Source organism: Bufo bufo, chromosome 6 (genome assembly GCF_905171765.1).
Source record: "Bufo bufo chromosome 6, aBufBuf1.1, whole genome shotgun sequence".
In the NCBI taxonomy this organism is placed as follows: Eukaryota; Metazoa; Chordata; class Amphibia; order Anura; family Bufonidae; genus Bufo; species Bufo bufo.
The window spans coordinates 363,375,044-363,872,848 of record NC_053394.1 but is presented as its reverse complement, the minus strand read 5'-3'; the positions used below and the strand labels follow the sequence as shown (position 1 = coordinate 363,872,848).

The 497,805-nt window shown below is 44.4% G+C and overlaps 9 protein-coding genes across 13 annotated transcripts; 6 read left to right on the top strand and 3 right to left on the bottom strand.

Annotated features, from left to right (window-relative positions):
- Positions 1-11,195: 11,195 nt before the first annotated feature.
- On the top strand, positions 11,196-33,777 carry CBX8 (chromobox 8). Its single transcript, XM_040435125.1, has 5 exons — positions 11,196-11,314; positions 29,034-29,077; positions 30,373-30,438; positions 30,529-30,595; positions 32,886-33,777. The coding sequence occupies exons 1-5, from the start codon at positions 11,246-11,248 to the stop codon at positions 33,705-33,707; spliced, it is 1,068 nt and encodes a 355-aa protein (XP_040291059.1). The 5' UTR covers positions 11,196-11,245; the 3' UTR covers positions 33,708-33,777.
- Positions 33,778-63,305: 29,528 nt separating this feature from the next.
- Positions 63,306-125,712, bottom strand: SLC26A11 (solute carrier family 26 member 11). The gene is given in 25 exon segments (XM_040435123.1): positions 63,306-63,507; positions 67,272-67,339; positions 70,411-70,480; positions 70,836-70,969; positions 85,794-85,893; positions 86,396-86,523; positions 90,368-90,419; positions 90,422-90,474; positions 90,477-90,509; positions 94,788-94,843; positions 94,918-94,978; positions 96,241-96,291; positions 104,979-105,051; positions 107,056-107,231; positions 109,105-109,165; positions 109,167-109,228; positions 109,231-109,247; positions 109,718-109,797; positions 110,716-110,762; positions 110,765-110,800; positions 110,893-111,085; positions 113,986-114,095; positions 114,098-114,240; positions 125,262-125,376; positions 125,614-125,712. Coding segments are annotated over 22 exon segments (1,770 nt in total). The 5' UTR covers positions 114,207-114,240; positions 125,262-125,376; positions 125,614-125,712; the 3' UTR covers positions 63,306-63,507.
- A 57-nt stretch (positions 125,713-125,769) lies between these two features.
- Positions 125,770-160,343, top strand: SGSH (N-sulfoglucosamine sulfohydrolase). The gene is made up of 8 exons (XM_040435124.1): positions 125,770-125,920; positions 131,178-131,338; positions 136,505-136,610; positions 136,690-136,840; positions 143,834-143,990; positions 147,001-147,082; positions 157,211-157,414; positions 159,357-160,343. The coding sequence occupies exons 1-8, from the start codon at positions 125,782-125,784 to the stop codon at positions 159,911-159,913; spliced, it is 1,557 nt and encodes a 518-aa protein (XP_040291058.1). The 5' UTR covers positions 125,770-125,781; the 3' UTR covers positions 159,914-160,343.
- Positions 160,344-165,301: 4,958 nt separating this feature from the next.
- Positions 165,302-226,140, bottom strand: LOC121003349 (lysosomal alpha-glucosidase-like). Of its 3 annotated transcripts, XM_040435117.1 has the most exons (21): positions 226,124-226,140; positions 223,269-223,271; positions 205,845-206,280; positions 205,298-205,443; positions 201,892-202,057; positions 201,009-201,105; positions 191,585-191,704; positions 189,912-190,030; positions 183,492-183,623; positions 183,294-183,404; positions 181,853-181,966; positions 178,960-179,044; positions 177,228-177,345; positions 176,648-176,781; positions 176,407-176,558; positions 176,060-176,208; positions 173,766-173,907; positions 171,177-171,275; positions 167,527-167,691; positions 167,293-167,445; positions 165,302-165,949 (listed from the first exon to the last, which is right to left on the bottom strand). In XM_040435117.1, the coding sequence occupies exons 3-21, from the start codon at positions 206,268-206,270 to the stop codon at positions 165,887-165,889; spliced, it is 2,691 nt and encodes an 896-aa protein (XP_040291051.1). In that variant the 5' UTR covers positions 206,271-206,280; positions 223,269-223,271; positions 226,124-226,140; the 3' UTR covers positions 165,302-165,886. The 3 variants fall into 3 exon arrangements, with proteins under 3 accessions (XP_040291051.1, XP_040291052.1, XP_040291050.1); XM_040435118.1 differs by lacking the exons at positions 223,269-223,271; positions 226,124-226,140 and adding an exon at positions 215,592-215,609; XM_040435116.1 differs by lacking the exons at positions 223,269-223,271; positions 226,124-226,140 and adding an exon at positions 206,713-206,778.
- A 4,669-nt stretch (positions 226,141-230,809) lies between these two features.
- CCDC40 (coiled-coil domain containing 40) lies at positions 230,810-272,888 on the bottom strand. 2 transcript variants are annotated; one of them, XM_040435110.1, is made up of 19 exons: positions 272,750-272,888; positions 263,995-264,058; positions 260,614-260,761; positions 258,568-258,725; positions 257,596-257,679; positions 255,247-255,466; positions 253,538-253,695; positions 252,050-252,172; positions 251,844-251,965; positions 250,057-250,300; positions 248,274-248,456; positions 246,846-247,091; positions 242,978-243,191; positions 237,524-237,693; positions 237,345-237,436; positions 236,098-236,218; positions 233,204-233,392; positions 232,280-232,438; positions 230,810-231,172 (listed from the first exon to the last, which is right to left on the bottom strand). In XM_040435110.1, the coding sequence occupies exons 1-19, from the start codon at positions 272,764-272,766 to the stop codon at positions 230,909-230,911; spliced, it is 2,976 nt and encodes a 991-aa protein (XP_040291044.1). In that variant the 5' UTR covers positions 272,767-272,888; the 3' UTR covers positions 230,810-230,908. The 2 variants fall into 2 exon arrangements, with proteins under 2 accessions (XP_040291044.1, XP_040291046.1); XM_040435112.1 differs by lacking the exon at positions 263,995-264,058.
- Positions 272,889-273,105: 217 nt separating this feature from the next.
- Positions 273,106-319,439, top strand: TBC1D16 (TBC1 domain family member 16). Of its 2 annotated transcripts, none has more exons than XM_040435122.1 (12): positions 273,106-273,251; positions 287,896-288,103; positions 290,249-290,726; positions 292,504-292,692; positions 295,844-295,991; positions 299,275-299,439; positions 310,351-310,499; positions 311,644-311,778; positions 311,957-312,143; positions 313,037-313,216; positions 316,915-317,061; positions 318,406-319,439. In XM_040435122.1, exons 2-12 carry the CDS (start codon positions 287,932-287,934, stop codon positions 318,649-318,651), a joined length of 2,196 nt encoding a protein of 731 aa, XP_040291056.1. In that variant the 5' UTR covers positions 273,106-273,251; positions 287,896-287,931; the 3' UTR covers positions 318,652-319,439. The 2 variants fall into 2 exon arrangements, with proteins under 2 accessions (XP_040291056.1, XP_040291055.1); XM_040435121.1 differs by lacking the exon at positions 273,106-273,251 and adding an exon at positions 282,273-282,333.
- A 108,675-nt stretch (positions 319,440-428,114) lies between these two features.
- On the top strand, positions 428,115-437,901 carry CBX4 (chromobox 4). Its single transcript, XM_040436948.1, has 5 exons — positions 428,115-428,371; positions 428,455-428,498; positions 433,490-433,555; positions 434,551-434,617; positions 436,096-437,901. Exons 1-5 carry the CDS (start codon positions 428,303-428,305, stop codon positions 437,356-437,358), a joined length of 1,509 nt encoding a protein of 502 aa, XP_040292882.1. The 5' UTR covers positions 428,115-428,302; the 3' UTR covers positions 437,359-437,901.
- A 31,958-nt stretch (positions 437,902-469,859) lies between these two features.
- On the top strand, positions 469,860-470,548 carry LOC121005736 (heat shock protein 30C-like). The gene has a single exon (XM_040438505.1). It carries the CDS (start codon positions 469,916-469,918, stop codon positions 470,546-470,548), a length of 633 nt encoding a protein of 210 aa, XP_040294439.1. The 5' UTR covers positions 469,860-469,915.
- Positions 470,549-488,142: 17,594 nt separating this feature from the next.
- Positions 488,143-489,004, top strand: LOC121004166 (heat shock protein 30C-like). The gene has a single exon (XM_040436305.1). It carries the CDS (start codon positions 488,306-488,308, stop codon positions 488,939-488,941), a length of 636 nt encoding a protein of 211 aa, XP_040292239.1. The 5' UTR covers positions 488,143-488,305; the 3' UTR covers positions 488,942-489,004.
- The last annotated feature ends 8,801 nt before the right edge of the window (positions 489,005-497,805 follow it).

The window sequence follows — 497,805 nt, the reverse complement described above, 5'->3', positions numbered from 1 at the left end:
CCCTATAAGATGCACTCCCCCCCCCCCCCCCCCAAAATGGGGGCAAAAAGTTAGTGCATCTTATGGGGTGAATATATGGAAAAAGAAAATGTCTGGCGCTTTGCTTATTATGGTATCTTGCTGCCGCTGCAGTGAAAGAGCCGGCCGCACTGCGGGTGCTGGAGAAAAAGGGCCGAGCATGCTGCTGTGCTGGGAGGCAGGGACCCGGCGCAGCTACATGTGGTTGAATGCAGGGGCTGGTCGCCTCTGCGGGTGTTTTGTAATAGGGGCCGGGGCAGCAAGTACTGGGTAGGGACCTGGCCGGCCCGAAGTTGCGATGGTATGGTGGAGGAGGATGGTTGATGGGAGCAGACTTCCTCGTCACACATCTCTGCTCCGCCTCTCAGTCTTCACACGTGCCTGCTCCTGGCTACCTGCACTGTGAGAGCTGTGAGAGCTGTGACCTGCATGCTGTTCCCTGCCAGAAAGTGATCACTAAGGTACTTCTATTGACCCCAATCCTAATAAAGTGCCCCCCCCCCCAATAAAGTGACACCCCCTAATAAAGTGACCCCACTCCTAATAAAGTGACCCCCCCTAATAAAGTGACCCTCCCTAATAAAGTGACCCCACTCCTAATAAAGTGACCCTCCCTAATAAAGTGACCCCCCTAATAAAGTGACCCCCCCTAATAAAGTGACCCCACTCCTAATAAACAAACAACAGATGATGACAGCATCTCCAGATGTTCCTTTTTATTCCTCGTACTTGCAGGAATGTGTACAGAGCAAAAATGCAACGTTTCAGCTACAAAGTAGCCTTTGTCAAGCTACTTTGTAGCCGAAATGTTGCATTTTTGCTCTGTTTGTACACATTCCTGCAAGTACAAGGAATAAAAAGGAACATCTGGAGATGCTGTCATCATCTGTTGTTTGATTACTAATCTATGGACTTCTGTGGATCTGCGGTCGTGGTTTGGCTGTTGCATTCTGGAAAAGTCGATTAGGCCTGTGGGTGCTGCTGTTTACTTGTCGGGATTCGAACCCAGCTATTCTGTCTCCTGTGCCTCTAGTTTCGGTTCCCGCCTCCTTGGTTTGCTCCACCATGTTCCATGATTAAACATCCTATTTAAAGAGGACCTTTCACTACTGTACAAACTAAAAACTAACTGGACAGATTTTTTGTATGAGGCGTGTCCCTTGCTGCAGTGCTGACCAATCGCAGCGCACAGCTCATACAAAAAATCACTCCAGTACAACAGAGGGAGCGCAGACACCGGAGCCTATACCGGGCGAACGGAGCGGCGCCCAGACATACTAGTAAGTCCAGGGGGACCCCTGGGCGCCGCTCTGCCCACTGAAATAGTTCGTTTTTAGTTTGTACAGTAGTGAAAGGTCCTCTTTAAGCCCAGCCTTGCACTTCCTGCCTTGTGAGATTATTGTGCTCTCAGGCAGTAATCAAGCTAGTCTCTCCTGCTCTGCTGCTAAAACCTGACGCTCCATCTCGTGCATCAACCATTGGCTTCCTCCTGACTACGATACCGGCCTTGCAATTAACCCAAGTAGTTGCAATAAAAGACTCCGAACCAGACCCGGACCGTTACAGAATAATCTCGCCCAAAAATGGAGTCTGTTGTGACCACCTTGAGGCAACAAGTGGCTGAGCTTCAAGAATTTGGTTCTACTTACCAAGAAAAATTTTCTAAGTTACAAACCCTGGTGCTGGATCAACAACAAGAAATAATTGAGCTGCAGAGACAGCATCTGGATACGCGCAACTCAGGTTCAGATGTAAATACCCGTATGCCTCTGCCATCACAATTTAGTGGGGAATTGTTGACTTGCATAAAGCTGGAAAGGGTTATAAAAGTATCTCCAAAAGCCTTGCTGTTCATCAGTCCACGGTAAGACAAATTGTCTATAAATGGAGAAAGTTCAGCACTGCTGCTACTCTCCCTAGGAGTGGCCATCCTGTAAAGATGACTGCAAGAGCACAGCGCAGACTGCTCAATTGTCACGACCATGGTCATGGTCGTGACTCTGGACCCGCATGTGGTTGCCTGCGGTTTGGTAGTGGTCAACTACATGGTGAGAGCTACTTGTTTGTTGCCTCACGTGTGGTTGCCGCTGGCAACAAGATTGTGTTTGGCGGTATAGCATCCTGAGCGGTTGCTAGGCAGCTTGCTGCCAAGTGCATGCGGTAGCTCCTGGTTTGGTTTGTATGGTGTGCACTGTTACACCTTCCGTCACTTGTGGTTGCCCGTGGCAACGTGTAGTATAGAGTGCGTGTGTGGCAGTGTCTCGGCCTGCTGGCTGATTCCCAGGACATGATTGCCACGCATGCCGTTGCCAGCGGTAACTGGTGCGGTGTGATATTTATGTAGGCACTTTCCCAGTTTGTTGTGTATAAGGTTTAGTTTTGTATGCACTTTCCCTTTAAGTGGTTTCACTTCCCTCCTTGGTGTTGGAAGGGTTAATTCCCTTTCCACTGTGTGTCTGTGGCCACTTTGGGCTATATAGCCTCAGTTGAGACCTGATGTCTGAGGGGTACTCCAGCCTTGTTTGTAAGCTGGAGGCACCCTCCTGGTCCCTTATACCATCTGCCAGTGAGGGCCACCCTTGTGGTCATAAATGTTTATATGTGATGTTAAGTTGATGTGGCTTTCCTTTTGTTATTTAATGCAGCTATGGATCTGGGTTCCTGTCTGTATGTGTGTTGGCTGTGTCATTTTAAGTATTGTGTCGACGTCAGCGTGTCAGCACAGGGATCCAGTCAGCAAGGCTGTGGCAGGTAGGTGGAACTTGTGTAGTTCACCTGCCATATTCATAGGTCTGTTTTTGTATCCTGTTTCCTTGCAGCTTGGCCAGTGAGACTCCTGTTCCTCCATGTCCAGGAGGAACGGGCTGTCTACCCACTTCCTAGCTCAGGGATCGGCGGAGGGTCAGTAGGGATCTGAGGTTCCTGAGCATGAGCCCTCCTACCTTCAAGGTCGGCTCATGCAGCTAGGAGTCAGGGTCAGATTAGGGAAGCTCTAGGAGGTGACCTGCTCCCTATTTCTGTTGTCCTGGTCGAGCAGCCACTAACATCTTCTGGCATCGCACGGCTGAGGGTTTTCCCCATCCTCAGCCGTGACATCAATGAGGTGAAGAAGAATCCTAGAGTGTCAGCTAAAGACTTATAAAAGTCTCTGGCATATGCTAACATCCCTGTTAGCGAATCTATGATACGTAAAACACTAAACAAGAATGGATTTCATGGGAGGATACCATAGAGGAAGCCACTGCTGCCAAAAACACATTGCTGCACGTTTACAGTTTGCACAAGAGCACCTGGACGTTCCACAGCAGTACTGGCAAAATATTCTGTGGACAGATGAAACCAAAGTGGAGTTGTTTGGAAGAAACACACAACACTATGTGTGGAGAAAAAGAGGCACAGCACACCAACATCAAAACCTCATCCCAACTGTGAAGTATGGTGGTGGGGGCATCATGGTTTGGGGCTGCTTTGCTGCGTCAGGGCCTGGATGGATTGCTATCATCGAAGGAAAAATGATTTCCCAAGTTTATCAAGACATTTTGCAGGAGAACTTAAGGCCATCTGTCCACCAGCTGAAGCTCAACAGAAGATGGGTGTTGCAACAGGACAACGACCCAAAGCATAGAAGTAAATCAACAACAGAATGGCTTAAACAGAAGAAAATACGACTTCTGGAGTGGCCCAGTCAGAGTCCTGACCTCAACCCGATTGAGATGCTGTGGCATGGCCTCAAGAAAGCCATTCACACCATTCATCCCAAGAATACTGCTGAACTGAAACAGTTCTGTAAAGAGGAATGGTCAAGAATTACTCCTGACCGTTGTGCACGTCTGATCTGCAACTACAGGAAACGTTTGCTTGAAGTTATTGCTGTCAAAGGAGGTTCAACCAGTTATTAAATCCAAGGGTTCACATACTTTTTCCACCTGCACTGTGAATGTTTACATGGTGTGTTTAATAAAAACATGGTAACATTTAATTCTTTGTGTGTTATTGGTTTAAGAAGACTGGGATTGTCTATTGTTGTGACTTAGATGAAGATCAGATTACCTTTTATGACCAATTTGCGCAGAAATCCATATCATTCCAAAGGGTTCACATAATTTTTCTTGCAACTGTATGTCCCTGAATCTGCTCAACTTGAAGTCCTCAAATTGGTCCATGATTCTAAAATTGCAGGGCATCTTGGAGTCATGAAAACTTACGACCTACTGCTTCGTTTATTTTGGTGGTCTAATTGTAAGAACGATGTTAGAAAATATGTTTCCTCCTGTTTAACATGTGCACGAAACAAGACACCGCGATCTCCTCCTCTAGGTCTTCTTCAACCACTTCCAGTTCCACCCAGGCCTTGGGGATCAATTTCCATGGATTTTATTGTAGACCTTCCTCCTTCTAAAGAAATGACTACCATCCTTGTTGTTGTGGACCGACTCACAAAGATGGCCGATTTCATTCCAATTAGAAGAATTCCTACTGCAGAACCAACTGCAGAATTAATGATTAAGGAGATATTTAGGTTGCATGGAATTCCTGACAATGTAATTTCAGATAGAGGTGTTCACATCAAGATTTTGGAAGAAATTCTGTACAGCCTTAGGAGTTACAGTTAATTTGTCTTCTGCTTTTCATCCAATGAACAGACCGAAAGAACAAACCAAACTCTGGAACAATACCTCCGGTGTTTTATTTCCTACATTCAAGATGATTGGATGGACTATTTACCAACAGCAGAATTTGCATACAACACTAAACATACATCTCAAAGTCAATTTTTTGCAAACTTTGGCTTACAGCCAGTATTTATTCCTAACCTTCCTCTTAGTACACCTATTCCTGCTGTTACTCATAGACTAACGAAATTGCAAGAAACCTAGAAGAAACTAATGATGCTACAAAAAGCCCAAGAAGATTATAAGAAAACAGTTGATAAACATCGCAAAGTTCCTCCCACCTTTAAAGTTGGTGATAAGGTTTGGCTATCTACTAGAAATCTGAAAACACATGTTCCATCTCCAAAATTGGGTCAAAAATTCATAGGACCTTTCCAGATTTCTGAACAAGTTAATCAAGTTGCCTTCTGTCTCAAACTTCCTTACAAATTGAAAATACACCCTGTGTTCCACGTGTCATTGCTTAAGCCATTTATGAAAACCCCTTTCCAGGAAGAAATCAGCCGCCTCCTGCACCAGTAAAAGTCCAAGGGGAGGAAGAATACATTGTTGAAAAAATGTTGGACTCTAGAATCTTCAGAGGTAAAGTGCAATATCTGGTGCAATGGAAGGGTTATGGACCAGAAGAGAATTCATGGGAACCAGAAAACAATGTTCACGCCTGTAGGCTTACAAACGCATTTCATGACAGCCATCCAGAGAAACCAGCTCCTAAGATGTCCAGAGGCCATCCTGAAAGGAGGGGACTACTGTCAGGATTCAAATCCAGGGACTCCTATGTCCCAGGCGGCAGCTCTTCCAACTGAGCTATTCTGTCTCCTGCACAGCTCCTGTGCTGTACTTATGAGATTATTGTGCTCTCAGGCAGTAATCAAGCTAGTCTCTCCTGCTCTGCTGCTAAAACCTGACGCTCCATCTCGTGCATCGACTATTGGCTTCCTCCTCAATACGATATCGGCCTTGCTATTACCCCAAGTAGTTGCAATAAAAGACTCTGAACCAGACCCGGACCGTTACATTACTACTTTTCTCACTCCTAATAAAGTGACCCCCCCTAAGAAAAGTGACTAGAGATGAGCGAATTGAATATTTTGAAATTTTCTCACGCTTCGTTTGGTGGTAAAAGCAGAAATGCGTTATGGATTCTGTTACCACGGACCATAACGCAATTCTAAGATGGAATGCATAACAGAATGCCTTTGAAGGTATTACATTATTCCTTTCGTCATAAATGAAGTCTAGTCTGTTCCGTCCCATTTCCGTTATGCAGGGAAGTCCAAATATTTTTTCCCCATTTTCACCCTCTAAAACCTAGGTGCGTCTTATGGGCAGGTGCGTCTTATAGGGCGAAAAATACAGTAGATTTTTAGGAAAAATCAGCATTTTCTACTGATGTTTTTCCCTAGGTTTTTTCCCACATACACTATGGACAGATACGTATTCCGAGAAATATAAAACCCACTAAAAAACTGAATTTTTGCATTTGAATGTTATGTTGGTGGGTCAGTAGCTTTTTTTGTTTTTCAAAGAACATAGCAGGTTCTATCGGGCGTCTTTATCATGCACTTTGCCATAGGCTTCTAGGACTGAAAATGCACATAAAACTGTACAAGTAAAAACAAAAACTGCAGCCATAAAACTTTTGCAAAAAAAAAAAAATGCATGGAATTCATGGCGTGTTTACAAGGCAAGGAGAACTCTGCAAAAAAAAAAAAAATGTGTAAGGCGTAAGGGTTACAATTTGGTGACTGTGGTACTAAAGGTTATGTTCTTGCAGCTGCCTTGAATTAAAGGAGTTCTCCGAGCTTTAGTGAAAATCTTCCCGTGTGCTGAGCTGTGGAGGGAAGACGGTCTGCTCAGTACTTATCCCCCTGTTACGCAGCCGATGTTGCCGTCTGCCGGTGATTCCGCTTGGGTCCCAACCGGATGTGTTCCCGAGTCTTCCTGTAGAGCTGCGCCAGGGAGACAGTGGCACTGGTGGCGCGATGGAGGGGTAACTACTGAGCAGACTATCTTCTCTACACAGCTCAGCACGCAGCACGATTTTTACTAAAGCCCAGAGAACCCCTTTAAGGCTTTACAACCTTTGAGGAATTTTTCCTGTTCTTTTTGAAAAAACACTGCAACCAGATGTTAGCCGAAACTAGTAAAAAAAAAATAAGTGTTTTTATTTGTGTCCATTTTCTTCCCTTTTGGTCTGTTTTTGGGGTCCATGGCATTTTTATAAAATGCAGCATACTCTAGGCATTCCCCAGGGCTCCTCTATAGAAAAAAATCACCTGTAAAAAAAAACATGTAAAAAATGCCTGGCGTAGTTTACAAGCCAGAAGGCGCCACACAAATTATGTGAAGAAAGCCTCTGCATAAGCTCAAATATAGCAAAAGCCCTGCACATTTTTTGCAGTGGACGATGTCCGCCTGTGACCTGCGCTGCAGATTTTAAATCTGCGGTGTGTCAATTTATGTTCCAGATACAGTATCTGCAACAGACAGTAAAACCCGCAGCATTTCCACAACATTTGGTGCTGCAGATTTTTCCCGTTTCCGGATCTGCTTGAATTCCGCAGCAGCAAAATCCTGACCAAAGGGGGAAATCCTGACCCAAATTTCTCCGTCTGCATTACAATTTAACAGCTTGCTGACCACCCATAAACATCTGGGCGGTCGGCACATATCTCTGCATGGAAGTTTTAAGAGGTCCTTGCAGAGATGGCAGCCGTACGCTAATCACGCATCTTGCTGGAGCAGGGAGCCGGCTGTCAGTGACAGTAGCGCTCCCCATAGAGAAGGTAGGGATGATTTTTCACCGTCCTTGTCTTCCGCATTGCTATATACACATCGCTCAATGGGTGCTGTGTATAAAGATAAGGAAGCAGCGATGCTCCGGTCCCAGCAGTCATGTGATCACCGGGAGTCTGTATGAGCTGCTGGGTCTTATCAGACCCAGATCAGCTCTGTAGTGAAGATGTACAGCAACATACAACCTCTCTGAGGGCTGTATTCTCTCTGTAACTGGGCCTACTATTTTATCCGTAGGTACAGGGGAAATCAGCAATAAATGTAAAAAATAAAATGTAATGTAAAAGGGATTGCCCCATATCATACATTGCTGGCATATCACTAAGATATGCCCCCAATGTCTGATAGTTGCAGGTCCTAGAGGTGGGACCCGCACCTATCTCTAGAACGGAGCCCGTAAAGTGAAGGAGAGCAGACCGTGCATGCATGGTACCCCTGCCAAAATAGAAGGCCCATTGAAATAGTCCCATAAAAATGAATGGAAAGCACACCGCACATCTTAGGCCACCGCTCCGTTCACTTCTATTGGGCTGATGGAAATAGCCAAGCCATTTTCTGCTATTTTTGGCACTCAGATAGAAATAAATGCAGGGCATACGGGGTCCGCTCTCCTACACTTTGTGGGCTTCCTTCTAGAGATTAGTTCAGGTCCCAGAAGTAGAACCCGCACCTATCAGACATCGGTGATATATCCTAGTTCAGCAATGTATGAGATGGGCCAACCCCTTTTACATTACACTTGTTTTACTTTTATTGCTGATTTCTCCTGTACCTACGGATGATATAGTAACCCCGGTTACAGGGGGAATACAACCCCCAGAGAGGTTACACGTTGCTGTGCATCCTGATCTGGGTCTGATAAGACCCACCAGCTCACAGAGACTCCTGGTGATCACATGACCACTGGGACCAGAGCATCGCCGCTTCCTGATCTTTATACACATCATTCATTGATCGCTGTGTATATAGCGATGGGGAAGGCAAGGATGGCGAAAAACTGTCCTTGCATTCTCCATGGAGAGAACTGCCGTCACTAGGATATGCCACCAATGTCTGATAGGTGCAGATCCCACTTCTGGGACCTGCGCCTATCTCTAGAAGGAAGCCCACAAAGTGTAGGAGAGCGGACCGCGCATGCGTGGCTGCCCTCCATTCATTTCTGAAAATGGCTTGGTTATTTCCGTCAGCCCCCCCCCCATAGAAGTGAATGGAGCGGTGGCCTAAGATGCGCGGTGCGCGTCCCATTCATTTTTATGGGACTGTCTATTTCAATGGGCCTTCTATTTTCGGCCATCACATAGAAATGAATGGAGGGCGGCCGGGCATGCACAGTCAGCTCTCCTTCACTTTGCGGGCTCCGTTCTAGAGATGGGTGCAGGTTCCAGGGGTGGAAACCGCACCTATCAGAATTTGGGGGCATATCCTAGCGATAGGCCATAAATGTGTGAGATGAGCCAACCCCTTTAAATGTCCCCCAAAGGTCTTGTATTTATGGGGCCACAAAGTGTAAAATAAAAAAAATATGAACAAAATAAAAAACTGAATTAAAAAAAGGCACCCCACGCCACACTGCAGTTTCCATCCCAATGGAGCCTTTAACCCCTACATCCCATGAACATTATTAATGTAAAAAAAAGGTTTTGTTGCACTTTGTACTAACAATTTTTTTTTTTTATAAAATGTGGAATTTTATTTTATTTTTTTACATTTTCCTGGTTATAAAAAAGTTTTTACATTTTCCTGGTTATAAAAAAGACAAAATAAGACAAAAATAAAGCTGAAATTATTTATATAACTGAATGAAGAAAAAAAATGTTGCCTCTCAAAAATGTGTGTACTAAAAAAAAAAAAAATTTCATTTTTTTCAAATGGCCCGGTCGTGAATTGGTTAATATCCGCACCACACGTCCAGTGATGTCTGGATTTTTTGCGGATGAGATTTAGGCGCTGTGGCTTTTTCTCACTTAAAAATCTGGCATGGCGGTTTCTTGGTGCGTTTTTTTTTTTCACATGGATTTGAAAATCTGAACTCCATTGGGGTCACACGTCAGTGGCATGAGAGGGTGCAGCCCCACGTGGCCTTTCAAGCCGCAGATCTGTGGTCATCCTCCGCGCCAAATCTTTCCACGTGACGGATCTGAAGGTGCCCTAAGGGTTAAAATGTGGCGACTTTTGTCCCAAGGTTTAGGGCCTGTTGTTTCCGCGTCCGTTCCCTTTGCAGCCCGCATGCGGAACCATTCACTTCAATGGGTCCGCAAAAAGAAAAACAAAATGACTCCGTCTGCGTTCAGTTTCCATATGTCCGTTCCGCAAAAAAATAGAACAAGTCCTATTCTTGTCCGTTTTTCGGACAAGGGCAGACATTGTTACAATGGATCCGCAAAAAAAACAAAAAACAGATGCAACACGGACGTCATTCGTTTTTTTTTGCGGATCCGTGTTTTGCAGACTGCAATATACATACCATCATGTAGATGAGCCCTTAGGCCTCACGCACACGAACGTATTTTCTTTCCGTGTCCGTTTTTTCTTGCGGACCGTATGAGGGACCATTCATTTCAATGGGTCCGCAAAAAAAACGGAAATGACTCCATGTGCATTCCGTATCCGTGTGTCCGTTCCGCAGAAAGATTAGAACATGTCGTATTATTGTCCGCATTACTGACAAGGACAGGACGGTTCTATTAGGGGCCGGCTGTTCCGTTCCGCAAAATACGGAATTCACACGGACGTCATCCGTATTTTTTTGTGGATCTGTGTTGGTCGTGTGCATTTTTTTCTCCAATTGCGTTTTATTTTTTTACGGGTCCGCATGCGGAACCATTCATTTCAATGGGTCCGAAAAAAAAAAGTGAAATGACTCCGTCTGCATTCAGTTTCCGTATGCCCACTCCGCCAAAAAATAGAACTTGTCCTAGTCTTGTCTTTTTTGAGGACAAGGACTGGTGTTGTTACAACGGATCCTCAAAAAAAAAAAAAAAACGGATCCAACATAAATGTCATCTTTTTTTTTTTGCGGATCCGTGTTTGGGCTTGCTCACAAGACCGTGACGTTTTTTGCGGTCCGCAAATTGAGGATCTGCAAAAAAACGGATGCCGCCCGTGTGCCTTCCACAATTTGCGGAACGGAACAGGAGGCCCATTATAGGGATGCCTATTCTTGTCCGCAAAACGGATCATTTTTGCGGGGGCCACGGAACGGGGGAACGGATGCGTACAACACACGGAGTGCTGTCCGCATCTTTTGCGGCCCCATTGAAGTGAATGGTTCCGTATACGGAACGCAAAATACGTTCGCGTGAACAAGCCTTTTTGCGGTCCTGTGCATGGAGATGATTGCCACTGAGGCTTCCCCTCCTGAAGGTAACCAGCAGCCGCCATATTCCTTCCTCCTGCTCCTCGGCACTGAAGCCCTTCCTATCGTGGCCTCCATACTGTCAAAAAAGTTACAGGAGGAAAAGAAAAATAAAAAACGCCTCATTATCGCGCCCCGAGCAGACAATGCGGCGACACAATAGAGCCGTCAGCGCCGGTAGCCAGCGGGCTGATGACGTCACGGCCGTCCTGTCATCCAGGAGACAGGGTGACAGGCGGGCAGGAGGAAGAGCAGACACGATTTTAGGGGCGGAGTTAGTTTTTTTTATTTGGCACCCAATCAAACAGCGCTAGAGGTCCATCCTTCCATATTAGCATCGTCTCTAGCAACAGGTGGTGACGTCACGGGGAGCGCGCTGCGCGGCCCCGCGGTGCTAAATATGGAGCTGTCCGCTGTCGGGGAGCGAGTGTTTGCAGCCGAATCCCTTCTCAAAAGACGCATCCGTAAGGTAGGCGAATGGGATTATTATTTTTATTTTATTTTTTGCGTTTTTTTTTTTTCTAAGCCTTTATTTTCTTCCGCCTTTCCCCATCCCATCGCATCTCCAGACTAGGCCTCAGTCCTCGAAATGGCATGATTTTCTAGCCGAGCGCAGGCAGGGGGCGCTGGGGAGCACTGGCCTGCTGTCTGGCGGCGGTGGCTGTAGAGGCTGGTGACAGGGGGCGATGCGGGGGGCTGCGGCTTCTTCTTCCTGCCCCTTGTCATGGCCGGGGGGCTCCTGAAGACGTCTTCCAGGTCTCTGCTGGCTCTTTTGTGAGAACATGCTGCAGAATGGCCTTGTATATAGTATACAGGACCCTGGTGCGCGGATGTAGCAGAGCTGGCGCCGGACGTGGCCTGTCCACGTCATAGTATTTTATAGTAACGCGTCCCGTTATGGGCAAGTTCACGCGTAGGCGTCATTTTCCGCAGCGGGTGACAAATGCCACCTGCACTGGACCGCCGTGATACAGAACGAACGGGGCTGGAACGTGCAAGGACTGATAGTCCTAAACTTAGACTGTGGCGCTGATTCAGCACCCAAAAAAAACTGCGGCTAAAAATGCCGTCACCTTGGATTTAAATGGGAAAACTGCTTGTTAATTTTATTTATTTATTTTAAACGCTTTTCTGTTTTTAAGGCCACGGCAGGGAAAAAAAGAAGCGACGTGTCCACTCTTGACGTGGCGGAATATAAACTGCTGCAAAAAGCCACGCGGAGTCCTGTAGCAGAATCTGCAGCTGATGTTATATAGCCTAGGGGCTCATTCACATGACGTCTGGGAAGTCTATGGAGCTGTCCACTCGCCGTTTATTATTTTATATGATCAGTGTTGTGTTTTCACAGCAGACGGACCCCATCGAGATTAATGGGCCCTCGGCTGTTAAAAACGGGTACACTGTAAAAAGAATTAAAATAAAATCCTTTCAGGGGTTAAACAGTACTTGCCTCGTCCACTTGCAGGTGAGGGAACACCAGCCCTGCCCTGAGGCAGCAGGACCTGACGCCCCCAGCATCGTGATGTCACAGGGAGTGAGCGTCAGGTCCTGCTGCCTCCAGGGCAAGTGGATAAGGCACTACCGGAGGAGGGGGTCATTATTTATACTGGGGGGCACTACCGGAGGAGGGGGTCATTATTTATACTGGGGGGCACTACCGGAGGAGGGGGTCATTATTTATACTGGGGGGCACTACCGGAGGAGGGGGTCATTATTTATACTGGGGGGCACTACCGGAGGAGGGGGTCATTATTTATACTGGGGGGCACTACCGGAGGAGGGGGTCATTATTTATACTGGGGGGCACTACCGGAGGAGGGGGTCATTATTTATACTGGGGGGCACTACCGGAGGAGGGGGTCATTATTTATACTGGGGGGCACTACCGGAGGAGGGGGTCATTATTTATACTGGGGGGCACTACCGGAGGAGGGGGTCATTATTTATACTGGGGGGCACTACCGGAGGAGGGGGTCATTATTTATACTGGGGGGCACTACCGGAGGAGGGGGGTCATTATTTATACGGGGGGGCACTACCGGAGGAGGGGGTCATTATTTATACTGGGGGGCACTACCGGAGGAGGGGGTCATTATTTATACTGGGGGGCACTACCGGAGGAGGGGGTCATTATTTATACGGGGGGGCACTACCGGAGGAGGGGGTCATTATTTATACTGGGGGGCACTACCGGAGGAGGGGGTCATTATTTATACTGGGGGGCACTACCGGAGGAGGGGGTCATTATTTATACTGGGTGGCACTACCGGAGGAGGGGGTCATTATTTATACTGGGGGGCACTACCGGAGGAGGGGGTCATTATTTATACTGGGGGGCACTACCGGGGGAGGGGGTCATTATTTATACTGGGGGGCACTACCGGAGGAGGGGGTCATTATTTATACTGGGGGGCACTACCGGAGGAGGGGGTCATTATTTATACTGGGGGGCACTACCGGAGGAGGGGGTCATTATTTATACTGGGGGGCACTACCGGAGGAGGGGGTCATTATTTATACTGGGGGGCACTACCGGAGGAGGGGGTCATTATTTATACTGGGGGGCACTACCGGAGGAGGGGGTCATTATTTATACTGGGGGGCACTACCGGAGGAGGGGGTCATTATTTATACTGGGGGGCACTACCGGAGGAGGGGGTCATTATTTATACTGGGGGGCACTACCGGAGGAGGGGGTCATTATTTATACTGGGGGGCACTACCGGAGTAGGGGGTCATTATTTATACTGGGGGGCACTACCGGAGGAGGGGGTCATTATTTATACTGGGGGGCACTACCGGAGGAGGGGGTCATTATTTATACTGGGGGGCACTACCGGAGGAGGGGGTCATTTATACTGGGGGGCACTACCGGAGGAGGGGGTCATTATTTATACTGGGGGGCACTACCGGAGGAGGGGGTCATTATTTATACTGGGGGGCACTACCGGAGGAGGGGGTCATTATTTATACTGGGGGGCACTACCGGAGGAGGGGGTCATTATTTATACTGGGGGGCACTACCGGAGGAGGGGGTCATTATTTATACTGGGGGGCACTACCGGAGGAGGGGGTCATTATTTATACTGGGGGGCACTACCGGAGGAGGGGGTCATTATTTATACTGGGGGGCACTACCGGAGGAGGGGGTCATTATTTATACTGGGGGGCACTACCGGAGGAGGGGGTCATTATTTATACTGGGGGGCACTACCGGAGGAGGGGGTCATTATTTATACTGGGGGGCACTACCGGAGGAGGGGGTCATTATTTATACTGGGGGGCACTACCGGAGGAGGGGGTCATTATTTATACTGGGGGGCACTACCGGAGGAGGGGGTCATTATTTATACTGGGGGGCACTACCGGAGGAGGGGGTCATTATTTATACTGGGGGGCACTACCGGAGGAGGGGGTCATTATTTATACGGGGGGGCACTACCGGAGGAGGGGGTCATTATTTATACGGGGGGCACTACCGGAGGAGGGGGTCATTATTTATACTGGGGGGCACTACCGGAGGAGGGGGTCATTATTTATACTGGGTGGCACTACCGGAGGAGGGGGTCATTATTTATACTGGGGGGCACTACCGGAGGAGGGGGTCATTATTTATACTGGGGGGCACTACCGGAGGAGGGGGTCATTATTTATACTGGGGGGCACTACCGGAGGAGGGGGTCATTATTTATACTGGGGGGCACTACCGGAGGAGGGGGTCATTATTTATACTGGGGGGCACTACCGGAGGAGGGGGTCATTATTTATACTGGGGGGCACTACCGGAGGAGGGGGTCATTGCTGAGGGCAGCTACATGCACACGAATGTTGTTTGTTTCTGTGTCCGTTCCGTTTTTTTATTTTTTGCGGATATGATGCGGACCTATCCTTTTCAATGGGTCTGCAAAAAATGTGGACAGCATATCGTGTGCTGTCCGCATCAGTATGTCTGTTCCGTAGCCCCGCAAAAAAAATATAACATGTCCTATTCTTGTCCGTTTTAGGCATTGTAACAATGGATCCGCAAAAAAAAAAACGGATGGCATACGAATGTCATCCGTTTCTATTTATTTTTTGTTTGTTTTTTGCGAACCGCAAAACGCATACGGTTGTGTGCATGTAGCCTAAACCAGTATATGTGCGGATTTTGTCAGATTTGCTGTGGGAAATTTCAGCAGCATATCCGACCCATGTGAATTTACCCTAAGGGCTCTTCCACACATAAATTATTTATTTATTTTCTGGCTTTTTTTATTTATTTTTTCTCCTTCTGCTGTTTTTTTTTTTTTTTTTAGTTCATGTGTGTGGAGAAAAACAATAATGGCGAGGGCGTGCTACGATTTTTAAAAGGAAAACACCAGTGTGCTGCTTTTTATAAATTCTCAGGGATGCACGTTAAGAGCTAGAGTTGGCGCCCCCAGATAAAAAAAAAGTGCAGCAAAAATACTAGAAAAAAGTTGTATGTGAACCCAGCCTAAAGGGGCTCCCTGAAGATAATGAACAGCCACAAATGCTCCAAATTGGCAAAGGAAAAATAATCCAACTTGTTCAATCATCCACTGATCCGGCTCAGGTGGTCTGTGCTTACAGGCCGCCAGCAGTGACATGTCGTGGCGTAACGTGACCGATGCAGCCAATCAGTGGTTCTACTGCCAGAGCACCTGTGCTGGATCGGCCGGAAATGGAAGAGGCAGTGTTTCATATGTTGGTCTTGGTGCTTATGCAGACAAACGTATTTCCTTTCCGTGTCCATTCGTGTTTTTTTTTTTGCGGACTGTATGCGGAATCATTTATTTCAGTAAAAACGTAAGTTACTCCATGTGCATTCCGTTTCCATATATCCGTTCCGCAAAAATATAAAACATGTTCTATTATTGTCCGCATTACGGACAAGGATAGGACTGTTCTATTAAGGGGCCGGCTGTTCCGTTCCGCAAAATACGGAATGCACACAGACTTCATCCGTATTTTTTGCGGACCGCAAAATACATACGGTCGTGTGCATGAGCCCTTAGGCTACTTTCACACTAGCATTTCTATTTTCCTCATATTGAGATCCGTCATAGGGTCTCAGTACCAGAAAAAAAACGCTTCCTTTTAGTCCCCATTCATTATCAATGGAGACAAAACGTAACAATAACGGTAATCGAGCACTCTTAATAAGAAATAACTAATTAAAAGAACGTTTTCCTTTATAAAAAAAAAGTCATCATCAGACCCACCCCCCCCGTGCCACCAGTCCTCTGTGCCATCAGTCCTCTTGCCATCAGCTCCCCCCAGTGCCATCAGTCCTCATGCCATCAGCTCCCCCCAGTGCCATCAGTCTTCTGTGCCGTCACCCCCCCCATGCCAGCAGTAATTCATGTCCTCAGCTCCCCCAGTGCCACCATCTCCACTCCTAGCCATCAGTCCCAGTTTAACACTTACCTCTCCTGTAGGGGCACCGCTCCACAGCTCCTCCATCTTCTCTGTGTGTTGCACTGTAGTCCTGACGCCACGCAGCGTCGGGTTATAGTGCGCGCTTAGGTGCACTATGACCTGACGATGTGTCAGGATACAGTACAGTGCGCCGGCCGGCGGGTGACCACGAAGCTTGAGTAACAGCAAGCACTTCACTCCCCCTCCGTGGTCACATGACACAAACGAATCCTCGATGCAAAAAATTTGCATTGAGGATTTTTGGGGTGTCGAATTACTCGATTCAATCGAGTAATCGTTGCAGCCCTAGAACGGAATGCTCCAAAATTGGTTGCGTTCCTAAAACGGGAAGCTGCAGTTTTCTTTCCGTCATGGGATGCGGAGCAAGACGGATCAGTCATGACCCACAATGCAAGTTAATGGGGACGGATCCGTTTTCTCTGACACAATAGAAAACGGATCCGTCCTCCATTGACTTTCAATGGAGTTCATGACGGATCCGTCTTGGCTATGTTAAGGCCCCTTTTACACGGGCAAGTATTCCGCGCGGATGCGATGCGTGAGTTGAACGCATTGCACCCGCACTGAATACCGACCCATTCATTTCTATGGGGCTGTTCACATGAGCGGTGATTTTCACGCAACGCAGGCCCCATAGAAGTGAATGGGGTTGCGTGAAAATCGCAAGCATCCGCAAGCAAGTACGGATGCGGTGCGATTTTCACGCACGGTTGCTAGGAGACTATTGGGATGGAGACCCGATCATTATTATTTTCCCTTATAACATGGTTATAAGGGAAAATAATAGCATTCTGAATACAGAATGCATAGTAAAATAGCGCTGGAGGGGTTAAAAACAAATAAAAAATAATTTAACTCCCCATAATCCCCATAAAATCTTAAATGAACTCACCATACCCCTCACGGAATCCAAATGCGTAAAAATGCCCTGTGAAATCCTAAAGGTACTTATTGGAATTTGGGCCCCTTTGCGCATCTTGGCTGCAAAAAAGTGTCACACATGTGGTATCGCCGTACTCAGGAGAAGTAGGGCAATGTGTTTTGGGGTGTATTTTTACATATGCCCAACAGTGTGTGAGAAATATCTCTGTAAATGACAACTTTTTACATATTTTTTTTAATTTTATTTGTTTATACAAAGTTGTCATTTACAGAGATATTTCTCACACACAGTATGGGTATATGTAAAAATACACCCCAAAACACATTGCCCTACTTCTCCTGAGTACGGCCATACCACATGTGTGACACTTTTTTGCAGCCTAGGTGGGCAAAGGGGCCGAAAGTCCAACGAGTACCTTTAGGCTTTACAGGGTTGCTCACAATTTAGCCCCGCCTAAAATGCCAGAACAGTAATCACACCCAACAAATGACCCCATTTCGGAAAGTAGACACCCCAAGGTATTCACTGAGGAACATAGTGAGTCCGTGGGAGATTTTTTTTATTTTTTATTTTTTGCCAAAAGTTAGCAGAAATGGAAACTTTATTTATTTTTTCCTCAAAGTGTCATTTTCCGCCAACTTTTGAAAAAAAAATTAAATCATACATGAACTCCCCATGCCCCTCCGCGAATACTTTGGGGTGTCTTCTTTCTAAAATGGGGTCATTTGGGGGGTATTTATACTATCCTGGCATTCTAGCACCTCAAGAAACATGACAGGTGATCAGAAAGTCAGAGTTGCTTCAAAATGCGGAAATTCATATTTTTCTACCATAGTTTGTAAATGCTATAACTTTTGCGCAAACCAATAAATATACACTTATTAGATTTTTTTTTTTATCAAAGGCATGTAGCACAATACATTCTGACACAAACTTGTAAAGAAATGTAATTATATTTGAACAATTGTACCAGAAAAATGTAAAAAATACACTTTTTTTGAGAAAATTGCGGTCTATTTTGATTAATATCAGAAAACGAAAAATGTCAGCAGCAATCAAATACCACCAAAAGAAAGCTGTATTTGTGAGAAGAAAAGGAGGTAAAATTCATTGGGTGCCAAGTTGCATGACCGAGCAATAAACCGTTAAAGTTGTGAAGTGCCGATTTGTAAAAAAGGGGGGTATAAACCTGTGGTCCTTAACCACCTGCCGCCACGCTAACGCCGAAAGGCGTCATTGCTGCGGCGCTCCCAGGTCACACTAACGCTGATTGGCGTCATCTCGCATGAGCCGAGATTTCCTGTGAACGCGCGCACACACAGGCGCGCGCGTTCACAGGATCAGAAGGTAAGCGAGTGGATCTTCAGCCTGCCAGCGGCGATCGTTCGCTGGCAGGCTGTAGATGCCTTTTTTTTGGTTTTTTTTAACCCCTAACAGGTATATTAGATGCGGTTTTGATAACAGCGTCTAATATACCTGCTACCTGGTCCTCTGGTGGTCCCTTTTGCTTGGATCGACCACCAGAGGACACAGGCAGCTCAGTAATAAGTAGCACCAAACACCACTACACCCTTCCCCCCCCCCTGTCACTTATTAACCCCTGATCACCCCATATAGACTCCCTGATCACCCCCCTGTCATTGATCACCCCCCTGTAAGGCTCCATTCAGACGTCCATATGTTTTTTACGGATCCACAGATACATGGTTCGGATCCGCAAAACACATACGGACGTCTGAATGGAGCCTTACAGGGGGGTGATCACCCCATATAGACTCCCTGATCACCCCCTTGTCATTGATCACCCCCTTGTAAGGCTGGCTCCATTCAGAGGTCCGTATGTGTTTTGCGAATCCACGGATCGGATCCGCAAAACACAACATATGGACGTCTGAATGGAGCCTTATAGGGGGGTGATCAATGACAGGGGGGTGATCACCCCATATAGACTCCCTGATCACCCCCCTGTCATTGATCACCCCCCTGTCAATGATCACCCCCCTGTAAGGCTCCATTCAGACATTTTATTTGGCCCAAGTTAGTGGAAATTGTCTGTTTTTTTTTTTTTTTTTTGTTTGTTTTTTCTTACAAAGTCTTATATTCCACTAACTTGTGTCAAAAAATAAAATCTCACATGAACTCACCATACCCCTCACAGAATCCAAATGTGTAAAAATTTTTAGACATTTATATTCCAGACTTCTTCTCACGCTTTAGGGCCCCTAAAATGCCAGGGCAGTATAAATACCCCACATGTGACCCCATTTCGGAAAGAAGACACCCCAAGGTATTCCGTGAGGGGCATATTGAGTCCATGAAAGATTGAAATTTTTGTCCCAAGTTAGCGGAAAGGGAGACTTTGTGAGAAAAAAACAAAAAAAAATCAATTTCCGCTAACTTGTGCCAAAAAAAAAAAATTTCGATGAACTCGCCATGCCCCTCATTGAATACCGTAGGGTGTCTTCTTTCCAAAATGGGGTCACATGTGGGGTATTTATACTGCTCTGGCATTTTAGGGGCCCTAAAGCGTGAGAAGAAGTCTGGGATCCAAATGTCAAAAAATGCCCTCCTAAAAGGAATTTGGGCCCCTTTGCGCATCTAGGCTGCAAAAAAGTGTCACACATCTGGTATCGCCGTACTCAGGAGAAGTTGGGCAATGTGTTTTGGGGTGTCATTTTACATATACCCATGCTGGGTGAGATAAATATCTTGGTCAAATGCCAACTTTGTATAAAAAAATGGGAAAAGTTGTCTTTTGCCGAGATATTTCTCTCACCCAGCATGGGTATATGTAAAATGACACCCCAAAACACATTGCCCTACTTCTCCTGAGTACGGCGATACCAGATGTGTGACACTTTTTTGCAGCCTAGGTGGGCAAAGGGGCCCACATTCCAAAGAGCACCTTTAGGATTTCACAGGTCATTTTTTACACATTTTGATTTCAAACTACTTCCCACACATTAGGGCCCCTAAATTGCCAGGGCAGTATAACTATCCCACAAGTGACCCCATTTTGGAAAGAAGACACCCCAAGGTATTCCGTGAGGGGCATGGCAAGTTCCTAGAATTTTTTTATTTTTTGTCCCAAGTTAGCGGAAAATGATGATGATTTTTATTTATTTATTTTTTTCTTACAAAGTCTCATATTCCACTAACTTGTGACAAGAAATAAAAACTTCCATGAACTCACTATGCCCATCACGAAATACCTTGGGGTGTCTTCTTTCCAAAATGGGGTCACTTGTGGGGTAGTTATACTGCCCTGGCATTCTAGGGGCCCTAATGTGTGGGAAGTAGTTTGAAATCAAAATGTGTAAAAAATGACCTGTGAAATCCTAAAGGTGCTCTTTGGAATGTGGGCCCATTTGCCCACCTAGGCTGCAAAAAAGTGTCACACATCTGGTATCGCCGTACTCAGGAGAAGTTGGGCAATGTGTTTTGGGGTGTCATTTTACATATACCCATGCTGGGTGAGATAAATATCTCGTCAAAAGACAACTTTTCCCATTTTTTTTTTATACAAAGTTGGCATTTGACCGAGATATTTATCTCACCCAGCATGGGTATATGTAAAATGACACCCCAAAACACATTGCCCTACTTCTCCTGAGTACGACGATACCACATGTGTGACACTTTTTTGCAGCCTAGGTGGGCAAAGGGGCCCACATTCCAAAGTGCACCTTTAGGATTTCACAGGTCATTTTTTACACATTTTGATTTCAAACTACTTCCCACACATTAGGGCCCCTAGAATCCCAGGGCAGTATAACTACCCCACAAGTGACCCCATTTTGGAAAGAAGACACCCCAAGGTATTTCATGATGGGCATAGTGAATTCATGGAAGTTTTTATTTTTTGTCACAAGTTAGTGGAATATGAGACTTTGTAAGGAAAAAAATTAATAAAATAAAAAATCATCATTTTCCGCTAACTTGTGTCAAAAAATAAAAAGTTCTATGAACTCACTATGCCCCTCAGCGAATACCTTAGGGTGTCTACTTTCCGAAATGGGGTCATTTGTGGGGTTTTCCTACTGTCTGGCCATTGTAGAACCTCAGGAAACATGACCGGTGCTCAGAAAGTCAGAGCTGCTTCAAAAAGCGGAAATTCACATTTTTGTACCATAGTTTGTAAACGCTATAGCTTTTACCAAACATATTTTTATTTTATTTTTTTATCAAAGACATGTAGAACAATAAATTTAGAGAAAAATTTATATATGGATGTCGTTTTTTTTAAAAAAAAAATACAACTGAAAGTGAAAAATGTCTTTTTTTTTTTTTTTTGCAAAAAAATCGGTAACTTTTGATTAATAACAAAAAAGTAAAAATGTCAGCAGCAATGAAATACCACCAAATGAAAGCTCTATTGGAGAGAAGAAAAGGAGGTAAAATTCATTTGGGTGGTAAGTTGCATGACCGAGCAATAAACCGCTAATGTTGTGGAGTGCCGATTTGTAAAAAAAGGGCCTGGTCATGAGGGGGGTATAAACCTGTGGTCCTTAAGTGGTTAAATGATGGCAGGTGCATGCTAACTCCTATTTAGGCTTATTGCACACGACCGTATGGCTTTTTCAGTGGTTTGCGATCCGTTTTTCACGGATCCGTTGTTCCGTTTTTTGTTTCCGTTGTGTTTCCGTTTCTGTTCCGTTTTTCCGTTCCGTTTTTCCGTATGGCATATACAGTATACAGTAATTACATAGATAAAATTGGGCTGGGCATAACATTTTCAATAGATGGTTCAGCAAAAAACGGAACGGAAACGGAAGACATACGGATGCATTTCCGTATGTGTTCCGTTTTTTTGCGGACCCATTGACTTGAATGGAGCCACGGACTGTGATTTGCGGGCAATAATAGGACATGTTCTATGTTAAAACGGAACGGAAATACGGAAACGGAATGCATACGGAGTACATTCCGTTTTTTTTGCGGACCCATTGAAATGAATGGTTCCGTATACGGACCGTATACGGAACGCAAAAAACGTCCAGTAAACGGGAAAAAAAAACGTCCGTGTGCAATAGGCCTTACCGTGATTTTGAATGATTGCTTAATTCTGAACAAAGCTACATCCCCAGTTATAAGAGGGTGTGCACACTTATGCAACCACATTATTTTAGTTTATTTTTTCCTCCACCTAATAAATTTCAGTTTGTCTTTCAATTGCGTTGTACAGTTTATAGGTCACATTAAAGGTGGGAAAAGTTCTGAAATGATTTATCTTTGTCTCATTTTTTTTTACAGCACAGAAACCTGACATTTTAACAGGGGTGTGTAGACTTTTTATATCCACTGTATGTTGAGTGGAGCAGTAGTGGTCATGCATGACCATCCAGACTTCTCCAGAATTGTGTGCCCTAGTGATCATGGGCATCATGAGGGGTGAGGTCTCCAGCTATATGTTTATCACCTATCCTGTGGATAGATGATACATGTTTGCTGTGGGATAACCATTTTAATATGCAGCCCTTCCAAGGAAGCTCAAATTGGCCTACTGTAAGTGAATACTGTACTCACCATCTGAAACCACAGCCAACAAACTCAGAAGCTGCCATCAGTCTTCCTTAACCTCTCCAGATGGTAGGACGCTAAGGTTACCCCTAGGTTCTACACCAGAGTCAACCGCAAGGCCATTTGGACTTGGCTGCTAGGGACCCAGGTTACATCTCTGGAGTAAAGTAGCAGAAAACGAGCAGAAGCTTGCTAGAAGCAGACCTACCAGAATGACCAGGGTCAAAAGAGCAGGAGCCTCAAGGGGCCTTGTTTTTCTTAGGTGCAGACCTCTAGATTTATTCACCTGAAGAAACGCATAGGGACACGTGAATTTAACAAGTTTTTCCTTTTTTTTTTTTTTGTACTCAAGCCTAGGGTGAGGTTCTTGACAGGGCCACCCCTTGCAGGGCAAGGACCCCGTGTTAGGAGGTCACTAGCGTCTATCAGGTCAAATAGGGCATTACAGGGATAGTCCCAGTTCCTTGAGGCTTCCCTAACAATGACTACGTACGTCCGACCTGGGACCTGTTCCTCTTCTTTTATAAATTATTCTGGCCTAACATCTGTAGCCAGGTGAACAGAACTGACCCTGCATCAAACCGGTAAGACCTTTCCATTTTTGACAAGGTACTTCACGTGACAGGGTATGGATACATGAGACACTGACATCTGTTTCCCACTGTGCACTCTGTCGTCAAACAGGCGCATACACATGTGTTAGTCTAATTGGTGTCCAGCTAGACCTAGCACTAACTCAAGGGGGCTTCGTTTTGGGGTCTCTAGGGTGTGCTTTAGCATGTATATGTAGACTGTGCGATCTAGCTGCCAGTATATGTTTGTAAGGGGCCTTTTTCTTAGTGCAATTTTACACGATATTATTAAAGGTTATGTTTTAGCAAGTTACTGCCCCTTTATATTTCTTTGCAATTCAACTTCTGAGCAGTGCTTGGGGAGAAGTGCGCAGCACCTCTCTCCGCTGGTAGGGACAATCCCATGTAATATGCTCTAGAAGCACCCCTTGGATATTCTCTTTTACGTAATCTAGGGAGCAGACGGACTCCTTATCTCTGCTCTCTGACATTATAAACACTCATTATAGCTCAGTTCTTATCTTGCTGATAATAAGAACTTGGCTTAAATAAGTGTTTGACATCTTCTTAGTAGTTTAGAGATAAGGTTTATTAGATGACGACACAAAGTGAAAGTACCAGTCACACAGCTAGAAAAAAACGTTAAAGGGGTAATCCGAGACTATAAAAAGCTCCCCCCCCATATGCCGGGCCCCTCACATTGAATATACTTACGCTGCTCATGGTCCCCGCACTGCTGCTTCTCCCCGTGCGCGGATGAAAACATCCGGTTTCAGGAAGGGGGGGGAGCAGCCAGTGACGGGGACGAGCCTCCCTAGCATCGCGTGAGGGGCCCGGCATATGGGGAGCTTTTTATAGTTTGGGATTACTCTATTTAACCCTGTGACAGAACGGCTCAATATTTTTAATAAAGGCAAATTGGGAAAATTATTTTTAGCCACAAATTAGCAACACACAATCCTAAAAAAAAAAAGTAAAATAAAAAAGCTTCCGAAGGTGTACATAGACTTTAAATGAGTATTCTCATCACAGACCTTGATCTACATTTACAAATGTGAGCGCACCTAGATTCTGGTATACATTGTGCCAAAATGTGGTGCATTTTGACCTATCTAGAAAAAAAAATTGCGTCGTCTAACCCAACAAGGGCATGTGGCTTTCCCAAGGAGGTGTGGCTTAAAGGAAATTTGGCGCTAATATTGTGTTTCAATTCTGGCATAAGATTCTGCTGTAAAGTAGGCCAACCAATGGTTGGTACCGTAGTCAGAGAAAAGTGTCTCTCCCTGGACCACAATTATCCTCCGGCCTGATCCCCTGTGATAAATCTGGTGCAGGTCTAGACAGCCTAAGGCCCCTTGCAGACAAGCATGTGTCACACTGCGAGTCCGCATCGCAGCTCCCGGCCTGACCTTCCAGCACTGCCGGGGTCACATGGCATTATACTGATTTATGATGCTATGTAACACTTACAGTTCTGGAATGTATTGGATAACAGTGACAGCATTGTGTCAGTGTTATCTAATACATTCCAGAACTGTAAGGGTTACATAGCATCATAAATCAGTATAATGCCATGTGACCCCGGCAGTGCTGGAAGTTCAGGCCGGGAGCTGCGATGCGGACTCGCAGTGTGACACACGCTTGTCTGCAAGGGCCCTAAGTTTATGGCATCCACAGGATTAGTAAATTTGCCTCTCTGTCCTGTTGATATGCCATACATGTCTGATACAGGAACAGCGTAGACTGTGGGCCAGATTTATCATTGCTCTGACAGCTCACTCCACTTTCACATATGGCTAAAGTCAGTTTTAGCCAAGTCAGATTTATGATCGGCCCTTTAAGACTGTAATAAATGTGGTTTGACGGTAGCAGTTTATCCGTCAGTAAGCAGCTTTACAAAAGTCGCACGTTTTTATGAAAAAGTCGCATGTTCTATTAAAAAGTCTCATAAGATAAGCATGGTCCTCACGGGGGTGAAATTGCGACTTTTTTGCGACTTTTTAAATAGTCCCAATAGTAAATCTGTCTAGAGATTAATTTACATAAGAAAACACAACCACTTTCAGAAAACTGGTGAGCATAGTGCAGAGCAGAAAAAAGTCGCAAATTTGTGCGCAGTTTTAGCGTTTGGGACTTTTTTTGGGACTTTTTCACTCCATTATTCTGACCTGAGCTAATGATAAATCTGGCCCTGTGTCTGTAATCCTGGCCACCTCTGCTTTCAGTCCGAGTCTGAATGCGGTGGCCAGTCGCTGCCTAAGTGGAATTGAGGGACATCTGTTCCCATGATAGGGGTGAGACCTGCGTCTATCAGACAGTTGAGACACATGCCGTGTCCTGATTATTTCAGTTCCTTTTCATGGTAAAGGATCGGATTGTCAGTGCCATCAAACTCATTATGTAGGCACAGAGCCAGTCCATTAATTTCTGCGATGCTGTGGGGAAGGGGATAAGTCAAATAAAGGCTAACTTCTAAAAGGATATTCCAAGATTTATTGATTACCTCTCCTCAAGGTAGACCATCAGTACATGATTCAAGGGGGTCCAACAACTCGCACCCTCACCAATCAACTTATTCTGAGAGGCGCCAGAACCTGTTTCTTTAGCAACAAATAAGATTTCCAAAAAATTTAGGAAGAATTGTGGACCATTCCTCCCTTCTAATGTGTTTCAGTTCATCACTATTTCTCGGATGACTTGCATGCACAGCCCTTTTCAGGTCAAGGCACAGCATCTCCATAAGGTTGAGATTAGGACTTGGATTTGGCCTTTCTAAAGCCCCAATTTTCTTTTTCAACTATTCTTTAGTTGCTTTTCTTGTGTGCTTTGTGTCACCGTCTTGTAGCACCTCCCAACATCTCTTTAAGGCCTCTTTCACACGGGCGTTGTGGGAAAATGTGCGGGTGCGTTGCGGGAACACCTGCAATTTTTCCGCGCGAGTGCAAAACGTAATGCGTTTTGCACTCGCGTGAGAAAAATCACGCATGTTTGGTACCCAAACCTGAACTTCTTCACAGAAGTTCGGGCTTGGGATCGGTGTTCTGTAGATTTTATTATTTTCCCTTATAACATGGTTATAAGGGAAAATAATAGCATTCTGAATACAGAATGCTTAGTAGGTGATCAATTGAGGGTTAAAAAAAAAATTAACTCACCTTCTCCTCTTGTTCGCGTAGTTCCGGGTCTCTTCTTTACTTCTTTAATGATGAGCTGTGGGCTAAAGGACCTTTTGGTGACGTCAGATCACATGCTCCTATCACATGGTACATCACCGTGGTGATGGACCATGTGATTGGAGCATGTGATCTGACGTCACCACAGGTCCTAGCCGATAGTTCATCTTTTGAGAAGTAAAGAAGAGACCGGGAACTACTATGCATTCTGTATTCAGAATGCTATTATTTTCCCTTATAACCATGTTATAAGGGAAAATAATACAGTGAATAGACTGTCACCTAGCAACCATGCGTGAAAATCGCACCGCATCCGCACTTGCTTGCGATTTTCACACAACCCCATTCACTTTTTTTGGGGCCTGCGTTGCGTGAAAAACGCAGAATATAGAGCATGCTGCGATTTTTCACGCAACGCACAAGTGATGCGTGAAAATCACCGCTCATGTGAACAGCCCCATAGAAATGAATGGGTCGGTATTCAGTGCGGGTGCAATGCGTTCAACTCGCGCATCGCATCCGCGCAGAATACTCGCCCGTGTGAAAGGGGCCTAACTTGAGGTCATGGACAGTGACTATTACATTCTCTGTAAAAAGTTTTAGTACACCTTAGATTTCATTGTTCCCTTAGTGTTAGCGAGCCGACCAGGCCCCTAGGCAGCAAAGCAGCCCCAAAGAAAGATTCTCTCTCCTCTGTCCTTCACAGTTGGGATGAGGATTTGGGGTTGGTTTTCAATGTTCTTTTTCCTCTATTCATAGTGTTGTGCATTTGTGCTTCAAAGTTCTAGTTCTGTCTTATCTGTCCATAGAACATTTTCCCAGAAGCATTTTGGAACATCCAAGGATCTCGGGCAAATTTGAGACAAGCTACAATTTTTTTAATTTGTTGGACAGCAGTGAATTCCTTTGTGCTGTCCTTGTCCATGAATACCACTTTGGATCAACACTACAGGATAATGGACTGAACTGGATGGAATATATATGTTGTTAGCCTTCTAAACTATGTTATGATTGTCCAACATGAGGTCAGGGTCTGTGTTTTACTCGTGGAGGAGAGATCATCATCATCATCATAACTCATGTCTTTTTAGATACTGAAGCAGAGAGGTGACCTTCTTAGTAGGTCTAAATAGGTGACAGACATCCATGATTAGCTGTAAATATGTGCGCTACAGAGACGCTCTTTGTGCTCCATGTGGTAATTGTGCCACTGCTTGTACAACCTCATGCACTGAAGCATGGCTCTGTCTTACTGTCGGGGACTGGCAGGGAGCCTGAAAAAAAGAAGAGATTCAGAATTTTGTAAAGCCATAAGCACAGTCTTACCAACTCTACCGCCTTGTGGTGCTGTGGAAAATATCTACCAGCCGTGTTCACTGGCTGTAAAGTGATCGTCGTGGCCGGCTGGTCTCGGCTGTTTCAAACGACAGAGACCCATGGCAAATGACTGCGACCGGCAGTAATGCCGATCGCGGTCATTAAAGCCTTTAAATGCTGTGATCAAGTGAGATCACGGCATCTAAAGGGTGAAAAACCCGGAAGCTTGCGCTTCCAGGCTTCTTACCGTCCTCCTCTGCAGCCAATGAGGATGCCGGTAATTGATTTTAATGTGCTGGGTCTCGCTGAAGAGACCCAGGGCATTAAAGCTGGAATTCTTATTTTGGCCAGCAGGCCAACATAAGAAATGAGCAATTCTGAAAAATTTATGGATCTAAAAAATCCATGATTGTTCAGAATAAAAAATAAATAAATGGATTTTGTGAGCTCAAATAAAAGCTTCAAAATCATAAAAAAAAAAATATATATATATATATATATATATATATATATATATGTGTGTGTGTGTTTTAAATCGCCACCTTTCCGTACAATAAAAAATTAAATACACAAATAACAAAAAATATAAACATCATGGGTATCATCGTGACTGAAACCGCCCGTACTATTAAAATATAAAAATATTTTTCCAATATGGTGAATGGCGTAATGGAAAAAAAGGGTAAAAATTTCCAATTTGCAATTTTTTTTTTCATCGACTCTCTTACCCAAAAAAGACTCCTCCTTTTCACGTGTCCCCATTCATTTCTATGGGGCCTGCGTTGCGTGAAAAACGCAGAATATAGAACATTCTGCACCATATTGGTATTGTACAGCCCCGATCGTTGCTGCATGTAAAGGCAACTTAAGCTTCACATGTCCGGCATGCCTGATCCGGCGGGCTGTTCTGGTGTAAATGCCGGCTGTCTGACGGACAAAAAAACCTCTTCATGCAGTAGTATTTTATCTGTCCGAAACCCAGCCGGAAACTATAACGGGATCCGACGGTGATCCGGCTAGTCGTGTCCAGCAATTACAGATACAGTGAGCTCCTGTATGATCCTATGTTGGATCAGGCTACTAACGAGCGGGTGGTCATTGGGAGTGTTCCCGGCCATTGCCTGCCCTTTTGGCCTGCGACCTTGCAGTTTTCCAGAGCTGACCCCGATAAACATGAAACACTGGCATTATAGAACAACCACTCCCACAACACTTTGGGCGTTTCCCTTTTTGTATGACCTGTAACTGATTACTTTGCTTTTTTTTTTTTTCTCTCTCTTCCAGGGTCGAATGGAGTATTTGGTGAAATGGAAAGGCTGGTCTCAGAAGTAAGTGAAAGATCAAAGTGATTTGGAATACTGTACTTATAACTTGGACCCATTAACCTGTGACCGTTTATGAAGGCCAGCAAACCTTGATTAGAGTTAAATTAATATTGTAATGTACGCTCGCCATTCTGAAATCATATTCTACCCCAGTTGCCTTTGACAGACCCTTGGCACCCTGTGAAAATGCCTTCTCAGGCTCCATTAAAAGGGTATTCCCATGTGAGACAGCGATATGCCCCTATTGTCTGATAGGTCCGGGTCCCACCGCTGGGACCCACACCGATAACGGAGAGGGAAAGGTGGTGGTGGTGGACCCAGGGTTTCCCAGGTTCCGGCCACCGCAAAGTGCACTCTCCATAGAAATGAATGGGAGCGCACCGCTCTTGCACAGCCACCGCTCCCATTCATATCTATGGGGCCGACGGAAATAGCCAAGCCAGCGCTCGCCTATTTTCGGTGGCCCCATAGAGATGAATGGAGGGCAGCTGCGCATGCACAGTGCACCCTCCACAACTTTCAGGGATCCGTTCTCGATCTAGGTGTGGGACCCACACCAATCGGACAGTGGAGGCATATCCTAGCGATATTCCCCAATTGTCGGAGATGGGAATACCCCTTTAAGGCCCATACACACGACTGTAGTACTGCAGTGCCTGTGTTGGAGACCACAAAACCCTGGCGCCGGGCGTGTGAACTTGCACCACGGTGCGGAGCCATTGACTTCAATGAGTCCGCGATCTACAGTATACTGTAAAAGGTAGGACATGTCTGACCTTTTGCCTCTGCCCTGCAAAAGATAAGACATTGCGGGCTCATTGAAGTCAATGGGTCCGCACTGCGAAGCGGAGTTCACATGGCACTCCCGTGTTCTGCAGACCCGTTGTTTGCGGTCTACAATACGGTCACGGTGGCACTACGCTCGTGTGAATGGGGCCTAATCCTGGTGCAGGCAGCAGGGACTGAACAGGCCTCACAGGCTACGCTGATACAGCGCTCCAGACCACCGCGCGAGTTCAGCATTGACTGATGCTCAGCTTCTGCTGTAACGGCCAGTATCGGAGATGGCTCCCTAGACGCCATGGTCAACAGCCTGACGGAGGTCCCTGCCGCAAATGTGAAACTAGCCTAACGCACAAGTGCCAGAAATTGTAGCCAATAGTCCATGTGCGGTCTAACTAGTGATTTGTATAGAGGCCTATAATAATGAAAAGTGATGCTCCTTGGAATGCAAAGGGGCAGAAATGGCTGCCCCTTGTAGGGATTCTTATAAAAAAACTTTCTTTTTTCTTCTCTAGGTACAGCACATGGGAACCCGAGGAAAATATCTTAGATGCGAGATTAGTGGCAGCTTTCGAGGACCGGTAAATGCACTCCTTTTATCTGTCCTAAATGTCAATGTTCTGCCATGTTGAGGTTGGTGAAACAAACTGACCATATATCTTTTACCACAGGGAACGAGAGCGAGAACTGTATGGGCCGAAGAAGAGGGGTCCCAAGCCGAAGACGTTCCTCCTTAAGGTACAGTACTACAGTAAATCCTGCTGTATTGAATTATACATGTACACTCTGGGAAGCTCTTTCTATAAAATAGTGTGTTTTTTGGGGGGAGAAAAATGGAATAAAATTTAAATATTTTATTTATCAATAATTTGTTTTATTTTATCCTACTTTGTAACCCGAGGGATGTCTTTTGTTCCATAGACAGGTTTGTGACCCTGGCCATACACATTAGATTCAAGTTGGCCAAACCTGCTGATTTTGGAGGAAGAGGCTGTGACCATTTAATGCAGGGATGCCCAACCTGCGGCCCTCCAGCTGTTGCAAAACTACAACTCCTACAACTATTAGAGCATGCTTGGAGTTGTAGTTTTGCAACAGCTGGAGGGCCGCAGCTTGAGCATCCCTGATTTAATGTGGATCAGAAGGTCGGCTAATATTTGTTTTGCAGATGGCAGGGGTTGGGGGCAGTGATTGGACATGTTGGATTTCAACATGTCCAATCCTTTGTTCTCAAGGGAGACAAGCAGCCACAAGAGGAATCTGGCACAAACTTAGCAAGCATGTATATGGCCAAGTCGAGTGGAATATCTGTCAGCCAAACACTCATTCAGCCAACATATTGTAGGTGTATGACCACCTTAAAGGTCACCAGGAAATTCCCAGTTAAACCAGGCACAATGTCTTGTAGATCTAGCTCAGCCGAATGTAATGATACCTTTTCAATTACCGATTCGATGCTTCATTCTGGAGAAAAAGTGCTTTTAATTATATGCAAATGAACAGTAAAGTGCACTGAGGGTGGGTCCAATACATTGTGTGCACCATTGCTCATCCTGCTTCCTCTGCCACCCCTCCTGCGCCTCTTGAGTATCAGGACCAGGCGAGATGAGTTTACAGGAACCTGGCCATATCATTCAAGAAGGGCCTGGCAAAGGAAGTAGGAGATGCGAGGGTGAACAGAGTGGCTTGGGTCCGCCCTCAGTGCACTTAACTGCTCATTTGCATATGAATTAAAGGGTTTCTGCAGTTATTTTAAACTGATGATCTATCCTCTGGATAGATCATCAGCATCTGATCACCGATCAGCTGTTTGAGAAGGCAGCGGCGCTGGCAGTAGCACCGCGGCCTTCTCGCTGTTTACCGCAGGCCCTGTGACGTCACGACTAGTATCAATGGCCTAGGCGGGGCTAATCTCCATTCAAGTGAACAGAGCTTAGCTCCGCCCAGGCCAGTGATACTAGTCGTGACGTCACTGGGCCTGTGGTAAACAGCGAGAAGCCTGCGGCACTCCTGCCAGCGCCGCTGCCTTCTCAAACAGCTGATCGGCAGGGGTCCTGGGTGTCGGACCCCCGCCGATCAGATGCTGATGATCTATCCAGAGGATAGATCATCAGTTTAAAATAACTGTAGAACCCCTTTTTAAAGGTACTTTTTCTCCAGAATGAAGCATCGGTCATTACATTCAGCTGAGCTAGATCTACCAGTACTTTTTTCTCCAGAATGAAAGTGAAAGAAATGATTACGTTCAGCGGAGCTAGCCCTAGAAGGCCCTGTGCCTGGTTTATCATTGAATTTCCTGGTAACCGATTCCCTTTAACCCCTTCCCAACATCTGCCATACCTTTACAGTGGATGTTGATCTTTACAAAAGATGGCACTTGCTCCAGAGCAGATTGAGCTTCATAGCTGCCGGGTGCATGCTGTTTCACACAGCAGACACACAGGGCTAATGTCTGCAATCGATTATAATGCCATTCGCTGACATTTCACCAGGGCATTTTGAGAAGCCAAAAACCTGGAAGCGCTCGCTTTCTGGGCAAGAACGCCTTCCCATATCTGAGATCAAGGAAGGCGTTCCTTTGAAGTAATAAGCCAGAGCCTGTACTAGGCTTCTAGGCTTATTACTGGTATATTCCAATTCAGGCCTGGCACTGCATTGGAATAGATCGATCTTTGTATTCTGTAATGGATAAAATTCCAAAAAACAAGCTCTCATACGGCTGTGTGAACAAAAAATACAAAAGTTATGGCTCCGAGAAAGCAAGGAGTAAAGAACGAAGACAGAAAAAAGGGAAGGAGGTAAAGTAGCATTTGATAATTTCAGGTATAGTCAGGTCAGATAATAAGGTCTTGTCGTATTTTTAAAATATTTTTTTTCCCATGGTACATCAGGATAATTGTCAAATGCCTTAGAACCCTTTTCCTTTTTTTTTTTTCTTTTTTTTTTTTACTTACTATGTATTTTTTATTTTTTTGTGTCTTTTTATATTTGCCAAACTCAAAATATCACTTCTGCTTTCATTTCACAGGCCCAGGCCAAAGCAAACGCGAAGACCTATGAATTCCGTAGCGAGTCTACACGAGGCTTAAGAGTCCCATATCCAGGGCATCCTTCTCAAGAAGTACAGTCTAGGTCCAGGGAAGGGTTAAGGAGCATTCCTACCTCGTCCCAGGAGAGTAGCCAAACTGAAGTCAACCTCTTTAATGAAAGGTTGGGAAGCTCGGATATCCGAGAACATTATCCCCTAAAGATTAAAAAGAAAAAAAAATGCCACCACGAGAAACTCCTTCACAAGGCCAACGTGCAGAGAGTGTCACCCGCCAACCATACAGGTCCCACGGAACAGGTGATGAATTCTGCCAAAGCGGATGATTCTGGACCGCTAGACTACCATTCCGCGCATGGCGTCATACAGATTGCAAGGCGGCAGCACTCCGATTTGGGATCTTCAAGTCAGATCGAACACTGTTTCATATCTAAAGACCACGGACTGGTGCAAAGCACACAACATGGACACGGGAAGTCAAGTACTGACTCCTCTTTACATAGGACGAAGAATAAGGGCGACCTCTATAAAGATGCCGCTATGCCTAGAACTAAGATCAGCTCTGAATGCCGGGACCAGGTGTCTGACTTCTACAGTGAAGCACTCTTAACACATGGGAGGAAGCCTTCTCTTATTGCCCGTATCCCTGTTGCCAGGATTTTTGGAGAGCCAGAAGAAGAACCGTGGAGGCCCCCAGTGGACAACTTGGAGAAAGTAGTAGTGACAGACGTGACTTCTAATTTTCTGACTGTGACTATAAAAGAAAGCAACACAGACCAAGGCTTTTTTAAGGACAAACGATAAGTGTTTGTATATAATGTCCGTCAATTCCGTAATTTCCCATTCACGTTTTATGTTTTGGGGATAAAAAAAATTATATATATATATATATATATATATATATATATATATATATTTTAGTTCTAATCGAAATTGCACCCACTAAAAATCTGGGTCCGGTATCCTTGTGTGCCAGTGCACACTTTGGGGGATATTTATCATAGATCAGCGTTTTACACCACTCTATGATATCCCTGGGCGCTGCTGGAGGATGCGCCTAATTTATGACAAGGCACACACGTCGTCAGAAATTAGGCGCAGCCCCAGAAGTCCATGCACCTAAACTGAAATCTACACCAGCTCCTACCTAGGGTTGATTTCAGTCATCTACGCCAGAAAACTGGGGTAAAGGAAGATAAATACGATGGGGCCGCTAACCATGCCCTGGCCACTCCCTCATTTCAGGAAACTGTCATGGGTGGAGAAACGCCACTTGCACCAAAAATGTTTGCGCAAATGGTGTTTAAAGAGTCGCCAGCACAGTGTTTGCGACTTTTTTACGCCAGAAAATTGGCGTGGGGGAATGATAAATTCTCCCCTTTGTCTGCATTTATTTGTGTGGTTTTTTTTTTTCTTTAAACTTGCAGCTACTCAATTACCCACCTGAACACCTGAGGGCACCACATACAACCCCTTTTATATAACTTAGTTACTTAGTTGTCTATATGCTCTCCGTGGTTTCCAGCTTGGGGACGGGGGTAATTTAATTTAAACTTTTCCTTTACCCCCCCCCCCCCCATACAACAGAATCCTAATTGTTAAGATCCATAGTCCTCCAGTGTTGAAGCACTCCAGCAAAATGTGTAGTGCAGCAAGGCTGTCATTAAAGAGTCATGAAGAGGCTCCGGTGTATGCCTTAGGATTCATGCACACGACTGTGTTTTGGGTCCGATCCACATTTTTTGCAGATCACACTCGGACCCATTCATTTCTATGGGGCTACAAATAATGCGGACAGTACCCAGATGTCATCCGTGGGCTGTCCACATCCGTGTGTCCGTTCCACAAATTATAGAACCGTTTCTATTCATGTCCGTTTTGCAGCCAAACAGGCAGTTCTGTTAGGAAAATGCGGCTTGCACACGTCCGGTAGCTGTATTTTGCAGATCCACCTTATGTAAACTTGTTTTAGTTGAGGTGCCATCTTGGCTCCTTCTTCCCCTCTGATATGGTTTCCTTAATGCATATTACATTTCTCATTATGCCCCTGGCTGTTCAGAGACATAGGGTCTGAGTATCGCCACAAGTGCTCAAGTCCTTTCTTACGGTTCATTCGCACGTCCGATGTTCTGGGTCCGCATCCGTTTTGCAATTTTGTGGACCTTTCATTTCAACGGGGCCGCAAAAGATGCATCTGTAGTTCTGTTCCACGGCCCCCGCAAAAAAGATAGAGCATGTCCTTTACTTGACCTCAATCGCAGACAAGAAGAGGCATTTCTATCATAGGGCCAGCCATGTGTGGTCCACAAAATGCGGAACGCACACGGCTGGTATCCGTGTTTTGCGGAACGCAAAACGCTTATGGACGTGTGAATGGACCCTAAGGCCTCTTTCACACGAGCGTGACTGATTAGGTTCAGTGAAACTCGCACCATTTTGCAAGCAAGTTCAGTCAGTTTTGTCTGCAATTGCGTTCAGTTTTTTCCGTGCGGGTGCAATGCGTTTTGATGCGTTTTTCACGCGCATTATAAAAAAAACTGAAGATTTACAAACAACATCTCTCACCAAACATCAGTGAAAAACGCAATGCGTTTTTCACTGAAGGCCCATTCACTTCTATGGGGCCAGGGCTGCGTGAAAAACGCAGAATATAGAACATGCTGCGTTTTTCACGCAACGCAGAACTGATGCGTGAAAAAAAACGCTCATGTACACAGACTCATTTAAATGAATGGGTCAGGATTCAGTGCGGGTGCTGTGTGTTCATGTCATCCATTGCACCCACGCGGAAAACTCGCTCGTGTGAAAGGGGCCTAAGGGCGGCAAGTGAGAGATCATTTAGGCCCCTTTCACACGGGCGAGTTTTCCGCGCAGGTGCAATGCATGAGGTGAACGCATTGCACCCATACTGAATCCGGACCCATTCATTTCTATGGGGTTGTGCACATGAGCGGTGATTTTCACGCATCATTTGTGCGTTGTGTGAAAATCGAAGCAAGCTCTATTTTGTACGTTTTTCACGCAACGCAGGCCCCATAGAAGTGAATGGGGCTGCGTGAAAATCGCAAGAATCCGCAAACAAGTGCTAGGAGACGATCAGGATGGGGACCCGATCATTATTATTTTCCCTTATAACATAGTACAATAGGGCTGGAGGGGTTAAAAAAAAAATTACAAATAATTTAACTCTCCTTAATCCACTTGTTCGCGCAGCCCGGCTTCCCTTCTGTCTTCATCTTTGAGGAATAGGACCTGTAGTGACGTCACTGCGCTCATCACATGGTCCATCACATGAGATGGACCATGTGATGAGCGCAGTGACGTCACTACAGGTCCTTTTCCTCACAGATGAAGACAGAAGAGAAGCCGGGCTGCGCGAACAAGTGGATTAAGGAGAGAAGTTAAATTTTTATTTTATTTTTTTTAACCCCTCCATCCCTACTTTACTTAGCATTCTGTATTAAGAATGTATTATTTTCCCTTATAACATGGTTATAAAGGGAAAATAATAGCAATCTACACAACACCTAACCCAAACCCGTGAAGTTCGGGTTTAGGTACCAAACATGCTGATTTTTGTCACGCGAGTGCAAAACGCATTAAAATGTTTTGCCAAAAACATGACGCCCGTGTGAAAGAGGCCTTACTCCTTTCCCTTATGACCAGTTTCGCACGTGCGTGTTCGGCCCAGGAACGCACTCCGTGTGATGACTGCATTGCCCGAACTCACAGCATCAAGTCATTACGATGCTGTGAGTTCAAGTAAAAGGAGAGGTGTTCAGTCGGGGTAATGCCGCCACCACACGGAGTGTGTTTCCCGAACCGAACACGCTTGAGTACCTGCTTAACCGCAGGTCTACTTTACTGTACTCATGTCCTGTGGTGGCAAGAACTCCTCCTAAGTCATTATGATGCTGTGAGCTCATGTCAGAGGACCACTGTTTGGTCCGGGAAATGCTGCCATTACACGGAACGTGTTTACTAAACTGAACCCACTTGTGTGAAACTAACCCAACTCATAATTCAGAGTCTCATTGTATCCTATGTGATACAGCTTCATCCTGTCTACCCTACGTCCTGCTTATGATGGGTTTCTCTCTGTCAGGGGGAGGAGAGCAGTGTGAAGCCGCATCTCCTAGAATACAGTAAAGATGTAACTGTAGACAGGCAGTGTGGTCAGGAGAGTTTTATAACGCTGCAGCCAGTCTTTGTATGGACTCTCCTACCCTTTCGCTGTCCTCCTGGTCCTTTAGATAAGACGGAGATAAGTGGGACGGAGCTTGGAGGAGTCCAGGAGGGATTTAATAGATGCTGATGCATTCCTGTAGTTCACAAGAAGTCAGCTGCACAGGAGGGCATGCTACGGATATAATGTTACCCACATGCCCTTTATGAAAGGGTTCAGGGTATATTCACATGGCTCAAATCCACTGTGCAAAAAAACTGTGGCAGATCAGTAGGGCAGCAAGTTTTTGGTGGTGGAAACCTCACCAAAAACGGTAGCTATCTTAACCCCTCCTCATTGACTTCAATGGAGAATGCAGCGAATTGTATGGATGCAAAAGTTTATAAAACTTTAAAAAAAGTTGAAGAAAAACTTTTTTGCATTTCGAGAAAGTATGCATTCTAAATGATGATTATCAGGGTAGAGTGAAATAATAATTCTTTATTTCATGGTACTGCTATAGTTCTGACACCCCTCACCCCAAAAAGAATAGCTGTTTTTCTTTTTCTCCTTTTTTTCTTTTTGCACTTTAAAGGTTTTGTGAAGTTACTTTTCTGTGACACAATAGAGCTCCTACAGCTGATGCTTTGCATATGCAAGTAGTGACGTCATTAATTCTCTTACGAAATAAATTTCATGTACAGAATGTTCGCAAAAAAAAAAATACCTGTGTAATTCTTGACTTGGTCATTTTCTATTAGTGTTTTACACCTGTATAAATGTAACCATATAGATATTATACATATAGATGCTAATAATGAAATCATTATTACACTTATTAACTGCAATGATGTGCAATGGGCGACTAATACTAGCTGTGAAATCGGGTATGTATGGAAAAAAAAACAAAAAAAACATGAACTTTTCAGAGAAATACAGAGAATATGTCTTTTACACGACATCGTTATTGTTTTTATATTTGTACAGTTGGTTATTAAAAGGACACTAAACCTTCAGTCTGTTCCATTCACTGTGCGATTGAGTGCTTATTGCCTTTTTAAATGGGCCGGAGATCGGGCCAATTATCCCGGATGAGAGTTTGTACAAGCTCCTGTTTCCTTTAATTGGCCCATGTAAATGTGCCACCAGTTACCTGGCAAATGTTTATGATCAGATGGGTCATGTGACGCCAAAGCTCATCGTTTCGCGGCAGCACATTGCCCTGTGCAGGGGCGGACTGGGAGCTTAACATGGCCCTGGAAATGACCTAAAAGTGGCCCCATGTTGTAGGCGGGTCCATATTGACAAAAGGTGGGGCAACACAAAAAGAAAGCAGCGAGTAGGTGGGGCCTGCAATACTGTAGTACAGCACAAAATACCGCCCCTGCAGAGCCAAATACCATGGTGCAGCACAAAATACCACCCCTGCAGAACCAAATACCATGGTGCAGCACAAAATACTGCCCCTGCAGAGCCAAATACCACGGTGCAGCACAAAATACTGCCCCTGCAGAGCCAAATACTGCCCCTGCAGAACCAAATACCACGGTGCAGCACAAAATACCGCCCCTGCAGAGCCAAATACCGCCCCTGCAGAACCAAATACCATGGTGCAGCACAAAATACCGCCCCTGCAGAACCAAATACCACGGTGCAGCACAAAATACCGCCCCTTCTTTAGGAGGGCACCAGTAGCCGTTGGCCAGGTGCATAAGTACCTGATGCTTTTAGCATTAATTAATGCTGAGAGCATCAGATTATTATGCAGGAAATTTCCCTGTAGGGTCTATGGCCAGTGTCCACCCCTGGCCCTGTGTGAACAATTAAACCGTGTGTGGATAAATGATCGTAGTAATGATTATTCACCCCCCCCCCCCCCCATACAGCAGTCATCATTGATGTATGTAAATCATGTAAATGCAGCTAAGCAAGCGAGCAGTTATCAGGGATGATCCTCATTCCTGATCTCTGTCTGCTCTATTGGCTCCTGTAAAATTACCCTAAGAACAGCTGGTGGCTCTACATATGCCATTAAAGGGGTTGTGCAGCCAATAATAACCTCTCCTCAGGATAGGTAATCAATATCTAAATGGTGGAGGTCTGACTACCGGCAACCCATGATCAGCTGTTTGACGATGAGGAGGCGCTTCTCTTCAAGATTACACTGCATGCTGTCTCGGGGGCGCACTGTAATTACAAGCAGCCTAGTATGACTAAGAATGCAGCTTTGAAACGCATAAGGAGTACTCTAGGGCTGCTAGTGGGTTTTGCTATTGACTGTGGATTTTAATAAAGAAAAAAAATAAAGTTGTAATTTCATTTTGACTTAATTTCACTTTTACCAAGTCCTGTATTCTTTTCATGATTTTAAATGTGTGATTACCTCAAGTCTGACGGGATCTGGAAAAGGCGCCGAATCACGTGAGTATCGCTGAGCTGGGATTTCTTGCTTGATTAGTTGTTCTGACAAACGCTTTGAATGAAAGCAAAAACTCAGAACCACTCTTTAAAGGGAAAAGATATTTATGACATATACTTTAGGGCTCTTTCACACTTGCGTTGTCCGGATCCGGCGTGTACTCCACTTGCCGGAATTACACTCCGGATCCGGAAAAACGCAAGTGTACTGAAAGCATTTAAAGACGGAACCGTCTTCCAAATGCTTTCAGTGTTACTATGGCAGCCAGGACGCTATTAAAGTCCTGGTTGCCATAGTAGGAGCGGGGGAGTGGTATACTTACAGTCCGTGCGGCTCCCGGGGCGCTCCAGAATGACGTCAGAGCGCCCCATGCGCATGGATGACGTGTCCATGTGATCATGTCACCCATGCGCGTGGGGCGCCCTGACGTCACTCTGGAGCGCCCGGGGAGCCGCACGGACGGTAAGTACACTGCTCCCCCGCTCCCCGCTACACTTGCCATGGCTGCCAGGACTTTAGCGTCCCGGCAGCCATGGTAACCATTCAGAAAAAGCTAAATGTCGGCTCCGGCAATGCGCCGAAACGACGTTTAGCTTAAGGCCGGATCCGGATCAATGCCTTTCAATGGGCATTAATTCCGGATCCGGCATTGCGGCAAGTGTTCCGGATTTTTGGCCGGAGCAAAAAGCGCAGCATGCTGCGGTATTTTCTCCGGCCAAAAAACGTTCCGTTCCGGAACTGAAGACATCCTGATGCATCCTGAACGGATTTCACTCCATTCAGAATGCATTAGGATAATCCTGATCAGGATTCTTCCGGCATAGAGCCCCGACGACGGAACTCTATGCCGGAAGACAAGAACGCAGGTGTGAAAGAGCCCTAAGATAGGTCATCATTATCAGATCTGCGGTGGTGCGACACCCGGGACCCCCGCCGATCAGCTATTAGAAGAGGCCTTGAGCGCCGCAGCCTCTTTCTAGGCCAGTGACATCACTGTACATTGTTGACATGGCCTATTTGCAGCGCAGTCTCATTCAAGTCAATGGGAATGAGCTGCAATACCAAGCACTGCCACTATACAATGTATGGCGCTGTGCTTGGTGAACTGCTGAGAGCCTGCATTGCTCCCCATAGCTTTGGTAAGTGCAGCGGCTCCCTGAAACAGCTGATTGGCTGGGATGCTGGGACTTGGACCCCCAGTGATGATAACCTATCCTGAGGATAAGTCATAATTATCTTTTCCAGGATTACCCCTTTAAGGTGGTTGTCCCACTATTATTATAAGTAACCAATCAGAATCAGCCGAGCAGGCCGGCGCTCCGCTGTGTGCGCAACTCCCATTGTAGTAAATAGGAGCTACGCTGCTTCAGTAACTCCTGGAAACGGCAATCCCTTTAAAGGGGTATTCTGGTATGCACAACTTGACTCCTGAATTGAATGTATGCAGTTCAAAGTAAAAATTCTTGATATACCATAATTGTTTTCAGCAGTTTCCCCCATAATCATTCGCAGCCCCAAGATGTGGGGTTTATAGCTCACTGCATAGGGTTACGACCTGTAGTTCAGATTGCTGGTCAAGCATGCTCAGTTCCAGTACTTGGAGTTATAGGAGGCTGTAACTGGGAACGAACGTGAGAGGTTCAGCAGTGAAGGAGGCCAATATGAGATTTGCAGGATAGGGGAGACTTGCTGTTTAGCAGCCAGGTAGAGAACAGCCTGCAATAGATGTCAGTAATGCATGATGGGAACTGTAGTCTGCTACCCACGTGGGCTGCTACTGAAGCTCACGTTACTCTTTCTGCACCAAGGAGCACATACGGCACAACCGTCTGGCAAAAAATGGTAATTATATATGTTTAGGATGTAGTATTAGTGCTGTTCTGTGTGTAATGACCCTGATGCCTTTCCCCAAAGGCTGGAAATTGGAATAGGCCTTTAAAGGTGTTTTCAGGTTTGTATCAACACCCTTTAAAATAATCCTTTATGAAAGTAGCTGTAATTCTGTAATGTATTTCTTTTACCGTTATTGCTCCTATCTCCCGTTCTGGGCTGTGGTCACATGACCTTGCCCATGCAGCTCTTTCTTATTTCCTGTGATGTCATGTCCATGGGCGGGGCAGTGATAACATCACAGGAAGTAGCTGGGTGGGAGGGGCTATAAACTAGCTGGTCATTGATAGGCGTGGGGGTGGAGCTATGGCAGAGAAAAGAAGTGCATCATGGGATTGGTTGGATACAGGAAGCGCTACATACAGGATGGAAAGAAACCAGAGGGTTTGGTTTGCATGCTTCATATGTCTCATACAATGTGAGTCAGAACGTGTTTTAGTTACATTATGATAGGGGATGTTTCCAGCTGTTGAAAACTTTTTATTCATAGAACTTTGGAAAGCTGGTTATCAGATATGGATTCTACGGTGGAGAGTGAGGAAGTAGTGGAAACATAAGACTCTGATTTTTTTTTCCTCATCTTCTGAAGATCATATGGAGGGTAGAGTTTTATTTCCTGTAGAAGATACTGACAAATTATTGAAAGCTATTCGTTCTACTCTGGATTTAGAAGATGTTAAAGATGATAAATCTGTAGTTGATTCAATGTTTGAGGGACTTCGGGAAAGGAGGCATATATGTTTCCCATTGCATAAAAGTGTATCAGCCCTCATAAATAGAGTGGAAAAAACCTGATAAAAAGGCTTTTATTCTCAAAAGTTTTATAAGAAAGTATCCCTTTGAAGAAGAGGCTTCTTCTTGGGATAAAGCGCCAAAAATTTACGTAGCTATATTAAAGATTTTTAAAAAGTTTTTCCTACCGTTTCGAAGATATGGTGTTCCTAAGGGACCCATTAGATAAAAAAAGTAGATTCCTGTCTCAAGAACACCTGGGATGCAGCGGCTTCTGCGTTTAGACCGAATATTATGACCACTGTTACGGCCAGATCCATGATTATCTGGTTGGAACGATTAGAATGTCAGATTAGGGAAAAGTGTCCTAGAGAGCAAATTTTAGCCTTCTTGCCCACCTTACAGAAGGCGGCTTATTTTATAGCAGATGCGTCAGTGGATTCGGTCAAACTGGTGGCACAAGCATCCTCCGTTTCCAATTCCGCTCGCAGAGCACTCTGGTTAAAAAATTGGAAAGGGGGTGATTTGTCTTCAAAACAAAGATTATGCAGTATTCCTTGTCAGGGAGAATTTTTGTTTGGGCCTGATTTAGATTCCCTTTTGGAGAAATCTGCGGATAGGAAAAAAAAGTTTTCTGAGCTTTCTCCAGGTTTTTCTTCAACTTCTTTTTCCAGATCCAGACGTTCCTTTCGTTCCTCATTGAGATTTCACGGAAGAGCTCAGAATAGCGACAGAAACCAAAGTTTTAGATCAAAAGGTTTTGGGGTAAAGGTTTCCTATTTGGAGGTGGTTCTTCCAAGCCTAAGAAAACACCTCAGCAATGACGCCAGGGGTGGTGTGGGAGGAAGACTGAGGTTCTTTTTTCCCGCCTGGTCAAAACTAGCAGGAAAATGGGTCCAGGGGCTCATAAGAGAGGGTTTACATTTAGATTTTCTTTCAAGACCCCCTCAGAGATTTATGGTCACAAAGGCTCAGGGTTTGTTACTAGGAAAGTCTGCTATGGAAGTAGAAGTCTTAGACCTATTAGGGAAGGGGGTTCTGATTCCAGTTCATGTGGCAGAACAGGGAAAGGGATTCTACTCTCCTCTATTTCTGGTAAAGAAACCAGACAACTCTTTACGCACGATTATTAATGTAAAGCCACTGAACAAGTATCTTCTTTTAAGAAAATTCAGTCTTTGGGTCGCTGACCTCCTGTATTCTAGTGGTAGAACTGGCCCAATTTCATGCTCGTCAGCTACAAGCAGAGATTCTTCTAGCACTAAAGAAGAGTGGGAGATCTTTGGACTCAAGGATAAAAATTTCAAGGAAAACGTTAGACGATCTGTTCTGGTGGGAAGCACAAATCTAAGTAAGGGGATTCTTTGGAGTCACCCTGGTCCAGTTGTTTTGACGACAGATGCCAGCCTTTGGGGGTGGGGGGCACATTTTTTGGACTAGATCATTTAAGGACAGTGGTCCCCTATACAGAGAACATTCTCCTCAAACAGAAAGGAGTTGCTGGCTATAAGACTAGCCTTGGAGGCAGCAATACCCTTTATTCATTTAAAGCATGTGAGGGTAATATCGGACAATCGGTCAGCTGTAGCTTACATAAATCATCAGGGGGAAACAAAGTGGGTTTCCCTCATGAAAGAAGCAGATCTGTTGTTCCAAAATCTGGAGCGGAAGGTCAGTCATATTTCTGCTCTCCACATCAGAGGCGAGGAGAACTTCCAGGCGGACTTCCTGAGCCGTCATCAGCTAAGAAGGGGGGAGTGGTATCTGAACCCTTCAGTTTTTTCGGAGATAGTCAGGCTGTGGGGGTCCCCAGCCATCGATCTTTTTGCCAGCAGAGCAAACAGAAAAGTAGAGAAGTTTTGCTCTCTCAACCCGAGAGAATTCCCAGATGGGGTGGATGCTCTTCTTCAGAAATGGGTTTTCCCCTTAGGTTACGCTTTTCCTCCCTTCCAGCTTATTCCACTAGTTCTCAAAAAGATCAGAGACGAGGGTGCAAGAATTATTAGGATAGCCCCCTTCTGGCTGAGAAGGGCATGGTTCTCTCTCCTGAGATCCATGTCAATAACAGACCCCTGGGTCCTCCCAGAGATCCCGGACCTTCTGATGCAGGGCCCAGTTTGTCATCCAAATGTCAGGGGTCTACATCTTATGGCCTTGAATTTAAGAGGTCATTATTGATTAGACACAGTGTGGTGATAGAGGGATCCAGATATTAAAATCATTGTTAGGAGTAGGCAACCCCTCCCTTTTACATTCCTGTTGGGGGTCATCACCTCTTCCATGTCCATCCAGGCTGGAGATTGCAGCTATAAAAATCAGTAAAGAAACCAGACCCCTATCATAAAGTGTGAAGATGTCAGATACCAGCGTTAATAAAAATCAGTAAGATGGAACAACTACACAGAAACCATACCCCTATCATAAAGTGTGATACCAGCGTGATACAGACCAGAACCGTTAGAGGGGTCAGGAGAAGGCTAGTGTCCTTTCCAGCTGAGGTCAAACATGAAACCCCTATCTTGCAATATACATGGAAGAAATAAGTGGTCAAATCCATATTTGGTCCACGTGCTTCCTCCTGAGAACTCAGACCATGTACAGTATATGCATCCGTGGTATTAAAACCAAATAAATCTCACCAATCGTCGGCATGATGTGGATGACTTAACACTTCACGCCGCAGCTCCGCCTTCCTTCCCTGTCCCACTGCCTGCGAGATTGCCTGAGGTGTTCGGCGTGTATGCCCCACGTGTCTCGGCCCTGGCGTTCGCTGGGGATCGGATGAGCGCTCCTGCCTTGTGCTGAGTTCCTTCTCTGTGGGGAGGCATGCGGTCTCCTGCCCGGTCTTTGCTCTCTTGACCCTCTTTGGACGCCTAGAAGGGAAAAGTGTTGTGTCTACTTTTTTGACGGTAAGGGGAGAAGTCTTCCTTACTGGAATCTGCTCAAGTCTAATGGTGTGCTGGGAAATGGAGGGACGCCTGTATGAAGTAACATCTCTCTCTCTCTCTCTCTCTCTCTCTGCAGTATGAGGGCTGACACATGGTGTTGAAGTGAATTTGGATGCAAGTATGTTCCTTGGAATACATCCCCCTGAGGAGCAAAGGAGGCGGTGAGAATCAGGGGTACTGGAGAATGGGTTCTGCTCCTGCCATTTTGGTTGGATGAAATCCTTTAAAAAAAAGGGTGGAAAAAGAAGGAAAGGAAAAGAAAGGGTAACCCTGTATTAACTTGTGAATTGAAATACCTCAAGTAACCCATGAATCCGGTATCCCCTTGCAAATTTTCCACTGTGTGTTCAGTATTATAACATTACTATTTCATGTACTAATGAACAGTGGCATTTTAGGGGTCACCTCTAGTGTATTGTTATGCACAATGGAGGCGGTGCTGGCACTAATTTCAACAGCTTTAATACTGTGATTTAAAACCGCCTAAAGTGCCACATTGAATTGGATGAATTATTGTAGACAATCTGGATTTTTGCAGTTTCTGCTAACCTTGTACTGGATAACTTGCATTAGAACCATCATTAACTATTTAACCACTGATCTACTAATGATTGGATAAATTTCAGTTGCTACCGATTAATGAACTGTGTGAGGCAGAATCTGAACTAATGTTATTAGTTTTATGGCAATCCATGAATCCAGAAACCCCCTGCAAATTTTCTATTGTGTGCTTTGTACTATAACATTACTAACTCTCTCATCTATTAACGAACAGTGGCATTTTAGGGGTCATCTCTGGTGTATTGTTATGCACTACGGGAGGAGGTGATGGCACTAACTTTGACAGCTTTATTATTGTGATTTAAAACTGCCTAAAGTGCCACATTTAATTGTATAAAATGTTGCAGATAATCTGGATTTTTTTGTAGTCTCTTCTAACCTTGTACTGGTTAACTTGCATTAGAACCATCCTTAACTATCTAACTATTGATCTGCTAATGACTGGATTAATTTCAGCTGTTACCAATTAATGAACTGTTTGAACTGTGTGAGGCAGAATCTGGACTAATAGTATTAGCTTTATCCTCTGAGATTCAAACTGTTAAAAAGTGTTACTTTTATTATTACATTGGACGGGTTTAATGCAACAATGGTTAAGAAGGATGATAAAGCGAAAATGGGGGAGCACAGGCAGTCTGGAGCTTATGGCTCTCCTAAACAAGATACGTCTAGAACAAAAGTAGATCGGGAAGGCAAATTAGATAGATTTTTCCAAGCTCCCACCATTGTGGCGAATAAGAGGCAGACTAGATCTAACAATCAAATAAAAAATCTGGTTGAGAGCAGTGAAGATACAGAAGTCTTAGGCTGAGTTTGCCATCAGCGTTCAGCCTTTCCGTTTTCCTGCTCCGTTTATAGGAGCAGGAGAACAGAAAGGACTGATTCGGCACATAACTGAGCCGAACGGAGCCCACAGACTATAATGGGGTCCGTTAGGTTTCCGCACAGAAGATGATTTTGGAGCGGAGATAAAGTAACACTTTTTTAAGTGGATTAAATTGGCTTCTACCTCACAGGTTTTTTATTTGCCTTCCTCTGGATCAACTTGCAGGATAACAGGCCGAACTGGATGGACAAATGTCTTTTTCCAGCCCTATAAACTATGTTACTATGTTACTAAGTCCTTGGAATTACCAAAGATCTTAAGAACTTGAAAGTGGAGAATTATGCTCTTTGTAAGAAAGTTACTGACTTGGAAGACAAGGATAGGAGATCAAATATAAGACCGATAGGAATACCTGAAAAGGTGGAGGGCCTAAATTGTACACAGTATATCCAGAATTGGATTACTGATGTGGTGGGAGGGGAAAATCTGTCTAACCTATTTACAGTTGAGAGAGCACATAGGATACCAATGAGAAAGTTAATGGGTAATTATCCAAGGACAATAATAGCTAAAATTATTGCGTTCAGGGATAGAGAGATTGCTATGCGTAAAATAAGGTCTCTTGAGTTAGTGGAAATTAAAGTATCAATATATGCAGATTATTCATCCTCTACCCAAAAAGATAGAGAGAAATTTGTTGATGTTAAACACAGACTTCGTCATGCTAAAATAACTTGTTCCCTTCTTATATCCTGCTAAACTTAGAGTTGTATATGTTAACAAAAATGTAGAAGAAGGCAATAATTTTTTTAATTTTTGGTTAGGAAGAGTTATAGGGGCAGGGGAGACAGTGACCGATCCAGAGCCTGGTCTCGGGAGGGGCCCTTTCAGATTTCTTTCTGTCCGCCGCCACAAAACAATGGTGCTTATACAACAGACTACACAGTGTAGGCTATATGTGTATAACAAACATATTTCAGATGAAAACTTACAGTTACTTGACTTGGCCCTTGGGGATCTCGGACACCACTTCAACACTTTGGCCGGGGGGCTCGGTGGAGCTGATGTGTTTTATCCTAATGAGAAAGATTTCATAATAAGGATTTGGAGAATGGGCAGAGGGATAGCTGGTGCTTCTACTAGGGAGTCATTCCATGGGGGAGTAATAAAGCCCCCCCCCCAGTAGAAATAATTCTCCTTATAATGTGACAGTGCAAAAAATACCCCCTTGTAATGCCCCCAGTTGAGCTAATGTCCCCATAGTGCCCCCATAATGTCCCAGTATAAAATGCCCCTAGTAAATGCCCCCATAGTGCTCCACACCCTCCTTCCTCCTAGTGTCCCCCATAATGTACCAGTATAAAATGCTCCAGTAGATGCCCTCAGTGTCCCCCATAATTTGCAAGTATAAAATACCCCTTCTTAGTGCCCCCGTAGATGATCCCATAGTACTCCTCTCCCCCCTTCCCCATAGTACCTACCATAATGTGTCCCAGTATAAAATTGTACTGTACAGAGCGCCCATATAAAATACCCCTTCTTTGTGGCCTCAGTAGATGCCCCTATAGTGCCCCCAATCATGTGCCAGTATTAATAACAGCCCCCAATCATGTGCCAGTATTAATAACAGCCCCCAAGCATGTGCCAGTGTTAATAACAGTCCCCAATCATGTGCCAGTATTAATAACAGTCCCCAATCATGTGCCAGTATTAATAACAGCCCCCCATGTGCCAGTATTAATAACAGCCCCCCATGTGCCAGTATTAATAACAGCCCCCCATGTGCCAGTATTAATAACAACCCCCCATGTGCCAGTATTAATAACAGCCCCCCATGTGCCAGTATTAATAACAGCCCCCCATGTGCCAGTATTAATAACAGCCCCCCATGTGCCAGTATTAATAACAGCCCCCCATGTGCCAGTATTAATAACAGCCCCCCATGTGCCAGTATTAATAACAGCCCCCCATGTGCCAGTATTAATAACAGCCCCCATGTGCCAGTAATAACAGCCCCCCTGTGCCAGTAATAACAGCCCCTCTGTGCCAGTAATAACAGCCCCTCTGTGCCAGTAATAACAGCATTGTATATATATTTAAAAAAAAAACACTTATACTTACCTCCATGTCATCGATGCGATGCAGGCCTCTTCTGGCTTGTGTCCTGCGCTGTATGGCTCAGGCGGCGCGATGGCGTCATCGCGCCGCCTGCGCCGGCCTAGTGCTTGCAGCCTATCAGAGGAAGGGAAAGGGACACGCCTCTCCCTCCCCTGCCGCAGCACAGGCATCTGTATCGCTGTCCTGAAGACGGCGATACAGATAACTGGAGATGAGCGCTTCCATCTCCCTGTGCTCCGCCGCCGCTAGCTCGGGGGGGGGGGGGTTTGCAATTGCCCCGTTGCCCCCCCCCCCCTGGATCCGCCACTGAGGGGAGAGGGGTGGATTTTGCGTTACTATAGTAGGGTGTTAAGTCCTTATTTTGGGACTGATACACTAAGAGGGGGGGTCTAGGAATGGGTGAGAGCAAGAAGGAAGGGGTGAGTACTTTTTTATTTTTTTAAATTTATTTATCTTCCTTATTATAATTTTGTATGTAATATAAAGTATACCTGGAATAAAAATTCTGTCATGAAATGTAAGTGGGTTGGGTGAGAAGGTAAAGAATTTTGCTGTGTTTAGTGTTATTGGTAGATATCTCCCAGCTATAGTTTATTTAATGGAGACTCATGTTGAGGGATAGATTGGGTCTTTTCAAAAGGAATTGGATAACTCACCAGTTCCATTCAGTATACAGTGGGTATAGTAGAGGGGTTAGTATTCTTATTAATAAAGATATATCATGCTCAATAATTTCTCAAAGTGTTGATGCAGAGGGCGATATGTCTTCCTGTATGGATATTTTGAGAATATACGATGTGTTGTGGCAGGGATTTATATCCCTCCATCTTATAGACACGAGGTGTTGCTAAAACTAAATGAGTTTCTACAGGATAAACATGATTGTCCAGTGCTATTGCTAGGAGATTTTAATTGTTTGATGGATAAGGATTTAGATAGATTAACAAAGAAAGACAAGTTTAGAAAAACAGGATTTACGTCTTTAAAGAGTTTTGCTGGTGGGACATATGGAGGACTCATAACCCGTCATTAAGACAGCTTTCTTGCTATAGTAAAACATATGACTCTCTTTCCAGGATTGATCTGGTATTTGGAAACCAGGCGACTCTACAGAGTAAAGTGGTAGTCGAGTATGAACCAAAGTGCCCCTCAGACCATTCCCCAGTTTTATTAAAGGTAGGTTTAAGGGTAGAAGCGCAAAATGCAACTTGTAGACTCTATTCGGTTAATCCTACTTGGCTTAACCTAATGGGGCGAGAGAAGCAATTTAAAAGAGATTGAATCTTCTTTTTTGAATCAAATAAGGATTCCACTGGGGTAAATATGGTCTGGGATGCTGCTAAGGCTTTTGTGAGAGGGCTGCTAAATAAAAAGATTATTGAGTTAAAGGACTTTAAGAAAAAGGAGTTTGATTTAAAGTTAACATTGGAAAATATGGAGGCAAAGATGATTACTCAAAAAAGGAGGTAACAAGAGACGCTTGGTTGTTGGTGGCTAACAATTATGATAGCTATCTTAGGGAAAAAGCACAAAATATGGTTTTATTTGTTAAAACTAGAAGATACTGGGAAGGCGGTAGACCAGGTAAATTCTTGTCTAGGATAATTAGAAAGATAGAGACAGCGGTTTATATTGCTGCAATTTGTGATGAGGGGGGTATAATATATAACGAACCAGAGAAGATAATAGGTGTGGTTAGGGAATATTATAAAAACTTGTATTCTACACAGATTCAAATAGATTATAGTAAGTTAATGATTTTTTTTGAGGGATATTAATGTTCTAAAACTTAGTGCTAATCATTAAATGATGTGCTATTAGCAATAGTCGAAACTCCACTTGGTAAAGCAGTAGGCCCAGATGGATTACCTATAGAATTATACAAGAGAGAGACAGAGTTTTGGGCGAATAGATTAATGGAGATTTTTTTACACTCAAAACAAGTGGGTCGCTTCGCAACAATCATCTTAATTCCTAAGCAGGGTAAGGACAGTTTAGACCTGGGTTCATATCGCCCAATATCATTCGTTAATGAACAATGATTGTAAGATTTTGGCTAGAGTTTTGTCGAAAAGATTGAAGGGGGTAATTACGAACTTAGTGCATACAGATCAAAATGGATTTATTCCAGGAAGATCTACAGCTTTAAACCTTTTCAGAATCTTCACCAATATCCAATGGGTGGGGAGTGATACTGGTCGTTGTTCTATTTTGTCATTGGATGCGACAAAAGCCTTTGACAGTGTGGAATGGGTTTTTTTTGTGGGAAATTTTGAGTCAATATGGTATAGGTCCCGATTTTATGAAGTGGTTGAAGATCATTTATAGTGACCCGAGAGCAAGGATATTTGTCAATGGCCTATTGTCTGAAAGTTTTAATATTGAAAGAGGTATGAGAAAGGGATGTCCTCTCTCTCCTTTACTTTTTGCCCTAGTTGTTGAACCATTAGCTATTAAGATCAGACAGGATTCATGTTTCCAGGGGTTTGGAGTGAGGGGGAGAGAGGACAAAATATCTCTTTATGCAGATGATCTTTTTATTCTTGGTGACACTAACAGGGATTTAAACTACGGTACGTTATGGCAATGATGGCGGAATTTGGTATGCATTCAGGTATAGTAATTAATTAGGGTAAATCGACCCTACTTCCGCTAAGTTACAAGGTCGTGGTATTGGACAAGAAGCTAAGGATACTGAGCCCTCATGAAAGTTTTAAATACTTGGGGTTAGAAATAGCTAAGGATCCTGTTAGAGTTATAGAATGGAATCTTGTGCTGCTGTTTCGGAAGATAAAAGAGAGGATTAAGATATGGAATAAACTCCCCATAAACAAAGCAGATGGATAAGAACTGATGTGCCTACTGTTAAAGAGTGGATGAATATGATGAATTTACATAGGTCAATCGAGAAAGCATGTTTTATTAAGGTAAACAAAATACATATTCATAATAGATTATGGAGTAAATGGAAAATTTTTGTGGATAATTTTATTTGTTGAAGTTTTGTTTTGTTTTTCGTTTTTTCCCTTCTAAAAAGAAAAGAAAGAAAAGAAAAAAAAGAGAAAAGAATAAAAAAACTAAACAAATCAATCTCAGCTCAGTAACAGGGAGCAATTAGATAACTCCATCCATCCTGCCATTACCTCCGCCATGTTTGGTACGCACGTGTGCGGGACATTCAGACAGAGTGGATGGAGGTAATATGAAATTGCTGAAGGGAATATCCAAAAATATATTTCCATACAAAGATTTTGAGGCAGACTTGGTTTCCAGCAAGTGGTCGTAAACACTGTCATAAAAGGTCATTACCATACTCCCTAGCCTCTTCTAACATCACAGATGGGGGGAGGGGTGGATGATACTAGCTGATGGACTGACCGATATTTCTGCTTCCCCAGGCAACCGAAATTAACCGTTGGGTAATGTATTAATTGTTAGTATGCACTGTCCTTTTTTTATATTAACCCCTTCAGGACCTTTCCATTTTTCACCTTAAGGACCAGACCTTTTTTGTAAATTTGACATGTGTCACTTTATGTGGTAATAACTTTGGAACGCTTTTACTTATCAAGCCATTCTGACACAGTTTTCTCATGACACATTGTACTTCATGATAGTGGTAAATTTCAATCAATATTTTGTATTTTAAAATTTACAAAAAAAATGGAAACATTTGCAACTTTCCAAAATTCAATTTCTATGCTTTTAAAAACAGATAGTGATACCTCACATAATAGTTATTACTTTACATTCCCCATATGTCTACTTTGTTTGGATCATTTTGTGAATGCCATTTTATTTTTTGGGGACGTTAGAAGGCTTAGAGTTTTAGAAATTCAGAAAATTTCTAAAACTCACTTTTTAAGGACCAGTTCAGGTCTGAAGTCACTTTAGAAACTACACCCCTCAATTTATTCAAAACTGATTTTACATCTTTTAGAATTAAAAGAAAATGTAGATAAAATTTCTGAATTTCACTTTTTTGGCAGATTTTCCATTTTATTCCATTTTCTCCAGTAACAAAGCAAGGATTAACAGCCAAACAAAAGTCAATATTACCCTGATTCTGTAGTTTACAGAAACACCCCATTTGTGATCGTAAACTGCTGTACGGGCACACGGCAAGGCGCAGAAGGAAAGGAATGCCATATGGTTTTTGGTGGGCAGATTTCACTGGGATAATTTTAAGTTGCCATGTCACATTTGAAGACCCCCTGATGCACCCCTAGACTAGAAACTCCAAAAAAGTTACCCTATTTTGGAAACTACAGGATAAGGTGGCATTTTTGTTGGTACTATTTTATGGTACAGTGGGATGCGAAAGTTTGGGCAACCTTGTTAATAGTCATGATTTTCTTGTATAAATCGTTGGTTGTTACGATAAAAAATGTCAGTTAAATATATCATATAGGAGACACACACAGTGATATTTGAGAAGTGAAATCAAGTTTATTGGATTTACAGAAAGTGGGCTATAATTGTTTAAACAAAATTAGGCAGGTGCATAAATTTGGGCACTGTTGTCATTTTATTGATTCCAAAACCTTTAGAACTAATTATTGGAACTCAAATTGGCTTGGTAAGCTCAGTGACCCCTGACCTACATACACAGGTGAATCCAATTATGAGAAAGAGTATTTAAGTGGGTCAATTGTAAGTTTCCCTCCTCTTTTAATTTTCTCTGAAGAGTAGCAACATGGGGGTCTCAAAACAACTCTCAAATGACCTGAAGACAAAGGATTGTTCACCATCATGGTTTAGGGAAGGATACAGAAAGCTGTCTCAGAGATTTCAGCTGTCTGTTTCCACAGTTAGGAACATATTGAGGAAATGGAAGACCACAGGCTCAGTTCAAGTTAAGGCTCGAAGTGGCAGACCAAGAAAAATCTCGGATAGACAGAAGCGACGAATGGTGAGAACAGTCAGAGTCAACCCACAGACCAGCACCAAAGACCTACAATATCATCTTGCTGCAGATGGAGACACTGTGCATCGTTCAACCATTTGGTGCACTTTACACAAGGAGATGCTCTATGTGAGAGTGATGCAGAGGAAGCCTTTTCTCCGCCCACAGCACAAAAAGTGCAGCTTGAGGTGGGCTAAAGCACATTTGGACAAGCCAGCTTCATTTTGGAATAAGGTACTGTGGACTGATGAAACTAAAATTGAGTTATTTGGCCATAACAAGGGGCGTTATGCATGGAGGAAAAAGAACACAGCATTCCAAGAAAAACACCTGCTACCTACAGTAAAATATGGTGGTGGTTCCATCATGCTGTGGGGCTGTGTGGCCAGTGCAGGGACTGGGAATCTTGTCAAAGTTGAGGGACGCATGGATTCCACTCCGTATCAGCAGATTCTGGAGACCAATGTCCAGGAATCAGTGACAAAGCTGAAGCTGCGCCGGGGCTGGATCTTTCAACAAGACAACGACCCTAAACACTGCTCAAAATCCACTAAGGCATTTATGCAGAGGAACAAGTACAACGTTCTGGAATGGCCATCTCAGTCCCCAGACCTGAATATAATTGAAAATCTGTGGTGTGACTTAAAGAGAGCTGTCCATGCTCGGAAGCCATCAAACCTGAATGAACTAAAGATGTTTTGTAAAGAGGAATGGTCCAAAATACCTTCAACCAGAATCCAGACTCTCATTGGAACCTACAGGAAGCGTTTAGAGGCTGTAATTTCTGCAAAAGGAGGATCTACTAAATATTGATTTCATTTCTTTTTTGTGGTGCCCAAATTTATGCACCTGCCTAATTTTGTTTAAACAATTATAGCCCACTTTTTGTAAATCCAATAAACTTCATTTCAGTTCTCAAATATCACTGTGTGTATCTCCTATATGATATATTTAACTGACATTTTTTATCGTAACAACCAACGATTTATACAGGAAAATCATGACGATTAACAAGGTTGCCCAAACTTTCGCATCCCACTGTATATATCAGGCACGCTCAACCTGTGGCCCTCCAGCTGTTGTAAAACTACAAATCCCACAGTGCCCTGCTGTAGGCTGATCGCTGTAGGCTGTTCGGGCATGCTGGGAGTTGTAATTTTGCAACAGCTGGAGGGCCGCAGGTTGAGCATGCCTGGTATATATGATTTTTGGTTGCTCTATATTACACTTTTTGTGAGGCAAGGTAACAAAAATAGCTGTTTTGGCACTGTTTTTATTTTTTGCTATTTACAACGTTCATCTGACAGGTTAGATAATGGGCTATTTTTATAGAGCAGGTTGTAACGGACGCGACAATACCAAATATGACTAATTTTTTGGGTTGCTTGTTTCAGTTTTACCCTAAACAAAAATATAAACGCAACACTTTCGGTTTTGCTCCCATTTTGCATGAGCTGAACTCAAAGATCTGAAACATTTTCTACATACACAAAAGACCCATTACTCTCAAATATTGTTCACAAATCTGTCTAAATCTGTGTTAGTGAGCACTTCTCCTTTGCCGAGATAATCCATCCCACCTCACAGGTGTGGCATATCAAGGTGCTGATTAGACAGCATGAATATTGCACAGGTGTGCCTTAGACTGCCCACAATAAAAGGCTACTCTGAAATGTGCACAGTTTTGCCTTACTGGGTTGGGGATCAGAAAACCAGTCAGTATTTGGTGTGCCCACCATTTGCTTTACTCAGTGCAACACATCTCCGTCGCATAGCGTTGATTAGGTTGTTGATTGTGGCATGTGGAATGTTGGTCTACTCCTCTTCAATAGTTGTGCGAAGTTGCAGAATTTTGGCAGGAACTGGAACACGCTGTCGTATACGCTGATCCAGAGCATCCCAAACATGTTCAATGGGTGACATGTCGAGTATGATGGCCATGTAAGAACTGGGATGTTTTCAGCTTCCAGGAATTGTGTACAGATCCTTGCAATATGCATTATCATGCTGCAACCTGAGGTGATGGTCGTGGATGAATGGCACAACAATGGGCCTTAAGATCTCATCACGGTATATCTGTGCATTCAAAATGCCATCAATAAAATGCACCTGTGTTCGTTGTCTATAACATACGCCTGCCCATACCATAACCCCACCGCCACCATGGGCCACAACGTTGACGCCAGCAAATCGCTCATCCATACGACGCCACACACGCTGTCTGCCATCTGCCCTGAACAGTGAAAACCGGGACTCATCCGTGAACAGAACGCCTCTGAAATGTGCCAGACGCCATCGAATGTTAGCATTTGCTCACTCAAGTCAGTTACGACGACGAACTGCAGTCAGGTCCAGACTCCGATGAGGACGACGAGCATGCAGATGAACTTCCCTGAGGCTGTTTCTGACAGTTTGTGCAGAAATTCTTTGGTTATGCAAACCGATTGTTGCTGCAGCTGTCCGGGTGGCTGGTCTCAGACGATCATGGAGGTGAACATGCTGCATGTGGAGGTCCTGGGCTGGTGTGGTTACACGGGGTCTGCGGTTGTGAGGCCGGTTGGATGTACTGCCAAATTCTCTGAAACGCCTTTGGAGACGGCTTATGGTAGAGAAATGAACATTCATTGCACGGGCAACAGCTCCGGTAGACATTCCTGCAGTCAGCATGCCAATTGCATGCTTCCTCAAACGTTGCGACATCTGTGGCATTGTGCTGTGTGATCAAACTGCACATTTCAGAGTGGTCTTTTTTTGTGGGCAGTCTAAGGCACACCTGTGCAATGTTAATGTCTAATCAGCACCTTGATATGCCACACCTGTGAGGTGGGATGGATGATCTCGGCAAAGGAGAAGTGCTCACTAACACAGATTTAGACAGATTTGCGAACAATATTTGAGAGTAATGGGTCTTGTGTGTATGTAGAAAATGTTTCAGATCTTTGAGTTCAGCTCATGCAAAATGGGAGCAACACTGAAAGTGTTGCGTTTATATTTTTGTTCAGGGTACATAATAAAGCATTTTTGAAAAAAATATATTTTTTAGTGTCTCCATATTCTGAAAGCCATAGTTTATTTTTTATTTTTGGGCGATTGGTGTAGGTGCTCATTTGTTTCAGGATGAGATGACTGTTTGGTACTATTTTGGGGTGCGTATGACTTTTTGGTCGCTTGATGTTACACTTTTTGGGATGTAAGGTGATAAAAAATGGCTTTTTTATTTATTTTTTATGGTGTCCACCTGAGGGGTAAGGTCATGTGGTATTTTTATAGAGCAGGTCGTTACGGATGTGGCAATACCTAATATGTATACTTTTATTTTATTTGAAAGTTTTACACAATAATACTTCTAAAACAAAAAATAAATAAATCATGTTTTAGTGTCTCCATAGTCTGAGAGCCATAGTTTTTTTTATTTTTTGGGCAATGGTTTTAGGTAGGGTATCATTTTTGCGGGATGAGATGACGGTTTGATTGGGACTATTATGAGGTGCATATCACTTTTTGATCGCTTGCTATTACACTTTTTGTGATGTAAAGTGACAAAAAATTGCTTTTTTGACCCTTTTTCTTTTTTTTACGGTGTTCATCACAGGTATTTTTATGGAGCAGGTTGTAACGGACGCGGCAATACCTAATAGGTCTACTTTTTATATTTTTTTATATTTAACACAATAAAATCATTTAAAAAAAAATAAAAAATCATGTTTTAGTGTCTCCATAGTCTGAGAACCATATTTATTTATTTTGGGGGGGGGGGGGGGCGATTGTCTCAGGTAGGGGCTCATTTTTTGCGGTTTTGAGGAGCCGGTCGTTACGGACGCAGCGATACCAAATATGTCTGTTTTTTCTATATTTTTTTTTACTATTTTATGTGTTTTATTTTGGGAAAGGGGCTTTTTTTTTTTTTTACTTGAAACTTTATTTTTTATTATGGAAAACACTTATTTTTTTACTTTTTATTTTTGTCCCACTCTGGGACCTCAACTTCTGGGGGTCTGATCCCCTCTGCTATGTATTACAATACATCGTGTATTGTATTGTAATGCATTGCATGTCAGCTTGTATGCTTTCAGCCTGCCTGTGAGACCCAGCCTAAGGGCTAGATCTCACAGGCTTCCGTAGAAGGCAAGCTCTGATGCCTATGGAAGGCATCTGGCTCCCTTCTCTGTCATCGGGTCTCCGTCACTGGAGCACAAGGACCTGATGAGGAAGCGGACCGTCCGCAAACACTGTGCATGCTGCAGTCAGCTTTGACCGCGCCATACAAGGGGCTAATATGCCGGCATCTGTGTTTTCGCCGGTGTATGCAGCAGCGGTCCGGCTGTCAGTCACTACATGTACGATGCGGGTCCTTAAGGGGTTAAAACTTCACTTTAATAAGAGCCTTCTTGTGTTCTAACCTTATGACCTTAGAAGAAGCATTACCTAGAATGAATTATTAACCCTGTGAATGCTAGCAGCTGTAGTGTACTTAGGTGTTATGTAATGCAAGGGGTCTCGTCAGCCTGATATGACGAATGGTGGCAGCGAAGATTGATTAGTTATAGGAAGGAGTACTGACAGAGGGAGGTCCAGTGTGACTCTGCAGGCCCCCATCCTAAATCTAAGGCCTCATTCACACATAAGTGGACCACGGTCTGTGAAAACCCGGCCTGCCATCCTGCTGAGTGCACGGCGTCATTGGTTGCTATGACAGCGGCGGTGGCACAAAGCTCACGGCGTGGTCCACGTATGTGTGAATGAGGCCTAAGTCTGTGGATCCTGACACAGGGGTTTTCGGAAGCCCTAGTATCCACCTTACTAAAAAGTAGGAAAGCGGACGGTGTCCATCTATGCTAAAGTTTGGATTTTTTTTTTTTTTTTTTTTTTTCAGGGATCAAAGCAGATTCTTTGCCCTTTGGGACTTCGGTCATTCAGATCCTGGAGTTTCTCCAGAAGGGTTTGTCTCTGGGGTTAGCAAAGAACATTCTTAAAGTTTTGGTTTCGGCACTGTCAGTCCTCTTTGGTTAAAATTTTGCCATTGACCCCTGGGTGATAAGGGTCTTTAAGGCGGTAGATAGAATTACTCCTGTAAAAGCACCCAGGGTTCCCCCGTGGGATCTAAATCTAGTATTAAATGCTTTGACCAGACCTCCCTTTGAACCATTGACCTCTTATTCAGTTAAAGGGAGGATTCATAGAGCCTAAATTTATGTCCATTCTGGATGATAGGGTAGTTCTTCGACCAGATTCTTCCTTTTTACGTAAGCTTCCCTCCAGGTCTAACAGACTCCAGGAGATACTCCTTCCAACTTTTTTTTGATAAACCCAAAAGCCAGGAGGAAAGTTTTTTCCACTCCCTGGATGTTACGAGATGTCTCTTACGTTGCCTAGAGGTAACCAAGGATTGGAGGAAGTCCTCTGCGCTATTTGTTCTCTTTTCTGGCATGAATAAGGGTAGGGTGGCCTCAAAGAGTTCACTAGCCAGATCGATCAGAGCAGTTATATCGCTGGCTTACACCTCTTCTGGCAGTTCCCCTCCTATTTCTCTGAAAGGGCACACTACTCGTGCAGTTTCTATCTCATGGGCTGAAAGAGCTAATGTTTATATCTCCTACTGTCACTATCCAACTAAATTCTGTCTCTGATCTTCTGTTTGGGAAGAAGGTACTGCAAGTGGTGGCCCCCCATAAGGAAGGTTTTTTTTTCCTCTGTAATCTCTCTCTGTGGTGCTGTCTAGTGTTGATCACGAATATTCGAATTGCTAATTTTTATCGCGAATATCGGCACTTTGAGAATTCGTGAATATTTAGAATATAGTGATATATATATTCGTAATTTCGAATATTTGAGATTTTAATTTAATCAGTACACATGATCCCTCCCTGCTTCTAGCTTGTGGGCCAATGAGAAGGCTGCAATATCTTTGACTTTAAGAATTAGGAGTAGTGTTGATTGCAAATTTTTGTAATGCGAATTTTTATCGATGATAAATATATTCGTCATTTTTTCCCATCTGAAGTCATGATTCCTCCCTGCTTAAGTAAGTTAAGCAGGGGGGAATCATGACTTCAGATGGAAAAAAATGACAAATATTCTAAAAAACTAATATATATAGAGCAATATAGCTGATTAAAGTGCTATATTCGTTTTTCAGAATATTCGTAATATTTTAAAACGAGAATATATAGCAATATAGCAAATATAAAAAAAAAAAACAATATAGAGCAATTTAGCTAATATAGTGCTATAATGTTCTTTGTCTAATAGTTGTAATTTTTTTCTCATCTGAAGTTCAGATTGGAAAAAAATTACAACTATTAAAAAAAAATCATTATAGCACTATATTTGCTAAATTGCTCTATATTCGTTTTTTTCGAATATTCGCTATACTGCTATATATTCTTGTTTTAGAAAATTACGAATATTCTGAAAAAGAAATATAGCACTATATCAGCTATATTGCTCTATATATTCATTTAGAATATTCGTCATTTTTTTCCCATCAGAAGTCATGATTCCTCACTGCTTATGTTACTTAAGCAGGGAGGAATCATGACTTCAGATGGGAAAAAATGACGAATATATTTATCGCCGATGAAAATTCGCATTACAAAAATTCGCAATCAACACTACTCCTAAAGTAACTTAAGCAGGGAGGAATCATGACTTCAGATGGAAAAAAATGATGAATATTCTAAAAAACGAATATATAGCACTAAATTCTATAGTGCTATACAGTATATTTGTTTTTGACCCACACCTGTATTGATTGAGTAATATTCGCATATTACGCGATCATTACCTTGCTGATTTTTCGAGTAAAAAAAAAAAGTTGAATATAACCAATATTCTATGAAATATTGCGAATTCGAATATGACCCCTGCCACTCATCACTAGTGCTGTCGTGGGGGGAAGGGAAAAATGATGTTTACACTCACCGGTAATCAGATTTTACAGACCCCACAACAGCACCCTTCCTTATTCCCTCCCTGGTGTTTCGAGGTTCTTTGAGTTGCATGAGGTGTAGCAAAAAAATAAAATATAATAATAATAATAATATATATATATATATATATATATATATATATATATATATACACACACACACACACAGTACAGACCAAAAGTTTGGACACACCTTCTCATTCAAAGAGTTTTCTTTATTTTCATGACTATGAAGGAATCAAAACTATGAATTAACACATGTGGAATTATATACATAACAAACAAACAAGTGTGAAACAACTGAAAATATGTAATATTCTAGGTTCTTCAAAGTAGCCACCTTTTGCTTTGATTACTGCTTTGCACACTCTTGGCATTCTCTTGATGAGCTTCAAGAGGTAGTCCCCTGAAATGGTCTTCCAACAGTCTTGAAGGAGTTCCCAGAGATGCTTAGCACTTGTTGGCCCTTTTGCCTTCACTCTGCGGTCCAGCTCACCCCAAACCATCTCGATTGGGTTCAGGTCCGGTGACTGTGGAGGCCAGGTCATCTGGCGCAGCACCCAATCACTCTCCTTCATGGTCAAATAGCCCTTACTTTCAAAGTTTTCCCAATTTTCTGGCTGACTGACTGACCTTCATTTCTTAAAGTAATGATGGCCACTCGTTTTTCTTTACTTAGCTGCTTTTTTCTTGCCATAATACAAATTCTAACAGTCTATTCAGTAGGACTATCAGCTGTGTATCCACCTGACTTCTCCTCAACGCCACTGATGGTCCCAACCCCATTTATAAGGCAAGAAATCCCACTTGTTAAACCTGACAGGGCACACCTGTGAAGTGAAAACCATTTCAGGGGACTACCTCTTGAAGCTCATCAAGAGAATGCCAAGAGTGTGCAGCGCAGTAATCAAAGCAAAAGGTGGCTACTTTGAAGAACCTAGAATATGACATATTTTCAGTTGTTTCACACTTGTTTGTTATGTATGTAATTCCACATGTGTTAATTCATAGTTTTGATGCCTTCATAGTCATGAAAATAAAGAAAACTCTTTGAATGAGAAGGTGTGTCCAAACTTTTGGTCTGTACTGTATGTGTATATATATGTGTGTATATACATATATATATATATATATATATATATAAATTAGATGAACTAACCTAGGTTGGAGTCACTTTCACGCTCTATAAACCACTGAGGTGGGAGAGAGGCGCCACCTTTTATATGTCCCTGGAGGCGGATCCTCTCTCTCTCTGTGGTGCTGTCGTGGGGTCTGGAAAATCTGATTACCGGTGAGTCTAATCATCATTTTTTTTTTTTTTTTTTTTTTTTAGGAAAGGCGACAGGTTGATAATTTAGATGTTGGAACCGTCCTTTTGACACATTATATTAAACCATTGCGGTCTGTTGTAAATTGTTCCGAGTGTTATTTTATTCTGGATTGCACCTCATTTCTTACATAATTCAGCCGCTAATAATGTCTTCTCCCTCCCGGCGTATATTAAGCACTGACCACTAATTAAGTACACACCAGCAGTGCCCAAGATCCCACAACAGTGCACATTTTCTAACTATATTAAAGAGGTTATCCAGCCTATCTATATTTGATGGGCAGTGGTCTAATGCCTCACAACCTCCCCGATCTACTGTTCAGCCGTAGCGCTATACTTTAAGCAGACACATCACCTTAGCGGCGTGTTCAGTTTGCTTTTTCCCCTGCGCAGATTAAAAAATCCATAGCATGTCAATTGTTTGTGGGATTTTTATATTTGTGTGCAGATTTCAGCCTTTGCAATGGAAAGGTGAGATCTGTGGCAAATCTGCAACAAAAACCACAAGTATTGCATGTGGTATTCGGTACGGAAACGCACAGAAATCAGCACAAAACCGCCCCCGTGTGCAGATGCCATAAGGCTAGTTTCACACTAGCCTTTGAGAGGGAACAGGCTGCTGGATCTCTCTGGACCGGTAATGCCAGAATCTGGCTTAATGCCCACCGACCCCCCTAAAGGCCTCATGCACACAAACGTATTTTCTTTCCGTGTCCGTTCCACTTTTTTTTTGCGGACCACTGGTTCAATAAGCCACATTAGAGACAACTGACTGCATTGGCGCCAGGCTGTGGGTAGACATGCCCTTACTTTTCCCATTCTTTCTTTGGAAAGTAATATACAGTTTTCTATTACGACCCATTGACAATGACTTACAACCATTGGCGGGGCAGTGATAGGGGAGTGTCTATGTAACTAGCGGAGTGGGAGGAGCTATAAACTAGCCGAGCGTCATTAGGGGTGGGGCTGGAGCTGTGTCTGAGAAAGGAGAAGTGCATCATGGGTTTGGTTGGACACACAAGAAGTGCTACATATAGGATGAAAACAAAGCAGAGGGATCGGTTTACATGGTGAAAACGGGTCAGAAGAGTCTAAACTGATTAATAAAAAAACATGATTTACACGAGTTAAGTACACCAACTACACAAGCTTATCATTGTAATTAGGGATGAGCGAATTTCATATTTTGAAATTCGTTTTCGGTTCGGGTTGTGGTATAAACTGAATTGCGTTATGGATTCAGTTACCACGGACCATAACGCCTTCGGAGGCATTCCGTTATTCATTCCGTCAGAATAGAAGTCTATGGCCTGCAAAACTGATCCGTTTGGTTTCCGTTATGCAATAGAGGACTTCAGCATAACGGAAACCGGACGGATTCATTATGCAGGCCATAGACTTCTATTCTGACGGAATGAATAACGGAATGCCTCCAAAGGCGTTATGGTCCGTGGTAAAGGAATCCATAACGCAATTCAGTTTATACCACAACCCGAACCGAAAACGAATTTCAAAATATGAAATTCGCTCATCCCTAATTGTAATCGTGAAAAACCCCTTTAAGAATTAAAACATTTGGTCAAATATAAAACTGAACTTTATTTAAAAGTGACAAATTCAATTTACACTGTTTAACATTTACGTATATTTACAAAGTTGTCAGTTCATGTAATCATCAGATTAATTCCCCGTCACGTAGAAAATCGCTGATGTATATTTCAGACGTTTCACTGAAGTCAGAGTTTTCTTTTTCCAACATTACGGTTTCTTCAATAGTTCAACTAAGCGGGATTGAAGACAATTTCCAATTATATATTTATACTCAATATTTACTGCCTCTGAACTATATTTTAGGCTGAAAAAACAAGCCCCAAACTTTGGTGGGTGTTTTAACCCCTTAAGGACTCAGCCCTATTTCACCTTGGCCATTTTTTGCAAATCTGACCAGTGTCACTTTAAGTGCTAATAACTTTAAAACGCTTTTACTTACCCAGGCCGTTCTGAGATTGTTTTTTAGTCACATATTGTACTTCATGACACTGGTAAAATTGGGTAAAAAAAGAAAAAAAAATTTGCATTAAAAAAATACCAAAATTTACCAAAAATTTTGAAAAATTTGCACATTTCCAAGTTTCAATTTCTCTACTTCTATAATACATAGTTAATACCTCCAAAAAGTTATTAATTTATATTCCCCATATGTCTACTTCATGTTTGGATCATTTTGGGAATGATATTTTATTTTTTGGGGATGTTACAAGGCTTAGGCTACTTTCACACTTGCGGCAAGACGGATCCGACAGGCTGTTCACCATGTCGGATCCGTCCTTCCGCTATTTCGCCGTGCCACCGCTCCGTCCCCATTGACTATAATGGGGACGGGGCGGAGCTCCGGCGCAGCACGGCGAAAGCCGCCGGACTAAAAAGTCAGACATGCAGGACTTTTTAGTCCCCATTATAGTCTATGGGGACGGAGCGGCGGCATGGGGAAATAGCGGAAGGACAGATCCGACATGGTGAACAGCCTGTCGGATCCGTCCTGTCGCAAGTGTGAAAGTACCCTTAGAAGTTTAGAAGCAAATCTTCCCAATTTTTAGGGACCAGTTTAGGTCTGAAGTCACTTTGCGAGGCTTACATAATAGAAACCACCCAAAAATGACCCAATTCTATAAACTACACCCCTCAAGGTATTCAAAACTGATTTTACCAACTTTGTTAACCCTTTAGGTGTTCCACAAGAATTAATGAAAAATAGAGATACAATTTTAAAATTTCACTTTTTTGGCAGATTTTCCATTTTAATATTTTTTTTCCAGTTACACAGCTAGGGTTAACAGCCAAACCAAACTCAATATTTATGGCCCTGATTCTGTAGCTTACAGAAACACCCCATATGTGGTCGTAAACCGTTGTACGGGCACACGGCAGGGCGCAGAAGGAAAGGAATGCCATACGGTTTTTGGAAGGCAGGTTTTGCTGGACTGTTTTCTTTTTACACCATGTCCCATTTGAAGCCCCCTGATGCACCCCTAGAGTAGAAACTCCAAAAAAATGGCCCCATTTTAGAAACTACGGGATAGGGTGGCAATATTGTTGGTATTAGTTTAGGGTACATATGATTTTTGGTTGCTCTATATTACACTTTTTGTGCGGCAAGGTAACAAGAAATAGCTGTTTTGGCACCGTTTTTATTTTTTGTTATTTACAACATTCATCTGACAGGTTAGATCATGTGATATTTTTATAGAGCAGGTTGTCACGGATGCGGCGATACCTAATATGTATACTCCCCCCCCCCCCCCTATTTTTTACCAATTTTTTTTACTTTATTTGGGGAAAATGAAGTTTTTAGTACACAGTAAAGGATATTATAAGCGGTACACGTTCAATAGAAAATTTGATTCTCAGCCTGAAGGAACGTTAATTGTAAAAATAATAAATACTTTATTCAAACTCAATGAATGGGGATAGATAAAATCAGGCATACAGGAAATCAGAAGTGCGGAGAGGGATCAAGTAATAGTCCATCCAGCACTCTGAAAAGCCTGACTAGTGACCTGTGTGTATTAGACCAACATCCAGTGTAAGAACACACTGATTGACGTATAGCCTGTGTTCACAGGGTATTATAGATACAGCACTCAACACAGGGACTGGCACTATTGATCTAATCCACTTATCATTTGCAATTGCTAATGTATTGTAGCAATGCAGTGGATTGTCAATACAGTAAGAGCAGCTCTAGTGGGTCCTGGTGCACCCTAACACTGCTCCCCTGGTAAATGAATGATGCGTCTGCTTTAATGCGATCACACATAGGCAGTAGATGTGACGGTGGTATCACTTGCTACAACTGCCCTATTTGGTGAGCATAGATGACACAGCAATTCGCTCAAATCTGGGTTTAAATAAACATTATTCACCTCACCAATCCCCGCTACTCCACTAACCGATTGTGACAGCAACCTAAGCTGTAGTAACCAGTGTCGGGCAGCTGCTGCCAAGGCCAATAAGATAATGGGTTGCATCAAAAGGGGCTTAGATGCCCGTGATGAGAACATAGTCCTACCACTTTACACATCATTAGTCAGACCACACATGGAGTACTGTGTACAGTTCTGGGCTCCTGTAAACAAGGCAGACATAGCAGAGCTGGAGAGGGTCCAGGGGAGGGCAACTAAAGTAATAACTGGAATGGGGGGACTATAGTACCCTGAAAGATGATCAAAATTAGGGTTATTCACTTTAGAAAAAAGACGACTGAGGGGAGATCTAAAAACTATGTATAAATACATCAGGGATCAGTACAGAGATCTCTCCCATCATCTATTTATCCCCAGGACTGTGACTGTGACGAGGGGACATCCTCTGCGTCTGGAGGAAAGAAGGTTTGTACACAAACATAGAAGAGGATTCTTTACGGTAAGAGCAGTGAGACTATGGAACTCTCTGCCTGAGGAGGTGGTGATGGTGAGTACAATAAAGGAGTTCAAGAGGGGCCTGGATGTATTTCTGGAGGGTAATAATATTACAGGCTATAGCTACTAGAGAGGGGCCTGGATGTATTTCTGGAGGGTAATAATATTACAGGCTATAGCTTGATCCAGGGAGATATTCTGATTGGAGTCGGGAAGGAATTTTTTCCTTAAAGTGGGAAAAATTGGCTTCTACCTCACAGAGGTTTTTTGCCTTCCTCTGGATCAACTTGCAGGATGACAGGCCGAACTGGATGGACAAATGTCTTTTAAAAAAAAAAAATGTCTGGGGTTGCGTCTTTCCAGATACATAACTTCTTAATTTTTCAAATCAATGCAGCCGTACGCCGGAGAGTATTTTTTTAGCCAGCATTTTGGAGTACGTGTAATTAATTTTTTTCATTTTTATAAGTATATTTTGGTGGGAGGGGGAAATACATAGTATTCCACAGCATTACTGTCTGTCAGTGTAAAACACACAGGCAAACTATTAGGCCAGGCCTCCGATATGGCCTGATAGGCAGTTGTCCATGGCAGACCTGCGGGCCGTAGTTAGGCCCCCGATGACATAGTTAAGTATCAGCTCCCCATGATTATGTCATGGGACACTGATTGTCAGAGGGAGGGGGCCTCCCACTGTCACCAAACTCCCTGGATGCCACAGTCACTACTCACCATGGCATTTAAGTAGTTAACTAAACCACCTGGGTACACCAACCCTGCTCATTCCCCACAGCTGTGTCTGTACTTGCTGGGGGCTATTGAGCAGGGTGAGAGAGGGGCAGCTACGTCACCGCCATACTTAGGGGGAATCCGGGGAAGCCTTTTGATGTTCTAATGGAATGTGGCACATGCATTAAGCTGTGAAAAGGCAGTGGAGCAACCCTTCTTCGTCACAGCATTTTAACCAGAGCATCGCCAAATACTGTAGCTAAATAGTAGAATTCAGTAGAACAAATAATAAAATAAAAACAAAGGAACCAGAAGTCAACATGATCCACTGGGACTCCTCTAAGTGGAGCCGCCTTGTTACGTAATGGCCGTGGGAAGACATATTCGTACTCTCTCACCTAGGATGAACCTTTAGAAGTGTTGGTGAGTAAGGGCTGTATGCCTTCATCTTCATACAGATCATTTTCTGAGGAGAGAAGACAATTATGAAGTGCAGAATACAGTGAGATCATTAGAAGTCACTATGGATTACCGGCCTGTATACTCGCAGGAAATCAAAACCATACATCCACTCATGCATTCAAATGTAAAGTGCCAGCAATAGATATACGTTCATTGATCGGGTGATTGGATCTTTTATGCAGCATAAAAAAAAAATATATATTATATATATATATATATATATATATATATATATATATATATATAAAAAATAAATAAATCACCTTTTGTCAGCAGCACATCGTCCGGTGTACACAGAGGATGTGCTGCCAACAGATGAAACTGTATGGAGACAAACAATTGTATAAATGGTTGTTCCCCCAAATGTCATGTAAACGTCACTTAAAAGAGGACCTGTCCCCTCTGCTGATATCTCTGTTTTAGTAACTTCCTCATGTAATATTGATTCTGGAGCATCTATTCTTATGACTCTATGCTGTACCATTACTTTATTATTCCTGTTAGAATTTCAAAGTAAATTGCCAGCAGTCTGCAGTAAAGGTACTGCTGGGTGTTACCAGTAGCGGGTGTGTCTGACTGTCCAATCAGTGCTGCTGGTGTCAGACTGTGCAGGGACACCCCCCCCCCCCCCCCCCCTAACTGGTAACACCAGGGGGGGCATTGGAAACCTAAAGTGGCCCTGGAAAAAAATTATTAAAAGTGGCCCCCATGTTGTAGGAGGGTCAAAATTGACAAGGGGCTGGGCAACAAAAATACGGGTGGGGGGGGGGGGGGCTGGTCAGCCATACCATAGCGCAAAATATCATACACTACAGGGAAGCACAATATATTGCCCCAAAAGCTGTCCCTTTATGTTGGCATGAATGGCTGCATTTTCTGTCCTCCTCCAGTTGTCTAAGATATGAATCAGGGGGCTTGGAGGGGAGATGCGGGACATGTTTAAATTCAGGAGAGCATAGCGCTGGCCGGGTACATGAATACTTGATTCTCACAGCGCTAATTACCACTGAGAGCTTATTATGTACAGCGGCAGTGAATGGCGGCTTGGGCTTCACCCCAGGAAATTTCTCTGGAAGGTCTATGGTCAATCTGCCCCTGTGTAAAACCCATCTGTACCTTTACTGCAAGCTGCCGCCAACTTATTCACAACTTGTAGCAGGAATAATAAAGGAATGGTACAACATACAATCATAAGACTAGATGCTCCAGAATTGAGAACGCAAGTAGTTACTACAACAGACATGTCAGGTGAGGTGACTGCTCTTCTTTACCGACAGTTAGAATGTATCCTACCATGTGTTAGGGTGAGCAGAATGATCAAACCTCTTCAAAATTCAGTACACACTTACAGCTCCATTCCCTTAATCATGTATATGAGAGCAGCTGAGCATGTGTGCATGCTGGGAGTTGTAGTTTCACCACAACTGGAGTGCCAGAGATCGCTCATCCATGATGCAATGCATTGGCGGGCCCAGTCAAGGCGTAAAGGACCCCCTCCCTGATATTCATGTGCCCCATGCAGTGGCGGATCCAGGGAAGGTGCAATGGGGCAATTTCCCCCCCCCCCCCCCCCGAGCTGGCGGCGGCTGGGCACAGGGAGATGAGCGCTTCAATTGTGGAAGCGCTCATCTCCAGTCATCTGTATCGCCGTCCTCAGGACAGCGATACAGATGCTTGTGCTGCGACAGGGGAGGGAGAGGCGTGTCCCTTTCCCTTCATCTGATAGGCTGCAGGCACTAGGCCGGCAGCCTATCAGAGGCCGGCGCAGGCGTGCCGCCTGAGCCATACAGCGCAGGACGGAAGAGGCCTGCATCGCATCGCTGACATGGAGGTAAGTATAAGTGTTTTTTTTTTTTTTATATATATATATATATAATGCTGTTATTACTGGCACAGGGGGGCTGTTATTACTGGCACGGGGGGGCTGTTATTACTGGCACGGGGGGGCTGTTATTACTGGCACGGGGGGGGCTGTTATTACTGGCACGGGGGGGCTGTTATTACTGGCACGGGGGGGGCTGTTATTACTGGCACGGGGGGGCTGTTATTACTGGCACGGGGGGGCTGTTATTACTGGCACGGGGGGGCTGTTATTACTGGCACGGGGGGGCTGTTATTACTGGCACGGGGGGGCTGTTATTACTGGCACGGGGGGGCTGTTATTACTGGCACGGGGGGGCTGTTATTACTGGCACAGGGGGGGGGCTGCTAATGCTGGCACAGGGGGGGGGCTGTTATTAATGCTGGCACATGATTGGGGGCACTAATGGGGCATCTACTGAGGCCACAAAGAAGGGGTATTTTATATGGGCGCTCTGTACAGTACAATTTTATACTGGGACACATTATGGTGGGTACTATGGGGAAGGGGGGAGAGGAGTACTATGGGATCATCTACGGGGGGCACTAAGAAGGGGTATTACAAGGGGGTATTTTTTGCACTGTCACATTATAAGGAGAATTATTTCTACTGGGGGGGGCATTATGGTGGGCTTTATTACTCCCCCATGGTATGACCCCCTAGTAGCAGCACCAGCCTCTCCCTGCTCTGCTATCCCTCTGCCCTTTCTCCAAATCCTTATTATGAAATCTTTCTCATTAGGATAAAACACAACCTCAGCTCCGCCGAGCCCCCGGCCAAAGTGTGGAAGTGGTGTCCGAGATCCCCAAGGGCCAAGCCAAGTAATTATAAGTTTTCATATGAAATATGTTTATGTTATACACATATAGCATCCACTGTGCCACACAATATACAGTATACCGCTACACTGTGTAGTCTGTTCTATAAGCACCATTGGTTTGTGGCGGCGGACAGAAAAAAAATCTGAAAGTGCCCCTCCCGAGACCAGGCTCTGGATCCGCCACTGGCCCCATGTGTATTGTGTGTACAGCTCCATCCAAGGAACAGAAGCTAGATACGACTAAACACCATAAGTAGCCTTCTCTGTACACTACTATATGGGAGGATAGATAGATAGATAGATAGATAGATAGATAGATAGATAGATAGATAGATAGATATAAGGAGGGGACAATCTGGTGAGAGATTTCTTTCTTTCTTTCTGCAAACATTACCTGTCATCATGCTCTGAGGATACTGGAAGTCTTTCATATTCGCTGCCAGCAGGATCTGATGAATGTCCGGCTGCAAGATACAAAAATCTGTATAGTAAAGGGTATATTACTGTAGTAAGACTCATTAGCGATCATCTGGCAGGCCAATAATGCCTCCAATTACCCAACGAACGAGCTCGTTCATTAGGAAATTCAGATCTTCCAGCATGCTAAAAGATCTCGATTTGCCGGCAGCACATGGCGCTGTGTAATCGCGGTCCGCCGCCGGCACCCCGCTGTCCTGCATGGGGACGAGCAATGACAGAGATGGTTCCTCCCCATGCTGCTAGCTACGTAACACTTCCCTCCCGACAAATCGCTTGCAGCATCGGGGTGTCTAATACAAGCGGTATAGATTTAGCCCCATTCCCGTGCACTACAAATACCTGCAATCCTGACAACAGCAGAGATCTCCCCTGAGACTGGAACTCGAGTTGTAATTCCCGAAGACCCTGCACAACCGTATAATCCAGGACATTGACATGAGTGAAATCCAGGACTACCGTCTGCGGCAAGGGATCTGCACACAAAGCAAAAAGATATTACTGAGGTTAGGCTCTGTTCACACTTGCATCATGACCGCTATGACGGATCTTGTTGGATATGTGGACTTACAATGGGGCTCCTCAGGTTTCTGGTATTTTTTAACTGCAAGAACAAGAAAAATGCTAACACAAGCATAAAATGCATTGTGCATCAAAAGCATGGCCCATGAGCAAAACGTATCACCTATCCACACGAACGTATGATCGCTAGGACCCCCCCCCCCCCCCAATCACTAGAACAGGGGTCCCTGAGTTCCCTCACAGGGACCCCCTCTATTATGATTACTAGGTGGGGGGTGGACACCACACATGCATGCATGTTCTACTCTATGGGAGAGATTTACCAAGACAGGTATAAAGGAAAACCGGCTTAGTTGCCCATAGCAACCAATCAGATTCCACCTTTCATTTCTCAGAGCTCCGTTTGAAAATGAAAGGTGGAATCCGATTGGTTGCTATGGCCAACTAAGCCGGTTTTCCTTTACACCAGTATTGATACATGTGCCGCAGTGTGTGTATAGTATATGGACTATGAGGTATGCATTGACATTTATTATTATATTAGGAGCTGTCCCTATTCTTCATAGACAAGCTCAGCAAAATCAGGCTGTCCAGGGCCGAAAATGGGCTGCGTCCCCTTCATTGTTTACCAGGCACGGCATTGTACACATGGGCGACCTGGCCATAGACTGGCGGGCCGATGCCCAGGGGGCCACCCAAGACCTCCTCTTGGCCTCCAGCCAGGTACATAAAGATCTGATGCTCTCAGCAATAATTCATGTAAGAGCATCAGGTACTTATACACCGGGCCAGCAATGGTAGGTGCCCTCCTGAATACAACTGTATTGCCGCCCTCAGGAGGATACATTTGTGTCACAGGCAGCAGTACAGGTGAAACTCGAAAAATTAGAATATCGTGCAAAAGTCCATTTATTTCAGTAATGCAAATGAAAAGGAATTGCATTAAGGCAGCTTAAAATTCGAATATTGTGAAAAGGTTGAATATTCTAGGCTCAAAGTGTCACACTCTAGTCAGCTAATTAATCCATACCCCCTGAGCAAAGGGGACCTGAGATTGTGACTTTGGGGTTTTCATAAGCTGTAAGCCATAATTATCCAAATTATACCAAATAAAGGCTTGAAATATCTCGCTTTGCATGTAATGAGTCTATCTCATAGGTTAGTTTCACCTTTTAAGTTGCATTAGGGTCCATTCACACGTCCGCAAAACGGGTCCGCATTTGTTCCGCAATTTTGCGGAACAGGTGGGGACCCATTCATTTTCAATGGGGCCGGAATGTGCTGTCCACATCCGCATTTGCGGATCCGCACTTCCGTTCCGCCAAAAAATAGAACATGTCCTATTCTTGTCCGCAATTGCGGACAAGAAAAGGCATTTTCTATGAGAGTGCCGGCGATGTGCGGTCCGCAAAATGCAGAACGCAGATTGCCGGTGTCGGTGTTTTGCGGATCCGCAAAACACATACGGACGTGTGAATAGACCCATACTGAAATAAATGAACATTGCACAATATTCTAATGTTTCGAGTTTCACCTGTATATCGTGCTGCACTGTGGTATTTGGTTCTGCTGGGGCTGTATATTGTGCTGGACTGTGGTATTGCTGCTCCTACATATAGAGGCCGTGTCTGGTACTACAGCTCTCCACAGGGACAGCCGCTACAACATGTATAGCACTGTGCCTGGCAAACAGTGAAGGAAATGCATTGCACACCGGAGCGCTGCGGCTCATTCAATCAGCAGATGATGCAAACCAACACAAAAGTTAATAACCGTGCCAGAAGTACAGGTGTACAAGTAAGAGGGGCGTCATATCCAACACCATAATGGTCAACACAACGATATAGAAAGTACGCTGTCACTCATGCTGAATACCAGGTAATTAAAGGGATATTCTGCTTTCATTAAGTTCCGCCCTATCCACAGGATCAGTAGGGGTCCTACTGCTGAGGCCACCACCGATCACGAGAACAGGGACCCCGTACCTCATGCAGCCCCCCTTGGAATGAACGGAGCAGCTGGTCGCATACGTGTGCAACCGCTCTATTCATTTCTATGGGAATTCCACTGTCTCCGGAACTCCCATAGAAATGAATGGAGCAGCTGCATGCATGCCCCACCGGTCGCTCCGCTCATTTCCGGGGGCTGCAGGGGGTCTCGTGATCGGTGGGGGTCCCAGAGGTAGGACCGCTCATTTCTGGGGGGAAATAGTTAGCCCTTTTCCTATGGATAGGGGATAACTTACTGTAACCAGAATATCCCTTTAAACAGGCGGAAAATACAATAAGACCACACTCCTGACTGTTTCCCGTAAGAAAGCTATTAAAATAATGTGCGACATAAAAGCACAATGTAAACTATGCCTATAGAAAGAATTTAAAGGGGTTCTCTGTGTTTTTATAACAGGCCATCACTATCTGGTCGGCAGGTAGCTCCTCCGCCAGAACTACACAGCTCCATGCCTTGCATAGTGCAGGCGTCAGCAACCTCTGGCACTCCAGCTGTTGTGAAACTACAATTCCCAGCATGCTCCATTCACTTCTATGGGAGTTCTGAAAAGAGCAGAGGACACAGCATCTGGAGTGCCGGAGGTCGCCTACGCCTGGCATAGTGGTTACTGCAGCCCTGCTCCCATTGAAGTGAATAGAAACATAGAATGTGTCGGCAGATAAGAACCATTTGGCCCATCTAGTCTGCCCAATATACTGAATACTATGGATAGCCCCTGGCCCTATCTTATATGAAGGATGGCCTTATGCCTATCCCATGCATGCTTAAACTCCTTCACTGTATTTGCAGCTACCACTTCTGCAGGAAGGCTATTCCATGCATCCACTACTCTCTCAGTAAAGTAATACTCCCTGATATTACTTTTAAACCTTTGCCCCTCTAATTTAAAACTATGTCCTCTTGTAGCAGTTTTTCTTCTTTTAAATATTCTTGTCTCTTTTACCTTGTTGATTCCCTTTATGTATTTAAAAGTTTCTATCATATCCCCTCTGTCTCGTCTTTCTTCCAAGCTATACATGTTAAGGTCCTTTAATCTTTCCTGGTAAGTTTTATCCTGCAATCCATGTACCAGTTTAGTAGCTCTTCTCTGAACTCTCTCCAAAGTATCAATATCCTTCTGGAGATATGGTCTCCAGTACTGAGCACAATACTCCAAATGAGGTCTCACTAGTGCTCTGTAGAGCGGCATGAGCACCTCCCTCTTTCTACTGGTAATTCCTCTCCCTATACACCCAAGCATTCTGCTAGCATTTCCTGCTGCTCTATGACATTGTCTGCCTACCTTTAAGTCTTCTGAAATAATGACCCCTAAATCCCCTTTCCTCAGATACTGAGGTTAGGACTGTATCACTGATTTTATATTCTGCTCTTGGGTTTTTACACCCCAGGTGCATTATCTTGCAATTATCAACATTAAATTGTAGTTGCCAGATTTTTGACCATTCCTCTAGTTTTCCTAAATCCTTTTCCATTTGGTGTATCCCGATAAGCGATGTCTACTGCACCTCCTCCATCTATTATTTTAGTCATCCAATCAAAAAAAATTATTATGTAATAAGATTAGTTTGACATGATCTCCCTGAAGTAAAGCCATGCTGTTTTTCATCTTTCAATCCATGGGATTTTAGATGTTCCACAATCCTTTCCTTAAGTGTGGTTTCCATTAATTTCCCCACTATTGATGTCAGGCTTACTGGCCTATAGTTACCCGATTCCTCCCTACTACCTTTCTTGTGAATGGGCACAACATTTGCCAATTTCCAATCTTCTGAGACGACTCCTGTTGCCAGTGATTGGTTAAATAAATCTGTTAATGGCTTTGCTAGTTCACCGCTGAGCTCTTTTAATAGCTTTGGGTGTATCCCATCAGGCCCCTGTGACTTATTTGTATTAATTTTAGACAGCTGACTTAGAACCTCTTCCTCTGTAAAGACACATGCATCAAAAGATTCATTAGTCTTCTTTCCTAACTGAGGTCCTTTTCCTTTATTTTCCTTTGTAAAAACTGAACAGAAGTATTCATTAAGGCAGTCAGCTAGTTCTTTATCTTCTACCATATATCTTCCTTCTTTTGTTTTTAATTTGGTAATTCCTTGTTTTAGTTTCCTTTTTTTCATTTATGTATCTGAAGAATGTCTTATCATCTTTTTTCACTGACTGAGCTAATTTCTCTTCTGCCTGTGCTTTAGAAGCTCTTATAACTTGTTTGGCCTCTCTCTGCCTAATCTTATAAATTTGCCTGTCATCCTCGTTTTTTTTTATTTTTATAATTACTAAATGCTATCTTTTTGTTTTTAATGATTTTTGCCACTTCTGCTGGGTACCACAGTGGTCTCTTCCTTTTTTTGCTTTTACTGACAAGCCTAATGCAATTATCTGTTGCCTTCAATAGTGCCACTTTTAAGTAGTCCCATTTCTCCTGGACTCCATTGAAACTGTTCCAATCTGATAGGGACTTGTATACCTCTAATCTAATTTTAGAAAAGTCAGTTTTGCTAAAATCTAAAACTTTTGTTTTTGTGTGGTGTGACTCAGTCACTGTACTTATAGTAAACCACACTGACTGGTGATCACTAGATCCCAAGCTTTCCCCTACTGTAATATCATATACCAAATTCCCATTTGTGAATACCAAATCTAAAATGGCCTCCTTCCGGGTTGGCTCCTCAACTACTTGCTGTAGAAATAATCCCAGGGATCTCAAGTCTCCCGGACGTTCAGGGAGTCTCCCGCTATTAGATAGCGGCTCCCTGACACCCACATGTGAAACAATATTTCCCGAAAGGTACTGATAGCAGAGCAGAGAGATAAGAGAAGTGACAGGACAGAGTTTAGATTACAGGTTGAATTAACTCTTTAGGGTCAAATTGGCTTCTCAAGGAGATATATGTTAAAAGGAATCCCTTCTTCTGTCTCATTCAGTAGCTATATAACTACAGGGAGTGCAGAATTATTAGGCAAGTTGTATTTTTGAGGATTAATTTTATTATTGAACAACAACCATGTTCTCAATGAACCCAAAAAACTCATTAATATCAAAGCTGAATATTTTTGGAAGTAGTTTTTAGTTTGTTTTTAGTTTTAGCTATTTTAGGGGGATATCTGTGTGTGCAGGTGACTATTACTGTGCATAATTATTAGGCAACTTTAAAAAAAACAAATATATACCCATTTCAATTATTTATTTTTACCAGTGAAACCAATATAACATCTCAACATTCACAAATATACATTTCTGACATTCAAAAACAAAACAAAAACAAATCAGTGACCAATATAGCCACCTTTCTTTGCAAGGACACTCAAAAGCCTGCCATCCATGGATTCTGTCAGTGTTTTGATCTGTTCACCATCAACATTGCGTGCAGCAGCAACCACAGCCTCCCAGACACTGTTCAGAGAGGTGTACTGTTTTCCCTCCTTGTAAATCTCACATTTGATGATGGACCACAGGTTCTCAATGGGGTTCAGATCAGGTGAACAAGGAGGCCATGTCATTAGATTTTCTTCTTTTATGCCCTTTCTTGCCAGCCACGCTGTGGAGTACTTGGACGCGTGTGATGGAGCATTGTCCTGCATGAAAATCATGTTTTTCTTGAAGGATGCAGACTTCTTCCTGTACCACTACTTGAAGAAGGTGTCTTCCAGAAACTGGCAGTAGGACTGGGAGTTGAGCTTGACTCCATCCTCAACCCGAAAAGGCCCCACAAGCTCATCTTTGATGATACCAGCCCAAACTAGTACTCCACCTCCACCTTGCTGGCGTCTGAGTCGGACTGGAGCTCTCTGCCCTTTACTAATCCAGCCACGGGCCCATCCATCTGGCCCATCAAGACTCACTCTCATTTCATCAGTCCATAAAACCTTAGAAAAATCAGTCTTGAGATATTTCTTGGCCCAGTCTTGACGTTTCAGCTTGTGTGTCTTGTTCAGTGGTGGTCGTCTTTCAGCCTTTCTTACCTTGGCCATGTCTCTGAGTATTGCACACCTTGTGCTTTTGGGCACTCCAGTGATGTTGCAGCTCTGAAATATGGCCAAACTGGTGGCAAGTGGCATCTTGGCAGCTGCACGCTTGACTTTCTCAGTTCATGGGCAGTTATTTTGCGCCTTGGTTTTTCCACACGCTTATTGCGACCCTGTTGACTATTTTGAATGAAACGCTTAATTGTTCGATGATCACGCTTCAGAAGCTTTGCAATTTTAAGAGTGCTGCATCCCTCTGCAAGATATCTCACTATTTTTGACTTTTCTGAGCCTGTCAAGTCCTTCTTTTGACCCATTTTGCCAAAGGAAAGGAAGTTGCCTAATAATTATGCACACCTAATATAGGGTGTTGATGTCATTAGACCACACCCCTTCTCATTACAGAGATGCACATAACCTAATATGCTTAATTGGTAGTAGGCTTTCGAGCCTATACAGCTGGGAGTAAGACAACATGCATAAAGAGGATGATGTGGTCAAAATACTCATTTGCCTAATAATTCTGCACGCAGTGTATTGAGAGAGATAAAAAAAAATGTAAATACATTTACACATTTAACCCTCCATTTTAATTATATTATTTACCCCAGTGTTAAATTCACACCCCCTGGATGCTTGATTTTTTTCCTACAGTGGGGTAGATAATTACACACAGGGTTTTAAAGAATAAACTTCCTGACTCAGACCAAGAGCCGACTCAGCGAGTCAGCAAGTGAATCAAAGCATCCGCGCATGCGCATTGCGCAACCTAAGCTTCGGTTCACTTGCTTCTTGTCAGCTCAGCGAATGAACCGATTCATGTGAAAGATCCAAACTTCCCATCTCTAGTTTACTCGCAGTAAACCTTTCCGGCAACCTGTAGCAGTGTCCCCTTCTCGGCGAGTGCGCACAGTGCAAGAAGAAGCCGATGCCAGCAGTCCGCAACGGCGCATCAGGCTGAGTCTGTGCGCACGCGCGGGATCTCAAAGCGGGAGGGAGGGGGAGGGAGCGGCGGCGGCACTGAGGAGTAGAATGCGGCGCTGGGCACGAACGGCGATGCGTGCGGCCGGGCACCATGCATCCACAGACCTCCCCTGCTTGGGCACCTTAATTCAATGATTGACAGGTTAGTAAAACCTGTTTTTCCGCAGAATAAAGCCACAAATGGCTTTTATAAGGCCACCTTAGAAATCAGAATGCTACCCTGGACATGAGCATATGTTTCGCTCACAGGGCTTATAGGGGGTGACAGAATCCCTTTAATCATATACATAAATATGATAATTTGGGGCAGGGTAATGAGCCCAGCCCTCCACACCATAGAGCACAGTGTGCAGATACTGCATATGTTTGGAAAATGTAATAAAAAGTTTGTGAAAGAAAAGAAAAAGAAAACCTCCCTGAAATGAGAAGTGCACCTCCCTGCAATGAGTTTTTGCAGGTTGGGATGTCTGTAATCCCAGTAGGGAATTTAGAATATCTGTACTTCTGGCAGAACTAGCTATTTTGGTTTTCCAGTTTACATCTGGAAGATTGAAGTCTCCCATAATGATAACTTCCCCCTTCAATGTCACTTTAGCTATTTCCTCAACTAGTAGAATGCTGCAGTAACCGGCTCCACGCACTGTACAATGGATGGAGCTGTGTGGTTCCTGTACCGGAGCGGAATCGGACAGTGATGGCCTAACCTGAGCATTGTAGGAACCTGGAGGACTGGAGGTAAATCAAGAAAAACCTGACAGAAAAAAAAAAAAGAGAGGTGGGTAGGAATCATAAGACTTAAAAAGAGCAGTAAAATCAGCTGAGGACCTGAATAAAATCAATCATTACGCTCAGCCACGAGTTCTTCCCTTTGTATAATTACTATACTACTTCTCCACCCCGTTCTGTACCAGACAGGATGGCGGCGTTATTAGCTACTAATGACGAGGAGTAACCGTCCACACCGGCACTAGAAGATAATGAAGAGTGCTTTTCTTAAAGGGAGTCTGTCATCACAGTTTCACCTTTTTAACCCTTCCCATAGCTTTCTAGCAGCCTTACAGTTAATAAACACGTTACCTTTATGAGCAATTCTGGACTTATAAAACCGGCAAAAAACAACTTAGTAGCATATGCAAATGAGGGCTCATAAAGGTAACCTTTTTATTTTTTGAATCAAATCGTTTTTATTAAACAATAAATACATATTATAACATAATACAATATGTTGACTTTTTCTTTCTTTACATTATCCACGATGCAGATTCAGTGAACAACAATACTCATAAGTATATCACCACTCAGTATTATCATGAATCCATACAATACATATACCTTTGCTAAAACATTTTATGGGCAAAAAATTACCAGAAACTTGACCTTTCCAAACTCCCTCCCCCCCTTACCCTACCCTAACCCCCCAACCCTAACATTGGTCTTGACCATCACATGACTATATAACCACGTGGGTATGAGATAACCATTCAGTCCACATTTTTTCAAACTTCTGAGGGCACCCTCTCTTCACAAACACCCCTTTTTCGAGTACCAGCATGTCATGCACCTTCCGTTCAAACTCACTCAGTGTGGGCGGACTCCCCTGGATCCACCTCATAGCGATCAGTTTCCTGGCCACATATAGCAATCTCCCCGCAGCTACCCTAACCAGTTCATTCCCTCCAATTTCAGACACATACCCCAGAATACACACCTTAGGATCTTTTTGAATTCTTAATGTCAATTTACTATTAATCATCTCTACAACTTCCTCCCAATAATTACCAACTACTGGACAAGACCACAACATATGTAACAAGTCTGCACCATCTTCCATACACTTTGGGCACTTGTCATCACCTCTTACTCCTATCTTTTTCAGGAACACCGGTGTTTTGTACACTCTGTGTATAATAAATAGTTGGGACAGTTTGCCCTGTTCACTTAGAGACACCTTGGGGACTGCTTCTAAAATATCTTCCCACATATCCTTAGACATATCCCCCACGTCAGCCTCCCACTTTTTCATTCTTGAAAGCGGATATCCCTCTAAGAATTTTTCCATTAGAAGAGCGTACACCTGTGATATTAACCCTCTTTTACCCCCTCCCGACGGAAGAACAAGCTTATGGACCACCTCCATTTGAGCTATCACACATCCCTTCCGCATCGTGACCTCAAGGGCATGTCTTATTTGAAGATATTTATAAAACCACTCCTTGGGGATATTAAATTCCTGCTGCAGGTTTTGAAATGACTTACATGTCTTGTCCTTAATTAATTGTCCAATTCTCGTCACTCCATAAGTTTCCCAGTTCCTAAGTCCTGGTATGGTCAATAGTTCTGGCAACAAGTGGTTCTTTCCAATAGGGGAAAGTTCACTAATACCTCCCACTCCTCTTAGCAGCTTCACTTTTGCCCAAACTTTTTTCATGAGTTCAATCAGAGGAAGTTTTTCTCTCCCTGCATGCATTCCTAAACCTTCCAGAATGCCCATGAGGTCACGACTGCCCAGCCAATGCTGCAATATCTGCCCAGTCATATCCGGTGCTTGTAGATCAATCCATCCCTTAAAATGCTGACATTGGGAAGCCAAAAAATAAATCCATGCGTTAGGGACAGCTAAGCCGCCTTCCGACTTAGAATACTGCAATGTATCCAGTTTGATCCTAGCCTGTCCATACTTCCAAGTAAGATCTCTAAATATAGAGTGAATTTTCTTAAATCTATCCAGAGGGATCCAAACTGGAGCATTATTCAGTATATATAACAGTTGGGGCATCATAACCATTTTTAAAAGGTTAACTCTACCTACCACCGAAAGAAAGAGCCTACACCATGACCTCACTTTAAGCCTAAAAGTAGCTAGCAAAGGGGATAGGTTTAGTTCTTCAAAATCCGCTAGTCTCGGTGTTATATGTAATCCCAGATATTTAAATTTATCCACCCAGGGCACCAAACTATCTACTTGTCTGCCTACCAGGGCCTGCCCGTCAATTGGCATCAAAGAGGATTTCTGCCAGTTTATCCGTAGTCCGGAAAAGCTACCAAATCTGTCAATCAATGCCATGGCCGCATCCAGGGACGCACCAGTATCGCCCAAGAAAAGTAGGGTATCATCAGCGTACATAGCCACTTTATTATGCAGTTCACCATATCTAAACCCCTCTATACTTGTAGATAAGCGAATATGCGCCGCCAACGGCTCTATTGCAAGAGCAAACAATAAGGGCGACAGTGGGCATCCCTGTCTGGAACCCCTGGCGAGGGGAAAACAGTCTGATAATCCTCCATTAGCTCTAATTCTCGCCTTAGGGCTAGAATACAGAACCTGTACCCACTGAATGAACCGTTCACCAAAGCCCATAATTCTCAGGACCCCCCACAAATCCATTCCACACTATCAAACGCCTTAGCGGCGTCAAGCGCAAGCAAGGCCCTGTCACCACTATTGTCCGCCGGAATATTTAAACTAGTGTACAGCCTACGAAGGTTAATAGCCGTCGATTTTCCTGGCATAAATCCCGTCTGGTCCGGATGTACTATGGTCAGAATTACCTTGGACAGCCTGTTCGCCAACACCTTCGCCAGTAGCTTAACATCAGCCGTGAGAAGTGAAATTGGCCTGTAGGAATCCGGTATTTTAGGATCCTTCCCAGGCTTAGGCAGAACCACAATTATAGCTTCCTGCATCGAATGTGGTAACGAACCTGCCTCCAATGAGTGCTCAAACACCTTAAGTAATTCAGGAAGTAATATCCCCTGTAGCTTTTTGTATATCTCTACTGGGAGACCATCAGCTCCAGGGGCCTTACCACTTGCCATGTCCCCAAGTGCAGCTTCCAGTTCCTCGAGTGTAATCGGCTCCTCTAGCCTCTCTCTATCTTCTTCTGACAGCACCGATAACTGTGCCTCCTCTAGGAAATCCTTCAGGGCCTCATCAGAACTAGATCCAGTGGAAGTATATAGAGATACATAGAAGCTTTTTAAAATTCCTAATATTCCTTTTGTGTCCTGACAACTGTTCCCCCTGTCATCTCTCAACTCCTGAATACAAGAGGAGCCTCTCTGAGCCTGCGAGACCACTGACAACAAATGACCCACCTTCTCTCCTTCCTCAAAAGATCTCTGACGGTAAAAGCTTCTCTTTCTATCTGCGGCCTGTACCAGATGACATCTCAGCTGCTCCTGAGCAACCTCCAGCGCCTCACTACTAACCATGGTGGGGGATCTACTAAACTCTCTCTCAGCCTCGGCCACTAGTACATGCGCCTTGACATCCGCCTCTCTGGTCCTGGATTTATGTTTGTTGATTTCTTTCATCAGAACTCCCCTCAGAAATGCTTTCATGGCGTCCCATACACCTGGTATCGAAGCCGACCCTGTATTGATATCAAAAAATTCCTTAATTTCCATAGAAATCCCAGATAGGTCACCCAACACATTCAACCAATGAGGATTACACTTCCACAGCCTCGGTCCCTGTCTGAGCACCCCCAGGCACAAGTCAATCTGCACCAGAGAATGGTCAGACAACGACCGAGGATGATAAACAACATCCCTAACTAGTGGTAGCATTATGTCGTTAACAAGGGCCAGATCTATACGCGATAGTGAATGGTGCGTGGCGGATCTACATGAATATTCACGCTTATCCGGGTTACGCCATCTCCATACATCTTGTACTCCTACCTCACCCAAAATATTCCTGAGAGCCGCACTCCCCGGTGAACCACCTGCTCCCTCCACCCGGCATCTATCTAGGGAGTCATTCATCGTGCAATTAAAGTCCCCAACCAACAGCCACGGCAGCCCAGGGAAGTCCGCCACAAAGCCCATGATCTCTCTTATTAACGGAGAAGCAAACGGTGGAGGTATATACACAGACACCAGCACCACCTGTATTCCATCCACCTTACACACCACACACACATATCTACCCTCAGCGTCCACACAATCCTGCATATGTTCATACCTGATACTCCTATGCACAATCATACTTACACCTCTAGAATGAGAGGAATGAGTTGAATGTAACGCATGGATCACCCAATTTTTATTCATCCAGTGTAAATTTTCTCCTGTCAAATGCGTTTCCTGAAGACAACATATAGCCGGCTGAAACCGCCCCAGATACTGAAAAATACACTGTCTTTTCCGTGCGTCAGCCATCCCTCTCACATTCCAGCTTAAGATTCTAATCGCCTGTGACATGGTAAAACTTTAAACCATATTTGAATCTCACACCCCATTCAGATAACACTCGCTCATAGTTCAAGACCTTAACCTTCCCCCCCAACCTTTTCCCCCCCCTCCCCCCCCCCCTCCCTCTCGTACTCAGGTTACTGTAGCTGGGGAAACCTTTCCCCTCATTATCCACTTCCCACATTAAAACAGGGCAATCCGAGAGCAACATGCCCTTCAACCTACAATAAGCATAACAATTTATAACACTTTTCCTCAGGTAGAGAATCCTCCCCACAACTGAGAAATACATTTTACTATCATTACCGCCTGCTCCCTCCTCAGGAACTACCATGTGGTAGCATTACATAATACACTCCCTAACTGGTGCAACATTTAAAGCAATCCTAGAGTGTAAATGCATATATAACTTGAACATAAGAAACGTATATCTGCCTCCTTCAAGTGTCCAGGGCCCCACTTCTCAATTGTCGCTCGTGGACGTCCAGCCACTGCGTCGCCTCCTCCGGATCTTCAAAAAATCTGGTGGATCCCAATGCCACCACACGCAGTTTAGCAGGAAACAGCATAGCGTACTGGACTTGTAGAGCTCTCAGCCTTTTCTTTATATCCATAAATCTGCTTCTCCTCCGCTGCACTTCGTTGGAATAATCCGGAAATATGGATACTTTCACCCCATTCAGGACCATCTCCTCATTGCCTCTAGATTGTCGCAGGATAGTGTCCCGGTCTTTAAAATGGAGTATCTTCGCCAGTATGGGACGGGGAGGTCTGCCAGGCGGAAGCGGCCGCATGGGGACTCTGTGCGCCCGCTCCACCGCATATAATGAGGATAGACCTTTTTCATGAAATAATTGGTGCAGCCATTTTTCCACAAATTCGGTGGCATTATCCCCCTCCGTCTTCTCTGGCACACCCACAATCCGCAGGTTATTCCTTCTGGACCTGTTCTCCAGGTCATCTGTTTTGGCGTATAACGCCGCTATATCTTTAGCAGATGATTTTGCCGCCATTTGCAAAGGCTGGATAACGTCCTCAATAGTGGACACCCTCTTCTCCAATTCAGAGGTGCGTTCTGTGATTTTATGTAAGTCATGCCTAATTAAAGACACGTCTGACCTCAGACTGCCAACCTGTACTGTAAGCACCTTCAGTGTGCTGTTACAACTGGCCACAGCGGCCATAATATCTTTTAGAGTAGGCTCTGCTCCATCCACAACTTTAGGGCCTACCGCGTCTTTTGCCGGCCGTGCAGGGGTTAATGGCGGCCAATTTACCGCGTCCAGGGTCTCCCCGTCGGTGGATTCATCCTCTTGTCCAGAGGAACCCTGAGCGTCCATCTCCTTCTCCTCAGCCCAGTCTCCCCCAGCACTCTCCGTGCGAGCAAACCTGCTCAGCTTTGCGGCAGCCGTCTGTCTCGTCTTGGGCTGTAAGGCCGGCCCCTCTTCTTCCTCGGCGCCATGCCGCCTCTCCTCTGGCCCTTTACCGGACTTTCTAGGCAAGTCGGGACTCAAAAGATCAGCACCACACTCTCCTGTCTCCTCTCAACCACCAGGTAGGCAAGGATCTGCGATATAAGGGGTTGCTACCACTCTAAAATCAGGATGTCTGCAGGAGCTCAGTGCGGTGCGACCTACTCCATGCGCTCTCAGGCCACGCCCCCCCAAGGTAACCTTTTTATTAACTGTAAGGCTGCTAGAAAGCTATGGGAAGGGTTAAAAAGGTGAAACTTTGATGACAGACTCCCTTTAAAGGAAGACAGAGAACCATGGCCAACCGCATGAATCGGCGATGTGGCAGAATGGTTATTCAAAGCTGACTGAGAAGATCAGACACCAAAGAGGTTCCACCAGACATGTAGGGTGCCCACGTCTTCAGCAAGTGTCAGGGCATAGATACCTCCAGGAGAGAGCATTCCTGAGCTCTACACATGATGGAGAGGGAACGAGCCCACACAGAACCTTATCCTCATCTTCCTGGGATATGGTGTGGAGTATACGTCGAATGACAAATTGTTTGGCATCAACACATCTTTGGAAGACAAGCCACCGCCAAGCGCTCTCCCCATACAAGTGAATGGGAGCACACCGCGCTTGCGCAACCACCGCTCCCATTAATTTCTATGGGGCCGACGGACATAGCCGAGCCAGCGCTCAGATATTTTGAAGGCCCCATAGGAATGAATGGAAGGCGGCAGCACATGCGCAGTACGCCCTCCACCACCTTTCCCTGCTCCGTTCTCGCCGGGATGGGACCCGCAACTATCAGATGGGAAAACCCTTTAAATAATATGAATTAATCATACTGGGGCCTGGTGCTATGCTGAAGGGTGCCCTGCATGGTAGCTTTACTTGGCTGCCCCTGCAGATGGTGAACAATATTGTCCGGTTTTCTCATATTGATAACCTATCCTCAGGTGTGCAGCTAAAACAGGAATCGCAAGAGAACCGCGGTCTCTTCAAACAAGTCATTGGCGGCGGTGCTGGGAGTCATGCCCCCGCTTATCTGATATTTATGACCTATCCTACGGCTCGCTTACCCTTTAATTAGAAGTAAAGGTGCCCAAATAACAGCGCCATAGAGTTTCCTCAATGACAAGGCGATAGGAAATAACTTAATTACCTGTAAATGCTTTTTCATGAACAGCATCCCTCAGATATTCCACAGCTGGGAAACTAAGACCACTCATGATCATCAATGTTAAGCCGTTTGGATCGACCACCTGGGAAAGAGATTCCTATTGAATGACTGCAAGCAGAGATCTTGACCTAGTTCAAGTGTCCCTGTACTTTTAATAAACGTTTGATACGTCATAGTGACATAGAAAAGGTTTTGACTGGTGGGGGCACTCACACAGAGCGCTGCCTCTCCTCACTGCTGGAGACGGGTTCAACTGAAAGTCTATGGCAGGCATCCTCAAACTGCGGCCCTCCAGCTGTTGCAAAACTACAACTCCCAGCATGCCCGAACAGCCTACAGGTATCAGCCTACAGCAGGGCATTGTGGGAGTTGTAGTTTTACAACAGCTGGAGCGCTGCAGTGTGAGGATGCCTGTTCTATGGGCTCATCTTCAGCAGTGTGGAGAGAGAGGGTCCTCTGTGTGAGCGCTTCTGTCTCCTCAGTTTAGCACTCGGACCCCCACCGATCAAAATCTTTGATATTTCACATGGCATATAGAGACACATGAACTACAGAAATGTACTCACATGCCTATTAGGTCTTACCTTTATCTTGGGTCTTGCAATTGAAAAGCAGAGGATGATGAGCGAAACAAGGATCCCAATGAGGATCCCGTACTGGATTTCCCAGAATGAAAGAAGGAAGGTGACCATGAAAGGTAACAGGTCTATTTCTGAAAGAAGAGTAAATCAGCATGGTAAAATCTGGTAATGGTCCACCATGATGTTTAAGATCTGTAGGCCTCATGCACATGGCCGTATTATGGCTCGGTACAACCTCTGAGTAGTAAAGGGCAACGAAAGACCTCTTAAAGGGCCCCCAATTTCATCCAACAGAAAAATATAGTGCATTGCTATGCTACCCTAGAATATGGTGCACCAAACTTTGGCAAAAGGTAGGGCTCATAGGAACCCTCTACCATAGGTCCTCAAAACGTAGTCGAGAAGATCAAACAGCGCCCAACTCCTGAAGAAGGGTGGCAATCCACCCTAAATGCTGCTCTTCTACAATTTTCCCTGCAGTATCCCTATCTGCAGTAAAGAGCCCTTGTTGACTATGCAAGGAGGGTCTGCAGATTTTTGGATTACGACTCCGTGTGCTGCTCTACAGCCTCCTGTATACCATTAAAGGGGTTTTCTAATATCTGGGGGGGACTTAGAAAACCTCTTTACAAGCGAATGTCAGGAAAAAAAATACAGGTATGAATAATACTTTTTTGAGTGCATGGCCGGCTGCTTTACCCCATCACTGCTATTGAGGTCACATGACCATACTAGCCAATGGTGGCATGGCCCCATGATGCCACATTGCGCCCTACAAAAAAAATGCAAGGGCCATAAATTATGAAACATGCCAAATTTGGTAAATGCAGGTCACATATCTGATGAAAATTCAAGCTTGGATTCTGGGGTCATTTTACTAATCTGAAATACGCCCCGCTCACGCCAGGTCTAAAATTGTGGGTGTGGCGTGGGCAGGGAATGGTCAGCAGTCCAAATGAATAACAATGGGGTAATCCTCGTGTGGATCCGCGATACATCAATGGCACAACCACGGCAGAAATCAGTGTCAGCCTCAGGTGTCTCCAGTGAATCCTGAGCATAGCCTTAGTTTTAAAGGGGCTGTCCAACTTTTTAACCGATGACCATTCTTCTGCATAGGTCATCAGTATCTTATCGGTGGGGTTCTGACACCCGGGACCCCCGCAGATCAGTTGTTTCAAAAGGCACCGGCGTGTCTGTGAGCTCCGCGGCCTTATCATTGCTTACCGCGACGTCACGTTCATTGGTCAAGTTAATGGGGCTGAGCTGATATACGAAGCATAGCCACTATACAATGTACGGTGCTGTGCTTGGCAAGCTGTGAGGAGGCTGCGGCGCTCACTGGAAAGTCACGGTCTTCTCAAACAGCTGATTGTCGGGGGTCCTACCACCAATCAGATACTGATGACCTAAAGTTAGTAAGAGTCGGAAAACCTCTTTAAGTGATGACTTATCCTCAGCATTGATGGGTAGTGGTCCTATATCCCGGATCCCTCCGTCACTGGGACTACACAGCACCGTTAACTGTGTAGATGGACAGAAGTTGTCACTGCAACTCTGCTCCCATTGACTTCATAGCGGGCAGTACTTTAGTAATGAGCTCCCTCCAGTACACAGATGACAGTGCTGTGGTGACGGAGGTATACCTGAACAGGTGATCAGCAGGGATGCAGGATTTTGGACACCCACCGAACAGGTAATGATCACTTAATAATAGCTGGACAACCCCTTTAAGTAAGTGTCCTGATCAGTGATGGCCAGTTCGCATTGTTCACCCGCAAACATATGCGGGCTGCCATCTTTTTTCACAAATCCGGCGAGGCACAGGTAAAGCCCTTACCTGTGCCTGTGCCGTGAGCAGGTCTGAAAACAAATGCGGTCACCGGGAGCAGGCAGTTCTGAGAACAGCCCGATGAAGGCCCCCGGTGGCTGTTCTCGGAACTGCCTGCTCCCGCTGACCGCACTTGTTTTCAGACCGGCTCGCGCACAGTTAAGGGCTTACCTGTGCCTCGCTGAACTTGTGAAAAAAGATGGCAGCCCGCATATGTTCGCTGGCGAACAATGCGAACTGGTCATCACTAGTCCTGATGAAGGTGACCCATATAGCTGTTATTCCTGCACACAATAACACATGATAGATGTATAATTCAAGGAGACATGCCCCGTTCTCCACAGCAAAGTCAGATGTCAGCTGCAACAAATACGTTCCGAACGCTCTATTTAATCCAGTAATCGGCCATGTCCTGGGACATCAATCTCATTTTTCTCTTGTTCACTTTTCTTTCGTCAGTGTGCCATAGACGTTAAAGGGGTTTTCCAGTTCTAGGTGAATACAACTTATTTGCTGTATACATGAAAAGCTCTACAAGTTTGTAATATCATTTGTGTTTCAATTCCTCACCATTTTTCAGATATGGATAAGTCATCAGTATCTGATCGGTGGGGGGTCCGACACCCGGGACCCCCGCCATCTTGTAGCTTTGGCTAGGCCATGTGACATCCTGTTCAATGGTCACATGATCTAGGCGCAGCCCAGCTCCATTGAAGTGAATGAAGCTGAGCTTCGATGTTTAATATTAATCAATATCTGTTCAGTAGGGGTCTGAGCGACTCCAGGCATCCCCCAACAATCAGCTGTTTGAAGAAACCACAGTGCGTTCCGTGAGTGCCGCAGCCTCTTCTTCAGCCAGTCAGATCACATGGCCTCCGGCACTCCAGCTGTGGTGAAACTACAACTCCCAGCATGCTCCATTCATTTCTATGGAGTTCTGAGAACAGCCAAGCCAAGTGTGCATTTTGAGAGTTGTAGTTTTACCACAGCTGGAGTGCCGGAGGTTAGCCATCACAGGCCCAGGCACAGCTTAATCCCATTCAAGTGAATGGGGCTGAGCTGCCATGCCAAGCACAGCCAATTGACGGTGTTGCAGTGCTAATAAGCGTCTTCAAACAGCTGATCGGCAGGGGTCCAGAGAGTCAAGACCCCCCACCGATCAGGTACAGATGACCTATCCTGACGATAAGTCATTAATATCAAACGCCCCGAAAACCCCTTTAAACAGGGGATCCCCATTGAACCTTCCTGAGCGCCGTTTACAAAACTGACTGCTATTGGCTGCATGCAGTTGTACTCATTACATTAATCTGCTGTAAGCTGCAGATCTGCAGGGTTTTTGGGAAGAGATGGAATACAGCCCCAACCCCCAAAAATAGTGGCCGAGTAGATAATGCTAAGACTTATGGGTGTGTATAGTGTTGCTGTCCTTTCTTAGCTAGGGCTTTGCCAATACATACGCCAGACATTAAATCCCTCCACCCTCTGTTGACTCTGTCCCGGTCTACCAGCAAAGCTGACCAGTGAGCTGCTGAAAAAGTCAGCTTATTGTATGTGCTCCAATGTCTACTGCGAAAAACATGATATTCAACATTTTTTTTTTTTTACTATCATTTAAAATTGAAACAAAAATTATGAGCGACATTTTATCAACCTGAAATCCGCCTTTTTAGGAGTATTTCAGACGCAGATTGCGGCGCAATAGTTGCACCCTCAATCTGCGACCTTTCCCGGACCCACGCCATGCCCACTTTTTTAGACCTGGCGTGAGCGGAGAAAAGTCGCAGCCAGCTTTTACATTTAGATGCGCGAAGTGATGAAGAGGCCGGCGGCCTTTTCATAACTCCCGTGGATCCAAGACGGAGTCTAAAACGTCTTAATAAAGGACTCCCTAGGTTTCTAATATAAATACTATATCATCTTCTGATGAGCCATACCCCTTTAAGGTGATTACAGACTATGACTACTTGGTTGCAGCAATCTACCTGGTAGGAGGTTTCAGGACTATCACCATGGGGGAAACATCAATCAATGCAAAATAGCCTCTTCACCAATAGGAAGAAGTCTACCTGTTCTCTAGCGCTACCACCTATGGGTGGCTACCCTGCAGGTCAATATCTGACCATTTTTCTTTTAGTACTTACTTTTAACTTTACACAAAGTTTTGCAGATTCCCAAGTCAAACCTGGGAGCCACACTGCGCAGATGATGACCGCAGCAAGAGCGGCTTTGGGAATGTAGAAGAATAGAGAGTGAGGTATCCGAGTGAAAAGATCACTATCAGCCCTGCAAAGACATGGAAAATGGAATTACATTTCATCTTCTATACAGTAGTTTTTCTAGTTATACAGCAGAGGCATAACACCACTCCTATCCTCCTCGTTGGTGGAAGGTTTAGACTGCAGCAATGACATGCACGTACAGGGAGTGCAGAATTATTAGGCAAGTTGTATTTTTGAGGATTAATTTTATTAATTGAACAACAACCATGTTCTCAATGACCCAAAAAACTCATTAATATCAAAGCTGAATATTTTTGGACAGTAGTTTTTAGTTTGTTTTTAGTTTTAGCTATTTTAGGGGGATATCTGTGTGTGCAGGTGACTATTACTGTGCAATAATTATTAGGCAACTTAACAAAAAACAAATATTACCCATTTCAATTATTTATTTTTACCAGTGAAACCAATATAACATCTCAACATTCACAAATATACATTTCTGACATTCAAAAACAAAACAAAAACAAATCAGTGACCAATATAGCCACCTTTCTTTGCAAGGACACTCAAAAGCTGCCATCCATGGATTTATGTCAGTGTTTTGATCTGTTCAACCATCAACATTGCGGCAGCAGCAACCACAGCCTCCCAGACACTGTTCAGAGAGGTGTACTGTTTTCCCCTCCTTGTAAATCTCACATTTGATGATGGACCACAGGTTCTCAATGGGGTTCAGATCAGGTGAACAAGGAGGCCATGTCATTAGATTTTCGTCTTTTATACCCTTTCTTGCCAGCCACGCTGTGAGTACTTGGACGCGTGTTGATGGAGCATTGTCCTGCATGAAAATCCTGTTTTTCTTGAAGGATGCAGACTTCTTCCTGTACCACTGCTTGAAGAAGGTGTCTTCCAGAAACTGGCAGTAGGACTGGGAGTTTGAGCTTGACTCCATCCTCAACCGAAAAGGCCCCACAGCTCATCTTTGATGATACAGCCCAAACCAGTACTCCACCTCCTCCTTGCAGGCGTCTGAGTCGGACTGGAGCTCTCTGCCCTTTACCAATCCAGCCACGGGCCCATCCATCTGGCCCATCAAGACTCACTCTCATTTCATCAGTCCAAAAACCTTAGAAAAATCAGTCTTGAGATATTTCTTGGCCCAGTCTTGACGTTTCAGATTGTGTGTCTTGTTCAGTGGTGGTCGTCTTTCAGCCTTTCTTACCTTGGCCATGTCTCTGAGTATTGCACACCTTGTGCTTTTGGGCACTCCAGGATGTTGCAGCTCTGAAAATATGGCCAAACTGGTGGCAAGTGGCATCTTGGCAGCTGCACGCTTGACTTTTCTCAGTTCATGGGCGCCTTGGTTTTTCCACACGCTTCTTGCGACCCTGTTGACTATTTTGAATGAAACGCTTGATTGTTCGATGATCACGCTTCAGAAGCTTTGCAATTTTAAGAGTGCTGCATCCCTCTGCAAGATATCTCACTATTTTTGACTTTTCTGAGCCTGTCAAGTCCTTCTTTTGACCCATTTTGCCAAAGGAAAGGAAGTTGCCTAATAATTATGCACACCTGATATAGGGTGTTGATGTCATTAGACCACACCCCTTCTCATTACAGAGATGCACATCACCTAATATGCTTATTGGTAGTAGGCTTTCGAGCCTATACAGCTTGGAGTAAGACAACATGCATAAAGAGGATGATGTGGTCAAAATACTCCATTTGCTTAATAATTCTGCACGCAGTGTATACGGCACGACTGCTGCAGCCAACAATGGCTTCAGCAGTATATGGAATGAGATTGTGAGGACACTGATTGGCTGCAGCAGTCACGTGCGATATACAGACATGTCTCAACAGCAAAGCCGCTGGGGAGGACGGTGCAGCGGTGGCCTGGAATGGGAAGGGGGTTCCGGACAGCATGTATAGTTTATAAATTTTTTTTTTATTATTCTAATCGTGTCCCTGTTTTTTTTCCAAATCTAACTTGGCACTCCTTTCAAGGGGTTCTCTAGGCTTCCTTGAAGCTGAGTGCTGCCGTGTAGATGAAGAATAGTGCCCCGAACTTCCGGTCCGCCGCTCCGGAAAAAATAGAACATGTCCTATTCTTGTCTGCAGCTGCGGACAAGAATAGACATTTCTATTGGGGTGTCGGCCCGGTGTTTTGCGGATCCGCAAAACACTGCGGATGTGTGAATGGACCCTAAGTTGGATTAATTTTTTCCCAAAATTCTGGCACAGTTTTGGCGCATGGTCAAGTCATCTTCTACACTGCAAAGGGTAAAAATCTGTGGCAGATTTACAATGTGCATCACAGGTCAAGTTATGTGCAGGTTTTAAAGGTAGATTTTTTTTTCGCAGTGTGTGGATGAGAATTTGTAAAATCTCATCCACTTTGCAGGTACTGTAATCCGCAATGAAAGATCAGAAGTTTATATGTCACATGGGGCACCTGAGGGGTTAACTGCTGCTGATTGCAGCTCCCTGTCATAGAGGTCGGGTGCCAGCTATGTGATTCTGCCGCCGGCACCCGCCTCCTGTATTTGTACTAATGGTTTAAAAACATTGGTGGTGCAGTGTGCCCATCCAGTATTAAATCATTGGTGGCGCAGCACGCCCCCCCCAACCCCCCAGCATTAAATCATTGGTGGCGCAGTGCGCCCCACCAGTATTAAATCATTGGTGGTGCAGTGTGCCCCCCTCCCCCAAAATTAAATCATTAGTAGCAGTGACCACAGGGTCCCCCCCCCCCCTCTTCATTGGTGGTGCAGTGGCAGTTGTGATCGGAGCCCCAGCAGTGTAATCCTGGGGCTCCGATCGCTTACCATGGCAGCCAGGACGCTACTGAAGCCCTGGCTGCCATGGTCAGCTCCCTGCTGCTGTGTGTACTATGCCCAGGGCACAGGGAGAGAGTGAAGTCCTATTTTGATCAAAATGTATTGGCTAAGAGTCTCAGATTTGATCATTAGAGTGAGGGCTTAGTCCATATGTTATGTTTGCATCTTTTACTATAGTGCATTATTTTCTGTGACTTTAGTCTCTAATAGGGTAAATAGGACAAGCAATCAAAAGATCCCAGGTTCTAGCCCCTAAGGGGGAAATAGTTATTAAATAAAAAGTGAAAAAAAAAGTTAAGTATATAAAATATATAAACAATAAATAAATAAACATATTACATATCGCCACGCCCGAAAAGTCCAAATTATTAAAATAATTAAAAATATCGATGGCAATTCGACATTTTTAGTCACCTTGTCCCCCCAAAAAATAGGATAGGACTGTTCTATTATGGGCCGACGTTCCATAAAATGCAGAAATGCACGCGGCTTTTTTGGTGTTTTATTTTTTTTGCGTGGTATCGAATGGTAAAGTATCGCAATCCTTTTTTATGGTATTGAAATCTAATTAAAATTTTGGTATCGTGACAACCCTAGATCTAATAACCATGTATAAATATATATAGGGTCAGTACAGAGATCTATCCCATCATCTATTTATCCCCGTGACTGTGACGAGGGGACATCCTCTGCGTCTGGAGGAAAGAAGGTTTCTACACAAACATAGAAGAGGATTCTTTACTGTAAGAGCAGTGAGACTATGGAACTCTCTGCCTGAGGAGGTGGTGATGGAGAACTCACTAAAAGAGGGGCCTGGATGTATTTCTGGAGTGTAATAATATTACAGGCTATAGCTACTAGAGAGGGGTCGTTGATCCAGGGAGTTAGGCCTCATGCACACCAACGTATTTTCTTTTCTTGTCTGTTTCGTTTTATTGAAGACCGTATACGGAACCATTCATTTCAATGGATCCGCAAAAAAAAATGAAGTTTCTCTGTGTGCATTCCGTTTCCGTATTTCCGTTCCGCAAACAGATAGAACATGTCCTATTATTGTCCTACTGTTCTATTAGGGGCCAGCTTTTCTGTTCCGCAAAATACGGAATGCACACGGACGTCATCCTTAATTTTCGCGGATACGTTTTTTGCGGACCGCAAAATACATACAGTTGTGTGCATGAGGCCTTATTCTGATTGCATGATCGGAGTCGGGAAGGAATTTTTTTTCCCCTAAAGTGGGGAAAATCGGCTTCTAACTTTTTTTTTTGCCTTCCCTTGGATCAACTTGCAGGATGACAGGCCGAACTGGATGGACAGATGTCTTTTTCAGCCTTATAAACTATGTTACTATGAATCTGACCCCTGTCAAAGTCGCTCAGATCCTGCTTCTAACACATCAACTTCAAGACCTGATCACCATGTGAACTAGACCTTACGTCTGTAGCTAGAAAATACTGTTCATGGGAAATGGGTTCTTGTTTTGTGGCTTTGCTGAGTCTCACCTGTGAGGATGCCACCGGCCGGGGTACACACGCCAGTCTGAGAATTAAGCGCCGTTCTAAATACAAGCAGAAAATCAGAAAGAGGAATATCCGTTTAGGGTGACTTTACATGCATTTCTAACTTTCTCACCTCCCAAAGCTTCCTGTTACAGGATATGCGGAGAGGAAGGAGCCCAAAAAATTTGTCAGTCCTATAGGAAGGGAACATAGGAAAGAAATCAGTCTAATCTACCACCATTAACCTATGGATCCTTAGGCCTCATACAGACGGCCGCAGTATATTGCGGATCCGCAAAACACGGATACCGGCCGTGTGCGTTTCACAATTTGCGGACCGCACATGGCTGCAACCATAATAGAAAATGCCTATTCTTGCCGGTGATTGCGGACAAGAATAGGACATGCTCTATCCTTTCCATGGAGCCGCGGAACGGAACCACGGATGCGGACAGGACATCTTTTCCAGCCCCATTGAAATCAATGGGTCTGCCCCTGTTCCTCAAAATATGTGAAACGGGTGCAGACCCGTTCCTACGGCCGTCTGAATGGTCCCTCAGAAATATGTATGACAGAGAAGGAAACACTCTCTTCCAGGTGCAGATGGTAACTACAAGCTACAAGGGGAGACAGGGATTGACCGAGTGCTTCTGAGCCTTTATTGGAGCAACTGGTAGAGGTCTGCGAAAAAGTGCAGGTATTATTTAACCACTACTTGCTTAAATGGAATGTGACACCAGAAAATGACCTACTGATCAAATCATATTCTTACGTTAAACATATTTTTAAAGATTTGGTGGTTATTTTTCATTTTCCATATCTATCTATAATAATAAAAAATAAAAAAAATAATATGTCTTGCTCTGTACAGATCACTTTACTGCAGTTATCTGCTCATCATTACGGGCAGGATTAGAATGGCAGATATCACCTCTGCGTGTAGATAACATAAGATCCACCATTCACGATAGGTGATATCACAGCTTATCTACTCCCTCCTGACCCCTGCACAGGTCGCAGAGCATGCCTAGAAAACTCTTTCCTAGAAGTCAATAAGATCCTCTCCTGTACATTGCATCCCATTATGGCCCAAGATGGCTGCTGGAAAGTATCTCTCTAAATGCTGTTAAGAACAGCTCCGGCAAGATGGCCGCTCTCATAATCCTGATCAAAACAGGTTAGAAAAAAAAAAGGAAATGTATTGCCATTTGGTTTTAACTGGCAGAAAAAAAAAAATTGGCGACACATTCCCTTTAAAGTAGTCCCGCAGACTTTGGAATGGAGCAGCAGAACACATGCTCCACTGCCGCTCTATTCAAACAGGGATCCCACCAATCTACAGATTAGGCCATCAACCTTCATAGGTCATAACTGAACCACGTAAACAGTAAAATCAGAACGAGGTTTAGAACAGGTCACACCATGCGCACGTAGCATGGTGGATTTCGGAGGTTACCTATCGCGAGCAGCTCCTGGTTGGTGTTGATTCTGTAGTTATTCTGAGAAGCTGCAAAAACAGAAAAGAAAACCTTCAAAAAGGTCAAAGGAAAATAATACAAAAATGAACATATTGGGAGGTCATTTGCTAAGACCAGCTTTTTACTCCGGTCTAATCCCCCCCTTTTTACTCCGGTCTAATTCGATAAATATGAACAGTCAAAAACACAGATTTGCGACTTGATAAATGACCCCCATTTACTGCAAAAACTGGACTCCACCCAAAACCAGAAAATACTTTGAGGGCTTCTTCACACTGGCTTATTTTCTGACATTTTAAAATGCATGAAAAAACAAAACAAAAAAAAACGTATGTTACACCACTACCGTTTTTAATGTCAGTCTTGATCTACTTATTGGTGGCATACGATGTGGCAAGTGTCTCTTAACCCCTTAAGGACTCAGCCCTATTTCACCTTTAGGACTTGGCCATTTTTTGCAAATCTGACCAGTGTCACTTTAAGTGCTGATAACTTTAAAACGCTTTGACTTATCCAGGCCATTCTGAGACCGTTTTTTCGTCACATATTGTACTTCATGACACTGGTAAAATGAAGTAAAAAAATACCAAATTTACCCCAAAATTTTTAAAAATGGCAAATTTCCAAGTTTCAATTTCTCTACTTCTAGAATACATAGTAATACCTCCAAAAATAGTTATTACTTTACATTCCCCATATGTCTACTTCATGTTCGGATCATTTTGGGAATGATATTTTATTTTTTGGGGATGTTACAAGGCTTAGAAGTTTAGAAGCAAATCTTGAAATTTTTCAGAAATTTTCAAAAACCCAATTTTTAGGGACCAGTTCAGGTCTGAAGTCACTTTGCGAGGCTTACATCATAGAAACCAACCAGAAATTACCCCATTCTATAAACTACACCCCTCAAGGTATTAAAAACGGATTTTACAAACTTTGTTAACCTTTTAGGTGTTCCACAAGAATTAATAGAAAATAGAGATACAATTTCAAAATTTCACTTTTTTGGCAGATTTTCCATTTTAATAATTTTTTTTCCAGTTACAAAGCAAGGGTTAACAGCCAAACCAAACTCATAATTTATGGCCCTGATTCTGTAGTTTACAGAAACACCCCATATGTGGTCGTAAACCGCTGTACCGGCACACGGCAGGGCGCAGAAGGAAAGGAATGCCATACGGTTTTTGGAAGGCAGATTTTGCTGAACTGTTTTTTTGACACCATGTCCAATTTGAAGCCCCCCTGATGCACTCCTAGAGTAGAAACTCCAAAAAAGTGGCCCCATTTTAGAAACTACGGGATAGGGTGGCAGTATTGTTGGTACTAGTTTAGGGTACATATGATTTTTGGTTGCTCTATATTACACTTTTTGTGAGGCAAGATAACAAGAAATAGCTGTTTTGGCACTGTTTATATTTTTTGTTATTTACAACATTCATCTGACAGGTTAGATCATGTGATATTTTTATAGACCAGGTTGTCACGGATACGGCGATACCTAATATGTATACTTTTTTTTATTTATGTAAGTTTTACACAATGATTTCTTTTTTGAAGCAAAAAAAATCATGTTTTAGTGTTTCCATAGTCTGAGAGCCATAATTTTTTCAGTTTTTGGGCGATTACCTTGGGAAGGGTATGATTTTTGCGGGATGAGATGACGGTTTTATTGGCACTATTTTGGGGGGAGTGTGACTTTTTGATCGCTTGCTATTACACTTTTTGTGATGTAAGGTGACAAAAAAATTGTTTATTTAGCACAGTTTTTATTTTTTATGGTGTTCATCTGAGGGGTTAGGTTATGTGATATTTTTATAGAGCCGGTCGATACGGACGCGGCGATACCTAATATGTATACTTTTTATTTATTTATGTAAGTTTTACACAATAACAGCTTTTATTGTCTCAGGTAGGGGCTCATTTTTTGCGGGATGAGGTGACTGTTAGATTGGTACTATTTTGGTGGGCAAACGCCTTTTTGATCGCTTGCTGTTGTACTTTTTGTGATGTAAGGTGACAAAAAAATGGTTTATTTAGCACAGTTTTTCTTTTTTACGGTGTTCATCTGAGGGGTTAGGTCATGTGATATGTTTATAGAGCCGGTCGATACGGACACGGCGATACCTAATATGTATACTTTTTTTTATTTTATATTTTTTACCATTTTTTTTTTTTTACTTTATTTGGGGAAAATGACATTTTTGTTTATTTTTACTTGAAACTTTTAATTTTTGGGGGGGAAAACTTTATTTTTTAAACTTTTTTTTCACTTTATTTTTTGTCTCACTTTGGGACTTGAACTTTTGGGGGTCTAATCCCCTTTACAATGCATTCCAATACTTCTGTATTGGAATGCATTGGCTGTATGAGTAATACTGTGTGTATTACTCATACAGCTTCCGGCCTGCGAGATCCAGGGGGCTGGGTTTCACAGGCTCGTCACCGGAAGGCAGCGCTGATGCCTAAGGAAGGCATTGCGCTGCCTTCCATGCCATCGGGTCCCCCCTACAGCCGCATGGGGACCCGATGGCACCACCCGCCGCCGCTGCAAGTAAGAGCCGAAAACCGCAGGTCTGAAGTCACATGACCCCCCCCCCGGCGTTGTGACAGGATGCCCGCTGAATGATTTCAGCGGACATCCTGTTCCGATTAACCCCCGCCGCGCCGCAATGTAGTTTTAAAGTTAGGACGTACCGGTAGTCCTGGGGTCATTAAGGACTTGGCAAGACATGGCAGTTAAAGGGGTTTCTTCTGGGAGTATAATATGGATGATCTATCCTATAGGTCATCAATATCAGACTGGAGGGGGTCCGACTCCCTCTCCGATCAGCCTGTTTGAAGAGGCTGCGGCTAGGTAGGAGCGAAATCAAGCGAAGCATCCGAAGTCGATTTGCAATAAAACTTTTTCCAATACGGTACGGAGCGAGCGCTCCATACAGTATTAGAATGTATTGGCTCCAAAGAGATTACTGCGAGACTCAGGTAATAACTTCATAAATTAATTTGTACTGTAATAAAAACATTTCCGGAACTCTGGTTTCGGTTCCAAGTGGTACCTTACAAATGACCAAGAAGGACCCTATCTGGGTATAGGTGTATTCAACAAAACTCACAAGAACAGCCTGAGTAGGCCAACTACCCAGCTTGACCCAGATATATTTAGCTGTGTTAAAATGTAACTTTTATTAGCTTTATATTAAAAAATCTAAAATGTGAGCTAACCAAAGAGATAATAAAAATAGCTGTTGACTGTGTCCCAAACTCACTCGTCTTTCAAGTCTGAGTGATTTTATGGTGGTGGGGATGTGCACACTCCCTGCACTGCCACTTAAAGGGGTTCTGCAGTTTGTTTAAACTGATTATTTATCCTCTGGATAGATCATCAGCATCTGATCGGCGGGGGTCCGACACCCGGGACCCCCGCCGATCAGCTGTTTGAGAAGGCAGCGGCACCTGAGGAGCGCCGCGGCCTTCTCACAGTTTACCGCAGGCCCAGTGACGTCATGACTAGTATCACTGGCCTGGGCGCGGCTAAGCTCCATTCACGTGAACAGAGTTTAGCCCCGCCCAGGCCAGTTGATACAAGTCGTGATGTCACTGGGCCAGTGGGAAACAGTGAGAAGGCAGCGGTGCTCCTGGAGCGCCGCTGTCTTCTCAAACAGCTGATCGGCGGGGGTCCCGGGTGTCCAGAGGATAGATCATCAGTTTAAAAAAACTGCAGAACCCATTTAAGTGATGCTAACAACTCAACTTATGGCCAGTTAATTCACTGGCTCGCTAAGAAGATGGATCACCCTAGTATAATCATTGCTGCTGCATGATGCTAGAACGAGGACAACAGTCGACAGATTCCTAAAGCCTAAAACTGCCCCCGACAGGTTTCGCCAGCTAACCTGGCTTCTTCAGGGGTTTGAGGCAGACTTGAAGGGGGGCGCTGCTAGCGTGATATACATAGACTCGGGCGCAGGATTGACAGGCAGATCATCAAAAGACCTGGCAGTACGTCATATATATGAAAATGACCTTCCAAATGACCTTTCCTTTCATTTTCACGGAGGAACTTAACACTTCCCCATTTTATTTTGGGGCAGGTACATCGATGATGTACTGATACTTTGGGGACGGCACTACAGAACCCTTTCACAATTTTGCTGAACAAGTTGAATCACAATGACAATTGGTTTGATGTTTACCTTTGAGATAGATGATCATTCCTTACCTTCCTGGACCTCAGGATCTCTGTGACTCTGGTGGCCGTATCCTTACAGACATTATTTCGTAAGCCCATCTTCCACTAATAACCTTTTGCATGGGAAAGTCATCACCCTTTATCACAAAAAAAAGAGGAATTCCTACTGGGCAATATACACTTGCTCAAAAAAATAAAGGGAACACTTAAACAACACAATGTACCTCAAGTCAATCACAAATTCTGTGAAATCAAACTGTCCACTTAGAAGCAACACTGAGTGACAATCAATTTCACATGCTGTTGTGCAAATGGGATAGACAACAGGTGGAAATTTAGGCAATTAGCAAGACACCCCCAATAAAGGAGTGGTTCTGCAGGTGGTGAACCACAGACCTCTTCCTCAGTTCCTATGCTTCCTGCTGATGTTTTGGTCACTTTTGAATGCTGGCGGTGCTTTCACCCTAGTGTAGCATGAGACGGAGTCTACAACCCACACAAGTGGCTCAGGTAGTGCAGCTTATCCAGGATGGCACATCAATGCGAGCTGTGGCAAGAAGGTTTGCTGTGTCTGGTCAGCGTAGTGTTCAGAGCATGGAGGCGCTAACAGGAGACAGGCCAGTACATCAGGAGACGTGGGAGGAGGCCGTAGGAAGGCAACAACCCAGCAAGCAGGACCGCTACCCTCTGCCTTTGTGCAAGGAGGAACAGGAGGAGCACTGCCATAGCCCTGCAAAATGACCTCCAGCAGGCCACAAATGTGCATGTGTCTGCTCAAACGGTCAGAAACAAACTCCATGAGGTGATATGAGGGCCCAACGTCACAAGGGTGGGGTTGTGCTTACAGCCCAACACCGTGCAGGACGTTTGCATTTGCCAGAGAACACCAAGATTGGCAAATTCGCCCCTGGCACCCTGTCTCTTCACAGATGAAAGCAGGTTCACACTGAGCACATGTGACAGACGTGACAGAGTCTTGAGACGCCGTGGAGAACGTTCTGCTGCCTGCAACATCCTCCAGCATGACCGGTTTGGCATTGGGTCAGTAATGGTGTGGGGTGGCATTTCTTTGGAGGGCCGCACAGCCCTCCATGTGCTCACCATAGGTAGCCTGACTGCCATTAGGTACCGAGATGAGATCCTCAGACCCCTTGTGAGACCATATGCTGGCGCGGTTGGCCCTGGGTTCCTCCTAATGCAAGACAATGCTAGACCTCATGTGGCTGGAGTGTGTCAGCAGTTCCTGCAAGACGAAGGCATTGATGCTATGGACTGGCCCCCCCGTTCCCCAGACCTGAATCCAATTGAGCACATCTGGGACATCACGTCTCGCTCTATCCACCAACGTCACGTTGCACCACAGACTGTCCAGGAGTTGGCAGATGCTTTAGTCCAGGTCTGGGAGGAGATCCCTCAGGAGACCGTCGGCCACCTCATCAGGAGCATAAACAGGCATTGTAGGGAGGTCATACAGGCACGTGGAGGCCACACACACTACTGAGCATCATTTTGACTTGTTTTAAGGACATTACATCAAAGTTGGATCAGCCTGTAGTGTGTTTTTCCACTTAAATTTTGAGGGTGACTCCAAATCCAGACCTTCATGGGTTAAAAAATTTGATTTCCATTTTTATTTTGTGTGATTTTGTTGTCAGCACATTCAACTATGCAAAGAACAAAGTATTTTCAGAGAATATTTAATTGATTCAGATCTAGGATGTGTTATTTTTGTGTCCCTTTATTTTTTGAGCAGTGTATTAGGGCTGGTAGGAATTGTTCTGTTGACCATAGCTTCCTCAGAGAGAGCAATAACTTATTTCAGAGATTCAGTGAAAGGGGCTACCCAAAAAAAAAACTTGCATAAAGCTCTTGGCCGAGCAAAAATGACGAAACCGTTCAGAACTATAGCGGTAATGATGTAATTACTATGCGTCCCAGCATCACGCATTGCAGAGGGAAAAATTCAAGGGACATTCTTGTCCATAGTTTTGTTTTTACCCCAGAGTTGTCGGGTACCACTTAGCTCAAATCCAAAGTGGTAGGTACATACCCATGTGGTAGGTGCACTTTTTGCCGTTATCTCCAAAAATTAGAACACTTTATTAATCCAGTTGACAGCAAAAGATATGAAATAAGGGAATTTATCAATTGCCAGACTACTGGTATCATTTAGGCCCCGTGGCCGTGCTGCGGCCCGCAAATTGCTGGCCGCAATGCAGGAACACCCACCGTGGGGCAGCTGCAGCGTATCGAGGACCCATTCACTTTAATGGGTCGGCGATCCTGCCGTTACGCAAAAAGATAGGACATGTTCTATCTTTTTGAGGAACGGAAGTATGGGACGAAACCCCACGGAAGCACTCCGTAGTGGTTCCATTCCGCATCTCTGGGTTTGCAGACCCATTGAAGTGAATGGGTCCGCGATCCGCTGCGGCTGCCCCACGGTGGGTGTTCGTGCATTGCAAGACAGTTCAAGAATTTAAACGCCGAATTAGTCAACACATCAGTAGTGTCAACACAAAAGGTGACACTACAATTTCCAGACATGTGAGACAATTTCATGGGGTGACCCTAAATGCTTAAGGTTTTGGGGCATCTGTAAAAAATCATAGGTGCCTAGAAAAGACAATTTGGATAAAAACCTGTTGCTAGAAGAAACTAGGTGGATCTATAGGTTGGACAGTTTGAGCCCTAGAGGCCTCAATGAGGGCTTCACATTTTCTTGTAAATCTTGCTATTATTTTGTATCACACAGTATATGTTATATCCATTGTAGGGACACTGCTATTATTTTGTATCACACAGTATATGTTAAATTCATTGTAGGTAAGCAGTAGGGGCACTGCTATTATTTTGTATCACACAGTATATGTTATATCCATTGTAGGTAAGCATTAGGACACTGCTATTATTTTTGTATCACACAGTATATGTTATAGTTCATTTGTAGGTGAGCCGTAGGGCACTGCTATTATTTTGTATCACAACAGTATATGTTATATTCATTGTAGGTGAGCAGTAGGGACACTGCTATTATTTGTATCACACAGTATATGTTATATCCATTGTAGGTGGCACTGCTATTATTTTGTATTCACACAGTATATGTTATATTCATTGTATGGTAAGCAGGTAGGGGCACTGCTATTATTTTGTATCACACAGTATATGTTATATTCATTGTAGGTGAGCAGTAGGGGCACTGCTATTATTTTGTATCACACAGTATATGTTATATCCATTGTAGGTAAGCAGTAGGGACACTGCTATTATTTTGTATCACACAGTATATGTTATATCCATTGTAGGTGAGCAGTAGGGACACTGCTATTATTTTGTATCACACAGTATATGTTATATTCATTGTAGGTGAGCAGTAGGGACACTGTTATTATTTTGTATCACACAGTATATGTTATATTCATTGTAGGTGAGCAGTAGGGGCATTGCTATTATTTTGTATCGCACAGTATATGTTATATTCATTGTAGGTGAGCAGTAGGGGCATTGCTATTATTTTGTATCGCACAGTATATGTTATATTCATTGTAGGTGAGCAGTAGGGGCACTGCTATTATTGGCACAATGCCTGTAACGTGTATTATTATATTTTTTTTATTATTTTGAAGTTATTTTTTTTTTAAACTGTAATGCACTTCACCTAGAAATAATCTAAGTCCGTGCGCAAGCTCTTTAGGCAAGCACGGCAGTCCGCAACTCGGAGTCCAGGCGCATTGCGCGACTGCGCAGGACGTCAGCAAGCGGGGAATCCCCCTCCACATTGTCATTAGTGGAGCGGGGATAGGCAAGTACGCAGTATTGAGCCACATTGGATATTATATGGAAGGTCATTTTCATATATATGACGTACTGCCGGGTCTTTTGATAATCTACCTGTCAATCCTGCGCCCGAGTCTATGTATATCACGCTAGCAGCGCCCCCCTTCAAGTCTGCCTCAAACCCTTGAAGAAGCCAGGTTAGCTGGCGAAACCTGTTGGGGGCAGTTTTAGCTAATCTGTCGACTGTTGTCCGCGTTGTAGCATCATGCAGCGTTCCGTGGCTCCATTCAAGTCAATGGGTCTGCAAAAAAACGGAACACATGCGAAAATGCATCCGTATGTCTTCCGTATCCGTTAGCAGAACCATCTATTGAAAATTTTCATGCCCAGTCCAATTTTTTCTATGTAATTACTGTATATGCCATACGGAAAAACGGAACAGAAACAAAAAAACGGAACAATGGATCCGTAAAAAACAGACTGCAAAAGCCATACAGTCGTGTGAAAGAGGCCTAAAATAGAATCTGCCATGATGAATTTGAACATGCCCGATCCTTTGTCCTCAAGGAAGAAAAGCCATCGCAAGGGGAGTCTGGCAGCATCTTATTCCACCCCCTATTGAGTACACAAGCAAGCTCGGCCGAGTGTGCATGTGTACAGGGAGGTTGTGACAAATAGCCGTCGGTCCCCTCTAACCTGTATGGTTGCCTTTATGTAATTTTTGCTAAATGTTAGTGGACCACTTACCGAAAGCTCGTGCAATAGCTACGCTCTCCAGTAATCCCATCAGTGGAATGATGAAGAGTCCAGCTCCAATATCCTGTTCGAGAAATACACAGTATAATATCACTAATAATAAAAGTGTTCCTCCGGGGATATGAACACACACTTACCTGGGGACTTATTTTTTATCTTTCCAGCTGCAGATCTGCCAAATCTTGGGCTGAACCTCCGTCATCCAAGATGGCGGGACAGCATCTCGGACTACCTGATGCTTGTTCAGCCCTGCCCTTGGATTGGCCAGCACGTTTGCAGCACTGACCAATGGCACAGGATGAACCAGGTAGCCCGAGAAGCGGTGCACCATTTTGGATGGCAGAGAAGGAACTTGGGAATTGCTGGATCTGCAGCTAAAAAGATGAAAAGAAGGAGGGTTCCAGGTAAATGTTCTGTTTGTTCCCCAGTTAATGTGACTTTTTTTCTTGAAGCGAAGTTTTTAAGGCCATGGACACCTTTGTGGTACTTTTTTATGAATGCATTTTAGACTTAAAATATTTTTTTCAATTGGTCTTTATTAAAAATATTCAGCAGCTTTGTCATAAAGGGTTACGGTATTTTCGCCTCATAAGACGCACACCCCACCGGGGGGGGGGGGATGCTAGTGCGTCTTATGGGGTGAATACAGGGCAAAAAAATATATAAAATGTGCGGCGCATTGCACAGTACATCGCAGGCTGCGCTGTATAGAAACAGCAGCCTGCGATGTACCAGACATCCGTGTACCTGGAGAGGGAGAGCCCGGCGGCCGCAGCGCGTGCTTGTTGATTGAGACGGCCGCTGGGTGGTAGGATCAGGTGGTGTGGCTGGTGCAGGGTGACAGAGAACGGCCAGCCCCGTCTGGTGGAGGTTGGCAGGGACCGGCCGGCCGATTTGCAGGGAGACGTTGATGGGAGCGTGAGAGCAGGCAGATAAGGGGCGCAGCAGGCTTTCCTGCCACATATGCCTGCTATGCCTCTAAGTCTACACATATGCCTGCTCCTGTGTACGTGCAGTGGCATGGAAGCTGATAAAGGGGCTGGGGACTGATAGGAGGCATAGGGGGGCTGATCTGAGGTCTGAATGGGGGTCTTATTCAGATTGGGGCTCTTATCTGAGGTCTGATTGGGGGTCATTCATATTGGGGTCTGGGCTGAGGTCTTATTGGGGTCTTATTAGGGCTGTCATCTGAGTTCTAATTAACATGGGGGATCTGATTGGTGGTCTGACCCGAGATGTAATGAAAAATATTTTTTACTTATTGTCCTCCTCTAAAACCTAGGTGCGTCTTATAGGGCGAAAAATACGGTACCTTCTGCCTAGTGGTGAGAATCATACTTTGTGTTGGTCATCTACTAACCCTTATCCCTAAATTACTTATAGTTCAAAAACACTTATTTAAGCCACATTCTTATCTGTAACATAAGAACTGAGCTATAATGAGTGTTTAAGCCTCATTCACACGTCCGTGTCCGTGCTCAAATCCGTGAGCAGGTGGTCAGTGAAGGATCCGTGTTGGGTCCATGTGTACGTTTTTTGCTGTCCTTGTTTCACTGACATTGAACAGCTGAAAAATAATTTTCAAAGCATCCCTCCTTAATGATCCGTGGTTTTCACGGACCCATAGACTATATATGGTCGTAAAGGGATCCGGGAACACGGACCAAGATAGGACATGCATCTCGTGCTGCTAACACACTGATGTGTGAATACACACATTCAAATGATGAGGGACGTGTGCTGTCCGCGGAGAACACGTACAGCCCACTTACGTGTGAATGAGCTTTATAAGGTCAGAGATTAGAAATAAGGAGCCATCAGCTGAGCTGCCTGATGGGGCACACACCGGAGCATGCTACTACAGAATCTAAAGGCTGTACACAGGAAGAGGCTCAAAATTTTTAATAAAGACCAATTGAAAAAAGAATATAAAAAAATTGCCCCCAAAGGTGTCCATAGCCTTTAAGGATTTGTTTTACCATTGTACCCATTTATGTTACCACTACTGTACATAGAAATATGAAGAAACATTACTACACATAGACATGTCAGATTATACTTCACCTACCCCGACCATTTCACTGAATGGTACAGTGCGATTGTCAATCTTCTCGGAGAAAGGAGGCAGCTGAAACTCCGGGAGACCTTCTGCAGTCTTTCCGGTCAGGATGAATGGCTGTAAACCCATAACATGGAAGGAGTAGGCCACTAGACCTGCAGCGACTACCACGATTGCATTCCGAGCTATAACATACAAAGATTTATGGGCGCCAATGAGCCATAAGGTTAAAACCTAATATTATGTATATCCCCCTTCTTGCCACCAAAACAGCTGTAACCTGTCAGGACATGGACTCCACAAGTCCACCACTACCTTTCTAGCAATTTGGACTACAGTAGCTATTCAGTGGTTTCAGACCAGGCAGGTTAGGGTTCATTTTCCTCCTACACACACACATATCAATGAGCTTTGGGTGCCCATGATCCTATTTTGGGTTCAGCAGTTATTCTTCCTTGAACCACTTTTGGCAGGTACTAACGCACGAGCATACTGGGAGCACCCCACAAGAACTTCCATTTTGGAGATGCTCTAATGCAGTCATCTAGCCATCACAATGTGGCCCTTGTCAAAGTTGCTAAGATCCTTAGGCTGGTTTCACACAGGCGTTGCGGGAAAAGATGCGGGTGCGTTGCGGGAACATGCACGATTTTTCCGCGTGAGTGCAAAACATTGTAATGCGTTTTGCACGCGCGTGAGAAAAATCGGCATGTTTGGTACCCAGACTCGAACTTCTACACAGGTGTTGTGTAGATTTTATTATTTTCCCTTATAACATGGTTGTAAGGGAAAATAATAGCATTCTTAATACAGAATGCATAGTACAATAGGGCTGGAGGGGTTAAAAAAAATAATAATTTAACTCACCTTAATCCACTTGTTCGCGCAGCAAGGCATCTCTTCTGTCTTCTTCTTTGAGGAATAGGACCTTTGATGACGTCACTGCGCTCATCACATGGTCCATCACATGATCTTTTTTTACCATGGTGATGGATCATGTGACAGACCATGTGATGAGCGTAGTGACGTCACCACAGGTCCTTTTCCTGTGCACAGCAAAGAAGACAGAAGAGATGTCGGCTGCGCGAACAAGTGGATTAAGGTGAGTTATATTATTTTTTTATTTATTTTTTAACCCCTCCAGCCCTATTGTACTATGCATTCTGTATTCAGAATGTTATTATTTTCCCTTATAACCAGGTTATAAGGGAAAATAATAATGATCGGGTCCCCATCCCGATCGTCTCCTAGCAACCGTGCGTGAAAATCGCACCGCATCCGCACTTGCTTGCGGATGCTTGCGATTTTCACGCAGCCCCATTCACTTCTATGGGGCCTGCGTTTGCGTGAAAAACGCACAATATAGAACATGCTGCGATTTTCACGCAACGCACAAGTGATGCGTGAAAATCACCGCTCATGTGAACAGCCCCATAGAAATGAATGGGTCCGGATTCAGTGCGGGTGCAATGCGTTCAACTCACGCATTGCACCCGCTCGGAAATCTCGCCCGTTTGAAAGGGGCCTTAAAGGGGTTGTGCATGAATGGTTTTTTTTTGTTTGTTTTTTTGGCAAACCCCCCACACACACATTTGGCCGGACCTGTAAAGAGAACCTTACTTATCTGCTTTCTGGCACTGGCTCCTCGCTGCTTCTCCTCCGGCCTGTGATGTGCTCCGCTGGCTCCGTAGCTGTGGACATGCAGATGTTTTCAACAAGGGAGCCCAGCAGATATCGCAGGCTAGAGGAGAAGGAGCAGGGAGCTACCACCAGGAAGCAGGTAAGTCATCTTCCCTTTACAGATCTGGCCTTTCCTAACAAACCCCGGCCCCCTGATTCTAGCCCAACCCCTTTAAACTTGTCCATTTTTCCTGCTTCCAACACAACATCTTATCATCTTCAAGATCTGACTGTTTACCTGCTGCTTCATATATCCCAGACATTAAAAGGTGCCATTGTCATGAGATAATTCACATCATCACTTAATGTTATGGCTGATGGAGATATATTTATATATATTTGTACAGAAGTCGTTCTTCTTCACCGATGTAATGTAACCTGTGGTAGTTAACCAGACAATGATGTAGGAGAGCTGATGACATCTCGGCATGCCACTATAACGTCCTTGGAAAATGTTCTTTCATGAATTTCAACGCCATGAGAAAAGCAATGCAAAGAAATCAAGAACAGCATCCCCAGGTCTAAAAAGCATAAAACACAACAAATGAGGGCTAGGAAACTTGCTTTCATTTCTAAGGCCCCGTTCAGAAAGCACCTTGACTGGTGTTGAGCGAACTTCTGTTTTCAAGTTCGGCATACAAGGTTCGGGTTATCTAAGAATTCCGCTACCACGGACCATAACCCGAACCTTGTATGCCGAACTTGAAAACAGAAGTTTGCTGATGCCTAATCTCGACACCGGAATTATGGCACGGCCATGTCCTTTCTTGGTGTACATATAAAGTGTATAAAGCATGAACAAGAAAGCATTGGGAAGTGCATTCTGTGTCAAAAGACTGTCTGAACGGGGCCTTACAATGCTTTTGAAAGATTAAAACTGTGCCGTGATTGGGTTGCTAGAGGCAAGAAAGACTGTTTTCATAAGTGTGCAGAACGTTCTAGAAAAACACTAATTAACATGGAAACTGTTGGATAAAACGATGGCGCTAACCTGGTAGACGGAAGCTTGTGGAAGGTTTCATAAACTTGTAAAATGAATTGGCGAGGTATATCCTTCAAACCTAGAAGATTCTGAAAGAAACCGGAATACAAACTAAGAACAAAATGAAATAACGCCGCTTACCTGTAGGTTTAGATCGGCACACGCTTAACATAACAGCATGAAAACAATCCCCGGACGAGGCTACTTTCATGGACTCAAACCAGCAAGAGGTTGACAAGAAGACAAGTTCATACTGTCCTTAGTCAGGTGCCAAAAAGACCACCAAACTGTAATCTTCTACCTCGTAGAGAACCTGCCCCATGGTCCAGATTGTAGCTCCTGCACGCCGCCTGGATATCTCCATCATTCCCAAAGACTTTATATGAAGTATCTGAGCGCAAGAGCGGCCGCCACTCCATTCGAGCAGGTGACACAGGACATCAGCTCTCATGATCAGTAGGGGCTCCAACATTGAGACGCCTTTATAGCCCTGCTGTAGGCTGATCAGCGCTTTGAGGTCAAAGAGTCTGGCACCTTCTTGCCTGAAGTCAAGGTTGCTGTGCCCAAATCCTGCCCCTTCTCTTTTGACTGAAATTTGCCTGTGCCTTTGATGTTTGCCTGTGCTAGGGAACATCAATTTAAAAGGGAAGGGGCAGCCACAACCTTGACTTGAGGCAAGAAGGTGCCAGATTCCTTGACTTCAAAGCGCTGATTAGCCTACATCAGGAGCAGAGAAGAATCATAAGAACACTATCCAGAACACCATGAGCTGACTGGTGAGGTACTCAACACGGTTTTGGAGGGCCGGTATTGTGCTGACAGGTTCCTTAAGTAATAGTGACATACTTGTAACTCCTATATTCAATTGGTATACATGCACGTTCACCTTCCACTTTGTAAAAAAAAAAAAAAAGGATGAAGAACATAAATGTATTCAAAATATCTGACTACTCAGGTATAGTAAAAGCGGTGGCCTAGAGGTCTCAGCATTCGCCCTTCGAACATACCTTCACTTGGCTAAATCCGATAGTGACGGCTGCAGCTGAAGTAAAGCTTTGATGACAGGGTACGAAATAAAATCCAAAAGAAAACCTGACGTCAAACACAAGGTTGTTAGCGACTATGGATGCTTAGGGTAAGATACATCAAAAAGTTATAAAAAAGTGAATGGAAAGAGAGTTTACCAAACTTTAACAGTCCCATGGCCAACTGTATGCACCCAGATAGGAAAGCCAGGAGAACGGCCAGGGACACGTCTCCGGATGTGTAGACAGACACGAGGAGGGACATGATGGCGGTGGGGCCTAACGTTACGTCTTTGGACGTCCCAAACAGGCAGTAAATAAAGCCGCCGACGTAGGATGAATACAGTCCATACTACCAGGAGGAAGAGAACACTAGGTTAAATCATCGTCCCCTACAATCTTCCTGATCATCATTATAATAATAAAAATAAGGGATTCGGACCCCCAAAAATAATCATTTTCAGGGGTCAAAATGTAGAAAGAAAGAAAAATGGGAGGGGCGTCTGACCACACCAATATGATATGAATCAGTACCAAAATCCTGGATAACCCTTTTAAAGGGGTATTCCCATGTGAGACAGTGGGGGCATATCACTAGGCTATGCCCCCATTGTCTGATAGGGGGATCCGATCCTACACCGAGAATGGAGTGGGGAAGGTAGTGGCCGGAGGACCCCAGGTTTCACCAGGTCCAGCCACCACCAAGTGCTCTCCCCATAGTACTGAACGGGAGCACACTGCGCTTGCGCAGCCACAGCTCCCATTAATTTTTATGGGGCCAGTGCTCAGCTATTTTCAGTGGCCTCATAGAAATGAATGGAGGGCGGCTGCGCAACTTTGGGGCCTCCTTTCCCAATGTAGTGCGGGTCCCAACGGTGGGACCTGCACCAATGTCTAGAGACGGCCAAGGACTTTCAATGGGTCCGTGGAAAAAATCGGAAAATGCACCGTTTTGCAGCCGCATCCGTGATCCGTATTTCCTGTCCGTCAAAAAAATATGACCTGTCCTATTTTTTTGACGGACAAACGGTTCACGGACCCATTCAAGTCAATGGGTCCGTGAAAAAACACGGATGCACACAAGATTGGCATCCGCGTCCGTGGCCGTGGCCGTAGGCTACTTTCACACAGACGGATCCGCAGATCCGTCTGCATAAAAGCTTTTTTCAGAGCTGAGTTTTCACTTCGTGAAAACTCAGATCCGACAGTATTTCTAACACAGAGGCGTTCCCATAGTGATGGGGACGCTTCTAGTTAGAATATACTTTGAACTGTGTACATGACTGCCCCCTACTGCCTGGCAGCAACCGATCTCTTACAGGGGGGCTGTGATCCGCACAATTAACCCCTCAGGTGCTGCACCTGAGGGGTTAATTGTGCGTATCATAGCCCCCTGTAAGAGATCATGTGCTGCCAGGCAGGAGGGGGCACACCCCCCTCCCTCCCCAGTTTTAAATTCATTGGTGGCCAGTGGGCCCCCCCTCCCTCCCTTGTATTTAACACATTGGTGGCCAGTGCGGCCGGCCCCCCCTCCCTCCCCTGTAGTACTGTACATTCATTGGTGGACAGTGGGCCCCCCTCCCTCCCCCTCCTAATTAAAATCTCCCCCCCTATCATTGGTGGCAGTGGAGAGTACCGATCGGAGTCCCAGTTTAATCGCTGGGGCTCCGATCGGTAACCATGGCAACAAGGACGCTACTGCAGTCCTGGTTGCCATGGTTACTTAGCAATTTTTAGAAGCATTATACTTACCTGCGATGTCTGTGACTGGCCGGGCGCTCCTCCTACTGGTAAGTGACAGGTCTGTGCTATAAGCAATGCGCCGCACAGACCTTTCACTTACCAGTAGGAGGAGCGCCCGGCCGGTCACAGACATCGCAGCTCGCAGGTAAGTATAATGCTTCTAAAAATTGCTAAGTAACCATGGCAACCAGGACTGTAGTAGCGTCCTGGTTGCCATGGTTACCGATCGGAGCCCCAGCGATTAAACTGGGACTCCGATCGTACTCTCTGCTGCCACCAATGATAGGGGGGGAGATTTCAATTAGGAGGGGGAGGGAGCCCACTGGCCACCAATGAATCTACAGTACTACGGGGGAGGGAGGGGGGGCCAGCCGCACTGGCCACCAATATGTTAACTACAGGGGAAGGAGGGGGGGCCGGCCGCACTGGTCACCAATGTGTTAACTACAGGGGAGGAGGGGGGGCCGGCCGCACTGGCCACCAATGAGTTAAATACAGGGGGGGGGAGGGGGGGTCTGCCCCCTGCTGCCTGGCAGCACCTGCCAGGCAGCAGGGGGCAGTCATGTACACAGTTCTTAGTATATTCTAACCTGAAGCATCCCCATCACCATGGGAACGCCTCTGTGTTAAAATATACTGTCGGATCTGAGTTTCACGATCTAACTCAAATCCGATGGTATATTCTAACATAGAGGCGTTCCCATGGTGATGGGGACGCTTCAAGTTAAAATATACCATCGGATTGGAGAAAACTCCGATCCGATGGTATAAAAGGGACTCCTGACCTTTCATTGAAAGTCAATGGGGGACGGATCCGTTTGCAATTGCACCATATTGTGTCAATGTCAAATGGATCCGTCCCCATTGACTTGCATTGTAATTCAGGACGGATCCGTTTGGCTCCGCATGGCCAGGCGGACACCAAAACGACTTTTTTTTCATGTCCGTGGATCCTCCAAAAATCAAGGAAGACCCACGGACGAAAAAACAGTCACGGATCACGGACCTACGGACCCCGTTTTTGCGGACCTTAAAAAAAATGGTCGTGTGCATGAGGCCTTACTGAAGTGAGACAACCCCTTTAAGGCTAAATACACATGATCAGGATTACATGCGGATTTTCTGCACAGATTTACGTGCGGAAAATCCGCACCGTAGGTCATGTACATTGTACTCTATGAGAATCTGAAATTCTCATACACACAATGCAGATTTTTTCCTACGGTGCGGATTTTAAAATCCGCAGCATGTCAATTTATTTTATTTTTCCTGTCCGGATTTTCTCCTTTCACTTCAATGGGGAGAGGAAAATCTGCACCAATTGATGTGGATTGACCGCACGGATTTCCCTGCGAACACCTGCGGATTTCAGTGCGTATTGTCCGCACATAAATCCTGAACGTGTGCATTTACCCTAAGAGACCTGATCTGTGGAGGACTCCAGATGCAACTGATTTTCTTGGCGGGAAGCCGTCAAAGAACCAATCCTTCAGAATACAGATAACCTACCTCAACAGGTAGTCCGGCCACCTCCGCGTAGGCGAGCGCCTGCGGTACCACAGTCAGTCCAACAGTAAAGCCAGCAATAATGTCCAGCTGCATCCATTGCACAGAATACTGGGAAACCACGACAAAAATGGGAGTGTCCTCTTCAATGCTCCCCAGGAGCAGCACCCGGCTGATCGTCTAGTACCGACACCCCGGTCATGCCGGTTACCCGGCCACTCCATAGCTGCAGATGTCAGTCACATCATGGACATGTGCCTAGAAAGAAAAGAAGGGCGCAGAAACGGATACGATTAGTAAATTACTGCATTTTATCGCTTATTTGTAACCGATTCATCAAGTCAAGTTCTTTAACGCAGGGGTATACGGCCGATTCTGCTCCGAGGCCATGATGTCAGACTGTACAACTTTCAAGGGCTGCAATTAAAGGGGTTATCCAAGGCTGAAAATGGCACGCCATATGCCAGGGCCCCTCACACTGATTCTACTTACCTGGCTCCCCGCTCCTGATCCCCGCACTGTGCGTGGATTAAAACATCCGGTGTCGGCGGGGGACGGGCCTCCCTAGCATCACCCACGATGCTAAGGAGGCTAGTCACCGCCTGCTCCCCGTCGACACCGGGTGTTTTTATCCGCGCACAGTGCGGGGATCAGGAGCGGCGCGGGGAGCCAGGTAAGTACAATCAGTGTGAGGGACCCGGGCGTATGGGGGGGGCCATTTCCAGCCTCGGATAACCCCTTTAAACGTAAAGGGGTATTCCACATATACCATACCTTGCAATGCGTAATGGGACCTGAAGGGGAGGTGCATGACACAGAGATGTAAAAAGCATCAAAGAAACCACCAGTCATGGTCTGCCCCAGGCATAACATAACGTTTCTGCCTGGATTGCTCCTTTAAAAGGAGTTCTCCAAAATTTACAGGGGTTATCCCATGATTGATGTAAAAAAATATTTTTTTAAATTTAAATCAAACATCATATAGGACAGCGGTGGGGAACCATTTTGCTGCCAAGGGCCATTTGGATATTTGTAACATCATTCGGGGGCCATACAAAATTCTCAATAAAAATTTTTACTGCTGTATTTGGTCAAACATATAATTGACTTAGGGATAAGTTACAGAAATTGCACTCAATTAAAATAATCTAGAGGGCTGTATTTTTGCAGCACAAAATAGCGCCTGCACTATATATATACAGTATATTACATACAATACAGGCGCCATATTGACCACACATAGCAGTCTAATTTTTAAGTTCAGAATGTTACTTATTTGACATTAATGGCAGGAAGCTAAACCCAGGGGGTCCAGAGAGGGGTTCACCCAGCTTTCACTCTCCCTGCCTCTTTCTTCGCAACTGTCCCTGCCTTTGTCCCTTTCTCAGCAAAATATCTGCCCCCACCTCCATCAGCCTGAAATCAGCCTCCTATCAGACCCCCCAGGCCTACATCAGCCTCAGATCAGACTCCCATCAGACCTCTAAGCCTCAGATTAGACCCCAATCAGACCCTTCCTAGCTTCAGATCAGACTCCCATCAGACCCCCAGCCTCAGACCAGACCCCGGATCAGACGCCCAGCCTCAGATCAGCCCCCATCAGACCCCCCAGGGTCAGATCAGCCCCTATAAGACCCCCCAGCCTCAGATCAGACCTTCATAATACCCTCCCTAGCCTCAGATCAGCCCCCATCAGACCCTCCCCAGCCTCAGATCAGCCCCCATCAGCCCCCCTAGTCTCAGATCAGACCCCTATCAAACCCCAGCCTCAGATCAGACACCCCCAGCCTCAGATCAGACCCTCCCAAGCCTCAGATCAGACCCCCATCAGACCCTCCCCACCCTCCTTTAGCCTCAGATCAGCCCCAATCAGACATCAGATCAGATACTGTATTTAAGATAAACAAATAAACTTACCTCTCCAGCTCCGTACGGCGCTGCCTCTTGGCAGATTCACTTACCCTCCCTGTTCTTCTTCCTGCCGCACTATATTGTCACCTCACACCGCACAGCGTCAGGTCATAGTGCACGTCTACGTGCACTGCGTCCTGACGCTGGATGTGTCAGGACACAGTGTGGGGCTGAAAGAAGACCAGGGAAGGTGAGGACAGCCAGTGCAGTGCTGTTCTCACCTTCCTGTGCCTCCCGTATGCTAATGACCGCTTCCATAATGGAAGGGGTCATAAGCATTTTCACATTATGTTCTGGCAGGGGGCCGGGGGCCACATGAAATGATACCGTGGGCCGCATACGGCCCTCGGGCCGGAGGTTCCCCACCCCTGATATAGGACATGAATGTCTCTTTCTAGCAAAACTAGAACCAGCCCTGCACCTCACATGGATCCAGAGATCTCCACATTCATTGCTCCAATTACTCTGATCACTACAATCTGGCGGCTCAGGGGATGTGTCCTTTCTGCTGCAGCTCTCTGCCTGTCACAGCTTCTAAGGCCCCTTTCACACGGGCGAGTATTCCGCGCGGATGTGATGCGTGAGGTGAACGTATTGCACCCGCACTGAATACCAACCCATTAATTTCTATGGGGCTGTTCACATGAGCGGTGATTTTCACGCATCACAGCATGCTCTATATTCTGAGTTTTTCACGCAACGCATAGAAGTGAATGGGGCTGCGTGAAAATCGCAAGCATCCGCAAGCAAGTGCGGATGCGGTGCGATTTTCACGCACGGTTGCTAGGAGACGATCGGGATGGAGACCCGATCGTTATTATTTTCCCTTATAACATGGTTATAAGGGAAAATAATAGCATTCTGAATACAGAATGCATAGTAAAACAGCGCTGGAGGGGTTAAAAATAAATACATTTTTTAACTCACCTTAGTCCACTTGATCGCGGCCCGGCATCTCCTTCTGTCTCCTTTACTGAACAGGACCTGTGGTGAGCATTCATTATAGGTCAAGGACCTTTGGTGACGTCACTCCGGTCATCACATGGTACGTCACATGATCTTTTACCATGGTGATGGATCATGTGATGACCGGAGTGACGTCATCAAAGGTCCTTTACCTGTAATGAATGCTCACCACAGGTCCTGTTCAGTAAAGGAGACAGAAGGAGATGCTGGGCCGCGATCAAGTGGATTAAGGTGAGTTAAATTTTTATTTTTTTATTTTTAACCCCTCCAGCGCTATTGTACTATGCATTCTGTATTCAGAATGCTATTATTTTCCCTTATAACCATGTTATAAGGGGAAATAATACAATCTACAGAACACCGATCCCAAGCCCGAACTTCTGTGAAGAAGTTCAGGTTTGGGTACCAAACATGCGTGATTTTTCTCACGCGAGTGCAAAACGCATTACAATGTTTTGCACTCGCCAGGCAAAATCGCGGGTGTGCCCGCAACGCACCCGCACATTTTCCCGCAACGCCCGTGTGAAAGAGGCCTAACAGTTAGACAGGGCTGTTTGCAGTCGAAGGATGCGACCACCTCTACGAGGTGGACAGAGAAAGAGGAAAAAGATCAAACAGCAGGTGGCGCGATACAGATAGATTTTTATTGAATTTTTAATTACAAAAGTATACCGATCCAGGCGCTGGTTTAAAAAAATATAGAATACGGGACAACCCCTTTAACGATTGATGTCCTATTCCTAGGTTACGTCATCAATATCATTGCAGCGGGAGACAGAAACACACTGCTCTATCCATCTGGATCTACAGGGTCGGGGGCTTCGGACTCTGTCCGATCCCATGGTGATCAATTTTTGGAGAAGCCTTTGGCACCATCCACCACCCCTCTATGGTGCTGGCACCGGGGACTGACGGAGAGGAGCAATGTCCGGGATCAGAGATGGCATCAGGACAGCTCTGTGACGATGAGCGGTACTAGAAGGACGGAGATAAGGTCTGCGGTCTCACTAGTATGACAGGCAATAGAAGCCTGATTGTTCTGTAGACAGGCTGCTCATTGTAGATTGTGCAGCAGCTGCGGCTGATAAGATCTGACCACAGCGACCTCCGAGATAGCAGTCGGCGGCACTGAAATCCTGCAAACAGGTTTCCTAAATAAGGCCCCATGCACACCACCGAATCCGTTTTAAGGATCCGCAAATCTCAAATCCCGGCCGTGTGCGTGCCACGTTTTTTTTTTGTTTTTTTTTACCCCTGTAGAAAATGTCCTATCCTTGTCTGCAAAATGGACAAGAAAAGAACCTGTTTTCTCTCTTCTGCGGGCCGGCCAATGGGTCCGCAAAATAATGTGAATCGGCTGCGGACTGAAAATATGGTCGTGTGCATGGAGCCTAAGGCCCCGTTTACACAACCGTTTTCATGCATTTTTTGCGGATTGGATATGGACTCATTTCAATGGGGCCACAAAAGATACGAACAGCACACTGTGAATCTGTATGCGCGGTCCCGCAAAAAAGATAGAACATGTCTTATTCTTGTCCGTTTTGCGGACAAGAATAGACATTGTTGCGGACCGCAAAATACATAGTCGCGATAATGCACCCTAAGGTAGCATTCACACGACCGTAAGTGTTTTGCGGTCCGCAAATTGAGGATCCGAAAAACACGGATACCGGCCGTGTGTGTTCCGTATTTTGCGGACTGCACATGGTCAGCGCTATATAGAGAATGCCTATTCTTGTCCGCAACCGTGGACAAGAATAGGACACGCTCCATATTTTTCGCGGGGCCGCAGAACGGAACAATGGATGCGGACAGCACACGGTGTGCTGTCCGCATCTTTTGCGGCCTCATTGAAATGAATGGGTCAGAACCCGTTCAGCAAAATTGCAGAACGGATGCGGATCCGTTTATACGGTCATGTGAATGCACCCTTAGGGCTCATACACACAAACGTATTTTCTTTCCGCTTCTGTTCCGGGTTTTTTCACTTCAATGGGTCCGCAAAAACAACAGAAGGTACGCCGTGTGCATTCCGTTTCCGTATTTCCATTCCGCAAAAAAGTACTGCACGTCCTATTATTGTCCGCAAGTCACGGTCCGAGGCCCCATTCAAATCAATGGGTCTGCAAAAAATACGGAACTCATATGTATGTCACCTGTATTTTGCGGATTCATACTGTAGAAATGCTATGCCCAGCCCATATTAGGCTACTTTCACACTAGCGTTCGGAGCAGATCCGTCTGATGTTTCATCAGACGGATCCGCTCCAATAATGCAGACGTTTGCATCCGTTCAGAACGGATCCGTCTGCATTATAACTTAGAAAATTTTCTAAGTCTGAAAGTAGCCTGAGCGGATCCGTTCAGACTTTACATTGAAAGTCAATGGAGGACGGATCCGCTTGAAGATAGAGCCATATTGTGTCATCTTCAAACGGATCCGTCCCCATTGACTTCCATTGTAAGTCTGGACGGATCCGCTCGCCTCCGCACGGCCAGGCGCAAGCAGCGTTCAGGTGTCCGCTCACTGAGCGGAGCGGAGGCTGAACGCCGCCAGACTGATGCATTCTCAGTGGATCCGCCTCCACTGAGAATGCATTAGAGCTGAACGGCTGCGTTCGGGGCCGCTTGTGAGCCCCTTCAAATGGAACTCACGAGCGGACACCTGAACGCAGGTGTGAAAGTAGCCTTACTCATGTGTTTGGTGATTAATAAGTTACTGTTTCTGTATACGATCCGCAAACCACGGAACGGAAGAGGACTTAAATCAGAGAAAGAAAAACTCAGATGCGGAACAACAGATCCGTGAAAAACGGACCGCAAAACAACAATGGTCGTGCGCATGAGCCCTTATAGACAGAATATCTGCCTCTGCAGCCTGCATTCCCAATGTAAAGAGCATCGGCATGCGTGCCACACTGCTGCGCTGTACAACGCGGGCGCAGGACAGGAGACGAGCGATCGTCAGAGGTCTCAGTACCTCACACACAGTGGAAAAATACTAAGAAAAACAATGCCAGAATCTCTGTTTTTCTTACAAAAAGGTAAAAAAAAAAAAGGTATCCATAGTATAGTACTGATAAAAACTACACCTTGTCCTATAAAAAAGTCCTGGTACAGCTCGATCACTGGAAAAAGAAAAAAGTTCTGCGTTTCTCAGTAGTAAAAAAAAAAAAACGATGTAAATTTGCCATTGCCTCAATAGTACCAGCCCACAGAAGAAACAGAACGCGTTAGTTTTACTGCACGGCGAAAATATAAAAAGAAAAAACATTGAGAAAATTCCAGTTAGTTTTTTTCATACGCACCTAAAATTATTATATAAAAATGGTCCGTAACCATCAAATTAAAAAATACTCAAAATGGTGGGAATAAAAGATGTCGACAGAATTTTTTTTTTTTAAGTTGCGGCTCTTGGAAGGCACTGCACAAAAAAAGAAAAAAAGAAAATCTTGCAGTCCTTAAAGGGGTTGTCGGGGTTCAGAGCTGAACCCGGACATACCTTCATTTTCACCCAGGCAGCCTCCCCCCCCCCCCCCCGACTTGAGCATCGGAGAAGTTCATGCTCCAATGTTCTCCTTTGCCCTGCGCTAAGGCATTTTCCGGAGTTCCGGTGACGTACCGGGCTCTCTATGTGTCACGCTCATATTGTTGTTTGACCATGACGCGGTTGCCGTGCAGACTTGTTGCTGGTGGCAACGTGTAGTTTTTGGTTTGCACGTGCAATTCCCCTTTAAGGTGTGCCTCCCTGCTGTTTGGTGAGCAAGGGGTTAATCTTCTAGCTAGTGGGGATTATGGCGTGTCCTGGGTGTGGCCGCGGGCTTGTTATAGACCTGTGGTTTGCAGGCTGGGGGCAGTGGTTCTACAGCCTTGTCTGGTGATGGAGCTCTGCTGCTTGCCTGGGTGATTCTGCCCAGTGCTTGAGGGGGCCCATTCAGACTAGTGAGCGCTTTTGGAAGCGCTCACTAGTATCATACTAGTAAGCCCATCCAGAAGAGCTCACTGGTATGCAAGAGATCGGCGCTTGCTCACTTACCCCTGCGGCGCTGGTCTCCTCCAGCCTGACGGCGTACAGCGTGCACTATGACATGACGCTGTACGCAGCGCAGCGCAGGGAGAGCAGGAGAGGTAAGTTTTAATTATTTATTTTAGTCTGATCTGAGGTCTGATATCATGGGGCCCTGGGGTCTGTCACATCATGGGGGGGCCTGAAATAAGCATATGGGGGTGCCTGACTCCTGACTGAGCAAGGGGGGGGGGGGCCTGAATGAGCATATAGGGGGGGCTGAGCCACTGACATATAGGGGGGGGGGGGATAAATAAATAACTGATATTGGGGGGGGGGCTGAATAAATAACTGATATTGGGGGGGGCTGAATAAATAACTGATATTGGGGGGGGCTGAATAAATAACTGATATTGGGGGTAGGAGGGCTGAGCAACTGACATATGGGGGGGGGGCTGAATAAATGCAAGGCACGTTCTTTGCACAGGGCCCCTCTGCTGTCTGTGGCCGCCCCTGCTTGAGGGCCACCTTATTGGACATAAATTGTCCTTCCTTATGTATGCTCCTGGTTCCCTACCTCACTAGTTGTGGGTTTATGTTCAGGGTGTGTTGTACGTCTTCATGGTTGTTACATGTCTGGGCTGTTGTTGGTGTTTGCAGCGCTGCTTGGGGCTGCCATGCACTGTGTGAGCATGGGGGGCTCTGGCAGAGTAGGTATGCTGGATTCCTGTGTGGGTTGTTTGTACTGCGACATGCTGTGTGTTCGGGCTCCTGTACTGATGCACGGGTTCCAGTTGTGGAGGCTTCGGCAGGTAAGTGAGTTGTCATGTTGCTGTGAACGGTCTCTCCCTTTCCCTGCTTCTAGGCCTTTAGAGACTCCTGTTCCCCCGTGTTGTGGATGAACAGGACGTCTCTCCCCTGCTCCTAAGTGAGGGATTTCCAGGGTGACTCAGGATATTGGGTATCCAGGGTATGAGCCGTCCCACCATCAGGGTCCACTCATACGGATAGGAGTTAGGGAGAGGATTAGGGACGCAATAGGTGACCTGCTCCCTGATCCTGGCCTAGTTGCTATTAGTTATACCTTTTACATTGTACGGTGTGGGGTTTCCCCCACTCCCCACCGTGACACCATGGGGTCTGCCAGGAAGCCCGGTGACGTCACCGGCACTGATGGGTGGGCTTCAGTGTTGCCCTAGCCAGTAAAACTGCTAGGGCAGCGATAAAGCACACCCATCAGAGCCGGTGATGTCACCGAACACACTGCCGGGCAGAAGCTTCTGCCCGGCAGTGTATTATTGTAAACAAAAGAGCCTGTGCCCTGCGCGATCTAGTGCAGGGCAAGGGAGCGCATCGGAGCATTAGATGCTCAGATGCCAACATCAGGGGGGCTGCTTGGGTGAAAATAAGGGTATGTCCGGGTTCAGCTCTTAAATGCAGCATCCTCACAGCTCATCAAGCACAGCGCCGTACATTGTATAGTGGTTGTGCTTGGTATTGCAGCCCAGGCCTCATTCACTTGAATTGAGGAGCAAACAGGTCATGTGACTGATGAACGTGATGTCACTCACCTAGGAAGAGCATGGTCGTGGGGTCAGATCTTCGCCTATCAGATATTGATGACCTATCCTGAGGGCAGGTCATGTCATCAATATCTTACTCCTTTAAAAGGTGTAACATTTTGCACGGAGTATAAGTAATTTCTACACGGTATGAGGAGTCTGCTCTACCTATTTTACAGATAATTAAGATGTTTTCTGGGGGGGGGACCCCACAAGTAGGACCCCCAGTGATCGGCAGACTGAAGGAGTAATCGCACCCCACCTGTCCTGTGCTTGGTATTGCAGTCCAGTCCCATTCACTTCAATGGAGCTTAGTTGCAATACCACACACAACCAGGTGTGGTGCTCGAATAGTAAGGAAGCAGCCAAGTTTGTTTTTAATTCTAGACGACCCCTTTAGGCTACGTCTACACAACGACATTCGTAGCACTAATGTCGCGCGACAATTTTTATAATGGCAGTCTATGGTGTCGCACTGCAACATGCAACATGCTGCGACTCAACAGTCGCAGAAAAATCCATCTTGAATGGATTTTCTGCGACTGTTGCGTCGCAGCATGACACCATAGACTGCCATTGTAAAAATTGACGCGCGACATTGCAACAAAATGTCGCGCGAAAAATGTCGTCGTGTAGACGTAGCCTTAAAGGGCTCGTACATGATAAAAAAAAAAATCAAAAAAATCAATGGTGCTTTCTTACAAAAACAGCGCCACACTTGTCCACAGGTTGTGTGTGGTATTGCAGCTAGGCCCCAATCACATTAGTGGAGCTGTGCTGCAATATCGGACACAACCTGTGGACTTGTGCAGAGCTGTTTCTTGATGAAGAAGCCATGTTTTTTTTCCCCTATCAGGGAAACGCAACTGGAAAAAGAATAAAGGGGGTTCTGCACTGCATAGGGCCCTGCTGACCATCGGGGGCTCCGAGCGTCTTACAGACCATTAGGCCTCATGCACGAGCAACATCCGTGCGGCGGCCGGGACGGATCGAGACCCATTCAACTTGAATGCGTCCATGATAGGTCCACTCTGTAAAAAAACAGAACACGTTCTATTTTATTTGCGGTGCAGAGGCACGGACAGAAACGCCACGGAAGCACTCTGTATCGCTTCTGTGGGGTTCCGTGTCTCTGTTCTGCACCGCAGCCCCGGATTGCGCACCCATTCAAAAGCAATACGGCCCCGGCCATGTACATGAGGCCTTAATATGTCTTCCCAGATTTACAAAACTGTCTTAGAAGAAAACCTGTCTTTGTTGCCCATGGCAACCAATCACGGCTCAGCTTTCATTTTTCAAGAGCAGAATGTGAAATGAAATCAGCGCTGTGATTGGTTGGGACAGTTTTTTCCTTTATACAGATTCATAAAAGTCCTGCCCCCTTTAATGGTCAGAGATGAAGATGTTAATGGCCTCCAGTCGACACCTCGAGCACCCTGACTAACCGGTTTAAGATGAAAGTAGTGCGAGGAGACGTCACCCGCCTGCTTACATCCTGCTGGAACTTTACACAGGCTTTAGGAATGGAAGAGCGCCATTTTCTTATATTAAATTATTTTGAAGTGGGGAAGGGGGGTGACATTTTGTTCCTATACAAACTACTACAGTGGTAGTCATGGCGATTGATGCTGGGTGACTACCAGGGACAAGCGCTGCAGCCAATGAGAAGTGTTCGTGCAGCTGTACAATACACAGCAATTTATCATCTGGCCATAAAAAAAAGGTCGCAATGTTTGTTGCCCGCCATTTTTGAATTTTTGTAGGGGGGGGGGGGTAGTGGAAGTAGGCGTGGTTTAGCTATGTTATAGGGGTTTTCCGAGCATTTGATCGGTGGGGGTCTGACACCTGGGACCTCTTCCTAGGCCAGTGACGGCATGTCCAACAGTCACATGACCTAGGTACAGTCAGCCCGGTTCAAATGAATGGACCTGGGCTGCAATACCAAGCACGGCCACTATACAAGGATGGCGTGTGCTTGGTAGGCTGTGAGGAGGCAGCGGGCTCTTCAAACAGCTGATCGGCGGGGGCCCCGGGTGTCAGACCCCCACCTATCAGATACTGATGACCTATCCAGAGGACGGGTCATCACTATCAGCTTTAATTAGGTGCAGATTTATCAATTTAGGGGCTGTCCAGGATTGGAAAAACATCAAAAACAGCACCACCCCTGCCCACAGGTTGTTTGTGGTATTGCAGCTCCAATGGAGCCAGGCTGCAAAATCAGGCACAACGGACGGACAGGGCTGCTGCTGTTTTTGGAAGAAAGCAACCATGTCTTTTTGGACAAAAACAGAAAAAAAAGCGCACAATTTTGCTCCAGCAGGGGGCGCCGTAAAGAGACTGGAGTAACCTGTCTGGACAAAAATATTCAGTTTCAAAGATGCTCCAAATTTATCAACCAAAGGGCTCATGCACAAGAACATATTTGGTTTCCGTTCCGGTATTTTTTGCGGTCCGTATGCGGAACCATTCACTTCAAACCAGAAATGACTCTGTGTGTATTCCATTTCGATAAGATAGAACATCTCCTATTATCCGCATTACGGACAAGGATAGGACTGTTCCGTTCCGCAAAATAAGGAATGCACACGGACGTCATCTGTATTTTTTGAGGATACGTGTTTTGCGGACGGCAAAATACATACGGTCGTGTGCATGAGCCCAAAGGGGCGACATTTCTTTAAAATCGGCAGAAATTACAGCAATTGCAACAATTTTCCCCGAAAGGCTGGCGGGGATCAATCTAGAGCCTGTAACCATGGAAACACATAGGTCTGATTAGGAGCTGTAAACAAAAAACACACAGTTGCTTTATTTACCGCAGTAATTACCTTGGAAATGATGATTTTTGGGGGAAAAAACTGTAAAACTCACGAAGCGCCTTCCATATAAACAGGAAACCATCAGTAAGCGTGCTAAGAAAGTGCCTCCATCCTGGTGTGACGCCTGTGCCGCTTCAGTGAAGAAGGGGAGCGGAGTTTGTCACAGTTTTCACTTTCATGACAGACAAAAGAAGCCGATGACAAAGTCAGCTCTGCTACATATGATCCCTGGACCTGCCAGATGTAAATCACTGCAGCTGCCAGAAATATGGAAAGCGACGGTTATAAGCAGGAAAGACTGGGGATATAAAATACATAATATAATAGAATAGAATAGACATAGACACACAGGCTCACCTACCGGCACTGAGCAGAACCGGCTCCTCTGCGTCCAGAGGGAGGGGGCGTGGCCTAGCCGGGATCACCTGACTGCCACTTGCCCCTCTTCGCTTTCTGAGAGTGGGCGTGTCCTACTCCAGTCACCTGACAGCCACTTGCTCAAAGAGGGGCGTGTCCCAGCTACTGTCATATGACTCAGAGGGCGTGGCCTGGCTCCGGTCATGTGACTACCCTTGTGTCCATGGGCTCCCAGGGTGTCCCCGCCGCGTGTGTGTGGCTGGTCTGCGCGGTGCTGGTAGCTGACGGCAAGAACGTGCTGCTGATAATCGGTGAGTGCGGTACCGAGCATGCTGGGAGATGTAGTTTCTGCGGCAGCCGGGTGAATAGTGATTTGAGTCCGTTCTTGTTTCGGCCACTAGGTGGCGCCTTAAAACGAATCACTAACGTGCAGCCAGGGTTATGTCACTGTTCAGACCCTACAGTTACAGTTGCATTCAGTCTGGATTGTATCCCTCAGGTGCCCAAAAAGTGCCAGCCAAAGTGCCCCACACTTTATACTATATAGCAGGGATCAGCAACCTCTGGCACTCCAGCTGTTCAGAAACTACAACTCCCAGAATTCTTCATTCACTTCTGTGGGGAGGTAGAAGAACAGCCGAGCATGTTTGCATGCTGGGAGTTGTAGTTTCACCTCAGCTGAAGTGCCGAAGGCTGCTGATTCCTGCTCTATAGTATTGGCTCTATATATATATATATACGTGTGCAGCTGCTGGAACGGGGCTCCCCATAGAGAAGGCAGGGATGATTTCCCTATCTCTGTATACACAGTACAGCTGAACGCGCTCTGTGTATAGGGATCGGCGATGCCGCGTCATGTGATCACCTGTGAGCTGTTGGGTCTTAGCAGACCCCGATCAGCTCTACAGAAAGGTTGTACAGTGTCTCAGGGGGCTATACTCCCCCTGTAACTGGGACTAATGGTTAAGCCAGGAGAAATCACCGTTTAAAAATAAACAAAATGTAACGTTAAATGTCCCCCAACGGTCTTGTATGGACTTTTGCGGGGCACAAAGTGTAAAATAGATAACGAAATAATGACAAGATCTCTTGAACTGGTTACATTTTTTTTAAAATATTCAATACTCAATCTCAATGAATGAATTTAGCTTTTTTAAGGGAATGTGTCCCCTCCATTATACATCCTTTTTTTTTCTTCTGATTTATAGATTATTTAGTTCCATTTTCTGTACATGATTATGGAGGCGGCTGGAGGTCAGTGGAGGGGATTTCTATGGGAGAGTTTTCTAGACCTATTCTGTGACCTGCGGAGAGGTCATTGTGCAGGGAGGGGGAGGAGGTGAGCCGTGACCTCACCTCTCGTGAATGGCGGATCCCGGCTTTGTCTATACAGAGGTGTTATTTTCTATTGTAATCCTGTCTGTGATGATGATGAGGTGGCTGCTGAAAAGTGATTTCATCTGGACATGTCATCCTATTAGGCAGAGTATGAAAACGGCAGGTTTTTAGGATTTTATTTTAAAAAAAAAATTTTTTTTTATGTAGATGGTGATACGGAAATTTTTTTAAAAGGTGATCAAAAAGTCACACACACCCCAAAATCGTGTCAATGGTTCCTCCCTCAAGAAAAACAAGCCCTAACACCTCAATCAACCAAAAAACATAAAAGTTAGAAGATGGCGATGCCAAATAAATTTTGAGAAAAAAAACTAAACTTTAATACTAAAACACAACACACCATACGAGTTTGGTATCGCCGGAATTGTAATGACCCGTAGAATAAAGTGTGCTTTTTCATTTTTACTGTAAGGTGAATGCCCTAAGAACAAAAGCAAAAAAAATAAAAATGGCAGAGTTTTCTTTTCAATTTCACCCACTTTAAATATTTTTTGTAAAGTTTCCAAATACATTATGTGTAACCCGAAATGGTACCATTACAAAGGGGAACTCGTCCCGCAAATAACAAGCCCTCGTATGACTATGCTGACAGAATAGGAAAAATCGTGCGGTCCTTACGGGGTTAACATACCCTAAAACACAGCGGGACACAAATCACTTACTGGATAAATCGGTGGTGTCCCTGCTGCCACCTCTCCCTCCAAGTCCTGGTCTTCAGCAATGACTCCCCTCCTCTTCTCTCTGCTCCTGGCTTCCAGTTTAAAAATGATGGGCGTCCCAAGGTTTTATAGGTTAACTGGGGGAGGAGTGAACTGTCTGGGTGCTGCCAGTGTAGGGGCCTAACGGTGGGGTGATCCTGTTACATGGTCCTCTGTGCCTGGCTGAATGGTTGGGGGGGACCCTTGCAGGACAGGGCCCCTGTCTGAGGCCCCGCGGACACACACGTGACACGCCCATCACACTATGTCTACTGGTCATAAGAACCTTCTGATGTCACAGGGTCACGTGACATTCTGCTATTTTATTATTATTATTTTAACTTTTTTTTATTTATTTTTATGAGTTAACCGTAAACCTGGACATAAACAAGGTATGAATTTTAGACAGGAACCCCTTTCCAACATGGAGATTTTTCGTTTTTCACTCCCTGCTTTCCCGGAGCCATAACTAATTTTTATTTTTCGGTTCACATTGCCGTATGGGGGCTTGTTGTGTGCAGGACAAGTTGTACTTTCTAACGGTGCCATTGTCTATTGCATACAGATGGAAGCGCTCATTGCTGGAGCGCAGGGAGCTGGGTCCTGTCACTCACCGCTCAGCTCCCCGCGCTCCTCCCCTCCCTCAGGCCGGCGGTGCACAGAATGGTGAAGCAGGAAGGCCTCATTCACACATCAGTGATTGGTCAGTGATTTCCATCGGTGATTTTGAGCCAAAACCAGGATTGGAGCCTCCACAGACATAAGGTACAAGGGAAATATCTGCTCCTGTTCTGTGTTTAGAGCCGCACCTGGTTTTGGCTCACAATCACTGATGGAAATCACTGACTGAACACTGACGTGTGAATGAGGCCCCAGCTCCACCATTCAGCCTGCAGGCACAGATCGCGCTGCCAGCCTGTGTGGGCGGAGCCTGCAGTCCGGAAATCTGCCTAAACTCCGCCCACACAGTGCTGCAGAGCGATCTGTGTCTGCAGGGGAGAGAGGACTGTGAGCTTCAGGAGCGGGACAAGGTGAGTACTTACTGTGTTGTTTTTTGTTTTTAATACAGAGGGCTTTATTACTATGGAGGGTTTATTACTATGGAGGGGGCACAGAGGGCTTTATTACTATGGAGGGGGCACAGAGGGCATTACTACTATGGAGGGGGCACAGAGGGCTTTATTACTATGGAGGGGGCACAGAGGGCATTACTACTATGGAGGGGGCACAGAGGGCTTTATAACTATGGAGGGGGCACAGAGGGCATTATAACTGTGAAGGGGGCACAATGGGCATTATTACTATAAAGGGGGCACAATGGGCATTATTACTATAAAGGGGGCACAATGGGCATTATTACTATAAAGGGGGGCACAATGGGCATTATTACTATAAAGGGGGGCACAATGGGCATTATTACTATAAAGGGGGCACAATGGGCATTATTACTATAAAGGGGGCACAATGGGCATTATTACTATAAAGGGGGCACAATGGGCATTATTACTATAAAGGGGGCACAATGGGCATTATTACTGTGAAGGGGGCACAATGGGCATTATTACTGTGAAGGGGGCACAATGGGCATTATTACTGTGAAGGGGGCACAATGGGCATTATTACTGTGAAGGGGGCACAATGTGGGCATAACTACTGTGAGGGGGCACACATCTGTACAATACTACTGTAAAGTTTGTACAATGAGGGCAATACTACTGTGAGGGAGTACCATTTTTGGTACTCCCAAGTATTGGGGGGGGGGGGGGGCCAGAGAAAGGACCCACCGCGGGTGCAAAACACCCTAGGCACGCCACTGAGGAGAAAAAAGCTTAGAGACTGAGAAACCGGGGCGAAGATCAACTCTCTGAAAAAAAATGATGTTTTAATATATGCAAATGAGGCTCTGGGAGGCTTACACCTAGAGGCTCTGCTGTTTCTGCAACTGCCGCACCCTCTGGGCCAGATAGTATAAACGTGATCACACCTGGTCCTGTCAATCAAAGTGCAGACAGTGTGTCAGTTGCAGAGAAAGCAGAGCCTCTAGGTGTAATGACAACGCCCCCGTTGCTCCTAGAGGCTCATTTGCATTATTTTTTCTCAGCAATGCGGGCACATATCAACATGGGACCAACACTGATGTCTTCAGCTGCCGAGTGCAGATGTAACAGGTCAGCCAGTGTCATAGGTACCAATCACTTGAATGGGTCCGCAATCCGGAAGGTCGGTGCGGAACGGAGGCACAGAACCCCACGAAAGCACTACGATGTGCTTCCGTGCGGTTTCTGGCCATGCCTCCGCACTGCGCCGGCTTTCCGGATTGGGGACCCATTCAAGTGATTGGTACCTATGAAACTGGCTGACCTGTTACATGTATGCTTGGCAGCTGAAGGCACCGTCGGATGTGAATTGCAGACCCCATTTAAGTGAATTGCGGACCACAGTTTGCGTTCCGCAGCATGGGCCCGGCCGGCACACGTTCCGCAGCATGAGCCCTAACTGTGAGAAAGAAAGTTCTAGGTTGATGTATCAGGAGCGATTGTAGATAAGAAGTAATTTTTGGCCAAATGAGACACTTCACAATATTTTTACCTCCCAAACCACAAAATACATGGAAATGGTACAGTTTATGGCGAAAATTTATTTTTGGATACCGTAAGTGTTTGAACATTTGCAGAGATGTTATTGGCATTTGTCACATCAGTCGGCAGCTGTCCACCCGTCAGCAGAGTCCCCTGATGTCTCTAGCATCTCCATATGTTCCATCAATCCTCCGAAAAAAAATTACTTTTTATACGTTTTTTTTTTAGTCCCTAAAGTCTCCATGGGATCGTGTCCTGTACATGCGCAGGGATGGAGATCCGCCTGTACAGAACACAATCCTGCGAGGAGCAATCTGGGGATGATCGATGCTTTTTCCAGCACGATGGAGACCATGCCACAAGGCAAGAGTGATCACTAAGTGGCTTGGTGTACAAAATATTAAAATTTGGGTTCCATGGAGAACCTGTGGTCAGTCCTCAAAAAGCAGGTGGACAAAACAAAACTATCGAATTGTGATAAAGTCCAAGCACTGAATAGGAAGAATGGGAATGGGTTGTCATCAGTCGGGATTTGGCCCAGAAGCAGATATCCAGCATCTCAGGACGGACTGCAGAAGTCTTCAAAAAAAAGGGTCAACACTGGAAACGTTGAGTCTTTGTAGAAACTTGATGGATTTGTCAATGAAAGTTAAAAACCTTTAATAATTCGGTGTCTATAATAAATTTTGAATTACATGAAATTACAAAAGTATTCAGATCCAGGTGCTGGTTTGAAAACTGTAGAAATTTTTTGGTGGGACAACCCCTTTAAGGGTAATAATTGGCCTACTACAAGCACCATTTTCTAAGATGATTGGGCATCTTCATAAACCCATTCCCCTCCGGTATGATGCCGTGGTTGTCATTAATGTCTTCTTCGTTCTCCACATCAGGCGATGACGCCGGCTTTGAGAGTGACGTCTATAACCACACCGCCATACAGACCCCACACCTCCGAGAGCTGGCCAAGAGAAGCCTGATCTTCAAGAATGCATTCACGTCTGTCAGCAGCTGTTCTCCTAGTAGGGGGGCAATCCTGACCGGCCTGCCTCAGGTGACGTATTTATAAAAATAATAATTGAAATTAAAATATACCAAAAAAAATGATAGTTTGCTGGGAAATATGCTTTGTTATCAGCAGCTTTAATACCTCTCCCCTATAGAACAAAAAGATCCACTAAAAGTGCCCAAATGTCTAAGTCCTGGTTTTGGATGGACAGGCTGTCTCCCCCCTGACAGATGATGTAGGGGGAAGGAAGAATTGGACCTGTTGAATTTCAACATGCCCAAGCTATTGTTCTCCATAGATAAGCTGCCAAAGGTGTCTGATAGCAGCTTATTCCCCTCTGCCATCTGAGAACACATGCATCCCCAGCCACAATTTGTTTGGGCACCTTTAGGTCCAGTTCAGATGGATTTCAAGGGCGCCTAAAAGAGCTGTTTTGTGAGCGGCGCCTTAGGGTGCTATTACACACGTGGCCCGAGTTGCAGGTAATACACTTCGGTTAGCATTCATTGCCAGGTCACATCTGGACTTGCCACTTGAAACAAAGGTGCAGCCCAGGTATGACCCGCCAACTAGCGGTAACCCCACACGTAATAGCTGCCTAAAAGGGGTTATCCCATGAGTAATGTAAATAGTGAAAATCTGATATCTTATAGTACACAACAGCCTCTTTCTAACAAACTTAGAACCAGCCCTGTATCTCGCATGGATCCAGAGATCTCCCCATACATTGCTTCAATTGCTCTGCTGGATTTATGGCAACTCATGGGTGGGCGTGTCCTTTCTGCTGCTGCTGGTGGCCGTTGGAACTCAGCATGTACGTCAATTGTATGTATTTAGAAAAAGGGAAAACAGCAGGTGGCGCTATACATATAGATTTTCAATGAACAACTCGCTGTCTGTACTAAATGTTTAATTACAATCAATTACAAAAGTCGCTGGTTTGAAAAATGTAGAATGACCCCATCCCGACATTCACGTACATGTATGCCGCAGCAGGCATGGAGTTCCTACATTACGCCGTACATGTAGAGCACACTTATCAGGCTGGTGCAGAACCTATGCTGATATATTGCTATGCTGATATGATTCCAGCGGTATAATTGCTTAGATACAGCAGTCAACACTAATCGCCACATCTAAGCGATTTACAGAAGGAGGGCGCTCCCTCTCTCACCCCATCGACTCCCCGCGGTGTGATCGCTGGATGACGATGGTTTCTGTGGTAAACTCATTTGGGCCTACCAGCTATGGATGCCTATGAGGCCCTGCCCCCAGGCTGGGTGTCATAAGCGAACTGTCAGTGTAAGGCTGACAGTTACAATGCATTACAATACTACAATACAGCATGTTGCATTGTTAGAAGCCATCGGACCACCAAAAGTTCATGTTAGTGGGACAAAAATAAAAAGTAAAAAAAAAAAAAATAAAGATTGTGATTTTATAAAAATAAAAAAAAATTCACTTTTAAGTGAAAAAGCCATTTGGCCCCTTAAAGGGAACCTGTCACCGAAATTTTGTGTATAGAGCTCTATACACAAAATCCCGGTGACAGGTTCCCTTTAATCCATTTAGTAGAAAAACCTTAAAAACAAAAAAAAAAATATTGGGCATCTCCACATCGGTAACGATCCATTGTATAAAAATGACATAATCTACCCTGTGCAAGAACAGCCATTTTTTTGTCATCTCTCCTCCCAAAAATATAATATCAAGCAATTAAAAGTTTGTATGCACCCTAAAAATATGTGTTATGTCAAAATGCTCCCTCCAACCCTTGACAAATACCTTGAGGGACATAGTTTCCAAAATGTATAGGGGTATTCTTCTGTACCAATAACCATTCCAGCAAAATCCGTGCTCCAAAAGCCAAATGACGCTCCTTCCCTTCTGAGCCCTGCAGTGTGCCCATACAGCAGCTTACACCCACATTTATGGCATTTCTGTAGAATTAGCCTAAAAATTTGGCACATGCTGGGCACAACATATGAGCACTGAACTGTGGAAAACTCATTTTGCATGGTCCACTGAACATTAGTTTCTGCAAAATACATGTGGTCTCAAAATACTCGCTCCACCCCTTAATATACCGGTATACCTTGAAGGGTGTAGTTTGCAAAATGGAGGGGTCACTTATTGTGGGTTCCATTTATTATTTCACCCAATTCAGTATATATTAGGTATCCCTAAATGTCTTAAAAGCAGAAAAATTGCCGATTTTTCAAAAGTCTCTGTGAATTATGAATTTTTTCTCCACATCAGTATGTCCGGCCCGTAGCCCCTCCAAAAAAATAGAACATGTCTTATTCTTGTCTGTTTTAGGCATCCTTTTTTTTTTTTTGCGGACCGCAAAACACATACGGTCGTGTGCATGTAGCCTAAAGCATATAGACCCAAATTTACCACTAACATAAAGTATGGTGTGTCCCAGGAAAAATTCTCAGAATCACTTTAATATAAGCAAAAGCATTCAAAAGTTATTATCACATAATTTGACACGTTGGATTTGCTAAATTAGGCTCAGTCAGGAAGATGAAAACTGGCTTGGTCCTGAAGGAGTTAAATCATCCCAAGGCATCTTAATTTTTTTTCAGTATATTTTTCTTGTTTGATTTTTACATGAAAGCGATATAAAAGGGGCGCTGTGAAGCTTTTCACATTCTCAGAATTCTGCTGCCACAGAAATCAAGAGATTAGGCAAGCGAGCGATTTCACAACTTACACTCGTGATGCTTCCATATCCTGTTTTTTTTGTAAATATCTCATGTTCCACTGCGTCGGCGAGCTGGAAAATTACCATAAAGAGCACAGTTATATATAGATGTAACAGAACTGTGCGTGCCTAAAAAAACTTTTTCTAAAAAATTCTAATAAATGTGTAATAGGACTTAAAGGGAACCTGTCATGTGGATATTTGATTATAATCTAACTAATTATATACAATCATTAACTACTAAAAAGTGCCTTAGATGTATTCACTTACTGGTGTGACTGATGGTTACCTCATAATATACACACAAAGATGCCGCATGCTAATGAGCTGATTTGAGTCCAGCGTGATGTCAGTGAGTCCAGCGTATATTTAATTCAGAGCTATAGCCACTCCCCTGCCCACCTGCTGCTGGTTCCTATGGAAACAAACTGTCAATCAGCAGCAGGTGGGCGGGGAGAGTCAGGAGCTCATGAATATTCAGAACTCATCATTATCAGCTGGAGCTTTTCAATACAAGATGTTGGCAGATGACTGGGTCAATGAAAGAAAGTGACCCAGCATTGTGCTAAGAGAATCAGTCACTTATTTATGTTGCCCTTAGTTAGGAGTCCGGACACCATAAAACTGGTGACAGGTTCCCTTTAAGGATATTGGCTGACTGTAAACTTAAGGTAACTGTAGAAACCAGTGTCAGGCAGCTGCTGCCAAGGCCAGTAAGATCTTGGGGCATCAAAAGGGGCATAGATGGTCATGACAAGAAAATTGTCCTACAGCTTTACAGATCACTAGTCAGACTACAAGACAGACATAGCAGAGCTGGAGAGGGTTCTCAGGAGGGCAGCTAAAGTAATAACTGGAATAGGTGGACTACAGGTCCCAGAAAGATTATCAAAATTACAGGGATAACAGTAGGGACGCTTTCACACTGTGTTTTGCCATGTCTGTTTGCAGTATTCAGTGGGAACATTTCTTGTGCATATGTTAAAGGGGTTGTGTCACGTCGGCAAATAGCTTTTATTTTGTAGAGGAAGTTAATACAAGGCACTTACTAATGTAATGATAGTGGGCACAGAAGTTATACTGAATGCCCACCATGGTGCCATTGAGCATTAGTTTAAGGGTTAATTTATTTATGTCTTTACTATTTTCCCGCCTTTTGTATTTTAATATACAATTCCCTTTACATTTTCTGAGGTAATTCTAAGTGAGGATTCTGATTGGTACCTGGTTGCTCACCTGTTGCTGAGGTACCTGTTTTCTGCCTCTTCCTGATTGGTTGTGGTTATTCTTGGGCGGGAAAATTGAATATTTAAAGAGGATCGCAGCAGGTCCGCAGCCTGTCCGCCGCGGAGCTTGGATGAAGAGGACGTCGTCCCGCCCGCCCTCCCTGTTATTAAGAAGAAGAAGTCGTGGTCTGATATTGAAGGGGGGTTAGTCACCCAGCTTTGCTGGGGGGATAATTTGTGGACTTATGAATTTTTAAAATGAGTATTTATTTATTTATTGGTTATTTATTTATTTAATTAATTATTATGGTTATGGTATTATATTGATGTAACCCTTAATAAAAGACCACGGCCAATTTCTACCACAATTTTGGTTTGTGTTTATTTTATTAGTATAAGATTTATTTATTAATTATTATATATATATATATGAGTATTGCTCATATGGCACCATGGGATTGCTCATAATGCTTCCTTTGCTGGCTGCATTCATTTTTCTATTATATTATACACTATGCTTTTCCATGGTTACGACCACCCTGCAATCCAGCAGCGGTGGTCGTGCTTGCACACGATAGGAAAGAGCGCCGTCCTCTCTGGTGGCCCGGACCATGGGAGCGCACATAGGACAGTGCTTTTTCCTATAGTGTGCAAGCACGACCACCAGTGCTGGATTGCAGGGTGGTCGTAACCATGGAAACGAGCAGCGTATAATGTGATGGAAAAAACAATCCAGCCAGCAAAGGAGGCAATATGGACAATCACAATACATTAGTAAGGGCCTCGTATGAACTTTCTCTACATGATAAATGCTATTTGCTGAAGTGAGACAACCCCTTTAAACATTTGCATAGGCCCCCATCCACCCAACTGGTCGGATATATTTCAGTGAACCCTTCTTTTTCCAATTCTCCAAGTTAAAAAAATACACTTTTTCAATTGGAAAAAATACACGCCAGAATTGCTGTGTTTCACATATCCTCACAAAAAAAGGAATAGAAATTGTGAAAGGAAAACTGGCTTAGTTGCTCATGACAACCAATCAGATTCCACCTTTCATTTTCAAACGGAGCTCTGAAAAATGAAAGGTGGAATCTGATTGGTTGCTATGGGCAACTAACCCAGTTCGACTTTACACCAGTTTGATAAATCTCCTCCATTGTGTCTGGTTTAACAGTGAGTTTCCCAGTGACGGTTGCCTCTGAGAAGGTACATTGACATATTGAACGCCCTTTTACGTTTTTTTATGTGCGATTATTTGCCTCCTGTCTGCAGCATCAGAACGGTATATATGGGCTCCACCAAGATGTGCATCACTTCAACTCTTTTGATGACGTCAGAAGTTTGCCGTTGCTCCTCGGCCAGGCTGGCATCAGGACAGGTATAACGATGAAGTAAAGTACGGGTCTGTCTTAATAATTATGTGAACCCCCCTCTAATACCCTTTGTATTCGCTAAAGGCATAATTGGAAAGAAACACGTGGGGCCAGAAACCGTGTATCCGTTTGACTTTGCATACACCGAAGAGAACAGCTCCGTCCTGCAAGTCGGGCGCAACATCACTCGGATCAAATTGTTGGTCAGAAAGTTTTTGCAGAGCGAAGACCAGAGGTGAAAATAATTGCTAAAACTGGTATTTTTTTTAAACTCCTCCCACAAACAGAAGCCACACCCCTAAATAACAGCCGTCGTGCCCCATTAATAGCAGCAGCAGAGTGTGCCCACTGCCCAGTTGGAAATCGGAGAAATCTCCCATACTTTTGGAGTTTCCTGGACAATGTGGGAAAGTACACCATGTATGTCTTTCTTCTCACTATAGTCAGACTTGGACTGGCCCCTAGGGGAGCAGGTCAATCCCTTTGTGGGCCCCTAGACCTCTACCCCCTGTAAAAAGGGCACCTGGCACAGTACACACAGTGCCCTACATACAGATAGACAGGATCTCAAGCAGCCAATGCCACCATATATAAAGCTGGGTAGAAAGGGGTTTTCTGGGAATTAGCTATGGATGATCTATCCATTAGATTGGTTGGTGTGGGAGGTAAGAACTTCATCAATCTCAGCTTTTTTAGGGATTTGCAAATGGGGTCAAATAATATTTGTGGGCACCCAGAATGAGCTTTACTGGTGGACCCTAGGCACCCCCACCCGATACTGACTGTAGTAAACACAGTGCACCTATTGACATTTGTGATCTCGTGTTATATTTGCACTCGAGTGGTTGCAGTAAGAACCTGTGACTTCAGCTGATGACATCACAGGATTTCCTTCTCCGAGGGGCTCTGTGATACATGCGCTGTGTCTGTTCCATAGATTCCCAGCTCTAATGGTCACAGGAGCGGCCAGCACTGTCACACGCCCCCTATCGGCCTGACCGCTCAATGCCTTCCAATACGTTTCAGACCGCAGATCGTCCACTGTGGGGATGCGATCGGTGAACTGAAACCGCCGGAATTTGGGCAGCAGACAGGCTAGGAGGGAGCGTGCGGACTACAGAAAACATACACTACGCAATATGTAGTTAGACTGCCACCATCCCCTGTAACAGGGCAAGGGAAACCCTTGACTAAACACGACAACTATCCGGGTAGCGACTTCTGCGGTGCTCAGAGCAGGTAGGAGGCTGAAGAAAATGACTTTAACGTCATTTATTATACATACAATACAAATGATTAACATATACAGAAATTATTAAAAAATAACAATTATAGGGAAGGATAGTCCAGTGTAAAATAAAAAGGGAATACTTAGTTTTTGAAGAGGGATGTCCTTTGTGGAAAGTCCAAGAAAGTCCGTTTGTTCCGGAATAAAAAGTCCGGTAAATATGGCTGCCAGCACACCTTGGTCCTCTTGGCTGGCTTCTTCAGGTGATATTACACAAGGGAGGACTCCCATTAGATTTCGCTCATGGCCTTATGAAGGGTCCAGCTGTTAGGGCGGGATCTCAGGCTCAGCCCCTGGGCTGGGTGCTGTTATTCGGAGGGAAGTTCTAGTCCCAAAAATATGACATTTTCATATCTCAGCACACGTCCGTCACACACAACTAATAATGACAAATTTACGATCCTCCGAAAATATCGATCTCATTGACACTATACATGAGAGTTTTATATCAAATTCGGTTACTGAGATGTTTAATAACCTGGATGTTGCTTATCCCAGCGGCATATGTTTTATATCAGAATACTCAGCGGATCCTGACCAACAAAATGATATCATTTACATATCTATACTACGTATGATATTCGTACACAGGGGTAAAAATCATATGACATATTCATTTTCCATTGGTGCCAAAAAGCCTGTCTCAGGCTGGCTTACAAGCCCTCTATCAGTGACCGACCAAATGTTCTTGTCCGGTGTCGGTTCGCACCTAGCTGTGAGATTTCTGCAGCAAGGAAGTTCTTTGTGTAGGGTTAATTAAGGAGACTAGCAGTAATTACGTTAAGAGAACGTTGGCCTCCTAGGACAACAGCTTGTAATTACAGGAATTGAATTTATCTTTATTGCGTTATCTGCTGGGCATCAGGAATTGTTATCTGTAATTCCTGGATGCGACAATCAAAAAATCGATTGACTGCGTTTTATTTCCGGATATCTTGCCGTTTCTCGCGGTTCATCCGTGACAGTGCCCGTTGAAAATGATAATTTTTTTGTTCTCAAGATGGTGGGAGTGACGCAATAGTTTTTACTCTCTCGGAAGGGCCACTTTCTATAATTTGATCATAACTAAGACTCCCCATGTCCCTTATCAGTTTAGTCGCTCTTCTTTGTACTTTCTTCAGCTCCAGGGCATCCTTTCAGAACTGAGCTGCATAATCCAGATGAGGCTGCACCAACGCTTTGTAAAGTGGTAATATTACATCCCTGCCCCGCGAGTCCATGTCTCGTTTAATGCATGACAATATCCTGGTGGCCTTAGAAGCAGCTGATTGACATTGTGTGCTGTAATTTAATCTACTATCTACAAGGACACCCACATCCTTCTCTACAAGTGACTCCCAATGTTACTCCCTCCAGGACCTATAATGAATGTACAGATGTCGCCACCATCACTTTGACACCAGCTGCGGCAGAATGGTCACTTTAACATGACCTGTTACTGTAATGTGTTTATGTTGCATTAACACGTTAAAGGGGTTGTGTCACTTCAGCAAATGGCATTTATCATGTAGAGAAAGTTAATACCAGGCACTTACTAATGTATTGTGATTGCAGAAAAAACAAAGATAAAAACATCCTGCACGGTATGATAAATAAATATGCGGATGTCCCTGGCCACATTCGGGAAAAAAATCACAGAAAAAATAATAATAATGCACTAACAAAAAATAGATGCAAGCATTATATATGGACCAAGCCCATATATATAATATATATTATGCTTGCATCTATTTTGTTAGTGCATTATTATTATTATTTTTTTCTGTAATGCATTGTTATTACCCTGACTAGACACATTTTTTCCATCACATTATACACTGCTCGTTTCCATGGTTCCGATCACCCTGAAATCCAGCAGCGATGGTCATGCTTGCACACTATACACCCTGTACAGAATTATTAGGCAAATGAGTATTTTGACCACATCATCCTCTTTATGCATGTTGTCTTACTCCAAGCTGTATAGGCTCGAAAGCCTCCTACCAATTAAGCATATTAGGTGATGTGCATCTCTGTAATGAGAAGGGGTGTGGTCTAATGACATCAACACCCTATATCAGGTGTGCATAATTATTAGGCAACTTCCTTTCCTTTGGCAAAATGGGTCAAAAGAAGGACTTGACAGGCTCAGAAAAGTCAAAAATAGTGAGATATCTTGCAGAGGGATGCAGCACTCTTAAAATTGCAAAGCTTCTGAAGCGTGATCATCGAACAATCAAGCGTTTCATTCAAAATAGTCAACAGGGTCGCAAGAAGCGTGTGGAAAAACCAAGGCGCAAAATAACTGCCCATGAACTGAGAAAAGTCAAGCGTGCAGCTGCCAAGATGCCACTTGCCACCAGTTTGGCCATATTTCAGAGCTGCAACATCATTGGAGTGCCCAAAAGCACAAGGTGTGCAATACTCAGAGACATGGCCAAGGTAAGAAAGGCTGAAAGACGACCACCACTGAACAAGACACACAAGCTGAAACGTCAAGACTGGGCCAAGAAATATCTCAAGACTGATTTTTCTAAGGTTTTATGGACTGATGAAATGAGAGTGAGTCTTGATGGGCCAGATGGATGGGCCCGTGGCTGGATTGGTAAAGGACAGAGAGCTCCAGTCCGACTCAGATGCCAGCAAGGTGGAGGTGGAGTACTGGTTTGGGCTGGTATCATCAAAGATGAGCTTGTGGGGCCTTTTCGGGTTGAGGATGGAGTCAAGCTCAACTCCCAGTCCTACTGCCAGTTTCTGGAAGACACCTTCTTCAAGCAGTGGTACAGGAAGAAGTCTGCATCCTTCAAGAAAAACATGATTTTCATGCAGGACAATGCTCCATCACACGCGTCCAAGTACTCCACAGCGTGGCTGGCAAGAAAGGGTATAAAAGAAGAAAATCTAATGACATGGCCTCCTTGTTCACCTGATCTGAACTCCATTGAGAACCTGTGGTCCATCATCAAATGTGAGATTTACAAGGAGGGAAAACAGTACACCTCTCTGAACAGTGTCTGGGAGGCTGTGGTTGCTGCTGCACGCAATGTTGATGGTGAACAGATCAAAACACTGACAGAATCCATGGATGGCAGGCTTTTGAGTGTCCTTGCAAAGAAAGGTGGCTATATTGGTCACTGATTTGTTTTTGTTTTGTTTTTGAATGTCAGAAATGTATATTTGTGAATGTTGAGATGTTATATTGGTTTCACTGGTAAAAATAAATAATTGAAATGGGTATATATTTGTTTTTTGTTAAGTTGCCTAATAATTATGCACAGTAATAGTCACCTGCACACACAGATATCCCCCTAAAATAGCTAAAACTAAAAACAAACTAAAAACTACTTCCAAAAATATTCAACTTTGATATTAATGAGTTTTTTGGGTTCATTGAGAACATGGTTGTTGTTCAATAATAAAATTAATCCTCAAAAATACAACTTGCCTAATAATTCTGCACTCCCTGTAGGAAAAAATGCCGGCCTCTTTGGTGACTGGGACTGTGGGAGCGCACATAAGCTAGTGCTTTTTTCATAGTATGCAGGCACAACCACCACTGATGGATTGCAGGGTGGTAGTAACCATGGAAACGAGCAACAGAAGCAATATGGATAATAACAATACATTAGTAAGTGCCTGGTATTAACTTTCTCTACATGATCAATGCCATTTGCTGAAGTGAGACAACCCCTTTAAGCCTGTCAAAGTAATGGCGGCTACATCTGTAGATTATTAGTACTCAGATGAATCACTTTACATTGATCCATATTGAATCTCATTTGCCAAGTGGATGCCCCAACGCTCTGAGCGTCCGTCAGCTTGTAATTCATGGACATCTTCCATAGACTGCACTATGTTATGGCCCGGCTTGGCTTGATTGACAGATCTCTCCCTATAAACAAACAGACCTCAACTAGGGATGAGCGAACCCGGTCAAAGTTCAGGTTCGGAACCCGGACCCCATTAAAGTCTATGGGGACCCGAACTTCAATTTATTATTTTCCGTTATAACATGGTTATAACGGAAAATAATAGCATTCTTAAGATAGAATGCTAAATAAAATGGCCATTGTGGGGTTAAAAATAATTTTAAAAAAAACTCACCTCACCCACTTGATCGCGCAACTGGTATCCTCTTCTTTCTTTAGGACCTGTGATGACGTCACCGCGCTCACCACGTGTAAATAATAAAATCACCTGAACACCGAACCCGAACTTCAGTGAAAAAGTCTGGCTTCGGGTCGGGCACCCGAACTCACAAAGTTCAGGTTCGCTCATCCCTACTCTCAACCAAACTGAGCACTTTTTTGAAAATAGGCATCACAGTTCATTGGCACCGAAATAACTGAACTAAGGGGCACATTTATTAAGACTGGCGTTTTATCCACCGTTCTCAATAACTCCTGCGCTGTCGGTGGATTGCCGAAGTTATGTAAAGACGCCGGCCTCTACAGCTGTTTTCACGTATTTCTGAAATATCCGTTCCGTAGATTTACCAGAGTTGGCCTTTCACACATGTAGCTATCACCCCGGAGATGTTCCATGTCGGGTGCGTTCTTACTACAGAGGAAATGTTCCAGGTCCCTAGGCAAGGGGCAGGAACTTTAGGCATGGCCCACTGTGATTTTCTGGAACATTTACTGCTGTCTTCACACATGCCCTCACTCAGACAAAATCCAGAGTTAGTACTAGGGCTCTGGGGAGAAAAAGTCTGGGTAAAGTCCCGGACTGATATTGCGGATGTGTGCGTTCACACATAAAGCCCCTTCGGGTAAACTCCAGAAAATGTCAGGATTCCACTGTAAGTGTGAATCGGGCTTACATAACTTCAGGAATCCACCTCTGCTTCTAAATCTAAGACGGCTTCCTTGCTGTCTTACATTTAGACCATTTTCTACGCCTGCCGGCCCCACCCATGCCACGCCCACTTTTTGAGACCGGTTGTGAGCGGGGAGAAGTTGCAGATTGCAGAGCAAAGGATCTTCGCTCCGTAATCTGTGCCAGAAATACGCCTAATATAGGCATATTTCTATTTAATAGATGACCACCACCCGCCCCCCCTCCCCTAAGTTCTTTAAGAACTCATAGGTGTAATCCATTAGTTTCTGGAGGCATGTTCATATTTACTTTAATTTTATTTTGCTTGGGTTTATTTTCCTGTTTCTCATTTAAAGGCTATGGATACCTTTTGGGGCAATTTTTTATCATTGCATTTTACTTACCATATTTCAGGCTAAAAAAAAATCTTTTTTTCAATTGGTCTTCATTAAAATTGTTCAGACGTTTTTAAGATACAAGGGTTAAAAAATCAGTCTGTTTGCAGACTGTCACTCCCAAGTTCCAAATGCTGACCGCTCATTTGAAGCCTTCTCTCTGTCCTCCTGAAGTCTCCTTATAACGAAACTCTTATCAAATTGATAAAAATATGGCTTTAGTAAATGCTTTTGGGGTCAAGAGTTAAGGCTTCAAATGAGCCATCAGCTGACGGGACTGAGAAGTGATGCATTAGAAACAGAAGGATTTTTTTTTTTTTACCCTTGTATCTGAAAAAACGGCTGAAAATGTTTAGTAAAGACTAAATAAAAAAAAGATTTTTAGCCCAAAATGAGTAAAATGCAAACATAAAAAAATTGCCATGAAGGTGTCCATAGCCTTTAAAAACTACAGAATAAAATATATTTACAGCCCCCTTCCACAACAAAAACTAAATGGATAAGTTAATTATTAACTAACTAAAAAATTGGGTACACAGGTAGGATTCCTAGAATGCAGCATCTGACACTTCTGCTCTGAGCATCATGAATTACATGTCCTACCTGTGTGATTTATTTTGTAGCTTCATGGACAAACACGTAAATTACTTTTAAGCAGGTAACCTGGTTGTCCTGTATTAGGAACATTAATGAATGGGTGCATTGCCACTTGTAATACATTTTGCTTTCCACTTTCTTCCTCACGCAGGCCTTTCTTTCTTTATGTTGCCTTCCACGACCCTCACCGCTGCGGACATTCCCAGCCTCAGTACGGCCCATTCTGTGAGAAATTTGGAAATGGTGAACCTGGTATGGGAAGAATTCCAGATTGGACACCGCAGTATTATACACCAGAACAGGTCCAGGTCAGCTCTGAAAGTTTAGTTTTCTTCCTCTTAAAGGGGTTATGCCATGATTGATGAAAATGAAGATCAGACATCATACAGCACATGACATTCTCTTTCTAACAAAGCTAGAATCAGCCCTGTACCTCATACGGATCCAGAGATCTCCCTATTCATTGCTCCAATCGTTTTGCTTGATTTATTTCAGGCTGGCTGCTCGGGGGCGTGTCCTTTCTTAGGGGGTCTGTCCTTTGTGCTGCAGCTTTTTCCCTATACCTGCCACAGCTTTTAACAGAACATATGGCTGGTGGCAGTTGAAAATTTAAACTGAGCATGTGCAACCACCTTAGTGAGGTGGACGGAGACGTAAGGAAAAGAACAAACAGCAGGTGGCGCTATACAGATCCATTTTTCTTGAATAACTCAGTAGCTGTCCCAAATTTTTAATTGCATGCAATTACAAAAGTGTTCAGATCCAGGTACTGGTTTGAAAAATGTATATTTTTCATAGTGCTACCCCTTTAATATCTCTTTTAAATGTGTGGATTTTTTCTTAAATGATAAATGCCATTTTCTGAAGTGAAACAACCCCTTTAAAAAGCACTTGTAGTTGGTTTTTCATGTTTAAACTGCTATTATTTGCACTTATTGTAGCCCTTAGTTTTCTTAAGATGTTCTTATATGTAATTTTAGTAGCTGCATTATGTAAAAAAAGTTTAATCACTGAATGCACTGTATATGTTACCTTGCAGAAGTCCGCTCAGCAGTGGCCAGTCCCTAAACATGCTTAATTTGGCTTGATTCAGATACCTGAACTCAAGGATGCTCTAAATCAGGGGTGGCCAACCTTACAGACACAAAGCTTCCAAAGAAAAATAAGAAACAAAATATTTTTCATCTGATCTGAGGTCTGATAAAAATATTTTTTTCATTAGCAGAGAAAAAAAGAAAAAATATATTTTTCATCAGACCTCAGATCAGATCCCCAATCCTCATCTGACCTAAAATAAGATCCCCAAACCTCATCAGACCTCCAAATCAGACCCCCAAAATAAGACCTCCAATGCTCGGATCAGACAACACAAATCAGACCCTCAGTGCTCAGATCTCCCCCCTCCAATGCTCAGATCTGACCCCCCATGCTCAGACCTGACCAACCCATCCTCCAGCAAGGCCCCCCATGCTCAGATCAGACCTCTATTGCTCATATCAGGGCCCCCCCATGCTCAAATCAGGACCCCCCATGCTCAAATCAGGACACCCCATACTCAAATCAGGACACTCCCCCCCCCCCCCCCCCATACTCTAATCAGGACAGCCCCACATGCGCAGAACCTCCCATGCTTAGATCAGAACCTCCCATGCTTAGGCTCTTTTCACATCACCGTTTCTCCTTTCCATTCTCTGGCCCCGTTGAGGACGGATTCTGAAGATAACTGAGACCTAACTGAGCGTAACCCCATAGTTTTAGAACATGATTTTTCAATGGAGACGAATGTCCTGCATGCAGGACTTTCGTCTCTGCTCAAAAATCATGTTCTGAGCGGACACCGAACAGACCCCATTATAGTCTATGGGGTCTTTAGGCTCCGTTAGGTCTCAGTTATCTGCATAATCCGTCCTTTCCATTCTCCTGCTCCTCAAACGGAGCTGGAGAATGGAAAGGAGAAATGGTGATGTGAAAGGAGCCTTAGATCTACAATTTTTAAAAAAATCTCTTCCCTCTCCTGATCAGGCACTGTGCTCCTGCTCGGGCACCTGCTACTCTGCAGGTCTGACACGCTCTCCACTGTGACCTGATGAGCACAACGTCAGGTCATAGTGGGTGTCTCCACGTACTACGTTCTCACACTGCGTGCATCAGGACGTAGTGTAGAGTGAGCTGGAGCTGCAAAGTAGTAACAGTGCCCTATCAGGAAAAGAGATCTGAGCATGGGCCGGGGAGTAAGCCGTCTGACTGCTTCCCAGCTCCACAGCTAGAGCCGCACTTGAAGAAGCAAAGAGTCGCATGCGGCTCAAGAGCCACGGGTTGACTACCCCTGCTCTAAATCCTACGCTTGCACCGTTGCTTGCACCGTTATTTTTGGCGCATGTGCAGTGATGCTGGGTGTACTTGCACGTGGTGGAACCCTCCTCTGATAAGCTGGTGACTTCCAGAGCATGGGCAGTGCATCATTAAGGCCAGTACAAGTGCACCCAGTTTCACCGCGCCTGCGCCAGAACTAGAAGACAACAGCGCAAGTGCACGATTTAGAATGGACAATGGTATCATATTCTTAGGGATGTCAGTCAAGCCAAATTGGGTGTGTTTCGAGCTGGCCACCGTGACGCTTCTGCCAAGCAGCTCCACTCCCATGACTCCTGCAAGGTCATTTTTATACAGCCGGGATGAAACTTCTTATTTTACATAACATAGATTTTAATGTTAGGTAAAAGAGCACCTTTCAAAAATAAAGAGCTACAGAAAAGCAAATTTAGCGACAAAAAAAACTACTGACAGGTTCCGTTTGAAGGGACCCTTCGTTTCACATAAAAAACACACATTAACCGGAAAACAAATAGAACACTTACCTGGTGCCCTCCGTTTCATCTTTTTAATTACAGATCCACTAATTCATGGGCTCCTCATCTGATATCCAAGATGGCCGCACCGCTTCTCAGAGAGATCTGTGCAATGGGACGCTTCCTACTTGTCCAGCCCTGCTCTTTTAATTGGCCAGCATTTGAGCAACGTTGGCCAATCCAAGAGCAGAAGGAAGTGGCTTGGGCTACCATATGCACAGCATGCATCAGGTAGTCTGAGAAGCGGTGGCAGAAGAGGAGCCTGGGAATTGGTGCATGTGCAACTAAAAAGATGGAACAGAGGCAACCAGTAAGTGTTCTGTTCGTTCTCCAGTTAATGTAATATTATTATTATTTTTTCTCAAACCGGAGGGTCCCTTTAAATCAAATGCATAAAGGTTTTTGAAAATACCATAGAAGAATGCTGTCAAGAAAAATACAACTAATATCTAATTCCACTTTATTTTAGGTTCCATATTTTATTCCAGACACTCCTAGTGCAAGGGCTGATCTGGCTGCGCAGTATACGACAATTGGCCGTATGGACCAAGGTTAGTCACCTGACCTGTTTTCAAAAAGTCGAGTCTGGTCATAACAGGGCATCACTGAATTAGGTACATCATCAGACTTCCATCACTGAGATTTGCTTTTGCTTTATTTGAGTTTGACTGATGTTGGGTTGAATCCAGTCAGAAAACTGAAAGTGTAACTGCCATTTCATTACCAAAGATGAAATTGCTAACATATGTGATGCTGAAGGGAAGATATTCATGAAGCTTTATTTTTCTGTTAGTTTTACCTCTCTGATGTCTGTATTCAGACCTTAGCAACCCTATTTCTCTGTGCCTCTATTTCAGCATCTTCCTAAGATGGCCTCTGCAGCATTTCCTGTGGTGATTTTTGCCCTGTCCTTGAGGCCATCCTGTATTTCCCTCACTTCCCATAAGCCCTTGCTCTCCTCACATGAACTAGCAGGACCAATCAGAATGCAGATAACCTCCCCCACTACCCTACAGCAGTGTGTATCCTCTCACATACAGCTAACCAGAGACAAGCCCTGCAATTACATGAAATCAGTAAGAAAGCATTTGTTTTAGCCTGTTAAGTCACCTGTCAGCTCTGCAGCTGCTCTCTCATTTTCTTCCACACTGACAGGGGGAGAAGGCTGCTTTAGCTGCTCATATCTCTGGTTTGGTACCAGCTAGAGATATGGGCAATATGACAGCAATATGTTCAGTACAGCGGAAGATATCTGTAATGGATCTCCTAGCACCCCGACCGGGTACCTCTGTTGATGGATGCTTCTAGTGCTTCCTGAGGCCTCCAAGCACTCCGCTCTACACCAAAACCACCACAGGAACCAGGAACAGGAACAGCTCTTACAAGAGCTAATAGTATAGCAGGGGAGTATAGCAAATCTTCAGCGTATAGCAATCCCCAGTGTCGATCAGTTACCCAAACACCAGCCTCAACATGATGAAGGGTAAAACAGGAACTCTTTATTGAACACACAAGCATTGACTTATAAACATTTTCCAACAAGGTTACCACCCCCGTGGACCTGGTTGGGAACTGAGGACATGACCTAGCAGCCAATCCTTTACAGCTTTACAGTTTAAACACTCCCATACAAAATCCTCCCCTCTGCCTGTGATACAATTACCTTACACAATGGGTTGATGTAATTATCACAAGCAGGAGAATACTTAGTTTTAAACAATGTCTTCTGTCCTGGAGACAACCGAGGAGTAATTCAATTATCTCTCAGGAGAAAGGGAAATCGCCAATACACACGTGGGGACAATAGAACAGACATCACTATTCAAATATACAATGTCCCAACCATTACAGTAAATATAGACATTTAACATATCCCCAGATGGCTTGGATCTGAGCGCTGAATATATCCAAACAGCGCTCAGATGCCACAAACACAGTCAAATCGCCATGGGGTTTAAGTTTAGCATGGGCTGATGAGAGGGCCCATAATCCTGGGGCAAAAGGCTGGCAACCAGGCTTCTCCAGCACCCAGTGGCGAGGTTGGTTTCACCACAATATCACTTAAAGAAAACGGGATGCACTGAAGCATGAAAAAAGCTCTCATGCTTGTATGAAAGCCTGGAATGTCAGCTTTCAAACAAGACCAGTTTCTAGCTGCTACCATTTAGGAGAAAGCAGCTTGTAAAACAGCCCTTCCCCCTCCACTTTCTGTCTGAGCCTGTGCTCCTCCTCCCAGTGCTCTCCCAGGCACTCACGGCTGTGCTCCTCCTCCCAGTGCTCTCCCAGGCACTCAGGGCTGTGCTCCTCCTCCCAGTGTTCTCCCAGGCACTCAGGGCTGTGCTCCTCCTCCCAGTGTTCTCCCAGGCACTCAGGGCTGTGCTCCTCCTCCCAGTGCTCTCCCAGGCACTCAGGGCTGTGCTCCTCCTCCCAGTGCTCTCCCAGGCACTCAGGGCTGTGCTCCTCCTCCCAGTGCTCTCCCAGGCACTCAGGGCTGTGCTCCTTCTCCCAGTGCTCTCCCAGGCACTCAGGGCTGTGCTCCTCCTCCCAGTGCTCTCCCAGGCACTCAGGGCTGTGCTCCTCCTCCCAGTGCTCTCCCAGGCACTCAGGGCTGTGCTCCTCCTCCCAGTGCTCTCCCAGGCACTCAGGGCTGTGCTCCTCCTCCCAGTGCTCTCCCAGGCACTCAGGGCTGTGCTCCTCCTCCCAGTGCTCTCCCAGGCACTCAGGGCTGTGCTCCTCCTCCCAGTGCTCTCCCAGGCACTCAGGGCTGTGCTCCTCCTCCCAGTGCTCTCCCAGGCACTCAGGGCTGTGCTCCTCCTCCCAGTGCTCTCCCAGGCACTCAGGGCTGTGCTCCTCCTCCCAGTGCTCTCCCAGGCACTCAGGGCTGTGCTCCTCCTCCCAGTGCTCTCCCAGGCACTCAGGGCTGTGCTCCTCCTCCCAGTGCTCTCCCAGGCACTCAGGGCTGTGCTCCTCCTCCCAGTGCTCTCCCAGGCACTCAGGGCTGTGCTCCTCCTCCCAGTGCTCTCCCAGGCACTCAGGGCTGTGCTCCTCCTCCCAGTGCTCTCCCAGGCACTCAGGGCTGTGCTCCTCCTCCCAGTCCTCTCCCAGGCACTCAGGGCTGTGCTCCTCCTCCCAGTGCTCTCCCAGGCACTCAGGGCTGTGCTCCTTCTCCCAGTGCTCTCCCAGGCACTCAGGGCTGTGCTCCTCCTCCCAGTGCTCTCCCAGGCACTCAGGGCTGTGCTCCTCCTCCCAGTGCTCTCCCAGGCACTCAGGGCTGTGCTCCTCCTCCCAGTGCTCTCCCAGGCACTCAGGGCTGTGCTCCTCCTCCCAGTGCTCTCCCAGGCACTCAGGGCTGTGCTCCTCCTCCCAGTGCTCTCCCAGGCACTCAGGGCTGTGCTCCTCCTCCCAGTGCTCTCCCAGGCACTCAGGGCTGTGCTCCTCCTCCCAGTGCTCTCCCAGGCACTCAGGGCTGTGCTCCTCCTCCCAGTGCTCTCCCAGGCACTCAGGGCTGTGCTCCTCCTCCCAGGCACTCAGGGCTGTGCTCCTCCTCCCAGTGCTCTCCCAGGCACTCAGGGCTGTGCTCCTCCTCCCAGTGCTCTCCCAGGCACTCAGGGCTGTGCTCCTCCTCCCAGTGCTCTCCCAGGCACTCAGGGCTGTGCTCCTCCTCCCAGTGCTCTCCCAGGCACTCAGGGCTGTGCTCCTACTAGTGCTCTCTCGTCTCTTGTTTATATAAGAGAGGACGACACTGTGGGAAGAGGCTGCAGAATAGAAAAGTAGCAGACATTTGTGGGAGTTATTATGAGGTGAAACTAAAAATGATTACATTTTAAAGCACAAAAGCACTTATACAGCAGGGTGTATTATACCATTAGGGTATAAAAAAAATGTAACGGCATAAATAAAAAATAAAGTCTTTTGAATCAGGTTTTATTAACATAGATGTGTGTGTTTTTTTTTTTTTTTTTTTTTACACTTTAGTTATTTTTGACAATCCATGTACAAAATCTTTAAATATTTTCTTCTTCACACTGACCACTATAACAAAGACAATTAGTTAATGTTTTCTGTGACTCAGTTGTCAGCTTTGCTATACAGGCTGGTTTAGAATAAGCAGAGCCATCTCGTTATCATTAGAAGGTGAGTTAGGCGACCGCATGAATGAGTCTGCATCCGTTCCGCAATTTTGCGAAACTGGGTGCAGGACCCATTTATTTCAATGGAGCCGCAAAAGATGTGGACATCACACCCCGCAAAAAATTTAGAACATGTCCTATGTTTGTCTGCAATTGCGGACAAGAATCAGCATTTTCTATGATAGTGACGGCCATGTGCGGTCCACAAATTGCGGAACGCACACGGGCCGGTATCAGTGTTTTGCGTATCCGCAATTTGAGAACCGCAAGACACTACAGTCGTGTGAATGCGCCCTTAATGGTAGCTATGTAATACTGCTGGAGGCTTAGATAAACCATGATGGCTAAGACTGGCCTTGTTTCCAATCATATTTCATTGCTGGTTCCTAGGACACGTATGCAGGTGCTGACTTGCTTACAAAGAGTCCCCATCCGCTGTATGGACCGCTTTATGGTGCCTCTGCTGCTCCGGTCCCGCTGCTGAAGGGTGGGTGTTAGCGGATGTGCTGCTTTGTCCCTGAGCATAAACTGTATGTCCCCGGGGTGTTTATGTCAGGAACGCACATCTTTGGGTACTGGACAGGTGAGAGACCCCTGGGAGAGGCATATAAGGCAGGCACAGGTTTCCAGTCCTGTCACCTGGGGCCTGTATATGCGACTACCTCTACCCAGAAACCATAGTGATGTTACACAGAATGATACTGAGACAATAATCTTCTCGGCTATAGTTTTTATAACAATTCGGACCAGTATCAGTGCGCCTCATTGTGCCTCCAGTCTGAATTGATAAAGGAAATTACAGAGAAGAATATTGGTTCGGTATTGTTCTGTGTGGCATATATATGGCACCATGGTTCTGGGCAGAGGTAGTTGACTTGCATGTATGGACCTCAGGTGACTTGACTGGACACCTGTCCCAGTTTTCCATCTTATATTGACTGTACCTCATTGGGAGTGTTCCTCATTTATTATGCTGCATAGTATAGTTTTCATACTGAATGTAATATACACCTCACATTGAAGGTGCCGAATGAAGTGTTCTAGTACATAAATGTGTCTCATAGTCTTACTTTCCACATTTCCGGGGTTCTCCAAAATTCACCTCTGTGTTCCAGCCTACATCCTGACACCAAGTGGAAGGAAGGGCAGGAATAGGGAAAGGTGAGTAGCTTAACATCTGGTCTGGGGTCTGTAAAAGAGTACTTTAAGGTCTGGTCTGGGGTTTGTTAACAGGGGAAGTCTGGGGTCTGTAAACAGAGGAAGTCTGGTCTGGGGCAGGATTGCCACCCGACCAGTATCTCACCAGCAAAGCGGGTATTTTAGTGGCCCTGCCGGTGCCGGTATTTTTTTTCTAAAATGTTAATTGCCAGTATTTTGTTACAAGTACTGCTAATAATGAGCACTTCTCCTCTCCCCCCCCCCCCATCCCCGTGTTAATAAAAAAAATAAACTAAATCACTCACCTCCTCCATTTGCTTGCGCTGCTGACTAGAACCAGGTCCTGTCCTGAGCTTCCAGTCAGCAGGGAGCGTTCACCGCAGTGCGAGCAAATGGAGGCAGTAAGTGCTGTTTTGTGGTGTTTTTCTTTTTTTTGGCAGAAGCAGAGAAAGGGACACTAATGGGGGACATTATTCTAACTAGGGGCACTAATGGGGGACATTATTCTAACTGGGGGAACTAATGGGGGACATTATTTTAACTGGGGGCTCTAATGGGGGCATTACTCTAACTGGGGGCACTAATGGGGGACATTATTCTAACTGGGGGCACTAATGGGGGACATTATTCTAACTGGGGGCACTAATGGGGGACATTATTCTAACTGGGGGCACTAATGGGGGACATTATTCTAACTGGGGGCACTAATGGGGGACATTATTCTAACTGGGGGCACTAATGGGGGACATTATTCTAACTGGGGGCACTAATGGGGGACATTATTCTAACTGGGGGCACTAATGGGGGACATTATTCTAACTGGGGGCACTAATGGGGGACATTATTCTAACTGGGGGCACTAATGGGGGACATTATTCTAGCTGGGGGCAATAATGGGGGCCATTCTTCCTGGGGGCATTACTATTACTGGGGGGCACTAATGGGGACACTAATTAAGACAGTATTAATTCTGGGGGGGTGCTAATGGGGGCATTACTATTACTGGGTGCACTAATGGGGGCATTATTAATGCTGGGGAACACTAAAGGGGGCATTACTATTACTGGGGGGCAGTAAAATTATTGGGAGCCACAGTATGACAGTGACTTAACACCCAGTGTTAAGCCACGCCGTCCACAGCCACCCCCCCTTTGGGGTGTCTCTTAACTTGGCCGGTAATTTTTGCTGGGAAAGGTGGCAACCCTAGTCTGGGGTCTGTTAACAGGGGGGAGTCCGGTCTCAACTATTGGTTGGTTTACTTTGCAACAGAATTGAATGCCAGAATTGTGGTGCAATTTTGGGACAAACTGGGGCATCTTAGGCCACACCCTGTCTTGCTAAGCTCAACCCCTTCCTGCTAAACCTACCCCATTTTGAGCACGTCTGATTAAGTATAGAAACCCTAGTTGTGCCACTTTTTAGATTTTAGGCGCAGATACATCAAATACATTATTACTAAATCTGGGTCACAGTCTTTTATTTATTTTTTGGGTGGTGAAAAGAAGCCTAAGGGAAAATGCCTTAAAAGGGTATTCCCATCATAGACAATGGGGACATATCGCTAGGATATGCCCCCATTGTCTGATAGGTGCGGGTTCCACCTCTGGGACCCGCACCTACAATGAGAACGGAGCGGTGAAATGAACAGAGGGTGCCGAAAATTGCCAAGCGCTGGCTCTGCTATTTCCGTCTGCCCCATAGCAATGAATGGGAGCAGGGGCATTCACCTCCATTGGAGCAGCGCTTGGTGGTGGACAGACCCTGGGAAATCTGGGGTCCTCCAGCCACAGCTCTCCCCGCTCCATTCTCGTTGTAGGTGTGGGTCCCACCTTCTATCGATATGCCCCCATTGTCTGTGATGGGAATACCCCTTTAAAGGGGTGGTCCAAGAATACTTACATTTTATCTAAGGCCCACAGCCTGCCTACTGAAACAGAAGATTCATACTTTACTGCTTCCCACCGCTCCGGTCCTCCACACTGGCTCTGCTGTCTTATTCCTCCAGTCCTTGCACTGTTTACATCCGGAAGTATATGAGCATGGTCACAACTTCACCACTGAAGCCAGTTAATGGCTGCAGCAGAACATGTATCGATGCCCATGCACCGCCAGAAGGAAACAGTGCAGAGACCGGATGACTGGAGCAGCTAGGAACAGATAAGTACCGATCTTCTGTTTCAGCTGGCATGCTGCGGTTTTATCTTTTGCCTGATCAGTCAAAAAGACTGAACTGAAGACCTCCTGATGCATCCTGAACGGAAATCTCTCCATTCAGAATGCATTAGGATAAAACTGATCAGTTATTTTCCCGTATAGAGCCCCTAGGACGGAACTCTATGCTGGAAAAGAAAAACGCAAGTGTGAAAGTACCCTAAGATTGCAACAATTTTTACAACTTTTTTTGCAGTTCAGAAAACCGGCTTGAATCAGCTCGACAGGCTAGCGACATCTACCTCCCTGCGCACTTTTCAAAACTGTAGTGGTGTAAAAATGCAAAATGTCCCAAATGTTTTGTTCAAATAAGATCAGAAAGCCCTATTTTGCATCTTTTTAAGCATAATTCTTAAGAGCAGGATAAATTCTTCATGTGTGAAACCACTTTTAAAGAGGTGTTTGATCACTCAGTTAATTTTTATTTTTATTTTTTTCAGTTTAGGATTTTCATTCCCACAGTCCAGGGGATGCACATGGGTCATGAGACATCTTAACATCAAAGGCTACATTTATAATCCAGAATTTAGTTTTCTATATGTGTGTGTTTTTAGTTTTTTTACTTGGGAACATTTTCATGACTACAACTTGGAATATACCCAAAATTGTTATAGCAGTGACTCGTATAGGATAATCCTAAATCTGAAAGTGCATAATTAGAAATATGTACTACGTTACTTTATGGGCGGAATGGAAAAAAAAAATGCATTTGCACCATTATTTTTCTTTTAAAGGGAACCGGTCAGTAGTGACAGACCCAGTGATTTCAGCAGACTGTCACTTCTGGGCTAGCATTCAGCACTTTCAGGGCTCTTTCACACGAGCATGTCCCTTGCGTGAATCACGCTCCGTGTGAGAGAGGGATTGTGCGTTCTGGATTTAGGAAGTGCACGGCATTATCATGATTGATGACGGTGTGTGCCTCTGCCTGGCCTTCCTGCTACACAATCATACTGACAGCTTTATGTCAGTATGATTCCGTTACAGACAGGTCAGACAGCATTTTCAATCATGATAATGCTGTGCGCTTCCTAAGTCCAGAACACACAATCCCTCTCTCACACGAAATGTGATTCACGCAAGGGACACTCGTGTGAAAGAGCACTTACAGGACCGACAGACTGGACCTTGCAGTGAGTGCTAGTCCAATGACAAACGCTAGTCCCGACCTCCCCACCTCCTGATCATAACTTGCAGGTTTCTTTGCTATGCGTAACCGGAAATAAACCTGCTAGATTTTGTCTGTAGACAAGGGAGGGCGATGGCCAGTGAGTCATCGGACTCCTCTCCCTCACAGGGATAGTGCGATGCAAGGTTCGGCTTGTCAGTATGGTGAAAGTGCTGAATCAGTGGGTCTGTCACTATACCACGCTGCACTCAGCGAGGGCAGCATACTAGACGTGACAGGTTCCCTTTTAAATTTTGCACATAATTTGTTTTTGTTTTTGCACAATAAATAAGATGTAAGAATAATATTAGTAATTTGTTTTGTACTGCCATATTCTGAAAGGCGTAACTTTATTTACCGTATTTTTCGCCCCATAAGATGCATTTTTTCCCCCAAAAGTGGGGGGAAAATGTTCTTGCGTCTTAGGGCTCGTTCACATGACCGTGCCGTGTATATACTGATGCCACCTGTGTGCCTTCCGCAATTTGCGGAACGGAACAGATGGCCCTTTATAGAAATGCCTATTCTTGGCCGCAAAACATGACTTATAATATTTGCGGGGACACGGAACGGAGCAACGGATGCGGACAGCACACGCTGTGCTATCCACATATTTTGCGGCTCCATTGAAGTGAAAGGGTCCTCATCCGAGCCGCAAAAAATGCGGCTCGGATGCGGAACTAACCCACGGTCATGTGAACGAGCCCTTATGATGTGAATACTAATGAGCGCTTCGATTATGTGTTTTACAGGGCAAGTTTAGTTTTCATTGGTACAATTTTGGAGCACATACAAGTTTTCGATCACCTTTTATTCCATATTTTGGGAGGCAGAATGAAAAAAAAAAGCAATTCCATATTTTCTTTTTTGCAGTATAAGGCCTCATGCACACAACCATTCCGTTTTTTGCGGATCCACAAAAAACGGAAGCCCGTGTACCTTCTGCAATTTACGCAACGGGCGGCTTATTGTAGAAATGCCTATTCTTGTCCGCAAAACGGACAAGAATAGGACATGTTCTATTTTTTTTGCGGGTCCACGGAACGTAGCAACGGATGCAGACAGCACACGGAGGGCTGTCCGCATCTTTTGCGGCCCCATTGAAGTGAATGGGTCTGCATCCGAGCCGCGGACCCAAACAACGGCCGTGTGCATGAGGCCTAAATTACATGTTCGCTTTACTCTGTGGGTCAGTGCAGTTGCAGCAATACCAAATTTATGTTTTTTTGTTTTTTTTCAGGCGTTCTGTAGTTTTAGTGTTGGTAACATTTTGGGGTGCATACAAATTTATAATCTCTTTATATTCTGTTTTTTTGGGGGGTGGGACGGGGACGGTGTGAACAATAAACAGCCATTCCAGAATTTTATTTTAACAGAGATCACTGTGGGTTAAATAATGTGATAACTTTATAGATTGGGTCACTGCAAAATTGGTCACTATGTCTGTGTGTTTGTTTTTTTCTACAATTAATCCTCCTTTTGTTAAAAATGCAATAGTGAATTTTTTCTTTCTTCTTTTTTTTTTTTTTAACACCTAAAAACCTTTTCTACCATATTTATTACTCCCCCAAGGGAACTTGAACCTCCAATCCTTTAATCACCTACTTATGAAGTGTATTATGCCTGCCTGTCGGTATTCTACTGACAGCTAGCCTATTAGACCCTACCTTTGACAGGGCCTAATAGGCTTCTGTACTTGGCAATAATCAGAACCCCACATAGCAGGGAGGGCAATGGGTTGCACTGGTCCCTATTACCTTGGCATCTAAGGGGTTAAACTGCTGAGATTGGAGTAAGCCCTGAGCCCGGCTATGTGTATCAGCCTCTCTCCTGCCTCTGATTCCGCCAGATCACCTCAACCTACGGCTTATATATCCATCATAGAGCACTAACTAGCCCTCTCTCCTGATGGAGCATGAAGGGGTTAACTGTCTGGATTCTGTATTAATAGTTATTAGAACTGCTCACTTCAGTAACTGTATCCCATATGTTCACCTGCTTGTAATCCTCAGGTATTGGCCTTGTTCTTGATGAACTGCGCAGTGCCGGACATGACAACGACACCCTCGTGATATTTTCCTCTGACAATGGCATTCCTTTCCCAAACGGACGCACCAACCTGTACTGGTCGGGTAGGGCCGAGCCCCTGCTTATCTCATCTCCTGGTCAACCAAGATGCTGTGGAGAAGTCAGCCAGTCCTTTGCAAGTCTTCTTGGTGAGATATGGCTGGTAGAACATTCATTTTATAGGGGCTTTGCGGGATAGTAATTGACCTCTGTATGCATGGCGTGTGCGTCTATATGTATATGTCCTCCTCCGCTTTCCTGCTGGAGATATCTGCTGTTATGCTTGGACTTCACTTCTTCTATATACATGCAAACTTACTTCAGCTGTCTCACCTAATAGGATAGGTGTTGAGTGTCTGACCACTGGGGGTCCCACTGATCATGAGAACAGGGGTCCTGTGTCCTCTGAAAGCAGCACTGGTCGGACATGTCTACCACCTCTCCATTCAAAGTCTACAGGACTGATGAATATAGCCGAGCGCTCTACTTGGTTATCGCCATCAGTCCCATAGAGACTGAATGGAGTAGCAGCACACGCACTACCATGTCTTCATTTAAAGGGGAGGACATGGTACCCTCTTCTCGGGACACCAAGCGATCACGTAGACCTCTATCCCGTGGTTAGGTGATCAGTTGCGATTGTAGGACAACCCCTTTAAACCTAAGGGAAACTTTTGGACTTGGTAAACCTACTTTTGGATTCCTTGGCCAAAACCATTGTGAAACCGTGTTAGGTTGGGGCTACACTGTGTCTTTGACCATAGTTCACAGCACTGCGATGCTACTGTACCGTGCATACAAAGTGAAGTAACAATGCAGCTTGCAAATTACTGCGACCCAACAGTCACAAGAAATGCAGCAGATTTGGGCTTCTTGCAGCACAACCCCATAGCATTGTGATGCTGCAGTCTTTGGTTTCATGCCATGTGTTATGGTCGCTGTTAGAGATGAGCGAAATTCCGCTTATGAAATTCGCTCACACTTCGTTTGGTTGTAAAAGGTGAATTGCGTTATGGATTCCGTTACCACGGACCATAATGCAATTCTATGACAGAATCGCTTTAGAGGCATTCCAGTATTCATTCCGTCTTAATAGAAGTCTATGGGCAGCAAAACGGATCCGTCCCGTTTCAGTTATGCAGGAGAGGACTCTCACTCGGGATCGGGAGAGGACTCTCACTCGGGATCGGGAGAGGACTCTCACTCGGGATCGGGAGAGGACTCTCACTCGGGATCGGGAGAGGACTCTCACTCGGGTCGGGAGAGGACTCTCACTCGGGATCGGGAGAGGACTCTCACTCGGGATCGGGAGAGGACTCTCACTCGGGATCGGGGGAGGACTCTCACTCGGGATCGGGGGAGGACTCTCACTCGGGATCGGGGGAGGACTCTCACTCGGGATCGGGGGAGGACTCTCACTCGGGATCGGGGGAGGACTCTCACTCGGGATCGGGGGAGGACTCTCACTCGGGATCGGGAGAGGACTCTCACTCGGGATCGGGAGAGGACTCTCACTCGGGATCGGGAGAGGACTCTCACTCGGGATCGGGAGAGGACTCTCACTCGGGATCGGGAGAGGACTCTCACTCGGGATCGGGAGAGGACTCTCACTCGGGATCGGGAGAGGACTCTCACTCGGGATCGGGAGAGGACTCTCACTCGGGATCGGGGGAGGACTCTCACTCGGGATCGGGAGAGGACTCTCACTCGGGATCGGGAGAGGACTCTCACTCGGGATCGGGAGAGGACTCTCACTCGGGATCGGGGGAGGACTCTCACTCGGGATCGGGGGAGGACTCTCACTCGGGATCGGGGGAGGACTCCCCTGCATAACAGAAACGGGACGGATCCGTTTTGCAGCCCATAGACTTCTATTATGACGGAATGCATACTGGAATGCCTCTAAAGGCATTCTGTCATAGAATTGCGTTATGGTCCGTGGTAACGGAATCCATAACGCAATTCACCTTTTACCACCAAACGAAGCGTGAACTAATTTCTAAATATGCAATTCGCTCATATCTAGTCGCTGTGTAGCCCCAGCCTCCTAAAGATCCATTTATTGTTATTTCTAATGTTTCCTCTGCTCAGATATCACTCCAACCATCCTAGACTGGTTCTCCATTCCATATCCCGACTACAAGATATTTGGCAAGAGCGTAACGCTTACTGGAAAGTCACTCCTTCCGGCTCTGGAAGCCGAACAGCCCTGGACCACCGTGTATGGCAGCCAGTCTCACCATGAAATCACTATGTACTATCCCATGAGATCAGTCCAGCACATGCAGTATTTACTGATACACAATCTGAACTTCAAGATGCCCTTCCCCATCGATCAAGACTTCTATGTATCTCCTACATTTCAAGATCTATTGAATAGAACCACGTCTGGCCGGCCCACCAACTGGTTTAAGACGCTTCATAGCTATTATTATAGAGATCGCTGGGAGCTCTATGACCGATCGAAAGATCCTAGTGAGGTGAAGAACATTGCCGGGGATCCAGGGCATCATGATGTTTTTCTAACTATGCAGGAAATGCTGCAGAAATGGCAGTGGGAGACATCAGATCCTTGGATTTGTGCACCTGATGGGGTTCTGGAAGAGAAATTAGATCCTCCCTGTAGACCACTTCATAACGAACTGTAACGCACCAATCAAAGGTGTTATCCCACAAATTGTGTCCATTCTAAAAGTCCTGAAAGGCTGTTAAGTGTTTTTTATATACATAATTAACATAAAGTACCTTTTTCATCATTCTTGCTGCTGCTGGCCAGAATCATTCTCCTTCTCCCTCTGGCAGCTGACAACATATGTCTTATATAATATATATGTCTTCTACGCAATACTGCCATGCTAGTGCAGAGGCTCTGCTCCTTCCCTGACGAGCAGGAAGCTATTTCTGTTGGTTGCTCTGCAGTGAACAGATGAGCACTATGCAGATACCTGACTTTGGGGAGAGTGACTGAGCATGTGTGTCCACCAGCATTCAGCTCATTTGGTGGACGTGCACATTGCACTACACTTTGAATACCAGATGGTGCCATACTATGTAAGTAAATCTTACCTCTGCCCTGGATCATTCTTTTAACAGAATTAACATTTATATATTTTTTTTACGATTTATATAATAAATTAATTTTGGGACAAGCCCTTTAAATTTTATGGAACTTGAAAATGATATTGACTGATACATTCTGCACAACATGACTACAGTTTTTCTTTTATACAGCGAAAACTGTCCAAAAACAGAGCACCTCTATGAGAAGACAACCCCCCCTAACCAACCCAGATGTCTAGTGGTAGTGAATTTCCAGTTCCACCATATATTATGCATACTGGCCATCTTCTTATAGGAGACCACCCCTCTAGAAGACCATTTTTCAGGTGGTCATCTGATCGCGGTTTCGCTGTATATAAATATGCTGTCATGTTATCCCCTGTAGACAGGTGCACCTCTGGGTGTCGTGTTGTACCAAGTTATCCCAATACGAGAGCAGCACGTATACAGAAAAAATAAAAAATTATAATGCAGCATTCACACAACTAAGTGTTTTGCAATCCATTGACTTCAATGGGTCCGTGATCTGCATGTTGTGGTGAAGTATAGGACATGTTCTATCCTTTGGGACGTGGAAGGGCTTCCGTGTACGTCTGCATTCCTGTGGCTGCGCCACAAAAGGTAAGACAAGTCCTATACTTTGCTGCAACATGCGGGCCACGGGCCCATTGAAGTCAATATGTCACAAATCACAGTCGTGTGAATGTCACATTATAATTTTTTTAAATAATTTTTTGTATATGTGCAGGCAACGATCCTCTGGAATTCTGGGAAGAAAGGGATGCTAATGAGTTCTTCATCAGCTCTGTCTCTGATGCCACCAGTGTTCGACCTTTTAAACAGACCTTGAGACATGACTTGGGTAATAAATAAGCCAGCATCTCATCTGCAGACGGCTGTTTTGGGGTGATTGCCTCTCATCAGTGCAGAGCAGAGAAAACTGGCTTAACTGGGTGAGAGGCCTAAGTCAGGATTTGGGGAATATATTATCTCCTTATGGAGAGCGCCTAAACAGCTAGTGGAGTCTTATAGGCCAGGCAATTCTTCTCTGGAATTCTGGCTCTTTAGAGACTTTTGTATCATTTTACACCAACTATTGTTTGGATTACTTTGTGCCCAAAAAATTGGTGCCAACATTTTGGGGCATGATGTTGCCAAATGAGCCACACCCCTCGTGTAAAACCACGCCCACTTGTCAAACAAGGTACAAAAATGTCTAAGACACTTAATAATCGTGGTGCATGGCATCAGAGGTGTAGCTAGGCAAATGGGGGCAAGGATTCAGCATGGCCGATTTCCAAATCTGCAGCATGTCAATTGCGATTTTACCATTTTTAAATGAAGGGTGAGATCTGCATCAAAACAGCATTAGCTTACAAAGTGCCTTTTGGTGAGGTCTGGGTGCTGAAACTGACAAAAATCTGCATGGATTTCACCTGCACTCGTGTGCAGGTACCCTTAGGCCTCTTTCACACGGGCGTTGCGGGAACACCCGCAATTTTTCCGCGCGAGTGCAAAACATTGTAATGCGTTTTGCACTCGCGTGAGAAAATCGCGCATGTTTGGTACCTAAACCTGAACTTCTTCACAGAAGTTCGGGCTTGGGTTAGGTGTTGTGTAGATGTTATTATTTTCCCTTATAACATGGTTATAAGGGAAAATAATAGCATTCTGAAAACAGAATGCATAGTAGGTGATCAATTGATGGTTAAAAAAAAATTAACTCACCTTCTCATCTTGTTCGCGTAGTTCCCGCAACTTTTTTACTTCTTTAATGATGAGCTGTGGGCTAAAGGACCTTTGGTGACGTCAGATCACATCCTCCATCACCGTGGTGATGGACCATGTGATTGGAGCATGTGATCTGACGTCACCACAGGTCCTAGCCGGTATTTTCATCTTTTGAGAAGTAAAGAAGAGACCGGGACTTACGTGAACAAGAGGAGAAGGTGAGTTAATTTTTTTAATTTTTTTTAACCCTCAATTGATCACCTACTATGCATTCTGTATTCAGAATGCTATTATTTTCCCTTATAACCATGTTATAAGGGAAAATAATACAGTGAATAGACTGTCACCTAGCAACCATGCGTGAAAATCGCACCGCATCCGCACTTGCTTGCGGATGCTTGCGATTTTCACGCAACGCATAAGTGATGCGTGAAAATCACCGCTCATCTGAACAGCCCCATAGAAATGATTGGGTCAGTATTCAGTGCGGGTGCAATGCGTTCACCTCACGCATCGCATCCGCGCAGAATACTCGCCCGTGTGAAAGGGGCCTTAATGTGTTCACACATCAGTGGTTTTGCACAGACCGTGAGTCAGTGGAAAAATCACGGAGACTTGCACTACTTTGGTTTGTGATGTGACCAAACACACCCATTGAAGTCTATGGGTCAGTGAAAAACCACTGATAACACGGATGGCATTCATGTTCTGTCAGTGTTTCAGGGACCATTGGTAGGAGATGCTCTAGATATTAATTTTAAGCTGAGCAGTCTATGTGGAATATGGATGATACTGATCAAACACGGATTCTTCATGGACAGATTTTCCACGGATGTCCAATGGGCACAGAAATGTGAACGAAGACGTAACACTGGCATGCCAAATGCTAGTCTTAAAGAAGCACTCCTGAACCATTTCGGATACTTCAGTTAAAGCAGCACTCCTGCTCAAATTTTTATTCTCTGACCCGTTAGAAAGATCTTTGATCTAAACTGTAGTGAAGGTAATCTTTGTGCCTGTGCCTGTATTTGTGAGTTATCCCCTCCCTTCTGATCCTCAGCCGTGGCATGTGACCAGCACTCTGATCTCCAACTGACACAGGACGGGAGGTCAGTTACTTCTCTATTCATTCCTATGAGACGGACATAGAGAAGCTGACTTCCTGTCCACACGTAAGATGCTGGGTTATTTGAAGAATCAGAGTGCTGGTCACATGACACAGCTGAGGATCAGAAAGGAGGGTATAACTCACAAATACAGCCACTGGTACGAAGATTACCTTCACTACAGTTTACATCATCTACCTTTCTAACAGGTCAGGGAATAAAAACATTTTGTGGGAGTTCTACTTTAATCTCATAAGCTGCTTTATTGCAAAGTAATGACATCTGGTGGTTCACAGCTGCCATTATATCATGTGTCTTTTTCTGCTGTGTGGACCAGAAAGTCTATGCAAGTCTCATATAATATTTCATTAAAAAAATATTTTTATTTTTTTCAGCAAGCAAACACGACAGGCATGAAGAAACACGGACATTCAAGAAGAGAGAGCAATTCCGTATATAATCAAAAGTAAAAATTCTGCATTTACACCCTTCATGTAACAAGCTCATCAAGGGCTGAACTTAAAGGATAACTGTCATATTTTCATCAAAAAACTATTTTTGCATAGGTTACTGCTGCAGCAGCAGCATTATGCATAAAGCAATCTTTAGTTTCTTCACTTACCACTGTTTTCCTTGAGTTTTCCCTTAGTTACGGCTGTTTTAAATCCTACATTATGAGGATTACAAGATGGCTCCTCTGCCAGTTCTCTGAGGCCAAAACTGCATTCCCTCAGGTCACATACAAACTTGCTGTAGCCAGCAGCTCCCTGCCAGCCAATCAGATTGGATTACTGAGAGACACACCTCCTCACTCTGAAGCCTAATGCAGGCATGCAGTGTGAAGGACCACCTAGCCGGAGACAGATGAGCCATAGCAACGGTCTTTTAAGGGAGCAGTGGAAAGGACAGGAGACATTAATGAAAGCTGTTATTATAAGGTAATTACAGATCTTTTGACAGTGATTGACAGACTAACTCAGGTATACATGCCTAGCTCTAATAAACTAGCAAATAAAAAAAAATATGACAGTTATCCTTTAAACTCTTCTGAACATCTTACATACACGCCTATCGCCAGATCACTTAAAATGCAGGGCTCATATTAACCCGCCATACTTCTAGATCTTAGTATTACAGTTGATAAAACCACGAGGATTCCTGAGGCACATTGCATGACTGATATTAAAGGGAACCTGCCAGATGCTTGATTCTGCCCAAACCAGGGGCAGCAAGGTTGCAGTGTTTCCGAGAATACATAGAGGGGGGATCTATCAAGTGCTGGAAAAGCAGCGGCAAAAATAGGCAACTTTCAGTGCTCAGAAATGTAGCAATTTTGTGTTTTTACGCTGCACTTTCGACTTTTGAAAATGTAAATAGAGCCTCCACCTTTTGGTACCGTTCAAACTTCTGTGACAGCCGAGGCCTGCGATTGGACGCAACGGTTACGGGACCCAACCGCTTTCTCGTCCCAAGGAGAACGGAAGTGGCCAGGAATTTAGGAGCAGCAGGACAAGGGAGTGGTGTTCGTTACTTTCAGGGGGCCAGGGGTTGTCGCCTCTGGCTCCTAGAAAGAGGTAAGCTCATTTTAAAGTGGTAATCTGGCTTCACAACATTAATGAGCTTTCCTCAAGATAGGCCTTTAATCTCAGGTTGCTGGAGGTCAGACTCCCGGCACCCCGCTGATCAGCTGTTTGAAGGGGCTGGAGGGTTGTCCGTATTTACTTCCATGGGTAATTACAGCTGTCACCCATTCAAGTGATCAGGACAACGCGGTAATTACTCTGCACTGCTGCTACTATGTAGACGGTGCAGAGTAAATATTTAAGAGGCTGCAACACTTGCATGAGTACCGCAGCCCCTTCAAACAGTGGATGTGACAGGCGTCGGACCCCCACCGATCTGACGCCGATGACTAGTGTTGAGCAAATTGAAGTATCCGAAGTGGACTTCAATCCGAATTTCAGTACAAATTTGATTCACAGCGAAGCCAAATTTCCGCACACTTCGCGGTGACGAATCTTGATTGCAGAAACCACATGAAATCTCGTGCGGGGTGATGTGTGCTTCACCGCGCTGACTGGGTGCGAGATTTCGCGCTGTGTCTTCAATCTCCGTGATCAAATGGATAAGGCGAGTATGTTTTTATTTTATTTTATTTTTTATAACTGGATTAGCCCCTGAACGGCCTTCATTTTAATCTCAGATCCCACAATCAGCGATGAACACGGCATCTGAGAGGTTCAATGATGGGGGGCGGCACAATCACTGTTCCCAGTCATTGCGCCCGCTACATACAAATAAATGCGCTTCAAGGCTAAGTAATTTGTCACGAATTGAATATTTTTTTTTGTCACGAATTGAACACCCTGTGCCTGTACATCTAGTTCAATGGTTTACATGAGGCTTTCTCTGATGGAGACGGCAATGTGCATGCATGGGCCCCCTCTCCGCTGAACTGTATGCATAGTGTGGTGACTGGGAATTGGAATTCTCATTGTTTTGATAGGTGAACGTTTGGGGTGGGACCCGCACCTATCAGCATATCAAACATTACGGCAAATCAATATCATAACGATCATTTCTCATTATTAGCAAAGCAAGAATATTCCAGACGCTCTCGGCTCCCCCTTAATGTAGAAGGCAAATCAAGATCTTGGAAGACAACAAATTTAAGAAGCATCTGAACTCCGAGGACTTCTTATTTCTCGAAGCTGAGCAGCAGCATCAAGACCATGTAATGGCAAACTCAGATCCGATCTGTAGATGGAGCTTCGATATCGTGAAAACCTATAGAATAAAAAAGATGATGACCAGTTCTATAATTACAAATGTTCTTTAAGGGTCAATTTGTATTACATTTGTCGTATATGTCAGAGGTTTACATAGGGAGAATTTCCACTATAACTCCAAAGAAGGCCTCCAGTGTATGCCGTTATAGGCATACAGCCATACATGTCGTGGCACTGTATACATTTGCTTTGTCAATTCTGCTATCCCATATAGCAGGGCTGGCCAACCTGCGGCTCTCCAGCTGTTGTAAAACTACAATTCCCACCATCCCCTGCTGTAGGCTGATAGCTGTAGGCAGTCTTTGCATGTTGGGAGTTGTAGTTTTGCAACAGCTGGAGAGCCGCAGGTTGGCCATCCCTGCCATATAGCACAAGAAAAATGTATACTAGCCTGGCAATTCCAAAAGCACACTCTTGGCCTCCATTGGGTGAATGGGTGCCTATGGATATATTTGACCTATATGCCGAGAGCTTTAACGGTGCATACGCAAAATGTGAACTGCAAGCACCGTGCAAGTGCACCTTTACTTGTATCTAGCGCTAGATAGATGCTTTTGCTATTCTCAAAGTGTAGTGGTACTTGTGGATTTTTATACAAGTTAAATATCGGCAAAAAAGTCATTGTGTCATATAGGTTGAGGCCTGCCAGAATCTGTGCCCTTAGGGTGCACGTGCACTCACATTCAGCTTCTTAAAGGAGTCCCTGTGTATTAAAGGACCCGCTTCCTAGTCAGAGGGTGCCTGAGCTTTAGGTTCCCTGGTGACTAGACAAGGTATTTGATAGTTTAGTGTTATTGTGATTTACCTGCGTATTTTCTGCGTTATTTCCTGCCTGTGTTCCCATTGTGCTCCAGCCCTGTTTACGCCCTGCCGGTGTTATCCTGAGTTAACCCTGTCCATCTGCCTTGTCTGTGTTCCTTCCAAGTATCGAGCCTACCTGCTCCGTTTGTCTTCACTACGACCCTGTCTGCAAGTCCGTCCTGTGTCTCTACTTTCATCTACGTTACCAGTGTGCTGTCTGGATCTCTAAACCATTCAATCCTAAGTGACTGTTCAGACTGCACCTGCAGCTTTCCTGCGGTTTTAGTGTGGTTTCTGCATTCTTGCACCAGAATCCCTGACCCCAGTGGGTCAGCTGCCAACAATGCTCGGACTATCCCAGGAGATAGCAGTCTGGTTGCTCCCCTGCAGCAAAGTCCGGATCTCTGTACAAGGGTTAAATGCCAAACCAGTTAGTTGGCACAGTGAGTCCACACTCGCTGATCCGTAACAATCATATTCTAAAAGTGACCAAAACAAGCCAATAAATTATTAGTCTATAAAAACACTACAGTTCAATACCTTGGTATCTGCTCTGAATGCAAAGTCTTTGGTGGGCACCTGATTAACCAGCACCTTCTTGGGAGGGTTTGGGATGCCATATACGTCCACTGATGCCAGCGTCAGGCTGGCTGTTTCACTGGTCAAGTGTATCACCTCGCTGACAAGTGCATTCTGAGACAAAGAACCAGTGTGAGCTCATAGACACCATAACTTATTAAGGCACTTTAATGTAACCCCCAGCCCAGTACTTACATTTGTAGCAATGAACACCACTTCAGTATAATCCATCCTCTCAAAAGACCCTAAACTGTCTCCATCATCCCAGAATAGTTCTCCTCGGGCAAACCCGTCTGGCGTAAGCGCCACCACTAGGGTCAGGTTATTCCTACGGGTCTCCTCAGTGGTCATCCCTGGAATCTGCATAGAAAGAGGACATCAACTTTTCATGAATGAGTCTACAATTCTTCAGACACGCTGATCCACATTTGTAAATGTGATTGCACCTAGACCTTGAAAACATGGCAAATTTGGTGCAATTAGTTTTAGAAAAATCTAGTACACCTAACTTGCCAAGGGAGCAAGGCTTAGCAGAAAAGCAGAGATAGATAGATAGACAGACAGATAGATAGATGTGAGATAGATATATAATCGATATGAGATCGATATAGGATAGATAGATAAAATAGCGCTTCCAGATAGATTTGTCAGATCGCTGCAAAAGTCAGCATACAGTTATGTCTCAGACAAATATGTAAATCTTTACAGGTGCCGTCTGATTAGACACAAGGTCTTACCACAAGAAACCGTAAAAGTTCTCCACTCTGCTACCCTATAAAAAAGGCTCTCAGAGGCTACTTTTGGGTAGTGTACCTCTTGGTGAGAGATTGTTGACTGCTAGACATGTCGCTACAATACACTTACAGACATTTTGCCCAGTTGACAGACTTGATAGGAGCAGCATTGGACTGAGAGAAGCAGGATGGTTGTTACCTCCTATCTAGGCCGTTCTGAGCTTGCTGTTAGAAAGTGTAGGGAGCAGTGGTTATGGGAGAGCACACACTGAACAGGCTCCAGATAGCCCTGGCAGACCACCAGTAGAGAAGTTTGTTCGATTCACCAGCAAATACAAGCAGATCCTTCAGTTTTGTTGTCCACCGTCCAGACACAGGTGGCACCTTCGTTACACATCCTTGTCTCTGCCATTTCCAGGTGCTTAGCAGAAGGAAATTTGGTATCAGTGCGCCCATTACATGTCCTGTCATTAATAGCCTGCCACGGTCGCCTTCATTTTACAGTAATGTTGTGAACAAGAAACCTGGACCACTAAGGACTGGGATAATATGGTCTTTAGTGATAAATCCAGGTTCTGTCTGGGATCTGACTACTGTCCTGGTGAGCACTTCAGTCCTGCCTTTGCTGTGGAACAACACACTGCCTTAATGCTGGTGTGATCGGGGAGCAGTCACATATGACAGTCGGACACCCCTAGTAGAGACACGAGGGACACTAACAGCTCAGTGATATGTACAGGACAACCTGCGACCACGTGTGTCCCACTCAGGACATGTCTTCCAACTAGTATTTCTCAGCAGGATAATGCTAGTTCACACACAGCAAGAGTTTCCCAGGAATGTCTCCTCCAGATTACAACACTCGGCTGATGGGTCACCAGATTTATCACCAATTGAGCATTTATGGGACTGACTGTGACACCAGCTTCAGCAACCTACGAGTGTGCAGGATCTACAGGCCCAGCTGTAACATCTGTGGGCAAATGTGCCGCAGGATACCCAGAACTTGTATGCCTCCATGTCCAGCTGTATCTCATCTTGTATCCAGGCTAGAGGTTGTATCTCATCTTGTATCCAAGCTAGAGGTTGTATCTCATCTTGTATCCAGGCTAGAGGTCGTATCTCATCTTGTATCCATGCCAGAGGTCGTATCTCATCTTGTACCCAGGCCAGAGGCCGTATCTCATCTTGTACCCAGGCCAGAGGCCGTATCTCATCTTGTATCCAGGCCAGAGGTCGTATCTCATCTTGTATCCAGGCCAGAGGTCGTATCTCATCTTGTACCCAGGCTAGAGGTCGTATCTCACCTTGTATCCAACAATAAAATGTCTCCAATAAGCTGCCTTTCAGTCGTGTGCTGCAGGTCCTGTAGTGAAGTGGGCAGAATTCACACAGTAAGTATTTGTAGATATCGGACCGCTCTGCTTTAAATCCAACGGAGATATTCCTCTTTAGTTTGAAGCCATATGCACCATCAGATATAGAGACACATCAGTATCCACAAAAGACGCTCTCTTACTCCTTGAGCCATTCTGTAAATTAGCAAGGGAGTCACACAAATGGTGAAGCACTGTCAGCCAGAGACAATTATAAAAAGATTTATTATACTCACAAGCATGAGTGAATTAAAACATCTCATAAGTCACTACATCTTGTATCCAGGCTAGAGGTCGTATCTCATCTTGTACCCAGGCTAGAGGCCGCATCTCATCTTGTATCCAGACTAGAGGTCGTATCTCATCTTGTACCCAGGTTAGAGGCCGTATCTCATCTTGTACCCAGGCTAGAGGCCGTGTCTCATCTTGTACCCAGGCTAGAGGCCGTATCTCATCTTGTACCCAGGTTAGAGGCCATATCTCATCTTGTATCCAGACTAGAGGTCGTATCTCATCTTGTATCCAGGCTAGAGGCCACATCTCATCTTGTATCCAGGCTAGAGGCCGTATCTCATCTTGTATCCAGGCTAGAGGCCACATCTCATCTTGTATCCAGGCTAGAGGCCGTATCTCATCTTGTACCCAGGGTAGAGGCCGTATCTCATCTTGTACCCAGGCTAGAGGCCGTATCTCATCTTGTACCCAGGCTAGAGGCCGTATCTCATCTTGTACCCAGGCTAGAGGCCGTATCTCATCTTGTACCCAGGCTAGAGGCCGTATCTCATCTTGTACCCAGGCTAGAGGCCGTATCTCATCTTGTACCCAGGCTAGAGGCCGTATCTCATCTTGTACCCAGGCTAGAGGCCGTATCCCATCTTGTACCTAGGCTAGAGGCCGTATCTCATCTTGTACCCAGGTTAGAGGCTGTATCCCATCTTGTACCCAGGCTAGAGGCCGTATCTTATCTTGTACCTAGGTTAGAGGCCGTATCTCATCTTGTACCCAGGCTAGAGGCCATATCTCATCTTGTACCCAGGCTAGAGGCCGTATCTCATCTTGTACCCAGGCTAGAGGCCGTATCTCATCTTGTACCCAGGCTAGAGGCCGTATCTCATCTTGTACCCAGGCTAGCCACCAACCTGACCAGGGCTTTGGGGTCTTAGTATTGCACTGTATGTGTTTTTGATGTTTTTCATACCTGCTCATATTTATATGTTTGTTGTTAAATGCTGTATTTTTTTAATTAGAGGGGCAGTCTTTTATATAAGCCTTCTTTTTTGGGGATATTATATGTATATGCTGTATTTGTCCCTGTGTGTCCACCTAGTGGTTATGAAGTGAATTGCAGCCAACAGAGAACTTTGCTAGCATGTTGCACCTTGTATCAAATTTGTATCGTGGGACACATGTCTCTTCATGGCCTGAAGCCATGGTGGGTATCCTCTTGCAGTTTAACTCCGAAGCTAAGCCATGAGTGGGCCCCGCAGCATTCAAAGCGAACAACCATAGCAGTTCCTGCCTCAGAGTATATGGCGGATTTTGACAGCTTCAAAATCCGCTGTGTGAACAAGCCCTTGGCTGCACATACAGAGTCGGGTTTTGATCAGGTTTTCAGATGTAGTTTTGATGATAAAACCAGGTGTCTCTACCTCTTCAGGTCTGGGGTAGAAAGGAGGCACCTGGCATTGAGCTCTAGATCATAGATAAGGAGCTGACAATTAATGCAACTACTTACCTGTGTAGGTAAAATGTGGCCACCTCTAACATGAACATTAATCGTATCCATTGGTGCCGAAAGATTTATCCATTGGCACTTGCTTTGAATTTTCACACCCTGAGAATCAAAAGAAACTTTGTATAAATATGTGACGTCAGAATAATAAGAGTAAGAGCAAGAATCAGAATATGCCATGTATCAGCATCTTATGCCAAGTATGAAAACCGACTTCTAGTCTCATTGCATTAAAGGGGTCGTTACCACCACTTATCGAGAATGGATCGGACCAAAGTGGTGGCTGTAGGACCCTGGTCTGGCCACCTCCAAGCTCTCTCCCCATAGAAATGAATAGGAGCGCACTGCGCATGACCTATCACCATTCCCATTCACTTCTATGGGCCTGGAGGAAATGCAGCCCCCCAAAAAATGAATGGAGGGCGGCTGCACATGCCCAGTGCGCCCTCCACCACTTTCGGGGCTCCGTTTAAGAGATAGGTGCGGGTCCCAGTGCTGGGACCTGCACCTATCAGACAAGGAGGGCATATCCTAGCGATATGCCACCATTGTCTCAGATGAGAAAATCCCTTTAAGTGAACAGCCTGGCATGCTGAGGTTATCTCAAGTATGTTATCTTCCATCACAGGTCCTCTCTAAACTATCTCTAGTGTATGTAAAGTCGATAGGGAGAATTTATCATCTCCACACTGGAAGACTGGCGTGAAAAAGCTGCAAATTTTGGAGCATGTCTCATGCAAAATTTTGTGACTAGGAGGTTTTGCGTATGCTCGCCAATTTTTCCAAAAAGTGGGTGAAGCTGGGAGTGGGCTGTGCATGGCCAGTCACGTTTATTATAATTTACACCAGGAAAATGGCATAGGTTATACCTGAAGTCCACATAAGCTCCCTTGCTGGTGTAGATTTCAATTTAAGCACACAGACCTGCTTAGGGCACTTTCACACTAGTGTTTTTCTTTTCCGGCATAGAGTTCCGTCCTAGGGGCCCAATACCGGAGAAGAACTGATCAGTTTTATCCTAATGCATTCTGAATAGAGAGAAATCCGTTCAGGATGTCTTCAGTTCAGTCTTTTTGACTGATCAGGACAGAGATAATTAGGCTACTTTCACACTTGCGACGGAGTGATCCGTCGCCGGAACTGCCTGCTGGATCCGTCAAAACGTATGCCAACTGATGGCATTTGTAAGACTGATCAGGATCCTGATCAATCTCACAAATGTATTGAAATGCCGGATCTGTCTTTCCGGTGTCATCCGGAAAAACGGTTCCGGCATTTATTTTTTTCACCTTTTTTTCGGTCTGCGCATGTGCAGACCGAAAGGACGTATCCGGGATTCCGGGATTTTGAATGCACTAATACATTCCTATGGAAAAAAATGCCGGATCCGGCATTCAGGCAAGTGTTCAGTTTTTTTGGCCGGAGATAAAACCGTAGCATGCTGCGGTTTTATCTTTGTCCTGATCAGTCAAAAAGACTGAACTGAAGACATCCTGATGCATCCTGAACGGAATTCTCTCCATTCAGAATGCATGGGGATAAAACTGATCAGTTCTTTTCCAGTATAGAGCCCCTAGGACGGAACTCTATGCCGGAAAAGAAAAACGATAGTGTGAAAGTACCCTAAAACCGCAGCATGCTACGGTTTTATCTCCAGCCAAAAAAACTGAACACTTGCCTGAACGCCGGATCCTGCATTTTATTCCATAGGAATGTATTAGTGCCGGATCCGGCATTCAAAATACCGGAATGCGGATACGTCCTTTCGGTCTGCACAAGCACAGACCGAGAAAAAGGTGAAAAAAAAAAATGCCGGCATTTCAATGCATTTGTAAGACGGATCAGGATCCTGATCAGTCTTACAAATGCCATCAGTTGGCATACGTTTTGACGGATACGGCAGGCAGTTCCGGCGACGGATCACTCTGCCGCAAGTGTGAAAGTAGCCTTAGATGTGCGCCTCTTTATAATGGTGGTGCATCTGACTCCAGCAGCAGATAGATTAAGACTGGCATGTAAAACACCGGTCTTAATAAATATCTCCCAATTTGTCTAAATCAGTGTCCAGAGAAGATTATACCATATTTTTGAGGACTGCAATACAAACGACTTCTTAGCAAGATATTTTGAAAAATACGGTATATTCCAGACCACCTCTTTATTGATAAAGCTCTGCCGGATTATTGAGAGAACTATGCAGCTCTTCATAGCTGCACAGTTCTCACTCTTCCTAACTGGCAATGATCTGTGTGATCAGTGCAAGGCGGGAGCAGAAGATGAGCACTATGTGAATGGAGAGATCTCTGCAGCAATGAGCCGGAGAAGATACTGAAAGGACACATCGCTGGAGCCTAGGCTTCAAAATACTTTGTCAGTTGACCTAATTGTTTACAGCCTAAGACTTCATCAACAGGTCATGAAGCCATGACCTGTTGATGAAGCAGGGAGCAGATGAAAAGCAGCTAACCTTGGCTGAAAGGGGTGATTTTTATGAACTGTAATGGACTATGAAGGGCTGATTTCACATCTCTGAACACATATTGCTTCACATAATGTACAGCGTATAAAAAAAACTGCATAGAAAGCACTCACCGTCTGAAGCATATACCAACTTCCCTCAGGAAAGTATCCATTTACTTCAGTCTTTCCTTGTTCGAGGACCGGGGTGATCAGCAGTGCATTTCCCCAGAGAAACTGGCGGTCAATTGTCCAAGTGTTTTGGTCAGTGGGGAACCTTGAACGGACAAAATTAGATCCTAAGTAACACCGTGTGCATGTAAAATGTATTGTATACATTAAAGAGGTTTTTCCTATGCACAGAAGTTTTTCTTGCAAACACAAGTTGTGAGATAAAGAAAAAAAACGTATTAAGATATAAAGAAGTCTTCACGCTCGCCGGATCTTGTTGCAGAAACTTAGAAATGTGTTGCAGTAGAAAGTATAGTGTTGCGAACACCACAGAGATATAGAGGAGATGGAGAAGCTCCGAATGTGTGCGAGAAATGGCTCATTTAATAGGCGGTCATATCAACATATATAAACATAGCTTAGGAAAAAGACATGGACATATGAGTGGTGGGCAATAGTGTTGGGCGAGCATGCTCGGCCGAATATCGCGTGTGCTCGAGCGCGATGGTCGAGTGTATTTATATCTAATTTTTCCTCTATTTCTGAAAAGTTTCTGGAGGGATTCGAACTCCCAACCTTCTACATTACAGTCCAGAATGTTTACCACTACACTATAGAGCTGCATGGCCAGTTACAAAAAAAATAAAAATAAATATGAGACTTCTGCTGTATAGGAATACTTATACAGCAAGTCAAATTTTTTATTTTTTTTATTTTTTTTTAGTAACTGGCCATGCAGCTCTATAGTGTAGTGGTTAAGATTCTTGGCTGTAAGATTCTTGCAAGTTTGAATCCCGCCAGAAACTTTTCAGACATAGAGGCTAAGTTAGATATAAATACACTGGTTGTCCCCAAGCACTGACTCCATATATGGACATAGCTATATATGGAGTCAGAGCAGGGACTCCTAAGCCGAACTAAAGTCCTGACACCCTACCCTCTTCACAGTAGGGGGTGCCTCGTTTAATGCTCGGGTTCTCCCATTGACTTCCATTGTGCTCTGTAGAGCACCCGAGCATTGGGAAGTGTTCTACTCGAGCACCAGAGCACACAAGCACTTTGGTGCTCGACCAACACTAGTGGGCAACTGATAAAACCAGTGCCAGGCAGCTGTTGGCAAGGCAAAGAAGATCATGGAAAGCATAGAAAAGTACATTGATGCACATAAGGAGGAAAACATGAAAACTAGTTGTGCTACACATGGAATACCGTGGACTGAAATCTCAGAAATCTCTTTACATATGGAGCCCTCAGGCAGTGCATGGAGGCCATGTGGCTCCATAATGACGAGCCCTGAGAGTGGTCAAACTTTTGCTTGATCTACCATATGAGGTAGTCAATGTTGTGAGTTTAGGTAGGTTTTTCCCCCACTTTGAGGTAAAATCTGACGAAATTCCCCAGGGTTGTTTTGTTTTGCCTTCCTCTGGAGGAAATAGCTATATCTAGGGCTGGATTGCAAAGGAGTGGCTGTGCTGTAGCTACCATGTGCTGCCGATACCCCCAACCTATAGCGGCCAATAGTGGTGGGTTTAATGGAGGTAGTACTTTTAAATTCGGGGAAAGCTAGCCTAAAAATAGATTGCACTTGATGAACGCCTGTACTTTTCCAATCTGACCAGATAACTATGGCTGTTGATGGAGTCATATCCAGGCTAGAAGTCAACTCTGCTAGACACCATAACATTTTGTACAGATATGGTCGTTTTCTTTGAAGGTGTATGTCAGGACTTTACTGTTGATGATCTATCCTTAGGATAGGCTATCAATATTTGATCGGCGGGGTTCCAACATCCTACACCCCTGACGACCACCAGAGCTACAGAGCTTAGTCCGTTGAGTAGTGGACAGAGCTTGTAACTGCAGTGCTGCAATAACCTCCGCCGTCCACTCCACCATGGACAATACTGTGCAGTTCCTGTGCTGAGCTACTTGGGAACAGCTGATCTGTAACGGTTGCCCCCCCCCCCCTTCAATCAGATATTAATGGCCTATCCTGAGGATAAACCATCAGTAGTAAACTTCTTGAACACTCCTTTAAGTGTGGTTTGATGTTTGATTTAATCTTTTACCATGGACTTCTCTGCAGTGAATCCACCTAAAAAAAATCCACACGTCACATGCTCTGGCATACAAATATGCCACATGTGACTTTACCCAAATATTCCTCAAGACTTATCTAGAGACGATCAGTTAAGAAACTCAGGGGTAGTATTCACAGCTATTTGCGAGTAGTAAAGTACAAAAACAAAAAAACTTACTCAAGAAAAAGTGCACGAGCGACAGTTTCTCCCAGACTGTGCGCCTTATGAAACAACGTATAAAGATATGGAAGCAGCGAATATCGAATGCGCAAAGCATTCCTTATGGCTTCTTGAGATTGCTTGGAGAAAACATAGGGTTCTTGCGGCTGAAAGGAGGAAAAAAAAAACACTAAATAAAACTATCTAAAATTTTGTAAAAATGGTATAAGTCCAATATATATCTTGACTCTTGAGCATTCTAGAAGATTTTAAAACATGTTAAAAACTTCAAAACAATAAATAAATAAGCGATAGTAATGAGACTAAGTTATAAGTATCAGGCAGAAGAAGACGTATTTTCTTACCTGACTATCACGATTATTATGATTTCTCATAAATGGGTAAAAGGCACCAAGTTGACTCCATCGCACACATAACTCTTCTGTTGTACTCCCACCAAAACCACATATGTCTGCCCCAACCAGAGGAACACCATACATGTTGAAAAGTAATATGCCTGAAAAGTGTAGGAAGATATATCAAAACCAAGAAAGAAGACAGATATCTGTTTTTATCACGATATCAATTTCTTAAAATATATCCTACCAGGTATTGAGTAGTAGAGCTGTTCCCAGGTACTTTCCACATCACCTGTCCAATGACCTGCATAGTGACCATGACTGGAAAACGTGGATCTGGAGATCACAAAAGGGCGTTTTCCCCGGATCCTCACCAAAGCACTAGCAACAGGTAAAAAAATATCAGTCATACGATAGATTGTTAAGCCCCTTGTGCTGGTGATTGGGGCAATTATCGGGAAGGAGCATTCTTAGGAACATTCACTCCCCATGTACCATCAATCACCTAAGGAAGGAGCAAAAGCTCCTTCATTGGGTGAAAACATCGTTGATGCAGCAGCAAAATCATTGTTTCGGGGCAGCAGATCGTCATGTGTGACTAGAGATCTGCCCAGAAACCAAGATTGTCTATAAGGATGAGCAATTGCAGCAGTGATTGCTCGCCCCATACAGAGGAGATGATTGGCACATGTTAATGTAGCTCTCACCTCCTCTGACGTGTAGGCAATTATTGGGAATGAACGGTTTGTTCCTGAAAATTGCTTGCCGAGTTGGCCCGTGTAAGGGGACCTTAAGACATAGTACTAGTATCTTCTCTGCTCACTTACTGGTGGGATGCTATTGCCTCGGACAGTCCATACAGATTGTGAAGATTATAATGTGAAGAGAGATGCTGCTGACTTGACACACAGATTGTAGCGTGGCTTAATGCACCTCCCACTACGGCTGTAAGGAAAAAATAGGATGCAAACTATTACTGTTATGATCATGGTTGGACAGATCCATTTTATTGAATAGCTCAGTGGCTATACATAATTTTTAATTACATGCAGTTTGCAAAAATATTCAGATGCAGGTGCCGGTTGTAAATATTTTTCTTTAACTTGTTTATTTTTCTATTGTTTCATCCATATAATAGAATTTTTTTTGGGGGGGGGGGTCACCATAAGGTGTATTTTTAATGGTGTAATTCTGGAGTTCATATCATGTATTGAAAAACTTAAATTTTTTTTGTGGGGGAATAAAAAATAAAAAAATAAAAACTTTTGGGGTTTCCTTTTTGGGTATTGTTTACGACGTTTATTCTGCAGGTCAGTACAATTAGGGTGATATCAAATTTATATAGTTTAATGAAGTTTTTTGTTTTAAACTTTTTTTTTTTTTTGCATTGACAGCCATGGCTTTACTTCCTTCCATCAATGGAGGGCTTATTTTTGGTGGTATGAGTTTATGTTTTCATTGGTACCATTTTGAGGTACATATCACTTTTTTATTCTATTTTAGGGAACACCGTGGTGAACACAGAAACATCACTTCCAGCCAGTAAAGTAACATGATCATGCACGCATCGATGATACCAATTATATGTACTTTTTATTTTTTTTTACATCAAAATCTATTTTTAAATACGGAAGGTTTTTTGTAAAGAAAAATTGGGGGTCAGTCAGCACATCCAGTGCGCAGGTGCGCGTTCCCATGGCTATATTTTAAATTAGTTTATTAAACTTTTTTTTTTCACCCTTCTTTAGACTATACTATGCAACCTTCTGATCGCTTCTATACATGATCACTTTTGACCGCTGCATCTAAAGGTTTAAAGAGCTGAGGTCTAAGCTATTTCCACTCCTGGCCATTGCAGCAGGGTGTCAGCTGTAATATGGTTTTTCTTCTGAGCCCGCGCCATCACAGGGGCCCTACTAGTAGGCGAGTTGAGCAAATCCTTTTACAATTAAACATGTTGCCAAGGGGTTAAACACATAGGCCGAAGCTCTGCTGTATTACCTTATTAATATATATGCACACAGGATTTCTTAGTAGTACAGACAGACCGAGCACCAGCACAGTGATCTATATTAAAGGGTTGTCCAGCTTAGGAGCCCACAATCCCAATGGTCTCAACCTGGCCAAATAAAAAAAAAAAAAAAAAAAGCTCACCTGTCCATGATCCCACTATTCCCACTCTGCTGCCCCGTTCCCAAGCTGCTTCCTGTCCCCACCGGACCTGAAGTAGAGACGTACCGTTCTAGCGCGTGATTGGCCACAGGCAAGAACAGGGCAGCCGAGAACAGGGTAGCAGTGTGGGAATGGCAGGACTGCGGACAGGTGAGTTTTTGTAATTGACCACAGGTTTAGACCATTGGGGTTGTCACCTTGGCCGGGCAATCCCTACATAATCACATGGGAAACAACGAATAGACCTGGGAGGTGGATTGCCCTGTTTGCCCTCCTTGTGATCCGTCCTGATTATACTCCTCTAGTATTCTTCATTACCTACATTACGCCATCAATAAAACCGATATCCACACTTCTTTTAATCATTTCGTTATAATATGAATTTACCTGGGACGTATGGAGGCTTTTCAATATTGTTGTCTGGACAACTGTCTACTGAACCAGCGACAAAGTTAGAGGGTTCATTCATATCCTGTGACAGAGAAGGAATCAGAATTGCAATAAATGGTATTAAAGGGGTTCTCCGAGACTGGGAACCCTTTTTAACATAGTTTATAAGGCTGAAAAAAGCCCTCCGTCCATCCAGTTCAGCCTGTTATCCTGCAGGTAGATCCAGAGGAAGGCAAAAAGAGTCAAATTTTCCCCACTTTAGGGGGAAAAAAAATTCAGGCCATCAGAATAACTGCCTGGATCAACAACCCATCTCTAGTAAGTATAACCTGTAATATTATAACTCTCTAGAAATACTACCTATTTTTCACACAGGCTGAAGGGGTGTGGGGGGGTGGGGGGTTCTAAAAAAATAAAAGATCTGTCACCGGTGCTCCAGATCCAGCGCTGAACTCCCTCCCTGCTAGACTGGAAGTCTGATGTGCCATCTATACGCATGTCACCACTGTCAGCCAATCAGTGGCTTCAGCAGTGAGGTGTGCAGGCACGGTGACGTCACAACACATAGATAATGCCCACAGTGATGCCACAGCACAGGGACACCAATGAGCAATTAAACACAAAACCGGAATACAGTTATACAACACAAATAAAACGCAAGTGTCAGAAATTACGGTAATAGCTCCTAGATGGGACAAACCCAGACACCCAGCATATCCAAAAATATAATACAAAAATAATATCCAAAAATCAATCTTTATTGAAATCGATAAAACAAATAAATAGATGCATAAATTGGCAAAGAAACACAACCACATGGAGAGTGCACAAAACACGTCGGGACATCCAGTTATAGCATCACAAGTAGTGAAAAAGGTGGGATGGAGAAACAAGTATAGATAAATACAAAATCAAACTATGTGGCCCCGCCTAGATAAGAGACCATGATTCACAACATATGCACAATACAGACCCGGCTAGTGTTTATGCATCTATTTATTTGTTTTATCGATTTCAATAAAGATATATTTTTGGATATTATTTTTGTTTTATATTTTTGCACAGTACAGACCAAAAGTTTGGACACACCTTCTCATTCAAAGAGTTTTCTTTATTTTCATGACTATGAAGGCAGCAAAACTATGAATTAACACATGTGGAATTATATACATAACAAACAAGTGTGAAACAACTGAAAATATGTCATATTCTAGGTTCTTCAAAGTAGCCACCTTTTGCTTTGATTACTGCTTTGCACACTCTTGGCATTCTCTTGATGAGCTTCAAGAGGTAGTCCCCTGAAATGGCCTTCCAACAGTCTTGAAGGAGTTCCCAGAGATGCTTAGCACTTGTTGGCCCTTTTGCCTTCACTCTGCGGTCCAGCTCACCCCAAACAATCTCGATTGGGTTCAGGTCCGGTGACTGTGGAGGTCAGGTCATCTGGCGCAGCACCCCATCACTCTCCTTCATGGTCAAATAGCCCTTACGTTTTCCCAATTTTTCGGCTGACTGACTGACCTTCATTTCTTAAAGTAATGATGGCCACTCGTTTTTCTTTACTTAGCTGCTTTTTTCTTGCCATAATACAAATTCTAACAGTCTATTCAGTAGGACTATCAGCTGTGTATCCACCTGACTTCTCCTCAACGCAACTGGTGGTCCCAACCCCATTTATAAGGCAAGAAATCCCACTTATTAAACCTGACAGGGCACACCTGTGAAGTGAAAACCATTTCAGGGGACTACCTCTTGAAGCTCATCAAGAGAATGCCAAGAGTGTGCAAAGCAGTAATCAAAGCAAAAAGGTGGCTACTTTGAAGAACCTAGAATATGACATATTTTCAGTTGTTTCACACTTGTTTGTTATGTATATAATTCCACATGTGTTAATTCATAGTTTTGATGCCTTCAGTGTGAATCTACAATTTTCATAGTTATGAAAATAAAGAAAACTCTTTGAATGAGAAGGTGTGTCCAAACTTTTGGTCTGTACTGTATATGCTGAGTCTCTACTCAGCACAGGGATGATGCACACAGTGATGCCACAGCACAGGGATAATGCACACAGTGATGTCACAGCACAGGGATAATGCACACAGTGATGTCACAGCACAGGGATAATGCACACAGTGATGTCACAGTACAGGGATAATGGACACAGTGATGTCACAGTACAGGGATAATGGACACAGTGATGTCACAGTACAGGGATAATGTACACAGTGATGTCACAGTACAGGGATAATGTACACAGTGATGTCACAGTACAGGGATAATACACACAGTGATGTCACAGTACAGGGATAATGTGCATAGTGATGTCACAGTACAGGGATATTACATGGTGATATCACAGTACAGGGATAATATATGTAGTGATGTCACAGTACAGGGATAATACACACAGTGATGTCACAGTACAGGATAATACACACAGTGATGTCACAGTACAGGGATAATGTACACAGTGATGTCACAGTACAGGGATAATGTACACAGTGATGTCACAGTACAGGGATAATACACACAGTGATGTCACAGTACAGGGATAATACACACAGTGATGTCACAGTACAGGGATAATGCATCCAGTGATGTCACAGTACAGGGATAATACACACAGTGATGTCACAGTACAGGGATAATGTACACAGTGATGTCACAGTACGTGGATAATACACACAGTGATGTCACAGTAGAGGGGAAATATACACAGTGATGTCACAGTACGTGGATAATACACACAGTGATGTCACAGTAGAGGGGAAATATACACAGTGATGTCGGAGTACTTGGATAATGTACAACCTGATGTCACAATGCAGGGGAAATGCCAAACTTCAAACGTCACCTCACTGTACTGAGGCAAATATACGGACTCAATACTTACTATCCACAAGCCATCAAAAGGAACCTGGTCATGAAAGCTCTTCACCATATCGTACCACCAATGAAATGTTTCCGGCTTTGTAAAATCGGGGAACACTGTAAGACCCGGCCAAACCTGTTAGGAGTAATACAAAGTCATAACATTGTTTGGGGGTTTCGTTTTTACGATGTTCACCATAAATGATCTTATAACTTTATTCTCTGGTTGTACAATTGCAGCAATACCACATTTATATAGTGTTTTATGTTTTTACTACTTTTGCAGAAATAAAATAAACTTTCATTTAATGTGGCATGAGTTGCAGTTTTCCTTTGTACCATTTTCAGGAACATATGACCCTTGTATTTTATTCACTGCGCAGGATAAATAACGTGATCATTTTATAGTTCAGGTCATTTCTATTTATTTATTTATTTTACATTTCTTTGACATAATAAGACATCTTGTTATGCCGTAATAAAGTATTTTCATAATTTTTTTTTTTTTTTTTTTAAATTGATCTTTTTAGTGATCATTTTTTCTTAGCCCAACTATGAGACTTGATCATGATTGCAAACAAAGATGCCTGGGGGGTCTTCATTAGACCCTCAGCATCCATGGCGACCCATCATCTGCCTTTAATCGCTCAGCAAGGGCATCAACAAGACGACAGAGGGGGTCTCTTCCCTCTAAACCACTTAGATGCCCTGCTATTTACAGCGGCATCTAAGGGGTTAAATGGTCAGTAGGTGTGCAAGGATGGCCTTCATTAGGACGCTGATGGCTATGGCAACCCTAATGCACTGCAGGGGCACTGACAGACGGGGAAACAGAGGGAACGCCGTCACTTTGTTAATGACTTTAGGTGCCCCAGATTTTATTGACTATGGTATCAAATGGGTTAAACAGCCGCCTCTAAAGGTTCCTATGGCAGCCCTGGGGCCTACCTAAGGTCCCTGACTGTCATTGAAACCTATAAGCACACCGTGATCGCTCTGTATGGGCACTAGAGGGTTGAAAAGTGAGCCCTTTAGTCTGTAAACCATTGCAGGGTCTCCGTCACTCCCGTCTTCATTAGCGCCCGCTCCACCTCGCATAGGGCACACATGCCAGGCTTAAACTAGATAGCCATAAAAGAGTCCCTTCTAGCCTATAGTTCCTTGGTGACTGCTGTAAAAGGTATTTTGAGGTTAAAGGAATAAAACATTTAACCAAGACTTTATACTTTACATATAAAATCAGTTATGAAATATTGCAGTTTGCACATTGACCAGTAGAGGTCAGCAGAGTAGACCAAATTTTCCACCACTGTATTATGGTACCGACCATGCGCAAGGTGCATTTACAGTGATAGATTAAAATATACCGTGGAGCGCTGGCTTTCTTCTAAAAACCGAGGCAAAGCTCTCTGCCATAATACCATAAGGAAGGAAACCGGGTGGGAACCCCACAAGCAATGTACCTTGCCAACAAGAGGCTGGCCAGTTGCATTTGTGATAAAAACGCCTCTCTTTAGTCCATCATCATAAGGAGGGTAACTATCATGGGGGGCTGTAGTGCTGATGGCTGGATCCTAAAAAATAAAAAAATTGCATTATATTAGATTTAAATAGATTAATCAGATGTAGTCACAGCACCGCAATATCTCACACTTCCTTACCACAATCATTACGTATTTAAGGCCCTCGGCGTGGAAATCTTTGACCATGTTAGGATAATCGCCAAAACGCTGTTTGTCATATGTAAAGTCTCGATATTCATCCATGTAGTCGATGTCGTTCCACTGTACATCCTGCAAAACATCATAGGAATATGCTGATCCCACTTTCTACAGTACTTCTCTCCAGCTGCACCACTTCTCTCGAATGCACTACCCCAAACTGCTGGGCATCCACAGCTTTAACCATGCCCTAAAGACATTTAGTTAGGCAGGCCTATCCCATTTCCCAATTTGACTCCCTTCTCCCTTCATACATGATTTCCCAGAATTAGATCCCTTCATTCAACAGTTCCCTTTGATTGCACAGCGCTGTGTAACATATTGTTGCTTTATAAAGATTATTATTAGTATGCTTTACTGGTTAACAACTAATATGATCACACAGAAGTTGTCACCCTACTCCCCTTAAAGGGGTTGTCCCACGAAAAATAAAAAACAGTTTTCAAACCAGCATCTGGATCTGAATACTTTTTTTAATTACATGTAGCTAAACATTAGCATAGCTACTGAGCTATTCAAAAAATGTATCTGTATAGCGCCACCTGCTGTTTTTTTTTCTTATTTCTTTGTCCTGCTCACTGAGAAGGTCGCACATGCTCAGTTTCATTCTTCATCTGCCTCCTGAGCTGTGATAGGGAGAGCTGAGACATGCCCCCTGAGCTGTGATAGGGAGAGCATGGACACACCTCCTGAGCTGTGATAGGGAGAGCTGAGACACGCCCCTCAGTTGTGATAGGGAGAGCATAGACACGCCTCCTGAGCTGCAGAACAAAAGACACTCCCCTTGAGCTGTCAGCTTGATATAAATCTAGCAGAGCAATGACTGGGGAGATCTCTGGATCCATGTGAGGTACAGGGCTGGTTCTAGGTTTGTATGTCCTTTCTGCAAAAAGATTGAACATGTTCTAGCAGACTGCGGACCCATTAAAGCCAATGGGTCCGCAAAAAATGCGAACCACAAAGCGAATATGGTCGTGCACATAGGGCATTAGGAGTACGGAACTTTAAGACTGGCCTGGGTAAGGGCTCATGCACACAAACGTATTTTCTTTCCGTGCCCGTTCATTTTTTTTTGCGGACCGTAAAAAAAAAACGGAAGTTACTCTGTGTGCATTCCGTTTTCATTTGTCTGTATTTCTGTTCCGCCAAAAAATAGAACATGTCCTATTATTGTCCGCATTACGGACAAGTATAGTACTGTTCTATTAGGACCAGCTGTTCCGTTCCGCAAAATATGGAATGAACACGGACGTCATTCGTATTTTTGGCGGACCGCAAAATACATACGGTCGTGTGCATGAGCCGTAAGGCTGTAGATGTTGCGAATCATTTCAAAAATGTTTGTGGTCTTAGAATTTAGTTCAGAAGAACCATGAGAAGTCCTTGAGTGAAGGACCTATTAGACCACACTATAGTCGGGCACAAGTGTTCACACAAACGTTCATTCCCAAAATTGGCTCATATAATTGAGCAGCCGATCACTTGATGAATGAGCAAACGTGCGTTCATCGGGTGATGGTTCTCTTTCATCAGGATGAAAGATGCCCAATACGCCACCAGCGATCTTGGCGTTATAGCGTCAGTGTGTATGCCACAGGTGTTTCTGTGATGAGAAAGTAGCGATCCGGTCTGTGGTTTAGCGGTCTGTAGTGAGCTTTTTTTATAGGCATGGCTGTCTTGTGGAGAGGCACAGACCTCCAACAACCCACTACTATCCTCTCTGGCGTGGTTCCTCAGACCTGAATCCGGATCATTCCCCATTCACTGGTGATTGCATTTGTAAACATGAATAGTATTATTCAAAATAATACCACCAGACGCGTTTCTGGGTATAGCGTACTTCTAGTAGCCATTGAGGAAGGAGTAAGCTATACTCCGAAACACGTCTGGTCTTATTATTTGGAATAGTACTATTCATGTTTCCAAGTACAATCACCAATCAATGGGGAATGATCTGGATTGAGGTCTGAGGAACCACGCCAAAGAGGAGTGGGTTGCTGGCGGTCTGTTCCTCTCCGCATGATAGGGATGTCAATGAACAAGTTCACTACAGAAAGCTAAGGCCGAGTTCACACTTCAGTTATTTCCATTAGTTATTTTGAGCCAAAACCAGGTGCTGGTCAAAAACACAGAACGGGAGGAAATCTTTCTATTATACCTTAAAGGGGTTGTCAAGGTTTAGAGATGAACCCGGATATAACCTTATCTTCACTCATTTACTATGTATGAGTGGAGCATCGGAGGATTTCCTTGCTCTGATGCTCCCCCCTTGCCTTGCGCGGCATCGCGCAGGGCAAGGTCTGTTTGTTTAATGCCGGTGACGTACCGGGCTTCTCCTCACTATGCTAGGCTGAGACTTCCGCCTAGCAGTGAGCCCAGTGATGTCACTTGGGTAGTCTGTAGCGCTGCCCTAGGCAGTTGTATAGGTGGGTACCACTGGTCAAGTGGAGAGATTCAATTCATGTTTGATTCCGCCCGACCGACTCGATCTGGGTCTGAATCAGTTGTACCCGACTGTGCTCCAATTGTCCTGAAAATTTGTGGACTCTATCTCTCTCTTCGCCAGAATGACCCAAAAATTTTAATTCGGATGCAACTCGAATTTACAAAATTCGGGTTGAATCGGGTTCCTTTAGATTGGTTTTGCTCATCTCTAACAAGGTACATGTTAAGTACTTTTCCAGTACAGCCAGTACTCAGCGCTGTGCATCTCCTCTAAGATAATAAGAAGAAAGCGCTGAAATCTTTTCATTCATGTCCAACCATCGTCCATAATCAAATGAATTTTAAACCAATTAAGTCAATAAATCTTAGGCTGAGGATGTAATTTGTGATCCGATGCATCATCCTAATGCGTTTATTGTGATGGAGCACGTTCTGCCCGGAGGACAGCTGAGCCACAAATCTGATTACGTGGACGTCAGCTGTAGGCTGACCTTCAAAGCCACCAGACAAATGTCCTCTCCAAGTGATGGTGGAAATTGCAGCGTGGAAAATTAAAGATACTTAAAGAAACCTATAATGTGGGACTTAACCAGATTCTTGATTCTGCGCCGCCATCCATCACGGAGCATTATGAGATTACGGCTGCATGATATGAACAGACTGAGAGCAGTCGTCTTCCTAGAACACACTAGAGGAAGATAACTCCTATATAAACCACAAATAATACGAAAACAACAGATGCCATTCACATAGCGCGGCTTTCAGTCTGTAGATGGAACGCAATTTCATAGAATTTGGTCCAATCATTGTGTTTATGAAATTTTTGTTAATTCTTTAAAGGAATCGGGTAAACCTACCATTGTGATAAGGTAAAGCTACCAAGTAGTGCACTGTAATACCCACAGTGATGTCCCGTTCATTGGTCACATGGCCTATTGTGCATCCCACTACCATTCAGGTGAATGGGATTCAGCTGCAGTACCAAGCACAGCCACTATACAATGCACAGCGCTGTGCTTGGTATATTAAGAAGAAGCTGATCGTTGAGGGTGCCGAGAGTTAACCCCTTGATGATGATTTTTAATTTTTGCCTTTCTGTTTCTTATTCCAGACTTTCTGGAGCCATAACTTTTTTTTTTCACATAGACGTACGAGATCTTGCTTGTTGTAGGAAAAGTTGTACTTTCTAATGGCATCATTTAATATTGCATACAATGTAGAGGGAAGCTGGAAATTTTTTCCAAACGGGTTAGATTTGGAAAAGGAAGACGCAATTCCTCCACAGTTCATGTTTTTACAGGGTTCCCTATGCAGTAAAAACTCTGGGTCAGAATGATTACAGCGATACCACATTTATATAGTTTTATTTTTTTTTGTGTCTTTTAATACTATAAAAACCATAAAAAAAACTTTTTATAGTAATATATATCTACGGAACTGTGTGGGGGTTCATTTTTTGAGAGGCGACCTTTAGTTTTTATATGTAACATTTTGGCATCTGTATAACTTTTTGATCACTTTTTAAAAAATTTTTTGGGGAGGTGAAGCAATGAAAAAATGGCAAATCGGCAATTTTGATGTTTTTTCCTGTTGTGTCATCCACCTATGGGGTTTTTGGACATGGGGATGCCTATGAGGTTTAGGTTTTTCATTGTTTATTTATCTTTATTTTAATTTTAGGAGTGATTTTAGGGGTACATTTTAATATTTCTTATATTTTCACACTTTTTGAAGCCATCTGGAACTTGCACATGTGATTATCAGATCACTTCTGTCATAGAGTCCAATGCATTAACACTGGAATCTATGAGAATTTCTCTACGTTCCTATGGAGCCCTGCCACAATAGGCGGCAGTCTCAGAGGACGAGGGCTGCTGGAGGGAATAAATAGCTCCCTCGATTGCCGCAAGACCTGGAAATGCAGAACTTCTGTGTTTTTAGCCTTTAGATGCCATGGTCACATTTGACTATTATATCCGAAGGGTTAAATGTCTGCGATTGGCATTATCGCCAATCACAGCCCCAGTCCTCTGCTGTTTTAAACAGAAGAAACCCGGTGGCTATAGCGCCTGCTGCGCTCGCAAGTGGGCACCATATTTAAACAGACAACTTCCACTGTACATGTATGGCAGCAGTCATCTAAGGATTAAACCCCCACTGATCAGATCCTTTGGATAGGTCATCAATATTTATTTATGGTGCACGCTAACAGCCCTTTTGATGTCACCACACTATGTCACACCACAAGCAGAGCCTTGCGGTATGTAGAAACAACATGAGACTCCACCCCTGATTTGCCGGCACAAGGGCATCATGGGTCATGTAGTAGCGGCCCCAGGCTGTACTGTCGTGCTGACTATACTGCTGCCCGCCCCACTCCTTCCTGTAGAAGAGTGTTCCAAAATGGTGGACATGTTATGTCTAGGAAGAGCTACAAATTTATTATCCAGTCTGGTCTAAGTTTACACCATCTACCTATTAGAGAGCAGTGTCAGACTGGAATTTATTGGGCCCACCAGAGGAAATTATTTCTGGGGTCCAATCCTGTATAAAAGAAATAGACCCTAGTGGCAAGTGATTGGCTTCAAAGCCAGCTCCAAATGTTTTTTTTCTGGACCTTTGGGGCCCACAATGGCACTAGAGCCTGGAAGCCCCGGAGGATCCTCTGATTCTCTGGTGGGCCAGTCTGATCCTGTTAGAGACGATTAATAAATCTCCTCTCCTAGGGTGCACCTAGACTTTCTGTGGCTCGAAGCAAAAATTAAAATGGCGCCAATCCCCCCTCCCCTATGCCAAATTCTCAACCTAACCTCTTCCCTCCTAACATTACATACAGCACTACAAAACATACAGGGTAATACAGCGCCACATATTCTCAATGTGCCCCCCACAGTAACAGTGCTCCTAAAAGTCCCACTAATATTAATAATTCTCACTTAGTAGTAATAGTGCCCCTACAGTGCCCCCAACTTTAAAAATGCCCCCACTGTTCCCCAGTAGTAATAATGCCCCCACAGTACCCATAGAAGTAATCATGTTCCCCTTAGTCCCACAGTAGTAAAAAAGCTTACCATAATGCCTCCCAGTGGTAATAGTTCTCCTTATAATGTGAAACAGTAGAAAGATACCCTCTAATGTCAGCCAGTACAAAAATGGTCCTTTATCATGTACCACAGTACAAAAAATGCCCCCTTATAATGTGTGCTAGTACAAAAAATACCATGTGAGTCAGTGCAAAAAAAAGTCCCCTTACTGTGTGCCAGTACAAAAAGTACCCCCTCTTAGTGCCCCCAGTAGAACCAGTGTCCCCATAGTGCCCGCGTATGATGTGCCTGTACAAAACATGCCCCCCTTCTCTGCCAGTACAAAAAATACACCCGTTTTAGTGCTCCCAGTAGAGTCAATGTCCCTATAGTGCCCCCATAATATGTGCCAATGCCCCCTTTTGTGTGCCAGTACAAATAAATACCACTCTTAGTGCCCCCAGTTGAGCCAATGTCCCCATAGTGCCTCCCATAAATAAAATACTTACCTCCATGCGGCTGTCAGCGAAGCGGTGCAAGCCTCTTCTGGCCTGTATCTCACACTGTATGCTGCGTCGGCCGCTGATAGGCTTCAGGCCTAGTGTCTGTAGCCTATCAGAAGGAATGGTGCAAGGAGATGTCACTCCTGTACTCCAACACAGCATTCCACTGTATCAATGTCTTGAGGATGGCGATATAGTTGAACATAAAGAGATGAGCGCTTCCACAATGGAAGAGCTCATTTCCCTCGGCACTCCCGCTGCCTCCACTTAGACCGATTGTCTCACCTCGCCTAACTGGCGTTGTGGCCCTGCTACCCTCATTATGTATGTTTGATTGAGTTATGTAATGAAATGTAAACGTATGGCCGTCAGCCTTGCTAGTCTCTTACCAAAGGCATGTTGGCTTTGCTCATGTTTCTCACAACCTCTCGAGTCAAATTTGAAGTTGAATATCCCCAGCGACATATGTGGAATCCAAGGCTCCAAAAGGGGGGCATGAAGGGAAGTCCTGAACAGATAAACAAGTCATGGTTAATATCCATCATCCCATATATTGTTAACTGATTATAGTATTGGCAAGGGAACTGTAAACTGAAAAAAATGATTTGTCTATGGCTGACTGGGGTTAAAGAGGGTTTTCTGGAAGTACAATATTGATGACCTATCCTCGGGGTATATCTGATCAGTGCAGGTCAAACTCCGAGCACCCCTGCTGATCAGCTGTTTAAAGAGGCTGCAGCGCTCTGGTGAGTGCTGCAGCCCCCTTACAGCATACTAAGCACAGCGCTGTACATTGTATAGTTGCTGTGCCAGGTATTGCAGCCCAGGCCCATTCACTTGAATGAGACAGAACTTTTTTTTAAAGCTTACAACGGTGTAGAATAATTCTAAAAAAATATAAAAAATTCTACTTATCTTACCGATCCCCTGCCTCTCCCGTTTCCCTGACAGGCTCTTCTTTCTGGTCCCTCTTGGCACACAAGAAATAGCCAATCACGGGCTGAGGAAGTAATAGGCTAAATGGTCATGCTCTGTGTGTCAAGAGGGACCAGGAAGTAGTGTCCGGGTGGAAAAGAGGACCAGGAAGCAACAGAACAAGACTGTTGGGGGATCGGTACAGAGAGTGAGACTTATTTTATAACTTTACGATATATCGTTGCAAACTTTTTTTTTTTTTATTATCAGCTGGACAATTCCTTTAATGCCCGTCCTAAAGATAGGGCATCATCAAAGCCTCAGAAAACCCTTTTAAGCTTCTACATGCCTTGTAGTCCTGACAGAAAGTGGCCAGCTCCAACTAACTTAATATAGAGTATTGAACCTTTTTAGACTTTTTTAAGATTGGACATGTCCTAGTAGGACTCCAAAAAGTAACGTCAGGACAGCTGTTAGTCTATTGGACTTTAAAGATGCTTCAGGGAGGCAGGACGGGCAAATTTCTAATACAATTGTTGAATGCAGAAGCCGCACCTGCAAGGCTCCTGTGGCTTAACCAGCAACACAGATTCCTGCAAAAAAACATTATATAATCCCATTATATAAACCCAAGATGTCCTCAATGTGGACAACAAATCCTAAAGCGCTGTATACACAGTTTAATACAGAAGACGGATTCATCTGGATATACTGTATTTTCCCCTTTATAAGACACACTTTTTCCCCCAAAATAATGGCAGTGCGTCTTATAAAGTGAATACTAGTGAACGCTTTCATTATAAAAGAACTCACTAGTAAACAGGAGGTGTGGAGAGTGGTGACTGTAGTGCTGCCTGTACTCACCAGGTGGCAGTAAGTGAAGCAGAGACCACCAGATCTGCAGTGGCAGTGGAGAAGGAGAGGTAAGTTAATTTATTTTATCTCTAATGGGGGTCTGATCTAAAGTCTGATATGGGGGTCTGATCTGAGAGAGTGGAGTCTGATCAAAAATATTTTTTTCTTATTTTGCTCCTCTGAAACCTAGGTGCATTTTATGATCAGGTGTGTCTTATAGAGAGAAAAATTCAGTAAATCCCTTCCACAACAAATGGATTCAGGTTTCTTTTTGTGTTCTTCTTATTCTTACCAATCACTTCATGATATTGGCGAATCACCGATTTGGGCTCTGGGCCTAAAAAGACATAAAAGTCCAAGATGCCTCCTATGGTTCTCCAGGTAAGGGCTGGGGTGGGTTGAAGAAGCACATCTAGATAGAAAGAGACAGACTAGGAATAAAATTGCTGTGCAGTCAACTAAATTTTAGCCTTCGACTAAATCACCTTAATAAAGAAAAAGGAACAAAATGGGCACTCACCACCTGGGACAAATAAATATATAAAGGACGACTATTTATTGAATAAGAATAATTGAATAAAACTGATATACTGATAAAATGTCTATAATCAATCATTAATGAATACCTATAAACATTCAGATGGTGTTAGAAGCGAAACTCTCACAATTAGTGCATACTTATACTTGATGTGAATAAATAGTGTATAAATATATAACAATCAAAGTAATTACAATTTTGAGATGGTAAAAAAATGATAAAAAATTGTAAAAAAATTGTAAAAAATAAAAAGTGTGAAAGAGAAAAAAGTTGAAAAGTGAAATTGGTGTAAAAAGAAATGTCTCTCAATTTCATAGATAATTGTGCAATGAATAGGTTTATTAGAAACCAATATCACAACTATAGGCTTCCAATAAAAAGTGTAAAAAGAGAGGGGAAATCGTGGTGCCAAGAAATCGGCCAGACACCCGATGTCCCATCAGTGAAAGGCCCACAACCCATATTCACAGAAAACCAAAGATCTCAAAATCTGAGTTGAGGCCTCCAGGTATTAAAGTTTCAAAGTCCTAGATTTGTCTAGATTCCTGTCTAGACATTTTGGAAATATGGTTTCCACCTCTCCACTGTACTTCCACTTTCTCAAAAGCTGTAAATATCATTCCACTTGGGTCTTTATTGTGGTGTTGTTTAAAGTGAAGGGATAATGTGTGTTTTTCAAATCCTTTTCAAATATTGGTTATATGCACTGATACTCTTTTTTTCAAAGTTCTTTTTGTTCTTCCTACATATTGTTTCTTGCATGGGCATTCTATTATATAGATTACATTTGTAGAGTTACAAGATAGAAATTCTCTTATTTCCTATGCATAAGAGTTATTAGTGGAACATACTTTCACAGTTTTTCTCGGGAATGTTGTGATTCTACAATTTTGGCACCTGCCACATCTGTAGAATCCTTTTAACCACCTCAGCCCCCAGTGCTTAAACACCCTGAAAGACCAGGCCACTTTTTACACTTCTGACCTACATTACTTTCACCGTTTATTGCTCGGTCATGCAACTTACCACCCAAATGAATTTTACCTCCTTTTCTTCTCACTAATAGAGCTTTCATTTGGTGGTATTTCATTGCTGCTGACATTTTTACTTTTTTTGTTATTAATCGAAATTTAACGATTTTTTTGCAAAAAAATGACATTTTTCACTTTCAGTTGTAAAATTTTGCAAAAAAAAAGAGATCCATATATAAATTTTGCTCTAAATTTATTGTTCTACATGTCTTTGATAAAAAAAAAATGTTTGGGTAAAAAAAAAATGGTTTGGGTAAAAGTTATAGTGTTTACAAACTATGGTACAAAAATGTGAATTTCCGCTTTTTGAAGCAGCTCTGACTTTCTGAGCACCTGTCATGTTTCCTGAGGTTCTACAATGCCCAGACAGCACAAACACCCCACAAATGACCCCATTTCGGAAAGTAGACACCCTAAGGTATTCGCTGATGGGCATAGTGAGTTCATAGAACTTTTTATTTTTTGTCACAAGTTAGCGGAAAATGATGATTTTTTTTTTTTCTTACAAAGTCTCATATTCCACTAACTTGTGACAAAAAATAAAAGCTTCCATGAACTCACTATGCCCATCAGCGAATACCTTGGGATGTCTTCTTTCCAAAATGGGGTCACTTGTGGGGTAGTTATACTGCCCTGGCATTCTAGGGGCCCAAATGTGTGGTAAGGAGTTTGAAATCAAATTCTGTAAAAAATGGCTGGTGAAATCCGAAAGGTGCTCTTTGGAATGTGGGCCCCTTTGCCCACCTAGGCTGCAAAAAAGTGTCACACATGTGGTATCTCCGTATTCAGGAGAAGTTGGGGAATGTGTTTTGGGGTGTCATTTTACATATACCCATGCTGGGTGAGAGAAATATCTTGGCAAAAGACAACTTTGTATAAAAAAATGGTAAAAGTTGTCTTTTGCCAAGATATTTCTCTCACCCAGCATGGGTATATGTAAAATGACACCCCAAAACACATTCCCCAACTTCTCCTGAATACGGAGATACCAGATGTGTGACACTTTTTTGCAGCCTAGGTGGGCAAAGGGGCCCATATTCCAAAGAGCACCTTTCGGATTTCACTGGTCATTTTTTACACAATTTGATTTCAAACTCCTTACCACACATTTGGGCCCCTAGAATGCCAGGGCAGTATAACTACCCCACAAGTGACCCCATTTTGCAAAGAAGACACCCCAAGGTATTCGCTGATGGGCATAGTGAGTTCATGGAAGTTTTTATTTTTTGTCACAAGTTAGTGGAATATGAGACTTTGTAAGAAAAAAAATAAAAAATAAAAATCATCAACAACTTTTCCCATTTTTTTATACAAAGTTGGCTTTTGACCAAGATATTTCTCTCACCCAGCATGGGTATATGTAAAATGACACCCCAAAACACATTCCCCAACTTCTCCTGAGTACGGAGATACCAGATGTGTGACACTTTTTTGCAGCCTAGATGCGCAAAGGTGCCCAAATTCCTTTTAGGAGGGCATTTTTAGACATTTGGATACCAGACTTCTTCTCACGCTTTGGGGCCCCTAGAATGCCAGGGCAGTATAAATACCCCACATGTGACCCCATTTTGGAAAGAAGACACCCCAAGGTATTCAATGAGGGGCATGGCGAGTTCATAGAAATTTTTTTTTTTTGCACAAGTTAGCGGAAATTGATATTTTTTATTTTTTTCTCACAAAGTCTCCCTTTCCGCTAACTTGGGACAAAAAATTCAATCTTTCATGGACTCAATATGCCCCTCACGGAATACCTTGGGGTGTCTTCTTTCCGAAATGGGGTCACATGTGGGGTATTTATACTGCCCTGGCACTCTAGGGGCCCTAAAGCGTGAGAAGAAGTCTGGAATATAAATGTCTAAAAAATTTTACGCATTTGGATTCCGTGAGGGGTATGGGGAGTTCATGTGAGATTTTATTTTTTGACACAAGTTAGTGGAATATGAGACTTTGTAAGAAAAAAAAATAATAATTCCACTAACTTGGGCCAAAAAAATTTCTGAATGGAGCCTGACAGGGGGGTGATCAATGACAGGGGGGGGTGATCAATGACAGGGGGGGTGATCAATGACAGGGGGGGTGATCAATGACAGGGGGGTAATCAGAGAGTCTATATGGGGTGATCACCGCCCTGTCATTGATCACCCCCCTGTAAGGCTCCATTCAGATGTCCGTATGTGTTTTGCGGATCCGATCCATGTATCCGTGGATCCGTAAAAATCATACGGACATCTGAATGCAGCCTGACAGGGGGGTGATCAATGACAGGGGGGGGGTGATCAATGACAGGGGGGTGATCAGGGAGTCTATATGGGGTGATCACCCCCCCTGGAAGGCTCCAGGGAGACGCCTGTATGTGTTTTGCGGATCCGATCCATCTATCAGTGGATCCGTAAAAATCATGCGGACGTCTGAATGGAGCTTTACAGGGGGTTGATCAATGACAGGGTTGTAATCAATGACAGGGGGGTGATCAGGGAGTCTATATGGGGTGATCACCACAGTCATTGATCACGCCCCTGTAAGGCTCCATTCAGACGTCCGTATGCGTTTTGCGGATCCGATCCATCTATCAGTGGATCCGTAAAAATCATGCGGACGTCTAAATAGAGCTTTACAGGGGGGTGATCAATGACAGGGGGGTAATCAATGACAGGGGGGTGATCAGGGAGTCTATATGGGGTGATCACCCCCCCTGGAAGGCTCCAGGGAGACGCCTGTATGTGTTTTGCGGATCCGATCCATCTATCAGTGGATCCGTAAAAATCATGCGGACGTCTGAATGGAGCTTTACAGGGGGTTGATCAATGACAGGGTTGTAATCAATGACAGGGGGGTGATCAGGGAGTCTATATGGGGTGATCACCACAGTCATTGATCACGCCCCTGTAAGGCTCCATTCAGACGTCCGTATGCGTTTTGCGGATCCGATCCATCTATCAGTGGATCCGTAAAAATCATGCGGACGTCTAAATAGAGCTTTACAGGGGGGTGATCAATGACAGGGGGGTAATCAATGACAGGGGGGTGATCAGGGAGTCTATATGGGGTGATCAGGGGTGATCAAGGGTGAATAAGGGGTTAATAAGTGACGGGGGGGGGTGTAGTGTAGTGGTGCTTGGTGCAACATATTACTAATCTACCTGTGTCCTCTGGTGGTCGATCCAAACAAAGGGGACCACCAGAGGACCAGGTAGCAGGTATATTAGACGCTGTTATCAAAACAGCGTCTAATATACAGTGGAGGAAATAATTATTTGACCCCTCACTGATTTTGTAAGTTTGTCCAATGACAAAGAAATGAAAAGTCTCAGAACAGTATCATTTCAATGGTAGGTTTATTGTAACAGTGGCAGATAGCACATCAAAAGGAAAATCGAAAAAATAACTTTAAATAAAAGATAGCAACTGATTTGCATTTCATTGAGTGAAATAAGTATTTGAACCCCTACCAACCATTAAGAGTTCTGGCTCCCACAGAGTGGTTAGACACTTCTACTCAATTAGTCACCCTCATTAAGGACACCTGTCTTAACTAGTCACCTGTATAAAAGACACCTGTCCACAGAATCAATCAATCAAGCAGACTCCAAACTCTCCAACATGGGAAAGACCAAAGAGCTGTCCAAGGATGTCAGAGACAAAATTGTAGACCTGCACAAGGCTGGAATGGGCTACAAAACCATTAGCAAGAAGCTGGGAGAGAAGGTGACAACTGTTGGTGCGATTGTTCGAAAATGGAAGGAGCACAAAATGACCATCAATCGACCTCGCTCTGGGGCTCCACGCAAGATCTCACCTCGTGGGGTGTCAATGGTTCTGAGAAAGGTGAAAAAGCATCCTAGAACTACACGGGAGGAGTTAGTTAATGACCTCAAATTAGCAGGGACCACAGTCACCAAGAAAACCATTGGAAACACATTACACCGCAATGGATTAAAATCCTGCAGGGCTCGCAAGGTCCCCCTGCTCAGGAAGGCACATGTGCAGGCCCGTCTGAAGTTTGCCAATGAACACCTGAATGATTCAGAGAGTGACTGGGAGAAGGTGCTGTGGTCTGATGAGACCAAAATAGAGCTCTTTGGCATTAACTCAACTCGCTGTGTTTGGAGGAAGAAAAATGCTGCCTATGACCCCCAAAACACCGTCCCCACCGTCAAGCATGGGGGTGGAAACATTTTGCTTTGGGGGTGTTTTTCTGCTAAGGGCACAGGACAACTTATTCGCATAAACGGGAAAATGGACGGAGCCATGTATCGTGAAATCCTGAGCGACAACCTCCTTCCCTCTGCCAGGAAACTGAAAATGGGTCGTGGATGGGTGTTCCAGCACGACAATGACCCAAAACATACAGCAAAGGCAACAAAGGAGTGGCTCAAGAAGAAGCACATTAAGGTCATGGAGTGGCCTAGTCAGTCTCCGGACCTTAATCCAATCGAAAACCTATGGAGGGAGCTCAAGCTCAGAGTTGCACAGAGACAGCCTCGAAACCTTAGGGATTTAGAGATGATCTGCAAAGAGGAGTGGACCAACATTCCTCCTAAAATGTGCGCAAACTTGGTCATCAATTACAAGAAACGTTTGACCTCTGTGCTTGCAAACAAGGGTTTTTCCACCAAGTATTAAGTCTTTTTTTGTTAGAGGGTTCAAATACTTATTTCACTCAATGAAATGCAAATCAGTTGCTATCTTTTATTTAAAGTTATTTTTTCGATTTTCCTTTTGATGTGCTATCTGCCACTGTTACAATAAACCTACCATTGAAATGATACTGTTCTGAGACTTTTCATTTCTTTGTCATTGGACAAACTTACAAAATCAGTGAGGGGTCAAATAATTATTTCCGCCACTGTACCTGTTAGGGGTTAAAAAAAAACACATCTCCAGCCTGCCAGCGAACGATCGCCGCTGGCAGGCTGGAGATCAACTCTCTTACCTTCCGTTCCTGTGAGTGTGCGCGCGTTCACAGGAAATCTCGCGTCTCGCGAGATGACGCGTATATGCGTGACTGTGCGCAGCGCTGCCACCTCCGGAACGCGAATCTGAGTTAGGCGGTCTGGAGGTGGTTAAGTTAAACCATCCATGTGAGATTAAATCTTTAGATTTTTTTTTTATAGGTTTTATTGTAGGTGCTATTTTACTGGACAGATTTGGTGCTTTTGTGTATGTTATACAAGGGACATCTGTCATTAGTGGACCTATTATCTTATCTTGCAATACGTGGTGCCAATGTGTTTTTATAATACCCTCTATTTTTTGTATTGTGTGTTATTGTGAGTAGAGACAGTCTATACTATTATTTTTCCCTCCAAGTGTGATTTCCACAAAAGTCTCCAATGAGTAGAAACGGTCGATACTTAATATCCTTACTACTATTGTACCCTCCAAGTGTGACTTCCACAAAAAGTCTCCTGCGAGTACAGACATTTGATACTTACTATCCTTACTATTGTTACCATTTTACCCTCCAAGTGTGATTTCCATCAGGTGGATACCTTTTCATTTTTTTAACAACCTTGAGTGACAATACGGAGCTACACAACCTGCACTGGAAGCCTATAGTTGTGATATTGGTTTCTAATAAACCTATTCATTGCACAATTATCTATGAAATTGAGAGACATTTCTTTTTACACCAATTTCACTTTTCAACTTTTTTCTCTTTTACACTTTTTATTTTTTACAATTTTTTACTATTTTTTACCATCTCAAAATTGTAATTACTTTGATTGTTATATATTTATGCACTATTTATTCACATCAATTATAAGTATGCACTAATTGTGAGAGTTTCGCTTCTAACACCACCTGAATCTTTTATAGGTATTCATTAATGATTGATTAAAGACATTTTATCAGTATATCAGTTTTTATTATTCTTATTCAATAAATAGTCGTCCTTTATATATTTATTGGTCCCAGGTGGTGATTGCCCGTTTTGTCCCTTTTTCTTCATCTACAACAATTTTTGTGACGGGGTGAGTCACACATTACAGAGCATCCTTACAAAGTTTGAAAAGGAAGGAGAGCCACTACAAATTGTATTTACTTAAATCACCTTAATAATGATAATAATGATAATTGTAGAAAGGAAAAATAAGAAACGTATTGTCTTGCAACTGTTGCTTTCTACCATGTGTTCATGCAGAGATCAGATAGGTCCAAACCCAGAAATAACACATGCGCCAACTCCACCATTTTCCTTACATAGGATTCTGGACTTCTGGGGGACAGGTTACGCATGGGGCTGTGCAGATTTTGCATGTCTATGTATAATGTAATATTGTCCACATAGTGTAAAACCATAAATCTACCAACCATTGTCCAAGATTTAAAAACAAAAATTGGATTTTTGTACTTACCGTAAAATCCCTTTCTCGTTCAATGCATTTGGGGACACGGCACCATGGGTATACGTCCAGCTACCACTAGGAGGCAACACTAGATATGAAAAAAGGTTGGCTCTGCCCAGGTGGGCTATACCTTCTCCATAGCCACTAGGCTAATCAGTTTGTACCAATAGCAGTAGGAGAGAGAAACAAAAGAAAAGAACCAACAAGTCCTGGACTGGGGAAGGAAACGAGAACAGCAGCCCGGTGACAGAAAGAGAAATTAGAACAGGGGGTGGGATCTGTGTCCCCCAATGCATTGAATGAGAAAGGAATTTTATGGTAAGTACAAAAATCAAAATTTCCCGTTAATGGCATTGGGGAGGAGACAGCACCATGGGACGTCCAAAAGCAGTCCCCGAGGGTGGGAAGAGAACACGGATGCCAACGGTTGGGCGCACAGGTGCAGGAGAACTATGTGACCCAACAGAACCAGTAAAGACTATAGCATGAAATGGTAGAAAGGAAAACTAAGGAAATTGACCAAGAGGCTCCAGAACCAGGAAAAGTCCCAAGAAAAATAAATAAATCAAGGGAGACCGCCAGGATCCCAAGGACAAGTGCCTGGGAGAAAATTCCAGAAGCAAGAAAAGAGCAAAGGGAAATACCCAGTTCCACCCAAGGCTGGGGAAAAAGGAAAATCTGGAGGAAAGGGAACAGGTAAGATGTCCTGACTCCTGAGCAAGAACAGAGAGGTGCACACTGGAGAGCCAGAGGAAGGAACTGGAAGAACCCAAGCTCCCCATTAATGAAACAGGAGCACAGCACAATCGGAAGGCATCTACTGGTAAGGACCTAGCCAAACTGCATAGAGAAGGATGCCCTTTGAGGAGGATCTATAAGAGGACAGATCCAACAAGAAAAATATGATGGTTCCAGGAAGCCAGCGAGAGAACCTGACAGGGAAAAAAATGTCTGGGAAAAGGACAAAAGTCTTGAGCCAAGGAAAGAACCTCCTGGAGAGAAGGCTAAAGGAAGACCCTGAGGAACACCCAGTAGCAAAAGGATGGCAATTCCGTAAAGCCTAGAAGCAAAGGAACCAAAGCAGTAAGAGGACCTGGCAAGGAAGAATACTAGACTAAAACGGATTAGCCTAGTGGCTGTGGAGAGGGTATAGCCCACGTGAGTGGAGCCAACCTATTTTCATATGTAGTGTCGCCTCCTAGTGGTATCTGGTGCTGTGTTCCCCAATGCCATTAACGAGAAAATACATTAATACTGCATGTATGTGGAGAGGTGGAATAGGACATACATGTTTAAAAAGGTTCATAGTAGGGGAAGTTTACATGTAACAGAATTGCTGCAGATTTTACCTATGGTTTTGCTTATGGAAAAGCCACAGATGAATGCAGGACCAAATGCTGCATAAATTTCCACATGGAAATTGATCTCTGGCATGTCAATTCAAGATGTAGAGTGAGCACTATAGCCTATTATCTTACCTACCTTTACTTACCTTTGTAATCCTCTGGCTCGCTCGTTGCAATTCTTGCTTAGTCCCCAAATGGTCTCTGTATCATAGTTTTTAGCAATGATGTATCATGTCGACACATGGCCTGTTACAGTGGTGAACATGTCATTGCTGGAGACTGGGATACAGAGACTAAATGGAGAACTAGGCAAGCATCCCAACAAGAGAGCCAGGAGATTACTAAGGAGAGTTGACTGCTTTTTTCTGCTGTAAAATCTGCACAACTGGTAGCAGATTTGCCTCTGCAGATATTCTTGCAGCAAAGCTTCTTCTTTGAGCATATTACTTACCCATGGCATTGCTGTTGAGCAGGAACACCCCATGAGCTGAACCATCTTTTTCCAAAGCCAAATAGAATGGATGCGAACCATACAAATTAGCTTCTTTCTACAAAAATTATTACACTGTGTAAACATCTGCATGAAAACTAAATACGTGGAAAAGCCTAAACACGGCAGAACATTCTGAAGAAACATAATGTATGAGGCAATGGGGAACCAAGAAGCTTAGTTCCTTGAATTCTCATTGATACAATCTCATTCTTTAATTGATCTTAAAATCACTGTCTACACTCTCTACAGAAGTGTCCTACTTTACCATTCTTCTTGGCTCGAGAAATCCCAAGATGAGTGGTAGGAAAGAAAAACGCCTCTGTTAGGCATTGTGACTATTGACTAATGCAAACGTTTTCATTTTTGAATCTCATCATCTCTTGTTGCTCATCTCAAGCCAAGAGGAAAGGTAAGAAAGGACAAACATCAAGAAAGAGCCAAGGTAGGGAAGGACAAACATCAAGAAGGAGGCAAGGTAAAGAAAGACAAACGTCAAGAAAGAGGCAAGGTAAAGAAGGACAAATGTCAAGAAAGAGGCAAGTTAGGGAAGGACAAACATCAAGAAGGAGACAAGGTAGGGAGAGGCAAGGTAAGGAAGGACAAACATAAAGGAAGAGGCAAAGTAGGGATGGAAAATTTTCAAGAAAGAAGAAAGGTAAGAAAGAAAACTTCTGTATCATTTAAAGGTCATCAAAGAAATGAAAGACGCAATGGCTCCTAAGTTATTTCTTCCACTTTCATTAGATTCATAAAACGTGTAGTTTAGTTGATCGGAATCATGGCCCAGGTATATCTAAGCCAATCATCCTTGTATTAAGATTCCAATGCACCATCTCCTTACCTGAGGAGTAATATCCCTGTTCCAAAAAGTTAGTCGGGACCAATTGGTGTTGAGGTTAATGGAAGTGAGATGCTCCCCCAAACCATATACATATTGAGAGGGAAGAGATGTAGAAATCTGCAAAAACTGATCTGCAAACAGAAGTGGAGCCAAGGCAGTGTTCACTCTACAACAAACAAAAATGAAGTTCAGCGCAGAGACGATGAGATATAATCTAAAGCAGTCTCTCAAATGTAGTCCTCTGGTACCCCCAATAGTTCATATGTTGAGGACTAATTATGTGATAGTGTATATCAGGTTTATGGTAAATCATTAAAAATGTCCTATAATAGGCACTTGAGCAGTAGAGCTGAGAAACATCTAAATGGTAAGTTTGGGGATTTCCAAGAGAACTGCATTTAGAAACAATTAGAAACAAAAGGCCTACTATAAAGAAATAGCAAACATGACATTAAAGGGTTTCTATCACTTCGTATGACATATTTAGGTGTCAGACACTAGCGATCCGCTAGTGCCTTCTCTAACAAACCATCCTAATATGATAGGTTTTGGGGCAGCCGTTTTGCTAAAATAACAACTTATATCTATATGCTAATGAGCCTCTAGGTGCTATGGGGGCGTCATTAGCACCTAGAGGCTCCGTCTACCTTCATAAACTGTCGCCGCCCAGCGCGTCCCTCCAGCCCGCCCATCTCCTCCTGAATGCGATCCTCCACGTGCGCGTCTCTGTTCTGCGCATGCGCAGTGAATGTCTGACCGCTTCCCTGCTCAGACATCTCCACTGCGCCTGTTCCTTGGAGCACTATGATGTCATCGGCGCAGGCGCAGTGGAGATGTCTGAGCAGGGAAGCGGTCAGACATTCACTGCGCATGCGCAGAACAGAGACGCGCACGTGGAGGATCGCATTCAGGAGGAGATGGGCGGGCTGGAGGGACGCGCTGGGCGGCGACAGTTTATGAAGGTAGACGGAGCCTCTAGGTGCTAATGACGCCCCCATAGCACCTAGAGGCTCATTAGCATATAGATATAAGTTGTTATTTTAGCAAAACGGCTGCCCCAAAACCTATCATATTAGGATGGTTTGTTAGAGCCGACACTAGCGGATCGCTAGTGTCTGACACCTAAATATGTCATACGAAGTGATAGAAACCCTTTAAAACCACCACTTTTGATAGGTATTAACCACAGTATATTAGAGACACTCCAGTAGACCTACCATTTTGGAGATGCTGACCCAGTCATTTAGCCATCAAAATTTGACCCTGGTCTAACTCACTCAGATTCTTACACAGTAGTCTTGTATATGCACATGACATGATGATCTACTGTTAGACACTTATGATGAGTTTGGTGTGGAAAAACTTGAGAGTCCACACAAAGCCCTGACCTCAGCTTCTTAGAACACCTTTGGACTGATCATGAGATCTTTCTTATCCAACCCCAGGGCCTGACCTTATCAATGCCCTTTTGGCTGAATCGATAAAAATCCCCACAGACACGTTCCAAAATCTTTCGGAAAGCCTTCCCAAAAGAGTGGAGGATCTCATGTAAACGCTCATGGTTTTGGAATGGGATGCCCAACAAGCTCATCATAGGTGTGATGGTCGGGTGTCCACATACTTTTGACCAATTAGTCTTTATACTGTAGAGGTTACTCTTGGAAAGAGGTAAAAAAGTAAATAATCAAGTGAGGACATTAGGAAAGGATAGCAATGGACAGGATTTAAGATAACACGGTTAGTAAAGGTTCAGAAATACCTGCGGAGAGAGAGTACTGCTCTAAGTAGCACTATATGGTGTACGTCACTGCTTGGTCTAAAGAGGGTTAATTGCCTAAAACCTGTTTAATTCAAAAAGAAAAATAAATGGGAGGTTAGACCCCGCGCTGACTCTACAGTGCTATATAGTAGTGTGTGGGTATTATTATATAGGTAACATTAACTTCTATATGCAGACTTCTACACTAGCTGCTGAAAATACTATTTGCTAGTGTAGAGTTAATAATACATATGTTAAATAGTCCTAGATCTCTGCTCCTGATAATGACACGTCAGCTACATATGTATGCATCGTCCCCTAGATGGGGGTCAGACTGCCAGCTAGGGGAGGATGCATACATATGTAGCTGACGTGTCATTATCAGGAGCAGAGATCTAGGACTATTCAACATATGTATTATTAACTCTACACTAGCAAATAGTATTTTCAGCAGCTAGTGTAGAAGTCTGCATATAGAAGTTAATGTTACCTATATAATAATACTCACACACTACTATATAGCACTGTAGAGTCAGCGGGGGTCTAACCTCCCATTTCTTTTTCTTTTAGGATAAGATACTCCAATAGTTATTTCCAATAGGTTTTTTAAGTGTTATCCTAGAGTCCAGGGTGCTAACATTTAACCACAGCAATTTCAACCTTTATCTCATCAGAGACAACCACTTGCAGATAGGAGGTGCCAGCGAACAGTTTATTTTGCTGGGGTAAACCGCTGCCAGCTTGTTGTAATGTCCCCTGGTGGAGAAATGTAGTATTACATGGCGACCATCCACATAGATGCCTCCAGACAACCAGTGGGAGCCACTCCTATGACGGCTCCCAGTTCCAGCTCATAAAGGGGGTCCCATGCATGTAACCCCCTCTAAAAAGTACCGGTATGTTTTATCTTATAGGGGCAGCATTTGCCTTCATGAGACAACACTGAGGCGTTTACAGGGAGAATTTGGTGTGGCACAAAAAAAAAAAAAAAACGCTGTAGTAAAGTCCCCTAAATCTGTACATAATGAATGATTTAGCCGTTTTCTCTGTATCCCGACAGCTGACCGGCCTGTCACGTGATCTCACATATACTGCTAAACAACAATCAACATAATTGGTCAAAGTTCTCATGTCTACAACCTCTGCCCGATAGACTCATTTACATAGAGGCAAGCCCCATAGACTCGTTCATAGATGAAGGTTTTTAAGAAAATCTGCCTCATAGGTCAAGAACACGTCTGAGACAATAAAGGGATAGACCCATCTCAGACATTGGTGGAAAATTGATGGGATATGCCATCAATGTCAGATAGGAGCAGGTCCTAGAGGTGGGACCTGCACCTATCTCCAGAAGGAGAGCACACCAGGCATGCACGTCTCCTCTATTCACCACTATGGGACTGCCGGAAATAGCATCCCATAGCAATGAGCAATGAGGGTGGGTGCGCTTGCGGTGCTTACTCTCTTTCACGTTGGAGCAGGTCCTAGAGGTGGGACCTGCACCTATCTTACATTGATGCCATATCCTAGCGATATGCCACCAACGTCTGAGACGGAAATACCCCTTTAATTAAGAATAAAATCACTTTATATAAATGTAATAGGAATGCCGAATTACTTATTCCCGTACATTCAGCAGCCACTTACAGTTCCTGACCATTTCCCTTTCTTTTCACTACGAGACTGAAGGGGTCGGCGGTAATTTGGACATCATAATGAGTATTGGCAGCTTTTCCTTCTGCACGTGGAGTTCTTATGGGAACTTCATATCGCTTTTGTGCTGGGTCTTTAATCTGCCCAAAAAATGAAAAGAACATAAAAAGTGCTAAAAAAAAAATCAAAAAAAAATCACAAGCACTGCGCAATGACGCTAATACAGCAATACCTACTAAATTTAAAGGGAATGCAACATGAAGAAATTGCATGATATTTCAATCAGGTTTTAATTTATTTTTTATGCTTTATATGTGTTTTTTTTTTTACATTATTTCTATAGTTAACCAAAAACCATTGAAATAGCTTATAGACATTCCAGGATTCTGAGAAAGTATGCTCCATTCTGAAGCAACACGCATTTTAAGATACATTATTTGGGGCAAAATGGGTTTAAATAGCAGTTTTTAGTATCTATATATATATAGTGCACCATTGTAATTTTTTGACAAAAAAACAAGTAAAATAAAAAAATACTCACAGTAAAATGCAGTCGGTCTTCTGTCTCAAAGGAAACCACAAGCTGCAAAGTCATAATATCGTTTGGCATGAAGGTCTCCTTGGATCGAAGCAGGGTGGCAGTAAATCCGTGTTCTGTCTCGGTTTTGTTGGTCAGCTTGTAGCTTGGATACGTCGAGGGGAAGAAGCACCATGGCTGCCCGATGTCCAGACGGTTTCCGGCTGGAGAATAGCAGCAGCCACGAGCCTCACATTCTTCCTTCGTTAGCCCTTTCTCTGGTGCACAGTCAAATCGACTGGCCGGGGCCACCGCACATGTATCCGACTCATTCACAAAAATGGAGGCCGCGTTGCAGACACTACTGACCAACACCAAGACAGTGAGTCCCATCAACATGCGTACATCAGATCTCCCTTTCCTTCTTCCGAAACACCTTGGGTTGGTCATCTTGAGCCCCCTGCAAGGAGCCACATAATATCAACTATAAATTCAAGGTGCTGGCACATACCAGCAAATGTGTCTCCTGACAGGTCTTTTTTTTTTTTTAAATGGTTTCTTCTCACACCATGTTGTGCTGTTCCTCTGCTATTCCTCCTAGAAACTGTATATCTAGACACCGCCATTCCTCCCCAGTCTAACTCTGGACAGAGTCGGACTGTGCAGGGACCCACCTTACCGAAAAGCGGAATGGTAATATCCAGTTGTCTGTTTATTCATACATTTTTCCAGGAAGAATAACAGAGGAAGAGAGGGTTCTAATAAAAGCTGTTCTATTATTATTTTTATGGGGAATGCAAGTATAAAAGAGGCTGTCCAACTTACAAAACCCAATGTTATACACCGTATTAGGGAATTCTGAGTTAATGGGTCCTGTGTTCAGGATTCTCACCTCTTCGCCAGAGGGGAGAGCAGCTTTGGAGGACCGGCAGCTCCCTGCAACACATAGACAACCCGTTGATTAAGGGCTCATGCACACGACCGTATGTATTTTGCGGTCCGCAAATTGCGGATCCACAAAACACGGATACCGTGCATTCTGTATTTTGAGGAACACACAGGGCCAGCCCTACGATAGAAATGCCTATTCTTGTCTGCGGTTGGAACGGAGCAACGGATGCGAACACACATCAAAAGCTTATCTAGATATAAAAAGGCATACATGGTATTCCCCTCATTTTAAGACCTTTAATGACCAGGCCTGAAAAAACCCTAATGACCGGACACTATTTCATGATTAAGCCTATGTGCTGGTTTAAAGGGTTATCCCATCTTAGACAATGGGGGCATATCGCTAGGATATGCCCCCATTGTCTGATAGGTGCGGGTCCCACCTCTGGGACCCGCACCCCGCACCTACAAGGAGAACGGAGCCGGGGAGAGTTGTGGCTGGAGGACCCCGGGTTTCCCAGGGTCCGTCCACCACCAGGAGCAGCTCCCCGCCTCTCCCATTGAAGTGAATGGGAGCGCACAGCGCCAGCTCTCGGCTATTTCCGGCGGCTCCATAGAAATCAATGGAGGGCGGCTGCGCATGCGCAGTGCGCCCTCCTCAAGTTTCTCCGCTCCGTTCTTCTTGTAGGTACGGGTCCCAGAGGTGGGACCCGCACCTATAAGACAATGGGGGCATATCCTAGCAATATGCCCCCATCGTCTAAGATGGGATAACCCCTTTAACAGTCTGTACTTTTTTATTTGTTGGAATATCAAAATGATTTATGCTAATTTTATTTTTTTCTTCACTTCATTTTATTTGGGGAAATCTGTGCAAACAAGTATTTTTTTCAAACTAAAATGGGCTTCCTATTGTGGCGACAGTTTTGGTTGCCACATACATTTTATTTGTATTTTATTATATTTTTTTACTTATTTATTAAATCTATTTTTTCCACATAATATGTCCCCTAAGACGTCATTAAAACACCTCTGGGGATGGGGGCTGACACTTTTTTTTTTCTTGTATTTTACACTTTTCCACTGTCACTGGGGCATCCAAAGGAGCCCCAGTTACAGCAGGGAAAACAGATCACTACGGGGGCAGTGTACACAGGTGATGCTGATCAGGGTCTGCTAAGACCCAGCAGCTCTGCTATCCCAGAGACACCCGGCAATCACATGATCACCAGGTTCAAAGCATAGCTGCTTCCTCTATTCCCTGCATAGCGCTACGTAGGGAGGAAAGGAGAAGGCATGAATGGTAATAAACTGCTCCTGTCTTCTCTTGGGGGTCCCTGACTGTCACTGACATCAATAGAAAGGACTGTTCTCGTCTGCAATGCAGACAAAACTAGGACATGTTCTATAAATCTGCATAATGGACATATGGATCCGCCAAAAATACGGATGAGTGTATGAGCTGCTGTGCTGAGCAAGAAAGCGCACAGGCAGGGAATGATCCTCGGCCCCTTCGTACTCAACTCAGGCGCAATACAGTGACATCATGGTGCCTTCTAACGCTGGGAAGAGCAGGATGTGGAAAGGGCAAAATCGGCATTGAAAATCCGCACAAACTACTGACATGTTGCCAATTTCAAAATCTGCACCACAGGTAAATTTCAGCGCAGAAATATTCAGCACCGTGTACATGAGAGTCTGAAAATCTATTTAGCTGATACCGTATTATTCTGCACAAAAAAAATCAGCATGGAAAGTCTGGGCGTAATATGCACCATGGCCATACACCCTAAGGCAGAGATGGCAAACCTGTGGCTCTCCAGCTGTTGTAAAACTACAACTCCCACCATGCCCTGCTGTAGGCTGATAGCTGTGGGCAGTGTAGGTATGCTGGGAGTTGTAGTTTTGCAACAGCTGGAGAGCCTCAGGTTGGCCATCCCTGCCCTAAGGGTATGTTCACACTGAGTTTCTTCTGTGTTGAAATAAAACCAGAGCAGAATCCTCTTCATAATTTCATCAACCATTGATAATGACAGGGCCAACTGTTACAAAGCATCTAATGACATAGGGCATACAGGCGACAATGCAATGGTTATTGTATGCTTGGTCATGTGATCGCGATCTCTCTCCCCTCTCACGGACATACGGCGCGTCCAGCCCGCTGAGAGGGGAGGAGACAGGCGCGGGAGAGGGGGTGAGTGACACAGGGGGGAGGAGACAGGGTGCGCAAGCATTGATGACGCGCGGCCCGGTATCTAACACCAATGGGGAGCGCACATTGGAGGAGAATGTCTAAGAGGGAGGGGAGGTAGGCTTTTTAATAGGGCGCATCAAGGCGCACGAACGCTATAACCCCACTCCCCTGACGAAGCCGCAAGCAGCGGTGAAACATGTCGGGGGGGGGGGGGGGGGTGGAGTTTGCTGTTGGATTTTAGACAGGGAATAGCAGAGGGCGCCAATTGGAATTGATAGGAAAGTTTAGATGGATAGAGTGTTGTGTGTGTAGTGAACTGTGCATGTGACCAATGAGCTCAGTGCTGGAAATCACAATCCACATAGAATATGTGAGCGAGCAGAGTGTACAATCAGTGCGCATGTAACAGCACACGTAGCGGTGATACCGCAGTAGCATTATACTGCGAGTCTCTCACCCCCATAGCACAACGTGTCATACATTGCTAGTCTAAACAGGCTGCAAATGTCAATACACTGCGTGCAGAATTATTAGGCAAATGAGTATTTTGACCACATCATCCTCTTTATGCATGTTGTCTTACTCCAAGCTGTATAGGCTCGAAAGCCTACTACCAATTAAGCATATTAGGTGATGTGCATCTCTGTAATGAGAAGGGGTGTGGTCTAATGACATCAACACCCTATATTAGGTGTGCATAATTATTAGGCAACTTCCTTTCCTTTGGCAAAATGGGTCAAAAGAAGGACTTGACAGGCTCAGAAAAGTCAAAAATAGTGAGATATCTTGCAGAGGGATGCAGCACTCTTAAAATTGCAAAGCTTCTGAAGCGTGATCATCGAACAATCAAGCGTTTCATTCAAAATAGTCAACAGGGTCGCAAGAAGCGTGTGGAAAAACCAAGGCGCAAAATAACTGCCCATGAACTGAGAAAAGTCAAGCGTGCAGCTGCCAAGATGCCACTTGCCACCAGTTTGGCCATATTTCAGAGCTGCAACATCACTGGAGTGCTCAAAAGCACAAGGTGTGCAATACTCAGAGACATGGCCAAGGTAAGAAAGGCTGAAAGACGACCACCACTGAACAAGACACACAAGCTGAAACGTCAAGACTGGGCCAAGAAATATCTCAAGACTGATTTTTCTAAGGTTTTATGGACTGATGAAATGAGAGTGAGTCTTGATGGGCCAGATTGATGGGCCCGTGGCTGGATTGGTAAAGGGCAGAGAGCTCCAGTCCGACTCAGACGCCAGCAAGGTGGAGGTGGAGTACTGGTTTGGGCTGGTATCATCAAAGATGAGCTTGTGGGGCCTTTTCGGGTTGAGGATGGAGTCAAGCTCAACTCCCAGTCCTACTGCCAGTTTCTGGAAGACACCTTCTTCAAGCAGTGGTACAGGAAGAAGTCTGCATCCTTCAAGAAAAACATGATTTTCATGCAGGACAATGCTCCATCACACGCGTCCAAGTACTCCACAGCGTGGCTGGCAAGAAAGGGTATAAAAGAAGAAAATCTAATGACATGGCCTCCTTGTTCACCTGATCTGAACCCCATTGAGAACCTGTGGTCCATCATCAAATGTGAGATTTACAAGGAGGGAAAACAGTACACCTCTCTGAACAGTGTCTGGGAGGCTGTGGTTGCTGCTGCACGCAATGTTGATGGTGAACAGATCAAAACACTGACAGAATCCATGGATGCCAGGCTTTTGAGTGCCCTTGCAAAGAAAGGTGGCTATATTGGTCACTGATTTGTTTTTGTTTTGTTTTTGAATGTCAGAAATGTATATTTGTGAATGTTGAGATGTTATATAATTGTTAAATAATTGAAATGGGTATATATTTGTTTTTTGTTAAGTTGCCTAATAATTATGCGCAGTAATAGTCACCTGCACACACAGATATCCCCCTAAAATAGCTAAAACTAAAAACAAACTAAAAACTACTTCCAAAAATATTCAGCTTTGATATTAATGAGTTTTTTGGGTTCATTGAGAACATGGTTGTTGTTCAATAATAAAATTAATCCTCAAAAATACAACTTGCCTAATAATTCTGCACTCCCTGTATAAAAACATAGAAACGTTTGTGGATATGGTGACCCGGGAGATTAATAACCGGAGAATAGAAATCCAAAATAGGATAGAATATGATCAAATGGCGGAGATTACTAATGGATGATAAGTACCTCACTGAACTACATGACATATTGAAGAAGGCAAGAGTTTGAAGGAAGAGTTTGAATTCTTATATAATAGGAATCCAACAATTGCGACATTCTATGCACTTCCAAAAGTGCACAAGAACAAAACACCAATACCGGGACGACCAATAGTCTCAGGCAATGACTCTCTAACCCAATCTGCGAGTGAATACGTGGATGTTTTATTAAAGGGCTTCTGTCACCCCCAAAACACTTCCACTCAGTGCGCCTGCGCCGATGACGTCACCGGAAGAGAAGATGTCATCGTCGCAGGCGCACTGAGGGAGTGCTGAGGAGGCGAGCCTCCTTCTCTCAGAGCGCCTGCGCCGAATGAAGACAGGCGCGGGATTTGAAATGCTGACAGGGCCAGCCGGAGGAGGAGATTGCGGCTGGCCCTGTCAATCAACAAGAGGAAGGGGTGTTTTTTTGCAGCGGCTACCAGCAAGTAAACGCCCTACTTGCTGGTAGTGAAGTGATTAGCATATTTTAAAAGATCGATTTTTAAGGAAAAGAAGCCACAGACAAAGGTAAGAACCCTATATAGGGAATAGTCGTTAAATAACGATTTTAACAAGCCCAACAAAAAAAAAAGTGTTTTGGGGGTGACAGAAGCCCTTTAAGACCGTTCGTTACATCATTGCCATCTTATATAAAAGATGCAAGTGAGGTACTTGTGAAAATTAACGATATTACTTTGACGGCGTCCATGTTTCTAGCTAGCCTCGATGTGGAGGCTCTATATAGTAACATCGAACACGAATTGAGTATTAGAGCAAATTCTTCCTCGATACAAAAAGCACATCTTTTCACAAACACAATGTGTTTTGTTTTGGAATTATTGAGATTTATACTCGCGCACAATTATTTTTTATGTAACGGTACCTTTTATCATCAGACGAAAGGTACCGCAATGGGCACGCCTTGCGCACCGACCTTCGCTAATTTATTTTTAGGGTGGTGGGAGGACCAAATTGTGTTTTCAGAGACTTTTTTTTATCATTCACAAGGCCATTCATCAGATTGGCACTAAAATTCTGTTGTGGTCTTTCAAAAATAAAACTAGGCCTCAGAAGTGGTAATTTGGACCAGAAACTACTTCAGGAGGAGCAGAAACAAATAGAAAGAGAGCTCATAGTACCAAAAATATATACATTTTATTAGAACATATTAAAAAATGACAAAAAATAAATGAAACTAGTACATAAGATGCCGTAAAACAAGATGATGAGAGCGGAAAACAGAAAAAAAGAGCGCCACCCTGGGAAGAAAAACACACAGATACAAAGATGAAAAAATATATGGTATATAATGATATATAACATGGGAAAAGAAAGTACTGGGTACAATGCCCAACCCATGAAATGAATGGATAATAGTAAAACCATAAAGTGCCAAGTAAAGCAAGGTCAGCTTATGCACCCCAATGGCATAAAAAATGCAAGCACATATAAGGTGGAAGTATATTGCATAAAGAGACCAAGTGTAGGTAGACAACAGGATCCTATAGCCGGAGGGGGGCAGCAGGAGACCAGAGCTCACCTGAACAGACCGTGTGCAAAGAGACCCAGGGTGGCGCTACCCCAACGCGCGTTTCGCACTGGTTGAAATTTATATTTACATTTATATTTGTATATTAGGATGATGCCATTATATTCACGTCGTATATTAGGTTTATGCCCCCATAATCATATGGTCTGAAAACCAGAGCTAAAATCATCGGTGACGTGAATTCGGTCACGTCACCGGCTCTGATGGGTGGGCTTTAGCGCTGCCCTAGCCGTTTTACAGGCTAGGGCAGCGCTAAAGCCCACCCTTCAGTGCCAGTGACGTCACCGGGCTCACTGCTGGGCGGAAGCCTCTGCCTAGCTTTCCCCATGGAGAGCCCAGTATATCACCAGATCTCCAAAAAAAGCCTTTGCCCTGCACATCCACTGCTTGCTCTCAATATGGCACTTCCAAGGGAGAGCGCTCGGATCAAGTTGCATAGCGGTGATTGTAGAGCAACTGTGCAAGCGTGCCCACCTCTCCATTTACTGCTATGGGACTTCTGAAAATAGTGCTGGCTCGGCTATTTTTGTAACTCCAATAGTGGTGAACAGAGGGTGGTTGTGCATGCACAGCTACTCTCGGGTCACTTCAGGGGCCCCGTTCTGGAGGTGGGACTTGCACCCATCTGCCAAGGATGGCATATCTTAGCAATAGGCCATTAAGGTCCCAGATGGGAATACCCCTTTAACTATAAAGCCACAGCTGATGTACCACATAGGAATACATTAGGCTCTATGCAATCTTGTGGACTGCAGCTGTCACTCATTCGGCACCATTACAAAAAGTCACAGTGTAGCCCGGGCGAACATAAATAGCCTACAGAGGGGCAGGTTTATCAAGCTCGCCTGTTTTTAGGCGTAAAATTAGACTGACGCATTTCATTTGTCTGTCTCTTTCTTTCTTTTGCCGAGTATTTATTAAAAGTCGCACCGCCGTTGACGAATGAGACTCGGCATATTGCTATTAGTCTGCCCTCTTTTTTAGATAGATGGGTTCATATTCACGTAGACTGGTCTAATTTATTAGCACATGAAAAAAGGTCACATCTTTGCTGAGATAAGTCGCATGTCTCCTGGAAACTGCAACTTTTATTGCAAAAAAAGTCACACCACCACTGAAAACAGATGAAGAAAAGTACATTAGCCCTGGGGTGGCGTAGAAATTAGACTGTTTTTGCAACAAAGTCAGGCGCACCTACATAAATAGATTGCAAAAAGGTTGCAAGGGTACTTTCACACTTGCGGCAGAGGATTCCGGCAGGCAGTTCCGTCGCCGAAACTGCCTGCCGGATCCGTCAAAACGTGTGCAAACTGATGGCATTTGTCAGACGGATCAGGATCCTGATCCGTATGACAAATGCATTGAAATGCCGAATCCGTCTCTCCGATGTCATCCGGAAAAACGGATCCGGCATTTATTTTTTTTCACATTTTTTGTGGTCTGAGCATGCACAGACCGCAATGCCGGATCCGTTTTGCCGGAACACTCGGGGCTGGATCCGGCATTAATGCATTTCAATGGGAAAAAATGCTGGATCCGGCATTCCGGCAAGTGTTCCGGAATTTTGGATGGAGATAAAACCGCAGCATGCTGCAGTATTATTCTCCGTCCTGAGAAGTCAAAAAGACTGAACCGAAGACACCCTGATTAGTGTTGAGTAGAGATGAGCGAACTTCTGTTTTAAGTTCGGCGTCTAAAGTTCGGCTTCCGGTTAGCGGAGGATCCCGATATGGATTCCGAATTCCGTTGTGGTCCGTGGTAGCGGAATCAATAATGACCATTATTGATTCCGCTACCACGGACCACAACGGAATTCGGAATCCATATCGGGATCCTCCGCTAACCGGAAGCCGAACTTTAGACGCCGAACTTAAAACAGAAGTTCGCTCATCTCTAGTGTTGAGTGAACTTGTGTTTTAAGTTTGGCGTCTAAAGTTCGAGTTCAGGTTATCGGAGTATCCCGTTATGGATTCTAAATTCCGTTATGGTTCATGGTAGCGGAATCCATAACGGGATACTTCGATAACCCGAACCCGAACTTTAGACGCCGAACTTAAAACACAAGTTCGCTCAACACTAGTGTTGAGCAAACTTGTGTTTTAAGTTCGGCGTCTAAAGTTCGGGTTTGGCTTATCAAAGAATTGCATTATGGATTCCGCTACCACGGACCAAGTTATGGTCCGTGGTAGCGGAATCCATAACGCGATTCTTCGATAACCTGACACCGAACTTAAAACACAAGTTCGCTCAACACTAGTCCTGATGCATCCTGAACGGATTGCTCTCCATTCAGAATGCATTAGGATAAAACTGATCAGTTCTTTTTAGGTATTGAGCCCCTAGGACGGAACTCAATGCCGGAAAAGAATAACGCTAGTGTGAAAGTGCCCTAAGTTAGTCTAAAAAAAAATATCTAAAATAGGTGAACAATGCTGAAAAGCCTCCTAAAAAATCTCAGTAGTAAACGTGACTAAAAACAGGCACAAAGACTAGTAAATATACCCCACAGTGCCTATGACCTATAGCCCAGAGCACAGGCGCAGAACGTCGCTCTACAGCCTCCTGTGCACCCTGTACATTGATCAATCTACAAAAATCAGCCATGAGCCAGCAGCAAATAGTAAAACCTAATAAAACACTGTGCAAGGCGCACGAGAACAAGCAGGCAGGCACTTTTTACATAGGTAGATTGGTCAGATATAAAGATGCAGATCTATAAGGTCATTCCATGAGCAAAGAGAGGTCTGATCGACAGCAGAAGCCCTCCCATCAAAGCTTTTTCATTTTTGAGATTGTTCTAAACATTTCAGTGCAAAGCGTGTGGACACCATACCAACATAAACCCCTCGTGGATCTACAAATGCATAGAAACAAAGACATAGCATTGGAAAAGCTAGAAAAGACACAGACACTGCCTTTGGTTTCTGATTTCACTTACCCCTCCCCATGCAGCTCTCCCCAGACCTCTCGACGGCAGGCCCTTTAATAACAGCCGGTCATGTGACTTCTGGTCACGTGACGGCGGAGGATGGACTGCAGCTTAGAGGATTGAGCAATGAAGAAGAATCCTGACACTCAGCACAGCACGTTGTACTCAGCACAAAGAAAACTGGGTGAAAAAACTGCAAGATCCACACATAGGACCTTGTGGTCAGGCGGTGCTGCAGCACATCTGTCCCCTCTCCTGACGTGTCTGTTTTAGTAACTACTTGCATTCCCCATGTAATAAAAATCCTGGAGCATCTATTATTATCACTTTATGTTGTGTCATTCCTCTGTTCTTCCTGCTGGAAGTCTATGAATTACTAGCAGTTTGCAATGAAGGTTCAGATGGGTGTTTCCAACTGGTGGCGTGTCCCTGCACAGTCTAAGGTTATCTAATCAGGGCCTCTCTCCTCTCTCAAAATAGCTGCTTGGGAACCACAGATGTATTTGACCCGCACTGTACGGTAAGTTTAGAGTTCTACACTTTAAAGGAGCCTTCACACAGGGCAGATTTTGGTATCAGAGATTTCAGCAACTGAAAATCTGCTGTATTCATCTAAATGGGGTTATTTTGGTGATGAGCACATGGATTTCTGCAAGTTCTTCTAGCCGGATGAATGGAAAGAAATCTCAACAAAAAAAAATTCCTGTAAAGAGGTTTTCCAGGATTAGAAAAAAAACAAAACATGGTGGCTTTCTTCCAAAAACAGCACCACCCCTGTCCATGGATTGTGTGTGGTATTGCGGCTCAGCTCCATTGGAGTCAATGGGGCAGAGCTGCAATATCACGCACAAACTTTGGACAGGGGTAGTGCTGTTTTTGGAAGAATGCAGCCATGTTTTTCTAAGCTTGGAGCAACTAAGGAAACGGGACTCTGAGGGGCCATATGGGAGGTCAAGCAGAATCCTAAGAAAAGTTTCCTGGGAGGTGAAATCCCAACTGTCTGAACTGACCCATTTTGTGTAGTTGTTTGGTGTAATTGCTTGATTGTGACACTGCATACTTACAGTACCAATAGCAGTCCAGTGGTGGACCATAGAAGGTGTGTGACTTGGGGATAGACAAGTCTATCTGGGCTCTTTAGAGTGGTCTGAGGGGACAGGTGGGCCATAGCTTTTTAAGGGTCATTTGAGGATTGATTGATTTTCTAAATTCCGTGCCAGGTAGCATACTTACCTGTTCTTCACTGCTCATTTCCAACTACATGGGTCCTAGGATATCTTCACTGCATTTTGGTCCCAACATGTAAACTTCTGGCAAGGATGGGATCATGTGCGCTACTCAGTTGTGACATGTATCCTAGCAGCACATCCCTGCTGGGTCATATGCCACTTGGGGACATGTCACTGCTGAGGCCAGTCTTTAACTGAGGCATGTCACTGCTGAGGCCAGTCTTGGGGATATGTCACTGCTGAGGCCAGTCTTTAGCTGAGGCATGTCACTGCTGAGGCCAGTCTTTAGCTGAGGCATGTCACTGCTGATGCCAGTCTTGGGGACATGACACTGCTGGGCCAGTCTTGGGGACATGTCACTGCTGAGGCCAGTCTTTAGCTGAGGCATGTCACTGCTGAGGCCAGTCTTGGGGACATGTCACTGCTGAGGCCAGTCTTGGGGACATGTCACTGCTGGGCCAGTCTTGGGGACATGTCACTGCTGAGGCCAGTCTTGGGGACTTGTCACTGCTGAGGCCAGTCTTTAGCTGAGGCATGTCACTGCTGAGGCCAGTCTTGGGGACATGTCACTGCTGAGGCCAGTCTTTAGCTGAGGCATGTCACTGCGGAGGCCAGTCTTGGGGACATGTCACTGCTGAGGCCAGTCTTGGGGACATGTCACTGCTGGGCCAGTCTTGGGGACATGTCACTGCTGAGGCCAGTCTTGGGGACTTGTCACTGCTGAGGCCAGTCTTTAGCTGAGGCATGTCACTGCTGAGGCCAGCCTTGGGGACATGTCACTGCTGAGGCCAGTCTTTAGCTGAGGCATGTCACTGCTGAGGCCAGTCTTGGGGACATGTCACTGCTGAGGCCAGTCTTTAGCTGAGGCATGTCACTGCTGAGGCCAGTCTTTGGCTGTAGAGGCACCTGTGACTCCGCTCCTGACAGAGGTTTACATACAGGGACCAAAGTGCAGTAAAGACAGCTGGTGACCCACAGATGAGCAACGGGGAATAGGTACATATGCTACACTTCACAGGTCTAGCAGGCTGGGTGCGGAATTAGAAGAAAAATAAGTCAGTCCTGGAATAAACCATCAACGGTAGAAGAAAAAAAGGGAAAACAAGGCGGCACTCACTGAATCTTCGTTAAATCGTGGCTTTATTCGGTCTAAAACATGGCGGGTGCGGGTCACATAAAGCAGAAAGAAAGGCAACAGCTGTTTCGCGCTACAACAGCGCTTTGTCGAGCCTACTGTGACGTGAAAGGGGAGCGCCCAATATACCTGTCTCCTCGTCACTGCTAAACAGGTGCATCAATCAATCAAATCTTCGAATCACCTTCGTATACATATAAAATCTTAAATTCATATAAAGACAGCAAGATCATTCTTGTCATTGAGGCCTAAACCTCCCATGGCATTAGTTTTAAAAATCCATCAGTGTGCCTGCGCCGATGACGTCACCGAAAGAGAAGACGTCATCGGCGCAGGTGCACTGAGGGAGTGCTGAGGAGGCGAGCCTCCTTATCTCAGAGCGCCTGCGCCGAATCAACACAGGCGCGCGATTTTTGAAATGCTGACAGGGCCAGTCGGAAGAGGAGATTGCGGTTGGCCCTGTCAATCAACAGAAGGAGGGGGCGGTTTTCTGCGGCTGCTACCAGCAAGTAGACGCCCTACTTGCTGGTAGAAAGGTAATTAGCATATCATAAAAGTACGTTTTTTGCTAAATCTACTGAACGAAAATTATTAATAACATAATGTATGGCAATATGGCAGGATAGGGATTATAAGTACCCCAAAAAAAAAAAATGAGTTTAGTGGAGTGACAGAAGCCATTTAAAGCTAACAATCGGTTTGTTTATCACTTTATCGATTAATTGTTCATCTCGCTGTAACATATGCCAATTATTTAAAATGGCATTTTTGATGGTTTGGGCCATGGGAGAATATTCAAATGTGAACACTGCTCTAGTGTTCTGCAGTATTTTACGATGATGGGTTTTTTGCTGTTTTTTCTTTTTCCATATATCTTTACTTTGCCTACGTGCATATGCTTTGTCATAAGCTTTATCAATCAAAAGAGGCGGGTATCCACGTTGCATGAATCTATTCTTGAGATCTTTAGGATCCATTCAACAGGCAGCAACGTGTTTTGCGGATACACGGAGCTGCGGATCCGCAAAACACGGAAAGCGGCAATGTGCATTCCGCATTTTGCGGACCGCACATTGCCGGCACTAATAGAATATGCCTGTTCTTGTCCTCAATTGCGGACAAGAATAGGACATGTTCGATTTTTTTGCAGAACGGAAGTGCGGACCCGGAAGTGCGAATCGTGCGGACATCATGCTGCCCCATAGGAATGAATGGGTCCGCAATTCAGTTCCGCAAAATGCAGAACGAAATTGCGGACGTGTGAATGGAACCTTACTCTGGTTTTCAAACTCTATATCATTTTTGATGATCCTTGCAAGTCTGACAAATTGACCATACGGGACAGCTGCTGCTACATGTGGCGGGTGGAAGCTATCGTAATGCAAAAGGGAGTTCGTTGAACTGGGTTTTCTATATATGGTGGTATCGATATCCTCATTGATAATTCTAACTTGGACGTCTAAGAATTCAATGGCGTGTTCATCTATTTTGCTAGTGAAACGCATGTTCATGTTATTATCGTTTAAGTACTGAACAAACAAACTGAATTGATCTCGGTCCCCTCCCCAAATAATAAATACATCGTCGATGTATCTAAAAAAGCTTTTGATGTGTTGTACAAAAGGGGTTATCGACAGTGAATATGTATCTCTCTTCAAATTGAGCTAAAAATAAGTTTGCAAATTTACGGATGTTTGACTGTACCATTGTTTGTTGAACATAAACGTGTTATTTTTTAACACAAAGGACAATGCTTCGGTGACAAACTCAGTGTAAAGTTTATCTCTTCCTATTTTGGTTAATAATTCTCCAACAATTGATACACCTAAATCTTGGGGGATTTTTGTGTATAGACTCTCAACGTCAATTGTTGCAAATAAATAAACTTTCTGCCATGTGAATAAACCTTTCTCGCTCATATCATTGGGGGACACAGGACCGTGGGTATAGCTGCTGCTGCTGCAACTATGGGGCGACACTAGGCTGAAAAGTGTTAACTCCTCCTCTGCCGGCTATACCCCCTCCAGCCTGGAGAGAGCATATCAGTTTTTAGCTTAGTGTCGTAGGAGGCAGACCTCCCTGCTTGCAGGGCGGCTTCCTTTTGTTATTTTCTTCCTTTTTCCCTTTTAGATATGGGAAACAGAGTCGCCTAGCCTCTCTGTCTACACGGGGAGCAAGACCGGTGTCGGTTTCCCTCACCGCCCGACCTCCCCAAGAAGTAAAGGTGGACTAGGGCAGCCTAGCTCCCCTGCTTCCCGCCAGCCAAAGGGTCACCTGAATCCGACAAGACCCTCCCGCCATACCAGACTCCTGCCACTTCGGGTGCCAGCTGCTGAAGAGGTGACCCTGCTGGTCCACTGAGGGAGGGTGAAGAGAAGAGGATGAAGATGGGGTCAGTAATCAGGAATGGGTGAGTATTCTTTTACCCTCCCCCCATCCCTTCCCCCGGGTCTCTGCCATTTTCTCCTTTGCTCCGGCACTACCGCGTTGCTCTAGGCCCCGGCTTTGTTTCGGGTGGTTCGGGTTGCGGCCCGCTCTGGATTTGTTTCCCCGGGCCGCTGATGGGTCTCCGCGGCCAGTCCTTGCAAGCGGGCGCCCTGCGTGTGCCGCTCCAGGTAACTTCGTCCTCCGGCCAGCCGGAAGTGCATCGCGGTCGGCCGCGAATTTCTAATTTAGGCTGCGGCTTCATAGGCCGCAATTTCGGCGCATCCTTCTGTGACGTAAGGGGTGGGGCTATTTCCCGCCATGGCTTCGTGGGAGGATCCTTATCTCATTTTCCCCGCGCTGATTCAGATCCTTCTGCTTCACTTAGCTGCACGCTTCTACTGGGACACCAGGACCTGGGATCTCCTGCAAGCTGGTAGGACGGTTTCTATCCCTCTCCAGCCCTGAGACCAGTATTAGATTCGGTTAGGCAACATGTCCGAACCCACGAGCGACCCCCGCATACCACCAGCCACCACTTATTATGCATGCACTAAATTAAGTTTCCTCGCGGCCAGCCGGACTCTGTATGCTCCGCATGTTGTGCGCCCAGACAGGTTCTGCCCCCCCAGCCTACGCAGCCGCATGACCACCCTGACCGGGTGGATCCCAATCCACCCTTTCCCTCATGGGTCGTTTGGTTAATAAATCCCCACCTATGCAGTCAGCTCCTATGGGGCGAACAACTTAGGGGCAGACCTTTGCACAAGCGGCCCAGAGCAAGACATCATTCCTCCTCTGATGCCTCAGCATCTTCAACCCCCCGATCACGTTCAGACGCATCCTCCCTGCCAGGAGAAGTTCTGTCCGACAGGTGGATTGGTGACTCAGACTCTGATATGGATCAGAACAATCTTCCAAGATTGCTTCCATGGTGGACAGCCTGGTTACTGCTGTCCGTGACACCGTCCAGGTGCAGGATGACTCCCCCTCCACGAGTCACCAAGGAGTGTCTTTTCTCTGCTCCAGGCAAACTCCTAAAGCCTTTCCCTTACATGACGACTTTTTGTTTGTCATTGCCAAGGTGTGGGACTGTCCAGATCGTCGCTTTACCACATCCAAGCGTCTTGATCTACTTTATCCATTTCCGGCGGATTGGGTAGCTAAATGGGCCTCTCCTCCTAAGGTGGATCCTCCGGTCGCACGTCTCGTCAAACATACCACCATTCCTGTGGCTGATGGCTCATCCCTCCAGGACCCTGTAGATCACCGTAAGGAGTCTTTTTCTAAGTCCGTTTTCGCGGCAAGTGCCTTATCACTTCGTCCCATTTTTGCTCCCGCTTGGGTGGCTAAGGAATGGGCGCTCCATTTAAATCAGGACTTGGCGGCGGACCTCCCTCTAGCTGAGCTCCAATCGTTGGACCTGCAAATCTCACAGGTGGGGAAGTATCTCTGTGAGGCTTCCTGGGACGCAGGTGCACTTGTTGCCCACTCATCGGCTCTCGTTGTAACCTTACGGCGCGAATTGTTGCTTAAGGTTTGGGCAGCGGATTCATCATCAAAGCGTTCCCTTACAGGTCTCCCTTTTTCCGGCTCCCGATTATTCGGGTCCTGGTTAGATGAAATTATCTCAGAGGCTACGGGCGGTAAAAGTACTCACCTCCCACAGGACAGATCAAAGCGCACGTTTCGTGCTAAGCCTTCAAATGCTCGGGTCCATTCCTTTTGCCGCTTCTCTGGTACACGACCGGCAGCAGGAGCCCCTCCCAGGTCCTCCACGCAAGACCAGCAGAAGAAGCCAGTCTTTAGGCCTCAACCAGCCTGGCGCCCGCGAGCACAGCCCGCTCATTCCTCGGCCAACAAGCAGCCCTCCGCATGTAGAAGCACCCCCACCCTCATGGGTTGGGGGTCGTCTCCTCCTTTTTCCGGAAATTTGGCTGGCCCACATTTTTTAGACGCGTGGACGCTCAAAATCGTAATCGCGCCCTGCCCTGTGAGAGGCCTGAGAAGATCTGACAGATTTACTGCACGTGAGTCTATCTGACAGATTGTTCTGTTTCTCTTTGTTGTGGTTTTGGGCAGGATCCCACCTCCCCACAGGTTCTGCTAATTAGCTATTTAGTGGTGCTATTTATACCCGCCTCTCACTATAGTCCTTGCGGTTTATATTTGCTTCTGGAGTTCTCAGCTGGTGTTTGGTGGATCTCCTGCTCCCCGTCCGTCTTAAGCAAAGTCCTACTCCTTCCTTTTGTTGTGTGTTCTGGCTAGGCCTCAGGAAGATGCTGGTTTCTGCACCTAGCACTAGCAACTGGTCGTAATATCTCCAGCTCCCTAGCTGAGGGTTTGTTTCAGTTTCAGCTAGGCTTAGGTTCCAGCGCATGAGGACTTCCACCTTAAGGATTTGCTCATGTTGTCAGCAGTCAGGGAAAGGCTCAGGGATTGTCAGGTGGTGACCTTTCCCTGTTCCCTAGCTTTGGGGTCAAGCCTGGTGTCTTTTTGCTTTTATTGTATTTGGTTTGCTTCCCTTCCCTCACCTACCGTAACATAGTAACATAGTACATAAGGCCGAAAAAAGACTTGTCCATCCAGTTCAGCCTGTTATCCTGCAAGTTGACCCAAAGGAAGGCAAAAAAAAACTGTGAGGTAGAAGCCAATTTTCCTCACTTTAGGGGAATAAAAAATTCCTTCCCGACTCCAATCAGGCAATCAGAATATCTCCCTGGATTAACGATCCCTCTCTAGTAGCCATAGCCTGTAATATTATTACACTCCAGAAATACATCCAGACCCCTCTTGAATTCCTTTATTGTACTCACCATCACCACCTCCTCAGGCAGAGAGTTCCATAGTCTCACTGCTCTTACCGTAAAGAATCCTTTTCTATGTTTGTGTACAAACCTTCTTTCCTCCAGACGCAGAGGATGTCCCCTCGTCACAGTCACAGTCCTGGGAATAAATAGATGATGGGATAGATCTCTGTACTGACCCCTTATATATTTATACATAGTAATTAGATCTCCCCTCAGTCGTCTTTTTTCTAAAGTGAATAACCCTAATTTTGATAATCTTTCAGGGTGCTGTAGTTGCCCCATTCCAGTTATTACTTTAGTTGCCCTCCTCTGGACCCTCTCCAGCTCTGCTATGTCTGCCTTGTTCACTGGAGCCCAGAACTGTACACAGTACTCCATGTGTGGTCTGACTAGCGATTTGTAAAGTGGTAGGACTATGTTCTCATCACGGGCATCTATGCCCCTTTTGATGCAACCCATTATCTTATTGGCCTTGGCAGCAGCTGCCTGACTGTTTTTTGCAGCTTAGTTTGCTGTTTATTAAAATTCCTAGATCCTTTTCCATGTCAGTGTTACCGAGTGTTTTACCATTTAGTATGTACGGGTGACTTGCATTATTCCTTCCCATGTGCATAACTTTACATTTGTCAGTGTTAAACCTCATCTGCCACTTATCTGCCCAAGCCTCCAGTCTATCCAGATCCCTCTGTAGTAGTATACTGTCCTCTTCAGTGTTAATTACTTTACACAGTTTAGTGTCATCTGCGAAAATTGATATTTTACTATGCAAGCCTTCTACAAGATCATTAATAAATATATAACTCCACTAGTGACAGTGACCCAATCTGAGTATGTACCGTTAATAACCACCCTCTGTTTTCTATCATTGAGCCAGTTACTTACCCACATACAGACGTTTTCTCCCAGTCCGAGCATTCTCATTTTATATACTAACCTTTTATGTGGTACAGTGTCAAATGCTTTGGAGAAGTCCAGATACACGACATCCATTGATTCGCCGCTGTCAAGTCTAGAACTTACCTCCTCATAGAAACTGATTAAATTTGTTTGACATGACCGATCCCTCACGAAGCCATGCTGATATGGCGTTATTTGCTTATTTCCGTTAAGATGCTCTAAGATAGCATCTCTCAGAAAACCTTCAAACAGTTTACCCACAACAGATGTTAAACTTACCGGCCTATAGTTTCCAGGCTCTGTTTTTGGACCCTTTTTGAATATTGGCACCACATTTGCCATGCGCCAATCCTGTGGGACATTCCCTGTCAGTATAGAGTCCGCAAATATCAGAAATAAGGGTCTGGCTATGACATTACTTAATTCCCTTAGGATACGGGGGTGTATGCCATCCGGTCCTGGCGATTTGTCTATTTTGATCTTTTTAAGTCGCTGTTGTACTTCTTCCTGGGTCAGACAGGACACTTTTAATGGGGAATTTATTTCAACATTCAGCATTTCATCTGACAGTTTATTTTCCTCAGTGAATACATTGGAGAAAAAAATATTTAACAGCTTTGCTTTCTCCTCGTCGCTCTCTGCGAATCCCCCCTCATTACACCTTCAGATTTATACTCTTTAACATTTATATAATTGAAGAACATTTTAGGGTTAGTTTTACTCTCTTTGGCAATTAATCTCTCGGTCTCTAGTTTGGCCGCTTTTATTAGTTTTTTACAGGTTCTATTTTTTTCTATAGTTTTTCAGTGCTTCCGTGCTACCCTCCTGTTTTAGTGTTTTATATGCTTTCTTTTTGTCATTTATTGCTTTCTTTACAGTTCTATTTATCCACATTGGTTTCTTTTTGTTCCTTAACCTTTTATTCCCAAACGGTATGTACCTCTCACAATGAGCTTTTAGGATGCTTTTAAAGATAGCCCATTTTGTGGCTGTATTTTTATTTGTGAGGACTTTATCCCATTTAGTTAGGCCTTCGGCCTCTCTTAAATGGCTAAATTTAGCTTTTTTGAAGTTTGGTATTTTTGTTCCTCCCTGTAGAAACGCTCTTTTGAATGATAATTGGAAGGTTATTACTTTATGGTCACTATTTCCCAGGTGTCCCCCAACCTGCACGTCTGTTGTTCTGTCAGGTCTATTGGTTAATACTAAGTCCAGTATGGCCGTCCCTCTAGTCGGGTCCTGAACCAGTTGGGAGAGGTAATTGTCTTACCGTGACACGTAACCTCTGGTTACAAGATCGAGTTTGCTTCCCCTCCTCCGGAATGATTCTTTCTGTCCCTGCCACCCAGAGATTCAGGGCGGGCCGTCTCCTTTTTCCAGGCAATTCGGTCTCTCCTTGCTCGAGGTATGATCTCTCCGGTTCCCCGGGAGGAACAATTCACAGGGTTTTATTCAAACCTATTTGTCGTCCCCAAGAAAGAAGGATCCGTTCGCCCGGTTCTGGACCTCAAGCTGCTGAACCGGTTCCTCCAGATTCAACACTTCAGAATGGAGTCCCTTCACTCCATTGTTGCTTCACTGGAGCGGGGCGAATTCCTCTCTTCAATAGACATTCAGGACGCATACTTACATGTCCCCATTGCTCCGGTGCATCAGCGCTTCCTCCGCTTTGTAGTAGGGCCCCATCACTACCAGTTTAATGCGCTTCCCTTTGGCTTGGCGACGGCACCGCAAGTCTTCACAAAAGTGCTCGCTCCTCTCCTTGCCCTTCTTCGTACCAGGGGTATCACCCTAGTTCCCTATCTGGACGACATCCTGGTCAAAGAAGCGACCTTCGGTCAGAACGAGGACAGTCTAAGTATCACTCTGGATACCCTGGCACGTTTTGGCTGGCTGGTGAACTTCCAGAAGTCTTCCCTACGTCCCACCAGGCGGATCACTTTCCTGGCCATGATCCTCGACACGGCCGCAGTGTTAGTTCGCCTCCCTCGGGACAAGCGGCTAGCCCTTCTGCGTTTGGTTCGTCTTCTCCTCCGGCGCCTGTACCAGTCAATCCGATTTTGCATGCAGGTCTTGGGTGCAATGGTCGCTTTCTTCTAGCCAGTTCCGTTTGCACAATTTCACACCCGTTCCCTTCAACGGGCAATTTTGTCGTCTTGGGACAAGTCGCTGGAATCCTTGGACAGTCACATCGTCCTGTCCCCAAGGGTGCGTTCGACACTCAGGTGGTGGCTCTCGGCCCCAACTTTGGATTCGGGGAAATCCTTTCTCCCAGTCTCCTGGACGGTCATTAGCACCGATGCCAGTCTTCACGGTTGGGGTGGACAGTCTTCCCGGCCCGGACAGTCCAAGGCGTATGGTCTCAGTCAGAGTCCAAACTGCCCATCAACATCCTAGAACTCTGGGCCATTTATCTATCCCTTCTCCATTGGACCCCTCTCCTGAGGGGCCGGCCGATTCGGATCCAGTCAGACAACACCACGGCGGTGGCTTACATCAATCGCCAAAGGGGAACCCGCAGTCAAGCGGTGATGGAGGAGTCGGCCAAAATCCTGCAGTGGGCGGAGACACATGTACCAGCTCTATCGAAGGTCTACATTCCGGGAGTGTTTAATTGGATGGCAGATTTCCTCAGTCGGACGACCGTGGACCCAGGAGAATGGTCTCTGCACCCGGAGGTGTTCGACTCTGTCTCCGTTGGGGTCGACCGGAGGTGGACTTGATGGCATCCAGACTCAACCACAAACTTCCCACCTTCTTCTCTCGGACAAAAGATCCCCAGGCGTGCGCCGTAGACGCAATAGAGGCACCATGGGACAGGTTCTCTCTACTGTACATATTCCCTCCTCTTCCCCTCCTGCGCAGAGTCCTGCGCAGAGTCAGGATGGAGGGCATCCAGACGATTCTCATCGCTCTGGATTGGCCCTGTCGTGCGTGGTACACTGATATCATCCGCCTTCTAGGAGACATGCCGTGGCCTCTTCCGCTCAGAGTCGATCTTCTCTCCCAGGGACCTGTCTTCCACCAGCATTTAGAGTCCCTACGTTTGACGGCGTGGCTGTTGAAACTGCCATTCTGAAGCAGCAAGGTTTCCCTGACAAGGTCATTCACACCATGATTAAAGCCAGGAAACCAGCGTCATCCAAAATTTATTATAGAACTTGGAGGTCTTTTCTGCGCTTCTGTGTGAAACGTAGCTTCCCTCCACTGCGCTTCTCACTTACCACTATCCTTTCCTTTCTGCAATCGGGTCTGGATTTGGGTCTTGCTCTTAGTTCCTTAAAGGGTCAGGTGTCGACGTTGTCAATTTTTTTCCAGCGTCCTTTAGCAAAACAGGCCCCGGTTAAGACCTTTCTACAAGGGGTGGCTCACACCGTCCCTCCTTATCGCCACCCTTTGCCCTCTTGGGACTTGAACCTTGTTCTTGGTTCCAACCAATCTGTTCCTTTTGAGCCTCTAGACGTAGATTCCCTCGGTATTCTTTCCTGGAAGGTTGCATTCCTGGTGGCAATCACATCCATCAGGCGCGTTTCGAAATTAGCATCGCTTTCTTGTAAGGAGCCCTTACTAATTCTGCACCAAGATAAGGCAGTGCTCCGCCCGATACCTTCTTTTCATCCGAAGGTTGTCTCTGCCTTCCATGTCATCGAAGACATTGTTCTCCCTTCGTTCTGCCCCTCTACCTCACATCCTAGGGAGCAAGCTCTCCATCAGCTGGATGTGGTTCGGGCTCTGAGGATTTACTTATCCATTTCTAGTTCGTTCCGCTGTACGGACTCTCTATTCATTATTCCTGAAGGTCCTCGCAAAGGAGTGGCAGCCTCCAAGGTGACGATTGCCAGGTGGATTCGTTTGGTAATTGCCGAGGCATACCGCTCCCGGGGCAAGGCACTGCCCCTCAGTATCATGGCCCACTCGATCAGGGCGGTGGGCGCTTCTTGGGCTTGTTTCCACCATGCTTCCGCTTCACAGCTGTGTAAGGCAGCGACTTGGTCTTCCTTGCACACGTTCACCAAGTTTTACCAGGTGCATACTTTTGCATCAGCGGACCCTGCTCTGGGCCGCAAGGTCTTGCAGGCAGCAGTGTCTTAAGCTTCCCCGAGGACGTTTTCCATGGGAGTGTGGTTCTTCCCTCCCCGTGGACTGCTTTGGAACGTCCCACGGTCCTGTGTCCCCCAATGATACGAGCGAGAAAATGAGATTTTTGTGGACTCACCTGTAAAATCTCTTTCTCGCTTAGTTCATTGGGGGACACAGCTTCCACCTATTGTTTTATATTATTGCCGGTTGGTGGGCCGGTAGGGTCCTCAGTTATGGTTCGGTCCTACTGGCATTAGTTGTGTTATGGTTTGTTTCCTGTATGTTTTTTCTCCTACTCCTACTCCTTGGGCACAAACTGATATGCTCTCTCCAGGCTGGAGGGGGTATAGCCGGCGAAGGAGGAGTTAACACTTTTCAGCCTAGTGTCGCCTCCTAGTGGCAGCAGCAGCTATACCCACGGTCCTATGTCCCCCAATGAACTAAGCGAGAAAGACATTTTATAGGTGAGTCCACAAAAATCTCGTTTTAGGGGTGCCATATTAAGATGGGTTGAGTTCCCTTTTTGTGTTTTAAAGACTTTAATGATATTTTACCACTTATCTTTGAGTGTTTTTATTTTTGCCATTATGATTTTTATTATGCAAAAATGGTCAAGAATAAAAAATAAAAAAAAGGCAATCAGCATAGTCCATACTGACGGGTACCTACCAGTCCTGATCCTGTAGCGGTACATGGGTCACGGAGGTGGATGAGGCCTAATTTTCGTCCCTGCTCTCATTGCTGAAACAGAGTGAGGATGCTGTGAAGCCTGCCTCCTCCATTCCAAAGATCAGGAAAGGAACCTGCGAGTTTTCTCGATAAAAGCACAAAGTTGCTACTCAAAGCATTTTAATGCTTTGAAAATAAACTCTTTTATGGATGCATATTGTGCGGGATTCCTTTCTTGACCTTTGGACTTCATGTCCCAGCAGTTCCAAGATACATGTTTTCGAGACTGCCATTATCTGAGGTTAGATCTCTGGGTGATCCACACAGTGTTGCCTCATGCTCTGCCAACTCAAGAACTCCTTACACCTGACCAGTCAACATCTGCTGTGGAGTCCCCATGGGATTTGGTCCTACTTGGTGAGTCAGTCAGTGACAGCCATGCTTCTTTACTATCCTGGCCAATATCTACTTTGAGGCCATGACACCAAAGTACAGCCCTAGCCTTCTGGCGTATCTCATAAAGTGGCTTGCTCCTCAAACATTGGAGGGTGACTCTCCAGGTCCTCCCTCTCTTTTGTGTCAGGGTCTCTTTACTAAACCCACCCTCCCCTGTCTTTACTTTTTGGTCAATGGGTGAGGGTTTTCAGAATGTACGGGTAGTAAAGATCGTTACTTTCAGAAGTTTATGTCTCTACTCCTCTCTAAAGGTGACTTAAAATCATTAGTCCAACATCTGGTGCAATCATGGTGGTCTGAAATCGCCACCCTCCACACAAAATCTCAACTCTTCAGTTAAAGATTGCTACTGTGGAGGAAGCCTTAACTAGAGAGTTTAGCTCTCTCAAGGTGACTGTGCTCTCCCAATCTAACACCCTTCAATCTCTGACCTTGGCTGTGGAGGACCTGGAGTCATGGCAGAGAAGAAACAATTTTACTGTGAGAGGGCTTCCAGATACTGCTCACCTTTGCCTGAGACCCTGAAGAAACTGTTCAATGAAATTTTTGGAGATTCTTCTTCCTTTACTTATTGCCATCCTTTAGTATACTTAGGTTAAACAATGTGGTCTCAGATCTCGGGGCATTATTTGTAAGCTACAGAGAATAAAGCTTTGTTAATTATCTTTAGTGTCCTCAATCTCTCTGCAAATTGACAGAGAGGATTCCTCAGCATCTCTCTACTCTCAAGCCCTAACTTGTGAAGTTACAGGAGTCCAGAATAGCTGGGGCTCCCTGTTCTACCTCTCTGTGACATATCAGAATAGGTTGCTGGTTCTTTGCAACCCTCCTGACCTTCTCCAAGTGCTCCACTGGATTCACTTGGTTGGTGTGCACAGATGGATGGTCTTGGTTCCTCCTCTGATGTGGAGGTTCAACAGCCTCCCTGCTGAAGTGGCGTCCATGTCTGGATTGCAACTCAATGGGCTAAGGTTCTAGTTCTTGGACCTGTAATTACTGAAATCTGCTGATATCGGAAAATGCTATGGAAAAAACAAGCAAATTCACATCTCATAGTTCAGCTAATATAATTCTTAGGTGTGACTCCAGCTGCTGACGTTATTATCCTTGTAGGGAGTCTTCCAATAGCGTCCAGAAGGGATGAGGAGAGGTTTATCCCTACCATCATTACCATTTTTATACTTCAAGCATTTATTGTGTGTGGTGAGGCTCCATAATAGATTGGCTTTATTTTTTTATATTTTATTTTATTTATTTCAGGTACGGATATTGAGATTCAACCTGTTTAACAAACTTAATTATGGGACCAGAGAACCCCAATTATATTCACATCAATTATATTCAATTTGTTAACAGGCATAACTAGACCGATGACAGGGCAGACCTGAAGTGCTCTTTCAGCTCCACTGTAATTACAAGGTAGTGGCTGGTTAAACCTATTAGACCTCTTTTGCCCTAAATGTTATATGCAATTATCTCCTATTTGTTATAAAGATCCAGAAAGATATAATCTCTAATGGGCGGCACTGGGTTTTATATTTCAATTAATATATCCTTTATTCATTACCAGAATATTTAGGTTACATTCTTCAATTAACATTCTTCAGTTAAGTAAGGCGTAAAGATTCATGGTGCTCTCTCTGTAGAACTTTCCTGGGTCCCAAGCCTTGCTTCCAGTGCAAGGCTTATGTTATGCAGGAAGCTCTGGTACTGCGGATACTCCTGCTGGATCTGGTGAATGATGGTGCTGACTGTGTGCATGCGGCTTTCTTGTTTCTGCTGCTCTGCTTCCAATGCCTGTGGGCTGCTGAAAACTGGAACGTATTTGCCTTCCTTCACGGCGTGCAATTGCTTCGTACGAGTCTGAAAGGCCACAATTTGTGATAGGTTCTAATGTGATGGGAAACAGAAAGGAAAATTCTCAGTGTTACCATTAATGATCCATCTAAAACAGTGCGGCGCATCATTATCAGTGCAGTTCCATGGCTAGGAGTGAAGGACCTGTGGTGATAACATGGTCTCATGACCAGGAATGCACAGGGCTTGTATCTGGGAGAAGTTCAGTGGGAGTCTGCAGAGAAGCAGACACTACTGACAGTCCCTACAATCTGCGGCATCACCGGTCTAGGAGGGGTAGAGCAGAGTGATGTCTGAGCAGCACTAATATTCAGGGTTGGTGCACGTTGTCCGGTGGGACCCATGCGAGGTTGGCAACAGCATGCAACAGAAGTAGAAGTTAGGTAAAATAATCCTTTAATCCAAAATGCACATTGGATTATGGGTACCTGCACATGGGTGCAGGTTCACAAGAAGAAAATCCATACAGATTTCCATGCTGATGCTGCTGCCAAAGGTAGAGAGGTGAGAAAATGGTGATCTAGCTGCCATTAGGAGAAAGTATGGTTTGGAAGAGAAATCTGCTGCCACTGGGGCAGGGGTGGGAAAGAACTGAATGCTGCTTCTGGTAGGGGAGGGGTAGGAAGGGGGGGGAAATGCTACTGCCAGTGGTGGGAGTGTGGGAAGGAGTACAATTCTGCTGTCAGTGGCGGAGGTGTGGGAAGGGGGACAATGCTGCTACCAGTAGTGGACTGTTGGGAAGGCTGATCAATGTTTCTGCCAATGAGGGAGGGGTGACAAAGGGAACAATGCTGCTGCCAGTGGAGGAAGGGTGGGGAGGGGGATAATAATGCTGCTAATGAGACAGGGGTGGGAAGGCAGACAACACTGTTGCCAGTAAGGGAGGGATTGGAAAAGGGAATACTGCTTCCAGTGATGCTGCACTGTGTTATTTGTCTGAGGCCTCTGGAGGTATACTTTGTGCAGCGCTGTGGTAATTGGCGTTGCTAGGGTGTACTATGTGCATTCCATGTGTTTAGTAATATAGGTGCTGCGTGGTAGTATTTGGTGCTGCGTGGTAGTATTTCTTCACTGGTGAGGCCCCGAGCAGAGAAAGTCTGGGAAGCCCTGCTCTGAAAAATATGCAGAACATAACATTACCTGACGTTTCTTTTCTTGTAGTTGCTCAATTTCGTTTTCCATGGAGCTGGTGTCTAATTTCAGGCTGGAGATATGGTGCTGTTTTTCGGAGATAGCCGCACTGAGCGTCTCCTGAGAGTCTTCCAGGTCAGAGATGGTGTTGTTACACTCGTCTGTATTCTATGCAATGGAGAGACCAGACCATTATTTCACTTTCATTTTTCCCCATGTTCAGCTGAAAGGGGTTATCCTATGATTAATGTAAAGCTGGTGGCAGCTGAAGGACTGAACTGAACATGTGCTTCCATGTTAGTGAGCAGGACAAAGGATTTCGTAAAAGAGCAAACAGCAGGTGGCGCTATACAGATAGATTTCAGTAAAAAACTCAGTGGCTATACTAAATGTTTAATTACAATCAAACACAAATGTTCATGTGCACAAACCCTAAACCTGCGCATGCGCCATACTGCGGTGAAGCTGTATACACTTCACTGTCCGGGGAGTAAAAGGCAACAGCACATGCCTGAAATTTCGAGAAGGCTAGCAGTGAGGGCTAGTGGTTGGGGGATGTCAATCACGGCTGGAAGGGATGGTTTGGACCCCTGTTCCAGCAAGCAGCAAATTTTTCAATGCGATTTTAAAATTAGATTTTATTGATTTTGCTGCTTCTAAAAATACACACGGAGCCATGTTTGAGAACTTTGCCAGGTCATCTATTGTGGCATGGTGTCGCCGTAGGTGGCTAAAATGACCTGACAGGTTGCCTCTGATACCTTACATCCCTCTGAAGCCCAATGACTTCCAGACATGTGACTCTGATGTATCTCCACCAGTGAGTGGCCTCATATCCTAATAACAGACCACTGACCCGGCCACTTTGCCCCCATAACAATTCCAACCACATATCAAATTTTTTAGACTAACCCTTCAAACTTATTGTCTTACCATTACAATTTCCTTAATTTTTTTCCTTAGCTCTTGTAGTTTCCCATGAAAATCATTCGCTGTCATGTGCTTTTTGTCCTTCTCTGTCTGATTTTTACCCCGCATCGTAATTGTTTCTCTTCGAGATACAACAGCTTCCATGTCACGGATCATTTTCTCCTGTTGTTTCATCAGCTGAGCGTATCGCACCTACCGGCACAAATATACATTCAGTAGGGTTATCATAATTCATGGTATGTGGCTTACCACTCATTTCTACAGTACCTCCTATCCCCATTGGACTTTACTGCAATACATCAATATGGAGTCTAAATATTACAAAAATACAATACAAAATAAAAGATTTAAAGGGGTTTTCTAGGATGTTATATTTAAAGGCTATGTACACCTTCCGAGGCATTTTTTTTTTAGGATTGCATTTTACTTATTTTGGGCTAAAAATCATTTTTTCTATTGGCCTTTATTAAAAATATTGAGCCGTTCTGTTTGTCTAGCTGTGTGAATCGTACTTTTTACTTTCACTTTGTGCCGGTCATCTAATAACCCTTATCTCTAATTTACTAAGAGGTCATAAACACTTATTCAAAGGGAGTCTGTCATCAGCATTTCACGTTTGTAACCCTTCCCATAGCTTTCAAGCATGCTTCAATCCTGGACTTATAAAACCGGCAAAAAACATCTTTGTAGCATATGCAAATGAGGGCTCGCAAGTGCCCAGGGGCAGCGTTACCCCCGTAGGTGCCCTGCTAGCTCAGCCTTTTCTTCGCTTCCCCCCGCCCCGTCCTTCCCTCCGCTCGCCCATCCTTTCCCTATGACCGCCTATCTACTAACTTGTTGTTTCGCCGAGATCCCGCGCCTGCGCACTCAGTCCATCGTCCGGCACAGGCGCACTGCGATTAATTACTGTGATGCCGTACAAGGAATGGGCATCGCAGTGCGCCTGCGCCGGACGATGGACTGAGTGCGCAGGTGCGGGATCTCAGCGAAGCTGGCTATATGCAGCAATTTTCAAGCACTATTTTTGGAGTGCTGCCTCCTCTGTGTTCATCTAGAATTTGGTGAGGACTTGGATTCTGCCTTCTGGTGGCGTGCACCCTTTTTTTTTGCTTTTTTAGGTTTTGCATTTTTTTGCTATTTTTCTTAATCTGGTGCAGTGCCGCTCTTATTGTGTATATGTATATATATATATATATATATATATATATATACACACACACACACACACTGCTCAAAAAAATAAAGGGAACACTTAAACAACACAATGTAACTCCAAGTCAATCACGCTTCTGTGAAATCAATCTGTCCACTTAGGAAGCAACACTGAGTGACAATCAATTTCACATGCTGTTGTGCAACTGGGATAGACAACAGGTGGAAATTATAGGCAATTAGCAAGACACCCCCAATAAAGAAGTGGTTCTGCAGGTGGTGAGCACCGACCACTTCTCAGTTCCTATGCTTCCTGGCTGATGTTTTGGTCACTTTTGAATGCTGGCGGTGCTTTCACTCTAGTGGTAGCATGAGACGGAGTCTACAACCCACACAAGTGGCTCAGGTAGTGCCGCTTATCCAGGATGGCACATCAATGCGATCTGTGGCAAGAAGGTTTGCTGTGTCTGTCAGCGTAGTGTCCAGAGTATGGAGGCGCTACCAGGAGACAGGCCAGTACATCAGGAGACGTGGAGGAGGCCGTAAAAGGGCAACAACCCAGCAGCAGGACCGCTACCTCCGCCTTTGTGCAAGGAGGAACAGGAGAAGCACTGCCAGAGCCCTGCAAAATGACCTCCAGCAGGCCACAAATGTGCATGTGTCTGCTCAAACGGTCAGAAACAGACTCCATGAGGGTGATATGAGGGCCCGACGTCCACAGGTGGGGGTTGTGCTTACAGCCCAACATCGTGCAGGACGTTTGGCATTTGCCAGAGAACACCAAGATTGGCAAATTCGCCACTGGCGCCCTGTGCTCTTCACAGATGAAAGCAGGTTCACACTGAGCACATGTGACAGACGTGACAGAGTCTGAAGACGCCGTGGAGAACGTTCTGCTGCCTGCAACATCCTCCATCAGGACTGGTTTGGCATTGGGTCAGTAATGGTGTGGGGTGGCATTTCTTTGGAGGGCCGCTCAGCCCTCGATGTGCTCGCCAGAGGTAGCCTGACTGCCATTAGGTACCGAGATGAGATCCTCAGACCCCTTGTGAGACCATATGCTGGTGCGGTTGGCCCTGGGTTCCTCCTAATGCAAAACAATGCTAGACCTCATGTGGCTGGAGTGTGTCAGCAGTTCCTGCAAGACGAAGGCATTGATGCTATGGACTGGCCCGCCCGTTCCCCAGACCTGAATCCAATTGAGCACATCTGGGACATCACGTCTCGCTCTATCCACCAACGTCACGTTGCACCACAGACTGTCCAGGAGTTGGCAGATGCTTTAGTCCAGGTCTGGGAGGAGATCCCTCAGGAGACCGTCCGCCACCTCATCAGGAGCATGCACAGGCGTTGTAGGGAGGTCATACGGGCACGTGGAGGCCACACACACTACTGAGCCTCATTTTGACTTGTTTTAAGGACATTACATCAAAGTTGGATCAGCCTGTAGTGTGTTTTTCCACTTTAATTTTGAGTGTGACTCCAAATCCAGACCTCCAAGGGTTAAAAAATTAGATTTCCATTTTTTTATTTTTGTGTGATTTTGTTGTCAGCACATTCAACTATGTAAAGAACAAAGTATTTCAGAAGAATATTTAATTAATTCAGATCTAGGATGTGTTATTTTTGTGTTCCCTTTATTTTTTTGAGCAGTGTATATTGGCCGGTCTATATTACATTTTTTGGGAGAAGTGAATTGTTGTGTGGGCTCATAAGAAAAGCATTGCTACAAGCCTCTTGTTCACCTGCATGCGATGGATCTCGGCTTTCATGGCTCTGATCTCTCCTTGGCCAGTTTCGGAGTCCACTGCATTACGCATCTCCTTTGCCAACTGAATTTTCTTTTCCCACAGCATGATTTGATGCCTGATAAAAACATAAAATAAAGACATAAAATAGACAAATATTAACAACACTAGCACAGAGACCGAGGGCGGTATTCCATCTTACACGGGCTGCATTTTCTAATAAAACGCTACCATCTGAATGACTTAAATGTCCACCTTCACAATCATTCTTTATTTTCTCTAGTCCTCTAAAAATGAAGCAATTTTGCAATAGGCCTTAAAGGGGTTTTCCAGTAAAAACTAGAAGTAGAAACAGAAGATGCTGCTCTACGCCGCTCCGGTGGTCCGTGCCGCCTCCACTGTCGCCATCATCCAGTCCTTGCACTGTTTATATCCGTCTGGTCATAATGAGCACAGTCACATGCACCGCTCCAGCCAATGACTGGCTTCAGCGGTGATGTGCTGCTTGAGACCACATCACCGCAGAAGCCAGTCATTGGCTGGAGCAGTACATGTGACCATGCCCATAGCCAGCCAGACTGGAGGAAGTGTGGACCACTGGAACGGCATACAGAAGGTAAATATGAATCTTCTGTTTCAGGGGCCATGCTGCAGGAACGTGTTAAAAAATCGTTTTATCAGAATTTTCCTATCGTTTTGACATTTGTCTGAATGATCACAACGCTTTATTTGATTGGTGTCCTGATGAATGACATTGGCAATGCTAGATAATTTGTGAACAGAAGAAAAACTTTTTAAGATACACTTGTGGACAGGGAATAACTTTTTATACTGGGCACAACCCCTTTAAGCCCAGAGAAGAGATATGGACAATCCCACAGGGAGTCTCCAAGTTGCTACCCATGTGGCAGACTCTGTTAGCAACAGCCATCTTCTGGATGGTCTTGAGACATTGATTCATGGTACCAAGTCAGTAGGGGAAAAACATGGCAGATTTCAGGACAGGGAAAGTACATTGTCAATGGTATACAGGCACAAAGTCAAGGCATGTGGTAGATGGTAGGTGGGCAGAACCAAGTCAGGACCATATCAGAACACCTTAGCACAGTACTGGAGCTGAAAGAAACATATTGCTCAGGCACTGATAGGGGAAAGGCATAAGACTAATAGCGATTGGATGAAGCAGCAGTGACTTGGTGCATGCTGGCTCATTACGAAGCACCCTCACCACCGTCCACACTCACTCAGCTTCCACCAGGCTATAGAGAAGTCTTTCTTTCTCCTCCTGTACGTTTTCCAGGTTCTCTTGCATTTCTATTGACTCTTTTTCTGCCTCCTAAAAAAAAAATAAAAAAAAAAAATTGAATCATTTAGACTTTAATTCTGCACCTTAACCTAGCAATGCGCTTCTACTGGTACTTACCCGCAGAGATCGCATAAACTCGCTCTCCATCAGTTGGTTATGCTGCGCCAATTGTTCCTTGGAGCTTGACTGTTTGCTGAGCAGCATATTCAGACGCAACATGTCATTTTTCAAGCCCTTCATGTGATGCTCGATGTCCTTTTGCTCATTTTTCTCTTGTTCAATTTCATCTGTCAAGAATTAGCGTTTGTGATGAAGCTTTAGCCATGTTAGAACAGCAACACACTGACAGTCCCGACTGCTGGCACCGATGTCTAAAGTGTTGTGCCCCCTTCACTGTCTACCAGGAACAGCAACACACTGACAGTCCCGACTGCTGGCACTGACACCGATGTCTGAAGTGTTCTGCCCCCTTCACTGTGTCTACCAGGAACAGCAACACACTGACAGTCCCGACTCCTGGCACTGACACCGATGTCTGAAGTATTGTGCCCCCTTCCCTGTCTACCAGGAACAGCAACACACTGACAGTACTAACTCCTGGCACTGACACCGATGTCTGAAGTATTGTGCCCCCTTCCCTGTCTACCAGGAACAGCAACACACTGACAGTACTAACTCCTGGCACTGACACCGATGTCTGAAGTATTGTGCCCCCTTCCCTGTCTACCAGGAACAGCAACACACTGACAGTACCGACGCCTGGCACTGACACCGATGTCTGAAGTATTGTGCCCCCTTCACTGTCTACCAGGAACAGCAACACACTGACAGTACCGACTCCTGGCACTGACACCGATGTCTGAAGTATTGTGCCCCCTTCCCTGTCTACCAGGAACAGCAACACACTGACAGTACCGACGCCTGGCACTGACACCGATGTCTGAAGTATTGTGCCCCCTTCCCTGTCTACCAGGAACAGCAACACACTGACAGTACCGATGCCTGGCACTGACACCGATGTCTGAAGTGTTCTGCCCCCTTCACTGTCTACCAGGGACAGCAACACACTGACAGTACCGACTCCTGGCACTGACACCGATGTCTAAAGTGTTCTGCCCCCTTCACTGTCTACCAGGGACAGCAACACACTGACAGTACCGACTCCTGGCACTGACACCGATGTCTGAAGTATTGTGCCCCCTTCACTGTCTACCAGGAACAGCAACACACTGACAGTCCCGACTCCTGGCACTGACACCGATGTTTGAAGTGTTCTGCCCCCTTCAATGTCTACCAGGAACAGCAACACACTGACAGTACAGACTCCTGGCACTGACACCGATGTCTGAAGTATTGTGCCCCCTTCACTGTCTACCAGGAACAGCAACACACTGACAGTACCGACTCCTGGCACTGACACCCATGTCTGAAGTATTGTGCCCCCTTCACTGTCTACCAGGAACAGCAACATACTGACAGTACCGACTGCTGGCACTGACACTGATGTCTGAAGTATTGTGCCCCCTTCAGTGTCTACCAGGAACAGCAACATACTGACAGTACCGACTCCTGGCACTGACACCGATGTCTGAAGTATTGTGCCCCCTTCCCTGTCTACCAGGAACAGCAACACACTGACAGTACTAACTCCTGGCACTGACACCGATGTCTGAAGTATTGTGCCCCCTTCCCTGTCTACCAGGAACAGCAACACACTGACAGTACCGACGCCTGGCACTGACACCGATGTCTGAAGTATTGTGCCCCCTTCACTGTCTACCAGGAACAGCAACACACTGACAGTACCGACTCCTGGCACTGACACCGATGTCTGAAGTATTGTGCCCCCTTCCCTGTCTACCAGGAACAGCAACACACTGACAGTACCGATGCCTGGCACTGACACCGATGTCTGAAGTATTGTGCCCCCTTCACTTTCTACCAGGAACAGCAACACACTGACAGTACCGACTCCTGGCACTGACACCGATGTCTGAAGTATTGTGCCCCCTTCCCTGTCTACCAGGAACAGCAACACACTGACAGTACCGACGCCTGGCACTGACACCGATGTCTGAAGTATTGTGCCCCCTTCCCTGTCTACCAGGAACAGCAACACACTGACAGTACTAACTCCTGGCACTGACACCGATGTCTGAAGTATTGTGCCCCCTTCCCTGTCTACCAGGAACAGCAACACACTGACAGTACTAACTCCTGGCACTGACACCGATGTCTGAAGTATTGTGCCCCCTTCCCTGTCTACCAGGAACAGCAACACACTGACAGTACAGACTCCTGGCACTGACACCGATGTCTGAAGTATTGTGCCCCCTTCACTGTCTACCAGGAACAGCAACACACTGACAGTACAGACTCCTGGCACTGACACCGATGTCTGAAGTATTGTGCCCCCTTCCCTGTCTACCAGGAACAGCAACACACTGACAGTACCGATGCCTGGCACTGACACCGATGTCTGAAGTGTTCTGCCCCCTTCACTGTCTACCAGGGACAGCAACACACTGACAGTACCGACTCCTGGCACTGACACCGATGTCTGAAGTATTGTGCCCCCTTCACTGTCTACCAGGAACAGCAACACACTGACAGTACAGACTCCTGGCACTGACACCGATGTCTGAAGTATTGTGCCCCCTTCCCTGTCTACCAGGAACAGCAACACACTGACAGTACCGATGCCTGGCACTGACACCGATGTCTGAAGTATTGTGCCCCCTTCACTTTCTACCAGGAACAGCAACACACTGACAGTACCGACTCCTGGCACTGACACCGATGTCTGAAGTATTGTGCCCCCTTCCCTGTCTACCAGGAACAGCAACACACTGACAGTACCGACGCCTGGCACTGACACCGATGTCTGAAGTATTGTGCCCCCTTCCCTGTCTACCAGGAACAGCAACACACTGACAGTACCGATGCCTGGCACTGACACCGATGTCTGAAGTGTTCTGCCCCCTTCACTGTCTACCAGGGACAGCAACACACTGACAGTACCGACTCCTGGCACTGACACCGATGTCTAAAGTGTTCTGCCCCCTTCACTGTCTACCAGGGACAGCAACACACTGACAGTACCGACTCCTGGCACTGACACCGATGTCTGAAGTATTGTGCCCCCTTCACTGTCTACCAGGAACAGCAACACACTGACAGTCCCGACTCCTGGCACTGACACCGATGTTTGAAGTGTTCTGCCCCCTTCAATGTCTACCAGGAACAGCAACACACTGACAGTACAGACTCCTGGCACTGACACCGATGTCTGAAGTATTGTGCCCCCTTCACTGTCTACCAGGAACAGCAACACACTGACAGTACCGACTCCTGGCACTGACACCCATGTCTGAAGTATTGTGCCCCCTTCACTGTCTACCAGGAACAGCAACATACTGACAGTACCGACTGCTGGCACTGACACTGATGTCTGAAGTATTGTGCCCCCTTCAGTGTCTACCAGGAACAGCAACACACTGACAGTACCGACTCCTGGCACTGACACCCATGTCTGAAGTATTGTGCCCCCTTCACTGTCTACCAGGAACAGCATTGCATGTTTTCTAGTGGCTGTGCCCTGTCGTGCAGTTTATAGAACTGCAGTACCAAGCACGGCCACTGCAAACCGTAGAGCGCTGTGTCTGGTAATGACCGTCAGTGACTCTACACTCGCGGGAGCGCTGTGACCTTTTCAATCACCTGATTGGTAGGGGTGACGGGAGTCAGACTCACACCAATCGGATATTGAAGACATAGCCTAAGGAAAGGCCATCAATACAGAAGTTTCAGAAAGCCCCTTTAAAACTAAAACGTTCAATATATAACAGAAAGGGATGCACAGATGGATCTACAGCCATAACAACTGGCCCACAGAGGTTTTTGACACCAGTGCTTCTTTCTAAAGGGGAAGCAGCAGTTCCTATGCGGGGTGTACGGTTCCAGATTCTTGAGGACTGCAGCTGGAGGAAGTTTCTGTGACTCAGTAAGGGGGGGTTACTAACATATGTCTAATCCATAGACCGGGGATAAATATATTTATTTCCCATTTATTAGACATCAGTCCCCGCTCCCCATAAGCTCATAATCAAATCTCTTTATCATCTCAAATACACATACATATATACGATGGGCAAATTAGAAGAAAGCCAGTGAACCGATCAGTATGTTATGGAGGGTTAACACGAGCACCCCGACAAACCACCGGGGGTACTATATGCAGATACTGACCTTGTTCATATTGGAGCCTAGAACCCTAATGTTGTAGGCCAATAGCGCTAACCAGACCCACTGTGTTGCCATCTGTCCACATGGATGAATATTTGTATAAAATACTGCCACCTACAGCCACCGTCCACAAAACAGGTATTTAAGAACTTAAAGTGTTCCTCTAATTCCATTATCCAGCCCAACCTGGGCGTGGGGTCCGGGCATGTCAGGCCGTACAGCTGCAACTGTGAGATTCCCAGAGTCTTGTGCATGGGTCCAGGGGCAGACTGGCCGTAGACCCTACAGGGAAATTCCCTGGTGGGCTGATGCCCAGGAGGCCACTCGAGCCCTCCTCACGGCCAGCAGCCGGGTACATAGCAATCAGATACTCTCAGCATTAACCAATCAGGTACTTGGCTGGCAGCCGCAGGTGTCCTTCTGAATTCGCCATCGTCACAGTTGCATACTGCATCGGGGGCGGCAGTATTTTGTGCTGCATTGTGCTATTCGGTTCTGCTGGGGAGGTAATTTGTGCTGCACTACAGTATTGCTTGCCCCGCCTACTTCTCTAGTCCCTGCCTACATGTGTCGGCCACACCCACTTGTGTTGTCCACCTTCTGTCAATTTGGACCCATCTACAACATGGGGCCACTTTTAGTTTTTTTCCCCCCACTGTGTTGGCCACTAGGGGTACCTTGGAACTGAACCTGAGTTCGGGAAATGTTTTTTTTTACAGTAAAAATTAATTTATGAAGTTATTGCGCGAAGTCTCGCGAGACTTCGCAAAGCAATAACTTGGGTTCATTGGAGCCAATACATTCTAATATTGTATAGAGATCCTGCTCCGTACACTATTAGAACAAAGTGTTATGCAAATCAACTTCGGATGCTTCATCCAAAGTCGATTCGCTCATCCCTAGTGGCCACTTTAAGTTCCCAGACCGCCTTCGCACAGGTCCTATTAAGACAGCCTATCTCATACCCACAGGATAGGGGATAAGTGTCTGTTCAGCGGTGGTCTGACCACTGGGGCCTCTGCCGATCACGAGAATGGAGGCCCGTGCTCCCAGTTGGAATGGAGCGACAGACACACATGCAAGAAAAAATACAATATATATATTTTCTCCTTTACAGAGATCACTAATCTGGCCTCTGTTTTACAGACTGCACCTGTATACGTCCAGTTCATTGACTGTACTACTGACCATCAGCAACCAGACGGTCAGTACCTACCTATATCACGACTGGTAACTCAAGACAGCTCCCTTAAAAGTTAACTATGTACAAGGAGGAGGCACATTAGCTACACCCCCGATTACACAGTACATTTTGGGGAGACTCACTTTCCGTACGGACTTTTCTCTGTTGTAAAATGGTCAGCTCTTTCTTTAACATCTCCACTGAAGCCGTCTGCTCTTCCCTCTGCTTGGACAGCCTGACCATCTCCGTCTGTAACCGCAGCCAATACTGCTGGACGGACACAATTTCCAGATTACATTCTTCTATCTGCTTGGTCAGTGCAGTGATCTGGATCTCCAGGGGTCCCAGTTCTTTACCCTTAACATAAAAAAACAAAAAGTAAACTTTAATATGCTGTAAAACTGGTTAAATGTATCACGTGGATCTATCTTTAGGAAGGTCAACTTGTCTTAAAGGGTTTCTCCAGGCTTTTAATATTTATGTCCCATCAGCATAGGTCATCAATATCAGATTGGCGGGGGTTCGACACCCGGTCCCCCCGCCAATCAGCTGTATGAGGAGACGGCACACGCAGTGTGAACGGGTCGTTGGTTTGCCGTAGACATAGCAGGAAGAGGGACGAGAGACGGCACGTGGGCACTGAGCGACTCTTCTCTTCATACAGCTGATCGGCGGGGGTACCGGGTGTCGGATCCCCACCGATCTGACATTGATGACCCATCCTGAGGATAGGTGATCAATATTAAAAGCCTGGAGAACCTCTTTAAAGTTGGCCATAGAGTGAAATACGACTATTTGAAATGTCTCACAATACAGAGAATTGTTGTAGGACTTGGCCTCCCACGGCCTGACAGATTGACCAAAATTTATAGGGATATTCCCACCTCATCTAGGGTATGCCCCCATTGTCTAATAGGTGCGGGTCCCACATCGAGAACGGAGGACCTCGGGTTTTACGGGGTCCGGCCACCTCCAAGCGCTCTTCCCATGGAAGTGAATGGGAGCGCACCGCGCTTACGTGGCCACCACTCCCATTCATTTGCATGGGGACGAAGGAAATCTCGGTGCAGGTACGGGTCCCAGCGGTGGTACCTTCACCTATCAGACAATGAGGGCATATCCTAGCGATATGCCCCCATTGTCTGAGATGGGAATACACCTTTAAGCCAGAAACTGGTGTAAATTATACCGTGAGTCTACGCCATCTCATAGTTGGCACCGGTTTGCTTTTGTGGCGTATAGACTGCCAGGTGATGCACCGATGTATTAAGGGGCCTTAATAATCTTACAAGGCTGGTGTATGAAACGCCAGTCTTAATCAATTCCCCCCATTAGGTTAGGCTGCATTCACACTACTTTTTGCACGTCTCATTTGTCAAAAGGACCCATAGGCCCGCATTCACCCAACGAAGGCCAAAACATTGTCCTTCTGCCCTCCACTGGGCCGGTATAGGTTGGTATATTTTTTGGCTGGATGGAATACCAGGTTGATGGACAAAGGCAACTGTTAAAAAAAAACTACTGTGTGGCATATGTTGTTTTTTTTATAACGGAAGCCTATGGCCAATGGCACTATTTGACTATTCAGTGGCACTATTTTGACTATTCAGGTTAAGGAACAAAAAGAAACCAATGTGGATAAACAGAACTGTAAAGAAAGCAATAAATGACAAAAAGAAAGCATATAAAACACTAAAACAGGAGGGTTGCACGGAAGCACTGAAAAACTATAAGGAAAAAAATAGAACATGTAAAAAACAAATAAAAGCGGCCAAACTAGAGACCGAGAGATTAATTGCCAAAGAGAGTAAAACCAACCCTAAAATGTTCTTCAATTATATAAATGTTAAAAAGTATAAATCTGAAGGTGTCGGCCCTTTAAAGAGTAATGAGGGGGGAGTCGCAGAGAGCGACGAGGAGAAAGCAAAGCTGTTAAATAGTTTTTTCTCCAATGTATTCACTGAGCAATATAAACTGTCAGATGAAATGCAGAATGCAAAAATAAATTCCCCATTAAAAGTGTCCTGTCTGACCCAGGAAGAAGTACAACAGCGACTTAAAAAGATTAAAATAGACAAATCGCCAGGACCGGATGGCATACACCCCCGTATCCTAAAGGAATTAAGTAATGTCATAGCCAGACCCTTATTTCTGATATTTGCGGACTCTATACTGACAGGGAATGTCCCACAGGATTGGCGCGTGGCATATGTGGTGCCAATATTCAAAAAGGGTCCAAAAACAGAGCCTGGAAACTATAGGCCGGTAAGTTTAACATCTGTTGTGGGTAAACTGTTTGAAGGTTTTCTGAGAGATGCTATATTAGAGCATCTCAACGGAAATAAGCAAATAACGCCATATCAGCATGGCTTCGTGAGGGATCGGTCATGTCAAACTAATTTAATCAGTTTCTATGAGGAGGTAAGTTCTAGACTTGACAGCGGCGAATCAATGGATGTCGTGTATCTGGACTTCTCCAAAGCATTTGACACTGTACCACATAAAAGGTTAGTATATAAAATGAGAATGCTCGGACTGGGAGAAAACGTCTGTATGTGGGTAAGTAACTGGCTGAGTGATAGAAAACAGAGGGTGGTTATTAACGGTACATACTCCGATTGGGTCACTGTCACTAGTGGAGTACCTCAGGGGTCAGTATTGGGCCCTATTCTCTTCAATATATTTATTAATGATCTTGTAGAAGGCTTGCATAGTAAAATATCAATTTTCGCAGATGACACTAAACTGTGTAAAGTAATTAACACTGAAGAGGACAGTATACTACTACAGAGGGATCTGGATAGATTGGAGGCTTGGGCAGGGAAGTGGCAGATGAGGTTTAACACTGACAAATGTAAAGTTATGTACATGGGAAGGAATAATGCAAGTCACCCGTACATACTAAATGGTAAAACACTCGGTAACACTGACATGGAAAAGGATCTAGGAATTTTAACAAACAGCAAACTAAACAGCAAAAAACAGTGTCAGGCAGCTGCTGCCAAGGCCAACAAGATAATGGGTTGCATCAAAAGGGACATAGATGCCCGTGATAAGAACATAGTCCTACCACTTTACAAATCATTAGTCAGACCACACATGGAGTACTGTGTACAGTTCTGGGCTCCTGTAAACAAGGCAGACATAGCAGAGCTGGAGAGGGTTCAGAGGAGGGCAACTAAAGTAATAACTGGAATGGGGCAACTACAGTACCCTGAAAGATTATCAAAATTAGGGTTATTCACTTTAGAAAAAAGACGACTGAGGGGAGATCTAATTACTATGTATAAATATATCAGGGGGCAGTACAGAGATCTATCCCATCAGCTATTTATCCCCAGGACTGTGACTGTGACGAGGGGACATCCTCTGCGTCTGGAGGAAAGAAGGTTTGTACACAAACATAGAATAGGATTCTTTACGGTAAGAGCAGTGAGACTATGGAGCTCTCTGCCCGAGGAGGTGGTGATGGTGAGTACAATAAAGGAGTTCAAGAGGGGCCTGGATGTATTTCTAGAGCGTAATAATATTACAGGATATAGCTACTAGAGAGGGGTCTGGATGTATTTCTGGAGTGTAATAATATTACAGGCTATAGCTACTAGAGAGGGGCCTGGATGTATTTCTAGAGCGTAATAATATTACAGGCTATAGCTACTAGAGAGGGGTCGTTGATCCAGGGAGTTATTCTGATTGCCTGATTGGAGTCGGGAAGGAATTTTTTATTCCCCTAAAGTGGAGAAAATTGGCTTCTACCTCAGAGGGTTTTTTGCCTTCCTCTGGATCAACTTGCAGGATGACAGGCCGAACTGGATGGACAAATGTCTTTTTTCGGCCTTATGTACTATGTTACTATGTTACTATGTTACTATGTTACTATGTTACTAATCACTGGAGGTCTATGTCAGGAAACTCGCCGGTGGACAGGTCAAGAAGGCAGCGTGAAAAACCCTTTACTGCATATTTATTTGCAAAAATATCCTTTTCTTCTGTTTAGTGAGCGGAACGTACCCCGATTTCTGCAAGAGTTGTCTCGATTTGCTTGCTGTATAAATTTATGCTGGCTTGCTTCCTCTCAATTGCGATGGTGCGCTTGGCAATTTCACTCTGACTGCGAGAGATCAGTTCATTGGTGGTGTCAATTTTTTTATCCAACTCGGCCACGGTCCTTTGTAGAACTTGGATGCGTGATGAGGTGTGATTAAGTTCCAGCTGTACCTGAGCGGTCTCGTTCTCCATCTTCGTGTAATCGATCTCCTGTAAAGAACACGTAAGCAGAGACAATACAGTAGTAGAACATGGGAAAAAAACTGGTTGGGGTCATTGTTGGATTAGAGGGCGTTCACATGGGAGGGATATTCTGCAATTTCTTGCAGCAGAGTTGTGTGCCAAAAAAATCTGCCGTGGTTACAGTAGAAGCAAAGTGTGTTTCTGAATTAATGTGGGGGGGTTGCGGTTTTTGACCCAATATGGAAAATCTGCAGCGGACCCATCCCTTTTTTGATATATCCTTAAGGGGCCGGCTACATGTGTCGTGAGACATTCATTTGCATGACACAAAAGGGTTTGGCTACATGTGTCACGCGACATTTGATATCATGTATTTCAGATCTTAGGGGAAAAGGGATTGTGTAGTTGGATTTCAACATGTCCAATCATTTTGCTGCAGAGGTGTCTGGCGGTGGGAGGAATAGCTGTCGGTCTAAATGGCATTTGGCCAACAGCTATCTTAGATATATGGCTAGCCTTAAAGGCTACGTACACCTTTGGTGGCATTTTTTTAAATTTATTATTGCAATTGTACTTATTATTATGATTTTTAAAAAAAATGATGAGCCATTTTCCCTGCACAGCTTTGCGTTTATCTACTGGCAGAATCTGCATTTTCTGTCCTATTCCGTCAGACAGAGAGCTGACGGGCTCCTTTTCTCCGCTCTCTGACCTAATAAACATGCATTATAACTCAATTCTTATCTTACTTATAAGAATGTGGCTTAACTAAGTGTTTATAATAATTAATAGATGACTGGCACAAAGTGAAAGTACCAGTCCCACAGCTAGAAAAACAGCTGACAGAACAGCTCAATATTTTTAATAAAGGCCTATTGAAAAAAAGGATTTTTAGCCCAAAATGAATAAAATGCAATCATTAAAAAAAACTGTCCCCAAAGGTGTGCATAGCCTTTAATACACGTTGACCATGCGTATTCTTTTCCACAAGAATAGGACATGCTCTATCTTCTTTGCGGGGCTGCGGAACAGAACTACGGTTACGGACAGCACATGGGTGCGCTGTCTGCATCTTTTGCAGCCCCATTGAAATGAATGGGTCCTCACCCGTTCTGCAAAATTGCGGACCGGATGCGGACCCATTCATATGGTCATCTGAATGAGCCCTTAGACAGAAGAGACCTTTAGCTGTCCATTGATTTCACATACCAATTCCAGCTTTCTTCGATGCAGTTTTTCGGTCAGGAGCGACGAGTATTTTGCTGCTTTGTCAGAGGTCATCTTTCCTTGCAGCTTTTCCAGGATCTGATTTTCCAGAGCTCCTTTCACTTGGGATTCCTTCTCAATTTGCTTTCTTAGGGAGTTCAGCACAGTCCAGCGTCCTGCTCTTTCCTTAGGAGACGCAAGATAGTTCAGTGGATTGGTAACATGTATAAAAGTACAGCATGTTACACTACGGCAATGCAAGAACTGCGGCAAAGAGCATTAAATGAGCAGTGGTTGAACCTCCGAATATAGTGGGCGATCATACAATGTGTGTGGGGGTGTCCCAATGTTCCCCTTATGGCAGACGCAGGGGAAAAGAAGGACCTATGCCTCAAAAACAGCTTGATGTGACTTGGATACAGAACTGCTGTGGGGGCGGTAGAGGCATTGCTGTGACAATTAAGGAAAGGGGAAGCCCTGTTCTGACTACTGGGGGAATAGGCTATGCTGCGACGTATCTTTTGGAGCTGGCTTTTAGATAGTACTCGGATTTCTTCAGGCACAGATCTATTAATCTAATAACCACGTATCTAATAATCATCCATTTAAATTTTTAAATCCAACATAAAATTAACTGATAACAGAAGCTGAAAAAATATATCCCTAGCGATGCTTTAATGCTGCTTTTACACTCGCATTTTGGGCGGATCCGTCAAGGATCTGCAAAAACGCTTCAGTTACAATAATACAACCGCATGCATCCGTCATGAACGGATCCGGTTGTGTTATATCTTCTATAGCCATGACGGATCCGTCTTGAACACCATTGAAAGTCAATAGGGACGGATCAGTTTTCTATTGGGCCAGATTGTGTCAGAGAAAACGGATCCGTCCCCATTGACTTACATTGTGTGCCAGGACGGATCAGTTTGGCTCCACTTTGTCAGGTGGACAGCAAAACCCTCCAGAGCGGAATGGAGACTGATCGGAGACAAACTGATGCATTCTGAGCGGATCCTTATCCATTCAGAATGCATTAGGGCAAAACTGATCCGTTTTGGACCGATTGTGAGAGCCCTGAACGGATCTCACAAACGGAAAGCCAAAACGCTAGTGTGAAAGTAGCCTAATATGTTAAAGAGCTTTTCTTGGCTCCTGACTTCGATGAGCTATCTTCAGGATAGGTCATCAATATCAGATCGGTGAGGGTCTGACACCTTGCACTGCACCAATCAGCTGCTCCTTGCAGCCTCCAGCGCCAAAACTAGCACTGTGAATGGAATAGGAATCACAGTAACCCGGCATGGCCACTACACTATGAATGGAGCTGTGCTTCCGGTTCCATTCCTAGTGCTAGTTCCGGCCCCGGAGGCTGCAGAGAAAACTGATCAGTGGGGGAATGGGGGTGTTGGACCTTCACCAATCAGATACTCATCATTCATATCAGGAGTCTGGAAAACCCCTTTAAGGCTACTTTCACACTAGCGTTAGGTTTGTCCGGCAGGGGAACATCCATACTAACGCTTGCACACTGCATGCTGCGGTATATGTCTAGCCGCCTCTCGGCATGTATGCCGCGCTGCGTCCGGACCTCCGGCACGTCCCCATTATAGTGAATGGTGCCGGGCCGGACTTCCGTCAGCACACGTGTGCAAGTGTTAGAGGGATCCGCAGACTGTTCCTCTGCCAGAACAGCCTGCTGGACAAACGCTAGTGTAAAAGTAGCCTAAAACTTGTGATTGACTCTTCCCGCCCACGCTTTGCCGTCACACCATATAATACTTACTGCGGTGACCCGACTTAGAGCTTGCTCGGTCTCCTCTAATGTGCGCAGGTATGTGCTGAACTCCACTCTCAGTGCCTCCTGCGTAGCCTGACACTGAGAAATCAGCTTTTTGCTCATGGCTGCGTCACTCTCTGAACGATTAATCATAAACGCGAGCTTCTCGTGCTTTTCCTCTTCTTTTGTAACCGACTTCTTATAGCCTTCTATCTCTGCCTCCATGGAAAGAAGCTCCTGCTGTGCCAAGCTGAAAAGAAAAGAATGACATTAATACACCCAGCATCCATGCTATCTGTTGGCATTAGCTGTCATTTCATGAGACTTCTGACATGTCATAGTGATCCTATAGGTAGCCATTAACAATTTGCACATTTCAATGCATCTTAGCAATATATAAAAAATTCACACTTCTCAATATGGTGAGACAAAAAGCTGTAAAAAATTAGGACTTTTGGAAAACTTGGTCCTGAAGGTCCAAAGAGGCCTGGTTGTGAAGGGATTAAATGTAATGACCACGTTCATGTCATACTTAAAGGGGTATTCCATATCTACTTGAAGGGGGATAACTATTAGATTGGTGGTGGTCAGACTGCTGGGTCCCCTCTACAATTATGTGAGCTGGGACCCCTTACCTCGCAAATAAATGGAGCAGCTGTGATCTGAGCCATCTGTGGTCACAGATAGTCCTACTGTAAGGACCTGCCATTTTTTTCCATCAATAGAACTGGGTGAGGATATGTTCTATTCGGGAGGACTTGACATTTCATTAAACATACATTTCTTTGATCGTCTTTTATTCCGTTTTTTCCCCAAGGAAAAATAAACAAAAACAGAAGTTCTAGAAAATATAAAAATTTTATTCCTCATGGAGTTCACCGTGTTCGTAAAATAGTGAGATAATTTAATAGTCTGGGTAGTAAGGGGCGCAGCTATACCACTTGATCATTGGTAACATGCATCCTATTAAGCCCTGTCTCTGGTAGGGTCTAACAGGTGTACTAAGATGGCAGACCACGATGCCATAGCAACCTATCGGCACCGCATGATCGCGTTGCATGGGTGAGGCGATGAGATCTTGCAAAGAGCCCTCTCCAGCTAATGGGTTAAAAAGCCGGGATCTGAGTTCTCTCTGGTCATTGCAGCGGGGCCTGCCTGTCAGTCACAGCTGGGCTCCCACAGTGATCACAAGGGCAAGGCTCCTGTGGCCATATATGTACTTGAATCTGTGGCAGATGAAGTATACTGTATGTACACTATTTTGCATTAAAGGGGTTCTGAAGTTTGTTTGAACTGATGATCTATCCTCTGGATAGATCATCAGCATCTGATCGGCGGGGGTCCGACGCCCGGGACCCGTGCCGATCAGCTGTTTGAGAAGGCAGCGACGCTCCAGCAGCGCCGCGGCCTTCTCACTGTTTACCGCAGGCCCAGTGACATCACGACTAGTATCAACTGGCCTGGGGGGGGGCTAAGCTCCATTCAAGTGAACAGAGTTTAGCCCCGCCCAGGCCAGTTGATACTAGTCGTGACGTCACTGGGCCTGCGGTAAACAGTGAGAAGGCCGCGGCGCTGCTGGAGCGTCGCTGCCTTCTCAAACAGCTGATCGCCGGGGGTCCCGGGTGTCGGACCCCCGCTGATCAGATGCTGATGATCTATCCAGAGGATAGTTCATCAGTTTAAACAAACTGCAGAACCCCTCTAAGGGTTATAAGAGTTGCTCCCACTTTAAACATCATTTCAATGTTCCCCGATGTACCTCCTAGTATACACTTTCTAGAAGATGTACACACCTAAGAGCTTCCTGAATAGCAGCGTAGGCTTCATCCCTTCTGGTCATCCCGATAAGGCTACTATTCCACTGCTGTAGGAGCTGCTTCTTTTCTAGACCTATAGCTTCAATCTCCATGCTGGCCTGGAAGTAAGGGGAAACGCGTTTTCTGGATAATCATAAAAAGTTCTCAAATCATTTTTCAGGTCAGGAAGTTTTCATTCTAACCTCAGAGACTGCTTCTCGTGCAGCTTTCGTGTCTTCTCTCTGAGCAGAAATTTGGGCTTCATAGAGAGCGATCTGCTCCCTAAGTCTGTCCACCTCCCGTGTTAGTCGATCCACAAACATGTCCTAAGAAAAAAAGAGCCGTGATGTTAAAATCAGCAGCTACACCGGTATCTTCACACATGGCCGACCTGCTGAGGAGAATTCTGTGATTGCAAAAACCTGTCCTTTTATCTGATGTGAATGGTCTAAAGACAAATCCCAAAAAACAAACAATGACGGGTCTTCCACCCTTCTTCCCACCAAAAATGTTCACACGGACACGTTTTTACTGTGTAATTTTGTTGCTGAAATTTCACAGAAAACCCGCCGGCAGCCATGTCCTCTCTGCCTATCATTCATTTCAATGGGAAGCAGCGCTGAGGATAGCGGAGTGGCGGCTTAAAGCAGCAGCCATGCTGAGAGCAGACGTGTCCCTTCTCAGCATGGCCGTGGCGATAAGCCGCTCGATCCTCCGTGAGATGTATGGGAGGCAGAAAGGACACGACCGCTGAAAGTTTTTAGGAGCAATTTCGGCATGGCACGCCAAACCCGCCGCGTGAACGTCCTCAAGATTTTTTCAATATATTATTCATACCAATATTCAATATCCAAAATGGTACCATTAAAAAATACAACTCGTTTTGCAAAAAGCAAGACCTTAGAGGGTAGAGGGCTATGCTCGTGGAAATTATAGTTTGCGGAATGCAGCAATAAAAATGCAAAAACAATACAAATTTTGCACTTTGGAGGTTCAAAACAAGCTACATCTTTAGGGTCCATTTACACGTCCGTATGTGTTTTGCCAGATCCGCAAAACACGGACACCGGCAATGTGCGTTCCGCATTTTGTGGACCGCACATTGCCGGCACTCTCATAGAAAATGCCTTTTCTTGTCCGCAATTGCGGACAAGAATAAGACATATTCTATTTTTTTGCGGAACGGAAGTGCGGATCCGCAGATGCGGACAGCACATTCCGGCCCCATTGGAAATGAATGGGTCCGCACCGTTTCCGCAAAATTGCGGAACGGATGCGGACCCATTTTGCGGACGTGTGAATGGACCCTTATAGGGGTTTTCTTGGAGTAGACTATAGATGACATAACCTCAGGATGGGACTTCAATAAATCAGTCACGGTCTGACACCTCCACCAGTTAGCCGTTTGAATAAGCTGCAGCCTCTTCCTAGGCCAGTGACATTGTGTTCATAAGTCACAAGTGAATGGGCCTGGGCTGCAATACCGAGCACAGCCGCTATACAATGTATGGCGCTGTGCTTGGTATGCTGTGAAGAGGCTACGGTGCACTTCAAACAGCTGATAGGTAGCAGTGCCAGGAGACGGACCCCCACCAATCAGATATTGAGGACCTATCCTGAAGATAGGTCATCAATATTTTTCTCCCGGAAAACCCCATTAAGGGCCTTAAAAGGTTTTCAGATCGCCATACCTGTTTCTGCTTCTCCACCTCCGCCTGAATTCTCTCCGCTTCTGTTTTATGAACAGCGCGTTTCATAACTGAGATGTCTGAACGCACGTCTCCAGACATATTCTCCATGTAGAATAAATGCAAAGCCAGGTTCTCCACCTCGGTCTGCATAGAGGAAACTGCAAGAAAGTGGATTATTCACTAAACTTCAAATAATATGCTTAAAGAAGCTAATTTTTATTCTCTGACCTGTTAGAAAGGTACATGAAGTAAACTGTAGTGAAGGTAATCTTCTTACCAGTGACTGTATTTGTGAGTTATCCCCTCCCTTCTGATCCTCAGCTGTGTCATGTGACCAGCACTCTAATCTCTGACACAGGACAGGAAGTCAGTTACTTCTCTATTCACCCCTATCAGACAGACATTGAGGCTCCCATAGGAATACATAGGAAAAACTGACTTCCTATCCACACAAGATGCTGTGTCAGTTGGAGAGTCAGAGTGCTGGTCACATGACACAGCTGAGAATCAGAAGGGAGGTTATAACTCACAAATACAGTCACTGGAAAGAAGATTACCTTTACTACACTGGAAAGAAGATTACCTTCAATACAGTTTACATCATGTACCTATCTAACAGGTCAAAGAATAAATATTTCTGCTGCCTTTTCATTGGCTTGTCTCTGTCCCTTTGCTTTGCCTAAGTGCTGCTAGCCCTCTGTGGGGAGAGGGACCAGAACTCAGCTCGGTAGAAGGACGTGCACATTTCTATAACTCTGAACACCAGGTGGCGCCATACTATGTAAGTAAATACTGGACCATTTTATAACTGCATGTAAATGGCAACTATGCTTCATTTTGTATGATCTATACAGGGGTGAGAAACCTCCGGCTCGCATACGGCTCCTGGGATCAATCCATGTGGAACCCCGGCCAGAACATATAGTGAAAATGCTAATGACCTTTTCCATTATATAACCAGTCATTACCATGCAGGAGGCAAGGGAGGTGAGAACAGCACTGCACTAGCTGTCCTCACATTCCCTGGTCTTCCAGCCCCACTCTGTGTCCTGACACATACAGCGTCCGGACATAGTGCACATAGACACACACTCTGACCTGATCTGAGGCGAGCTCAGGCTGGGGAAGGTCTGAGCTCAGGCGCTGGGGAAGGTCTGAGCTCAGGCGCTGGGGAAGGTCTGAGCTCAGGCGCTGGGGAAGGTCTGAGCTCAGGCGCTGGGGAAGGTCTGAGCTCAGGCGCTGGGGAAGGTCTGAGCTCAGGCGCTGGGGAAGGTCTGAGCTCAGGCGCTGGGGAAGGTCTGAGCTCAGGCGCTGGGGAAGGTCTGAGCTCAGGCGCTGGGGAAGGTCTGAGCTCAGGCGCTGGGGAAGGTCTGAGCTCAGGCGCTGGGGAAGGTCTGAGCTCAGGCGCTGGGGAAGGTCTGAGCTCAGGCGCTGGGGAAGGCGCAATTTCTGTAACTTACCCCTAAGTCAGTTATATGTTTGACCAAATATATGTAGTCCAATTTTTAAGTTGAGAATTGTGTATGGCCCACGAACGATGTTACAAATATCCAAATGGCCCTCGGCAGCAAAAAGGTTCCTCACCCCTGATCTATACAATGAATATGATATTTACTGGTGGGACAACCCCTTTAAATACTATACATTAAATAGTAGTTGATATCCTAGCGGATTCTGTGGTAAAAAAATACAATTCTCACTCTATGTACCTTTCTTGCGCTCAGTATCTGCATTGTGGTGGGTTTTCTTGTACAGATTCCTAATATTTTCCAGCTCCTCTTCTATCTGCCTACGTAAGGTGGCGATCTGAGCATGCTTATCATGGTGCTTCTCCAGCCCCATCTGCTGCCGGGCCAGTTCCTGCTGTATGCCGTAGAGGATCACGCCGAGATCTTCACGCTCACTCTTATTCTTCTTCATCGATGTGCTCTGCAAACACGGTAATTACTGTATATTAGTAGTGTGTCCGGTCACGCCTGCGAGCATACCTTCAGTCATTTACAGAATAAACAGTCAACCGAAAACACACTGCTGTAAGAATTTGCTGATATCATGGTGACGTAAATGATGCGGCCCAGACCTTTACATAACTTTGGCGCATCCAGCGCCGATTCTAAATGTAAGACGGACATTTTCGACGCCTAAAACAGGCATAGAAAATGCTGAATGCGACGGGTCTGCCGGCTCAGCCCCTTCCCCACCAATGACATGCCTACTTTTTTTTTTTAGGGGAAGAAGTTGCAGATTCTGCATCCCCAAATGACCCCCACTGTTCTTAGGCTACTTTCACACTAGCGTTCGGGGCTCCGCTTGTGAGTTCCGTTTGAAGGGGCTCACAAGCGGCCCCGAACGGATCCGTCCAGCCCTAATGCATTCTGAATGGATGCGGATCCGCTCAGAATGCATCAGTCTGGCTCCGTTTGTCCTCCGCTCCGCTCAGCAGGCGGACACCTGAACGCAGCTTGCAGCGTTCAGGTGTCCGCCTGGCCGTGCGGAGGCAAACGGATCCGTCCAGACTTACAATGTAAGTCAATGGGGACGGATCCGTTTGAAGTTGACACAATATGGCTAAATTTTCAAACGGATCCGTCTCCCATTGACTTTCAATGTAAAGTCAAAACGGATCCGTTTGCATTATCATGAAAAAAAAATAAAAATAAATAAATTTTTTTTTTTTTTGTTCATGGTAATGCAAACGGATCCGTTCTGAACGGATCTAAGCGTTTGCATTATAGGTGCGGATCCGTCTGGGCACATACCAGACGGATCCGACCTAAACGCAGGTGTGAAAGTAGCCTTACTCGCTTAGTTTGGCTTCTATGGCTGCCATGTATATAATACACTACACAGCCAGTTGCAGAAAGCTGTTCAATAGTAAATGTCTTGGGTCACCAGTCCCTCTCTGACCTCTTGTGAAGGACCAATTCAGCAAAATGTGTTGCTGTGCTTAGGACAGGTCATCAATATCAGATCGATCAGATCGGCGGGGGTCTGATCCCTGACATGCCGATCACCTGAATGGGAGCAGTGCTGCAGTAACCAGGCCTGGCCACTACACAGTGTACGGCGCTGCTCTTGCCAACAGCTGATCAGCGGCGGTGCCCCTGACGTATCCTAAGGACACGTCATCAATATTAAAGAGGTATTCCGGTTTTAATGATTACATTTATTTATTTACACAATAGGATATTGAACTGTTTTCTAATATACTGTACAGTACATTTATTTTAAATTTTGCTCACAGACCTTTATTTTATAAAAAAATTAATCGTACAGTCCATTTTAGTCTGTAGGAGAGCTGGATAGGACTAGACATGGCATCAGTCACGTGACCTGATGCCATGTTTGAGTTAGGCCTCATGCACACGACCGTTGTTCTGGTCCGCATCCGAGCCGCAGGTTTTTGCGGCTCGGATGCGAACCCATTAATTTCAATGGGGCCGCAAAAGATGCGGACAGCACTCCGCGTGCTGTCCGCATCCGTTGGTCCGTTACGTAGCCCCACAAAAAAAAAAATATATAACATGTCCTATTCTTGTCTGTTTTGCGGAAAAGAATAGGCATTTCTACAATGGGCCGCCCGTTCCGTTCTGCAGATTGCGGATGGCACATGGGTGGCTTCCTTGTTTTGCGGATCCGCAATTTGCGGACCGCAAAAAAACGGAACACTCGTGTGCATGAGGCCTTAGGCCATGGATGTATTACATACATAAGAAAGGTATGTATGCAGAATTTCAAATAAATGTATATTAGAAAATTGTGTGATTTTCTATTACGTAAACAAATAAAAACAATAAAAACCAGAATACCCCTTTAAAGTCTAGGAAAACCTATATAAAAGGTTGCCTAGAATTAGAAAAGGGATCTGCCTTCTTTCCAGAAACAGCTTGACTCTAATCCATGGACGTGGCATTGCCGCTCTGCCCCACTGAATAGGGATAGGCTGCAATACCAAACACAGCCAAAGAGTGGCGCTGCTGTAAAAAAAAAAAATTCTCTTTACCTTTATCTGTGTTACACACTGGCCTTTATAATAAGAGCACGTATCATTTACTTACCATTTCACGCAGCTCCAGCTCCAGACTTTGGATCTGCTTGGCGAGGTAATTCTTAAGAGCGGTTTGGAACCTTGTCATCAGCGGCTGCCCAAAAAAATAATTCAAACGTCATTATCGTCATTTTACCTTATTACACTTCAAGCAATCATTTGTTCATTCTTGCAATACATACAAAGTAAAAAACGGAGCAACTCTGCAATAAGAGTTCTAAAAAATAAAAATGGCGTATCCTTTAATTTCTACAGCTCCTGTGCAGAATATGTGTCTCCATGGTAACAGACAACGTGCAAGTCTATGCAGTCTGATCCTGCTTTCCGTCTGGTCTCCACCTCTGGCCGACCTGTCCTATAGAGGTTACCGTAACGTAAGGGACTAATGGAAGAAGGTTTCAGAGACTGCAGGATTACACTTCCTGTCTTTTACCGTGGAGACACGTACCCACATAGGAGCTGTACAGGCAAAATGCTACCAAATTTTCACTTAAGACCTAGTGCAAAGTTGCTTTCCTTTTCATGTTAGATGTATTGGGACATAAAATAAAAAAATGGTTGAGACATATGCTTTAAAGGGGTATTCCTATGCAGTCATTTACACCATAAATGTCCAATAAATGCAGGTCCCACCTATGGGACCTGCTCCTATCTCAAGAACGAAGAGCACGAAAATAGCACGCTCGGCTGTTGGCATAGGTCCCACAGCAGTGAACGCTTTCATGCCCGCCTCCATTCACTTCTATGGGACTTATGAAAACTGTTTTTTGGAAGTCCCATAGCAGTTCCTCATTCATGATGAAGCCTTATTCTTGAGACAGAAGCAGGTCCCAGGTCCTATCGATATGTCATAAGTGTCCAAATGGGACAACCCTTTTAATACCTAGTAGCTTTTTGTGAAAGTCGACCCCAAGTACAGGCTACATAATGGTACCGCTCATGAGAAGTCGTGATCAGGTTGCTAAGCTGAAGCGGCTCTTACATGATCTGGATCTAACACCACCAGTTCTTCTTCTTCTTCTTCATCATCTTCCTTTAGCTCTTCTGGACTGTTTGGCTCTTCCTCCTCCTCATCACTATTGGCCATCTGACGGCTCAGCCGATGTAGAGAGGAGGAGGACACTGCCGCTGTGCCGTCATCTGAAATTATATAGAATAATATTACTAATAACCAGCATCACATTAACAACAACAGGGGCTCTAAGGCCTCAGACGGAGACTTCAGGAAGGTCCTGCCTCCACTGATCCAGGCTGTCTGCTCTCTCCTTAGACGTTTATGGAGTGGTGGACGTGCTACTGTGTGTGCCCCCCACCCCCTGAAGTCTTTGGGAAGAACTGATTCCTACTTATCAAGCATTTTCACCCTGCCGTAAATGTCCACTAGATGTGTCCCCCACATCTGGAAACATTCTATTCATAGGAGTCCAGTGGGCGGTCCTAGTCAGTGATTGACAGTTATCTTTCTATGCACAATCATCCAGGGAAGGCTGTCAATCACTGATTAGAACCGCCCGCTGGACTCCTAAGGTTAGCATGTATTCAATTGACAGCGAGCGAACCGTAGCTATTTCCATGAGCCCGGCCACCCGGGGACGGTGCTTAGTCCAATCACGCCGTGGAAACAGCAAGATGGAACAGCAGGTTAGGACCACTTGAAGTGAGATCTGCAATTCAGGCCTCATGCACACGGCCGTTGCCCGGCCGTATTGAGGCCCGCAAACAGAGAGTCCCCAATATGCGGGCTCTGGCCGTGTGCTCCCCGCATCACAGATGCGGACCCATTCACTTGAATGGGTCCGCAATCCGGAGCTGCGGTGCGGAACGGAGGCACGGAACCCCATGGAAGCACTACGGAGTGCTTCCGTGGTGTTTCTGTCCGTGCCTCCGCACCGCAAGAAAATAGAACATGTTCTATTTTTTTGCGGTGCGAACAAATCACAGACCCATTCAAGTTAAATGGGTCTCGATCTGTCCTGGCCGCCGCGCGGACGTTGCCCCTGCAGGTGGGACCCGCACCTATGAGACAATAGGGGCATATCCTAGCGATATGCCCCCATTGTCTAAGATGGGATAACCCCTTTAAATGGGTCTGAGCTGCACATAGGACATATGATCGATGGACGTGACATCATGAAGTCACAGGCATGGGTGTAACTATAGCCATAGCTCTTGCTATGGGGCACAGAGGTTTTGGGCCCGGGGAAGGGGGCTGTCAATCAGGTGAAAAAACTTTGTACATTTTTGTGGGGAATGACAATATGGTGACTTTTTGCTTTAAGGTAGGTTTTCTAATATATGGTGCTATTATACATACCTTTAATTATTGCTTCTTATGCTGCTGTTTAAAGGGGTTGTGCAGGTAGTATATAGTGATAGCCTATCCGCACGATAGGTCATCAATATCTGATCGCCAGTGGTCCGACACCACCCCCGCCGATCAGCTGTTTGAAGAGGAGGTGGTGATCCGTGCGGACGCTACTTCCTGTTCATTACACTGCCCGTCGTCTGCCTAGCAGCGGCGGTGCAGTGTAATTACAAGTGGAGCAAGTACTTGTCTTTACACTGCAAGGGAGAAAACGGGCGGTGTAGAGGAAGCAGCGCTTGCATGGAGTGCCGCCTCCTCTTCAAACAGCTGATTGACGGGGGTGCTGGGTGTTGGACCCCCGCCGATCAGATATTTGATGACTTGTCCTGAAGATAGGTCATCAATATATATGGCCTGCACAACCCCTTTCATTTTTCTTACAGTATTGGTGGGGGCCCCATTTTATCTAGTTATGGGGTCCTATGAATTATAGTTACGCCCTTGTTCACAGGGTAAGGCGAGTGCCGCGGCCTCTTCAGACAGCTGATCTATCCTGAGGATGGGTGATGAATATTAAAATCCTGGAAACCCCCCCTCATCGGTGAACAGCTGTTTATGGGTGTTATATTCCAACAGGAGGTAAAGAAGAGGGTGAGTGTTCACCGTTATCAGAGAAGATAAAGAGGCTGTAAATAGAAAGGCTTCATGCCAAAGCAAACGCACCCGAGCCTGCGCCGCCGTCCATGTGGTGAGACAGAACAGACCTGGAGATGCTGGCTGCAGAGGAGACGGGGGCAATGCTCACCCCGCTAGTTACCGCTGGGGTTCCCACATCACCTCCCTTTTCGTCGGCTACGTTGTCTCTTTCAGTCTGTGAAAAAAAAAAGGCATGAAACCCCTAATTAACGTCTGCAAGCATATGTGCCCTGTTCCCGCTTCAACTTAAAGGGGTTTTCTGAGATTTTTCTCTGATCAGTCGGGGGGTCCGACACCCAGGACCCATGCCGATCAGCTGTTTGAGAAGTCAGCGGCGCTCGCAGTAAGTGCCGCGGCTTTCTCCAGCTTTTCTTATGCCAGTGATGCCTCGCTCATAGGTAGGTCACATGACCCTATAGACGTGAATGGGGATGAGCGAGATACCAGGCACAGCCGCTATACAATGTACGGCGCTCTACTTGGTGAGCAGGGAGAAGGCCGCGGCGCTACTGCAAGCTCCAATGCTTTCTTAAACAGCTGATCAGCGGGGGTCCCTGGTGTCAGACCCCCACCAATCAGACAACCCTTTTCAAGGGGTTTTCCCAGAATCCATATTATCACCTGTCCTGTAGTTAGGTGATAAGTGTATGATCCCACCAATGGGACCAGGAATTAGAGACCAGCGGGCAACAGGACAAGCATCAGAACCGGAGCAGTGGGGAATCAGCGAGTATGACTTTTTTTTTTACTTTTTAAAGCCATTCTGCCTCCTTTAATTTTTTTTTCCTGGACGGACAGCTCCTTTAGGCCCCATGCACATGTATTTTCTGTCCACATCTGATCTGCATTTTTTGTGGGTTGGATGCGGATCCATTCAATTCAATGGGGCCTCAAAACACTGTGCGCTGTCCACATCCACACGTTCGCTCCGTAGCCCCGCAAAAAAAGATAGAACATGTCCCATTCTGGTCTGTTTTGTGGACAAGGATAGGACGTTTCTGTAGGAGTTTGAAAAAAAAATGGTGGCATGCACTCAGCCGGGATCTGTGTTTTGCGGATCCGCAATTTGAGGACCGCAAAAGATACGGTCGTGTGTATGAGGCCTTAATTTGACACACAGATGCCCACTTACATTTTAAGGATAAATTCAGCACGGAATCCACGTGTGTTTTTTTTCAGCCCATTTCCCAAGTGTTTGTCATGCAGTTTTTTGGTTTAAACCAATGGGTGTTTATTTCAATACAAAACAGCATTTTCACCTTGTGGTATTTGGCCAAAAACCGCATGGACACACACACACACGGAGCTTTTTTATGGTTTCTATTCATTTCAATGGGAGATTCAGCCAGGATTCCCGCAGAACCGTGCAGTCATTGGGGTCTATTCAGCACGATTTTGCAGATTCGCAGCAGGTTAACATGCAAACATGCGAGGCCTTTAACAATCAAATTGCAAACCAAGCTGACATGCTCCACGGTGCAATTTTTGGCTGCAATGACACTCCACAAATACCCTAATATACACTGCTCAAAAAAATAAAGGGAACACAAAAATAACACATCCTAGATCTGAGTTAATTAAATATTCTTCTGAAATACTTTGTTCTTTACATAGTTTAATGTGCTGACAACAAAATCACACCAAAAAAAAAAAATGGAAATCAAATTTTTTAACCCATGGAGGTCTGGATTTGGAGTCACCCTCAAAATTAAAGTGGAAAAACACACTACAGGCTGATCCAACTTTGATGTAATGTCCTTAAAACAAGTCAAAATGAGGCTCAGTAGTGTGTGTGGCCTCCACGTGCCTGTATGACCTCCCTACAACGCCTGTGCATGCTCCTGATGAGGTGGCGGACGGTCTCCTGAGGGATCTCCTCCCAGACCTGGACTAAAGCATCTGGCAACTCCTGGACAGTCTGTCGTGCAACGTGACGTTGGTGGATAGAGCGAGACGTGATGTCCCAGATGTGCTCAATTGGATTCAGGTCTGGGGAACGGGCGGGCCAGTCCATAGCATCAATGCCTTCGTCTTCCAGGAACTGCTGACACACTCCAGCCACATGTGGTCTAGCATTGTCTTGCATTAGGAGGAACCCAGGGCCAACCGCACCAGCATATGGTCTCACAAGGGGTCTGAGGATCTCATCTCGGTACCTAATGACAGTCAGGCTACCTCTGGCGAGCACATGGAGGGCTGTGCGGCCCTCCAAAGAAATGCCACCCCACACCATTACTGACCTAATGCCAAACCGGTCATGCTAGAGGATGTTGCAGGCAGCAGAACGTTCTCCACGGCGTCTCCAGACTCTGTCACGTCTGTCACATGTGCTCAGTGTGAACCTGCTTTCATCTGTGAAGAGCACAGGGCGTCAGTGGCGAATTTGCCAATCTTGGTGTTTTCTGGCAAATGCCAAACGTCCTGCACGGTGTTGGGCTGTAAGCACAACCCCCACCTGTGGACGTCGGGCCCTCATATCACCCTCATGGAGTCTGTTTCTGACCGTTTGAGCAGACACATGCACATTTGTGGCCTGCTGGAGGTCATTTTGCAGGGCTCTGGCAGTGCTTCTCCTGTTCCTCCTTGCACAAAGGCGGAGATAGCGGTCCTGCTGCTGGGTTGTTGCCCTCTTACGGCCTCCTCCACGTCTCCTGATGTACTGGCCTGTCTCCTGGTAGCGCCTCCATGCTCTGGACACTACGCTGACAGACACAGCAAACCTTCTTGCCACAGCTCACATTGATGTGCCATCCTGGATAAGCTGCACTACCTGAGCCACTTGTGTGGGTTGTAGACTTCGTCTCATGCTACCACTAGAGTGAAAGCACTGCCAGCATTCAAAAGTGACCAAAACATCAGCCAGGAAGCATAGGAACTGAAAAGCGATCTGTGGTCACCACCTGCAGAACCACTCCTTTATTGGGGGTGTCTTGCTAATTGCCTATAATTTCCACCTGTTGTCTATCCCATTTGCACAACAGCATGTGAAATTGATTGTCACTCAGTGTTGCTTCCTAAGTGGACAGTTTGATTTCACAGAAGTGTGATTGACTTGGAGTTACATTGTGTTGTTTAAGTGTTCCCTTTATTTTTTTGAGCAGTGTATATTAATTTGGACACTCTGATCCTATAAGACACTGATGCTCAACCTGCGGCCCTCCAGCTGTTGCCAAACTACAATTCCTAGCATGCCTGGCCAGTCTACAGCTGTCAGCCTACAGCAGGGCATGATGGGAGTTGTAGTTTTACAACAGCTGGAAGGCCGCAGGTTGGGCATCCCTGCTATAAGATGTAAGAGGTGAGGGGCTCAAGCATAGGAACCCCCTCCACATAAAGGACATCACTTGAGGAACATAAATAATTATACAAAAACAGTTTGCTAACATTCTAGTCACTTACCGTACTTACCTCTCCACCTGTCACTTGCATAATCTCTTCTGTGTCGGATGCATGTTCTGCCTCAGACCTAGGGCTTAAAACAAATAAAACACAATTTACATGGTGGGTTCCTTTGGATGAGAAGGTTGCTCGGGAAAGAGAGCAGGCAAGTGTGAAGGCATCTGCACGCACAGAGAGGTGAAGGCTTTTGGGAGGATGTTCTGGTGTCAACAAGGACAGCAAAGAAACCACTTCTCTCCAAGAAAAACATCAAGAACAGACTGACATTCTCCAGGAGGTACCGGGATTGGATTACACAGGAGTGTCTGAAAGTTACTTTCTTTGATGAAGCCCCCTTCAGACTGTTGGGGACATCTGGAAAAATGGTCTGGAGAAGAAAAGGTGACCACTACCATGAGTCCTTAGACCATTCATGTGTGGGGTTGCTTCTCATCCAAGGGAGCGGGCTCACTCACAGATTTGCCTAAGAGCACTTCCATAAATAAAGAATGGGATCAAAACCTCCTCCAAGAGAAACTTCTCCAAACCATCCAGGAGAAATTATTGCTTTTTCCAGCACGATTGACACCATGTCACAAGACAAAAGTAATGTCATGTTCTAGCGCGGGTCCAACTGACCCATAGAACATCTCACCACGAATAATACACCAAAGCAAGCATACACAGAAAAATGACAGTGAGTTGGAAACTGGATCAGCAGGTAAGCAACCAGTGGCAAGAAATACCACTGGACCAAGTGCACCGGTTTTACTTGGGACCAAACCCAGACAGCAAGAACCCAGTGAGCCCCGTTCTTCATAGAGCCCCAGGTTGTAGGGAAGAACTTAGCCGAAGCTCACTGGTCGCACCTCCAGGATGGTCCCGGTGCACTTGGCCACTTACCTGCAGAGACTGCTGGAGAAGGCACCAGCGGTCCACACAAACAACAACTGGAACCCAGACACACATACTGGAACCTGAACACCGCACAGGACACAGTACAGACTACACACTAGAAGCAGCACACCAGAAACTGCCTGGACCCCCATGCAGAATAGATGCACGGCGGTCTCAGGCAGAGCAGCTCACTGACAGGATGTCCTCCCTCCGGGGAACCCAGGAGCCCTCTCAGCGAAGGCACAGACAGGGAATGTCTAGACTCCATGCAGGAGGATACATGGCAGTAACAGACCAGACACGGAAAAACAAACTAGACATGACACATACATGAAAACATCTGGACTCCATGAAAGATGACTCATGGCAGTCACAGACCAAACACCTAACCGGAACATAGACCCATACAAGGAGACCAGGTGACCTTGATGTCTTACTAGGTGGCCACAAAGACTGGGCAGAAGGGAACCCAGGTAAGGTGCATAACTCCAGCACCCAACAAGACTGGAGAACAACTGACCCCCTTGCAACCAGCAACAGGATAAGGCCTCATGCACACAGCCGTTGTTTGCAGGCTGCAATATGGCCACAGCCGGGCAACGGCAGTGTGCATGAGGCCTTATATAGCACCTAGTGACCACACCCAGACCAAAACCTTACCCCCACAAGAACCAGACAGGGAAAGGAACAAGCATACAAGTGCATAAACAGGCTACCAAAACTACACATCGCCCCTGGCAACCAGCATACACGGCATTACCCACAGCCAGTACGCCAGAGCACGATAGTGAGCAGCATGAAACCCATGTCACAGCAAACCACACTGAGACCGTGACAAGTAATAACTAAGTGTCTCAGAGAACAATTCATTGAAAATTTGGTCCATGGCCAAGAAACTCCCCAGATCTCAATCCCATTGAGAACCTCAGGTCAATCCTCAAAAAGTGGGACAAATAAAAATACTGAATTGTGATAAACTCCAAGCGCTGATTAGGAAGAATGGGGTACCAGTAGTCAGGATTTGGCCCAGAAGCAGATATCCAGCATGCGAGGGTGGACTGCAGAAGTCTTTAAAAAGAAGGGTAAACACTGAAAATATTCAGTCTTTGTAAAAACTTATGAAATGTACTTTATGTTTATGTACTTCAGTATTCCATAGAAACATCTGACAAAAAGATCTAAAAGCTTCAGCGGACTTTGTGAAATCCAAGATGTGTCTGTCTCAAAACTTTCAGCCATGACTGTAAGTGGCAGGGCTTTGTGGGGGGACATGAGGAGACACTAGGTGGCAGGGCTCTGTTGGGGACATGAGGAGACACTAGGTGGCAGGGCTCTGTGGGCAGACAAGAAGGAGACACTAGGTGGCAGGGCTCTGTAGGAGGACAGGAAGGAGGCACTAGGTGGCAGGGCTCTGCAGGGAGACAGAAGGAGACACTAGATGGCAGGACGGAGACACTAGGTGGCAGGGCTCTGTGGGCAGACAAGAAGGAAACACTAGGTGGCAGGGCTCTGCGGGGGGACAGAAAGGAGACGCTAGGTGGCAGGGCTCTGTGGGCAGACAAGAAGGAGACACTAGGTGGCAGGGCTCTGCGGGGGGACAGGAAGGAGACGCTAGGTGGCATGGCTCTGTAGGGAGACAGAAGGAGATGCTAGGTGGCAGGGCTCTGCAGAAAGACAGAAGGAGACACTAGGAAGGAGACGCTAGGTGGCAGGGCTCTGCAGAGAGACAGAAGGAGACACTAGGTGGCAGGACTCTGTGGGGGGGGGACAGGAAGGAGACGCTAGGTGGCAGGGCTCTGCAGAGAGACAGAAAGAGACACTAGGTGGCAGGGCTCTGCGGGGGGGACGGGACAGGAAGGAGACGCTAGGTGGCAGGGCTCTGTGGGCAGACAAGAAGGAGATGCTAGGTAGCAGGGCTCTGCAGAGAGACAGAAGGAGACACTAGGTGGCAGGGCTCTGCGGGGGGACAGGAAGGAGACGCTAGGTGGCAGGGCTCTGCAGGGAGACAGAAGGAGACACTAGGTGGCAGGGCTCTGCAGAGAGACAGAAGGAGACACTAGGTGGCAGGGCTCTGCAGAGAGACAGAAGAAGACACTAGGTGGCAGGGCTCTGTGGGGGGGGGGGGGACAGGAAGGAGATGCTAGGTGGCAGGGCTCTGCAGGGAAACAGAAGAAGAACCTAGGTGGCAGGACTCTGCAGGGAGACAGAAGAAGACACTAGGTGGAAGGACTCTGCAGGGAGACAGAAGGAGACACTAGGTGGCAGGAATCTGTGGGGGGGACAGGGGGGGGTCGTAGGAGACACTAGGTGGCAGAGCTCTGTCGGAGGACAGGAAGAAGACCTAGCTGGCAGGGCTCTGTGGGGAGACAGAAGGAGACACTATATAGCAGAGCTCTGCGGGGGGGACAGGAAGGAGACACTAGGTGGCAGGGCTCTGCGGGGGGGACAGGAAGGAGACGCTAGGTGGCAGGGCTCTGCAGGGAGACAGAAAAAGACACTAGGGGGCAGGACTCTGTGGGGGGGGGGGACAGGAAGGAGACGCTAGGTGGCAAGATTCTGTGGGGGGGAAAGGAAGGAGACGCTATGTGGCAGGGCTCTGTGGGCAGACAAGAAGGAGACTCTAGGTGGCAGGGCTCTGTAGGGCGACAGAAGGAGATGCTAGGTGGTAGGGTTCTGCAGAGAGACAGGAAGGAGACACTAGGTGGCACGGCTCTGCGGGGGGACAGGAAGGAGATGCTAGGTGGCAGGGCTCTGCAGGGAAACAGAAGAAGAACCTAGGTGGCAGGACTCTGCAAGGAGACAGAAGAAGACACTAGGTGGAAGGACTGTGCAGGGAGACAGAAGGAGACACTAGGTGGCAGGACTCTGTGGGGGGGGGCAGGGGGGTCGTAGGAGACACTAGGTGGCAGAGCTCTGTAGGAGGACAGGAAGAAGACCTAGCTGGCAGGGATCTGTGGGGAGACAGAAGGAGACACTAGGTGGCAAGGCTCTGCGGGGGGGACAGGAAGGAGACACTAGGTGGCAGGGCTCTGCGGGGGGACAGGAGGGAGACGCTAGGCGGCAGGGCTCTGCGGGGGGGGGGGGGACAGGAAGGAGACGCTAGGTGGCAGGGCTCTGCAGGGAGACAGAAAGAGACACTAGCTGGCAGGGCTTTGCGGAGAGACAGGAAGGAGGCACTAGGTGACAGGGCTCTGTAGGAGGACAGAAAGAAGACACTAGGTGGCAGGGCTCTGTGGGCAGACAAGAAGGAGGCACTAGGTGGCAAGACTCTGTAGCAGGACAGGAAGGAGGCACTAGGTGGCAGAGCTCTGCAGGGAGACAGAAGGAGACACTAGGTGGCAGGGCTCTGTGGGGGGGGGCAGGAAGGAGACGCTAGGTGGCAGGGCTCTGTGGGGGGGGGGCAGGAAGGAGACACTAGGTGGCAGGGCTCTGCAGGGAGACAGAAGGAGACACTAGGTGGCAGGACGGAGACACTAGGTTGCAGGGCTCTGTGGGCAGACAAGAAGGAGACACTAGGTGGCAGGGCTCTGCGGGGGGACAGGAAAGAGACGCTAGGTGGCAGGGCTCTGTGGGCAGACAAGAAGGAGACACTAGGTGGCAGGGCTCTGCGGGGGGACAGGAAAGAGACGCTAGGTGTCAGGGCTCTGTAGGGAGACAGAAGGAGACGCTAGGTGGCAGGGCTCTGTGGGGGACGACGACAGGAAGGAGACGCTAGGTGGCAGGGCTCTGTGGGCAGACAAGAAGGAGACACTAGGTGGCACGGCTCTGCAGGGGGGCAGGAAGGAGACGCTAGGTGGCAGGGCTCTGTAGGGAGACAGAAGGAGACGCTAGGTGGCAGGGCTCTGCAGAGAGACAGAAGGAGACACTAGGTGGCAGGGCTCTGCGGGGGGACAGGAAGGAGACACTAGGTGGCAGGGCTCTGCAGGGAGACAGAAGGAAACACGAGGTGGCAGGGCTCTGCAGAGAGACAGAAGGAGACACCAGGTGGCAGGACTCTGTGGGGGGGGGGGGGACAGGAAGGAGACGCTAGGTGACAGGGCTCTGCAGGGAGACAAAAGAAGACACTAGGTGGCAGAGCTCTGCGGGGGGGACAGGAAGGAGATGCTAGGTGGCAGGGGTCTGCAGGGAGACACAAAAAGACAGTAGGCGGCAGGACTGTGCAGGGAGACAGAAGGAGACACTAGGTGGCAGGGCTTTGCGGGGAGACAGGAAGGAGGCACTAGGTGACAGGGCTCTGTAGGAGGACAGGAAGAAGACACTAGTGTCACGGCCAGTGGTATGTTTTGTGACACTTTCCTTCACTTGGTTGCCCGTGGCAACGTGTGGTGTTGTGTGCATGTGGTGGCAGTGTCTCAGCCCTATGGCTGACCCCCAGGACATGATTGCCACGCATGCCGTTGCCCGCGGCAACAGGTGAAGTATGTGTGTATTCCCCTTTAAGAGTCCGTCTTCCCTTGCCTGGTGTTGGAAGGGTTAAATCCCTTCTGTGTGTGTGAACACTGGGTGTGTCTGTGTGGGTGTGGCTACTTGGGCCTATAAAGCCTCAGTGAATATCACTTGTCTGAGGGGTACTTCAGCCATGGTTAGCTGGAGCAGCCTCCTGTGTATTCCATCTGCCAGTGGGGGCCACCCTTGTGGTCATAGGTTTATGTATGGTGTTTAGAAGATGTTTGTTTGGTCTTTATTTATTGCAGAATATGGTTTCCTGTGTGATGTCTGTGTGTGTGGTGTTGTTTGTGGACAGCAGCACTTGCACGTGGGTTCCAGGTTGTGTGTCTGTGGCAGGTAAGTGTGGTACTAGTTGCACTTACCTGCCATTGCCATATGTCTGTTTATGTTCCCCTTTCTTTATAGCTTGGCCACTTTAGACTCCTGTTCCTCCGTGTCCAGGAGAAACGGGCTGTCTACCCAGCTCCTAGTACAGGGATCGACGGAGGGTCAGAAGGGATCCAAGGTTCCTGAGCATGAGCCCTCCTACCTTCAAGGGCGGCTCATGCAGCTAGGAGTCAGGGTCAGATTAGGGAAGCTCTAGGAGGTGACCTGCTCCCTAATTCTGTGTTACTGGCCAAGCAGCGACCTTACATCTCCTGATACCGCACGGCTGAGGGTTTTCCCCATCCTCAGCCGTGACAACTAGGTGGCAGGGCTCTGTGGGTAGACAAGAAGGAGACACTAGGTGGCAGGGCTCTGTGGGTAGACAAGAAGGAGACACTAGATGGCAGGGCTCTGTGGGCAGACAAGAAGGAGACACTAGGTGGCAGGGCTCTGTGGGCAGACAAGTAGGAGACACTAGGTGGCAGGGCTCTGTAGGAGGACAGGAAGAAGACCTAGCTGGCAGGGCTCTGTGGGGAGACAGAAGGAGACACTAGGTGGCAAGGCTATGTAGGGGACAGGAAAGAGACAGATGGCACAGTTCTGGGGGGGGGGGGGAGTAAGATGGGCAGGAGGGGTACAAAGAGGAGATAATAGGTAATCAGGGGCACTGTGGCGGGACAAAAGAGGCAGTAAGTGGGCAGGGCTCTGTTGGTAAGTAGAAGGTGCCTACAGTGTTGTCAGTTGCTCCTAGTTCTTGCACCTTCAGCTCTTACAACTCCAGCTGCTGAGGTCCATGAGGTCACATGGTAAAGAGAAGTAGAGGGGGCTGACTCTTTGGTCTCTTGGTGGCGATCAGCAGTGCACCGAAGAGGCCAGTCATTGGCTGCAGTGGTCACGGGCTGTCAATCTTATGTCAGAATGAAAAAAAGGGTGGTCCCTAAGGGGAGAAGGTGCGGAAGCACTCTCCCGGGATGTACTGCTCTGTGACGAGAGAATGTAAGAAAAAATAAGGGGCAGTAACGTGTTAAAACCTAGAGTTTATTAGGACAATTTAAGATCCCGAACAGGGAAGAGAAAGCCCCTACCAGACAAACTAAACAAACAACGATGCGGGACCCTCGTAAGTGAGTCACCTATAGGTAAAGTCCGCTATCAAACAATATAAGGAAGCGGAACTGACCAACAAACAGACACTGTATTGAGTCTACGGCAGTGTGCCAAAGACCTATGAATATGCCAAAAGGCGAAAAAAAGGGTAGATCTTACCGGTGGTACATATCAGGACCTGGTAGTCCAATACACAGGAGGTGGAGGAGATTCTCGTGCTGGAAAACGTCCTCTAGCCGGTTGTACCTTGGTGCCAAAGGGCTACAGGGAAAAAAACTGTCCCTGTTGATGCCCTACTTGGCCTATGAATCCCTAAGGTAACCTCCTAACACGGGGTCCTATCCCCGCAAGGGGTGGCCCCGCCCGGAACCTGACCCTAATAAATGAACCCTAAATAGCCCTGTGGGGACAAGGGAATTGGCCCTATTAGTGATGAGAGCTACCAGGGTATGGGGAACTAGTGTGATAGATATATTCAAAGTTCCTACGCGTTTCGTTTTTTGGAATATATCAAACTTTAAAGGGAAAGGGTACCTCCACTTCAAAAGGGACCCCCTAACTCGTCAGGGGTCATAAGTAGAGGCAATATCTCCGCTCCTAACACAGTTGGATAGTTATCTCAGTTGGAGGGAGGGGGGGGGGGGGGAACCATAAAGGTTGCGCAGACCTAGATGGACCAGTAAGGTCCAAATCAGTCCAGATACTGTTTAAGTCATGGAGCGCGTATGGCATCTACCATGAAGAGCGGCAGTACAGTTTGGCATGCCGCCTATCTATCGGCGTCTGTCCAGGGTTCATTTATTAGGGTCAGGTTCCGGACGGGGCCACCCCTTGCGGGGATAGGACCCCGTGTTAGGAGGTTACCTTAGTGATTTATAGGCCAAGTAGGGCATCAACAGGGACAGTTTTTTTCCCTGTAGCCCTTTGGCACCAAGGTACAACCGGCTAGAGGACGTTTTCCAGCACGAGAATCTCCTCCACCTCCTGTGTATTGGACTACCAGGTCCTGATATGTACCACCGGTAAGATCTACCCTTTTTTTCGCCTTTTGGCATATTCATAGGTCTTTGGCACACTGCCGTAGACTCAATACAGTGTCTGTTTGTTGGTCAGTTCCGCTTCCTTATATTGTTTGATAGCGGACTTTACCTATAGGTGACTCACTTACGAGGGTCCCGCATCGTTGTTTGTTTAGTTTGTCTGGTAGGGGCTTTCTCTTCCCTGTTCGGGATCTTAAATTGTCCTAATAAACTCTAGGTTTTAACACGTTACTGCCCCTTATTTTTTCTGTCAATCTTATGCCACCATTACAGCTGGGTAAACAGAGCCAGAAGGAGAAGAGGGCGGTGCTGGATCAGGTCCTAATTCCAGGCTGATCCTCAGGGTCGTTCGGTTTCCCCCTGACAAACCCTTTAAGATAAGAGTAATGTCCGTTCAACTCTCCCCCCAACAGATGACGTCTGGGGAAAGAAGGATCGGGCTGCTGGATTTCAACATGCCCCATCCTTGGTTCTCATCTAAGATGTGTGTCTGGCAGCGATTTACTCCCCTCTCAGGACACATGCATGCTTGGCCCAACCAAGTGTGCCGGTGTATGGAGGAAGGTGGAGGAATAGCTGTGGAAAGTGTGTGGGTACCCAAGCGTGCCCGCTGCTTCCCTGACTCCCATGCCACCTCTCCATTCTTCTCACCAGGCAGGATTTTATATGGGAATATCCCTTTAAGAAGCCTTTCATTACCTCCCTGTGTCCTTCTGCCTCCCAGAGCAATGCCCATTGCCCTCCCTGCCACCTCTTCCCTATGCCCAGTCTCTTGGTTGCCCCTGGTTACCAGCACTATACCCCCTCATAGACCACAGCTCTGGTTTTCCATCGCTTGCCCGTCACGTGATAATTCAACCCTTTACCGCCCGGCAGGGATTATATGACATATCAATAATCAGAGAGCGGTTAAGGGGGCCACCAACCTGCTTGCTCCGGACATCTTCTCGTTGCTAAGCGACACTGTCAACTTCCTGAAAAGGCGTACCCTCTGCGGACCGTACCAAATTCCAAACAGAGGAGGGGGGATTGAAGTGTTTATGATTCTCTAGCCGTTAGTGTGCGTTTCGTACATTACTGGCGCGAGGTCTTTACTGGTATTTTTAAAGTGGGAAGATGAAGGAGGAGGCCGCCTGACGGGACAGGGACGTGCGCGGCAGGGGACTTGGTTGTGGCCGTGTATTCCTCCGCGCAGGGTGCTGCGGTGTGCGGGGTCCCCACCGCCCTGGTGAGCGCGCCCTCACATGGCTGCCCCCCAGTAACTCCGCCGCCTCTACGTGGACTTCTCGGACAGTCTGGCAGGGAAGGAGTTACCCGGATCCGCCCCGCCCGCTCACTGGATGCTGCTCGTGGCTCAGGCCAGGCGGGGCGGTGTGACCCGCGGGCGGAGAGCGGGGTGGACAGGGTGGCATCGGGGCAGCGGAGGAGGTAGGTAGGACGCAGTGGGTCCGCATCATGTGCCCCAGGGCGACTGACCGCATGTGCAGGGTTAACTGCCGTACAGATGTGTGTGTGCGGTTCTGTACACTGCCACTGTATATGTGTGTGCGGTACTGTACACTGCCACTGTATATGTGTGTGCGGTACTGTACACTGCCACTGTATATGTGTGTGCGGTACTGTACACTGCCACTGTATATGTGTGTGCGGTACTGTACACTGCCACTGTATATGTGTGTGTGCGGTACTGTACACTGCCACTGTATATGTGTGTGCGGTACTGTACACTGCCACTGTATATGTGTGTGCTGTTCTGTACACTGCCACTGTATATGTGTGTGCGGTACTGTACACTGCCACTGTATATGTGTGTGCTGTTCTGTACACTGTATATGTGTGTGCGGTACTGTACACTGCCACTGTATATGTGTGTGTGCGGTACTGTACACTGCCACTGTATATGTGTGTGTGCGGTACTGTACACTGCCACTGTATATGTGTGTGTGCGGTACTGTACACTGCCACTGTATATGTGTGTGTGCGGTACTGTACACTGCCACTGTATATGTGTGTGTGCGGTACTGTACACTGCCACTGTATATGTGTGTGTGCGGTACTGTACACTGCCACTGTATATGTGTGTGTGCGGTACTGTACACTGCCACTGTATATGTGTGTGCGGTACTGTACACTGCCGCTGTATATGTGTGTGCGGTACTGTACACTGCCACTGTATATGTGTGTGCGGTACTGTACACTGCCACTGTATATGTGTGTGCGGTACTGTACACTGCCACTGTATATGTGTGTGCGGTACTGTACACTGCCGCTGTATATGTGTGTGCGGTACTGTACACTGCCACTGTATATGTGTGTGCGGTACTGTACACTGCCGCTGTATATGTGTGTGCGGTACTGTACACTGCCACTGTATATGTGTGTGCGGTACTGTACACTGCCACTGTATATGTGTGTGCTGTTCTGTACACTGCCACTGTATATGTGTGTGCTGTTCTGTACACTGCCACTGTATATGTGTGTGCGGTACTGTACACTGCCACTGTATATGTGTGTGCTGTGCTGTACACTGCCACTGTATATGTGTGTGCGGTACTGTACACTGCCACTGTATATGTGTGTGCGGTACTGTACACTGCCACTGTATATGTGTGTGCGGTACTGTACACTGCCACTGTATATGTGTGTGCGGTACTGTACACTGCCACTGTATATGTGTGTGCGGTACTGTACACTGCCACTGTATATGTGTGTGCGGTACTGTACACTGCCGCTGTATATGTGTGTGCGGTACTGTACACTGCCACTGTATATGTGTGTGCTGTTCTGTACACTGCCACTGTATATGTGTGTGCTGTTCTGTACACTGCCACTGTATATGTGTGTGTGCGGTTCTGTACACTGCCACTGTATATGTGTGTGCTGTTCTGTACACTGCCACTGTATATGTGTGTGCTGTTCTGTACACTGCCACTGTATATGTGTGTGCTGTACTGTACACTGCCACTGTATATGTGTGTGCTGTTCTGTACACTGCCACTGTACATGTGTGTGCGGTTCTGTACACTGCCACTGTATATGTGTGTGCGGTACTGTACACTGCCACTGTATATGTGTGTGCTGTTCTGTACACTGCCACTGTATATGTGTGTGCTGTTCTGTACACTGCCACTGTATATGTGTGTGCTGTACTGTACACTGCCACTGTACATGTGTGTGCGGTTCTGTACACTGCCACTGTATATGTGTGTGCGGTACTGTACACTGCCACTGTATATGTGTGTGCGGTACTGTACACTGCCACTGTATATGTGTGTGCGGTACTGTACACTGCCACTGTATATGTGTGTGCGGTACTGTACACTGCCACTGTATATGTGTGTGCGGTACTGTACACTGCCACTGTATATGTGTGTGTGCGGTACTGTACACTGCCACTGTATATGTGTGTGCGGTACTGTACACTGCCACTGTATATGTGTGTGCGGTACTGTACACTGCCACTGTACATGTGTGTGCTGTACTGTACACTGCCACTGTATATGTGTGTGCGGTACTGTACACTGCCGCTGTATATGTGTGTGCGGTACTGTACACTGCCACTGTATATGTGTGTGCGGTACTGTACACTGCCACTGTATATGTGTGTGCGGTACTGTACACTGCCACTGTACATGTGTGTGCTGTACTGTACACTGCCACTGTATATGTGTGTGCGGTACTGTACACTGCCACTGTATATGTGTGTGTGCGGTACTGTACACTGCCACTGTATATGTGTGTGCTGTTCTGTACACTGCCACTGTATATGTGTGTGGTTCTGTACACTGCCACTGTATATGTGTGTGTGGTTCTGTACACTGCCGCTGTATATGTGTGTGCTGTACTGTACACTGCCACTGTATATGTGTGTCTGCGGTTCTGTACACTGCCACTGTATATGTGTGTGCTGTTCTGTACACTGCCACTGTATATGTGTGTGCTGTACTGTACACTGCCACTGTATATGTGTGTGCGGTACTGTACACTGCCACTGTATATGTGTGTGTGGTTCTGTACACTGCCACTGTATATGTGTGTGCTGTGCTGTTCTGTACACTGCCACTGTATATGTGTGTGCTGTTCTGTACACTGACACTGTATATGTGTGTGCTGTGCTGTTCTGTACACTGCCACTGTATATGTGTGTGCTGTTCTGTACACTGCCACTGTATATGTGTGTGCTGTTCTGTACACTGCCACTGTATATGTGTGTGCGGTTCTGTACACTGCCACTGTATATGTGTGTGCGGTACTGTACACTGCCACTGTATATGTGTGTGCGGTACTGTACACTGCCACTGTATATGTGTGTGCGGTACTGTACACTGCCACTGTATATGTGTGTGCGGTTCTGTACACTGCCGCTGTATATATGTGTCTGCGGTTCTGTACACTGCCGGTCCTAATCCCCATGCGCAGGCCTCTATATAACTTTGGCGCTTGCTGCCACCAGCCATGCGACTTGCTTTAATCTATGCCACCTCCCTTGCTGGCGTAGTTTAAGGCCTCATGCACACGAGCGTATTTTCATTCCATATCTGTTCCGTCGGAAGTTATTCCATGTGCATTCCATTTCCGTAGGTCCGTTTTGCCAAAAAATAGAACATGTCCTATTATTATCCGCATATTGTTCTAGGGGCCAGCTGTTCTGTTCCGCAAAATACGGAATTCACACAGATGTCATCCGTATTTTTTGCGGATCCGTTTTTTGCAAACCGCAAAATACTTACGGTCGTGTGCGTGAGGCCTAAGGCCATTTTCCACACCTGTGATGACTGAGACTGGGTGGCCAGTCCGCCCTCTTCCCGCCCATGCCCCCTTCATGTGTTTACTCCAAAAAGTGGCGTCTAACACGTAATAAATGACCGCCAATATTTTTATATACTTCATAGTATTTACAGTACTGCACTTTATATGTTACTGTAGTAATGTGTGTGCTCCGGCACCCCAGCTGTTCTGAAACTACAACTCCCAGAATGCATTATTCACAAGAACAGCCGGGCAAGTGTGCATGCTGGGAGTTGTAGTTGAACAACAGCTGGAGTGAAAAAAATAAGTGCACTAGTAGAAAAGGAAAAAAATCTCGCCTGGAAAACGTCATGCGGTGGAGACTGACAAAGTATAGGCTGTGGGGTGCTTGGTCAGGGTGTCAATTTATTCATACATTTCCAGGAGGAATATTAGAGGAACACTGCAGAGTTCTAGAGGCAGATGCCCCAGAATTGTTATGTTCTCTGTATCCATCCACATTGCTGCACCTCCCCAGTGATACCAGATGACTGCCTGTTGTTGCCACCCCGATCTCCCACCAGATCAGGCAACATGGCCGGAGGATGGGGGTGATACTGTCACAGACGCAAATGACCCCTTAAACCTTTCCTGCAAAGCTCCTATGCAAGAGAGACCTCTCAGTGTCCCCCAGTCTGCTCCGGCGGAAGACAAGAGCAGCAGCCAACAAAGGATCGGGCATATTGGATTTCAACAGGCCTGATCCTGGTTCCCAGGGAAGATCTGCTTAGATTTCTGTCCTTGCTGATGGCCGCAGTATTATCACTGTATGCAGCGAGGGTTTCATTTCTTAGTGCACATTTCTGCCTTCTCCTCCCCCCTCTGGGTAATCTTACACCGAAACTCGTGCTATCCACATGGGAAGGAAACCGCAGATCCTGCGAAGAGTGATTGCACAATCGGAGGCTCCCCCCCCCCCCCCCCCTGTACTGTGGCTGAGGGCTCTGCTCCCCCCCCCCCTGTACTGTGGCTGAGGGCTCTGCTCCCCCCCCCCCCCTGTACTGTGGCTGAGGGCTCTGCTCCCCCCCCCCCCCTGTACTGTGGCTGAGGGCTCTGCTCTCCCCCCCCCTGTACTGTGGCTGAGGGCTCTGCCCCCCCCCCCCCCTGTACTGTGGCTGAGGGCTCTGCTCCCCCCCCCCCCCTTTACTGTGGCTGAGGGCTCTGCTCCCCCCCTGTACTGTGGCTGAGATCTCTACTCCCCCCCCCCCCCTGTACTGTGGCTGAGGGCTCTGCCCCCCCCCCCTGTACTGTGGCTGAGGGCTCTGCCCCCCCCCCCTGTACTGTGGCTGAGGGCTCTGCTCCCCTTTCCTGTACTGTGGCTGAGGGCTCTGCTCTCCCCCCCCTGTACTGTGGCTGAGGGCTCTGCTCCCCCCCCCCCTGTACTGTGGCTGAGGGCTCTGCTCTCCCCCCCCCTGTACTGTGGCTGAGGGCTCTGCTCTCCCCCCCCTGTACTGTGGCTGAGGGCTCTGCTCCCCCCCCCCCCCCCTGTACTGTGGCTGAGGGCTCTGCTCCCCCCCCCTGTACTGTGGCTGAGGGCTCTGCTCTCCCCCCCCCTGTACTGTGGCTGAGGGGCTCTGCTCTCCCCCCCCTGTACTGTGGCTGAGGGCTCTGCTCCCCCCCCCCCCCCCTGTACTGTGGCTGAGGGCTCTGCTCCCCCCCCCCCTGTACTGTGGCTGAGGGCTCTGCTTCCCCCCCCCCTGTACTGTGGCTGAGGGCTCTGCTCCCCCCCCCTCCTGTACTGTGGCTGAGGGCTCTGCTCCCCCCCCCTGTACTGTGGCTGAGGGCTCTGCCCCCCCCCCCCCCTGTACTGTGGCTGAGAGCTCTGCTCCCCCCCTCCTGTACTGTGGCTGAGGGCTCTGCTCCCCCCCCCCCTGTACTGTGGCTGAGGGCTCTGCCCCCCCCCCCTGTACTGTGGCTGAGGGCTCTGCTCCCCCCCCCCTGTACTGTGGCTGAGGGCTCTGCTCCCCCCCCCCTGTACTGTGGCTGAGGGCTCTGCTCCCCCCCCCCCCCCCTGTACTGTGGCTGAGGGCTCTGCTCCCCCCCCCCCCTGTACTGTGGCTGAGGGCTCTGCTCCCCCCTCCTGTACTGTGGCTGAGGGCTCTGCTCCCCCCCCCCTGTACTGTGGCTGAGGGCTCTGTTCCCCCCCCCCCCCTGTACTGTGGCTGAGGGCTCTGCTCCCCCCCCCCTGTACTGTGGCTGAGGGCTCTGCTCCCCCCCCCCTGTACTGTGGCTGAGATCTCTGCTCCCCCCCCCCCCCCTGTACTGTGGCTGAGGGCTCTGCTCCCCCCCCCCTGTACTGTGGCTGAGGGCTCTGCTCCCCCCCCCCCTGTACTGTGGCTGAGATCTCTGCTCCCCCCCCCCCCCCTGTACTGTGGCTGAGGGCTCTGCTCCCCCCCCCTGTACTGTGGCTGAGGGCTCTGCTCCCCCCCCCTGTACTGTGGCTGAGGGCTCTGCCCCCCCCCCCCCCCCCCTGTACTGTGGCTGAGGGCTCTGCTCCCCCCCCCCCCCTGTACTGTGGCTGAGGGCTCTGCTCCCCCCCCCCTGTACTGTGGCTGAGGGCTCTGCTCCCCCCCCCCCCTGTACTGTGGCTGAGGGCTCTGCTCCCCCCCTGTACTGTGGCTGAGGGCTCTGCTCCCCCCCCCCCCTGTACTGTGGCTGAGGGCTCTGCTCCCCCCCCCCTGTACTGTGGCTGAGGGCTCTGCTCCCCCCCCCCCCTGTACTGTGGCTGAGGGCTCTGCTCCCCCCCTGGACTGTGGCTGTGGCTGGAATCGGAGAGACCCTTAAACTTAAGCTGACAGGGAAATGAACCCCCTTACATTTCCAATGTAAATGGCTAATAAAAGGACATGTGGATGTCATGGGGGGGGGGGGGGGCCCAGCTAATATATATCATGTAAATATGAAACTTTTATATATATTTACAATGGGATTAGAGTTGTTGCGATACCAAATTTTTGATTCGATTTCGATACCATAAAATAGTATTAAATGAAAAGGGGTTGTCCAGCCTTTCTTTGAGAAGTTCCAATTGCACTTTATTCGGTATCAAAATGTAAAAACATCCAGGTACAGATAATGTTGTTCTACGCGTTTCAGGCAACAAAACAATTACAGCCCTTACTCGTGACCAATAAAATAGTATTGCGATACTTTACCATTCGATACCACACGAAAAAATAAACCAAAAAAGCCACGTGCATTCCGTTTTTAAAAAATGGCGAATCGCGCAGTTTTTATTAATTTTTTGTGTTCCAGCGTTCACCGCATAGGTTTTTTTTACATTTTAATAGTTTGGACTTCGGTCGTGGAGATATGTGATATGTTTATTTATTGTTTATATTTATATGTAAAATTAGGAAAGGGGGTGATTTATACTTAATATTTTGGTGGCTTTTTTTTTTATTATTTTTTTTATTTAATAACTATTTACCCCCTTAGGGGCTAGAACCTGGGATCTTTTCATCCCTTGTCCTATTCACCCTAATAGAGATCTATAAGGGTAAATAGGACCTCACACTCTCCCTGTGCCCTGGGCATAGTACACATGGCAGCAGGGAGCTGACCATGGCAGCCAGGGCAACCGATCGGAGCCCCAGGATTACACTGCTGGGGCTCCGATCAGAAGTTGCCACTGCCACCAATGATTTTAATACTGAGGGGGGGGGGGGGGGGGGGGTGGGGGGGGGGGGCGCGAACTGTGCCATCAATGATTTTAATGGGGTGGAGGGTTGAGGGGGCCGGCGCACTGCGCCACCAATGATAATTAACCCTTAATACAGGAGGCGGGTACTGGCAGCAGATCAGCGGCAGTTAACCCCTGCCGCTGATCGCAGCTCCCTGCCGCACCCGCCTCCTGTATTATGTATTAAAGACCACCTTTCATGGGTCCAGACTTTAAGTATTAGGCTACACAGAGCGGTGCCCAGAGATGGGAGCAATGGGGAGGAGACATCAGCTTCTCTCCTGGGAGTTCCTTCTCCCTGCGCTGCAATTGGACAGCGCTACAGTGCAGGGAGAAGGAACACCAAGGAGAGAAGCTGATGTCTCCTCCCCATTGCTCCCATAGTAATTTGCATATGGAGCAGGAGACAGTAATGGGGCACAGCGGGCGAACGGAGCGGCGCCCAGGAATAATAGTAAGTGCAGGGACATCTCTGGGCGCCGCTCTGTGTAGCCTGCTACATAAAGTCTGGACCCATATAAGGTCATCCGATCATTGGTGGCGCAGTGCGCCCGCCCCTCTCTCCGATCACTGGCGGCAGCGGCAGCAGTACAGGGGGGAGGGAGACACTGCTTCCTTCTCCCCTGTGCGGCTGAGGGAACATGAGCGCGCTGACAGCAGCGCGCTCGTGTTCTGTGATACTAGACTGCGCAGCAGCGCAGGCTAGTATCAAAAAAATGAAAATCCCGGTATCGTATCGATACCAGGACAAAAGTATCGATTGGGTATCGAAATTTTGATACCCCCAACAACCCTAAATGGGACTCTATGGGTGACTGATCCCACTGTATAGCCTCCATTTAAAGGGCATCTGTCAGCAGATTTGTCCCTATGACACTGGCTGACCTGTTACATGTGCACTTGGCAGCTGAAGGCATCTGTGTTGGTCCCATGTTCATATGTGCCCGCACTGCTGAGAAAAATGATGTTTTAATATATGCAAATGAACCTCTAGGAGCAACGGGGGCGTTTCCATTACTCCTAGGGGTTCTGCTCTCTCACAATTGCCCCACCCTCTCCACTTTGACAGGGCCAGGTATGATGACTTTTACACTGCCCGGCCCTGTCAAAGTACAGAAGACGCTGCAGTTGCAGAGAGAGCAGAGCCTCTAGGAGTAATGGCAACGCCCCCGTTGCTCCTAGAGGCTCATTTGCATATAATAAAACCTTTTTCTCAGCAATTCGTGCACATACTGTATGAACATGGGACCAACACAGAATGAAAGGAGTCTGGGCTTCTCTATGAGATCGCCAGGCCAGCACTGAGAGGAAGGGAAGCTCCACCACTGAACGCAGGATAAACAGCAGGGGGCGCCACCAGTGAGGAAAGTGTTACAGGGTTCTCGGGGACTTACATATTCACGGCTTATTCTTTCTTTTTAGTTTTTTACTAAATAACCTTGAGAAAAGCAGAAGGTAAACCTCTGATTCCGGGGATTATTCCGATTCATCGGGGCATGTCCACTCCTATTGTTCACTGTAGATCCTGGGAAGCCGGATGTAATCAGTATAAGACCACATGGCAATGAATTGGCCGAAAACTGCAGCAGCTTAAAGGGGTGTTCCATGTCCTATCCACACCCATCACCACTGGATCCATGTGGTAGCAGAAGGCTCCCTCCACCGTGTAATGGCCGTGCCAGGTACTGCAGCTCGGCTCTCGTTCTGGCCCTGTTGACTGTCTGGTCAGTGAGGGTGCCGGGTGTCAGACTCCCACCACTCCCGGGGATAGGTCATCAGCATCTACAGACGTGAGAACCCCTTTAAGAACGCTGCATTTTTTTTTTCTTCTTTTAATTAATGGGTCCCGTGATATTTTTTTTGCCAAGGTCATGCAGCTGTTTAGCAAAAAATTGCGCAGTTTTCAGCAGCCCCGTGTGCCAGTCCAGGTTAAAATACTTCCGCATTCTACATATACACCATTTTTGTACGAATTCAGAAAAGCGGTCAGACCTGATGAGGGATCCAGTTCGGCAACATATTTTGGAGACAGACCAATCAGTAAATGACAGACGGACCAATGAAATCAGCCTTTGAGACCCTTAGGCCTCTTGCACACGACCGTATGTATTTTGCGGTCTGCAAAAGACGGATCCGCAAAAAATACGGATGACGTCCGTGTGCATTCCGTATTTTGCAGAACGGAGCAGCTGGCCCCTAATAGAACAGCACTATCCTTGTCCGTAATAATAGGACACTTTTTCTATTTTTTTGCTGAACGCAAATACGGACATGCGGAAACGGAATGCACACGAGTAACTTCGTTTTTTTTTTTTTGTGTACCCATTGAAATTAATGGTTCCGTATACAGTCCGCAAAAAAAAAACACGGAACTGACACGGAAAGAAAATACGTTCGTATGCAAGAGGCCTTAGGCCGTGTTCACACCAGTGAATCACGGACGTGAGCTCTCTGTGGTCTCCACGGACAGCGCATGTACCCATTGACTTTTAAAGTGTTCATTCATACTTCAGTGGTTTTCCACGGACTGTGGGTCATGGAGACATCCACCACTTTGGTCTATGATGCCGACCCAAACACGCCCATTGAAGTCTGTGGGTCCATGAAAAACCCCATCCGTGTTCTGTCACAGATTTTTTTTTCCCTGACCGCTGATGGGAGATGCTCTGGAAATGAATTTTCAGTGGAGCCGTGTCCGTGGAATACGGATGACACACGGACCAAACACGGATTCCTCACAGATTGTCCGTGGACATCGAATGGACTAAGTGCCTGTTCACACAATGGACGTTTCATGTGGATTCTGATGCTTGAAATCAACGGGAAATCCATCTCGCTGTTCAGACAATGCCGATTTCTTCCATTTCCGTTATTTTCGTCATTCTCCTTTCGTCGGTGCACAGATATTAACACCAAATTATTGAACATGTCCGATTCCTTTCCATATTATCTATTGATTGGAGCGAGGAAAGTGCGGCGTGCAAACGGAAGGCGTTCCTATATTGTAGATCTGTTGTTTGCGGGGCAAAATATGGACACTGCCATGTGCATGAGGCCTTACCTGGATCCTCTGAATCTTTTGTAGACAAAATTTATTATTAACTTTTTTTTTATCAGACGCCAAAAAAAAAAAAGAGATCCTGGAATGCATTATTCATAGCGTAAGATCACACTCCTATTTAGTGGACCGTTCAGTGCACACAGTAGCGTCACAGAAAGCTGCAAGACAACCTAAACAGAGGTCTGGACACTGCTCCATCTATAGAGTGATATGCCGTATTTATCCTCTATAGACATATACCATATGCAACATCTATAGGATGGTATACCGTATGCATCATCTATAGAGTGATATATATCGTATGCATCATCTATAGAGTGATATATATACCGTATGCATCATCTATAGAGTGATATATACCGTATGCATCATCTATAGAGTGATATATATACCGTATGCATCCTCTATAGAGTGATATATACCGTATGCATCATCTATAGAGTGATATATATACCGTATGCATCATCTATAGAGTGATATATACCGTATGCATCCTCTATAGAGTGATATATACCGTATGCATCCTCTATAGAGTGATATATACCGTATGCATCCTCTATAGAGTGATATATATACCGTATGCATCCTCTATAGAGTGATATATACCGTATGCATCCTCTATAGAGTGATATATACCGTATGCTTCCTCTATAGAGTGATATATACCGTATGCATCCTCTATAGAGTGATATATATACCGTATGCATCCTCTATAGAGTGATATATACCGTATGCATCCTCTATAGAGTGATATATACCGTATGCATCCTCTGTAGAGGGGGAAATATACCGTATGCATCCTCTGTAGAGGGGGAAATATACCGTATGCATCCTCTGTAGAGGGGGAGATATACCGTATGCATCCTCTGTAGAGGGGGAGATATACCGTATGCATCCTCTGTAGAGGGGGAGATATACCGTATGCATCCTCTGTAGAGGGGGAGATATACCGTATGCATCCTCTGTAGAGGGGGAGATATACCGTATGCATCCTCTGTAGAGGGGGAGATATACCGTATGCATCCTCTGTAGAGGGGGAGATATACCGTATGCATCCTCTGTAGAGGGGGAGATATACCGTATGCATCCTCTGTAGAGGGGGAGATATACCGTATGCATCCTCTGTAGAGGGGGAGATATACCGTATGCATCCTCTGTAGAGGGGGAGATATACCGTATGCATCCTCTGTAGAGGGGGAGATATACCGTATGCATCCTCTGTAGAGGGGGAGATATACCGTATGCATCCTCTGTAGAGGGGGAGATATACCGTATGCATCCTCTGTAGAGGGGGAGATATACCGTATGCATCCTCTGTAGAGGGGGAGATATACCGTATGCATCCTCTGTAGAGGGGGAGATATACCGTATGCATCCTCTGTAGAGGGGGAGATATACCGTATGCATCCTCTGTAGAGGGGGAGATATACCGTATGCATCCTCTGTAGAGGGGGAGATATACCGTATGCATCCTCTGTAGAGGGGGAGATATACCGTATGCATCCTCTGTAGAGGGGGAGATATACCGTATGCATCCTCTGTAGAGGGGGAGATATACCGTATGCATCCTCTGTAGAGGGGGAGATATACCGTATGCATCCTCTGTAGAGGGGGAGATATACCGTATGCATCCTCTGTAGAGGGGGAGATATACCGTATGCATCCTCTGTAGAGGGGGAGATATACCGTATGCATCCTCTGTAGAGGGGGAGATATACCGTATGCATCCTCTGTAGAGGGGGAGATATACCGTATGCATCGTCTGTAGAGGGGGAGATATACCGTATGCATCCTCTGTAGAGGGGGAGATATACCGTATGCATCGCCTGTAGAGGGGGAGATATACCGTATGCATCGCCTGTAGAGGGGGAGATATACCGTATGCATCGTCTGTAGAGGGGGAGATATACCGTATGCATCGTCTGTAGAGGGGGAGATATACCGTATGCATCCTCTGTAGAGGGGGAGATATACCGTATGCATCGCCTGTAGAGGGGGAGATATACCGTATGCATCGTCTGTAGAGGGGGAGATATACCGTATGCATCGTCTGTAGAGGGGGAGATATACCGTATGCATCGTCTGTAGAGGGGGAGATATACCGTATGCATCGTCTGTAGAGGGGGAGATATACCGTATGCATCGTCTGTAGAGGGGGAGATATACCGTAGGCATCGTCTGTAGAGGGGAAGATATACCGTAGGCATCGTCTGTAGAGGGGAAGATATACCGTAGGCATCGTCTGTAGAGGGGGAGATATACCGTATGCATCGTCTGTAGAGGGGGAGATAACCGTATGCATCATCACTCAGATAAAACAGGAGCGGAGGGAGCTGTATTTTCACAGCAGAACCATCGGCTACGTTGCTGTTGTATAACACTGAGCAATACAGGACGGTATAGAAGGAAAGTATTAAAGGGAAACTGTCAGCATAATATAGAGCCAGAGCGCTGGGCGGCCGCCCTCTGACTTCTCCCTGTCTGACCCTGTTTGATTGACAGGCCTCTCCCTATATGTCCATTCATCTGTAGCGCTGTACTCGGCTATCTGCGGAGCTCCCACAGAGAATAATAGAGGGGCCGCGCATGCCGTCTAGCCATTCTATTTATTTTGGGGGGCTCCAAGGGGTACGGGGCCCTCGTTCTCATGGTTGGTGGAGGTCCCAGTGGTAGGATCCCCATAATCTAATGGTTATCCCCTATACTAGGGATAAGGGATAATATAACCAGAATACCCCTTTAAAGTGGCGCGCAGGCATGACATGGCACCTAGTAGTGCCTGCTTTCAGCAGACTGTTATAAATGAGACCATTGGCATGAGAAATGCCACATACACAGTGCCCAGGCCAGAGAGTATTCCAGCCGGAGGGTGCCCCCATACACAGTGCTCCTACCAGAGAGTATCCCACCTAGAGGGTGCCCACATACACAGTGCCCAGGCCAGAGAGTATCCCACCTAGAGGGTGCCCCCATACACAGTGCTCCTACCAGAGAGTATCCCACCTAGAGGGTGCCCCCATACACAGTGCTCCTACCAGGGAGTATCCCACCTAGAGGGTGCCCACATACACAGTGCCCAGGCCAGAGAGTATCCCACCTAGAGGGTGCCCCCATACACAGTGCTCCTACCAGGGAGTATCCCAGCTGGAGGGTGCCCCCATACATAGTACCTAGGCCAGGGAGTATCCCATATACAGTATATCATCAAGAGAGTAACCAAGCCAGAGGGTGCCCCCATACACCGTACCCCATCCAGAGACTATCCCAGCCATAGAGTGCCCCCATATACTGTATCCCGGTGAGTCTGTAAGGTGTTGACAGGTACAGTTGAAGAACACCATATAAGCTTACACTCTAATCTTTCTTTTCCTCCGCCTTATAATGCTGAGACATAAGTGCCACTTACTGAGTTTACAGACTGGCACTGGCCTGTTGGCAGCGTGCCTCAGCCGACTGACAAGTTCCGGGACCGTATCTGGCAGGAACATCTAGAAGAACCTCCTGCTTTTCTTCTTGTTTGCTTTTCCACTGGCCGCTTCCTTCATATTTGACGGCAGGAAAGGCGCAGCTCTGCTTCTACCCCCCATGGAGTCAGCCTGTGGCTCACATTCAGAAAATAGAAATGGACCTTATGCTGTTTGTCACTGAAGGGGTTCCCCAAAATGTTGTAAAATTGTAAAAACTGTGCGGTGTGGCCCTAAACTCAGGGACCACATAAATATAAAGGGTGATTGGACGCAGCTCCTTTACTGGGCTCCACAATGGTGGAAAATGCTCGGAAAGGTCTCTGTTGGGAGATGTGGAGATCAACTGAAGGCCTGGGGGCCCCACGTGGCCTAGGGGTGCTCATTTCGTGGCCTTTGCTCCCCTTCTCCATCAGTGTACAGTAGACTGCTGGTTACCATGTGTATTTGGTAGGAATCTGACAACTACCCCCATCAGGGTCAGGGGAGCTATGTCCCCCATTTGCAGAAATCGCACTTCCAACCTTCTTTATAGTGAAACGCACAATGGTGGCTACCTCTATATACCTACATGGGTACGTGGGACAATGCGTGGCCCCTGGAGGGCGTTAAGGGCTGCCACACCTGATATATGCGTTTTAGAGATTATCTGCATTCCCCCATAAAATAACGATTCTGGAGCATCTTTCCTTAGAACTGTGTTATGCTGTTCCTCTATTATTCCTGCTAGAAATGTAGGACTAAATTGTGACCATTCCCCCTCTTTACAGGGGGGAGTCCCTCCATAATCTAGCACCGGCGGCATTGATTGGACAGACAGTGTGGAGGACACACCCACCAGCTGGTAACACCCAGTTGCCAATTTATTCATAAATTTGCAGGAAGAATAACAGAGGAAAGGCACAACGTAGACGTAAAGACGCCCCAGAATTGTCATTTAATGGGGAATGCAGGTTCTTCGAGACGCGGTTGTCATTTTTTTTAATTTTTTTTATGTATCTCGTCATGAAAGGAAATTTTAATTTCTTTTTGCACGTACACGGTAAGCGCTGTAATGACGCGTGTCTCGCTTCGCAGGAAGCGTCTAGCTCCGCAGATGATGGAATTGATGCCATGTCTTTGGGAAAGCTTCTCCGTCGCGCTTCATCCAAGGCCTCCGACTTCCTGACCTTAGGCTCCGGGGGAGAAAACTCCTCGATCCTGGATGGAGAGATCATCTTCTCGAAGAACAATGTGTGCGTCCACCCCCCAGAGCTGCTGCACAACGTGGCATCCCACCACCCAGGTGAGCGCTGACCGGACGCCCGTGACCTTGTATAGTGCGCTATTGTGAAGTAGGATGGAGAGCGCCCGGTTTGGGAGGAGCTTTTGGCGTTTTGTGCGCCAAAGTTGTAAAGATTGGGCACATTTTGTTTTTGCAAAAATAGGTAAAAGCATTTCATCTTTCTAGCGAGTTGCAGCGACGTCCTGAAGCCCAAGCCCTGATCGGAACGCCTCACCCCAGCAGCTCCAATGAAAGGGGTTAACGTTGAAATTATTTTAAAAGGCCCAGAATGGTGTAAAATAATTCCTGCCGCTTCCCGGTTCCTCTCATCCACTGAATGAGACGGGTCACCGGCGTGGTCAGGAGGGAGCAGCTGGGGACGGAAAGGGAAGTATAACTTTTTTTTATTTTCTTTTTTTACACCATTCTGAGCCATTTTATTATATTTTTCAATTATTTAAATCTGCTGGGCAGTCCCTTTAGGTGTTTAAAAGGCATCTGTCAGCAGTTTTGTACCTATGACACTATCTGACCTGTTGGCAGCTGAAGGCATCTGTGTTGGTCCCATGTTGATATGTGCCCGCACTGCTGAGAAACATGATGGTTTAATATATGCAAGTGAGCCTCTAGGAGCAACAGGGGCGTTACCATTACTCCTAGAGACTCTGCTCTTTCTGCAACTGCCACGTCCTCTGCACTGTGATTACCAGGGCCAGGTGTTATGACGTTTACCCTGTCAATGTGCAGAGGGCACAGCGGGTGCAGAGAGAGCAGATCCTCTAGGTGTAATGGTAACGCCCCCGTTGCTCCTAGAGGCTCACTTACATATATTAAACCATCATTTTTCTCAGCAATGCGGACACATAAGAACAGATGTCTTCAGCTGCCAAGCGCAGATGTAACAGGTCAGCCAGTGTCATAGGTACAAAACTGCTGACAGATGCCCTTTACTATTGACAACCTATCCTAAGGAAAGGTCAATAATGATCAGTGGGGGTCCAACTCCCATCACGCCTGCCAATCAGCAGCTCTTGCTAGACCAGTGATGTCACCTCCGTCGGTCACATGATCTAGGCATGCCTCAGTCCCATCAAAGGGTTTCTGTCACCAGATTTAACCCTATTAAGCTACCTGACATTAGCAATGTGCTAAGGTCAGCTGAACCTAACTAGCCTATTCCTACTTTTAGCTATGCCCCCGTTACGCCAGAAATCTAACTTTTATAATCTGCTAATTCGCCTCTAGGTGCAGGGGGGGTGCGTTGCCCCTGCTCCGTTCTCCCACCTCTGGCCGCGCTCTGCTACACTAGATTGACAGGGCCAGGCAGCGTTCACCTCCAACTGCCGGCCCTGTGCGCTGGGGAAATCTCACGCCGTTCAGTAGGAAGGTGCAGTAAGGAAGTCGGCAGCCGGCGAGCGCCCTTCACTCACAGCGTCTGCGCCGAATACTGAACAGGACGGCGCAGGCGCGAGATTTACACGGCAGACGGGGCCGGCAGTAGGAGACCAACGCTGCCTGGCCCTGTCAATCTAGTGTAGCAGGACGTGGCCAGAGGTGGGAGAAGTTTAATAGGGTTAATTCTGGTGAATGGGGCTGAGCTGTGATACCTATAATAGCCGTTTGGGAAGCTGTGAGGAGGCCACAGTGCTCACTGGTCCGCCGTGGCTGATCGTTGGGGGTGCTGGGAGTCAGACCCCCACTGATCAGGTAGTGAGGATAGGTTATAGATATTAAGGGTGGAGATACATGGCGGCTTAGGTCACACAACCAAAATGTGCTCAGCATGTCTGTTGCCGGCTAATTTACGGTTCAGTTTGGATGCAAATCATGTGGTTTAGCATTTGCATTGCCCATTATACAGTAAAATTGAAATAAGTTACTGACGTGGCGAGTGATTTACCGTCACTTTACTGTCCCCGTTCCGTGGCCCCACAAAAAAGATAGCACATGTCCTGTTCTTGTCTGTTTTGTGGACAAGAATAGGCATTTTTATAAAGGGTCCGCCCCTTCTGTTCCGAAAATTACGGGACGCACACAGGTGGCACCCGTGTTTTGCGGATCCACAATTTGCTGAACACAAAACACGGCGCGGTCGTCTGAATGAGCCCTTTATGGGTGCACTTTATATCTGAATCCTGTTGCCAGCACTTGCTTTGTCTCTTTCAGGATACCTGTGCGTGTACATGGAGAAGGACGAGTCTTTGGGTACTACGCTGATATTGGCCTGGGTCCCTAACTCGCGCATACAGCGCCAGGACGAGGAGGCTTTACGCTATATCACCCCCGAGAGCTCCCCTGTCCGTAAAACTCATAAAAGAAGTCGGCACGTTCCTAATTCCACATCGTCTACGTTTCATAAATCTTCTTCTGCTTTTACCAAAGAGAATGCCGGGGATACCCCGAACCCAAGCAAAGCCGACTCCCTTCCGGAGCGGAATACCTCTGACGGCTCCGCGGAAGGAGCAGCAGACATCGCGGAGCAAGGGGAGGATGAGCGCTCCCTGGACATATCTTCTGATGAAGTCAGCAAGGACAGCACCCTGGATTCCGATTCTGACGCATTATCCTCCCCCTTCTGCATGTCCCCGATATGCGAAGCCCTCGAAGAATACAATAGCTCTGTGTTTTTGGAGAATGAGTCTAGGTATGCTAATATCGGAGCCAGAAAAATGCATATGGCAAAAATGTGGTGTGAACATAGCCTTAAAGGGGTTTTCAAGGATTGTTTTATTGATGGCTTATCCCCAGGATAGGGCATCAATACCTGATGGGTGGGGATCTGATACCCGCTCCCCTTCTTATCAGCTGTTCCTGAGTAGCCTATCTTCAGAGGTAGTGGAGAACAGCTGACCGGCTGGGGGTGCCAGCTGATGGTCACCCGCCAATAGGATGGGCCATCAATATAAAAATTCTGGCAAACCCCTTTAAGGTCCTCATACTCCTGCAGTAGCAGTTGACTGGACCCTCGTTTGGTGTGTATTCCTCCCAACTGCTCCATACACATTCATGCTCAGCTTGGTTTCGCGTGCATATGTTTTCAGAGGGGGCCGTTGAAATCCATGATGATCCAGTCTTCGTTCCCCTGACACCATCTGTCACGGGAGAGTCGAGAGGTTCTGCCGATATTGTTGGGTTCAGCAAACATACATTTTAATTTGTTTGGGGCCTTTACTTTGTGTGTCCGAAAACACCTGTACTATTAAAATGTAACCGCATTTATCCCATACAGCGAATGGTGTAACGAAAAAAAAAATCTAAATGGCCAATTTGCCATTTTTGTCACTTCACCTGCCCCCAAAAAATTAAGAAAGTGATCAAAAAGTCAAACTCACTTCAAAATGGTATCCCTGAAAAGTACAGATCTCCCTGCAAAAAAAGGAGCCTCGCACAGCTCTGTACGCATAACTACTTAAAAAAGTTATAGGGGTCAGAATATGGCGGTGAGAAGAAAAAAAAATATATTTTTCAAGGTTTTGATTTTTTTTTTTATCAGTAGTAAAAACGCAAGAAAAACTATAAAAAATGTGGTATCAGTTCTGCGTTGCGTGAAAAACGCAGCATGTTCTATATTCAGCGTTTTTCACGCAGCCCTGACCCCATAGAAGTTAATGGGGATTCAGTGAAAAACGCATTGCATCCGGAAGCAAGTGCAGATGCAATGCGTTTTTTACTGATGGTTGCTAAGAGATGTTTGTAAACCTTCAGGTTTTTTATCAAGCGCGTGAAAAACGCTTCAAAATGCATTGCACTCGCGCGGAAAAAACTGAACGCAATCGCAGACAAAACTGACTGAACTTGCTTGCAAAATGGTGCGAGTTTCACTGAGCACATACTGAGCCTATTCGTTTAAAAGAGGCCATACATATATGTGAACAGAAAAATAAAAAAGTTATGGCTTCAGGAAGGCTGGGAGTGAAAAATGAAAACGCAAAGATTGAAAACCACAGTGTCCTCTAGAGGTTAAAGGGAATCTGTCAGCAAAACCTCTAGAGGACCTCTTCTAATGTAGATATGGGTCCCCAATTTGGAGATATAAGCCTTTTATTTATCTATTTTATGCAAATTTGCCTCTTGGTTCAATGAGGGCGTGGCCAATGCACCCGTGGCTACTCTCATTTACTTTCCAGGCCACACCCCCACCACTTTGACTGACAGGGCCAGGCAGTGTAGCCATACTTTGAGTATAGGCCATCAGTATCACAATCCCAGACAAACCCTTTAAGGGCGGGTTCAGATCAGTGTTATGAATTCAGTTATTGTTTTCCGTTTATAATGGAAAATGACGGAAATAAGCCCAAAAAGTCGCAAGGCCCCGTTTTGCATCTCCAGGCAGTGATAAATGGTAGTCTGCATCTGTCGTTTTCACACGGGAATCCATGTACTTTATTAAGATGTTTGTCCTCTTTGTGTCCTCTGGCCAGACAAGAGGCGGACCGCCACGTGGCCTGCTATGCGTCCAGTCCAGATAACCTCTCCCAGTGCTCAGACATGAATGGCCGCGGGAGCCCCGCTAAGTGGGAGGAGCAGCAGAAGCTCCTGGCTCTGGAGCAGACCTGTGGAGTCTTCCGGGTAGACTTGGGCCAGATGCGTTCATTGCGACTCTTCTTCAGGTGGGTCGAAAGTGGTCAGAAAAGTTTTTTTTTGAGGTGGTGGGGCATGTCAACTTTAAACTCCTTTTATTTGTCTTGCAATGATGCTCTGAAGTTTCACTGTGTTCTGCATCTGAATATCTGTGGATGCAATGGCTGTGTATGGAAGCGAGGCCCACCTTTTAGTCTATGGCCTCGTTCAGACTGCTGTAATGTGGATGAGCCACAAAATCCGGCCCAACTGCAGGTCTAATGACCCAAACGTAAGGGGGTATTCCGGTTATATCACGTTATCCCCTAGCCACAGGATAACTATTAGATCAGTGGGGGTCACTTGATGGCAGTCCTGGTGGCCTTTTGCAAGCCAACTGTTGGCATAGAAACAACCCCTTGCCCCCCCTTGTTAGGCCCTACTATGGCACCCCATCAACACCCTGTGATCACGTCACAAAGGGGGTCAGTGGGGTAGTAACTTACCTGTCAAGCCCCTTAGATGCTGTGGTCACTATCGGGTGTGGCATCTGAGGGGATAAAGGGCCAGGATTGGAGTTGCCCCTGATCTTGGCTTTTGTAACTGGACCATGGTTGTATATAACCTCCCTGCATTGTCTGTTACATAGGATGATGATGTCTTTGGCATACAAAAGCATAATATACAACACGTGTACATAATGTAATATACAACACGTGCACATAATGTAATATACGACACGTGCACATAATGTAATATACGACACGTGCACATAATGTAATATACAACACGTGTACATAATGTAATATACGACACGTGCACATAATGTAATATACGACACGTGCACATAATGTAATATACGACACGTGCACATAATGTAATATACAACACGTGTACATAATGTAATATACAACACATGTACATAATGTAATATACAACACGTGTACATAATGTAATATACAACACGTGCACATAATGTAATATACAACACGTGTACATAATGTAATATACAACACGTGTACATAATGTAATATACAACACATGTACATAATGTAATATACAACACGTGTACATAATGTAATATACAACACGTGTACATAATGTAATATACAACACGTGCACATAATGTAATATACAACACGTGTACATACATAATGTAATATACAACACGTGTACATACATAATGTAATATACAACACGTGTACATAATGTAATATACGACACATGTACATAATGTAATATACGACACGTGTACATAATGTAATATACGACACGTGTACATAATGTAATATACGACACGTGTACATAATGTAATATACAACACGTGTACATAATGTAATATACAACACATGTACATAATGTAATATACAACACATGTACATAATGTAATATACAACACGTGTACATACATAATGTAATATACAACACGTGTACATACATAATGTAATATACAACACGTGTACATACATAATGTAATATACAACACGTGTACATAATGTAATATACAACACGTGTACATAATGTAATATACAACACGTGTACATAATGTAATATACAACACGTGTACATACATAATGTAATATACAACACATGTACATAATGTAATATACAACACGTGTACATACATAATGTAATATACAACACATGTACATAATGTAATATACAACACATGTACATAATGTAATATACAACACGTGTACATACATAATGTAATATACAACACGTGTACATAATGTAATATACAACACGTGTACATAATGTAATATACAACACGTGTACATACATAATGTAATATACAACACGTGTACATACATAATGTAATATACAACACATGTACATAATGTAATATACAACACGTGTACATAATGTAATATACAACACGTGTACATACATAATGTAATATACAACACGTGTACATAATGTAATATACGACACATGTACATAATGTAATATACAACACATGTACATACATAATGTAATATACAACACGTGTACATAATGTAATATACAACACGTGTACATAATGTAATATACAACACGTGTACATACATAATGTAATATACAACACGTGTACATAATGTAATATACAACACGTGTACATAATGTAATATACAACACGTGTACATAATGTAATATACAACACGTGTACATAATGTAATATACAACACGTGTACATAATGTAATATACAACACGTGTACATAATGTAATATACAACACGTGTACATAATGTAATATACAACACGTGTACATAATGTAATATACAACACGTGTACATAATGTAATATACAACACATGTACATAATGTAATATACAACACATGTACATACATAATGTAATATACAACACGTGTACATAATGTAATATACAACACGTGTACATAATGTAATATACAACACGTGTACATACATAATGTAATATACAACACGTGTACATAATGTAATATACAACACGTGTACATAATGTAATATACAACACGTGTACATAATGTAATATACAACACGTGTACATAATGTAATATACAACACGTGTACATAATGTAATATACAACACGTGTACATAATGTAATATACAACACGTGTACATAATGTAATATACAACACGTGTACATAATGTAATATACAACACGTGTACATAATGTAATATACCACACGTGTACATAATGTAATATACCACACGTGTACATAATGTAATATACCACACGTGTACATAATGTAATATACCACACGTGTACATACCTAATGTAATATACCACACGTGTACATAATGTAATATACCACACGTGTACATAATGTAATATACCACACGTGTACATAATGTAATATACCACACGTGTACATAATGTAATATACCACACGTGTACATAATGTAATATACCACACGTGTACATAATGTAATATACCACACGTGTACATAATGTAATATACCACACGTGTACATAATGTAATATACCACACGTGTACATAATGTAATATACCACACGTGTACATACCTAATGTAATATACGACACGTGCACATACCTAATGTAATATACGACACGTGCACATACCTAATGTAATATACGACACGTGCACATACATAATGTAATATACGACACGTGCACATACATAATGTAATATACGACACGTGCACATACATAATATAACGTAATAGACAATACGTGTACTTACCTAATACACATCAGTTTTCTTTTTTTTCGTAGTGATGACGCTTGCACCTGTGGACAGTTGGTGATCGCCAGCAGGGAAAGTCAATACAAGGTTTTCCATTTCCATCACGGTGGACTGGGCAAGTTATCCGAAGTTTTCCAACAGTGGAAATATTGCCGTGAGGCTCAACTCAAGGAGAAGGTGAGAAGGAATGAAATTAGAAAATAATATAACGGGTAAGGAGCAAGTACCGCTACTAATGGTGAAAACGGAAGCGAAAAATGTGCCATATGATTCTAGATTATTCATTGAAGGGCTGCTTTGGTTTTTTATTACAGCCACAATTTTCTGCAGGGAAGGTAAAGTACTGACTAGCCTCCAAATAGTGGGCGTTTAGGTTGTGAGTCATACTCGCCTTACCAAGACCCCACTGCTCCCATTTTAACTCCGGAAATAATCGCTCAGCCAATCACTGGCCACAACGATAACTGTTTTTGCCAATTATTGGCTGGCTAGTCGTTTACTGCATGTGGAGACTGAGGGGGACCTGGAAGCATCAGTACGTGCGGGGTGATAAGGTGACTGACGTATTTTATACCATTCTGAGCCTCTCGGAATCTCCAGGACAGCCCCAGTTGTAGTTAGCTAGTAGGGCGCCTCTTGAAATTTTTGCCGAACATAAAGGTCCAGAGTGACGAGGCTGACACAGTAACCTTACAGTGTGGCCAGCGTTCCATCAGACTTTCCACATGCCACAGTGACCTGTCAGAAGGTCCGATCGGTGGAGGCCCTGGTGCTGAGACCCCCACTTATTGCTCAGATGAAGGGGCAGAAGCTCTTAGCTGAGTACTGTGTCCTTTCGGCTGTGATCTTCTTTTCTTCCCGCTCTTCTCGGAGTCTTATTTTATTTATTTTTTTATGGTCCCCTACACCACATACTTGGCTCTCTTTCAGCTGACCACTTCTTCTGCACTTCCACTTCAGTGATCCGTAGGGTTGGCCTCCACCAATCAAAATTTCTGAATTATCGGTATCTAGTTGCCAACAGTTCTTCAAAGGGGATGAGGCCATTCTCAAAATGGTAGGTGGGGGGTAGCGTTTGTATAAATTTGCCTCAAAGTGACCGATTTATAGGAGTTTCCTGTATGTTTCAGCATGGTTCTGAAGTCGGGGAGGTGCTTAGAGGTCCCCAGGATATGCTGACAAGTGTTCATTGTCTCCTTAGTGTCAGTCAGTCGGCAATTACTGTAGAAACCTGTCCGTCTGCAGTTCCATTCCGACGAGACAATAAGCAGCCAATCTCTTAGATATTAGACAGTAGCAGTCTCCAGATATTTTCATCTGAAGGCTTAAGGGCTCTTTCACACTTGCGTTCTTGTCTTCCGGCATAGAGTTCCGTCGTCGGGGCTCTATGCCGGAAGAATCCTGATCAGGATTATCCTAATGCATTCTGAATGGAGAGAAATCCGTTCAGGATGCATCAGGATGTCTTCAGTTCCGGAACGGAACGTTTTTTGGCCGGAGAAAATACCGCAGCATGCTGCGCTTTTTGCTCCGGCCAAAAATCCGGAACACTTGCCGCAAGGCCGTATCCGGAATTAATGCCCATTGAAAGGCATTAATCCGGATCCGGCCTTAAGCTAAACGTCGTTTCGGCGCATTGCCGGATCCGACGTTTAGCTTTTTCAGAGTGGTTACCATGGCTGCCGGGACGCTAAAGTCCTGGCAGCCATGGTAAAGTGTAGTGGGGAGCGGGGGAGCAGTATACTTACCGTCAGTGCGGCTCCCCGGGCGCTCCAGAGTGACGTCAGGGCGCCCCAAGCGCATGGATCATGTGATCACATGGATCACGTCATCCATGCACATGGGGCGCTCTGACGTCATTCTGGAGCGCCCCGGGAGCCGCACGGACTGTAAGTACACTGCTCCCCCGCTCCTACTATGGCAACCAGGACTTTAATAGCGTCCTGGCTGCCATAGTAACACTGAAAGCATTTGGAAGACGGCTCAGTCTTCAAATGCTTTCAGTTCACTTGCGTTTTTCCGGATCTGGAGTGTAATTCCGGTAAGTGGAGTACACGCCGGATCCGGACAACGCAAGTGTGAAAGAGGCCTAAGGCCTACGTGCTTGAAATCAGGGCCGGTGCAAGGATTTTTGTCAACACAAGAGAATCTACATTTCTGCCCCTCATGATTCATGTCCATTTCTTGCCCGCCCCCCCCCCCCCCCCCATGTGACAATATCATAGTGCCATCCTCTCCCCCTGCCCCCTAATGTGCCAGTATCAAGTGCGTCTCTCCTCCCCCCTCCTTGTGCGAGTATCATGGCGCCAATAGCCCCCCTCCCCCCCGGCAGTAAAGTAACAGTCCGGTATTTAAAAAAAAAAAAAAAAAAAACTTCTATACTTACACCTCCATGTCAGCGATGCAGGCCTCTTCCGGCCTGTGTTCCCACCAGCCTCTAGTGTTAAAGGGCTTCTGTCACCCCCCCAAAAGTCATTTTTAATTTTTGGGCTAATTAAAATCCTTATAGTGCGATTATTCAATATATAGTGCTCTTACCTTTTTCTGTGGCTTAGTTTCTTTAAAAACCGTACTTTTATAATATGTTAATTACCTAGCTACCAGCAAGTAGGGCGGTTACTTGCTGGTAGCCGCCGCATCCTCCTTTCAAAAAAACGCCCCCCTCCTCCTGTTGATTGACAGGGGCAGCAAGCGCTCTCCTCCTCCGGCTGGCCCTGTCTGCAATTCATAACCCGCGCCTTACGTGTCTTCATTCGGCGCAGGTGCTCTGAGAGAAGGACGCTCGGTTCCTCAGCACTCACTCAGTGCGCCTGCGCCGATGACGTCACCTCTAAACCCGAAAGAGGTCATCGGCGCAGGCGCACTGAGTGAGTGCTGAGGAACCGAGCGTCCTTCTCTCAGAGCGCCTGCGCTGAATGAAGACACGTAAGGCGCAGGCGCGGGATTTGAAATGCAGACAGAGCCAGCCAGTGGAGGAGAGCGCTCGCTGGCCCTGTCAATCAACAGGAGGAAGGGGCGTTTTTTTGAAAGGAGGATGCGGCGGCTACCAGCAAGTAACCGAGATTTTAAATACACCAGGGTCTCGTAGCTCACAGCCTGACAGCTGCGTGCCGCTCGCTCTGTGACTGAGACGGTGAGGGCCGGGCAAGTGTAAGTTCGCAAGTTAATTGTTTTCCGCAGCCCCCCCCCCCCCCCCCCCCCCTTCTCTGCGCCCTCAAGCAGCCGATTGGGCTGCCTTATGATAGAGCCGGCCCTGCTTGAAATCATTCAGTTTTTTCCACGTGCTATGCAGCATTTTATACCTCAGGACACTAACATTTGTGGTCATTTTTAGGTACTGAGAAGGAAACAAATAGGGTTTCTACCCCACTTCTTCTCAGGAATTGTTTTTGAACGTACAGATATTGCATTGCATCTAATCTTGAGTTTTCTTGAGAATTTTCCTATTTTCTCCACTCAGGTCTCTGAGGAGAAGACGTGTCTGCATTTCTCAATTCAAAGACCAAGTGTCCTCTCCTCTGAATCGCATCCTGAAGAAGGCATTTACCAAAGACTGAACGTCACAAGGTGGTTGCAGCATCTTAATGAAGCCGGACAGGTGGAAGAGGAATATAAACTGCGGAAGGTAGCAATGGCTAGAAATATACCGTACATCTTGGCTATTTTGGAAAAACTTCAATGTGTGAGGCTTAAAGGTGTTGTCCCCTTTTGTCATATTGATGACGTGAGGCTATAGACACCATCGGGTCACTTTTTTTCTGATTTGCATTTTACTCGTTTTAAGCTAAAAATAACTTTTCCAGTTTATTAAACATTTTCAGCGGTTTTTGAGTTATATGGGTTAAAAATCAGTCTGTTTTGTAGAGTATCGAGATGACGGCCAATGCCTTGTCTTTGATCTCCTGACCTGATAAACACATTTAAGCCATATTATCCGTTTTATAGGATTTTAGCTATAATAAGGTCAAAAGATCAGAGATCAGGCTTGACATATGTACCAGGCCTAAGAAGTGATACTCTGCCAACAGACCCTGTATTTCAAAAACGGCTGAAAAAAATGTTTTAAGAAATTGGAATTGAATTTTTTTAATTATTTTTAGCCCAAAATTAGTAAAATGTAATAAAAAAAAATGCTGAGAAGATGTCCATTGCCTTTAAAGGAGATTTCTGTGTCTATGGAAATGATAGTAGTTGTACGAAACATTGAGCTGGGCTCAGATAGTCCGGTGGAATGACATCATAGCTGCGCACTGGGTTGCCACAGCTCGAGAAGGAGAGTCGGGCATAGAGGAAGAGCATGGCGGCGCACAGCGCTGGAGCAGATGAGTAAGGCCGTGTTCACATCTCCGTTAAGATGTTCCAGCTGCCTGATCCGGCACAAATGCCAGCTGTCGGCCGGACCAAAAAACGCTGCAGGCAAAAAACGCCAATAGGGATCTGGCAGTGATCTGCGAGATGTGCTGAACTCTGTCAGGCTGTTCGCTACGGTAACAGCCAGCCAGAAACGTTTACTAGAGATGTGAACATGGCCTAACATCTCTCCGGGGATTTCAGAGGAGACATAATTGTTGTGTCCAGTAGGTGGCAGTATTACTGTGAGATGTTCCTTACTGCTGGTTTTGAAGCACCGTCGTGGTTTCCATATCAAGAAGGGACATTTCACCCCCCCCCCCCCTCCCAACCTGCCCCCATGATGTGGTTTTATAAACTGTGCATGGAAGCATCCACCTCCTATCAATTACAGCACAGATTTATCATTGAAAACAATGGAAGGCGGATTATGACCAGATTCTGCACGGGAAAAAAAAAGCCTTTTGAACATACATTTAAAAGGTACCTTCACCCTTGGTGTGCTTTTTTTTTTTTGCACTGGTGAGCATACTTACCTGATCCCCGACGCTGGGTTGCGGTCCATCTCTCACCCTTGAGCGCCGCAGGTCCCCCGTCTCCCTGCGTCAACATACTCTTTGAGTCGGGTCATTTTGACTTGTTTTAAGGGCATTACATCAAAGTTGGATCAGCCTGTAGTGTGTTTTTCCACTTTAATTTTATGTGTGACTCCAAATCCAGACCTCCATGGGTTGAAAAATTACATTTCCATTTTTAAATTTTTGTGTGATTTTTGTTGTCAGCACATTCAACTATGTAAAGAACAACGTATTTCAGAAGAATATTTAAATAATTCAGAACTAGGATGTTATTTTTGTGTTCCCTTTATTTTTTTGAGCTGTGTGTGTGTGTGTGTGTGTGTGTGTGTGTGTGTATATATATATATATACAGTAGCGACGTTTCAGCTCACAACTGAGCCTTTCTCAAGCAAAGAAATACAAGCTTGTGCCTTCATTAAATGGCACTCAGATAATCAGGTGACCAATGAACATACAGATCAAAAACATGTGACCAATTAACATGTGAAGACCCTTTACCTAATTGATATAATTGAGTCATGTGAGCCATTACATATGCAAAATATCCTGACACTTGATACATCAGATTGCACATATTGTGTTACATCCAAACACTTTACATTTGATAGTGTATTTACCGAAGTGAGCGTGTACGCAACCACAGTGGATTTAATCGATGTGAAATTCATAAATAATATATAAATCATTAAAACCATCAACCACGTAGACTGAGAGAAAATGGCGTTTGACTATGTCCGACAATACCGCGCGTCCATGTGAATACTGGCCAAACTGCCACATAGTGTCAAAGACAAACCTCTCACGCCAAGTTGCGCGCGCAGCCCCCGGCTCCACTACATCGCCAGTAACCCGGCTCCGCTGTATTTCCTGTGTGGAAGCCAGCGCATGCGCATAGTGCGGCATCGAATTAGAGGTGCCATCTTTGTTTCTGGAAGGGCACCGGTATTACCAATGTATCAACCTAACTATCCGGGCCAATCAGAGAGGGATCCAACCTCCCAGATGGATCAACCCCCTCCAGTGTTGTGGTCAGGTAAGGGGGACACCACACGTAAATGTGGTGTACCCCGAACCATCTCACCATTACGGTCCATAGATAGTCTGATGGGGATCTCCCATACATATCCCTTACTAACAGACGGAGATTCATTTGACACAAAGTGGAAACTATAACGCAGGAAAAACCATCCAGTTAATTCTATACGCATGGAACACCGCGAACTGTCACATATGTTCAAGCTTCTACATTCGCCGTCTTCGCATCAGTCTACATGGTGTCTAAAAGGAAAAGAGAGAGTTACTCATGTGCTTGTAAATCTATATTCCACCTATAATACAGGGATTGCATTCGGAAGCATCAATCATGGAATGTCTATTAAACACATCCAGGGTTATATTCGACGTTTAACCCCTTTTTGTGTTTTGTGAATTTCATTTGATGTGTTCTCTGTTTAGGGCCACAATCTGCTCCTACTAATTGGTCCTTCAGACTGCTAGCTCTCCGGTATGATAACAGGGGAGGCAGTCCGAATTCTTGAATGTCACTGGATGTGTTCCCCAATATGCTCCAATGACGTTTAATGATCCCACCAATAGCGGCACTTTCCTCCGTATGTATAGAGATGAAAGGTATCCTACGTGAGGGATTGTCAGTATTCTCACCCGCTAGGGTTTCTGCTCTATCCATGTTATGAGCCCTCTGTTTATGTTTGCACAGCAACTTTGGCGGATAGCCCCTGTCTTCAAATTTCTTTGACATTTTATCAAGGGCCTCCGTCAAATTGCTGTCCTCTGAAGTTGTCCTTCGTACTCGCAAAAATTGTGAGTACGGTAGATGTTTAACCATATTTCTCGGATGATTACTATCATACCGTAATATGGTGATTTTGTCAGTGGGCTTAGTGTACAGTTTTGTGTGTAATCTGTCCCCAGAAAAAATGACCGTGGTATCAAGGAACTAAATGGTCTTCACATGTTAATTGGTCACATGTTTTTGATCTGTATGTTCATTGGTCACCTGATTATCTGAGTGCTATTTAATGAAGGCACAAGCTTGTATTTCTTTGCTTGAGAAAGGCTCAGTTGTGAGCTGAAACGTCGCTACTGCTTCACATGGGTGAATAAAAACACTGTTTTTTCAAGTCTTGGAGTGCTGTCCTATTTCTGGCATATATACAGTACAGACCAAAAGTTTGGACACACCTTCTCATTCAAAGAGTTTTCTTTATTTTCATGACTATGAAAATTGTAGATTCACACTGAAGGCATCAAAACTATGGCATCCACACATGTGGAATTATATACATAACAAACAAGTGTGAAACAACAGAAAATATGTCATATTCTAGGTTCTTCAAAGTAGCCACCTTTTGCTTTGATTACTGCTTTGCACACTCTTGGCATTCTCTTGATGAGCTTCAAGAGGTAGTCCCCCGAAATGTTTTTCACTTCACAGGTGTGCCATGTCAGGTTTAATAAGTGGGATTTCTTGCCTTATAAATGGGGTTGGGACCATCAGTGGCGTTGAGGAGAAGTTAGGTGGATACACAGCTGATAGTCCTACTGAATACACTGTTAGAATTTGTATTATGGCAAGAAAAAAGCAGCTAAGTAAAGAAAAACGAGTGGCCATCATTACTTTAAGAAATGAAGGTCAGTCAGTCAGCCGAAAAATTGGGAAAACGTTGAAAGTAAGGGCTATTTGACCATGATGGAGAGTGATGGGGTGCTGCGCCAGATGACCTGGCCTCCACAGTCACCGGACCTGAACCCAATCGAGATGGTTTGGGGTGAGCAGAGTGAAGGCAAAAGGGCCAACAAGTGCTAAGCTTCTCTGGGAACTCCTTCAAGACTGTTGGAAGACCATTTCAGGGGACTACCTCTTGAAGCTCATCAAGAGAATGCCAAGAGTGTGCAAAGCAGTAATCAAAGCAAAAGGTGGCTACTTTGAAGAACCTAGAATATGACATATTTTCAGTTGTTTCACACTTGTTTGTTATGTATATAATATATATATATATATATATATATACGGAAAGAAAAGAAGCAGCACACAAAAAGGGACGGGTGCAAAAAAATCCTCCTGAGAGACCTGCGACCAAGATCCCAAGTGTAGATAATGAAGCAAAAGAAGGCAGCACTCCAGATGATAATGAAAAAGTGGACGGTTTATTCACTCATCAGCAACGTTTCAGCTCTCTCTATGGAGCCTTTTTCCAGCTGAGTAACATGTGCAAAATTACAAATATATATAGTGCAAGTGATTACCAGGTTACAAATTGATACATCATATAATAAAGTGCAAATGCATACATATTACAGTCACATTACAAGTATAATCGGTGTGTCATGATGATTCAGTGTAGCAGCGATGCAGACATAATCATAAAAAATTCATAATATAGTGAATGTGATGTAGAATCACCAAAATATCATAATTGCCAATCAAATGTGGAAGTGAACAAGAGTGTTGAACATAATATAACAATCAAAAAGATTAAAAACCTTTGAATGAATCACTTTCGGCTGACCAGGCATGGTAGGAACTGTTGGCGTCCGGAAAAGAGAACGGCGCATGCGCCACTTCAACCGCTATCGCGAGATTCACAGAAGTAATGTGTGGTAAACCAACCCCATCAAAGATGGCCACTTTGAAACAATGCTTTAGGGCGCATGCGCATACCAATGCTAACGCCCATATAGATTTGACAGACACTGGTACAGTGTCTGAGCGCCGCAGTATATAGCAGAAACGGCTGATCCATTCATCAGGGATCGGCGAGTCAACGTTGGTCACCAATGGGATATCTGTATCAGTAGGATGATGCGGTGGTCACACCGCTAACATCCCGCTGTCCAGAATACCAGCAAATCCGCTCCATGTCCCTTACAGCCACATAGTAGACAGAGTCCACTTTAAATCGGCTGAAGGGACACAGACAAAACTGCATCGGGGCTCATAATACACGTTTATTTGTATTAAATAAGTCAGCAACCCCCGTTTGTGTAGGTGTCACCCAAGTCCCAAGAGGGGCTGGAGTCACACCACCACACAGACAGGTGCTGACAGTAAACATTGATTAAACATATTACAAAATCATGAGAAGGGGGATCGCCAACAGGTTCCTCCAGGCTTCGCCATGTGTGAACATTCATACTTTATGCTTCAAAATAATTTCCTATAAAAAAGAGAGAAAAAATATTTAATTTAATATATGGCACATGTTGTTTTCCATATACGCCATCGAACTGAGAGAGAACACACATGAATCGAATGACTAGACAACCCTGAACTCCACATTTAAACCCTGTGGCCTTAAAGTGCCAAGTGTGTAGATCCAGTAAAGCTCACGCTTTTTCAATAGTTTTATTCGATCCCCACCTCGCCTTGAGGGAGATATTTGCTCCAAGATTCTAAAACGTAAGTCATCTTGTGTGTATTTAGCTTCAGTGAAGTGTTTAGACACTGGGAGATCCATTTTTTGTTTTCTAATTGAATACCGGTGTTGGTTGAGACGGGTTTTGACGTCCCATGTGGTCTCACCAATATATAGCAGACCACAGGGGCACACCAACAAATAAACAACATAAGACGAATCACATGTTAGATATTGTCTGATCTTGACCCTGTGACCCAAAGTAGGGTGCACAAAAGAGTCTGCTCTCAGCATTAATTTACAATTGATGCAATTGTAACAAGGATAACAGCCTTTACGTGTAGAGCCAAAATAGCTCTCGCACGTCTCCCTTGTTGAGCCAATGTCTGACTTCACCAGTCTATCACCTAAGTTAGGGCTACGTCGGTATGAGCATAGGGGTGGCGATTTAAACTCCTGCACTTTCTCAAAATTGCTAGTGAGAATTCGCCAATGTTTTTTGATTATGGCAGCAATCCTACCACTATTTGTACTGAATTCTGATACAAAGGGGATTCTAGCCTGGGGGGACTTGTGTTCACCTAGGCCCTCTCTAATAGTGTCTCTAGTGAGTGGTTTAATTCTATTCAACTGTTCTCGGATCAATTTTTTGGGGTACCCCCGTGTCTGAAATTTGGACCCCATTTCTTGTAATCTATTCTCCGCTGTTTCCGGATCTTGGACAATTTTTTTGACCCTGAGGAGCTGACTGAAAGGAAGAGACCTTATCATAGGTTTGGGGTGGTGACTCTCATAACGTAATAAAGTGTTTTTATCTGTGGGTTTCACATATATGTCCGTCACTAACGTATCATTATGGATGCCAACTTGTGTGTCCAAAAATTCCAAAGATGTCTCTGAATGGGTCAATGTAAACTTCACACTGGGATCAATGGTGTTTAAAAAAACTATGGAAAGCGATGAGGTCCTCCGTGGCGCCGACCCAAATCAGGAAAATGTCATTGATGTATCGCCACCACCCCAGCACATGGCTGAAGTGGTGGCTCACATAGATGACAGACTCCTCAAGATGTGACATGTAAAGATTTGCGTAGGTCGGCGCCATGTTGGACCCCATCGCGGTCCCCCGCAATTGTAAAAAGAAGTCATCCTGAAACAGAAAGTAATTTCTGGTTAGGATGAACCTCAACAAGGTGCTCAAAAATCGTTGACAATCATGACTATAATCTGTTTTTTGTAAGACCTGTTCTATGGCTTGTATGCCCAATTCGTGTTCAATCGAGGTGTAAAGGCTTACTAGATCGAAAGAAGACAATAGTGCCCCCTTGGGGATGGAAAGACCATCAATCTTAGTCAAGAAGTCACTAGTGTCTCTAATGTATGATCTTGAAGATAAGGCAAAAGGACGCAAAATCTTATCAAGAAAAATGGCTGCCCTGCAGAACAATGAGTCCATCCCCGAGACGATGGGACGTCCAGGGGGTGAAGTCAAGGACTTGTGTATCTTGGGTAAGGTGTATAGGATTAGCGTGGCAGGCTTATCACTATATAAAAAAGCAAAAGATTTTTTCATCAATTATATCTTTTTCTTTAGCTGCAATTAATATCTCCTTGAGCTCCCTCAGTAGCACAAATTTGGGATCATTGTAAATTCTTTCATATACATTAGTATCTGCGAGCTGTTGTCTGATTTCAGCTACATAGGATCTGGTATCCAGGACCACAACCCCACCACCCTTGTCAGCAGACTTGATGGTGAGGTTGCGGTCCGAAGCCAGATCACTAAGTGCCGCCATCTCCATTTTAGTCATATTCGCAAATTTAAGTGGTTGCTGAGAAGTTTCCTGTTTGAGACTTTCAATATCGCGTTTGACCGCCAGACCAAAAGCCTCAATAGCAGGGTGATCAATAATTGCAGAAAAATCACTTTTGACATATAAATCCAAATTTTTCAAAGTCAGCTCACTAACCCTCATGTTTTCAGATGTAGGTCTGTAATTTTGTTCAGCAAACCATACTTTCAATTTAATGTTACGCAGAAACTACGCAGGTCAATTTCTAAGTCAAACCATTTGGTTGCATTTACCGGACAATATGACAGGCCTTTGTTTAATACAGATAATTGTGCAGTACTCAAAGGTGTTGAAGAGATATTTACCACTATATCTTGCGTCTTAAAGTCCTGCCCTGCTGGGGCTGCACATTTTTCCCTTTTCCTTTGTTTATGTTGTCTCCTCCCCCCTCGGCGGGTTCTGCCGATCCGGGGGTCCCCCTAAAAAAGATGTAGCTGACGAAGCAGAATTAGTGTCCAACTGTGACGCTGTAGCATTCTCCCGGGTGTTATATCCCTGTGGTTTCCTGATGGTAGATGGGGACCTGGATCCAAACTTCTCCCCTGGCATCCTCCGATTTCTCCTTTGGTCTCCTTGCCAATTATACACAAAACCTGTGGCATAGTCGTCCACATCCCGCGTCCATTTGCGGCGTTTTTTACTCTGTAGTTCTCCTCTAAATTTGATCCCAGTGTGAAGTTTACATTGACCCATTCAGAGACATATTTGGAATTTTTGGACACACAAGTTGGCATCCATAATGATAGGTTAGTGACGGACATATATGTGAAACCCACAGATAAAAACACTTTATTACGTTATGAGAGTCACCACCCCAAACCTGGGGGTCCATGATAAGGTCTCTTCCTTTCAGTCAGCTCCTCAGGGTCAAAAAAATTGTCCAAGATCCGGAAACAGCGGAGAATAGATTACAAGAAATGGGGTCCAAATTTCAGACACGGGGGTACCCCAAAAAATTGATCCGAGAACAGTTGAATAGAATTAAACCACTCACTAGAGACACTATTAGAGAGGGCCTAGGTGAACACAAGTCCCCCCAGGCTAGAATCCCCTTTGTATCAGAATTCAGTACAAATAGTGGTAGGATTGCTGCCATAATCAAAAAACATTGGCGAATTCTCACTAGCAATTTTGAGAAAGTGCAGGAGTTTAAATCGCCACCCCTATGCTCATACCGACGTAGCCCTAACTTAGGTGATAGACTGGTGAAGTCAGACATTGGCTCAACAAGGGAGACGTGCGAGAGCTATTTTGGCTCTACACGTAAAGGCTGTTATCCTTGTTACAATTGCATCAATTGTAAATTAATGCTGAGAGCAGACTCTTTTGTGCACCCTACTTTGGGTCACAGGGTCAAGATCAGACAATATCTAACATGTGATTCGTCTTATGTTGTTTATTTGTTGGTGTGCCCCTGTGGTCTGCTATATATTGGTGAGACCACATGGGACGTCAAAACCCGTCTCAACCAACACCGGTATTCAATTAGAAAACAAAAAATGGATCTCCCAGTGTCTAAACACTTCACTGAAGCTAAATACACACAAGATGACTTACGTTTTAGAATCTTGGAGCAAATATCTCCCTCAAGGCGAGGTGGGGATCGAATAAAACTATTGAAAAAGCGTGAGCTTTACTGGATCTACACACTTGGCACTTTAAGGCCACAGGGTTTAGATGTGGAGTTCAGGGTTGTCTAGTCATTAGATTCATGTGTGTTCTCTCTCAGTTCGATGGCGTATATGGAAAACAACATGTGCCATATATTAAATATTAAATATTTTTTCTCTCTTTTTTATAGGAAATTATTTTGAAGCATAAAGTATGAATGTTCACACATGGCGAAGCCTGGAGGAACCTGTTGGCGATCCCCCTTCTCATGATTTTGTAATATGTTTAATCAATGTTTACTGTCAGCACCTGTCTGTGTGGTGGTGTGACTCCAGCCCCTCTTGGGACTTGGGTGACACCTACACAAACGGGGGTTGCTGACTTATTTAATACAAATAAACGTGTATTATGAGCCCCGATGCAGTTTTGTCTGTGTCCCTTCAGCCGATTTAAAGTGGACTCTGTCTACTATGTGGCTGTAAGGGACATGGAGCGGATTTGCTGGTATTCTGGACAGCGGGATGTTAGCGGTGTGACCACCGCATCATCCTACTGATACAGATATCCCATTGGTGACCAACGTTGACTCGCCGGTCCCTGATGAATGGATCAGCCGTTTCTGCTATATACTGCGGCGCTCAGACACTGTACCAGTGTCTGTCAAATCTATATGGGCGTTAGCATTGGTATGCGCATGCGCCCTAAAGCATTGTTTCAAAGTGGCCATCTTTGATGGGGTTGGTTTACCACACATTACTTCTGTGAATCTCGCGATAGCGGTTGAAGTGGCGCATGCGCCGTTCTCTTTTCCGGACGCCAACAGTTCCTACCATGCCTGGTCAGCCGAAAGTGATTCATTCAAAGGTTTTTAATCTTTTTGATTGTTATATTATGTTCAACACTCTTGTTCACTTCCACATTTGATTGGCAATTATGATATTTTGGTGATTCTACATCACATTCACTATATTATGAATTTTTTATGATTATGTCTGCATCGCTGCTACACTGAATCATCATGACACACCGATTATACTTGTAATGTGACTGTAATATGTATGCATTTGCACTTTATTATATGATGTATCAATTTGTAACCTGGTAATCACTTGCACTATATATATTTGTAATTTTGCACATGTTACTCAGCTGGAAAAAGGCTCCATAGAGAGAGCTGAAACGTTGCTGATGAGTGAATAAACCGTCCACTTTTTCATTATCATCTGGAGTGCTGCCTTCTTTTGCTTCATTATATATATATATATATATATATATATATATATATATATATATATGCAGCACCGACCAAAGAATAAAAAAATGGGTGCAAGGCCCAATGGGAATAAGCTCACCCAATATGCATATGCAGGGCACAAAAAGCGGGCAGCGCTCGAAATTTGTGGAACAATGAAGAAAACTTTATTCACCCATGTGGCAAGGCAACGTTTCGGCTCAAAAAAAAAGGCTCTGGTATTGAGCCGAAACGTTGCCTTGCCACATGGGTGAATCAAGTTTTCTTCATTGTTCCACAAATTTGGAGTGCTGCCCACTTTTTGTAATTTATATATTATAATATTTTGGTGCTTCTAAAGTTTCCTTTTCTTTGTTTCATTTCCTCTATCTTTCTGCATCATCTTTCACTCTTTTGGCATACATTGGATCAGTTAAAGGCTATGGTGACTATCAGAGATGCAAATGTATGCTTACTGAAAAGTGTACATGTCACCGTGACGGATTTATGCCTCCCCTTCATTTATTCTGTTCTAGGCCATTTTCTTCGGTGGCATTGAACCATCCCTTCGAGGGGAAGTGTGGCCATTTCTTTTTGGATATTATAGCTGGGAATCTGCTTCAGAGGAACGTGAAGCTCTGCGGGTTCAGAGAAGAGAGGAATATGCCCAGATCCAGAATAAAAGGTATACATGGGAATCATGCTGTTACTATACATTACGTAGGATAAGAGTAGAAAATAATCCAAATTCTCTAGTAAGTAGCATGAAAATAGCCAATGTTTTAGTGTGTACCACATTTTTCGCTAAAAGGCGCACCTGACCATAAGACACACGCAGGTTATATAGGAGGAAAATCGGAAAACAATATTTTTCAGCAGACCTCGGATCAGAGCCCCACTCCTCAGCAGACCTGGGATCAGAGCCCCACTCCTTTCAGCAGACCTGGGATCAGAGCCCCACTCCTTTCAGCAGACCTGGGATCAGAGCCCCACTCCTTTCAGCAGACCTGGGATCAGAGCCCCACTCCTTTCAGCAGACCTGGGATCAGAGCCCCACTCCTTTCAGCAGACCTGGGATCAGAGCCCCACTCCTTTCAGCAGACCTGGGATCAGAGCCCCACTCCTTTCAGCAGACCTGGGATCAGAGCCCCACTCCTTTCAGCAGACCTGGGATCAGAGCCCCACTCCTTTCAGCAGACCTGGGATCAGAGCCCCACTCCTTTCAGCAGACCTGGGATCAGAGCCCCACTCCTTTCAGCAGACCTGGGATCAGAGCCCCACTCCTTTCAGCAGACCTGGGATCAGAGCCCCACTCCTTTCAGCAGACCTGGGATCAGAGCCCCACTCCTTTCAGCAGACCTGGGATCAGAGCCCCACTCCTTTCAGCAGACCTGGGATCAGAGCCCCACTCCTTTCAGCAGACCTGGGATCAGAGCCCCACTCCTTTCAGCAGACCTGGGATCAGAGCCCCACTCCTTTCAGCAGACCTGGGATCAGAGCCCCACTCCTTTCAGCAGACCTGGGATCAGAGCCCCACTCCTTTCAGCAGACCTGGGATCAGAGCCCCACTCCTCAGGTCATAGTGGGTACTTACGCGCACCATGTACTGACTCGTTATGCAATCTGGATTCAGCCGAATACCAGGGAGCGGTGAGTAAAGACAGCATCAGGAGCACTGTCTTCACCGCTCTCAAAGTGCTTCCATAATTCGTATTTACTCCATAAGACGCACTGACATTTTCCCCCATAAGAGTGTCTTATGGAGCAAAAATATGGTGGATAGACGTGGTCAGTCATTTTTATTCACCTTTTTGTTTCTTAATCTTCAGACTTTCCATGAGTCCTGATGCCCAGAAAGCTTTCTGGAGGAATGTTCAGTTTACTGTGGACAAGGACGTTGTGAGAACGGATCGTAGCAATCAGTTTTTTCGAGGAGAGGATAATCCCAATGTGGAGGCCATGAGGTAACCCATTACCAAAATAATAATATTTCTTCCTATAGGTGTATAATGGTGTATTCAAGAGGAGAGCGCTCCATAGCGAGCACTCTTCATATAATATATATGGTACATTCACAGGCCTGTTGGTTATGTTTCCTTGGGTCTTTCCATTCTAATGACTGCAGCGATTGTTCTTCCCTAGGAGGATCTTGTTGAATTACGCTGTATACTGCCCTGGGGTGGGCTACTCCCAAGGAATGTCGGACCTGGTCGCCCCACTGCTGACAGAAGTGCTGGACGAGTCTGACACCTTCTGGTGCTTTGTTGGCCTCATGCAGAATACTATTTTTATCAGCTCGCCCTGCGACGAGGACATGGAAAAGCAATTAGTAAGTGCCCCTTGGTTCATGATAGTACATGACTTGACTGTGTGAGCGTGATTACAACGCATGTCCTAGATACACGATCCGTGAGCTACGGATCGCTCTGTACAGAGACATTGAAGAGTCTATTTTAAGGGTTGGAGATCCGTGCCTCTGGTGGTCCAATGATCCCCATTCACGGGTTCCAGGCAGCCGCTTCCCCATTAACGTCAATGAAGAGCCAGCCATGCTTGTACACTAAGCTCTTCATTGACAACTAGAACTGAGCATCTTCAATAGACTCCAATGGCGAGACCAACACGCAAGCACGGCTACCTATTACCTCTTCTGCAACACAGTTACAACCCTTTTTTAAAGGCCTATGCACATCTTTATGGCATGTCTGTAAATGTCCATTGTATTCTCTGCTCCGTCCCTCCGCATGTCGCTATGGCCTCCTGCTCCTCAGCTGTTAAAGGGACTGTATCACCCTTTTATTTTTAACCTCCTGTGACAGCTCAGGTCCCTAAATCCGCATCAGTGCAGATGAAAACATACACCAAGGCCTCATTCAGACGACAATTTTGCGGAACGGGTGCGGACAAATTCATTTCAATGGGGCCACAAAAGTCCTCGCAAGAAAGATAGAGCAAGTTCTATTCTTGTCCGCAATTGCGGACAAGAATAGTCATTTCTATCCGAGGGCCGGCCATGTGTGGTCTGCAAAATGCGGCATACACACAGCCGGTATCCGTGTTTTGCGGACCGCAAAACACTACGGCCGTCTAAATGAGCACATAGGTTTGCATGAGCGCTGTAGATACAAAACCATAGAATATCTTTAATGCAGACTATTTTAACCAGGTTTGGGGAAACTTATTGTAAATCAAGCAAATTGCCTTATTATCTATGTATTTCAGATGTATCTCCGTGAGTTACTTCGACTCACGCACCCGCGTTTCTACAAACACCTGCTCTCTCTGGGAGAAGACGGCCTCCAGATGCTGTTTTGCCACCGATGGATCCTGCTTTGTTTCAAAAGAGAATTTTCGGATTCTGATGCCCTAAGGATGTGGGAATCATGTTGGGCGCATTATCAGGTACTACTCATAACTGTGTTTCCTATGAAAACCTCTTACTTCTACTGCAATCTGCAGGAGGAGCGGAGCAGATCAATATGTAGATTAATGGAAAAAGGTTCAGCAAAACTTGTAATATCAGTCATATAAATTTCTGCTTATTCTGTCCTTAGGAGTCACGTGGGTGGTCCTACTCGTTGATTGACCGCCTTCCCTGTATAGTATGATAGGACCACCTACATGATTTCTAAGGGGAGATTTAAAGTGTAAATGCCATTTTATTTTTTCCTTCTAATGTGTAGGGACAGTGATGGGAACATTTTTCTAATGCACTTTATTTAGAGAACTTGTACATTTATATGAGAGAACTTACGCTGAAATGTCCCTTAGCAGCGCTCTCTATAGGGACAGTATATATTGTAAATCAACGACTCCCTGTCTCTCCTGCTCTATAGCCAGTGCTGACTGCACGATCCGCCCTGCGTCTCCTGGTAGCTGCTTAATTACTCAGCGCTCCAGGGATACAGAATTATTGCTGATCAGTGTCAGTGTAGCAGGAGGGCAGAGCCAATATATATATGCATAGTGCATATGTGAATTTCTTGTAATAGATAGGAGCTAGCAGGGAGGGAAAAAGAATTAACCCCGGCCATCTTCACAGTGAACGCTGTTCTGTACTGTGTAGACGGACATGCCTTAGCAACACTTATTTAGAGAGCACTGCAAGGGACATTTGAGGGCAGGTTTTCTCATATAAATGTACAGATTTTCTAAAGTGTATTAGAAAAATGTTCCTTATCACTGTCCCTACACATTAGGGCTCATGCACACGACCGTTGGATGTTTTGCGCAAAAAAACAGATACCAGCTGTGTGCATTCCGCATGTTGCAGAACAGAAGGGCCAGCCCCTAATAGAACAGTGCTATCCTTGTCCGTAATGCAAACCATATTAGGACATGTTCTCTTTTTTTTGGCAGAACGGCCATACAGACATACGGACACATTTCTATATTTTTTTTGCGGACCCATTGAAGTGAATGGTCCCTCATACAGGCCAAAAAAAAAAAAAGGAGCAGACACGGAAAAAAAATACATTCATGTGCATAAGTCCTTAGAAGCAAAAAAAAAATAAATGGCAGTCACACTTTAAATCTCTGCTTAGGAGTCATGTGGGCGGTCCTATCAGTGACAGCTAACATGATTAATCATTCAGGGATGCCTGTGAATCAATGAGTGGACCGCCCACATGACTCCTAAGGACAGAATAAGCAGAGCTTTATATGAACTAAATGGTGTTGAGCGAAACGAGGTTCATCCGAAGGTGCTTCGTTCAAAACTTCGGAATCATACTGTACGGATCATCAGTCTCCGTACAGTATTAGAATGTATGGGCTCCGATGAGCCGAAGTCAGTTATTCGCGAAGTGGAAAACCACTTTTAAAACTTAAAACCCGAACTCTGCTTCAGTTTCGACTGGTACCTTAGAACCAAAGCAGAGTTCGGTTTTAAAGTGGTTTTCCACTTTAAAAATCACTTACCGAGGTTATTCAACGAAGTCACGCGCGACTTTGCGAATCGGAGCCCATACATTCTAATACTGTATGGAGACGGATCTCCGGACAGTAGTATTCTGAAGTTTTGAACGAAGTGACTTTGGATGAACCCTCCAAAGCTCGCTTTCCTCAACTCTAGAACTAAGGCTACTTTCACACTTGCGGCAGAGAGATCCGGCAAGCAGTTCCGTCGCTGGAACTTCCTGCCGGATCAGGCAAACCGTATGCCAACTGATGGCATTAGTAAGACTGATCAGGATCCTTATCAGTCTTAAAAATGCCTGATCAGTCGAAAAAATGCATTGAAATGCCGGATCCGTCTTTCCGGTGTCATCCGGCAAAACGGATCCGGCATTTATTTTTTTCCCCTTTTTTTTCAGTCTGCGCATGCGCATACCGGAAGGGCGGATCCGGCACTAATAAATTCCTATGGGAAAAAATGCCGGATCCGGCATTCAGGCAAGTCTTCAGTTTTTTTGGCCGGAGATAAAACCGTAGCATGCTATGGTTTTCTCTTTTGCCTGATCAGTCAAAACGACTGAACTGAAGACATCCTGATGCATCATGAACGGATTACTCTCCATTCAGAATGCATGGGGATAAAACTGATCAGTTCTTTTCCGGTATAGACCCCTTAGGACGGAACTCAGCGCCGGAAAAGAAAAACGCTAGTGTGAAAGTACCCTAAATTACAAGATTTGCTGAATTGTTTTTCCATAAATCTATGTAAAAATAAATGTCAGCTACACTTTAAATGAACAAATTACAAGTTTTGTTAAATCTTCTCTTATCAAGCTATTTCCTATTTAATTTGAGGATACAATCTCTCTTTGGGGAGAGAGCGCATTAATGGGCATGAGGAGGCTTATAGGCCACACATGCTCCTCAGGAATTCTGGGAAGAAAGGGAAGCAAATGAGCTCATAACAAGCTCTGGCTCTGAAACCACCAGATGTAGGGCAGCTATCCTAGAAGTCAATATTTGACCCTTTAAAGGGCTTCTGTCACCCCACTAAAGTGATTTTTTTTTTTTTGGGCTAGTTAAATTAGTTATATTGCGATATATGAAAATATAATGGTGTTACTTACTTTGATCCAGCAGTTTCTTCCAAAAACGAAGTTTTATAATATGTAAATTCGGTCTCTACCAGCAAGTAGGGCGGCTACTTGCTGGTAGCTGCTGCAGAAAACCGCCCCCTCGTCGTGTTGATTGACAGGGCCAGCCGGGATCTCCTCCTCCAGCCAGCCCTGTCGGCATTTCAAAAATCGCGCGCCTGTGTTCATTCGGCGCAGGCGCTCTGAGATGAGGAGGCTCGTCTCCTCAGAACTCCCTCAGTGCGCCTGCGCCGATGACGTCTTCTATTTCGGTGATGTCATCGGCGCAGGCACACTGAGGGAGTTCTGAGGAGACGAGCCTCCTCATCTGAGAGCGCCTGCGCCGAATGAACACAGGCGCGCGATTTTTGAAATGCCGACAGGGCTGGCCGGAGGAGGAGATCCCGGCTGGCCCTGTCAATCAACACGACGAGGGGGCAAAACAGCTGTCTGCAGATGTGATGCTGGCTTATTTAATATCCGAGTCTTGTCTCAATGCCTAATTAAAGGGTCGAACATGTGCGGTCCGCTAATTGCGGAAGGTACACGGGCCGGTATCTGCGTTTTGCAAATCCGCAATTTGCAGACCGCAAAACACTACAGCCTTATTCTATTAGAATGATGGCAATATGGTAAATTCCCACTCGCACACTTGACCGTGGTCATCCAAGGAAATGCATTGGGGAAGACCATGGTAATCATGATTAGGATGATGATAGGAATAGATGACTTGGATAATTGCTGGCTCAGTGGTTAGCACTGGTGCCTTGCAACACCAGGGTCCTAGGTTTTAGATTTAGATTGTGATCCCCAATTGAGACCAGGACCAGTGTGAGTGATGACCGTCTCTGTACAGCGCTGCAGATTATGTAAGCGCCATATCAGCAAGCAAAATCAATAAATATGCACTTTCTATAAATCTTGTATATCCTCCTTCCTTGTTCCTATACAATTGGGTTGTCTGGGATGTGGACATTCTCACATGACGTGGATTATGGGTGTAGTAGTACAGTTCTTACACATAGGTGGATGTTTTAGAGCATCAAGTGATTTTGTGCCTTTCTCCATCAGACAGATTACTTCCACCTGTTTCTGTGCGTCGCCATCATTGTTCTTTACGGCGAGGATGTCATTGAGCAGCAGCTGCCGACGGACCAGATGCTGCTGCATTTCAGTAACTTGGCTATGCACATGAATGGAGAGCTGGTCCTCAAGAAGGTGAGGAGATCTTGGCCATGAAGCACTATACTTTGCATCTCCTTTAAAGGGGGTTTCTGAGATTTTGATACTGAAGACCTTTCCTCCCGACACCCGGGACCCCCACCGATCAGCTGTTTGAGAAGACACTGGTCCTCCTGTGAGCGCCGCGGCCTTCTCCGTGCTCACCAAGCACGGCGCCATAAATTGTATAGCGGCTGTGCTTGGTATTGAACTCTGCCTCATTCACTTCAGTGATGCTGAGGGCGATACCAAGCACAGCCGCTATGCAATGTACGGCCCCGTGCATGTTGAACGCGTAGAAGGCCGTGGGACTCACATGGAGCACCCTGATCGGCGGGGGTCCCACCGATCAGATACTGATGACCTATCAAAATCTCAGAAATCCCCTTTAATTATTAAAGGGGATTTCCAGCAAGGAAAAGAAAATTGGGGCAGTGGGCTCAGAATGGGTTCCAAAATTATTTTTTTTAACAACTGACACCTGACCGATCCCCTGCAGCTCCAGTTCTGATACTGCCCTTTACTTCACATGGATCCAGAGATCTCCACATTTACTGCTCCAATTGCTCTGCTAGATTATCTTCAGCCTGGCAGCCGAGGGGCGTGCCCTTTCTGCTGCAGCTCTCTCCCTGTAACTGCCACAGCTTCTAACAGAATATATGGTTGCTGGCAATTGAAGATTTAAACTGAGCACAAAGAAGAAACAGCAGGTGGCGCTATACAAATACATTTTATTGAATAGCTCCGCAGCTATACTAAATTATTAATTACATGCAGTTACAAAAGTATTCAGATCCAGGTGCTGGTTTGAAAAAAGTAGAATATGTTTTGTGACACAACCCCATATAGTCTTAAAGGGGTTTTCCAGAATTTTCCTGCTGATGACCTATCCTCAGGATTGGTCATCAGTATCTGATCAGTGGCGGTCTGACACCCGGGACCCCCGCCGATCAGCTGTCTGAATCGCCGCTGCGTTCGCTGTTCTCACCAAGCACAGCGACGTACATTGTATAGCAGCTGTGCTTGGTATCCCACTCAGCCCCATTGCAGTGTATAGAGCTGAGCTGCAATACCAAGCACAGCCGCTGTATGGCGCCGTGCTTGGTAAGCACGGAGAAGGCCACGGCGCTCACAGGAGAGCCTCTACATTCTCAAGCAGCTGATTGGTGTCGATCAGATACTGATGACAACCTAGTAAAATCCTGGGAAAACCCCTTTAAATTACTCATTGTAAATTGGCATTCATTTATGTAACCAGTTATACTAATTTAAACTTATAAATCATTTCCTGCTGTACTTTTGATTTGTTTTTTTATATATATTTTTTATTGTTGTACTCAGGCAAGAAGTCTACTTTATCAATTTCGGCTCTCGCCCAAAATTCCCTGCAGCCTCCATGACTTATGTAAGTTGTGTGGCCCCGGTATGTGGGACAGTGGCTATATACCGGCCATAGAATGTACCGGTGAACACCCGGACTCCGAAAGCTGTTTGTACGGAGGAACTGTAGAAGAACCTATTCCAATGACGCCCAAAAAAAGCAAGAAAAAACACAAATCACTTGATGTTTTCACCTTTAGGAAATAGAGAAATTGCCTACAAGTGACAACATGACAAGGACGTGATGGAAGGACTCCGCACATGTCCATAGCACACTATCAGCCGATGGGCCACACTTTGGACTACCGCACACATGGACATGTTGGTTTAGGAATGGTTTTATTTTATACTTAAGGATTCTTTTGCATTGACTATAAGGTTTTCAAATCTAGTTAGCGAGCCTTTGCCAGCGAAGCACAATCCTGTACTCCCTCCTTTCTCCCCTAAATTCTATTTCAAAGTAAACGTGTACTATAAATCAAATAAATCTGTTGGCGGGATTTTAGCCAATCAGTGCTTTCTAATTTAAATAGATTTTTAATTATTTCTTTTTGTTTTGTTTTTTTAAATTATTTTTGCAATTAAAAGCCAATCAGGTGACTTATGACTACCAATGCTTTAAAGGGGTTCTCCAGGCTGCAGATATTGATGACCTATTCTCAGGACAGTTAACGGAGCTGGAGGCAGAAGGTCCATACACAGAGTAGTGGTCGTGACGGGGTTACTCCAGCTCAGCTCTCATTCAGTACACTGACCCCGGAGACTACACAGTGTATGGAGCCTTCTGTTTCCATGCCGGGTGTCGGACCCCACCGATCTAATACTGACGACCTACCCTGAGAATAGGTCATCAATATCTATAGCCTGGAGAACCCCTTTAATTAGACAAGTATTTGCCCCTGCATTGCATCAGTGGGAGAGAGAATTACTTGAAGCCAGTTCTTTTATGTAAACTGTACTGTTCATAGCATTGTAAATAAATCGCATTTTCACAGCCATGTTGTCCTTTTCAAATTTCTGGAATACAAAAAATGTCAAAGATTTTAATACTGATGAACTATCCCCTGGATAGGTCATCATCAGTATCTGATCGGTGGGAGACCGACACCCGAGACCCTTCCCGATCAGCTATTTGAAAGGTCTCCGGCGCTGTGTCATTGCCGCGGCCTTCGCTGTGCTTACCAAGCACAGCGCCGTACATTGTATAGCGACTCAGCCCCATTCACTTCAATGGGGCTGAGCTGCGCCTAGGCCATGTGACTGATGAACGTGTCATCACTGGGTTAGGAACAGTTGAGAGAAGGCCGCGGCACTACAGCGGGGGTCCCGGGTGTTGGACCCTTACCGATCAGATACTGATGACCTATCCTGAGGGGCTGTCCTATATTGCTAGCCTATCCTCAGAGGTCATCAATATCAGATCAGCGGGGGTCCGACACACAGCACCCCCTCCCATCAGCTGCATGAGGAGACGGCACGTGCTGTCTCCCGTCTCTCTTCCTGTTCACAGCTGCTTTGCCATAGACTGCGCGCACCTTCCCTTCATACAGCTTATTGGCGGGAGCATGTTATAGAGCAGGAGGAGCTGAGCAGATTGATTATATAGTTTTATGGAAAAAGATTCAGTAAAACTTTTTATTCATTTAAATTCCTGCTCATTCTGGGCTGAGAAGTCCAGGAGGCGGTCCTATTAGTGATTGACAGCTCTCTGTATACACAGTCATAGAGGGAAGGCTGTCATCACTGATAGGACCGCCTCCTGGACTTCAAAGCCCAGAATGAGCAGGAATTTAAATGCATAAATTACAACTTATACTGAATATTTTCCCACAAAACTATAGATCAATCTACTCAGCTCATCCTATTCTATAACATGCTGCCTGCAACTCAGACACTGGGTTCAACGTGAGAGGTTCCCTTTAACCCGTAAGATACCAGCGCCATACATGTACGGCGCAGAAATGCGGGACACAAATACCAGCGCCGTACATTGACGGTAGTCACTGATAGCTGGACCCCTGCTGTATGCATCGGCATCCGTGAAAACCTGCATTAACCCTCGCACTGCCGTGGTCAGCACTGACCGCTGAACGTGCGGGATCCTGAGGGGGTGGCCATTAGGTTCCCCTCGCTGCTGTGACGGGGACCCGATGGCAGGGAAGGCAGCCCGATGCGTTCTTTAGGCATTGTGGCTGCCTTCTGTGACAGCCTGTGAGATCCAGCCCCCTGGATCTCACAGGCAAACAGGTGAAGTGTATTACAGTGTGTAATACACTTACAGCCAATGCATTACAATACAGAAGTATTGTGATGCATTGTAAAGGGGATCAGATCCCCAAAAGTTGAAGTCCTAGAGTGGGACAAAAAATAAAAGTTTAAGTAAAAAAAAAAAAAAAAAAGCGTCCTTTTCCCAAAATAAAGTAAAAAAAAAAATTGTGAAAAAAAGAAAAGTAGACCTATTGGGTATCGCCGTGTCCGTATCGACCGGCTCTATAAAAATATCACATAAACTAACCCCTCAGATGAACACCGTAAAAAAAAAAAAAACTGATGAAAAAAACATTTTTTTTTGTCACCTTATATCACTAAAAGTGCAACACCAAGCGATCAAAAAGACGTATGCCCCCCAAAATAGAACCAATCTAACCATATCATCCCGTTAAAAATTAGCTAAAAAAAATATGGCTCTCAGACTATGGAGACACTAAAACATGATTTATTTTTTTTGTTTCAAAAATGCTTTTATTGTGTTTAAATGTAAAAAAAAGGTAGACATATAAGGGTATTGCCGCGTCTGTAACAACCTGCTCTATAAAAATACCACATGACCTAACTCCTCAGGTGAACACCGTAAAAAAGATAAAATAAAAACTGTGTCGAAAAGCCATTTTATTGTCACCTTACATCACAAAAAGTGTAATACCAAGCGATCAAAAAGTCATATGCACCCCAAAATAGTGCCAATCAAACCGTCATCTCATCCTGCAAAAATGAGCCCCTACATAAGACAGTTACCCAAAAAAAAAAAACTTTGGCTTTCAGAATATGGAGACACTAAAAAATTTTTTTGAAATGCTTTATTATGTAAAACCGAAACAAACAGCCATAATTTTTAGTTGCCATTTCACATTTGAAAACCCCCTGATGCACTGTAGGAGTGCATCAGGGGGTTTTCAAATGTGAAATGGCAACTAAAAATTATCCCAGTGAAATCTGCCTTCCAAAAACCATATGGCTTTTTTTTTCCTTCTGCGCCCTGCCGTATGCCCATACAGCAGTTTACGACCATATATGGAAGGGTGTTTCTGTAAACTACAGAATCGGGGAAATAAATATTGAGTTTTGTTTGTCTGTTAAACCTTGCTGCAAAAAATTTATTAAAATGGAAAATCTGCCAAAAAAGTGAAATTCTGAAATTTCGACTACATTTTCCTTTAAAGGGTTAAGAAAATTTGTAAAATCTGTTTTGAATACTTTGGGGGTGTAGTTTCTAAAATGGGGCCATTTATGGGTGGTTTCTATTATGTAAGCCTCACAAAGTGACTTCAGGCCCGAACTGGTCCTTAAAAAGTGGGTTTTGAAAATTGTGAAAAATTTCAAGATTTGCTTCTAAACCTTCTAACGTCCCAAAAAAAGAAAATGTAATTTACAAAATGATCCAAACATGAAGTAGACATATAAGAAATGTAAAGTAATAGCTATTTTAGGAGGTATCACTATCTGTTTTAAAAGCAGAGAAATTGAAATTTAGAAAATTGCTAATTTTTCCCAATATTTGGCAAATTTGGTATTTGTTTTATAAATAAAAATTAAATATTTTGACTCAAATTTACCACTGTCATGAAGTACAATATGTGACAAGAAAACAGTCTCAGAATGGCTTGGATAAGTAAAAGCGTTTTAAAGTTATCACCACATAAAGTGACACGTCAGATTTGCAAAAATCGGCCTGGCATTTAAGGTGAAAAGTGGCTTGGTAGTGAATGTGTTAAGGCTTGTGGACAAGAAAGGCATTTGAATTGTAGGGATCGCCGTTTCGGTGCTGCAAAATGCGGAACACACACGACCGGTATCCATATTTTGCCGATCCACAATTTGCAGACCGCAAAACGGATATGGTCGTCTCATTGAGCCCTAAATCTCAGCTGATTCTAGGTTTAGGAGTCCAGAGGGCGGTCCTACTTGACAGCTATCACTTCTACGAGGAAGGAAACGCTTAGTAAGACCACACACTGGACTCCGAAGCCCAGAATCAGCAGAGGTTTATATCAATAAATTACAAGTTATGCTATATTTTTCTCCCTATATCAATCTGCTCAGCTCCTCCTGCTCTATAACCTGCAGCTCAGACACAGTCTTCAACATGACAGGTTCCCTTTAATAAAAATGTGCATGTGACGTGTTGTATTTGAAGCTGTCTCTGGTATTATTTTTTTTTTTTTTAGATGTACCGGTATGTGTTACAACCTGTGTTTCTAGGTAACTTTCATCTTCAAACAAGGCGACTTGGGTAGGGTCATAATTAGACGAAATTTGTGCTTCCTGTCAATATGTTTCTTGGCTGTGGAGACCTAAATCTCAGATTTCACACTCGTTTGGTGCACACGCTCATGCTCCAATTTAGATCCACCCAATATAGGTGAATTTTATGTGTGTATAAATGAGTGATAGCAGGATTCCTGACCACAATGTATTTTTCAGCGGCGTACCCCTCTGTAGGCTCCATCAAGGGGCATAGCTATAGGGGGTACAGAGGTAGCAGTCGCTACCGGGCTCAGGGGCCGGAGGATCCCCAAAGACCCTTGCGTCGCATAAGAAGACACCAGTATTATAGAACGTGCATGCTGGGGCATGGCCTGGCCGGGGAGCAAGATGGCAGCTTGATCTGCTCGCTCTGCACCAAGCATCCTGCACAGCTACGAAACAAGCATCACCTCAATCCTATTACCCTGCCAAAATCCTTCTGACCATCTAGAGCAGTGTTTCCCAACCAGTGTGCCTCCAGCTGTTGCAAAACTACAACTCCCAGCATGCCCGCACAGCCAAAGGCTGTCCGGGCATGCTGGGAGTTGTAGTTTTGCAACAGCTGGAGGCACACTGGTTGGGAAACACTGATCTAGAGGACCTGATAAGATGACCAAACGGGGGAAAAAAGGAGGCTCCCAAGTGCCTTAATGACTTCTTTGGCACGTCCGCTTTGAACAACAATGGTGCTGCAGACTGCTCTCGCGTGGCGCCGACTACAGCGAAAGACTCCATGCCCCATGGTCGGGTCAGTGTCCGTGGAGTAAGCCTGCACCAGTCTGTCTCGCCAGATCCCACGACAAGCCCCTGTTCAGACGGGCCGGGCTGGGCTCATTGCCGCAGTCGTCGGAAGGCGAAGACCAACAACCTAAAGCTCAAAAGAGGCCAAAATCAGGCCTCGGGCACTCTCCAACTCCGGAGGCACCCATAGGCCATAAAAAAGGCTCCTCAGCCACACAAGCTCACTCATCCACAAATAGCCCCGCTAAACAGTGGCAAAAATGGGACACTGCCTTGTCTTTTTCTGCCACAGCAGCAGACATGCCAGAATTAGAGGGTCCTGAAGATGTCCTGTCTGCTATTCCCACCTCGAACCAAGCTGCATCTGAGGTATTTCTTAAAGACGCCATGATGGCGCTTAGACACTCAATGCAAAAGGACATCTCCAGGGCTATTGCCAATGTCACGGCCACAGTGTAGTAGATGCACATAATGCAATGGCTGATGATCTTGAAACGGTCAAGCAGAAAATGGCAGACCTGGAGGTTAGAAACCGCAGGAACAATGAAAAATTTCAGGGCATCCCAGAATCGGTATCCCCAACAGATCTCTTTAATTTTATCAAGCAGCTCATACAAGCGGTACTCCCAGGGGTATCTGAAACGGATTTAATAATAGACTGAGCCCACAGGCTACCAAAGCCTAAGAATATTCCAGAGGCTACCCCGAGGGACACAATTGCGAGGATCCATTTTTTCCATGTAAAAGAGAGACTGATGCAAGCTTCCAGACAAGCTCAAAAACGACCTGAGCCATTTTTACTCCATCTCCATATTTGCAGATCTCTCCCAAACAACCCTTTCAGCGAGACACGAGCTACTACCTGTTTCACAAGCCCTACGTCAACATGGTGTCCCCTACAGATGGTGTTTTCCCCAAGATGATTATTATCACAAGGAACGGGACTTCACATGTCATCACCACTCTGGACTCAGGACTAGTGATGGACGAACATCGCACGTTTGAGGCGGACCCCATTGACCTTAATGGCAGGCGAACCTGAAAAACCTTCAGGTCATATTTGCAACCACCAAATACTTACTTAGAAGTTCACAAATATTCCCACAACATGGGCAGTGACATACCAGAGGGGGATCATTGTGAAAAATTCCCACAAAAAAATATGTATTTTAATCAGGGGCCATTTTTATGTGTCTTAAAGTGAAACTCTCAAAAATGTGCCCTGCTGGAGCCTAGAATTATATTTTAGGCAACGGGAGTACGGGCCCCAAAAATTAGGCATTCACCTGAACTTGTGATGATGTGGCTAGAGAGGTACATTAGGCGGTCACTGGATACAAATTTTATTGTCGGCCAGTACAGGCCCAAAAAATTAGGCATTCATCTGAAAAGAAAATGTCTTTTATGCCGCTGTATATACATAAGACCCCGGGGTATTTGGCAACAAATCGCTGCACGACTAAGTTCAGGACGTGTGCCATGCACGTCACATGTGTCATTTTGCCCTGTTTAAGCACGCTCAGCAGATTGGCACCGTTGTCGCACACCACTTTACCAACTGTCAAATTGAGCGGGGTTAGCCACTGATCGGCCTGTGACTGCAGAGCTGAAAGCAGTGCAGGATCGGTGTGGCTCTTGGCTTCCAGGCACAACAGCCGCAGCACAGCATGGCAACGTCTCACCTGGCACATCGAATAGGTTCTGGGGAGCTTGGGGGGGAGCGCAGCGGAAGAGGCGGTAGCAGTGGATAAGGAGGAGTCAGCCGAAGAGGAGACAGAGGATGGAGTAGGAGGAGGAGAAGAAGAGGCAGGCCTGCATACAATCTGTGGCGGTAACACGGGAGCCACAGGTTACATGCTTGACGGCCGTCAGAAGGTTCACCCAGTGGGCAGTAAAAGTTATGTACCTTCCCTGCTGGTGTTTGCTAGGCCACGTGTCTGTGGTCAGATGTATCTTGGCACCGACACTGTGTGCCAGAGATATATTTACTTGCCTCTGAACGTGGCCAACGTGGCCATAAAGCTCTGGGATGCCCTTCTGGGAGAAATATTTCCTTCCGGGGCCACAAATTTTCTAAAGAGTCCACCAGTTTATATGGCAGAAGTTGGCGGTCTAGCAGTTCCAACAAGCCAGGGTTATCCGGCATCATCAACTTTTTAAGCTCGAACATTTGGACCACGGAAGCCTGCCTTCGGCCAGATGAACGCGACTGCGCGGTGGAAGGTGGAGTGGAAAACAAATGGGAAGAGAAGGAGAAGAGGCAGGACGTGGAGCTCCAGGAGTGTGGCTTTGTGGGTTCTGACGGTGTTGCTCCCACTGGGCTCGGTGATGGGAGGCCAGGTGCCTTCTTAAGGGGGTCGTCCCTAGGTGAGTGTTGGGCTTACCGCGACTTATGCGTTGACAGCACAGGCTGCAGATGGCACGTTAAAAGAAGCCCACACTGCGGAGGGCGTCCTGGGAGCTCCAGAAATGACCGTGCATGGTGGATGGCTCGCTCCAGATACATTTGCAGTCTGCTTTTTGCCTCCTGTGCCCTGTAAGCTCTGCCTGCTTCTCCTCCCTCTCTGCTGCTACGTCTCTCCCTCTGAACTTCCCTCCTCTTCCTCTCAAAACATCATCATCGTCACCGCCACTGACATTTGAGATCTCGAAGTAGGCAGCAACAGTGGGAATCTCCCTCCTTGGGATGATCTGGGTACTGTTGTCAGACCGCTGGGTGGCAGCCGTTGCTACCTCCTCTTCCTCATCCAATGTCAAAAATTGGCTGGGATGGGAATGGATGGGAAAATAATTCCTCTGACTCGAGTGGAGGTGCTATGGTGGTGGTGGTGTCTTTGGGGGTGCACACAGCAGAGAGTGAGGCGGGTGCAGATGCAGAGGATGAGGAAGGTGCCGAAGTGGAAGGCTGAATGAGCCACTCATCCAACTCTGGTGCATACTTTGAAGTAATCGCATACTTTGAAATAAAACCCCTTAATCAGTATTTTGTGGAAGCAGGTATCTCGCAATCCTCAATCAGTATTTTGTGGAAGAAGGTATATCAATCCCCTTAATCAGTATTTTGTGGAAGCAGGTATATCGCAGACCTTAATCAGTATGTTTGTGGAAGCAAGTATATCAATCCCCTTAATCAATATTTTGTGGAAGCAGGTATATCAATTCCCATTAATCAGTATTTTGTGGAAGCAGGTATATCACAGACCTCAATCAGTATTTTGTGGAAACAGGTATATCAATCACCTTAATCAGTATTTTGTGGAAGCAGGTATATCTCAGGCCTCAATCAATATTTGGTGGAAGCAGGTATATTAATCCCCTTAATCAGTATTTTGTGGAAGCAGGTATATCGCAGGCCTCAATCAATATTTGGTGAAAGCAGGTATATCCAATCCCTTAATCAATATTTTGTGGAAGCAGGTATATCGCACCCCTCAATCAATATTTGGTGGAAGCAGGTATATCGAATACCTTAATCAATATTTGGTGGAAGCAGGTATATCAAACCCCTTAATCAGTATTTGTGGAAGCAGGTATATCACATCCCTCAATTATTATTTTTTTGCCACAACAGTTATATCACACTGTTTATTTTGGGGCAACAGGTATATCGCAGCTCTCAATCAGTTTTTTTGGGGGCAACAGGTATATTACACCCATTGCAATTAGTTGTTCCAATAGGGCTTGTTCCTTTATATAAGCTGCGGTATCGTAGCAGAACCGCATACAACTGCTGCACAATACAAATGCACTATAATATACTTTCTATGTTAGAAAGTATATTATAAGTATATCACACCCCTCAGTATATCACACCTATCGATAGCCCACCATGTCCATGTGCTGAAACGTCTCAATTGGCTGTCCTGCCCCACCTGATGGATGTGTCATGGGTGAAAGTTTGGCGCAATGCAAAAGAATGTGGTGCAAAGTTCGCTGCGAAACGACCGCCAGGCGAACCGCAAGGCCATCTCTACTCAGGCATAGAACATATCAGCATAGATCGGTCGAGTCCCCCAAATAAACCAACCAAACTGGCAAGGGAATGGTCCACAAATCATTGAAGAGTTCTTTTTGTGTTTTCTGCCTATGCAGACCTTCCCAAGGGTCTGCGCAGTCTCACCCACTGCTCTGTTCCTGTTCATGTTTCTTTTTTGTGATGTTTTATTTTTCAAGACACCTTTATATATATATATACTCACTATAACGACTCTGTGAACTTTTGGAAAGTGACATGTATAAGCATAGAATGTCAAAGAGATACACACCCAGCATGTCTTCCATTACTATAACATGGCTATTACATTAGCTTCCCTAAATATGAAAGGGCTAAACAGCCCATATAAAAGATCACTAGCAAGTAAAGAGGCTACTTGAGGCGGACGTCTTGTGTCTGCAGGAAACTCATTTTAAAAAAACTAATCCCCCCAAATGTTCTCATAAGAATTACTCATTTATTTCTTGTTCCAATGCAGTGTGCAACACAGTCAGTTTCCAAGAGCTAGATGTAATGGAGGACCTTGGGGGCAGGTTTGTGGCTCTGATAGGCTCATTTAATCATACAATCCTAACTATTGTGAATATTTATGCTCCCAACCCCTCGCAGATTTCCTTTCTTAGATCTCTGCAAAAGAAAATCGCACCTAAGCAACAAGGAAAACTTATATTATGTGGGGACTTCAACATTATTCACGATCCACAATTGGACTCCACATCTAGTGGTAAGAACCTTCTCCACCTGGCTTCACAATGAGGAATACTATGACGTTTGGAGATGTCTACACACAACACAAAGAGATGATACTTTCTTCTCCAACAGCCATGGCACATACACGAGGATTGATATGTTTTTCACAACAAAATGGATGTTATTAGATGTGATTTCATGCAACATAGGCAAGATAACATGGTCTGACTACGCACCTGTTATACTCAAAATTAACACCCCTACACATCCAACAAGCACATTTATTTGGCGCTTGAACACCTTTATTCTCACAGTGGAGGCGTTCAGTGACAAGATCTCTGCAGATTTAGCAGAGTTTTTCTTGCTAAACGCACCAACAGCCTCAAACTATTTCACATTGGGGACTGCACATAAGGCATACGGTAGAGGCCTCCTTATACAGCAAGCAGCATGTCTCAATAAACAAAGACGTATGGCTGTGGATGATCTTATTTCACTGAAATAGAGCGTAATTGCCTCCCACTATTACTACCATTCACTGAAGGGATGCTGTGATTAAAACTAATCTTTATTAAATATACCTTAAAACAAGGATTAACAAAAAAAGAGAAAAACCTCCCTAAATAAACACCCTCAAAGAATATAAATCTGCATACACCACTCAGTGACCAATATTGGCGCACATACTGGTCCGCTGTGACGCCATTAGACCCAGCTGTGCAGTCACCGTGGTGCAGATTGATTCATAAAAAATTGGTGGGTTCAGTGCACCCAAGGTAGATACTCAGGGACAATAGAGACTCTCTGCGTCCCTGCAACACTGCTACAGGTGATCCTCCACCTAACTCAAGTTGATAAACAGTTTTAATCACAGCATCCCTTCAGTGAATGGCTGTGGATGATCTTCTCAAAAAGATCTCGTCTTTAGAGGCACAACACAAGACTAACCAAGACCCTCGTTCTCTTAAACAACTCCAAGAAGCAAGAGTTGAGCTTCAAAAACATTTAGAATCCACATTCGACAAGCAAACGAAGAGGTTGAAGCTGTCTCACTACAGCTCATTCAACAAGGCCAGTAAACTTATAGCCAACAGGATCAGGGTTGCTCACTCCAAAGCCAGAATACACTATCTTAAGTCGCATATCCCAGGACACAAAATTATTTCTCCTAAAGATATGGCAGACAACTTTTGGGCCTATTACCATGATCTTTACAACCTACAAGAAGACACTCAGACAGTACAACCTACGATTGCCAGCATTCAAAACTTTCTTCAGTCTTTAAATCTCCCTAAAATATCCCCAGAATATGCCTTCTCTCTTAACTTCTGCTACAGTAATTGGGGAGTTATCAACGCAATTAAAACCTTGAGAATAAATGTAAAAGGAGAGGCGGGGAACCCAAAAGCCAAACCGTGGTTATCAAATACAGAGTAATTACAATATATATATATCTAGGCACACCACCTTATGCAAAAATATGTAGACACACCTTCATAATATAACCGCTTCACAGATTTATTTGTATACAAATATATAATAAAACATATATAAATAATATAAAATTTTAATTAAAATTAATTCATTCACATGTCATATTGATCATTCATCCTAATCGATCCTGGGGGTAGAGGATAAAAAAAATCAATATCCTAGAGAATAAATCGCATACTGTGGTAATAAATTTCTTTCAGAGGGTGTTTTACAAGTAGCGCTTGTGGCAATGAGTGTTTTTTTTTTTTTAAAGGGTATTTTTCAGAAAGCACCCATATTGATAGATATTTGCAGGTAACATTTGCATTGACAGTCTATATAACTCAGTGCTTACCTGTCAGTTGTTTGCAAGAGCGCTGGTAGCTGTGAGGCTGGTGGTAGAGCCTTATAATTAGGGATTTGTATTTATGTTGGAGTGGGGTTGATTGTGGGGATGTGCACTTACCCCTGCCTTATCAGCATATCGTACCCGCTCTTGCAGCTCCCCACTTTTGCTGGTGATATCGTTCAAACTTCCAACATGCCTTCCTGCTTACACATGTTCGTCCTGCTGCACGCCAAGCACACACTTTATTCTCCAATACAGCGCTTAGTTGAATGTGATTAAGGGTTATACCGGCTCTTCACTTGGCATAAAATATTTTAGATGGATATCCACATCAGGCAAAAAAGTGACTTATGTACTGCTAGACGCGTTTCGGAGCCTCTACTCCTTCTTCAGTAGCCATATGTCACGTCAAGATGTATGATTCTTTTATACTCGCGAGTGTTTATTATGGACTGGATCCGTTGGATCAGGGACAGAGCCACAAGAACATTGCAAAAACCTGTACATGGAGTAAAATTACAGTTATCGCCCCATATCACATCTTCCATATGCCTCAAAGCTACTTGAACAACATGTCCATTCTGAACTGTCCTCTCATCTCTCCTCCTGCTCTCTCTTTGACTGGCTACAATCTGGCTTCCAACTCCACCACTCAACTGAGACTGCTCTCACCAAAGTCACCAATGACCTACTGTACTAACAGCCAAAACCAAAAAACATTACTCCTCCTTCTCCTTGACCTGTCCTCTGCCTTTGACACTGTCGACCACTCCCTTCTGTTACAAATTCTCTCCTCTCTTGGCATCACCAGCCTGGCCCTCTCCTGGATCACATCATACCTCACAGAGCGGACATTTAGTGTCTCATTTCCTCTCTGTTGGTGTCCCGCAAGGCTCTGTCCTAGGACACCTGCTCTTCTCTATCTACACTTTAGCCTGGGACAGCTCATAGAGTCCCATGGCTTTCATTATCACTTTTATGATGACGACACACAAATCTACCTCTCTGGTCCAGACATCACCGCCTTACTATCTAGAATCCCACAATGCCTATCTTCCATATCCTACTTCTACTCCTCTCGCTTTCTAAAACTTAACATGGATAAAACATAATTCATCATCTTTCCCCCATCTTGCTCAACCCCCTCAATAGACATATCTATCACGCTCAAAGGCTGCACACTCTCCCCGGTCAACCAAGTCCGCTGCTTTGGAGTGAACTTGGATTCTGCCTTCTTCCGACGACCGCACATCCAAGCCCTTCCACCACCTGCCGCCTCTAACTCAAAAACATCTCCCGCATCCGTGCTTTCCTCAACTTTGAGTCTGCGAAAACGCTTGTACATGCCCTCATCATCTCCCGCCTAGACTACTGCAACATCCTCCTCTGTGGCCTTCCATCTAGCACTCTTGCACCCCTCCAATGTATCCTCAATTCTGCTGCCTGACTAATCCACCTCTCACCCTGTTACTCCTCTGCCTCTCCCCTCTGCCAATCCCTTCACTGGCTCCCCATTGCCCAGCGAATTCAGTTCAAAGTACTAGCAAATACATACAAGGCCGTCCACAACCTGTCCCCTCCGTACATCTCTTAGCTACTTTCCCGATACATCCCCACACGCACTCTCCGATCCTCACAAGACCTTTTCTCTCCTCTTCTCTTATCATCTCTTCCCACAATCGCCTCCAAGATTTCTCCCGTGCATCAGACTCTCACCTTCAGTGGAATCCTTCAAAAGAAACCTAAAAACCCACCTCTTCAGACAAGCCTATAACCAGTGACCCTGCTGCCTCTATACCGCCATGACCAGCTTCACCCTCTCCTACTGTGTTCTTCTCCCATACCTTGTAGATTGTAAGCCCTCACGGGCAGGGCACTCTCTCCTTCTGTACCGGTTTGTAACCCGTCTTGTTCATGCTTAGTGCAATTGTCTGTATTATGTATGTATACCCCTTATCATATGTACAGCGCTATGGAATGAATGGCGCTTTAATAATAAATAATAATACTAATTTGCTGGCCTTCTAGCCCCACACTTATGTGACATGTTCAACCATGCCATTAACACAGGAAGCTTTCCAGAGGAAACTCTTAGAGCGACTATAATTATCCTCCCAAAACCTGGGAAAATTCCAGACACTGCGGCCAATTTTCGCCCCATCTCCCTACTTAACACAGATTTGAAGCTTTAGTCGCAAGTCATAGCCAATAGATTACTGCCCATCTTGCCTTCTATCATTAAAGCAGACCAACTAGGTTTCACTAAGGGCAGACAAGCACCAGATGGGACACGAGCCCGATAAACCTGATCCACATGGCATCGACCACCAAAACGCCTTCTCTGCTCCTCTCTTTGGATGCAGAGAAGGTGTTTGATAGGGTCAACTGGACATATACTTTCGAGACACTTGAAAACTTTGGTTTCTCAGGCCCTTTTGTATCAGTAATCAAAGCACTATACACTTGTCCATCCACGGCAGTATTGCTTAATGGCATACTTTACACACCATTTAAAATTACCAACGGCACCCAGCAAGGGTGTCCATTAATTTTCTCATTGGTCATGGAACCCCTAGCGGAAAAGATTAGATCTGAAAACTAAGATTATGAGACTTACGACCAAACCCCAACAACACAAGATAAATTTATTCGCAAGCGATGTCATTTTAATAATATCAAATCCCCTTTCATCCCTACCTGCGATGCAGCAGACTCTGGAACTTTTCAGTGATGTATCTTAATACAAAGTAAACACAACTAAGTCTCAAATTTTAGGCATAAACATCTCCCACTCGACCCAAGAAATGCTTGCAGCTACATTCCCATACCAATGGTCAAATAAATCTATCCCCTATCTGGGAATTTTGCTAACTCCGTCTACTAGTCAGTTAGCCTCAGCTAACTTTCCTCCCCTTATGGCCTCCATACAAAAAGAGTTGGATAGGTTGTCAACATTCAAACCTAGCTGGATGGGAAGAATAGTACTTTACAAAATGCTGATACTGCCGCGGATATTATATACCCTTAGCACACTCCCTATACCAATTCCATCCAATGTGTTTAAATCGCTATAATCCTAAATGTGTAAGTTCATTTGGAATACTGTAAGTCTAAGCCACACATAACGTTCTCCAAAATGGTTAGTAGAAGTATGTCACATAGAGGAATGGGGATACCAAACCTCTCCCTACATCACGCCTCCTTTCTGATTAAAGAGGCAACACACTGGGCAACCCCCGTTACTGATGAGATATGTCCGAGATTAGAAGCAGACCTATCCACAATGTCTCACCTAGACCTTATGCTATTATTTCCAACGACCCAACTAGCCCACCATACAGATTTGCCATCTACAGTGGCGGCCTCCTTAGAGGCTTGGAGAATGGGGAGCATGACTCCAATAGACACCTCCTCCCAAACCCCCATTAAAATCCCCATAGAGGCAATATGCAATTACATGTAAGACGTACACTTATAGACCTAGAAGGCTAAAGGAATAAAGGGCATTGATGACCTGTTTTCCGATTCCTCAATTATTCCATTTGACCAATTACAATCTGTATATAACCTTCAGGAGAAGGACAGGTTTCAACATATGAGGATTTCCTCGCTACTCAACACTCACTTTCAGGTTGGCAAGAAAATCCCCACTATTATGCACAATTTGGCTAGACCTTTAGATGCTAGACTACCATCGAAAGTGAGACCCATCTATTCACTGTTGACGCAAGATACCTTACTAGCCAAAAACTCAAATCTCACTCAGTGGGAAACAGATCTTTTGCACACATTCTCCGTTAAAGAATGGTCAGAGGCTATAGCATGGGCACATTCTTCCACCTCATGCGCCTCCCATTGGGAACAATACCATAAATTTCTCATGAGATGGTATTACACTCCCTTAAAGGGAACCTGTCACCTCTACTATACTACCCTCACTGAGTGTTTCTAAATGTTCATTGTGTTACCCTAAACATATAAATTACACTTTTAATTTCATTTGCAGACGAATTCAATAAGTATTATGCATTTTTGTACTTCCCGCCTTTTATGCAAATTAACATAAAAGAGTCATATCTTACTTGTGTGACCAGAGAAGAGTCATATTTTCAAGCTCTGACTCATCTCAGGTTAATTTGCATATGTATCAAATAGTTTTTTTTACACAATAAAAGCACACAGAGCTATGGGGACTGGATAGTGCAGATGTGCTAGCCGCCATCTAGCAACCCATGTCCTCAGCTCTATACCCAAAATCCAGGTTCCCTTTAAAGCTCTCCCGTATCTACTCAACCTCCTCTCCGCACTGCTGGAAGAATTGTAGCCAAATGGGTTCTTTATTCCATATATTTTGGAATTGTCCCTTTTGGGAGGAGGTGTCGTCACTAATCAAGACTTTAGCCCCTGATTTTACAAACCTAACTCCTACATTAGCCCTTCTCCTGGTAGGAATTGATCAAGTCTCATTAGCCCTCAGAACTGTACTATGCCTCATTCTCCATTCTGCTAAACTTTTGTTGTCCAGAAGATGGATCTCCTGAGATTCCCTTTACAGACTAATTGAGTTCTATGGTGTCACAAAACTACATATTTGAGAGGGTCTTAGCACATCTAATAGGAAAATCACAAACCTTCAACAAGAAATGGCAGGCATGGAAAAAAATACATCCTAACCTTGCTTTCTAACAGTATCCATCGAGAGATGTCCAGATATATGGAGAGGCTAGGGAAGCTCCCCTGGTCAAAGATGTCATATTTGTCCTATTTGTCACTTTCTATCTGCTATTACATGTTACAAGATACATCATGGTGTCTAGTTGTTGAACTCTTCTGTTCAATACTAATGTCCGAATCTTTCATTTTATAGTGTTTTTTTTTTTCCCAATTCCTTTTTATTTATTATTATTTGTTGGTAGGCTTACACCTCTCAATTAAAATAACTACCATTGCCATCTTTTGTTTAAAGGGATTCTGTCACCTCCCCTAACCCAAAATCGGATTTTTAAAGCAGTCATGCAGCACAGCTTACCTTGAATTGGCTGTGCTCTTCTATCTTGTAATCCGTCCAGTAGTTTATGAGAAAAACGATTTTTATGATTATGTAAATTAGCCCTGATGGTGCCAAGAGGGGCGTTTTTTCCCCTTAGTGTGCCCAGTAACGCCCCTCTTACAGTGCCCAAAACGCCTTCCTTCCGACTGCCTAACCGCCCACAGCCTCTCATCCCTCTCCTCCCCCTCCCTCACGGCCGAACGAACTCTCGCGCAGGCGCAGTACCCACTGAGGGCTGCGCCAGTGCGATCTGCAGGAGACTGAGGGCAGGAGCTTCATCCTCGTCACTGGGCATGCGCCGAGCCCAGTGACGTCCGATGCTCGCTCGGACGTCACTGTCCGATGCTTGTTCGGCCGTGAGGGAGGGGGAGGAGAGGGATGAGAGGCTGTGGGCGGTTAGGCAGTCGGAAGGAAGGCGTTTTGGGCACTGTAAGAGGGGCGTTACTGGGCACACTAAGGGGAAAAAATGCTCCTCTGGGCACCTTCAGGGCTAATTTACATAATCATAAAAATCGTTTTTCTCATAAACTACTGGATGGATTACAAGGTAGAAGAGCACAGCCGATTCAAGGTAAGCTGTGCTGCATGACTGCTTTAAAAATACGATTTTGGGTTAGGGGAGGTGACAGAATCCCTTTAACCCCTTAGGGACGCATGATGTACCGGTACGGCATGTTTCCCGAGTCCTTAAGGACCCATGACGTACCGGTACGTCATGAGTTTAAAATAAGATTGCGGTGCCCCGGGGGTTAATCCGAACGGGATGCCGGCTGAAATCATTCAGCCGGCATCCTGTCACAACGCCGGGGGAAGTCATGTGACCCCCCCGTATCGGCGATCGCAGCAAACCGCAGGTAAATTCAGACCTGCGGTTTTCTGCGGTTTTAGTCGATTCTGATCCCCGCGGTCTCTGACCGCGGGGATCAAACTTTAAAATGCCCAAAATAAAGTTTTATTAACCCCCCCTGCACCCCTGAATGATATTATGTGGGCGGGTGGTGCAGGGGGGGTGTCGCAGGCGGTACGGGAGGTGCGGGAGGAGCGGGAGGAGTGCGGTGCGGCAGGCGGGATCGCGATCCCCCGCCCACCTCCCCTTGAATAATCGTTGGTGTACAGTGGGTATACCAGGGTGTCAGCACATTGCTGACACCCTGGTATAAACGGCTGACATCGGTGATGCGATGTCAGCCGTTTAACCCTTTCCATACAGCGGTCCGTACGGACCGCTGTATGGAAAAGGTTAACAGCTCAGGGAGCACCCTCCCTCTCCCATCAGGGGGCTGCTGTGCCTTTGCAGCCCCCCGATGGGAGAGGGAGAGAGCCCCCAGACAGCCCCCCGCCAGCCCCGTCCTTACCCTTCCCCGTCTGCGCAGTTGTGGCTACAACTGAGCAGACGGGGAAGGTTCCCATGGCAACAGGACGCCTTCTCAGGCATCCTGCTGTACATGGTGCTGAACAGATCTATGCTAAAGGCATAGACCTGTTCAGACAAAGTGTTAGTAAAATACAGTACAGCACCCTATATAGGGTACTGTACTGTATTATACAGACATCAGACCCACTGGATCTTCAAGAACCAAGTGGGTCTGGGTCAAAAAAATAAAAAAAAAGTGAAAAAAGTTAAGATTAAAAAAAAATACATTTATCACTGAATAAAAATACAAATAATAAAATACACTACACATATTAGGTATCGCCGCGTCCGTAACGACCTGATCTATAAAACGGTCTTGTTACTTTGCCCGCACGGTGAACGCTATTAAAAAATAAAAAAAAAACTATGAGAAAATTGACATTTTGCCCACCTTACTTCCCAAAAAAGGTAATAAAAGTGATCAAAAAAGTTGCATGTACGCCAAAATAGTACCAATCAAACCGTCATCTCATCCCGCAAAAATCATACCCTACCCAAGATAATCGCCCAAAAACTGAAAAAACTATGGCTCTTAGACTATGGAAACACTAAAACATGATTTTTTTTGTTTCAAAAATAAAATCATTGTGTAAAACTTAAATAAATAAAAAAAAGTATACATATTAGGTAGCGACGCGTCCGTATCGACCGGCTCTATAAAAATATCACATGACCTAACCCCTCAGGTGACCACCGTAAAAAAATATAATAATAAAACGGTGTAAAAAAAGCCATTTTTTGTCATGTTACGTCACAAAAAGTGTAATAGCAAGCGATCAAAAAGTCATATGCACCCCAAAATAGTGCCAATCAAACCGTCATCTCATCCCGCAAAAAATGAGACCCTACTTAAGATAATCGCCCAAAAACTTTAAAAAACTATAGCTCTTATACAATGGAGACACTAAAACATTTTTTTTGTTTTAAAAATGAAATCATTGTGTAAAACTTACATAAATAAAAAAAATTGTATACATATAAAATTACCACATGATCTAACCTGTCAGATGAATGTTGTAAATAACAAACTTGTTACCTTGCCGCACAAAAAAGTGTAATATAGAGCAACCAAAAATCATATGTACCCTAAACTAGTACCAACAAAACTGCCACCCTATCCCGTAGTTTCTAAAATGGGGTCACTTTTTTGGAGTTTCTACTCTAGGGGTGCATTAGGGGGGCTTTAAATGGCACATGGTGTCAAAAAAACCAGTCCAGCAAAATCTGCCTTCCAAAAACCGTATGGCATTCCTTTCCTTGTGTGCCCGTACAGCGGTTTACGACCACATATGGGGTGTTTCTGTAAACTACAGAATCAGGGCCATAAATGAGTTTTGTTTGGCTGTTAACCCTTGCTTTGTAACTGGAAAAAAAATATTAAAATGGAAAATCTGCCAAAAAAGTGAAATTTTGAAATTGTATCTCTATTTTCCATTAAATCTTGTGCAACACCTAAAGGGTTAACAAAGTTTGTAAAATCAGTTTTGAATAGCTTGAGGGGTGTAGTTTCTTAGATGGGGTCACTTTTATGGAGTTTCTACTCTAGGGGTGCATCAGGGGGGCTTCAAATGGGACATGGTGTCAAAAAACCAGTCCAGCAAAATCTGGCTTCCAAAAACCATACAGCGCACCTTTCCCTCTACGCCCTACTGTGTGCCCGTACAGTAGTTTACGGCCACATATGGGGTGTTTCTGTAAACGACAGAGTCAGGGCAATAAAGATACAGTCTTGTTTGGCTGTTAACCCTTGCTTTGTTAGTGGAAAAAATGGGTTAAAATGGAAAATTAGGCAAAAAAAAGAAATTCTCAAATTTCATCCCCATTTGCCAATAACTCTTGTGCAACACCTAAAGGGTTAACAAAGTTTGTAAAATCAGTTTTGAATACCTTGAGGGGTGTAGTTTATAGAATGGGGTCATTTTTGGGCGGTTTCTATTATGTAAGCCTCGCAAAGTGACTTCAGACCTGTAGTGGTCCCTAAAAATTGGGTTTTTGTAAATTTCTGAAAAATTTCAAAATTTGCTTCTAAACTTCTAAGCCTTGTAACATCCCCAAAAAATAAAATATCATTCCCAAAATGCTACAAACATGAAGTAGACATATGGGGAATGTAAAGTCATCACAATTTTTGGGGGTATTACTATGTATTACAGAAGTAGAGAAACTGAAACTTTGAAATTTGCTAATTTTTCAAAATTTTTGGTAAATATGGTATTTTTTTATGCAAAAAAATTTTCTTTTTTGACCCAATTTTAGCAGTGTCATGAAGTACAATATGTGATGAAAAAACAATCTCAGAACGGCCTGGATAAGTCAAAGCGTTTTAAAGTTATCAGCACTTAAAGTGACACTGGTCAGAATTGCAAAAAATGGCCAAGTCCTTAAGGAGAAATAGGGCTGAGTCCTTAAGGGGTTAAAGTAAGATAACTTGTACTTATTGAAATAAGCTATTTAATACAGTGTACTTCAATAAGATTACTTATCGTGCTGTAAAATGTTGATGGATGATATCTTACAACTTGTATTTGACCTATGTAATGCATGTTTGTATTAGGTTGAAATTCCAATAAAAACTATTTGAAGGAGAAAGTGCATGCTGGTCAAGTTACACCTCTGGCTGAAGGGAAGGGGTTAGCTCAAGAATTTGGCATGGATGGGTGCATTTCAATTTTTGCCTCGGGCAGAACGAAGGCTTTGTGCTTCCCTGCCCCTGGCCACAAAGCACTAAGGGAAGGGGGGCCCAAGCTGGACTCTTGCACCAGGGCCCATGAGCCTTTAGCTACGCCCCTGGGCTCAATCTCTAATTATCAGTTTTCTTAGAAATGGGCACTAGCTGCTGTTGCGTTCTCTCATGCTTAGCACTGACTCCATAGGTCCGACTCAGCATCCAGGGTGAGCGCTCCATGTTCTTCCAACCTAAATACTGTCACCTGCTGCTTCTCGAGACAGGAGAACGAACAGTGAGGTGTCCACATGTTGTTGGGGAGGCAATTCTCCCGTGTGTGCGCTTATTTGTCCTATAAAAGAAAAATCTAGAGAAACTCTGTTTTGGCATAGACTTCGACCAGTGGTGAGACCCAAGCATCACCATATTCTCCTCCTTACTCTCAAATCCTCAACTCTGGACTAGAAGAAAGCCTGTATGTCATGGATGAGATTTGCAGATAGCTGGAACTTATAAATAAACGAGCGACTGGCTTGATCCCAAACTAAGGAGCTATTAGGTGAGCCCTATAAACCCTGACTGCTATGCACATACAAGGGTCTCGATGGTAGACGATTTCATGCCCACGTACCTAATAATGGAAAAACCTCCTGAGGAAGTTTAAGAAGACGAAACGCGCGTCGAGGAGCGGCACCCCCATCCATAACGCCCACCTACACAGGTAATGACGAACTTCAGAAGAGGTTCATCTACATGCATCAGCCACTTTATTTCAATCAGATTCATCCATTGACAACAGTGCGGTTGAACATAGTTGGGATTTTTATATCCCACTGTTCCACATAGTCAGGCACATAGTATGTCTTTTTGATATCAACATATGATTGTCATAGTTTCCATTGTATAGTCATTAGGTGTTAGAGATGTGGGCAATTTTGGATATTCTCACCATATACGCTGTTTGTATTTGTGTCAAGTACACTTTTTAAACAAAGTTCAATAAATATATTTTTTATTCAAGGAATTACATATACTCTTTTCGTGTTGTTGTTGAATTGAATTGTTGAGTATTCCGGTCACATTAGATTCGTCTAATCATAGACCTTGTTGTGTAATAGTCTCTGCATTCTGGTTTCCCGCTCGGGCTGAATACCATGGCATCCCACCTCCGTTTATTTGGTCTTGTGAGTTTTCACACCCAAACTAGGTGGCTGGTATTAATGTCTATCCATTAACCCATTTTCCACCAGGTACTGCTCTATGTCTGCATTATGGGGAAACTTAATCATTCCTATTACGCTTCTTTTTGGGTTAGAAAAGTCCACCAAGGTTTTTATTTTTGTTTTTTTAACGCATTTGCGACTTTTCTAGTTCTACAATCTGCATTTTACACTGCCCTCGCCAAATCTACAAAAAGGAGGCATGGCAAGTGCAGGGCCAGCTAATTCATTAACATTTATGTAAGAAACTGAACTCTATGGCAGCCCGGCATTCTTATTATTAGACATACTACCCACGGCCTCCTCCATTTCTTTTAGAGTAATAGGGGCATCTAGCATATTTCTCTGTTCCGTAGTAAGGGTATGAAGTCTCAGCGGGTCGAGAAATGCCTCGGTCTCCACTTTAGATGCAGAAGTTTTAGACTCATACAGGGAGGAATAAAACAAGTGCATAATCTCAAGTACCTTTTCAGGAGCTGTACAGAGTTCTCCTTCAGGGTTGCGGAGAGCAGCTATATAGGTTGATTATTGCTGAGCCTTAGAAACCGTAGCCAGTAATCTACCCGCCCTTTCTCCTTCCTCATAATACATCTGTTTCTGAAAGGTTTATTTCTTGTGTCCAGTAGCAAACGTTTATTCAGCCTCTGTTGTGCTCCTCGCCATTCTTCCTCTTGTTCAATAGATGGGTTTACAATATACCTGGCTTCAGCCCTCTTTACATCTAGAAGGAGGCCTTTTGCTATGGCCCTAGTCTCATTTCTTTTTTTGTTTACCTCTGCAATTAGTACCCCCCGTAGGAAAGCCTTCATAGTGTCCCAAACTACAAGCTGGGGTGCCGAGGGGAGATTATGTATAAAAAACTCCTTCAGTTTGTCTCCTATACCCGCCACATCCGCCAACACATTAAGCCAGTATGGGGTAAATTTCCACACCATGCATCTCCGCAATACAGGAGGAAGGAGGTTGGCCGTGACCAGCACAGGGGAATGGTCTGATATTCTACGGGGAAGATATTGTATGTCCTGGATTAGTTGTCCCATCGCAGTGTTGCCCAGTATTAAGTCTATCCTGGATAGTGACCCATAAGTACTAGAGTAGCACGAGTATTGTTTTATCTGTGGGTTCCTCAACCTCTAATAATCCAGCAGGAGGGCCTCCTGCAATAATCTCCCAAATGGGGTCATTTCCCCAGGTGTTGGTTGGATATTAGGACAGAATCTATCTAAAGCCGGGTGAATTACATTGTTAAAGTCCCCAAGTAATATCACCAGGATGCCAGAAAAGGAGGAAATCTCCAAATCACCAGTGGTGAATATGGCGGCGGGATATAGATGCCTACTATAATACAGGGGATAGTAAATATTTTGCCTTGCAGACATATATATCGCCCCTCCTCATCTATCTTTTTAGATATACCTGTACATTCAAATTCTATGTTCCTATGGATAAGGACACTTACTCCTCTTGCATAGGCAGAGTAGGTGGCATGATAGCAGTGCCCTACCCACTGGGGAGCGAGTAAGTGGGTCTTGTCCTCCATTAAGTGTGTTTCTTGAAGGCAACATATCAGAGGTTGGTATTGTTTCATACTATCCATACTAGCCCTCCTTTTATTGGCTTCCTTTAACCCCCTGACATTCCAGCTCAAAAGCCTCAGCAAACTAGCCATATACATCCCATAGTAACATAAGTGAACCCCTCGTGTAACTCCACAGAGTCAGTGGCAGGTATACGTCGTACTCTCGGGTTATAGCGCGAACCCTTAATCTACTTCTCAAAACCTCATATCTCATAGTTGCAGTCCCCCAGGTTGTAAACCAATAATGTCCCTAAACCGTGCCTCTAGAAAAGCAATTTAAAGTGCTGCTCTTCCCAGCAGGCCCCCACTAAGGCACCTAGTTGTAGGTCTGTGGGACCAAATAGTACCTGCTGGCAGAGTCAGCTAATACTGGTTAGCTAGTCCACCAGTAAGAGAGTGGCACTCCTTATACAGATGTCAACAAAACAGTATTAAAAACAGAACAATGCTTATACACTCACCTAAAGAATTATTAGGAACACCTGTTCTATTTCTCATTAATGCAATTATCTAGTCAACCAATCACATGGCAGTTGCTTCAATGCATTTAGGGGGGTGGTCCTGGTCAAGAAAATCTCCTGAACTCCAAACTGAATGTCAGAATGGGAAAGAAAGGTGATTTAAGCAATTTTGAACGTGGCATGGTTGTTGGTGCCAGACGGGCCGGTCTGAGTATTTCACAATCTGCTCAGTTACTGGGATTTTCACGCACAACCATTACTAAGGTTTACAAAGAATGGTGTGAAAAGGGAAAAACATCCAGTATGCGGCAGTCCTGTGGGCGAAAATGCCTTGTTGATGCTAGAGGTCAGAGGAGAATGGGCCGACTGATTCAAGCTGATAGAAGAGCAACATTGACTGAAATAACCACTCGTTACAACCGAGGTATGCAGCAAAGCATTTGTGAAGCCACAACACGCACAACCTTGAGGCGGATGGGCTACAACAGCAGAAGACCCCACCGGGTACCACTCATCTCCACTACAAATAGGAAAAAGAGGCTACAATTTGCACGAGCTCACCAAAATTGGACTGTTGAAGACTGAAAAAATGTTGCCTGGTCTGATGAGTCTCGATTACTGTTGAGACATTCAAATGGTAGAGTCCGAATTTGGCGTAAACAGAATGAGAACATGTATCCATCATGCCTTGTTACCACTGTGCAGGCTGGTGGTGGTGGTGTAATGGTGTGGGGGATGTTTTCTGGGCACACTTTAGGCCCCTTAGTGCCAATTGGGCATCGTTAAAATGCCACGGGCTACCTGAGCATTGTTTCTGACCATGTCCATCCCTTCATGACCACCATGTACCCATCCTCTGATGGCTACTTCCAGCAGGATAATGCACCATGTCACAAAGCTTGAATCATTTCAAATTAGTTTCTTGAACATGACAATGAGTTCACTGTACTAAAATGGCCCCCACAGTCACCAGATCTCAACCCAATAGAGCATCTTTGGGATGTGGTGGAACGGGAGCTTCGTGCCCTGGATGTGCATCCTTCAAATCTCCATCAACTGCAAGATGCTATCCTATCAATATGGGCCAACATTACTAAAGAATGCTATCAGCACCTTGTTGAATCAATGCCACGTAGAATTAAGGCAGTTCTGAAGGCAAAAGGGGGTCCAACACCGTATTAGTATGGTGTTCCTAATAATTCTTTAGGTGAGTGTATATAACCACGATTAATGAAGCCGTCTACTCCTCGGCTCCCTGCATGTCTCTCGGCAAGCCTTTGAACAAGGCCACCCATTCCTATATACTCCCCGCTGCAGTCTGTTATATCCATATTCTCCCTTTACATGACCCTGTCAGCATACCATGTTAACCCTACACAACAACCCTCCCGCGCAATCAGGCCTAGATATACTCAGTCTCATTGTGTGTGATCATGGTACTTGCTCTTGGATGTCAGTCTGTTTATTTAATCCTCTCGGTTCCTGTCTTCTCTCAACTGGGGTTCGTGCCGATCCAGCCATCTTATCGCCTCTTTTGAGTCTTCAAAAAAGCTGGTGAAACCTACGGCAACCACCCTAAGTTTTGCTGGAATATGGGATGTTGAGCACCCTCAAGCGACGCTTTTTGTCCAGAAATCTCGCTCTTCTCTTCTGTACCTCTAGGGAATAATCGGGAAAGAGCGACACCTTATGACCATTGATGGAGAGTTCAGGCAAGTCCCTAGCTTTTCTAAGAATAATGTCTCGATCTCTATAGTGTAATATCTCCATTAGCACAGGCCATGGTGGCGCACCCGGTGGTAATGGGCGAGTTGGGGCTCTTTCAACAGCAAATAGTGAGGTCAAAGTCTCTACTCCAAACTTTTCCTTCAGCCATGCTTCAAAGAATTCAGTGGGGTTCGCCCCCTCTACCTTCTCGGGCACCCCTACCATCCGCACATTGTTCTGCCGTAGCCGGTTTTCTAAGTCATCTTGCTTGGCTGCCACGGAGTCCAACCTTCGTACATGTTCCACTACATCCCTTTTGAGTGGTTGTATGGCGTCCTCCACATCCCCCATATGATCTTCCAGGGCTGTTGTGCATTCAGCAAGTTTATTACTTCAATACTTGATCTATTTTGATATCTTCTTCATGTGGCGTTCCCTATATGTAGGGGAAATTGAGTTTTCTATTTCTGTTGGTATATGCTACTTTTAAAAGAAAGAAAAACCTGAACCATCACTGGTGAATCCCTTACGATGGATTGAAAACTATCAAAGCCTCCCATAAAACAAAAGAAGATTTAAAAAAAATTTGATTCCTCAGTGGTTGTTACCTTTTAATGGCTAACTGAAAAGATGATGACAAAATTACAAGCTTTCGAGGCTACTTGGGCCTCTTCCCCGGTTGTGTCATCATCTTTTCAGTTAGCCATTAGTTTCACTTTCAGGGCTCTGTTCTTGATATAGTTGCGGGTCCCAGCGGTGGGACCCCCATTTTTAAGACAATGGGGGCATATCCTAGCGATATGCCCCCATTGTCCATGATGAGACAACCTCTTTAAAGAAAAATGACTATTTCTTCAACACCAGACACCCGTTACCCCATATACTTGGCTATTGCAATGTCTGTTCAGAATCTCTGCAATCACACAAAACCCTCCCAAAGGGCTATGAGCCATCAAGGTTGTAAGAATCATCAGTAAAGTCTAATGAAAGAGTCCTAATTTATCAAGGTCAGGATGTGCTACGCCAGTCTTGATAGGGCCTGGGTTGCTGGAGGAGGCATGTAATTTATGATGAGGCTCAGGCACCATCATAAATTACAAGCCTCCTCTGGCTCTCGGTGCGCTAGAATGCCGAGCTGCGGGGGCGTGGCTAGCCAGGAATGTGAGCGGCCGCTTGTCTGCTGAGCTCCTGTGCACTCTCGACTGTTTATCCTGAAATTTCTGAATCCCCTCGCTGCAAAAGGAACTGATCCGTTTGACTCAGTTTTGTCAGACGGCAAGCATCGTTTTGGTGTACGCCTCTAAAGCGGAATGGAGATGGAATGGAGGCAAACTGAGGCAAACTGATGCATTCTGAACGGATCCTTTTCCATTCAGAATGCATTAGGGCAAAACTGATCCGTTTTGGATCTCACAAACGGAAAGCCAAAACGCCAATGTGAAAGTAGCCTTTACCCTGCTCCTGACCTCTTAAGGATCCCTCTGGTACCTGTCAGGAACAATACCTCCTCGCCATGACTAAGAAAAAGGAGACGAAAGGTGCTGACAAGGACATCCAAGATTGCCTGGGCCGCTCAGTGGAGGTGCAATGGGAGGCCGGGGAAAAGTTAGAAAAATATGCCCGCTCGACTTCAACACTAGCTGCAAAAGGAGCTCACAAGAAGCAGCTGCCTCCACAAGATGAGTCAGACTCCCAATAGACACAGCGTCTTGCAGACACGTGGTGCAGAAGTCGATTCAGGGGCCCAGGAATCGGATTCAGAGGAGCCAACCCTTAAAGATGTAATGCATGCTATCGCCAAATGTGGCAAATCGTTGAACACTCTTACAGTACAGATGGGAGCAATAAAAGAGGACATTACCATTGTTAGACACGACCAGCGTGGTCCTCTAGCATAGATTTACGGCATACATGTTTAAGATGGAAATGATCTTTTAGAGAAGTGCCGCTCATGCCGCTCTACAGAGCACTAGTGAGACCTCATTTGGAGTATTGTGCTCAGTACTGGAGACCATATCTCCAGAAGGATATTGATACTTTGGAGAGAGTTCAGAGAAGAAGAGCTACTAAACTAGTACATGGATTGCAGGATAAAACTTACCAGGAAAGATTAAAGGACCTTAACATGTATATCTTGGAAGAAAGACGAGACAGAGGGGATATGATAGAAACCTTTAAATACATAAAGAGATTCAACAAGGTAAAAGAGAAGAGAATATTTAAAAGAAGAAAAATTGCTACAAGAACATAATCGCACCTTCATATGGCAAGACCTGCAAAAAGGCCATGAAAAACGGATATGGCTTTTTTTTTTTTAAACTATTGTGTGAATGTAGCCTAAGGGTTCAGAGGTCTTGCCATATGAAGGTGCGATTATGTTCTTGTACTGGTTGTTTGTATTGCATTATTCTTTGTACTACGCTACTGGTCTTGTTCCCACTGTACAACTATTCTTTTTCATGGTTGGACTCCTGATTCAGTTGTCATTGAGGGGTAGACTTTCAATTTCAGGGGTCTAGGGGACAGAATTAAAAGTCTCCCCTAGACCATCCAACCTTATCAAATATAAAAGCGGTCTCCGACTGGAGGTGTTCTCCTCCCAAGCATATGGAGTCTGTACCCTGGTCGGTCAGGCATAGTTTATTCTCCATAATGTGGAAATAGAAAAAGATGGTCCTTATGTTTTTTTTTCTGTACTTTACTGTATATAAATGTCCTCTTATTGTATTGGGAATCGAATTTGCTCTCCTCATTTTCCTCCTCTATCAAACTAAAAGCTATTTTCTTCATGATAAGACATAATCTGACTTGGGGATTTTATGCATACATGGATTAGTATCCTGAAATGCTTCTATCTTTCCCTCTTAGGTTATGTCCCACACAGGGGATGGTAGTGGAAGTGTGGTTGACAGATATATGTTTTCTACATCCTATCTTTAGTATATATTCTTGATATTCCCTTGGTCATGATGCCCTCTGCTGGAAAGACCTTCTTCTGGCATCTGGACTGGTGAACAAACTGGTGGCCTGATCCCATCTCCTCTCTTCTATGTTGGACCCAGTCTCTCTTCAACATACTTGGGGTGAGCACCCTCTGAAACTCCTGTGATGAATTAACTCGTCACTCCTTCCCAAATCCCCAATGAGATTTAAGTTTTTTACCATAATAATAGGGATGCATAGGCTTTACAGACCTGGAATGCCTTTAAGGCATTTTCTCAAGGGGTTCTGACCTTAAGGTGAAGAATATCTAAGGAAAAAGATCTGGCTGCTTGGACTACCCAAGCTGTATGTTCAAAATCCCATTTACTGGTTCTAAAGGTATCCATACTCTTTAGATAGTTTTCAGCAAACACTTGTTCATCTCTTGACACATGTTTTCAATAGGGAGAGGGGATTTATTGGCAATTATCGGGAACGAACCATTTGTTCTCGATAATTGCTCGATTGTGAGTGGGGGTGAGAGTTGCATTAACATGATGCAATCGCCTCTCTATGGGGGCTAAGCATCTCTATACAACATGATCTGTTACCCAGAAATGCTTTCACCCAATGAATGAGCGTTTGCAAAATTTTACACAGGGCAATTATTGGGAACGTGTTTCTAGTAGTGCTCCTTCCTGATTGTTGGCCTGTGTAAACGGGCCTTTAAGGGGTTTTCAGGATTTTTATATTGCCGGCCCATCCTCAGGATAGGTCATTAATATGAGATCAGCATGGGTCCAACTCCCAGCACCTCTGCCAATCAGATGTATGAAGAGGTTGTGGTACATCACAAGCGCTTAGGCCATATCACAGGCCAGACACATCAGATTCATCGATCACGTGGCCTAGGTGCAGCTCACTCCAAGTAAATGGAGCTGATCTTCAATACCATGCACCGCCACTATCAAATGGACAACACTGCGTTTGGTAAGCTATGAGGAGGCCACGATGCTCAACCAAGCTGCAGTAACCGCCAAGGTTTCCTCAAACAACCACTGATCTCATATTAACGACCTATCCTGAGGATAGATCATCAGTAGGAAAATCCCAGAAAACCCCTTTATGCCACTGCCAGATGCAAAGTATAAATAAAGCTTATTAAAAATCCAACATGCCTGATCCTTCTTTCCGCTGATACCTTTCATTGGGAACCCTCCCGTACACATTAGATATTCGACTGAGGCCTCATGCACACGACCGTACTTTCTGTCCAGGTCTGATCCGCATTTTTTTTGTGGATTGCACGGGTACTCATTCATTTCTATTCAGTTTAGGCCTCATGCACATGACAGTTGTTTTTCTCAGCCTCCGTTCCGTTTTTTTTGCGGATAGGATGGGGACCCATTCATTTCAATGGGTCAGCAAAAAAATGCTGATAGTTCATCCGTTTGTGTTCCGCGTCCATTGTCCGTGTTTCCCTTCAGCAAAAAAAATAGTGCATGTCCTACTTTTTTCACATTTGCGGACAAGGATAGGCATTTATTACAAGGGATCTGTGGAAAAAAAATGGATCCTCCAAAAAAACGAATGCATCAGTTTTTTTGGGCGGACGCACAATTTTCGGACGCAAAAAACAACTGTCGTGTGCATGTAGCCTTATTCTGTCATCTGTGCGGCCGTGCCCAAATGATAGAACATGTCCTATTCTTACCCGTTTTGCGGCTAACAATAGCCATTTCTACAATGGGGGCCGAGAAAAGTGCAGGATGCACACAACCAGTATTGGTATTTTGTGGACCAAAAAATGGACACGGTTGTGTGCAGGAGACCTGATCCTACCAAAATTGACGTGTTGGGGTGACTTTCTCTCATGGGTATGGACACTTCATGCCTACTTGGTTCCATTTCCTTTGGGCCCATTTCCAACTATTGAGTCAGGAGTTCTTGGAACCAGGGGAAAGTTATTAGCATGGATGGCAGCAGAACACTTGACCCCCTGGTGACTCCAGAAGACCAGGTGGTGGGTGATCCAAATATGACATCATAGTGTCCTTTGATTCCAGTTAGAACTGGCCAGCCCGCTTTATTCTTTATTGGATAGTGCACTTGCACAGTGCCTGTCTTTCCACAGTTGAATGATATACCGTATACCGGTGTGCTGAGGTCTCCTAGTATAAGAAAGGTATGTGGAGTGTATTGTAAAATCCAAGTATATATAAAAAATGATATAGTTTTTTATATATTTTATACCTAAATGAATAGAAAACATAATGCTACTAATTACATGGGTCTATCAATCTGGATGAGAACAACGGCTCAGAAGTCTGCAAACAAATTTAGGCAAACTAGCTATGTAAAAACCTAGTTTACCTTCAGTTTAATGGTCCTTTTATTTTTATTGGGCATGTAAAATGGGGAAAATCTCACGTTGTGCACTGGTTAGTATCGCTAATATTTCTAGTCCGGAGGTGCTGCAGCTTTAACTGAGAAAAAAAAAATTACAAAAGGGACTCGCACCACCAAGAATCTGATGTAATTTTTGTCTCCTGAGCCCGTATTGCTTCATTTGCTTACGTAAGTCCCCGATCAGTTGACAGTAATGTATGGCTGGAAATAGAGCCCAGCTGCATGTGACTCGGGCCTTGGAGAATCTTCAGCTGCCTGATGCCTATGGATGATACAATCATTAGATAATATGAAAAAACTATTGTTTTATTGCATTTTACCTAAATGTACTTTCATTTGCATTCACAAAACACATCACGTACGTCTTTTAAAAACTGAAATCAGTCAAGTCATTGATATTTTAAATATATTTTATATATCCAGCTCTGGTTTTATCTATGTAGGGCACACGTGTGGATTTGCTCAGTGTCTCATAGGGTGCATGGGCAGTTTGACACGGTGACCCGTGCCAACGCCACTGCTGTCCTATTACAGTGATGACTTTACTGCTGACACGTTGTGTATTTCCTGAATGGGTCTATATAGCGGTAGGAGGGTTGGTGGGATGCTTGACCTTGGGTTCCATGGCAGCGTTTCCACCGCCGATTACTGGGGAATCATGGGCTGCTTGCTCGATCCTGACCCGCAGTCTACCGCTTGGATCCTTTACATCTCCATAGTTTTGTTTATCTGGCTCTGTTTGGATCATGTGACAAGGATCACATGACTCTAGAGTGGGTGGCCTCTATTGCGTAAGCATGCGCACTTGTGGGCACCTTTGGATTAGGCCATCTTTGATGAGGTCTCCATTAAGTTCCCTTGCGCCCGAGATATCGCGAGATCTATTGTTGTCGCTCATGTGCAGTAACCAAATGTGGACGCCTCCGAGACCGCAATGCTTGGCGCGCGCAGTGTATCAGCTGATTGTGTGAGTTTTTAATACACATCATGTATTGGGCACACCTGTATATTTTTTTAATCATCAATTATACCTTATTATGTATTGTCACTATATATCATGTATTGTTTACAAGGCACTGTCACTTTATTCCAATTATGTAATTTGCACATTGATGCTGATGAGTTTGTAATTCTTTAAATGTGATTTATCATGAATTTTGTTCACTTTTAAAGTTAATTGGATTTTTTGTATCATGAATTGACACACCTATACACTCACCTAAAGAATTATTAGGAACACCTGTTCTATTTCTCATTAATGCAATTATCTAGTCAACCAATCACATGGCAGTTGCTTCAATGCATTTAGGGGTGTGGTCCTGGTCAAGACAATCTCCTGAACTCCAAACTGAATGTCAGAATGGGAAAGAAAGGTGATTTAAGCAATTTTGAGCGTGGCATGGTTGTTGGTGCCAGACGGGCCGGTCTGAGTATTTCACAATCTGCTCAGTTACTGGGATTTTCACGCACAACCATTTCTAGGGTTTACAAAGAATGGTGTGAAAAGGGAAAAACATCCAGTATGCGGCAGTCCTGTGGGCAAAATGCCTTGTGGATGCTAGAGGTCAGAGGAGAATGGGCCGACTGATTCAAGCTGATAGAAGAGCAACGTTGACTGAAATAACCACTCGTTACAACCGAGGTATGCAGCAAAGCATTTGTGAAGCCACAACACGCACAACCTTGAGGCGGATGGGCTACAACAGCAGAAGACCCCACCGGGTACCACTCATCTCCACTACAAATAGGAAAAAGAGGCTACAATTTGCACAAGCTCACCAAAATTGGACTGTTGAAGACTGGAAAAATGTTGCCTGGTCTGATGAGTCTCGATTTCTGTTGAGACATTCAAATGGTAGAGTCCGAATTTAGCGTAAACAGAATGAGAACATGTATCCATCCTCTGATGGCTACTTCCAGCAGGATAATGCACCATGTCACAAAGCTCGAATCATTTCAAATTGGTTTCTTGAACATGACAATGAGTTCACTGTACTAAAATGGCCCCCACAGTCACCAGATCTTAACCCAATAGAGCATCTTTGGGATGTGGTGGAACGGGAGCTTCATGCCCTGGATGTGCATCCCTCAAATCTCCATCAACTGCAAGATGCTATCCTATCAATATGGGTTAACATTTCTAAAGAATGCTATCAGCATCTTGTTGTATCAATGCCACGTAGAATTAAGGCAGTTCTGAAGGCAAAAGGGGGTCCAACACCATATTAGTATGGTGTTCCTAATAATTCTTTAGGTGAGTGTATATATTGTGGTTGTAACACATGTGCACATAGCTTGAGAAAGACCGCAACAAGCGATTGAAACATTGCTGCTACATGACACTGGGTGAATAAACCGCACGTGTTTTTTTTATCTTAATGGTGTGCTGCTGGCTTCTTCCGTCTTATTGAATGGGACCTTGGTGCTGGTTCATATTGGCCTGATTTTGCACCCAACCGATAAGTGTGCTGCGTCTTCATATTCCATTTTTTGTTTCAGATTTTTTTCTTTCTATTACTTTTATTACTATTTGATATGAACTAAGGAGCACATTTATTAGGACTAGTGTTAATCGCAAATTTTTATCGTGAATATCGGCACTTCGAGAATTCGCAAAGTCTGGGGCTGCTGGAGGAGCCTGAGGGCTAGCTTCCTTCCTACAGACTATGGACCGAAAACAATGGAGACCCCCTCAGACCTTTTGGGGTTACAAGGAACTATGAACCCTGATTTATGTGTGTAATTTATATGTCACATATTTCATATGGCCCATTAAAAAGGCATGGTGTGGATTCAGCAACACAAAAAGGGTTAACTCTGCACTGAGACTCCCACTGATTGTGTTAGTGATGGGATTAAGATAGTTGATTATAATAGCAGCCGACTCCTATGATACACTCAGGAGATAATCCCATCACATGTCCCCTATTCATTCATTATGGAGGGGGTGAAGATATCTGTTTGCATGTTAATTGTTGATTGCGTCAAAGACAATGCCAGTGTGTTTGTTGAATAGGGTTAGTTTTGTGTTTAAACTGTACAGGATTGGCTGCTATGTCATGTCTTCAGTATGTCATGTGTATATAAGTCAATGCTGTGTGTTCAATAAAGAGTTCCTGTTTTACCCTTCATCATGTTGAGGCTGGTGTTTGGGTAACTGATCGACACTGGGGATTGCTATACGCTGAAGATTTGCTATACTCCCCTGGCTATAACTACTAGTTCTTGTAAGAGCTGTTCCTGCTCTCTGGATTTAGGAGAGGTTTACCCACTGGAGCCTGGAGCCTTGTCGTAGGTCCAGGGTGGGTAGGAGACGGCGAGACCTCAACCAAGCTTCGGCGGTTCGTGGGGTCTGCGGTGCTTACGGTGTCAAGTGGAGTGCTTGGAGTCCTCGGGAAGCGCTAGGAGCATCATTTCGACGGAGGTACCCGGTTGGGGTGCTAGGAGATCCGTTACAGCAAAGATGTAGAATACAGTGCTATATATTCGTAATCGTGAATATTCTAGATTTTTTTTTTATCAGTAACCTCCCTTCTTGCTTGTGGGCCAATGAGAAGGTGCAATATCTTTGTCAGAGCTTAGCAACATCCCTAGCAACCAATAAGAAAGTTGCCTACCCCTTACTATATAAGAACCTCCCCAGCAGCCATTTTCTGCAGTTTTTTGCAGTTTTGAGAGCAGTGACATTGCTGTGCTCTGTGCTTTCATCTGGATCCTATTCCTTATCCAATGACATTAGATAGTTAGCTGATATATATATATAATACAGATAGTTAGTTTGCACTAGTCTCTCTCCCTGTTAAGCCCAGTTTTTTCTTGATTGCCTCATTATTGCTGACTCTGCTTTGCACCTGGATTGCTGACACCTGTTGTTCCACAGCTTTTACTTGGGCTTGCTCAAATCTTCATTACTCACTCTCCGCCCTTGGGTTGCTGACACTTGTGGCTCTATGGCTCTGACCCCGGCTTGCTTTGGACTTAGTTATTCTCTTTTTTTCTTTGCCCCTGGTACTTCTGATTACAACCTTTGCCAACCGTTGTATGTGACTGGACCACTTTAGTTGCTGTTACATCACCATCATCGATCCAAGACTGCTCCAAGATAGGGTAACTAGAGTTGTTGGCTGGATGGAAGTAGCAGTAGTGATCACTATTCTGATGCTCTCTGGGCTAATGCAGTGATGTGGAAGTGCGCACCTTTCTTCCCTTCAGGACATACTCTGGTTGTGGGGTTCTCTTGCCTAATGGCTGTTGAGGTGCCCTTAGTTTTGAAGGTTTTAAGGTACAAGGCAGAGTACTGGTTCATGACACCAACACTTTGCAGTGTAGAAGTATTGCAGGAAGCAGTGAAGAGACACTTCTGCAGCAAAATAATTCTTTATTGAAGAATTCAAATGTAAACAGATCAGGATGGTTCTTATCAAGCAATGGACTGGCAGATGTTCACAAAGTTTCCACAGCTCCTTAACAGATGATACAGCTGCACAGGTAGTTAATAGGCCAAAGTGTCTCTTTAAAGTAATCTTCCTTACTCTGCACTTCACTAGCTGATGTTGATATAAGCATCCAAGCATTGGGTGTACACCTTAGGCAATGCAATGCAACCAGCAGGGTGGTTCCCCAACAGCAGGCAAAAACTCTGCTCATGTTTTGAACAGGTTGCTGTACTTACATTACATGCCCACAAAATCCAACATGGGATGTGGAGATTCACATGTATTCAGTCTGTTTAAGTGCATATTCAAGCACCAGAGGCAAACTCCTGAACACGTGCCGTAGAGCCAACAAGTCCTTTCAGACAAGTTATCTCTACCTTGCTTTTTCTACAGCTCTCTCTTACATCTGGCCTGCTTATGTAGTTGTTCCGGACACTCCCTGGCTGGTACCTTGGTCCAGGGAATGGGTGAAATGTCAGCTTCACATCTTTGACTGGGCACCAATTGACCTCACTAACTACACTGACTGGCTAGAATGTTCTCTCTTAGGTACAGGGTGACATTAGCCCCATCTAGTGGTGGCTGTGAATATAATCTATCAATACTGTGTGCATATACAAGCAATATACATGTTAAAGCAAGCACATTCTTAACTCTTTCTTACCGCTGCTCTGTAGCGGGATGTTTCACCTACCTCTTTGTGGTGGGGGAGGGCTTTGGCATAGGATGAAGAACACATAATTCCTTAGTGTCTACAACCTGGTTTAATCTGTGGACAAGACCTTTCATTTTGCTGTAATTTGCTTAGTTGAGATTTATAATATCGATGTGGGAATAGTAAAAAGCAATGAGGAGATAAAAGTGTGCAACAATGTGCATATCACCAAATAATGTCCAAATAATAGTGACATATTTGTATTTTGAGGCAATATACATATCACTAATTTTTGACTGTGTGCAAATATCAGTGCCATACCCTGCACAACTGACAGTAACATAAAGCGGCCCAGATTTACTAATGTGTCTATGCCTAGGATCACCTAAAAAGTGGCACAACTAGGGTTTATAAACGTTTTCCGACTTGCTTTAGGCCTCATGCACACGACCGTTTTTTTTTTACGGTCCGCAAAAACGGGGTCCGTAGGTCCGTGATCCGTGACCGTTTTTTCGTCCGTGGGTCTTCCTTGATGTTTGGAGGATCCACGGACATGAAAAACAGTCGTTTTGGTGTCCGCCTGGCCGTGCGGAGCCAAACGGCCACACTGGCCACCAATGATATTAATACAATAGAGGGGGGGCCGGGGGGGGGGAGGCCGCACACTGGCCACCAATGATATTCAAACTGGGGAGGGAGGGGGGTCTGCCCCCTGCTGCCTGGCAGCCCCTGATCTCTTATAGGGGGCTATGATATGCACAATTAACCCCTTCAGGTGCAGCACCTGAGGGGTTAATTGTGCAGATCACAGCCCCTTGTAAGAGATCGGGTGCTGCCAGGCAGCAGGGGGCAGTCATGTACACAGTTCTCAGTATATTCTAACTAGAAGCGTCCCCATCACTATGGGAACGCCTCTGTGTTAGAATATACTGTCGGATTTGAGTTTTCACGAAGTGAAAACTCATCTCTGAAAAAGCTTTTATGCAGACGGATCTTCGGATCCGTCTGTATAAAAAGTAACCTACGGCCACGGATCACGGACGCGGATGCCAATCTTGTGTGCATCCGTGTTCTTTCTGTGGCCGTTGTTCCGTTTTCCGTTTTTTTTCGCGGACCCATTGACTTTCAATGGGTCCGTGGAAAAATCGGAAAATGCACCGTTTTGCAGCCGCATCCGTGATCCGTGTTTCCTGTCCGTCAAAAAAATATGACCTGTCCTATTTTTTTGACGGACAACGGTTCACGGACCCATTCAAGTCAATGGGTTTGTGAACCGTTGTCCGTCAAAAAAATAGGACAGGTCATATTTTTTTGACGGACAGGAAACACGGATCACGGATGCGGCTGCAAAACGGTGCATTTTCCGATTTTTCCACGGACCCATTGAAAGTCAATGGGTCCGCGAAAAAAAAACGGAAAACGGCACAACGGCCACGGATGCACACAACGGTCGTGTGCATGAGGCCTTAAAAGAAGGTAGGGCTTAGTGGAAAAAGGGCGTAGTTTAGTGTGCTATTTTGTGCCAAAATTGCACCACGTTTCAAAGTAAGCTAACCAATGGTTGGTATGGAGTCAGAGAAAAGCTTCTATCCCTGCACCACATTCATCATCCAGCCTGAGCCCCTGTGATAAATGTGGTGAAGGTCCAGACAGCCGGTCTAAGCTTCCACCAGCCATAGGATTAGTAACTCTGGGCCAGTGTGTCACAGTGCCAAGCTATATAGTGTGTACATAAGAACGCTACAAATTGGTCAGGTTTTATGCAGCCATATAATATGCAAATAGCAAAGTACAAAACAATCTCCAAATTATAGCGCCATACAGCATGCAGATGACTGTACTCTCTCAATCAGACATCTCATCTCTAAATCGTATGGCCATAACCAACCACTCATGGTCCAAACTAAGTGGTAGATATTTCCTCATCCATCCATGTGTTCAAGGTTAAGCCCTCACACACATCCACACACAGGGATGTTCAACTGTTTCTTTTTCAGTGGGTTTCGAAAAAACTGCTGCTGACAACAGTGGACACAAATGTCCGCTAAATAGAGAAGTACGAGCCTTTCTATTTAAGAGGGTAAGTATAGAGAAGACGATCGCTTATGAGAAGACTGAGGCCATCCATTCAGATACTGATAAGGTGTGGCAACCTTGGCCATCCTCCTCTCACTACTTAACTATGTACTATTATATCTCCCTTTTGGAAGGAATCCTAGTCTTTCTGGAACGCCGACTATCCTTTGATAGATCCTGCTGTACGATACTATAGAAACTTACTTTTCCTTATTTGATACCTGGACATTGTTGCTGTGGATCCTTCGTTTTTTTTCAAGCTTATGTTTTATTATGTCCAGGTTCTTTTGACCACTTATGATTTTCACCTCACATCCTAATTCGCTGTACCTTCACCTTTTTGTATGCATGTTTTTTTGAATAGGGAAACCACAATGCTCTGTTTTAGACCCACTGCTTTTTAAACTTTTCTTTTTTTCTTAACTAAGGACCTTGTGCATGGAGTACAATAAGGTTTTACACACAAACATGTAGGATTCTCAGAAATCATCTGGATCTTGAAAAATTACAGACTGACCTAGATAAGATGGCAAATTACATTTAATATCAATTGATTAAAACACAATAATAGTAAAGCTGCTTGTCTGATAAAAGGAATACAGCAAAGAATAACTGGCTACCAGTAAGCCAAGCAGAGCACTCAATGCCAAGCAGAAGCAAAGCACAATTTTAAGCTCCATTTACAGAGAGATAAAAAGCTGTGGTCCAAGTATAATAATGTCATATTACAGAAACGGGTGTCGGTACTTAAAGGGCTTTTCCAGGCTCCTGATATCGATGACCTATTCTTAGGATAGATCATTCAAATCCGATTGGTGAGGGTCCGACACTCCGCTTCCCCACTGATCAGCTGTTCCCTGCAGCCTCTGAGGCTGGAACTAGCATTTTGAATGGAACAAAAAGAACAGCTCCGTTCAAAGTGTAGTGGCCGGCAGGGTTACTGCAACTCTGCTTCTCTTGAAGTGGATGGGAGCTGAACTGCAATAACTACACGTGGCCACTACACTTTAAATGGAGATTTGCTTCTTGTTCCACGCACAGTTCACTGCACGGGATAAATTACATGATAATTGTATAGTTCGGGTCGTTACGGACGTGACAATACCAAATAGGCATTTTTTTAATGGAAAAAGCTATGTTTTTTTTCTTTGAGATTTTTTAAATAAAACTTTTTTTAATTTGTTATTTTACACTTATTAGTTCGCATAAGGGGCCTTTAAAATGCATTTTGTTGATCACTCATCTAGTAAGTATAATGTACTACTTATTTAGGAAGGGGAAGCTGTTCCCTTTTAATGATAGACCGGAGCCTGCTGGAGGCTCCAATGCCTATCACTGGTATATTCCAATATGGGCCTGCAGGTGGCAGCACTGCATTGGAATATACTAAATTCTATGTTGCGTAATGGATCAACTTCCAATATTGAATAGAAAATGCAATCTAATGATTGCTAGTTATAGTCACCTAAGGCGACATAAAAAAAGTAAAAAAAAAAATATATATATATTTCTCCAGAATAAAAATAAAAATCATAGTCATTGCCGAATACAAAAATGCCTGTACTAATAAAATGTAAAATATTTATTCCATACAGTGAACGGCCGCCATTTTTTGTTGCTTCATTTCCCCCCCAAAAAAAGAATTAAAAGTGATTATGAAGTCATATACACTCACCTAAAGAATTATTAGGAACACCATACTAATACGGTGTTGGACCCCCTTTTGCCTTCACAACTGCCTTAATTCTACGTGGCATTGATTCAACAAGGTGCTGATAGCATTCTTTAGAAATGTTGGCCCATATTGATAGGATAGCATCTTGCAGTTGATGGAGATTTGAGGGATGCACATCCAGGGCACGAAGCTCCCGTTCCACCACATCCCAAAGATGCTCTATTGGGTTGAGATCTGGTGACTGCAGGGGCCATTTTAGTACAGTGAACTCATTGTCATGTTCAAGAAACCAATTTGAAATGATTCGAGCTTTGTGACATGGTGCATTATCCTGCTGGAAGTAGCCATCAGAGGATGGATAAATGTTCTCATTCTGTTTACGCCAAATTCGGACTCTACCATTTGAATGTCTCAACAGAAATCGAGACTCATCAGACCAGGCAACATTTTTCCAGTCTTCAACAGTCCAATTTTGGTGAGCTTGTGCAAATTGTAGCCTCTTTTTCCTATTTGTAGTGGAGATGAGTGGTACCCGGTGGCGTCTTCTGCTGTTGTAGCCCATCCGCCTCAAGGTTGTGCGTGTTGTGGCTTCACAAATGCTTTGCTGCATACCTCGGTTGTAACGAGTGGTTATTTCGGTCAACGTTGCTCTTCAGCTTGAATCAGTCGGCCCATTCTCCTCTGACCTCTAGCATCCACAAGGCATTTTCGCCCACAGGACTGCCGCATACTGGATGTTTTTCCCTTTTCACACCATTCTTTGTAAACCCTAGAAATGGTTGTGCATGAAAATCCCAGTAACTGAGCAGATTGTGAAATACTCAGACCGGCCCGTCTGGCACCAACAACCATGCCACGCTCAAAATTGCTTAAATCACCTTTCTTTCCCATTCTGACATTCAGTTTGGAGTTCAGGAGATTGTCTTGAGCAGGACTACACCCCTAAATGCATTGAAGCAACTGCCATGTGATTGGTTGACTAGATAATTGCATTAATGAGAAATAGAACAGGTGTTCCTAATAATTCTTTAGGTGAGTGTATATATATATATATATATATATATATATATATATATATATAATATATGGGGTTCAGAATATGGTGATAAAAAGGAAAAAATAAATAGTTTCCAAAGTTGTTATCTTTTTTTTTTCAGTATCAAAGCAGAAGAAAAACTATATAAAGGTATCATTGTAATTGTACTAATCCAAAGAATGAAATGGACAGGACATTTTTAGTGCATTTCACCCCATTTTAGAAAGTACAAGCCCTCATACAGCTGTGTGAAGGGAAAAATAAAAAAGTTATGGCTCCGGGAAGGCTGAAAGAGCTTATGGCAGGCGCAGCACTATGAAGTGCCTTTTGCGCTGTGGCATTAGAAGAATTTTGATATCTCTGACTTTTAGTCTAACCAGACTGTCTATTACTCTGTAATTCCTCTAGCGCCGTTCTATGGAAACAGTAGGTTTAAAGAACACACCAAATTTCTTTATTAACTTCAACTTTTCTTCATATATAACACATAGTCCATGCACATAACACGTGTTGAAAAGATATCACAAAATGGCGGTATGATTACAATGGTGGTTCAACTGTTCAATCTTGTCATTCAACATAAAATTGTGGATATATTTCTCTCTTGAGTGTCTGTACTCTCACTTTAAGTTATTTAAGCACTTTATGATCTCTCTGAGAGGTATATCTGAGGTCTAACTAATAGTTCACTTGCTGAATTTGGTCGCAATTTGCAGTATGCAGTTAGCAGTAACTATTTGCAGATTGGTTGAGTATGATCTGGTATGGTTGTATGCAATTTGGATTGCAATATGGAATTTGAATTTGGATTGTGAACTTTGTAGTTTGCAATTAAATTTGCAATTTGTATTTTGCAATTGTAGCTAGCAATTTAAATTTGGTGGAACTGTAAGTAAACACACATATAACTGGTTCAGTATACAGTTCTAATCACTATACTAACAGTAGGAACATTATATAACTGTTTTAAATACCTATTTTGGCCTCTGCTTCCATAAAAACACAGCTCTCAGTGGAGTGAATGTCTCTTCAGCCCCTGTCTCTGGTGAATAATGATTCTAGCAGCACCTGCTAGGGGAATTCCCAGACAGGCTGTGTGTGAGAAGCTGGCTGTGATTGGTCTAGACTTCTGCCCAGCAACAACAGATTAACACTATGCTTTCTGTTGTTTATGCTGTGTCACTGAGCTTACCTTACATTACAAAATAAATCTTAAAGGCATATTATCTTTTTCTGCTTCTGTGAACACAAAAAATATAACAGTTATATGACATCCAAAACATGATGTCACAGTAAATAACTCTGCTTTTGTCTTTAACACATAAACATAGGAACTGTATTAAGGCTATTGGCAGGTTTAGCTGTATACACATATAAGGCTACACTCCCACCAAAATGACCTATAATTCTATGTTCTTAGTGGTAGGACTTGAACATGAATTTGAGGAATTTTCCATCAGGTTCTCAACTTCCAACTGTCTTTTCTAACTCTCAAGTAGAACAGCTAACGTCTGTATAGGACGTTCCAACTTGAGTAGAGTAGTGAGACGTTTTCCTTTTTTGTCAAGTTTTCAGTCTCCTATCCAACTCTCCCACCTTGGCCTCAAATTTTCAGGTATGGGTTCATCCCATCCTAACTTCTGTCTGCAGTATTTCTTTTGCTCTGAGGATTACTGGGGCCAAGAATCCCAATGAATCAAATATAGAAGCCACTGCAGAAAGAATGGTTCGTCTAGTTGCAACTTTCTCTTCAATAGATACTTCAAAGAAGAACTTGCCGTTCTCTACATTCCATCCTAATCCAAGTATGTTCTGAACTGGAAGATGATCATAATTGAGATCTACATTCTTCATTGTTGCTGCACGTTCAGAGTCACTGATGGATTCCAGTACCTCTCTGTTGTTTGAGATGAATTTGTGAAGGCGCAGGTTTCCTCTTGCGCATAACTCCTGGCTTTCTTTCACTAGTTTGATTGCAAATTCTGTGGACTCTAGACTTTTAAGACCATTATCTACATAAAAGCTTTTCTTCAGAAAATTTGCCGCTGATGGGTAATCCTTTTCATTCTGATTAACCAGGTACTTCATACATTAATTGGCGCAACTTGGAGAAGATGCTGCTCCAAACAAGTGTACTTTCATTCTGTATTGTGCTGGCTCTGTATCTGTATCTCCATCCTCCCACCATAGAAACCTCAGGAAGTCTCTATCTGCATTCTTCACATGAAACTGGTGGAACATCTTTTCAACGTCACACATGACCGCTACGGGATACTTTTTGAATCTACAGAGTACTCCAGGCAGAGTGTTTGTAAGATCTGGTGCTTTTAGTAGATGATCATTCAATGCAACACCATAGTACTTTGCTGAGCAATCAAATACTGTTCTAATCTTATCTGGTTTCTTTGAGTGATAAACACCTTGATGTGGGCTGTACCACACTTCTCCTTCTTTAGGTTGGTTGTTAACTTTCTCTGCATGTCCTTCTTCGAGGATGCCTTCCATGAATTTCAAATAATCCTGCTTGAATTTGGGATCTCTTCCCATCTTTTTCTTCAAACATTTCAATCTTGCTAGGGCAAGATTTCTCTAAAGGTCGTTCTCTAAAAGGTAAGGGCATTTCAAGATGACCTTGTTGATTCTGCTGAATATTTTCTTCTAGAGTGTGTACGAACTTTATGTCTTCTTGGGATACACACTTTTCCTTAGAACTTATATCTGCAAAGTCGGATTCAAGGATCTTGATTACTTTTGCTGGACTTACAGTTGGTAACTCTTGGACAGATATTCGATGACACAATCCTGTCACCTGTCTTGAGTTTGCGATCTGCTGTTTTCCTCCAACAACATCCCATCCTAGATAAGTTTGAACAGCGTAGGGTTCACCCTTCTCTCCTGTGATTACCTTTCGTGGTACCAAGGCTTCGGGACAATCGTAGCCTATCAACAGTCCAACACCAAACTCCTTCAGCGGGGACATTTCATGAGATATGACAGATAGGTGATCCCATTCATTGGCTGTTTCACAGGTAGGTATGCGATCTCGATCTAGAGGTATATTATCTTTTGTATAAGCTAGAGGTAGATCTAATGTGCTGTTTGAATATAGTCCTCTAACTCTCAGTCATTTGACCCTTTGATTGTTCACTAATGTGTCTCTCCCCGTCATTGTGATGAGTTTGAGCTTCACTGGTTCTGTAGCCACTTGTAATTTCTTGCAGATTTCTTGATCAATGAAGGTGACATCACTCTGGGCATCCAGTAGAGCATAGGCGTATACCTTCTTGTTCCTCCTTTTAGGATTTAATATGCACACTGGTACAACCATTGATGTGCCATTGCTTTCTCCTTCCCTCACTCTGCAAGAGAATACCGATACTGTCTTTCCTTCCTTAGTATCTTTAGGTATTGAGGATTTATCTTTCTTTGGACGTTCTTCATGTGGTGGTGTAGGATGGCATCCTTTGCAAACACTGCATGCAGCCTTTTTCTTACACTCCTTAGTAACATGGCCTTTTCTTAGACATACAAAACACAGTTGGTTATCCAGTACAAATTTTTTCTTTTCATCTGGGGACTTCTCCTTCAATTGTTGGCACTTGTGTATACATTTGAAGGTAGTCTGAAGATTTGTCGGTTCTGTCTCTCTACTGATCCCAGTAGTGACTTTGGACTTGCTCTCGTAGGTATCTGGACCATTAGCTGCTGTGTTGGTTGTAAAGCAAGTTGCTCTTGCGCGTCTTATATCACTCACAGGCCTTTCTTCTAAGGATTTTAAGACGTAAGATGCTGTTACTGGATTACATTCTATCCGTGCTTCCTTATTGATGAACTAAGAGAACTCTTTAAAACTTGGGAAGTCCTTACCTAGATCTAACTGTTCAGTCACATAGCGATTCCATCTAGAAGCCACTTCTTCGGGTAGCTTAGTTAGCATCCTGTGGTTTTCTAGATAATCGTTCAGTACTTCTAGTCCTCGTACATGTGGGATGGCATTGCTGCATGCTTGCAGGAAGTCATCATACTTTTGGAGTTTGAAGTGTTCTTTAGGACTTATTTTAGGCCAGTTATTCAGTTTCTCTCTAAAGGCTCTTTGTACTAAGAAAGGATACCATATCTTGCATTCAATTTTTCCCAAGCTTGTTTGTAGGCTTCTTCATCTTTTCTATAGAAGTTACCTTCAAGAACTTCCTTGGCTTCTCCACTAACATATCTCTGATGGTAGAATAACTTGTCAACTGGACTGAAGCAATGATGCTCAATGATCATTTCAAAACTTGCCTTCCACTCTATGACCTTCAGTAAGTCAGTACGTCTCCTGAAAATACAGTGGGTTCCGGAACAGGAAGTCTAGCTAGGACTGTTCTCTGTGGTCTTGCTGGGACAATGATTGTAACACTCTCCTGAGCATTGCCATGGCATCTAGGAATAGAATCATCAGGTTCTATTTTCTCATTTACTTATGAATTAGGTGAATTCTTTTCTTCATCTTTTACCGTAGAGATAGAGGGTAAATTCACACACCTTTTTCCTAACACTGGACTAGGCCTCTCTTTGTCTTTCTGAGCAGGGATGGAAGGATAATGACTTATTTCCTCACTAAGTGCTGGAGATTTCCTTCCATTCTCCTGGTAGTATGTAGGAAAGTAGGAGTCTGCTTCTTCACTTACTACAGATTTGAACCTATGACTACTCTGATTCATATCCTCTTCGTGTACTCTGAGTCTGGCTTCTATGATCTTAACTTCTTTTTGCCTTTCCAGACTTTTCAATTCAGCTTCCATTTGATGGCGCTGTGCCTCCATTTCAGATTCCATTTGATTGCGCTGTGCCTCCATTTCAGCTTCCATCTGATGGCTTTGTGCATCCTTTTAAGCTTCCTTTTCAGCCATCAGTTGGCGCTGCACCTCGATGACAGCTTCCATTGAAATTTCTGCTCTCTTGACAGCAAGTTGTTCAGCTAATTCCTTTCTTTTGGCTGAAGTATTTGAGGACTCTGATATATGGGTGGCACTTCTGCTAGCGAAGGAAGTCACATTTGAGATTGTGGTACTACCTAAGGACCTAGCATAGTCTCTCATAAAAAGCTCATTCATTCTACTTCTTGCTTTAACTTCATCATAGTTTTCTGCAGATGATAGTTCTCTCATGAGCTTTACCAAATCTTTATTGATGGCAGTACATGTGTCCATGTTTCTTACAATATCCTGGGAAGGTGTCATAAATGACCGCAGGTTGACATATGCTGCCATAAGCTCTGATTCAGATGCTACTACCATCTCTACCATATCACTCAAGTTCCCTTTTATACTTTCTTGCTTTAGCTTTTTACGAATGTCTTTAATGTATAATTTCCATTTATCATACATTCTAGCAAACTTTTTTTACTTTCAGTGCTGCTTCTTGCTCCAAATTTTCCAGCATCTTTGGGGTTGGTTTTCTGGCACGTGATGAACGTCTTAGTTCATCTGTTTGGGCTATATTTGTTTGAGGCAAGACTAATGCTGCATCAGAATCAGACTCTTCTACCTCAGACAGGTTCCCTTGCTTGTCCCCCTCTACTCTATCTATCTTTGTATCCTCTAACAGTGGCATGGTAATACTAGGTTCAGACATTTTACTTTAAATGCAATACTGACAATCAATACGAATATTAAGAGTCCTTTCACTTTAAATGCAATACTCACAAATAAAGAAATAAATGACTTTCACTTTAAATGCTTTAGAGTCCATGTACTACAAACTGTCCTTTGTTTTTATTTAAAGTCTCTTATTTCTGAACACAAAAAATGTCTCTTTATGCCAAAGCCTATATGCAATGATAAGTAATAAAAGGAAAGCTCTGACCTTATTCTGAAGAGCAGGAACAAATGTCAATCTTAAGGGAGACGTGTCTTTTCTTGATATTATGTGATGCTTGCGCTGACTTGCGATGCTCTGTGCAGACTTGCGATGCTCTGTGCAGACTTGCGATGCTTTGTGCTGACTTGCGATGCGCTGGCTTGGATACGCTGCTGCAGACTTTGGGCCTAGTGGCGGTAAACTAGCTGGCTGCAGTATGTGGTCTCTCCATGGATAGCGGTGCAGGCACTCTAGCTCTGGTCTTTGGCCTCCCACCATGCGTCTCTTTCTCTCTCTAGGGATCGCAGGAGGGTTGGCGCTCTTTCTCTGACTATTTTGCCTTTGCCATTCTGCCACTTTAAGAGTCGGCTGCAGTTTGACTAATGCACACGTTCTATGGCCTCTATGGTAGCTCCGCTGAGATGTCTTTTCTTGCTCACTCAGGGAACAGTTGCTGCTCGGCGGTATATGCTGGTGCTCCGCTGCTCTAATGCGCTCTTTACTGTGCAAGTTGAGGAGCGCTATCGCTTCGCCCTCTGAGGGCAATAGTTCCACTGTGGCAGGCGCAGCACTATGAAGTGCCTTTTGTGCTGTGGCATTAGAAGAATTTTGATATCTCTGAGTTTTAGTCTAACCAGACTGTTACTCTGTAATTCCTCTAGTGCCATTCTATGGAAACAGTAGGTTTAAAGAGCACACCAAATGCTTGAAATAATTTCTTTATTAACTTCAACTTTTCTTCATATATAACACTGCCGCCTCCGCAGCAGATAGTCCATGTACATAACACGTGTTGAAAAGATATCACAAAATGGCGGTATGCATACGATGGTGGTTCAACTGTTCAATCTTGTCATTCAACATAAAATGGTGGATATATTTCTCTCTTGAGTATCTGTACTCTCACTTTAAGTTATTTAAGCACTTTATGATCTCTCTGAGAGGTATATCTGAGGTCTAACTAATAGTTCACTTGCTGAATTTGGTCACAATTTGCAGTATGCAGTTAGCAGTAACTACTTGCAGATTGGTTGAGTATGATCTGGTATGGTTGTATGCAATTTGGATTGCAATATGGAATTTGAATTTAGACTGTGAACTTTGTAGTTTGCAATTGAATTTGCAATTTGTATTTTGCAATTGTAGCTAGCAATTTGAATTTGGTGGAACTGTAAGTAAACACACATATAACTGGTTCAGTATACAGTTCTAATCAATATACTAACAGTAGGAACATTATATAACTGTTTTAAATACCTATTGTGGCCTCTCTGCTTCCATAAAAACACAGCACTCAGTGGAGTGAATGTCTCTTCCGCTCCTGTCTCTGGTGAATAATGATTCTAGCAGCTCCTGCTAGGGGAATTCCTGAAGACAGGCTGTGTGTGAGGCTGGCTGTGATTGATGAAAACTCCTGCTGTGTGAGAAGCTGGCTGTGATTGGTCTAGACTTCTGCCCAGCAACAACAGATTAACACTATGCTTTCTGTTGTTTCTGCTGTGTCACTGAGCTTACCTTACATTACAAAATGAATCTTAAAGGCATATTATCTTTGTTTGCTTCTGTGAACACAAAATATAACAGTTATATGACATCCAAAACATGATGTCACAGTAAATAACTCTGCTTTTGTCTTTAACACATAAACATAGGAATTGTATTAAGGCTATTGGCAGGTTTAGCTGTATACACATATAAGGCATATTAGCAAACTAGGACAAGTCTTAGCTGGCCAGCTACAGAGCTAAATATGGCTACTTTCACATCAGTGTTTTTGCTGGATCCGGCAGGGATCAACAAAAACGCTTCCTTTATGATAATACAACCGGCTGCATCCGTTATGAACGGATCCGGTTGTATTATCTCTAAAATGACCAAGACGGATCCAGCACTAAAACCATTGTAAGTTAATGGGCACAACACAAAAGAGAACGGATCCGGCACCATCGACTTACATTGTGTTTCATGCCGGATCTGTCTTGATCAGTATCCCATGACGCACACCAAAATGCTGCTTGTAGCATGGGAATGCAACCAAACGGAACGGAATGCATTCTGGTGCACTCCGTTCCATTCTGTTCAGTTTTGTCTCCATTGACAATGAATGGGGACAAATCTGAAAGGTTTTCCTCTGGTTTTGCAATCCTATGACGGATCTCAATACTGGAAAGGAAAGCGCTAATGCGAAAGTAGCCTACGCTTTGATTTCTAAAGAGACTAGTCTGTGTGTAAATGTTTTTGCACATACCCTATATAGACTGGTGTATGTGCTCTGCTGTATAAAATGTAAAAGAATAGTGGACAAATGTGTTTCTACCCATCCAAAACTAGCAAATACTAATTACCATCTACCATACCGAAAGACCAAAACTACTCATTTATAGTGCTTAAATACCAGTTCTGCTTAGGTGATCTGCAGGTCATACAAGTGAATACAGAATTGATCCAATGTAATCACAGTATTTTGAGTCTTTTGTTTTCCTTCTCTAGTCTGCCCACAATACCATAATGACTTCTCCTGACAACAGCAGAAGTTGCTGCTCAAACTTCTGCACCCCATCACCAATCTCTATAGGAACTCAAACACCCCATCTTACTGGTGCTCTAGATGTCTCCATCATCTACCTACAGTGTCTCCCAATGCACTTAAAGGGAATCTGTCATGTTGAACAGGGTGTTTGAGCTGCAGGCAGCAGGTTATAGAGCAGGAGGAGCTGAGCAGATTGATATATAGTTGTGTGGGAAAAGATTCAGTATAACATAATTTATGCAATTATATTCCTGCTCATTCTGAGCTTTGAAGTCCAGGAGGCGGTCCTATCAGTGATTGATAGCTGTCTCTGTATACACAGTCATAGAGGGAAGGCTGTCAGTCACTGATAGGACCGCCTCCTGGACTTCAAACCCCACAATGAGCAGGAACTTACATAAATAAAATACAAGTTTTATTGAGTCTTTTCCCACAAAATTATATATCAAATATATAGCATATATCTGCTCAGCTCCTCCTGCTCTATAACATGCTGCCTGCAGATTACTTTGTGTCTTCATGGTGACAGGTTCCCTTTAAACCCCTTAATGCATAATGCCTTACATGTACAGCATTATGTGCCTGGAATTGTATGGAGCGGGCTGCTATGGTGAGCTAACTTTATATACGACAGCTGCCAGATGTATAATACAGTAGGCACCTGGCTGCAATAACGGGGAAGAGTGATCACACCGAACCCCGCCATCTAACCCCTCAAAAATTTTATTAAATGCACACGATTCATCCATTTTAGTCACCTTGTCCCCCCCAAAAAAATTGAATAACAGTGATCAAAACATTTTACGTACAAATGGTACCAATAAAAACTACAGTTTGTTCCGCAAAAAACAAGCCCTCATACAGCCATGCAGACCAAAATATAAAAAAGTTATAGCTGTCAGAATATGGTAGAAACGAAAAAGAAAAAAGCAGCACACAATGTAAACGGGTGCAAAAATCCTCCTAGGGACCTGTGAAAAAAGTGGACGGTTTATTCACTCATTCAGCGACGTTTCAGCAATCTCAATAGAGGCTTTTTCCAGCTTTTCGCTTCCTGTCAGAATATGGTGATACAACGAAAATCTTGATTTTTTTTTTTCCAAAGGTTTTCATTTTTTATAAAAAATAATAAAACAAAATAAAGACTATACAAGCTTGGCATCGCCATAATCGCATTGAGCTGCAGAATAAGGAAGGCATGTGATTTTAAGTGTACATTGAAAGCCGTAATGTCAAAACCCCAAAAACCTTGGTGCAATTGTTATTTTTTTTATATATTTTTTTTTAACCCACAAAGATTTTTTTTTACTGTTTTGCAATACAAGACATGGTAAATTAAATGGTTGCATTATAAAAATGCATCTCATATAGCTATGTGAACAGAAAAATTAAAAGGTTATGGCTATTAAAATGTGGGGAGGAAAAAAAAAAATCGAAAATGCAATTAAATAGGCTCAATCCTTAAATACTATACTGCCAAAGTATTAGAGAACATACAGTGGGAAATGGGTATAACTAGAGAATGCTGGGCCATAGCAAATAGGGCATTTACCAGCTCCATGTGAAAGTTAGGGTGAAGACACACTTGTTGGCCATAGTTAAAAGAAAATCACAAAATCTGTAAAAGTGCAACTGGCATCATCTCATTATCTAACAATTGATAAACATCAGACTACAATAGGGGCTGTAGTATAAAACAAATGGCCAGATCATGCTGGGAGTTGTAGTTTTACAAACAATGGTACCACACACAGCTGTATTAGTTGATATGCAGAATTGGAAGGGACCCATAGTCAAATTAATTCAGACCTCAGACCAGACCCCATAATTAATACAACTCAAATTTAAAACTCAGACCCCAAAAGTATAATTTATATAGACCCTATACCAGACACCATTATTAATTCACAGCCCAAAGTTTTTATCTAAATGTTATGAAGAATAAGAGAACTCTCGATTATGTTATAAAAAATAATTCCTCCGGCCCTCCCGTGCACATTGGCCTGATTGTGAACACTGCAGCAGCACACAGGTCCATTCATACCACCCTGTGCAGTTTACCACAGACGGGCTCAGGTCACTGGGCACCATCGTAAGGAAAGGAGGGATTATTTCATAACTTAATAGTAAAGCCCTCTTTATTCTTCATAAAAACGGGCTAGATAAAAAAGCCTAGAAAACCACTTATATGATGGTGTCTAGTCTGAATTCATTATGGGGTTTGCGATAATTATGGTAGACCTCCCAAGTGTCCCGCTTTTGGAGGGACAGTCCCTCTTTTTGACCCAAGTCCCTCTGTCCCTCTTTGCTTCTTAAGTGTCCCTCTTTTTCATTTGAGTGTAGATTTGCATTATTACATTTACAATATTGACCTATAAAGTGTTTCTCTGGTTCCTCTCTGTATATTTGATCCAGTCTTGTAAATTATTTCATTATTTGATGCAGTTGGAATTTTAGAAATTTCTATACTCTGAAAATTTTTGCGCTATTTTGTAATAAAAAAAACCTCTGGAAATGTATAGACATGCATGAAAAATTGATCTTTCACACAATGAACCATAAGTGTCCCTCTTCGACCGTTCATAAAGTTGGGACGTATGTTATGGGGTTTGTTCTGGGGTCTGACCTTTGAGGTTTTAAAGGCTATGTACACCTTTGGAGTCAATTTATTTATGTTTGCATTTAACTTATTTTTTGCAAAAAAATCATTGGCCTTTATTAAAAATATTGAGCTGTTCAGTCACAAAGGGTTAACTGTATTTCTAGCTGTGTGATTGGTACTTTCACTTTGTGCTGGTCATGCAATTACCCTTATCTCTAAACTACTGTACTAAAAGCTCATTAACACTTATTTAAGCCACATTGGTATCAGTGAGATAAGGATTGAGCTTTAATGAGTGTTTATAATGTGAGAAAACAGAAATAAGAAGTCAGTCTGCTCCTAAGATGACGGAAAACACAAAAAATCCACAGGGTGCTAGTAGAGCATGTCAACTCTGTACAGAAAAAAGGACTCCATATTGTTAATAAAGACCAATTGAAAAAATGATTTTTAGCTCAAAATAAATATAATGCAATAATAAAAAAAATAACCCCCAAAGGTGTACATAGCCTTTAAGGTCTAAAAGTAATGGTGGAGTCTGATGTGGAGGTTTGGATCTGTTTGAGGGTCTAAATAAATTATTGGGTCTGGTCCAAGGTCAGACCTCAGACTACTAAATTAATTCAGACCAGACCCCGAAATTCAGACCTGAAATTCAGACCCGATGAGACAAAAAAAAAAATAACTCAATGCTCTTCACCCCGGTTCAGCTCTGAGCATATCATGTACAGGGCCCTGATGACCTTCATATATCAGGAGCCACTGTGGGAGCACCACAACTCACATACCATCTCTCTATCAACCCATTAAAGGGGTTTTCCAAGAGTTTTTTTTTCTGATGATCTATCCTCTGGATAGGTTATCAGTATCTAAATGGTGGGGATCTGATACCCGGGCCCCCCACTGATCAGCTGTTTGAGAAGGTAGCAGCACTCACAATAGCGTTGTGGCCTTCTCCAGCTTTGCCTAGGCAATACGACATCACATTGACATTCGTCGGTCACATGAAGTGAATGGGGTTGAGCAGTGATACCAAGTACAACCGTTATACAATGTACAGCACTGTGCTTGGTGAGCCAAGACAAGTGATATTGTGAGCGCTGGTGCCTTCTCAAACAGCCCACCGTTCAGATACTAATGAACTATCCAGAGGATAGGTCATCAGTAAAAACTCTCAGAAAACCCCATGGCTTGCTCAGTTTTGGTGGTGGTCTCTACTCCCTTGGTTGTAGAAGCCCCCGGGATCGGACTGGCCCACCAGAGTACCAGAGGATCTTCGGGCAGGCCCAAGCTTTGACAATAATGGACTCTTAAGGGCTCTTAAGGTCCTATATACATAGAGAGTGGAATCATTTCTTCTGTGGGCCCAAAGGCTTGTGCTTCAATTGCCTCCGATATAATCTGGTTTCGTACATTTCCTTTTCCTTGTCACTTCCAGTTGTAGCTATCAAGAAACCAATAGATGCAAACTCTACTTTAAGTACCATACTTAATATAGATATAGTGTAGGTGAGGGCCCCAGAGGTGGGTCCTGCATCTTTTGGGTGATTATAAATGTCTAAGATGGGAATACCCCTTTAAGTATTTACCATGCACATTCTGACCATTGCCAATGTCTTGAAATGAGCTGAAATGTTAATTAGAATAATGGGATACACCAGAACACAAAAAATCCAATATTTCAAAAATGCCTAATTTAGGACAAACTAGTTGCATAGTAGCAAGACTCTTCCCCTTTTCACCATCTTAGCACAGACTACTGAGGTAATAGTCATGTAAAAGTCTAGCAATTGTCAAGGAGACTTAGACAAGCAGGACTTGGACAATATGTCCCCTCCGAATTGTTCTGTGTCCATAGGGCACGATTGGTGATGTAAGCTCATGCAATCCACCTGGAACACTGCATCACTTCTGGAGCAGCAGATGTGGAGATGAGACATTTGGGGCCTCTGGGAATTGTGCAAACAACTTAGGCACCTGGGAAAAAGAATCTATTTCTTGTAAACTTACACATCTCCCTCACCGCCGAAAACTCGTGCTGAATCGTACATTTATAAATGTTAAGCTATAAGGAACATTTGCTGAACATCTTATTTCCAAAATATTTTAATGGCGAAGAAAGTAGAATGTTTCTTTATACAGTTGCAAAAAAAGGACGTGAATCCTTGTTAACTAAGTCACAATTATAGACAAACACAATATAACTAAAGTATAACACACCAACAGATGTATCGTTTTTGTCTTTTATTGAGAAAATTGAATAAAAATTGATAGCATGGGGAAAAAAGTAAGTGAACCTCTGTGTTAATGACTTACCCAAGAGCAATAATTGGCAACATGTTTCAATTAAGGAGATGAGATTCAAAGTCTGGGTTTCACAGGTGCTTTGCCCATTAAATAAAGGCACACAAAGCCTGGTTACTGTCAAATCTGTTTTTCTCAAGATAGATTGGTTAGTGTGAACCATGCCTCGATGCCAATAACTTTCAAAAGACCTTAGAACACATAATATAGAGATGCATGAAGCTAGAAAAGGCTACAAAAGCATTGCTTAAGATCTGTGTCTACATCAATCCATGGTTAAACAAATTAGCTAGAAATGGAGAAAATCCAGGACTGTTGCGTCTCTCCGTAGGAGTTGGCATTCTGTTATAGGGTCTATGCCATGATTGATGTAAAAAATGAAAATCAGATATCTTATAGTACGTGACAATAGCTTTCTATCAAAGCTAGAACCAGCCCTGTACCTCACATGTTTCTAGAGATCCCCGCCCCCCAATTCACTGATCCAATTGCTCTGCTAGATTATCTTCAGCCTGGCAGCTCAGGGGCATGTCCTCTTTGCTGCAGCTCTTGTCATGTAACCACCACAGCTTTTAATAGAACATATGGCTGGTGGCAATTGAAGATTTAAACTGAAGATGTTCAACCAGGTCAATGATACAGACAAACATTAAGGAAAAGAACAAACACCAGGTGGCGCTATACAGATATATTTTATTAAATAACTCAGTGGCTATACTAAATATTTAATTGCATGCAATTACAAAAATATTCCGATCCAGGTGTTGATTTGAAAAATGTAGAATATATTTTGTGACACAATCCCTTTAAGTGCACAATGGCAAGTCCTGAAAGAAGTGAGAAAGGACCTATGGGTAACAGCAAAACACCTACTGAAGACTCTATAAACTGCAAAAAAACTCTGTCCATGTGTCCACCATTATAAATATAATAAACAAGAATGGTGTTCATGAAAGGACACCATGAAGGAAGGTGCTGCTGTCCAAGAAAAACATTGCAGCCTGACTCAAGTTTACTGGAGACCACCTGAGTGTTCGGAACTGCCTCTGGGAAAATGTTCTATGGACAGAGGAGACTAAAGTGGACAAATGCACAAAGTCACAATACTATGTCTAGAGGAAAAACACTACACACCAAAACCTCAAACCAATTGTGAAGCACGATGGAGGGAGCATCATGATTTTGGTCTACTTTGCCATCACATGGCCTGGACGTCTTGCAAAACAATTCATTCTAAGAAATATGAAATGATTTCACAGGAGAATGTAAGGGCAACCATCCATGATCTGATGATGAAGAGGCGTTGGGTAATGCAAGAAGTTAAACAACTGAACCTACTGAAGGATGGTTGAAGCAAAGGAAGATTTGTGTTTTGGAATTGCCAAGTCCTGACCTCAAACCTATGAAGATGCTGTGGTATGATCCAAAGAGATGAAAGATTAGGTCCCTGAATGATTGAAATCCCTGCTCTTTCTATGCTTCTCTAATGAGACATCTATCTATATACACACTCATACAATCAATCTCTGTCAATCACTAGTAGCACAGCCCACTGGACTCCTAGACATAGAAAGAGCAGGGATTTAAAGCAATAAGTAACAATTTACAGTGAATCTTTTTCCAAAAAACTATATATCACTTTGTTCAGATCCCCCTGCTCTACAACATGCTACCCACAAATAAGACGGCATGTAAAATGTCACAGGTTCTCTTTAAACATGCATTGGGGTACACATGCGCCAGTTTCTGAAGACAGAGGGCATTTTCCTTGGGAGAGCACCATATTTGCCACAGGTAAAGTCTTGGCACTGACACAACGGAACTGCACCAAATTTATTAAACCACGTGCAACTTTTATAAACTTTTCACAAATCACATGAACATGGGGGCAAAACTGACTTTAAAAGTTTCTCTTTCATGTTTAAAAAAAAAAAAAGTTTCCCCTTTGATAAATTGTCCCCCCAAAAATGACCTATTTGTATAAGAAACTGTCTGGGCATAGATGTTTCAGCATGTAAGGGTTAACAGGTACACTGATGAGTGACCATTGGCATGTAACCTATAGAGACTTATATCATTACACATGTGCAGTTTCAGCGTCCTGTGATAAATAGAAGTGGGTCAGGGGAAATCTTTAATGAACGCCCCTCGTATCTGTTTGTAATATAATTGAACCGTTTCCTTATAAAGCGTACTGTATAGTGTTTTTGGGTGATGATTATATTCATATCCCATGAACAGCTACATCTAAAAAACATCATATGATTGGGAACTACTGGGTATGAGAAAAGTAATGTACATGTATTTATTGTATCCACAATGCACATTGGAGGAGGATTGGAAACTTAAAGTGGCCCTGGAAATAAACTCAAAAGTAGCCCCATGTGCAGCACATTCAGGGGAGGAGAGGGTAGGAGTGATAGTAGCAAGAATGGTGGTGATAGTTATTACTGACTCTAACACTCCCCTGGGCCGTGCAGTGATGGGAAGGGTGCACCTTTCTGCCCTTTGAGGCACACTCTGGTTCTGAGGTTCTCTTGTCTGGTGGTGGTTCGGGGTACTGCAGCGTCCCACATATATGTGTAAATGGGACACTTTAAACATCTGTTTATTTATGTATTTATCTAATGTATGGTATTTCACATTATCAGTCTGGCATTGTCATTCCACCCATTCACCCCTAGGTGGTGCTGGCACCACACTATATATAGCTTTGGGTGTGTCTAGCTTAGAGCAGAATGTTATGTTAGAGTCAGAGTGAGAGAGGAGAAGCAAGTTCCTGGAGGAGAGAAACAGGCCTAAATCAAAATGTAGCTGTTTTCCTTTCTTCTGGGCCTTGATCAAGCCTGGAGAAGACAAACACAGCAACTAAGCACCAGACAGTGAGTCTATGTCTAAATATGAAGCAAGCCTAGTGAGGGTTACAGCTGAACCTAGCTTATGGACCTGATCAGCACAAGTGCCCGAGAGTAACTTTCTAAGTGCCAGGACACTTATGGATAATTAGTGCGCAGAATTTTCCTTACTCACTAGAAGCCTTCCGGGATATAGTGGAAACCGAAACCTTTTTAGGAGAGCATCCTGCAAATAATGAAGCAGAAGACTGAGGCCTGCTACTAGGGAGAACGCCCTTATACACTAGCGTTTTTTTTTTCCGGTGTTGAGTTCCGTCCTAGGGGCTCAATACCGGGAAAAAACTGATCAGTTTTAGCCTAATGCATTCTGAATGAAGAGCATTCCGTTCAGTATGCATCAGGATGCATCAGTTCAGTCGCTCTTACGTTTTTTGGCCGGAGAAAATACCGCAGCATGCTGCAGTTTTCTCTCTGGCCAAAAATCCTGAACACTTGCTGGAATGCCGGATCCGGCATTAATTTCCATTGAAATGTATTAGTGCCGGATCCGGCATTAAGTGTTCCTGCAAAATGGATCCGGTTTAAAAATGCAAAAAAAAATGCCGGATCCGTTTTTTTCCGGGTTACACCGGAGAGACAGATCGGTATTTCAATGCATTTGTCCGGATTGCCGAATTCCGGCGACAGCGAATCCTCTGCCGCAAGTGTGAAAGTACCCTTAGAGCCCCAAAAGTCCTTTTAAGGACTATAGTTGTATCTGGTAGCAGTATATATTTTTAGCGCAACCTGCGCTAAATAGCTTGCAATTGTTTGGCCGCTGCAGACATCCGAAATATCAGTGACATTCAGTGTCATTTTTTTGCTGCTGGTGGCAGCGAGATTACTTGCGCTACATCTCCAGTATAACGTTAGCACATCCGAAATATCAGTGACATTCAGTGTAATTGTTTTCGCCGCTGGTGACAGCGACATTATCTGCGCTACATCTTCTGTGTAACGTGTGTGCAGCCTAAAAATATCTGTGACATCCAGTGTAATTTTTCTGTAGACTGTGTCCGCTACAGACAGTTACATAACCTGCGCTACATCTCCTGTATAACGTTTGCATATCCGAAATATCAGTGACATTCAGTCTAACTTTTTTGCTGCTGGTGGCAGCGACATTACTTGCACTACATCTCCAGTATAACGTTTGCCCATCCTAAATATCAGTGACATTAATTCAGTGTAATTTTTTATTAGCCGCTGGTGACAGCGACATTTCTTGCGCTATACCTCCTGTATAACGTGTGCGTATCCTAAATATCAGTGACATTCATTCAGTGTAATTTTTTATTAGGCGGTGGTGACAGCAACATTACTTGCGCTATACCTCCTGTTTAACGTGTGCGCATCCTAAAAATATCTGTGACATTCTGTGTACTTTATTTGCACATACACTTACAAAACCTGCGCTACTGTACGTGTGACATACTTGCAAGCATATATGCCATTTAATATGCACAAGGCAAGCAGTAAGGGACGGGGAAGTGGCCGTGCTGCTGATGGTGCACGCAGAGGCCGTGGCGCTGGGCGCGGTGAAACTGTGCCTGCTGCCAGAGCACAAGAAACACACTCATCCACAATAGCTAGCTTCATGTCCCAGTTTGCAGGGCGGCGCAGGACACCACTCTCGAAGTCAGACCAGTGCAACCAGGTGGTCGGTTGGATTTCAGCAGATAATGCTTCCAGTCGGTTAAGCACCACCCTGTCTTCCACAAAGTCCAGTCTCAGTAGCCAAGAGTCTGGTCAACAGAATCCTTCCACCCACTATGGAGAGTCTTGGCAAACAAGTGATCCCACACTTGTATATTCCGAGGAGCTGTTTTCATCGCCATTCCCTAATTTTGGCCTCTAGCCAAGCTCGCTTGAAGAGGGACATGAGGAGATCTTGTGCCCTGATTCCCAAACTCCACAGTCAGAAGAAGATGACAGTAGGGAGCGGCAATTAGTGTTTCACGAGGTGGATGATGATGATGAAACACAGTTGCCAATAAGTCAACCGCAATTAGAGTCTCAAGAGGTTCATGATGAGGATTAGACACAGTTGTCAATAACTGAGGTTGTTGCTAGGTCAACAAGTCAGGAGGATGACCAGAGTGAGGAAGTGGGAGAGGAGGTGCTGGACGATGAACTCACTGACCCAACCTGGGAAGGTGGCAAGCCGAGCGAGGACAGGCTGGAAGAGGCAGTGGGGTGGCAAAAGGGAGAAGGCGGGCCACACCAAACAGGCCCGCAACTGTTCCCGGTGCACCCCCTTGCGGCAAGCTCCCTTGCCATGGGGTAGGTGTTCCGCTGTCTGGCGCTTTTTTTGAGGAAAGTGCGGACGATAAAAGAATTGTCATTTGCAACCTGTGCCGTACCAAAATGAGCAGGGGCGTAAACACTAGCAACCTCACCACCACCAGCATGATCCGCCACATGGCATCAAAGCACCCTAATAGGTGGGCCGAACGCCTGGGCCACAACCAGTGTCTGCGGTCACACCACTGCCTCCTCTTCCCCTGTGTTATGTGCTGGCCAATCCCCTGTCCAAGACGCAGGCCCGGATGCCTCCCGCTCTACACCTGGACCTTCGCAAGCACCATCAGCTAGCACATCCACTTCTGTGTCCCAGCGCAGCGTACAGATGTCTATACCCCAGGCCTTTGAACGAAAGCGCAAATACCCAGCCACCCACCCACAGACCATAGCACTAAATGCGCATCTTTCCAAATTCTTGGCCCTGGAAATGTTGCCATTTAGGCTTGTGGATACTGATGGCGGCAGCTGTCCTGCGGGACTCTGTCCCCAGCCGCCAATATTTTTCACAGTGTGCAGTCCCAGCCTTACACCAGCATGTGTCCTGTAACATCATCCGTGCCCTGAACAACGCAGTTATTGGGAAGGTCCACTTAACGACTGACACATGGACAAGTGCTTTTGGCCAGGGACGCTACATTTCCCTGACGGCACACTGGGCGACAATTGCAAGGAGCAGTCCATGTTCTCTGCCATGTGACAGTACAAGGCAGGGATTGCTTTTCTGGAGAAATAATGGCAGCTAGGTATCTTCCAGCAAGGCTAAGCACCATCAGTTCCCTAAAGGCAGCAAAATCCACTAAGTAGTATGGCAACGACTTCACTGCCAGTAAGTCGGCCAGATGGGAATTAAGCTTGCACGCCATCTGATTTCTGAGTGTGGAGGAGCAGCAGTAGACTGAGCAGGAAAATCCTTATTTGATGATGGCGGTGACAAGCACACTGTACTGCTCGTGGATGTGGCCTGGCTGCCGTAAAGGAGGACATTCCTGTTGCGCTGGCTGTTGGCCACTTCTATTTTCCCACTGGAATAGGTGATGGTGCTTCATGTGCTGCCTATATTTGTGTTTGAACTACTTATTTTAATCCTGCAGATCTTCAAAACAGCTTTTATCTTCTGGCATTGTGGAGAAAAACTGCCAGATGGGAGATACGCACATACTACATATAGAGCTAGCGTCAGCTAAGCTTGACTTAGGTCTGGCACCTTTTGAGCCTGCTCCACAGTATTGGTGGCATCACCAGTTCCCCAGCTAATCATAACAAACGCAGATCTGGCCATGGCAATATTTTTCGAGGTTCTGGCCATACATAGCCTCTGCTCTTATGGATGCTGCCGCAGCCACAACCCTCCACCTCTGATGTCACCTACTCCTCATCACTCCCATCCAGCTCCCAAGTCCTGTCCAACACACAATCATCATCATAGACTTCACCCTCCCACCACTTTTATCAGACTTTTATCTCACACAACTCAACAGGGAGACTATATTGAGCATCATCCATGTGGGGTTTGTTGCCTTGTTGGAAAAAAGAAAGCATCCCACTAGGAGGGGGCAGTGAAGACAGAAATGATGCAAATGAAAGGCTGAAAGAAGGAGGAGCATCAGGAATCCTGTTACCCCTGGCTCCAAGGCAAGGTGTCAGGCTTGAAAGTAACATCCACATCATGCTGTGACTGAAAGGAGCAGTGAGCCATCCAGTCCACTATCTCATCCTCTTCATCCACAATAATATTATGGTGCTTATCGAAAGCCATAGAGAACTGTGGCCTGCTGCTACTATTACTACAACTACTACAGGCTGGATGGTTACTTAGCACTCTGATCTGGCGTTTTTGTATGAATTTCAAGGCTACTTTGGAATCTGATTTAGGGTTTGTATAAATTTGGGATCAGATCTGGGGTCTAAATTGATTTGGATTCAGATCTGGGATCTGAATGAATTTTAGGTCGGATCTGGAGCCTGAATTAATTTGAGGTTAGATCTTGGGTCAGAATGAAGTGGGGTCAGATATGGGGTCTGAATGAATTTGGGGTCAGATCTGGGATGAGAATGAATTTGAGTTTGCATCTGGGGTCTGTATGAATTTAGGAGTTGATATGAGGGTCTGAATCAGGGCCGGGCCGACACAGAGGCTGACCACGTCGCTGCCGCTGCCACGCCTGCCGGGTTGCCGGGCTGCCGGCCGCGCTGGAGGACGGAGGGAGTAGTGAGCACTTGGCACTGACTTACGTGCTCCCTCCCCGCTCCGCCTCCTGGCTCGGCCGCTCCGCTGCTCTGGTCTCTGCTCAGTCGCTTGCCTGACTGGCTGCGTACAGCGCGCACTTTGACCTGACGCGCTGTACGCAGTCAGGTCACATGTGCGCCCTCTGGAGACCAGGAGCAGCGTGGGCAGCAGCAGGCAGCAGCACAGCACTGTGTCACGACCCAGCCCAGGCCCCAGCAGGGATAGAGCGTGAGAGTCTGCCCTGAAGTGAAGTAGGATAGTTCTTAAATAAAGATAATATTCTTTTCCGTCTGATTTGAGGTCTGATGGGGTTCTGGATGGGGTAAAATTACAAGGAGCGCCCCGGGGGGGGCGCACTTGGGCAGCTCAGCCTCTGTTGGTGGTGGACCTTGTCCCAGCCCTGGTCTGAATTAATTCTGGGGTCTGATGTGAGGGTCTATTATTTCTGGGGTCTGGTGTAAGAATCTGTATTGATTCTGGAGTCTGGTCTTGAGGTCTGTATTAATTTTGGGTTCTGGTCTGGTAGTCTATATTGCTTTTGGGGTCTCATCTGGGGTCTGTATTAAACCCTTAAGGACTCAGCCCTATTTCACCTTAAGAACTTGGCCATTTTTTTGCAAATCTGACCAGTGTCACTTTATGTGCTGATAACTTTAAAACGCTTTGACTTATCCAGGCCATTCTGAGATTGTTTTTTCGTCACATATTGCACTTCATGACACTGGTAAAATGAAGTCAATAAAATTCATTTTTATTTATTAAAAAATACCAAAATTTCCAAGTTTTAATTTCTCTACTTTTATAATACATAGTAATACCTCCAAAAATAGTTATTACTTTATATTCCCCATATGTCTACTTCATGTTTGGATCACTTTGGGAATGATATTTTATTTTTTTGGGATGTTACAAGGCTTAGAAGTTTAGAAGCAAATCTTGAAATTTTTCAGAATTTTCAAAAACCCAATTTTAAGGGACCAGTTCAGGTCTGAAGTCACATTGCGAGGCTTACATAATGGAAACCACCCAAAAATGACCCCATTCTAGAAACTACACCCCTCAAGGTATTCAAAACTGATTTTACAAACTTTGTTAACCCTTTAGGTGTTCCACAAGAATTAATGGAAAATAGAGATACAATTTACAAATTTCACTTTTTTGGCAGATTTTCCATTTTAATAATATTTTTCCAGTTACAAAGCAAGGGTTAACAGCCAAACCAAACACAATATTTATGGCCCTGATTCTGTAGTTTACAGAAACACCCCATATGTGGTCGTAAACAGCTGTACGCGCACATGGCAGGGCGCAGAAGGAAAGGAATGCCATACCGTTTTTGGAAGGCAGGTTTTGCTGGACTGTTTTTTTTTACACCATGTCCCATTTGAAGCCCCCTGATGCACCCCTAGAGTAGAAACTCCATAAAAGTGACCCCATCTAAGAAACTACACCCCTCAAGGTATTCAAAACTGATTTTACAAACGTCGTTAACCCTTTAGGTGTTCCACAAGAATTAATGGAAAATAGAGATACAATTTCAAAATTTCACTTTTTTGGCAGATTTTCCATTTTCATAATTTTTTTCCAGTTACAAAGCAAGGGTTAACAGCCAAACCAAACTCAATATTTATGGCCCTGATTCTGTAGTTTACATAAACACCCCATATGTGGTCGTAAACAGCTGTACGGGCACACGGCAGGGTGCAGAAGGAAAGGAATGCCATACGGTCTTTGGAAGGCAGATTTTGCTGGACTGTTTTTTTTTACACCATGTGCCATTTGAAGCCCCCCCTGATGCAACCCTAGAGTAGAAACTCCAAAAAAGCGACCCCATTTTAGAAACCACGGGATAGGGTGGCAGTTTTTTTGGTACTAGTTTAGGATACATATGATTTTTGGTTGCTCTATATTACACTTTTTGTGAGGCAAGGTAACAAGAAATAGCTGGTTTGGCACCGTTTTTATTTTTTGTTATTTACAACATTCATCTGACAGGTTAGATCATGTGGTATTTTTATAGACCAGGTTGTCACGAATGCGGCGATACCTAATATGTATACTTTTTTTTATTTATGTAAGTTTTACACAATAATATCATTTTTGAAGCAAGAAAAATCATGTTTTAGTGTTTCCATAGTCTGAGAGCCATAATTTTTTCCGTTTTTGGGCGATTACCTTGGGTAGGGTATGATTTTTGCGGGATGAGATGATGGTTTTATTGGCACTATTTTAGGGTGCGTGTGACTTTTTGATCACTTGCTATTACACTTTTTGTGATGTAAGTTGACAAAAAATGGCTTTTTTTTTACACCGTTTTTATTTTTTATTTTTACGGTATTCATCTGAAGGGTTAGGTCATGTGATATTTTTATAGAGCAAGTTATTACGGATGCTGCGATACCTAATATGTATACTTTTTTTATTTATGTAAGTTTTACACAATGATTTCATTTTTGAAGCAAAAAAAATCATGTTTTAGTGTTTCCATAGTCTGAGAGCCATAATTTTTTCAGTTTTTAGGCGATTACTTTGGGTAGGGTAGGATTTTTGCGGGATGAGATGACGGTTTTATTGGCACTATTTTGGGGTGCATATGACTTTTTGATTGCTTACTATTACACTTTTTGTGATGTAAGGTGACAAAAAATGGTTTATTTAGCACAGTTTTTATTTTTTATTTTTTACGGTGTTCATCTGAGGGGTTAGGTCATGTGATATTTTTATAAAGCCGGTCGATACGGATGCGGCGTTACCAAATATGTATACATTTTTTAAATTTATGTAAGTTTTTGTTTTTTATTTTTTACGGTGTTTATCTGAGGGGTTAGGTCATGTGATATTTTTATAGAGCTGGTCGATACGGACGCGGCGATACCTAATATGTATACTTTTTTTTATTTATGTAAGTTTTACACAATAATATCATTTTTTAAACAAAAAAAAATGATGTTTTAGTGTCTCCATATTCTGAGCCATAGTTTTTAAATTTTTTGGGGCGATTGTCTCAGGTAGGGGCTCATTTTTTGCGGGATGAGGTGACGGTTACTACTTTCACACCTGCGTTAGGTGCGGATCCGTCTGGTATCTGCACAGACGGATCCGCACCTATAATGCAAACGCTTAGATCCGTTCAGAACGGATCCGTTTGCATTAGCATGAACAAAAAAAAAAAAAAATTTTTTTTTTTTTTTGTTCATGATAATGCAAACGGATCCGTTTTGACTTTACATTGAAAGTCAATGGGGGACGGATCCGTTTGAAAATTGAGCCATATTGTGTCAGCTTCAAACGGATCCGTCCCCATTGACTTGCATTGTAAGTCTGAACGGATCCGTTTGCCTCCGCACGGCCAGGCGGACACCCGAACGCTGCAAGCTGCGTTCAGGGGTCCGCCTGCTGAGCGGAGCGGAGGACAAACGGTGCCAAACTGATGCATTCTGAGCGGATCCGCATCCACTCAGAATGCATTAGGGCTGGACGGATCCGTTTGGGGCCGCTTGTGAGAGCCTTCAAACGGAGCTCACAAGCGGAGCCCCGAACGCTAGTGTGAAAGTAGCCTTAGATTGGTACTAATTCGGTGGGCAAACACCTTTTTGATCGCTTACTGTTGTACTTTTTGTGATGTAAGGTGAAAAAAAATTGGTTTATTTAGCACAGTTTTCTTTTTTTTTACAGTGTTCATTTGAGGGGTTAGGTCATGGGATATGTTTATAGAGCCGGTCGATACGGACGTGGCGATACCTAATATGTATACTTTTTTATTTTGACCTATTTTTTACCATTTTTTTTTAACTTAATTTGGGGAAAATGACGTTTTTGTTTATTTTTACTTGAAACTTTTAATTTTTTTTGGGGGGGGGACTTTATTTTTTCAATTTTTTTTTACTTTATTTTTTGTCCCACTTTGGGACTTCAACTTTTGGGGGTCTAATCCCTTTTACAATGCATTCTAATACTTCTGTATTGGAATGCATTGGCTGTATGAGCAATACTGTGTGTATTACTCATACAGCTTTCGGCCTGTGAGATCCAGGGGCTTGGATCTCACAGGCTCGTCACCGGAAGGCAGCGCGATGCCTTCCTTAGACATCGCGCTGCCTTCCATGCCATCGGGTCCCCCCTACAGCCGCATGGGGACCCAATGGCACCGCCGCCCGCAACCGCCGGATAAGGTAAAAGCCGCAAACCGCAGGTCTGAATTGACCTGCGGTTTGCGGCGATCGCAGACACGATTTCAGCGGACATCCTGTTGTGATTAAACCCCGCCGAGCCGCAATCGCGATTTAAACTTAGGACGTACCGGTACGCCTTGAGTCCTTAACCACCTCCCGACCTCCTAACGCACGGATGCGTCCTGGAGGCGGTCGATTCATTCCTCCTGGACGCATCCATGCGTCACCTCGCGAGACGCGAGATTTCACTGGATCGGAAGGTAAGCGAGTGGATTTACAGCCTGCCAGCAGCGATCGTTCGCTGGCAGGCTGGAGATGCGATTTTTTTAACCCCTAACAGGTATATTAGACGCTGTTTTGATAACAGCGTCTAATATACCTGCTACCTGGTCCTCTGGTGGTCCCTTTTGCTTGGATCGACCACCAGAGGACACAGGCAGCTCAGTAATAAGTAGCACCAAACACCACTACACTACACCCCCCCCCCTGTCACTTATTAACCCCTTATTAACCCCTGATCACTCCTGATCACCCCATATAGACTCCCTGATCACCCCCCTGTCATTGATCACCCCCCTGTCATTGATCACCCCCTTGTAAGGCTCCATTCAGACGTCCGTATGTTTTTTACGGATCCACGGATACATGGATCGGATCCGCAAAACACATACGGACGTCTGAATGGAGCCTTACAGGGGGGTGATCACCCCATATAGACTCCCTGATCACACCCCTGTCATTGATCACCCCCCTGTCATTGATCACCCCCCTGTAAGGCTCCATTCAGACGTCCGTATGTTTTTTATGGATCCACGGATACATGGATCAGATCCGCAAAACACATACGGACATCTGAATGGAGCCTTACAGGGGGGTGATCAATGACAGGGGGGTGATCACCCCATATAGGCTCCCTGATCACCCCCATGTCATTGATCACCCCCCTGTCATTGATTAACCCCCTGTAAGGCTCCATTCAGACGTCCGTATGTTTTTTTACGGATCCACGGATACATGGATCAGATCCGCAAAACACATACAGACGTCTGAATGGAGCCTTACAGGGGGGTGTTCACCCCATATAGACTCCCTGATCACCCCCCTGTCATTGATCACCCCCCTGTCATTGATCACCCCCGTGTAAGGCTCCATTCAGACGTCCGTATGTTTTTTACAGATCCACGGATACATGGATCGGATCCGCAAAACACATACAGATGTATGAATGGAGCCTTACAGGGGGATGATCAATGATAGGGGGTGATCACCCCATATAGCAGGCATGCTCAACCTGCGGCCCTCCAGCTGGTGCAAAACTACAACTCCCATAATTCCCGGACAGCCTACATCTATCAACATACAGCAGGGCATGGTAGGAGTTGTAGTTTTACAACAGCTGGAGGGCCGCAGGTTGAGCATCCCTGCCATATAGACTCCCTGATCACCCCCCTGTCATTGATAACCCCCCTGTCATTGATCACCCCCCTGTAAGGCTCCATTCAGACGTCCGTATGTGTTTTGCGGATCCGTGGATCCGCAAAACACGGACACCGCGGATCCGCAAAACAGATACGGACGTCTGAATGGAGCCTTACAGGGGGGTGATCAATGACAGGGGGGTGATAACCCCATATACACTCCCTGATCATCCCCCTGTCATTGATCACCCCCCTGTAAGGCTCCATTCAGACATTTTTTTGGCCCAAGTTAGCGGAAATTGTTATTTTTTTTTTTTTCTTACAAAGTCTCATATTCCACTAACTTGTGTCAAAAAATAAAATCTCACATGAACTCACCATACCCCTCACGGAATCCAAATGCGTAACATTTTTTAGACATTTATATTCCAGACTTCTTCTCACGCTTTAGGGCCCCTAAAATGCCAGGACAGTATAAATACCCCACATGTGACCTCATTTCGGAAAGAAGACACCCCAAGGTATTCCGTGAGGGGCATATTGAGTCCATGAAAGATTGAAATTTTTGTCCCAAGTTAGCGGAAAGGGAGACTTTGTGAGAAAATAAATTAAAAAAATCAATTTCCGCTAACTTGTGCCCAAATTTTTTTTTTCTATGAACTCGCCATGCCCCTCATTGAATACCTTGGGGTGTCTTCTTTCCAAAATGGGGTCACATGTGGGGTATTTATACTGCCCTGGCATTTTAGGGGCCCTAAAGCATGAGAAGAAGTCTGGGATCCAAATGTCTAAAAATGCCCTCCTATAAGGAATGTGGGCCCCTTTGCGCATCTAGGCTGCAAAAAAGTGTCACACATCTGGTATCGCCGTACTCAGGAGAAGTTGGGGAATGTGTTTTGGGGTGTCATTTTACATATACCCATGCTGGGTGAGAGAAATATCTTGGTCAAATGCCAACTTTGTATAAAAAAATGGGAAAAGTTGTCTTTTGCCAAGATATTTATCTCACCCAGCATGGGTATATGTAAAATGACACCCCAAAACACATTGCCCAACTTCTCCTGAGTACGGCAATACCAGATGTGTGACACTTTTATGCAGCGTAGGTGGGCAAAGGGGCCCACATTCCAAAGAGCACCTTTCGGATTTCACAGGTCATTTTTTACACATTTTGATTTCAAACTACTTACCACACATTAGGGCCCCTAGAATGCCAGGGCAGTATAACTACCCCACAAATGACCCCATTTTGGAAATAAGACAGCCCAAGGTATTCCGTGAGGGGCATAATGAGTTCCTAAAAAAAAAATTTTTTGTCACAAGTTAGTGGAAAATTATGATTTTTTTTTTTATTATTTTTTCTTACAAAGTCTCATATTCCACTAACTGGTGACAAAAAATAAAAACTTCCATGAACTCACTATGCCCATCACGAAATACCTTGGGATGTCTTTTTTCCAAAATGGGGTCACTTGTGGGGTAGTTATACTGCCCTGGCATTCTAGGGGCCCTAATGCCTGCAAAGTAGTTTGAAATCAAAATCTGTAAAAAATGGCCAGTGAAATCCGAAAGGTGCTCTTTGGAATGTGGGCCCCTTTGCCCACCTAGGCTGCAAAAAAGTGGCACACATGTGGTATCGCCGTACTCAGGAGAAGTTGGGGAATGTGTTTTGGGGTGTCATTTTACATATACCCATGCTGGGTGAGAGAAATATCTTGGCAAAAGACAACTTTTCCCATTTTTTTTATACAAAGTTGGCATCTGACCAAGATATTTATCTCACCCAGCATGGGTATATGTAAAATGACACCCCAAAACACATTGCCCAACTTCTCCTGAGTACGGCGATACCACATGTGTGACACTTTTTTGCAGCCTAGGTGGGCAAAGGGGCCCACATTCCAAAGAGCACCTTTAGGATTTCACAGGTCATTTTTTACACATTTTGATTTCAAACTACTTACCACACATTAGGGCCCCTAGAATGCCAGGGCAGTATAACTACCCCACAAGTGACCCCATTTTGGAAAGAAGACACCCCAAGGTATTCCGTGAGGGGCATGGCGAGTTCCTAGAATTTTTTATTTTTTGTCACAAGTTAGTGGAATATGAGACTTTGTAAGAAAAAAAAAAAAAAATCATTATTTTCCGCTAATTTGTGACAAAAAATAAAAAATTCGAGGAACTCGCCATGCCCCTGACGGAATACCTTGGGGTGTCTTCTTTCCAAAATGGGGTCACTTGTGGGGTAGTTATACTGCCCTGGCATTCTAGGGGCCCTAATGTGTGGTAAGTAGTTTGAAATCAAAATGTGTAAAAAATGACCTGTGAAATCCTAAAGGTGCTCTTTGGAATGTGGGCCCCTTTGCCCACCTAGGCTGCAAAAAAGTGTCACACATGTGGTATCGCCGTACTCAGGAGAGGTTGGGCAATGTGTTTTGGGGTGTCATTTTACATATACCCATGCTGGGTGAGATAAATATCTTGGTCAAATGCCAACTTTGTATAACAAAATGGGAAGCCAGTGGAACGGATCAGTAACAACTCAGTGAAGACGTCACCTGTGAGTGACTGGATTTACATTTGTTATGCCCATGACTGCTTCTTTTAAAATGCGTTTAAATCTCTTTAGTAAAAAGTATTTACACAACCTGATTCACGGGCATATTATCGGGAACAACTGTTCCTGCGAACGCTTATTCCAGACAATCTGCCCATCTAAATGTGCCACCGATCAGCCGATGAATGAGCAAAACGCTCGTCATCGAGTGATCCTGTCATTCATGCAGGGAAACAATTATTGTTTCTGGGCAGGAGATTGTGTTATCTAAACAGCGATCTGCTGCCCATAAACAATGATTCTGCATGGGTACGAGGGACCGCAATAGCAATGCCTCGACCTCATACTGTGAAGGAGATCACTGCATGTAAATACAGCAGTAGGGCGTGTCAATTTAGAGGAGAAAATTAAAACATTTTTTTGCCTTTTTTATGTGTTATATCCTAATTTAAAAGGTTTTTCGTTATTGATAAACATTTAGCTTGGTAAATTTGAGCTTGATTATAATGTATATTGAAACTTCGGAAAAAAGGGAAAAAATAATATAAACTCCACAAAAATTTGCTCAAAAAGTTGTTTAATGAAGTAAAACTATTTTATTTATATTCTGTCTCTATCATCAAACACTGAAAACACATTGTAAATTTTTTTAAAAGGCTTCAACCAACAATATTCATCAAATCTTGCTTCGATTCATTCTTAGACATCATTCTTCTGCTTGCTTCCTGGCCTCTAATGAATCCTTCTCGTTTCTCATGAGTATACACTTTGCCAGAAGCCTCGGTTATTTGTTTCACACACCTCTTTATGGACTGTCCATGACATTGCCACTTTGGAACTTGCATTGGCTCTTGAACAAACTTTCGTATTTCTGATATTTTGAGTTTACAAGTAAGTGGAGGTTCATATACTTTTTCTGACCAGTCTATCAGTTCCAAAAGTGAAGTTGCATTTGGATTTACTGCAGGTGTTTTCCTAGGCCGAACAGAGAGGTCTCCTGGTGTATCATCATCTTCATTCCTTAATTCAATTATCTTCTGGACCCCTGCTTTCCTTTCTTCTTGGTCTTCCGAGCATAAAAGTGTCTGAAGCACCATTTCACTAAATGCAAACCACGATGAACGTTGAATTGTTTGCAAAACAATATCTGTTCTGCCTTCTTCTGGGATTTTAGGAGCTTCAATTGATAAAGAATGTGGCGGGGTCTTCCACCCAAGAGAATTTCGATTTGATTGTAAACCAGCAGGTATAATATACGCCAACAATGCATTCCACAAACAGTTGCAATGTCTTCAAGTTGTTGCCTTTAAGGCCATGTTTTGAAACCCATATGCGACAAATCCTATTTGCAGGTGTTAACCACCGAGAGTAGCTTACAGGACCAATTTCTAATAATACCAGATCAGTTGGAAGTACACCTGTCCTTATGGCCTGAGTTGTCCTGTAACCATAAGCCTGATCTGTAGAGAGATCTTTGACATCAGTGTCACTCAATGGAACCAAAGGCTCTGGAAAGGATATTCTGACAAATGAGGAATTGATTTCAAGTTCAGTTGCACTATCAAGCATGTTGCCAATTTTACCACTCCACTTGTTGTTAAGACAAAGGTTTCACATCCAACTGTTTGATCAAGTGCCGCAAAGGTAGCTCATTAGTATGAAGAGCACAAACCAACCAGATGAGTTTACGATTCAGCTTTACCTCAACCCAATGCGGGACTCCTCCTTCACAACCAGTGTTAACATTCGTTGAGTCACCACCAATAGCCTGCAAACTTTTATCAATGCTGTTTTTCTTTAAAAAAAAATCCACAAGATGGTTAGCAATAACTTCAGCAGGTTTCTTTTTCGTTAAGTCTTTTTATGGAGTAAAATGGCGAAGATACCTTCCACCTGGCTCACTGCAAACAGTGTAATGCTCTTCTTTCACAATACTTGGAAACTGATGACTTGAGTTATCTGCTTGTAACAGAACTTTTGTGGAATCTTGGCGTCCATCAAAGAAGATACATTCAATCTTGCCTATCCGGCATTGAGCATGAAATTCTTCAAGTGATTTCATGACTTTTTCTTGGGCCCTTTTTACTTCATTGTGATCAACCACAAGTCTATTATAATATAATCTATTATACTGACTTGTACTTGAAGTAGAAGGTACATCAGAATCATCACATGGCATCTGCAAAGGTTCTTCAGAATCTTCATCTTCAACATCAGTTGGTGTCACAGCCAGACAGCTGAGAAGCGCTCACAGGAGCTTCTCAGATCCTCCTCCTTGAATTTCTTTGTTTTGGTTTAGTTTCTCATCTCGTTAGTCTATCTCAGCTGTCATGCAGTTAGACTGATCGCTACCCTTTAAGTTCCTCCCCATAATGCAGTAGTGTGCGGCTGATACAACTTCCTGGAGTGTGTGTGCATGCTGTTCCCAGTTCCCAGTTCCCAGTTCCCTGTTCCCAGTCGTCAGTCGTCAGTCGTCATTCGTCTGCAAGATAAGTGCTGTTTATGTATTTATGATTCTGTCTTTTCTGGATCCAGGTGACCCTGACTCCCTCCGTGTCAGTGTAGGGAGCCGGTGGTCGTGTCCCTTCACTATAGTAGGGTCTTCAGGTAATAGATAGCCGAGGAACGTGGATATGCGGCCATCCACCTTTGGGGTGTTCGCATAGGCTGAGCAGTGAGGGAGAGCGGCAGGTCTATTGCAGGGGTCTCCCTTTGTTCCTTAGTTGTGGATCCAGAGAGACATTGTTTATATGGTATTGTCTTGTTTCCTGTACACCATCCGTGACATTATCAGCCGCCAAAACCGTCTCAAGCATGGATCCGGTTTCACTTTTGGCTGAACGCTTTCAGGGTCTTTCTTTGGAGGTAGCTGATCTCCGTAAGACTTTTTCTCAGTTTCAAGTGACCGGTTCAGCTTGCGTTCATGGAGTTTGTGCTGAGCCTAAGATCTCGCTCCCGGATACGTTCTCCGGGGGTAGTGAGAATTTTGTGCGTTTTAGAGAGGCTTGCAAACTCCATTTTCGCCTTCTTCCCCATTCTTCTGGTGATGAAGAACGGAGGGTGGGGATCATTATATCGCTGCTCAGGGGTAACGCTCAGTCCTGGGCCTTTTCGCTGTCGGAGGGGGCACGGCCCCTTCGTTCAGTGGATGAATTCTTTTTAGCCCTGGGTCAGATATATGATGATCCGGATCGTATTGCTCTGGCTGAGTCTAGACTACGTCTGTTATGCCAGGGTAAACAATCCGCAGAGATATACTGTTCAGAATTTCGGAGATGGGCAGCAGATACGGGTTGGAATGATGCTGCACTCCGAAGTCAATTTTGCTATGGTCTTTCAGAGGGATTGAAAGATGCATTTGCCTTTCATGAAAGACCTACCTCCTTGGATTCTGCTATGTCTCAGGCTGTTCGTATTGACAGGCGTCTTAGAGAGAGAGGAGAGATCTCTCCTTCCTGTCATACTCAGTCCCGGGACAGTGCAGCGGTCTCATTCTGTGCACAGGGGTCTCAGTCGCTGTCAGCCCCTTCTGAGCAGGAGTCCATGCAGCTGGGGTTGATTGCCTCTGACAATAGAAGATTCAGCCCGCAGGGGAGGGTTTGTTTTTGTTGTGGAGGTATAAATCATCTGGCAAATGTTTGTCCCTCTAGGAGATTCAGGCAGTTTTCTGGGAGTAATAAAGAGACAAAAAGGAAAAAATCTTTTAAAAATGTTCCGTCTGTTACTATTGGCAGGGTTGAGGCGGAAATTGAAGGTTTTCCGTTTGCTTGTAGTTCCCATTTTGTCCTGCCTGCTAGGGTGGCGCTAGAGAGCAAGAGCATTTTTTGTGAGATTTTTGTGGATAGTGGAGCAGCTGTCAACCTCATTGATAATCAATTTGCAATAACTCATGGTTTCCAGGTATGCACTTTGGGAAAGGATATTCCTGTTTTTGCTATTGATTCAGCTCCACTTTCTCAGAAATCATTAAAGGGTATAGTTCACAATATCCGTTTAATTGTGAGTGATGCTCATGTTGAGGATGTGTCATGTTTCGTCCTTAGCGGTTTGCCTACTCCTCTAGTGTTGGGGCTACCCTGGCTCACTAAACATAACCCCACCATTGATTGGCAAGCGAGGCAAATAAATGGTTGGAGTAACTTTTGCAGAGAGAATTGCCTCATAACATCTGTTTCTGAGGTTTCTACTAAGACTGTACCACCTTTCCTCTCTGAATTTTTGGATGTCTTCTCTGAGAGTGGAGTTCAGGGTTTGCCTCCGCACAGGGAGTATGATTGCCCTATTAATCTCATCCCAGGCGCCAAGCTGCCTAAATCTCGTTTATACAATCTCTCCCAACCTGAGAGGGTCGCTATGCGGGCTTATATCTCTGAGAGTCTGAGAAAAGGACACATACGACCCTCGAAGTCACCTGTTGCCGCTGGTTTTTTCTTTGTTAAGAAAAAAGATGGTTCTTTAAGACCTTGTCTGGATTTCAGGGAGCTGAACAGTATCACTATTCGTGATCCTTATCCGCTTCCTCTGATCCCGGACCTGTTTAACCAGGTTGTTGGGGCTAAAGTCTTTTCCAAATTAGACCTAAGAGGGGCATACAACCTGGTTAGGGTCAGAGAAGGAGACGAATGGAAGACAGCTTTCAATACCCCTGAGGGCCATTTTGAGAATTTGGTTATGCCTTTTGGTTTGATGAATGCCCCAGCCGTTTTTCAGCATTTCGTCAAGAGCATTTTTTATCATTTAATGGGAAAATTTGTATTAGTGTATTTGGATGACATTTTGATTTTTTCTCCTGATTTCAAGACTCATAAGGAACACTTACGTCAGGTCTTGCTCATCCTGCGGGAGAATAAATTATACGCGAAACTGGAAAAATGTGTGTTTGCGGTTCCAGAAATCCAATTTCTGGGGTTTCTTGTCTCCGCTTCTGGTTTTCGCATGGACCCCGAGAAGGTCCGCGCTGTGCTTGAGTGGGAGCTTCCTGAGAATCAGAAGGCGCTGATGCGTTTTTTGGGCTTTGCCAATTATTACAGGAAATTTATTTTGAATTATTCCTCTGTTGTTAAACCACTCACTGATATGACCAGAAAGGGGGTAGATTTTTCTTCCTGGTCGGTAGAGGCGCGTAAGGCCTTTTCTAATATCAAGGAGAGTTTTGCTTCCGCTCCCATCCTAGTACAACCTGATATTTCGTTACCCTTCATAGTTGAGGTTGATGCTTCTGAGGTAGGGGTGAGTGCGGTCTTGTCTCAGGGTTCCTCTCCTGCCAAATGGCAACCGTGTGCCTTTTTCTCAAAGAAACTCTCCTCCGCAGAGAGAAATTATGATGTGGGAGATAGGGAATTGTTGGCCATCAAGTTGGCTTTTGAGGAATGGCGCCATTGGCTAGAGGGAGCCAGACACCCTATTACCGTGTTTACTGACCATAAAAATCTGGCCTACTTGGAGTCAGCCAAGCGTCTGAACCCGAGACAGGCCAGATGGTCTTTGTTCTTTTCAAGGTTTAATTTTGTTGTTATGTTCCGCCCTGGGGTTAAGAATGTGAAGGCAGATGCCCTGTCACGTTGTTTTCCGGGAGGTGGGAATTTTGAAGACCCGGGTCCCATTTTGGCTGAAGGTGTGGTGGTCTCTGCTCTTTTTCCTGAATTGGAGGCAGAGGTGCAGGCAGCCCAGTCAGAAGCTCCTGATCTTTGTCCTCCTGGGAGGTTGTTTGTGCCTCTCGCTTTGAGACACAAGATTTTTAAAGAACACCACGACACGGTCCTTGCTGGGCACCCGGGGGCAAGAGCCACACTGGATCTCATCGCTCGGAGATTCTGGTGGCCTGCGCTTCGTAAGTCGGTTGAGGGTTTTGTGGCAGCTTGCGAGACTTGCGCTCGTGCCAAGGTCCCTCATTCACGGCCATCAGGTCCTCTCCTTCCTTTGCCCATTCCTTCCCGTCCTTGGACACATCTGTCCATGGACTTCATAACGGACTTGCCTCGTTCCTCGGGGAAGTCTGTGATTCTGGTGGTGGTGGACCGTTTTAGCAAAATGGTGCATTTTATCCCTTTTCCTGGTTTGCCCAATGCTAAGACGCTGGCGCAGGCATTTATTGACCACATTGTCAAATTGCATGGGATTCCTTCAGACATAGTCTCTGATAGGGGCACGCAGTTTGTTTCCAGATTCTGGAAGGCTTTCTGTTCTCGCTTGGGGGTTCGGTTGTCATTCTCTTCTGCTTTCCATCCGCAGTCGAATGGCCAGACAGAGCGCGTCAATCAGAATCTGGAGACATATCTGCGCTGTTTTGTGGCGGAGAATCAGGAGGATTGGTGTTCTTTTTTGTCCCTTGCTGAGTTTGCTTTAAATAACCGTCGTCAGGAGTCCTCTGATAAGTCACCATTTTTTGGTGCATATGGGTTCCATCCGCAGTTTGGGACTTTCTCGGGAGAGGGCTCTTCTGGTTTGCCTGATGAGGACAGATTCTCCTCGTCTTTGTCATCTATTTGGCAAAAGATTCAGGATAATCTAAAGAGCATGAGTGAGAGATATAAGCGTGTGGCGGATAAGAGACGTGTGCCTGGTCCGGACCTGAATGTTGGTGATCTGGTGTGGTTGTCTACCAAGAATATCAAATTGAAGGTTCCCTCCTGGAAGTTGGGTCCTAGGTTTATTGGGCCTTACAAGATCCTGTCTGTCATCAATCCTGTTGCCTACCGTCTTGATCTTCCTCAGACTTGGAAGATCCATAATGTTTTTCATAAGTCCTTATTGAAACCTTATGTTCAACCTATTGTACCCTCGCCTTTGCCTCCTCCTCCGATTATGGTTGATGGAAATCTTGAATTTCAGGTCTCTAGGATTGTGGATTCTCGTATTGTCCGCGGTTCCCTCCAGTACCTCGTTCATTGGGAGGGTTATGGTCCTGAGGAGAGGATGTGGGTCCCAGTGACGGACATTAAGGCCTCTCGTCTCATCAGGGCTTTCCATAGGTCCCATCCTGAGAAGGTGGGCCCTGAGTGTCCGGAGTCCACTCCTAGAGGGAGGGGTACTGTCACAGCCAGACAGCTGAGAAGCGCTCACAGGAGCTTCTCAGATCCTCCTCCTTGAATTTCTTTGTTTTGGTTTAGTTTCTCATCTCGTTAGTCTATCTCAGCTGTCATGCAGTTAGACTGATCGCTACCCTTTAAGTTCCTCCCCATAATGCAGTAGTGTGCGGCTGATACAACTTCCTGGAGTGTGTGTGCATGCTGTTCCCAGTTCCCAGTTCCCTGTTCCCAGTCGTCAGTCGTCATTCGTCTGCAAGATAAGTGCTGTTTATGTATTTATGATTTTGTCTTTTCTGGATCCAGGTGACCCTGACTCCCTCCGTGTCAGTGTAGGGAGCCGGTGGTCGTGTCCCTTCACTATAGTAGGGTCTTCAGGTAATAGATAGCCGAGGAACGTGGATATGCGGCCATCCACCTTTGGGGTGTTCGCATAGGCTGAGCAGTGAGGGAGAGCGGCAGGTCTATTGCAGGGGTCTCCCTTTGTTCCTTAGTTGTGGATCCAGAGAGACATTGTTTATATGGTATTGTCTTGTTTCCTGTACACCATCCGTGACAGTTGGCTCTTCATCTTCTTCGGAGAAAATAACTTAATTTGGTTGTAATGACTGTAATGTTAACTCTTCCTTCGTTTTCTGCTTATATTCAGAAAATCTTCTTACTTCATCTTCTTGCCTCTTCTGCTTTTTAATTTGTCTTCTGTGCTTAGGTAGATCTGGTAATCCAATTTGATGCTGTCCAACAGATCCAACCTTCTCTCTTTGACCATTAATAAACACTAGTTCTTTGACAGGGATCTTCATGTCCTTACAACAAGAGCAGGAGATGTGCACTTCATGTTTACAGTCAGCACCACCTGGACCCTCAAATTCTGAACATAGCTTAATCTCACACTTGCAATTGAGGATGTCAAAGAGCTTGTCTAACGTTGCTATGAAAGCCTCTTTCACTTCCAGTTTGCCTCTGCCAAGTTATATGTTTTTGGCCTTTTCCCAGTTTTCTTCTATCTTCTTCAGGACTGTGACGCCTGGAATTTAAAATTGGCACCACAAAACAACAGTTTGCTAGCTCCCACTTTTCAAGCACTTTTGGATAAATATCCTTTGCAAGAGTGGCTGCTGGGTAATTTCTGACATTCTCTCCACTCTGCTCTCTTAGCAGGCCATATCTTAGAACATCACGCAGAGTTGGAAGTTCAGAAGGCAGCATTTCTCGACCAGTTCCAATAAAGTTACTCATGTGAGTGGAAGTTGCCAGTCTTGTCTTCCTTTTACTAGCCATGGTTCCGAATTTTCAGATGGATGTGCAAGTGGAAGAAACTATTCGTGCCTGGAAAAAGAAAGACAAGAAAATGTTACTATTTGTATGATACTATGATAAAAATTTATTAAGTATGACATTAGTAAAAATTATTAAAAAGTCACTCTGCTGCAAATGAGTATTGCTAGTTTAAAAACTTTTACGAATGGCATAATTTTTTTTTACATATTTTATAGTATAATATAAGTATATTCTTAACCTTAGAGCAGAAGTACAGACAGAAATAATGAGAATGCACTTCTTGAAAGAAGACAGTTTGCTGCGAATTTTAGATAAAACGCCAAAATATCACAAAATTGAAGTAGCTATTTACCAAGCAAAACAATTGCCATTTCTTGTAAATATTATTGTGAAATGCTAATCAAAACATTTTTGACCACCCTCATTTTTTGAAATACAAAGTCTCCTTTACTTAACGAGTAGCCGACTGTCAGGAAGGAACCCTTCCTTCCCGACAATCGGCTGTAACAACGGGACGTGTAAACTGCCTTAAGGTCACTTTAGTTTAATTTGGGGGGATGGGGTGGGCGCAATTTGCCTATTCTGCGTAGGGCACTAAAATACCTTGTTCCCACGCTGCATGGGTTTGGTACACAGATTATTAAATGGTAGCAAAATTGCCAGTGTTTTTTTCTGTAATTTAAAGACAGAGGTGCAATTAAATATTCTTCCACTGCTACACACTACACACTGGTATTGACAATTTACAACGGTAATAATGCAGTTTTTGCACTAAAATGCTTTTGCTGTAAGTTCACTAAAACGGGTAAAGTAATGCAGTTTTTGGAGTAAAACGTGTACACTAACATGAGTATAGTAATGCAGTAAAAAACATTGCATAGTAGTTCAATAAGTATAGTAATGTAATGTTTGCAGTAAAATGCTTTTGCTGTAACTACACATTATCTTAACCCCTTACGGACACATGACGTACAGGTACGGCATGTTTCCCGAATCCTTAACCCCTTAAGGACACAGCCTTTTTACACCTTAGGACCAGGCCATTTTTTGAAAATCTGACCAGAGTCCCTTTAAGTGCTGATAACTTTAAAACGCTTTGACTTATCCAGGCCGTTCTGAGATTGTTTTTTCGTCACATATTTTACTTCATGACACTGGTAAAATGGAGTCAAAAAAATAATTTTTTTTGCACCAAAAAATACCTAATTTAACAAAAATTTGGAAAAATTTGCAAATTTCAAAGTTTCAGTTTCTCTACTTCTGTAATGCATAGTAATACCCCCAAAAATTGTGATGACTTTACATTCCCCATATGTCTACTTCATGTTTGAATTGTTTTGGGAATGATATTTTATTTTTTGGGGATGTTATAAGGCTTAGAAGTTTAGAAGCAAATCTTGAAATTTTTCAGAAATTTACAAAAACTCAATTTTTAGGGACCAGTTCAGGTCTCAAGTCACTTTGCGAGGCTTACATTATAGAAACCACCCAAAAATGACCCCATCTAAGAATCTACACCCCTCAAGGTATTCAAAACTGATTTTGCATACGTTGTTAACCCTTTAGGTGTTGCACAAGAGTTATTGGCAAATGGGGAGGAAATTTGAGAATTTCATTTTTTTGTCTAATTTTTCATTTTAACCCATTTTTTCCACAAACAAACCAAGGGTTAACAGCCAAACAAGACTGTATCTTTATTGCCCTGACTCTGCCGTTTACAGAAACACCCAATATGTGGCCGTAAACTACTGTACGGCCACACAGCGGGGCGTAGAGGGAAAGGTGCGCCGTATGGTTTTTGGAAGGCTGATTTTTATGGACTGGTTTATTTACACCATGTCCCATTTGAAGCCCCCTAATGCACCCCATGAGGAGAAACTCCCTAAAAGTGACCCCATCTAAGAAACTACACCCCTCAAGGTATTCAAAACTGATTTTACATACGTCGTTAACCCTTTAGGTGTTGCACAAGAGTTATTGGCAAATGGCGATGAAATTTGAGAATTTAATTTTTTTGCCTAATTTTCAATTTTAACCCATTTTTTCCACTAACAAAGCAAGGGTTAACAGCCAAACAAGACTGTATCTTTATTGCCCTGACTCTGCTGTTTACAGAAACACCCCATATGTGGCCGTAAACTACTGTACGGGCACACAGCAGGGCGTAGAGTGAAAGGTGCGCCGTTTGGTTTTTGGAGGGCTGATTTTGCTGGACTGTTTTTTTGGCACCATGTCCCATTTGAAGCCCCCCTGATGCACCCCTAGATTATAAACTCCATAAAAGTGACCCCATCTAAGAAACTACACCCCTCAAGGTATTCAAAACTGATTTTACAAACTTTGTTAACCCTTTAGGTGTTGCACAAGATTTAATGGAAAATAGAGATACAATTTCAAAATTTCCCTTTTTTGGCAGATTTTCCATTTTAATATTTTTTTTCCAGTTACAAAGCAAGGGTTAACAGCCAAAAAAACTCATTATTTATGGCCCTAATTCTGTAGTTTACAGAAACACCCCATATGTGGTCGTAAACAGCTGTATGGGCACACGGCAGGGCGCAGAAGGAAAGGAACACCATACGGTTTTTGGAAGGCAGGTTTTGCTGGACTGTTTTTTTTTACACCATGTCCCATTTGAAGCCCCCCTGATGCACCCCTAGAGTAGAAACTCCAAAAAAGTGACCCCATTTTAGAAACTACGGGATAGGGTGGCAGTTTTGTTGGTACTAGTTTAGGGTACATATGATTTTTGGTTGCTCTATATTACACTTTTTGTGCGGCAAGGTAACAAGAAATAGCTTTTTTGGCACCGTTTTTTTTTTTGTTATTTACAACATTCATCTGACAGGTTAGATCATGTAGTAATTTTATAGAGCAGGTTGTCACGGACGCGGCGATACCTAATATGTATACAATTTTTTTTATTTATGTAAGTTTTACACAATGATTTCATTTTTAAAACCAAAAAAATGTTTTAGTGTCTCCATAGTCTAAGAGCCATAGTTTTTTCAGTTTTTGGGCGATTATCTTAAGTAGGGTCTCATTTTTTGCCTGAGAGGCGTCCTGTTGCCATGGGAACCTTCCCCGTCTGCTCAGAACTTCGCAGACGGGGAAGGGTAAGGAGGGGATCTCTCGGGGGGCTGTCTGGGGGCTCTCTCCCTCTCCATCGGGGGGCTGCAAAGGCACAGCAGCCCCCCGATGGGAGAGGGAGGGAGCTCCCTGCGCTGTTAACCTTTTCCATACAGCGGTCCGTACGGACCGCTGTATGGAAAGGGTTAAACGGCTGACATCGCATCGCAGATGTCAGCCGTTTATACCAGGGTGCCAGCAATGTGCTGGCACCCTGGTATACCCACTGAACACCAATGAATTTTCAAGGGGAGGCGGGCGGGGGATCGCGATCCCGCCTGCTGCACCGCCCGCCTCCCGCACCGCCCACACCGCCCGCAACCCTCCCCCTGCACCTCCCGCCACCATAAAAATCATTCGGGGGTGCAGGGGGGGGTGAATAAAACTTTTTTTAGGCATATAAAGTTTCTGATCCCCGCGGTCAGGGACCGCGGGGACCAGAAACTGCAGAAATCGCAGCAAACCGCAGGTCTGAATTGACCTGCGGTTTGCCGCGATCGCCGACATGGGGGGGTCACGGGACGCCCCCGCGCATTTAGCCTAGGTGCCTGCTCAATGATTTGAGCAGGCACCGGGTTCCGATCACTGCCAGCCGCACGGCAGTGATCGAAAATACACAGGGCGTACATGTACGCCCTGTGTCCTTAAGTACCAGGGCACAAGGGCGTACCTGTACGCCCTATGTCCTTAAGAGGTTAAGGACACATGACGTACCGGTACGTCATGGCTTTAAAACGCGATTGCGGCGCCACGGAGGTTAATCGGAACAGGATGACCGCTGAAATCATTCAGCGGGCATCCTGTAACAACGCCGGGGGGGGGTCATTTGACCCCCCCGTATCGACGATCGCAGAAAACCGCAGGTCAATTCAGACCTGCGTTTTGCTGCGTTTCCGGTCCATTCGGGTCTCCGGTGACCCGATTAACCGGAAAAAGACTGCGATCGGTGGTGTGATTACACACCATCAATCACAGTACGAAGATTTGGAGAGGCGGTGCTGGCCATGGTGCTGATGCCTGCTGTCCAGGGTGCTGATTGGTGCAGGGAGAGAGGTGCGAGATTCAAACTTCCTGTGCTCCTTTCTCCCCTCCTCTTCCTGTTCTGCACCAGCACCCTGCAGCACCATCCTCACCAGGCTCCTGAGATCCCCCTTAATCGGCACCCATCACCCTCCTGCACCCATCGCCCTCCAAGTAGGTTAGGGTCAGTGAGGGAGAGGCACCGTTAGGCAGGGATAGAAGGGAAAAGTTAGTTAGGGGGAAAAAAATAAAAAAAACTTTTTCAGACCCTAGACCCCCCCTGCCACTTTGAGCCCGAGATTCCAGATTTTGTTGGCAATCCAGGAATCCAGATTCCCACAGTGGGGTTCACTGAAATTGACTTTTTTTGTTTTTTTTTCAGTGACCCATTTGTGAATCTGATGGTGGAGCAGACGAACCTGTACGCCCAACAGTTCGTTGCTCAGAACCCAGGCTCCTTTTTGGCTAGACCTGGTGGCTGGACGCCGGTCAGTGCAGCCGAGATGAGGACATTTTGGGGCCTCGTGCTGCATATGGGTCTAGTGCAAAAACCCAGTGTCAGGCAATACTGGAGTGGGGACGTCCTCTACCAGACCCCACTCTACAGTATGGCCATGACACGCTCCCGGTTTGAGGCCATCCGGAAATGTCTGCATTATTCAGATAATGCAGCATGTCCCCCCCTGAGGTGATCCTGCCTATGACGTCTGTATAAGATACGGCCGGTCATCGATCACTTTGGGGCCAAATTTGTACACGCCTACGTAGGGTTGAGCGATATACCGGTATCACGATATACCGCGGTATTAAAAAAACGGCGATATGGCGATATCGCCGTTTCGTAAATACCACGGTATTTCGTGACGTCATAGAAGCGGTCATGGGCGCTGACCGCTTCTAAATCTGCGGCCGCCCGCCCCAGCATGAACCGATACGGGACATTTTCAGAGTACTTGTACTCGTGCAAATGCCCCCGATACCTGCTGGCCGCTTGCGGCGGCTCTCTCAGCAGTTCGGCCAGCGTGGGGGAGGGAAGGAATTCTGTGACTCGCATTTCCTGCACCCGACCTCTGAGAGGACGCTGTGATCCACGCAATTAACCCCTCAGGTGATCACAGCGTCCTCTCAGAGGTCGGGTGCCGGGAATGTGGGCAGTGCCCCCCTCCTCCCTCCCTCCCCAGTATTAATCATTGGAGGCCACAGGGTCCCCCTCCATCATTGGTGGCAGTTTTCAGTTCCGATCGGAGTCCCAGCAGTGTAATGCTGGGGCTCCGTTCAGTTACCATGGTAGCCAGGACGCTACTGGAGCCCTGGCTGCCATGGTATGTTAGTGAGCAGCATTATACTCACATGCGTCGTGGCCGCCCGGCGCTCCTTCTTCTCATAGGTCTGTGCGGCGCATTGCTAATGCTATAAGCCTTAGCAATGCGCCGCACAGACAGAAGAAGGAGCGCCCGGCGGCCACGACGCACGTGAGTATAATGCTGCTCACTAACATACCATGGCAGCCAGAGCTTCAGTAGCGTGACTCCTGGCTGCCATGGTAACCGATCGGAGCCCCAGCATTACACTGCTGGGACTCCGATCGGAACTGCAAACTGCCACCAATGATGGGGACGACGACCCTGTGGCCTCCAATGATTAATACTGGGGAGGGAGAGAGGAGGGGGGGCCCACTGCCACCAATGATGGGGGGACGACCCTGTGGCCTCCAATGATTAATACTGGGGAAGGAGGGGGGGGCCCGGGCCCACTGCCACCAATGATGGGGGGATGACCCTGTGGCCTCCAATGATTAATACTGGGGAGGGGGGGGCCCACTGCCACCAATGATGGGAGGGGGACCCTGTGGCCACTGCCACCAATGATTAATACTGGGGGGGGGCGCACTGCCCACTGCCACCAATGATGGGGGGGGGGGGAGACCCGGTGGCGACTGCCAGCAATGATTAATACTGGGGGGAAGGGGCACTGCCACCAATGATGGGGAGGGCGACCCTGTGGCCACTGCCACCAATGATTAATACTAGGGGGGGGGGGGTTACCAGAGGGGGCTGATAAGAGGGAGAGGCTGGGAGGCACATGAGGGGCTGATCAGAGGCTGGGGGGGCTGATCAGAGGCTGGGGAACTGCCCGTCTGCCCCCATACAGTGTCTCCTTGTGGCTGCCCGCATACAGTGTAACATCTCCTTGTGGCTGCCCCCATACAGTGTAACGTCTCCTTGTGGCTGCCCCCATACAGTGTAACGTCTCCTTGTGGCTGCCCCCATACAGTGTAACGTCTCCTTGTGGCTGCCCCCATACAGTGTAACGTCTCCTTGTGGCTGCCCCCATACAGTATAACGTCTCCTTGTGGCTGCCCGGTTGCCCCCATACAGTGTAACGTCTCCTTGTGGCTGCCCCCATACAGTGTAACGTCTCCTTGTGGCTGCCCGGCTGCCCCCATACAGTATAATGTCTCCTTGTGGCTGCCCCCATACAGTATAACGTTTCCTTGTGGCTGCCCCCATACAGTGTAACGTCTCCTTGTGGCTGCCCCCATACAGTGTAATGTCTCCTTGTGGCTGCCCCCATACAGTATAACGTCTCCTTGTGGCTGCCCCCATACAGTATAACGTCTCCTTGTGGCTGCCCCCATACAGTATAACGTCTCCTTGTGGCTGCCCCATACAGTATACATCTCCTTGTGGCTGCCCCCATACAGTATAACGTCTCCTTGTGGCTGCCCGGCTGCCCCCATACAGGGTAACGTCTCCTTGTGCCCCTCCCCCCATACAGTGTAACGTCTTCTTGTTGCCCCCCATACAGTGTAACGTCTCCTTGTGGCTACCCCATACAATATAATGTCTCCTTGTGGCTGCCCCATACAGTATAATGTCTCCTTGTGGCCCCAAGTGTTTTTTTCTTCTATATCGTTATCGTGGGAATATTTTTGATATCGTCCAACCCTACGCCTACGTACCTGGAAGGGAGGTCGCGGTTGATGAGTCTCTCGTTGCGTTCAAGGGGAGACTCAGTTTCCGCCAATACATTCCCACTAAGCGGGCGAGGTATGGCGTGAAGCTGTACAAAATTTGTGAGAGTGCCTCAGGGTACACTTACAAATTTTGTGTGTACGAGGGGCGAGATGTCCCCCCACTCTGGGTGTTAGCGGGAAACTCGTGTGGGACCTTATGTACCCACTGCTAGATAAGGGTTACCACTTGTACGTGGACAACTTTTATACTAGCATTCCCTTGTTCAGGTCCCTTGCCGCCAGATCCACGTTCGCTTGTGGGACTGTGCGGAAAAATCAGTGCGGCCTCCCTGCCCACCCTCTCCAGGTACCTGTCCCCAGGGGTGAGACCCGTGCCCTTACCAGTGGAAACCTGTTGCTGGTCAGATATAAGGACAAGAGGGATGTCCTTGTACTGTCCACAATCCACGGTAATGGCATCACCCCTGTCCCTGTGCGAGGTACCGCGGCAACGGTCCTCAAGCCCGATTGTATCGTCGACTACAATCGGTATATGGGAGGAGTTGATCTCTCAGATCAAGTCCTCAAGCCATATAATGCCATGCGCAAAACCCGGGCATGGTACAAAAAAGTTGCGGTCTACTTGGTACAGGTTGCCTTGTACAACTCTTTTGTACTATTCCGAAGCGCTGGCAGCACAGGGACATTCCTCCAATTCTATGAGGCAGTCCTGAAGGACCTGATTTTTTCAGACCGGGAAAGAGCAGGCCGGAGTACCTTGGGAATTGGAGGAGCCCGGATCGTCCCTGGCCAACATTTTCCAGGTGTGGTCCCGCATACTAGAAAGAAGGGACGAACCCAAAAAAGATGCAGAGTGTGTCACAAGAGGGGGATACGGAAGGACACTACCACTCAATGTGACATGTGCCCCGATCATCCGGGCCTCTGCGTTATCGATTGCTTCAGGGAGTATCACACTTCCATGGAGTACTAAATTTTTATAATCCCCAACAGTCCCCTAGAGAACATAAAAAACTATGGCTCTCAGACTTTGGAGACACGGAAACAATTTTTTTTTTTCAAAAAATATTAGTTCTAGTGCAGGCATCCTCAAACTGCGGCCCTCCAGATGTTGTAAAACTATAACTCCCAGCATGCCCAGACAACCTACAGCCATCAGCAGGGCATGGTGGGAATTGTTTAAAACATCTGGAGGGCCGCAGTTTGAGGATGCCTGCTTAGTGTCTCCAAAGTCTTTGAGCCATACATATTGGGCATCGCCGCGTCCGTAAAAATCTTCTCTATAAAAATAACATTTAACCCAACCCCCCTTCCCCCCCCCCCCCCCCCCGGATGAACAGCGTTAAAAAAAAAAAAAAAAAACGGGTAAAAAAATGCCATCTTTGCTCACCTAACATCACAAAAAGTGTAATAGCGAGCGATCAAAATGTCATATGCACCCCCAATAAGTGCCAATAAAACCGCCATCTCATCCCGCAAAAAATTAGCCCCTACATTAGATAGTCGCCCAACTAAAAAAAAAAAATGTAGCTCCCAGGCTATGGAGATACTAAAATAATTTTTTGGGGTTCCTAAAATGATAATATAGTGTCAAATCTAAATAAAATCTAAAATCTAGACATATTAGGTATCGCCGCGTCCGTTAGAATCTGCCCTATAAAAATAACATTTGAACAAACCCCTCAGGATGAACAGCGCTAAAAATATAAAATAAAAACGGTGCCAAAACACCAATTTTTGGGCAAAATTTCCATTTGAATCCTTTTTTTCCGGTAATAAAGCAAGGGTTAACAGCCAAACAAAACTAAATATTTATTGCCCTGATTCTGTAGTTTGCAGAAACACCCCATATGTGGTCGTAAATAGCTATATAGCCACACAGCAGCGCATAGAACGAAGGGAACGCCATATGGTTTCTGGAAGGCAGATTTTGATGGACTGTTTTTTTTGACACCATGTCCCATTTGAAGCCCCCCCTGATGTAGCCTAGACTAGAAACTCAAAAAAAGTGACCCCATCTAAGAAACTACACCCCTCAAGGTATTCAAAAGTTACTTTACAAATTTTGTTAACCCTTTAGGTGTTCCACAAAACTAAATAGCGATTGTAGAAACAATTTTAGAATTAAAATTTTTTGTTACCTTGCCTCAAAAAAGTGTAATATAGAGCAACCAAAAATCATATTTACCCCTAAAATAGTCCCAAAACAACAGCCACCTTATCCCGTAGTTTCCTAGATGGAGTCACTTTTATGGAGTTTCTACTCTAGGGGTGCATCAGGGGGCTTGAAAGGGTACATGGGGTAAATAAACCAGTCCAGCAAAATCTGCCTTCCAAAAACCATATGGCGTTCCCCTTCTTCTATGTCCTGCCGTTTAGCCAAATAGTAGTTTACGACCACATATGGGGTGTTTCTGCAAACTACAGAATCAGGGCAACCCATATTGAGTTTTGTTTGGCTGTTAACCCATTTTTTCAAGTAATAAAGTAAAGGTTAAAATGGAAAATTTTCCAAGAAATAGAAATTCCAAAATTGTTTCTCCATCTGCCATTAACTCTTGTGGAACACCTAAAGGGTTAACAAAGTTTGTAAATCCAGTTTTGAATACCTTGAGGGGTGTACTTTCTTAGATGGAGTCACTTTTTTGGAATTTCTATTCTAGGGGTGCAAGGGGAGGGGCTTGAAATGGGACATGGTATAAACAAAACCAGTCCTGCAAAATCTGCCTTCCAAAACCCATATGGCGTTCCCCTCTTTCTATGTCCTCCCGTTTGGCCAAACAGTAGTTTAGGACCACATATGGGGTGTTTTTGCAAACTACAGAATCAGGGAAACCCATATTGAGTTTTGTTTGGCAGTTAACCCTTACTTTATTACTAGAAAAAATGGGTTAAAATGGCAAATTTTCCAAAAAATTTAAATTCCTAAATTGTTTCTCCATCGACATTAACTCTTGTGGAACACCTAAAGGGTTAACAAAGTTTGTAAACCCAGTTTTGAATACTATTGAGGGGTGTACTTTCTTAGATGGAGTCACTTTTTTGGAATTTCTATTCTAGGGGTGCAAGGGGGGGCTTGAAATGGGACATGGTATAAACAAAACCAGTCCTGCAAAATCTGCCTTCCAAAACCCATATGGCGTTCCCCTCTTTCTATGTCCTCCCGTTTGGCCAAACAGTAGTTTAGGACCACATATGGGGTGTTTTTGCAAACTACAGAATCAGGGCAACCCATATTGAGTTTTGTTTGGCAGTTAACCCTTACTTTATTGCTGGAAAAAATGGGTTAAAATGGAAAATTTTAAATAAAATAGAAATTCCAAAATTGTTTCTCCATCTGCCATTAACTCTTGTGGAACACCTAAAGGGTTAACAAAGTTTGTAAACCCAGTTTTGAATACCTTGAAGGCTGTACTTTCTCAGATGGAGTCACTTTTTGGGAATTTCTATTCTAGGGGTGCAAGGGGGGGCTTGAAATGGGACATGGTATAAACAAAACCAGTCCTGCAAAATCTGCCTTCCAAAACCCATATGGCGTTCCCCTCTTTCTATGTCCTCTCGTTTTGCCAAACAGTAGTTTAGGACCACATATGGGGTGTTTTTGCAAACTACAGAATCAGGGCAACTCATATTGAGTTTTGTTTGGCAGTTAACCCTTACTTTATTGCTGGAAAAAATGGGTTAAAATGGAAAATTTTCCAAAAAATTTAAATTACTAAATTGTTTCTCCATCTGCCATTAACTCTTGTGGAACACCTAAAGGGTTAAACAAAGTTTGTAAACCCGGTTTTGATTACCTTGAGGGGTGTACTTTCTTAGATGGAGTCACTTTTTTGGAATTTCTATTCTAGGGGTGCAACAGGGGGCTTGAAATGGGACATGGTATAAACAAAACCAGTCCTGCAAAATCTGCCTTCCAAAACCCATATGGCGTTCCCCTCCTTCTATGTCCTCCCGTTTGGCCAAACAGTAGTTTAGGACCACATATGGGGTGTTTTTGCAAACTACAGAATCAGGGCAATCCATATTAAGTTTTGTTTGGCAGTTAACCCTTACTTTATTACTGGAAAAAATGGGTTAAAATGGAAAATGTTCCAAAATATTGAAATTTCTAAATTGTTTCTCCATCTGCCATTAACTCTTGTGGAACAACTAAAGGGTTAACAAAGTTTGTAAACCCAGTTTTGAATACCTTGAGGGGTGTACTTTCTTAGATGGAGTCACTTTTTTGAAATTTCTATTCTAGGGGTGCAAGGGGGGGGGGGGGGGCTTGAAATGGGACATGGTATAAACAAAACCAGTCCTGCAAAATCTGCCTTGCAAAAACCATATGGCGTTCCCCTCCTTCTATGTCCTCCCGTTTGGCCAAACAGTAGTTTATGACCAAATATGGGGTGTATCTGCAAACTACAGAATCAGGGCAACCAATATTGAGTTTTGTTTGGCAGTTAACCCTTGCTTTTTAAAAAATGTATTATATTGGAAAAGTTAAAAAAAAATTGAAATTCTTAAATTTTATGTCCATTTGCCATGAAGTCTTGTGGAAGACCTAAAGGGTTAACAAAGTTTGTAAAATCAGTTTTAAATACCTTGAGGGGTGTAGTTTCTAGAATGGGGTCATTTTTGGATGGTTTCTATTATGTAAGCCTCACAAAATGATTTCAGACCTGAACTGGTCCATAAAAAGTGGGATTTGGAAAATTTCTGAAAAATTAAAAAATTTGCTTCTAAACTTCTAAGCTATGTAACATCCCCAAAAAATAAAATATCATTCCCAAAATGATACAAACATGAAGTAGACATATGGGGAATGTAAAGTCATCACAATTTTTGGGATATTACTATGTATTACAGAAGTAGAGAAACTGAAACTTTGAAATTTGCTAATTTTTCCTAATTTTTTGCAAATTTTGTATTTTTTTATGCAAAATTTTTTTACTTTTTTGACCCAATTTTAGCAGTGTCATGAAGTACAATATGTGACGAAAAAACAATCTCAGAACGGCCTGGGTAAGTAAAAGCGTTTTAAAGTTGTCAGCACTTAAAGTGACACTGGTCAGATTTGCAAAAAATGGCCTGGTCCTTAAGGTGAAATAGGGCTGTGTCCTTAAGGGGTTAAAGGGCTTCTTTCACCCCCCATTGTGCAATTTTCATTAGCCGACATTAGCTATTTGCTAATGTCAGCTGAGTGCAATCATACATGTCCTACCTTTGTCCGTGGCTTATTTCTTGTAAAAATCATACTTTTATCATATGCAAATTTCTTCACTACCAGCAAGTTGGGCGTGTACTTGCTGGTAGCCGCCACATCTGCCGCTTCTAAACACGCCCCATCTCCTCTTGATAGACAGGGCCAGCGAGCGCTCTCCTCCTCCCGCTGGCTCCGTCTGCTGCTGAATTCCCGCGCCTGCCCCGTAACGTTCCTCAATCGGCGCAGGCGTACTAAGTGAAGGACGCGCGCTTGCCAGCTTCTTCCTCAGTGCACCTGCGCCGATTACGTCACACTACACCCGGAAGAGAAGACTGCCGATTATCGCTGATGCCGGCAGTCTTCTCTTTCGGGTGTAGTGTGACGTAATCAGCGCAGGCGCACTGAGGAAGTAGCTGGCAAGCGCGCTTCCTTCACTCAGTACGCCTGCGCCGATCGAGGAACGTTACAGCGCAGGCGTGGGAATTCAGCAGCAGATGGGGCCACTAAATTAAGTTGACTAAATGAGTTCACTAAATTAAGTATATTGATGCACTAAAATGCGCTAAAAATGCCCAGTTGCAAACAGTAGATACTGTAAAATTGAAAAAAGGGGCAATTACTCAGCGTTTGCAACAGAATGTATGCTATCGGGGTGCTGGCAATAAGCCTATGAACTGTAGAAAAAAAAAGTTGGTTGACTGTTCATACTGAAAAAAATGTGTTTGTTGCAGAATTTTGTAATGAAGAACGTGCCAGCAAGCTGTATGAAACAGCAAACAGCTCTGAGTGGCCAGTCCCTCACTGTCTAACTCAATGCTTTTCCTGATAAAACCCTAAATCTACCTAATTATTTCTCTATACTTCCTCTTTCTTGTTTTCCCGACAATTTTTCACAAATGGCGCAGGGTGCAGTTTTTTGGCGCTATTCATCGAAAGTGAATCACCAAAACTTCAGATTAGTTTGGCAGACAAATTTTAGTGAAATTCGTAATGAATCTGATTAGTTGAGAATTGATTCGCTCATCTCTAGAGAGATACCATTTCACCTTCTGCCTAAGGAGAAGTTAAACTTTGCCCCATATACACGTTACGAGCATATTAGACTGCAGAATAAAGCAGGTATTGGTATGTACTATATATTGCATCCATTCAAATCTTTGCTAATTCATTTGCATTGTCATTTCCATAGGTACCGCTGCACAGTCCGTACAAAATAGCAGTTTGTGACGGGAAACTGCAGTAAATGCTACATAGCTGCGCCAGTAAAAATTCTAGTTTTCAGTCTACAGACACGCGGGCCAGATGTGGCGCAAGGGGCAATTATCTGCTGTCCATGATACATCAAGGGGGTGGCTATCAACCATTGTGGAAGTGCTCATTAATACAGGATAAGAGGCCCAGGGAGCAATATGGCACCATTAGAGATGCACCGGTAACACTGTCTTCTCCCCGGTCCCTGGCTCTGGTTCTTCTGAACCTTTCAAGTTAAATAAAGTAACGAGTTGATGACTTTACAAAGAGGAAACAGGGGCAAATACACACAAATGGCCAGACTTCAATGTACTCCTGCTATAGGGCACTTCACCTTCTGCTGACGTTGTCGAGCCCTGACTGCTGGAGAAGGGGTGCGGGGGGTGATTTTGCCACTTTATGGTGACATTTCATGTGTTGATGCAGGGCCATCATGTCAACATACGCACCCTGGTCGCTCCTCATCTTATGCCCACATATCCTGCACGCTGCCATGCTAACGCTCCCAGCAACTTGGTGAAAAATTCCCACACTGACAAGTATGGCATTTTCCCTCCACTGCTGCATGATGCCTGCCTGCCGCTGCTTTTGTGAACCCGTGCACTGCTAGTGTGTTCCTCACAGGTAGTCTCCCGAGTGGCAGACGGTTTGGCTGCAGATTTCCCACTATTTCATCCCTGCTGTCTCACGGGCACGCTGCCACCATCGCCCCTGATGATGATGATGCCCCCCTTCTCCCGGCTCCCATGTGTGATCAGCTACATCATCATCTACATCTGTTTGGTCGTCATTTGTGTCACCCTCACCTGTCTCTTGCGCACGTCCCTGACCTCTCGCAACATGTGCTCCAAACCGGCTGTAGTTTCACGTGTAGAGGAGTCCGCAGGAGACCTCTCCTCCAAGTGTGTGCTGTGTAGAGCTCAGTGCACAGACTAGATGATGTCTGTGTCTTGCACTGCACCCCTGACAGCAGAATGGAGGTAAGTATTTGAGTTTACTATTTTTATTTGGCCACAATCGGTTGGGGGTCATTATTGTGTAACTGGAGAAAGCACTATGGGGACTTTGCGGCTGTAAAAAGGAGCATTTTTGTACTGCCACACATTATAAGGGGGCCATTATGGGTACATCAATTCTACCGGGGGCACTAAAAGGAGGTCGTTTTTTGTACTGACACACATTATAAGGGAGCATTTTTTTTACTGGCACATAAGGGGCCATTTTTTGTACTTGGCACACATGATAAGGGAGCATTTTTGTACTGGCACACATTCTGAGGTGGCCACTATAAAAACATTTGATCTACAGGGGGCACTAAGGTTTTTTTTTTGTACTGGCACATGTTATAAGGGAGCATTTTTTGCATTGGCACACATTGCAAGGGGGGATTATTTTACTGGCAAACATTATAAGGGTCATTTTTTGTACTGGCACACATTATAAGGGGGTATTTTTAATACTTGGGCACTGGGAGGGGGGCATCAGGGGCGTAACTACCATAGTGGCATACCATGCAACTGCTGCTGGGCAAGTGGGGGCCGCAGTCTTAGTTGGGATTATCTCCTCTTCTACTGTAGGCGAAAACTTGGGCAGGACCCTCTAAAGGAACAACTTTAAGAAAATGAAGCAGTGGAAAAATGGCCCAAGGGTAATTGAAAAGGGCTTAGGCATAAACCCTTCTGTCCTGTGTGGGGGCCTGGCTTGATCCTTGCTATGGGGCCCTTACTTCTCTATGTACACCACTGGGGGCATTATTACTTCTGGGGGCAAAATTACGGATATTTTTACTATTGGGTGCACTGTTACCACACAGTGCACTCTGGCAGAGAATTATTACTATTGGTGGGACTTTTGGGAGGACCCTGGCACAGTATCAGCTTAGCACAATTATTTTTGGAGGACACTATGTTTACAGCACTATAAGTTTCAGGGACACTATTTGTTGGTTATTTTTTAGGGCACTGTGTGGCAATAATTATTGAAGGGGAACTATCTGTGTGGTACCAGTATTTTCAGGGGGATTGTCTGTTTCTGCAGGATAGTATTGGGGAGCACAGTGGGCACAGTATTGTGGGTGGCAGGATGGGGTGCTCAGAAGGTGGGGAGGAGGATGGAAAAGTAGGAAATTAAGATGTCTGTTTTTCAAACTCTGCAGAGACAAGAGAGATAAAGAAAGAGAACTTCTACATTAGCGGACACGTCACTGAATGTAAGAGGTATGTGGCGCTGTATTATCCTGTATGTTATGTGGCTCTGTATGTAATGTTTTTCAAGTATGTCTTGGAGGGAAGGGGTTAGTTAACCTGGTGATATATTAGATCACCCTTTAATACTGAGGCACAGTAATTCTATATATGAAATAACAGATTAATGGGGATTGTGGAAGCAGTTCAACATGATGCAGATGGCAATATATTACACCACCCTTTAACCCAGGCATCCTCAAACTGCGGCCCTCCAGCTGTTGCAAAACTACAACTCCCAGCATGCTCGAACAGCCCACAGGTATCAGCCTACAGCAGGGCATTGTGGGAGTTGTAGTTTTACAACAGCCGGAGGGCCGCAGTTTGAGGATGCCTGCTTTAACCCCTTAAGGACTCAGCCCTATTTCACCTTAAGGAAATAAGTGTCACTTTAAGTGCTGATAACTTTAAAACGCTTTGACTTATCCAGGCCATTCTGAGATTGTTTTTTTCGTCACATATTGTACTTCATGACACTGGTAAAATGAAGTAAAAAAAAATAATTTTTATTTATAAAAAAATACCAAATTTACCAAAAATGTGTAAAAAATTGCAAATTTCCAAGTTTCAATTTCTCTACTTCTACAGTGGGATGCGAAAGTTTGGGCAACCTTGTTAATCATCATGATTTTCCTGTATAAATTGTTGGTTGTTACGATAAAAAATGTTAGTTAAATATATCATATAGGAGACACACACAGTGATATTTGAGAAGTGAAATGAAGTTTATTGGATTTACAGAAAGTGTGCTATAATTGTTTAAACAAAATTAGGCAGGTGCATAAATTTGGGCACCACAAAAAAGAAATGAAATCAATATTTAGTAGATCCTCCTTTTGCAGAAATTACATCCTCTAAATGCTTCCTGTAGGTTCCAATGAGAGTCTGGATTCTGGTTGAAGGTATTTTGGACCATTCCTCTTTACAAAACATCTTTAGTTCATTCAGGTTTGATGGCTTCCGAGCATGGACAGCTCTCTTTAAGTCACACCACAGATTTTCAATTATATTCGGGTCTGGGGACTGAGATGGCCATTCCAGAACGTTGTACTTGTTCCTCTGCATAAATGCCTTAGTGGATTTTGAGCAGTGTTTAGGGTCGTTGTCTTGTTGAAAGATCCAGCCCCGGCGCAGCTTCAGCTTTGTCACTGATTCCTGGACATTGGTCTCCAGAATCTGCTGATACTAAGTGGAATCCATGCGTCCCTCAACTTTGACAAGATTCCCAGTCCCTGCACTGGCCACACAGCCCCACAGCATGATGGAACCACCACCATATTTTACTGTAGGTAGCAGGTGTTTTTCTTGGAATGCTGTGTTCTTTTTCCTCCATGTATAACGCCCCTTGTTATGGCCAAATAACTCAATTTTAGTTTCATCAGTCAACAGCACCTTATTCCAAAATTAAGCTGGCTTGTCCAAATGTGCTTTAGCCCACCTTAAGCGGCACTTTTTGTGCTGTGAGCGGAGAAAAGGCTTCCTCTGCATCACTCTCGCATACAGCATCTCCTTGTGTAAAGTGCGCCGAATATTTGAACGATGCACAGTGACTCCATCTGCAGCAAGATGATGTTGTAGGTCTTTGGTGCTGGTCTGTGGGTTGACTCTGACTGTTCTCACCATTCGTCGCTTCTGTCTATCTGAGATTTTTCTTGGTCTGCCACTTCGAGCCTTTACTTGAACTGAGCCTGTGGTCTTCCATTTCCTCAATATGTTCCTAACTGTGGAAACAGACGGCGGAAATCTCTGAGACAGCTTTCTGTATCCTTCCCCTAAACCATGATGGTGAACAATCTTTGTCATCAGGTCAATTGAGAGTTGTTTTGAGACCCCCATGTTGCTACTCTTCAGAGAAAATTAAAAGAGGAGGGAAACTTACAATTGACCCCCTTAAATACTCTTTCTCATAATTGGCTTCACCTGTGTATGTAGGTCAGGGGTCACTGAGCTTACCAAGCCAATTTGAGTTCCAATAATTAGTTCTAAAGGTTTTGGAATCAATAAAATGACAACAGTGCCCAAATTTATGCACCTGACGAATTTTGTTTAAACAATTATAGCACACTTTCTGTAAATCCAATAAACTTCATTTCACTTCTCAAATATCACTGTGTGTGTCTCCTATATGATATATTTAACTGACATTTTTTATCGTAACAACCAACGATTTATACAAGAAAATCATGACGATTAACAAGGTTGCCCAAACTTTCGCATCCCACTGTATAATATATAGTAATAAGTCACATTTTGCGAGGCTTACATAATAGAAACCACCCAAAAATGACCCCATTCTATAAACTACACCCTCAAGGTATTCAAAACTGATTTTACAAACGTCGTTAACCCTTTAGGTGTTCCACAAGAATTAATGGAAAATAGAGATACAATTTCAAAATTTCACTTTTTTGGCAGATTTTCCATTTTAATAATTTTTTTCCAGTTAAAAAGCAAGGGTTAACAGCCAAACCAAACTCAATATTTTTGGCCCTGATTCTGTCGTTTACAGAAACACCCCATATGTGGTTGTAAACCGCTGTACGGGCACACGGCAGGGCGCAGAAGGAAAGGAATGCCATACGGTTTTTGGAAGGCAGGTTTTGCTGGACTGTTTTCTTTTTACACCATGTCCCATTTGAAGCCCCCTGATGCACCCCTAGAGTAGAAACGCCATAAAAGTGACCCCATCTAAGAAACTACACCCCTCAAGGTATTCAAAACTGATTTTACAAACATTGTTAACCCTTTAGGTGTTCCACAAGAATTAATGGAAAATAGAGATACAATTTCAAAATTTCACTTTTTGGGCAGATTTTCCATTTTAAGAATTTTGTTCCAGTTACAAAGCAAGGGTTAACAGCCAAACCAAACTCAATATTTATGGCCCTGACTCTGTAGTTTACAGAAACACCCCATATGTGGTCGTAAACCGCTGTACGGGCACACGGCAGGGCGCAGAAGTAAAGGAATGCCATACGGTTTTTGGAAGGCAGGTTTTGCTGGACTGTTTTTTTTTACACCATGCCCCATTTGAAGGCCCCTGATGCACCCCTAGAATAGAAACTCCATAAAAGTGACCCCATCTAAGAAACTACACCCCTCAAGGTATTCAAAACTGATTTTACAAACGTTGTTAACCCTTTAGGTGTTCCACAAGAATAATGGAAAATAGAGATACAATTTCAAAATTTCACTTTTTTGGCAGATGTTCCAATTTAAGATTTTTTTTCCAGTTACAAAGCAAGGGTTAACAGCCAAACCAAACTCAATATTTATGGCCCTGATTCTGTAGTTTACAGAAACACCCCATATGTGGTCGTAAACCGCTGTACGGGCACACGGCATGGCGCAGAAGGAAAGGAATGCCATACGGTTTTTGGAAGGCAGGTTTTGCTGGACTGTTTTTTTTGACACCATGCCCCATTTAAAGGCCCCTGATGCACCCCTAGAATAGAAACTCCATAAAAGTGACCCCATCTAAGAAACTACACCCCTCAAGGTATTCAAAACTGATTTTACAAACGTTGTTAAACCTTTAGGTGTTCCACAAGAATTAATGGAAAATAGAGATACAATTTCAAAATTTCACTTTTTTGGCAGATTTTCCATTTTAATAATTTTTTTCCAGTTACAAAGCAAGGGTTAACAGCCAAACCAAACTCAATATTTATGGCCCTGATTCTGTAGTTTACAGAAACACCCCATATGTGGTCGTAAACCGCTGTACGGGCACACGGCAGGGCACAGGAGGAAAGGAATGCCATACGGTTTTTGGAAGGCAGGTTTTGCTGGACTGGTTTTTTTGACACCATGTCCCATTTGAAGCTCCCCTGATGCACCCCTAGAGTAGAAACTCCATAAAAGTGACCCCATCTAAGAAACTGCGGGATAGGGTGGCAGTTTTGTTGGTACTAGTTTAGGGTACATATGATTTTTGGTTGCTCTATATTACACTTTTTGTGAGGCAAGATAACAAGAAATAGCTGTTTTGGCACCGTTTTTATTTTTTGTTATTTACAACATTCATCTGACAGGTTAGATCATGTGATATTTTTATAGACCAGGTTGTTTTTTATGTAAGTTTTACACAATGATTTCTTTTTTTAAACAAAAAAAATCATGTTTTAGTGTTTCCATAGTCTGAGAGCCATAATTTTTTCAGTTTTTGAGTGATTACCTTGGGTAGGGTATGATTTTTGCGGGATGAGATGACAGTTTTATTGGCACTATTTTGGGGTGCGTGTGACTTTTTGATCGCTTGCTATTACACTTTTTGTGATTTAAGGTGACAAAAAATGGCTTTTTTTACACCGTTTTTATTTTTATTTTTTTTACGGTATTCACCTGAAGGGTTAGGTCATGTGATATTTTTATAGAGCAAGTTATTACGGACGCTGCGATACCTAATATGTATACTTTTTATTTTATTTATGTAAGTTTTACACAATAATTTCATTTGTGAAGCAAAAAAAATCATGTTTTAGTGTCTCCATAGTCTGAGAGCCATAGTTTTTTCAGTTTTTGGGCGATTACTTTGGGTAGGGTATAATTTTTGCGGGATGAGATGACGGTTTTATTGGCACTATTTTGGGGTGCATATGACTTTTTGATCGCTTGCTATTACACTTTTTGTGATGTAAGGTGACAAAAAATGGTTTATTTAGCACAGTTTTTATTTTTTATATTTTACGGTGTTCATCTGAGGGGTTAGGTCATGTGATATTTTTATAGAGCTGGTCGATACGGACGCGGCGATACCTAATATGTATACTTTTTTTTTCACTTTTTTTACCAATTTTTTTTTACTTTATTTGGGTAAAATGACATTTTTGTTTATTTTTACTTGAAACTTTACATTTTTTGGGGGGAAAACTTTATTTTTTCAACTTTTTATTTACTTAATTTTTTGTCCCACTTTGGGGCTTCAACTTTTGGGGGTCTAATCCCTTTTACAATGCATTCCAATACTTCTGTATTGGAATGCATTGGCTGTATGAGTAATACTGTGTGTATTACTCATATAGCTTACGGCCTGTGAGATCCAGGGGGCTGAATCTCAAAGGCTCTTCACCGGAAGGCAGCGCGATGCCTTCCTTAGACATCGCGCTGCCTTCCATGCCATCGGGTCCCCCCTACAGCCGCATGAGGACCCGATGGCACCTCCGCCCGCAACCGCCAGATAAGGTAAAAGCCGCAAACCGCAGGTCTGAATTGACCTGCGGTTTGCGGCGATCGCCGACACGGGGGGGGGGGAGCGTTGTGACAGGATGCCCACTCAATGATTTCAGTGGACATCCTGTTGCGATTAACCCCCGCCGCAATCGCGATTTAAACTTAGGACGTACCGGTACGCCCTAAATTCTTAAGGGGTTTAATGTGTCTAAAAACTCTCCCTATGATCTCCCTGCACTCTCCCTGCATTGTCCCTGCACTGTCCCTGCACTCTTCCGATCCAATATTCTACAATTAAAAGCTTTATTATACACTATCCCTAGAGCTTAAAGAGGACCTTTCACCGATTATTACACTATGAACTAACTATACAGACATGTAGAGCGGCGCCCGGGGATCTCACTGCACTTACTATTATCCCCGGGCGCCGCTCCGTTCTCCCGCTATGCCCTCCGGTATCTCCGTTCACTAAGTTATGGTAGGCGGAGATTCCAGTCACTAAGTTATGGTAGGCGGAGTCTGCCCTTGTTCTTCTGTATCGTTGGCCAATCGCATTGCAGAGCTCACAGCCTGGGAGAAAATAACCTCCCAGGCTGTGAGCTCTGAGCTGCGATTGGCCAGCGCTAGAGCAGAACAAGGGCAGACTCCTCCTACCATAACTTAGAGACTGGAATCTCTGCCTACCATAACTTAGTGAGCGGAGATACCGGAGGGCATAACGGGAGAACGCAGCGGCGCCCGGGGATAATAGTAAGTGCAGTGAGTGTATAGTTAGTTCATAGTGTAATAATCGGTGAAAGGTCCTCTTTAAGCTCTTGTTATGTCTTTCCCTAAACTCAGCTGAGATGGCGAAGACCGTGCGGGTTGAGTCTTTTATAGGGCTGTGACATCACAGGGGATGGTATCTGCTGATTGGATGGCTGCACGGCATAATGGGTCATATCGCATTCTCGGGCTTCTTACTTTCACTTTGTAACAAGTGCAGCAGCCATTTAAAAAAATAATCTGTGGGGGGGGTCAGTGTTAAGGGGTGGGGGACTGTGGAGTTCACTGTTGTGGGGGATACTGTCGATATCTTTTAACGACACACACAAACATTAAATGAAATAGATGAAATATAGGGGCAACTGCTGTGGAGGTCACTGTTAAGTGAGCAGGGTACTGTGAGGTCACTGTTAAGGCAGCAGGGTACTGTGAGGTCACTGTTAAGGCAGCAGGGTACTGTGGAGGTCACTGTTAAGGCAGCAGGGTACTGTGAGGTCACTGTTAAGGCAGCAGGGTACTGTGAGGTCACTGTTAAGGCAGCAGGGTACTGTGGAGGTCACTGTTAAGGCAGCAGGGTACTGTGGAGGTCACTGTTAAGGCAGCAGGGTACTGTGAGGTCACTGTTAAGGCAGCAGGGTACTGTGAGGTCACTGTTAAGGCAGCAGGGTACTGTGGAGGTCACTGTTAAGAGGACGGGCCCCTGGGGAGGTCACTGTCAAAGGAAGTGGGCTGCTGTGAAACTCACTATTAAAGGGGTGGGCTGCTGTGAAGGTCAAAGTTAAGGGGATGGCTTGCTGTGGAGGTCCCATTTTAAAGTGGCGGGGCACTGTGGGGGTGTCAGTGTTTATGGGGTGGGATTAAAGACAAGAGTTGAACGGCACTCCTCGTAGTTTGGACGGTTCTCAGTGGTAAATGTGGTACCAATATTAACAGGAAGACCACGGGACTCGGAAAAGAATGTTGCATAAATATCTTATTTATTTTCTTAGTTTCTGTATATACAGTCATGGCCAAAAGTTTTGAGAATGACAAAAATATTAGTTTTCCCAAAGTTTGCTGCTAAACTGCTTTTAGATCTTTGTTCCAGTTGTTTCTGTGATGTAGTGAAATATAATTACACGCACTTCATACGTTTCAAAGGCTTTTATCGACAATTACATGACATTTATGCAAAGAGTCAGTATTTGCAGTGTTGGCCCTTCTTTTTCAGGACCTCTGCAATTCGACTGGGCATGCTCTCAATCAACTTCTGGGCCAATTCCTGACTGATAGCAACCCATTCTTTCATAATCACTTCTTGGAGTTTGTCAGAATTAGTGGGTTTTTGTTTGTCCACTCGCCTCTTGAGGATTGACCACAAGTTCTCAATGGGATTAAGATCTGGGGAGTTTCCAGGCCATGGACCCAAAATGTCAACGAGCCACTTAGTTATCACTTTTGTCTTATGGCACGGTGCTCCATCGTGTTGGAAAATGCATTGTTCTTCACCAAACTGTTGTTGGATTGTTGGAAGAAGTTGCTGTTGGAGGGTGTTTTGGTACCATTCTTTATTCATGGCTGTGTTTTTGGGCAAAATTGTGAGTGAGCCCACTCCCTTGGATGAGAAGCAACCCCACACATGAATGGTCTCAGGATGCTTTACTGTTGGCATGACACAGGACTGATGGTAGCGCTCACCTTTTCTTCTCCGGACAAGCCTTTTTCCAGATGCCCCAAACAATCGGAAAGAGGCTTCATCGGAGAATATGACTTTGCCCCAGTCGTCAGCTGTCCATTCACCATACTTTCTGCAGAAGATCAATCTGTCCCTGATGTTTTTTTTGGAGAGAAGTGGCTTCTTTGCTGCCCTTCTTGACACCAGGCCATCTTCCAACAGTCTTCGCCTCACTGTGCGTGCAGATGCGCTCACACCTGCCTGATGCCATTCCTGAGCAAGCTCTGCACGGGTGGCACTCCGATCCCGCAGCTGAATCCTCTTTAGGAGATGATCCTGGCGCTTGCTGGACTTTCTTGGACGCTCTGAAGCCTTCTTAACAAGAATTGAACCTCTTTCCTTGAAGTTCTTGATGATCCTATAAATTGTTGATTGAGGTGCAATCTTAGTAGCCACAATATCCTTGCCTGTGAAGCCATTTTTATGCAACGCAATGATGGCTGCACGCGTTTCTTTGCAGGTCACCATGGTTAACAATGGAAGAACAATGATTTCAAGCATCACCCTCCTTTTAACATGTCAAGTCTGCCATTTTAACCTAATTAGCCTGACATAATGATCTCCAGCCTTGTGCTCGTCAACATTCTCACCTGAGTTAACAAGACGATTACTGAAATGATCTCAGCAGGTCCTTTAATGACAGCAATGAAATGCAGTGGAAAGGTTTTTTTGGGATTAAGCTAATTTTCATGGCAAAGAAGGACTATGCAATTCGTCTGATCACTCTTCATAACCCTCTGGAGTATATGCAAATTGCTATTATAAAAACTTAAGCAGCAACTTTTCCAATTTCTAATATTTATGTAATTCTCAAAATTTTTGGCCACGACTGTATATATAACCATTCGAAATTAATTCATAGTTGTATACTGGCCAACGTTTCGGTCTCATACAAGACCTTGATCACGGCCTGAGTTCTGTGAGTAGTGAAGGTATCGGATGGCCGTGGGGTGGGAGACTGTGGAGTTAACTGTTAAAGGAGCGGGGTGCTGTAGAGGTCACTGTTATGGGGAATATGGGGGATACTGTCGATATCTTTTAACGACACACACAAACATTAAATGAAATAGATGAAATATACCCGTGTACTGCTAGTACAGTATATAATCCACATACACAGTCATGTAATAATTACCTATAGTATATAATCTGCACATAGACATATTAAAATGACCTATAATACAGGATATAAAATACATATAGACAGTCATGTGAAAATCACCTATATTATATACCGTAGTTTGCATACACACAGTCAGGTGATAATCACCTATGCTATGTAATGTACATGTAGAATAATACACGGCATTGTCATACATGTTCATACATTCTTATATACCAAGTCATGTGGACACAACACCGGATTTCTTCAATATTTTTTTATTTTTTTTAAAGCAAAATGGGAATATGAATTTGATTCAATCATAATTGCAGATACTACAAGGCTTTTTATTAGGAAATGTACTAAAGGAATACAAATGCAGTGCAGTAATAGACTGAGTGTGAGCAGTTCTCACTGTGAGTGCATCTAGGAATGGAGGTGATCGTGATAACATGTAGTGTACCCCTATGTATCTGTATGTAATACGAGCAGGCTGATATACTGGATTATACAGGGGGCTAGTAACATGTAGTGTACCCCTATATGTCTGTATGTAATACTAGTAGGCTGATATACTGGATTATACTAGGGGATAGTAACATGTAGTGTACCCCTATATGTCTGTATGTAATACTAGTAGGCTGATATACTGGATTATACTAGGGGATAGTAACATGTAGTGTACCCCTATATGTCTGTATGTAATACTAGTAGGCTGATATACTGGATCACATTCTGGGGGCTAGTAACATGTAGTGTACCCCTATATGTCTGTATGTAATACTAGTAGGCTGATATACTGGATTATAGCTATTAAAAGAGCTCAGCGGTGAACTAGCAAAACCATTAACAGATTTATTTAACCAATCACTGGCAACAGGAGTCGTCCAAGAAGATTGGAAATTAGCAAATGTTGTGCCCATTCACAAGAAAGGTAGTAGGGAGGAATCGGGCAACTATAGGCCAGTAAGCCTGACATCAATAGTGGGGAAATTAATGGAAACCATACTTAAGGAGAGGATTGTGGAACATCTAAAATCCCATGGATTGAAAGATGAAAAACAGCATGGGTTTACTTCAGGGAGATCATGTCAAACTAATCTTATTGATTTTTTTGATTGGGTGACTAAAATAATAGATGGAGGAGGTGCAGTAGACATCGCTTATCTAGACTTTAGTAAGGCTTTTGATACTGTCCCACATAGAAGGCTTATCAATAAAGTGCAGTCTTTGGGCTTGGACTCCCATATTGTTGAATGGATTAGGCAGTGGCTGAGGGACAGGCAACAGAGGGTTGTAGTCAATGGAGTATATTCAGACCAAGGTCTTGTTACCAGTGGGGTACCTCAGGGATCTGTTCTGGGACCCATATTGTTTAATATCTTTATCAGCGAAATTGCAGAAGGCCTCGATGGTAAGGTGTGTCTTTTTGCTGATGACACAAAGATTTGTAACAGGGTTGATGTTCCTGGAGGGATACACCAAATGGAAAAGGATTTAGGAAAACTAGAGGAATGGTCAAAAATATGGCACCTAAAATTTAATGTTGATAAGTGCAAGATAATGCACCTGGGGCGTAAAAACCCAAGAGCAGAATATAAAATCAGTGATACAGTCCTAACCTCAGTATCTGAGGAAAGGGATTTAGGGGTCATTATTTCAGAAGACTTAAAGGTAGGCAGACAATGTCATAGAGCAGCAGGAAATGCTAGCAGAATGCTTGGGTGTATAGGGAGAGGCATTACCAGTAGAAAGAGGGAGGTGCTCATGCCGCTCTCCAGAGCACTAGTGAGACCTCTTTTGGAGTATTGTGCTCAGTACTGGAGACCATATCTCCAGAAGGATATTGATACTTTGGAGAGAGTTCAGAGAAGAGCTACTAAACTGGTACATGGATTGCAGGATAAAACTTACCAGGAAAGATTAAAGGACCTTAAAATGTATAGCTTGGAAGAAAGACGAGACAGAGGGGATATGATAGAAACTTGTAAATACATAAAGGGAATCAACGAGGTAAAAGAGGAGAGAATATTTAAAAGAAGAAAAACTGCTACAAGAGGAAATAGTTTTAAATTAGAGGGGCAAAGGATTAAAAGTATTATCAGGAAGCATTACTTTACTGAGAGTAGTGGATGAATGGAATAGCCTTCCTGCAGAAGTGGTAGCTGCAAATACAGTGAAGGAGTTTAAGCATGCATGGGATAGGCATAAGGCCATCCTTCATATAAGATAGGGCCAGGGGCTATTCATAGTATTCAGTATATTGGGCAGACTAGATGGGCCAAATGGTTCTTATCTGCCGACAAATTCTATGTTTCTATGTTTCTATACAGGGGGCTAGTAACATGTAGTGTACCCCTATATGTCTGTATGTAATACTAGTAGGCTGATATACTGGATTATACTGGGGGCTAGTAACATGTAGTGTACCCCTATATGTCTGTATGTAATACTAGCAGGCTGATATAATGGATTATACTGGGGGCTAGTAACATGTAGTGTACCCCTATATGTCTGTATGTAATACTAGCAGGCTGATATACTGGATTATACTAGGGGATAGTAACATGTAGTCTACCCCTATATGTCTGTATGTAATACTAGTAGGCTGATATAATGGATTATACTGGGGGCTAGTAACATGTAGTGTACCCCTCTATACCTGTATGTAATACTAGTAGGATGATATACTGGATTATACTGGGGGCTAGTAACATGTAGTGTACCCCTATATGTCTGTATGTAATACTAGTAGGCTGATATAATGGATTATACTGGGGGCTAGTAACATGTAGTGTACCCCTATATGTCTGTATGTAATACTAGCAGGCTGATATACTGGATTATACTGGGGCTAGTAACACGTAGTGTACCCCTATGTATCTGTATGTAATACTAGTAGGCTGATATACTGGATTATACTGGGGGATAGTAACATGTAGTGTACCCCTATATGTCTGTATGTAATAATAGCAGGCTGATATACTGGATTATACTGGGGACTAGTAACATGTAGTGTACCCCTATATGTCTGTATGTAATACTAGTAGGCTGATATACTGGATTATACTGGGGACTAGTAACATGTAGTGCACCCCTATGTGTCTGTATGTAATACTAGCAGGATGATATACTGGATTATACTGGGGCTAGTAACATGTAGTGTACCCCTCTATGTCTGTATGTAATACTAGTAGGCTGATATACTGGATTATACTGGGGGCTAGTAACATGTAGTGCACCCCTATGTGTCTGTATGTAATACTAGTAGGCTGATATACTGGATTATACTGGGGCTAGTAACACGTAGTGTACCCCTATATATCTGTATGTAATGCTAGCAGGCTGATATACTGGATTATACTGGGGACTAGTAACATGTAGTGTACCCCTATATGTCTGTATGTAATACTAGTAGGTTGATATACTGGATTATACTAGGGGATAGTAACATGTAGTGTACCCCTATATGTCTGTATGTAATACTAGCAGGCTGATATACTGGATTATACTGGGGGCTAGTAACATGTAGTGTACCCCTATATGTCTGTATGTAATACTAGCAGGCTGATATACTGGATTATACTGGGGACTAGTAACATGTAGTGTACCCCTATATATCTGTATGTAATACTAGCAGGCTGATATACTGGATTATACTGGGGCTAGTAACACATAGTGTACCCCTATATATCTGTATGTAATACTAGTAGGATGATATACTGGATTATACTGGGGGCTAGTAACATGTAGTGTACCCCTATATGTCTGTATGTAATACTAGCAGGCTGATATACTGGATTATACTGGGGGATAGTAACATGTAGTGTACCCCTATGTATCTGTATGTAATACTAGCAGGATGATCTACTGGATTATACTGGGGGCTAGTAACATGTAGTGTACCCCTATATGTCTGTATGTAATACTAGCAGGCTGATATACTGGATTATACTGGGGCTAGTAACATGTAGTGTACCCCTATATGTCTGTATGTAATACTAGCAGGCTGATATACTGGATTATACTGGGGCTAGTAACATGTAGTGTACCCCTATATGTCTGTATGTAATACTAGCAGGCTGATATACTGGATTATACTGGGACTAGTAACATGTAGTGTACCCCTATATGTCTGTATGTAATACTAGCAGGATGATCTACTGGATTATACTGGGGGCTAGTAACATGTAGTGCACCCCTATATGTCTGTATGTAATACGAGCAGGCTGATATACTGGATTATACTGGGACTAGTAACATGTAGTGTACCCCTATATGTCTGTATGTAATACTAGTAGGCTGATATACTGGATTATACTGGGGCTAGTAACACGTAGTGTACCCCAATATGTCTGTATGTAATACTAGCAGGATGATATACTGGATTATACTGGGGGCTAGTAACACGTAGTGTACCCCTATATATCTGTATGTAATGCTAGCAGGCTGATATACTGGATTATACTGGGACTAGTAACATGTAGTGTACCCCTATATGTCTGTATGTAATACTAGTAGGCTGATATACTGGATTATACTGGGGCTAGTAACACGTAGTGTACCCCAATATGTCTGTATGTAATACTAGCAGGATGATATACTGGATTATACTGGGGGCTAGTAACATGTAGTGTACCCCTATATGTCTATATGTAATACGAGCAGGCTGATATACTGGATTATACTGGGACTAGTAACATGTAGTGTACCCCTATATGTCTGTATGTAATACTAGCAGGATGATATACTGGATTATACTGGGGCTAGTAACATGTAGTGTACCCCTATATGTCTGTATGTAATACTAGCAGGCTGATATACTGGATTATACTGGGGGATAGTAACATGTAGTGTACCCCTCTATGTCTGTATGTAATACTAGCAGGATGATCTACTGGATTATACTGGGGGCTAGTAACATGTAGTGTACCCCTCTATGTCTGTATGTAATACTAGCAGGATGATCTACTGGATCACATTCTGGGGGTTAGTCACAGCACTGCCCCCTATATGTCTGTATGTAATACTAGTAGGCTGATCTACTGGATTATACTGGGGGATAGTAACATGTAGTGTACCCCTATATGTCTGTATGTAATACTAGTAGGCTGATATACTGGATTATACTGGGGGATAGTAACATGTAGTGTACCCCTATATGTCTGTATGTAATACTAGCAGGATGATCTACTGGATCACATTCTGGGGGTTAGTCACAGCACTGCCCCCTATGTCTCTGTATTGCGGTTGATCTCTGAGGACTCGCACAGAATAGAAGGATCTTAGTAAATCTCCTCTGTCTTCATCGTCTAGAAGCTCCTGTCTGTGGGGGGCAGAGCAGTAATCGGCGATATTTTATCACAGACCCATCCATCTCCATGCACAGGATGAGCGATCTGATCGCACCCCGAGCACAATCCCTTCCCCGCTCTGCTAGACGAGCTGCCGGAATAGCAGAGCCCACAGTCCTTTAATACAGTCTCGGGGAGGGGGCTCATTCCTGGGTGACTCTGGGGGTCCCCACAGCTCAGGGACTGCAGACAGCGCTGTGTTATGGAGCAGGAGAAGAGGGGGACAGACCCCGGAGGAGAAGTCAGGAGCCTGTGGTCATAGCTGGTCCTTAATTGTCGGGGAAGGATCGATAGATAAATAAATAGGAGATTTATAGATAGATAATAGATAGATATTAGATAGATATATGTGAGATAGATACAGACAGGTAGATTAGATAGATAGATATGAGATAGATATTAGATGGATGGATAGATACAGACAGATAGATAGATAATAGATAGATATTTTATATATATAAGATAGATAAATAGACAGATAGATACTATAAATAATAATGCAGCAGCAATGTAAATATATATAAATATTTGTGAAATTCCTCCAAGACTGTAGGCTAGATATATTAATTAGATAGATATGGAGATAGATAGATAAACAGATAGAAATAATAGATAGATAAATAGATAGATATTAGAGAGAGACTGATAGATAGATAGATAGATAGATAGATAGATAGATAGATAGATAGATAGATCTGTAGATATAAGAACGATAGATATTAGATAGATATTAGATAGATATTAGATAGATATAGTCATAAAAGAGGCATGAAAGATACCGGAGTATGGAAGAACTAGATGGATATATATATATATGATATAGAGAGATCGATAGATAGAAGGACAGATAGAAGACGACGCTTTGTTATCTGCGGGCAGATCGCATATCTACTGTCTGCACACAGGGCATGTCTGTATATATTACTGTACATATACGGATATATATATGCGTACACACGGATATATACTATATGTATACGGATATAATCGGAAGGTGCACGGTAATATACTGTACATATACGAATATATATTGTATGTACACGGATATATATTGTATGTATACGGATATATGTATATACGCGGATATTTACTGTACATATACGGCTATATACTGTCTGTACACTGATATATGTATATACGCGGATATTTACTGTACATATACGGATGTATATTGTATGTACACCCATATATACAGTTTCTCGGTGATTGCACATTGTGGTTTTTATTTATTTGGACCCTTGCTCAGTGAGACCGCAGAAGCCCGGACCCCTTGTGTCCGTTATCTCATCCCGCAGCTCCTGCCCACCCTGACAGGTCGGTCGGCGGGCGTTCACACCTGCCGCAGAGGTGCCGTGTACCGCTCGCAGTGTCTTCTCATGGCGGATAGCTCGGCGCTTCCCCTCCCCCATCTTCTCGCTCCTAGCTGAGGTGGGCGTGGCAGGCCATCCGCAGCGACCAATGGCGGCGCGCCCGGTGACAGCTGGAAGCCCCGCCCGCGTGACGTCAGCAGCGCCGCTCTCCAGCAGCGCCCGGTCAGACGGAGCGGTGACAGGAGCAGCGCTGGTGTCTGTGCTGTCACTCTGCACCCGGACTGCATCATGAGACGGCAGAGCGGAGGGACGGGGCTGTGAGAGGCAGGGTTCGGACCAAGCGATTTCTACCCCTCCGTGTTACGTGCGGACCCCGGCCTCTAGGAGACTGCGGGGATGGAGCTGCCTGCCGCCGGCGAGCATGTGTTTGCGGTAGAAAGCATCGAGAAGAGGCGAATCCGCAAGGTAAGAAGCGGCTGCCGCTCCTGATACCGCAAATACCGCACGATGCCCGCCTCTAGGTCACACCGTGCGTTCTGTCGTTGCAGGGCCGAGTGGAATATCTGGTGAAATGGCGAGGCTGGTCTTCCAAGTAAGTGCTCAACTACACCAGGATGGAAACCGGAGCCGCAGGGGGGCTGCCCCCCGAGATCTGTGCAACCCAGTCTCGCGCCTTCCTAATATGATAATGCGCAGCTGGCAAGGAAGGAGTTAGGTGCAGACTGGCACTATCGCAGCCCTGGCTGGGGGGAGGGGAATGCGCTTTTTGCCAAGGATGGAATTTCTCTCCCTGCCTCCTCCCTGCGTCACTGGAGCCTCTTCTCCCATTTACTTCTCCTCCTATAGGGGCCAGATGTGGTGCTGGGGCCCCTAGTGCAGCAGGGGGCACTGGCATCACTGAGGGCACATGCCAGCTGGATGAGCTTCACTATAGTATATATATATATATAGGCAGGATGATACAGTATATACACATGCAGTACCGTATAGTGTTACAGTATATACACATGCCAGCTGACGGAGCTTCACTATAGTATATATATATATATAGGCAGGATGATACAGTATATACACATGCAGTACGGTATAGTGTTACAGTATATACACATGCAGTACAGTATATTACAGTATATACACATGCAGTACAGTACAGTATATACACATGCCAGCTGACGGAGCTTTACTATAAGATATATATATATATATAGGCAGTATGTTACAGTATATAGACACATGCAGTACCGTATAGTGTTACAGTATATACACATGCAGTACAGTATATTACAGTATATACACATGCAGTACAGTACAGTATATACACATGCCAGCTGACGGAGCTTTACTATAAGATATATATATATATAGGCAGTATGTTACAGTATATAGACACATGCAGTACCGTATAGTGTTACAGTATATACACATGCAGTACAGTACATTACAGTATATAGACACATGCCAGTTGACGGAGCTTTACTATAAGATATATATATATATATATATATATAGGCAGTATGTTACAGTATATAGACACATGCAGTACGGTATAGTGTTACAGTATATAGACACATGCCAGCTGACTGAGCTTTACTAGAAGATATACAGGCAGTAAGTTACAGTATATACACATGCAGTACAGTATATTACATTATATACACATGCAGTACATTACAGTATATACACATGCAGTACAGTATATTACAGTATATACACATGCAATACAGTATATACACATGCAGTACAGTACAGTATATACACATGCAGTATATTACATTATATACACATGCAGTACATTACAGTATATACACATGCAGTACAGTATATTACAGTATATACACATGCAGTACAGTATATACACATGCAGTACAGTACATTACAGTATATACACATGCAGTACATTACAGTATATACACATGCAGTACATTACAGTATATACACATGCAGTACATTACAGTATATACACATGCAGTACATTACAGTATATACACATGCAGTACGGTACATTACAGTATATACACATGCAGTACAGTACAGTATATACACATGCAGTACAGTACATACACATGCAGTACAGTATATACACATGCAGTACAGTGCAGTACAGTATATACACATGCAGTACAGTATATTACAGTATATACATGCAGTACATTACAGTATATACACATGCAGTACAGTACAGTATATACACATGCAGTACAGTATATACACATGCAGTACAGTATATACACATGCAGTACAGTATATTACAGTATATACATGCAGTACATTACAGTATATACACATGCAGTACGGTATGTTACAGTATATACACATGCAGTACATTACAGTATATACACATGCAGTACATTACAGTATATACACATGCAGTACGGTATGTTACAGTATATACACATGCAGTACATTACAGTATATACACATGCAGTACAGTACATTACAGTATATACACATGCAGTACATTACAGTATATACACATGCAGTACAGTATATACACATGCAGTACAGTACATTACAGTATATACACATGCAGTACATTACAGTATATACACATGCAGTACGGTACATTACAGTATATACACATGCAGTACAGTACATTACAGTATATACACATGCAGTACAGTACATTACAGTATATACACATGCAGTACAGTACATTACATTATATACACATGCAGTACAGTATATTACATTATATACACATGCAGTACATTACAGTATATACACATGCAGTACAGTATATACACATGCAGTACAGTACATTACAGTATATACACATGCAGTACATTACAGTATATACACATGCAGTACAGTATATACACATGCAGTACAGTACATTACAGTATATACACATGCAGTACATTACAGTATATACACATGCAGTACGGTACATTACAGTATATACACATGCAGTACAGTACAGTACAGTATATACACATGCAGTACATTACAGTATATACACATGCAGTACAGTACATTACAGTATATACACATGCAGTACATTACAGTATATACACATGCAGTACAGTATATACACATGCAGTACAGTACATTACAGTATATACACATGCAGTACATTACAGTATATACACATGCAGTACGGTACATTACAGTATATACACATGCAGTACAGTACATTACAGTATATACACATGCAGTACAGTACATTACAGTATATACACATGCAGTACAGTACATTACATTATATACACATGCAGTACAGTATATTACATTATATACACATGCAGTACATTACAGTATATACACATGCAGTACAGTACATTACAGTATATACACATACAGTACAGTATATTACAGTATATACACATGCAGTACGGTATGTTACAGTATATACACATGCAGTACATTACAGTATATACACATGCAGTACAGTACATTACAGTATATACACATGCAGTACATTACAGTATATACACATGCAGCACAGTATATACACATGCAGTACAGTACATTACAGTATATACACATGCAGTACATTACAGTATATACACATGCAGTACGGTACATTACAGTATATACACATGCAGTACATTACAGTATATACACATGCAGTACGGTATGTTACAGTATATACACATGCAGTACATTACAGTATATACACATGCAGTACAGTACATTACAGTATATACACATGCAGTACATTACAGTATATACACATGCAGTACAGTATATACACATGCAGTACAGTACATTACAGTATATACACATGCAGTACATTACAGTATATACACATGCAGTACGGTACATTACAGTATATACACATGCAGTACAGTACATTACAGTATATACACATGCAGTACAGTACATTACATTATATACACATGCAGTACAGTATATTACATTATATACACATGCAGTACATTACAGTATATACACATGCAGTACAGTACAGTATATACACATGCAGTACATTACAGTATATACACATGCAGTACGGTATGTTACTGTATATACACATGCAGTACAGTACATTACAGTATATACACATGCAGTACAGTACATTACAGTATATACACATGCAGTACAGTATATTACATTATATACACATGCAGTACATTACAGTATATACACATGCAGTACAGTATATACACATGCAGTACATTACAGTATATACACATGCAGTACATTACAGTATATACACATGCAGTACGGTACATTACAGTATATACACATGCAGTACAGTACAGTATATACACATGCAGTACGGTATGTTACAGTATATACACATGCAGTACAGTATATTACATTATATACACATGCAGTACATTACAGTATATACACATGCAGTACAGTATATTACAGTATATACACATGCAGTACATTACAGTATATACACATGCAGTACGGTACATTACAGTATATACACATGCAGTACAGTATATTACATTATATACACATGCAGTACATTACAGTATATACAGATGCAGTACAGTACATTACAGTATATACACATGCATTACAGTACAGTATATACACATGCAGTACAGTATATACACATGCAGTACAGTACAGTATATACACATGCAGTACAGTATATTACAGTATATACATGCAGTACATTACAGTATATACACATGCAGTACAGTGCATTACAGTATATACACATGCAGTACAGTACAGTATATACACATGCAGTACAGTACAGTATATACACATGCAGTACAGTATATTACAGTATATACATGCAGTACATTAAAGTATATACACATGCAGTACAGTATATTACATTATATACACATGCAGTACATTACAGTATATACACATGCAGTACAGTATATTACAGTATATATACATGCAGTACATTACAGTATATACACATGCAGTACATTACAGTATATACACATGCAGTACAGTATATACACATGCAGTACAGTATATACACATGCAGTACATTACAGTATATACACATGCAGTACAGTACAGTATATACACATGCAGTACAGTACAGTATATACACATGCAGTACGGTATAGTGTTACAGTATATACACGTACAGTATATACACATGCAGTACGGTACGTTACAGTATATACACATGCAGTACGGTATGTTACAGTATATATCCTTTGCTACGGTCCGTTATATAGTGCCAGTATATTGCACCAGTGCATGCAGCAGAGGTCTACAACCAGTGTCTCCAGGTCACATATGGCTCACGTTCTCCCGCTGTGTGGCCCTATATAGTAACCCTGAGTCCTGAATCAGTCTGTCTGTCTGTCTAGACATATCTTATTCCCTAAACACAGATGGTTTGGGTGCCGCAATATTATTGTGTTCAATTTTACACTGACAACACGAAATGTCCTGATTTTGTATAGTTGTTTGTAAATAAATCATCAGCAGCACGGAATCGTTTGCTACAATGTATCAGTCTGGAGTCTAGGGATGAGATTATAGACTGGATTTCAATGAGAATGTTCCTATTCACTGGCAGCAAGCAGACATCTTGACAATGGCAGGATGTGCAAAGGAAGCTGCATATACATAAAGTGTGGTATACCGAGAAAAAAACAACTAAGTATAAAAAAAGACCCCTTAGATAATCAGGTTTATTATGCTTTCCAGGTATAACACGTGGGAGCCAGAGGAGAATATTTTAGACCCCCGACTCTTGGTTGCCTTTCAGAACAGGTGAGCAAAGTACAAAATATTGGTATTCTGTATCCTACTCTATAATGAGTATTCTATGATGACATATTCATTTGAAAGGTTTGTCCAGGTTTAGGAAAACAGGGCTGATATCTTCCAGAAACAGCGCCACAACCGTCCATTGGTGGTTTCTGGTATTGCAGCTCGGCCCATTGAAGTGAATGAGGCTCAGCTGCGATATCTCATACAAGCCATGGACAGGTGTGGCCTTGTTTCTGAAACATGATCCTGGACAATGTATGTCTCCGAAATCCGCCAATCTTGGTGGAACTGGTTGGCCATCTAATATTTCTGCGTAACCAAGGGAATATTTGTTGGGTGACCGGTGAGGCTTTTCGGGTACAGCCCGACGGTGCCGCTGTGGGCACATGCCAATTGGATGCAGGATTTTGCAGTAAAATCATCCAGTCTTTGGCTGCGGTGGGTGGACGTGCTTTGGCGATTTAAAATAAAGCAATGTTCTAAAATACTCTCCTTTTTAAAAGCAGCTACTGTCACTTAGTCCCAGCAGTTCAGACGTGACGTATTATCACAGCCTCACATGGCAGGCGGCTTCCCCCCCCCTCCCTGTTTGTCAGCACAGGACCAGTGACGTGTATGAAGGCACCGGCTGTCTGTCCATAAGCTAAGCCAGCCCTCTTCTGCAGGCATCCTCAAACTGCGGCCCTCCAGCTGTTGTAAAACTACAACTCCCACCATGCCCTGCTGTAGGCTGTTCGGCATGCTGGGAGTTGTAGCTTTGCAACAGCTGGAGGGCCGCAGTTTGAGGACGCCTGCTCTTCTGCATCATGGCTCCAATCCTCTCCCCATGTCTAATGCAGAGACATAACAATATTATTTTTAGGGATTGCATCAGTCTTGATATGATATTGTATCATCTCTCATATGACATCAGGGCTTTGTACCTAGAAAGAACTTCTTTATTTTGAATACAATTCTTATCACTTATTTGTTTTTTTTTATTCCTTTCTCTATAGGGAAAGGCAGGAGCAAATTCTGGGGTACAGAAAACGTGGCCCTAAACCAAAGCACCACATTTTATCGGTAAGTTAATATATATATACTGTAGAACCGGTGGTCATCGGGTGAATCACACACCTCTTAATAAATTGGCGCATCTGTAAAGGGCCGTGCACCAGAATGGCAGAAGGAAGCTGGTGTAGATCCAGTATAATCTACTTTCATGGTGTAGATTAGGATAAATGTGGGGGGCTGGCCATGGCCACCCCTGCTCCACACTCTCATTTTCTGCCTGCTTTTTGGAAAAGTGGCAAGCAGAGCTCTAAGCCCCCCGCAAAGATCCATACATTTTGGCTAAGCATGGCATGGGCCAAACTTTGCAAATTTTTGCCATTGGTTTTCTGGCGTGCAGGGGATGATAGGCGACCTTCATACTTTTTATAACCGCAATAGATTACATGTTCAAATAAGCAGATTATGTCAATATGTAAGCGATATGGCGATTATTTGTTATGGCACTGTTATTACATGAGGAATGCAAGTAGTCACTAACACAGAGATGTCAGGAGAGGGGACAGGTCCTCTGTAAAGGACACATGCAACAATGTTTCTTTTTCAAGCTTTAATTCGCTACACAAAGGATAATTCACATGATTATTGTACTTTGGGCACACCGGAGGAAGTTCTCCCCTTCCTCGAGTGTGCCCGAGTTCAAGGGTGTGTAGGAATGCTGAGGAGAGATTGCCTTGGTGCTTCTAACAAGGAGACTTCATTATCCAAAGTGCAGTATTGTGTTTACAGCGATACGTTGTTTACTTGTGTTCAGAGAGGATTACAAAAGGAAACATTGTTGCATGTGGCCTTTAAGGTTCAGCGCTGAAGATGAATTGTGAGCAGTCATGTGGAGCTGCTGATAGTTAAGCTGTCCGTTTTGGTGGGATCAGTCAACCATCTAAGTGCTCATGCACATGAATGTGTGCCCATATTGCGGCCTGCAAACAGTGGGTCCGCAATATACGGGCATCGGGCACGTGCACACCGTATCACCCATTCACTTTAATGGGTCCACAGTCCGGGAGATATGGTGCAGTGCGGAACAGAGGCACGGATCGGAAGCACTACGGAATGCTCCCGTGGGTTTTCTGTCCATGTCTCCGCACCCCACCACAAAAGAGTAGCGCGGATCGCGGACCCCATTCAAGTGCCCGTGCATTGCGGACCACAATTTAGTGAATGGGTCCGCACCCGAGCCAAAAATGTGGCTCGGATGCGGACCAAAACCACGGTCGTGTGAACAAGCCCTTAGTAGGATCGGGCAGTTGCATTTTAGCTTTTGTTCTCGGAGAAATAAACTTTTATTCCCTCTCTCCGTTAAGGACACAAAGCATGCATGTGCATGGAAGGGGTTGGAGGAGATAGATGGGCATCCCAAGCGAACTAATAAGCCACCCTGCTGCCCTTTAGAAATAATTTTGCTTATGTGATAGCTGCTCAGTTTAGGGATGCCATAACATGAATTCCCAATAGTGACTCTTTTTTTTTAAATTTATTTTTTATTGCAGATACCCTCTTTTGCTCGAAGGTCTAATGTTCTGAGTGGCCTTCAGGACACTTCCATGGACCAACGCCCCAAACTGGACATGACACCAGTTAAAAAGACCCAACCTCATCAATATCAACTGAACAGCAAAAAGCATCACCAGTATCAGCCCAACGATCATGATCATGCTGAAAAGCATCATTCCAGTGCCCAAAGGAAATATTACTACCAACTGAACAGTAAGAGACACCATCACTATCAGCCAGATCCGAAAATGTATGATCAACAGCCCTCAGGGAAAGATCTACAGGCTTGTGCGGATCAAAACAGTAGAAACAAGGAAACGTCTTGGCATCATGGCCACCATGTAGATTTTGGAGTCCGTGCAAAGAACGGTTCGGGAACTGCCTTAAATGGGGTTGAAAAGAACTGTACATCCGTTGGCACCTCCACCGTTCCGGCTAAAGAAGCGCCGTTAAATGGAATTGGGGGTAAAATGAAGATTGTGAAGAATAAAAATAAAAACGGAAGGATTGTCATAGTGATGAGCAAATACATGGATAACGGATTGCAGTCGGTGAAAATTAAATCATCCGAAGACGACTGTGGCGCTGTTGCTTTTGGAAACAGAGTGGAAACTCTAGAATCTTGCAATGGAGAAAGGACTAGTAAAGTCTTAGAGGAGAAACAGGAGCACTGGAAGAAGAGAGTGGAGTCTAAAATAAGGATAGGTGCGGCGAATGATTATGGGAACAAAGGTGCAGTTCCTCTTGCCGGCCTCCAGAGAACCTATTCAAATGTTGACCCGGTCAGTGATAAACCATTACAGCTCACCACCAAAAAAGATCACGTCATTGGGTCAAATGGGGGCAAATTGACTGTAGATGGTCCCTCAAAAGATAAAGTCTACATGAATCCTCGAAAGCGCTGCTTGTCCGAGATATCTGAGCCCAACAAATCTTGCAAACAAGTCCTCTCTTCTCGAAGCGTCAGTGCTTCCGACAGACTGGAGAACCAGACTGGGCAAGAGCCAGACATCATTCTCCTTGACTCTGACTTGGATGAACCCATAGACTTGCGTTGTGTAAAGTCCAGGTGTGACAGTCACCAGGACGTAAGCAAGAATGGGGAGCAAGTGGCAACCCAAGACTTACAACCCACTGAAACAGACTCTGCCAAGGAGGAACCACAAACTATATTCAGACCGTTTTTTGGAAATATTGTGATTACAGATGTAACTGCCAACTGTCTTACCGTCACTTTCAAGGAATACATAACGACATGACTGGACGCGGCAAATTCCTTCGGAGAATCCACAGTCACCATGTTTTCAGGGGGATATACATCATACTGGATTTTAGTTCTTGTTTCCAACTGTGACAGCTGTCAGATTCCATATGGTAAAGCACTTAAAGGCATAGAGGCAGAGACGTTATATAGATACCCTGAAAGCTTCTATATTTATTCCTCCATATTTATATCCGTAGAGCTAACTCGGCTTCTCAATGTTTAAACATATTTTTTTGTGGAAAACACATTTTTATGTACCTATCTTGTTGTCAGGATTGTATGCATTTGCGCTAATGTACGATAATGTGTATATTTTTGGTGTACTATCGGGATACAGGAACAATCCGGAGTGTTTGATAGGAAAATGCTGCTATTAGACTAGGCCTAGTGCTTCCAGCAACTGATATGGATGTAAATGTACAGTGGAGAAGTGTTACGTAAGTGGTATAAGCCCTGGGCTTATCTAGCCTTCAGCCACATGCTAAGTACTATCTGATGCTGTGTAATAATGAACATTAAACTCTGATATAAAGAATTAGAGACGTCTCAAATGTCTGAATGTTCTATGGAAAAACGTGGTTTTTTTTTTTGCAAAGCATCGTGCCATAAAACATGTAAAAGCTATGGATCCATATGGAATGAGAAAATTATTTTTACATATGTTAAAGTGTTTTATACTGATGACTCATCCTCATGATAGGTCATGAGCATCTGATTAGTAGGGATCTGACTCCCGACACCCCCGCAACTTGTGCTAGGCAAGTGACATCACGCTCATCGTAAACATGGCCGAGGTGCAGCTCAGTCCCCTTCAAGTGAATGAGCCTAAGCTGCAATACTAAGCACAGCCACCATCCAATGGACAGCCCTGTGCTTGGTATGCTGTAAGGAGGCCAGAGCGCCAAGGCCTTTGAGGACTAGGAGTTCGACTTCCACCGATCAGATACTGATGACCTGTCCGGAGGATAGGTCATCAGGATATGACAATCAGAAAATCGCTTTAATGATTACTTTAAGTTAAAAGAAAAGTTGCACTAAGTTTCCAGCTGAAATCTTCATTCCCTCATTTATTTTCAGTCCCCTGATATTTAGTTTGTGACCTGCTCCTAGTGTCGGGCTTCTCATTTGGATGTGGGGATATGATAGAAACTTTTAAATACATAAAGGGAATCAACAAAGTAAAAGAGGAGAGAATATTTAAAAGAAGAAAAACTGCTACAAGAGGACATAGTTTTAAATTAGAGGGGCAAAGGTTTAAAAGTAATATCAGGAAGTATTACTTTACTGAGAGAGTAGTGGATGCATGGAATAGCCTTCCTGCAGAAGTGGTAGCTGCAAATACAGTGGAGGAGTTTAAGCATGCATGGGATAGGCATAAGGCCATCCTTCATATAAGATAGGGCCAGGGGCTATCCATAGTATTTAGTATATTGGGCAGACTGGATGGGCCAAATGGTTCTTATCTGCCGACACATTCTATGTTTCTATGTTTCTATGTGTAATATATACTGGATGTGAGGTCTGTGTGTCCAGGATGCTGCTGTCTTCACTAGCCCTCGTGTATGAACATAACTTCTTTCCTGGACTGATTTCTTCCTGTACAGCTCAGGAAGCATCTTCTCTCACTTGTACTTACTGACACTTGTCACTGATGCTCAGGACTGTGTGATTTCCCACTCCCTCCTCCTGCAGAGTCTGCCCTAGGTGCTTTACTTTCACTCTAAACAGCCGACGTGATTTACCCTCCTGCTTTGTGTATCCATCTCTCTCTATCTTAATAACTTGCTTTCCCTCTCTCCATACTCTGTGTACACCCCCCTCCCTGCTGCCATCTCTAACACTGAGAGAAGGGAGGGGGGAAGCAGGAAGAGAAGACACAGACAAACGCAATGCTCCGATGGATCTATTGCAGTTTCAACAGAGCAGCCAGCTAGGTGAAGGCGTTACATAGCAAAATGGTAGGAAACTTGTAATCAACATTGTCTGTTAGTTGCTTCATTTTGCATTCAGGAAGCAAATAAACAATAAAATAATTAAGTGCAAAGGTGTCCACAGCTATTAAGCATGTTTCGAAAAGTGAATGAAACAAACCTAGGACTGAATATGCCAGAACATTTGTCACCCCAGTTTTTACCTTCTGGAACCTCATTGTGCATCGCATTTCTGTTCAATATGGGATGCCATAACTTGGACAATACTTCACTTTAGAAATACTGAACACTGGTGTTTTTGGGCTAAAGGTTATACAGATCCTGAATTTAGTTATGTGCATGATGCCTGATCCCAATCCCACTCATTACCAGCAACACCCACTCATCTGGTGTTCTAAAATATTATAAATGGTATTTTTGTAAATGTACACCATTGTTTCCCAAAGGAATATCTTAATTAATGGACCAGACAGAGTATTAAGGCCTCGTCCACATTTCCGTTTTATACGGACGTGTACTGTCTGCATTTTTAGCAGGCTGCATACTGACCCATAAGAAATCTATGGTCTGTTCACATTTCCATGATATTTTACGTTACGTGCATCCGCAGAAAAACAGTGGAAGCATGTCCTACTTTGAGGCGTGTCCTGGACAAACATAGTTGAGTTTAAGTCTATGGGTCCGTGAAAATCAGGTACACCATATGGATGTCATTCGTGGTGCGTCTGTTTTTCACAAAAGTCAGATAGGAAATGCTCTTGAAATACATTTTTAGCTTAGCAATGTCCGTGAATTACGGATGACACTGAGGGTAAAAATGGACACACGGACCCTTCACAGACATCTTCACAGATGAAACACGTACACTTTTTTTCACGGACGTGACACTGACACGGAAATGTGAACAAGACCTACCGTAATACATGATACCTTAAAAAGGGTGTGTCTGGTTTTTAGGAGAAAACCAGACAACCCTCAGTATCTGCCTGCAATGAAGAACTGTTGATTACTTACCTGACAGATCCCACGCTGCCGTTCCAGTTTACCCGGCTGCAGCAGTCATGTCACATCGACCACATGTGACTGCTGCAGCCAGTCACTGGTTTTGTCGGGTGCACCGCTAAGGGCAGTGAGGCTAGCCAGGAGAACCGGAGTGGTGGTGCAGTATTTGTCAGGTAAGTACTTACAGTTCCTTATTGACAGCAGATCCCGAGGGTTGTCCTCCTGAAACCGGACAACCCTTTTAAAGGGAACCTGTCATCAACTTTACGGTGACCTCACTGAGGGCAGCATAAATTAGTGACAGAAATGCTGATTTCAGTGATGTGTCACTCATGAGCTAAAAGTAAGTGGTTGCCAAGAACCAGCATCATAATCATTGCAGCCCAAGCCTGGAAAAGAGTCAAATCTACCTGAGAAGAGTCCTGGTTATTATAATCTCCTGCTCGCCCGCCATCTGCTGATGATTGGCAGTTTTCTCTTCTAGAGAGAAAGGGAGAAAACTAGGTAGAAGACGGTCAGCCATCAGCAGGTGGGCAGGAGAGCAGGAATCTATGAATAACCAGGACTCTTCTCAGGTGGCCGGGACTCTTTTCCAGGCCCAGTCTGCAATGATTGTGATGTTGGTTCTCGGCAACCACTTACTTTTAACTTATAAAGGACAGACCTCTGAAATCAACTCACCTGTCTCTACTTCATTCTGCCGTCAGTATGGGCAGCATAACGATGATGACAGGTTCCCTTTAACTCTGTACATTGCAGATGAAGGGGAACTGAATTAGTGCTATTTCAGTGGTACAATAGAGCAGTAGCAAGAAAATTGTGAAGATGAAAAAAAAAACTCAGGGCTCCTTCATCCAGGGTTTTTAGTGCTTTTCATAAATGTTAAAAGGAAAAATATATAAACTTTATGAAGTTTTTTTTCTCTAGGAACTAAAAGTAAGAAATGTTGCCACTCTAAGAGCACAATGTCAATTGGTACAACATTGCACTATATGCCTGGCGCTGTAACCTCACCTTTCTACCCATTAAGCAATGCTAAAGAAAACACCTGAAAAATTCGCAAAAAAAAGCTGTGTGTGTGACTATAGCCTTAAAGGGGTCATCCAGGTTTTTTAAGCTGTACCTAAGAGGAGATCTATGCTAACCTGCATCCTGCTGCTCAGCTCCGTTCAATGTTTTCCCGCTGACTGTGGGTCCATGGTGACACCACAGAAGCATGCCCTAGTTTTGGGCCCGATCATGCACATTATAGTCTATGGGTCCATGAAAACCACTGACACACTGTTTTCAGAAACCATTGGTAGGAGATGCTCTGAAAATGAATTTTCAGCCTAGTAGTGTATGAGGAATACGGATGACACATGGAGGGCAAAAACAGACACACAGACCAAACACGGATATCACGGACATCTTCATGGATGAAACATTGACCATCTTGTCACAGATGTCATCAGGGACATAGATGTGGGAAAGAAGCCTTAGGCCTCTTGCACTCGACCGTATGGCTTTTTCAGTATTTTGCAGTCCGCAAAAATTACGGATGATGTCCGTGTGCATTCCGTTTCTTGCGGATAGAACAGTACTATACTTGTCCGTTATGCGTACAATAATAGGACATGTTCTATCTTTGAAAGGAAATACGGAAACGGAAAGCATACGGAAAACCTTCCGTTTTTTTGCGGATCCATTGAAATTAATGGTTTCGTATATGGTCCGTATACGGAACGCAAAAAACGGAACGTAAACGGGAAAAAAAACTTTGTGTGCAAGAGGCCTTTGGCCTAGTTTACACTTCAGTCATTTGGTCGATGATTTTCATCAGTGACTTTGAGCGAAAACAAGGGGCAAATCTTTCCTTTACACCTTATCTCTGTGCAGGCTTCACTTCTGATATTGGCTCATAATCACTGATGGAAATCACTGCCCATTCACTGAAGTGTGAACTAAGCCTTAGGGCTCATGCACACGACCGTTGTTGTTTTGCGGTCTGTTTTTCACGGATCCGTTGTTCCGCATCTGAGTTGGTTTTTTTATGATTTAAGTCCTCTTCCGTTCCATTATTGTACAAAATATATCCGTATGGTTTCCGTATTTGATCAGTTTTTTGCAGATCGGAAATGGAAACAGTAACTTATTAATCACCAAACACATGAGCAATATGGGCTAGGCATAGCATTTCTACGGATGAAATGTTCCGTATTTTCCCATTGACTTGAATAAGGCCTCGGACTGTGATTTGCGGACAATAATAGTATATGCACTACTTTTTTGCTGAACAGAAATACGGAAATGGAATGCACATGGAGTACCTTCCGTTGTTTTTGCGCACCCATTGAGGTGAATGGTTCTGCACACGGTCCGCAAAAAAAACGGAACGGAAGTGGAAAGAAAATATGTTTGTGTGTATGAGCCCTTAGGGTGGGTTCACATTCACACGCAGGCCAAAGTCAGAAGTGGATCCAGCAGGAAGGAGAAGTATAATTCCACCTTTATATTTCCCATTCCTTTTGGATCCACTTCTGGTTATGGCTTAAAGGGTTTCTACCACTTCGTTTTCACCTAATTAGCTTTCAGACACTAGCGATCCGCTAGTGTCTGCTCTGCCAAACAATCCTAATATAAGAGCTTATTGTCCTGCCGTTTTGCAAAAAAACAAACTTATATAGATATGCTAATGAGCCTCTAGGTGCTATGTGGGCTTTATTAGCACCTAGAGGCTCCGTCTACCTTCACAAACTGCCGCCGCCCAGCGCGTCCCTCCAGCCCGCCCATCTCCTGCTGAATGCGATCCTCCCCGTGCGCGTCTGTATTCAGCGCATGCGCAGTGAATGTCTGACTGCTTCCCTGCTCAGACATCTCCACTGCGCCTGTTCCTCGGAGCACTATGACGTCATCGGTGCAGGCGCAGTGGAGATGTCTGAGCAGGGAAGCGGTCAGACATTCACTGCGCATGCGCCGAATACAGACGCGCACAGGGAGGATCGCATTCAGCAGGAGATGGGCGGGCTGGAGGGACGCGCTGGGCGGCGGCAGTTTGTGAAGGTAGACCGAGCCTCTAGGTGCTAATGACGCCCCCATAGCACCTAGAGGCTCATTAGCATATCTATATAAGTTCGTTTTTTAGCGAAACGGCAGGACAATAAGCTGTTATATTAGGATGGTTCGGTAGAGCAGACACTAGCGGATCGCTAGTGTCTGAAAGCTAATTAGGTGAAAACAAAGTGGTAGAAACCCTTTAAAAAAGTGCAGGAAAAACTGCTGCATTTTTTTTTTTTTTTTAATGCTGTTACTGAAACCAGCCTGAGAAACAATGCATTTGAGGATTATAGAGATGCATAGATGCACCAAACAGAGGCACGTAGACTGCAATACAGGTGAACGCCGCGGAACCCGTATTGTGATCCATGTAGCGCCACATGCTCCTGTACATGTTATAACTATCGGAATGATAGGAGGCAAAAATTGGTCTGTATGACAAAGCTCGCCAGGTCGTCACAGATCCTCGTTACATACCTTGGTCTACCACTTTAGACTAAATTCCCTTATAACCCCCTGAAATTCCCCTCGGTTTGGGAGCTGGTCAACAGATTTGCACTACAATTGTCATATATTGTTGCAGATATCTGCTCCCATCCTGCTTGTTATGCTGTAATTTGTAAAATGTTGGATCGCACATTGAGGTATTTATCCAGTTTTGTGGACAGGTGTTAATGAAAAACTGTTAAAAAATGGCAGATTGTCACACATCTGTCTACATAAACCCTGAACTCAGTGTGACGTACCCTTATTTGCATGTTCTGGATCGTATTCCCTTTGCTTTCTGTAAATGCACATTATCTCTCTGGATGCTTGCTGCTCTTTCCTGTTCTTCCCTGTGTCAGAGCTCAGAGGTCCCCCCCCCCCTGCTGTGAACATTTACATAGAGCCTGCAGTGAGGGAGAGGGGCATTGCAGAGCGCTGGAAGGCCAGGAAGATGCTACTTCCATGTAATAAAGTATTATTACTATTATTAGGGGTGAGTGAATCGTGCTTCGGATCCAAGATCCAAAGTTGATTCGTTCCGAGTGTTCTGTCTTCGTTCATGTTCACACATTGTGCAATCTGACATTCAGCATAAAACATTCCTGTCTTCCAAATAAGAGGACTGTTCTTTGAGGACTTGTTTATTGGTCAACAGGTCGTACATATGTGTTTGATTGATTATATACGATTGATTGGTAAAACAGGATTGTTTGGTAAAACTACAAGAATGCAAATAACATGTATAAGTATTAAGCATAGCATAGCATGTACTATAACATTACATTAACACTGAAGCACATGGTAAAATGGCTGCCTGTATATAAGATTGCATGGCTAGCTAACAGTAATAACAACTCCCTGAGCAGGTAATGTCGACTTGTAAGACAGAGCTATATGAACTACACAGGCTATACCACAAACGTGCAACATCAAGGTGGAGAACCTGTTGAAACGATGGGATTTCAGTTGGTGGTCCAAAGTCACTGTACGTAGAACAGATACTTCAGGTCGGATTTCTTCATCGGCATCTGGGTCTACCAATTCAAACGTGTCGGATCCGATGCTGCAAGACGTTGAACGGTACAGGAATGCAGGACCCGCAAACCATGTTGTGTCCTCAAGGTGGCTTGGTGCGACGGATCTGGTCGCGTGGTCTGCAGGATTAGGCTGTGTACGCACATAGTGCCACTGTTTAGGACAAGTGGATCTCCTGATCCTTAGCACCCGATTGCTGACATAGACGTAAAAGCGTCTGGTTTTGTTCCAAATATATCGTAGGACTACCTTGCTATCCATATAAAACTCGACTTCTTCGATTTCCAGGTTGTAATAAGTTCAGCCAACTCCACTGCAAGCACAGCAGCGCAGAGCTCCAGTCTGGGAATAGTGTGTTTGCGGAGTGGCACCAGTTTGGTCCGACTCATGACAAATCCTATATGACATTGTTCTTTGATGCCTATGGTCTTTAGGTATGCTAAGGCTGCAATCGCCTTGACCGAAGCGTCACAGAAGATATACAGTCTTTGCATCTTGACTTTAGTTGATGGCACGGAAGCATAGGGTCGTGCCACGTGAAAGCTAATCAAAGCTTCGAGAGACTTCTTCCAACCTGTCCACAGGTCCTTTTTCTCTGTGGGAAGCGGATCATCCCAATCAGACGTCTCTCATTTTACCTTGGATGGTAACAGGAGCTACGAATCCCAGAGGATCATATAAGCTGTTTATGGTGGACAGGACTCCTCTGCGTGTGAAGGGCTTTTCTTCCTTGGTGATTTAGAAGGTGAATGTGTCTGCCTTTAAATCCCAGTGCAAACCGAGGCTCTGCTGCATGGGAAGGGAGTCGGTGCTAAGATCCAAGTTCTTTAGATCATTTGAATGGTCTTGGGGTGAGAAGGCCTCCATTAACTCATAGCTGTTGGAGGCGATTTTGTGCAACCTCAAATTAGATAAAGCGAGCATCTCTTGAGCCCTTTTAAGGAGACTGATTGCGGTCTCGTTTGTGGGTGTGAATTTCAAACAGTCGTCCACATAGAAATCTTTTTCCACAAAGGATCTGACATCTGACCCATACTTTGCTTCACCCTCTCGGGCTGAATGTCTGAGACCGTAGATAGCGACTGCAGGGGAAGGACTGTTTCCGAAGATGTGCACTCTCATTCGGTACTCTTCAATGTCTTCATTGGGGTCGTTGTTGCGGTACCAGAAGAACCTCAACTAGTTTCTATGTTCTTCCTTGATGAGGAAGCAGTGGAACATCTGTTGTATGTCAGCCATAAATGCTATGGAATTTCTGCAGAAACAGAGAAGTATCTCCAGAAGTCTGTTGTTGAGGTCTGGACCAGACAGTAAGACATCATTTAGCAAGACGCCTTCGCACCTGGCGCTTGAGTAGAATACTACTCGTATCTGCCCTGTTTATTTAGGATGATACATGCTGAATATGGGTAAGTACCAACACTCCTCGGAGTCTTGGAGTGCTGGTGCCATTCTATTTCTGCATGGTTGTTCTGGAATATTCTTTCCATGAAGGTAAAGAAATGTTCTCTCGTCTCTGGTGTCCTCTGAAGTTTGTGTTTGATGGAGATAAATCGACTGTAGACAAGTTCTTTGTTGTTAGGTAAGTGTCATCTCCGGGGTTTAAATGGTAAAGGTGCGACCCAGCTTTTTGACTTGTCTTATACTATTCCTCGATCCATGATATCCAAGAACAGCCTGTCTTCTATGGATATTGCGATCCTGCAGATTTTTGAGCAGGACTTCCCTCCTGCGAGTCCTTTACTCTGTACACTGAGAAGCGACTACTTGGGTATCTATGTCGGTGTCTATCTGCTTTCCATCATGCTCCTCTGCTTGGGATGATACCTTAGAGGGTGGTCCAGGGTGTAAAGCTGTGTTGTGTTCTGTGCTACCGCATTCTGTGCATGACACACTGACCTTACAGTTCCTAGCGAAGTGCGATGTAGCGCAGCACCTGAAGCAGATGTTGTTTTCTTTAAGGAAATCTTTGCGGTCCTCTAAAGACTTCTCCCTGAAGGTCTACATTTTAGTAGAGAATGTGGTTTCTTGTGCAGAGGGCATTGTTTGGTAAGATCTTTGGGTATGTTCTCTTCTTGAGAAGACTTAAACGGCCTGTAAGGAGAACCTGTGGAGGCAACGTTAGTTTTGTGGACTGCCACTGGTGTTTTATGAGGTTTGACACCAGGGGTAGTGGGACATGACAATGTAAAGTCAAAACTACAAACACCACGAAGGGGGGAATGGCACATTATGAACCTGTTTATAATGGTAACCATGCGTGATCCACTTCTCCTGTAGATTATAAGGGAGTTTTTGGACAATCGGATTGACACCTCTAGCGGTGTCCAGGAATGCTAGCCCCAGCAGATCTCCTTCTGCCTGAGCAACCTGTACCTCTATCAAAAAGTCACTGAGTTCCCTGAGCTTCTGATAACCCCTACCCACTATTCTGGCAAAATTTTAAATTCTTTTATATAAAGTATTTTCTTTAGCTTCTATTGACCCATAACATCAAGTCTTTCCCACACCATCTTTAGGCCTTTGCCAGGATAGTTTATGTTAATATCTCTGATTCTTTTGGCATGTTCAGCAGACTCGCTTCCAAGCCACTTTACCAAGAGATCTAACTCCTCACTAAAGGAAAGATCTATGTCCCTTATGGCATTCTGGAAGGAGGCTCGCCATGCCCTGTAGTTCTCAGGGCGATCGGTGAACTTTATAAGTCCTTTGGTAACCAGTTCCCGTTTAGCAAAGAACTTAGCGAAGTTCATGGCAGCCTGATTAGCGTCAATTCTAACCAGTGTGCTGTTGTTATGCTGCGTGTGTGGTGTATCAACATACCTTTGAGGGGTTTCTGGCTTAGGGAAGTCTGTATAATACCGTTCTGATGCGAAGGTTGTCCCTTTAAGTTGAAGCAAAGGTTGTAGCTTTTGTTCTGCAGGGCGGTAGTTGTGGTCAGCATCGCTTTTTCGCATACCGTCCTGGTCGAGGTACTGCGGTTCAAGGTAGGATCTTTGGCACTCTGTATAAGCTGGCTGATATATTGGATCATAGTCATCTGTCTTGGGATGCTGATTAACATATTCTGAGACACGCTGTGTTGGATCTTGTTCAACTAGGTCTGGCCCAAGTACTTGGCTGTGTTTCTTGGATTCTGGGAACTCCAAGGCTTCTAGGAACTCTGCTTTGGCTACTGCGGCTGCCGCTTCTTTCTCTGCGGCGAGTTTTTCCAGTGACGCTTGCAGGTGTACTCTCTCCTTTTCCATTGACGCTTGGCAGCATACTCTCTCTTCTTCCAGTGACGCTTGCAGGTGTACTCTCTCCTTTTCCATTGACACTTGCAGGCATGCTCTCTCTCTGTTTCTTGATCTGCTTGCCTTAGCTTTAGTTGCATCTCTTGTGTGACAAAGGAAGACATTACTTTTGCTGCCTCAGCTTCTGCACGGGCGAGAGCAGCAATTTAGTTTATTGAGGACTTGCTAGAACAGCTTGCTCGTGACCTGGTCCTGAATGATGATGCTCGGCTAGTGGACATTGTGTGCCTGTTTGCTGGCTGCTTAATGTCTCTATGCGGACTCAGTCTATGTAAAAACTGACTTTAGCGTGGTCTGGATCGTGCTGCAACCTTGTACACAGGACCACGTGTGTGATGGCGGCTCCGTATAGTCAGATCCACTATCACTGGTGACTAACATCTGTTTTACTGTTCGGTCTTCATACACGTTCACACATTGTGCAATCTGACATTCAGCATAAACCATTCCTGTCTTCCAAATAAGAAGACTGTTCTTTGTAGTCTAACTTGTTTATTGGTCAACAGGTCGTACATATGTGATTGATTGATTATATACGATTGATTGATTGGTAAAACAGGATTGTTTGGTAAAACTACAAGAATACAAATAACATGTATAAGTATTAAGCATAGCATAGCATGTACTATAACATTACATTAACACTGAAGCACATGGTAAAATGGCTGCCTTACATAAGATTGCATGGCTAGCTAACAGTAATAACAACTCCCTGAGTAACAATTACAACTAGCTGAACAGCTCTGCAACACACAATATCCCTAAAACAAAGGTAGATCTCTCACCAGATCTGCTTTTACAAGGATGATGGAGTTTGAGAAAGAGATATGCAAAAGGACAGCTCTGCTGATGTGTCCTAGAGACTTCTCTTTCCCAGGATGCTTTGCACTCCCACAATGCAGTGCAAAACCCACAATGCAGTAGTATTGTAACAGGCAAACAAAGTGTAATACAATTTAAGACTGCTAGATGGTGCTATAACCACACTAAACACTTCAGAATTACCCTGACCCTGGCAGAATGAACTAGAATAATTTTCTAACCCTGCTGGGCAGAACACCGAGACCTGTCTCCGTACAGCATTAAAATGTATCTGCTTCTCGGAGGCAAAATTTGTTAAGTCCGAAGACTTGCAAGACGTCGGGCTTCGATTCTACAACTTTAAAAAGGTACCAGCTGGTACCAAAGCCGACTTTGGATTCCTGTTTTAAAATGTTTTAAAGTTGTAGAATCGAAGGCCGAAGTTATTCACCAAAGTCACCAAAGTCTTTGGACTTTAACGAATTTTGTCTCTGAGAAGCCCATACATTTTAATGCTGGTCTCCGTACAGCATTAAAGCAAGGTTGGGGAACTAATTGACTTCAGATCTTAGATCTGAAGTGCGATTCGCTCACCTCTAATTATTATTTATTATTTAAGCGCCATTCATTACATGACACTGTACATATATAAAGGGGTGCACATACATAATACAAAACAAGTACAATTAGCATCAACAAGATGAGTTACAAAGTGGCACAGAAGGAGAGAGGACCCTGCCCGCAAGGGCTTACAATCTACAAGGGAAGGGAGTAGGATACAGTAGGTGAGTATATATAACAAAGTTGAATGCAATTTAAAGAGGTTTTCCAGGATGATACAAGTGATGGCTTATCCTTAGGATAGGCAATTAATATCAAAATTCCAGATAACCAAGTTTGTGCCAATCTGTACATGTATCCTGTGGATAGAGCATTAGAGTCTGATTGGTAGATGTCCGGCAGCCAGATCCCCTGCTGATAAATAAAGGTGAAATAAGGGGCCCTATGTCTTTCCGTATGAATAGAGTGGCACTGCGGCAGGTTGAGCTTGTTTACTTTGCTACATGCATTAAAACAGAATTTCTTTTATACAGCTCTGGCTACATGACAGCTTATGAATGCATGTAAGGGGATGGTTGAGATAAACCGTCTGAAACCCTGAAATGCACCTAATAACAAAGAAGTTTCTGTGTGCTATGTTTTGTGCCAATGGGCCTGATAGATTTATTTGCAGGCATTGCACCTTTAACAGTTCACTGCTGGTTGTGTTACATGTGATATTGCAGGCGGACTACCGGCACCGGGGTTGCACTTCTTCTGGTCCAGTAGCAAACTGGAGTATTGTTAGGTATGGCCAGTGAGCTAAACTACAGCTGTTGATTTTGTGATCTTGTTCGGAAGTTGAACTGCTGCCATGTCGCCTTGACTGTTACTGACTGTGGCCTTGCTTAAGACCGCCATGCCTGAAGAGAACTCTTAATCTGAGTTGTCCTTGGAAGCACTGCAAGCAGTTTCAGACTGCTCCATGGAGAGTGACTACACTGTGGGGTGAGGATACTGCCATTGTAACCAAAGACTGTGAGTGTGACAATCCACATTACCCTGCTATGTTCTATGAGTTAGTTTCTCTCAGAGCCTGTTATACAACAACCGATATGCTGTGTGCCCTCTATGAGAGACTGAAACCAATATGCTGTGTGCCCTCTATGAGAGACTGAAACCAATATGCTGTGTGCAGTCTAAGGCCTCTTTCACACTTGCGTTGTCCGGATCCGGCGTGTACTCCACTTGCCGGAATTACACTCCGGATCCGGAAAAACGCAAGTGTACTGAAAGCATTTGAAGACGGAACCGTCTTCCAAATGCTTTCAGTGTTACTATGGCACCCAGGACGCTATTAAAGTCCTGGTTGCCATAGTAGGAGCGGGGAGCGGGGGAGCGGTATACTTACAGTCCGTGCGGCTCCCGGGGCGCTCCAGAATGACGTCAGAGCGCCCCATGCGCATGGATGACGTGATCCATGCGATCACGTGATCCATGCGCTTGGGGCGCCCTGACGTCACTCTGGAGCGCCCGGGGAGCCGCACGGACGGTAAGTACACTGCTCCCCCGCTCCCTGCTACACTTACCATGGCTGTCAGGACTTTAGCGTCCCGGCAGCCATGGTAACCACTCTGAAAAAGCTAAATGTCGGCTCCGGCAATGCGCCGAAACGACGTTTAGCTTAAGGCCGGATCCGGATCAATGCCTTCCAATGGGCATTAATTCCGGATCCGGCCTTGCGGCAAGTTTTCCGGATTTTTGGCCGGAGCAAAAAGCGCAGCATGCTGCGGTATTTTCTCCGGCCAACAAACGTTCCGTACCGGAACTGAAGACATCCTGATGCATCCTGAACGGATTACTCTCCATTCAGAATGCATTAGGATAATCCTGATCAGGATTCTTCCGGCATAGAGCCCCGACGACGGAACTCTATGCCGGAAGACAATAACGCAGGTGTGAAAGAGCCCTAAGAGAGACTATAGCCAATGCACTGTGTGCCCTCTGAAAGAAAACCTTAACTAATATGGCATGGAACCTCTACAAGAGACTATAACCAATGTGTTGTGTGCCTTCTGAGAGACTACAACCAATATACTGTGTGCCTCTAAGAGAGACTATAACCAATATACTGTGTGCCTCTAAGAGAGACTATAACCAATATACAGTGAGTCCTCTAAGAGAGACTATAACCAATATACCATGAGCCCTCTAAGAGAGACTATAACTAATATACCGTGAGTCCTCTAAGAGAGACTATAACCAATATACCGTGAGCCCTCTAAGAGAGACTATAACCAATATACCGTGAGCCCTCTAAGAGAGACTATAACCAATATACCGTGAGCCCTCTAAGAGAGACTATAACCAATATACCGTGAGCCCTCTAAGAGAGACTATAACCAATATACCGTGAGCCCTCTAAGAGAGACTATAACCAATATACCGTGAGCCCTCTAAGAGAGACTATAACAATATGCTGTGTCCCCTCTGCAAAAGACTATAACCAATGTGTTGTATGCCTTCTAAGAGAGACTACAACCAATATGCTGTGTTCCCTCTACGAGGGACTATAACCAATATACCGTAAGCACTCTAAGAGAGACTATAACCATTTGCTGTGTGCCCTCTGAGACTATAACAATATGCTGTGTCCCCTCTACAAGCGACTATAACCAATGTGTTGTATGCCTTCTAAGAGAGACTATAACCAATATACCGTGAGTCCTCTAAGAGAGACTATAACCAATATACCATGAGCCCTCTAAGAGAGACTATAACCAATATACCGTGAGCCCTCTAAGAGAGACTATAACTAATATACCGTGAGTCCTCTAAGAGAGACTATAACCAATATACCGTGAGCCCTCTAAGAGAGACTATAACCAATATACCGTGAGCCCTCTAAGAGAGACTATAACCAATATACCGTGAGCCCTCTAAGAGAGACTATAACCAATATACCGTGAGCCCTCTAAGAGAGACTATAACCAATATACCATGAGCCCTCTAAGAGAGACTATAACCAATATACCGTGAGCCCTCTAAGAGAGACTATAACCAATATACCGTGAGCCCTCTAAGAGAGACTATAACCAATATACCGTGAGCCCTCTAAGAGAGACTATAACCAATATACCGTGAGTCCTCTAAGAGAGACTATAACCAATATACCATGAGCCCTCTAAGAGAGACTATAACTAATATACCGTGAGTCCTCTAAGAGAGACTATAACCAATATACCGTGAGCCCTCTAAGAGAGACTATAACCAATATACCGTGAGCCCTCTAAGAGAGACTATAACCAATATACCGTGAGCCCTCTAAGAGAGACTATAACCAATATACCGTGAGCCCTCTAAGAGAGACTATAACCAATATACCGTGAGCCCTCTAAGAGAGACTATAACCAATATACCGTGAGCCCTCTAAGAGAGACTATAACAATATGCTGTGTCCCCTCTGCAAAAGACTATAACCAATGTGTTGTATGCCTTCTAAGAGAGACTACAACCAATATGCTGTGTTCCCTCTACGAGGGACTATAACCAATATACCGTAAGCACTCTAAGAGAGACTATAACCATTTGCTGTGTGCCCTCTGAGACTATAACAATATGCTGTGTCCCCTCTACAAGCGACTATAACCAATGTGTTGTATGCCTTCTAAGAGAGACTATAACCAATATACCGTGAGTCCTCTAAGAGAGACTATAACCAATATACCATGAGCCCTCTAAGAGAGACTATAACCAATATACCGTGAGCCCTCTAAGAGAGACTATAACCAATATACCGTGAGCCCTCTAAGAGAGACTATAACAATATGCTGTGTGCCCTCTGAGACTATAACAATATGCTGTGTCCCCTCTGCAAAAGACTATAACCAATGTGTTGTATGCCTTTTAAGAGAGACTACAACCAATTTGCTGTGTTCCCTCTACGAGGGACTATAACCAATATACCGTGAGCACTCTAAGAGAGACTATAACCATTTGCTGTGTGCCCTCTGAGACTATAACAATATGCTGTGTCCCCTCTACAAGCGACTATAACCAATGTGTTGTATGCCTTCTAAGAGAGACTATAACCAATATACCGTGAGTCCTCTAAGAGAGACTATAACCAATATACCATGAGCCCTCTAAGAGAGACTATAACCAATATACCGTGAGCCCTCTAAGAGAGACTATAACCAATATACCGTGAGCCCTCTAAGAGAGACTATAACAATATGCTGTGTGCCCTCTGAGACTATAACAATATGCTGTGTCCCCTCTGCAAAAGACTATAACCAATGTGTTGTATGCCTTTTAAGAGAGACTACAACCAATTTGCTGTGTTCCCTCTACGAGGGACTATAACCAATATACCGTGAGCACTCTAAGAGAGACTATAACCATTTGCTGTGTGCCCTCTGAGACTATAACAATATGCTGTGTACCCTCTACAAGAGACTATAACCAATGTGTTGTATGCCTTCTAAGAGAGACTACAACCAATATACTGTGTGCCTCCAAGAGAGACTATAACCAATATACCGTGAGCTTCCTAAGAGGGACTATAACAATATGCTGTGTGCCCTCTGCAAAAGACTATAACCAATGTGTTGTATGCCTTTTAAGAGAGACTACAACCAATTTGCTGTGTTCCCTCTACGAGGGACTATAACCAATATACCGTGAGCACTCTAAGAGAGACTATAACAATATGCTGTGTGCCCTCTGAGACTATAACAATATGCTGTGTACCCTCTACAAGAGACTATAACCAATGTGTTGTATGCCTTCTAAGAGAGACTACAACCAATATACTGTGTGCCTCCAAGAGAGACTATAACCAATATACCGTGAGCTTCCTAAGAGGGACTATAACAATATGCTGTGTGCCCTCTGAGACTATAAACGATGTGCTGTTTTTCCTCCCACTAAGAGCCTGCAAGTTGTATGCCCTCTAAGAGATATTGTTCTATTGCTCATCGTCACCAAGCTCCGTGTCTTTAAGAAACTCTGTAACCGATATGCTTTATACCACAATACTATGCTGTAACCAGCAAGCATTGTGACCCTGTTAAAGTTATTCATTTTCCCCGCCTAGTGTCTGCCTCTTACTGTGCATTCCTCGAGTGGGATCTCATGACAGGGTAAAGGACCACAATTACAAAAAACAAAATGGCTGCACACGGTTATATATACAAACAATAGAGCTAAGAAATGGGGGTCATTCTAGATAAAAGTGGTACAATACCGACTATAAGGTAAAGGACCATGCACATAGCTGACCCTGTTACATGTTCTATATTAAAGGGGTTCTTCAGACTTTTTACAAAATCCTGACATCTTCTGTCTTATCTACGAAGATAGTTTGGTCAGCATTTAGCCGTTGTCGCATCGCCGATGCCACTGTCTCCGTTGCACTCACACTGGATTTTCGTCTATTGTCCCGACCATATGTGTTCCCAGGTCTTCCTGTTCCGCTGCACACACTGTATATGCAGCTGAAAATGGGGCATGAGTAAGTGGTGTAAAAAAATGCACCACATTTATTAATGGTCTATGCCGCTATTTTGGCGCAAAATGCTGGTGTAAAGTAAGGAACAAAAGTGGCGAGCATAATTTGCAAATCTATCACACAGCATGTGCAACAATGTCTGAAAAAAACACAATACCCAGAGCATTCTGCTTTATGAAAACATAACAATAAACCTCAAAAATGCCATAAAAATGCCACAAACCAGTACAAATTGAATACAGTGTTTTCCATATTAGACTGTAAACTTTAAAGAGCATCTATGAGCAGGGTCAACCCTATTAAACTAGGAATACTGCCAGGTAGGGTTAACCCTGCTGATTCCAACGATACCTTATTTATTCCTCTACGCCTGGCATGCTCAACCTGCGGCCCTCCAGCTGTTGCAAAACTACAACTCCCACCATTCCCAGACAGCCTACAGCTTTCAGCCTACAGAAGGGCATGGTGGGAGTTGTCGTTTTACAACAGCTGGAGGGCCGCAGGTTGAGCATCCCTGCTCTACCCTGTGCCATTCAGGAGTAAAATCCCTTTCTGGCAATATGCAAATTAGGCTCCTGGAGCACCGAGGGGCTGGCTCAAGCTTCGGAGCACCAGTTCATAAACACTACACTTCTGAAGACACATCCCCCTGATTGACAGGGACAGACATCTGGTTGGGAAGCAGGGGCAGATCCTTAACGCTTGCGCTGATACTGGGAACAATGGCGCAACTGCGAGACTGACAGGGCCAGATGCCTAGCCCTGTGTATCCAAGGGGAGGAGGGAGTGTCTTCAGCAGTGTGGTTTTGACGAACTGGTGCTCCAAAGCTTCAGCCAGCCCCTTGGTGCTCCAGGAGCTTAATTTGCATATTACAAGAAAAGGATTTTTGTCCTGAATGGTACAGCATAGTAGAATAAATAAGATATTGTTGGAATCACCAGGATCAACCCTATCTGACAGTATCTTTGGTTTAATAGGGTTGACCCTGCTGACAGATGTTCCTTAATTAAAGGGAATTTGTGAGGTCCTGCAAGCCCCATTAAAGGGGTATTCCCATGTCAGACAGAAGTCCTTGAGTCACATTTCTTGTTTCCTTTGAATCCACTCCTGGATTTAGCTCAATAATCACAAAAACTGCCAGAATAAATGGCACGTGTGTTTCCATCCTTTACAATGCCACAAAGGATGCAGCACAAAGCAGTGTGTGAATCCAGCCTAATAGGTGCTGCTTAAGTCAAGACCTTGTGAATGAGGCCACCAGTGATACAATTACTGAACAGAAATGAAGGTCTGGCTGAAAAGGGCAAAGCTGCTCGTGTTGATGCCATTTATTTCACACCCGGATGCTGTCTGCCAGTCGCATGGATTTATTATTCCAGTGCCTCTTGGTGTGTATAGAGAAGAACCAGTTTATCGGGGTAGGTGACAGTGTTTGCCTAAGGATGTGCCCAGATACTTCTAAGACCATCATGTTATTTCCTTCTAAGGAGCAGATGATTTATATAATGTACGGAACAGATAGAATGTTCTCTCCTCCACATTCATGGCACAGAGGCAGCAAGAAGTGTTTGAAGCCAAAATCAGAAGCGGATCATAAAAGGAGAGAACGTAAAAAGGACAGATACGGCTTCTCATTTTTTAATTCACTCCTGGTTTTGGCTTCCAAAACTGCATCAAGAAACCTGACTGTGTGGACGTATCCTTATAGCATCTGTTGTTTCCCAACTAAAGATGTATTAAATATAATAGATAATAAAGAGGTAGATAGAAGAGATGTAACAGATAAATAGATAAACGATAAGACGGGTAGAGATAGATATGAGATAGATAGATATTAGATAGATAGATAGATAGATAGATAGAGAGATAGATAATAGATAGATAGATAGATAGATAGATAGATAGATAGAGAGATAGATGATAGATAGATGATTGATAGATAGATAGATAATAGATAGATAGATAATAGATAATAGATAGATAGATAGATAGATAGATAGATAATAGAGAGATAGATAGATAGATAGATATGAGATAGATAGATAGATAGATAAAAGAGAGATAGATAGATAGATAGATAGATAGATATGAGATAGATAGATGATAGATAGATAGATGGATGGATGGATGGACAGATAGATAGATAGACAGCAGCACTAGAGAATGAAGTATTGAATGTATGCTGCACGCAATCCAGACCTTGATCAAACAGTCCCAAATATCATATAAAAGGGATCACTGTGCCTCAGGGATGTAAAAAAAGATGTATTCCTCTGTATCCATAAAAACGCAACGTTTCAGCTTCCACCTGGAGTTTTTTTTCCAAGCAAGTGATTGTGTTTTATGGCTACAGAGCAATAAATGTACCTTTTTCACATCCCTGTGCTCGGTGATCCCTTTTACATGCTAGATAGATAGATACACAGACAGACAGACCAACAGACACATAGATAGATAGATAGATAGATAGATAGATAGATAGATAGATAGATAGATAGATAGATAGATAGATAGATAATAGATAGATAGATAATAGATAGATAGATGATAGATAATAGATAGATAGGAGATGGATAGATAGATAGATAGATAGATAGATAGATAGATAGATGATAGATAATAGATAGATAGATAGATAGATAGATAGATAGATAGATAGATAGATAGGAAATAGATAGATAGATAGATAGATAGATAGATAATAGATAGATAGATAATAGATAGATAGATGATAGATAATAGATAGATAGGAGATGGATAGATAGATAGATAGATAGATAGATAGATAGATAGATAGATAGATAGATAGATAGATAGATAGATAGGAAATAGATAGATAGATAGATAGGAAATAGATAGATAGATAGATAGATAGATAGATAGATAGAAAATAGATAGATAGATAGATAGGAAATAGATAGATAGATAGAATAGATAATAGATAGATAGAGAGATAGATGATAGATAATAGATAGATAGATAGGAGATGGATAGATAGATAGATAGATAGATAGATAGATAGATAGATAGGAGATAGATAGATAGATAGATAGATAGATAGATAGATAGATACACAGACAGACACATAGATAGATAGATAGATAGATAGATAGATAGATAGGAGATAGAGAGATAAATATTCAATAGATGGACACATAGATAACTAGACAGATCAATATCAGATAGACCTATAGGTAGGTATTAGATAGATAATAGATAGACAGACATATGACAGATGACGGACACCAGGCGGATGTACAGGACGGAGGCGCCTCCTCGGTGCTCTGCTGCTCCCTCTCCATATAAGGCTGCTCACGGTGGTGTCACAGTCGGCCCTGTATATTACTACTAGTGACCAGTGGACCCTGAGGTGGGCTCTCCTAGATCACCCCTCTATGCGGTGCCCGCCGCCCGGCTTTATATAGAGCCGCATTACCGCACTTGTATTCAGTTGTGAGCACTGGAGCGGTACCGCATCCATAGGGATTCCAGTCCTATATATCACCGGGGAATGACAGCTCTGAAGTAAAAGAAGTGTCTGAACGTTTACTACTACCTGTCAGTAGCAATGGCTGCAGATACTGCAGCTTTCCGCAGCGCCGCACTGGCTGATAAATGGATAATTGTATATTCTGTGGTGTTTCTTCTCTAGATGTAGCAGAGGCGACAGAGACACGGCGGCTGTAGGGCTCACTGTACACACCGTATACCGACCGAACATACCGGGAGGACCCGAGCTCTCTCCTGTCAGACACGGCGGCCGTCTCCATAGCGGCGCACTGCCGAACACAGGAGCCATAACCGATACAGTGCACTGTATACTGCCGCCATACACTGCGCCTATCTACACCCTGCTGTACACTATACAGTGTCGTATACAATGCACTATACACTGTACACTATACAGTATCGTATACAATGTACTATATGCTGTACACTATACTATATACTATATGCTGTGTACTATACAATATTGATGGTACACAATATACACTATATACTACTCACTATTATTTATATATATATATATACACACACACACTATATATATATATATATATATATATATATATATATTAGGCTAGTACACAATATACACTATGTAATTATATGGCTACTACACAAGTACACTATATTACACTATATAATATTGCTCGTTCATAATGTATATTATATACAGTATACTATGCACTGTATAACAGACTATATACAGTATACTATGCACTACATAATACACTATATACCGTACACTTGATAATATACTATATACAACATACTATACACTGTATACTTCACTATATACTATGGACTGTATAGCACATTATATACAATATAATTTACTAAATACACTATATACTATAACCTATATAAAACACTATATACTATAGACTGTATAATACATTATATACAATATAATGTACACTGTATAATACAATACACTATATAATACACTAAGCACTGTATAATACACTATATACTCTGCACTGTGTAATACATAAAACACTATACACTGTATAATATACAATATACACTGTGTAATACATGATATACACCATAGCTCCAACTATACACCGTAGACTGACACTGTATAATACACTGTACACTCTGCACTGTATATATACACGGTATACTCTGCACTGTGTATATATACACGGTATACGCTATATACTCTGCACTGTATATATACACGTATACACTGTACACTCTGCACTGTATATATACACGGTATACTCTGCACTGTATATATACACGGTATACACTATATACTCTGCACTGTGTATATAAATACACGGTATACACTATATACTCTGCACTGTATATATATACACGGTATACACTATATACTCTGCACTGTATATATATACACGGTATACACTGCACTGTGTATATATACACGGTATACACTATATACTCTGCACTGTATATATATACACGGTATACACTATATACTCTGCACTGTATATATACACGGTATACACTATATACTCTGCACTGTATATATATACACGGTATACACTATATATATATACACGGTATACACTATATACTCTGCACTGTGTATATATATACACGGTATACACTATATACTCTGCACTGTATATATATACACGGTATACACTATATACTCTGCACTGTATATATATACACGGTATACACTATATATATATACACGGTATACACTATATACTCTGCACTGTGTATATATACACGGTATACACTATATACTCTGCACTGTATATATATACACGGTATACACTATATACTCTGCACTGTATATATACACGGTATACGCTATATACTCTGCACTGTATATATACACGGTATACACTATATACTCTGCACTGTATATATATACACGGTATACACTATATACTCTGCACTGTATATATACACGGTATACACTATATACTCTGCACTGTATATATACACGGTATACACTATATACTCTGCACTGTGTATATACACTATATACTCTGCACTGTGTATATATATATCTATAGCACACACTATACACCGCAGACTACGCGCTAAGCCAGGACTCGGGAGAAAATTGGTTGCTATGATACCATCCAGCCAATCAGAGCGCTCCAGCGCACACCACAGCCCTCTGCCGCTTCCTTATAAGGTGCTTCTCTCGTGCGGGACTTGAGTTCACTACCATATAAGGGAGGGAATAGATCGGGTATTAGGGGAGAGCTGCTCGCGCTCTGTCAGGAGGAGCACCGTGTGTCGTAGGGTGGAGGCCGGAGGAGCGCGCGCTGCCGGAGCGTGTCACACAAAGGCGGGAGGGAAGAGGAGAGGCAGCTCTTCTACCTTACACCTTCCCGGGGGTACACACACAGCAGACAACAATGAGAGGATGCCTAATCCAGGGCGATAAAGGGTTAAGGAGGCACAGGACTGAGGAGAGCTCTCTGTGGTGTGTGCTATTAGCCTGAAGACTGATCTGTGTAATATAAAACGCACAATCGTGTATACATTTAGAGGGTCTTTCCACAATTGACATTAATCACCGACCGCCTCGTCGCCGTTGGGCGTCATAGTGACTGGTCAGAGCAGCGGGCCGGGCGTGTGCCACCTATCCTGTGTATAGGTGACAATCCACATTCCGGATTTGACATGAAATCCGCCTTCGGGGCAAAGGCATGAGGTCTCCTCACAGATTCTGAATGAAAAAAACCTGGCACATTAACTTTGGGCAAATTCTTGTGCGTATCTGCGACACCATCAAGTACCCTGAGCGTCTGTTCACATCTGCTTCAGATTACTTCAAATCTGACAGGAAAGATAGCGCTGCATGCGGTTACTTGCAGACGTGTTGGCGCAACCTGACGTATGCGATTATAACACGACGAGGTCTGTCGTGATGGTTTCAGAAGAGCTTCTATAAATGGAAACTGCAACACACGTGTGAACAGAGCCTAAAGAGTGGTTCTTACCTCAGACATTTATGGTGTACTTACCACTGACCTTGAAAATGACCCCGGCTGCTGGGAGTGATTTTGTAGTACAAAGATCACAGAGAGGCACGGAGCATTATCAATCATGTTACTGCTCCGTGTTTCTGCTGTCCGGAACGGGGCTTGGCGCTTTTCCATGCAGCGGATTACCCGCATGGGATCCGCTCGTGTGAAAGGGCCCTTAGATTTGGCTTTACCACATCCAATTTTGAATTTTAAAACCAAAGGCGTTGAGCGTGTCGCCGTTATTTATGATGCAATGTAGGGATGAGCGAATCGACTTCGGATGAAACATCCGAAGTCGATTCGCATAAAACTTCGTTCTAATACTGTACGGAGCAGGAGCTCCGTACAGTATTAGAATGTATTGGCTCCGATGAGCCGAAGTTATTGCTTCGCGAAGTCTTGTGAGACTTTGCGCAATAACTTCATAAATTAATTAGTACTGTAGAAAACCATTTTTCCCGAACAAAGTACCACTTGGAACCGAACCCGGAAATGTTTTTTTACAGTACAAATTAATTTATGAAGTTATTGCGCAAAGTCTCACAAGACTTCGCGAAGCAATAACTTCGGCTCATCGGAGCCAATACATTCTAATACCGTACGGAACCGTACGGAGCTCCTGCTCCGTAACAGTATTAGAAAGAAGTTTTATGCAAATCGACTTCGAATATTTCATCCAAAGTCGATTCACTCATCCCTAGTGCAATGCAAATAAAATGCTCCAAACACCAGGCAAATGATATAATAAATCTAATTCATTATTCTCATGGGGGACCATCAAATTTACTAAAGCTTTCCAGTGTGTACCCGAGGGAACAGATCATTATATGACAAGGGGCATTTAGCACTAATATCATGAAAAGGAGACAAATCCTTAGATGCTTTCCGCACCTGTACCGCTACATTGAACAACCATCACTTGGGAAAAACAAGTGAGATTATTCCAAGACAAGCCATACCAATAATTTATGCTCAAATCGGAAGCCAAATTAACAGAGATGATCAAGTTTCTTGAAATGCATTTCAGGTCTGATTATGCCTTAAAAAGGGGAGATGCGTGTGTATATAATCTCATATGGTAGTATGGGAAGAAGCAGTGGCATGTTCTGAACAAGCAGTCTAAAATGATGCCTTAAGTGGGTTATGCAACTTTTTTTTCAGACACCACAGAGTGGTCGGACCTGTGGCAGAGCTCATACCTACCTGCCAACTCTTCAGCTGTGGGTGAGCTTGCATCAACATCCTGTTGACACACTGGCCACAGCAGAGATCTGCTCCCCTTGCGTCACGTGACCATCGCAGTGGAGGCACCCCCCTTTTACTGTGATGACGGGTTATGGCCAGTGTCGTTGGCTTATCATCATCAAACTACTTCTCCACCAGTGTTAACTCCTCATCCTTCTCCACTTCCTCCTCTATGGGTCCCTAACAGCTAAAGGGTGGCAGCAAGATGTGTTGTTCATCTTCCACAATCCCTTATTGCATCAGCATGAGTGTTTGCTATGCTGTAAATATCATGGCGATGACATTGTTGATGTCTCTGTTGTCCCTACTGACAAATCTAGTGGCCTCTTTGAAGGGCCTGTGTATGCAACAAACTGATGAGCTGCCGCTGCCAGACCTCAAAATAGCACCTGCTTCCTGCTGTGGCGGTCTCATACAGGATGTAAACATTGGCCGCTTTATGGTGCTCTTAACGATGCCCCAGCATATATAAGGTGGAATTTCATCGAGATGGATTCTTGTGGATCAAGCTGTGCAAAGGCAGACCATTCTGTCATTTCAAGTCCAGAAGACAGACACTCTCCTGGACATAGCCAGCACCTTCTGCAAGGTGTTGCACTACTAAAATTATTTCCTCTAAATGTAGTGCAACGACAATGTTCCTGCCATTATCACTGCCCACCTTGTCCAGTTGTATTTGGCCAGGAGACATCGAGTGGGATATTTGTTGCTTGATGCACTGTAGCAACATTCTGCTGTGTGTCTTTTCCCACCCAGGCTCATTAGTCCATGATGAGCATGTCAATGCTTCAATTTGCATATCTGATAGGAGGGGGAGTGGAAGCAATGCTCTACTCTGTTTCTGTTGGAGAAGGAAAGATGTTCATTGAGAAGGAGGTGAAACCAGACCTACACAAACATGAAGGTGTCAGTAGGACCTGGCCTCTTTGCTGTGGGGTTGTATTACCTCTGCTGACCCAGTGACCCGTAAAAGACATGTACTGTCACTGCCTGTTACAACTACTCTAGGTGTCAATGATGGCATGCACCTTGCTGCACAGAGACAGTGCAAGAGACAAGTAGCAGCTCAAATTCTGTGCCATTTGTGAGAGTACAGGGATGGCTTTTTGGTAGAGAAAAAATGGAAGCTAGGTTTATTCCATCAAGGCTAAGTGCACACCATCAGTTTTCTAAAGGTGGTGAGGTAGCAGCTGCATTACCAGCAACTAGTCGAGGTGGGAATTCAGCTCGAACACAAGTTTGTTGGGCACATAGAGTTGTTTCCTGGCCACACATCCCATTATGGATGACTGACGCGGAAGAGGAGAAGTAGGAGTCTGAGCGGGTGAAGCAGTTACTGAAGATGACAATGACAGTGTAGTGCTTGTGAATGCGGCCTGGCTGCTACAAAGACGTCCAGAAGAATGAAGTTCCATTTTCTGGCAAGTTCTATTTTCTCACTGGATCTGGTGACACCGCCTCATGTGCTGCAGTAGAGCAGTGATGCCTATATTTGTGTTTCAATACCCATGGTTTATTTTCATCCTGTAGATTTTGCAAAGAGCAGTGGTTTTGTCTACAGGCACTTTGCAGAAAAATTGTCATATGGGAGATACCTGCAGAGAGCTACCAGTAGCCAAGCTTGGCATTAGTGTGGCATGTTTTGAGGCTGCACAAATGGTATCAGCAACATCACCACTTTCCAAGATGACCACAACAGAAGCAGATCTGGTCCTTGCAATTTTTTCTGTCCACCAACACAGCTATGCATATGAGTCATGGAGTCCTGCACCTCCACCTGAACCTACTCCTCATGGCAGTCCAAATGATGACTGTTCTCACACAACTGAGCAAAAGGAAGATTATCCTGAGTATCTACCATAACACATGGAGTGTTGTTGGCTCTTCCTAGAAAAAAAGAAGGCACCTTACTAGGAAGACAGATATTATGTAAACGAAAGGCTTCTATGGGGCCACAAGGACGAGGAGCAGGCGGAATGCGCTGAACTCTGGCTCAAAGACACAGTGTGAGACTTAGAAGTGACATCTGCCCCAGAACAGGATTAACTGATGTAATTTTGTATTGTCAACTGAAATGTTCTGATTCATGGTATTTGCATGCCTAATTGCATTGTATGGACAATTTAGAGCAACCTTGGTTCATCTCCTTAGGTTGCCAGGAGATTGACCTGGGTCCACCCCTTGGATAGTCAATAGTCTATTCTTTGCTGTGTTATAGTAAGCACATACATGTGTAAGCTCCTCACAGCTAGGCCCGAGCTCAGAGAACCTTTATCGTTGCGATATCTACAGGCAAGGGAAAATCCTTACCACCATAGTGCTCCAGAGAAAAGAACCATAACTACTACTCCCTCCATCTTCTACTCCTGAGCCACTGCACATCGACATAATCCTGCTGTGACTGAGAGGATGAGTGAGCTAGCCATAATTTCATCCTCTTTGTCCTCAATAATAATCTGTCACTTATTGAAAGCGAGGGAGAACTGTGGCCTGCTGCTACTTCTGCTGGCTGGTGGCGACTGTGCTGCTGCTGCTGTTTGCACTACTACAGCCACCCACATACGGTACTTATTCGGGGATAATGAGTTTTCCACTCATTTACCAGACTTTTTATTATGAAGTCTACATAAACAATGATAAGTCATGGGTTTGGTCCACCTTAGGCTACTTTCACACTTGCGTTCAGAGCGGATCCGTCTGGTGTCTGCACAGACGGATCCGCTCCTATAATGCAGACGTTGGGATCCGTTCAGAACGGATCAGTCTGCATTATAGTTCAGAAAAAATTCTAAGTGTAAAAGTTATTCAGACGGATCCGTCCAGACTTTACATTGAAAGTCAATAGGGGACGGATCCGTTTGAAATTGCACCATATTGTGTCAACTTCAAACGGATCAGTCCCCATTGACTTAGGCTACTTTCACACTTGCGTTCGGGGTTCCGCTTGTGAGCTCCGTTTGAAGGCTCTCACAAGCGGCCCCGAACGCATCTGTCCAGCCCCAATGCATTCTGAGTGGATGCGGATCCGCTCAGAATGCATCAGGATGGCTCCGCTTGGCCTCCATTCCGCTCAGCAGGCGGACATCCGAACGCAGCTTGCAGCGTTCGGGTGTCCGTCTGGCCGTGCGGAGACAAACGGATCCGTCCAGACTTACAATGTAAGTCAATGGGGACGGATCCGTTTGAAGTTGACACAATATGGTGCAATTTCAAACGGATCCGCCCCCCATTGACTTCCAATGTAAAGTCTGGACGGATCCGTCTGAATAACTTTCACACTTAAATTTTTTTCTGAACTATAATGCAGACGGATCCGTTCTGAACGGATCCCAACGTCTGCATTATAGGAGCGGATCTGTCTGTGCAGACACCAGACGGATCCGCTCTGAACGCAAGTGTGAAAGTAGCGTTACATTGTAAGTCTGGACGGATCCGTTTGTCTCCTCACGGCCAGGCGGACACCCAAACGCTGCAAGCTGCGTTCGGATGTCCGCCTGCTGAGCGGAACGGAGGCCAAGCGGAGCCATCCTGATGCATTCTGAGCGGATCCGCATCCTCAGAATGCATTGGGGCTGGACGGATGCGTTCGGGGCCGCTTGTGAGAGCCTTCAAACGGAGCTCACAAGCGGAACCCCGAACGCAAGTGAATACCCTTGCGGATAAAATATATGCTTCTATTGTTGATTTTCTAAAATAAGCTTATTTACACACTTATGAACGGTAGAAAAATTGTAATATGCTTTTGGGAAAGAGCAAAAGGCCCAATTGGATGTCTACTGAGTGCAACCAAATTATACAGTTGCAAAAAAAAGTATGTGAACCCTTTGGAATTATATGGATTTCTGCACAAATTGGTCATAAAATGTGATCTGATCTTCATCTAAGTCACAACAATAGACAATCACAGTCTGCTTAAACTAATAACACACAAAGAATTAAATGTTGCCATGTTTTTATTGAACACACCATGTAAACATTCACAGTGCAGGTGGAAAAAAGTATGTGAACCCCTAGACTAATGACATCTCCAAGAGCTAATTGGAGTGAGGTGTCAGCCAACTGGAGTCCAATCAATGAGATGAGATTGGAGGTGTTGGTTACAGCTGCCCTGCCCTATAAAAAAACACACTAGTTCTGGGTTTGCTTTTCACAAAAAGCATTGCCTGATGTGAATGATGCCTTGCACAAAAGAGCTCTCAGAAGACCTATGAATAAGAATTGTTGACTTGCATAAAGCTGGAAAGGGTTATAAATGTATCTCCAAAAGCCTTGCTGTTAATCAGTCCACGGTAAGACACTGCACTACTGCTACTCTTCCTAGGAGTGGCCGTCCTGTAAAGATGACTGCAAGATCACAGCGCAGACTGCTCAATGAGGTGAAGAAGAATCCTAGAGTGTCAGCTAAAGACTTACAAAAGTCTCTGGCATATGCTAATATCCCTGTTAGCGAATCTACGATACGTAAATCACTAAACAAGAATGTATTTCATGGAAGGATACCACAGAGGAAGCCACTGCTGTCCAAAAAAAACCCATTGCTGCACATTTACAGTTTGCACAAGAGCACCTGGATGTTCCACAGCAGTACTGGCAAAATATTCTGTGGACAGATAAAACCAAAGTTGAGTTGTTTGGAAGAAACACAACACTATGTGTGGAGAAAAAGAGGCACAGCACACCAACATCAAAACCTCATCCCAACTGTGAAGTGTGGTGGTGGGGGCATCATGGTTTGGGGCTGCTTTGCTGCATCAGGGCCTGGACGGATTGCTATCATCAAAGGAAAAATGAATTCCCAAGTTTGTCAAGACATTTTGCAGGAGAACTTAAGGCCATCTGTCCACCAGCTGAAGCTCAACAGAAGATGGGTGTTGCAACTGGACAACGACCCAAATCATATAAGTAAATCAACAACAGAATGGCTTAAACAGAAGAAAATACACCTTCTGGAGTGGCCCAGTCAGAGTCCTGACCTCAACCCGATTGAGATGCTGTGGCATGACCTCAAGAAAGCGATTCACACCAGACATCCCAAGAATATTGCTGAACTGAAACAGTTCTGTAAAGAGGAATGGTCAAGAATTACTCCTGACCGTTGTGCACGTCTGATCTGCAACTACAGGAAACGTTTGGTTGAAGTTATTGCTGCCAAAGAAGGCTCAACCAGTTATTAAATCGAAGGGTTCACATAATTTTTCCACCTCCACTGTGAATGTTTACATGGTGTCTTCAATAAAAACATGGTAACATTTAATTCTTTGTGTGTTATTAGTTTAAGCAGACTGTGATTGTCTATTGTTGTGACTTAGATGAAGATCAGATCACATTTTATGACCAATTTGTGCAGAAATCCATATCATGCCAAAGGGTTCACATAATTTGTCTTGCAACTGTACACTGCTGTTGAACCACTAAAATATGCTTGTTCTCTTATAAATTGTAATAGATTTTTTTTTTGGTGAAAAATACAGACCTAATTTGACATCCCCTATGTGCAACCAAAGTATACCCTGCTCTTGATGTGCTAAAATATGCTTATTTGCACACTTAGTAAAAAATTGCAGCAGGTTTGTGGTAAAAAAAAAACCAGACAAAAGGCCCAATCGGATGTCTCCTGAGTGTGAGAAAAATATACACTATTACGCTGCTGTTGACACATGAAAATGTGCTTTTTGCACAGGTATAAACCATATAAGTTTTGCAACAGGCTTTTGGAAAGAAAAAGGAGCAATTTTGCAACGGATATGATGAACTATATGCTGCTGATGATGCTGGAAAATGTGCCTTTTGCAAACATATGGACTGTAATTGCTTTGGAAGAGGTTTGCACTTATAGCTATCCTATAAGTCAATGTTTGACCTTTTAAATAGGCCTTAAGATGTGAACTGAATAATAACTAAGCCAGCATCTCATCTACATACAGCCATTTCGGGGTGTTCCATGTCAAAGACATGGCAAACATGTCTTGTTAGAAAAAAGTAAAAGCTTAAAATGGCATCTGTGCTTCAGAGCTGCCATAGAGCCTGATAGACCATTCCATATTCTTTCTCCTGATTGGCTGTTAGGCTGACTGCAAAGCATTGTGGGCAAGTTTGCAGACTGGGGCCCCACCCAAGGTCATGTGATCCTCTGTCTTCATTTTCCCTGCCTTGTTTGCCTCAGTAAATCGCCAAAACTTATTTTTTTAGATGAAGAATTTTGGTGAAATTTGTGACAAATCCAACTAATTTAGAATTGATTTACTCATGTTTAATCCCAATGCATTGTATAATTATTGCTCGAAGCAAAAATAGCTAAATTTTGAAAATATAAAACCCCTTTCTTCCCACATTTCCATGCCTCCCAATTGTCCCTCTTTTTGAGGCACAGCCCCTCTTTTCAACCCAAGTAAATAAATTTACTAAATTGCTCCTTACTAAACTATCTGTATGGTTTCTACCTGTATATGAGACTATAACTTCATTATTTGGTGCAATTTGGACATTAAAATATCTATATTATGATGATTTATAAGCTAATATTTAAATGGATATTGAAGTGCATGAAAAAAAATATGTCTCAGAGGCTCCACATGCTGTAAAAAAAATAAAGGGACTCACACCCTCCTAACCGATCCCCAGCTGCTGCAGTTGTGACAGTGTCAGTAATTATGCTTCTGGCAGAGTTAAAAGGGTGGCCTAGTATGAAAAAAATTGCCGCGATGCATGCCGGCATATGTTGTCCCTCTTTACAATTTTCAAAAGTTGGGAGGTATGCATTTCCTGTAATTCACCTTGGCGGCCTTAGAGATGTTGAATTTGTATATGTATATTTTTCATGTTAAATTTACATATATTTCTTCTAAAATAAGGTAAGTAACATATGGTAATAAAAACAAGCATGAATTATCCAGCAATCTCGGGCAGTCTCTTTGCTCCTCCGCCCACCTGTCTTGTCACTTTCCCAGTCCATGCTGGAAGTTGCTGGCACCGCCTCGGCCCGGCCCTCATGTATGATTCAGTGTTTGTCTGCACAGTGCCCTCCCTTACCCTCCATATACAGAGAGCACATGGAAGTGTCTGGAAGAGACCAGAACACACAGCAGTGAATATATAGGAAGCTGAGCTGGGACGTCTGCAGTACTGAGCAGCAAGAAAGCAGACGCTGACACATTGCCTCAACTCAACCAAGACAAGAAGCTTCAGCAGAATCAGCCAAAGATGTTTCCTCTCCGTCTTCTGCAGTCTTCATATAGGACAATATGTGTCTGTAGGGAGCCTGCCCTCACTCTCTGGCCGGCTACACAGCTCATGTTTGGTCTGCTGGAAGATGACATGATGGGCATGAGGAAGGACATGGAGAGGAGAAGGCAGCGTGTCAACCAGGCTTACCAGCTCCTGGCCCAGGACATGGAACGGAGAGCCGATCTGACCAGAAGCTCTGCAGCCGCTGACAGAAACCCTTCCACCACAGGCAAAGAGGAGAAGGAAAACTTTGAGCTCACCCTGGACGTCAGCGGCTTTTCTCCTGAGGAGCTGACAGTGAAAACGGAAGGCAGGAGGCTCATTGTCTCAGGAAAACATGACAAGAAAAAGGAGGCAGAGAATGGCGGCTATTTCCATGAGTACAGAGAGTGGAGACGAGAAGCTGAGCTCCCGCAGGACGTCCACCCTGAGGACATACTGTGCTCCATGTCCAAGGATGGCCAGCTCCACTTTCAGGCTCCCAGACTGGCGCTACCAGCTGCTGAAGAAAGGACTATTCCTATCACCCAGAGCCCAGGAGATGGAGAAGAAAACCCCCTGGAGATCCAGACCAGTGACCCCGAGGGAGAGAACGGACTGAACTCCTGACTGCATATGGACAGTTCTCCTACATAGTGTCCTGTATATCCTCCTGTTTATGTCTGGAAATAATAAGTGATGTTTTTATGGAAAGTTATAATGAATTGTAAATTATTTTTTATTTTTCCAATAAACGGTTAAACATATTTTATTTTTGTCTCTTTATTGTGTGGATTAATAAGAATATGTGATGTTTTATGAAGTTGAAGGTTTACAAGTAAAAGCAGCCGCTATAGAATTCTATTACATAATATGTCTCAATAGGAAATATGGAACTTTTACACTAAATAATAGAAGTAAGAACAGTTTTATTGGTTTAAATGTAACATCTGACTGAGGTGTTTTGGGCCCAAGATATTCTGAACATGAATCGACCAGCTGCATAGAACTAGCACACATTAGTGTTTTAGGAAATATGAACAGTATTGTTATCTTTGCCCACATACAGTCAGGGGCGGACTGGGAACTTAAAGTGGCACAGGAAAAAAAAACTAAAAGTGGACCCATTTTGTAGGCGAGTCCAAATTGACAGAAGGCAGGGCAACCCAAGTAGGCAGGGTCAGCAATACCTTAGTGCAGCACAAAATATTGCCCCAGTAGAACCAAATATCAAAGTGCAGTACAAGAAACTGCACCAGCAGAACCAAAAACCACAGTGTAGCATAAAATACTGCTGCAGCAGAGCCAAATACCTAAGTGCAGAACAAGATATTGTCACCCTCACTGCAGTATTCAACCGCATTATCCTCCTGAGGACCTCCATACATCTGAATTCAGGAGGGCACATACGGCCGCCAATCAGATGCATAAGAACCTGATGCTCCTAGCATTAATTAATGCTCATAGGATCAGATGTACCCAGCCAGTGGCCTTGAAGAGGGCTTGGTCAGCACCCTGGGCATTGGACTACCAGGAAATTTCCCTGTATGGTCTACCCCATGAATACCCCATAATGACAAAGTGAAAGCAGAGTGTTTGAATATTTATTTAAAAGGAAAAACTAAAATTTTCCAAGTATTCAGACCCTTTGCTAAGACACTTGGAATTTAGCTCTGGGGGCTTCCTATTTATCTTGATTTTTCTACACCTTGATTGGAGTCCACCTGTGGTAAATTCAATTGTTTGGACATGATTTGGAAATACGCACCCATGTCTATATAAGGTCTCACAGCTGACAATGCATATCAGAGAAAACAATGAGCCATGAGGAGGAAAGAGCTGCCTATAGAGCTCAGAGACAGGATTGTGTTGAGGCACAGATCTGGAGAAGGGTACAAAAAATGTATGCTGCACTGAAATATCCCAAGAGCAAAGTGACCACCATAATTCTTAAATGGAAGACATTTGAAACAACCAGGACTCTTTGACCGCCACAGCAACTGGATGAACGGTTGTCTTTTTTCAGCCTAACAAATTATGTTACCAAACTAGGTAATTGGGGGAAAGGGGCCTTGGGAAGAGAGGTGACCAAGTAACCAATGGTCACTCAGACTGAGCTTCAAAGATCCTATGTGCAGATGGGAAAATCTTCTAGAAGATGAGAGAAAGCTGAATTCTGCAAAGTACAGAGATGTTCTTAGGGTACTTTCACACTTGCGTTGTTGGATTCCGGCAGGCAGTTCCGTTGCATACGGAAATCCGTATGAAAACGGATAGCATTTATAGACGGATGCTGATCCGTCTCACAAATGCATTGCAATACAGGAACCGTCTCTCTGGTGTCATCCGGAAAATCGGATCCGGTATTTATTTTTTTCACATTTTTAAAGGTCTGCACATGCGCAGACCGGGAAACCGGATCCGTTTTTTCCGGAACACTTGGTGCTGGATCCGGCATTAATGCATTTCAATGGAAAATAATGCAAGTGTTCTGGAATTTTGGACGGAGAAAATACTGCAGCATGCTGCGGTATTTTCTCCGGCCAAATACCGTAAGAGTGACTGAACTGAAGACATCCTGATGCATCCTAAACGGATTGCTCTCCATTCAGAATGCATTAGGATAAAATTGATCAGTTTTTTCCCGGTATTGAGCCCCTAGACTCAATACCGGAAAAGAATAACGCTAGTGTGAAAGTACCCTTAATGAAAGTCTGATCCAGAGTGCTCTGGACCTCAGACAGGGTTGAAAGTTTACCAACAAGACAATGACCCTAAGGCCCCTTTCACACGGACGAGTTTTCCGCGCGGGTGCAATGCGTGACGTGAACACATTGCATCCGCTCTGAATCCTGACCCATTCATTTCTATGGGGCTGTGCACATGAACAATGTTTTTCACACATCACTTGTGCATTGCGTGAAAATTGCAGCATGTTCTATTTTATGAATTTTTCACGCAACGCAGGCCCCATAGAAGTGAATGGGGCTGCGTGAAAATCGCATTGCATCCGCACAATGCGATTTTCACAGATGTTTGCTAAGGAGATGATAATAAATAGGGATGAGGGATGGAAAAAAACTGAACAACGCAATCGCAGACAAAACGACTGAAATTGCGTGTGCACTCGCACGGGTTTCCCGCAATGCACCCGCAACGCATCCGGACAAAATCAGTAACGCCCGTGTGCAAGGGGCCTAAGAATACAGGTGAGATAACATAAGAGTGGCTTAGGGATAACTATGAATGTCCTTCAGTGGCCCAGACAGAGCCTTGACTGGAGAGACCTGAAAATGGCTGTTTAGAGACAGTCTGCATGCAACTTGACAGATATTGAGAGGATCAGAATAGCAGAAAATCCCCAAATCCAGGTGTGCAAACCTTGTGGAATCATAGCCAAGACGACTGGAGGTTGTAATTGCTGCCAAAAGTACTTCAACTAAGTCCTGAGTAAAGAGTCTGAATATTTATGTAAATGCAAGATTTTAGATTCGGCTTTTCAATAAATTTGTAGAAATTTTGGGGTATTGAATGCAGAATGATGGAGAAAATTTTGAACTTTTTTATTTTAGCATGTGGCCAAAACATAACAAAATGTGAAAAAAGTTAAAGGGTCTGAAGAGTTTCCAAATACACTGTAGATCATATTATCACGCAGAACTAATTGTTCGTCTGAAATAACCCAAGAAAGTAGAGGAGCCTATGATCTTCTCAGTTATCATCTTCTGATGATGTCACCATTTCTAGATTATATACATATTTCTGGCTGGTCCCGGGTATTATGTAAGAATCTCAGCCGAAAAATAGGACCTCTGCTTGGCTACTACTACTACCTATATACAATTGGGTTTTCTATTTACTATGAACAGTAAATATAATATTCACACCATGCAGCATTTTATTCTAGCAATGGTTTTGTTTGTGTCATTTCTTTTAAAGAAGAAGAGCACCACCTTGTGGTAATCATCAGAAACTACATTTTGATCTTCATAAATCAGAGAAATGCAATAAATATTTGTATCTGTGAAGTCACATTATACGAAACTCACTTTTACACAGATGAACAGAACAAGAGCTTACAATCTTATTTCTCCTCCCACAGAGACACACACTGGGCCTGCTTTAGGTTACTTGGTGCACAGTGCGGGAAGACTTTTTGGCACTCCCCCCACCCCCCAACACACACCTCTGCAACCCTTATAGGGAATTAAAAACATTAGTAGCATCAAATTTAAAATGTAACTTAATTATATTGAGGAAAGAATGCATAGCTAATGCTTAAAGGGGTATTCCTATCTGGGACATTTATGACATTATTATTATTTATTATTAAAACGCCACATACATAATACAGACAATTGCACTAAGCATAAACAAGACGAGCTACAGACTGGTACAGAAGGAGAGAGGGCCCTGCCCGTGAGGCTTACAATCTACATGGTATGGGAGAAGGACACAGTAGGTGAGGGTGAAGTTTGTCATGGCGGTATAGAGGCAGCAGGGTCACTGGTTGTAGATTTGTCTGAAGAGGTGGGTTTTCAGGTTTCTTTTGAAGGATTCCACTGTAGGTGAGAGTCTGATATGTTGGGGTAGCGAGTTCCAGAGTGTGGGGGATGCATGGAAGAAATCTTGGAGGTGATTGTGGGAAAAGGTGATAAGAGGAGAGGAGAGAAGGAGATCTTGTGAGGATCGGATATTGCATGTGGGGATGTATCGGGAAAGTAGCTCAGAGATGTAGGGAGGGGACAGGTTGTGGACAGTCTTGTATGTATTTGTTAGTATTTTGAACTGAATTCGCTGGGCAATGTGGAGCCAGTGAAGGGATTGGCAGAGGAGTAACAGGGTGAGGGGTGGATTAGTCAGGCAGCAGAATTGAGGATACATTGGAGGGGTGCAAGAGTGCTAGATGGAAGGCCACAGAGGAGAATGTTGCAGTAGTCTAGGCGGGAGATGATGAGGGCATGTACAAGCGTTTTCGCAGACTCAAAGTTGAGGAAAGCGCGGATGCAGGAGATGTTTTTGAGTTGGAGGCGGCAGGTGGTGGAAAGGGCTTAGATATGCGGTCGGAAGGAAAGGGCAGAATCCAAGGTCACTCCAAAGCAGCGGACTTGGTTGACTGGGGAGAGTGTGCAGACATTGATCGTGATAGATAGGTCTGTTGGGGAGTTGAGCAAGATGGGGGAAAGATAAAGAATTCAGTTTTATCCATGTGAAGTTTTAGAAAGCGAGAGGAGAATGAAGATGATATGGAAGATAGGCATTGTGGGATTCTGGATAATAAGGTGGTGATGTCTGGACCAGAGAGGTAGATTTGTGTGTCGTCACCATAAAAGTGATACTGAAAGCCATGGGACTCTATGAGGTGTCCCAGGCCGAAAGTGTAGATAGAGAAGAGCAGGGGTCCTAGGACAGAGCCTTGTGGGACACCAACAGAGAGGGAATGAAACGAGGAGGTGGCGTGAGAGTGGAAGATGCTAAACTTCTTCTCTGTGAGGTATGATGTGATCCAGGAGAGGGCCAGGTCAGTGATGCCAAGAGATGAAAGAGTTTGTAACAGAAGGGAGTGGTTGACAGTGTCAAAGGCAGAGGACAGGTCAAGGAGAAGGAGGACAGAGTAATGTTTTTTGGTTTTGGCTGTTAGTAGGTCATTGGTGACTTTGGTAAGGTCAGTCTCAGTTGAGTGGTGGGATCGGAAGCCAGATTGTAGCCGGTCAAAGAGGGAGCAGGAGGAGAGGTGAGAGGACAGTTCAGAATGGACATGTTGCTCAAGTAGCTTTGAGGCATATGAATATGCCATAGATGTTCGATGGTGCAAGTTCTACCTCAGGGAGCCTCTTATTTCAAGAATGGAGCCCCAAAGTGAATGGGGCCATAAAGTTCCACAGCAGCAAAAGGAGAGGATGCAGTGCATGAACAGTATGCAGTAGTAATGTCGCCATACCAAACTCATTGCATAAATACAGCAATGGAATCAAGCTGATGACAAAGATACAGCACCAGAACCAAGTTCACTACATAAATACAGCACGAGAACTAAGCTGTTTACATAAATACAGTACCAGAACCAAGCTTATTACATAAATACAGCACTAGAAAAAAGCTGGGAACGTAAATACAGAACCAGAACAAAGCTCATTACATAAATACAGCACCAGAACCAAGCTTATTACATAAATACAGCACCAGAACCAAGCTTATTACATAAATACAGCACTAGAACCAAGCTTATTACATAAATACAGCACTAGAACCAAGCTTATTACATAAATACAGAACCAGAACCAAGCTTATTACATAAATACAGCATCAGAACTAAGCTTATTACATAAATACAGAACCAAGCTTGATACATAAATACAGCACTAGAACCAAGCTTATTACATAAATACAGAACCAAGCTTGATACATAAATACAGCACCAGAACCAAGCTCATTACATAAATACAGCACCAGAACCAAGCTCATTACATGAATACAGTACTAGAACCAAGCTTATTACATAAATACAGAACCAAGCTTGATACATAAATACAGCACTAGAACCAAGCTCATTACATAAATACAGTACCAGAACCAAGCTTATTATTATATAAATACAGCACCAGAACCAAGCTTATTACATAAATACAGAACCAGAACCAAGCTCCTTACATAAATACAGAACCAGAACCAAGCTTATTACATAAATACAGCACCAGAACCAAGCTTATTACATAAATACAGCACCAGAACCAAGCTTATTACATAAATACAGCACCAGAACCAAGCTTATTACATAAATACAGCACTAGAACCAAGCTTATTACATAAATACAGAACCAGAACCAAGCTCATTACATAAATACAGTACCAGAACCAAGCTTATTACATAAATACAGCATCAGAACTAAGCTTATTACATAAATACAGAACCAAGCTTGATACATAAATACAGCACTAGAACCAAGCTTATTACATAAATACAGAACCAAGCTTGATACATAAATACAGCACCAGAACCAAGCTCATTACATAAATACAGCACCAGAACCAAGCTTATTACATAAATACAGCACTAGAACCAAGCTTATTACATGAATACAGCACCAGAACCAAGCTCATTACATGAATACAGTACTAGAACCAAGCTTATTACATAAATACAGAACCAAGCTTGATACATAAATACAGCACTAGAACCAAGCTCATTACATAAATACAGTACCAGAACCAAGCTTATTATTATATAAATACAGCACCAGAACCAAGCTTATTACATAAATACAGAACCAGAACCAAGTTCCTTACATAAATACAGAACCAGAACCAAGCTTATTACATAAATACAGCACCAGAACCAAGCTTATTACATAAATACAGCACCAGAACCAAGCTTATTACATAAATACAGCACCAGAACCAAGCTTATTACATAAGTACAGCACCAGAACTAAGCTCCTTACACAAATACAGCACCAAAACCAAGCTTATTACATAAATACAGCACTAGAACCAAGCTTATTACATAAATACAGAACCAAGCTTGATACATAAATACAGCACCAGAACCAAGCTCATTACATAAATACAGTACCAGAACCAAGCTTATTACATAAATACAGCACTAGAACCAAGCTTATTACATAAATACAGAACCAAGCTTGATACATAAATACAGAACCAGAACCAAGCTCATTACATAAATACAGTACCAGAACCAAGCTCATTACATGAATACAGTACTAGAACCAAGCTCATTACATAAATACAGTACCAGAACCAAGCTCATTACATAAATACAGTACCAGAACCAAGCTTATTATTATATAAATACAGCACCAGAACCAAGCTCCTTACATAAATACAGAACCAGAACCAAGCTTGATACATAAATACAGCACCAGAACCAAGCTCCTTACATAAATACAGCACCAAAACCAAGCTTATTACATAAATACAGACCTATCATACAATGTCTCAGACCCAGATCCAACCAATCAAAGCCACTTCTCTGGTAAAATAGCTGGATTAGTTGCTACTTAGCAGCTATTCCTGACTGATATGTAAAGACTTGTTTTATTTGTCTTAGGCTACTTTCACACTAGTGTTATTTTTTTTCCGGTATTGAGTTCTGTCACAGGGGCTCAATAAAAAAAAATAACGCTTCTATTTTATCCTAATGTATTCTGAATGGAAAGCATTCCGTTCAGTATGCATCAGGATGCCTACAGTTCAGTCCATCTTACGGTATTTGGCCGGAGAAAATTTTCTCCGGCCAAAATTCTGGAACACTTTCCATTAAAATGTATTAATGCCGGATCCAGTACTAGGTGTTCCGGAAAATCGGACCCAGTTTCCCGGTCTGCGCATGCACAGACCTTTAAAAATGCGAGAAAAAAAAATAGTGCATTTGTTTTTTTCCGGATGACACCGGAGAGACGGATCTGGAATTTCAATGCATTTGTCAGACGGATCCGTCTACAAATGATATCTCTTTGCATACGGACTTCTGGATCAGGCAGGCAGTTCCGGCAACGGAACTGCCTGCCGGATCCTCACAACGCAAGTGTGAAAGTACCCTTAATTATCTTCGTATTTTTCAAAAATCTTCATTTTCTTTTATCTTGGATGAGGACTTTGGAACCAATTACTCAATTTTCAATGGTTTCAACGTACAATGGTTGTCCTAGAACCAATTAATATTGTAACTTGAGGGACCACTGTATGACCCTTGTTGTCAAGGGGTTAAGTCCCTAGACTGAATTCCGCCTTTTGTGCCTGTGTGTGCAGGGCACTGGTTGTTCCCTCTGCTGGTGTCCTGCAGACACAGACGGCATGATGCGATGATGTCATCACACCACCTATGCTGGCCAGCGATGATGTCATCACACCACATATGCTGGCCAGCGATGATGTCATCACACCATCTATGCTGGCCACCGTTGTCTCACACTCTCAGCAGACTCGCAGACAACATGATGCCATCATAGCATTGTGCTGCTTTTTCTAGAAAATGGCAGGGCAGGGAGCCAATGGCTTCCTTCTCCACCATAGATTTCTTGTCTTGCACACAAGGTCCTGAATCTGCAAGAAGGTTTAATCTTTCATATTAGGCGTGTAAATCACAAAGCACATGCTTGATTTTTTTAACCTTAGGAAGACAAATCTTGAAAGGTGATTGGTTGTTCCTAATTATTCTTAGTACTGAATTAGTAATAGTATTCCTACAGTTCTATCTAATATCTAACATAGAGGAGGAGATTTATTATCTCCATGCGCCACTTTTCTGGTGTAAAAAAGTTGCAACTTTTTAAACACCACTTGCAACTAATCTTTTGGCAAGTGGAATTTTTACGCCACCTTATTTTTCCAAAAAGGGGACATGGTGATGGGAGGGAGGAAGTGGGGCCAGTGGGCCCAACACACTTAACTTCATTTGTGCCAGTTTTCTGGCGCAAATGGAGACAGAAATCGTAGATTTTATTCTGGAGCATGGCCTACCAGAGGATGTGCCTAATTTATGGAAAGGCATGCACCACAAAGGCCAGTCTTTGTCAAATCTCCCCCAGAGTGTCTACATTGTAATGAGGAACGTGACTGTTCTCACTGTAGTGACATGGCATTCCTCTGGGCTTAACAGTTTCTTCTCTCATTCTAAAAACATATTAGAAACGAATGCTTCTTCTTCTGAGGTATGAATAAGTGTGTGCCCAGGGTCGGCCATAGGGGTGTGCGACCTGTGCGGCTGCACAGGGCGCATCGCCCCTCACTGCTGAAGGGGGCACCAGGCAATCCTCTCTCCAGGACACCTGGTCATTGGGATGATTCACCCAGTCCGGGCACCCTGGCCTGCAACCAATTATATCTGCGTCCTGTGGATTGAGCACTGACAGGACAAGGGAACCATTGTTTCCCTGCCGTGCCATTCGGCGCTCTGTGGCGATGCAGGTGGCTGCGACATTCCACAGATGCCGGCCTGGGCTGAAGAGATCAGAACTGCATTGTCGGAAAACCTTGTGAGATCAGAGGAAGATGAGTATTACAGAATGTACCGAGAGAGTATGGGGACACATTAAGCACGGAGATTCAAAGAAAGCATGAGAATTTATGTAATGAGCTTGGTTCTAGTGCTGTATTTATGTAATGAGCTTGGTTCTGGTTCTGTATTTATGTAATGAGCTTGGTTCATGTGCTGTATTTATGTAATGAGCTTGGTTCTAGTGCTGTATTTATGTAATGAGCTTGGTTCTGGATCTGTATTAATGTAATGAGCTTGGTTCTAGTGCTGTATTTATGTAATGAGCTTGGTTCTGGTGCTGTATTTATGTAATAAGCTTGGTTCTGGTTCTGTATTTATGTAATAAGCTTGGTTCTGGTACTGTATTTATGTAATGAGCTTGGTTCTGGTGCTGTATTCATGTACTGAGCTTGGTTCTGGTGCTGTATTTATGTAATAAGCTTGGTTCTGGTACTGTATTTATGTAATGAGCTTGGTTCTGGTGCTGTATTCATGTACTGAGCTTGGTTCTGGTGCTGTATTTATGTAATAAGCTTGGTTCTGGTACTGTATTTATGTAATGAGCTTGGTTCTGGATCTGTATTTATGTAATGAGCTTGGTTCTAGTGCTGTATTTATGTAATGAGCTTGGTTCTGGATCTGTATTTATGTAATGAGCTTGGTTCTGGTGTTGTATTCATGTAATGAGCTTGGTTCTGGATCTGTATTTATGTAATGAGCTTGGTTCTGGTGTTGTATTCATGTAATGAGCTTGGTTCTAGTGCTGTATTTATGTAATAAGCTTGGTTCATGTGCTGTATTTATGTAATGAGCTTGGTTCTGGATCTGTATTTATGTAATGAGCTTGGTTCTAGTGCTGTATTTATGTAATGAGCTTGGTTCTGGTGCTGTATTTATGTAATAAGCTTGGTTCTGGTACTGTATTTATGTAATGAGCTTGGTTCTGGTGCTGTATTCATGTACTGAGCTTGGTTCTGGTGCTGTATTTATGTAATAAGCTTGGTTCTGGTACTGTATTTATGTAATGAGCTTGGTTCTGGTGCTGTATTCATGTACTGAGCTTGGTTCTGGTGCTGTATTTATGTAATAAGCTTGGTTCTGGTACTGTATTTATGTAATGAGCTTGGTTCTGGATCTGTATTTATGTAATGAGCTTGGTTCTAGTGCTGTATTTATGTAATGAGCTTGGTTCTGGATCTGTATTTATGTAATGAGCTTGGTTCTGGTGTTGTATTCATGTAATGAGCTTGGTTCTGGATCTGTATTTATGTAATGAGCTTGGTTCTGGTGTTGTATTCATGTAATGAGCTTGGTTCTAGTGCTGTATTTATGTAATGAGCTTGGTTCTAGTGCTGTATTCATGTAATGAGCTTGGTTCTGGTACTGTATTTATGTAATGAGCTTGGTTCTGGTACTGTATTTATGTAATGAGCTTGGTTCTGTATTTATGTAATAAGCTTAGTTCTGATGCTGTATTTATGTAATAAGCTTGATTCTGGATCTGTATTTATGTAATGAGCTTGGTTCTGGTGTTGTATTCATGTAATGAGCTTGGTTCTGGTACTGTATTTATGTAATAAGCTTGGTTCTGGTGCTGTATTTATGTAATAAGCTTGGTTCTGGTGCTGTATTTATGTAATAAGCTTGGTTCTGGTACTGTATTTATGTAATAAGCTTGGTTCTGGTGCTGTATTTATATAATAATAAGCTTGGTTCTGGTACTGTATTTATGTAATGAGCTTGGTTCTGGTACTGTATTTATGTAATGAGCTTGGTTCTAGTGCTGTATTTATGTAATAAGCTTGGTTCTAGTACTGTGTTCATGTAATGAGCTTGGTTCTGGTGCTGTATTTATGTAATGAGCTTGGTTCTGGATCTGTATTCATGTATCAAGCTTGGTTCTGTATTTATGTAATAAGCTTGGTTCTAGTGCTGTATTTATGTAATAAGCTTGGTTCTGGTGCTGTATTTATGTAATAAGCTTGGTTCTGGTGCTGTATTTATGTAATAAGCTTGGTTCTGGTGCTGTATTTATGTAATAAGCTTGGTTCTGGTTCTGTATTTATGTAAGGAGCTTGGTTCTGGTTCTGTATTTATGTAATAAGCTTGGTTCTGGTTCTGTATTTATGTAATAAGCTTGGTTCTAGTGCTGTATTTATGTATCAAGCTTGGTTCTGTATTTATGTAATAAGCTTGGTTCTAGTGCTGTATTTATGTAATAAGCTTGGTTCTAGTACTGTATTCATGTAATGAGCTTGGTTCTGGTGCTGTATTTATGTAATGAGCTTGGTTCTGGTGCTGTATTTATGTATCAAGCTTGGTTCTGTATTTATGTAATAAGCTTGGTTCTAGTGCTGTATTTATGTAATAAGCTTGGTTCTGGTACTGTATTTATGTAATGAGCTTGGTTCTGGATCTGTATTTATGTAATGAGCTTGGTTCTAGTGCTGTATTTATGTAATGAGCTTGGTTCTGGATCTGTATTTATGTAATGAGCTTGGTTCTGGTACTGTATTTATGTAATGAGCTTGGTTCTAGTGCTGTATTTATGTAATGAGCTTGGTTCTAGTGCTGTATTCATGTAATGAGCTTGATTCTGGATCTGTATTTATGTAATGAGCTTGATTCTGGATCTGTATTCATGTAATGAGCTTGGTTCTAGTGCTGTATTTATGTAATGAGCTTGGTTCTAGTGCTGTATTTATGTAACTTACGATGGGTCAGAAAAGACCATTATATGTTGAAAATATTGTATCCTGAGGCCATTGTATCTTGAGGGATCACTGTATATGTACAACGCTCATTGTCTCTTTAAAGTTAGAGGCAGACACCTGCAGACAATGTTCATAATTGGCAATAACTCCGATCACAGACATTTAACATTCTACAGAATCATTTTGTCTATGTATTTGTATATATTATGTGTGTATATATTGTACATTTCTGTAGAATCATTTAGCTAATCTCTAGTTGCAGGGGTAATTCTATTCAGCCTATGGGAGAAGCCATCAAATGATCGCATGTTAAAGTATCCTAGAGGGACTTAAAAAAAGGAAAAAAAGTTTTTGAAAATGTAAAAATTAAAATCATTCTAACAAAAATGTTAGACTTCACTGTGTGTCAAAGCGCCCATACTAATAAAATATAAATGTATTAATTTCATAAGGTGAAAGCTATAACAAGAAAAAAAATCGAAATGGCTGATTTCGTCTATTCACCTCCCCAAAAAATGTAATAAAAAGTTTTTAAGAAGTCATACACAATCCAAAATGGTATCTATAAAAAAAACTGCATCCTGCAAAAATGAGCCCTAATACAGCTCCAATTATGTAAATTCATTGGGGGGGGGGGCAGAATATGAAGGTGCAAAGAAAAAACTTTTTATTTTTTAATTTTTTATGAAAACGTATATAAATGTGGTATTGCTGTAATGGTATTGCTGTAATTGGCCAATGGAATGAAGGTAACAGGTCAGTTTTACCACAGAGAGAACGCCATTAAAAAAAAACATAAAACTGTGGCGGAATTGAATTTTTTTCCAATTCCACTCCATTTGGAATGTTCCCAGCTTCCCAATACATTGTATGCAGTGTAAGATAGTACAACTTGTCCCACAAAAAACAAGCGCTCAAACGTCTATGTGAATGGAAACATAAAAAAGTTATGGCTGGGATTAAGAAAATGGAAAATCGCTCAGTTCTTAAGGGGTTAAAAGTGGTATTATTACTGTGTGGGGCTAGTATATATGTCCTCTTAGTGCTTCCACACAGTAGACTTTCCCTTTAGAGCCCCCACACAATAGTGCTGCCTGCTCAATGCCCCTTCACAATAGTTAAGATCCTGTATTGTTAATAAAATAAAATAAAGTAATACCTAGACCTGCTCTCATGTGCTCAGCAGGCACAATGACGTCACTGCTCCAGCTTCACCATTGTATTCAACTGGATCTGCATCCTCAGGGTGAGGCACAGGCATTGGCAGTTATCAAAAGCAATGGAATAGTCTCTATATAGGCTTCCTGTGTACAGTTTATTCATAGCCAGTTATCTACAGTAACAGAGCATTTTTCATACTTCACAGGCTGCTGCTATTGGTAACGGGACAGTCTCAATACTTCAGAGGCAGTTAACACACTCCATACAAAGGGTACTAGTACCAGGCAGTTGCCCAAAGCAACCTGACGGACTCCTTCTGCACTCATAGTCTACTCACTGCAGGCACCCACGTGTTACTCATTATGCACTGTTTTTGTCCATCTGTAAAGTGCCTAGGCTTATTGTTGTTGTATTGTGCATATTGTTTAACCCTTCTTTTGCAACCAAAAGTTAAGAGAATGGGGCAAGCTCAGTCCTGCGCCTTTGAGTACTGCAGAAGGACTCTGCATCAAGAACACTGGGGATAGCATATCTCACAAAGGGAAGGGGGGATGCAGTACCGCAAAATAGGGTACTTGCTAAATTTTTTCTTGTGCTATAATGTTCTGATGTATTGTATAACCCAGTACAGCTCTGTATAGATCAGGCAGGGTTAACAATCCTGACTTTGCCCATGTAGGAAGCTAGGTAATGGACTTAGGTTCGCCCCTGGTTTAGGGGTGTGTTAGCTGAGGAAGTGATAGGCGCTACATATGCTCACTCCTAGTAACTTTGCATCATAAAGCCATCTCTATTGTACAGTACTCCACAAAGAAAGATAAATAAAGAACTTGAAGGTCCAGTAAGGCAAAGCATTGGAGTCAGTCAGTAAGGTATTCACAGTTTAAGGCTAAGGGCTCTTTCACACTTGCGTTCTTGTCTTCCGGCATAGAGTTCCGTCGTCGGGGCTCTATGCCGGAAGAATCCTGATCAGTTTTATCCTAATGCATTCTGAATGGAGAGAAATCCGTTCAGGATGCATCAGGATGTCTTCAGTTCCGGACTGGAACGTTTTTTGGCCGGAGAAAATACCGCAGCATGCTGCGCTTTTTGCTCCGGCCAAAAATCCTGAACACTTGCCGCAAGGCCGTATCCGGAATTAATGCCCATTGAAAGGCATTAATCCGGATCCGGCCTTAAGCTAAACGTCGTTTCGGCGCATTACCGGATCCGACGTTTAGCTTTTTCTGAATGGTTACCATGGCTGCCAAGACGCTAAGGTCCTGTTTGCCATGGTAAAGTGTAGTGGGGAGCGGGGGAGCAGTATACTTACCGTCCGTGCGGCTCCCCGGGCGCTCCAGAGTAACGTCAGGGCGCCCCACGCGCATGGGTGACGTGATCACATGGACACGTCATCCATGCGCATGGGGCGCTCTGACGTCATTCTGGAGCGCCCCGGGAGCCGCACGGACTGTAAGTATACCGCTCCCCCGCTCCCCACTACTACTATGGCAACCAGGACTTTAATAGCGTCCTGGGTGCCATAGTAACACTGAACGCCTTTTGAAGACGGATCCGTCTTCAAATGCTTTCAGTTCACTTGCGTTTTTCCGGATCCGGCGTGTAATTCCGGCAAATGGAGTGCACGCCGGATCCAGACAACGCAAGTGTGAAAGAGGCCTAATAAAGACTGCAGTGTGAGATACATGGCTAATACACCCTTCCACACTCAGACACATCCTGGCCAACCATATCTTAATCCTTTACACCTCAGCTGAGGGTTATGGACAGGTTTGTAAGAACCTTATTGCCAGCCTTCAATTCTACAGAGAGAGATTTTGGTAAAGATGGAGGAAAGGCGTATTCCAACCAACATGCTGGTTTATATCCATATATCGCTATCAGGGCTGATTTGTACCGTGAATTGTTTCGAACTGTGTTTGATACCATTTGATGGACTACAACTCCCATTCTGCACTTTAGTACAGAGAAACGTATCTGTTTTCTACAGATGGCCTGGTTACTGACTCCAGCACCATTCACCAACCACACCACCGTCTTCTCCTGCCTTGCACCTATAGAACACCAAGGGCATAATTACTATCTATAACATCTGTAGGTAGGGACAGACAAGGACGGTGAGCACTGACCTAGAACCCAGACAGCTTTCTCTACCTGCAATATAAAAAAACTTTTTTTTCATCCAATAAATTTTTTTCTTGCCCTAATCCTGAGATGCAGCGGGTCCCAAATGTGAAGTGGGTCGTATTCACAAACAGCCAATATATTCCAGTGGACCGCGCAATTCCTACCAGTAACCACTTTCTCCCAGAGACATCCAACTTTATACGCACGGGTAAAACATCGATTCCCACAGACGTCTTCTCAACATTAAGAGCCTGATTGTACTCACAAGCGTAGAAGAAAATGCAGGCACATCAATCAGAGTGTTCGTTTTTTCTATTACTCTTGTGGTTTGCACCCTGGCATGAACACTTGGCTGTTTTTACATGATTTATACGCTTTTATACATCTATGTTTAGGACTTCACTATTGGAGCACACTTACTTTGCAGCGGCGATTAAAGGGTGCAAACCACAAGAGGAATAGAAAAAACTAACACTCTGATTGATGTGCTTGCATTTTCTTCTACGCTTGTGAGTACAATCTTTTGCAAGTGTGTGTGAATAGTGACCACAATACTTCACTATTAGTGCAGTTTTTGGCATTCCACTGGGCTCTTAATGTTGAGAAGACATCTGTGCGAATCAATGTTTTACCCGTGCGTATAAAGTTAGATGGCTCTGGGAGAAAGTGGTTACTTGTAGGAATTGCGTGGTCCACTGGAATATATTAGCTTTCTCTACCTACTTGCAGTACAAACCCTAGGTAGCAAGACTGCAACTGGTCAACAGCCCCTGCGCTACTTCTGTGCAGAGACAGACAAACACCAAAAGACAGAACAACACAAAAACAGGGTCGAACGTAAATGGGTCAGAACCAGACAGGCTATGCAGTACCAAACGAGGGACGAGAATCGTCAGAAGACAAGCCGCAGTCAGAGGAACGCGCAATACAATAAGCACAGGAAACAGGAACACAGCTATTGAGTCAGAGACTATTACCGACACTGGTGTATTGTCAGGAAGAGGGTTAAATGAAGCACAGTGTTCCAGTATCAGAACCTGATAGGTCATGACTTGGCGCTCCATTAGTCAGAACACTAGCACATAGGAGTAGAGCAGCTGAGCAATAAGCCCACTGCTAATCTCTTCCCGGACACATGCCCTCTATGGGGAGAAAAAGAGCATTGTATCCTGTTGCTAAAGATCCTGTTGCATCACCAGGGAGCATGGCTTAGCAGCGCATCTCTCCCGCCGCAGCCGCGCAGAAGGCAGGCATCGCACCGCTAAAGTCCAGACAGGTGAGTTTGTGTCACTATCAGGCAGGAACCCCTGAGGGAAGAAAGGATGTGCCCTCCTGTCATTGCCTGGCCCTAAGAAGCATCGGCGTGAGGATAACCACTGTGAATAACTGCTACAGTGGCACTAACACAGCCATCCTCCGCTTCACTCCTCCAGGGCATGCGGCACTAACACACCCTGGCATTTCACCGGGGACCTCAATCACTAATAAGTAGATCTCCTATTCCCGTTTATAGACGATATAAACCTTTTATATTGTAGAGAAAATAACAGCCAAAGGCCCCAATCGCACAACCGTATGGTCGCCGTGCCCATGTTGCAGACAGCAAACTTCGGCCATGTGAACTCCTTACTACTGTGCGGACTGACTTGAATGGGTCCGCAATCCGTAAGATACGGCAAAATAAAAGACATGCCTTATCTTTTGCGGTGAAAAGGAAATGACCTGGAGCCCATGGAAGTGCTTCTGTGTGTTTCCATGGGCTTCTGATACGTGCCTCTGCTCCGTAAAATATAGGATATGTCCTATCTTATGGCGTATCTTGCAGATCGCGGACGCATTTAAGTCAATGGGTCTGCACCGCGATACAGAATTCACATGGCCAGCTGTTGGCAGTCCACAAAACAGACACCGCGACCATACTTTTGTGGGAATGGACCCAAAGGGTAAGGATATAAAAACCCATTTATTTATTATAATCTACCCCTGGCAGCCTTAAAGGTTTTGAATTTGAATATTGTTCGTGATGTTTCCATATTTCTTCTAAAATGATGTGACATAACGGACACCAGTGTGAATTATCCAGCAATCTCGGGCAGTCTCTCTGCTCCTCCGCCCACCTGTCTTGTCACTTTCCCAGTCTATGCTGGAAGTTGCTGGCACCGCCTCGGCCCGGCCCTCATGTATGATTCAGTGTTTGTCTGCACAGTGCCCTCCCTTACCCTCCATATACAGAGAGCACATGGAAGTGTCTGGAAGAGACCAGAACACAGCAGTGAATATATAAGAAGCTGAGCTGGGACGTCTGCAGTACTGAGCAGCAAGAAAGCAGACGCTGACACATTGCCTCAACTCAACCAAGACAAGAAGCTTCAGCAGAATCAGCCAAAGATGTTTCCTCTCCGATTTTTGCAGTCTTCATATAGGACAATATGTGTCTGTAGGGAGCCTGCCCTCACTCTCCGGCCGGCTACACAGCTCATGCTTGGTCTGCTGGAAGATGACATGATGGGCATGAGGAAGGACATGGAGAGGAGAAGGCAGCGTGTCAACCAGGCTGACCAGCTCCTGGCCCAGGACATGGAACGGAGAGCCGATCTGACCAGAAGCTCTGCAGCCGCTGACAGAAACGCTTCCACCACAGGCAAAGAGGGGAAGGAAAACTTTGAGCTCACCCTGGACGTCAGCGGCTTTTCTCCTGAGGAGCTGACAGTGAAAACGGAAGGCAGGAGGCTCATTGTCTCAGGAAAACATGACAAGAAAAAGGAAGCAGAGAATGGCGACTATTTCCATGAGTACAGAGAGTGGAGACGAGAAGCTGAGCTCCCGCAGGACGTCCACCCTGAGGACATACTGTGCTCCATGTCCAAGGATGGCCAGCTCCACTTTCAGGCTCCTAGACTGGCGCTACCAGCTGCTGAAGAAAGGACTATTCCTATCACCCAGAGCCCAGGAGATGGAGAAGAAAACCCCCTGGAGATCCAGACCAGTGACCCCGAGGGAGAGAACGGGCTGAACTCCTCCTGACTGCATATGGACAGTTCTCCTACATAGTGTCCTGTATATCCTCCTGTTTATGTCTGGAAACAATAAGTGATGTTTTTATGGAAAAATATAATGAATTGTAAATAATTTTCTATTTTTCCAATAAACGGTTAAACATATTTTATTTCTGTCTCTTTATTGTGTGGATTCATAAGAAGAATATGTGATTGAAGGTTTACAAGTGAAAGCAGCCGCTATAGAAATCTATTCCATAATATGTCTCTATGGGAAATGTGGAACTTTTATCCTAAATAATAGAAGTGAGAACAGTTTATTGGTGTAAATGTAACATCTGACTGAGGTGCTTTGGGCCCAAAAAATGAAGATATTCTGACCATGAATCCAGCAGCTGCACAGAACTAGCAGATGTCAGTGTTTAGGTGATATGAAGGGTGTTCTCATCATTGTACACATAGATCATATTATCACACAGGACTAACTGGTCGTCTGAAATAACCCAAGAAAGTAGAGGAACCTGTGGTCTGCTCAGTTATCATCTTCTGATGGTGTCACCATTTCTGAGCTCAGCTTGTAGTTGAGCCCTTCCTATGTAAGATATTAAGCCCCTAGGCCCAAGATAGGACTTTCTGTTCCTCTGCTTGGCTGGTGTTTCCTATATACAAATGGGTTTATTATCTAGTGAACAATAATAAATGCGTTTGGATTGCTCACCGAAATATAACACGGCCCAGCTGAAACCACTCAGCTGTAATTATAAAATATTAAACAGATGGCCGGTTCTACCTTCTTTAAAAAAAAATATCAATTTATTATAAAACCAATATATTCAACATTCATGGACTGAAATAAAAACAAATTTATAAAATAAAACCAATTTATATAGCTTGTGCGCACTTTTTGTGTTCGGAGCTCACGCAAAACAGGAAAAGTATGGCGGTGCTATGTAGGAGATAAGTACGTGTCTTGCACTGTATATTTATGCAGTAATAGTCCGTTGTTGCTGGTCCCTTATATTGCAATATGCGTATAATCAGCAGGTGGATATGTTTAGCGCTTCAATCCTGCGCCATATTGGTCCTTTATTTTATGCCTTTTGTATCCATGTTTTTATGTTACCCTTTGTTACTGTTGTCCATCGAATATGACATATAGTACACACTTGGGTTAGTTTGTTGCTTACCCTTTTCCTGGTGTGTTTAATCGATGTATTGGGTATCCGTATGATACATACGTGGCTGCTATCCCGCTGTTTGTATCTCCTTGTTATGCGCTGCTGCTTGTGCCTTTGCTCGTATCTTTGCTCCTTGTGCATGCGGTCGAGGGAGACTGGAACTCTGACTTCATTTCGTAATTGATTTTCTTGTACTTATGGTTCTTTCCTCCTCCGCTATATTTTAATTCATCACATGCGTTTCGAAACTCACAATTGGTTTCTTCCTCAGTGATATCCATCACTATCTACACTGAATAGTAAATATAACATAGTCAACACATTATTGTTACACACAAGAGTGCCATCTTGTGGCAGCAACTTTGAATGACATCATTTTATTCATGGATCAGTAATAATTATTTTAGGTAAGTTTTAACCCTTAGGTAAGTTTTTAAGGCCTAAATGACCAGACCTGTTTTTTGTTGGGCTACCTAAATAGTTTTTGCAACATTTCTTACATGACACATACGGCTCTTTATTGATATGTTTTTTTATTCATTTTTATTTTTTTTGCTTGATTTGGTGAAAACAATTTTTTCGAACTATAGTTTCTTAGGGGCACATTTATTAAGACCTGCGTTTGAGGGTACTTTCACACTTGCGGCAGAGGATTCCGGCAGGCAGTTCCGTCGCCGGATGGCATTTGTCAAACGGATCAGGACAAATGCATTGATATGCCGGATCCGTCTCTTCAGTGTCATCCGGTAAAAACTGATCTTTATTTTATTTTTTTACATTTTTAGCGGTCTGAGCATGCCGGATCCGTTTTGCTGGAACACTCAGGGCTGGATCCGGCATAAATGCATGTCAATGGGAAAAAATGCCGGATCCGACATTCCGGCAAGTGTTCTGGAATTTTGGACGGAGATAAAACCGCAGCATGCTGCAGTATTATCTCCGTCCTGAAAAGGGTTTAAAGACTGAACTGAAGACCTCCTGACGCATCCTGAACGGATTGCTCTCCATTCAGAATGCATTAGGATAAAACTGATCTGTTATTTTCCGGTATTGAGCCCCTAGGACGGAACTCAATGCCGGAAAAGAATAACGCTAGTGTGAAAGTACCCAGTCTTAAACGGGTTGTCTCGTTTAAGACAATGGGGGCATGTCTCTAGGATATTCCCCCATTGTCTGATAGGTGCTGGGACACGAAAGCCTTTCTCCTAAATGGAGCCCCGAAAGTGGTGGAGGTCGCACTGCGCATGCTCAGCCCTCCTCCATTCATTTCTATGGGGCCGCCGAAAATAGCCGAGCACTGTCTTGGCTATTTCCATCGGGCCCATAGAAGTGAATGGGAGCGGTGGCCGGTCATGTGCGGTGCACACCCATTGGCTTCTATAAAGAGAGCGCTTGATGGTGGCCGGACTGGAGTTCTCCAGCCACCACTTTGCCTGCTCCGTTCTTAATATAGGTTCAGGTCCCAGAGGTATCTATCAGACAATGGGGGCATATCTCAGATGATACTACCCCTTTAATAAGCCCCTGCACTGGCAGTGGATTGTCAAAGTTATGTAGAGGCACCAGCCTCTACATAACCTCGGCGTATCCACCTTCGATTTTAAATATAAGAAAGATTCCTAGCTGTCTTACATTTAGACCATTTTCTATGCCTAAACCAGGCTTAGAAAATGATGAATGAGACAGGTCTACTGGCCTGTCCCCTTCCCCGGAACACGCCCCCTTTTTTAGACCTGGCGTGAGTGGGGAAGAAGTCTCAGATTCTGCCGCAACATGGCGTGCAACGGAATCTGCTCCAGATATACACTACATGTCTGTTTTTTAAATATGAAAACTGACACCAAAATAAACTATTAAAATAAGTTCCCTTTTTTGTGTTGGTCGTTTTGATATATAATATGTATAGTTCCACATAAACGGGGTATAATAATAGTGATGGTTTTGGTGGGTGTTTTTATTTCTTCCTTAATTTATATTTTATGACATATCATACTTATGTTTTTTATATTTATTTTTGGAACATAATTTATCTCCCATTAAAAGACCTCTGGGGGGACACTGACACTTTTTGTGTTTTTTGCACTTTTTACACTGTAATTGGGGCATCCAGAGGAGCCCCAGTTACATGGGAAACCAGCCCCCTGTGGGGGCATTATACACAGGCAAAGCTAATCAGGATGTAAAGCTAAAACCCAGCAGCTCTGTTCTGCCCGAGATACCCAAGCACAGCCGCTTCCTTAATTCACTACATAGCGCTTATTGAGCACTATGCACTGCGGAAAGAAGGAAGAAGCTGTAATAAACCCCTCTCTGTCTTCTCTTCTATGTCAGTGACAGCCGGGGATCTTGACCTGCTCCTACTAGATTGCAGGAGCTTTAATTCTGTGCTGTACATATATGATGCTCCAACAGCAAGTGTCATATATGTAAGGCTCTTAATCATAATAAAGTTACTGTAAGTTTAAGGGTTCATGCACACAAACGTAGCCATGCTTATGGTCCGCAAATTGCATCAAGAGGCAGATTTCTGGCTTGGTCTGTTCTCATCAAGGGAAGGGCAGTCATTCATCCATGGTTCCCTAGAGGTTTTCTTCACTGGGGTTTTTTCCTCTTCTGAGCGCTGAAGGAGACCTATTCATGAGTCAAGGGCCTATCGTCATCGGGGCCAAATTTAAGGCTCTTGTCCTGACTTCTAAGAGGAACTTCTACATTTCACACCTTGAAAGAAGTTAATAAAGAAGTCAGTAAATATCATGTAGCAGTGTGTCTGAGCTTCTTTATGGTTTTCCACAGTACTAAATAGACAAAAGGTGGTCAACCCAACAGATTATAGGAGCCCCAATTTTGGTTCTTAACTAAGATAAGATAAGATGCCTTTATTGTCACTGTACAATACAATGAATACAATGCACAATACAATGAAATGTTGTTTGGAGCAATCCTAGATGCCATGGACAGAGGAACAAAGAACTGACATTTAAATTAACCCCATACCAGGTTCACACATTACTGATTTCATGTCTTGGGACCACATTTTCAGTCAGTCTTATTTTTGGGAAATGGAAAATAAAAAAAAGTCCTGAATTTGGTTTCAATTAGACAAATTTAAATTTTTCATGGTAATCTAGATGAGCTTGTACTGTGCATTTGTGTGTTCTCCATTTCTAAGTGCTGTTTTTAGGTTCATAAAATCAAACATACAGCCATGTAATCTCCATTAACAATGATATGGGTTGTACTCAAGAACTAACTGACTGTAAGCATGGGACCTTTCATAGGTGGCTGCTTTTACCACAAGTCAATCTGTACGCTTTATGATGAAGTAGGTCTTTACCGGTGACCTGTAAGTGATATTACTGTGAAGAGGAAGCGTTTAGGAGTAACAATATCTCAGCCTCAAAGCTGTAGATAAGTGCTGACACATGTGGCATATAAATACAGCCTATCCTCTGTTGTATCAGTCTATACAGACTTCCATACTGCCTACGGTACTGATATCAGCACAGGAACTGGATGTCAGGAGCTTTATGGAATAACAGGAGCCCAAACATTTAGGAGGGGTCCCCATGGGATTATTGTCATACATGGGGGTTTTATTCTTTTGGCTTTTGGAAGGAAACATTTTGTTGAAAGGTTATGAGTGTGTCACTGCTGGGCAAATTTCTCTGGGATGGTGACGGTAATGGTCAGGGATTGGGTTAGAGCTGTTGCCAAGCTTGGACAGAATCTGTCCAGGATGGTAACGGCATTTTATTGGTAATTGTTCTGTACAATTGTTGCTGGGTTGGAATAGAGTTATCTTTCTGGCCCAGCAACAATGTTCTGATTGGATATTATTTTGTCATGTAATATATGTCTTGTGTATAAATTCAGGTGTAGGTGGGGGGTAATTGCCTTACCTATGCTGGAATTTGGGGTGCACATCCGGATTACTGTTCCTGAGGATGGAGTCCTTTGTTGCTGAGCTTCATCGCCGTGCTGGTTCATCTGAGGCTGCCTGGTTAGAGTATTGTTTGTCTTCCCTTTCCTCAGATGTTCCTGGATCTTTGGGTGCCGTTCCTACTCTTGACCCTCCGGCAGTTGTGCCTCCCGCGTGCGGAGAGTGGAGTTCTTCTAGACAGAAAAAAACGAGACGCAATTATTCTCCCACTCCTGGCAACCGTGTTTCCCCAGGATGCTGTACGGCAGGATTCCCGCTCTCACCGTACAACAAGTACCTCTGCAGCGCTAGTGCATGTTGAACCTGCTGCCTGTCTCCTTCCCCTGGCATCGCGATCAGGCAATGTTGCCGAAATTGCCTGTGCCAGCCCTGGGGTATCATTGAGTGAGTCCCACAATGCTGAAGTTTCCGGGACCCGCTCCCTGTGTCTGCAGCCTGGATCCCGCGAGAGGCGACGTCGTGGCGCTTTTCCCTGCCCCCTGGCGTCTACATCATCCAGAGCAGCCCGTTCTGCAGCTGCAAGTCTGAGTCAGCTGAATGCGATGCCTGAATGCGACGCCCATCTGGTTCTGACCCGGTGGTCTCCTCCATGGTGGTCTCCTCGACTTTCCCTGCTCTGGGGGACATTGCGGCAGAAGGGATGCTGATATCTGCGGGGTTGTCCACTTCGTCTCCTGGTGGAGTTGCACGCGGTCTGAGTGCTGCTGTGGCGGATGGTGGATCCTGTGCTGCTCATGTTCATCCTTTCATCCATGGCGGTTTATCCATCCCTTCGCTTGGGGGTGAAGGATGTGGGCCTATGGTTGAACTGGATGCATGTGTCTTTACAGAGGAAGAGGTTCTAAGTCAGCTGTCTAAAATTAATACAAATAAGTCACAGGGGCCTGATGGGATACACTCAAAGCTATTAAAATGCTTAGCGGTGAACTAGCAAAACCATTAACAGATTTATTTAACCAATCACTGGTAACAGGAGTCGTCCCAAAAGATTGGAAATTAGCAAATGTGCCCATTCACAAGAAAGGTAGTAGGGAGGAATCGGGCAACTATAGGCCAGTAAGCCTGACATCAATAGTGGGGAAATTAATGGAAACCACACTTAAGGAGAGGATTGTGGAACATCTAAAATCCCATGAATTGAAAGATGAAAAACAGCATGGGTTTACTTCAGGGAGATCATGCCAAACTAATCTTATAGATTTTTTTGATTGGGTGACTAAAATAATAGATGGCAGAGGTGCAGTAGACATCGCTTATCTAAACTTTAGCAAGGCTTTTGATACTGTCCCACATAGAAGGCTTATCAATAAATTGCAGTCTTTGAGCTTGGACTCCCATATTGTTGAATGCATTAGCCAGTGGCTGAGGGACAGACAACAGAGGGTTGTAGTCAATGGAGTATATTCAGACCATGGTCTTGTTACCAGTGGGGTACCTCAGGGATCTGTTCTGGGACCCATATTGTTTAATATCTTTATCAGCGAAATTGCAGAAGGTCTCGATGGTAAGGTGTGTCTTTTTTGCTGATGACACAAAGATTTGTAACAGGGTTGATGTTCCTGGAGGGATACACCAAATGGAAAAGGATTTAGGAAAACTAGAGGAATGGTCAAAAATCTGGCAAATAAAATGTAATGTTGATAAGTGAAAGATAATGAACCTGGGGCGTAAAAACCCAAGAGCAGAATATAAAATCAGTGATACAGTCCTAACCTCAGTATCTGAGGAAAGGGATTTAGGGGTCATTATTTCAGAAGACTTAAAGGTAGGCAGACAATGTCATAGAGCAGCAGGAAATGCTAGCAGAATGCTTGGGTGTATAGGGAAAGGCATTACCAGTAGAAAGAGGGAGGTGCTCATGCCGCTCTACAGAGCACTAGTGAGACCTCTTTTGGAGTATTGTGCTCAGTACTGGAGACCATATCTCCAGAAGGATATTAATACTTTGGAGAGAGTTCAGAGAAGAGCTACTAAACTAGTACATGGATTGCAGGATAAAACTTACCAGGAAAGATTAAAGGACCTTAACATGTATAGCTTGGAAGAAAGACGAGACAGAGGGGATATGATAGAAACTTTTAAATACATAAAGGGAATCAACAAGGTAAAAAGAGGAGAAAATATTTAAAAGAAGAAAGACTGCTACAAGAGGACATAGTATTAAATTAGAGGGGCAAAGGTGTAAAAGTAATATCAGGAAGTATTACTTTACTGAGAGAGTAGTGGGTGCATGGAATAGCCTTCCTGCAGAAGTGGTAGCTGCAAATACAGTGAAGGAGTTTAAGCATGCATGGGATAGGCATAAGGCCATCCTTCATATAAGATAGGGCCAGGGGCTATTCCTAGTACTCAGTATATTGGGCAGACTAGATGGGCCAAATGGTTCTTATCTGCCGACAGATTCTGTGTTTCTATGGATGTTGCCACATCGTCCTCCCCCGGTGCAGAGGTCTCTTCTAGTGCTAATTCTTCTTTGTTGCAGAAAGGTACTTGCTTTGTTTTTAATGAGACCCAGTGTTGATGACCTGCCACATGTCGTTACAAGCATCAATGTTCATTTTGTGGAGGGGGACACCCGATGTCTTGATGTTTCCAGAAGGCTATTTTCCACTTAACGACGGTGTCTGTTTTTTATTATTATTATTATTATTATTATTATAGTTTAGTGGTTTTTCCATGTTGTGACTTATAATCCCATGGGTTTCCATGGTGTAGAGCCTGTATAGACGTCGCTTCTCTAGAGTGATAGGTCATGTTTCACTATCTGCCGGTCTGATTATTTACACAATTATCACTTCAGACATTTTGGGGAACGCCCTTTCCTGTTCCAGCATGACTTTGCTCTTATAATATTGTCACGGCTGTATGTGAGCAACAAGAGTATACACAGTAAAAGGGCTACTGACCGGACCCAAACTAGGGAGGATAAAGGGTGACCCCTGTCAGACCCTCAAAGCTCTCCCTATGCTGCTAAAGCACATGCCCGGATCCAAATGGCGGAACGAGGCATGCCCACGTACCTAAGACTGATGACCACTGTAACCCCTACAATAGTGGAAGGGGCACGGCCACCGGTGCCCTGCTCAGTATATGGAGGGAACCGTGGCCACCTCAGATCCAGTCAGAAAATAACCAGGTACACAACAATGTCTGCACACTTAGCTGAAGGTGCTGCAGCCGCAGAGAAGACGGATCCAAGGACAGCTGGCAATATCCGGAGTGCTTGCTGCAGCAGAACATAGGTCCAGTGAACTGATAGCTACAAGTGAAGATACTCAAGCAAGAGCTACAACTGAAATGAGAAATATAATCCACGCCCTACAATAGGAGGAGGGGTGATTTAAAGGCAGGGAAATCAACCGCAGGAGGAACAGCTGGGAGGAAGGAAACAAAGTAAAGACTTCATCACAGGGGCGGAGAAACAGAGCAGTGAGAACTCCTTCAAACTCTAGTAGTGACATCATCACAGGGGTGGAGAAACAGAGCTGTGAGAACGTCCCAAAGCTCTGGTAGTGACAAATATTGGCCGAGCTGAAAGGCATCAAACGGATATGCCACTGATTATACTGGCTAGTCATAAATACAGATATTAAAAGCTGAGACTTTCGCCAATATATTCCTGTCAGGAAAATATCGGAGCCCTTCATGCACCACGTCACGGTCACTCAGCATGGCAAAGGGTCCTACCACTACGCTAACTATGGTGTGAACAAGGTCTGAAGGTGATGTAATCCAGCTCACAGCCAGGCTTCCACACAAACGCCTAGCAGGACA

What these genes read in the sequence shown, in the direction of transcription:
- CBX8 (XM_040435125.1), top strand. Translation starts at nt 11,246, where the DNA reads ATGGAGCTGTCCGCTGTCGGGGAGCGAGTGTTTGCAGCCGAATCCCTT. An exon ending in TGGAAAGGCTGGTCTCAGAA is followed by an intron (nt 29,078 to 30,372) that starts GTAAGTGAAAGA and finishes TTTCTTCTCTAG; the next exon opens with GTACAGCACATGGGAACCCG. An exon ending in CGAAGACGTTCCTCCTTAAG is followed by an intron (nt 30,596 to 32,885) that starts GTACAGTACTAC and finishes TTCATTTCACAG; the next exon opens with GCCCAGGCCAAAGCAAACGC.
- SGSH (XM_040435124.1), top strand. Translation starts at nt 125,782, where the DNA reads ATGACTCAGAGGGCGTGGCCTGGCTCCGGTCATGTGACTACCCTTGTG. An exon ending in CCAGGCTGGCATCAGGACAG is followed by an intron (nt 136,611 to 136,689) that starts GTATAACGATGA and finishes TATTCGCTAAAG; the next exon opens with GCATAATTGGAAAGAAACAC. An exon ending in GTCCTTTGCAAGTCTTCTTG is followed by an intron (nt 157,415 to 159,356) that starts GTGAGATATGGC and finishes TCCTCTGCTCAG; the next exon opens with ATATCACTCCAACCATCCTA.
- LOC121003349 (XM_040435117.1), bottom strand. Translation starts at nt 206,270, where the DNA reads ATGACCAACCCAAGGTGTTTCGGAAGAAGGAAAGGGAGATCTGATGTA. An exon ending in GCTCTACTACTCAATACCTG is followed by an intron (nt 176,559 to 176,647) that starts GTAGGATATATT and finishes TACACTTTTCAG; the next exon opens with GCATATTACTTTTCAACATG. An exon ending in TGGTGTTCATTGCTACAAAT is followed by an intron (nt 167,446 to 167,526) that starts GTAAGTACTGGG and finishes TCTTTGTCTCAG; the next exon opens with AATGCACTTGTCAGCGAGGT.
- CCDC40 (XM_040435110.1), bottom strand. An exon ending in CACGAGAAGCAGTCTCTGAG is followed by an intron (nt 251,966 to 252,049) that starts GTTAGAATGAAA and finishes CCTTACTTCCAG; the next exon opens with GCCAGCATGGAGATTGAAGC. An exon ending in TATAGCCTGGTGGAAGCTGA is followed by an intron (nt 236,219 to 237,344) that starts GTGAGTGTGGAC and finishes TGTTTTTATCAG; the next exon opens with GCATCAAATCATGCTGTGGG.
- TBC1D16 (XM_040435121.1), top strand. Translation starts at nt 282,289, where the DNA reads ATGAGGGATCCAGTTCGGCAACATATTTTGGAGACAGACCAATCA. An exon ending in GCCCAGATCCAGAATAAAAG is followed by an intron (nt 310,500 to 311,643) that starts GTATACATGGGA and finishes CTTAATCTTCAG; the next exon opens with ACTTTCCATGAGTCCTGATG. An exon ending in CATGTTGGGCGCATTATCAG is followed by an intron (nt 313,217 to 316,914) that starts GTACTACTCATA and finishes TTTCTCCATCAG; the next exon opens with ACAGATTACTTCCACCTGTT.
- CBX4 (XM_040436948.1), top strand. Translation starts at nt 428,303, where the DNA reads ATGGAGCTGCCTGCCGCCGGCGAGCATGTGTTTGCGGTAGAAAGCATC. An exon ending in AGAAGAGGCGAATCCGCAAG is followed by an intron (nt 428,372 to 428,454) that starts GTAAGAAGCGGC and finishes CTGTCGTTGCAG; the next exon opens with GGCCGAGTGGAATATCTGGT. An exon ending in TGGCGAGGCTGGTCTTCCAA is followed by an intron (nt 428,499 to 433,489) that starts GTAAGTGCTCAA and finishes TATGCTTTCCAG; the next exon opens with GTATAACACGTGGGAGCCAG.
- LOC121005736 (XM_040438505.1), top strand. Translation starts at nt 469,916, where the DNA reads ATGTTTCCTCTCCGTCTTCTGCAGTCTTCATATAGGACAATATGTGTC.
- LOC121004166 (XM_040436305.1), top strand. Translation starts at nt 488,306, where the DNA reads ATGTTTCCTCTCCGATTTTTGCAGTCTTCATATAGGACAATATGTGTC.